Source organism: Scyliorhinus canicula, chromosome 19, assembly GCF_902713615.1.
Source record: "Scyliorhinus canicula chromosome 19, sScyCan1.1, whole genome shotgun sequence".
NCBI lineage: Eukaryota > Metazoa > Chordata > Chondrichthyes > Carcharhiniformes > Scyliorhinidae > Scyliorhinus > Scyliorhinus canicula.
Window position 1 is genome coordinate 89,334,065 of NC_052164.1, and position 576,716 is coordinate 89,910,780.

The following is a 576,716-nucleotide window of genomic DNA, read 5'->3' on the forward strand; positions in this document are numbered from 1 at the left end:
AGGCAGAACCCCCCCCCTCGCGCGCCTCATTGAAGGCTCGCACCAGCACTGGACCCACCAAGTCCACAAATTTCCTGTAAAACTCCACCGGGAACCCATCCGGCCCCGGCGCCTCCCCGCCTGCATCTGGCCTATCCCTTTAATTAGCTCCTGCAGCTCTATCGGCGCCCCCAACCCTTCCACCAGCTCCTCCTGTACCTTTGGGAACCCCAATTTGTCGAGAAAGTTCTTCATTCCCCCTCTCCTCTTCGGCGGTTCAGACCTATACAATTCCCTATAGAAGTCCCTAAAGACCCTATTCACCTCTTGCCCCTTCTGCACTACATCCCCACCCCTCTCTCTCACTCCCCCAATCTCTCTGGCTGCATCTCGCTTACGAAGCTGGTGTGCCAGCATCCTGCTCGCCTTTTCCCCGTACTCATACGCCGCACCCTGCGCCCTTCTCCACTGCATTTCCGCCTTCCTAGTGGTCAGTAGGTCGAACCTGGCCTGCAAGCTACGCCGCTCCCTTAATAGCCCCTCCTCTGGCGCCGCCGCATATTTCCTATCTACTTCTAGGAGCTCCCCCACCAGCCTCTCCCTTTCCTGCCTCTCCTTCCTCTCTCTGTGTGCCCTTATGGAGATCAGCTCTCCTCTAATCACTGCTTTCAAGGCCTCCCAGACCGTCCCCACCTGCACCTCACCTGTGTCATTCGTACCCAGATAGTTCTCAATGCCCGTTCTCACCCTTCTGCACACCTCTTCGTCCGCCAACCGCCCTACATCCAGGCGCCACAACGGGCGTTGGTCCCGCGCCTCCCCCATGTCCACGTCCACCCAATGTGGTGCATGGTCCGATATCGCAATGGCCGAGTACTCCGTGTCCTGCACTCTCGGTATCAGCCCCCTGTTCAATACGAAAAAATCGATCCTAGAGTACACTCTGTGGACGTGGGAGAAAAAAGAATACTCCCTCGCCCTAGGCCTACCAAATCTCCATGGGTCTACCCCTCCCATCTGCTCCATGAACCCCCTTAACACCTCTGCCGCTGCCGGCCTCCTATTCGTCCTGGAACTCGATCTATCCAGCCCAGGGTCTAACACCGTATTAAAGTCCCCTCCCATGATCAGGCCCCCTGCCTCCAGTCCCGGGATGAGGCCCAGCAGGCGCCTCATAAAACCCGCGTCGTCCCAGTTCGGGGCATACACATTTACCAGTACCACACTCTCTCCCTGCAGCCTACCCCTCACCATCACGTACCTGCCCTCCTTGTCTGCCACCACCTCTGCCGCCACAAACGACACTCTCTTTCCCACCAAAATCGCCACCCCCCGGTTCTTGATATCCAAGCCTGAGTGGAACACCTGTCCCACCCACCCCCTTCTCAGGCGGACCTGATCTGCTACCCTCAAATGAGTCTCCTGCAGCATTGCTACATCAGCCTTCAGTCCCTTCAGGTGTGAGAAGACCCTTGATCTTTTGACCGGCCCATTCAGCCCCCTTACGTTCCACGTGATCAATCGGGTCGCAGAGCGACCCGTCCCTACTCCCTGTCGATTAGCCATGTCTTGTCCCTTGCTCGCCCCGGGTCATCCCTTCTTTTCTGACCCGCTTCCCATAGCGATGGCCCCCCCCCCCCCCCCCACCCCCCCCCGGCTCTCCCCTTCTCGTCCCTGGTCTTTCTAGCAGCAACCCGGTGTCCCCCCCCAGTCCCCCCCCCTTCCCCCCCCCCCCCCCCCCCCCCCTGGCTAGGACCCCTCCTAGCCGCGATGTACCCCACATCGTACTCCCGAGAGTCAGCTGGTCTCCGCTGACCCGGCTGCTCCTGCCACATTCCGACTCCTCCCGGTTCACCCCATCTGCGCCCGTGAAAGATCCCCTTAAAACCCCCGAGAAAGACCCGCATAATCAACCCGCTCCCCCCCGTCCCGTCTCCCCAACTTAACGATATAAATACAAATACCCAATGGCAACTAAATACATAAATACTTAACTACATACTTAAATAACAAAATAATTAACTAACTATCAACTAACCGCGTGCCCAACCATCACCCTCCATCAAACAGTATAAATAACCGCAGATAACCATAACCCGAAAAGAAAAAAAAGAACCAAAAAACCCCCCCAAGCACCCAAAGAAAAAGGGTAAGAGGGGTAAATAACTAAGGGAAATTGGAAACGGGAAAAAACACCCCATAAGAAGCCAACGACCCACAATAGAGATTTCAACAGTACAAATATACAGAAACACCCAACAACTCGAAACCTTCAAAATATTCAGAAAAGTCAACCGTTCGAGAAAAAACACCCCAAACACTCCACGAAACTGTTACCCAGTTCCGACCTGGCCTGAAAAAGAAAAGGGCCACTTGCACAATCAAGAGTCCCCCGGCGGCTACGACCGCCGGTGCTCCCAGGTTTTAGTTCGTGTCCAACTTTTCCTCTTGTACAAAGGTCCAGGCCTCCTCTGGGGACTCGAAATAATGATGTTGGTCCTTGTAGGTGACCCACAAGCGCGCCGGTTGCAACATTCCAAATTTGATCTTTTTCGCGTGTAGCACCGCCTTTGTCCGGTTGTACCGGGCCCGCCGCTTTGCCACCTCCGCACTCCAGTCCTGGTACACCCTTACCGTCGAGTTCTGCCACTTGCTGCTTTTCTCCCTTTTAGCCCACCTCAGGACTTTCTCTCGATCACTTAGCCGCTGGAACCGCACCAGCACCGCCCTCGGGGGCTCGTTTGCCCTAGGCCTCCTGGCCATGATCCGGTATGCCTCTTCCAATTCCAGGGGCGCCGGACCGGCCCCTTCCCCCATCAGGGAGCTCAACATCTCCGCCACATATCCCGGGAGATCCGACCCCTCCAGGCCTTCTTCCAGGCCCAGGATCCTCAAATTTTTCCTCCTCATCCGAGTGTCCAGCTCCTCGAAGCGGCTCTGCCACTTCGTGTGGAGTGCCTCGTGCACCTCCACCTTTGCCCCGATGACTGTGGCCTCCTCCTCCCTCGCGGCCATCTCCTGCTGCAGATCTTTAATCGACGCCTCTTGGATCGCCTGGGCTCCCACCAACCTGGTGGCCGTCGCGTTCATGGACTCTAAGAGTTCCACTTTCATCTCCGTGAAAAAACGGAGGAGAGCGGCCTGCTGCTCCTCCGCCCATTTCTTCCACTCCTCCGGTGCACCGCCGGCCGCCATTTTGATTTTCTTCCCCCGCTTTTTTTGGGGAGCTGCTGCCGTTTTTCTTGCCGCTCCACTCCGGGTACCGACCATAAAATCGGTCTAGTTCTCCTCAGGGGACCTTCCCCCACCGGGATTCGTTTTTTCAGCGCCGTTGGGGCCCTCCAATTGGCCCAAAAACACCTTTGTTGCAGGAGCTTCCAAATGTGCGGCTTAGCTAGTCATAGCCGCAACCGGAAGTCGACAGGAAAAGATTCTGGGGACAGCGGGAGCCAAGGCCATTGAGGGAATTGAAAACAAGGATGAGAATTCTAAAATCAAGATGTTGTTTAACCGTTAATCACTGCTTTACTAAGGCATGGCCTATTGCCATTATGTCATAGTCCCATTTGGCAACTTGTTCCTGTAGCTCACCCATTCCATTTAACATGCTACTCAGCTGCATTTACACATGTGCACTTCAAACCCAGCTCAAATGGCCGCTCATTGGCCGCTGCCTGGCACCTCCTTATTGCTGAAACCCTGTTCATTTTGAATATCCTCCCTTTGTTTCAGCATGGTATATATTGGTGAAAGCTACTGCAATTGCCAACCTTCCCAAGAAGCATTAGCTTGTTAAGTGGCAAATAATCCAACTTGAACAGCTCCAACCTGCTCAAAATTGGTTCCAAAACCTCAAACCTTTAAGTTGTCCCTCCTGCACCATTTCTTCACTGATGTGCTAACTTATCCTATCCCACTATACTCACTATACTGATTTTAGAATACTCACCAGAATCCGGCATTGGGAACAATCGGGAGGTTGCTATCTTTTAAGGTCCTGTTCTTCATTTCCTTCCAAACTCCTGACACTCTGCATGTAGGGCATTAGCCCTTTACTTTCTGATGCCATTAGTTCACACATAGACCAGGACTCCTGGCTGTCATCCTTTGCCCTGTCAAAATATTCTGCAGCTTCTGCGATATCCTTTGTGTGATATATAACTCCCAATGTTTTATTGTTGAATACTCATCAATAAAGTTGCACAGATTAAATCTGAATCATTCATCCTTCATGTTATTAAGTGACAATGGCAAGAAGCCCAATGTTTGTTGGGAGCATGCATTATGCTCATTGGTGGCAAAGTAACTCTCAAAACAGTATAACGCTGCCTCTATTAATTCCACAGCAAATATTCATCCTTGAATTTATGAGAATGTGCAATGCTTTGATCAAATGGCAGTTATAAATCAATTGAGCTTCAACTTTATGATTTATGATATTATTTGAACCCTTGAATCATTCATTGGGAGTTTGAGATGTGCTTCCATTGTTTTCTTGTCAGTACCTCACAGAGGAATCATAGAATTTACAGTGCAGAAGGAGGCCATTTGGCCCATCGAGTCTGCAACATCCCTTGGGAAGAGTACCCTTCCCACATCTCCTCCCTATCCCCATAACCCAGTAATCCTACCTAACCTTTTGGACACTCAGGGCAATTTAGCATGGCCAATCCACCTAATCTTCGGACTGTGGAAGGAAACCAGAGCACCCGGAGGAAACCCAGGCAGACATGGGGCAAAAGTGCAGACTCCACAGAGACAATCACCCAAGGCCAGAATTTAACCTGGGACCCTGGAGCTGTGAGGCAGCAGTGCTAACCACTGTGCCACCGTGCCACCGTGCTGCCCCCTCTGCCTTTGCTGAGACAAATATACAAAGTAACTGGGCATAAGAACGTTCTCTAGCCAATGTTCAAAACTTTCCCACCTCTGAGAAGCCTTCACTCTTGCGATACAAGTGCAAGCCACTGTTTCAGCAATCAATGACACACAGAAAGTTGAAAGATAATGGGCGGGATTCCTCATCCCGTCGCACCCGTTTTCTGGTGTGACACACCCTCACCGGCAGCGGGATTCTCCGTCCCGGCAGCCGGCCAATGGGGTTTCCCATTGTGAGCATCCCATGCCATCGGGAAATCCGCGCTGCCGGAGAAACAGAGGATCCCGCCGATGGAGAATCCAGCCCCATAACCTTTGTTGGATGAATGTACTTTATCACTCAAAGAGCTCAGACACGTGGGGCAGGATTCTCCATTTGAGAAGTGTTGCCCCTGGGGCTGAATCGGTGGACTTCTGTGATAATAAATAGGCACTGGTCCTGGAGCAATTAATCGGCTAGCATCAGTGCCCTGGCCATCATCTGCAGGCCACCACAATGTGCGAGACCCTCCTGACACTTCAGTGTAGTCCGGCACCTTATCTTCAGGATGCCGATGTACCGCTTGATCACGTCCCTGATCGCTGCATGGGCCTCATTGTAGCTGTCCCTGCATCAGTCTGTGGCCTCCGGATAGGTGTTATCAGTCACGACTGCAGAGGGTAACCCCCGTCACCCAAGAGCCAACCTCTTAACCAAGGATGCGCCTTGAAGGTGTCAGGAACTGTTGAGTGCACGAGGATGAAGGTGTCGTGCACACTAACTGGGCATCAGGCCTAGCCGTGCATGATGTCATGGGCTAGTGCTAGTGATGGTATGGATGCACCTGTGCACCGAGGTCTGTGAGATCCCTGACATGTCTTCACTCGGCACCAAGAACGACCTTGTGACAAAAAGATTCAGGGTGACCGTCAGCTTGAAGGCCACCGAGAGCAGGTATCTTCCCCCATCACCCCTGGTTCCAGGTGCGCCATGATCCTGTAGATATGTTGCACTGTTGCTGTGCTCAGTCAGAGTCTTTGACGGCATGCCTGGCCCAGCAGGTCCTCGAATGACAGCCGCTGCTGGTACATAAGAGCCCTGATGCGGCGCCTCCTTCCCAGCTCCACCTCGGCCTGTTGGGTGGCCGGCTCTCCATCCTCACTGGCTCGCACCTGTTCCTCTGGGGCAGGCTCCACCACTGCAGGGTCCTCCCCGAGCAGCTCTGCTCATACAGCCTCAGTGCAGCCCCCAGGATGAAGGCCACCCTTCCTGGTTGGATTCTGAAGTCACTTGTCTGCAGGGGGTGAAAGGAAGATGTGTTAGTATGGTGCGTACCTCTTTGCCCAACCAGATCCAACGGGCTACACAGTGGCTGCGGCCTGCACTGCACCCCTGCCTCCACATGTCCCCCTAACTCCCACCCCCCCCAAACTCACCCCCACCCACGACAGTTCCCCCTGGTACTCTGCCCTCCACACTACACCCCTGGCCCCAGTACCCATCGCTGCCGGCAGGGTTAGCCATGCCAGAGATACGCTCTGCAGCCCCCGTCCGGCTCTCTCCTGTCGGGGCTACTGTGGGCCCACCCCTTGGTGGTATGATGCCCCGCCGGCAGGTGGCTCCCGTTTGTGGACGGGGGGTGGGGAGTATGGGGGTGATGGGGTGGGGGCACCCATATGGCCGGTGTCACCGGCCAAGATGGAGGGTCAGTGTGATGCGCAGCAAGGTGGCTACCTAACAGGCCGCAGCAATAGTGTCCATGCCTGGACACCCCAGTCCCGGTGAGAGGGAGGGGGGGGGGGGTCACCCCGACCCCACAGCTGATTTCCTGTTCACCACCCTGCTACTGCCCCCGGTCATGGCAGGTGTCACCCCCCCCCCCCCCCCCCCCCCCCCCCCCCTCAGCCTTGCCATCGGCAGGACCGGCAGCAAACGATCGTGCCTCTGGCACCATATCCTACCACCGCTACCTCCCTCAGCAGCCACGGCTGCTCGATCTCGTTTCTCGATCTCGCCGTCGGTAAGTCCTCCTGATGGAGGCGGAGCATCGCGGGGGCCCCCGCAGAATACCGCGTTGGGCCCGTTAATGATATGCCATCGGCGTTTACTGTATGTGCAGAATTGAATGTATTGATGCCAGTGTCGAGGTGCCGGAGCATGGCATTCCGTTGGGTGCCCAGTGTCGGCCGTGACTTCCAGCTCACGCCCGATTCACGATTCCGGTATCGTTGGGCGGAAATCCCGCCCAAGATCTTCCACAAAATAAAGAGGCCATTCTGTCATTGTGACTGGCAAGACAGAATTGCTTTATTTCTTTTCTTGTTGGGAAGTAGACATATTATTGTCGAGAGGGGGCAGCATGAGACTAGTCACTTGGTGATAACAACATTTTTCATTTATGATTTCTCTAATACTTCTTACATTTTATCCTTTGGAATCAAGCGAATGGAAATTACTTTAATTCAAATAATAGTACTTTAAATTTTTATTATTCATGGGGTTGGAGAGTCCTTAGAATATTTGCTATTGTCGAGGTCACGCCACTGTGATTGGCAGAATATGTTCCGTTCATTAATTTACATGGAAAAGGTTAAAACCAATCAGTTTAAAGGTTAGCACACTAAGAGAATGCATTGGAACACCATGATTATGCCGGCACCCTGATTCAGACGATGGTGATCCCCGGGTCAGGCAAGAGCCAAAGAATATATTGAATATAAGGAGAATCTGGGACTTCATTGCTGCTTTATTAGTGAAAAATGTAGAGCCCTGTAACATATTCATTGGCATTTTATGTAAGTGTTTTCACTGGTGACATTAAAGCATTGACTTCACAAATGCAAAAGATCCAAACCTTGACTTTTGCCTCTGATAAAGGACTTCACTGATGTGTGAAGTGAACCTAATAGTTCATCAGTCTCATCTTATTTATGCTATGGTGTTTAGCGTGAAGGAATAGTCACACTTTCTAATTGTTCACTCGGCATTTTCTGCCTTTGAGTGTACGATCGATGACCGACAGAAAGTTCTGTGGAGTTTGAGGTTCTATGTTCCAATTAATGATGACTCTTCTCATGATAACCAATGATGTTGCACACGTTCAGGACAGATATTTCATCCTTCCTCTCTTTCATATTTCTTTTTCTGCTGTGAGATTTTGGACTGAAAAAGCTGTGGGAGCATTGAGACTCTAATTTCAGAGTAGTCCTGACTGCCAGTCGCACTCAGGCAGGGATGTAACACTGGCCAGTCCACTTACTACAACACAAATTGGTTATAATGCCACAGTTCCAGCCAACTTTTCCAATGGTTCTAAATAACTTTTAATTCCTTCCTCAGCAACTGTTGTGGTGATATGCATGCGCACATTAATGAATATAGTTGTCTACCAGTGCGCAGTTATCAGTACAACCTCCGACCAGCAGGTGGCATCAGAAATCCATCACGTGGTTCCGGACACCAAGCAGTTGGTAGTAAGCCATACAAGAAAATAGTCATACTTAGAGTAGCTCCAGGAGAATTCATTAAATTCATTTAGTCACCATCGTCTGTATTATAGTTCATCAGTTATCTTTTCCACGTGCTTGTCAATAAATCATCTTTATAGTTAAACAACTGTATGTTCTGCATACATTATTACAATGGTTATATCACAGAGCGCAACAATGGTCTCTTACTTACCCAACATGGATTCTAACTGGAGTTCCACCCCACATGTTTTGAACCTACCCAGGTTTACAGGTATCTCCAGGACACACAATGTTCCTCAGACTGCTCAGACACATTCTGAGATCTACACTCAGTGCCATGCGGTGCCATATGTACACTCTCGGCCTCTTTCTAGGACAGCACTGCTTCACCCTATCTCAAAGCTGTCCTGGGCCAGTGCCATTCTTCGCCTCATCTGACACCGCAACAAGAAGAGCCATACAGACTTAAAATATTAACTCTGTTTCTCGCTTCACTGACGCTGCCAGGTCTGCTCAGATTTTCCAGCATTTTCTGTTCTTATTTCATAACAATTTGCTCGCTTTTGTGCTCCATGCCCTCAGAGGATCCGAAACACCTTTTTAACCTGCTCTGCCACCTTCAACAATTTGCATAGACATACACCCAGGCCTCTCTGTTGCCACATCCCCTGTCGAATTGCACCTTTTTATTTCATGTTGCCCCTCAATATAATGAAGCCTCCAATTACAGGGCCTCAATTTAACCTGTAGATTATGGGCGGGATTCTCTCACCCCGGGGACGGGCCGGAGAATCGCCGGGACTGGCACGGATCGCGCCGCGCCGCCCTGACGCCGGTCTGCCTATTCTCCGGAGAGCGGAGAATCAGCGCCATTGGCGCCGGCGCGGTCAGGGAGCCCCCCTCCCCCGGCGAATCTCAGCGCGGGATGGCCGCAGTCCACACCTGCTCTTACCCGGCGGGATCTCGGTGTGGATGCACCTGGGGGCGGCCTGGTGGGGAGGAGGGGGGTCCGACCCCGGGTTTTTGGGGGGAGGGGGTCAGCTTGGGCTAGAAAAGCTGAGTCCCGCCGGTGCTGTCCACACCTGCTCTTATCCGGCGGGACCTCGGCGTGGATGCATCTGGAGCGGCCTGGTGTGGGGGGGAGGGGTGGGGGGGGGGGAGGGGGGGGGGGCAGGAGGGGCGTCCGACCCGGGGGGGTGGGGTGGGAGGAGGGCCTTCGCTGAGGCCTGGCCCGCGATCGGGGCCTACTGATCGGCAGGCTGGCCTCTCGGGCTGGGGGCCTCCTTTGTTCCGCGCCGGCCCCTGTAGCCCTACGCCATGTTGTGTTGGGGCGGTGTGGAGAAGAGAGCCACTTTGCATGTGTGCATCGGCGCCGGCCCCACTGGATCGGCAGCTGGAGCGGCATGGGTCACTCCAGTGCTGTTCTGGCCCCCTGTCAGGGGCAGAATCGCTGCTCCTGAGGCCATGTTGACGCCGTCGAGAAACGCGACGTCATTTACGACGGTGTCAACACTTAGCCTCAGGATCAAAGAATCCCGCCCTTTGTTCTCAAGCATCTGAACTGAAATAAATCCACAATTTTCTGACTCAGTTGAGCCAAGATTGACGGCTGAAAACAGAAAATTTGTTGGGAAACAAAAAGTGGGTCAGTTGTCATCTGAATAGCAAAGGCAATTTTATACTTCTAGCAACAGTTCTTTTATCGAAGCACCTGAAACGTTAATATTACTTTGGCTTTCAGTTACTGACTGACTTGTTGTGCTTTTACATTATTTCACTTTTCCACCAATTATTTTTTAAATTTAGAGTACCCAATTATTTTTTTTCCAATTAAGGGGCAATTTAGCATGGTCAATCCACCTACCCTGCACATCTTTGTTTTGTGGGGGTGAAACCCATGCAGACAGGGGAAAATGTGCAAACTCCACACAGACAGTGACCGAGGGGCGGGATTCGAACCGCAGTCCCTGTGCTATCCACTGCGCCATCTGCCGCCTTCTGATTTCCTTTTTTAAGTCCTGGCAAAGCTGTGGCATCTGACTCTGGAACTAGCCATTCGTCAAATCCTGGTTTCTTCCTGGATCTTTGCATCAGGTTAACGTGAATATTCACAGTCCTCTTGCGCAGGTCATAATTGTATACTTTCCCAGGTTTCAAAAGCCAGGATGAGAAACAAAGTTCACACTCTACTGCCTGCTACGGAAAGGATGCTTTCAGAAGGAGTGCTGTAGGAATGAACAACAAAGAATTATCAAAGGAAGCCTATTGAGCCAAAGAGCAATAATACAACTGTGACGGTTATGTGTATGTCTGTTTGTTTGCCTATTGGTGGGTGGGTAAAAGGGAAAGGTATTAATTTTAAGTGGATGAGTAAATCATTCAGATGTGACCATTTCTTTTATTGTGTAAACCTTTTACTAAAGCAGCAGTTATCACATGGCCAGCTGTTGCGATAACCTTGGCAAATGTTTTTTTTTCTCCCTTGGCTGGATTTCAGGTTATTAAAGTTCATGCGTTGAAAATATATTCTCTCTCACTTGGCCCGATTCAACTCTGGTGCTGTCCTGAATATGGACTTTGACCTCTTTTTTTGATTTTTTTTTGATGTTAAAGCCAAGGGCGGAAGGACATTCCTCAACTATCTCACTGAGAAAACTCTGCCCCTTCAAAGATTTTTAACTTTGACCACAGAGTGGATAGTCTCCTTGTGCCATGCACTGCTGCCTGGCGTCTGTTACTCAGTGAGACATCCATCTAGGTATTGCTGAAAGGATATCTTTGCTTCCTGAGTTGACTACCAGGCTTTTTTTTTTCAGCTTCTCCCTGCTTAGTCACTCTTCGCCGCTACTCTTTACCATTTTGGTAGGACCTGCAGTATCAACCTTGGCATTTAAGCTGGTTTATGAATTGAAACAAAGAGCAACGTCTTCACGTGCCCACCTTCTGGTATCTGGAAAGGCACCAAATGGCAGTAAGATTATGTCCCTGTCAGGCAGGGAAGAGATGGTCGAGTGAGGGAACCATGGTTGACAAGAGAGGTTGAATGTCTTGTTAAGAGGAAGAAGGAGACTTATGTAAGGCTGAAGAAACAAGGTTCAGACAGGGCGCTGGAGGGATACAAGATAGCCAGGAGGGAACTGAAGAAAGGGATTAGGAGAGCTAAGAGAGGGCATGAAAAATCTTTGGCGGGTAGGATCAAGGAAAACCCCAAGGCCTTTTACACATACGTGAGAAATATGAGAATGACTAGAGTGAGAGTAGGTCCGATTAAGGACAGTAGCGGGAGATTGTGTATTGAGTCTGAAGAGATAGGAGAGGTCTTGAACAAGTATTTTTCTTCAGTATTTACAAATGAGAGGGGCCATATTGTTGGAGAGGACAGCGTGAAGCAGACTGATAAGCTTGAGGAGATACTTGTCAGGAAGGAAGATGTGTTGCGCGTTTTGAAAAACTTGAGGATAGACAAGTCCCCCGGGCCTGACGGGATATATCCAAGGATTCTATGGGAAGCAAGAAATGAAATTGCAGAGCCGTTGGCAATGATCTTTTCGTCCTCGCTGTCAACAGGGGTGGTACCAGAGGATTGGAGAGTGGCGAATGTCGTGCCCCTGTTCAAAAAAGGGAATAGGGATAACCCTGGGAATTACAGGCCAGTTAGTCTTACTTCGGTGGTAGGCAAAGTAATGGAAAGGGTACTGAGGGATAGGATTTCTGAGCATCTGGAAAGGCATTGCTTGATTAGGGATAGTCAGCACGGATTTGTGAGGGGTAGGTCTTGCCTTACAAGTCTTATTGAATTCTTTGAGGAGGTGACCAAGCATGTGGATGAAGGTAAAGCAGTGGATGTAGTGTACATGGATTTTAGTAAGGCATTTGATAAGGTTCCCCATGGTAGGCTTATGCAGAAAGTAAGGAGGCATGGGATAGTGGGAAATTTGGCCAGTTGGATAACAAACTGGCTAAGCGATAGAAGACAGAGAGTTGTGGTGGATGGCAAATATTCAGCCTGGAGCCCAGTTATCAGTGGCGTACCGCAGGGATCAGTTCTGGGTCCTCTGCTGTTTGTGATTTTCATTAACGACTTGGATGAGGGAGTTGAAGGGTGGGTCAGTAAATTTGCAGATGATACGAAGATTGGTGGAGTTGTGGATAGTGAGGAGGGCTGTTGTCGGCTTCAAAGAGACATAGATAGAATGCAGAGCTGGGCTGAGAAGTGGCAGATGGAGTTTAACCCTGACAAGTGTGAGGTTGTCCATTTTGGAAGGACAAATCTGAATGCGGAATACAGGGTTAATGGTAGGGTTCTTGGCAATGTGGAGGAGCAGAGAGATCTTGGGGTCTATGTTCATTGTTCTTTGAAAGTTGCCACTCAAGTGGATAGAGCTGTGAAGAAGGCCTATGGTGTGCTAGCGTTCATTAGCAGAGGGATTGAATTTAAGAGCCGTGAGGTGATGATGCAGCTGTACAAAACCTTGGTCAGGCCACATTTGGAGTACTGTGTGCAGTTCTGGTCACCTCATTTTAGGAAGGATGTGGAAGCTTTGGAAAAGGTGCAGAGGAGATTTACCAGGATGTTGCCTGGAATGGAGAGTAGGTCATACGAGGAAAGATTGAGGGTGCTGGGCCTTTTCTCATTGGAACGGAGAAGGATGAGGGGCGACTTGATAGAGGTTTATAAGATGATCAGGGGAATAGATAGAGTAGATAGTCAGAGACTTTTTCCCCGGGTGGAACACACCATTACAAGGGGACATAAATTTAAGATAAATGGTGGAAGATATAGAGGGGATGTCAGAGGTAGGTTCTTTACCCAGAGAGTAGTGGGGGCATGGAATGCACTGCCTGTGGTAGTAGTTGAGTCAGAAAATTTATGGACCTTCAAACGGCTATTGGATAGGTACTTGGATTAGGGTAGAATAAGGGAGTGTAGGTTAACTTCTTAAGGGCAGCACGGTAGCATTGTGGATAGCACAATTGCTTCACAGCTCCAGGGTCCCAAGTTCGATTTCGACTTGGGTCACTGTCTGTGTGGAGTCTGCACATTCTCCCCGTGACTGCGTGGGTTTCCTCCGGGTACTCCGGTTTCCTCCCACAGTCCAAAGATGTGCAGGTTGGGTGGATTGGCCATGACAAATTGTCCAAAATTCTATGATTAACCTAGGACAAAAGTTCGGCGCAACATCGTGGGCCGAAGGGCCTATTCTGTGCTGTATTTCTCTATCTATCTATTACCCCAGAGGGAAGAGCAGAAATACAAAGAAGGCAAGCCATCCAATAGCAATGTTGTTTCGACCACAGTGTGCCTTGTGGAAAAGGAGTCGACCTTGCAGTCCCGACTCGTGAACAATGCACGTCATGGATTTGAAGGGGGCAATCTGAAGGAAAATAGATCTGAAGAGATTAAAAAGATATGCAGCTCCCAAATTTGTTTGAGGAAGAATGACTGATGCCCTGAGCAGAAACTTGTTTATTAACTGATCAATCCTCGGTGGGCATTTATCACTTTGTAAAATACATTCAATGTGATTTTGGTGTAGCCTGCCTGCATGGACTATAATGTGCAATGTGCTGAGGAATTAGCCATTTGGCTTATAGCTGAGACATGATTTCTTTCCAGCGAATACACAAGTAGAATGTATTTCATGCCAGGACAAACTGTTGTCGGATTACGATCACCATATGGAGCATCTGCAGAGATCAGATAATTGAACAGCGCTCAGTTGCAACTGCGACTTGATCCTGCTACCCAAAGGCAGTTTCTTTATGTATTTTCCTGATAAAGGCAGATGTGGAAAAGGTTCCTTTTATTTTTTTCTGACGTATTAGTAATAAGATTCTGTAGGAAAGGTCACTTCTCAGGGTTGGACGTGAACATTTTGTCAATATTGAATGAAATGCAGGCTTGTGCAAAGAGTTCACCGTGGAGGACGCCTGATTAGTTTGAAATGTCTCCATCAAATGTCTCATGTTTGCTTTATGAAGTCCATTCATATCCTCCAACAAGATAACCTTCTGTAAGTTATGGGGCTTGAACCATTCCTTTTGATTCCAAAGTGATTTTACCCCTGGGGAAGTGTGTGGGGAAGTACACTCTTCACTGGCTCCCAGGGTCTGCCATTGCGCCAACCTGTACTGAGCATGGGATGCTGTGTCAGAATTATCCTCATGGCTCTCCCAGAACATCCTCCCTTTGTCACCTGACATTGGGAATGCAGAGATATAGGGATCAGGGACACAGCCCGAATGTTCCACGCCACTCTGATTCCATAGTTCCTCAAGACTGTCAAATAGTCTTGTGCAGCATACTTACCAAACAGTATTGGAGAAATATAGGGCTGTGGGCTTCACGACCCCACATGCAGGACTAACAGCGGGTCCTCGGCTCACACTTGCTAGCCGTGGGACCAGCTCAGTGATTTTACTGCAAGCAGACTTATAATCATCTGCCTGTGGGTCTGCTGTCCAATTAAGGATGGTGAGCGGGCTCCTGTTTCCCAATCAGCAGCTTGACAGCCCCATCAGAAGAGGTGGGTGCTGCTGAAGCAGGGTGGAGACTGCAGGAACGCCCCAACATGAAAGTGCCCTCTAGGCACGGGGCTGAGGATGGTAGACCTCACAGGATAGTCTTGCCTGGGTGTATTGCTTATGCTGGGACATCTGCCTTTTGTGTTTGTGGACCTCTCGTTGGTTCACAGGGCCTCTAGCTCTGATGATACACTCCAGCCTCTGTACGGCGTCAACTTCTATGATGCTGGTGGCCTCCCTATATTGTGGGGTGGGACGGGAGCTCCCTCTCATTGCTAAGATGGCTGCCCTGTAAAATGCCTTGTAACTGGGTACTTAATATAGCAAAATAAGAAACAGAGTTAAGGTTTCAGTTGCTGAACCTCCATCAGAAGTTCTCTTCCTAATAATGTTTTCCTGGATTATGTTTCTGAAAGCTTTCCCACCACTGATGTTAAACTGCCTGCCTGTAAATGCCAAGTTTATGCTTCTCATATTGTTTTGAGCAAGGTCCAACTTTTGTAAACCTTCAGCCTTTTGACAGTACCCACATATTGAAATGGATTGGAAGGGATAGCCAACAATTTCCACCCTTGCCTCCCTCACTAAGGCAGGATGAATGCTGTTGGGACGAGGTGACCTATCTACTTTCAATTACTAAAAAATAAAATAAAATAATCTTTATTGCCACAAGTAGGCTTACATTAACACTGCATGGAAGTTACTGTGAAAAGCCCCCAGTTGCCACATTCTGGCACATGTTCTGGTATTTGGAGGGATAATTAAGAATTCTGTACTGCTAGTACTGCTAGTATTTCTAATATTGCCTATTCAGTTTGTTATTGAATCCAATATTCTGCCAACCTCTCTATATCTTTGCTAAGCAATCTTACTTGGTAAATACCTTCTGCATGTGTCCTTCGAGCTTGTTGAGGTATTGGAATTGGGAGGTGAATTATGTTTTCAATTGCCTAAGGGTAAATACTTCCTAGTAAGCAATGGATAATTGGAAAGTCAAATTAATATTAATTACTCTTGATACTAAGCTGTCCCGGCCTTGTCCAAAACTGATTCCAACTTATAAAGGTAACCAGAGTGATGGGGCATTTGAAAATCTTCTCTCACAATCTAGCTGGCAGACCAGACAAAGATCTAGGGTGGAATTGAGAGTGTCTATTTGCAGAGGACGCAAATTCCGTCATGGCTGCAAGATTTTGTGAAAGGGCCATAATGGGATTTGCGCCGGTGAGATCTCGGTCTGACATCATCCCCACCACCCCCAAGTGACATGAACTGGCCATGAACCTGATTTCTATGAAGTTTAATGAACTTCTATATACTTAAGCGGCTTTGTACCGTAGCGTCTGCCCACGATTCGCACGCCCCCTTCCCCAAACCCCTCGTCGGCGTGACGTCACGCTGGTCCGAATCACTACTTGTTTTCAAAAGCAAAAACCACTTGTGATGACCACGCCAGGGGCACAGAGGTGAGTATAGCCCCTGGATGGTGAGGGACATAGCCAGGCAGCGCCCTGGCACTGCGATGTGCCAGAGTGCCGGGGCAGAGCCATATTGGCGCTGCCAGGCGAAGGTCCTCTAGGGACACATCCTCTTATGTGTGGGTGTGGGAGGACAGTGGTTATATGGGGGGTGCGGTTGTGCATGCACTGGGATGTGGAGGCCGGAGAATTTGTAGGGGATGGGAACGGTGCCAGTGACGGAGGAGGGTGGTGCCAGAATTGGAGTGCCCTGATGCCGGAGTAGTGGTTTGGGTCATCACGATACTTGCGTGGTGTGGGGTAGGGGGGCGTTTTTGAGTGGTGGGGGTCGTAGTTTCCCTACTGTTGTGGGGGTTGGGGTATATTCTTCTTGTACACAGGGGGTGTGTGATCCCGATTTCCTTGTGCCGATCTCCTTGTGGGCATCCTGATCTCTTTGGGGGGAGGTCCTATAATATAACTTTGAGATTGGGGTGCCCTTTAAAAACGCCGCCCTGATCTTTGAATCATGGCGTCGCCAGCGTGTTTAGGCCCCACTCCTCCAGCTGGTTGTGTGACCCTCGTCAGCATTTTGAAATTGCACAGAGTGCTGTTTAAATAGGCAAAAAAAGACATCTTTAAAGCCAGCGAGTCTCACACGGTTTCTTCCGTCTGATCCAGCACTCTGAGCAATTTGGGGAAAATTTGGCTGTGGTGTCTTTTGTTAGTCTCCTGTAAGAGAAAACAAATATTGATGCAAGTTTTGTGGAAATTTCTGAAGCTCACACTTTCGAAGGTTGGCAATTACTGGGGTCAAGGTTCAGACAAGTTTTTTGGAATGGAGATCGTCCATTCAGGATCGGAGGGTCCTGCAGGGTCAGAGAATCGTCCGGGGCCGCCGAAAATCCCACCCCCGCCGCGGCCGAAATTCTCCGCCACCCGGGAATTGGCGGGGGCGGGAATCGCGCCACGTCGAGCGGCGAGCCCCCTGCGGCGATTCTCCGGCCCGCGATGCGCCGAAGTCACGCCGCTGGGAGGCCTCTCCCACCGCCGAAGTTTGAACCACCTCTGGTGGCGGCGGGATCGGCGGCGGGAGCGGGCCCCTGGGGTCCTGGGGGGGTGCGGGGCGATAGGACACCGGGGGGTGCCCCCACGGTGGCCAGGCCCGCGATCGGGGCCCACCGATCGGTGGGTGGGCCAGTGCCGTGGGGGCACTCTTTCTCTTCCACTGCCGCCACGGCCTCCGCCATGGCGGAGGCAGAAGAGAATACCCCAGCGCGCATGCGCCGGTGGTGACGTCGGCATGCGCGAACCGGCGAAGGCCTTTCGGCCAGCCCCGGTGATGGGCGGCAGTGGAGAATCGCCCGTGGCCACCGAAAATCCCGCCCCCGCCGTGGCAGAAATTCTCCGCCCCCCGGGAATTGGCGGGGGCGGGACTTTCGGCGGCCCCGGGCGATTCTCCAACCCTGCGGGGGGTCGGAGAATTTCGCCCATGGTTTGTAAATCTTTGTCTGGCTTTGCTAAGCAGCCTTAGGATTTCATTTGGCACTCAAACTCTTTTGTAAAAGACCGTATTAAAATGTTGCTGGTTCTGTGACCATGAACACCACGTAATGAAAGCTTTGATGTATAGCTTTGGACTCTCAAATGCTTCCAGGATTTGGGTTTATCGGACGACACTTGTACCAGACATGTTTTGCAGCAAATAATTCAGGTTTAGAAGCTAATAACCAGGCATTAAACATTCCCCAGTATCCATATGTTGATTGTTTAATGTATTTTAAATTGAACAGTTTTTATTCTGTGTAATTTGTGGATTTCAGTTTATTTTCTTCCACTCTGAATCTATACCAGGACTATTGAAATTTAATGCTGCTTGAGATTCTGTGCTAATTGGATCAAATTACTTTCAATTAGGTTTGCCTTGGTTCATATAGAGAAAGCAACTAAATGAAACATCACCCAGTTTGTCTACATGTACAGGCGCACACGTACACACAAAGACGCACATGCACACTCACAAATACCCCCCCCCCCCCCCCCCCCCCCCCTCCCCGAACACAACGTTATTTTAAAGCTATAGAGCTCAGGCTGTACAAACACATTTGAGATCTTTTTAGAATCATAGCATTTAGACAGGCCCTTCGGTCCAAATTGGTCTGTGTCAACCAAAAGGCCCATCTAAGATAACCCCATTTGCCTGCAATAATCTGCAAACTCATAGGAGATTATTTTTTCACGGTGGCACATTTTGACTTTTAGATAAGAAAAGCCCTTTTTGATGGCCTAATGGGCACCGGGTAATTCGTACTTTGAGCGAGCTTCTGTCAGGCGAGTGCTTTTAAAATGATGTGTTGCCACCTTCATGTTCGGCATGTACTATCAAAGCGGAATTCCGAAAAACCTGAACCAGTGCTGTCAGATATTTATGCTTCAGATCCTCAGGAAAGAATCTGCCAAGAAAAAAAAACCTGTCAGGCCCAGATCATTCTGTCGGAATCTTTCCTCAACAATTTTTGTCTGGATACCCGTCAATCCAAATATTATACTGTGACTGTGATTGAAAAAAACATGGAGAGAACAGGCTCTGTCGGAGGGAAAGGAAATCATGAATAGAAAGTTGACAGAAAAGACATAATCAGATAAATCATTGTGCCTTACTGCGTGTCGCATAGTTCAGGATCTATTTTAGTACCTGTGGATCAGGCCCGGTTCCAAATCAAGTTGAGTGAAAGGAAAGTAAGACACATGCTTCCAAATTATCATTCCCCCTTTTTGCTGAAATAATCTGGCAGCCTTGCTGACAGTTATCGCATCGGCATTATTAGATTACCAAAAGGCATCCGTGGGCAAAGAGATACCAATGCCAACATTCACTATTATGTTAACTGATGCGGCAGGTTCTAAGTGAGGGAAGGCTCGCTCTCTACCTCTGAACCTATTTTGCAACAATCCAACCAGTCTGCAGTCAAACTCTGGTAAGTGGTAGGTGCAATGTAAATCTTTGTTCCCTGCTGTAATTGTAACAGTTAACACACATAATCTGGCCTTTAAACTGTGGAACAGTCTGAACTGATCCAGTACTTTCCTCCAATTATATTCCACCTACTTATAGAGCAGCATGAAATCAGCACCAAATGCATAATGTCCCCGGTACATATGCCAGCTGAAAGAAATGTATTGTAAAGACAGACCTGAACGAATAGCCTTGAAATTGCTTTTATTCCACTGACAACACTGTCTTCCCTTCAACCTGGTATTCCTCCACAACTTATTTGGCCAGTGTAACAATGCTTGTTTATCCATGACACAGGTATGTATGTAAAAGTTGGCGCTGCCTTTTTATTCAGATGTATTGACTGCAATCTATACAAAGCGATATTTCCCAACCCTGGTCACCTCCCACCGTCCACCCACTGTCAAGTCAACTCGAATCTGAAAAATGACAATGTCCAATGCAAGGTAAACTCGACTGAATTCCTCTGCAGCCTCACCCTCTGCTGAGTTTGCATGTGCATTATCCTTGGCCCCTGCTCTAACTGCAGCCCACTCGTGCCTGATCTCTAATCAAGTGCAGATCTCACCTCTGTTCTGTCCTCAGATTAACATGCAGTGGTATCTGAATAGGTGGCTGTGAGTGGTGGGGGGAAGCAAGAGCTGCATGCTCACATTATCGGCTGCTTGTAAAGTTGCATTGTCAGATGAGGGGGAGTGGGATGTGAAATTGAGGATTAAATATGAGCATACCGTCATCATTGATCATTTTAGTCCCACGAAGGCTGGCCATGGACTCAGTTGTGGGTGTCCCAATAATAGCCAACACCAGCAGCTCCATGTGGACATATATGTGTGTTTGTGTGCTTGTGTGTGTGTGTGCACGTGTGTATGCTTGCGTGTACGTGTGGTTACATATGTGGGCGCTCTTGAGCGCATGTGTGTGTGTGCTTGCATGTTGTGTACTTGCATGTGTGTTTGTGTTTGTGCTTGCATGTGTGTGCTTTCTTTGTGTGTGTGGGTGCTCTTGTATGCATGTGTGTGCCTGTGTGTGTGTGCATGCTTGCATATGTGTGTGTGTGTGTGTGAGCTTGTGTGCAGTTTGCATATGTGTGTGCTTGTATGTATGCATGCCAGTGTGTGTGTGCTTGTGCGTGTTTACTTTGTGTGTGTGGGCGCTCTGGCATGCATGTGTGTACCTGTGTGTGTGTGTGTGTGTGCGTGTGCGTGTGTGTATGCATGCATGAGTGTGTGTGTATGTGCCAGTGTGTGTGCTTTCTTGTGTGTATGTGCTTGCATGTGTGTACTTGTATGTGCATGGTGTGTGAAGCGGAGGATCTTGCTCCAGTGGAAGGATGCGAGACCCCCAAGCGTGGAGACCTGGATCAACGACATGGTGGGTTTTATTAAGCTAGAGAAGGTCAAATTCGCCCTGAGAGGATCGGTACAAGGGTTCATTAGGCGGTGGCAACTTTTCCTCGACTTTCTGGCTCAACGATAGGGTACTGGGTCAGCAGCAGCAGCAACCCAGGGGGGGAGGGGGGAAAAAGGGGGGGGGACGATGACTATGTTTGCTCATTTAATTTTAATTTATTTGTAAGTTTTCTTGTTGTTTACTGGGGGTGGGGGGGGGGGGTGTGTGTGTGTGATACATGCGTTGATACGGTCTTGGGGGTGTTACAGTTATTATGGGGTTATATTGTTGCTTTTCATTGTTTGTTATATTTTCTGTAAAAAATTCCAATAAAAATTATTTAAAAAAAAAAGAATTGACAGTGCAGAAGGAGGCCATTCGGCCCATCAAGTCACCACTGGCTCTTGGAAAGAGCACCCTACCCAAGCCCATACCCCTACCCTATCCCCATAACCAAGTAATCCCACCCAACACTAAGGGCAATTTCGGACACTAAGGGCAATTTAGCGTGGCCAATCCACCTAGCCTGCACATCTTTGGGCTATGGGAGGAAACCGGAGCACCCGGAGGAAACGCACGCACACATGGGGAGAAAGTGCAGACTACGCACAGACAGTGACCCAGCGGGGAATTGAACCTGGGACCCTGGAGCTGTGAAGCAATTCTGCTTACCACTATGCTACCATGTGTTTGTGTTTGTGCGTGCATGTATATGTGTGCCTGTGTGTGTGCTTGCGTGTGTGTTTGTGTCCCCGTTCCTACCGTTCAGCTCCTTCTGCCTCTGTGTGTTCCACTTTGTCCTTCTAGAGAGAGAGAGAGAAGTGTGTCAGTGTGACGGAATTGTCATCTGGCGGATGTGGCTGTCAAGCTGACCAGATGGTAGTGTGTACAAGCTGTGAGAAGTGGGTATGAAGGGGCAGTGGAGCATACAGTTATCAGGTATGAGCACTGACTGATAGAAATTGATAGTAGTTGAGCAATGAGGACAGTGATGATTTGAGTAGGCGCTTAGGTTAGTGGTGCAGTTGTCGGATAAACCTTGTTGAAAATGCAAGCACTGACCTTGATCATTTGTGCGAGATCATTGAACTTCTTGTTGCATTGCAACCAGGTGCCCAATAGCACTGATTTGTATAACCCTCTGCTCCCTTGACTTCTACATATTTGTTGAAAAGGCCTGCTGGCCCCTGGCGGATACAGGACATTTCTCCTCCTTTCTACCCTCTCCAAATCCCGCAGCGCAGCATCTGAAAACCTTGGGGTCTGCAATCTCCCATATTGTGCCATTCTTCAAAGTCAGTGTCACTTCCTGCACGAATCTCTGTACCTGCTCCAACCATAATATTCCTTCCCTTCAAGAGGTGCAGGCTAACTTTAAGTGATGTTAGCCAGTCATAGAACGAAGAACAAAGAAAATTACAGTACAGGAACAGGCCCTTCGGCCCTCCCAGCCTGTGCCGATCCAGATCCTTTATCTAAACCTGTCTCCTATTTTCCAAGGTCTACTTCCCTCTGTTGCCGCCAGTTCATATGCCTGTCTAGATGCCTCTTAAATGATGCTATCGTGCCCGCCTCTACCACCTCCGCTGGTAAAGCGTTCCAGGCACCCACCACCCTCTGCGTAAAAAACTTTCCACGCACATCTCCCTTAAACTTTCCCCCTCTCACCTTGAAATTGTGACCCCTTGTAACTGACACCCCCACTCTTGGAAAAAGCTTGTTGCTATCCACCCTGTATTTTTGTATACAATTTTGTATACCTCAATCTGGTCCCCCCTCAACCTCCGTCTTTCCAACAAAAACAATCCTAATCTACTCAACCTTTCTTCATAGCTAGCACCCTCCATACCAGGCAACATCCTGGTGAACATCCTCTGCACCCTCTCCAAAGCATCCGCATCCTTCTGGTAATGTGGCGACCAGAACTGCACGCAGTATTCCAAATGTGGCCTAACCAAAGTCCTATACAACTGTAACATGACCTGCCTACTTTTGTACTCAATACCCCGTCCGATGAAGGCAAGCATGCTGTATGCCTTCTTGACCACTCTATCAACCTGCGTTGCCACCTTCAGGGCACAATGGACCTGAACTCCCAGATCTCTCTGTACATCAATTTTCCCCAGGACCCTTCCATTGACCATATAGTCCGCTCTTGAATTTGATCTTCCAAAATGCATCACCTCGCATTTGCCTGGATTGAACTCCATCTGCCATTTCTCTGCCCAACTCTCCAATCTATCTATATTTTGTTGTATTCTCTGACAGTCCTCCTCGCTATCTGCAACTTCACCAATCTAAGTATCATCTGCAAACTTGCTAATCAGACCACCTATACCTTCCTCCAGGTCATTTATGTAGATCACAAACAACAGTGGTCCGAGCACGGAGCCCTGTGGAACACCACTAGTCACCCTTCTCCATTTTGAGACACTCCCTTCCACTACTACTCTCTGTCTCCTATTGCCCAGTCAGTTCTTTATCCATCTAGCTAGTACACCCTGAACCATATACGACTTCACTTTTGCCATCAACCTGCCATGGGAAAACTTATCAAACGCCTTACCAAAGTCCATGTATATGACATCTACAGCCCTTCCCTCATCAATTCACTTTGTCACTTCCTCAAAGAATTATATTAGGTTTGTAAGACATGACCTTCCCTGCAAAAAACCATGCTGCCTATCACTGATAAGTCTATTTTCTTCCAGATGTGAATAGATCCTATCCCTCAGTATCTTCTCCAACAGTTTGCATACCACTGACCTCAAGCTCACAGGTCTGTAATTCCCTGGATTATCCCTGCTACCCTTCTTAAACAAAGGGACAACATTAGCAATTCTCCAGTCCTCCTGCACCTCACCCGTGCTTAAGGATGCTGCAAAGATATCTGTTAAGGTCCCAGCTATTTCGACCCTCGCTTCCCTCAGTAACCTGGGATAGATCCCATCCGGTCCTGGGCACTTGTCCACCTTAATGTCTTTTAGAATACCCACAACTTCCCCTTTCCATATGACAACTTGACCTAGAGTATTTAAACATCCATCCCTGGCCTCAACATCCGTCTTGTCCCTCTCCTTTGTGAATACCGATGCAAAGTCATGATACCAGCTTTTGCTGATGCATCGAAGCAATCAATAACTCTGTTAATGTTGACTAGACTTTGAATCAGTGAAATGAGCAGGCAGCACTAAGTGGACATGCTACTGCACTGTAATCAATGGGCGCGGGCTAATCATGTATCACAATCCCCGCATCCCTTTTCTGGGGCTATTGAATTTAGTCATCATGCTATAATTTTATTGAAAAGTAAATGCAATGATTCCCAGGCAAGAATTCTTGAACTAGAGCAAAAAGCTGAACAATAATCAGTAAGGCTACAGAAGCTCGGGGCCTTGAGCACAAGAGGATGACCTGTTGGAGGTTGTTCAAATTGTGAATGGGTTCAGTAGGGTAGAAGCAGAGAGAATGCTTCCACTTGTGGGGGAGTCCAAAACTAGGAGCCATGAATGTAAGATAGTTACTAATAAATCCTTGAGGAATTTATGAAAATCCCTTTTTGCGTAGTGGTGAGAAAGTGGTGCTCACTACAACACAGAACGCTTAAGTTGAATTGCATTAAACAAAGCGAGGTAAATATCAGAAAGAAAGGAATATAATCATGTGCTAATGTGACATGAAGTAGATGTGAGAAAGTTCATGAGGAGCATTTACTGTGCCAAGTTTTTCCTGATGGAAGAAGGTGGAAGACAGTATGTCCGGAGTGCATGGGGTCCTTAATTATGCGGGCTGCCTTTCCAAGGCAGCGAGAATTGTAGACAGAGTCGCTGGATGGGAGGCTGGTTTGCGTGATGGATTGGGCTACATTCACAACCTTTTTTAATTACCCTTGGGCAGAGCAGGATCCATACCAGGCTGTAATACAAACAGAAAGAATGCTTTCTATGGGGCATCTGTAGAAGTTGGTGACTGTCGTAGGTGACATGCCAAATTTCATTAGTCTTCTCAGAAAGTAGAGTCGTTGGTGGGCTTTCTTAACTAGAGTGTCAGCATTGGGGGACCAGGACAGGTTGTTGGTGATCTGGACACCTAAAAACTTGAAGCTCTCGACCCTTTCTACTTTGTTCCCATTGATGTAGACAGGAGCATGTTCTCCACTACGCTTCCTGAAGTCGATGACAATCTCCTTCGTTTTGTTAACATTGAGGGAGAGATTATTGTCGTCACACCAGTTCACCAGATTCTCTATCTCATTCCTGTACTCTGTCTCGTCATTGTTTGAAATCCGACCCACTACTGAGGAGTCATCTGCAAATTTGAAAATCGAGTTGGAGGGGAATTTGGCCACACAGTCATAGGTGTACAAAGGGTATGGTACGGGGCTGAGGACACAGCCTTGTGGGGCACCGGTGTTGAGGATGATCGTGGAGGAGGTGTTGTTGCCTATCTTTACTGATTGTGGTCTGTGGGTGAGAAAGTTCAGGATCCAGTCGCAGAGGGAGGAGCCGAGGCCAAGGCCACGGAGTTTGGAGATGAGTTTCGTAGGAATGATGGTATTGAAGGCTGAGCTGTAGTCGATAAATAGGAATCTGACATAGGTGTCTTTGTTATCTAGGTGTTCCAGGTCACGTACCAACCGACTCAAAAACAGCTTCTTCCCTACTGCCATCAGACTTTTGAATGGACCGACCTCGTATTAAGTTGATCTTTTCTCTACACCTTGCTATAACTGTAACATTATATTCTGCAGTCTCTCCTTCCTTCCCTATGTACGGTATGCATTGTTTGTACAGCGTGCAAGAAACAATACTTTTCACTGTATACCAATACATGTGACAATAGTAAATCAAATCAAATCAAAGTACTTATTGAGCTGAAATGAACTGTGCTGTCAAATGTTATGACCTGAATTTACCCTCGGGGGGGGAGTGTGGCCGAAGTGGATTTAAAACCCGTTCCCGCTCGAGATCACGTCATTAACGCAATATTATGCTGAGTAGCCAATTAAGGACCATCCAGCATGAAATGTGTTTGCCGGTTGGGTTAGCATTGAGCCGGGGGTGGGAACCCATCAGGTGCGGGGTCCAATGGTGACTGAGCGGGGTTGGAGAGGGCTTTAGATCTGAGGAAGCAGCTCCCTGAAGGCTGTAATTTGTTGTGGGGGAGGCTCAGTGACCTATCGGCAACCATTATAATAACTTGCCTGTTGCCCGACAATAACATCAGCACCTGGTGGTCATGGAAGGCAGGCGGACAAGTTAGGTGGCAATGTGTGCTCCATTTCACCAATGAGTGCTTGGTAACTGGGCGTCATGGCTCAGGATGTCAGCGCCAGATAGCACATTCTCATGCCCAGTGACGGCAAAGGAAAGATGTCCCACTTGACCAAAAAGGCCTGGGCAACGTCACCACCCAGGTCAGTGGACATGAGCAGGTACACCACATGTGGTTCAGTGCCACAAAGACTCAATGATCTTGGCAAGGGTAGCTGCAGCGATGGTAAAGGTAAGTGCAGTGATGGCATGAACCTGTGCAGAGAGGTGTAGTCGAGTGCCCATTCCTCTGTATGCTCAGGGGTCTGAGTGTGTATCAGACTGTCACTGAAGCCTGCCCTGCCAAAGTTGGAAAGTCAACACAATGGGCCCCACTGCATTGGAAGGGGGGAATGTGCCATGGTGAAATAGCCCGCTTAATGCCCCGGTGGGGAAGGGGGTTCTTAACCATTACATCAGGGAGATGGAGCATGAATGAGGCTTTCATTTGTTACCTATCAGGGAGAAGCACAGTGCAGCAAAGCACCGCAGAACCAGTGGCGGAATCCCAAATCTGCTTGTGTTGACACTGTGTGAAAGTGTTGCACTGGAGCTGAAGTGCCATCGGCCAGCTGCTCACCATCTTGGTGAGGCAGGGTCTCAGATGAAGGTAAGAGTGACGGACCCAGATGCGTGTGCTATGGGTACGGGAAACATTATAGCCTCCTCGGATCAGAAAGTGAGCCCGCTGGAGCTCCAATGCAGATGACAACGTGCGACATTTCTCCACTGTCTCACCAGCCCACCTAGCATGCAGAGTGACTTAAATGATTTAGTTTACTGATCTTGAGCCTTCATTCCACGGATGCATCAACTGCAGGCGCCACAGGAGACTTCAAAGACCCTCTCCCTGTTCAGCAGCCAAGAAGACATCATGTGAGGAAAACAAAGGTGGTTTTAAGGGATTTACAGTGGTAAACATTAGAAATAATGTTTAGTTTTAAGTAGCTTTAACTTAATGTTTCTGTGCCTAGAAGGGTAAAACCTCTAGTTATATTAATGTTAAACATAGGTTGTTTTAAGTGTGGGGATTGGTTCAGTTCCAACTGTATTTCTAAAGAGAGGGCCATGGTGTGAAGAATAAATAAAAGGAATAAGAATGTGTGGGTTGTTTAGCAATTGGGGTCTTGTAAGATAGAGAGGCTGCTAAGCTTTAATTTCTCTAATTTGATTGCAGTTAGAGATATGTAGTGAGATAGAAGGCACTTTGAGCACAGAAAGGGCATGTCACAGGTCACATTATTTGTGTTGATTATTTTGAAGGTTCTGTTTGGGATGGAAAATTGTTGTTAGGCTCACGTCTGATTTGCGTGTATGCCCACGACCTCTGAGTTACGTACGTGCGTGGTGATATTGGGAAGCACGTTCCTCATCATTTGATGAACTCCTACGTTCGGCTGGGGCCATCACGTGCCCGATCCATGAACCTAAAATTCTGGCCCATGTAATTCGAGGGAAATTAGGCCCTAATTGTAATCCACTTAACAATAATGTTCTCAGCCTTTGTTGGAGTAGCAAAGGGCGGATCCTTCCAGTGGAAAGTGGTAGAAAAGAAAGAAATAGCTTAACATTTCACTCAACACATCGCTGGAGCACTTCAAAGTGCTTGGAAAGAGAGACGTGTTTTTATACAGATCCTTTCACAATCCCAGGTTGTCCCAATGCATAACAGCTGTGTGATAATCGTCGGAAAATCTGTTCCAGTGATGATGTGAGAGATAAACCTGACTGGAAGACTGGGAGAGGGAAGCTCACCTGCTCTTCTTCTTTAACTGTTACCATGGAACCATTTATCCCATCCGAAGGGGCAGGCCAAGTCTCCGTTTACTGCCTCATCTGAATGATGGGGCCTCTGATAGATTGCCACTACTGCACCCGATAACAGAGCCTTGCACTGCAGTTATGTCCACATTGCACGCTGCAGAGGCATCACTCTTGTGCTCCAGAACAGGGCAGAAGCTAAATGAACAATGATCAGTCTCTGAACGTTATCTGTAATACAACAGCTAGCTGACAGCAACGTTATTTGCTGATCCTGCACTTCCTCCAGTTAAGTTTTCCTCGACATGTTTGATCATTTAAATTGACTGAGAAAAAATAAATCCATTTGGGCCGGAACTTTCTGGCTGTTCATGCCGGCAGGATCTCTGGTCTCGCCATTGGCGCACCCCCGCTGTGGGTTTCCCAGCGGCGGCGAAGGGTGCAGTCAATGGGAAACCCCGCTCTTGGAGTTTGGTCTCCTTCTTTCTTGGTCATAATTTGTCCTCATTTAGAAAGTCGAATCTCCAAAAGGCAAGCTTAGCGGGGGGGATTTTCCATTCCTGAGACTAAGCTTTGACACTGGGGCAGGATTAGTAGAGTTCTACAACAGCAAAACTGGTGCCGCATCTGGACCGATTCACTGTACGTTAGGGGGTTAGCACCAGTGCCACGTGGAACACAATCGATTTCAATGAGAAGCTGTACCGGATTCGGCAGTTCAGGATTGACACTCAGGAGGCTGACAACCTGCAGCTGCATGTGATACATCACTCCCCACACACACCATCCCAGCCAACAAATAGCATTGTTTGCGCTAAAGCGCACTCACCTTGTTGATGGGACGGCTAGGGCCAGAGGGTGACCTGGGAGGTACACCCATACAACCCATGGCACTAAGTTCACCGAGGGCAGTCTGCAAAGTGCGCAGCTGCATGTCTGCCTTACCAGCTGCGACATTGGTATTCCATTCCCGTCCACCCCAACCCTACAGTTCACCTCCTGGCCACCCCCCCGCTACTTTCCCCCGGACCTGGAATAAGTCCACCTCGGCCAGCGGGACAACTGTCAGCAAACCATGGCGATGTTGGACACCTTCCGTAAGCCCTCTCTCCCCCTCAGCAGCCATGGCACATGTTTCATGATTTTTGAAAGCACAAAGTGAACCTTGCCGTCGGGAATTCCCGCCAGTGGAGGAGGAGAACCATGGAGATCCCGGAGAATATCGGGTCAGGCCTGCTAATGACATGCAAATGGTGTTTATTCAACGTGCAGAGTAGAACATATTGACGCCACTGTCGAGGAGCTGGAGAATTGCAATTTGGCATGAACCCTGCACCTGCCATGATTTTGGCCTCAAAACCGAGTGTCCGGCCAATCATGTTTCGCGATCCCGGCATCTTCCGACGCAGAATCCTGCCCTAGGTCTTTGATCTGCCTTTGTATCGCCCTGTTCCAAGCACTGCGAAACACAATGAAATAAAACATGGCCACATCTGTTGAAGTCAGCCTGTTAGATGTACTGTTGGTGATAAAGCCTCTTTAACCCAAGGGAGTATCATTCTCCTGATGACATTCATTTCATTGAGGTATATGCTTTAGCAAGTAAATCATAAAAAAAACTATACATGTGTTGCCTGGAATGGAGAGTAGGTCTTACGAGGAATGGTTGAGGGTGCTAGGCCTTTTCTCATTAGAACAGGAAAGGATGAGGGGCAACTTGATAGAGATTTATAAGATGATCAGGGGGATAGATAGAGTAGACAGTCAGAGACTTTTCCCCCGGGTAGAACAAACCATTACAAGGGGACATAAATTTAAGGTGAATGGTGGAAGATATAGGGGGATGTCAGAGGTAGGTTCTTTACCCAGAGAGTAGTGGGGGCATGGAATGCACTGCCTGTGGAAGTAGTTGAGTCGGAAACATTAGGGACCTTCAAGCAGCTATTGGATAGGTTCATGGATTACGGTAGAATGATGGGGTGTAGATTAATTTGTTCTTAATCTGGGACAAAGGTTCGGCACAGCATCGTGGGCCAAAGGGCCTGTTCTGTGCTGTATTTTTCTATGTTCTATGAATGAAATGCACAACTTCCATGATTAAATGCAGAGATTGCATCAACTTTGAAGTACAGCTTAAATTAATCAAACTCGTTTCTAACTCTCTTCTGGTTCTACGAATAAGCAAACAATCTTAAATGTGAGCATGTCACTACCAGGTTCTCTCATTGCCTTCCTTGGCTAATATGTACAATTTGCGCCTGGTCAATTCTGTCAAGTCTGTATTTCAGAGAAAACTATCTTGTCTGCCTCATTCTCCATTTCCTGGTATCTCTCACTAGCAGTTTTCATTTCCACATTTGACTTGGGGCTTGCTTTTAATTCAAACAAACAAGGTTTTCAACCCAACTTAATGTTCACTGACAGACACCAACCAATTGCTCACTTTGCTTATTCTGAAATCTTCTGTTTGAAACACTCTGTTCCGCCAGAGCTTTGAGTATTTTGCTTACCTCTGACACATTTAAAAGCATGCAATTTACTCTTTCTTTTTCCGAATCTTCATCTTCCTGATTCATAAAATGAAAGTGATAAAGCCAATTGAACTTTCATTGGCGCTAATGTTAATCTTTGGGAAAGATTCAGGAGAGCCGTTAGCATCCGTGGAGAAAGAAAGTGAGTTTGCATTTTACATTGGCGATAGCCTCTCCTTGACACCTATCCCCGCCCAGATGTCAACCTGATCAGCAGGCATGGCTTCCAATCAGGCAGTAAGAAGGCCAAGATAGGCCTTTGTATTTCAGAGGGAGTTTGGGAGAAAACCCTCCTGCTTCTTCTGACCCACAAAAGGTGCTGTAAAGGCACTTACCACCTCCCCGAGGCTGTCCTCATTTACCTTTAGCTCCCACCTTTCTCCAGGCCTATAAAACCTGATCAACCAATGTGAAACCCGACGAGGAGGTGAAATCTGACACTGTGATCCTCATTTAAATATTTAAATTGCCAACCATTTGTCCTGCATCTGTTAAGCCAGTAAGTGAGCTGCTGACAATTGGTGTCGATTTCAGATTTCTAAAACTTCAACATCAGATCCAATCCTGACCCATTGGTTTGTGGACTCTGGGTTTTAGAGGTTGTATACTAGGAAAAGTAGGTTAACCTCACAGATGCTGGGCAGCACGGTGGCGCAGTGGGTTAGCCCAGATGCCTCATAGCGCCGAGCTCCCAGGTTCGATCCCGGCCCTGGGTCACTGCCGTGTGGAGTTTGCACATTCTCCACGTGTTCGCGTGGGTTTCGCCCCCACGACCCAAAGATGTTTGGGCAGCACGGTAGCCTTGTGGTTAGCACAATTGCTTCACAGCTCCAGGGTCCCAGGTTCGATTCCAGCTTGGGTCGCTGTCTATGATATCTATGTGCAGGGTAGGTGGATTGGTCACGCTAATCATAGATTATCATAGAATTTACAGTGCAGAAGGAGGCCATTCGGCCCATCGAGTCTGCACTGGCTCCTGGAAAGAGCACCCTACCCAAGATCAACACCTCCACCCTATCCCCATAACCCAGTAACCCCATTCAACACGAAGGGCAATTTTGGACACTAAGGGCAATTTATCATGGCAAATCCACCCAACCTGCACATCTTTGGACTGTGGGAGGAAACCGGAGCACCCGGAGGAAACCCAGGCACACACGGGGAGGATGTGCAGACTCTGCAGAGACAGTGACCCAAGCCGGAATCGAACCTGGGACCCTGAAGCTGTGAAGCAATTGTGCTATCCACAACGCTACCGTGCTGCCCTTAAGCTAAATTGGCCCTTAATTGGAAAAAATGAATTGGGTACTCTAAATTTTTTTAAAAACCTCACAGATGCCCAGTTTTGAGCTGCTAGATCTGGACTGAATCTATTTTATTTAGCACGCTGGAGGAACTACACTACATAATGAAGGGTGTGTTCTATGTGAAGATGGGATTTTGTCTTCAGAAGGACTATGTGGTGCGCATTCCTACCAATAGAGCCATGGACAAGTGCATATGTGGGAATAGCTGCCTGATCTACTCCACAATAATGATGAATGCTCATTGCGTTACCACTATTATTACCATATATTGCCGGTCGAGCTGAGATTCCGTAGACTTCACCCACTCAGCAGTCTGCTGACGAACTGGAAGAATGTGTCATAAATGTGCATGGGAAATTTGAGTTTCAGACAGCCTTGGGCATAAAACAAGCATAATCAGTTTGAAAAGGCACGGCGCACATCCAATTTACCATTGGAAAGGGTGCAAAGGAGATATACCAGGATGCTGCCTGGTTTGCAGGATAGGTCTTATGAGGAAAGGTTGAAGGAGCTAGGGCTTTTCTCTTTGGAGCGGAGGAGGATGAGAGGCGACTTAATAGAGGTTTATAAGATGATGAGGGGGATAGATAGAGTGGGCGTTCAGAAACTATTTCCTCGGGTGGATGTAGCTGTTACAAGGGGGCATAACTATAAGATTCAGGGGGGGAGTTATAGGAGGGATATCCGAGGTAGGTTCTTTACTCAGAGAGTGGTTAAGGTGTGGAATGGACTGCCTGCTGTGATAGTGGAGTCGGACACTTTAGGAACTTTCAAACGGTTATTGGATAGGCACATGGAGCACACCAGAATGACAGGGGGTGGGATAGCTTGATCTTGGTTTCGGACAATGCTCGGCACAACATTGAGGGCCGAAGGGCCTGTTCTGTGCTGTACTGTTCTATGTTCTATTAACAGTGCATTTTTCACACTATCCTTAGGTATCATTATACTTTCTCTTGTCTTCTCCGAGCCATTTGGACCTCACCTGCAGCAAAGTTTTCTCTTGAAAGCTTCATTACAGTGGCTTCCAGTTGTTTCGTCCTGCTGCTCCGTATGCACTGCTGGATTTTCAGCCTGTTGAAGAATTTGCTTTTGCGTAGGACATCAAAAATCCACCAGAGGTAAGAGGTTACTTTTATTCATTTCTCTCCAGAAAGAAACGATGCAGGAACTGCTGATGTAAAACTACCTCTTCCTTTAAAGCACAAAAAGATGAAAAAATGGAAAAGCAACCTTTCAGATTAGGTAAGAATTGAATTTTATCATGGTGGACTGATTAATTATTTAACGTTATTTGATGTGGCTATCAATCTCGCTGAGAATAAAACATTTTAACATGCGCTGTATGTTCTAGTTCCATGATGTCGCTGACAAAGTGTTAGGAAAACAAAGGTAGTTTTAAGGGATTTATATTTGTATTGGTAAACATTAGAAATAAGTTTTAAGTGGGTTTAATTTAATGTTTCTGTGTCTGGAAGGGATCTATAGTTAGCTTCATGCTGGACATAGGTGTTTGTGTATCTGGGAGTTGGTTAAGTTCCAACTATGATTATGGAAGCTGCAGCATGAAGAGTAAATATATTGTTTGGCAACTAGAGGCCCTTGTAAGGGAAACATTTACTTTGTTCTTTAGTTTTTGCCAGAAGGTACAGCAGTTGGAGACAGGCAGCTAGAGAGGGAACATCGCTCTCAGCTTTGCTAGAAGAAAAACCATGCAATGGAATAATGGTTAAAAAAAGCCAGTGCCAGATTTTTAAAGGACAGCTACTTAAGGAAACTAGAGAAATGAAGAGGAATTTCCAAGACGCCTAAAGTTAAAGGAATAAAGAGGAACTGGGAGTAGACTGGGGTACTGTTCATTTCAAGTCACAGAACTGTAAAGAAGCTCACTAGTGAGATGTCAGAAAGGTAACTGAAGTGGTTCTGAGGTTTGTGGTATCTCACTACAATTTGTATGATGTTAATTGAAATAATTGTGGATCAATTGGTAGATGGACATCAGAATTTGTGCGTGTAAAAGCAGTCAAAACAAATAAATCTTAAAAGTGGTTGGTGTAAAACCTGGAGTGGATTCACTGATAGAAGTGGAGTGGAAGTTTTGTTGAAAAGAGTCCTTTGGAAAATGTGGAGTGGATTTTAGAATACAATTTGCTAATGGAAAGCCTTATTATAAGAAAGGCGTGTTTTAGGGATTAGAGTTTGAAACTCTTGCATGACAATCACCTAGGGGATTATGAGGAGGCATTCACAGACACTGGGTTCAGAGTGGAGTGTGTGTTTGACCACAGCCAATCTGAGTATTTTAAAAATTACTTTGTATGCTAATGTGTCCATTGTAACCCCAAATGTACTGTGTCATCCATGTTAATATTAAAACCTGTGTGTAATTGTTAACCTAAGGGGCGAAGTAAAGGAGTATTGTAAGACATGTTTTCATGTTTAATAAATGGTTTTTTTTATTGCTGAAACTAATTAGCAGTCCTGTGACTCTGGTCCTCCATGTTTAATTAAATAAAAGTAAAGGTTAGGTTATTTTGACCCAGGGTTCTATTCTGGGATCTTCCCATACAATTATGCTATCAACTGGAATTGTAACAAAAGCAAGCAAAAATTGGGTCTACCGTATTATTTTAAGTTGTTAAACTCCAGCATTTTGTAAATTTCTCTGTTTCCCATCAGGTTTTGAAGTTTTACATTTGGTGGGCATGAATTGAAATGATTTGTAAAAAATGGTAGGTGGAGTTCAAAGGACTGTTTTTCTACTGAAAGATATATCAAGCATTCAGCAAAGCTTAAAGTTCAAATTCGACCAGGAGGCATGTTATCTGGTGACAATATTTTCCCCCAACCGTTTACAAATTCAGTTGCTGTTTATCTACCTTTTAACATAAGAACATAAGAAGTAGGAGCACGAGTAGGCCATTTGGCATCATCACTTCATTGCTGATCCTCGATCTAAGCTACACTTTTCTACACTATTCCTATATCCCTTAATGATTTGTACCCAAAAGTCTGTAGCTCATTCTTTGATATGTTCACTGACTGAGCATTCACATCTCACTTGAATAGAGAATTTGATCTCGTAATTCATAAAGGGACTCTTCAGTGGTCTGTTCTCATTGGGGAACTACTGGTGTCACAAATATAAGTTTTATGTGGTTATGTGTTAAACTGTCTCTTTATTTCAAGGTAAAATAAGGTAATGAAGAGGATAATGCGACCTGCTACTGGTTCTGACCGATAACGAGTCTGTGTGGCTTGTTTCCCATCTGGACTGTGGGTCCTGGTCAAGAACATTGCAATTCACGCGCCAGGTTTAACACCTCAGCATAAATGAAGAGGCAGCTGTTTATATATTGCTGACTTAGAGCGTGGTTCTCCCTTTCAGCTTTATGGTTGGAAAACCTTTGGTGCATTGTTTTGAACACCTTGATACTTATTCTCTTACGCTTGTAAAGCCATTGCTTGAAAGCATCTCATGAAAAAAAAAGCTCCCACTAACTTATTCAGCCTTTTAAGTAGGACAGGCTGCCTTTAAGTAGAACTGGCCATCCATAATATTGGGCCCACTGCTAATGCGGGCAGTAAATAAAGAATGTGGTGAGCGACGACCACATATCAAAATCATGTGAAATTCAATGTGCTGCCTGCAATGCAGTGAGTGGGCACAGGTTAATTGTACCCTACAATCTTCAGGCATGGTGCTGGGGTGCCAGACAGTTTTCTTCCCCACAATCTTTCCAGTCCTGCAAAGAAATCGAGCTTCACATTTATACACCAACATTTGTTGTACCTCGGGAAGCATTTCTGTTCAAATTGTTCAATAACAAGCCGAATAATTCTTACAATTTCCAGATGTCACATAGAATGAATTGCATGGGGTTCCAATTGCCCTCGTGTTGCCAGATGTGTAAATGCAGGTTGGAATTGTACAGGCTTTCAACATTGTCATCTGTTTTTTGCAACCTTTCCATTTGTAATGAAGTCACTCCTGCAATGTTCCTGTAATGTAATTTACACCCTTCCTGTCACATTGAGCTAGTCTGGTGATTTTATTTAATCCCCTTGCAGTTTTAGAGGACTGTCATCACTTGATGTGCGATGACAGTATGACTGGAAGATGTGCTGATATCTTTCCCATTCCCACTGACAGCCCTCTGAGTTGGGGGAGATGTAAAGACGCAGAGCCACTTGAAGTGATGTGGAGTGATCGGACTGAACATCTGCAGTTCCTCAAAAATGCTGGCTGGTTTTTGAACTTCCAGTTTTGTGCGTGTGTGTCAGAAAAAGAGAGAAACACAAAAGATCCTGAGATTACGCAGGAATAACCAGCCTGCAGAGAACGATGTCCACTAAAATGCCAGTGTGTTGTCAGTTCTCATTGGCTTATGGGTTGCTGTATATTATATACCCAATTATTCGGGTTCCTGCTTTTGGTTATTGTCATTTACTCATTGACAATTTCTGCACATATTGAAATTTGGTGACAAATTCCGCTTCTCTCTTTCTGGATTATTTTAGCTGTTGAGTGCAATTTTCCCAAACTTGCAGTGTTGCATCAGACAAGAAAAGCTGTATGAACCTCGTCAGTCTCACATACGCCTTATCTCAACTGATTTAACACCACTTTGTGCAGTTTCAAAGTACTGGCGAGCGTGACGCAGCCAACGGGAGAAACGGGGGCCTAAACACACCGGATTGAGATTGAAACACCCAATCTCAAAGTTAGATTTAAGGCTCCCTTCTTCCCACAAGAAGTTCTGGACCCCCCAAAGAGATCGGAACCCTCCCAACAGATATTGGGACCAAACACCACAAAGATCAGGATCTCCCACCAAGCATTGGCTGACCCATCCAACCATCACAATGTCAATATTGGGATAGGTGCCTCACCGCGCGCAGGCGCTGGGAATCTCCCCTTTCTCCTCCACTCCTCTCGCAGGCATTGTGATTACCCCCTATCCCCTAGCAGGCACCGGGAACCTCCCCTCTCCCTCCCCACCCCTCTCTCAGGCATCGGGGGTCCCTCCACCCCTTCACAGGCTCCACCCTCCCCCACCCCCCACCGTCACAAGCATTGGGGCTGTCCCCTTTCGCTTTCACTTGCAGACATCGAGGCTCTCCCCTCTCCCCTCCACCATGCCGAAGGGGAACTCCGCCAATGGAGGAGGGTTACCCCCCCACAAGTTCCCCGTTGGCACTGCTGCTTTGGCAGTGACCCTTTGACACTGCCAGGATGCCGGAGTCAATACCCAGCCTTGCCCTTCAACCCCTGGGGCCTACAGGCACCTCATTGGCTCCGGCGTGGTCATCACAACTGGTTTTCACTTTTGGAAACAAGTAATGCTTCACGCCAGGGAAACGTCATGCTGCAGGGCAAGGGTAGGGGTGGTCGTGGGGAGAGGCTATGTTGTGCCTGACTTTATGATCTCAAGCCCCTTTGTTTTATTAAAATGTATTCAATTTTATGGAAATCAGGTTCACCCCCTCGCTGGGCATGACCCTGATAACATCATTGGTGTGTGGGGGGGGGGGGGGGGGGGGGGGGGGTTGGGAAAAGTCTCAAACTGTTTTTGGCTGTTTGCGGAATTCAACGGCCATTACCGGATTTTCACCCCCGTCTAAAGGGCGGCGGGATCGTGCCTATTACGTTCATGCAGGTCTTCAGCGTAGAACTTTAGAACCTCATGTCAATGTTTGGCATTTATTTGCATTTCTTCTCCAAGTGATTGGCACTGCGACATGGGACATGCTTCAATCTAAGATGTAAAGTTTTCATGATTTCCAACACCCATTTTAGACATGTGGGTCCATCACACATAAAACAAAGTTTTGGAAGTCTCTTCTTTCTCTTATTTCAACTGGCATGTGGACAAAAGATTTCCTGCATAGTCTGCAAAATTTCAATTTAAGAAGCACATTGGATCATTAAAATGACTCGTATCTAAAATAAAACTTTTCACCGTTATTTCTTCCCCTCATTGATGGGGAGTGAATTAGAGTAATGGTTTGCTTCATTAAGAAAGCATTTTCTCAGCAAGAATATTTACTGAATATTATGTTTTGTGTGGGAGTGGGGTGGGATTGATAGTTGCAAATCATTTGTCTGCTGTTTATTTTGGGAAAACATTAACTCATAAATGTTCTGTTTTCATTGCAATGTGTTGACAATGGAAAATACCACAACAGTGGTGTAAAAAAGTCCCAAGTTGACAAAGTCAAAAATCTTACCATGGCAGCAAGAATTTAAATTTAATTAATAAATCTGGAATAGAAAGCCAGTCTCAGTAATGGTGGCCATGAAACTTTTTATCGATTGTTGTAAAATCCCATCTGGTTCACTGATGCATTCCTTAGGACATGGAAATCCACCACCCTGACCTGATCTGACCTACATGCAACTCCAGATCCACAGCAATGTGATTGACTTTTAAATGCCCTCTGAAAGCCTCCGAGGAATAAGCTGAAAATTGGCCCAGAGAAACAACAGGGCTGAGGAATGGGAGCAGTTTAAAATTGAGCAAAGAAGGACAAGGAATTGTGTCATGAGAATGTCACTTTAAGAAATGTTTGAATGCTCATGCTACAGCAGTGATGTCAGAATGTGGGTGGAGCTGAGCTCTGGCTCTGCTTTTTAGTTTCACTTTGAGAAAAGCTTGGGTGTGTCTGTGTTTTTTTGGTTTCAATTTCAGTGTTGGAGCTGAAGCCAGACAAAGCAGGTGTACTGCTGTTCTCTCTGCCATGAAAAGACTATCTCTCGATCATTTGGTGAATTCAGAAGTATAAATGTTTTCAGTAGTGACTTTAACCTGCTGTGCTTCTGTTAAAGGTTATGTTTTTTTGTAAGGCTTCTGGATGTTGTTTGGGAAGTGATTAAGGATTACTTAGTGTTGTACTCATTGGGGGTTGTATTTGAATTAATGGTTGCGAAGATGTTCACCATTTGTTTTAAAAGGTTAACTTGAGTTCATAAAATAAACATTGTTTTGGTTTAAAAAATACTTTTCCATTTCTGCTGTACCACACCTGTAGAGTGGGCCGTGCGCTCCCCATACCACAATCCATTAAACGTCGTGGGTCAGGTGAACTCCATGATACACTTTGGGGTTCTCAAACCCCAGCCCATAGCAATTGGTTAAGAAGGATAAAATAGAGTATGAGAGTAAGGCTGCAAAGAACATAAAAATTGACTGTAAACGTTTCTACAGGTATGTGAAGAGAAAAAGATTGGTGCAGACAAATGTAGGTTGCTTGTCGTCAGAAACAGGGCAATGCATAATAGGAGACAAAGAAATGGCTGGGCTACTAAACACATACTTTGGTTCTGTCTTCACAGATGAGGGCACAAATTGGGTGGCACTTGTGCAGTTTAAGTGGCTTGGCCATGCTAAATTGTCCCTTAGTGTCCAAAAGGTTGGGTGGGGTTACTGGGTTATGGAGATAGGGTGGAAGTGTGGGCTTAAATAGAGCGTTCTTTGCAAGGGCCAGTGCAGACTCAATGGGCCAAATGGCCTCTTTCTGCACCGTAGGAATTCTAAGATATCAGAAATGTCGGGGAATGCAGGATTTAGTGAGAGGGAGGAAATGAAGGAGATCAATATTAGTAGAGAAATTGTGTTTGGAAAATACATGGGATTGAAGGCTGTTATTTCCCCAGGGCCTGATAATTTACATCTCAGAGTACTTAAAGAAGTGCCTTAGAAATAGTGGATGCATTGGCGGTTATCTTCCAGGGTTCTATCGACTCTGGAACTGTTCCTGCAGATTGAAGGGTAGCTATTGTAGGTCCACTATTTAAAAAGTGAGGTAGAGAGAAAACAGGGAATCATAGACCAATAAGTCTGGTGTCAGTGGTGTGGAATATTCTAGAATCCATTATCAACGATTTTACAGCAGAGTACCTAGAAAACAGTAGCAGGACCAGATAGAATCAGTGTGGATTTATGAAGGGGAAATTATGGTTGACAAATCAACTGGAATTCTCTGAGGATGTGATTAGAAGAGTTGACAAGGGGGAGCCAGTCGATGTTGTATATTTGGACTTTCAGAAGACTTTGGCCATGTCCCGTTTGAGAGATTAGTCTGTAAAATTAAAGCGCATGGGATTAGGCATAGTGTATTGAGATGGATAGAAACCGGTTGGCAGACAGGAAACATAGAGTAGGAATTAATGGGTTTCTTTCAAATTGACAAGCAGTGACCAATGGAGTACTGCAGAGATCAGTGCTCGGACCCCAGCTATTAACAATATATATTAATGGTTTAGATGAGGGAACAAAATGTAATATCTCCACTGTTATAGATGACACAAGTTAGGTAGGTGGATGAGCTGTGAGGAGGATGCAGAAATCCCTCAGTGTGATTTGGACAAGTTGAGAGAGTGGGCGAATGGATGGCAAATACAATATAATTAGGAGAAATGCAAGATTATCCACTTTGGTAGCAAAAAGCAGAAGGCAGACTACTGTCTGAATGGCCATAAATTAGGAGAGGGGAATGTGCAACGAGAATTGGGGGTCCTTGTACACCAGTCACTGAAGGTAAGCATGGAGGTGCAGCAGGCGGTAAAGGTGGCAAATGGTATGTTGGCTTTCATAACGAGAGGATTCGAATACAGGAGCAGGGATGTCTTGCTGCAATTATACAGCGCCTGTTGAGGCCACACCTGGAATATTGTGTGCAGTTTAGGCCTCCTTATCTGAGGAAGGATGTTCTTGCTCTAGAGGGAGTGCAGCGAATGTTCAATTGCAGATCTTTCGACACCTTTCCCCTGCTCCTCCAGAAATGTCCTCACTTACCACCATCGCAACATATCACAGGGAATGGTATATGTGGATACATATACCGTGCCAGTAAGCGGTGCAGTATCACCTGTTGGCCTGAGGGGTCACTAGCAGCACATTTTATGCTTCAATGCCCGGAGATTTTTTTTTGGTTCTGTGATAACTGTAATTAAGAAACTGCTGGGGCTCCTTTATTACAGAACATAAATGCTTTACTGGTAAATCAATATTGGAAACAAGGATTAAATTGCTTATCAAAATGAGCCAGTGCACTGTTTGCATTGCATAATGAAGAAAGCTCAAACAAATGAGGAAAGAGCCTTCCGCCCTGTCGTCGGACAATTCTTAATAAAAACAAACTTCCTGTTCGCTATTCCTTTCACAGTTACAAAATGCTGTTGGTGCTTTTAAAGAATGAGAACACACACTTGACAGCAGTAAAATTAGATTTTTTTAATATTGACTTTATATGAAAAATCATTTATTTGCCTTTTGCTTTCATTTGTCATCTCTTTCTTTAATTTCAATGTGCTAAGTACAGGTCATGAATACTCTGATAAATCTTCCCTATTTTGCGGTATTGAATTAATATGTTTCCACAACACATGAACAAAACAGACAAATCTTTTTGTATTATATTAGAATGGATTATACATGTGTGTGTGTGTTATATATGTAATTAGGCACTGGTCTGCGGGAGACTTGTCACCTTTTTGAGATTCAGGTTTAGTTAATTGGAACGCGAATCCCACTCATTCCTGCTGTTGCTCACTGTTTTCCTGGTTAACTTACTGGGAATGTTTCAAAGCTGTTTGCTTACTCGTAGACTGATAAGGCGCAGAAGGAAGTCACTCAGTTTGTCGTACCCATGCTGACACTTTGAAATAGCTACCCAATTAATTCTGAACCCCCGGCTCTTTCCTCTTAGCCCAGCTAAATTCTCCTTTTCAAACATGTGTACCCAGTTCCCTTTTGAAATTGTCGTGTGGTCGCCATCTTCACTCAGCTTTCTTGGGTATGTTGACTTGTTGAACTGAAGGTAAATTGTGCCATGACCTCCTCCTTTCTGTCGCAAGCCTTCTTCTGCTTTGTCATTCTTTTAGATAATGGAATGGGTCTGGGCCATTCAAGTTAGACAGGAGCTTTTGTGTCCACAATCACATCATAATTTGCAGTTGGAGAAAAATGCCATGGCAACCCAGATTACTAAACATGTAAGCCCTGTATGCTCTGACCAAAGGAATATGTAATGGTTGAGACATAATAGGGACATAGTGAGGACTGGAAAGAAGTAATTGGTATATCACTAAAGTTTAAATAGCTTTTAATAAACCACCAGCAATTTGCTGTTGTGGTTAATGATGTCATCTCAGCTCTTTCACATGCCTGAACTATTTGCACCATTTTTAGAATTCGTCCCTTTTAGCTTGCTCGCACATCGCTTCGCAAGGCATTTTAGAATTTTATTTTCCTTCGTTCTGCTAAACAGAAAACTCCTCTGTTAGTCGAGATCTTCGTTGGCTTCACCTCACATGAATTCTGTGTTCCTCTTTCTGTTTTTGTTTGCTTTTTTTCTTATGTCTGCGTCTGCGTGCAAATCGGCTTCTGCCTGCAGCTCGCCTTTGTGTTTGCAGCTCTCTTTTGTCTGTCCTCTGTTGTGTCCCCTGAAATTCTTGCCACGCAGCTTTTGTATCTCAACATATTTCCTGTTGATGCCGTTTCCCAAGTCGAAGGTCATACGGGCCAGTATTTCTTACCATTCAAGAACATTACAATTGATCCCTTTTCAATTGATACAAAGTCAAATAATTTTAAAACAATTACAGATTTCCAAAACATGTTTCAACTTTTCCTCACAGTTTCTGCTTCTGGATCAAAGGTTGTTATAAAATTATAATTACCACAAATCCCAATCCCCTATTGCAGCTGTAGCTCTATATTCAATTCTGTGACATCTGCCTCCAAAGGCCTCTCGAGCAGCCAAGAAAACCACAGCGATTAGCTGGGTTTTAACAAACTTTCTTTCACATCTTCTCTGTTAATTTAGATAAATATTACCCAGTCTTATTCTTTGCTGGAGCACTGACCTCTGTTTTCCTGTGAACACATCCGGTTATCCTACCCTTGCCACTATTGATATTAATCAGTCCCTAATTGCACCATTAATAGCCCCTTTTTCTCATGTCCATGGCATCTTTGCCAATCACTCCTTGGCTCCAAAGTATCACTGGCTTTCCATTTTACCCAGTCCCTTCTCCCAGTATATAATTCACCACATTTCTATTCCTTTTCAGTTCTGTAGAAGGGTCATATGGACTCAAAATGTGAACTCTGTTTCTCTCTCCACAGATGCTGCCAGACCTTCTGTTATTCTTTGTTGGCTTTTGTTGTGGCATGATATGGACAAGTTTGGCAAACTGATGCATCCACAGATGGGGGGGGGGGGGGGTGTTCTCCACTGCCTGCCCCAATAGCGGTGTTCCCGATGTGGCGGAGAATCCCGTGCCGGGGAAAACGTAGGATCGGTACATGGTGCCAAATCTTTTTGCAATGCTCTGGTTCCTGCTGGTGGTGACACCAAGGTTTATACCCCGCGCCAGCGGAAGAATGCAAATGTGTCATTTTGGCCCATGTGCACCCTCATACCGGGCTGGACACTGGATTTTTCACAACTCCATTATGTTCCGGCCCTCTCAGCTGAGAATCATGTTGGAGTGGATTGCGGCAAATATTTGCCAGCATGGCACTGACATGGTGCAATTTGCGATGGGCCAAGGGGATAGGTATTTAAGGTGGATGTCCCCAAAGTACATTGGAGGTCTCCCTCCTCCCCACAATGAAAATCGTGCCTACCTCACCCGCTACCCCCCAGTCACTCCTCATCAAAGCCCCCACCAGATACTTCCACTGCAGACCGCGATATCAGAGACTCATCATAAGAGAGAACCTTCCATTTCAGAGAATCCCTCATAACAGAGCACCCCTTATATCCGAGAACCTCCCCCATAAAAAAGAATCCTCACTTTCAGAGAACTCCCATATCAGAGAATCCCTCCCATAGCAGAGACCCTCTCAATAACAGAGACCCCCATAACAAATACCCCCCATCAGTTACCCCTGCCTGAGAGCTAACAAGCAGTCTAGTCAGAAACTGAAAAAACATCACCGACTTTACACTCACCTGTCTCTTACACCTGCTACCTCAGATAGATGTCTAGAAAACAGCAGCTGTTCCTTTATAGAAAGCCAAAACCACAACACAAGGTTTTAGACCCCCTTCAGATCCTTTGATCTTCAAATCTTCTGTTCACTTCAAAGTAGGTTGTAATTGACATCTTCCAGACAGGCTGGTGTTTGGATTGTTTATTTTCATTTCCCTTCAGGCTTGAATGCACCTCAGTAGCCTGCTGTGCACCTAGCCACGATATCTATACACATATAGCTATGATTGACCGCTCCTGACCACATTAAAAGCAGTTAAGTGCTTTCTGCTGAGAGAAAGAGGAAGTGAAAGCACAACACCTAGATGTTTATAAACATTATGGGAGAAGAGCAGCCCCCGAGCTTCACCATTAGGCTGCCTGCATAAAATGGTGGTCCAGTACTGGGATAAGGTATGGAATCCCTTGCACTTCAGACCATGCATAAATTTACATGGTAGTGGAGAGTGAATCATTCTCGGCGCCGCTCCCTGCACGAGCGCAAACCAGAAGTGATTCAGCTTTGACAAGGGAACATATTCTCCCAAACGGAGTCCTTGGTGTTGCATTGGTGATTATAAGCCAATATTTTATTTTGGATGAGTTTGCATGTAACTCATGGAAGGTAGCCATGCTAAAACCAAACAAAAACAGCCAAAGAATTCACAGGTTCCTTCCATTCCATACTGCTTTGTTTTATTCTGCATAGTGTATGTGCTCTAACTCCACAGGAGAGATATTAATTTATCGCCACAATTAAGTGCCATCTCTCACTCATCATGAATTGGTTGGGAGCAATGGCTGTGCAATAATATGCAGCTCGCTGTTTCCTGCAGTTAATCTGTTGGGATAGTGAGCCCGCAGGTGAAGCAATTGAGAACCGAAGGGGGAAACACAAATATATCTTGCAGACGGCAGTTATTCTATGATTCCATAAAGGTTCATAATACCCTAGTAGCAATGATCCTAATGATAACTTAGAAAACTATCTATCACAACCGTCATTCAATGCTGTGTATGTTGACTGAAATATCTAGCTGCGGTTAAACACGTACAGGATCAATTCCCAAAACGAGTGCTCAGCTCAAAAAACTTTGATCGTGCAATTATTCTTCTCACTCAACAGGATATGCCACAAACTGAGAGTGTACTTCAAAGTTGAGGAGTTATGAGAGATTTTTAACTGGGCAGCTAATCTACACAGCACATCCGTTCCTTCGGAACTCCATCGTTTCAATTTGACCTTTGGCGAAAATGCCACCATTAACTGAGTCACTGTCCATGCGGTGTCTGTGGCTTCCCAGTTTACGTTTTGGAAAGTTCTTTATTAATGCGATTGCCACTGGCGAAGCTGTCATAAATGTCCCGTCTCTGTTTGCCCTTGATAAGGTGATGGTGGGCTGCCTACTTGAACCATCGGATTCTGTGTGGTAAAAGTGCTGAAAAACGTAATTAGGTAGGGAGTTCCGGAATTTAAATCCAATCTGTATAATAGATTCCATGATGTTGCCTGTGACACCATTGCTTTTGAACATGGTTAGTTACTGGCTGTTGGCAGCTTGAAATATTGACTTGCACTGGGTGGCCATTTTGTTTATTCATACACAAGATTTGAGCATTGCTGGAAAGGCCAGTACTCATTGGACATCGTGAATGCTGAGCTACCTTCTTGAAGTCCACTTGGGACAGATATGCTTAGAGTGCAGTTAGGTAGAGTGCTTTAAGATTTTGAATCCAATGACAGTGAATGAAGAACAATATATTTTTAAGGTACAGAAATGACCGAAAACACAGAATTTCCTTCTTTCGTGGGGGGTGGGTACAGAGTCAGGCCGGCATTTTCACAAGTGCATTTTACAGGGTTAGCTGACCCTGGAGAAGATTTTGTAGGCCCAGAATATGAAACCCAAATGGTCTGAATTTGGTGGATTTGTTTGGATAGCCAGAGTACACCTTCAGAGTGGAATTTGCCTTTGTATTTGGTTTTGGGGCAACCTTGGGAGAGGTAAGGCACATTTTAGGATTGATAAAAGTGAACACATTTGTGCGTAAAAAGTGCATAAACTCATTAGAACTGTGAATGTTCTCAAAGAATTGTGAAAGTTGTTAAAGAGCTGTCAAAGCTGTCAACAAACTACCAAAGCTGTCAAAGATCTGCCAAAACTCATTGCCAATTGTCAGTGTTCTTTGAACTGTCAATAGATTTTACTCTGTTCGGTTTTAAATTTACAAAAAGTCGAGATGAAAAAAAATCAGTGCTTGATATTTAAATCTGTCTTTTGACATAAGCCCAATGGTCATCATTATAGGATTTGTTCTGTAATGATGATTTGACAAATTTCCATTATCACAGTGGGGTTCCTATTTTGAGTTGTTTGTTTTCCTAGGAGATTAGTTGAAAGGAGTTCCATGTATGTTTTTTTAATCAATTAGTGTTTTTTTGGTTTAAAATAGTGGTGTCCATCAGTAGACACATAATGTTATTTTATGTCTGCGTGGTTCCAAAGGTTTGCCCATGGTAGATAGCAGGAGAGTTCAGGGTAAGTACAAACAGTGGTCGATGGGGGATTGGGTTGGAATAATTTGGCATATGTGCCGTAAAGGACCATGGTGATATGGGAGCATATTGGACACGAGGGCCATGGGACTGGATAGAGGGGAATGGGTTGGCATCGGGTGTTTGAGAGATGGTGAGGGTGGGTCGAGGGGCACGAGGTATCATGGGGTGAGTGGGAGGCATGAGATGGAATAAATTGGCATGGATGTGGCATGGAAAGTATTTGGGAGTGGATGAGGGATGAGGGCTGGAGGGCTGTTTTTTGTAGTTAACTTCACTAGTGCTCCGTATAACTGAAGCAGAAACTCCCTACTTTTGTTTTCCATTTCTCTCGCAATAAATTCTAACATTCTGTTAGTTTTCCTAATTACTTGCTATTGCTACATACTAACCTTTGCTATTCATGCACTAAGAAACCCAATATGTCCTGCATTGCAGAGCTCTGTAATCTCTTACTATTTAGATCTGTCTCTATTTTATTCTTCCTGTTAAAATGGACAATTTCCCATTTTCCCATATTATACTCCATTTTGCCACATTTTTGCCCACTCACTTAGCCTGTCTATATCTTGTTTTAGCCTCCAAATGTCCTCTTCACGACTTACTTTCCTATCTATCCTTGTGCCATTAGAAAATGTGGCAATCGTCCCATCCATCCCTTCATCCAAGTCAACAGTTCAGGTCCCAGCACTGATCCCTGCTCATTACGTCTTGCCAGCCTGAAAAAGAATCACTTACTTACTCATTGATTCCTGTCAGCCAACCATTCTTCTATCCACGCTTTAATGCTGCCTCCCCACTACCCTCCACACCCCCCCCCCCCCCAAACCAGGCGGAACATCCTCCCTCACAGCACTGTGAGTGTTCCTACATGATATGGACTGCAACAGTTCAAGAAGGCAGCTCACCATCACCTTCTCAATGGCAATTAGGCATGGCAGTAAATACTGGTGTAGCATTTACTGCCATGCATCCATAATACCCACATCACCCACATCCCATAAATGAATAAAAAACAAACTCCTGACTTGTGTCCTGTAGGCGGTGGACAAACAACTTGATTGAATTGATCTATCAGCAATCAAGATAACTCTCCAGATCGTGCCTCTCACTCGATTGTGTTTAGATAATCTGTCAGTGTCAGGTATTTAATAGTCTGATTTCTGGGACATCGCAGGATATCAATGAAGGCATGATAACTGATAATTTAAGTTTTTTTTTTGAACCGCATTAGCAGATCTCTAGTGCCCTTATTCAGAGTAGGTCAAATATTTTCAATTTGATGCACAATATATGAAATTATCTGCAGAGAACGCAGTAGAGAATGTAAAAAAAAACTCTGCAGGCACATAATTCCCCAATTTGTATGAAATTATGCAAACTACCACAATATTTAAAAAGTGCCATATGATAGAAAGTAGAGCTCAATTGTGCTTCTGTTCATTACCAGGGCTAAATGTTGACAAAATACAATTGAGACTAATTTTGGACGATGAAGGGAGGAAGACATTTCATGATCAATAATAGTGCAATAGCTTAGCTCTAAGTGACAATGGAAGCATGAAGATTGGAAGCATTCAGATAGAGGCAGTGGATAATTTCAAGTACCTTGGACATGATGGTAAACACTAAAGTTCCATCCAATCATGAAATCTAGGTCAGATCACCTGTGGGAAGAGATGCGACCAGTGACTGAAGTAGTGTCTGGAAGTCCTATAGCCTCAACTTGAAGCTGAAAGAATGTTACTAGTGTTGACTGTTGCACTTCAGATGTGAGAATTGGACTCTGACGAAAGAGGACAAGAGGTGGAGAGCAACTTTTGAAATGTGGGTAATGGTGGAGGATGCTCAGAATCAGCTAAATAGAGAGAAAGACAAACAAGTGCGTTAGATCAAGAAGTTCAGGAATCAAAAGGGTTTCCAAGTCGAGAAACAAGGATTGCAGAGAAAAGGTAGGAGGATGGCACTAAGTCATGCTGCTCATTTGGAGAGCTGGTACAAACAGGATGGGCCGAATGACCTTCTTTTGCACCGTAACAATTCTGTGGTTCTGTGATGCACAGTTTGAGAGAGATAGCTAAGTATAGACGTTGGAAGTCAAGATTTGGCAACCTTGTCTGAAAATTTAAGATGAAAATGAGGGTAAAAGGAAAGAGAAAGAAGAAAAATTGGATGTGTGGATAACATTAAGATGTGGAGCTAGGGAGGCTTGAGGGAAACCAAATAACCTCACTAAGCCTATGGTGAAAACTAATGGATTGGATTGGATTGGATTTGTTTATTGTCACGTGTACCGAGGTACAGTGAAAAGTATTTTTCTGCAAGCAGCTCAACAGATCATTCAGTACATGGAAGAAAAGAAAATACATGAGAATACATAATAGGGCAACACAAGATATACAATGTAACTACATAAGCATTGGCATCGGTTGAAGCATACAGGGTGTAGTGTTAATGAGGTCAGTCAATAAGAGGGTCATTTAGCAGTCTGGCGACAGTGAGGAAGAAGCTGTTTTTGAGTCTGTTCGTGCGTGTTCTCAGACTTCTGAATCTCCTGCCCGATGGAAGAAGTTGGAAAAGTGAGTAAGCCGGGTGGGAGGGATCCTTGATTATGCTGCCTGCTTTCCCCCGGCAGCGGGAGGTGTAGATGGAGTCCATGGATGGGAGGCAGGTTTGTGTGATGGACTGGGCAGTATTCATGACTCTCTGAAGTTCCTTGCGGTCCTGGGCCGAGCAGTTGCCATACCAGGCTGTGATGCAGCCTGATAGGATGCTTTCTATAGTGCATCTGTAAAAGTTGGTAAGGGTTAATGTGGACATGCCGAATTTCCTTAGTTTCCTGAGGAAGTATGAATGAATGGGGTACCTTCGAAGCATAGTTACTGTTATAACATAGGGTAACATAGTAGTCAGTTTGCACACATTAAGGCCTTACAAACAGTAATGAAATAAATAACCAGATAATTTGACTCAGTGATGGTGAAGGATGCATGCTGGCCGGAGAACTCACTTACCCTTCTTCCAATAGTACTGCTCATACATTTATGCCCATCTAAGCAGGCTGAAGATGCTATGGTTTAATATCTCATCTCAAATATGGCTTCTCCAACAGTGTAGCACTCCCTGAAATGCCAACTAGGATTATGTGCTCAATCAGTCGGAGCTGAAATAAATGAATTTTTACCTCAGCTGATAAATGGGGAGAAAAGACTAGATATAGGACTAATGGAAATCTATGCAGACATCAAAGTAATTTCCATGAACGGCCAAAAACTTTAGGCTCAGGCTCTTCACAGAGGTGTAGGCCCTTCCAGAGAAACAGGGAGGAGCACGTTTCAGCACAACTGTGTAAGTTAAGTTTAACATTTTGATTGTTAAATTTAGTTTTTAAAACAGCATTGAAATGACAATGAACCTGTACAAAAAAACTTAAGGGTACAGTTGAAGCAGTGGTGCAGTCCAGGACATCCCATTTTGGAGAAAATATTAAATTGGATTCATCCGGGAAATGAAGAATATGGATATAGTGCAAGACTTTAAATAAGCACAAGGGCCACTCTAGCAAGCCGTGAAACACACCACGCAGCCAGAAGCAAGAGTGAAACGGAGACCTGGTCACTTTTAATGACAGGAAGTCAGCAGCATGCAGCTGCCTGGCCATTTTATAATCATGCCAACTCTCAGCATAATGATTGGTCAGCTGGGACTGAAGCAAAGGGCTTGTTAAATCCTGGAATGGGGTGACCCAAGATTTTCCTCTGGGCCTGGAGGAGTAGGAGTGCTTAAAAAAACTTGCCTCACTTGGTCGAGAGCCCGGAGGGAAAACCAATTGATTCCCAGGACACTCAGGACTCATCACAGATTGATTTGATTTGATTTGATTTATTGTCACATGTTCCGAAGTACAGTGAAAAGTATTTTTCTGCGGCCGAGGAACCTACACAGTACGTACATAGTAGACACAAGAATAATCAACAGGGAACATTGACAAAAGGTACATGGACAAAACAGTGATTGGTTACAGTGTGGAACAAGGGGGCCAAACAAAGCAAATACATGAGCAGGAGCAGCATAGGGCGTCGTGAACAGATCAGTCCGAGGGAGAGTCATTGAGGAGTCTTGTAGCTGCAGGGAAGAAGCTGTTCCTATGCCGGGATGTGCGAGTTTTTAGACTTCTGTACCTTCTGCCTGATGGAAGGGTCTGGAAGAAGTCAATACCTGGGTGGGAGAGGTCTCTGATAATGCTGTCTGCCTTCCTGGGGCAGCGAGAGGTGTATACAGAATCAATGTGGGGGTGGCAAATTTGTGTGATGCGTTGGGCTGAGTTCACCACAGCCTGCAGTTTCTTGCGATCTTGGACTAAGCAGTTGCCAAACCAGACTGTGATGCAGCCGGATAGGATGCTGTCTATTGCACATCTGTAAACATTTGTGAGAGTCGATGCAGACATGCCAACTTTCTTTATCTTCTGCAGGAAGTAGAGACGTTGTTGGGCTTTCTTGACTGTTGCATCAACGTGAGTGGACCAGGGCAGACTGTTGGTGATGGTGACCCCCAGGAACTTAAAGCTATCGACCATCTCCACTTCGGAGCTGTTGATGCAGACGGGAGTGTGTGTCGTGCTGCACTTCCTGAAGTCGATGATCAGTTCCTTGGTCTTTGCAATATTTAGAGAGTGGTTGTTTTCGGTGCACCATGCAACCAATTATCTCCCTCCTGTAGTCTGATCATCGTTGTTTGAGATGCGGCCCACCACAGTCGTATCATCCGCAAACTTATAGATTGAGTTGGAGTTAAATGTTGCCACACAGTCCTGGGTGTATGGGGAGTACAGTAGAGGACTGAGCACACATTCTTGCAGGGCTCCGGTGTTGAGGACTATTGTGGAGGAGGTGCTGTTGTCTATCCTGACAGATTGCGGTCTGTTGGTGAGGAAGTAGAGGATCCAGCTGCACAGGAAGGGGTCAAGTCCAAGATTGCGGAGTTTGGTTATTAGTCTTGTTGGGATAATGGTGTTGAAAGCAGAACTGTAGTCTGTGGACAGCAGTCTTACATAGGTGTCCTTGTTGCTGAGGTGTTTGAGTGTTGATTGCAGAGCCAGTGATAGTGTCTGCTGTGGACCGGTTGCTGTAACAGGCAAACTGCAGTGGATCGAGACCGTCTGGGAGGCTGACAGTGATCCATCTCATGACTAGCCGCTCGAAGCATTTTGTGATAACAGATGTGTTATCGACGATTGGGTCCCAATGACCGAGTTGGGGCCCATTATCCATGTTAAAAAGGACTGCACTGGCTTTGGGCAGTCATCTGTGCCAATTACAATTTAAAATTGCAGTCAGTCCAGTCAGGATGGTCAAGGGGCCCTCCGAGCGCAGCTCCGGCATCAGATGAACAAGAGACTGAATCATGAACAACATCCCATTCAGCTTGGTGTTAGCCTTGGCCGAACACTGACAGACAAAAAACATCAGAGCAAGGCGGCAGCAATACTCAAAACGTGAAGCAACATTCTCAGTGAAACTTGCCAACTCTTCATAGGATGCGGATGCTCAAACCCTAAGGATTTCAGCTCTTGCCATTGTCTAATCGGCTGTAGAATACTGTGGGCCAGTATGAAACAACTCATTCCACACCAATCTTGTAGATACCCAGCTCAATACAACAATGTGTATTATCTCGGGTACCCTCCAATCAACTCAACTCCCTGACTCTTAGTACGAAGCAACATCCCCTCCCTCACATAAGGAGGGAGATTGCAACATGAAAGTTCCTACAAAAGGTTTACATCTACCTAAGCCTGACGCTACTCAGGGATCTGACCATCACACCAGCCTGTATGGCTAAGACTACTGTGCCAAAGAATAACAGCAGAGTCCCTATGGCAGCAGACATGGAACCAATGCACCACCATTAAAAAACATTTCCTCATCACAGATCCCACAGCCCGCCCACCCAGCTTTAACCTGCCAGACCCACATTGGGCACTGCTCAACTGTTTCCGCACTGGCCAAAGCCTTTGTGCACCAAATCTGCACCAGTGGCACCTTGCAGGGAACCCGGACTGCAGCTGAGGTGCATCCCAGTCAACAATTCATATCATTGAAGACTAGTCCGCTGACAACATTCTACGGAGGGCTCAGAGAGCTTCACTTAGCCACTGTGGAAGCTGTTGCCCAGCTTGGTGATTACTGCACATGCTAGAATATAAAACAATACAAGATCACCCCTCAGACCCCCATGGGATCTTGGGTGGTTGTGCAAAATGGGGGGGTGGTGAATCGGCAGCCCATTTTATACCCTGCTGGCTTTCTATTATTCATTGTGCTCTTGAAGTGAGTGGTGATCAAATTCAGTTCAAGGTGGGAAAGTGTGGACCATCCAGAATGAATCTAAAGAAGAAAAATTGGAGTATTTTCTAAAACTTGAGTAGTGGAAAAAGGCGGAGGAGTGAAGTGAAAACAGATGTAAAAAAAAAAGAGGCTCATGTAACATTGATTATTATTTCAAGGTGATTAGAATGTAAAGGGGAGGAAGTCCTGCTTCAAACGTATAGAATTTTGTTGAAATTTCACCTGGAATATTGCATTCAGTTCTCAACGTTGCTCATCAGGAAGGTCATATTGCCTTGGAATGGGTGCAATACAGATTATCAAAATTGTTTTTTTAATAAATTTAGAGTACCCAATTCATTTTTTCTATTTAAGGGGCAATTTAATGTGGCCAAATCACCTGCACCGCACATCTTTGGGTTGTGGGGGCGAAACCCACGCAAACACGAGGAGAATGTGCAAACTCCATACGGACAGTGACCCAGAGCCGGGATCGGGCCTGGGACCTCGGCGCCGTGAGGCAGGTTATCAAAATGATGGCAGAGTTTAAAAGGGTTAAATTATAACAAATGGAATATCTGTGAGTTGTTTCCCCTTGAATGTAAAAGACTATGGCATGATTTAATCAGGACGTTTAAAATGCTGAATAGAATTTGAAAGGATAGATGACGATAACTAATTTCCTCTGGTGGCAGTATCCAGAACAAGGGGTCATAATCTACAGTCAATCATTGATAAAAGCAGGAAGCACTTCGCACAAAGGGTGGTAGAAGTCCCAAATTCTATCCCAAAGCTGTGGATGCTGGGTCCATTGGCATTTTCGTAACTGAGACTGGTGAGTAAGTGTATCAAGGGATGTAGGTTAAAGGCAGACAAATAGTGTTGAGGTACTATTCAGCTATGATTCAATTGAACGACAGAACAGCCAGGAAGGATAAATGACCTGCTCTTGTTCCTATGTTAAACTTTATCATTCTCTGGCTGATGTCTCCCAAGAGTGCTATGACTTCCATCTCTTGAACATTTTCTGGGTCACCAACGAATGCGAGATCAGGATGAGCGACGCCTCTTGTGGTTATCATGATAAAGGGGCATAAAAAGCAGTCATTCACTCGAGGTAGCAAATCTGATTGTAAATCACTTTCCCAGTTTATATTAGGTCAATTACTATTTTACTATTACTATTTTAATGTAACTTTCTTACCTCTTCACAGATTCAATTATCCTCCTCCTCATACGGACTGGGTGATCTATAGCATGTTCCAGTGTTAGCTTTGATTACTCAGGATTAAAGATGTCTAACCAGAGTAGCTCATTTTGAAGCTTTCTATCTCCCACAGATCAACTCCTTTTACTTCACAATTTGCACCAACTCCTTTTCCCTTGGCCATTTCTTTCTTGGTTCGCATTCTAAGATTTCTTCCGGTTTATTCAAACATTTGAAAGTTGACATCTATCTTTCTCATCGCTTTAGTAGATTTGTGAGCAAGTATTTTAAGAATCCTGCAGAGTCTTTTATCCGATCTAAGCCGACAAACAAAACTGCATTTTCACAAATGCGCATTTCAGGACCACCTACACCTCCAACGAGCTTAGTTGGCTGGAGAACTGGTATGTAATACAGAGCGAAGCCAACAGCATTGGTCCAATCTCCATACCGGCTGAGGTTATCCATCAAAGCCCCGCCTTCTCAACCTTGCCCTTTGCCTGAAGTGTGGTGATCCTTGTAATGATATGTATATATGTCGACAAGTAAAGGATTAATTATTACATCTCAGTGTAATACAAACACTAGAGGGCACCACCAGTTACCAGTATAAATATCAAAGCTCAGGGAATCTTGGAGAGATAGATCACAGCATAGTTAAGATTAGATAGAAGTAGCATATGTAGTTCAATTGGTTATTACTTAAACATAGATTACTTTATTAATAGTTATAGTTCTGTGGAGTGTGGAAACTCAATATTATTTAATCGTTATTCAATAAATCAGTTTTGCTTTAAGTTAGAGATTGGTGGTTTCTTTATAATCGCACCATCAGACCATTCTGGATTACAAAGCAAAGAGTAACGATATATTACCAAAGAGTAATATAACAATCTGCAGGTTAAATCACCACGTGTCAGCACCCCCCTTCAAAGGGAAAAGCAGCTTAGGGTCATCAGGGACTATGGTAACTTTGCTTTAAGCCTCCGACTTCAACAGTAACTATTTGATTATGGAGAATTCCAATTCCAGTTCTCTTTCCACATCTAGTGGTGTATGAAGGCAGACATTTGTCTGTTTTCATAGCTAGTAATTCCCATGTTGCTTGTCTGTCGCCAGGGGCTTGTAGCTTGAGGGGCACCTCTCCACATCAAGCATGGCTGACCAGGGGTCTCTCTCACTCTTACCATCAGCCACTGGTGTGTTGTGAAGGATTTGCAGGTTGACACGCAACCTGTTTGACCGCGTTATGAACGCACCTTTCTTGATTGTCCGATTACGGAGAAGCACACCCATTTTCCTCGTTCACATGCAAATGAATTCTTGTTCAATCCTTGTTCAAAATTAATGGGTTGGGGGGGGGGGGGGGGGGGGGCGGGGGCGGGGGGGGGGGGGCGGGGAGGGGGGAGAGATGTAAGTGAGCAGATAGGGGGAATTAGTTTCATGGGCAGGAAGGTGGGGAACCAGAGGACAAAGATTTAATGTAACCAGCAAAAGAACCAGAGTGGAGATGAGGTGAATGTTTTTTTAGCCAATGAGTTGTTGTGATCTGGAATACACTGCAATATACCTGGAAACTGTGGAGGACACAGATTGAGTGGTTCCTTTCCAAATGGAATTGGATGAATAATTGAAGGGTGCAAAAGGCTGCAAGGATATGGAAAAAAGTAGGGGTGTGAGACAAATTTGATAATTCTTTCAAAGAGCTGACATTGTCAAGTTGGGCTGAATGGCCTCCTTCTGTATTGCGTTATTCTATGATCTGTTTGTGCCTGAAAGGTCAGCACACATAACAAAAATCTTGCAGCAAGCAAGACACAGTTGTTAGTTTTGTTAACCTGAAAACTGTATTTGAACCCAATATTGACAGACAGCACACACACTTGAATCCCCTGTAAGATTTCTAAAAATTGAATTTGCCGTCATTGAAAACTAAAGATTTTATAGTGTTGATGAAGCATTCACTCTGTGAACCATTCCCACGTACAGAGAATATGACAAATATTCACGCAGTGGAGGAAGAGTTAAAACACTTCATGCTTGCCTGTTTCATCAGTGCCTGAAAAAGCATCACCTCATTGAATCCTGCTTTCTGCTCATTCTCTTGTGACAAGTAAAAATTAAAAGCACTGTGAGGGGGAGAAGATTAATAACTAATGTATTTGTTCGCTTATAATAGTGATGACATTCAGTGTCTCCAGTTGAATTTCTATTATAGCACCCCATGAAGAAATGATAACGGGCCCCAGTACACAGACAAGCAAATGAAATGAAAAGTGTACTGTCTTTCATGTTGAATGGATTTGTTAGCTTTGAAATCGATCTGACAAAGTCAGCAACGCTCTCCTCTATTTCTGTCATATCTTCAGATAAATCATTTACAAAAGTGGCAGTTCCATAATAAATATTAAAATGTTTTTTGTGACGGCGAAAATGAAGGAGAGGCGCTCATTGAAAACGGCTCATCTATTCCTGCCTGACCCTAAAACTCTCCCCGTTGCCATAGCAGCTGGCGTGGAAAGGCCGACCACTGAGAGGAAAACCTGAACAATTTATTTTTATGATGCATATCCTTCCAAATGTCTGAACTTGCCCGCTTGCTTGTCTAATTTGTTTGCTATTGATTGTGCTGTGATATTTTGATATTGGAAATTTATATGAAGGGTAGAAAGTATTAGCAAAGGATAATAATAGCACTTTCTAAATCACTCTGTTATGTCGACTGCTTTGTCTCAGCATTATTTAAATAGAGGTGCTGAGTGGGCGAATGTATAATATCATTTTTATCCTATGCTCAAGATAATAGTTTAATGAATGGACTGGCTTCATAAAATAGGGTCTCACAAAATATTATTGGTACAGATTGCCTTATTACTGTAAAATATAAACACAGTGGGTGGACTTTTCCAAAATTGCACCGAGTGTTGGAATCAGACGTGAAAAGCTGTGTGCAATTTGCTGGCTTCGTAGATGCCTTTTTTTGCCTGATTAAACAGCGATTTTAAAGTGCTGGTGAGGCGGCTTCCCCACCCTCGAATCATCAGGGCTCTTGCATCTTCCTCCCTCCCGACCCTTGCAGTCATTGAGACTTTCCCCTCTACACCCCCCGCCCCTGCAGGCATGGGCTCCCCCCTCTCCTCCCACCACACATAAGTAGAATGCCCCTAATGGAAGAGGGTTACCACCCTGCCAGAACTGGCCCCTTCATGTGCTTCTAGCACTGCCCACTTGAGATTTCCCACTTGGCAATGCTCAGTGCCAGTATTATCAGGGAGCACTGCCAGGGTGCTAAGGGACAATGCCAGCACTTGACCCCCAACCACTGGGGTTTCCAGATATGTCCATGCCCCTGGCATGGTCATCACTACTGGTTTTCTCTTTTGAAAACCAGTAGGGATTTGCTTCGGCGTGACATCACAGCGCTGGGGGAGGGAGGATACATTACGGGCGTCAAGCCTTTTAATTATATTAAAATTTATTTCATAGCAATCAGGCTCATGTCAATCATGTGAATCAGGCTTCATAGGAAGAAGATCATGTCGTTGACGGCGGCCGGGGGGGGGGGGGGGGGTGGGGGGTTGAGGGTGAAAGGCCTCAAACCAAGCCTGATATTCTCCGTAAGTGGTAATAACTTCTCTATGGCTGCCCTACCAAATTTGTCCATGATAATCAGGTTCATAATATTAAAGTCCTCCGTTTTCTCTGTTCTTGAAAAAGGAATCAAAGCCGGTTGACAGGAAAGATGACCCCTCACAATGGGCTTCCTGTTGGCGTAGCAGTGGCATCACAAATAGCGATGGACGTTGGTGCTGGCAACCAATGGCGAGCCACTGCTTCGGGCAGAGTACACGACATGAAGTGAGGGAGGGAGGGGGGGCGGGGGGGAGGCGGTGACGGAAAATTCCAGCCAGAGTGATTCGATATGTAAATTTCCTCTGTTCCATTACTCTATTCTACATAGTAAGAAGTCTGACAACACCAGGTTAAAGTCCACCAGGTTTGTTTCATACACTAGCTTTCAGAGCACTGCTCCTTCCTGAGGTGAATCTCCACATCATCTCCACATCATAGCTCCCATTGACACTGCAAATTTCGGCTCAAAGGTGGAATAACCTGTTGGACTTTAACCTGGTGTTGTAAGAGATCTATTCTACATACTCATTTTCCAAAGATTATGCAGCCTCCTTATTCTTCCTTCCAAAATGTATGACCTCACACTTATTCATCATGAAATTCATTTGCCAACGACGTGACTTAATTGCAGCTTTACGAATATGCTGTATTTTGTCTCAACCTTCTTCTCTATTAACTATACCCTCTGCTTTGTTGCTGTCTGCAATTTTTTTGAAATTGTGCTTTCAATTCCCATGTCCAAATTGTTAAGATAAAAGGTGAACGACAGTACTCCCAGCACCGATCCTTGTGTGACACCACTTCCCACCTTTTGCCGGCCTGAGAATAACTGAGTTATCAGCTACCTTTTAACCTACAGTCTCCTTTTCTGTTTTGTAGCTTGCTTGCTATCCAGTCTGGAATTGTTTCTGACTTCACGTGTTTTTTAAACTTATTCATTCATGGGATGTCCTGGCAGTTCCTCATTAAATCAAATTTATGCCCTGTAACATGATTAATTTATATAATAAAGCTTTACCAAGTAATCTGTATTCCCAATAGATATGTAATACAATATGTGCTTCAGATAAAGGCTAATTTTATTTTGTTTATTTTCCATATTTCATTTTGCGAAGGACTTGCCAGTAAACTTCAATTGCCTGTGAGTCATTTCTCTCCAAAGTCAAGTAAAGGTTTGCTTGAGAACTTTGCATCGGTCGTGCAAATAATAATAGCTTTTTGTCACAATTAGGCTTCAATGAAGTTACTGTGAGAAGCCCCTAATCGCCACATCCTGGCGCCAGTTCAAGGAGGCCGATACGGGAATTGAACCCGCGCTGCTGGCCTTGTTCTGCATTACAAGCTAACGTTTAGCCCACTGTACTACACCGACCACTAATGATCCAGTATTCTGGTGACTTAGTTATTCTTAGATATTTGAAATAGTTGGGGGTGTAGGCTTGATGTTAGGTGAGAGTATGAAATAGGTGATATTGTATCAGTTCCCTGTTATATACATCTTTACTGATTTTCATGCCTGTTGCCATCAGAGTTGCATTATCTACAACAAAATGACCAGCAGATGATGGCTTCCATGCTAAATTCTCCACACACAATTTGACTGTGCCTGTGGTCCCTTCAAATAAAAGGGAAGGACTCCTGTCTAAAACTTCAGTGTGACCAATTCATGAACTGGCGGCAAGGGTGAGCTTATTTTTGTTGTCCTGAGAAAATTAGGGGCAGTGCTGTTTTCTTTGGGATGAGCATTAAATGACGCAGGAGTGGTCAATGCCATGAAGGAATGTCAAGGAGACCAGAATGGTTAATGATGTTGAGTTTTAGAGGAGCAAAGGAGAGAGAATCCTTGCATGAGAGCGGCAGGATTTCCTGTTTCTGCACTTGGAGGTATTGAATTGTTTCGGTGCAGAACATTGAGGAAAATTGAATAAGGCGGAGAGGATGTCCATCAAGGAGCTGCCAACTTTATGTTCACTCAACTAAATTGATAGAGAATTTGACCAACTGTCTTATGGATGACTTCTTTCCTCTTTTTCAAAATTCATTCATGGGATGTGAACATTGCAGGCTGGGCCAGCATTTATTGCCCATGCCTAATTGCATGAACTGCGTGGCTTGCTCGGTTATTTCAGAGGGCATTTCAAAGTCAATAGCATTGCTGTGGATCTGGAGTCATTGGTCTGCAGGTCCATGAGCTGCAACAAATTGATCCAGAGGACTTGGGCACAGGTGCAGGAAAACCTAAGCCCAGATGTTTCTATTGACTTTGACCAGAACAGTCTCGAGTAGGATTGAAATAAGGGTTAGGAGGTGTGAGTAATGGGAGGAGCTGGGTGTGTAGCCACAGTGGATATTATCTGCCCATACCCTGGGTAGGAGACGTGGGAGCCAAGCCCCCTCCTAACCACACAAACATATTTTGCAAAAGCAGCTTTTTGATTGTGTTTATACCGGGAAACTCTGAGTAATGTTCCCTTTTCCAACGCCAAGGAAAGTTGAAGGTGGCTGTAACAGCCCACAGCTTTAAGACATTCCCTAATTCAACAGACCAAGGGATGGAACTTGGGACCTTTCTGGTTTATAGAGTTAAGTACTAGAACACACGATTTATTTGTCCACAACAATGAACATTAAACTTTCATAAAATAATACCGTAACAACATTGAAAGTTGCAAAGGTGCACTTGTGAAATCACAGGGGGAGCAATAATTCAAAAATTTCAAGCGATTTCATATCGTCACTATTATGAGCGATGTAACTGTTTTTGTCACATGAAGCAGGGGTTTGTGGAAATGATTCAATTTACTTTTAAAGTTTTTCCCTGTTACTCAGAAGAACATTGGAAATAAAAACTCTTCATTTTTGGCACATCAGTATAAATAAAATGAAAAATAGCATTCACAAACAAAAGCAAGAATTATCTCTGTAACATTCACACACGGTTTGCAGTTGATCTTCAAGTGAATTAACATGCTAGTGTTGGATAGGTCATCATGCCTGAGATTTATTTTTGCCAACAATTATAGGCCACCTACCTTACTGATGGTTAATAAGCTAAAATTAAGAAAGACTTCTGGCCATGACTGTGGTATCTCCGCCTATCTAAGTAGTGCATGTGGACTATCAAGGACAGCTTACTGCAGATGTATTATTTCACAGTTAGAGTTCTCTTAAAAAATAATAAGGATCGCAGATTGTATGATATTAAAAGAAACCCTTCAGAATAGTTGGCACACCTCATATTAATGTCTCCTTGAGCTATTCAATCAGTGCTTTGCCACACATGGCTAAGCACCAAGGTCAGTTCTTGAATCTGGTACAGTTATCCTACAGGGGCATGTGCTAATGAATAACTGTGAGTTTTTAAAGTCTATTGAGGAAACAAAATGACTGTGTGTGTGGCACAATGTGTGAGCAAATCTTGTAGAGTATTCATTTTATTCACATGATTACTGTTACAGCACTTCATTTGTGTTTGGGTCATCATTATCATGACGCATGTTTCAAATTCAGGAGTTGAACAAATGAACAGTATAACCTGAAGAATTAGGTTGCTTCCATATATGATTACACACTTTTCTAGAAATGAGACTTAATCCAATTATGTGCCTTCACTGGCGTTTGTAAACTTCCATTTGGTTGATTAGCTCAGTTGGCTGGAAAGCTGGGGCGCAATTCTCCCATCGGGAGACGAAGGGCGCGATTCTCCGCTCCCCATGCCGGGTGGGAGAATCGCGGGAGGGCCGGGCGACTCACGACACGCCGCCCTGGCACCCCCCGCGATTCTCCCACCCCCCGCTTGGAGAATCGCCGCTCGCCGTTTTTCACGGCGACCGGCGATTCTCCGGCCCGCATGCGCCGAGCAGCCTGACGTTCCCGACCTGTTCACGCCGACGGCAACCACATCTGGTTGCTGCCATCGTGGACATGGCGCCAAAGGTTCGTTTGTGGCTTGTGGGGGGCGGAGAGGGGATCGAGCACCACGGACGTGCTCGGGAGGGGACTGGCCCGTGATCGGTGCCCACCGATCGTCGGGCCAGCATCTCCAAGGGACGCACTCTTTTCCCTCCGCCGCCCCGCAAGATCAAGCCACCATGTCTTGCGGGCCAGCGGAGGGGAAAACGACAACCGCGCATGCGCGGGTTGGAGCCGGCCAACCTGCGCATGCGCGGCTGGCGTCACTTAGGCGCCGCCGTCGCATCATTCTCGGCGTGCCGCCTTGACGCAAGCGTCAAGGCCCGGTGGCAGAGATTTACGGAGCGCCACTCCTAGCCCCCTGGGGTGGGGGGGGGGGGGAGGGGGGGGGGGGTGAATAGGGTGCGAGGAGCGGCCTCCAAGGCCGTCGTGAAACTCGGCTAAGTTCACGACAGCCTTCCCGATGCTGCGCGGGAGCGGAGAATTCTGCCCTAAGTCCTGATGCCAGAGTGAAAACCGGAGAATCGCCGCTTGCCCGTTACAAACGGCGAGTGGCGATTCTCCCAAAGGCCAGCCATGAATCTCGCCGCGCTGGTTTGGGTGGGGTGGGGAGAATCGCATGCGGGTGCCGGGGCGGCATGGCGGGACTCGCTCGGTGCCCCGGCGATTCTCCCACCCGGCATTGGGGGGGGGGGAGAATTCTGCCACTGGTTTGCGGTGACCCACAGGTTAAATCACCACCAATGAGCTCTCAAAGGGGAGAGCAGCCTCTGGTACTGTGGTGACATTTACATTTTTTTTCTCCGCGCACCCATGTAACGTATGATTTGAATCAAAATTGTCATTGGATTAGAGAGATTTTCACATTGTTGGCCAAAAATTCTGCTTCCCTTTAGCCAAACAAACCTTGTTCAGAACCATGGATCAAATTTTAGAGGTCAATTAAATTCTTTCTGCTTTTCATTTATTTACAACCCTGAATATTTTAGAAATTAAATTTTATTTACAGTATTCCGGAGATTGCTAAAATGTTGAATGCCTAAGCTACCATTTGATAAATGGTGATTCTATAACCTTAAATCCAGTTGCCAAGATTAAGCTGTTCCTGTGCAATTGCCTAAATGAACAAATGGCATCATCATGTTGAACAAGGCAAGACAGAGGGTATTATAGAGCAGAGCAGAAACATTGGCAGGAACAGTGATAGAAATTGGAAAAGCAACATACCCATGTAGAATGTCTTGGAAGATGAACTAATCAATTATTAAGGAGGTTACTTTCACTAAAAGAAACAACTTATCTTGCTTGTCCATCTCTCTACTCCTTGTACCAAGCAGTCTGTGCCTCCCTCCAATAAGGGCACGAGGAGTAAGGTACACCGACTAAAATATGAACAAAGTTTTATTTACAGACGGTATATATTTACTAACTGGCAAATCCCTACTTGGTGTGTCTCTGGTCAGTGTCTTACTGGCCGACCTTATACACCAGGGGCTGGTTTAGCACAGGGCTAAATCGCTAGCTTTGAAAGCGGACCAAGGCAGGTCAGCAGCACGGTTCAATTCCCATACCAGCCTCCCCGAACAGGTGTGGCGACTAGGTGCTTTTCACAGTAACTTCATTTGAAGACTACTTGTGACAATAAGCGATTTTCATTCATACTGTGGGTAACTGATGTAACCCACCCCTAGCGGGGGAGCTCATACTCACAAGGAGCACGGGGAAGACAAGCATTTCCGCCCTGGAGGTCCCGTGTGGGATATTACAGCCACAATTTCAAGTTGCGTGCGCTTTCCCCAACAATGTGCAAAATCGCACCAGAAGATGTCGGACGTGATGTCATCGTGGCATTCGTGCGATAATTTACTCTGGCGCGCTCAGCAATCAGAAGCCTGCCTGCTGACAGTTAAGATGGCAAGTAAGCCCATGAAGGAGTCACATTCAAGTGATTTAACGTGGCCCACCCACATTTTGGGTTGGCGGACGGGCAAACTGGCCAGCCGACCTTCACGTTTCGCCACAACCTCAATCCAGGGTGGGGTGAAATGTCTGGAGTGAAATATGATTTGAAAAGATGTTTGTTGGGGGCTGATATTATTTGAGCTCTGTTGTCAGATGCTCGAATGGCTGCACAGACGGTTTGCTACATTTTTTTGCAGGTCTGGAGCTCCCTGAGGCAGCTCTCACCAGCTGTCCACATTAAGGGAGCCCATTAGAACTGCCCACCCGCACCCTCACTTTACTGTGCGTCTGCCCTCTTGCCACATCCCCCCCTCCCCCCCCCCACCCACGGCAGCGCTGTGACTTTTTCAAAGCACGTTTCGCACTGGCTGCTCGTTAATTGGCCAGCTGGTGTCAATGTACGTCCCGCTGATCACGCGCTCCTGACAAGCACAAGATTCAGGCCAGTCCTAACTACTTCAGCAATTTGTAACCTTAGGAATTAACTCCAGCTCTCGTCCCTCCCCAAAGAACGTGAACATTTTTAAGTAGGCACCCTAGATTTATGCCATCCTGCAGACTGAAACACATGGGTCGCTTTTCATCTCCATTTCCTGAGCAGCTGTAGAGCTGATCGCTCACCATTTATAGAAACCAACCAGTTCGCACTCCATTGAAATCAGCCAAATGAAAATGAGACATGTTTATCATGGAAAGTGATCGGGTCCACCAGGCTAATACCCCAGGGCCAGAATGGACAACTCTAGCCATTCATTCAAGGTTTCATTTTCTGCACAAATATGTGAATGGGCTTGGCTGGACTATTTGATTGGTTATCTATCTATTGGCAGGTTTGTCAGACGTACATGAGAGCACACGTGAAGTACGAGCTCAAAGAAGGGATGCACTGTAGCAGTACCTCAAACAAGTAGATTATAATAGATATTACTTTAAGACTCATTTGATAGGGGGGCTCAACTGGCTACAAGGAACATAGCAATAGAGATCGGTAAATAAAAAGGGAGATACGAAAATGAGTAATACTTGGAATCATAGTGAGCAAGATCTGCAGTTTAAATAAGTTGAAAGTGATTACAGGGATAATATCTTCTTATAAAATAAATATTTATTCAAGAAACGAATAATAAACAGAACCAAATGCCACACAAGCATGTCTATTTTTTTAATGCTGCAGAAGGGAAGAATATAAAACGCACATATTCCCAATATTGCATTTACCAGAGAGTGTATTAATGAGTATTTTTTTAGTATCATTTAATATGCTTCAGACCCTGGATGGGGACCAACACAGCGCAGCACATTAGGTGCACATGGGCTTTCCCTAGGTTTGAAATGAGCCCATATTTCTCTGCAAATCAATGCTGGCATTTGTTTTCAATGGCATTAACTCACCTCTTCCACTGCAGGCACTTCTGAGAGAGGCCCTGTTGCACAGTTCTCCAGTAATGAGGTTTCAGATTGTTTGCTATGTTGTCTGTTCTTGGCTGAGGCAAAACATCATGCACATCAATTATCAGGGTGTCCAATACAATGCATATTCTGGGAAGAGTCCAGCTTCTCTGTGGGTTGTGGGAGGGATGTGGTGCTGCATGGGTGGATGCGATGCATGTTGCCACAAACAGTGGGAATTCCAGCAGACTGAGCATCTGGTGTGGACTTTGTCCTCTGACGACTGGGTCAGAGGATCAAGATATGGAACTGAGGGGATGTCTCGGCTCATCGTGGACTTGATGACACTCCAGGTTGTTTCAAAATATAATTGGATTCGGGTTTTGATTATTTGTTGAATGTGTCATTCTGGCCACATCATTTCCACCATTCTTTTCCCAAGAGGACAGAATCTATGATGTTTGAGATGAGCCTCGTGACTCTTATTACAAGCAAAGTTTTGTGATTCGATTTTCTTCCATTTTGTTCCTGTTATTTGATGAAGCAACTGGAGCTGACACAATCGTTTTTGGAACTTTTTGTGGGTTCAATGTAGTCAGTGTATAGGACAGAGATACGGTTGCTAAATTTCCCAACTGGACACTGCATGTTAAGCGTCTTCTCTTTCCATTGCCCATTGAGGAATCAGGCCAATTTTGGGCAGTAGTGCAATTGGATAAATCCCTGCCCTGTAGGTTATCAATTTTCTTCCTCGTGTAGTTTTCAGGCAGGCCTTTGATGGTGAGTCAGTAATGCTTGAAGCAGTCTTGTCGAGACCTGGTATGTTCCAATTATAAAACGGGAAGGAGTGCTGATTGTAATTCTGTGCTATGTTGTAATATTTGAGTCATAGTTGTCTGGGGGTACTTGAAATTAGGCACATGAAGAGCAGCTTTGAACAAAAAGTTTCTCAGCTTTTTTTATTAACTTTTTTCCTCTAACTGTCTGCTTGGTCAACATGTTTAAGTTAAACTGGGATGAAAACAAAAAATAATGGAAATACTCACCAGGTCAGGCAGCATTCATTGACAGGGAAATGGTGTTAATGAGGACAAAAATTGTAATTGTAGCGCCTCTTCAAGCTGCATTATGCAGATTCCCCAGGGCGGACAATGGACGGTATTTTCCGGCCCACCCACTACGTGTTTTCAGGCATAGAAGTTGGCCACTGGTGGGATCATGCGGTCCCGCCGATGTCTCAGGAATTCTGGGTGGCTTGCCCATCCTGCCGCCGGGGAATGTGTCACAGGAGGCCGCCTTCGGAGGCACCAGGGGATCCTGCCAATGGGAAGGGCCAGAAAATCTCACCAAATGTTACAAGCCACCAACCTGAATGATTGATTTCTCATTTGTACAATTGAAGAAATACAGAGAAGTTGTCCATGTGTCAACCTGTGAGATTGTCTGCCATTGGAGAGTTGACATGGTCAGCGTGTGCTGCCATTTGAAGTGGCACTCTCCTGTTCTCCAGCTCATCCCAGGCTTTCTCATCCTTTATCCTCCCTTTCTCTGCCTCTGTACTCTTTTTAAAACCCATCTCCAACTGCTTCCACTTCTGATGAAAGGTCATCCAACTGAAATTTGTTTATGTTGTTTCCCTCTCCACTGATGCTGCCTGAACATCTCGCACTTCCATTCCCCCTAGCTTCCCCGCACCCCTCCACATCGCTCTCAGGTGCCCACTCAGTAATCCTCTCTCTTGATCTTTCTTGGTCTAGTGCTACATCTCAGTGTGTCCCCTGGATGCACATCAGAGGTGGAGGCAGCCTGCTGCTTTTGGCACCCTGTGGCCTTTAAAGCCCTTGGCGGATGTCCTCTGGAGGGCCTGGAGCTGGAGGACCCCAGCCGACTTGCCAGTGTCACTGGTGTCAGCCACTTCCCTTGAGATGCGCCGGTGTCAGGAGAGGGGGAGGATTTGGAAGAACTGGAGACCACCTTTGCCTCCTTGGTGGCAGGTCCCGGGGAGGTCTCCAGTGCTTCCTCCTCCCTGATGGTGGCCATAGGGCCCTGGGGGTCTCCATGGGATGGTATGGCAGCTGGAGTGAGCTCCAGAAGCTGCTGTGACATCTGGCTCTGCTGGCCCTGGAAACTCTCCATTGTCTACACCATGGTGTCGACACCCACAGCAATGCTCCCCAGTGACGGAACCATGCTCTAGAGTGCCTCGGCAATGTCCCCCTGCGACTGGAACATGTTCCTCATCGACTGGGAATGATGTTGAGGCCTTCAGCCATGGTCGTCGCAGACTGAGCCATGCTTTGGGCACCATCACTCAAGACAATGATGTCATGCTCCAGGTTTCCCACTGTGGTTGCCACCCCAGCAGTGTTAGCCTCAGTGCCACACATTGTCGGCATCAATTCCTGTGCCCGTAGCCTTTGGGACGCCTCCAATCAGCTCTGCACTCGCTGGAATGTCGCTGACATCCCCTCTTCAATCTCACGGCTGTGTCCTATCATCTGCATGATCTCTGGGATAACCTTGTTCAGGGGCTCGGTATCTGTCTGGGAATCAGTTGGGATTGAGCATCCGTCCGACTGTCATCTCTCTTGGATGTTCCTGCCTCCACCTGATGTGCATCAGCAACCGTCTGGTCTTCGCAAGACATTGTGCCCCAGAAGCCCGTCCACTAATGTCGCCGATCACGGTGTGTGTCCCTGCTTTGGTGGAAGGTGGGGATGATAACTGTGATGCATCAATGGTGTTCTCCTTGGAGCTTCCCTCTGATGTGGTCTCTTGGGTGGCGGAGTGGGGGGGGATGTCTCTCGATGTCTGGCCCCATCAGATGGAGGTCTGCAAGGCAATGGGACATGTGGTCAGTGAGACATGTCTGACATGAAAAACTCACTTGAGACAGATCATCTGGGTGAAGCAGCAATGGATCCTAACCTCTGTGGTGCATGCCAACCTTGCTGTCGGTGACTGCTCCCTCCTCGGACAACCCCGCGCCTTCCAGGGCCCGTTCCGCATACGGGGTGAGGACTCGAATCCCTGGTACTCCACCGCCCGCCATGGCCCTTTCCCATTTATTATGGGCTACCTTCTGTGGGGACAAAGATAGGCCTTTGTGAGCTGCACGCTTGCTAGATCATGGGGTTCCAAAGCAGGTGGCATTTGTAGGTACCACATCTGGGCATGAAGGGGTTGTGCTGGTTGGTGCCAGTGGATTCTGAGGAGCAAGCATAAAAATTAGGGGCTGGATTCTCTCCCCCACCACCCCCCCCCCTCCCCCCACCACCCCTAACGAGATGTGGACAACGGAAAAGTCCATTGATCTTGGATGGAATTCTCCGTTCGCTGGGCGGGCCCGGCCGAAGACTCCCGCCCCTGATGTGGGGAGAACGCGAGGTGTCAAGCAGTGATTTGGCAGGGGGAGGGGGGAATGGAAATTTCAGGGATGGAGGTTATGCCAGGAGAGAGGTGTTGACTTCCCCTTCGGCTCAGTGGAGGTCGTTGGTCTTCCAACATTGGACAGCGGTCCTGCGGCCTGAACTGACGGCCGCTGCCACTGCCTCCCAGGTGGCATTGATGACCCTGCTGCTGGTCCTCACGCCTCCCCTCGGGGGAACAGGATGCCCCGTCTCACGCCCACAATGTCAAGAAGCCTGGCTATGTCGGCACCCCCAAAACGAGGAGCTTGTCTCTGCGCTGCCATGCTTGTATGCTGACCGGAGTGAGTGGTGAGGGAGTATTTAAAAGCAGCTCCCCTTTGTTAGCAGCAAGGTGCTGAGGATGCGAGTCTGGTGATTCAGACGGCGAGGCAGTAATGGCCAGTAGCTCGTGGGAGCTCATTTCCGGCACTAAGTACCATTAAGTGCGGGCCGCAATCTCTCCAACACGGCTATCGAGAAACACGCCGCCAATTGCTTCCAAAATTACTTGGAAATGTTTCCGTTAAATTGGCCCATTGTTCTCTTCTTAGGGGCTTGAATTATTTTTTTCATGTTTTCATTACATACTCACAATATAAGTCAAGTTATTGTTATGAAGCTTGAGGAAGGTTAATGCTCCTGGGATAATAAATATATTGAAAGCAAATCAGTCTTTAATGGTGACCTAAATGCCAATGCATTAGCAGCCTTTCCTACCCCACCTTAATTTATTTTCCAATTGATTTGCTACTGTTAAAGATGAACCTAACTCCATTATGTTCATTAGATTGAATTTGCATGTGCAATCTGAAAACTGATATTAATGGAAATGAACATCATGGGGTTTCTGTTATAGGTTGCTTATCTGCAATGTCCGCTATGCACCCAGGCAGTAAGTTTAAATATCTATTCCATTATATTAGTCACATTTATATGATTTATGTTGTATTGACGTGATGACTTCCATTTCCTGTTCAATAAGGAGATCAGAACAGCACTGAATATTCCGAACGTTATCCTACCAATGCATTTGCAAAAGATATCCGTTTGATCTCTTTTCACAGTCCTTTGCTGTACACTTCAAAATTCTGTTTGCTATCTTAATATGCTGCCTCCCACTATCGCAGGAGTTTCAATGACCTGTCAATTCTTACCCTCAATCTTTCTCATACGTGTTCTCATTGTACACGCCTCATCACATTTTGTGCACCAGATTAATGTTGGTCGATCCTATATGCATTACTTTATATTTCTCAACACTAAAGGCCAGTTGTCAAACTTTCACCCCAGTATTCAACTGCATTGCATCATTTATCACTTGCTTTTTCACCATTATTATGCATCATCTGCAAATTTAGATACAGTATTCCTACAATCTATTCATCCTTTGAACACTGTTTGCAGCTACAGTGGACAAATACCACTTCAGAGATCATAGAATTTACAGTGCAGAAGGAGGCCATTCGGCCCATCGAGTCTGCACCGGCCATTGGAAAGAGCACCCCACCCAAGCCCACACCTCCACTCTATCCCCGTAACCCAGTAACCCCACCCCAACCTTTTTTGGACACTAAGGGCAATTTAGCCTGGCCAATCCACCTAACCTGCACATCTTTGGACTGTGGGAGGAAACTGGAACACCCGGAGAAAACCCACGCACACACGGGGAGAACGTGCAGACTCCGCACAGACAGTGACCCAAGCCGGGAATCGATCCTGGGATCCTGGATCTGTGAAGCAACTGTCCTACCACTGTGCTACCATGCCGCCCTCAAGCTATGTAATTCAATTCTTTTCCCCAATAAACTACCTTAACTTTTACAAGTCTGCAATTATATCTGATGCATTTAATAATGGTAAATTTTGAAGATTTTTCAGGTCTATGGTGGAGAACTTCATTCAAGTATCGCCTCTTCAAACAGTGCCACCTCGATGTACCTCAGCTACCAAGGGTCAGGCTGCAATGCAGGTCACTCCCCATGAAACCTGCCTGACGTACTTCATTGATATAAGTGATAGGAGTTTTGCTACCCAAGTGTAAGAAATTGGGATTTTGAATAAACAGATATTTCTGCAGAATACAAAAACCCCCTTAAAAGCTTTCTAAAAGGCATACAGTTTCAAACAGTCTGTGGAAACAGACAAGGTCACTTATTTCAGGCCGCCATGTTGTCATGCCTAAGTTGTGAAGGGAGATATGTCCCTGACGCAGGTGAGCCTTTCTGAGATGCTGCGGGCGTATCCCAGTCTCAGCTGGGCATTACCGGGCCGCTGCAGAGCCTGTCCTAGTTGTTTAAATGCCCTGTGCACCCCCTTTATCTACGCAACTCTTTAGAAAGAACCATGCTATGGCCTTCTGCAGGATGTCAACTAAAAATCTGAACTCGAGCAGGCCGCTGAGAGGGGAGATGCGAATCATCCTGATGTTTGGAGTACATGTCCCACATCCATTGGTCAGAATAGTTAGATGGATGGTTGGAACTGAGTCAGCTACAAGCTCCCCCAGAAAGGGCTTGGAGATCTTGTTGTTATCCTGATGGTATGGGTTGAGGTGTTGCTGGGGTGGCAGTGCTCATTGGACAGCTGCATTCTTTAGATGGAAGATCAACCAGAGGAGGAGGAAGAAGATTGAGGGATTGAGGGAAGAGTTTCCTAACACTTCGAGTAGAGCACAGAATACTGTTATCACAAGCTCTTGTGGGTGTCTGCTTTTTGTCTAATTAGTTATTGTATAGAAGAGGGTGGTGGGAATCTGGAACTCGTTGCCTGAAAGGGTGGAAGAGGCAGGAACCCTCGCAACATTCAAGGAGCATTTAGATGAGCACATGGAACGCCATAGCTGTGGACAAAGTGCTGGAAAATGGAATTAGAGTATATAGGTGTTTGATGGCCGGCAAAGACACGATGGGCCAAAGGGCCTCTTTCAGTGATGTAAAACTCTTCTGACTCTTATGACTCATAATTATAGAATCCCCACAATGCAGAAGGAGGCCATTCAGCCCTAATTGAGTCTGCACTGACTCTCTGAAAGACCACCCTACCAAGCCCACTCCCCCACCCTATCCCCGTAACCCCACCTAACCTACACATCTTTGGACACGAAGGGGTAATTTAGCATGGTTAATCCACATCTTTGGACAACAGAAGGAAATTGGAACACCCGGAAGAAATCCACGCAGACATGATGTTCTCCACACAGACAGTGCAAACTCCACACAGACAGTGGCCCAAGGATGCAATGGAACCTGGGTCCCAGGCACTGTGAGGAAGCATTGCTAACAACTATGCTACCATGCCACCCTATCATATCTAAGCTTTTGTTTCTTGATAAACTTAAGTAACCATCTTGAATATACTTATGACTATTTAGACATCTGTGGCCTCCAAATCCTTAAAACCTTACAGCAGCAATTTGAGTTTTGCCAAATGATTTCAATCTTCAATTGATTCGGAGTCCGTTTAGCCTAATTACTGTCAATTGTAGGGCGCAATTCTCCGCTCCCCACGCCAGGTGGGAGAATCGTGGGAGGGCCATGCGACTCACGACACGCCGCCCTGGCATCCCCCGCGATTCTCCTACCCCCCGCTCGGAGAATCGGCGCTCGCCGATTTACACGGCGACCGGCGATTCTCCGGCCCGGAAGGGCCGAGTGGCCTGACGTTCCTGACCTGTTCACGCCGGCGGCAACCACACCTGTGCGCTGCCGTCGTGAACATGGCACCAAAGGTTCATTTGTGGCTTGTGGGGTCAGTGCACTGATTTTTTTTTAGAAGCAAGACTTGCCAATAAAATGCATCCGTGAAGCAATATTTCTCAATTAGGTTTAGCACAGTGGGCTAAGTCAGCTGGCTTGTAATGCAGAACAAGACAAGCAGCACGGGTTCAATTTCCACTCCAGCCTCCCGGACAGGTGCCGGAATGTAGCAACTAGGGGCTTTTCACAGTAACTTCATTGAAGCCTACTTGTGACAATAAGCCATTATTATTATTAATTAATGCCCGATTTTTTTCCGCGAGAATCTGCCTCACATAATATCTGTGACACACACCTGTTTGCAGAATCAGCAATAATAATATGCAAGGGAAGATTTAAGGAATGTGCCTTCCTGGAAGAGACTATTTTGAATGAAATTATTATCCTTGTTAATAGCTTGTTATTGCTCGCTTTGTATGATATTTGGTTGTGTGCTGGACACTACGGGCGGAATTCTTCGCTCCCGGGTGGCATCGGGAAGGCCGTCGTGAACTCGGCCGAGTTTCACGGCGGCCTCGGAGGCCACTCCTCGCACCCTATTCACCCCCCGGGGGGGGGGGTGGGAGAATCGCGCGGGTGCCAGGCTTGCGCAAGGCGGCGCGCCGAGAATGATGCGATGGCGGCGCCTAAGTGACGTCAGCCGCGCATGCGGCGGTGGCCGGCTCCAACACGCGCATGCGCGGTTGCCGTCTTCCCCTCCGCTGCCCCGCAAGACGTGGCGGCTTGATCTTGCGGGGCGGCGGAGGGGAAAGAGTGCGACTCTTAGAGACGCCGGCCCGACGATCGGTGGGCACCGAGCGCGGGCCAGTCCCCTCCCGAGCACGCCCGTGGTGCTCACTCCCCTCTCCGCCCCCCCCCACAAGCCACAAATGAACCTTTGGTGCCATGTTCACGACGGCAGCGCACAGGTGTGGTTGCCGCCGGCGTGAACAGGTCAGGAACGTCAGGCCGCTCGGCCCTTCCGGGCCGGAGAATCGCCGGTCGCCGTGTAAAACGGCGAGCGCCGATTCTCCGAGCGGGGGGTGGGAGAATCGCGGGGGATGCCAGGGCGGCGTGTTGTGAGTCGCATGGCCCTCCCACGATTCTCCCACCCGGCGTGGGGAGCGGAGAATTGCGCCCTACAATTGACAGTAATTAAGCTAAATGGACTCCGAATCAATTAAACTTTTTGTTACGCTGATATACGCTTCATACCTGGTGTAATATGCCTGCAGTTGTCTGTTTTGCCATTGACGTATCTGTGCTATTTTGAGTGATACATCTCTCAGTGCTGTGGAATAAAATCAGAGGATGTTGATTACACCTGGCGGGTCTGTTAACAGCTGATAAGGTGGGCCTGCATGTGCAGCAGTATTCAGAGATCAAAACTTCCTTGGGGTCAGGGAGGAATCTTGGTTTTGATGAGACTTGTATCTCAATCCTTCATCATAGACCTTTCTTCAGCTTTCCTTTAAAATTCAGCTTGTAATCTTACCTCTGCTGATCCCGATGTGGAGAATCCTTTGTGTGCCTCGACTGGAGTTGCAGATGGCAGGACAGCATTCTGGATTAAGTTTCAGAATATTTTTCTAACTGTCGTCATTGGGCAGTACATTACGCTTTTGACCGGCAGATATTGATTACAGGCTGGTAACTCCAGAGCAACAAGACGCACAATGAGTTGGCTTTTGCCACAGGCTTTGGGAACCCGATGTCAGGACCAAGTAGCAATTCCGAGTTGCTGGGATCGAACCTGACGTAGCAATTATCCCAGAGGTTAGCTGGAGGTCACCGGGTTTGCTGTATTATTAAGGATGATAAGTACTGCCAGCCCAGTCACAGGACGAGCAGTTCTAGGTTCTGGGTAGCTCCACCAGGAGGGGTGGGTGCTGCTGAGGAAGGTTGAGGGCCATTAAGGTGCCTCAACAAGGAGGCCCCCACAGAATGAAACACAGCATTATTAAAGAATAGCATCTGACCCTGACATTGGATCAATAACAGCCTCCACTGTGGCATTGGATAAATTCAAACCCTCTTTGCAACACAAATCCTCTGTTTTTGATGGCTGTCACAGGGAGTCCGTCTGCATTGAGCTCACGATAAGGGGCCGATCTGCCACCAGCAATATGCTGGCGAGGCAAGAAAATTGTCCTAAATGGAACCCTACCTGTGCAGGGTCAATCCGCTCAGATTGGCCTGGGAAATATTTCTAGTGGGAATGCGCCAGGGAGCTGTTGCAATGTTTTTCCTCTTCCTGCATCTAGTGGTTTGTGTCCAAAGCAGACTTTCATCTGATTCCATAGCGGGTTTTGCATGAAACTGGTCACTAGCTGTGACCAGAGGCTTATAGCTTGAGGGGCCTCACTCCACATCAAGCATGGCTGACCAGGAGTCTCTCCTACTCTTACCGCCAACCAGTGACATGTTTGAAGGATTTTGTGGGTTGACACTCAACATGTTGGACCAATGATGGATGCACCTTCCTTGGCCATCAAGTCCTGAGGTGGGATTAGAACCTGTAACCTTTGCTTCAGAGGTAGGAATGCTGCCCACTGAACCACAAGGTCTGTCTCCATGGTGTTCTGCCTTATTTTTCTGGTTTCCATGCCTGATCAGAATGGATATATTAGGTTGCGGGATTGCAAAATATTGAAAGAAGGCCCGAGGTGCATTTCCTGCGTATGTAAGAATAGGAAGCCATTGTCCTGCACAACCCCCCCCCCCCCCCCCCCCCCCCCACCCACTGTCAATGGCGGACCTCATTACGTGCAGCTGAACCTTGTGAATGTCATGAATTTTCATTGTATTTCATTATTATGGCCACACGCCTGAATCATTCCCCCCTCCCCCCATGTCAAATTTAAATGCCATGACGGTGTGAATGAAGGATGCCATGATTTAGCGGCTTTTACAAGACGTGAAGCTGGTGACCTGAAAATCTAGGATCCACACAATTGAGCGCAACCTTCTGAGGATCCTCGATAGGAATGCAAGGAAGCAGCACTGCAGATTCGGGTTGGGAAGGGGTCATGGGCAAGACCCCACAGTGGCTTCTTTGTGGCTGCCTTGCAGTGTGGTTCCAGAGCAAAAGCTCCAGAGCGAGTGGGGAGGGAATGGGGGAGTAGCGGGGATTCAACTGCAAGGCAGCATAGACTGAAGTAAGGGAACCTCAGAGCAAGGGCGCCAGTGCATGCGTTGATTGGGGCAGGTTTACACAAACTTGTGTGGGGTTGGGTGGGGGGAGGGGTGGGGGCTGTGTCTCTGGAAAGAATGCGGACATGCTTATGGAGAAACTGTTCAGAAATGCAGACTCTACCACGGCTGAGACCAGTTAGGATCCGCTGAATTGAAATGCTTCGAGCCAAGACAGTGAAGCAATTATATCCACTCAAGCAACACTAATGCCTGAGAATGCCAATGATTGCTCCTCTAGTTTTAACCCCTTGGGCACAAGCTTCATAGAGGGTAGTATTCCAAACCCCTAGCGTTATTGGTATTTAGGCATTCAACCTCGTGGTCCAGTAAAACCGCGCTGCCTTGCAGTGCAGGTAAGGATATTGTTGGCATCTGGGGACAGAGTTCAGGATGCAGCTGACTGACCAAAGCTGTTGTTCCCCGGTCATGTGATGTGGGATGGGAGTGGTGGGTATTGTGATAAACCTTGAAGCGCACCAAACATTAGGGTATCTATTTGGTGGCTAGGAGTCTCCGGCTTAAGTAACGGGGCCTTGAGATAAGGCTGCAGGTTATAATTTGATCAAGAGTGGCCTTTAGGACACAAATGCCAGCCTTACATCTCTCCCTTTGATATTGCAGCAAGCTCACCATAGGAAGATGGAACCTGGTGATCTCGCCTTCTGCATCATTGCATATAGGCAGGAGAATAACTCAGAAAAGGTAGGAGCAGAACGCTCAGGACCATAGAACTCTAAGGATCACGGGACTCCTATGTCAGACTCCTATTCATAAAGTACAGCTCTGCCTTCAACACCATAATCCCAGCCAAGCTCACATGAAATCTCTAAAACCTAGGACTTGGCTCCACCCTCTGCAACTGGATCCTCGACATCCTGACCCATAGACTACAATCAGTAAGGATAAACAACGATAGTCCTCAATACTGGGACCCTGCAAGGCTGCGTGCTTAGCCCCTAACCGTACTCCCTATACACACATGACTCCGTACTCTCTATACCCACATGACTGTGCAAAATTTGGCTCCAACTCCATCTCCAGGTATGCTGATGAGATAGTGGGTTGGATCTCAAACAATCAAAAGTCAGAGTACAGGAAGGAGGTAGAGAACATAGTGGCATGGTGCAATTACAACAATCTCTCTCTTAATGTCAACAAAACTAAGGAGCTGATCATTGTCTTCAGGAAGCAAAGTATCGTACAAAATATCTGCATTAATGGTACCGAGGTGGAGATGGTTGACAGTTTCAAATTCCTAGGTGTGCACATCACCAACTATCTGTTCTGGTCTACCCACGTCAACACTACGACCACGAAAACACCACAGCGCCTAAACTTCATCAGGAAACAAAGGAAATTCGGCATATCCACATTGACTCTTACCACTTTTTACAGATACATAAAAAGCATCCTATCTGGCTGCATCACAGCTTGATATGGCTACTGCTCAGCCTGTAGCCATCTAAGATTGTCACCTGCAAAGGACCATGGGAATTATGGCCAACTCAGGACTCAGACAGATACACAGACTATGTGTAACTAAAACACAGGTAACCAGACCTGATCGAAACTCCCGCTCATTTGCATTTTTAATGACCCATTTTCCCAGGACAATAGAACTTCAATCAAGCAACCGGTACAGCCACAGACTGATCGTCGCCACTCCCCTTACTCAGAAAGCACAACTGCCAAGGTCAATGACCGCTAAGGACCCGCCGAGGTACCAAGGCACCTGCCCCTTTATTGGCTGAAATCGAAGAGAGTGATCAGAGCCCTATCGAACTATTGGGTTCAAGGTTCAGGACCACCCCAAAGAGCACGAAAACCCAGAGGGATAAAAGAGGACACAGCCATGTGTTCTGTCTCTTTTGGATCTGGCCTGTGCCAGCCCAATTGCAGCAGGAACAGCCAGCTAAGTTCAAGACCAACGATCGCTACCTGATGTATGAGCCCAGCAGAGACAGAGCCACTTTCTTCGAACCAGCCAAGTGAAATCCAGATAAAGGCCTTATCCATTTGCATAGTGCTGGTCGCCCTGCACTTAAGTATAGGTTATTGTAGCTGATATGTGAATTTAACTTGTAGTAGATATTGTGTTTGCATGTTGAGATAACTCTTGTGTATGTAAATAAACCATCTTTTGAACTAACTAACTGGTTGTGTGGTCATTTGATCGATATAAGGGAAGGCTTGTGGTTCACTGAGATAAATAGAAATACCCACAGTATTGGTGATGCTGTTGGGACCGAAACAGAGCAACCAGCCCAAGAACATAAGAAACTACAGAGAGTCGTGAAAACAGCCCAGTCCATCACACGAACCTGCCTCCCATCTATTGAGTCTGTCTACGCCTCCCGCTGTCTTGGGAAAGCGGGCAACATAATCAAAGAGCCCCCAACCCGGGTTATTCTCTTGTCCAACCTCTTCCATCTGACAGAAGACACAAATGTCTGAGCACACGCACTAACAGATTCAAAAACAGTGTCTCACCTGCTGTTACCAGACTCCTGAATGACCCTCTTATGGACTGAACTGATCTCTCCAAGCATCTTCTCTACTGTGTAGCATTACACTCCGTTTACTTCACTTGATGCCTGTGTCAATGAATTTACTATGTGTATTTATCGTATGTCCTATGTTTTTCATGTATGCAATCATCTGCCAGGGTTGTACGCAGAACAATACTTTGCACTGTACCTCGGTACACATGACAATAAATCTAAATCTAATCGAAAAAAGATCTAATAGGTTGGCAGGCCCTCCTCCACATGGATAGGTGAGAGCCATCGTTCAAGGGTGCCTCTCTAGATGCAGGGGATATGGATCTGTTAGGCATTCTTGGAGTCACCCAGGTAGAAGGCCCTGGGGTAATGAGCACACAGGTCCCCCTCCTTATGGGTGCCTGAGGATCCCTGGCTAACGTCTTGAGGAGAAAGAGTAGCTGGAGTGAGAGCAAAGTGCCACATTTTCCTCTCACTTTGGCGCTAAGGGATGCGAGCAATTGCCTCTTGAGCATAACATAGAGCATAGAACATACAGTGCAGAAGGAGGCCATTCGGCCCATCGAGTCTGCACCGACCCACTTAAGCCCTCACTTCCACCCTATCCCCGTAACCCAATGATCCCTCCTAACCTTTTTTGGTCACTGAGGGCAATGTATCATGGCCAAGCCACCTAACCTGCACGTCTTTGGACTGTGGGAGGAAACAGGAGCACCCGGAGGAAACCCACGCAGACACGGGAAGAATGTGCAAACTCGCACAGACAGTGACCCAGCAGGGAATCAAACCTGGGACCCTGGCGCTGTGAAGCCACAGTGCTATCCACTTGTGCTACTGTGCTGCCCTAAATCGGGAAAGTATTATTTGCATTCTACTTTTGAACAAGTAATTTTGAGAAGATGCCCACACAATGAACTTGGTAAAGATATAAAGTCCTGGAAAATCGCCGTGAGCCTGACGTGATTTGAACATGCAACCTTCTGATCTGGAGTCAGATGCGCGACCGTTGCACCACAAGCCCCTCAGTGATGGACTGCAGCTCATACAGCAGTGGAGAACCAATGCCTTAGACCACGATCTCCACGGCGGCCACCATCCTGCCAGTGTTGACCTCTATGTGATGGCATCCGGCGCTATCATCTCAGCTATCGACCTCGAGATTGAATCGAGGGCCTGGCTTGCGGATGCCCTCGGATGCTTCCCAGATGTGCCTGAGAAAGAAAGCAGAAATAATTAGTGCATGGCAGGGGTCTGAAAAACAGGAGGTATCATTCGCAGTATGACTGTCTGATGGATCCTCACTTGTTTGAGCGCCGCTGACCTTGCCATCAGCAGAGGAATGGTCCCCGTCCTCGCCGACCAGTTGAACGTCTCTATTCTCAAAGTAATTCAGGGCCCACTGTCCAGGCATTCTACTGCTTTTGTGGGATATTTCTCTGTTGTTCTTCCAGCTTTTCCATCATGAAGACAGATGGAGAGAGTGTAAGCAAGATGCTTGCTAGGGCAGATGGGGAGGACATCTGGCATGTGTGTTTGGTGGGTGGTGCCATGGACGAGATGAGGACATGATCCGCAGAAGAGATAATGGTGTGTGTGAGAGTGAGCGGCGATGTACTTTGAACTGGCAGTGAGTGATGCGAGATAGGTTTTGGAGTAGTGCCGGGGCAGCACAGTGGTTCGCACTGCTGCCTCACAGCGCTAGTGACTCAGTTTCAATTCCAGCCTTGGGTGATTGTCTGCGTGGAGATTGCACATTCTCCCCGTGTCTGCGTGGGTTTCCTCCGGGTGCTCCGGTTCCCTCCCACACTCCAAAGGTGTGCAGGCTCGGTAGATTGGTCATGCAAAAATTGCCCTTCGTGTCCAAAGATGTGTAGATTAAATAGTCTGGCCATGGTCAATGTGCAGGGCTATGGAGATAGAGCAGAGGTAGAGTGCTCTTTCGGAGTGTCGAAGCCCCGTGAATGGCCTCCTTTTGCACTGTTGGGATTCGATGGAGTGTGAGTTGAGAGTGACTGTTGAGAAGAGAGACTGAACCTGGCAGAACAGAGGCGATAATTCATCCTCATCCAGCCCTGGATAGCCATCTATTTTTGTAGGGCGTTGGCACTCACCACCACTGCCACCATCTCCGATGCTGCAATTGTCACCTTGGTTGAGGTTCTGACCCCAGAGTGGGCTTAGAGGACATTGTTTGCTGTGGACTCACACTGTGTTTAGTAGGTGCTTGAGAGAGTCACAGAATTTGGCGGCAGTGCGTTTCCCTCCCTCTGGTAACGATGTCGTTCCGGCAACTTTTGATCCCATAGAGCAGTCATTTACAAACTCAGGATCGCAACCCGCGGATGGGCCGCGGACGGGTGTCAGGAGGGTCGCGGGCTATCGGTTGAAGCGTTCCCAATCATGGGAAGAAATTCCCAATGGCCGCGACCGGCTTTAAAAATTGCCGGTCACGACCAGCTTTTAGAATGACGGCTGTCCCGTGCGTGCGTGCTCCCTCAGAGCCCAGCGAGGTTGACCGCCTCCTCCTGAGGTCAGCGCGCTAACTCAGAAGATTAAAAAAAAATTCAATGGAGTCTTCTGTCAAGAGGCAGAGGCAGAGGTTACGCTGCCCATACGCTGACATCACATGCCCTGAGAGAAATAACTCCATTTTGTAGCTGTCAACCATGCTGGCACAAGCTCTAGCGCCTCTGGTGAACCGCCCATGAAGAAGAATCTCAAATCAGGCACAAAGCAGTGTAAAGGTGATTTCTTGAGGTATGGGTTTATTGATTGTGCCAATGCAACTCAGGATGCAAAGTTCATGTGTGTTATACGCAGGGCAGCATTACCAAATGCAAGATTAAAATCCTCTAAACTTCAACGGCATTCCAAGACTAAGGATTGAGAGTTTGAGGACAAACCTCTTGATTTTTTTCCACAGATGTAGTGAGAGCTTGAGCGCCATGGTGATGGAGTGGTTAGCACTGTTTCCTACGGCGCTGAGGACCCGGGTTCAATCCCAGCCCCAGGACACTGTCTGTGTGGAGTTTGCACATTCTCCCTGTGTCTGCATGGGTTTCACCCCACAACCCAAAGATGTGCAGGTTAGGTGAATTGGCCACACTAAATTGCCCCTGAATTGGAAAAAAATAATTGGGTACTCTAAATTGATTTAAAAAAAAGATGGAGTGAGAACTTACATCATAGAACATAGAACATACAGCGGAGAAGGAGGCCATTCGGCCCATCGAGTCTGCATCAACCCAGCCACGCCCTTACCTCCACCCCATCCCCCAAACCCCAATAACCCCTCCTAACATTTTTTGGACACTAAGGACAATTTTAGCATGGCCAATCCACCTGACCTACACGTCTTTGGACTGTGGGAGGAAACCGGAGCACCCGGAGGAAACCCACGCAGACACGGGGAGAACTTGCAGACTCCGCACAGACAGTGACCCAGCAGGGAATTGAACCTGGGATCCTGGCGCTGTGATGCCACAGTGCTAACCACTATGCTACCGTGCTGCCCTAATCATCAGCTGAAGCCCTTGGCAGAAATGTAATATTGAGTGAGAAAGCAAGTGAGATTGTGAGGACCAAGCGGGCTCACCTGTCGCATTAAAGATAAGGAAAAATGGTGGGTCGCAAAGGTTGGCCAGCTTGGGTCGCAAAGGTTGGCTGAACTGGTTGCGAAGGTCAGTCGGCGTGGGTCCCGAAGGATGGCCAGTTGGTAAAAATGGGTCCCGGGCAAAAACGTTTGAAAAATACTGCCTTAGATAGTGCTACCTCTGTGCAGGGACACCCTTTAAATATGGTGCCCGGATTACAGAAGGTGTGAGACACGACACGGCGGAAGATTCGAACGTTCGCGATTCGATGTGAAGCTCGTGCCTTTAGTTTTTTTCCACCAACTTGGCAACGATGCGGGATGAAAACCGCCCTTGCCATCAATGGATAAAACACCAATCCCGCAACTCGGCTTTAGGTTTTGATTTCGCGGAAAATCCTGGCCCCTGATCACTGGGTTCTGACCTTTATTGAAACTGATATTGACTTGACGACCCTGCAAAGCAATTGACTGTTCCTGGTGAGATTTTTGTTGCTTTGCCTCTAGTTTTATATCCTATCTATAAATATTGCTGAAAGGAATAATGTTATAGTCAGTGATTCCCCTGAGAGAGATGGGCAGAAGTTAATTGGCAGCGCTGAGTTCTTATATCGTTTCAAGGGTCGGCTTTACGAGTCCCGCAAATGTCACCCAAAGTCAGGGGGCCTTTGGCTGCTCTCCAAATGTTCTGGTCCCACTGTCACTGATTCCCATCGGAGATAGGTCAGGAAATTCCTGGCCAACATGTTACAATTGCTGATTGGGAGGTTTACATCATTGTGTCAGACTGACAATTCCTTTTCTTGAAATTTACCTTTGTACCAACTTTGCACAGTAAAATTAATGTATTAACATCAATTAGTGCTGAAGTTGGGGTGGCACGGTGGCGCAGTGGTTAGCACTGCTGCCTCATTGCGCTGAGGACCCATATTCAATCCCGGCCCCGGGTCACTGCCCATGTGGAGTTTGCACATTCTCCCCATGTTTGCGTGGGTCTCACCCCGACAATCCAAAGACGTGCGGGGTAGGTGGATTGGACACACTAAATTGCCCCTTCATTGGAAATTTAAAAAAAATTAGGGCTGAATTGTGAACGTGTATCCAACGTGAATTGAGGTTGTGCTAATATAATTAACCTGCACATTTTAGCAGTCTCCTTAAGCGAGGACATTGTTACTTCCTTTTGGCTGCTATTAATTCAAATTCAGACTCCGGAGTCAGAAAGACCCATGTACTTTCACACTGTCACTCACTACCCATGCTGTATAGCATCTGCAATTAAAGGTCAAGTGACAAGGCTGAGAATTTTGAATGATTAGTAAAATCAATGAATTTAGAGCTTCCGACACACCAACCTTGAGCAATTCAGCTGAGTGGCATTTGAGACAGGTTTGAACGACTTTTGTGTTTTCTTGAGAGGCAGTTCAGTGCTTTGTGGAGCGTGGCTTTGTTGACCATCTACAATGTTACTTATGAGTGCTCAGCAAAGGCTGCACATCCTCAAATAAATCTACTCACCACTTCACAGCTGTGTGTATATTTGTGCGTGGTAACGAAATGAGGTCAGACTTCAGCTCCGGTTTTCATACCCATCCTTCACAATGCACGCAGACAAATGTCACTCAGTCACCCGACTGGTATCAAAAAAGGCGATTGGACTCCCTGCCCATCAAATTGAGTGATGGTTTGCGTGTCTGTAAGTATAATAAATTTCTGTTAAAAAGCAAAAACAAATCACACTCAGCATCAGATACAAAATGATATTCGATGGTAAAGTTCAAGCATTATTTGTTTACCTAAAATATTCTATCCATCACACTGTGACTAATACTGTGGATATTCATGAGAGGAAGCAACTGTGATGCTATTAAAGCCTTTGGTTTTTGCTCCTTCATTTCCTCCAGAATAATGGCAAGTCATCTCGGCGGGCACCTACTATTGAGTGAGTACAGGCCATTCTAAAATCGAGAGTTCCCAGAGAGGCAATGAACAAAAACAAAGAACAATACAGCTCAGGAACAGGCCCTTTGGCCCTCCAAGCCTGCGCCGACCACGGTACCTGCTTAAACTAAAACCGCCTGTACTTACGGAGTCCGTAACCTTCCATTCCCACCCTATTCATATATTTGTCTAGATGCCCCTTAAATGCCGCTATCGTACCTGCTCCCTCCACCTCCCCAGCGCATTCCATATATTTACCACCCTCTGTGTAAAACAATAGCCTCGCACATCTGTTCTAAACTTTTCCCCATGCACTTTAAACATATGTCCCCTAGTACTTGACTCTCCTACCCTAGGAAAGATGTGGAGATGCCGGCGTTGGACTGGGGTAAGCACAGTAAGAAGTCTTACAACACCAGGTTAAAGTCCAACAGGTTTGTTTCAAACACGAGCTTTCGGAGTGCTGCTCCTTCCTCAGGTGAATGGAGAGGTATGTTCCAGAAACATTTATACAGACAAAGTCAGAGATGCCAGACAATGCTTGGAATGCATCCCTAGGAAAGAGCATCTGACTATCCACTCTGTCCATGCCATTCATAATCTTGCAGACCTCTATCAGGTCGCCTCTCAACCTCACTGAGGTCTTACCTTGGGAATTCGTGAGCACCATCCACTCATTTTACCGAATGGAATTTCATGGGCTACATTATGTGCGATTTCAAGACTTCACACTTCCTGTGAGATGCAACTTGATGCCATCACCTCAAGTGTGAATAAGAAACACAGGTAGAGGAGTAGGCTACTTTGCGCCTCAAGGCTGTTCAATAAGATCATGGCTGAGCCGTGACCTAACTATATATCTGCCTCTACACCATTTTCTTTAATACCATTGGTTAACAAAATTAACAATTGATCCAACATTAATTGCTTCTATCACTCTTTGCATTCACAAGTGTTGCTAATTTCACTCCTGCAAGGCAAGTCTCCAATTTTTGATTATCCGTGACCATCTATTGTCTTATTTAATGTGTGTGCAAGTTTCAAAATATTTTCCCTAATGGCCCAGACAGATGCTATTAATACATTGGAGAGCTGAGTATAAAGAAGGTGTTAATGATAAATGTCAATAATCGGAACTGTAACTGTTATTTGATTGAAATTCTAACATACTGGGTAGAATTGCTCTTCTGCCTTGATTTTCCATAAGAATCAGCCAGCACCACCGATTAGCAGTGCTGTTCAAGGTGACTGAATGCAGTGCAAGTCCCATTTCCGTTTGCCATTTAAATCCAAGTGGTGCTTAATGTGGTGCATCACATTTTAACATAACATTTTTGCATTTCAACATAAATAACCGCTATTAGCTCCATAGAAATGCAGCCAGTCAAAAAAAAAAACGAGTATGAGATTATTCATAGAGTAGTAAAAGAATTTGTCTGGTAAATCTATAACTTAATTTGCGCAAGAGTGGGTAAATGCTGTTTGAGGGGAGTTGATGTATAATAATCATAAACAATGGCGTTTTCTGTTCAGAAGGGCTATTTAAGGGTTCTTACAAGGGATGAGGGTACCACACAAGATCTGTTGCAATTTGGTATTTTACACAAACTGTGAATCTAAAGGCATAACAGAATGTGACAAAATGGTGTACTTATGCAAGGAGTAAATAACCTGAATTTTCATCCTTGAAGAAAAATTACGTTTTGAAGTTTTGTTCAAGGTTAGATATGGCAACATATCACAGGAACACAAAGTGACATGTTGGAATTTGGATACTCCTCGAGCGGGATTCTCCGTCCCGCCAGCCGGCCAGTGGGGTTTTCCATTGTGGGCCACCCCACTCCGTCGGGAAACTCGCGGGGCGTGGGTGCTGTGCCGGAGGCGCAGAGGATGCCGCCAACGGGGAATCCCGCAGCTCATGTTTATATTTTATTCTTCCGCGGGTTATAGGCATCACTGGCAAGGTCACCATTTGTTGCCCACCCCTAATTGCCTTTGAACTGAGGGACAGAGCATTTCAGAAGAATCAGTCACATTGCTGTGGAGCTGGAGTCACATGTAGGCCAGACCAGGTAAGGACAGCAGATTTCCTTCCCCAAAAGACATTGGACACGATCCTCCCAAAAGGGAATAAAGCTCCATAGCGAGCACGTTTAGCCGTGTGTTTCCCGGCGCCCGCAGTGCCGAGAAAAACATGGCTATTCAACGGGACTCACGTTGTATAAGGAGCCTGAACAGGGAATGCACATAGCCCTGTGAACAGTGGGCTAAATCGCTGGCTTTGAATGCAGACCAAGGCAGGCCAGCAGCACGGTTCAATTCCTGTAACAGCCTCCCCGAACAGGCGCCGGAATGTGGCGACTAGGGGCTTTTCACAATAACTTCATTGAAGTGCCAAGGTGCCCAGGTGCCAGGTTTCCCCTGCCAGGGGGTGCCCTGTCCTTAGGATGTGGGATGAGGGGTGGGGGGGCCTGAGGCCCTACTAAGTGGGAGATTGGAGCACTGGAAGGGTCCAGACACTGCGGTGGAGAGTCCGAGGGGGATCGAAAGATCAGAGCGGCATTTAAAAATGGTGAGTACAGGAAATGAAGTAACTGTGGCCCCGGTGAGGCATTCCTCACCAAGGCAAAAAAACTGAGCCCCGTCTGATAGCAGGGTCATTGCCAGCGCTGCAGGTGTCAAGGAAACCTCCCCTACACACGCTCAAAATGAGACTCTGTGTTTTGGGCATTAATCGCACCCTAAGAATCTCTACAGTGCAGAAGGAAGCTATTTGGCCTAGCGATTCGGCACTGAACCTCCGACAGAGCACTCTACCATGCTCACTCCCGCATCCTGTCCCTGCAATCCCATGCAATGATCATGGCGAATCCACCTAATTTTTGAACTGTGGGAGGAAACTGGAGCATCTGGAGGAAACCCACGCAGACACGGGGAGAACATGCAAACTCCACGCAGACTGAAGTGTTGGCTACTGTAGACTTGAGAGATGAAAAGACACTTCCAACACTGATGAAGGTTCAACTCAATTTTATTAACTATTTCTAACTAACACACGATGACTGTGGGCCTAAATAATGCTAACTTAAACTAGAGACCTAAGCCTTGTCCGAACCAGTTGATTCTCTCAGCACGTGTTGTGAGTCTGTGCTGGGCTGGATGAGTTCTTGTTACACTCAGAGGCAGCACCCAGAATCAACGAGAACCGTGGTGCCCTCTGCCTTTATAGTGTGTGTATTCTAACTGGTGATTGGCTGCGGTGTTTATACATGTTGATTGGTCCCTGTGTGTGTCCATCAGTGTGTGTCTGCACCATGATATATTGGTGTATATTATGACACAGACCAGTGCACTGCTCATTGATATCACGGGTGGAAAAATAGATCTCATTATATCGGATCTCCACCTCGGTCTCTGTCCTCTGCACTGGCTACAACATCCAGGACTTCAGCAGGTGCATCTTAACCACTAAGAGCCAACCCTTCCACCTGCGGTGGTCCTCTAAGACAGCGGGGATCTTCCAGTGTCCCAGGATGTAGCTGTCAATCACACTACCTGGGGAGCGTGCACATAAATGTGCATTATATCGAGGTGGTGGTTACACACAAGTTGACCATTCAGGTAGTGGAACCCCTTCCTGTTAATGAAGGGCACTCCCTGATACCCTGGTACATGCAAGATGCCATGCTTGCCATCTATTGCCCCCTGGACCTGGGGCACCCTGGCGATGGAGACGATTCCTGCTGCCTGGGCACCTTGATGGACTTGGTCCAACTCAATGTTAATATAGTCTGCTACCCGGAAATATAAGGCATTTGTGGTCTGCAGCTTGTGAAATGCCGCACAAATCACCCCTCATTGACACGACGGTAGTGGGTCAGATCTCGAACAACGATGAGTCAGAGTACAGGAGGCAGATAGAGAACCTAGTGGCATGGTGTAACGACAACAATCACTCCCTCAGCATCAGCAAAACTAAGGAGACGGTCACTGACTTCAGGAAGTGAAGTCTGCATCAATGGTGCCGAGGTGGAGGTGGTTGACAACTTCAAATTCCGAAGTGTGCACATCACCAATTATCCTGGTCCACCCAAGCCCAAAAAAGCATAACAGCGCCTATACTTCCTCAGGAAACTAAGGAAATTTGCCACGTTCCCATTGACTCTTACCAATTTTTACAGATGTACCATAGAAAGCATCCTACCTGCATCACAGCCTGGCATGGCAACTGCTTGGCCAAAGACCGTAAGAAACTACAGTGGATGGTGAACACAGCCCAGTCCATCACACAAACCCGCCTCCCATCCATTAACTCTGTCTACACCTCCCGCTACCTTGGGTAGGTACACAGCATAATCAAAGACCTCTCCCACCAGGGTTATTCTCTCTCCCAACCTCTTCCATCAGGCAGGAGATACAAAAGTTTGAGAACGCGCACTAACATATTCAAAAACGGCTTCTTCCCCGCTGTTACTAGACTCCTGAATGACCCTCTTATGGACTAAACTGATCTCCTTACACGTCTTCTCTACTGAGTAGTGCTACACTCCGTATGCTTCACCCGATGCCTGTGTCTATGTATTTACATTATATATTTATGCATGCCCTATGTTTTTTCACGTATGGAACGATCTGTCTGGACTGTACGCAGAACAATACTTTTCACTGTACCTCGGTACATGTGACAATAAACAAATCCAATCCAATCAAGTGAACTGGTAGCATAAGAGTTAAGGTTGTAGTGTCCTTCACGGCCACTGGGAGCGGGTATCCTCCTCCACAGTGACAAGTCCGCAAGGACATGTTACAGGTGCCGCACTGTCTCTTTGTATAGATACAGTCTACTGCAGCAAATGCTGCCCTTTATTGCCTTGAAAAACCAACGACGTCTGTACACCTTGGTCCGTCGCTGAATCCCTCCTCGGCCTGATGGGCGTCCGGGTCTTCAGGATGTGCAGTGGCCCCAGCGCATGGGATGCCGCGTCCAACTCACGTCAAACCTGCTGCTGCCTTCTCTGGTATCTGGCCGCCTGGGTTGCTACCAGTAATGTCAGGGCATCTTCTGCAGGACCGGCACCACCATACATTTTGGTATCTGTAAGGAATTAGAGAATGAGAGAGATTGACAATCAGTTAGGGCGCCCATCCCAGGACCTTCAAATCCCCCAATCTACCCCCCACCTTCTCTCAGAGTGACATGCACCAAGCCAGCTGTGCTGGAAAACCCCAGACCCCTGCCGGGAACATTAAGGAGACCATGCTCAGGTGCCTTCCCCTGATCCACACACTCACCCTTTGGGCACGAGGATATCCCCAGTGCTGAAGACCAGCTCGTGAGTGTTTGATTGTTGGCTGCTGCCTCTATGGTGCTGACGCTTCGAGAGCTCAGGCAAAGTGTTCCGGCTTCAAAGTTTGATTGAAAAGCCATACGAAATTCTCCCATTCTCATCCCAGCATGAAACCTTTGGACCCTTTCAAACCAGGATGAATTCCAAGTCACTGTAGCAAGGATTAGTAGTTTCCGAAAAACCCCAACACAGTTTCTTCCATATTTCTGAAACTGGCAGGTTTTTCACTGTTGAACATGATGAAGGGAAGAGAAAAAAAAGACTGTGGCTGTGATAGGAAGTGAACTTCTATCTCATCAGCAATTATAATCAAGGTGCAATTGTTCTATAATAGAGAAAATGAAAACAAGGCACATAGACATTTCAGTGGAGCATCTGTCAGTCTCATCAAACTGATGTAGCTTTAATTGATACTGGAAGGATTTCTCTGTTAGGGCTTTCTTTGATTTGCAGAGTGAGATTATGCATTTAAATCAGTTCAATTTTGCCTGCATTTAATACAACATGTAGATTTTTTAACTTTGTGAGAAAATGCTGCGAGCGAGCAATCAGGCCCACTCTCAAGGACATATGCAATTGCTTTGTGACAGTAATGTCCTGCTGTGCCTGGTAAGATATAGTATAATTTCTTTCAACCTGTCAAACTTGGAAGAGAAGGGAGTACAGGCTAGAATTGCTCTGGAATAATGTAATTTAGCCAGGCTTGATTTTTAGCTGATTGTTCATGTTAAACAATTTTTTTTGCTGTTAATAAATGACAAAATAGGTTCTTCAAAATGCGGTTATATTCCCACTGTATTAAGAAGAGGATTACCGTATAATCAGATGCAATGATTTTAAAGGACCCACATTAAATCAAAAATAAAAGTTTAGGGTCAGACTGAACAGACGTGGACAATTTGCTAATATCCTCACACAGTTGTTTGTTTGGAGTATGGGAACATTTTACCACCTTGAACAAGGGGCCTGAGTCAAGGTGCAATGAAGGGCCCTTTGGAGCAATACACAGGTACTAGACCAAAACATTGGATTCTTGTGTTTCCAATTTGCTCTTATTTCACCCAATCATTGTTCAGAGAATTTTCAAATAATTCCTTTTTTTTTCAATTTAGGTCATTTCTTTCCAATTAAGGGGCAATTTTGCACGGCCAATCCACCTAGCTTGCACATTTTTGGGTTGTGGGGGAAAAATCCACGCACACACGGGAATTCAAATAATTCCTAACTGTGATTTATTGCAGTAGCTTTTCCTTTAACCTGAAAATTAGTCATCTTGTGAGATACACTTAAAATAGGGTTAGGATTTGGTTTAATCTCGTATGATTGAGGTTTTTGTTTTCTTTATACTTTTAAATGGCTTGTGGGTTTTATGGCAGCTGCAAGTGGTGAAATGGTTGAAGTTGAGGAATTTTGGCTCAGAGTTGATGAGCATGAGTCCGAGCTTTGGACACTGTGGCACATCAGGTAGGGGGGAAATTACCTGGACGCTGTGTTTCAGGAGGCAGCCACACCCTGTAGATTAATTACCTCCAGTCTTCAGGGACAGCAGGGTATGACTGCAAGTGAGATAGATTGAGGGATCCTGAATTCAGAAATGGAGGAGCCTCAGCTCTTGACCTTGTCCAACTGGCATGAGGTACTTGCTCCCTACGCGGATGAGAAAAAGGGCTGTCGGAATGGTGGACAAACTGATAGCTGCACTGCAGCCATTCAAGCAGAGGGAGCAAAAAGAGAAGTGGCTGTGGTATAGGATTCAATAATTAGGGGTACTGAAAGCATCCTTTGTAAGCTAGGCCGAGCGTCCTGCATGGTATGCTGTCTACTCGGTGCCAGGGTGAGGGACATGTCTAACCGGCTTGAAAGGATATTGGAAAGGGAGGGGGAGGATCCAGTTGTCATGGTCCACATTGGGGCAAACACATAGGCAAGACTAGGCAAGAGGACCTGTTGGGGAATATCAGGAACTAGTAACAAAATTAAACAACAGATCCTCAGCGGTTATAATCTCTGGTTTATTACCTGAGTCATTCGCAAATTGTAGGATGAGAAAATTAGGGAAATGAATACATGGCCAAAGGAGTGTTGTCGGAAAGAGGCATTCCAATTCATCGGGCACTGGCAAAAGTACCGGGACAGGAGGAAATTGGGCAATCTCCACCTGAACCTTCTGGGACTGGTGTCGTAGCAGAAAGGATAAATAGGGCTTTCATAAGGATGTTAAACTAGTATATAAGGCGGGGGGGGGGGGGGGGGGGGGGGGGGGGGGCCTTGGGGGAAGTAAATACTCTTCCAAAAACAGTAGCAGGGCAGAGAGTAAAGAAATAGTCAGTCATCCAACTTCAGGAACTGCAGGCAATGACAAAACTACAAGAAGTGTACTGGTTAAACCAGAAGAGGAAAATAATAAACAAGCGAATAAAGCACTGATGCATCCACATGAGCGGAACTGAGGAACAGAAAAGGATCTAAAACTGTAATGGGAGTTGTGTGTAGATCTGGGGTAACTGAACACCTCTAAAATGTGTGGTCGATCAGGGACAGCCAGCATGGATTCGCGAAGGGAACATCATGCCTGACAAATCTCATTGAAATTTTTGAAGAGGTGACTAAGATAGTGGACATGGGAATGCCTATGCATGTTATTTATATGGACTTCCAAAAGGCATTTGACAAAGTCCCACATAAGAGACTATTAACTGAAGTGGGAGTCGATGGAGTTTGAGGGCAAATTACTGACATAGTTAGGAAATTGGTTGAGTGGCAGGTGACCAAGTGTTGGGATAATGGGTAAATATTCTAATTGTCAGGATGTGACTAGAGGTGTACCACAGGGATCTGTGTGGGAGCCTCAATTATTCACATTATTGATCAACGACTTGGATAATGGCATAGAAAGTAATACATCCACATTTGCTGATGAAACAGATTTAGGCGGCTTTGTAGACCGTCTAGATGATAGAATAAACTTGCCAGGAGATAGTGACAGACTAGCTGAATGGGTAAAATAGTGGCAGATTCAATGTAAGCAAGTGTGAGTTATCCATTTTGGACCAAAAAAGGATAGAGTTCTTTCTAAAAGGGAAGAGGTTAGGTACAGTAGATGCCCAAAGCGACTTGGGGATTCAGCTGCATAGATCTTTACAATACCAGGAACTAGTGCAGCAAATAGTGAAAAAAGCTAATGGAATGCTAGGCTTTATATCTAGAGGATTGGAATATAAAGACACAGAGGTTATGCTGTACAAAACCCTGGTTAGACGCGATTGGAGTCACTGTGAGCAGTTTGGGGCACCACGACTTAGGAAGAATATGTTTGCCTCAGAGGGAGTCCAAACGTAGGTTTACAAAATTGATACCTGGACTACAGGGGTTAAGTTATAAACAGAGATTACACAAATTAGGTCTGTTTTTGCTAGAATTTCAAAGATTAAGAGGTGTCCTGATCAAAGACTTCAAGATATTAACAGGAAGGGTATGAATGGTCAACTCCTATTCCTGTGTTCCAATGTGTCAGGGCACAATTTGGCTGGTTATGATAATTAGCTCTTCTGAGATGCAGAATGTAGGTTGCAGGGTTTGTGATTTGTATCTATTGTATTGTGATTGGTATCTAGGGGCGGCATGGTAGCACAGTGGTTAGTACTGTTGTTTCACAGCACCAGAGTCCCAGGTTCACTTCCCACTTGGGTCACTGTCTGTGCGGAGTCTGCACGTTCTCCCTGTATCTGTGTGGGATTCCTCCGGGTGCTCCGGTTTCCTCCCACAAGTCCCAAAAGACGTGCTTGTTAGTTGAATTCGACATTCTAGATTATCCCTCAGTGTACCCGAACAGGCGACTGGAGGATTTTCACAGTAACTTCATTGCAGTGTTAATGTAAGCCAACTTGTGACGCTAATAAAGATTATTGATTAATTTTTGTGGCCGCATTGTGAAACACCATAGTCATGGTTATCTTGACAAAATTAGTGAGACAATAGACCAAGTTCGTAAATTGGCTTCTGGTCTTTTTAAGGAACAATCTCATTGTTCATAATAACACTTGCCATGTCATAATGAATTAGCAAGGATGCCGTGTAGGTGTGCGACTTGGGGTCTAGAAAGATCATGAGTTTTTCGTAACAATTAGTGAAGTTCGGTTACATAGAATCATAGAATCCCTACAGTACAGTAGGAGACCTTCAGCCTATTGAGTCTGCACCGATCCTACAAAAGAGCATTCTACCTAGGCCCACTCCCCCACCTTTACCTATTGCTGTGTGAAATTGAATGGGAGTTTTGCATTTCAAAGGCTGTCAGGAGATTTGAAGGCTTTTGAAGTGTGCTTGGCTTTGCGGGAAGCCTCTGACATTTGTAACAGCTGCTGTTTTAAACATTTTTGTCTGAGGTAACAGATGTTTGGGAATGGTCAGCAAGAAATTAAATGATCTTCAACTGTACTGCCTGGACTGGTCTACAGCTTTCAGGCAGGGGTGACTGATGGTGATCTCTATTGGGGGGGTCTGATGGGGGGACATGGTGTGTCAGGTCATCCTCATACATGTGTGCTTGGGGGGGGGGGGGGGGGGTGACCCGCTATTCCCGTAATGGGGGAGGATGCCCCCCCATGTCAGCAGGAGGGAGTAGAATTAGCATTGTGCGGGGTGTAATTGATAATATGGAAAGATGTGTCATTTGAAACATGGAAGTCTGGCAATATCTGATCTGAGAGAAACATGAGAGGATACAGGGAAAGATCCCACAAAGGGTTAATAGCAGCTGCAAAGAGCAGGATTGTAAAATGCAGATAGCCTTAGTCAAGCAGGCGTAGCAAACAAATCAGGATTTTTGTATGAAGCTAAAAACAATGGTTCACACCTTCATTGAAATTAACTATCTTAGTAAGCAGCTGGAAAGGAAAGGGTGAGGCTCAGTTGAAATTGGTGACAATTCTAGGTGTGAAATTCTGCTAACACCAAGTAAATTAAAAGAAAATTGGAAAATCGTATCAGTCTACGAGAAACATAATTTAAAGCCAAAATCAAAGTCAAAATTATGAGCTGAGGATACAATTGGAAAAGAAAACTATAGAAATGACAGGAACCAAACCAAAATTCACACCCCTATTGAAACCAAAGCATTTTTGAATATCACAAAGGAACTTTGAACATCACAAAGGAAACAATGCAATCAGAGACTTGAGAGGTGAGGTTATGTCAAAATGAATACTTAGTTGTATTAAAATGTTTAGATCAAAGATACTTTTTATAATCCAAGTGAAATAAAAGTTACTTTACAATAAAGTCATAAAAACTTAATAACTGTTAGAAAGAGAATATAAACCCAGAGACCAGAGCAGGAACTACCAGAACCAGAGGGAGAGAGGAGAGAAGCAGAGAAGGAACAAGAGAAGCAAGCAGAGTCAACTTACAGTCAGCTCGGTCATGGGAAAGCTAAGGCATAGCAGCTGAGCTAAAACAGCTAATACATCTAGGGAAGACGGGAATTTAAAGAGGAGGCAGTCAGCTCAGAGATAGCCAGCAGAGTCAGCTCTCACAGCTCGATACATGGGAAAGATAGGATATAGCAACCGATCTCACCAGCGAATACATCTAAACAAGACCAGATTTTAAAAAGAAGATTGATTGTCAAGTTGGGCCTGATGGTCCCTTCAACCAACCAGCAGGATCCAGAAGCAAGATCTTTTTACTTTCCTGTAAAGACAGTGATTGCAGCTTTTAAAAGAAAAAATATAATAATAAAATAACTGAAAAGTTTTAACCTGAAACAGTGGTTATTCCAAAGTCTACTTTACTTACTTAGCAATGCGGGACCCAGGATTGATGCTACTAAGTGGTAAGTAGATGAAATCTTTGGTGAAGGTATGGGTTATAACGGGGGATAACTTGAAAATATAGTTTGACTTGAATAGCACCCACCGAAGCCTGCATCGGAGTCAGGGAATGAGAATCCCTGTTCACCATTTAGAATGTCGGCCCTTTATGGGATAGGGGGAATTCTAAGAATATTGGTGAGTTTTCAACAACAGGGGGGGGTCAGCATCGGGGCGCCTGCCCAAAATGGTAACTCGATACCAGGATTCCTACGGTATCTAGGGTATCTGGCAATATCTCCACCATGCAACTATTTGCATGCTTGAGGAGAGATGCTCGCCTCCCAGAGCCCACTCCCAGAGCCAGCGATGACCAGTCCCTATTCTCTGCTGGTGGGAGTACTTAGGTTCCAGAATGGCGAATCCAGGCCACTAAACTTCAAAGAAATTCAATGGGCATGATTTTATGGCCTTGTTGCACTCGACATGGTGACGCATGAGACTGTTTAATCTTGCAAGAGGCCTCATGTGAGATTCACAATGTTCAGAATGCCTTGCCAGATTTAACAAAAACTCACGAGATGTCACAATCTGGATCGCGCCCTCGCTGGATGAGATCCATATTAACTTAGGTTCATTTAAATATGTGTGTAGAGGATTCTCACAAGGCCTGGGGATTAACGGCCTCGCCCGGAGGACCTCGTCATGGAGCCGTATAGCATTGGTGCACATAAATGTGGTCAAGCCGTAACGGCACCTGGGGGTATCCCAGACCATTGGTGGCCCCCAGGTGCTCGGGCTCTGGTCAGTGTGGCGTGCTGGCTCTCCTTCTGGCACTCGGGCATGTTGGCACTGCCAACCTGGCACCTTGGCACTGCCACTAGCACACCCTGACACTGGCAGGGGCACTGCAAAGGTGCGAGCCTGGCAGTACCAAGGTTTCCGGGTGCTCATGCCAGAGGTTGGGCCAGGGGGTGCACTTCCTTTAAGAGATGGGTTGGGGAAGTAGGGGGTTCCAGATGCTGCAGTGGGGCAGTAGGGTGGGAGGATGGGGGGGGGGGGGGGGTCAAAAGATCAGGGCGTTATTTAAAAATGGCACCCTGATCCACGAATACTCTTCCTGCACTGGCGGGATGAGCTCGGTTAATGCAGGAAATGATGTAAGTGCGGCCTTTTCGGGACGTTCCTCACCAAGACCAAAAAAATGGCCGAGTCCTGTAGATAGCATGGTCATTCCCGGTGTTACAGTTGCCAAGAAACACCCCTCTATATACACCCAAATCGGGTGCTTTTATCACTTTAAATGAGACATTACTGAGAGATGCGATCAGGCTCCATATAAAAACATCTTCTTCTGGAAGCTTATCTTCTCATTGCTTGAGTAATACTTCACTGAGTGCAATGTCTCATTGATGTGGGAGGGTGTCCACAAAATGACCTTACAGCTTTTGCTTAAATTGAGTTTGGCAGCTTCATATCTCAGTTACATCGCTTCTTCAATGTTTACGTCGTTGTTTTGCAATAAAACAAATTCTGCTTTGGCCTAATCATTAGAGGTTTTTTGACGGTGCAAGTTAAACTATTCCAGATGGCATTTTGGGTGTTTGCCTGATTCACCTGAGTAAATAAAAAAGTCGGTTCAATCTGAGCTGAGGTTACCATTCGATTTGTTTCTCTTCTGTGGTGGTTCCCAACCTTTCATCTGTTGCAGCACAACTTCATACCATAAAAATGTTTTGAGGCACATCTCCTATTTCCTCCAACAGAGCTGCCTTCAAGCAAAAGTCCCTTATCTCTAAAACCTCCTGCCAACACATCAAGCCACCATTTAATACAATTTTCATTAGTTTGAGAAGTTTTTTACGAAAGCCTTTATGACCAATTGTATGTCTAAGCTTTCGTTAAAAATGTACACAATTTATAAGAGTTTGCCATTAAATATTTCAACAGTTTTCAGTTTTTTAAGTCTGAATTTCTCAATGTGGAAGTTCCTAAACACCGTGAGCAGCATCTTACTGTTAGAATATAGATATAGAACAGTACAGCACAGAACAGGCCCTTCGGCCCTCAATGTTGTGCCGAGCCATGATCACCCTACTCAAACCCACGTATCCACCCTATACCCGTAACCCAACAACCCCCCCCTTAACCTTACTTTTATTAGGCCACTACGGGCAATTTAGCATGGCCAATCCACCTAACCCGCACATCTTTGGACTGTGGGAGGAAACCGGAGCACCCGGAGGAAACCCACGCACACAAGGGGAGGACGTGCAGACTCCACACAGACAGTGACCCAGCCGGGAATCGAACCTGGGACCCTGGAGCTGTGAAGCATTTATGCTAACCACCATGCTACCCTGCTGCCCCCGATAACATTATTGTGACACCCAGACCTGCCTTTGTGAGTAGTCCCTTGATCCGGGGAGAAGCTGATGACAGGGCGACTCGCAGGTATGGCTCCACTGACAGCTGTTCCCTCCTTTTGTTCGTATATATATATATATATGTCAGTGTTGCGAAAGCCAATTTGCACTGTCCAAAGATGTGCAGGTCAGGTGGATTGGCCATGCTGAATTGTCCCTTAGTCTCCAAAAATGTGCAGGTTAGATCAGGTTACGGGGGTAGGGTGGGGGAGTGGGCCTGGGTAGGGTGCTCTTTCAGAGGGTCAGTGTAGACTGGATGGGCCGAATGGCCTCCGTCTGCGCTGTGGGGATTCTATGGTACTGCTGGAGCATGATCTGAAATAGATGGATATTCTTGTCCCGCAAGCAATCAAAACCATAGGCTTCCCTGCCAACTTCAGTTTCAATGTACAATCTACCCTGAGCTCTGTAAATACCTCTTGCTCTTTTTATGTTTTTGATGATTCAAAAGGAAATGCACTAAATGGTCCTCGTCAAAGTCTTCTATATTTGTGGAGGGGAAGTCACCTTAAAACATCTCTTGTGTTGTTTTAAAATGTGTGGAGATGGGAGGTTATGTACGGTTTTACCAGCAGGATTTGCTGCTGCCAGCCTGAAAATCTCAATTGACCCATTTGCCACTTTTTCCTGCCAAAAGGTCAATTTTGATCTGAAGTCGTCAAGTTTACCTCTGGCAATCCGGATGTTCTCATTTTACTCTGCATTTTAACATTCAACTCATTCCAAGAATCATGACACAGTAAATCTTTGTGTGGCAATTCATGCAGAGCTGAAAACTCTTTCAGTGCATTACGGAGCTCATAAAGATGAGAGAAGATCTTTCCCCGAGACAGCTATTGAACTTCTGTGTGCATGAGTAAACCCTGGTACTCTGCTCCCATCTATTCACACAGAATAGTAAACGAGCACCATTTCAGGCGACAAGACTTCACATGAGTCACCATTTTCACTGCTTGGGATAATACTGCAGTTCACTCGGATGGCATTGTTTTGGCAACAAAGGCTTCATGGTGAGTGATACCGATGGCTGACCTGGATGTCAGGATTTGGTTCTTTTACCTTACTCATGGATCCTTTGACTTTCCCCATCATGGAAGCTGCACTGTCAGTGCAGATGCTATTGTACTTGGCCCAGTTGAGATTGTTTCCCTCCAGATAAGGAGTAGTGACACAAAAGATTTCCTCTTCGTGACATTATGAGCGGGCAATTGTTTGCAAAAGACAAAATTCTCTTTGATGGAATTCCCTTCAACAGACTTGGCATTGGCTGCGAACTGGCAGTGCCCATTAATATCTGTGAAGTCAGCACTCTGCGAGGCACAAATTTCTCCTGAATCACCTGGCATTCCGTCAATATGCCTTTTGATTGTATTATCAGAAAGGGGAATTTTGTTGATTTGTTTCGCAGCATCAGCTCCCACCATGAATCTCACAATGATTTTGCATGCTGTCAGCATTAGAGTTTCAGTAATGGTGTGTGGCTTCTCCGATTTTGCTATGAGCTCAGCCACCAGGCAACTTGCCTTCTGCGCATTATCTGAAACCCACACATACTCTGTTATACGTTGATTTTTTTAAAGTGCTTTGTTTTCTCAGGTGCTTGAAATGCTGCATATCCATGCAGGAGAGTGAATGGTGTTTTGTACTTCATGCTGCTTCAACTTGCTTGGTGCTTGTAATAGGTATCATTGAGGAGGCTGCTTATATATCCTTGAAGTTTATTGGAAACAACAATGAGGTTTAACTATGTACAGGTGCAGAGGTATATCATATGGTTCTTTACTCTTCGACTCCCGGTTCACACTGCTTGTGCCCCTGCTCCCAGGGACCCGTGCTTTTTCCCCATTAGTCTGAGTTCGGGCACTCCCATGGTATAGATCCAGAGCGAGTCATGTGTCCCCCAAAAGATCGCCCCTTAAAAGGGTCGCACTACCACCTCCCTCCCCCCTTAAGTCCATCAACAATATAGACATCAAAGGTTAGTAACAGTTAACTATTTTACAATGAGGGCAGAACTACAACAGGGGAGACAGCATAGTACAGTCCTTCCACAGGTCAATCTATATGGGGACTTCACTGAAGATTTAAAAGTTTGCATCGCTCTTTCTGCCAGGTCATCTGAGACTGGGTGTTAAGGGGCGAGTTGGATGTGGTGAATGCCATTAGGCTGCACGAAACACTGGAATTCTTCCCCCATAAAAACTGTGGAGCTATCAGAAACCAAGACTTTTTGAAGGCCACGACTGGTGAAAATGCCTATCAGGGTTTCGATGATGACCACTGAGGTTGTCGCCCCCATTTCCTGGAGTGTCCACCAGTATAAAGAAGATTCTTCCCAGGAAGGGACCAGCAAACTCAATGTGTAGCCGTGTCCACGGACGGCGAGGTCACTCCCATAGATGCAGATGAGACGCAGCAGGCAAGGTTTTCTGTGACAGACAGACGTCACACTGAGGAACCAGATTCTCAATATCTTTGTCAATGCCCGGCCATCGTATGAACCTCCTGGCCAACATTTTCATCTGGTGTGAGTGTGCACTGTGTAGTTCTAGCAGAAGTGGCACCTTGCTAGAGGTGATACCACCCCAGGACCCCAGAGCAATACTCTGTCTTCATAACTGAGATCATCTTTCCTCAGCTGGTAGGGCCTGAGCTGCTCCGACTTATCATGGTGTCAGCCACCTGGAACCATTCATTTGACCTTTGAGAGGACAGCGTCATATTGAGCCTCGTTCCTGATTTGAGTCTATGAGACAGGCAGGGTATCCAGAAAACCTAACGCCAGGATAATTTTGTGTGGCACTGTGGCAGTGCCAGGCTTTGGGGGCAAGGGAGCTGACTCAGAGAGTCAGCATTGGAGAACTGAGGCGCCAGTCATTTCTGAAAAATGTAGCTATCATCTTTGCACTCTGGCCGAAGCAATAGGTAGAATTGGTTTATCCTCACGGAGTAACCCCGGTAACGGCTTATGGTCGGTTATGAACAAAGAATCAAGAAAATTACAGCACAGGAACAGGCCCTTCTGCCCTCCAATCCTGCACCGACCATTCTGCCTGTTTCAACTAAATCCCCCTTCGGGAGTCTATATCCCTCTATTTCCATCCTATTCATGTATTTGTTAAGACACCCCTGAAAAGTCACTATCGTATCTGCTTCCACTACCTCCCCTAGCAGCGAGGTCCAGGCTCCCACCACCCTCTGTGTAAAACACTTGCCTTGTACATCGCCTTTAAACCTTGCCCCTTGCACCTTAAACCTATGTCCCCGAGTAATTGACTCTTCCACCCTGGGAACGAACGGAAACGCACTGATGGAATTTTTTAATGCCGTATATCGCAGCTAGGCCATCTTTTCCAGTTTTTGCATACTTTTGTTTTGTTTTGGTGAGCATTGGGGAGGTGAAGATGATGTGCCTGTCAGTGCCTTCCTCCATCTTGTGAGATAGGACTGTTCCATCCCATAGGGTGAAGCATCACATGTTAAAGTTAATTGTTTGTCCTGGTTGAAATGGGCCAACAATCTGGACGACAGTATGACCTGTTGGGAAGTCTGTTTTTGTGGGTCTTTCGAGTGTCAGCATTGGTGCATTTTTAAAAGTTGGTCCAGGGGCAGTAATGTTGTCGCTAGATTGGGGATACATCAGACGTATTAATTTGCCATGCCCAGAAACTATTTCAATTCTATTATGTTTTTTGGTGCAGTAACCTCTTTGATTGCTTTCACCTTATCTTCTAAAGTGTGTCAGTCTTTGCAGTCAAACTAACCCCAAATACGTGACTTCACTGGCCTGAAATGTTTGCTTTACTCTTTTTAGTCTGATGCCAGCGTTTCTAAACCTTTTAAGGACTTCTACCAGACTGGTCAGATGCTCTTTGTGTGAAGCATCCATCACCAAGATGTCGTCTAAGTATAGCACATCTTTTGGGATTCCTTACAGCAAGTTCTCAATCATCCGTTAAAAAAATTGCACAAGCAGACGATATGCCAAAAGGCAATCGGTGTATTGGAAAAGTCCCTGTGTGTGTTGATGGTCATATATTTTCCAGAGTCCTTGTCTAGTTCAAGTTGTAAATAAGCTTGACTTAAGCCAAGCTTTGTATATGTGAGGCCCTCTGATAACTTTGCATAGAGGTTTTCTATCTGAGCGATCAGGCACTTGTTGAGTTGGACCACTTGGTTTTTGACTTTGTAATCACGGCAGATTCTGGTCAGGTTTTGAAACAGAAACGATAGGGGTTGCCCATTCAGAGAATTATACCAGTTTTATGATCTCTAATTCTTCCAAGCGGTCAAGTCAGCCTCAACTTACGGGCGTACAGCATTTGGGATGTGTCTATCTCTGAAGAGTTTTGTTATGGATTCGGGGTTCATGTAAGTTTTGGCCTTTACCCCTTGTATCAGGCCAAGCTAATTTTGAAACACATCTTTGTACTTGCACAGGATCTCTTGAAAAACAGCACCTGATATCATGAAAATTTCTACCCAGTTTAGTTTCATCTGACGGAGCCAATCTTGCCCCATAAGTCTTGGCCCTTGTCCTTCCACAACAATCATGGGTAATTGAACAAACTGTTGGTTGATACGATATTGGTATCGTTGTGGTAGCTAAAATTCTTAATGTTCTCCTGTATATGTTGTATAGACTCGGGGATGGACTCTTCCTTAAATGTACTTATAGGTTTATTCACCACCACAGTGGCCAACGCCACTGTGTCAACTTCCATGCTCAATGGTCTCCTGTTGACCATAAGTACTATTTCTATGGTGGCCATCTTGCTTACTTTAACCATGATTAGCCTGGTTTCCTCTTTGGGATTTTTCTCTACTTTAAGCAATGGAGTCGTAGTCTGCTTTTTCCCCAAAACTGGGTGTGCCATGTCTGGCGCGCAACACGTTTGAATGTGGCCGTTCCTGTGATACTTGAAGCAAACAAAACCTCTGCAATGGCACAACTCTTAGGGGTGGTCTTCACCCCATCTGTAACACTCAGCAAAATTCCGGGGCTGACAGCAGCTTTCCTTCCTTGCTTCTGTCCACGATCCTGCCACTGGGATCACTATTCAGCCTCCTCTGTGCCTGTCACTCAAGGTCCTCGTTTGGCAGCCATTTGGCTAATAATTTTCTTTGTACATTGATATTGCTGATGCCACAAACCAGGTCACGCAGCATGTCGCTTAACGACATTTGCAAAGCCTGGCAACAAAAGCTGAAACTTTCCTCCCCTGGGTCCGTGATTGCTGTATTAAATTTATAGCGCTGCAGTTTAATGGGGGGTCTGGGGCTTGAAGAGGCCTGCCACAAGCGACACTGGTCAAACGATTTTTTGCCGGCCTGAGGATGTTAAATTTCTGATGAGGTTGCAAGTCTGGGACCATAAACGTTAACAAAATGACCATTTGCTTGTCTTCGCCAGTGATCTGATTAGTGGTAAGGAGTACTGAAGCCTCTCAATATAATGGCTCCAGGCTTTAGCCCCTGGACAAACGGATCGAGTTTCCCTATCATTGGATGGTTTCGCACACACTTTTTTTTCTGCTATCTTCGACTTCTCTGTTTCTTGGAGATTTCCGATGCAATCCCATCCCCGCGAATTTTGAAACTTGTGATCATTGTCCAATTTACTCTCCTAGCCAATGTAATAGCATGAGGTATCACTGAGAAGGCTTCTTATACAACAACGAGGTTTATTGGAAACAACAATGAGGTTTAACTATATACAGGCACAGAGGTATACCATACAGGTCTTTACTCCTTGACTCCCTGGTGATTGGAGGGAGGTGAATGTTGTTCTCCTGTTCAAGAAAGGGAATAGGGAAATCCCGGGGAATTACAGACCCATTAGTCTTATGTCTGTGGTGAGCAAAATATTGGAAAGGATTCTGAGAGATAGGATTTATGATTATTTAGAAAAACACGGTTTGATAAAAGATAGCCAGCATGGCTTTGTGAGGGGCAAGTCATGCCTCACAAGCCGCATTAAATTCTTTGAGGATGTGACGAGACACATTGATGAAGGTCAGGCGATGGATGTGGTGTTTATCGATTTCAGTAAGGCATTTGATTAGGCTCCCCATGGTAGGCACATTCAGAAAGTTAGGGGCATGGGACACGGGGAAATTTGACTGTCTGGATACAGAATTGGCTGGCCGAAAGAAGACAGCGAGTGATAGTGGATGGAAAGTATTTTGCCTGGAGGTCGGTGACCAGTGGTGTCCCGTAGGGATCTCTTCTGAGATCTCTGCTCTTTGTGGTTTTTATAAATGGCTTGGATGAGGAAGTGTAAGGGTGGGTTAGTAAGTTTGCCGATGACACAAAGGTTGGGGGAGTTGTAGGTAGTATTGAGAGTTGTTGCAGGTTATAACAGGATTTTGGCAAGGTGTAGAGCTGGGCTGAGAAGTGGCAGAAGGAGTTCAACCTTGATAAATGTGAAGTGATACATTTTGGAAGGTCGAATTTGAATACTGAATACAGGGTTAAAGGCAGGATTCTTGGAATTGTGGAGGAACAGAGGGATTTTGGGATCCACGTACATAGATCTCTCAAAGTTGCCACCTGGGTTGATAGAGTTGTTAAGAAGGCGTATGGTGTATTGGCTTTCATTAACAGGGGGATTGAGTTTTAGAGCCGCGAGGTTTTGCTGCAGCTTTATAAAACCCTAATTAGAACACACTTGGAATATTGTGTCCAGTTCTGGTCGCCTCATTATAGGAAGGATGTGGATGCTTTGGAGAGGGTACAGAGGAGATTTACCAGGATGCGCCTGGACTGGAGGGCATGTCTTATGAAGAAAGGTTGAGGGAGCTAGGGCTTTTCTCACTGGAGTGAAGAAGGAAGAGAGATAACTTGATAGAGATGTACAAGGTGCTGAGAGGCATGGATAGAGTGGATAGCCAGTGATTTTTCCCCAGTGCGGAAATAGCTGTCACAATTTAAGGTGATTGGAGGAAGGTAGAGGGGAGATGTCAGAGATAGGGGCCGCGATTCTTCGCAACCACGATGGGTGGAAGAATAGCGGGTGGTCCGCTCCCGCACCTCCCGCTATTCTCCCATCCCCCCCAAAATGGCGTCTCTAGTTTTCCGACACGCTACTCGGAGAAACGCGGGCCACCGTTTTTCACGGCGGCCCACAATTCTCCGACCCGGATGGGCCGAGCGGCCTGCCGTTCCCGACCTGTTCACGACGGTGGCAACCACACCTGGTCGCTGCCGTCGTGAACATGGCGCGCCAGGTAAGTGTGGGGCCTAGGGGGGGGCGGATCGGGGATCGAGCACCACGACCGTGCTCAGGAGGGGACTGGCCCGCGATCGGTGCCCACCGATCGTCGGGCCGGCGTCTCAAGGGGACGCACTCTTTCCCCTCCGCCGCCCCGCAAGATCAAACCGCCACACCTTGCGGGGCGGCTGAGGCGAAAGATGGCAACCACGCATGCGTGGGTTTGAGCTGTCCAACCCGCGCATGCGCGGCTGACGTCATTAGGCACCGCTGTGGTGTTATTCTTGGCGCGCCAGGCCTTGAAGCCAGGGACAAGGCCCGGCGGCCAAGTTTCCCGGTACGGCCCGCCTAACTCCCCGGGTAGGGGAGAATAGGGGGCCAGGAGAGGCTTCTGACGCCGTCGTGAACCTCTCCAGGTTTCACGACGGCGTCGGGCCTTGCGGAGAATTCCGCCCAGGTTCTTTACACAGAGAGTGGTGGGTGCGTGGAATGCACTGCCAGCAGAGATGGTGGAATCAGAGTCATTAAGGTTCATTTAAGCGACTCTGAGATAGGCACATGGACAGCAGAAAATTTAAAGGGTGTAGGTTAGGTTGATCTTAGATTAGGATAAATGGCCGGCACAATATCATGGGCTGAAGGGCCGGTACTGTGCTGTACTGTTCTATGTTCTAACACTGCACAAGCCCCTGCTCCCAGGGCCCCACACTTTTTCCCAATTGATCGGGGTTTGCACGCACCCCCTGCGATAGGCCCAGCAGATCACACGCCCTGTGAAAGGTCGATCCTTAAAGGGGCCACGCTACCACAGCACCATTGCAGGACCTGTGACTTTCTCCCTGCAAACTAGACATTCTGGAACAGGGCAAGAAGCATCACTAGTCCATGGAAATCCAAAGGCCAAGTAGTTGTCGCTGTATTATCTGTGTATGAACCACACTTTTTCCTCCTGAGGTCTGTTAAGTTGGCCACATCTGAATCAGAGCGGGATTCTTCATGGCAAAATGGGATCAAACATACCACACTACAAAATAAGTGCTCTGAAGCACTAACTTACAAGTCACAATTTTAGCTCTTTGGCCTTGCCAAGCTGAAAACAGCTCCTGCAACAGTATGACCTTGCCCCAATACCCTGCAGCATGGAGTCACTGACCTTCATTTGCCTTCATGGATCTTCAGGGCTTCTTTTGGGGGTCTCTTCAACAACTAGGGTTTCTCCTGAGCAAACTTCACTTAAGGTCAGCTCTTTGCAGCTCTTTCTCTAATTGAAGCCTGCTTTCTTATCATTACTGGTTTCTGTTTTTTTACCTCTGTCTTCTTCCCTCACTGGGAACATTGTCTTCTTACTTCTCCTTCTTTCCTCTCCTGTTTTTATTGACCTCCCCCTGTCTCTCTCACTGCTCCCAGGCTTTTCATGCCCTTTTTCTCATCTTGCTTGCTGCATAGGTATCATTAGTCAGCTGCATGTGCATGGTTGTGACCAGTGGAAAAAAATCCGCATGTGCGGCCCTTTCTCAGCCGGCGCATGCACAGGACTTGGGATGCTGGCCACAGTGCTAAGGATGAAGGTTAGAACATAGAACATAGTACTGCACAGCACAGTACAGGCCCTTTGACCCACAATGTTGTGCCCAACTAGTCTGAAACTAAGATCAAATAAACCTACTCCAAATCATTCTAGTGCATTCCATATGCCTATCCAAAAACCACTTGAAAGTTCCTAAAGTGTCCAAATCCACTACCACAGCTGGGAATGCATTCCACGCCCCAACCACTCTCTGAGTAAAGAACCTACCTCTGACATCCCTTCTATATCTTCCACCATGAACCTTATAGTTATGCCCCCTTATAACAGCTACATCTACCCGAGGAAAAAGTCGCTGAACGTCCACTCTATCTATCCCTCTCATCATCTCATACACTTCAATTAAGTCACCTCTCATCCTCGTTCGCTCCAATGAGAAAAGCCCAAGCTCCCTCAACCTTTTTGCATATGACCTACCCTCCAATCCAGGCAGCATCCTGGTAAATCTCCTTTGCACCCTTTCCAATGCTTTCACATCCTTCCTATAATGAGGTGACCAGAACTGCACACAATACTCCAAATGTGGTCTAACCAAGGTCTTGTACAGTTGCAGCATAATCTCATGGCTCTTAAACTCAATTATTAGGTTTTGTTTCTTTATGTTTCGAGTTTGTTAATAATTTGAAATCTTATTCACGCAGCACACTTGAGGGGCCTTCACCACACACCAGCGTGCCACAGCATACCAGTTGGAAACCTCAGCTCTACTAGAAAAAGTAAGCAAGGGCTTGGATTTCTAATGTGGCTTTACTTCCTTAGGCACGTCCCGAAGCACTTCTCAGAACATGCATTGTAAGTATAGTTGCAGTTATTTTGATGGGCTGATGTAATACCCCATTTATACATAGCAAGGTACCCGCCAACAATGAGCAGACTAGTGAAATAGTTTTTGGTGACGCGTATTGAAGAATAAATTTTAAGCAGGAAGCTGAGAGAAATTCTCTACTCATTTTCACAATCCAGAAGGATAAAAGTCAGTAAAAATGGGGAAATAAGAATACTGACCTGAACTGTTTTTCCCTATTGGGCATGGTCATGCATTTTCCTATATCTCATAGGCAAGGCATTCACTTAATATATTGTCTGGAGTCCTGAATTTCCACAGGCATCTTGTCACAAGTGTGGTGGGAATTCCAAGGAAATTGAGGCCATAATCTCAAACAATTCAGCGTTCTGCCTGGACTTCCCAAAAGTTCTTCATTTGCTCAAAGTCCTGGATCGGGGTGTGGTGGGGTCTTAAACTAGTGCTTTTCTAACTTTGAAGTGGGAGTAACATCACTGAGCTGATGATAATAGGAAATGTAACATCCATTGTTGCAAGAAGGATCTGTTACTATTGAATTATTTAATTACCCTGATTCTGCATGAGTTATTTCTCGTACCCGCACTCTTACAACTTTTTAAAAGACAAAAGTTGGGCAATCTGTTCCGAACTGAGCTATTCTTAGGATCAAAAGCTTTGTGTGTTCTGCAGTATTATAATTATCATAATTGTAATCAGTTCAGCAAATCACTTCAGGCCACATCATTAACCTCTTGAAAACTGCCTTCATTAAATGTTCTTTGTTTTCCATACATTTCTTCCTGGACTACAGCTGCAGCCTAAGAGTGGAATTTATGAAATTCCAAAAGGTCACTCATTGGTATTGAACATGGCCAACTAAGGAAATCACCTTATGCCAAAAATGCAGGTAGCTTCCATAGATTTGCAAAGTCAAGGATAACATTATGATGGTGGCTGCATTATGTTCTATTTGAAGAATCAAAATGACACAAAAAGCAATCAACTTAAATGAGATTTGGTTCCGTAGCTTGTTAAGAGTCTGTGATTGAAAATGTGTACAGTATTAAATGCATTTTTAAATTAAGAATTTGAAATGAGCCTTTGCATCAAACCTAAGTTGGAAATCCAACCCAACGAGACTTGAATTTATATTCCAGCCTCATTGGGTGTGTGCTCCAGTCTGAAGCATCTGGAAGAGGCTAAGACAAGTGAGAGGAAAATGTACTATCGTGCACCATTTCTGCATGGCTTCTAATATATTAATGCAGAGATACAACGACCTTGACTGTGGAAGTGTCCGAAGGATAGATTTTCCCTCTCTTCTGAACAAGAATGGCAACTTTGGGGCAGGGAGCTAGAGTGTGTTAGTCTGTATGAGGCAGAATTCATGCGTGGACTAGCAATTCTGAAACTACCGTAACCGTATGATTTAAAACTCTATCACTTTCCAGCAGTTGCTAAAACTGGATTTGAGAGAACAGAAATTAACTGGTAGCTGACCTGTAAGTATTGTGATTTCATTATACCATTTGCACTCACCTGGGGTCACAACGGACACTACAATGAAGTTCTCACATTTTCGGCATGATTTAACGGTTGTGAAATTTACGTCGCTGGTTACCCCTCACCATATCTAGCGATATCCCCCCTCCCCCAAATGGGCAAGATGCAGATTTGCATATTCAAGTGTGTAGTTAGTCTCACCTGAATATGTCTGTGCCGGAGTTACCCAAGGACCTAACAGCCTTGATGACCTGTTTTGCACTGCTGTCCACAAATGTGGACCAGGCCTACTGGCGCTTTGGGAGATGGTTTCCTAGGTGATTGGGGGTCCCCAGGTTGTCAGGCTCTGAGAAGGGTGGTACCCCAGCACTCCTGGTGCCACTTGGGCACCATGCCACTGTCAACCTGGCACCGCCACGCAGTAACCTTGAAAGTGCCAACTGGATGCCACCCTGGCAATGACAGGGTGGGAAAGTTGCACTGCCAGGCTGGCATGAACACTGCCAGGGTGCCAGGCTGGTAGTGCCAAGGTATCCAGGTGGCATCTCGCCCGTGCTGGGGATCGGGCTCCGAGGTGCCCTGCCCTTATGAGGTGGGTTGTGGGAGGGCTCGAGGACCCCCTAATTGGCAAGTTGCTGAGCTCATCAGTGCAGGAAATGAGTCTAAGTGCGGCCTCGGCGGGGTGTTGGCCCCAAAACGAAGCAGAGTCCCGTTTAATAGCGGGGTCCTTCTTGGCGCTGTAAGTGTCGGGATACACCTGGCTAAACAAGCTCGACACGGGACTCTATTTATTTTCCTTTAAATCATTCAGTCCCTTCATTTCCTGAGTACATATTGTCTGAACAATTTTGTGACTTTCTAGCTCAGAAGTGAAAGTAATATAACTGAGCCAAGTTGATATCTGTAATACTTTCAACCTATGGCTACAATAAGGACTTTTTACTATTGAATTATTGCTTACTTTGTCTGCATGTGGCAGCTTTGTACTCCTGGCAGCCTTATCAACCAGAAGCATGTATTAGAAATTAGAGTGCATGTGATACATATTCTTCAAACCAGTCATTTACAATGGCCGTAACCGTCACAGCGAATACCCAAGTTTAAAACGTTCTACATACCCCACTGGAAGGACAAAATTAATGATTACGCTTCATCTTCTTGCTAATTTGATGGACCCCTCCCATGCTCATAATTCTACACTTCAGGCTTATGTATATATTTTTCATCTGAGTCCGAGCTCAAGATAAGACCTCCAAGTTTCAGAATGCATCCTGTGCTGCAGTCGGAAGTGTAAAATGAACACTGGTGCGCTGTTTGCTTTATTTGACAATTGCCTCTCGTGATCTTCCTCCACCTCCCAAGCACAAGTTATGTTCCAAGGCAGGAATTTTTCGAGATCAATTCTGCCTCATACATGTGTTTGGACTTGTCACAATTCCAAAGTAGGCTCTTTTGACCAATCTGCTGCTAATTAGGCTATGTATCCAGGTCGCAGTAATATCATGAGCAGTTCTGTGTCTTTAATCTGCCACTGTTTGATCCTGATGGTGACAGTATACTGTTCTCATAGCTGAGCAACAGCATGATAGGAGAATTTGTTAATGGCATAAAACTACAACTGCGATTTTGATGTGTTTTACAGTATTTAGAGCTCCAAATTAATTTGACATAATATGAATCATGCTAAAATTTGCAACGAGAATGACAATGAGGCGATCATCACTCACCGTTGTAATGCAAGAAATTTGACAGCAGTTTTTGGAGATGCAGTTAAACCTGGAAATCCCGGCGGCTGCTGTCAGAGATACCTTCCTCCTCCACTGCCTGTGCTGTGGCACTTCTGACTCATAGACTTGGCACTAAAATGGCTGAGGCAGCAAGAACACGTTCAGCTTGCCCAATCGTTCTGCACTAAAATGGTTTAAAAATTTAGGGTTGCTGCATACATGAGAACGTGAGATTTTAAGGGTGTGATAATTATTGCAAAACAGCTTCTCAGAGAAATTAAACTTACAAAATGCACATTCTCATTCCTTCGAAGACAATTACTGTAGGAGAGTGAAAACATTATTTCTTTCTTCTCACCTTTACTTTTTAATCCTCTTTCCCAACCCCCATTTCTGTTTCCCAATCTTTAATTTGTTTTTCTGTGGGACGTGGGTGTTGCCAGCTGTGCCAGCATTTATTGCCCATCTCTAACTGTACTTGAGAGGGCAGTTAAACATCAATCATGTTGTTGTGGATCTTGAGTCACATACAGGCCAGGCCAGATAAGGGTGGCAGATTACCTTCCCTATAGGACATTAGTAAACCAGGTGAGTTTTTACAACAATCGGCTATCATGGTCACCATTAGACTTTTCATTCCAGATTTGTATCAAATTCAAATTTCAGCATCTTCCACAGTAGGAATTGAACCTGGTTCCCTGAGCACAGATGTGAATCTCTGGATTATTAGTCCAGCCTTAATACCATTGCCTCCCTGGACATCATTTAATTTAGGGCAACATGGTAGCACAGTGTTCAGCACTGTTGCTTCACAGCGCCGGGGACCCGGGTTCGATCCCTGACTTGGGTCACTGTGCGGACTCTGCACGTTCTCCCCGTAACTGCGTGGTTTCCTCCGGGTGCTCCGGTTTCCTCCCACAAGCCCCAAAAGACTTCTGAATTCTCCCTTAGTGTACCCGAACATGCGCCGGAATGTGGTGACTAGGGGTTTTACACAGGAACTTCATTGTAGTGTTACCTACTTGTGACACTAATAAAGATTATTATTATTAATTTAATCTATATTTCCTGCTTCTTACCTCTTAGTTTGGACTTTGCATGTCTCAGTGCATGAGTTTGATTTGACAAAATCTCTACCATCGAATACAGGTAAAGTCTCTGGACGGTTATTTGGGTGGTAAATGCTGAGTACTGTCCCTTTGTCATTAAGAGCAAAAAACCTGCTCATAAACTATGCTGCACAAAATATAATTAGTATTTATTCTTTTATTTTTCTGTTTCATTCCTATCATCTATTACTGAATGAATCTTTTTACAATTCCAACTCTTACTTGAGTTGAATTTTTTTCCAACCATCATCCTTTTCTTTCTAGCGGTATGGTGACACATCGGCTGAGCTGTTGGACTTGTAATTCAGAGGGCTAGACTAATCCTGAGACGCGCGTCTAAATCCCACATTTCAGTCGGAGAATTTAAATTTGTAGCAGTCATAGAATGCCCACAGTGACGAAGGAGGCCATTCAGCCCATCGAGTCTGCACTGACCCTCCGAAGGAGCATCCTACCTCGGCCCACACCTTCACCCTATCCCTGCTACCCAAACAACCATTTTGTGTCAGTTAATTATTCAGTTAATTAAATCTGCAATGAAAAGTCAGGATCCATAATGGAGGACATCAAATTGCTGGATTGTCATAAAAATCTACCTTATTCACTAATGTCTTTAGGTCATGGAGTTTTACAGCACACAAAGCGGCTCTTCAGCCCATCGTGTCTGTGCGGGCCATCAAACATCAATATATTCTAATCCCATTTTCCAGAACTTGCTCTGTAGCCTTGTAGACTACGGCATTTCAAATGCTCATCTGCATAGTTCTTAAAGGTTGCGAGGGTTCCCGCCTCCACCACAACTTCAAAAAGTGAGTTCCAGATTCCCATCATAGATTCATAGAAAAGTTACAGCACAAAAGGAGGCCATTCGGCCCAACCAGTCCATGCAGGGTAGCATGGTGGTTAGCATAAATGCTTCACAGCTCCAGGGTCCCAGGTTCGATTCACGGCTGGGTCACTGTCTGTGTGGAGTCTGCACGTCCTCCCCCTGTGTGCGTGGGTTTCCTCCGGGTGCTCTGGTTTCCTCCCACAGCCCAAAGATGTGCAGGTTTGGTGGATTGGCCATGCTAAATTGCCCGTAGTGTCCTAATAAAAGTAAGGTTAAGGGGGGGTTGTTGGGTTACGGGTATAGGGTGGATACGTGGGTTTGAGTAGGGTGATCATGGCTCGGCACAACATTGAGGGCCGAAGGGCCTGTTCTGTGCTGTACTGTTCTATGTTCTATGTTCTATGCCTGCCCGAGGACACCCAGGTGCCCTTTCTAATCCCACCTTCCTGTACCGTCCATAGCTCTGTAACTTACAGCACTTAAGGTGCAGATCCAGGTACTTTTAAAAATAGTTTAGGGTCTCTGTCTCCACCACCAACTCAGGCAGCGAGTTCTAGACTCCCACTACCCTTTGTGCAAAAAGGCCCATCAATATCATCCTGTAACTAAGGTTTTCCTCCTCTCTATTTACCACACCATCAATTTTTGTGTCTTCTGTGAACTTACTGATCATACCACCCACATTCATGTCTAGATCATTAATGTGCACTGCAAACAGCAAGGGACCCATCACTAATCCTTGCGGTACACCACTAGAGACAGGCGTCCAGTCACAAAAATAACCTTTGACCGACACCCTGTGCTTCCTGCCAGTAAGGTAATTTTGTCTCCAATTTGCCAAATTACCCTGGATCCCATGAGCTCTTACCTTCTTGCCCAGTCTCCCATGCGGGGCCTTGTTAAAATATTTGTGGATTATATCATCTGCACTTCCCTTATCTACAGCCCTAGTCATTCCCTCACAAAATTCCCTCAGATGTGTTAGATATAATCTCCTTTTGACAAAGCCATGCTGAGTATCCTTGGTTAATCCTTTCTTCTCCAGTTGAGACTAATGTATTTTTTTAGGTACCCCCCATGCATTGTTTATGCTCCTCTAAGGCATCCATTGTTTTGAGTCCCTGAATCTGCCATAAGTCTCACTTTTTTCCTCATCCAACATTGTAGACCCCTTGACATCCAGGGTTCTCTTGACTTGTTTGTCCCACTCTACTTTTACGGGAACATGCTGGCATTGTACTCTCTCTATTTCCCTTTTGAATGACTCCACTGCTCTGATGTAGATATTTCTGCAAGTATCTGCTTCCATTACAAGGTCCATTACATTGGCAAGGTCCTCCTGTCTTATCCTATTAAAATCGACCTTCCCCAATTCAGGAACCTTGAGCGAAATACTCCGCAACGGCCGACGCCGGCATGAAACCCGGAGTGTTTCACGCCGGTGTCGGTGGCCGCTCCTCGTCCCGTATTTTCCCCCCGCTGGGGTGCTAGGAGCGGCGTTGGGAGAAACTCGGCCGCCGGGCCTTGACCCTTGCGAACGCCATTTGGAACGGCGCATGCGCGGTTGCCGTTTTCCCCTCCGCTGCCCCGCAAGACGTGGCGGCTTGATCTTGCGGGGCGGCGGAGGGGAAAGAATGCGTTTCTTAGAGACGCTGGCCCGACAATCGGTGGGCACCGATCGCGGACCAGTCCCCTCACGAGCACGGCCGTGGTGCTCGTTCTTCTCTCCGCCCCCCACAGGCCCCAGACTTACCTGTCACATGCTGTTCACGCTGGCAGCGACCAGGTGTGGATGCTGCCGGCATGAACAGGTCGGGATCGTCAGGCCACTTGGCCCATCCGGGCCAGAGAATCGCCGGTCGCCGTGAAAAACGGCGACCGCGATTCTCCGAGCGACGTGTCGCGTTTTGGGGGGGGGGGGGTGGGAGAATCGCGGGGGGTGCCAGTGCGGCCCACCCGCGATTCTCCCACCCGGCCTGGGGAGCAGAGAATCGCGCCCCTTATTTCTGGTCCATCTTTGTCCTTTTCCATAACTAGCTTATATGTTGCCAGGTTATAGTCAATGACTCACTTTGAATAAGGGGCCTGAACTGGGAATGCGCAGCTGAGGCCGCACATGGCCCTGTTTTTTACAATGGGGAGCTCCATTTTTCAATGCCGTCCCGATTTTCCAAGGCCATAAAAATAATTCCTGACGTCCCCCCCACCCCAGCCCAAACGCAACGTGGGAGGTTCCTGCATCCCCCCCCCCCAAACAGCCACACCAGGCAACCCCGGCCCAGTTACGCGCATGTGAAAAATGCCAGATTGGCACCTTGGTAGTGCCAACCTGGCACCTGGGCAGTGCTGTACCCAGATGGCACCAGCAGTGCCAGGGAACCACCCTGCCCAAAGGGCATGCAGCTGAGGGCATCCGATGCCTTGGGAGACCCCCATAAATGCCATTCCAAATGGCGTTCGCATGAGGTCTCTGAGGCAAAGGGATTGAATCCCAAAGCCTCAGGCATCTCGAGGATCTGCACATTAGACTAGGGCTTACTACCTCGCCCTAATATGTAGATTTACTGAAAAGTGATCCTGCCCATTGTGGGCGGGATTCCCCTTGCAACGTCTCGTTGAATCTCGGGAGGCGTTGTGAGCTGGGTAGATCCCGGGAAGCAGGGTTTCCCAGTTTTCACCGGCCACGCTGCGCCGCGGCAAGATGCTTTTCCAGAGCAGTGTGACCGGAGGATCGTGTCCATGATGTCCTTGTTGAAAACATGTTTCCCTTTTATTGTTTATGCATCTGCTGTTAAGTGAATAATACATAAAACAAGTCATTTGTTTTCTGCTGCTTGTCCGGAAGGGAGCTTTCGCTGTCTTAGGCTGTAGTTCTCTGAGGGGATAGATCTGTCTGTCTAAAGCAAAGATGAAATTAATACCGCTCTGAAAGTGATAAAAGAGAAAGATGATCCCTGTCAATAATGTGTCTGTATTTCTCCAGAATTACTCGCTGAAAATTGATTGAATTATCACCAACTAAAATTAACCTGCTGTGCTGTGTGTATCCTTTCTGTAATTGGGACACTGTGATTGAAATCACTTAAAAGCATGATAATTGTTTTTTCCCCCTTAATATATAGCGAACAGTCCATTGATGTAAGCAGGTAATGAATAACTAGAGAAGGGTAGTTGATCATTGTCTGACTGGAGTGCAATATTCCTGATGTTTATAATGCTATTCAAATGTGATGCGAGGCGGAACATTCAATTCTTTAAATGTTGGTAGCTCAATACAGGGAAGAAAGGGCCTTTTTTTAAATCAATCTTTGATTAATTTGCAAAACTACCAAATCAAAATAAAAACATTTATCATTGTTTCTTTCTAACTTGTAATGTATTGTTACCACAGATACTTTCATAGAAAAATGTTCTCACTTTCCCATGAATTCAAATTCTACCCTCATTCCTTCGTGTACTCGAGAATTATTGTCCATATTGAACATTAAAGATAATGCAGCAGCCTTAAAATTAGGCCCGAATCTTCCCTTCAGGGTTGGAACATCTATTTCAGCAGAAACCACACACCCTCTTTATGGCATGAGCTGCTATATTCTGTAGGTAAATCTCCTGTACTGCTGGCAGGCCAAATGTCCGGACACCGGACGTAACTGCGGCAGAAGGATCGACAGAGACTTGACATAATGGCCCATGTGCTGGGCCCTGCCCCACGCCCTGAGGACCCGGCAACCCATCAGTTCAGGGAGTGACTCCGAGGGGGAGGCCAGCAAGGGTCCAAGATGTACATGCGGCGCTGGTCTTTTCAACAGCTGACGGACAGCATGAGCCACATGAAGGGGATGGTACGGCACCTGTGCCATGTCCTTGCAGACTTAGCACCATGTGGAGGAGGAGGATACCCAGTCCCAGTGACCATCAAGGTTATGACAGCCCTGAGCTTTTATGCCTCAGGATCATTCCAGGGCTTGAGCGGAGACCTGTGTGCCATATCACAAGGTACAACCCACAAAAACATCCATGAGACCACGGATGCCCTGTTTGCCCGGGTAGTAAACTATATAAACTTTGACATGGACCTGGCCCAACAAGATGCCCGGGTAGCAGGATTCTCCAGCATTGATGGGAGGTAATAGATAGCATGAATGTCTCCTTGCGTGCACCGGGGCATCAGGGGGTGCCCTACATCAACAGGAAGGTGTTCCATTCCCTGAACATCCAGCTCATGTGCGTGTGTACGCGCTTCACAGAGAATGTGCTCGACAGCTACATCCAGGGGCAGTCGGACATCCCCGGCCTCTTCAAGGACCACTCCAGAATGGCTGATTGGCTCTTGGGGGATAAGGGATACCCACTGAGGACCTGGCTAATGATGCCAGACCGGAGACCGGTGACTGATGAGGAGACCTGATACAATGAGGCCCATGTGGCAACCCGGGCTGTCAATAAGCGGTGCATCGGACTCCCCAAAATACGATTCCGATGCCTCGACCGCTCTGGTGTTGCACTGCAGTACAACCCCCAGAGGGCTGCCCACTTTGTGGTGGTCTGCTGTGCCGTCCACAGCTTGGCACAGCAGCGGGGTGACATGCTGGAGGTGGAGGAACATGCGGCCACCGAGGAAGCGGAGGAGAAGGAGGTGCCAGACCAGGAGAGGCTGGAGGACAATTGAGGTGAACCCGTAGGATCAGCTGGAGGATGGAGGACAGGTGGCAGCTGCGAGAGCCCGGCAAGACTGGAGCGCCAGGAAGGCCCTCATTCTCACCTGCTTCACATAGGACGTGGCTTCGTTCGTCATCTCACCCCTCCCCCCCGCCCCCCAGCCATTAACTCTGCCCCAACCACCATGTTCCACCCTTCCAGGGTCTGTGTGATATCACCCAGAGTGGTGGGACTGTCGGTGCTGATGGCGGGGGAGGTGGGGGGGGGGGGGGGGTGGAATTAAAACCCACTGAGAGCTGAGTGCTGGTGCTCCTCAATCTATGCCATAGTCTGACCTGTCTGCTGAGCGCTCGCTCACACCTATCACCTGCATGTGGCGTGCCTGGGGGAAATGGGAAATTCAGGACCACCATGCTTGGGGGGCTGGGGTAGTCGATTGGTGGTTGATCTGCGTTGCAGAAGTGTCAGAGGCATCATATTTCTTGGGTGCAACGTTTTTCAATGCTGTACATATATGTGTCCCCGACTGCCCCTCGCCCCCGATAATGCAGCACCCCCTTCTCCACCCCTCCAAACCCTTCACCCGGCTCCTTCCCCCCCCCCCCCCCCCCCCCCCTTACTCCCCCCGGCCCACATCCCCCCAGTGTCCTCTCAGTGATCCTCAATCTGCTTAGCCTTTCCTGCTCTACCACAGCATCTGGATTTGTCCCCAGGATGCACATCAGAGGGGGAGGCAGCCTGTTGACTTTGATGCCTCTGGCGGGCGTTCTCTGGGGGCTATGGGGATGGCTTTCGCCAGACTCAAAACATTGGCTCTATTTTCTCTCTCCATGCTGAGATTTTCCACCATTTTCTGTTTTTGGTTCAGATTCCAGCAGCCGCAGCAATTTGATTTTTATCTAAGTCTCTGAAACTAGAGTCGTGGGCCAAATCTTCCAGTCACCGGGTCGCCAGAGACCGGTCAGACAACCAAAGATACCCGGCGGAAGCTGATGGCAGTCCTGAAGCACAGACTTATCTGGGAATTGCCAGGCAAGCTTCCCAGGATCCCCTGATTCTGAGATGGATTCAAACACTTTGGACAGTCGGATGGTACTTAACTGGATTAGCTTCCCAGGCAATGTTCGGCAGAATAAAACCTTGTCTAAAACCTAGGAATAAAAGGGAAAGTAGGCACTTGAATAAGAAATTAGCTGTGTGACAAGAAACAGAGAGTAGTAGAACATAGAGCGATACAGCGCAGTACAGGCCCTTCGGCCCACGATGTTGCACCGACATGGGAAGTCAAAAACTAAAGGCCATCTAACCTACACTATGCCATTATCATCCATATGCTTATCCAATAAACTTTTAAATGCCCTCAATGTTGACGAGTTCACTACTGTTGCAGGTAGGGCATTCCACGGCCTCACCACTCTTTGCGTAAAAAACCTACCTCTGACGTCTGTCCTATATCTATTACCCCTCAATTTAAGGCTATGTCCCCTCGTGCTAGCCACCTCCATCCGCGGGAGAAGGCTTTCACTGTCTACCCTATCTAACCCTCTAATCATTTTGTATGCCTCTATTAAGTCACCTCTTAACCTTCTTCTCTCTAACGAAAACAACCTCAAGTCCATCAGCCTTTCCTCATAAGATTTTCCCTCCATACCAGGCAACATCCTGGTAAATCTCCTCTGCACCCGTTCCAAAGCTTCCACGTCCTTCCTCTAATGAGGCGACCAGAACTGTACGCAATACTCCAAATGTGGCCGTACCAGAGTTTTGTACAGCTGCAACATGACCTCATGGCTCCGGAACTCAATCCCTCTACCAATTAAGGCCAACACACCATAGGCCTTCATAGTGATAGAGTTGTTCTTCAGATTGGCGGAAGGTTTGTAGTGGAATTCTGCCGCGGTCAGTGTTGGGACCCTTGTTCCCCCGATTATATATTAATGACCTGGGCTGTGGTGCGCAGGGCACGGTTTCAAAATTTGCAGATGATACGAAGATTGAAAGCGTTGTCAACTGTGACGAGAATAATCTTGAACTTCAAAAGGACAGAGGCATATTGGATTGGGATGACAAGTGGCAGATGAAGTTCAATGCAGAGGAGTGTGAGGTCATTCATTTTGACAGGAAAAATGTGGAGAGACAGTATAAAATAAACTGTTAAGGAGGTACAGGAACAAAGGGATGTCAGTGTATATGTACATAAGTCATTATTAAAACAGGGCAGGTTGAGAGAGCTATTGATAAAGCATGTGGCATCTATGCTTTATTAATAGGGGCATTGAGTGAGGAGTTCATGTTGAACTTGTGTGAATTACTAGTTAGGCTTCAATTGTAGGGGCTGTTTAGCACAGGGCTAAATCGCTGGCTTTGAAAGCAGACCAAGCAGGCCAGCAGCGCGGTTCGATTCTCGTAACAGCCTCCCTGAACAGGCGCCGTAATGTGGCGACTAGGGGCTTTTCACAGTAACTTCATTTGAAGCCTACTCGTGACAATAAGCGATTTTCATTCATTTTTCATTCAATTGGTGACTGTGTCCAGTTCTGGGCACCATACTTGAGGAAGGATGTGAAAGCAGAGAAGTACAGAGGTGATACACCAAAATGATTCTAGGGATAAAGAACTGTAGCTGTGAGGATAGATTAGAGAGATTGGATCTGTTTTCCTCAGAGGACAGAAGACTGAGAGGAGGTTGAAAGAGGAATTCAAGATCCTGAGGGGTATGGATAGGGCAAACAGTGAGAAACTGTTCTCTCTTAAGGGAACATCAGGAACTAGAGGGCACACTTTTAGCTATGTCGTTATTTGCATTCATCCTCTCCACCACATCCGCTATTCCCACAGCATAAGATATTGTAAATGATGCAGCCTTTCATGATGTTGTGTAGACCTTTCACATATTCAGGGGCTGGAAAAGAGGGAGAGAAGCCTAATTTATTTTTCACTGATCTGATAAGTGTGAGAAATGGAATTTGCATAATTATGTCATATTTGAAAATAACGAAGAAAGACTAGAGGAAGACACCACCATTCTGAAGGGCTTATCCTTTGGGATTGTCCACCAGCTGAATGGAAGAAATCTGTTGATTCTCAGTTATCTTCTTTTGTAATCAGACCATTCAAGGAGGCCAGATTTTAATTGGTAATTGTGAGTGGGAGCAGGAAATAGGGACGGATGAAAAGCCCCTGTAGCCACCTGGGGTGACCACTGCCCAACACAAAATGGAAGATTGCAAGGAATGCAGGGAAATTGGACATGTTGTAAAAGCAAGCAGCTTGCAAGGCGCTTGTATATTCAGACTACTGCAGAAACCAGTTTTGACTGCTGCAGAAACCAGACCGCACTGTGAAAAGAAAACAGTTAGCATACTAATGAGGCGATACCGGGCGATCCCCAGGTACAATGGAAGCATGTTAAACACAAATCGATACATTGAATGGAAGGCCAGACTTCGCGGCGCCAAAGAAGCCCAAAACAATAAGTCCAAGAACCGCCCCAGTGACCACGGTACTGCCCCGTTATTGGGGAATTCAAATCAATCGATTGGGAAGAGACCCAATCGATTGCGAGAGTATAGAGGGTCCGCCCGGGTGGGCGCAAGACCCTGAGAGGAGTATAAAACAGAAACCGCGACACCAGCTCTCTCTCTCTGCCAGCCTCTCCTTGACCAGCCAGCCCTCCCAGCAGAACACCATTGCAGCAGAAGAACCTTGAGGAGGAGAGGCCTGGACAGTAGCCGCCAACACGTAAGTGTCATACAACGCACGCTATGAGAGTAGACACTCCTGACCCCCTTTAGTCCATAACTACTGGAAGCCTGCGGACCCAGGACAAAGCTAGAGGCCGTTGTTCCCTGATCCGGCAGTCCCCTTATCCAGATAAGTATTTGGCCTATTAGTGGTAGGATTAGCCTAGTCTTATCGTTTTATATGCATGATTAGTAGATTACTGTAATATAATAAACATGTCTTGTTTGAACTTACTAACTGGTGTATGGATTTATTGCTTTGAACTTGAACTTGAAACTTGTGGCGGTATCTTAGCGATACCTGGCGTCTCCAAAGCTAAGGAACGAAACAGAGCCAAATTGAGTGTTACGCACACTCACCCAGAACGAGCAACACCCCTTTACTTTCAAAAGGCAGATAATGCGTCACTTGTGCGAAGATGATGGTCTGGAAATTACTGCACAACGTACCTCTTTTATAGTTGTAAAAGGAGCAAGAAAATGTTTGTTACATGCCCGCCATATTGGTAAAAGCAAAAAAGGTGTTGTCGGTGTACACCAAAACAAATGATGGGCCCTATGAGCAGGGGACTTCATGTCTGATTGAAATACCCCTCCCCAAATTGGTCTGCCCCGATAGCAGCTGGCACCAGGCAGGCTGTGTCCAAGGAAACATGGGGCGGGACTTTCCAACCCCACCCACTGCCGGGACCATCCAGTCCCGACGTGCGGCTGGGCTGCCACATCCCCCAAGGCAAAGCTCACCGTGGCAAGGCTGCACAATCCTGTCCGTGGTCTTCGCCTGTCCAAAGTTGGAGATTTGCAAAGCAAAGAGCTGCAATTGCAGGTATCACAGGTAGGTGGCAATATTGAGATAAGGCCCCAGGCTCAATTTCATGCGAGTCTTGGACCGCCAGCTTCTGATATACGCTGGTATCTTGCTGGTCTCCACAAATGGCCAAAAAGAAAATGTTTTTGTCCTTTTTTTGCACCACGGTTTTATTTGACCTGATTTCATGTCTCTTTGTGTCTGAATTGTTTTATTACTATTGGGTGAGCATTGACCAACATCAAACAGAAGCATGAATTTTTCCTCCAAATGTATCAAGTACACATTTTTTTCCTTTATCTTAATTTCTATTTCTTTTTCATCCAGGGAGCTTTGAATTTGTTTTCCCAACCTTTCCCTTTAAGGATAAGGAAACAGTCATCTAAAACTCTGCTGGAAAAGAACAGAAAAGATCCGTCTCTCTCTCTCTCCACAAGCTGAAAGGGTGTCTTCAACAAAGTGCAGACCTGAACCAACTTCAAAATTCTGTAGGAAACAGCCAAAGTCAACATTCAATGGTTTGTGCCTCAAAGACAAACAATGGACTGAATCATAGAATCTCTACAGTGCAGAAGGAGGCCATTCGGTCCATCAAGTCTGCACTGATCCTCCGAAAGAGCACCCTACCTGGGCCCACTCCCCCAGCCTATCACTGTAATCCACGTAACCCTTGGGCAATGTTTGCATGGCCAATCCATCCAACCAGCCCATCCCTGGACACTAAGGGGCAATTTATTCACCTAACCTGCACATCTTTACACTGCAGGAATAAAGCGGAGCACCTGGAGGAAATCCACTCAGGCACAGGGAGAATGTGCAAACTCCACACAGTCACGCAAGGCCGGAATCGAACCCCGCTCCCTGACACTGTTTTCTTACTTCTGATATCTGTATGTGTGTTGATGCATTTTTGTTGTTTTTTTCTCAGGTTTAGTAATTAATTTACTTACTCTTTCTTTTGCTCAAGTAAACTGGGTGATTGGATTTTTATACATGGATTGGAAAAGAGATTTTTTTTTTTACAAAACCTTTGTTGCCCCCAACTGAGAATGCTGGAAAAGAAATGGGAGCCAGCTCGCTCCTCCTCACCTTTGAGGACGCAGAAGATGAGCTCCTCATCACAGAATCCTTTGATCTGCCGTTGTAGTTCTGGCATTTATATGTCTAGTCCAGTTCAGTTTCTTGCCAGCAGTGACCATCAGTATTTGGGGGGCTCATTGCTATTGAAGCTATTGTCTATGGTGGTGTTAATGCTCAGTCTTAGAACATAGAACATAGAACAGTACAGCACAGAACAGGCCCTTCGGCCCTCGATGTTGTGCCGAGCCATGATCACCCTACTCAAACCCACGTATCCACCCTATACCCGTAACCCAACAACCCCACCCCCTTAACCGTACATTTTTTAGGACACTACGGGCAATTTAGCATGGCCAATCCACCTAACCCGCACATCTTTGGACTGTGGGAGGAAACCGGAGCACCCGGAGGAAACCCACGCACACACGGGGAGGACGTGCAGACTCCACACAGACAATGACCCAGCCGGGAATCGAACCTGGGACCCTGGAGCTGTGAAGCATTTATGCTAACCACCATGCTACCGTGCTTCTTGTTGGAGATAGTAATTATGTGAGGAATTGCGAATGGAACAGTCATCAGCAAATATCACCTTCACTTCTCTGATGTCTTTTAAGGAAGGAAATCTACTATCCGTACCAGGTCTGGCCTACATGTGACGCCAAATCCACAACAATGTGTTTGAATCTAGAAAGCTTGACTTGGCCCAGTAAGCAACTCAGTTGTATTAAACTGCTATAGAAAATTTGTTAAGGAATCAAACTGGATGGCATTGAGCTAGACACCAGGAAACAACAAAAGGGAAAAACATATTTGACCTCATTCTCACCAACTCGCACACTGCGGATGCATCTGACAGTATTGGTAGGGATGATCACCGCACAATACTTGTGGAGATGAAGTTCCATCTTCACATTGAGGAAACCATCCATCCTGTTGTGTGACACTTACCACCTTGCTAACTGGGATAGATTTCAAACAGATCTAGAAACTCAAGACCGGGCAACCAAGAGGCACTGTGAGTCATCAGCAACAGCAGAATTGTACTCAACAACAATCTATAACCTCGTGGCCTGTTTCCCCCCCCCCCCCCCCCCCCCCCCCCCCCCCATTCTACCATTACCACCAAGCTAGGGAATCAACCCTGGTTCAATGAAGAGTGCAGGAGGGCATGTCAGAAGCAACACCAGGCATACCTAAAAATGAGGTGTCAAACTGATAAAGCTACAACACAGGACTACTTACAAGCCAAACAGCTCAAGAAACAAATAACAGACAGAGCTAAGTGACCCCACAACCAACGGAACAGATTTAGGCTCTGCAGTCCTGCCATATCCAGGCCATGAATGATGATGGACAATTGAACAACTCATTGGAGGAAGAGGCTGCACAGAAAGCCCTGGGCCGTGATTCTCCGCAACCACGATGGGTGGGAGAATAGCGGGAGGTCCGCTCCCGCACCTCCCGCTATTCTCCCACCCCCACCACGGCGGGTCACGGCGACCCGCGATTCTCCGACCCGGATGGGCCGAGCGGCCTGCTGTTCCCGACCTGTTCACGACGGCGGCAACCACACCTGGTCGCTGCCGTCGTGAACATGGCGCGCCAGGTCAGTGTGGGGCCTAGGGGGGGCGGATCTGGGATCAAGCACCACGACCGTGCTCGGGAGGGGACTGGCCTACGATCGGTGCCCACCGATCGTCGGGCCGGCTTCTCAAGGGGACACACTCTTTCCCCTCAGCCGCCCCGCAAGATCAAGCTGCCACGCCTTGTGGGACGGCTGAGGGAGAGACGACAACCACGCATGCGCGGGTTTGAGCTGTCCAAACCGCGCATGCGCAGCTGACGTCATTAGGATCCGCCGCGGCGCCATTCTTGGCGCGCCGGGCCTTGAAACCAGGGACAAGACCCGGCGTCTGAGTTTCCCAGTACGGCCCACCTATCCCCCCGGGTAGGGGAGAATAGGGGGCCGGGAGAGGCTTATGACGCCGTCGTGAACCTCTCCAAGTTTCACGATGGCGTTGGGTCTTGCAGAGAATTCCGCCCCTAATCTTTATGATGGGGAAGCCCAGTATATCAGTGTAAAAGATGAAGCTGAAGCATTTGCAACAATCTTCAGCCAAGTGCCTAGTGGATGATGTATCTTGGCATCCTCCAGAGGTCCTCGGCATCACAGATGCGAGGCAAGAAGGAATATCTGCTCCACATCCACCCTGTCAATACACTTCAGGCTCTTAAAGGTTTCGATCAAGTCGACTCTTACTCATTTAAATTCTGGTGGATACAAACCTAATCTCCAATCTTTCCTCATAAGCCAACCTGTGCATTCCTGGTATTAGTCCAGTAAACCTTCTCTGAACTGTTTCTAGTGCATTTAAATCTTTGCTTGGATGAGTAGATCAGTATTACTCCAGATGTGGTCTCACCTGTGCCCTGACAACTGAAGCATAATCTCCCTACTTATGTAATGAATTCTCCTCATGATAAATAATAACATTCTATTCGCTTTCCTAATTCCTTGCTGCACCTGTATAATAGCCTTTTGTGATTCATGCACTAGGACATCCAGATTCATCTGCATCTCAGAGCTCTGCAATCTCTCGTCATTCAGATAAGAATATCTTTCTTTATTCTTCAGCCAAAATGGATAATTTCACATGGCCCACATTATACTCCATTTGCCAAATGTTTGCTGACTCACTTAACCTATCGATGTCCCTTTGTAGCCTCCTTACATCGTCTTCACAATTTACTTTCCTACCTATCTTTGTATTGTCAGCAAATTTAGCAACCATACTTTCAGTCCCTTCATCCAAGTCATTTATATAAATTGTAAAAGATTGAGGCCCTGGAACTGATCCCAGTGGCACACCACTCGTCACATCCTGCCAAGCAGTAAAAGACCCATTAATGCCAACACTCATCAATCTAGGCCATATGTTACCCCAAAACCATGAACTTTTATGTTCCACAATAATGTTTTATGTGGTACCTTATCAAATGCCTCCTGGAAATCTAAGTAAAGAACATCCACTGGTTGCTCTTTATCCACAGAACATGTGATTCCTTCAAAGAACTCCAATAAATTGGAAATTATGTTTAACCAATTTATTGGAGTTATTTGAAGGAGCCACATGTGCTGTGGATAAAGCACATTCCAAACCCTTAACTGCTACCATTCAGAAGGACAAGGGCAGTAGATACATCGGATCAGCACATCTGTAAGTTCCCCTCCAAGTCACTCATGAAATAAAATGAAATGAAAGTCGCTTATTGTCACAAGCAGGCTTCAAATGAAGTTACTGTGAAAAGCCCCTAGTCGCAACATTCCGGTGCCTGTTCGGGGAGGCTGGTACGGGGATTGAACCGTGCTGCTGGCCTGCCTTGGTCTGCTTTAAAATCCAGCTCTTTGGCCCAGTGTGCTAAACCAGCCTCTTCACTGTTGCTGGGTTAAAATCCTGAAACTCGCTAAGAGCACTGTGGGTATACCTACACCACGTGGACTGCAGCAGTTTAAGAAGGCAACTCCCCACTGCTTTCTCAAGGAAAATTAGAGATGGACAACAAACGCTGGCATGTCCAGTGATACCCACAGCCAATGAATGGAGGATATATATTTTCTAATCACTTGACCTTGTGGTGGAGGTAAGGTCATTGATGGATATGTTGAAGATAGTTGAATTTATTGGAACCTGTCTTGAGGAATTCTGAAGTTTGGCAAGGTTTGGCCTCCAATGGCGACATCTATCTGAGTTTATACCAGATGTGACTAAAACCCCACAAAAGCATCCATGCACCTCCATGAGCCAACCTGATTGCTGTTGACTTCAGTCTTCCCTGTGCTACCCAGTGCCACATTTGACCAAATGTTACCCTGGTTTTGAGGACACTCATTCTCACCTTAACTTCTGGAATTCAGCGGTGATGGGAATGTTCATAAAGCCTCCTCAACCTGATAATTACCCACCATCATTCACTACTGAATGTGCCTGCACAGCTTTTAGTTAATTTATTAGTTGTGAGATTATTTAACTACAAAGACATGAGGCAATAGCTGGCTAGATTTGATTGGAAAGGGAGCCAGATGGATAAACCACCTGGACCGGATGGACTACACCCCAGGGTTCTAAAAAAGATAGCTGAGGATGTTGTGGAGGCATTGGTGGCGATCTTTCAGGAATCATTAGAGGCAGGGAGGGTTCCAGAGGACTGGAAAATGGCTAATGTAACACCATTACTTAAGAAGGGAGGGAGTCAGAAAAGGGATCATTATAGGCCGGTTATCCTGACTTTGGTCATTGGTAAGATTTTAGAGTCCTTTGTTAAAATGAGATGGCGGAGTACTTGGAAGTGCATGGTAAAACGGGACTGAGTCAGCACGGCTTCATCAAGGGGAGGTCATGTCTGACAAATCTCTTAGAGTTCTTTGAGAAGGTAACAAGAAAGTTAGACAAAGGAGAACCAGTGGACATGATTTATTTAGATTTCCAGAAGGCCTTTGACAAGGTGCCACATAGGAGACTGTTAAATAAGTTAAAAGTCAATGGTATTAATGGTAAGATACTGGCATGGATGGAGGATTGGCTGATTGGCAGAAGGCAGAGAGTGGTGATAAAGGGGCCTTTTTCAGGATGGCAGCCGGTAACTAGTGGTGTGCCTCAGGGGTTGGTCCTGGGATCACAACTTTTAGTAATGTACATTAATGATTTTGAAGAAGGAACTGAAGGCACCTTTGCTAAGGTTGCAAATGGTACCAAGATATGAAGAGGGGCAGGTAGTATTGAGGAAGCAGGGAGGCTGCAGCAAGACTTGGACAGACTAGGAAAGTGGGCAAAAAATGGCAGATGGAATACAATGTGGAAAAGTGTGACGTTATGCACTTTGGAAGGAGAAATGGAGACATAGACTAGTTTTGAAATGCGGAAATGCTTCGGAAATCAGATGCGCAAGGGACTTGGGAGTCCTTGTTCAAGATTCTCTTAAGGTTAACGTGCAGATTCAGTCGGAAGTTAGGAAGGCAAATGCAATGTTCGCATTCATGTCGAGAGTGCTAGAATACAAGACCAGGGATGTACTTCTGAGGCTGTATAAGTCTCCATTTGGAGTATTGTGAGCAGTTTTGTGCCCCGTGACTCAGGAAGGATGTGCTGGCCTTAGGAAAGGGTCCAGCGGAGGTTCACAAGAATGATCCCTGGAATGAAGAGCTTGTCATATGAGGAACAGTTGAGGACGCTGGGTCTGCACTCGTGGAGTTTAGAAGGATGAGGGGGGATCTTATTGAAACTTACAGGATGCTGCGAGGCTTGGATAGAGTGAACATGGAGAGGATGTTTCCCCTAGTCGGAAAAACTAGAACCTGAGGGCACATTCTCAGACTAAAGGGACGACCCTATAAAACAGATGAGGAGGGATTTCTTCAACCAGCTGGTGGTGAATCTGTGTTACTCTTTGTCTCAGAAGGCTGTGGAAGCCAAATCACTGAGTGTCTTTAAGACAAAGATAGATAGGCTCTTGATTAATACGGGGATCAGGGGTTATGGGGAGAAAGCAGGAGAATGGGGATGAGAAAAATATCAGCCATGGGCGGAGCAGAGTCGATGGGCTGAGTGGCCTAACTCTGCTCCTAAATCTTATGGTCTTATTGTGACAAAGTACAAGAATGTTCTTTATCGTGTTTCATTATCTTTCTTTTACTTTAATAAATATTTTTGTTGTTGTTTAATGGAAAAGAGGTTTCAATTCCTACTGTTTCCACAGACATTCCTCACTAATGTCCAAATAACAACACACCAGCAAAACCATTGTTTCAGGTTGGAACACTCTCGCACATAACATCATTCGGGTTTCGGAACAATATTGAATTTGCACATCCACCCTTATAAATGGAAAAAACTTTGTCACGATCAACAAAGGAGTGGGAACAAAGTGGGAATCCTTGCACACTTTCTCATCTGGTTGTAACATTAATAACCATTTTTTATTGAAGCTTTCTTCCTGAAGATGAAATGCTTTTTAGCAGATGTCTGATTATTTCAGTTTTAAGTGACAAATTATTTTCAAATTATGACCATATTATTCTACAGAAAAGAATCTCCACTGTGGCCTAGATTTAAATAATGGCAAAGAATAAAGAGAGAAGAGGAGCTTAAAACCACTTTGAAATCTCGCTCCTTTAATATCTGGTCAAATTAGCTGTGATGCACTAGGCCCAGAATTGTGTTTAACCCAGGGATTGTATCGTCACTCATTATAAACGAGGGGTTTGATTTTACACTCCTTGCCAGCATGTTTGAAGCTGGGAGGTGGGGCTGGTAAAGAACAGCCTGTGGCCTGCTCGCCGTCTTACCTCCTGTACCCGAACTGTCACCCAATTTATGGAGAACCGTCGGAATCGTCAGGAGGTCCACCCACCTTTGGGCCGATGGAGGACCTTAAATGGTGAGCAAGTGCCTACTTAAGTGACTCTTCCTGCCCCCTCCGCTATTTTACCTGCAATGGGAGAGGTTCGTGCCAAGCGGGTAGCCTGGCAGCTTTGATTAGGTGGGCTGCTGTCATGCAGGAGGTGATCTCCTTTCGGGGTCCTCTGTGCCCATCAGAGGCATCCCTCCTTCAAGGTCATACACCTTCTTGAATGCCCCCCCCGGTCACCTCTCAAACCTGATCCCCAATGCCCTTCACTGGAGCATGCCCGTCAAGCTCCATTGCTACCCTGGTCTTAACTTCAGTGAAGTCTCCACTCTTCTTTGGGGACTGGCTGTAGTACCGGCAGTGATCACTGCTCGAAACTCCTGCAGCTGGGACTGGAGCGCTGACAGCCAATCGGATTGTTCAGCAGATTTCTATGGCGGCACTTGCCCCCTTGGTGAGAGATTAAGTCTTGCCCAGAGTCAGTTTAGACTCCACCGAGCTTAAAATGGCTGCGGAGCAATCGGGTATTTTGTGGGCAGGCCTCTGACCAAACCTTTCAGCTTGGGAGGAGCACAACACCCTATAGAATCCATCAAAATGTTCTTGTTTGATGTTCTCCAATGATTTATCAATGGATTTGCAGGGAAATCATTCACCAGAGACCCATTGTGTACGCTCATTGCCAGGGAAATAATTTTTTTTAACAAAAGAACACAACCAAGAAACAAGTCTTAAAAATGCCCTTGACACTTGTGCTTAGCTGATAATTTGGTAGAGAGCGCCTGTGGCATATATTGTTTTGGCTTTCCAAATCTTAGCGGCTCACTAAGTGGCCTTGTTACTGTAGTACCACCAGCCATGTTTGGCTCATCATGGCGTTTTTGTTTAAAGCGAAGTGTCAGGTAACTGTCTTCAAAGAGGAAAGGCTTTGTTTTGTACGAGGTTGTAAAAGTCTTCAAGGACAAGAAAAGAGAAGCTTTCCTTTGCAATGCTTGCGAATCATGCCCATTTTGAAACTGCCCACAGCAGGCTGCCCTCCAAGTCCATGTTACACTTGCATTTGAGCATTTGCAGCTTATTAAATTTGGCTATTCACAAAACCAAGATCCAAAACTGATTGCCGCAGAGAGGGGCATAGCCTGTGAAGACTGCCAGACAAATCTCCGCAAGAGATGAAAAGAAAAGCTACGAATGCTGAGAAGCTGAAATGAAAACAGAAAATGCTACAAGTGCACAGCAGGTCAGTCAACATCAGAAAGAAAAAGTAGCTAACATTTCAAATGGACCTTTCAACAGTTCTGGAGAAAGCCACATGTGATAGAAGTTTCCAGAAAATGATTAAGGAGTAGAGAGAATTTATCTTATTTAAATGCTACAGTAATGATCAATTAGGAGGATAGTAAAACAGTGGACTTTGAAATGATAACAAGTGATGATTTATTCAATGTGCGATTGTTTGATGCGAATATTCCTAGATGTCCCATTCTTTTAGGAAACATCAAGGTTCCTTGTTAATTTAAATAATAATTCAACAGTCATCTGATAATTCGTTTAGTCAACCAGTTTGATTAAGATTGCAATCGGCAAGGTTTCGCAAGATTGAGTGAAGGATGACCGACAATGTATAAATAAAACAAAAAGTACTGGGTACAGTGAGCAAGGCAGTCAGCATGTCTGGAAAGAATAGATACTTTTTGTCTCCAAAATGATGCTTTATATTTCCAATATTTCCTATTTGGCTTCACAATTCCAACAGTTGCAGTTTATTTGTTTTCGATTACTTTTGTGAACCAAGTTATTTTAAATTCTAATATAATGGGATTACAATGAATTCAAAAATAAGTTTTAACTCTGTACGAACAACCATGGCAATTTCCAACTATAACTCATAACAATCTTTGTATTTGCATTGTAAAAAGACAAATTGAAATGCTTGCTTTTATTTATATGCGCACAAGGAGCAGGAGTAAGCCACTCAGCCCCTCACGCCTACTCTGAACTGAAACATAACCTCTCCAATTTTGTGATCAATTCCACTTGCAATAAACAATAACATTTTATTAGCTTTCCTGATTACTTGCTGTACCTGAATACCAGTCTTTTGCGATTCATGCCATTTTGTTTGTGTCCTTTGTTTGGAGTGAGCTCTGCTATTCCCCTGCGTCCCCTGTAGTGGGGTTGAGGTTCTGATGAGTGCACTGAGGAGTGGCAGATCCTGGTGGGCCACCAATTGAGTTTGGCCACGTGATGAGTTACTTGGGGACTGAGGATTTCCAGAGGGCTGGCTTGGGGGCTTCCAGATGATCAGATGCTCTCTGAACATTTACAAGACACAGAGAGCAGTCAACAGAGTGAACAGCCAGGGGCCTGTAAGTCACACCAAAGGGGCGCCTTTAAAACACAGACTGCAGCGATGGTGATCTGAGCCAGGCTATCCCAATCCCGAGGGATATATCCCAGGCTGGATTCTCCGGTCGCCAACGCGTTCGGCCATTGGCCGGAGAATCAACGTTCCCGACGGAATCGGGGGCGGCGCCGCTTTCGCCATGCTCCGCCCCCTCCAAAGTGGAGTACTTGGAGAGTATGGTGCACGCCATATCGACGGCCTCAGGACATTACCTGAAGACCGCCCCCCGATGCTCCGCCCCCACCCGGCTGTGCTCCTAACGCCGTCGATCGCGTGTGGTCTCATCCATTAAGAACCTGTCATGGCGGCTGCAGACTCAGTCCAGTGCCGCCACAGTCAGGGGTGGGCTGGTCCGCAGGCAGGGGGGGACTTTATCAGGGGATGGGGGCACTGTTCATCATAGAATTTACAGTGCAGAAGGAGGCCATTCGGCCCATCGAGTCTGCACCGGCTCTTGGAAAGAACATCCTACCCGAGGTCAACACCCACTCTATCCCCATAACGCAGTAACCCCACCCAACACTAAGGGCAATTTTGGACACTAAGGGCAATTTATCATGGCCAAACCACCTAACCTGCACATCTTTGGACTGTGGGAGGAAACCGGAGCACCCAGAGGAAACCCACGCACACACGGGGAGGATGTGCAGACTCCGCACAGACAGTGACCCAAGCCGGAATCGAACCTGTGACCCTGGAGCTGTGAAGCAATTGTGCTATCCACAATGCTACCGTGCTGCCCTTCTGTCAGGAAAATATATTAAAAGGAACATTGTGGTGTAAAACACTACCCTTTCCACGCCAGCATGGACATAGCCTCAGAGTTGGAGAATCCAGCCAGCCGAGTCCAAAGAGTTGGCATCAATTCGTTCCCCGCTACCCCCGCCGGCCCGTGCAACCACCCTCCGCGGAGCAAGACCAACAATTTTGAAGAGATTTTCGGAGTTTTCTTACCTTCCCGCTCCCCCCTCAGCAGCCATGGCGCCCAGGCCCTGCTTGTAAATATTTGCACTAAGTAGTGCCAGTGTGACTTCTGCCCAAGAACGGGGAGCATTGCGGGAGGGTGGAGCTTGAAGTGTCCAACATGCAATTGAGATTAAAGTCAATATAAATGATGGTTTTGCACGGACCCGTCGGCGAGGGGTGAAAGCTTCAATATCGCCACCAGTGAGGGACCAGAACATGGCCGCAAACCTCAATTTTCTGATTACCCGCAATACTCTCCCGATCCGCGATTTGTGTTGCCGGCATCGCAAAGCGAAGAATCCAGATCCACAGTAGAGATATTAATGGATACGTGATTAACATGTTTTATAATGTGAAATAACATGCTATTTTAGTGTAACTCAGGACAAATCTGGTAATATTTGCATTCAAACAACACAAAGTTGAATTTTTTTCAGAGATGTCCATTTAATAATGCCACCAGCAGGTAGCTTATTTTAACAGAGGCATTTACCTTTTTTGTTTTATCCAAAATAAATCATGGTTCGAAAAAAATTTCAAATTGGAGGATATGATAGTAACGTCTGGAAAAGTGCATCAGCTAATATCATCGACAGAAAATTCTTGGCTTCAGGTTTTTTTTATTGTTGGATTTTTATTCAGCTAACAACTGATTCTGATGCTCCAGCTTCACAATAAGAACCCAGATTCACAGGTTAGACTGTGACACTAGCTTTGTGTTCGAGATGTTGTCCTGAAATAGGTTTTGTTTCCATATTCAGTTTGCTCAAAGATGACGGCTCGCCCATTGCCTCGCCTCCTTTAAAGGAAATGCAGGCCATTGTCTGGCATCTTAACCTATAGTTACATTGACTCAGTCCAGAAGGATTAAGTCACTGTCAATGTTTTTAATAACTGAAAGAGAAAAAAAGCACTTGGGTTTCTTCAGACATCTTGCACAGTCTATTAGACACTCGCCATCTGTCAGCTATTCAACCCATGAAAAAACTGCTGCCCACAGAGAAGCTCAAAAAAAATGGCAGTGAATGGGAAAGGTAAGTGTGGTTAAAGATCAAAGACACTCAGATGAGTGAATTTCACCTTGAAGAGGCTCAAGTCCTCAATAAACTGCACTGCATTGACTTTGCCGAGAAGGTTAATCCACTGTTGCCAACTTCATTGCTGAAGCAGCTGCGAAGATAGTGTGTGGAATTAGAAACTAGATGTCACCCTCTGCAGCAATGGAACTGCAATTAAGCGCTTTGCAAAGCATAAGCAACCATTCATTTGCACTTATTTGTAGTTTTTTGCAAACACAGAAGCAGCTGGACCAGTTCACCATTAATCATTAAAAACATTACTTGTTGATTTTTCGAGGACCCTGTTGCCAATTTTTTTTTGTAGAGTTCATTCTCTAGATGATGGATAGCTGACTGTGTGGGATGCAAGGAAGTAATCGATTCAAGTGTTTCTGATGGCATAAACCATGAGAGAAAAGCTTTGTGCATTTATGGACGTCAGCAGTTTCTTTCAATTAACTTACAGTCATTTTATACATCACAAAGAATCTGCACTTTGCAACGTGACATAACAAAGGTGGCAATAAAATGAGAATGGGCTGGAGGAAGGGGTGTTGCAGGCAGAGTGGGCTAATTGATTTCATGTGATTCATACCATCAAATTTAAAGGAGGGGTTGGTGATCTTTAACTGGGAGATGAATGCAAGGTATGCCACAGTTTGAGAGGAAGGAAACCCTTTAATATTAACTGCCATCGTTGGCCCACAGTGTGACAACCTTCTTCACTTTGTTTTCAACTTATCGCAATTGTTTTCCACATTAACAAAGTTAATGGATGCAGAAACAAAGAACATTTTGGGCAGGGTTCTCTCAGCCCGGGGCCGGACCGGAGAATCCCCACGACCGCGCGAATCGTGCCACGCCGTCCCGATGCCGGCATTGTGGAGAATCACCGCCATTGGTGCCTGGTGCCGTGTTCTGCTCCAGGCTAAAGTAAAACAGAGGCTGGATTACATTAACACGTTCCCTTAAAGTGATGGCATGCTGCTATCCCTTGAAGACATATTACAATAGTGTTCACAACGGCTCTCTGAATGAGCAAATTCATCTAGTGCCATTGTACTACTTTCTTTCCTTTTTTTTTATTGTCACAAGTAGGCTTACATTAACATTGCAATGAAGTTACTGTGAAAAGCCCCTAGTCTCCACATTCTGGTGCCTATTCAAGTACACAGAGGGAGAATTCAGAATTCTCAGCTGGTACGGGAATTGTTCTGCTTCACAAACCAGCTGTCTAGCCCACTGAGCTAAACCAGCCCTCCCCGTATCCATGCACATTCTCCCTTCTCAGATAATAATCCAAGTCTTTTTTAATGTGTTGAATAAATCTGCCTCCACCACACTATCAGGCAGCATATTTCAGGTCTTAACCACCTGCTGCATGAAATGTTTTCCTCATCTCATCATTGCTTTTTTTAATGCCCCCTTCGAATTTTCTGTTTAGGGTTCTGCTCCTTTGGGTAGTTTGATAGTGTTACAGAAGAAACAGGAGCAGGAATAGGCCACACATCCTGTTCTGCCATTCAATCCGATCATGGTTAATCTTCAGGAGCTTCAACTCCGCTTTTCCTCTCGTTCACCTGGGAGACCAAAAAACTGCCTCCCCTAGAATTTCACTGCGGGTCAAGTATGCCGAAATGGGGGAATTCCCAGCTCTGCAAAGCCTACCTTTAAAAAATGACTGATTTCAGTTGGCCGTTTTGGTTACTGATCATGGGGTGGAATGGATTGGAAGTTGCACCCACCCAAAAAGCAGCAAAAAACCCCTGCAGGTCTCACCCCTCAACTCCATACACTCCTCAGGCACCATCCAAGCCAAACTATGCCACTTCATGCCTCCCACCCAGTTCCCTTGGCCTCATGGCCCTTTATAGGCCCTAAGTCACCTCAATGCCACCCCATGCTCTTCACCCACTACCCTTTTCCATTAAACCCTCCATACTGACTCATCTAATATCCTTCAACAGTTCTTTACCAGCTCCTGACAGAGTAACAGCTCTAATGAGTTTATGTACTTTTTAAACACAATCATATTTACTTTTAACAATTTCAAAAGGGTTCATTACTTCCCCCACAAGTCTATCCAAACAAATATACCAAGTTCAGACATCCTCTTACCTGGTCTACTCTCCACACTCCAGGTTTCACACTTCTGGCCTACCAAAATTCCACTTTGGTGGAGGCAGCTAGTGATTTGAGTGGCCTGCTGCCTTTGTATCCTGTGCGAACCCTGGCCTGAATCCAGACCCGCCTTCGCGAAAATAGGAAATGCCACATTCACCTGCAGGACTTTGAATTTCCAGCAGCTTAGCCATGATGGAGCCTCTCCGCCGACCTCAATCTCGTCCTTAAATCTATTGAACGATGAAGGAGCGTCCACACCCGTCTAAGGTAGAACATACCAAAGATTCCCAAGCTTTTGAGTAATATAGTTTCTCTTCATCTCAGACCTAAACAATAAGACATCTGTTCTAGCCCCCCCACCAGCCCCAACTCCCACCCCTGCTGAAAAAAAGGCCAACCGAGGCACGTAAAATGAAACCAATGGCTTGACGGGGCTCAGAACCTGAAGTTTAGTAGATTCAATTTGATCACGATGACAATTTATTTTCGAACCCTTTCGCCTTTGAATTTTGTTCCCATTGATTTTGTGTGTGAAATGAAGACCTTTTACAGCAGCCACAAACCTGGGTGAGAATTTGTCTGAAGGTCATTGAACACGTCTGTAATAGTCTCAATTAAGTCTAACAGTCTTTACCTGTCAGAAGCATCTGGAAATGATTGTCAGCTTAAAACGCCACTTAGCCACAGTGATTTTGTTCTCAATATCCTGGAGAAAATGTTTCTTTTTTTTTTGTCAGCTATCAAAGCCGGTTAGGGTCAGGCAGCAAGGTGACCACAATGTGGAGCTTTCACTTAGTCAAGGAGTAGTCATTACAGCAAATCTGTCATAAACTGTAGCACCATTGAATTCTACAGTTAGCTACCTTTTCGCATGTCTCTTAGAACAACAGTTACATTTTGCTGTCAACTCCTCACCAGCTTGTATTATATTTTGGAGTGGCAGCTACTTTTTATCCTTTCTGACAGCCCAATTACGCACAGTGTGCCTTTTTGCCACTCAGGAAGGGCCAAGCAGTTCACATTGCGGAGTGTTGGCACTGTTGCTGATGGATTTGTAGGTGCCTTGGTGCATCTTCATATCAGCTTCCTGTCCCTCCACAAGGCAAATTGCCTGTGAAGGCAAAAGCCACATGAGCTCTTCAGTCGGGAAGACATGAGGAGAGTTGAGTCAATGGTGTTGCTTTCCAGTGGGGTGCTTAAACTTGTCTGAATTAATTGCTTACCACCGTATTTCATTTGTACAGTGCCAGAAGTGTGTGGTTAACGTCAGTGGAGTATATTTGACATCCAGGTCCCATTACCTCAGAGGCATGGCTGGTAGGGGGGATTGGTGGGGCGGAGTCGGGGGGGGGGAGGGTTTGGGCAGGGGTGTAGTGGGTTCGAAACCCATATATTTATGACCCTTCTACGTGACATTTTATTGCAACCAGTTCATTATCATTTTGCTTACTGATGTGACGCTGATTGAAAAGGAATGGGGGTGATTAAGCCCCTCACGACTTAATCTCAACTCTACTAGTTAAAGGACCAAACTAACGGTGGAATTTGGGGCAATTTGGAGTTGGAAGCAAGAGAAGATGGGATGTGGCAATGGTCCGGACTGGCCTGCAGTGCCATAAAAAACTGAACAACCTCCACAGGGCAGCAAGGGTGAGTGGGCAGCACTGTGCCGCTGGCACTAACCCCTGTAACCCGCCACCCTCCACACGAGGGTGGCCGAACACTCACCCTGTACCACATGCTGGCACCCATACAGGCCGTCATGGGCGGATGCCCTGGTCACTGAGGCCACCAGTTACCCACCCCTGGGTTGCATGCATCGGACTGTCTCACTCTGTTGTTTTCGGTTTGCGGCCCCGCACCCCCACCCCAGGGAGAAGGCTGAGTATAACCGTCGGGAACGCTGGAAGGCAGGAGGGGGACCGCCGGACCTGCGGCCTATCACTGTGGCAGGGCAGAGGATCCTAGACGTGGTCGGCGGACCGGAGGAATGGGAGGTCGTTGAGGTGGAGTTTTGCCGTGGGTGAGGAAGTGAGACCCTGCTTTGTCGCAGTTCCCCATGACACGTTTCAACGCCCCACCGTCAACCCCACCCCACCTCACCCTCATCCCCAAATCACCCCCACACCACCCTCAACCCCCCACATCCCCCCGCCCATGGTCTAATCATGCGTCTTTTCTTGTGTCCTGCTGGACTAGCTGGTGATAGGGCAGATCTATTTGGCATCCCCCACTCCCAGCCGGTGCCACAGCCGGAGCAACCCCTCCCCCTCCCCCCATGTGAGCCGAGCAGTGATGGGGATAGCAGCTCAGACACCAGCCCTTCGCCTGAGACTCTGGAGACCCCGAAGCTCGGGTCGGAGGATGACAGTGATTTTCCGTCACAGCTATCTCGACACCCTCCACCATCCCAGAGACACGCAACTCGGTTGGGCGCTTTAGTAAAGAGTCTCCTGGGACACTCTCTGATGCATAACACACAGCTTATCCGAGTACAGCAGTTAGGCGAGGGGACGGACAGTCGGAGGGCGGGCCGACCCCAGGAACTAGCTGTCGTCCAGACAGGTTTTGAGTTTCTGGGATTGATAGTCCCATTTATAGTGGAGATGCCGTCGCTGAGCCAGGGACAACATGAGGGGTTTTCAGAGAGCAAAGTACCTGCAGGTGCAGTTGGAGGAGTTCAACCGCGTGCAGCAGCAGGAGGCGATTTGGGCCTTGGATGGTGAGGAGGTAAAGAGGCAGGTGGTACGTCTCCAGTGATTGCAAGGGAAGGTGCCCTGGGAGTGGCATTCATCACAAACATCACACCTAAAGGGCAGCACGGTGGTGCAGTGGGTTAGCACTGCGGCCTCATGGCGCAAAGGTCCCAGGTTCGATCCCGGCTCTGGGTCACTGTCCGTGTGGAGTATGCACATTCTCCCCATGCTTGCGTGGGTTTCGCCCCACAGCCCAAAGAAATGCAGGGTAGGTGGATTGGCCACGCTAAATTGCCCCTTAATTGGAAACAATGAATTGGGTACTCTAAAAAAAAACTCACACCTGAAATATTGATGACGGGTTTGTGAGAGGAATTGGAATAACAATACAAAAAAATAATAACCAAAATCATTGAAAATTCATTGCAGGTCAGCCGGCTTTCAGAAAGGGAAAAGGCAGGTTCTGGCATTTTCAGTCAGCACTTGCTCGCAGAACTGAAGGATGAGAAATAAAGTTTAATTAATGTAGGGTTAGAAAAAAGGGAGGTAGAACGAGAGAACCAAGAGATGCACTTGTCACAGTGATGGAGTAAGGAGGGAGGTGAGGATTACACATCCTCCCTTAGAAGCACTGGTGATGTTTAAGGCCATGGTACGCACTGCGAACTGTGTCTTCCTCTGATTGGGAATGTGGCATATCTCAAAGCTACTTTTGAATTCAATTTTATTTCTCCTGTACCCTCAAAATGTAAGAAATATACGAGCACTTTTACAGCACGACCACTGGATCTATCAACCCAACTGATTTCTCGTACCGGCCTCCCCGAACAGGCACCGGAATGTGGCGACTAGGAGCTTTTCACAGTAACTTTATTGAAGCCTACTTGTGACAATAAGTGATTAGTATTATTATTATTTCTACCTTTTAGTTTGTTATTGCTGGGGCTTCTCTGTGGATGGCCTTCTCGTGTCTTTCAATCGCTGCCCTTTATCAGCACATTCCTTTTAGCTTTCTGAATGTCGAATCATTATAATTGCATTTTCCAATTTTTTAAAACACTTATTTTAACCTTTTTGCTGGCTCTTTAAAGTGTTTGCTCCCTCCCTGTGATCGAGATATTTCCTTCTGCCTTTTTAATCCCCTCTTTTTGCAACTTTAATAAAACATCTATTTATTTTTCAGCTTTCCATTTGATATAGAGTGTCGTGCTCAAACTTTCATAGAGAAATACAGCACAGAACAGGCCCTTCGGCCCACAATGTTGTGCCGAACTTTTGTTCTAGGTTAATCATAGATCATAGAATTTTGAACACTAAGGGCAAATAATCATGGCAAATCCACCCAACCTGCAAATCTTTGGACTGTGGGAGGAAACCGGAGCACCCGGAGGAAACCCACGCACACATGGGGAGGATGTGCAGACTCCACACAGACAGTGACCCAAGCCGGAATCGAACCTGGGACCCTGGAGCTGTGAAGCAATTGTGCTATCCACAATGCTATCGTGCTGCCCTTAAGAACAAATTAATCTACACTCCATTATTCTACCATAATCCATGTACTTATCCAATAGCCGCTTGAAGATCCCTAATGTTTCCGACTCAACTACTTCCACAGGTAGTGCATTCCATGCCCCCACTACTCTCTGGGTAAAGAACCTACCACTGACATTCCCCCCTATATCTTTCACCATTTACCTTAAATTTATGTCCCCTTGTAATGGTTTGTTCCACCCGGGGAAAAAGTCTCTGACTGTCTACTCTATCTATTCCCCTGATCATCTTATAAACCTCTATCAAGTCGCCACTCATCCTTCTCCGTTCTAATGAGGAAAGGCATAGCATCCTCAACCTTTCCTCGTAAGACCTACTCTCCATTCCAGGCAACATCCTGGTAAATCTCCTTTGCACCTTTACAAAGCTTCCACATCCTTCCTAAAATGAGGTGACCAGAACTGCACACAGTACTCCAAATGTGGCCTTACCAAGGTTTTGTACAGCTGCATCATCACCTCACGGCTCTTAAATTCAATCCCTCTGCTAATGAACGCTAGCACACCATAGGCCTTCTTCACAGCTCTATCCACTTGAGTGGCAACTTTCAAAGATCTATGAACATAGACCCCAAGATCTCTCTCCTCTACATTGCCAAGAACCCTACCGTTAACCCTGTATTCCACATTCATATTTGTCCTTCCAAAATGGACAACCTCACACTTGTCAGGGTTAAACTCCATCTGCCACTTCTCAACCCAGCTCTGCATCCTATCTATGTCTCTTTGCAGCCGACAACAGCCCTCCTCACTATCCACAACTCCACCAATCTTCGTATCATCTGCAAATTTACTGACCCACCCTTCAACTCCCTCATCCAAGTCATTAATGAAAATCACAAACAGCAGAGGACCCAGAACTGATCCCTGCGGTACGCCACTGGTAACTGGGCTCCAGGCTGAATATTTGCCATCCACCACCACTCTCTGACTTCTATTGGTTAGCCAGTTCGTTATCCAACTGGCCAAATTTTCCACTATCCCATGCCTCCTTACTTTCTGCATAAGCCTACCATGGGGAACCTTATCAAATGCCTTACTAAAATCCATGTACACTACATCCACTGCTTTACCTTCATCCACATGCTTGATCACCTCCTCAAAGAATTCAATAAGACTTGTAAGGCAAGACCTACCCCTCACAAATCCGTGCTGACTATCCCTAATCAAGCAGTGTTTTTCCAGATGCTCAGAAATCCTATCCCTCAGTACTCTTTCCATTACTTTGCCTACCACCGAAGTAAGACTAACTGGCCTGTAATTCCTAGGGTTATCCCTATTCCCTTTTTTGAACAGGGGCACGACATTCGCCACTCTCCAATCCCCTGGTACCACCCCTGTTGACAGTGAGGACGAAAAGATCATTGCCAACGGCTCTGCAATTTCATTTCTTGCTTCCCATAGAATCCTTGGATATATCCCGTCAGGCCCGGGGGACTTCTCTATCCTCAAGTTTTTCAAAACGCCCAACACATCTTCCTTCCTAACAAGTATCTCCTCGAGCTTACCAATCTATTTCACACTGTCCTGTCCAACAATATGGCCCCTCTCGTTTGTAAATACTGAAGAAAAGTACTCGTTCAAGACCTCTCCTATCTCTTCAGACTCAATACACAATCTCCCGCTACTGTCCTTGATCGGACCTACCTTCACTCTAGTCATTCTCATATTTCTCACATATGTGTAAAAGGCCTTGGGGTTTTCCTTGATCCTACCCGCCAAAGATTTTTTGTGCCCTCTCCTAGCTCTCCTAACCCCTTTCTTCAGTTCCCTCCTGGCTATCTTGTATCCCTCCAGCGTCCTGTCTGAACCTTGTTTCCTCAGCCTTACATAGGTCTCCTTCTTCCTCTTAACAAGACATTCAACCTTTCTTGTCAACCATGGTTCCCTCACTCGACCATCTCTTCCCTGCCTGACAGGGACATACGTATCAAAGACACGCAGTACCTGTCCCTTGAACAATTTCCACATTTCACTTGTGTCCTTCCCTGACAGCCTATGTTCCCAACTTACGCACTTCAATTCTTGTCTGACAGCATTGTCTTTACCCTTCCCCCAATTGTAAACCTTGCCCTGTTGCACGCACCTATCCCTCTCCATTACTAAAGTGAAAGTCACAGAATTGTGGTCACTACCTCCAAAATGCTCCCCCACTAACAAATCTATCACCTGCCCTGGTTCATTACCAAGTACCAAATCCAATATGGCCTCCCCTCTGGTCGGGCAATCTACATACTGTGTTAGAAAAGTTAGAACTTGCCTTTCCACTTTATAAAAGCTGACTAACTGGCCACATACCCCCGGCATGTTTCAAATTTCTTGTTGTCCCTTTTTATTATGTTGTACGCTGTACATGTTGCATGGGATGAATTTGTGGGATGACTGACCTCTGCCAAACATTCCCAGTGTATGATACCAAATTTCTTAAAGCCCATGAGCTTTGACAAAGAGTAATCTGGACTCGAAACGTTAGCTCTTTTCTCTCCCTACAGATGCTGCCAGGCCTGCTGAGATTTTCCAGCGTTTTCTCTTTCGTTTCTTAAAGCCCATTGCCTGACTGAGGGAGAGACAAAAATGAGAGCAAATTGGAGCTTTAAGACTTGATGAGATTTTTTTTCTTTGACTTAATGTGGTCAATGCCTTTTTTAAATCGCTGCTTGAAGTCAGCTAATTGCTTTAATGAGAGTCAAATTATAGTTCTACTGTTGGTTCCATAATGTGTTACTGGAGCATAATGACCCAGAAAAGTCTCTGGTTAGTGTTAATGTGTGAAACTCAATTCTGAATAAAAGTGGAGGAAAAACCAGTACTTTTTTGTGATCACTGTATCCATGATTTGCTGCAACAAGACAATTCTTAACAGAGCTTTCAGCTCAGAGTTTATTGAATACTTGACAGAATTACCTCCTTGACTATCTCCCTTTGTTACATACCCATGAAACTGTATAATTCCACGTTAAATGTGACTGCTCATTTTCTGGTTTGTATTGAGGTAGATCATTTTTGCTGGCAAGGAATTTAACTTGGGCTAAACACTAAAAGCAACAACGTTAAAAAGATTTAAAAATCAGTTCTTGATTACTGTTCAGTGACTTTACTGCTAGATATTGAGCAAGGGCAGGGTTAGGTTTACTGAAATAGTTTGATCTAATGCTTACTGCCTATGCTCAGAAATGAAAATAGCCCAATTGGGTGGAAAACCGATGACCAGGATGACTGTGTTGATTGTTGCAAAAACCCATCTGGTTCACTAATGTCCTTCAGTGAAAGGAATCTGCTGTCCTTACCCGGTCTGGCCCACATGTGACTCTAGACCCGCACCAATGTGGCTGACTCTTAACTGCCTCTGAAATGGCTTAGCAAGCTCCAAGGGTAATTAGGAATGGGCAACCAATGTTGGTCGTGCCAATGACACCCACATCCCCACGAAAGAATGAAACAAAAGAACTGCAAGGGTGATGGTGCCCAAAATTGTAGCCTCGTTAAAGTAAATGTTTGCTAGAAGGAGGAAAGGGGGGTGTAAAACTGAGCATGAGTGTTATTGTCCTATGCCCAACATTTGCAGGTGAATTGGCAGAAAGAATCTTTATGAGCTGAAGTTTGCATTCACAGTTATCAATTCTTGTCCAACTTAATAATAAGTGCTTATTCTCACCAGTAGGCTTCAATGAAGTTACTGTGAAAAGCCCCTAGTCGCCACATTCCGGCGCCTGTTCGGGAATTGAACCCGCGCTGTTGGCCTTGTTCTGCATTACAAGTCAGCTGTTTAGCCCACTGTGCTAAACCAGCCCCTATATAAGTCGGATTAACAATTAACCTTAGTAAATGTCTTATTGAAAAATGTAGATCTTATGGTATCCAGAACTGCTGCCTGCCACCAGACAGGCTCTGATAGAAAAACTCGTGTGATCTTCAGGCAGAAGATACCTGCAGACCAAATCAGATGTGTTAACTAGCCTCCTAGATAATGTTGCACGAGGTTTTATTTCTTCAAATAAAAGAACCCTCCTCCACCCTCTCATTGTTTAAGTGCCCAGTCCTCTTCCTATAGGTGATATGTTTGTACAAGCATTGAAAAACTCAATAGGGGAATGCTCAGAACATTGTCTTATCACTTTCAAAGGTGGCAAATTAAAAATTGCCAAAGCAATGCATGCAGGCAACACTACTTTGTCAAATTATTTGCAAATGAATTAAGATACCGAAGAACAATGGCACAATAAGTACCAAATAAGCATACCATTAAATAAACATAAGGAAAGTTGAGCCCATCTAAAAATGGTTTGATTAACTTTCCAGAAAATTAGGGCAGCATGTGGCACAGTGGATAGCACTGGGGCTGCGGCGCTGAGTTCCCGGGTTCGAATCCTGGCCCTGGCTCACTGTCCGTGTGGAGTTTACACATTTTCCCCATGTCTGTGTGGGTTCCATCCACCAAACTGAGGATGTGCAGGTTAGGGGGATTGGCCATGTTAAATTGCCCCTTAATTGGAAAAAAAAAATGGGTACTCTAAATTTATATTAAAAAAAACTTTCCAGAAAATTGATTCTTGTCGTATCTGAAGAACCAGTTGTTGAGTCGAGCAGTTTTGATTGTCCCTTCAAGTTGCACTGTTGCACAGTGTGAATTTTGTTTCTATCTGCTGGCAATTTCTCCTGGGTTTCTCTTATTCCCTTGCTGTAATTTTGAGGAAGAGTTGATGGAGTAGTCAGTGCTATGTATGAATGGAATTCCACTGAACTTCTGCCAAAGATACAGTGGCCAAAGCTGCATGTGAATTCTGGGTAATGGAGCTCCCTTCTCTCACATAGAATTTGAAATTACAGGAGGATTTAAATGCCACACAGATATCCTGGGCGGGATTCTCCGATAATAGGGCTAAGTGTTGACGCTGTCGTAAATGCCAGGGCATTTTACAATGGCATCATCTGGCCGCTAGGAGCAGCGATCCTCAACCCACAGGGGGCCAGCACGGCACTGGAGCACTTCACGCAGCTCCAGCTGCCGATACGTTCCCCAGCATGGCCGTAACGGGTCCGCGCATATGCGTGCGTTGCCGTCTCTGCGCCGGCCCCATGCAACATGGCGGAGCCCTACAGGGGCCCGGCGTGGAGGAACGTAGGCCCCTCTCAGAATTAGCCCGCCTGCCGATCAGTAGCCCCCGATCCTGGGCCTGGCCACTGTGGAGGCCCCCCCGAGAGTTGGATCACCCCCCCCCCCTTCCCCCCCCCCCAACCAGGACAGCCCTGCAGCCAGAACACCGAGGTCCTTCCGGGTAGGACCACTTGCGAACGTTGCCGGCGGGAGTCGGCTGAACTCGACGGGCACTCGGCCCATTGAGCACGGAGAATTGCCGGGGGATAGCGACCCCTAACTGGCGCCACGGTGATCACCCCAATGGCACCAATTCTCCGGTCGGCAGAGAATCGGCGGCCCTGTATCGGAGCGACGCCGCGGGATTTGCACCCCCCCCCCCCCGCCCCCCCCACAGCAATTCTCCAACCTGGCACAGGATTGGAGAATACATAGGGGCTGTTACAAGGAATGCCAATTAGGAATTAATCATATGTCTGGCTTTTGACCATCTGCTATTGTCCAAAGGTGCATAATTTAATATAGACCTAGAACAAATCCCTTTTATCTTCGCTCATTTCCAGTTATCCCTCCTTCTTCCCTCCATTCTGAACCATTCTGTTTTGCCACACGTTCATCCCCTCCCACCCCTTACAGAGTCAAAGTATGTTCTAGACCCGGGCGGCATGGTGGCACAGTGGTCAGCACTGCTGCCTCGCAGCGCCAGGGAAGTGGGTTTGATGCCGAACTCGGGTGACTATCTGTCTGGAGTTTGCACATTCTCCCCGTGTCTATGTGGATTCCCTTTGGGTGCTCCGGTTTCCTCCCATAGTCCAAAGATGTGCAGATTAGCTGGATTGGCCATGATTAAATTGCTCCTTAGTTTTCAGAGGTTAGGTAGGGTTATCGGGATAGGGTGGGGGATTGGACCTAGGTAGGGTGCTCTTTCGGAGGTTTGGTGCAGACAAGATGGGCTGCATGGCTTCCATCTGCAATGTACAGATTGTATCGATTCCCAAGCCTCCGAAACAATTTCTCCCTTGGCAACCACTAGAGGTTGTGCATGAGTTGGCTGATTCTGATGTTCATCTCCTCTGTGACAGAATGATTTTCCTCTGCTTGCCATCGTTCCCCTGCCAGCACAACTGAGATTAAACACAGTTGGACCAGAATAGTACAAGGTGCCACAAATGGAATGTCCATTGATGTTTTTACACAGCACCCTCTGATAGATAGCATTGATGGATTGTACACACGAGCCTGGTTTTACTTGAGAACCATTTCATATCACATGCACTATATCATTTCCAGAGACCTTTATTTAAAAAAGACCATCTCTGAGAGTCATACAAAAATGTTATAATGAGGCATCTGCTCTACCCAGGCAGTCTTATTAAAGAAAGAAATATCAACAGATATCAACAATGTGTGTTAGACCTGCCATGTTACAAGTTATAATATATCTGTTGCAGTGAGAAACTACATTATTATTCCCCTTCTCAGTGAATCTTGCAACCATCCCCTGACTCAATTTCACAGTGATCCTGGCCATGCTGGGATGTTGCACAACAGTATATCTGCCAACTATAACTATAGCTCTATTATTGCCTGAACAATGCACTTAGCTCAAAGTAATCTCATCTGGTGCCAAGAAATGATATTGCGTTTGACTTGGCAGACGATATTTATTTTTTTAAATCTTAAAGTGTGCAATATTCAAATAAGTGCAGTTAAAAACGATTTACTTTTGCCGTTCAAAATCTGTTAAGGACAAGATTAAATTTAAATATAATAAATGTTTGGCAGACATTTGGCAACATATGATGGGTAATAATTTTGTACAGGGTATTTAAGCTACTGACTTGAATTGCTCATAAACTGTCTCTGTTGAGGTTCATCCTGCCATCTTAACTTCCCAGTTCAGTTTTTTCAGGAAAACAATGGAAATCCCCACCTTCCTCAAGCTTCCCGTTCTTCGACAATCTATCCGTTTTTCAAACCCACATCAGATTATTCTTCATTTAAATTTTCTTACACCTCTCTTTCTTTTAGTGGGATGAGGCATTTTGGGCCAGATTTTGCAGTCCTGAGATAGAACGAAATGGAGACAGGACAACCTGAATCGTTGGCACCCACTGGCGCTGGTGGAAGGCCCACTTTTGTTTATGCCAACCAGACATAGGGTTACAGGAAAGGTAGACAGCACACCACTATTGAAATGCCGGAGGTCAGGCCTTCCGGGATTTTCTTTGGGGTAGAAGGGCCTCAGAAGCCCACCATGAATCCATTGAGTGTGAAGAGGCAGTAACGGCCATAGAGGCAGGACAGAAGGCCGAGAAATCTCTTGGAAGATGTGTTAAGGGAATCTTAAGGGCTTGAGGGTGGCTTTGGAGGCATTGAACATGAAGGAAGGTCTTAAGGGAATGGGTAGTGGCAGGGTTTTGACTCCATAAAAGAGCCAAATGGGCAGGCATGCCCATTCTTGAATGACATGACAACCCAGACCTTTGGCTTTGGCTTCAGGCCCTGAAGGCGGCACAGTAGCGCAGTGGTTAGCACAATTGCTTCACTGCTCCAGGGTCCCAGGTTCGATTCCCGGCTTGGGTCACTGTCTGTGTGGAGTTTGCACTTTCTCACCATGTCTGCATGGGGGTGCTTCGGTTTCCTCCCACAGTCCAAAGATGTGCAGGTTAGGTGGATTGGCCATGCTAAATTGCCCTGAGTGTCCAAAAAGGTTAAGTGGGGTTACTGAGTTAAGGGGATAGGGTGGAGGTGTGGGCTTAGGTAGGGTGCTCTTTCCAAGACTCAATGGGCCGAATGGTCTCCTTTTTCACTATAAATTCTATGATTCTAAGACCTGAAACCTCAGACTTTCCCTTAGATTATTCAATTTAAAAATAAATTATCGCAATTGGAACAAAGCTTGATGCTGTCTCTGCCTCACAACCATTTTTTTTGGTAACTTCATGTGTATTTTTACTTCCCTAAATCATTACACCTGTAAATCTATTTGACCAAATCACCCACCCTCGTTTGAGTATATAGTTATTGGGCTGTAACTTCCTCGGAGTGGCAATTAGCATCAGATTGCTGCTCCATGCCCAATTACCTAAGCAAATTTTCTTTCTAGCCTACCTCACCCACCCTTCTGACTCATACTGGGCGGGATCTAGGCAGTGCAACGTGTCCCCGGAACATAGCATAAAAGTCCAACTCCTCTAAAGTGAAGGAGAACATGCCCCTTTCTTTCTGGCTGCCATAAGCCACGTAAGTTCAATGCCCGACTGAAATTTAATGATCATTGACAAGCCTGGGAGATGACAAGTGTCTAAAGAAAGAGGATAGGATTTGGGAGGGGTGAGGAATCCGAGGTCATAGGGAATTGCAAGTCAGGGTGGGGAATTGTCGCTCAGTGTGGGGAAGGATCGAAGAAGCAATTGTTTCGAAAAGCCGGGCACGGTTCAGCGGGATCAGGTCATTGAATCTCCCACGGGACCTCACCAGAAGATTTGCAATGCCCGCCAGCAGGAAATGACTCAAGTGCGATGGAGAGAAACTCCCTGAAGCGAAAAGACCTGGCAAAGTGCTGTTGAATAGCGGGGTCCTTCTCGTCATCGCAATAAACGCGCCCAGAACTGGAGAGATTTTGTTTCTGCGTTGAATCGCGCCCGGAGGCATTGAAAGGAAAAGTTCAGAGAGCTTTGCAAGCTGCAAGTGGATAATGAAGCCATGAATTAGAGAACCCAAACAGGTTAACACTTTTGTGTTGACAGATCTGACCAATAGTGAAAACAAAATAAAGGGCAAGGACAAAGTTTTATTTGGCCCAAAATGCCGAACACAGAAATAAGATCTGAAAATGTCAATCCGACACTGAACCACAAGGACTGAGAAGTAGAGAAAACTCATTGAGCTGAATGACAAGGTTGATGAGCTTGCAAAACAATTCGTAAATGCAACAGCGAACAAATGTTTGGCTGAAAATGTGAGACAAAGTGCAAACTAAAGCTGCATTTATGAAATGTGTGGATCCACAAGTACACAGCAGACACCAAGGAAGAAGGAAATTAGTTTCCTGTCGAGGAATGGGTGGAGTGTACATTCCCCTCGGAAGCAACGGGAGAAACCCACAGTGTCTGATGAAGAAAAGCAGATAAGATGTTAACAAAGAGAAACACAACTCAGAGGAGTGTGAAAAGTGAATCAAATAGTGATAACCAAGTACCTAGAAGCACCAAATGTTGCAGCCATTCCTCCAAATGTGACAGACCGAGACGTGGAATAACTGTCAAGCCTTAAGACCATCAGAATTTATAAAGTCAGAGACTGGAGATTGGAAGGAAGGGATAGGAAGTAAAAATTGTACTGCAATACTCTGTTAGACGGCAGGAACGTTTTCTTTAGTGAAGGAAGGGAGATGTAGTGATATGTGCCTGTGTGCTATTGTGAGGTCAGATGCTTGGCAGAGCAAGAGTTAATGTGGGACTGAAGAATGGCACTGGCCACATATTGATGTTACTGGCACAGGGAAGTAGCCAGCCTATATGGTAGAGCAGCAGCAAGCATGATCATACTTTGGAACTGCAAATAATTAAAGATGTTTATGCATTTACATTGTGTATTTTTCATTTGTCCTATGTTTTCCTGTATGGAGCGATCTGTCGTGACCGTATCATAGAATTTCAGTGCAGAAGGAGGCGATTCGGCCCATCGAGCCTGCACCAGCCCTTAGAAAGAGCATCCCAGTTAATCCCAAGCCTCCACCCCATCCCCCTAACCCCACCTAACCTTTTTTTGGACGTTAAGGGCAATTTAACATAGTCAATCTACCTCCTCCTGCACATCTTTGGACATGTGGGAGGAAACCGGAGCACCCGGAGGAAACCCATGCAGACACGGGGAGAACGTGCAGACTTAGCACAGTGACCCAAGCTGGGAATCGAACTGGGACCCTGGAGCTGTGAAGCAACTGTGCTAACCACTGTGCTGTACGCAGAACAATACTTTTCACTGTACATTGGTACATGTGATAATAAACGCAAATCCAACTCCAAATCCAGATAAATAGTTGAAATTGAAACATATAAGTCTCAAGCTCTAATCAATAAGCACGTCCACGGCAGCAGAAAGAGCCCATGTCACAACATGGGGGTTGTGGGGCCTTGGAGGGATGAAGGGAGTGGGGAGTGGGTGGAGGTGGAGGTCGGGGATGGGTCGGGATTGTGGGGCAGGCGGGGGTGGAGGGGGGGGCGGTCAGGTCAGGCCAGGAGGGGCGGGCGGTTGTCTGATCAGTGGGCGTCATGTTGGGTCGCGCAGGGTGTGAGTCTGGTCTGGCCTGAGGGGTGTGCGGGAGTGTAGGAATCCTTTGAAGGGTGGGTGCAGTAGGTGTCCCGTGTGGGTGGGGGGTGGCCTGTGAAGGGGGAGGGAGCGACAGTGGGGGTACTCTCTTGGGGGGGAGGGGGGGGTGTGGGATGCGTGACTGGGTCCGGTGAGCACCGTGGAGGTTTGGTCTGGGTCTGTAGAATAATAACACAGAAGTAAAAAGAGGTTTTAACTTTCTTCTTCGAGGTTCTAAGATTCTGCTAAATTTTCTGAGGGACTATTTATGTAATCCTGTCAGAACCAATTGAACTTTGCGATTTAAGTCACATTTTGCGATGGTTCACACACAGGGCAATTGCCCAGAGGAAGTTTGCACTTCTGGGCAATTATCGTGCAAACCCTATCTGTGAAATTGCAAGAGGGATTACCCAGACATCTTTGGGGTAACCCCCCCACCCCCAATCTAAAGATGGCAAAGCTAGGAAGTTACTGATTATTAATTGTTTCAAGGAAGTTCTTAACGAACTGACCAACTACTTAACCATATTTGTTTCCTGGATCTGAGCTGTAAAGATAAAGAGACAGAACGATAGCACGGTGGTTAGCACTGTTGCTTCATTGCTCCAGGATCCCGAGTTTGATTCCCGGCTTAGGTCAGTCTGTGCGGAGTCTGCACGTTCTCCCTGTGTCTTTGTGGGTATCCTCCGGGTGCTCTGGTTTCCTCCCACTAGTCCCGAAAGACGTGCTGTTAGGTAATTTGGACATTCTGAATTGTCCCATGGTGTACTTGAACAGGCGCCAGAATGTGGCGACTAGGGGCTTTTCACAGTACCTTAATTTCAGTGTTAATGTAAGCCTACTTGTGATAATAAAGATTATTAATTATTATCAAAACAGAGTCATGGATTCAAAATGTTCTATCTGGGAGTTTAAAACTGCTGTCCACATGACAATTCTAAATTTATTCCAATCTTTATGTGTATATTCAATATATAATATTCAATGGAAAATAATTTCTCTGAATCCATCAAAGCAAAATTGCATTATGTAGAAACATTTAAGCAGTTCAATTAGTCATGAGTAAATCAATGTCTTTAAACTAGCTGCTCCTAACAATTAAAAAAAGAAATACATTCTTTATTCTACCCATTATGGTTTATTGATGATTGTGCCAAAGAATTGTTGCCTCAGCACTGGTTTGTGTAAGATATTGATGCAAAGGAAATGATCGTAGTCTACTCGTAGCTCTTTTCCCAGTCCAATATTGTTCCACAAGGAAGTAATATGGAACCATATTTTATAAAAAGTTACTTACCAGACAGTTTGAAAAACTGAACCCTGCAGACTTAATGAACACAGTAAGAAGTCTTATAACACCAGGTTAAAGTCCAACAGGTTTGTTTCAAACATGAGCTTTCGGAGCGCAGCTCACCTGAGGAAGGAGCTGCGTTCTGAAAGCTCGTGTTTGAAACAAACCTGTTGGACTTTAACCTGGTGTTGTAAGACTTCTTACTGTGCTCACCCCAGTCCAACGCCGGCATCTCCACATCATGACTTAATAAACTGCATTGCATTCAGCTCAATTTTTAGGATGTTGCTTACATTTCTATTCTCCAGATTCTCAAGATTGACCCAGCTCTACGTTTTGAGGATATTGGTAAGAATCTAATTTCAGGGACTGGTACATGGCACAATCGAAAGTAGTTCGCATAAAATCTTTTGCGATTTGAATTATTAATTTCATGTATTCTGGGATGAACAGGAAGAAATGTTTTTTTTAATGTTTTGATTGAAGTTATTGAAGTTGGTTCTGACAGGATTCCATAAATAATTTCTGAGAAAAAGTTAGAAGAATCTTAGAACCTCTAAGAAGAAAGTTTAAACCTCTTTTTACTTCTGAGTTATTATTCTACAGACCCAGACCAAACCCCCACGGTACAATCATTTTCACTGTACAATCAATAAAGGACGAGCATTGGGTACAATATACAAGACATTTCCCTTGGTATTCGACCCACCCTCCACACTTTGTGGAAGCTATCCTCGGATAGCGAATTTGATCTTCTCCAGGTGGAGAAATTCCGACAGGTCTTCCAGCCAGTCTGCAGCTTTGGATGGTGCTGCTCATTGCCAGCCAAGCAGGATTCTCCGGTGGATGATTAGGGAAGCAAAGGCAAGGGCAAAAGAACAAAGAACAAAGAAAAGTGCAGTACAGGAACAGGCCCTTCGGCCCTCCAAGCCTGTGCCGACCATGCTGCCCGTCTAAATTAAAATCTTCTACACTTCCTGGGTCCGTATCCCTCTATTCCCATCCTATTCATGTATTTGTCAAGATGCCCCTTAAACGTCACTATCGTCCCTGCTTCCACCACCTCCTCCAGCAGCGAGTTCCAGGCACCCACTACCCTCTGTGTAAAAAACTTGACTCGTACATCTCTTCTGAACCTTGCCCCTCTCAGCTTAAACCTATGCCCCCTATAAATTGACCCCTCTACCCTGGGGAAAAGCCTCTGACTATCCACTCTGTCTATGCCCCTCATAATTTTGTAGACCTCTATCAGGTCGCCCCTCAACCTCCGTCGTTCCAGTGAGAACAAACCGAGTTTATTCAACCGCTCCTCATTGCTAATGCCCTCCATACCAGGCAACATCCTGGTAAATCTCTTCTGCACCCTCCCTGAAGCCTCCACATCCTTCTGGTAGTGTGGCGACCAGAATTGAACACTATACTCCAAGTGTGGCCTAACTAAGGTTCTATACAGCTGCAACATGACTTGCCAATTCTTATACTCAATGTCCCGGCCAATGAAGGCAAGCATGCTGTATGCCTTCTTGACTACCTTCTCCACCTGATTGCCCCTTTCAGTGACCTGTGGACCTGTACACGTAGGTCGCTCTGACTTTCAATACTCTTGAGGGTTTACCATTCACTGTATATTCACTACCTGCATTAGACCTTCCAAAATGCATTACCTCACATCTGTCCGGATTAAACTCCATCTGACATCTCTCTGCCCAAGTCTCCAAACAATCTAAATCCTGCTGTATCCTCTGTTTTGTGTCATCTGCAAACTTACTAATCAGACCAGTTACATTTTCCTCCAAATCATTTATATATACTATGAATTATATATACAAGAACAGCAAAGGTCCACCCCCACTGACCCCTGCAGAACACTACTAGTCACAGCCCTCCAGTCAGAAAAGCACCCTTCCATTGCTACTCTCTGCCTTCTATGACCCAGCCAGTTCTGTATCCACCTTGCCAGCTCAGCCCCTGATCCCGTGTGACTTCACCTTTTGTACCAGTCTACCATGAGAGACCTTGTCAAAGGCCTTACTGAAGTCCATATAGACAACATCCACTGCCCTCCCTGCATCAATCATCTTTGTGACCTCTTCAAAAAACTCTATCAAGTTAGTGAGACACAACCTCCCCTTCACAAAACCATGCTGCCTCTCACTAATACGTCCATTTGCTTCAAATTGGGAGTAGATCCTGTCTTGAAGAATTCTCTCCAGTAGCCCTCTTCCCCATAAATAGTTCTGGCTGGTCTGATACCCCAAAGATGGGCACTCTTGGGCACGGCTCCACCCCCACAACCTCAGACATTGCCTCTAAGAAGGCTGACCAAATCCCAACCTGTCTGGGGCATGCCCAAAACATGCCGGGCCTCCCTGCCACCACTCACAATTATCCTCCACCTCCAGGAAGAACCTGCTCATTCAGGTTCTTGTCAGGTGTGCTCTGTGTACCACTCAAGGAGAAATAATTGACCAATGTTGTATCTTGAAAGAAGAGGAGGAATGAGCATAAGCCCTGTGGAGTTAGGGGCAGCATTCCAATCTGTGGTCTCATTGATACATTTTGGTGGCTGTGACGGCAGCTGAAGAATTTTGAGTGCAGGAGTTCTGATACCTGCCTGCTCATCGGCAACAAGCTAAAAACAAAATCAACCTTCAACAGGCGCTGAGCCTCTAACATACTTATTCAAGGGATGGTATTTAATGTAGGCGATGGGGGTCTCGTCTTCCAGCCTAAGAGCACTGAATCCTGTCCTTTCAGGAAAACTAACAGCATTTAGTGTCAATCAGGCACTTAAGTGGACAGCGGTGGTCTTACCCGAGATCAGGGACCCCACGGATGGATATCCTGTCCTTTGAGAGCGGCTAGCTAATCAGATGTAGACAGCCGTGCATTTCAGGCAGCGATAGCCCAGGAGCAGTGGCAGCTGCCAATAATACACCCATCAAAAGCCTAGGATTGCCAAGGTGCCCCAGGCTGGCTGAGGGCGGGATGGGAGTGGGGGGAATGTCTCAGAAGCAAGGGCAGCAGGTAGCTCTCAGTGGGTTCCCTCTTCTCCAGATGTATGGTCCCTTCGATCAGGCACTAAATGCCCCTCCCTCCAGCCTCTCTTCCAGGAAATGAAATTAAATGAAAAATGAAATGAAAATCGCTTATTGTCACGAGTAGGTTTCAATGAAGTTACTGTGAAAAGCCCCTAGTCGCCACATTCCAGCGCCTGTCCGGGGAGGCTGGTACAGGAATCGAACCATGCTGCTGGCCTGCTTGGTCTGCTTTAAAAGCCAGCGATTTAGCATGGAGAGCCAGGAATCAGCAAGGGTTGCTTTTCAGGCCTCCCATTGGGTGAGCTCCCCACCCACTGTTGGCTGAATACCCGCAGTGGATAGATGGGGTCATTGAATCCACAAGCCTTCCCGTCACAGACTTAATCAGGGCACCGGCGGGAAGGTCACCCACCCGCCATTGTCCCATCTGATAAAATATCCCTTTCAATGTCCAGACATGTCTCGGGCAAGGGCAATAAATTACATCTAAGTGGTCCTCACCTGATTCCTAAACAATGAGTTCCAGTTTTGGAAACAAGCTGTCTCATTACGAAATTGGTATATATTTTCCCCCCATTCCACACCCCAAAAACTGAACATGATGCACGTCAATTTCGCCCTATTTTGTAAACACTTTTGCATTTAAAATCATAACCAATGTGTCGATGTTTTTGGACTGCAACTGCTGGTAATTATTATACTTTTGTCATTTACACCTCCTCTAGACCCATTTCTTGTTCCTTTCCTTGTTCAATTAACATCCGCTTTTGTCGTACACCAACATATCTTTTGCCTTTGAACGTCTCCTTCCTTCCAACATATCACAGGTTTTGTTCACCCCTCCCTTTAGTTTTCGCTGGACTAGTTTAAAACCAATCACGTTTTTATCTTGTTCCAGTTCTGATGAAAGATCAACATTGGCCGGAATTCACCGGAATTCTCTGGTCCTGCCGGCAACGCGCCGCGCCGGTGGGTTTCCCGGCGGTGTGGGCGGCTTCAAAGCGACTTCCCAATGAGAACAGCAGGAACAGAGAATCCCACCACCAGTGAAAGGTGTGCCACCTCCCAGCGCCGAGAAACATGCAGCGGGATTCTCCGACCCCCCTGCTGGGTCGGAGAATCCCCGGGGGGGGCGCAAATCCCACCCCAACGCCGGCTGCCGTCTTCTCCGGCGCCAGTTTTCGGGCGGGGGTGGGGTTCACGAAGGTCGGGGACCGTTGGCAGAGGCCCCATCCCCCCGACAATTCTCCGGGCCCTGATGGGCCGAGCAGCCGTCTGTTTTTGGCCAGTCCTGCCGGAGTGGATTAGGCGTGGTCACACACGGCGGGACCTGGCAGGTAAGTCAGCTGGGGTGGTCCTTGGGAGGGGGGTCACGGGGATGTCCGACCCTGGGGTGGGGGGCCCTTGGTGGCCTGGCCCGTGATCGGAACCCATCGATCTGCAGGCGGGCCTGTGCCGTGGGGGCATCCCTTCCTTCCGTGACGGCCTCTGTAGGGCTCCGCCATGGCTGGCGCAGAGAAGATAACCCCATGAGCATGCGCCAGAATACGGTCTGCGCATGCGTGGAACCACACCGGCAGTTCTGCGCATACGTGAGATCACATCGGCCCTTCGGGACATGTGCAATCTCGCGCAGTTCCTTTGGCGCTGGTTGGAGCGGTGCCAACCCCTCCGCCGTCCACCTAAACCCATGAGCATGCGCCAGAATACGGTCTGCGCATGCGTGGAACCACGCCGGCAGTTCTGCGCATGCGTGAGATCACGTCGGCCCTTCGGCACATGTGCAATCTCGCGCAGTTCCTTTGGCACTGGTTGGAGTGGCGCCAACCCCTCCGCTGTCCACCCAGCCCCCGGAAGTGCGGAGAATTCCACACTTTCGGGGGCTGTTGACGCCAGAGTGGTTGGCTCCGGTTCTCCTGCCAGCGTGGGGACTTAGTCCCTGGAAAGGAGAATCCAGCCCTTGAGGTTGGGATGCTGGAGAATGCCCACCTGTTAACTCTTGTTTTTCTCTCACCACAGATGTTGCGAGACCTGCTGAATAATTCCTGCAATTTCTGTTTTTATTCGGTTTCAGTTCAACTCTTAAAGTGAAATATTTTATCAATTCACTGAAGTTGAATATATGTTCCAAATCCTCAGGCTTTAAGAAGTTATGGGTCTTTCATGTTGGGGAAAAGTGACTTGAATTCTTTAATCCTCTTATATTTTAGTAAACATCTCATACTGTGCATACAATGGGAGAATGAGAGAATTGGGGCAGAATTGTTTAAATACTCTACTGGCACTGCAATCATCAGCTTATTTGTTTGCAGCCTTGCTACAATAGCAGTGTTGATACATGTTAATAAATGTTTGAAATGTGAGCAAAATGTACATCTCTGGAGGTTGCAGAATAAAGATTCTCACGTACATTTTGAGCCTGCAAAACGTCAAGGGAAACGGCTGGAGTGAATGTCATTGCAGATTGAGTCATGGGATTATGGATGAAGACTGTGTAAATTGAAAATTAAATTAGAATGGGATTTGTCAAAAAAAACGATTGTTGAGCAATAATGCTTGGAGAATTAGAGTTGACTGCAGATAATACCTCAGTGAAATGCACCTCAGTAAAACAAAGCTCTGATCCATGCAGTGAATTTATATCAGTTTCCATATACTCAGATGACAAAGGTATCGTCTTAATTCACCCTTGGCTCAGGGGTAACACTCTCCTCTCTAAGTCAGTGTGTTTGAGCCCCGTTGCAGGAACATGAGCACACAATCCCTTTCATCTCAGTGCTGCACTTATATATTATTGCAACTTTATCAGGAAATCATGGGTCCATTGCCAACTACTTTCCACCCATTGACATTCAAAGCCAGAAAACATTGCACAATGATATAAAATCTTCCATATTACCGATGCATAGTTTTGGTAGAATTAAGCCTGGAACATGCAGGCATGGTGGGGATCCAGGTTACTTGACATAATATTCTAAATTTTATGAGGAAAGGTATGAAAAAGCTAAGGTTTAAATCTTTGTTTTTACAAGAAAATGTATAGCCGTTTTGTAGTACAGAACTTGAATATTGCTGTAAAAAGAGACATGCACAGCTTCTCTTTGATTGTTTAGGTGTCTAGCCATATTAATATTCTGACTACCAGAGCAGGTTAATGGCTAGGGATCCTACGGCAAGCAACTCACCTCCTGAAACCCCCTGGGCCTGTCCACCATCTACAAGACACAAGCCCCGAGCATAATGGAATACTCTCCACTTGCCTGGATGAGTGCAGCTCCAACAACACTCAAGAATCTTGACACCATCCAGGACAAAGCAGCCCACTTGATTACTATCTCTTCTACAAATCCTCCACCGCCGACGGACAGTGACAGCCATGTGTACCATCTACAAGATGCACTGCAGTGACTCACCAAGTTTCCTTAGCCAGCACCTTCCAAACCCACGACCACTACCATCTAGAAGGACAAGGGCAGCAGATACCTGGGAACCCCATCACCTGGAGGTTCCCCTCCAAGTCACTCGCCATCCTGACTTGGAAATATATCGCCGTTCCTTCACTGACGCTGGGTCAAAATTCTGGAACTCGCTCCCGAATAACACTATGGGTTTACCTACACCTCAGGTACTGCAGCAGTTCAAGGAGGCAGCTCGCCACCTGAAGGCCAACTATGGATGGGCAATAAATGTTGGTCTAACCAGCGGCGCCCACATCCCGTAAATGAACAAAAAAAATATTGCTCTCTTCTATTGTAAGAGGTCTTATCTGTCTATGGGCCCCTCTTTGGGCTAGTCATCATTACTGAACAAGAAGGATTTCACTAACCTTATTCTGTGGAAATGAAGCCTTAAAATTCCAGTGAAATGAAACTGACAACACTAACCTATTCCTTTACTTGTTTCAAACTAAATGTATATACATATACCAATTTCTAACACTGTGCCAGTGTTACAAAGCATTTGCACAATATTGACTGGTTTCTTCAGAATACACTTACACATAGTTACTCATAGTATTTACAGTGCCGCAGGAAGCCATTCGGCCCATCAAGTGTGCACCGGCCCTTGGAAGGAGCCTCCTATCTAAGCCCATACCTCCATCATATCCCCACACCTCCACCCTATCCCTGTAACCCCACACAACCTTTTTGGACACTAAGGGCAATTTAGCCAATCCACCTAACCTGCATATCTTTGGACTATGGGAGGAAACCGGAGCACCTGGAGGAAACCCACGCAAACACGGGGATAACGTGCAGACTCCGCACAGATAGTGATCCAAGCCAGGAGTCGAACCTGGGACCCTGGAGCCGTGAAGAAACTATGCTAACAACTATGCTACCGTGCTGCCGGACTATGCTACCGTACTGCTGCACTATGCTACTGTCCTTCTTCACAACCATTCTGCTGAAGGGTTCACACTTGAAAAACATGAGTGTAGTTCGAAGGGAGTGCTGCACTGTTGGATGTGGATTTGGCTGAGACAAACTAAACTCAGTGAGAGGCCTGGCTGAAGTTCAGTTTCATCAAATCCCGAACAGATGGTCACTTCCTAGAAGTTGCCTGACCCAAACCCGACTGCCTTACACAGATGTACATGTGAAGTTGCTTTGTACTGTGCCGGGGTTGACTGTGTTAAGACAGCCTTATGTTGCCACATTCACTTTCTCGTGTCAAACCTGAAGGAATTTTTATGCGAGGGGCACTTCCTCATTAGGAATGGCATGGAAACTGCCAATTAAAACCCATTGAAAGTTAGAGAATAAATACACATTACATACTCAACAATGAGGTTAAATAACTCACCTCTGATAAAATAGAAAATAGGCTGATGATTGGGTAACCAGCGAGATAGAAAATTGTCCTTTTGTCTTTTGGACCTGGTTTGAATGAAGCCAGGACAAAAGTTCCGATATCTACTTATCCATCCAGGATTAACACAAGCGCAGGTTCAATAAGACAAAGGGACAATTTTCTAACTCAGTGGCCTTCCAATCTTCAGCCTATTTTTCTAATATTTTTTGAAAGGAACCCACTATCTTTTGCCAGAGCTGCTCATCAAGTTTATATTAAATCTGTCTAATACATTTTTGTAAGTCATCATGGATTTAACATTGAGCCGAAAGAGCAATTTGGTTATGGGTTTGTACTACTTTCAGACAGTAATTGTGAATAGTCACACTAATCTTTGAAACAAGATGAATTATACAGAACTGCACTGATTAATCGTTGTGTTCCCAGACCAGACAGCTTCTTGATATCGTTGGCTATTTAAAATGAATTATATTTTCGAAGGACTGAGTGGAGTGGGGGTGATGGCACAGACAATCCCATCTTGGTATGTACAATCTGATTTTGCTGCATAGTTTATTAGCATTAAATAAGTGTGAGCGTGTCTCAGTTAGTAGCACTCTTGCCTCTGTATTAGAAGGCCGTGGGCCCAAGGCCTACAACAGAGCAGAAGTAAATGTAGGCTGACATTCCAATGCATTATTGGGTGGGTGCTGGACTGTTGAAGGTGCCTGTGGTATTAGCATAAATGTAAGAACTGCAAGGGTTAATAAAATGTCTACAGTAGCCACGCAAGGGAGGTACAGTTACAAGTATATAAGGCATTGGCGCTAAGCCTTGTACGGGAGAGTGTGCAGGAGTTAGCTAGAGAGAGTCAGAAGTACAGACAGTGTGAGTAAGAGCAGATCATAATTTAGATCAGTATAAAAATTAGTTGCAGATGATTGTAGTTTATATGTTAATAATCAACTGTGTATTATTTAGGAGTGCATGTCGTATCCAAATTAGTGGTGTTAATAAATTTATAGCTTTGTTGAAGTTCAAGCCATTTTGTGGTCTTTGTGAACTACACCAACCATGCTGAATGTAGCAACTCAAAGAACACCACAGTGCCATCCTTTGGATAAGATGCCAAACAAATGACCAAGAATGATCCTGCCCAGAGTGCCCTGTGTGGCAGAATTTGGTCGATCTCAATCAACAGATACCCAATTTGCTCTATTAGTTCACAATTTAGAATTTCATGTCCCATTTTCTTCTGTGCAATCTGCCGCTCTGAGGAAACGCCACACGGGCTACAAACATTGATCGACATCACCAAAATGAAAGAGATTGCTGCCTTTGGGGGCTGTCTGTGTGCAATTCGGCTGCAGCGTCCCTACATTCCGACATACCAACACTTTCGTGGCAGTGACATGCTTTATATGTCTTGAAGTTGTGAAAGGCACAATATAAAAGCAAGTTTTCTTTTTAAAACACTTTTCTGACCTGTTTGGCAAGAATTTACCCCTTGACCACCATAATGTTAGCTAAAGGTAACCTTTCAATTAGGATAATTTAGTTTATAAATACATCATTTCTCTTTAGTGTCAGAAAGTGGCACCTTGGAAACATCATTCTGATGGGGGATAAAATATTCCATTGCCGAATTATTGAGCTCCCCGGCTCTTTCTGCGTTCCATTCTTGCACCAAAATGGAAGCTGTCAGGGCAGATGAATGTTCAGTGGCTGTTTTGTTATAAAGCCCCATCAGAAATTGTGGATTTCAGCTTATTCGTTGTTATGGTTTCAGGTGCGAAGGACTAGTGCAGATAAAACACAGTCATCAACTGTATAGAGATGCCACTCTATGATTTGTTTTAGCAATAATCCTGTAAATTACCTTTGCTGGGTGTTGGAAATGGCTCTGAAGTTATTTCACAATCTGAATTCATCATCTTCGTGCTATCCTGATGTGTTTGCTTCTGAATTCATCCACCTAAGAAATGTTTGCACTGGCCTGAAAGGGGCAGAGAAAGAAAGAAAATAAAGGAAGGCTTAAATTTATATTGCACGTCTCAGTGCCACAGGACAGCCCAAAGTGATTTACAGTTTATGAAACATATTGTCATTGTTTGTAATGTAACAAAAATGGTTGCCAATTTGCCCAAAGCATGCTCCCACAAACAGCGAGGTGATAGTTGTCGCTCAACACCTGCTCTTGCCTGGCAGGACCTCGACATGGTGCATATGGGGGTGGCCTAGTTGGGGGGGGGGGGGGTCCGACCCCTGGGGGGGGTCCTCCGCTGTGGCCTGGCCTGCGATCGGGGCCCACCGATCGCCGGGCCGGCCTCTCGGACTGGGGGCCTCTTTTATTCCGCGCCGGCCCTTGTAGCCCTACGGCATGTTGCGTCAGAGGCGCCGCAGAGAAGGGAGCCTCTGTGCATGCGCAGACATGTGCCGCCCAGTTGATGCCGGGATCAGCAGCTGGAGCGGCGTGGGTCCCTCCAGTGCCGTGCTGGCCCCCTGTAGGGGTCAGAACCGTTGCTCCTGAGGCCATGTTGACGCCGTCGAGAAATGCGACGCCGTTAACGACGGCGTCAACACTTAGCCTCAGGATCAGAGAATCCCACCCAGCATCTCCAATAGTCCAGCACTCCCTCAGTTAGGCACTGGAGTGTCAGCCGAGATTTTAGAATTATTGATTAATTTTACTTGTGTTGCAACTCCGGGGCAAGTGGGGCTGGAATTGACCGTGCACTCGCCCAGGGGATCATAACAAGGGGAAAGAGTTGATTCAAGGCAGCAGGATCATGGATTGATTCAGATGATGTCCAAAATTGTGTGAGATAAAAAGAAACAAAGCTGAACCTTTCATAACAGTCAGATTAAATTAGAGCACAGTTTTAACCTTCACTCAATCCATTACCAAATACCATAGATTCCATTGTCATGATTTGTTAGCCATTTGCCATTAGTGATGTTGAGAGCTTTCATGTTTCTTTCAATAGCATCTTGATTTTGAACTTTAGGGAACCTGTTGATCTTCTGACTTAGGCTCCCTCCCTATATAGCATTTCATTGGGGATGTGGCCATTCTTTCTCGTTCATGTGCACATGTTGAAGCCAACAAAGCCTCCTTTGCAGTCAAATCAACAGTACATATTATCTTCTCTGTATGTCAGCTGCATGACAGGTACAGAGAGAAGCAAGCGTTACGCTATCTTGCTTTTGTGGATCTCAATAAAACATTGAACATGAGTAGGAAGAAACTGATATCGGAGAATCTGGGCTTGTCATCCCAAGCTTCGCAGTCTCTTACGATCTTTCCGTAATAACATGCAAGGCACCAATGAGACAGGGCTGGATCTTAGCCCTGACTCAGTTTGTCTTAACTATCTCTTACTGACTTATGCCTTCCCTGGGGACATGGGAGGAGAGTACCCCCACACATGGTCAGATGGGAAACTCCTCAACTCATCAAGGCTGAACGCCTGGGCAAAAGTGCGGCATGTCCTGATCTGAAAACATTTCAAAGGAACTCCTGCAAAATACTGAGAGGCTTCAGGAGACTGACAGCCATCATTGAGGTAACTGTTACTGCTGCAGAGCAACAGAAATGACACGTGAGTGGTCAGCGAAAGTACAAAAAATCTGATGACTTTTAAAAATCGCTGAGATACCCCTGGGACTCCAATTTGAACAATTCTGTTAATCTCCATTTGTATAACTTAAGAATTCTTAATGGCCAGCAAATTTCTGAGGTGAATGAATGAATTAAAACTGTTTGACACCATTGATAAAACCTTGCCCGTGCAGCTGGGAAATAACATTTTTGTATATTGTGTTAGTTACTTCAATTTACTGAATTATATTTGATTGGAAAACAGTCAGTTGCTAATGCTATGAGTAATGAGTTGCATAACTGATTATATGATCTTTGGTTTCTGCTTGTGCATTACTTCCCTTTGATACTTTTGCTCATAATTTCCAAATTGAATGTGCAGCATATCAACTCAGAATAAATGCATCTTATTTGCTCCTTGTTAATAAATAGAATTGGCAAATCAACTGCAAATGATACGCCATTAAATCAATGTGGTGATTCATGGTTTTAACCAAAGCAACACGCATGCTACAATCACACAGTCTGTCCCTGATATTAAATACAGATTCTCGAGGCTACCTGGCATTTCAACAATAACAAAAAAAAATCTTCTGTTATGTGGCTGCTATTGTGCTTGCAAAAGTATTATCTGACTGTTACATCTGTTCGGGAAACATCAACACAAAGAATGGGATTAGAAACAGCAAAGAATTACGTGTCCTAATCCAAGAAGCAATTAAAAGTCTTGATAGTTTTACTGGTCACTGATTTAACTTGCATCAGTCCTCAATATTCTTCCCTTGGTGTATGCCATGAATAACATAATTGGTCGACATTGCAGAAAGACAACACTGCTGTGCACCTATTTGCGGTAACTTCTTTCATCTCTCTGGGTGAGACTCTCTGTGGCCTTCCGTGACCATAGCAACAAGGACAGGTCTTGTTGTACCTACTCCTTTAGTGCCATGTGCTTCCGCATCCCCGCAGCCAGCTCTCTCAGAACCTTCATGAAATAGCATCCGTAATTTGGAACACAAGCGGGAAGATGGCTGCACATTCCAAGGTTGCAGATTTAATTTAGACTTCATTTGAGAAAACTGACAGGCATCCAGCAAAATATTCCTGCTGACTGCAAGTCGAAGTGCGAGCAATTTACAAGCATCCTTGCCTTTTCTTATCCCCCCTTTGTGGTACTTCAGCTTCTCTTGCTCCACGGGTAATTGAAAGGTTACTTCATATTACAGCTAAGAACTCCGTTTCCAGTACTTTTCTTTTGCAAAACTTTTTCTCCTTGGCCACGACGACCTTTCACTGCCACCTTTCACTGCCACCCATTGTGTGGATGATTAAAAAAAAGGCCACCACTTCTTCAGTCGCTTTCCAACTTCCCATCCCGTGGTTCTCACTGCATTATTAGTAAAAGGTGGGTGTGATAGAATGTGCCGTGAGTGATTTTCTGTTCAGCGGTAGGAGGGCACGCTGCCCTTGTATCTTGGGGAATAACTTGATACAAACTTCAACAATGAGCGACTTGGGACTTGAAGTGCAGAAAGACTCACTGTATTCCGTCGTAAAAATTAAAAAAATTAAATTTTAACATCCTTTGGCTAAATTCATTATTTCTTTTAGATCATCACAATCCCCCTGCTCCTCAGCATTAATTTTCCCCCAAATGTCCTTTATTCAGAAACCATAGCCTCCTGCCTTTGATACTTTTCCATGCATGTCAATCAACCAACACGTTTGTGAGAAAGGCAAGGTGGTGTCAGGTGAGTCAGGTGACCTCTGGCTACCAGCAGAAGGTTGTAAGACGTACATGAGGACAGTCATGGGCAGCATGGTAGCACAAGTAGATAGTACTGTGGCTTCACAGCGCCAGGGTCCCAGGTTCGATTCCCGGCTTGGGTCACTGTCTGTGTGGAGTCTGCACGTTCTCCCGGTGTCTGCGTGGGTTTCCTCCGGGTGCTCCGATTTCCTCCCACAGTCCAAAGAAGTGCAGGTTAGGTGGATTAGCCATGATCAATTTCCCTTAGTGACGAAAAAGATTAGGAGGGGTTATTGGGTTACGGGGATAGGGTGGAAGTGAGGGTTAAATGGGTCGGTGCAGACACGATGGGGCGAATGGCCTCCTTCTGCACTGTATCCTCTATGTTCTATAAGTGTAGTTCCAGGAGAGTCCAATGTAACTCTATGATAACTTGGTCTGTATCTGATTGTTACCTTACCATGAGTGCATTAATACATCCCAGTTCTGGCTCAGTCACCAGCAGTTCTGTAGATTCATTGCGAGACAAGAAGACGGAGCACAACAAGCAGGGATTGCTGGTCAGCAATTTTTCATCGACAAGGGAGTCAAGGGTTATGGGGGTGAAGTGTTGGCCAGTGTAAACTTGAGAGATGAACAGACACTTCCAACACTGATGAAGGTTCAACTCAATTTTATTAACTACTTCTAACTAACTAACACACGATGACTATGGGTCTAAATGATGCTAACTTAAACTAGAGACCTAAGCCTTGTCCGAACCAGTTGATTCTCTTAGCACGTGGTGTTAGTCTGTGCTGGGCTGGAGGAGTTCCTGTTACACTCAGAGGCAGCACCCAGAATCAGCGGGAACCGTGGTGCCCTCTGCCTTTATAGTGTGTGTATTCTAACTGGTGATTGGCTGCGGTGTTTGTACATGTTGATTGGTCCCTGTGTGTGTCCATCAGTGTGTGTCTGCACCATGATATACTGGTGTATATTATGACAGGGGGAGGGACAGAAAATGGAGTTAAGGCCCAATCAGATCAGCTGTCCTCTTATTGAATGGACAAGATTCGATGGGCTGAATGGCCTATTCTGTTCCTATTTCATATGATCTTAGGCACGCTCCTACTTCCTACTGATTAAAGCCAATGATTGCAATTCAACCATTGCCTTTCTTGAGAACTGCGAACAGATCAATGAAAGAGGAGAAGGAAAATGCAACATGTTGTAATTTTACTTATTACTGAACGTTCATAACCTTAACCTGATTCTCTGCTGCAGGTACTGATCATTTCAGTTCCTCTCTTTTATTTCCGATATTTAGCATTTCCATTCTGTTTTTAAATCTCTGCTTCATCTTCACTCCCTCTTTTCCCCTACCCTCTACACCCTCCCCATCTCCTTCGACCTGGCTTGTTAATGCCGGCAGTGGCTATAAATCCATCGAAACTTTGCCAGAACACTGTTTGAGGGGCATTCAATATTAATGGTTGCGGTAGTCACCACTAGTAGTATATTACATGTATTATGGCACTGCCTGTATATTGGAGGTACAAGGGTAAATCCCTGCCTGCTGGCTCCGCCCAGTAGGTGGCGTATAAATGTGTGTGCTCTCCTGTGCTGAAGCCATTCTGGTTCCAGCTACAGGAGGCACAACACCTTGCTCAACAAAGCCTCGATTGTTCCACTATTCTCGTCTTTGTGGTAATTGATAGTGCATCAATGGTACCAAACAGTAAATCGAAAGTTCAGAAACCAATTACCCTTTCTCCTGCTAACAACAATACCAAGGACGAGATCACTGCTGATAATAATTCAGCTCTTTCAAGTTAAACTGAATGGCTTCTTCAGGCTGATTTCCCCTAATGATCCTAAAATTGACACAGCGCAATGCTATACAATATTCGTATAAAGACATCTTAGTTGATGGATCAAACAAAATCAATTACTACAAATGCATGATGGTCACAACATACAAAGTCAATTTTTAGGTTATACCCGTCTATGTTCAAAGTCCTCCACCCTTGGGACCGAGACCGTTCCAATTTTGGGATTACCCGCTAGTGGATCAGGCATTTTGTGATTGCCCTCTGCCATTTAGGGTAGCATTGGTCACGCTGAAGTTACAGTCAAGCATACACTAAAAGGATGTGACCATCGTTTTAATCACTAAAAACATTGTTGAGACATGCTGTATGAACACATGAGCAAGGAAATCCTGCATGTGAAATAGAAAGACGAATTGCGGAGGTTGTATTTTAGGCGTTATTACGATATGCTGGGCATGTGCGCGGTCAATTGCAGCCCCACCTGATCCAGCATCGCAACACAATACAATTAACTATTAATTCTTAGAAAATACCCAAAGTCTTTGGTCTTTGGTTGCCGTATAACTACAGTCACTGTAGTGATATGCGTCACTGTATATACACAAGGGGTTAATGTAAATACACTACAACTAAGTAACCACTAGAGGGAGCACCAGAGATGTCATGACATGCAGACATGCAACCAATGGGTCATTAGAACAGGACACAACCAATGGGTAATCAGGACACCCAGATGTGGCATTACCACAAGGGGTACTACACGACCCATATAAAAAGGACAATGTACACAGGCTCTGCCTCATCCACCAGCAGAAACCAAGAGAGCAGGACAGGGTTGATTATCAGCAACATCGCACCCTAGCACATGGCCATGAGCAAGCTTGTACAGTTAGCAGAATAGACTGAGTTACTAGAGTCAGATTAGTAGAGTGTCAAACTAATTTAAGAGCATTGTTAATCATTCAATAAATACGTTAAACTTATTTCCGAGTCTGGAGCATCTTTCAGCAGAGCCTACGTCAAGTGGCAGCTTATGTTACTGGCAATAACATAACACAACATGGTATATGAGTGGCTGCTCAATCTCCCTAGTTCAACTCAGCAATGTTAGAGACAAACAGCTACCGAATCCACACACGATGAACAAGATTCAGGCTCCTCATCAACCATCGGTAACCTTAGTGCTAGCTGGCGTTCGTTCAAACAAAAATTCCAACTATACATGGAAGCATCCGACTTGAATGGCGCGACCGATGCTCGGAAGATAGCTCTTCTACTCACCATTGCGGGTGAATATGCGATAGAGATCTTCAACTCGTTTCAATACTCAGAAGGGCAGGACAAAACGAAATACCAGACCATCCTGGACAAATTCGACAGCCACTGCGAGATGGACACGAACAAAATTGGTAAAAATGGCGCGAATGTTCACCACAAGGTAGAGTTGAAACAGAAGAAGACGGCAGTTTTGAATGGCAGCCATCTTGCACGTGTGCAGTCTTATCAGTCTGCACATGTGCACTTCCCTAAAAGACGCAAACCGGTGTTTTGCGCATGTGTGTGAAGCCCCGCACGCGCAGTTGCGAAAAGAGCACACAGTAATGGAACCTTAGCATGCGCATGCACAATTGAATCCTAAGCATGACGTCACGAGTGTCATGACGTCAGAGGCCCCGGACCACGCCCACTTAAACGGGAAATGTCCGAAAATTAATAAGAAGAGTTTTAAAGCCACAAAACACAATTCTTTCACCTCGAAAGATAGAACAATGCTTGAACTTCTACCAGATGTTGAAAATAACCTCCGCAGCACCCTGGAACAAGCAGTTTGCATCACCCAAAGTGATAAATCCGAAACAAAAGAAGATGATTTGTTCATTGAACAAGAAGAAAACAATGCCACACAGCGAGTACTGAACGACTACGTTGGCATCAGGAGTATGCGACACCAAACGCATGACTCTGATCAAGGCAGTGCGGCAGGTCCAGATGATGACTGCCTGGATAACGCATACCAAGTTGGCATCATCACGAAGTGTGAATACGCCACACCAGGCACATTGCAAATCCCGTCAATCCTTGCCGTGGATTTCGAGGACGAATGAAATACATTGATGAATGTCAACCAATGCCCCATCCAGTTCAAACTGCACACAGGTGCCTCCGCCAACCTGATCTCGCAGTCGGACTTCACGAGAAACAAGAAGGCTCCCAAGCTCCTTCCAGCTGCCTGCAAACTCCAGGACTACACTGGCAATGCAATTAAGGCACTGGGGTCCTGCCACCTGACAGCATCCAACCGACACATACAGACAAGCCTACACTTCGAGATTGTTCAGCCAAACAGGGCGTTCCTGCTCGGTGCGCACGCCTGCAAGCAACTGAACCTGATCCGACGGGTCTACACCATGACGCCACCTTATCCGGATTCTCAGGCCAGCATCGACGATATCCTGACCCAGTACCCAGATGTCTTCAGCGGGATGGGCACACTTCCGTACGAGTACAGGATTCTACTGCGGCCAGATGCCAAGCCAGTGGTCCACGCACCACAAAGAATCCCTGACCCCACACAGAGAGCGATGAAAGACTCCACAGAGAGAGCGATACAAGCCTCCACAGAGAGCTTGTTGACAGACTCCACAATGGAAGCAACTGAAGACTCCATAGCATGAACAAGACCATGAAGGTCTATCAACCTTATCTGAGCAACCAGCAGCAGACTATGAAAGTCTTCCCAGCTCATTTAACCAACAAGAAGACACTGAATGTCTACCCACTATATGTGAGACAAGTGACGAAGAAATCACAATTCCCATACAAGATGTGCAAGATCACAGCGAGACTGACAGATTTCAGCTCATCTGCACAGAAGCACTCAACAATCCGAGGAGGGCTACTCATGAGTCCAGAGAGACCACATCAATTAAAACCTCATCCACTCGAGCCTATCCACAAGAAAATGAAATCTTGAAGATTTTGACTCCAGACGAGGAGCATCAAGAAACCAATAATGATTTAAGTGAACCAGAAATGACTCCAGAAGAGGAGCACCAAGGAATCAAAGAGGAATCACATCAATCACAAAGGAGTGATGTCATCAAGATCAATGCAACATCCGGTCATTCTCACAATCCTCAAGAAGAAACGCTCAATGAAGCAATAGATACCACAAAGGACACTGACACAAGTAACTTTGAGAATGACTCGAATTATCCACACGGAACAGTCATTGAGCGTGACAAGCATGACAAAAACAACAACAATAAAACAACAACTTGCACGGCATGGTACAACTCTGCACATGAAGGACAATGTAACAGCACAGCTCAGCACAATGGCAAGAGTACAAACATACCATGGCATGACAACAAATCTCACCAATTCACATTTGCTCCACTACAAACAAGCAAACCAGCTTTCAAAAAAGATGACATACAGAATCGCTACCACAAGCATAATAAAAAAGACTAAGTCAGACAACAAAGTGATTGGACAATTCGAACACCACATGATGATTTCTTGGTTACTTAAACCAAGAACAATGACGACTTTCACAAAGAAATGACAACATCAACATCACCACTTCAACAACAGAAGAAGAAAGCAACCCAACCGTACAAATTCATAAGATTGGACTCATAGATATTAATTGGTATTGTATAATCATTAATATCATCACAACTTGTACATGTCATCATTCATCTACAAGTTTTCTACAATTTCCTTTAACAAAGTACAGAAAATATGTAACACAAAAAAAGGGGGATGTAGTAATATGCATCACTGTATATACACAAGGGATTAATGTAAATACACTACAACTATGTAACCACTAGAAGGAGCACCAGAGATGTCATTACATGTAGACACGCAACCAATGGGTCAATAGAACAGGACACAACCAATGGGTAATCAGGACACCCAGAGGTGGCGTTACCACAAGGGGGGGACACAGGCTCTGCCTCTTCCACTGGCAGAAACCAAGAGAACAGGACAGGGTTGATTATCAGCAACATCACACCCTAGCACATGGTTGAGAGCAAGCTTGTATAGTTAGCAGAATAGACTGAGTTACGAGAGGCAGATTAGTAGTGTCGAACCTATTTAAGAGCATTGTTAATCGTTCAATAAATACGTTGAACTTATCTCCAAGTCTGGAGCATCTTTCAGCAGAGCCTACATCAAGTGGCAGCTTATGTTACTAGCGATAACATAAAACAACAGTCACCAGGTTTGTGAATGTAAACACAATTATTTTTTTATTCATATCAATAAATAAATAGGCAGCAAATACAACTGGTCAACTATTGTCAAATTCCTGCTACCCAGTCTTTAACTCACCTCACCCTCTACACACACATACACACACACACACACACACACACAGAGAAGACAAACAAACACAGAGGGAAAAGAAGGAAAATAATATGAAATGTAAAAAGGGTCAAAGTCTCTGGGCGGCATTCTCCAAACCCCCGCCGGGCTGGAGAATCGCCGGGAGTAGGGGGGCGTGAGTCCCGCACCGATGCTGGCTGGCGGATTCTCCGGAGCCGGTTTTAAGGCGGGGGCGGGAATCGCGTCGCGCCGGTCGGGGGCCATTGGCAGCTGATTCTCCGCCCCATGATGGGCCGAGCAGTCGCACGTTTTCGGCCGGTCCCACTGGCGTATATTACACCAGGTCTGTACCGGCGGGACCTGGCTCTGCGGGCGGCCTGTGGAGTCCTCGAGGGGGCGCGGGGGGATCTGGCCCCTGAGGAGGCCCCCACGGCGGCCTGGCCCACGATCGGGGCCCACCGATCAGTGGGTGGGCCTGTGCCTTGAGGCCACTCTTTCCCTCCGCGTTGGCTGGTGTAACGGTTCACCATGGCCAGTGCAGAGAAGAACCCCCCTGCGCATGCACTGGGATGACGCCAGGACATGCTGGTGCTCCCCCGCATGCGCCAACTCACGCTGGCCGGCGGAGACCCTTCGGCACCGGTTGGTGCGGCACCAAGCCTGCCGGCACCCGCTTAGTCCTTGAAGGTGCGGAGGATTCCTCACCTTCCAGGCGGCCCGACGCCGGAGTGGTTCACGCCACTCCTTTGCAACGGTATGGCCCATCCTGCCGGATTGCAGAGAATCTTGCCCTCTGTTCCTGATGGAGATCATCCAGTTTGATTATTTTAGTCTAGGCTGTCAGTTGAGTGAGGCCTTTGCTTTCAGCCTGTAACGGTTTTCACTGTAGATTCATTCATCGGGGAAGGCCTCATGGATGGCCAGGGGTGCTATAGGACGTCCCGGACCCGTGGGTGCATGCGATCTCTGGGGAGGGCTTACATTTTTGTGCCGCACCTTGGTCCGAGTTCACCATATCCCACGGGGCGGCTGCCGCCGTGCACATGCACGGTCTCCCGACCGGAAGTGCGGGGCCCCATATCCGCAGCCAGAGCTGCGAGGAGCACTCCAGGGCCCTGCTCGCCCCCTGCAGGTAGGAGAATCACTCAGGACTTTCTTAAGGAAAGTCCAGAATGAAACGTCAGTGTTTTTACACTGGTGGGGGGACATAGCCCCATTATTGGAGAATCCAGCCCAGGATTTCAACATACCAGTGGACATTCTGTTCACATAATGATTGCAATTTAACAATGGCATTTAATGTGAAAATGTATATTTACAAGGCTTCCCAAGGTCTTGTCTTAATAGCTATGGATTTTTTTTTCTCCAAGATCGAGCTTGTCAATCTGCTTTTACATTTCTTCTCTTTACACTGCTACTACCACCTCACCACCCATTCTCCCACCCACCCTGCAGTATCTCTATCCATTTGCAGTTCAAGTTTAGCACAGGGCTAACCCACTGGCTTTGAAAGCAGACCAAGCAGGCCAGCAGCATGGTTCGATTCCTGTAACAGCCTCCCCAAACAGATGCCGGAATGTGGCGACTAAGGGCTTTTCACAGTAACTTCATTTGAAGCCTACTGGTGACAATAAGCAATTTTAATTTTTTCATTTCATTTCATAAGTACAGCTAAATGTAGAAATCCAGAACTTGCAACCAATGATCGTATGCTTCTCAGTAGGATGTACTGTGTAATCAATTAGAAATCACTGAACTGACGAGAACTTGACATTTACATAATTAGTTTCAGTGCAAAAATGGTTGAAAAGTTACACCTTATTGAATGAAGTGCAAACGTGGTTTTAATAGTACACTGAGTTCATGATTACTGCTGTGAATACTTCTCTGACCCTGAAAATTTATTTTAGTCTCTGTGTCATGTCAAATTTCTCCATTACAATAAAAAAAATCCACATTTTTTTCTGATAGTTGGTTTGTGCTATTAGCTTTTTATCTTAATCGCATATCTGTGCCCCAAACAGTTATTTTATTCTTTATAAAATATAATTAATTGTGACGGATAATCAGTGCATTTTAAATTCTGGTTTGCTGACCGTGAGAATACTTTAATGTCATGGGCTGTTTAAGCTGTTTGAGGATATTGATAATAATCTTTTGTTGTCACAAGTATGAAGTTACTGTGAAAAGTCCTTAGTCACCACATTCCGGTGTCTGTTCAGGTAAGCTGGTACGGGAACTGAACCGGTGCATGCTGGCCTTGTTCTGCATTACAAGCCAGCTGTCTAGCCCAGTGAGCTAAACTGGCCCATTCCAAATGCCTACCAATCCTCTTGACTCAGCACCAGTCACAATCTAATGTTGGGAAATGAGAAATCCACATGACAGAGATCAGTCTGTGGACAGCTCTCTTTGAGGTCAGCAGTAAGTTGCACCATTTCCCCAGAAAATCTGGTCTAATATTTAGCAGCTGGCCTAGCTGTTCTGTTGCTGGATAGCCTTATATTAATCCATCTAGTGTCTTGCAGGGTGCCAAATTTTAAATGATGCTTTCATGCATACAAATACTGATCTGTTCATAGACAAAGGGCATTGTGTTCTCTAGTGTGTATATTAATCTCATGCCAGAGTTTGCTGCAACTATAACATCTCCAATGTAATATAACATTTACAATATTTAACTATGCATTGCTGGAGCTTGTTTGTACCCGGCTCCAGATTTATTTATTCTGCTATAATAGCCTGTTCTCTGTAATAGCCTGCTGCATATGTACACAAAAACAGATCAATATTTCATTTTGATGGTATTGTCATAAGTGACACAACAAATAACTCAGAGAAATTGTGACCATCTTACCACTGCACAATAGAGGTTGAATGTTTGTTGCCCAATGATCTTGAGATAATCAAACCTCATTTTAAAGCCCCATCATTTATGGTCGTCTTGTCGATATCCATTCTGACCACTTTGACCCGCTCTTGGAGTGTTACATTTGATTGGTTTCTCTTCCAGTAATGCACAAGTTAGCCGAAGGAAAAACTTAAACTTACTATCTACACCTGCTACTAACTCCAAATTAATCAACCCAATAGAGGGCAGCACAGTAGCACAAGTGGTTAGCACTGTGTCTGCGTAGTTTTCCACCGGGTGCTCAGGTTTCCTCACACAGTCCAAAGACATGTAGGTTAGGTGGATTGGCCATGGTAAATTGCCCTGAGTGGGAGGGATTATTGGGTTACGGGGATAGGGTGGGAGTGAGGGCTTAAGTGGGTCGGTGCAGACTTGATAGGCCGAATGGCCTCCTTCTGCACTGTAAGTTCTATGTTCTAAAACAGTTCAAATGCCACTCAAAAATAAAGTTAACAAAACAGGTTTTCATGCTCAGCTGTGCAGACCATTGGAAAGAGTTCCTTTCAAGAGCAGATGCAGTACCCTACTGCTCAACCTAGCAGCATTTTGCAAAACTGCTGTTCAACTTACAACCCTTCTGCTTTGTCAGGCTCAAATCCTATGGCAAGCTGCAGGATTACAAACAGTCCTGGCACATCATCTATATCCCACTAAAACATTACATGCCCTGGTAGTTGGGACTAAATACAGCCCCTCATAAATTATCTTCTCTCCAGGGAATCTCCAACAATCATAACAATATTCCATTAGCCCTCTATATGTAAAATTGTTAGAATCATCATGACCTCCCATTTTACAAGTTCTTGATTACAGCTATAGCTGACACACAGTCTGAATATGTTAACTTAGGTTCTTTACTAATATTACTGCAGGAATGTACACCTTAGACCATAGAACATAGAAAAATACAGCACAGAACAGGCCCATCGGCCCACAATGTTGTGTCGAAACTTTGTCCTGGATTAATCATAGATTATCACAGCATTTACAGTGCAGAAGGAGGCCATTCGGCCCATCGAGTCTGCAGCGGCTCTTGGAAAGAGCACCCTACCTAAGGTCAACACCTCCACCCTATGGGTGCTACCCTTTGGGGCAGCAGGGTAGCATGGTGGTTAGCATAAATGCTTCACAGCTCCAGGGTCCCAGGTTTGATTCCCGGCTGGGTCACTGTCTGTGTGGAGTCTGCACGTCCTCCCCCTGTGTGCGTGGGGTTTCCTCCGGGTGCTCCGGTTTCCTCCCACAGTCCAAAGATGTGCGGGTTAGGTGGATTGGCCATGCTAAATTGCCCGTAGTGTCCTAATTAAAGTAAGGTTAAGGGAGGGGGGGGGGGGGGGGTTGTTGGGTTATGGGTATAGGGTGGATACATGGGTTTGAGTAGGGTGATCATGGCTCGGCACAACATTGAGGGCCAAAGGGCCTGCTCTGTGCTGTACTGTTCTATGTTCTATGTTCTATGTTCTATCCCCATAACCCAGTAACCCCACCCAACATTAACGGCAATTTTGGACACGAAGGGCAATTTATCATGGCCGATCTACCTAACCTGCACATCTTTGGACTGCGGGAGGAAACCGGAGCACCAGAAGGAAACCCACACACACACAGGGAGAACGTGTAGACTCCGCACAGACAGTGACCCAAGCCGGAATCGAACCTGGGACCCTGGAGCTGTGAAGCATTTGTGCTATCCACAATGCTACCGTGCTACCCTTAAGAACAAATTAATCTACACTCCATCATTCTACCGTAATCCATGTACCTATCCAATAACCGATTGAAGGTCCCTAATATTTCCGACTCAACTACTTCCACAGGCAGTGCATTCCATGCCCCCACTACTCTCTGGGTAAAGAACCTACCTCTGACATCCCCCCTATATCTTCCACCGTTCACCTTAAATTGATGTCCCCTTGTAATGGTTTGTTCCACCCGGGGAAAAAAGTTCTGATTGCCTACTCTATCTATTCCCCTGATCATCTTATAAACCTCTATCAAGTTGCCCCTCATCCTTCTCCGTTCTAATGAGAAAAGGTCTAGCACCCTCAACCTTTCCTCATAAGACCTACTCTCCATTCCAGGCAACATCCTGGTAAATCCCCTTTGCACCTTTTCCAAAGCTTCCACATCCTTCCTAAAATAAGGCTACCAGAACTGCACACAGTACTCCAAATGTGGCCTTCCCAAGGTTTTGTACAGCTGCATCATCACCTCACGGCTCTGAAATTCAATCCCTCTCCTAATGAACGCTAGCACACCATAGGCCTGCTTCACAGCTCTATCCACTTGAGTGGCAACTTTCAAAGATCTATGAACATAGACCCCAAGATCTCTCTGCTCCTCTACATTGCCAAGAACCCTACCGTTAACCCTGTATTCCGCATTCATATTTGTCCTTCCAAAATGGACAACCTCACACTTGTCAGGGTTAAACTCCATCTGCCACTTCTCAGCCCAGCTCTGCATCCTATCTATGTCTCTTTGCAGCCCACAACAGCCACCCTCACTATCCACAGCTCCACCAATCTTCGTATCGTCTGCAAGTTTACTGACCCGCCCTTCAACTCCCTCATCCAAGTCATTAATGAAAATCACAAACAGCAGAGGATCCAGAACTGATCCCTGCGATATGCCACTGGTAACTGGGCTCCAGGCTGAATATTTGCCATCCACCACCATTCTCTGACTTCTTTGATGAGCCAGTACATTATCTAACTGGCCAAATTTCCCACTATCCCGTGACTCCTTACTTTCTGCATAAGCCTACCATGGGGAACCTTATCAAATGCTTTACTAAAATCCATGTACACTACATCCACTGCTTTACCTTCATCCACATGCTTGGTCACCTCCTCAACGAATTCAATAAGACTTGTAAGGCAAGACCTATCCCTCACAAATCCGTGCTGACTATCCCTAATCAAGCAGTGTCTTTCCAGATGCTCAAAAATCCTGTCCCTCAGTACCCTTCCATTACTTTGCCTACCACCGAAGTAAGACTAACTGGCCTGTAATTCCCAGGGTTATCCCTATTCCCTTTTTTGAACTGGGGCACGACATTCGCCACTCTCCAATCTCCTGGTACCACCCCTGTTGACAGTGAGGACGAAAAGATCAGTGCCAACGGCTGTGCAATTTCATCTCTTGCTTCCCATAGAATCCTTGGATATATCCCTTCAGGCCCGGGGAACTTGTCTATCCTCAAGTTTTCCAAAATGCCCAAATCATCTTCCTTCCTAACAAGTATCTCCTCGAGCTTACCAGTCTGTTTCACACTGTCCTCTCCAACAATATGGCCCCTCTCATTTATAAATACTGAAGAAAAGTACTTGTTCAAGACCTCTCCTATCTCTTCAGACTCAATACACAATCTCCCGCTACTGTCCTTGATTGGACCTACCCTCGCTGTAAAAGGCCTTAAGCTCGGCATTTTTAAATATTACTGCAACAGATATAAAATACAACATAGGTACCAATTTCTTACAGTCATCACAATTGCAGCTGTTAAAGGATCCATAAAGATTTGCATTTATACAGCAGCGTTTCGCAATCACCGAATTAGAGCCAATGAAGTTCCTTGAAAGTGTCACCGCTATTGCAACGTATGACATGGCAGACAATGTGCATGCAGCAAGCTCTCAAAGAACAATGTGATAAAAAGCAGGTTAAACTATTTTTGGTGATTTCAATTGTGAGATGAATACATGTCATGTCAATAGGGATAGGTATCCTGCCCTTCTTTGAAATAATGCCACAGGATCTGCTGTGTAAAGTGGTAGCACAAGTGGATAGCACTGTGGCTTCACAGCACCAGGGTCCCAGGTTCGAGTCCCTGCTGGGTCACAGTCTGTGCGGAGTCTGCACGTTCTCTCCGTGTCTGCGTGGGTTTCCTCCGGGTGCTCTGGTTTCCTCCCACAGTCTAAAGGTGTGCAAGTTAGGTGGATTGGCCATGATAAATTGCCCTTAGTGACCAAAAAAGGTTAGGAGGTGTTATTGGGTAGCGGGGATAGGGTAGAAGTGAGGGCTTAAGTGGGTCGGTGCAATTCAATGGGTCGAATGGCCTCTTTCCGCACTGTATGATCTATGTCTACCTAAGGAAGTGGAAAGGACTTTGGTTTGAAGGGTAGGATTTTCCAGCCCCACCTGCCAGCAGGATGGTCTGAAAGACATTTGGCTGGGCCGTCGAATGTCCCACGGCGTGGCTGTAAAATCCGGGCCGCTGTGTCACCAAAAGGGCATCAACTCTGACAGTCCACCGCTCTTGCAAGCTGTGCTCCAAAACAACATTGTTTTGTCCCCTAGGCCCACTCCCCTGCCCCATCCCCATAACCCCACCTATCCTGCACATCTCTGGACACCAAGTGGCAATTTAGCATGGCCAATCTTTGGACTGTGGGAGGAAAAAGGAGCACTCATTGGAAACCCACGCAGACACGAGGAGAACGTGGAACCTCTACACAGGCAGTCACCCAAGGCCAGCGTTAAACCCGGGTCCCAAGCACTGTGAGGCAGCAGTGCTAACCACTGTGCCACCGCGCCGCCCTTTGTCCCGCACTAGAATCTGCGATTCCTTGTGTGTGTTTATTTTCCCCCAGAGGATTGAGGTATTACCCCTATAATGACATCATTAGCAGTGTTGATGCCTAGGCTTGACACAAATGTAGCGAGTCATGCAAAACCCCAGCGATCTTGACGGCATTGGAAAACCCTACCGCAGCCAATGGTGAGCTGCCTCTGTCACCGGAAGACATGTTGTGGCGGCGGGGGTGGCGGGTGGGGGAGGGGTAGAGGTTTGGCCAAAGACTGCAACCATTAAATGGTTGGGCTCTTAGCTGACCTCAGCTTGGTGGCGCTTGGATTCAAACTAATGCAGCTTTCTATGGAGGAAGGAAGATATGTTAAATTTAACCTGCCGTCTGCATAGCAGGATGAGGACCCACCTTTTTTGCCTTTTTTGACTGAGTGGGATCAACCTAGTTCCTTCGCACAAAGGTCAATTTGTCAGACTTGTACGAGATTTTGTTTTGTGGAGAAACAAACTTATTCTACATCTTACCAAGCTGTTGGAAATTAAAATTTAAAATCCTCAGACAATGTGCAGGATTAATGGAAGCTCTGTTAAATTTTTGAACACTTGTGCAATGATGAATCTGACAAAAAGGCTGCAACAAAATATTGATTCAAGTTGTTCCATTCATCTGTAAATTTGTTTCCTTGTCAATGAAAAGATTTGGCATGAACAAAACAAACTAATGCAAGATTCTCAACTATCGCAAAGTCCTGAACGATAAAAGCTCCAGCTACAAGCTCATTTATTCGCTAGAACTGATTGTTCAACCAGGTATGTCATATTTGGCAGATAAGTTCGCTTCTGGTATTGAATGAGATTTATGATACAAACAGAATGTAAAATGTAAACGCTGTTACGGTCCCAGAGCTCTCCCCTTTGAGAGCTGACTGGTCGTGGTTTAACCTGAGAGTCACCACCCCTGAGAAGAGGGGCAATGATGAGGCTTTCAAGAATAACTTCAGCTGGTACAGGAATTGAACCCTCGCTGTTGGTATTGTTCTGCGTCACCAACCAGCCATCCAGCCAACTGAGCTAAACCACTTCCTGACAATGTGTTGGTCTTCTGGGGGGGGGGGGGGCTTATTTAGGGGGTCCTTATATTTCAAAGCTCTCTGTGGGGGTCTCTTTATTTAGGGGGTCTCTGGAGGGGAGAATTACAACCTTCATGAGTGGGGTGACTTAATTAGATTTAAGGGAAACTTCGATTTCCTGACAACCGGTTGAGATGTGGAGATGAAGTTAGCAGCGTGTTTATGGTGTATTGCACATTATGCAGATCTGTGAAGGGTTCCTATGTGTAATATATTTGCAAAGCATGAATATTCATTAGTGTAAAACCTTTTCGAATTATATCCTACCTTCAAGTCAGAGTCAGCAGTGCACGGAAATTTCATGGCACCCGGTCCACGATTGTTTAAAGGTGGTGTGCACCAGTTGACTCTGTGCAGTTGTGGATATGGTCAGAGGGTTTACTTGTTTAATTATATGGTACAAGGGAAGGGGGGCGGGAGGTCAACAGCTGGCATGGAGGCTTGAGACTGGCAAGGGTGAATCAGTGCTGAAGGGGTTTGTGGAATGGGTTGGGGGCATGGAGGCTAAGAAGATGCATTCAGGAGAGGACAGTGATGTTTTGGGTATGCTGGGTCTGTGAGGAATGCGTTTACCATAGCAGTGATTGAGACATGCTACCAACACTTGTAGAGGTACAACTCTATTTTATTTAACTATGAGCTGTTAAATATACTTGCACTGTGGATTGACACTGTGTTAAGTTGACTGGAGACCTGAGGCTAACCTGACCAGACTATACTGCTAGCACATGGTAGATGTTCGTGTTGCTGGTCACGGACTCTGGCTGTCTCAGAGGCTGCATCCCAAGAGAGCGGGAAAACTAGTGCCCCCTGGCTTTATAGTGGCCGTGCCCTGTCTGGTGATTGGCTGCTGTGTGTTGATTTGTCATTCAGTGTGTCAGTCAGTGTCAGTCTATGCACCATCATATACTTGTGTGTATGTTATGACAGACAGAGGGTGTGATATTAGGGTTAGGAGGGGTGAAGTGAGAAGGGTTTGGTGTCCTGAATATGATGGCAGCTGGTGGGGGGTGGAGGGGAGGGGGGGGGGGGGGGGGGGTGATGTGGGAACAGCCAATCAAGGGTAAGAAAATGATGGGCCTGAAGGGTGGTGTTAGTACTATTCACATGTGCCCATCTCAGAGTGTCGGCCAGCAGACTCCTTATGGGCATTGTACACCTACGATGTACCCCTGTTGAGATTGCTCCCGGATAATGTCCTTCATGATGCATAGAAGGGTTGGCAGCAAATACTGCAAGATTAGCCTTACGGAGTGCTGAGTACACCGCTGGATACTAACAGGACCATTCAGTAAAGGGTGAACAGAACACACAACATTGTTTCTTCCGCTACAAAAGAAATGTCCCTAACTCTCCCCTTAACCATCAATGCGTGCCAATCAATAGTGGTGTCAGTACATTGAGCTCTCTCAACAAATAATGAAGATGCACATGTGAATAAAGTGAAACCAATATGATGTGAAATACTTACAAGTTGAGAAAGTTAAGTTTGGATAACACCCTTTGTGCTCTCGGTAAATCTTTATTGATGACAAAAGCAGAGAAGTAATGGCTATGATGACGAGCCTCCCTGTTTGACAATGAGGCTCCCGTAATGTACCGTGCCTGCTGTATTATCAGCTGATGGCGGATTTCATTCATAAAATGTGTTTGTATGCATGGCATCGGCATTTGGAATTTTAATTCTAATCATGTGGGAAAGGACAAAAAGAGATTAAGCCTAATCGTTGCACAGTTCTCGTTACGATGTTGGGAATTAAATTCTGTTGGCAAAATCCCTGCCGGAGATTCTAACTGTGCGGTTAAGTCTGGAGAGTTAATCTGCGGGTGTACTGTTCTGATGGGTAGCATTGATTCTTGAGAACTTAGAAGTGTGTGCTGGATACGCCGCTTTTCAATTGATTAATAATTTCATATAATTGGCTGCCCACTGATTAACTAAGACATAACAGTCTTTCCCACATGTAAGCCTGTAATCTGACTGTCATATTGTCAGGTTTAAGGAATGCACTTTGACATTCAGGGGATAATTTCATAGATTTCTGGCCTTTTGCAATGGCAGAGATGTCACCTATAATAGGAACATTTATGAATCGAGACTGGTCATTTTAAAAATAAAAAGTAAATGATACACGAAAAAAGGTGGCATATAATATGGTGTATTTTAACTTATCTTCTTCTTTTGGCTTCCCCAAATTTACTTTCAGTCACCACAATGCTGGTTGATAACACTTCTCCATCCCTCGTCTTAGTCACCTATTGCCCTCCCAATCTCACTGCATTTAAGTCTCTCGTCATCCATTTTCTATATGGTCTTAGACCGTCCTCAACCTTCCTTTTCTCTACTTCCCTTGCAGTCCCACCTCCAATACTCACCTCACCGTCTGTCTCCTCGCTCTCTCTCTGCACAATGGCAGCAGTGTGCACCATCTACAAATTGCACTGCCGTCACTCACCAAGGCTCCTTCGACAGCACGTCCCAAACCCATAACCTCTACCATCTAGAAGCACAAGGGCAGCAGACACATGGGAACAACAACAATTCTCCTCCAAGCCACACTCCATCCTGACTTGGAATTATATTGTTGTTTCTTCACTGTCGCCGGGTCAGAATCCTGTAACTTCCAAACAGCGCTGTGGGTGTTCCTATAACATATAAACTGCAGCGGTTCAAGAAAGCAGCTGAGCACCCACTTCTCAAGAATAGTTAACGATGGGCAATAAATGCTGACTTAGCCAGCAATGGCCTTATCTCATGAACGAAAAAAGAAAAAAAGTTGAATCCCCTTCTTTCCTTTACTGCCGGTTCTCAAACTAGTAAGCAACAGATGGAGTACGTTGACCATCTTCCATGTTGAAAGATCTGGTAGGTATTTTTTGACAAGAGTTTTTGTTTGCTCATTTGATGTTTTGTCACAGATTTTTCTTCCTCAAATTGTTTGCTTCATTTTTTGTTTCTTCTTGGGCTGTGGACAAGACCACATCTATAGCCTGTCCTTAACTGCCCTTAAACGGCGATGGTGGGGCTACCTTTATGGATCGCTGTAGCCCTTCTAATAATTATGCTCAGAATATGGGCAGGACGGTGGGTAGCACTGCCAACTGACAGCACCAGGAATCCAGATTCAATTCTAGCCTTGGGTCACTGTCTGTGAGCATATTCCCCCCATATCTGCGTGGGTTTCCTCTGGGTGCTCCAGTTTCCTCCCACTGTCCAGTGCAGGTTAGGTGGATTGGCCATGCTAAATTGCCCCTTAATGTTCAAAAAAACATTTGGTTAAGGGGTTATTGGGATAGGGCTAGGAACTGAGCTTGGGTGGCATACTCGTTCAGAGGGTCAGTGCAGACTCGATGGGCTTAATGGCCTCCTTCTGCACAATAGGGAGCCTATGGTCATGAAAAATGAAAATCGCTTATTGTCACGAGTAGGCTTCAATGAAGTTAGTGAAAAGCCCCTAGTTGCCACATTCCGGTGCCTGTTCGGGAAGGCTGTTACGGGAATCGAACTGTGCTGCTGGCCTCCCTTGGTCTGCTTTCAAAGCCAGCGATTTAGCCCAGTGTGCTGAACAGCCCCATGGTCATCAGGAATTTATCTTGGTTACAATGAAGTGATTTATGTACACGTCAGGGTAATTGTGTGATTTAAGGATGCTTTTTGCAAGTAATTGTAGGGTGTTGCGGTAGTACACCTGGGTACTGACTGTAGCACATCCTGTAGCTAGGATGTATGGCATCGACAGTACTCCAGTGATTGGAGAGGGTGAACACTGAATCCAGTGTCGAGGCACCGATCAAGTCTACTGCTCTGTCCTAGATGGTGTTAAACCTATTCTTGCAGATCCCCTCATCCATGTTATTGTTGAATATCCCATGCTAATGCTGTATTTAGCACAATACAACTACTGCAAAATGGTGCAGAATTCTTAACTGCAATCTATTGGTGATATACAAGGGAATAATTGACTTTGCTCAACTCACAGTTGGATGTTTGCAACAGATGGGTAGCATATTGGGCAACAAATCATTTTTCTTGCTTGATTTATTTCTTATTCATAGTTGATAAGAATCCACCGAGATCTCTGTGGATGGTCCTCCAGCAAATTGTATTGCATATTTAAGCTGAAAAAGCTCAACTTGCATTTGAAGTTCACTGTGATTTCCATAATTTATTCACCTGGGGAAACTGATGTTTCTTGAAATGCCTTTTTATTATTCAGAAGTGTATTTTGCAGGTTATTTTGGATGCAGAGTGTTAGAATTGGAAAATATATTCAATGAATGCCATTAATTTAATATTCTTGGACTTCCGCTTGTGACCATGGAGTGATTGGTCACATGAAGGGCTGTTCCTGTTCAAAGTCACAGTAAAGGGCTCTTTTTACCCAGATCCGTGAGGAATTTTGATGAAAAGGCGTAGGTGAATGTTAGAGGAGTAATTCACCCCTGGAATGGTATGCCTTCTGATCACCGGACCCGCCAGAAAACAGAGAGGTTTGGCTGGAAAGTTGAAACAGTCTTGTGCTTCACAGACAGTTTCTTCCAACATGCAGGTGGGGGAGGGGCAAGCTGTAAGGCCCCAGATACAGGAACTGATGACTTCTATCAAGGAGGAATTCCATAAACAGAAAAAAGAAATGCACGAGGATCATGCAAAGGCCATTGAAGAAGCTGTGGCATTCCTGAAGAGTACCTTGGAGCAGATGGAGAGGTGTTTGGATGTGCAGGGGTCACAGATTCTGGAGATTGAAGGAGTGATCTCGGACCATAGCGATTGTGCGGTGGCTCTGGAGGCAGAGGTGGGGCTCCTAGGAAACCTTTGTAAAATGCTGAGGGCAAAGGTGGAGGAGCAGGAGAATACCGCAAGAAGATAGAACCTGCGAATAGTGGACCTGCCTGAAGGAGTGGAAGGTGTGAGTGCCACGAGGTATGTCTTGAGGATGCTGGCGAGACTGGTGGCAGAAGGGGTGCTAGACAAGGCACCTGAAGTGGACCGAGCGTGTCGGTCTCTAAGGCAAAAGCCTAGAGCTGGGGAGCCGCCACAGGCGGTGATCGTGAGACTCTATAAATTTGTGGAGAAAGAGAAACTTCTATGGTGGGCCAGGGAGAAGCATAGCTGCGACTGGGAGGGAATTAACATCCGGATTAACCAGGTCACCGGAGCCATGTTGGCAAAATGGCGGGCAGGTTTCAACAAGGCCAAGGCGGTGCTGTACCGGCGGCAGATCAGATTTGGGGTGCTCTACCCGGCAAAATATGGGTGACACTCGGAGGCCGGAAGTATTATTTTGAGACCCCAGATGCGGCTGAAGACTTCATTAAGGAGCATAAACTGGGGGAGAACTGAGTGGACAATGCTTGGGAACCGGGGTGCTGGCACTATGTAATGGTCGGGAGCATGTTTGAAGTGGGTGTAGGGATTGGGGTGGGGTGGGGTTTCTGTTCAATGTTGAGATTGTAAGGAGTTGTAGGGGTGAAACGTTTATGTGGGGATGGATGTTCACACCCCTCTTCCTGTTTTATGGAACTGTTGGCATTTAACATCCATTTGTTTGCTTTTGGAGAAGGCTACCTGGAGTTCAGGAGAAGTCCTTGTTTGGGTGGGGGAGGGTAAGGCCAGCAGGAGGCCTTCTTCTTTGAGCTGAGGAGTGTCGGGGGGGGGGGGGGGGGGGGGGGGGGGGGGGAGGGGGGGGGGGGGGGGGGGGGGGGAGGGGGGGGGAGGGAGGTCATTAGTATGAGCCTTTGGGCCGGGGCAGCCGTGCTAGCAGGTTATGCTGGTGAATAGAAGTGAGCTGGTGGGGGAGAAGGCCAGAGGGGTGTCCGGGGGGAGGGGGGAAAGAGGAAGCGGGGGGGGGGGGAAGAAGGGGAAGGGGAAAAGCGGGGGGGGGGGGGGGATGTTTCAGTGATGCGGCAGGGAGTGAGAGATGACATGGTCAAGGGAGAAGAAGGGCCATTTGGAATGGGCTAGGTACAGAGTGGAATTAAAGGGGCGGGAGCTAAGTGGGGAAGATGACGGACGGTAGAGGGGATTGGAGGCGCAAGTCTCCGGTAAGGTTTGTAATGTGGAACGTCCGGGGACTGAATGGGCCGGTTAAAAGGTCGCGGGTGTTCACACACCTCAGGAGCTTGAAAGTGGGGGTTGTCTTTCTGCAGGAGACACAGCTCCATGTGAAGGACCAGGTTAGGTTAAGGAAGGGGTGGGTCGGGCAGGTTTTTCACTTGGGGTTTGATTTGAAATTGAGGGGTGTAGCGATTTTAATGAGCAAAAAATGGGATTTGTGAGTGCGAAGAAGGTGAGGGATCCAGCTGGGAGATATGTGATTGTGAGTGGGGTATTGGAGGGGGCATCGGTCGTGTTGGCAAATGTGGATGCCCCAAATTGGGATGATGTGGGTTTTATGAGGGGGTTGCTGGCAGCAATCCCAGATTTGGCCACTTGCCAGTTGATCATGGAAGGAGATTTTAACTGTGTCCTGGAGCCGAGGGTGGATAGATCGAGCTCCAGGTCAATGGTTAGGGTACGAATGGCAAGGGAGCTGGGCAGTTTATGGAGAGGATGAGTATGGTGGATCCATGGCACTTTCAGAATCTAGGGGAAGAGAGTATTCCTTCTTTTCGCACGTCTATAAGGTGTATTCGAGGATTGATTACTCTGTAGTGAGTCGGGAGATTTTGGTTGGGGTGGAGGGGGCAGAGTATGCGGGGATAGTTATCTCGGACCATGCACCCCACTGGCTGGATATTCGGTTCAGTACGGGACGAGAGCAGAGGCCGGGGTGGAGGTTTGACTCGGGATTGTTGGCGGATGGAGGTTTTTGTGATGAGGTGCGGTTGGCGATTAGGGATTATGTGGAGTTCAATCAGAATGGGGAGGTGTCGGCGGGCATTTTTAGGAAGCACTGAATGCAGTGGCCCGGGGAGAAATTATCTAATTTACGGTTCGTGCAAATAAGGAAAGGTGGACGGAACATGACCATCTAGTGAGCGAGATAGTGGAGGTGGACAGGGAATATTCGAGGGTGGAGCGATTGGCAAGGAGGAAAATGTTGCAGGGGCAATTTGACAGGCTGACAACGGGAAGAGCGGTAGGGCAACTGCGTAGGGCAAGAGGGATGCAATACGAGTATGGGGAGAAAGCGAGCCACATGCTGGCGCACCAGCTGCGGAGGCAGGCTGCGTCCAGGGAAATATTGAAGATCTGGACTAGGGCTGGGGATGTGGTGTCAGAGCCAGGGAAGATAAATGAGGCATTTAGAGAGTATTACCAGGGACCTTTTTGAGGCAAACCCAGGAGGAGAGGAGAGGGACATGGGGTGGTTTCTGGATGAGCTGGAATTTCCCCAGGTGGAGGAAGCAAAGAGGCAGGCGTTGGAGGAGCCCCTTGGGCTGAGGGAGGTGCTGGATAGTAGCAGGGGTATGAAGTCGGCGAAGGCCCCTGGGCCGGATGGGTACCCGGCAGAATTTTATAAGGAATTTGCGGCGGACCTGGCACCACATCTGTTGGGGGCGTTTAATGAAGCACTGGAGAAGGGGGAGTTGCCGGAGACGATGAAGCAGGCAGTAATCACACTAATCCCCAAAAAAGGGAAGGATCCGGTGGAATGTGGGTCGTATAGACCCATATCACTATTGAACACGGATGTGAAAGTATTGGTTAATTTGTTGGCGGGGAGGATGGAGGATTGCGTCGCGGGGATGGTTGCAGAAGATCAAACAGACTTCGTGAAGGGCAGGCAGCTCACGAGTAATATAAGACGGCTGTTGAATGTGGTGATGAATCCGTCGAGAGCTCTGGTACCGGAGGTGGTAGTGTCCATGGATGCGGAGAAAGCATTTGATCGGGTGGAGTGGCGGTACTTGTTCGAGGTTTTGGGAAGATTTGGGTTTGGGCCGAGATTTGTGGCATGGGAGCGGTTGCTGTATGTGGCGCCAAGAGTGAGGGTGAGGACGAATGATATGAGCTAACAAAGCTTTGACTTACATAGGGGTACGAGGCAGGGGTGCCCGCTATAGCCACTGCTGTTTGCGCTGGCCATAGAGCTATTGGCGATGGCTCTCAGGCTGTCGGCAGAGTGGCGGGGATAACGAGTGGACAGAGGGAGCATCGGGTGTTGTTCTATGCTGATGGCGTCTTGCTGTATGTTTTGGATCCGTTGGAGAGTGTGGAACGGATTATGGACCTGTTGGGGAGGTTTGGAGGGTTCTCGGGATACAAGCTGAATGTAGGGAAAAGTGAGGTGTTCCGGTGAATGAGATGGCACATCGGGCTAATTTAGGGGGATGCCATTTACGGTAGCGAGGGATAGGTTTAGATACTTGGGGTAGCGAGAGAATGGACGGGGCTCTACAAGTGGAACTTAATGAAGCTGGCGGAGGAGGCCGGGGAGGATCTTAAGAGGTGGGATACACTGCACTTAACGCTGGCGGGGAGGGTCCAAGTGGTGAAAATGAATAGTCTGCCACGGTTCTTGTTTATCTTTCAGGCTCTCCCGATCTTTATGCCAAAGACCTTTTTTCGAAAAGTGGACATAATCATCTCTGACTTTATATGGGCGGGGAAGGTGCTGAGGCTGGGGAGGACCCTGCTACAGAGGCAGAGGCAGCAGGGGGGGTTGGCGTTGCCAAACTTGCCTCATTATTATTGGATGGCGAATGTGGACAAGGTGTGGCGGTGGTGGGAAGGGGTAGAGTGGGTTAGGATGGAGGAGGAATCTTGTAAGGGGTTTAGTTTGAGGGCTATGGTGATGGCAGCATTGCCAATGGCTCCGAGTAGGTATTCAGGGAGCCCAGTGGTGCAGTCGACGGTGAAAATATGGAATCAGATGAGGAGGCATTTTCGGGTGGAAGGGATGTTGGTGGTTACGCCGCTGTGCGAAAATCATGGGTTTGAGCCGGGGGTGGGGATGGATAGTGTATACAGGAGGTGGAGGGAAGTGGGGCTGGTCAAGGTGAGGGATTGGTATTTGGAGGAAGAGTTTGCCAGTCTGGAGGAGCTAAGGGAGAGGGTAGAGCTGCCAAGGGGTAGTGAGTTCAGGTATCTACAGGTTAGGGACTTTGCACAAAAGGTCTGGAAGGGGTTTCTTAGATTGGCGGGATACTACCCTGCTGAAGCGACTGCTGCTTCCGGATGTGGAAGGGGAGGGAAGAATTGGGGATATATATAAGTGACTGGGGGAGCAGGGAGGCGAGCTGGTGGTGAAGATCAAGGAGAAATGGGAAGTGGAGTTGGGAATGGAGATCAATTGGGGCGTATAGAGTGAGGCACTGCGAAGGGTAAATGGGACTTCCTCTTGTGCAAGGCTGAGCCTGATACAGTTTAAGGTGGTGCACAGGGTGCATATGACTCGGGCGAGAATGAGTGGGTTCTTTCAGGGGGTAGCAGATGAGTGTGAGAGGTGTGGGCGGGGGGGAGGGGGAGGGGGGTAATGGGGAAGGGGGGAATGAAAAATCTGTATAGTTGATTTTCAGAAGAATGTTTCCCGGGGTGTTTATTTGCCGTAACTTACTTTGATACAAGTTTGAATAAAATGTGTTTAAAAAAATAAAATAATTTACTGTTCTTTTTGCTACATCAGGCTTGCAGAGTTTATAAAAATGGAAGTGTTCTCAGCAACGTGCAATTTTGTTTTTGTTGAAATGTTGTTTTTATCAAGATTTCATCTGAAGAAATCATTGCCCGCAGATAGCCAGATTATGAAATGAACCACAAAAACTGACTTTTGCTTTTGATTTTAATAATGAATAATAATTGGTAATAACTTCCTAAATGAAATTGGATTCAGAAAACAGACCATGAATTGTCGGGAAACCAGAGGGAGTGAGGCTGAACAGTAGTTTTTTGAGAGAGTTTTTTGGGCTGAATGGTCTCCTTTTCTGTGAGATTCAATGATTTTCAAACTACTTATACTTGAACCATTAATTGTTATATATTTAATTTTATTTCACAGAAGAAGCATCCTGACTCTTATTCCGATAATATGACTGGTATTCAATGGCTGCAATATGCTGAAAGGACAGGAGACAGACAATTGAGCATGTTTATGTAGCAATTCAACATACTTTAAGTTTAAGCTGCAAGTGTCTGGGACCAATATACTCAGACAGAAGTGGACTGGGGCAATTTTGGGCTGGCAGTTTTTGTACAGCTGGGAATCAATATGTTGTCATTGGCACCACACATCCATTTGTTCAGATTTGTGAAAAAAAACCTTTCATATTTACAGGATAAAAGCAAATTACTGCGGATGCTGAAATCTGAAATGAAAGAGAAAATGCTGGAAAATCGCAGCAGGTCCGGCAGCATCTGTAAGGAGAGAAAAGAGCTAACGTTTTGAGTTCAGATGACCCTTTGTCAAAGCTTACTAGCCCCCGCACTTCAAGTCTGGAGTCCGCGCAAACGCACAGTGGCAGTCTCCAGCGGCCCGCGTTGAGCTCCATGACAGACTCGGAGCCGGAGGCAGACAGAAAAATTAGACCCCCCCCCCCCCCCCCCCCCCCCCCCCGGATTGGCTGCGCGCCCGATCATCTAACCGTGCGTATCTAACCTCCGGCCGCCTAAAAGGTCCCCCTCCAGCGTCCGATCTCCCGCCCCCCCCCCTCCCCCCACCAGTGCGGCCGCGGACTGAGTTTGCAGCCACCACATGACCAGCAATAGCAGGTTAGTTCCACGCCAACGGGAACTCAGCATGTTGGGAGTGGAGAAACGATGGGCTGGCCTCTGTCAATGGGCTCCCAGCCGCGTGGCGTACTTTGCGATCACGCCGATCTTGGGTCCTGGAGAATCTCCGGACCAGTGCCAGGGTGAAATTGGATTCTCTGCCCCCGCGCTGAAAGCGCATTCGGTGCGGGGCAGCGGAGAATCCAGCCCATGATATTTGATGACATAATTATCTGCCGACAAGATTAACGCCCCCAACATTGCAATCAACAAGCAGTAAGTGAAGGGATCCCCTTATGTGTCCCAAAAATTGTTGTGAAGTGACGATGGTTGGTCAACATGGCAAGCTGACAACCAAATAAATACTGGTGGAACCTTCAAATACCAAAAATAATGTTGAGGTCTTCTTTCACAAGTTGAGCATAGTTGGACTCAGCATTAGCTAATGTCCTGGAAGCAAATGCTATGGTCGCTCTTTGCCTGAAGGCATTATATGCAAGACAAATGGTCAAACCCCAAGGGGTGATGCGTCACAAGCAAGCTGAAGCTTTAGTTTTGGGTTATAATTGACCAACAACTCTGATTCCTATAAAATTTGGTCAGCATCCTCACAATCTTTTATCCAGACCAAAGTTTGGTTGTTACAAAGCAACATATGTAAAAGCTTCTGCCTTGATGCTAAGTGTGATATGAACTTCCCATAGTCATTTAATATCCTAGAAACTACCTGCATTAATTAAGTTCTGCGGTCATGGAGCATCTAGGATCTCTGACACCTTCTTACGTTTTTTGCAAAGACCATCTTGGCCGATGATGTGTCCAAGATAGTGAATAGAAGATTTTTAAAAATTGCATTCATATTGTTGACCCTGAGATTATGTAGTTGCAGCTTTGCAAGAGCGGCTCCTAAATGTAGAGCTTAAATGCCCGACATCATTCGAACCTGTAATCAAAATGTCGTCTAGGTAGCATTGCATACCTGATAGCCCACTCAAGATCTGATCCAAAGATTGCTGGAGGAGAGCCAGTGCTGATGTTATCCCGAAAGGAAGCCTCCGTATGTGTTACTTTGGTCAGTAACTGTTGAGACTCAATGGCTGTGATCATTTGCAGATCGGCTTTTGCTACATGTTTGGTCTCCTGAGAGTCCTGCCAATAGATCTTCGATCAGTGGTAAAGGGCATTAATTGATCACCTGATAATACAGGGTTGATAGTCATTTTGAAATCCCTGCATTTTCCTATTGAACCATCCTTCTTTAAGACTGGAATGATTGGGGTTACCTAATCGCTGGTGGTAACAGGCTCAATGACTCCTGTCTTCAGTAACCGCTCGAGTTCTCTTCCACTTTAGGTTCAATGGCATAGGGCACAGGATGCACCTTCAAACACTTAGGCACACTGCCTGCCTTTATTCTGAGCTTCACTTCGACCCCAATCATGGATCCAAGTGACTCCCCGAATACCTATACATACCTTCTCAGAAGTGGTTGAAGATCGCTCATAGAATCAACAAGTTGGTTCATGAAAGCCCAGTTTCACTTAATCTTCCTGAACCAACATCTCCCAAACAATGCTGGAAAGTTTCCTTGAACAATGAAATGAGGCAGCTCCACTCTCTGTTCACTAATTTCCACAGTTACCTTGGTGAAGCCCTTCAGCGGCACAACCTCCCCTGTATAGGTCCAGATGGTTGTCCTGGCAGATATTTCAATTTACTGCAGCATCCGTATCCGCTTCCATCTTAATAATATTCCCACAAACTCTATCATATGGACTTCAGCACAAACTCCAATCAGTGAAGCTTCTCTTGCAGAAATTTCCATAGACTTTGCGAAGTCCAGAACAGATTGTAAGGGTGCGCGCCCAGGATGAAAGGAAGGTAATTGATGAAAGATACTGAAGATGGTTGGGTCTAGGACACTACCTTGAGCAATTCCTGCAGTAATGACCTGAAACTGAGACAAATGGCTTCCAAGATAGAGAGCATCCTATCCGGCTGCACACAGCCTGGTATGGCAACTGCTCGGTCCAAGATCGCAAGAAACTACAGAGTGTGGTGAACTCAGTCCAGTGCATCACACAAGCTTGCCACCCCCACATTGATTCTGTCTACACCTCCCGCTGCCTCAGGAAGGCTGACAGCATTATCAGAGGCCTCCCCCACCCAGGCATTGCCTTCTTCCAGACCCTTCCATCAGGCAGAAGGTACAGAAATCTGAAGACCCGCGCATCCAGACATAGGAACAGCTTCTTCCCCACAGCTACAAGACTCCTCAACGACTCCCCCTCGGACTGATCTGTTCCCTGTAAGAACACCATTTACAATGCCCTCTGCTGCTCTTGCTCATGTATTTGTTTTGTTTGGCCCCTTGTTCCGCACTGTAACCAATCACTGTCAATGTACCATTTGTCAATGTTCTCTGTTAATCATTCTTGTGTCTACTATGTGCGTACTGTGTACGTTCCCTCGGCTGCAGAAAAATACTTTTCACCGTGCTTCGGTACACGTGACAATAAATCAAGTCAAATCAAAATAAAATCAGGAAACAAAACTATCTTCCTTTGTGCTAGGTGACAACTGTGACAAGATTTGTTTTAAACATTAAAGTATAGATAACACTCAATCAAAATTTCTGAAACAAAGATTAAAATTTTGACAAACTTTGTGTGTAAGTGGTGCATGAGGTAAAACATTTAAAATATAGGCAACCCTAAATATATTAAAATAATTTGGAGATCAGAAGTGTTGCTTAAAAATAAAAAACAAGTCATATTTAATCCAGTTGTCCACTATTTTCCCTCGATAGCACAGGAAAGCAGCAGGGAGCACCAAATCATTTAGAATCATAGCATTATTGTGCAGAAGGAGGCCATTCAGCCCATTGAGTCTGCACCAGCCCTTGGAAAGAGCACTCCACTTAAGCCCACATTTCCAACCTATCCCTGTTGCCCAGTAATCCTACCTAACCTTTCTGGACAATAAGGGCAATTTAGCATAACCAATCCACATAACCTGCACATCTTCAGACTGTGGGAGGAAACCGGAGCACCCGGAGGAAACCCAAGCAGACACGGGGAGAATGTGCAGACTCCGCACAGACAGTGACCCAAGCCGGGAATCGATCCTGGGACCCTGGAGCTGTTAAGCAACTGTGCTAACTTCAATTTCTTCAATTTAAAAAAGAATGTGCGGTAAATGTTCTGGTCCCAACGGCCATGGGGATCATTGTGGGTGGAGCAGACTTTTTGATGGTTCATTGAAAGGCCTGTTGACCTCGGAGGGGAGGTTCTGCTCCCTGGGTGGGCGGGACCAGAAAATCCCTCCCCATTGTGATTCACAAAGGCACCTTTTAACCACCTGATAAATAATCCACTTCTGGGCAATTGGAAGTGAACAGCTGTCACGTGTGATTCCTGGTCTATCTGGAGGAGAAGCAGTGAGGACCTTCCAAAAGCGCATTTTTTTTAGAAAGCGTGAGATCACTAGAGGAACCGAATTTTATTTTGAAATTACAGGCGGGTTTTTGTGGCCCTTCACGCCGGCACAATCCTCCGGGCCTGCGGAAAGCAACCATTTGCAGTGGATTCCTAGCGGCAGGGCAGGCAATTCATACAAAATACGATTGGCAGGATTCTCCGCTTGCCAACTCCGAAATCACAAAACACGATTGGGCGGAGAAAACCCTCTTACGACCGAATCAGGGCGGTGCCTGTTTTCGGATGCTCCACCCCCCTCCAAAATGGCATCATCCAGGAGTATGGCGCACGCTGTTGAAACGGCCTCAGGACCTGAAGGCCCTCCCCCGATGCCCCGCCCCCGATGGGCCGAGTTCCCGACCGCACCAGACATGTGTGGCCTCAGCGGTCGGGGAGCCTGTCGTGGTGGCTGCGGACTGTGTCCAGCGCCACCACAGCTGGGCCGGGGGGGGGGGGGTGGGGGGGTGGAGGGGGCTTTGGCAAGGGCTGGGGGGACTGGTGGGGGTGGCCTGGGATTGCCGAGAGGGTGTACAGGGGGCCACTATTTGGCATGTCAGGTCGGCATACGGTCGGTGCCATGTTGTACCGCACGGCCGCTGTAGGTCATTGCCATGCGCATGCTCAGCCACGGACCCGGCATTTCTCCGGCCGTTTATATCGGGAAGGCCGTGCATTTTACGAGGCGCGGCTGTTAGCCCCACACCGGTCGGAGGATCGGTGCTGAGGCCTCGCTGATTTTTCCCACTTAAAACGCCATGGATTGGATCCTTCTGACATAGCCCCAAACTCGGACAATCTAGCCCCAGTGGGACCACAGGATTCCACTGGGGACCAATGGCGAACCGTGTCAACCACGGTGGGGGGGGGGAGAGGAAAAGTGGAAAATCCTGGCCAACATATCACAATGAAATTGACATGTCTACTTTAAATCATTTTACTGCCATCATTGAGAGTTTCTAATCCCATTTTATCCCCTTTTATTTCTAATTGTTTTGGTTACCCAGGCATCTTTTTTCTGCTCCATTTGAAATGGTTTGAAGTGGGTTAACACTGCTGCCAAAATAGCGGTGGGAGGGATTTCAGATAATCACATTGAATATCTTATTGCACAGGGTTATTTCAAAGTGCTGGACTCTCTCTCCGCCTCATTAGCGACAGTTTGAAAACTGATAATATAATCCATGTTTTTAAAAATGCAATATTGTTTATTAACAATTACCACTAAATTACCATTTAATTTATAAATTTGCTTGAAATTAATGAATTATAAAGCTTACGACCTTATATAGTAATTAAGCTAATGGTTCAATCCACATGTGGTGATAGAATATTAGAAAATACACTGAGTAACGTTGGAATTTTGCCAATCATTCTTCATTTGTTAACCACTTCCTCGGCATGAACATCGAGGTTCACATCACTTCACAAAGGAGCTGCTGAAGAACCAAGCCACCTGTCTTAATACCTCAGGTTATAAATCAGGGGGTGATTATTGCAACTGGGGAAAAAGGCACTTCTCATGGCTTAAATCACTGTGGACTGATGTTCATTTTATCAGCTTTCCCTGCAGCGTGAAACTTCTTTTGAGCAACCCCTAAATCACTGAAACAATTAACTCACCCAATAAAACCTTATTATTTTACAGGATGCCAACCAGCATGTGCTCAGCATTTTATTTATTCCATCTGAAAATAGGGGCAAATTTGCTCCCTCCCCCCACCACCACCCCCTCCCCCCACCACCCCCACCCCCCCTCATCCCCCCCCACCACCACACCCCCTCCCCCCACCACCTCCACCCCCCTCCTCCCCCCCCCACACCCCCCCACCACCCCCCCACCACCCCCCTCCCCCAACCACCCCCCTCCCCCCACCCACCCCCCCTCCCCCCCCCCCCCCTCATCCACCTCCCCCCCCCACCCCCCCCCCACCCCCACCCCCACCCCCTCCCCCTCCCCCCACCACCACAAGCAACTGTGTTAACCACTGTGCTACCATGTTGCCCTTTGTAAGAATGCTGTAAAAAGGCATCCTTAATTCAGCATGACTGGGAAATGTGGCCACATTTGGGCAACAAAGGCTATTAGATTCGTTTTGGACTAAAATATTACCAACATGTTGTACAAGAAGGGTAAAGGAAGATTTAATTCATTATCTGCTTCCCAGTCTACCCAGTAAGTCAAACGTCTTTTGAAAGCCTTGTGATTGTAAACATTCCCTGTTCTGGTGAGTGAGATGTTGACATCTCCAGAGGCAGTAGGTAGAATGTCCAAAATAAAAAAATAGATTGGGACAAACATTTCTTCGGCAGAGAAAGGTTCTCCCGATGACGGCAATGTGGGTAGGTATTGTGGAAGGTATTGCAGAAAAAAGACAATTTAAGGAGAACCAATCCTTCAATTTGGCAGAACGCTTGGCCGAGGTTCACGCCATTGGTAGAGGAAGATTGTTCAATGTGCATCTGAATCACAGATGTTGAGGTTTATGGCATTATTTATGTTTTCATGTAATGCATGCAATTGATTGGGATATTTCTGTTTCAGTAGATCAATAACCATCTCCATCGAGTCCAGTGCCAGAACTCTTTCATTTAATCGATACTGTGTAGGCAAGTCTGATTAAAAAGCCTCACACTGGTTAAACCCACTGGCACATGAAATCAGGAAAGGATTAAAAGACTGAAACGCAGGAAGTATGTGCGTTTGAAATTCTGTGTTAACCCCCTCTGCTTTCCCTTCAGCCTATTTCTCAATTGCACGATTCGCCCCTTGGAGACTTTGAGAGAAAGGTCATGACCTGAAATATCGGCCCATGACACTTTTTCCATTGTAAAGTGGTGAGAACATTTCTAAAGTGCTTCTGTCATTTTTCAGATAAAAACATTGGGCGCGATTCAGCGAACAAAAGTTAAAGTCCACTTTTGGGTGCGTTGGATGGGGTATTCCCCACCAGCTGCACCCGCTGAAATGGAATGGTTCCTCGCAGATCCATTTTGGACGGTAACTCCAATCTCTAAACTTTCCTTTGAGGCCCCCCTCCCTTTCTGGATGCTCCTTCACCCCCAACCTTGTCAAGACCCTTTCCCCTCAGCCCCCTCCAAGGGGCCAAACCCTGGCAGTGCCCACCTGGCATCCAAGCACCGTGGCACTGCCAGCCTGGCACCCTGACAGTGCCAAGGTGCTTAGGCGAAAGGGGGAGTGCCAGGATACTAGCCTGCCCTGCCCCTGACCACCAGGGGATCTTTAATACTGTGCAAGACCCAATGGTGCCATAATGCCTGGTCCATGTTTATGGAAAGCAGTGCTATATGACACCCTGTCAAGGTCTCGTAGGCACTGCGCTGGGTGCATATGGTATCCGGGTATTTAAATGAGCCTAATGGCTCATTTAAATATCCAGATCTGGATCTCGCTCTCTCTGGGCAATATCCAAATCACGACGGGCGGAATGATTCATGGGTGACTTTCGATAGGCCCGGCGCCTAGCCTGGAGCCTGTTTTGGGGCTCTCCTGGGATACACCTGCTGTGCCCGGATTCAGGCTGGGCGCAACGCAGCTGCTGAATCCCGCCCATTGTAGAAGCCAATCTTTTCTAAGAGGGCTACTGGACATGCACTTACATTTTGGGGGCCAATAGTAGAGAAACATTTCTAAAGTACCCTTTCCCTTTTAACAGGGTTTGATCCAGAACTCACTTAAAGTTCCATTATTGTAAATTCATGGGGTGACTTTTGCGACCCTTTCGAGTAATGGGATATTCTGCTCCTGTCGAAGGTGACCTGCCCACGGCGGGTTCCAACGACGAGGCGGGCAATCCAAACAAAATGCCGTCGACCTCGCTGGGATTGGAAGATGCTGCCGGTGACCAATAGCGAGCGTCCTCTGCTGCTGGAGAACATGGGGGTGTGGAATTCCCTGGTCCTACCAGCAATATAAATATCGGTGAGCAGGGGAACACAATTTGGTGTGAAGCCAAAAAACAGTTTTCTGACGGAAAGGTGAACTTTAGGAATCACATTCTCAGAAATCTAAAGGCGGGTCAACCTTGTTGTCAAGCGATTCCGTTTCGCACGGCATTAGCAAGTCATGCTTGTTTACTAAGGGACCACCTGATTGGAATTAAGTTCCCCATCAAATTTATTTCCTCGCCAGCAAGAAATGCTCACATTTTCTAATGCACTTGAGTGTTGTGCATCTGGCGAGGTAGACGTCTTCCATGATTAACAGCGAGTTGCCGCTGCATTGCTCTCTCCAGTGAGTGCCTGTAATCGCCAGCTTATGCTTGGAAATGTAGGTGGCACTGCACATTGCATGGAGGGTGACCAAGGAAGGGAGGAAGGAGTAGCTGGGAAGGGAGGAGCAGGGACCAGGCAAAGGTGGAAGGGCTTGTGCCCACTGTCCAGGTTCCCTTTATATCTGGTGCCTGGACCTGCGACCCTATGAGGTAATGGCAGGTGTGGCGACTTCCTGCCTGGTCCCGCCATGAGATTCAGTGAGCTCCTCATGGATTCAAATGTAATGAACTTGTTATGGGCCGGGGTTTAGAGATTCCCAAAGTGTATCATGGAGTTCACCTGACCCACAACTTTTAATAGATTGTGGTATGGGGAACACACAGCCCACTGTGTGTGGTACAGCAGAAATGGAAAAGTATTTTTTAAAGCAGAACAATGTTTATTTTATGAACTCAAGTTAACCTTTTTAAAACATACAGTGAACATCTTAGTAACCATTAATTCAAATACAACCCCCAAAGACTACAACACTAAGTAATCCTTTAAGCTTTCCTTTTAACATCCATAAGACTTACAAAGAAAACGTTTAACAGAAGCACATCAGGTTAAAGTCACTACTGAGAGCAGTTATTAGTTTTAAATCACCAAAGATTTGATTTACATTCTTTAGATTACAAGAGAAAGAGACTAATACCCCTTCTGGCTGTGAGTGCAGCTATCCAGCTCTGGAAACAAAACTAAAACACTCCCTGCAGCAAACAGCCTAAAACGAAAATAAAAAGCTGACAGACAGCCCAGCTCCACCCACTCTCTAACATCACTGCAGTAATAAACACCCATTTCTTAAAGGTACTCTCGCTACAGATATTTATATACACACCCATTTATAAACACACATTTCTTAAGGGTACTCTCACATGACAAACTGAACTGCTCAAGATGGTGTTCCTGCCCTACTGTGGAATCACTCCCACCTCTGCTCCTGTCACCAAACATACATTCCAGAAAGGAAAATTCCAACCAAGGGCTCTTCAAGATTCAATGCAAACCATTGTATGACCACCGTTCATGAAGTTTAAAAAAAATAACTGCTTGAAAGCTCCACAAAATATGTTCCACACAGCCTAGTTAGCTATGAGGCCATTGGGAAAGCATAAACAAGGAAATAGTCAGCACGGTAGCATGGTGGTTAGCATAAATGCTTCACAGCTCCAGGGTCCCAGGTTCGATTCCCGGCTTGGTCACTGTCTGTGCGGAGTCTGCACGTCCTCCCCGTGTGTGCGTGGGTTTCCTCCGGGTGCTCCGGTTTCCTCCCACAGTCCAAAGATGTGCGGGTTAGGTGGATTGGCCATGCTAAATTGCCCGTAGTGTCCTAAAAAGTAAGGTTAGGGGGGGGGGGGGGGGGGTTGTTGGGTTACGGGTATAGGGTGGATACGTGGGTTTGAGTAGGGTGATCATTGCTCGGCACAACATCGAGGGCCGGAGGGCCTGTTCTGTGCTGTACTGTTCTATGAAGTGTGTGCATCTGCGTTAGATTGATTTGACTGCTTTCCCCCTGATGGGGGGCTGTCCATTTACTTGCAGCTTAGCTGTGAGCCGTGGCAACACCTGATGTGAGACAAAGTCTGCCAGCAGTCAGAAGAAACTATCGCTTGCTGTGTTTCCTCCATGATTTGGAAGATTGCCTGACTGTGCCCAATAAAACATAATAAAAGCCTCCCGTACAATGCAGCTCCTGCTGAGGAGCAGAATCTCAGACTCAGGCTCCCTTCCAATCACTAACCTGCCTGCAGAATATCCTGAATAAGTCAGACAGGCTGTGCGCTTTTACAAGAGGGAAAAACAAGGCAATGGAATAAATTGTAAATCAATTACTTTGGCAAGCTGCCTCTCGGTCACTGTGAACTGTAAGAATCGAGGGATTGAGATCTCACATGGTATATTTTCAGCAAATAAATATAGATATCCTCATGGCTATTTTAAAATTCCTAAGAACTGAACAATGATCTTTAAAATTCAACCACCAGATCTACACGTCATCTCGGGTGGCCACCCAGAAAATCCTGCTCGGTTTCCCACGGCCTTGCTCAAATGCAATCTTGATGTTGATGCCCGACCTGCGAAGAGTGGTCGGGAGGGAGACCTAGCAGGAAGCCACACCCCTGTCCTTGCTACCAATCCCATTCTATGGAATTGTGCATATACCCCATATGCCTCATTGCCTGAACAGTTCAATTCACATTGTGTTTTCACTCAAATGTGTAAGGACCTTGTTACACAGGACAAGAAAGCTGATTATTTGACGCACAAATAATGTGTTTTAAGAATGTAGGCCAGAAAGTTATTGTTCTCATTCCGCTGTGGAGACAGTTGTTGGGACATCACTGTCAGTTTATTTACATGTATTTGGTGGCCACCTATTGCAGTATTGCCCCATGCTAGACACTTTTTGGAGATGTAAGGACGCTTCCTGTTGACTCCCTTATTTCTCCTTTCTTTTTTTTTGCCATTATCCTTTTTGATCCATGGACACTGAATGAACATGTATCTTTAAGTCAAGTAACAGGGAGAAGGAGGAATTGAAGAAGTTGCAACATAGTAAACGGTGCTGCTAGCTTTGGACGGCAAGACTTTTCAGTATCTGAGTGATGGGGTGGGACTTGGTTCAATTGATTGGCTGGTGGCCAATGAATTTGTCAAACGCCCATATTCTGCCCGGTAACAGGTAGATCCTGCCTGATTGGGACAATTTCTAGAAATGGAAGGAAAGCAGAGATTTACTCCTGGAAACGTAGGGACAAGGACCTGCTCCCTCTCCCTCTCTTCTCTCTCTCTCTGGCCAGGAAGGCCTTGAGTTGATGTATTTCCTAGGTTAATCCTAGAGTTGAGGGGGTTGGATTACGAGGAGAGGTTGAGTAGACTGGGACTGTACTCGTTGGAATTTAGAAGGATATAAAATTATGAAGGGAATAGATAGGATAGATGCGGGCAGGTTGTTTCCACTGGCGGGTGAAAGCAGATCTAGGGGGCATAGCCTCAAAATAAGGGGAAGTAGATTTAGGACTGAGCTCAGGAAGAACTTCTTCACCCAAAGAATCTATGGAATTCCTTGCCCAGTGAAGCAGCTTTTAAGATAAAGATAGATAGTTTTTTGAAGAATAAAGGGATTAAGGGTTATGGTGTTCGGGCCGGAAAGTGGAGCCGAGTCAACAAAAGATCAGCCATGATCTCATTGAATGGCGAAGCAGGCTTGAGGAGCCAGATGGCCTACTCCTGCTCCTAGTTCTTATATTCCTGAAGCTACAGGGAACCTGAATGGTTGAATTTACAAGGAAACCATTACAGGCTGCAATCAGAGACCTGGATCTGGAGCTAGCTTTGAAGGAAGGTTTGTTTAAAGACAGCCAACTGAAACAAAGACTATTTTTCTTGTTACTTTTCACCCCACTCCTCCCCTCTGTGTGTGTTTCTCTTGTGTGTGTGTGTGGAGGGGAGGGGAGGGGGAACAAATTAAAGTAGTGAATTGTGAATTATATATAATAGTTAACCAGTTGCATTTGCTGCATATTTCATTATAGTTCTTGTTATAACTAAACAGTAATACCCAAGATGGCGGCGGGGGGGAGCCTATGTTTTTGGTGCCGGTCTGCAGTGTGGGTCCACCATGTCACCCGGGACGGCCAACGCAGGCTGCCGCCATGCGCATGCGCGGATCGCCGGCCGGAGGTGGAGGGCCCCATATCGGCAGCTGGAACTGCAAGTCGCACCCCGGAACCCTGCGAGCTCCCTCCAGGTTAGTGAATCGCTCCGGACTTTCTTCAGGACATAGCCCCATTATTGAAGAATCCCGCCCAAGAATTGCAGATTTCTGGGGCGGGATTCTCCACGAACCGGCGGGGCGGGCCACTCCGGCGCCGAGGAGTGGCGTGAACCACTCTGGCGTCGGGCCGCCCCAAAGGTGCGGAATCCTCCGGGCCTTCAGGGGCTAGGCCGGCGCCGGAGTGTTTGGCGCCACACCAACCGACGCCGAAGGGCCTCCACCAGCCGGCGCGAGTTGGCGCATGCGCGGGAGCACCAGAGTGTGCTAGTATCATCCCAGCGTAGGGGGGTTCATCTCTGCGCTGGCCATGGCGGAGGTTGACAGTGGCTGGTGCAGAGGGAAAGAGTGCCCCCTCGGCACAGGCCCGATGGGCCCCGATCGCGGGCCAGGCCACCGTGGGGCACCCCGTGGGGCCAGATCCCCCCCGCGCCCCCCAAGGACGCCGGAGGCCGTCAGTGGAGCCTGGTCCTGCCAGTAAGGACCTGTTGTGATTTACGCCGGCGGGACCCGCCGAAAACAGGCGGCCATTCAGCCCATCGTCGGCCGGAGAATCGTCGGGGGGAGCTGCTGCCAGCGGCCGCTGACTGGCGCAGTACGATTCCCGCCCCCGACAAACCCCCGGCGCTGGAAAATACGGCACCCCCCCCCAGCGATTCGCCGGCTCAGCGGTGAGGTGGGGGGCGGGGGGGGGGGGGGGGGGGGGGGTGCGGGGGGGTCAGAAAATCCCGCCCCAGTTGGAGCCCAAAGGGCAAAGTTAGAGAAGGAAAGTGATAGGATGCCTGATTGTTTGCCAGTTGATTGGTCCTCTTGCAGTTATATTGACATATTTTTAATAACTCCAAACAATTGTGTGTGTGTGCCATAACCTCATGGAGTTGTGGAGTTAATGAACTATTAGAAGCTCACATTTGGGGCCAGCATGAATTGCCATCCCAGAGCCAGAGTGGACTGGGCAGAAATTCACTCTGACTTCAATAGATGATGTCTTAGTGCACTGTTAAATAGATTTTCTGGCATGTTACAGGAGGCAGATCTTTTTCAGAGTTACTTCCCATTAAAAAGATTAATAATGGCTCTCATAATTCCTGGTATGCAACACAGTACTATGAAAAAAATAACTGATCAGAAGAATAAATACATGTGGTTCTCAAGTATGGGACAATGCAGATTAGTGGTAAAAATCAGGGCCGGGATTCTCCGTATGAGGGGACAATTCAGCCGCCTCGCCGCTCCCAACTTGGTGTTGGGACTAGGCCGTTGAATCTCACAAGATTTGCAAAGCTTGAAACATCTCACGAGATTCTGTTGAATCCCATGGAGATGTTGCAATCTGGATCTTGCGTGAGCTAGATCAAGATATTATATAAGTTCGCTGAATTCTTCCGCTTTCCGGGACTCAACAGCCGTGTCTGGGTGCCGTTTAATACTTTCGACACTAACATGGACCAGGCATAATGGCACTGGAGGGGTCTACCAGGCCATTAGAGATGCTCGGGTGATCAGGGACAGGGCAGGATGGTACTCTGGCTCTCCCTCTCGCACCTGGGCACCTTGGCACTGCCAGTATTGCGCCCTTAGCACTGCCAGGGGCACTGCCACTGCCATGGTGTCATGCTGGCAGTACTTGGGTGCCAGGTTGGCAATGCCAGGCATCGGGCCCAGAGGGTGTGGTTGGAGGGGGCTTACCAGGTTGGGGGAGGGGTGAGGGGAGGTGAAGCCTAGAATTTTTAACTTCATTCTTGATTGGCACGAGTCTACAGCACAAGTGAGGTAACTAATCTGTGCAAGACATTGGTTAATCTACAACATGTGTACCATGTTCACTTTTGGCACTCATATATATAATGGGCGGGATTCGTTGACCCCCCCCGCCGGGTAGAAGAACCACCGGGGCGGGGGGGGGGGGGGGGGGGGGGGGGGGGGTGCGGCGTGAATCCCACCCCACCACTCCGACGCCGGCTGCCGAATTCCCCGGTGCCGTTTTTTTGGCGGGGCGGGGATTGCGCCGGTTGGGGATCGTTGGCAGCGGTTCCCCGCCCATTCTCCAGGCCCCGATTGGCCGAGCAGCCACCCGTTTTCGGCCGGTCCCGCCGGCGTGGATTAGACAATGCCCATACCGGCGGGACCTGGCTCTGAGGGTGGCCTGCAGAGTTCTCGGGTGGGGGGGGGGGGGGGGGGGGGGGTGGGGGGGGGGGGCGCGGAGGTATCCGGTCCCAGGGGGAGCCCCCACGGTGGTCTGGCCCGCGATCGGGGCCCACCGGGCCTGTGCCATGGGGGCACTTTTTCCCTCCACGCTGGCCTCTGTAAAGCTCCACGATGGCTGGAGCCCTGACGAAGTCCCCTGCCTATACGCAGGAATCATGCCAGCCGTTCTGCGTATGAGCCACAATACGCTAGCGCTCCTGTGCATGCTCCAACTTGTGCCGGCCGGTGGAGGCCCTTCGGCGCCAGTTAGTGTGGTGCCAACTACTCCAGCGCCGGCCTAGCCCACGGAAGTGCGGAGGATTCCGCACCTTCCGGGCGGCCCGATGCCGGAGTGGTTGACGCCACTCTTTGGCGCCGGTACGGCCCTCCCCACTGTTTGGGGGAGAATCCCTGCCAATATATCAGGATGATGTCAGGGATGGGCAAAAGAAATAAAGACAGAATTGCATTCATGTAGCACTTATCATGACCTCTGGACAGCCACAAAGCACTTTACAATTGAGACATGCCTCACTGGCTGTAGTAACCATTGAGAAACACGGCACCCAGTTGGTGCACAGCAAGATCCACACACAGTGATGAGATAATGAGACAATTCATTTATTGCTTTTGGTGGAGGGATAAATAGTGGGGAACTCTTCTTTGGAACAGTGCCATGGGATTATTCTTACGTCCACCTGGGAGAGCACAGTCGGCTTAATGTCTCGTGTGAAAGGTAGCACCTTAAACAAAGCAGCACTGGTTCGGCGTCGGTATTCGTTGCGTCTCTGGAGTGGGATTGAAACGACAGCCGGTTCATGGTTATGATGAGAAATAAAAATGAGAGCGGCAATGAGCAGAGTGGTAATGGTTAAAGGAGAGTGTACAGGAATGTTCAAAATTATGAAAGGATTTGGGGCAAGTACTGATTAGTACCAGAAGCATAAAGGGGACATTTCGGAGAATTTGTAATCATCCTGAGATGAAAATACATCTAGCTGCTGAAGTCAAGTCGACTGTGACATTTATGATAGAATTAGACATTTTGAAGACAGAAATTAATAAGCACTGGAAAATATCAGTGAAATAAGATTATAGTTCCACCAGGGGAGATATCACCAGTAGATGTGCCATGGCTCAGGTGGTTCTCCTGTGTTTTTGAATTTCTATCATTCAATAATTATTTAGGAAGTGAATCCTCACTCCAACAGACACCAAGGATGAATTAAAAGATGGAAATACCCTACAGATGTGCAGTAGCTAGTTTCCCATAGGGAATAAACTGAAGCCATGTTTAGAAGGACAGGAACAGGGGCAGTGCATTCAGCTCATCCTCTGTTCCCAATTGGATTATGGATGCTCTGACTTGGCTGCTGGTAAATCTTTGTTTGTGAAAGGGTGCAAACACTTAATATATTCAGCAAACAAATAAATTATTTGTTGGATCGGTGAATAAAGAATTTTAGCTGATGGATTGTGGCTCAACGCCAACACTGGGATTCATTTTGATTGCTTTTCCATGGAATCCATCCAATACCTATAGTGCGGCCCCATCGAGTCTGCACCGACAATCTGGAAGAGCACCCAATTTAGGTCCGCTCCCCCGCGCTATCCTGTAACCTTGTAACTCCACATGTGTCGGGCTGTGTCAAATTACATGTGTAATTTTGACTGCCTCTAATATGGGGGTAGCAACCTTGAGGCGGGATTGGTTGCCTCACCAACCGTTAAGACCCCTGATGTGACCAGCTCCATTCTGAAAGATGCTTGTGACTAGGTGTCCAACGTGCCCGCCTCTTTGAGAAAATAGACCCCTTTCAAGAGGCAAATCAGAGTCCCACAGCATGACTGGGATCTCAAATCTCATTTGTCATTTTAGTCACAAATGGGTCAGAGACTGTAGGGTGTTCCTCCAGAACCAAAGGTTAAATCTGCGTCTTGCCTGCTGCATGACACCTATTTACTGTGACCCTGTCCACCGCTCACCTGCCAAATTCAGTTCAGGCCAAGGCCATCAAAAGCCTTAGCGATTCTTTGCCATGAGATTGGTTGGCTAACCTGTATACTCCCCAATCCAAGAAACAAAATATACCCTGATAGTCATGCAAAAATACCTAATATCCTGTTCTCCATGAATACTGTGCTGGATTCGCCGCCGCCGTCGCTGGCTGAGTTCTCAATACGGCGGAGAATCCAGCCTCATCGTTCCCCGCTGATTGTGGTATCCAGGTTTGCGCCCTGTGCCAAATGAGTCGAAATGACCCCTTTGCATCCTATTATTGGGCTGGACACCAGATTGTCCATGCCTCCATGATTCTCCTGTCCTCTGAGCTTGGATTCACGTGGGTGAGAATTGGTGCAGGTATTCGCCAGTGTGGTCATGGCACAGTGGGCCTTGGGTGGGCAAAAGGGGGTAACTCTTCAAGGGAGTTGCCCCATAGTCCATCAGAGGGGCCCTCCAACCCCCACAATGCAAATCATGCCCACCCAAAAGAGAGCCCCCCATAAGAGGCCCCCCCCTCCCCCCCATTACAGAGACCTCTGTCTGGAAGTTAGAGAGCAATCCCAACCGAGGCAGTGAAAAAAAATCACTGCTTTAACACTCACCTGTGTAGTATGCCAGCTGGCTCAGGCAGATAAAGCAGCCATTGTAAATTGCTAGACAACAAATACCACATCAGCTGGGTTTACACCCCCTCAGACCTTTGATCAGCAAGGCTTTCAGTCACATCAATGTGAAATTGGTTTTAGTCGGTTGTAATTAACAGCTTTCACACCGCCAGCTGTTTGGATTGTTTAATTTCATTTCCCTTCACGCTCAAAATGAGTTCAAGAATCCAGCTGTGAAACTAACCGCAATGTTGGTAAATGTCTAGCTATGATTAACAGCTCTTGGACCACACCAAAAGCAGTTAAGTGCTCTCACTTCCTCCTTTTCATTGCAGAAAACACTTAACTGCTTTTGACGTGGTCCAAGATTTGTCAATGGGCGGCCTCTGGTGGGAGCTCTCTTGTGGGGACGCCTCTGGTGAGGGTCTCTGGATTGGGGTGGGGGGGGCTCTCTTATGGAATGTGTCTTTTAATTGGATCTCTGGTGGGGAGGGGGTAATGGGGGGGTTAACTCATTCTCATACTATGGGGAGGGGTGATCCAGCAAATCCCGTAGTAGGCAGTGCGGAATTGCATTGTGGGGGGAGGAGGGGTCAGCCGCTGGACCTCACTATCAGGCCATCCACTCAAAATGATGGCCTGACAGCAGGATTTGTGAGGGGATCCATCGTAATCTCCACGATGCATAAATTTTGATGGCAAGGGATAGCGAATCACCTCTGGATTCCCATTCCCAGTACGAGCGCAATTATAGCCGATTCATCTCCGGCGGGAGAACATAGTTGCCAGAGAGTCCAGCCACTATCTCCAACAGTGGAACAAAACAGCTGTGAAACTAACTGCAATGTTGGTAATGTCTAGCTATAATTAACAGCTCTTGGACCTCACCAAGAAGCAGTTATATTGAAAGGAAGTGTATTGATTCCTATGGCACTAATTTTCACTATGTTCTGTATATCATCATGTTTTTCCTTGTTGTAGTATAACACAAGATCATTTATAAAGGAGAGTTGAAAAAAGAGAACGGAAACATTTTTGGTCCAGAGGACTTCAAGCACCAAACCCCCATAGATTAAATAGGGCAAGATGTGACAATAACACTTATAGCATTAGGATGATTAACAATCTTCTCATAAGACCAGCCGACCAAAAGAACAGGAATAAAAATCAGAAAGAAATAGAGACGTCATTTTTATTCATGCCGATGGGATGGTTTTATAAACATCTATTCAGTCAATGAAGCAAGACTTCTGCGTCAGCACATTGAACCAATATATTGAATCAAATTTCTCTTCTTGGACAAGGCTGAACTGCACATATGTCTCGGCATATGCATGTACCAGTTGTGGGAATGATCTACACCATCACCTATGTCTTTCACATCTTTTCCAACTGGAATCAATTGGAGCTAGGAGTTAACAGACTGTGGCAGCAAATGACACTGTCACACCTCCCTCTTTCCAAATAGGCATTGGACCATTACATTGACAACTCCCCTGACCTTTCTGTCAGTTTAATACAGACGTGGCTGGGTGACTGTCTCCCTGTAGGGTACATGGAAAAAACACTCGAATGATCTGCAGGAGAAGAGCGTTAATGGGAAGTAGGAGTTCTGCAATATAAATTGGACAAATGTCAACTCTCAAACTGCTGGTAAACTATATCACATTGTTTATTTGCCAGACATTGTCCTGCTTGCAAACTATCGAATGCTGTTTTTTTCACGACACCGAGGCTCCACATTTGTAGATAATTATTACAGTTCTGGTAATATTAAGGGGCAGGGAAGACAGCATCTGTAGCTGATTAACCTTTTCATGCTTAATTAATCAATAATCAGAACAAGGTACCACTGCCAGAAAACATGTACGGCGGTATGATTGCTACATCGTGACATCTTGTCATGAGGGAAGTATTAGTAAATCCATGCCAGCTGCATAAATTCTACTTCGTCTTTTGTTGTTCTTGAACTAGTTAGCTATTTAAATTACTGATCATTACGCTGGCATTGCCCTGCCACCAACCAGTCTGGTATTAGCATGGTATCAGACAGTTGTTCCAGCCATGGCATCAGACAGTTAGCATTTTACTGAAGACAACATTATTTGCCTCTTGCTAAGCTACCATCTAGCAACGCTGCTGAAAGGTCATCGACCTACTCTGTCTCCACAGATGCTGCCCTATCAGGTGATTGGTTCATGAGTTTTTCATAGTTCCATAAATCATGGACAAAAGTTGGTACCTTACCCTCCTGGCGAATCATCATGCAGTCAATGGGCGAGATTCTCCCAAAACGGGAGAAATCGTAAAGCTGCCGTAAAACCCGGGCGGGTTATACGGCAGCGCGCCCCTTCCCGACGGGGGACCGATTCTGGTCCCCGGTCGGGGCTAGCAGCCCGACGCCGTAGGCTCCGGCAAGACGGGCTTAACGAAAATCGTTAAGCCCGCTTACCGGGGTTAGCGCCGGCTGACGCGTCATATGACGTCAGCCGCGCATGCGCAGTTTGGAAGACTCCAACCCGCGCATGAGCGGGTGACGTCATCGCGTTTTTGCGCGAAACCCGCGCATGCGCGGGCCGGGTTGCCCCTCAGCCGCCCCGCGAATGGATACTGCAGGGCGGTGGAAGGACAAGTAGTGCGCGGGCATCGGGCCCGCTGCCCGTGATCGGTGCCCACCGATCGCGGGCCCATGGCACCCTTGGCACGGCCGTGGTACTGCCGTGCCAATCGGTGCCATGGTTATAAAAAGCGAGTTAGTGACGCCGTTTTTACGAACGGCAAGACCAGGTGGGCGAAATTCTCCGCCCCCCACGACGGGTGGGAGAATAGCGGGAGGGCCTTCCCAACATTTTTGCCGCCCTCCCGCTATTCTCCCACCCCCCCGCCGAAGTCCCGACCCGAATCGCTGCCGCCGTTTTTTTACGGCCGGCAGCGATTCTCAGCTGTTAGATGGGCCGAAGTCCCAGCCCTTTACGCCGTTTTCACGAACGGCAAACACACCTGGCCCTGCCGTTCGTGAAAACGGCGTCACAAACTCGCTATTAATAACCATGGCACCGATTGGCACGGCAGTACCTCGGCCGTGCCAAGGGTGCCATGGGCCCGCGATCGGTGCCCACCGATCGCGGGCAGCGGGCCCGATGCCCGCGCACTACTTGTCCTTCCGCCGCCCCGCAGTATCCATTCGCGGGGCGGCTGAGGGGCAACCCGGCCCGCGCATGCGCGGGTTTCGCGCAAAAACGCGATGACGTCACCCGCGCATGCGCGGGTTGGAGTCTTCCAAACTGCGCATGCGCGGCTGACGTCATATGACGCGTCAGCCGGCGCTAACTCCGGTAAGCGGGCTTAACGATTTTCGTTAAGCCCGTCTTGCCGGAGCCTACGGCGTCGGGCTGCTAGCCCCGACCGGGGACCAGAATCGGTCCCCCGTCGGGAAGGGGCGCGCTGCCGTATAACCCGCCCGGGTTTTACGGCAGCTTTACGATTTCTCCCGTTTTGGGAGAATCTCGCCCGGTGTGTTTGCCGTTCGTGAAAACGGCGGAAAGGGCTGGGACTTCGGCCCATCTAACAGCTGAGAATCGCTGCCGGCCGTAAAAAAACGGCGGCAGCGATTCAGGTCGGGACTTCGGCGGGGGGGGGGGGGGGAGAATAGCGGGACGGCGGCAAAAATGTCGGGAAGGCCCTCCCGCTATTCTCCCACCCGTCATTGGGGGCGGAGAATTTCGCCCAATATTTCTTTAAACTTTTTCCAATTAAGGGGCTAATCCATTTACCCTGCACATCTTCGGATTATGGAGGTGCGACCCATGCAGTCACAGGGAGAATGTGCAAACTCCATACGGACAGTGGCCGGGGCTGGGATCGAACTGGGGTCTTTGGTGCCGTGAGGTAGCAGTGCTAACGACTGCACCACCGTGTGCCGCCCATCATGTAGTGAATATTAACAAACTATACACATATGAAGGCCATCGGCCATCTGACATCCATACATGCACGGTAGCACGGTAGCATTGTGGATAGCACAATCACTTAACAGCTCCAGGGTCCCAGGTTCAATTCCAGCTTGGGTCACTGTCTGTGCGGAGTCTGCACATCCTCCCCGTGTGTGCGTAGGTTTCCTCCGGGTGCTCCGGTTTCCTCCCGCAGTCTAAAGATGTGCAGGTTAGGTGGATCGGCCATGATAAATTGCCCTCAGTGTCCAAAAGGAGCAAATTAATGTGGCCAATCCACCTAGCATTGCACATCTTTGGGTTGTGGGGGCGAAACCCACGCAAACACGGGGAGACTGTACAAACTCCACACGGACAGTGACCCAGAGCCGAGATCGAACCTGGGGCCTCGGCGCTATGAGGCAGCAGTGCTAACCACTGAGCCACCGTGCTGCCCCTGAATAGCAATCATAAACAGCAACCTTGATGTTCTCTCCCAATACTGCAGTCACCAAATGTAGTCCCAATTGGTAGCACAGACAAGGGACCTTTTTATCTTTATCAGATGTTCCTTTGTCTAGTAGACAATAGGCATTTGCAGAAAATACTTTCTGATAGAAATCCTTCACTGGTGTTCAGACCTAACTGCAACCTTAGTGATTTGAATCCTCCTGACAGTGTTGGACCTGTCTTTCGAAAGATGTTGTTGATCCGTAACAGCCTCCCCGAACAGGCGCCGGAATGTGGCGACTAGGGGCTTTTCACAGTAACTTCATTTGAAGCCTACTCGTGACAATAAGCGATTTTCATTTCATCAACTTTTGCTAGCAGCCACAATCAAAACAACTCTCTTCTCAGACAGACCACATTTAGTTACTACCAGCTCTAAGTTATCCAAGCAATGGTGCACTTAAATTCTATAAAATTGTCACATCCTTAAGTGGAAACAATTCAGTTGACTTTAGCAAAGGAGTCACACTTTTATAATTGTCAGAGGTAAAGAAGCAGAAAATACAAATGTCAACAATGATTACAAAGGCAAAACTTCTCCAAGCCCCGGAATCTGGTTGAAGAATTTGACGTGGAAGAAAATCTGCGTGCTGTTATTGTGAATTCGCCAAAAATAAATTCAAATTTGGGTGTCAAAATGACAGGGCACGAATTGCCCAGCGAAAATGTCAATAATTTAGAGGACTATAATACGGCAGAGTCTGAATATTTAATTTTGCTCTCGAAATACAAGGAACAAACTAAGTGCTCGTATCGGCGATTCCTCAAAGGTCAGCTGAGATGCAAGTTGGCTACCTCAATGAGGTGATCTGAATGGTACAATTCAGGGTGGGGCAAGTCATTTGTCGCAGTGAGATATCCTAAGAATTCTAAGTTTGCAGCGTTTTGCACAATTATCTGATTGACAATTGTGTATTGTGAATATTATGTGCTACTTATCATTTGGGGTATAATATAGCCTCGGTCCTACTGCATCCATACCTTGACTGCTTTATTATCAGAGGAATTGCAAATGGAAGTGAACACTCTGCAACCAAGAACGATCATCCCCAATTCTGACTTTATGAAGGAGGGCCATCCACTGATGATGTAGCTTAAGATGCAGGAAGGATGTGATTGCACTGGAGAGGGTGAAGAGGAGATTCACCAGGATGTTGCCTGGGATGGAGCATTTGAGCTATGAAGAGAGGCTGGATAGGCTTGAGTTGTTTTCTTTACAGTAGAGAAGGTTGAGGGGGTTACCTGATTGAGGCGTATAAGATTATGAGGGATATAGACTACATGGATAGGAAGCAGCTGTTCCCCATAGTTGAAGGGTCAATAATGAGGGAGGCATAATTTTAAGGTGAGGAGCAGGAGGTTTGGAGGGGGTTTTGAGGAAAAATATTTTCATCCAGAAGATGATGGGAGTTTTTAATGCACTGCCTGGGAAGTTAGTAGAGGCAGGAAACCTCACAACCTTTACAAAATATGTGGACAAGCACTTGAAATATCATAACATTCAAAGCTATGGGCCAATTTCATTACCCTTATTACTATTTCTTAGTTTTAAACTGGTCATTTCTGCTGATTAAAACAATTAAGATAGTTCACCTTGCATCTGGGTAAATTTGAATTTGATAAACCAACCATGCCAGCAAAGTCCATGGGAGGAATTCTCTGCTCCCGGGAAAAATCGGGAGGGCCGTCGTGAACTCGGCCGAGTTTCACGACGGCCTCGGAGGCTGCTCCTCGCCCCCTATTCTCCCCTTCCGACGGGGCTAGGAGCGGTGCTCCGCAAATCTCGGCCGCGGGGGCTTCACGCTGAGAATGATGCGGCTGGCGCGCCTAATGACGTCTTCCGTGCATGCGCAAGGTGGCCGGCTCCAACCCGCGCATGCGCGCATGACGTCATGACGCTGACGGCACAAACCCGCGCGTGCGCGGTGGCCGTCTTTCCCCTCAGCCGCCCCGCAAGAAGTGGCAGCTTGATCTTGCGGGGCGGCGGAGTGGAAACAGTGCATCCAATTTAGACGCCGGCCCGATGGTTGGTGGGCACCGATCACGGGCCTGTGTTCCCCACCGCCCCCCCCCCCCCCCCCCCCCCCCCCGAGCACAGTCGCGGTGCTCTTTCCCTTCTAGGCCACCTACAAGCCCCAAATGGGCTTCTCACTCCCGTTTCACGATGGCAGCGACCAGATGTGTTTGCCGCCGTCGTGAAATGGCCGCGAACGGTAGGCCGCTTGGCCCATCCGGGTCGGAGAATCGCCGTTCGGCATGAAAAACGGCGAGCGGCGATTCTTCCAAGCGGGTGGGGTGGGGGGGGGGGGGGGGGTAGAATTGTGGGGGGTGCGAGGGGGGCGTGAATTTTGTCGGGGGGCCCTCCCGTGATTCTCCCACGCCGCGTGGGGACCGGAGAAACGTGCCACATGGGTCTGCTGAGACAATAGCTTCCCAAACACCAGACTCTCCATGCGAATTGTACCCCTTTCAACACATAATGGCTGAGGTATTATGATGAGTCCTAAAAAAAAGGCAAACTCCATGGACTGGATAAGCACTCTTTGTTGTAGTCACTGTGGAGAGGGAAGGTCACTCATGTTTTGAACAGTTAATATTGCCTTTCTGAGCTGTGCAGCCAGGCTGCTATTTAACAGCCAACTATCAAGCCACACAGAAGCAAGCCCTGTCCATGTTGAATCATTGGCTCACCTAACCTGACTCTACTGGAAGGTATTGTACCATTGTCGACACAACTAATGTCATCTCTGCGCGCTGACTTAATCTTGTGAAATCAATATCAGCCAAAAAAGCAAATCTTAGGAACACCGGTCGACATGAAAGACATTCTCATTGGGCTCTGACTTTGGGGCCTCTGCAACTCATATGAACCAATATTCATTTTCCTTCTGGTGCTTGCACTGTAACCCTCATTTCCTCTATTCCTCCCTTTACTGTTTGAATGTGGAGTGGGAAGTTGCGAACGCTCCTTTTTGTGGTTTTTTTGAATGTGCAAAGTAAATGAACCTTCTGAGTTAATCCCAACAAGTTTGCTGAGGGCTTATTATGAAAATACCCGAGGGGTTTAAAAAATGCACCGCCATTTATTCTTTAAAGCAAAAAGGGTCAAAATACTTTCTATTTTCGGGCATGTGACAAGAGCATTTAAATTGATCCCCTCTTGTAGGTAACACATGACTGGAACAGCTTGGATCATGACATGGCTGCTTCTGGCATTACATTTTCGGCACTACATCTAGGATGTCATCAGGGACACTGGTTCTGTCGAGTGCACTCAGCCATTTTAAAAGATTCCTTCATGGGATGTGAGCATTGCTGGTAAGGCCAGCACTTGTTGCGTATCCCTAATTGCCCTTGAACTGAATGGCTTGCTGGGCCATTTCAGAGGGCCACATGTAGCCGGACCAGGGGAGGAACATAGAACATACAGTGCAGAAGGAGGCCATTCGGCCCATCGAGTCTGCACCGACCCACTTAAGCCCTCACTTCCACCCTATCCTCGTAATCCAATAACCCCTCCTAACCTTTTTGGTCACTAAGGGCAATTTAGCATGGCCAATCCACCTAACCTGCACGTCTTTGGACTGCGGGAGGAAACCAGAGCACCCGTACGAAACCCACGTAGACACCGGGAGAATGTGCAGACTCCGCACAGACAGTGACCCAGCGGGGAATCGAACCTGGGACCCTGGTGCTGTGAAGCCACAGAGCTATCCACTTGTGCTACCATGCTGCCCACTATTTTTTGTTCTTTTTTTTTAATATAATAAATTTAGAGTACCCAATTCATTTTTTCCGATTAAGGGGCAATTTAGCGTGGCCAATCCACCTAGCCCTCACATCTTTTGGGTTGTGAGGCGAAACCCACGGAGACACGGGGAGAATGTGCAAACTCCATACGGACAGTGACCCAGAGCTGGGATTGAACTTAGGCACCATGAGGCAGCACCCACCCAGGTCTCACCCACTGCGTCACCGTGCTGCCCTCAAGGAGGGAAGAATTTCTCCCCTCAACCAGATGAGCTTTTAAGACAACGGTTTCACGGTCATTATTAGAATTTTAATCCCAATTTTTTTTTTGTGGCATTCAAATTCCACCAGTGGTCATGGTGGGGATTCAAATCTAGGTCCCCAAAGAATTCTCTTGGGTCATTGGATTACTAGCCAAGTAACAATACCACTGTACCAGTCCCTCCCTGTTTCTCGATATAAAATAAAGTGAATTGAGTTGGCTGAAGACTGGATTCTGTGGTGGGTGTGGATCTCCTGGAAGAAGCAAAAGGTATTATTGATAGCTGAAGGTGGTTGGAAGTGTCTCTGCCTCCCATTGTCAACCAACATTCATAACTGGATATGGCACGATGTAGCTGCGATCTGATCTTTTGATTGTGGGAATTCTTGTATCGAGGGAGGTCTTCGTCTGCAATTTCACATGCATTTAGTCCTGCATTCTGCAAACTGCAAACTGGATGACCGCCGGGCGTTTCGACTATTTATACCTCGGTAAGGAGGCGTGGTTAATTCAGCCTCTCGACCAATCGGAGAGCTGTCACATGACTGGTCTCAACCAATCGGTCGAGAAGCACATGACCGACCAGGGCCAACGGTAAGCCGGTGTTCTGCACCAATGGCAGACAGCTATGCAAATCATATCACCAGAGAACTATGAAAACAGTGCCTGGTAGAGCTAAAGCACACTCCCAAATCTCCTCCATAAGCAGAGGGTATCAATGGTAACAGCTTGGTAATTTTTTTATTTTCCTTCCTCTGTGGAGAGTACTCTGGACTAGTAATCCAGAGACCCCAGGGTTCAAATCCAGGGACTGTGTTCGTATCCTGCCAAGACAGATGGTGGAATTTGAATTCGATAAGAATTAAAAGTCTAATGACGACTATGAAACCATTGTCGATTGTTGTAAAAACCTAACTGGTTCACTAATGTTCTTTAGGGAAGGAAATCTGTCATCCCTACCTGGCCTGGCCTACATGTCACTCCAGACACACATTACTGTGGTTGATTCTTATGTGCCATCAGGGATAAGCAATAAGACAAGATTCATGACATCATGCTGCTCTTGCTCTTGTGTTTGTTTTGTTTGGCCCTTGTTCCACACTGTAACCCATTACTTATTTGCCAATTATTCTTTTTGTCTATTGTGTACGTACTATGTACGTTCCCTTGGCCGCAGAAAAATATTTTCACTGTACTTCGGTACATGTGACAATAAACCAATCAATCAATTAATCAATGCTGGCCCAGCTAGTGACACTCATATCCCCTGAATGAATAAAGAAAAAAAAATGATATTACATTTCATGTAAACGGGGACCATGAGCCATAACACAGTGCATGGTATATTTTGTGCGCAATATGTGTTTGGCAAAATGGTTCCGATTAAATAGAAGTATATTTACTCATGGCCTTGCATAGTGCACACTCTGCCTTGCAGCATCAAGGAGGGCACCAACCATGGCTCAATGAAAAAGAACACGCCAGGAACAACAGTAGGCATTAAACTTAGAAACAGAGAAAATAGGAGCAGCAACAGGACATTCAGGCCTTCGAGCCTGCTCTGTCATTCAATAGAATCATGGCCGATCGTCCAACTCACTACTACACTCACGCACTCTCCCCATACCCTTGACACCCTTAGAGTCTAGAAATCTGTCTTCCTTCTTAAATATATTCAGTGACTTGGCCTCCAGTCTTCTGTGAGAGAGAATTCCACAGGTTCACCATCCTCTGAGTGAAGGGGTTTCTCCTCACCTCAGTACTAAATGGCCTACTCTGTAACCTGAGACTGTCACCCTCTTGTTTTAGACCCTCCAGCCAGAGGAAGAAACATCCCTGCGTCCAGTCTGTTCAGTCTTGTCAGAATTTTATGGGCGGGATTCTCCGACCCCCCGCTGGGTGGGGAGAATCACCGGAGGTCAGCGTGAATCCCACCCCCGCCGTCCCCCTAATTCTCCCGCCCCCCAAAAACCGCCTCGGCGTGAGTCGCGCTGCCCGCCTTGGAGAATGGCTGCCCAAAATCTCCGGCCCGCGATGGGCCGAAGTCCTGCCCGTCTGTTGCCGGTACCGCCGGCATAAATTGGAGTAGGTCCCTTACCGGCAGGACCTGGCGGCACGGGCGGGCTCCGGAGTTCTTGGGGGTCACGGGGGGTCTGGCCCCGGAGGGTGCCCCCACGGTGGACTGCACCGCGATTGGGGCCCGTTGACCCGCGGACGGGCCTGTGCCATGGGGGCACTCTATCCTTCCGCACCGGAGGCCGTGGTCCTCCGCCATTCCCAATGCGGAAGCGAATCCCTCTGCGCATGTGCGGGGATGACGCCAGCACGCGCTGGCGCTCCCGCGCATGCGCCGACTAGGCTCTTCGGCGCCGGTTGATGTGGCGCCAAGCCCCTTTCCCGCTGGCGGGCGGGGCTCCAACCACTCCGGGGTGGGCCTAGCCCCTGAAGGCGTGGAGGATTCTGCACCTTTGGGGCAGCCCGATGCCGGAGTGGTTCACTCCACTCCGTCCCGCCGGGACCCCCCGTCCGCCGGGTAGGGGTGAATCCCGCCCCACATGTTTCAATTAGACTCCCTCTCATTCTTCTAAATTCCAATGAATACTGGCTCAGTTGACTCTAACTTTCCTCATACAACAATCCTGCCATCCCTTGAGTCAGTGTGGTGAACATTCGCTGCATTCCCTATATTGCCTATATATCCTTTCCGAGATAAGAGACCAAAACTGCACACAATACTCCAGGTGTAGCCTCACCAAGGGCCTGTACAGCTGCAGTAAGACATCCTTGTTCCTGTACCCAAGTCCTTTTGCAATGAAGGCCAACATCTACCTTCAGAGACTGATGTACTAGGATACCCAGGCCTCTTTGCACATCAACGTTCCTCAATCCATCACCATTCAAATTAACAGCAAAACCTTGAAAACAGAAGATTCCAACAGGGAGAACAACTCCCTCCAACCTGCTCCAGTTTAAAGCTCACCTGAGAAGCAATCACCTAGCAATTCAACCAGAAGAAACCTCACCTCTGCCATCCTGTTCCTCCATCCAAAGTGAATAGCTTCACTTTTATCCATTGTCCTTGACCAATTTTACCAGGCCCTCGCTATCCTGGGGAGGAATTGCTCCTGCCTCGCAGTTTCAGCTACGGAGCACATGGAACTACTGATCAGAGACGCTTACATGGCTGGGATGCAGTCCCCCGCTATCCGCCAGCGGATGCTGGAGAAAGACGACCTCAGCTTAACTGAGGCACGGACTCTCTCCACCTCCCTGGAGGTCGCCGATCAAAACGCTCGCGCCTATGTCCCCAGCCGTGCGGCACCATCCTGGGCCTCCTGGCACGCTTCCCCACCGCCATCCGCCACTCCCGGCCCACCCTCAGGCCTGCGCCGCGGGACGCCCCGACAAGTCCACGGGGCCCCGCTGCTACTTTTATGGGTTCGCGAAACACCCTTGCCCGAGCTGCCCAGCCCGCTCCGCCCTCTGTAAGAGCTGTGGGAAGAAGGGCCACTTCTCCACTGTCTGCCAGGCCACAACGGTCGCTGCGGTTCCGCGCAGCGACCAGGGATCCCCACCTCCGGGCCCTTGCTGGCCCCTCCTGGACACCGTGCATCACTCTCCCCCCCCCCCCCGCCCCCGAGCCCCTGCGCCCGACCTGCGCGCCTCTCTCTCTCCTCCGGGCCCTCCCGGTCCCCTCCTGAGCGCCGCACAACTCTCCCCCCCGCCCCCGGGCCCCTCCCCCCCCGGCCTGCGCGCCTCTCTCTCCCCTCCGGATCCTCCTGGTCCCCTCCTAGACGCCGCGCAACTCTCCCCCCCCCCCCACACCCCGGGCCCCCACGCCTGGCCTGCGTGCCTCTCTCTCTCCTCCGGGCCCTCCCGGTCCCCTCCTACACGCCGCGCAACTCTCTTCCCCCCCCGCCCCCGGGGCCCTGCGCCTGGCCTGCGCGCCTCTCTCTCCTACGGAGCCCCTCCAGCGCACCGCGCTACCCTCAACTTGCCGCCCCCGGACCCCCGCGCGTGGCCTGCGCGCCTCTCTGTTCCCGCTCCCAGCCGCTCTAATCGGCCAGCTGGCATCGCTAACCCCGCCCCCAGCAACCACGAGGGCCCCACGGGCGGCGCCATCTTTGGGCGCCGACTCCACGTGCGGGCAGACCCGTGGCCTTCTTCTCCAAAACTCTCCAGGCTTCCGAACTCCGCCACCCCTCTGTGGAAAAGGAAGCCCAGGCCATAGTCGAAGCCGTGCGACATTGGAGGCACTATTTGGCCGGCAGGTGGTTTACCCTCCTCACAGACCAACGGTCAGTAGCCTTCATTTTGATAATGCACAAAGGGGCAAGATCAAGAATGACAAGATCTTACGGTGTCGGATCGAGTTGTCCACGTACAACTGTGAGATCTTGTATCGTCCTGGGAAGCTCAATGAGCCTCCTGATGCCCTGTCCCGCGGTACCTGCACCAGCGCGCAGATAGACCGCCTCCGCTCCCTCCACGCGGACCTCTGCCATCCAGGGGTGACCCGCCGCTACCATTTCATTAAGGCCTGCAACCTGCCTTTCTCCATCGAGGAAGTCAGGACAGTAACCCGTGACTGCCACATCTGCGCCGAGTGCAAACCGCACTTCTACCGCCCCGAGCGCGCACACCTGATCAAAGCATCCCGCCCCTTCGAATGTCTCAGCATTGACTTCAAGGGGCCCCTTCCCTCTAACAACCGCAACATTTACTTCCTGGCGGTAATTGACGAATTCTCCCGCTTCCCTTCGCCATTCCCTGCCCCGACATGACCACATCGACCGTTATTAAGGCCCTCCTCTCCACCTTTTCCCTGTTCGGCTACCCCACATACATACATAGCGATCAGGGGTCCTCCTTTATGAGCGACGAGCTGCGTCAATTCCTGCTCAACAGGGGCATTGCCTCTAGCAGGACGACCAGCTATAACCCTCGGGGTAACGGGCAGGTCGAACGGGAGAATGGTACCATCTGGAAGACCATACTACTGGCCCTCCGGTCCAGAGATCTCCCTATTTCCCGATGGCAAGAGGTTATCCCCGATGCCCTACATTCTATCCGCTCATTCCTCTGTACCACAACAAATCAGACACCCCATGAACATCTTCTTGTCTTCCCCAGGAAGTCGTCCTCCGGATCCCCTCTCCCGATGTGGCTGGTCACCCCCAGACCCATCTTGCTCCGGAAGCATGTGCGGGTGCACAAGTCTGACCTGTTGGTGGAACAAGTCCAGTTACTCCACGCTAACCCGCAGTATGCGTATGTGGAGTACCCCGACGGTCGGCAGGACACGGTCTCCCTCAGGGACCTGGCATCCGCCGGCGTGCGACCTTCCCCCTCTTCACCACAGACCCCCCCCCCCTGTTTTTTTCCCCCAGCGCCCCACCCAGGTCACCCCTTCCCCATCCATGGCGTCTCCACAGCCAGCTCGGGTGACGGAGACTATTCAAGGACCATCGCTCCCGGACTCCAGGACGTCAGCGGAACCACCACCATCGGCTGAACCGACGTCACCTACTCCGCTGCGGCGGTCTGCCAGAACGTCACGGGCCACGAAAAGACTGATCGAATCGATCTAAATTTCAACAGCTCCATGGACTTTGTTGGGACTTTGTGTAATATTGCTTATTGTCTGGGCTAGTGGGAAGCCCAAAATGTAATAAAAGAAAGGAGAGAAAATTTTTATCCTCCTGGCTGCTACTCATATCACCAGTTCTCCCCCCCCCCGCCCCCGGTTCTCGTTGATACCCCCCCCCCCGGCTTCTTTCTCCGCAAGGGGTGAATGTGGTGATATGATTTGGATAGCTGTCTGCCATTGGGGCAGAACACCGGCTTACCATTGGCCCTGGTCGGTTATGTGCCTCTCGACCGATTGGTTGAGACCAGTCACGTGACAGCTCTCCGATTGGTCGAGAGGCTGAATTAACCACACCTCCTTAACGAGGTATAAATAGTCGAAACGCCCGGCGGTCGTCCATTTTATTGTAGACAACCGCAGGGCTAAGTTCTAGCTTATTAAAGCCTAACTTTTGTACAGCAACTCGTCTCTCGTGCAATTGATGGCTCATCAAGTTCTAGGAAAAGTTTGCACTTGATTTAAATATGCATACTCTCAGGCAATGATCAGCAGATTCCTCAGTGTCCCCTCTGTATCCTGCAATCCTCTTCCATTACATCTTTATCAGAAGCAATGCCTTCCTCCTTGAGGTCAAGAGTGATAGCCTTTAAAGACAACTGATAATGAAATTACTTTCTCTAGTTGCCTTCAAACGTGATTTCAAATTCAATATTTTGAAGAGTTACATTCTTGGAACATCATAGTTAAAAGCAATTGCTGTGTTAGAGTGTTTTTGACAGACTTATAAACTCTGCTGACCTAGCATGGCGATAATTTGTATTGGAATAAGTGACCTCTTGAATGGCTGATGGTGAACCAATTTCCATTCAAAGTAGAAACATTCACTCAACCGTATAAAATATCCATTTACCAATGTACTTTCCTGTTGCCTGCAAAACATTGATTGGTGGGGGAAAGAGTGTGGAGCGGCGGGGCGGGGTAGGATATGTAGTGGATGTCCAGAACACTGTTTCATAATAATGAGTTGCTCTCACACTTATTTTACAGATCTAACATGGATGCTAATATAAGTTTCCAAAGTGATGGCCAGACGTGTACATACAATCCATGCCAGAAAAGCGCCATCCACCACATTGATACTGAGGTATAAATGTGGGAAAGGGCTTCATACCTATTTCAGGCCTCCTTCCCAAAATTTCCATTGCAGTTCAAAAGGCTTTTTGGCTGTGACCACTTTGCCCCATGCCAATCACCTTCTCCTCGCCTAGTGTTCACAAAGACCCACAAAATAGCTTTAACTTGAATAAAGTAACTTGAGATGGTAAAGTAACATCACCGCATGTCAGACTAATACAGCACAGTCACAATATTTGTATATAATATATAAAAGTCAATATATAAAAGTTTTGTTTTAATGGGCTTGCTGCTGTCTAAAATTGTGAATGATTAAATTCCATTTGAAGAGATGTTTCAAGACCAATTATCTTTTACTCGAGCTAAAATAGTCAGTTGTCCTTCAAAGTGGACATGGGATGGGTTTCAACAACCTACTCAGTCCTCCCTTCCTGATGCTGTGTTTCTCATTCAGGTGCTGAGGGTCTTTGAATGTGGGCCGCCCCCACCCCCCCGCCCCCCGCAAGCCAACACATGGGACTTCCACCTGCTGCCAGGATGAGACCTTTAAGTGAGCAGAGCTGTAATTGACAAAGCCTCTGAACGCAGAGTCAACCTGGTGTCGGAAAACAGAGATAGTTTTAAGTGATGTATGTTTGTATTGTTGGATATTAGATTAAAGGTACAGATTTAAGTGTGTTTAATTTAGTGTTTCCATATAAGGAAGGGTAAATCCATGGTTAGAGTACCCAATTCACTTTTTTCAATTAAGGGGCAATTTAACATGGCCACCTACCTGGCACACCTTTTGGGTTGTGGAGGTGAAACTAACGCAAACACGGGGAAAATATGCAAACTCCACCGGACAGTGACCAAGAGCCGAGTGGAAAGTACTTTTTGAGTGTGTTTCTAAATGAACCGATAAGACTATGGAATTAAGAAGCCTTAGAGAGAATAGGGGCGGAATTCTCCATCCCCCGGGAGGGTCGGGGAATTGCCCGGGGCAGGCGTAAATCCCGCTCCCGCCGTGGCCGGAATTCTCCGCCACCAAGGAATCGGCGGGAGCGGGAATCACACCGCGCCGATCGGCGTGCCCCCCGCGGCGATTGTCCGGCCCGCGATGGGCCGAAGTCCCGCCGCTGACAGGCCTCTCCCGCTGGTGGGAATTGGAGCACATCTGGTGCCGGTGGGATTGGCAGCATGAGCGGGCCCCCGGGGTCCTGTGGGGGGCCGTGGGGCGTTCGGACCCCGGGGGGTGCACCCACAGTGGCCTGGCCCGCGATCAGGTCCACCGATCGGTGTGCGGGCCAGTGCCATGGGGGAACTCTTTTTCCTCCGCCGCCACCACAGCCTCCACCATGGCGGAGGCGGAAGAGACCCCTCCTACCGCGCATGCGCCGGTGGTGACGTCAGCGGCCACTGACGCACCGGCGCATGCGCGAACCGGCGAAGGCCTTTCGGCCAGCCCCGCCGCCGGGCGTCAAAGGCCGTTGGCGCCAGTCGGCGTGGCGCCAACCACTCCGGCGCAGGCCTAGCCCCTAAAGGTGCAGAGAATGCCGCACCTTTGGGGAGGACCGACACCGGAGTGGTTGGCGCCACGCCGACTGGCGCCGGGACCCCCGCCCCGCTGGGTAGGGGAAAATCCCGGCCCAGGTCTCTCAATTCTGTCAGAAGCAGGACATGGGAGATGCAAAAAAGAAGACTTCCCAAGAAGTATACCAGAAATTAAAGAACAGTCAACTATGGGAACTAGAGAATGAACAGAGACATTCCAGGGAGGTTGAAGTCAAAGAAATAAACATAAACTAGAACTGGAAAAGGGTACTTACTGTTCATTGATGGTTGCAGACAGAGCTGAGAAGAAGTTGGCTGGTAAAAAGCCAAAGATATCTGAAGTGATCCTAATGTTTGTGATATTTTACTACAATCTGTAAAGTATTCGCTGAAGCAATTGTGAAGCAATTAGTGGCTGGATCTATGAGAGTTTATGTAAAAGCTTAAGAACATTCAAGGCAAAGCAATACCGGAAGGAGGTTTGGAAAACCTAGAGGTGGATCATTGCTAAAAAAGTGTCAAGGAAGCCTTGTTTGAGACGATAGTTGGAAAACCTATAGGTGGATCCCTGATGTAAACAGCTGAGGGAAAGCATTGTTTGAAAGAAGAATTCAAAGCATGTCTTTTTCGAGGTTGGAGTTTCGAAATACTCATGTGAAATCATCTGAGGCGAATTAGAGGAGAAATCCACTGAAGATTGTTTAAGTGGCTCTTTGTTTCAGGGTGATGGTGTTGACTGACCATAGTTATTCTGTTGGGGTACAGGGGCTGTGTGTTTACTGAAAACCTGTGTTGTCTTTAAGATCTGTGTATATTTGTGAGGATCAGTAGGAGTGAAGGAATATTGTAAGATAGTCCAACTTTCAATGCTGAACAATTTTTTGTTGTTTTTAAAAGCTAATTGGTAGTCTTGTGACACTGTTCTTCCACATTTTCTAAACAAAAGTAATAGTTATGGTCTGAAGTTAAAACTCACCACTATTCTTAGAATTCCCCCTATACCAAAAAAAGGTTGATATTCTAAATGGTGAACAGGGATTCTCACTCCCTGACTCCAGTGCAGGCTTCTGTGAGTGCTATTCAGGTCAAACTATCTTTTCAAGTTATCCCCCGGTATAACCCATACCTTCACCGAAGAATTTTACCTACTTACCCCTTAATAGCATCGATGTCCTGGGTCCTGCGTTATTAAGGAAGTGAAGTAAGCTAATAACCACTTTTTCAGGTTAAGTTATTTTTATTATTATATTTTTTCTTTTAAAAGCTGCAAACACTTTCTTTACAGAAAGGAAAAAAGATCTTGCTTCTGGCTGCTTCAGGCCCACCTTGGCAATCGATCTTCTTAAAATCTGGTCTTCTTGAGTTGTATTCGCTGGTGAACTCGGTTGCTGTGTCCTGTTCTTCCCATGCACCGAGCTGTGAGAGCTGGCTCTGGCTCTGTTTAAATTCTAGTCTTCCTTAGATGTATAACTGTTTAAACTCGGCTGCTTGCCTTGTCTTTCCCATGACCGAGCTCTCTCTCTCTCTCTCTCTCTCTCTCTGAGTTCTCCTCCCCTTCTCTCCTGTTGCTGTTGTTGTTGTTGTTTATATTCTCTTTCTGAGGGTTATTAAGTTTTAACGACTTTATTGTAAATGGGCTTGTTTCACTTTGATAGTTTAAAAGTATCTTTGATGTAAACATCTTACTACAACTAATTATTCATTTTGGGCATATCGTCTCCTCTCAGATCTGATTAAAAAATGCTTTGGTTTCAATAGTTAACTTTTATTTCTGTGATTTCGAATCGTTTAATTTTCCAATTGTCCCCAGCTCATAACTTTGCCTTTGATTTTGACTTAAATGATGTTTCTCGTAGACAGGTCGTCTCCAATTTCTTTTAATTGTCTTGATGTTCATAAAATTTTACACTTTAAAATTGACACCAAATTCGACTGGGCATCTTCCATCCTTTCCAGCTGTTTACTAAGAGAGTTTATTTCAATTAAGGTGTTTAACGTTGCTTTTAGCTGTATGCTAAAATTTAACTTGGTTATGACTTGAAAGACTTGCCTGTTTTAAACATTCGTCACTTAATGCAATTGAAACTCTCATCCATGCTTTTTCAGATGCTTCCTGAGATAGTTACATTCCATGAAGGTGTGAGCCATTGTTTTAGCTTACCACATGAGACTGGTGTGTTTGATTAGCCTGCTTGTGAGCAAGAATCTGCATTTTACAACCCTGCTCTTTGAAGCTGCTATGAAACTTTTGTGGGATCTTTCCCTGTACCCTCTCAAACCAGATATTGCCAGACTTCCATGTTTCAAATGACACATTTTTCTGTATTTTCAAGAACAGGTCTTTCAAGCTAGGGTACTTCCTGGGAACTTGCTGGCCAGTTATAGCATGAACTGGGATTGCAGCATGGAGCAGAAGCAGGGAGGAATGGGGTTTCCACTTTGTGACTGATTTAATTCCACACAAGGCCAAGAAAACCTGCCTCGAGGACAACAGCATTAAATTCGGTTCTATGTAAAAGCAGAATTTGACATCTTTGCCACTGTTTCAATGTATGAACTACAGACAAACAAAGTTCTCATAATGCAAAGCACACTTTCTGGGAGGTTAATAGTTCATCCACGTATTCTGGTTTTAATCAATAAGGATCCTACTTTGTGTGTTAACCACTATATAAGGTGATTTTTCTTCGTATATTTTGCGGCAAGTTTGTCATTTGGGAAATGCAGATTCATAAAGATGAATGTTAGCTATGAATGAATTTGGAGTGCTGCCACCAAAATTGCATACATTTTTGAAAGAGGCTGAGTACATTATTTTGAAAAGGAAGAGGTATAATTTAAAAAGAAAATCAATTGACAATATTGTCAAATATAAAGGATAAATGCTCAAACAAAAAAAATGATGTATCGTTGTGAAAACTGTATTTATCTCGTTGGGAGCAGAGGTCAGGAACTTTAACTCCCGACAGAGCTCGGAACTTTAAGGCCCTACGACCATAAGACATAGGGGCGGGATTAGTCCATTCGGCCCATCATGTCTGCACATGCGCAGACCAGGAGTGGGCTGCGCATGTAGTGTTCTGCGTTTGTTAGCCCTTCAGGCCTGGCACATAAAGAGACAGATAAAAGAGGCAGAGAAACCTTGGTCATGTGGCTAGGTGTGGAGCGCCATCAGGAAGAAGAGGCTCAGACAGGGAACAGGGAGAGATCCAAAAGGAAGAGCCCCTGAGAGGGGATAGGGACAGAAAAGGCTCCACTTCAGTTATAACAAAAGAGGAAGAAAGAAACAGGCACCAAATAGGAAAAGGTGCTGTGGGGAGCAGGAGTGAAGAAGGTAGCTGAATGTTGGTGACTCATACTGTGGGCATTGGGACAAAGGTGGGCGGAACTGTGTCCTGCTCAACATGGCCGAAGATCTGTAGTTGTGTGAGCGAGTTGGTGCTTAGGTGTATACTCTGGAATCCAGTGGAACTGGAATCTCAGGAGACGAGAGTGAAATCCTACGAGGTGTGCTGATGTGGATGCCATCGAAGTCTAGTAATTGAAGAGAGTGCAAGTGAAGCCCTGAAGATCCAAGGCATCCGAAGGTTGGTGACTTTGTGCCAGAAGGACAGAAATTCGGGAGATGAGATTGCGACACTACGAGGTGGGCCGTCATTGACGTCATCTGCATAGGGGCAACCTTTGGAAACAATTCCAAGGTGAGATCTTCAAAGGTGAAGACTGGAATCCCCATCGAGAGAAACAGAGTTTCTGCAAGATTGGTTGACCCACAGTTTTACTGACGTCTGTGTAGGTTGTGGAGAAATCTGTGAATTCTGATTTGGTCGCATCTGACATTTATTTTGCAGCGTGATGTGTTGAAGCACAGTGGCTTGTTAATTCATATGTACCTCATACTTAGCCTGACTATTAGAGGAAAAGACGATATTGAAAATTGTTTATCTTTCTGACCTTGCATTGCAAAATTTACTTTTATTTGTTGAAAACCCATGGAATCTTGTGGCTTTATTCACTGAGCAAGTGTCTTGAGTCTCAACCTTTGTCTGCTTTAAGCAAAATATCATTTGTCCCAAATGGGATATTACCAAAAACTTGTGGGTCTTTACCCAGAAGCGTAACATAAATTGTGGGCTCCACAGTCAAATATGAGTGCTGATACTTGCTGAGTTTCAGGTTGAAAATATTTCCACGATGAATTTTACTTTGTTGGTCGAAAAGCAGAATGGCTTTGTCAATTACTGTGACTTTTGCAATTTATCCCTGAGAGACTTGCAGCAATTATCCAAAGCCACGTTAATCGAATTAGCGGAAGAATTAGAGTTAAAAAGCAGAGGCTGAGAAAGCAGAAATGATTGAGGTAAGGGCGCAGCATCTAGGATTGAAAGAAGAAAAAGTTAATCTAGATAGCAAATCAGCTGAATTATCTGGAATTCTGTTGCAGGTGAAGCACCTTGGTAGAGATAGAGACATTCTGAAACTTGAATTTGAAAAAAGAGAGAGGACGAGAAAGAGAAACAGAGAGAAGGGGAAGAGGAACTGTAAGAGAGAGGGTGTGAAAGAGAGAGTGAGTGGGGAAGGGAAACAATGAGGGGGAGGAAGAAAAACCATGAAGGGGAAGTTGGGGGGATGAAGAGACCATGAACAGCAGTGAGGGAAGAAAAATCATGAGGGGAAGTGGAATGGGGAGGGGAAGAGAAACTGGTTGGGGTGGGGACATTAGGAAAATAAACCTTCAGAAAGTAGGTGGCAGAGAGAGACCATCACAGGGAGTATGAGGGACAGAGAGACCATCAAAGAGAGGGTTTGGTGAGGAGAAATCAAGAGAGAGCGAGCAGAAAAGTATGAGGTATAGAAGCATAGCAGCTTTAACCGTTAGACCTTCCCATCCCATGGTTTAGTCTTGTGGAATACGGGAGATCTTGTAAATTTGTTTTTATAAATTAGAGTGCCCAATTATATATATATTTTTCCAATTAAGGGACAATTTAACGTGGCCAATCCACCTATCCTGTACATCTTTTGGGTTGTGGGGGTTTATCTTTCTGATAAACACGGGGAGAATGTGCAAACTCCACACGGACAGTGATCCGGGGCCGGGATCGAACCTGGGTCATCAGCACCGTAGGCAGCAGTGCTAACCACTGTGCCACTCGGCCACCCTCATATTGTACATTTAACATGGGCGAAATAGTGGCACAATGGTTAGCACGGCTGCCTCAAAGCACCAGGGATCTGGCTCCAGTTCCAGTCTTGGGTCACTATCTGTGTGGAGTTTGCATGTTCTCCACGTGCCTGTGTTGTTTTCCTCCGGGTGCTCCGGTTTCCTCCCACAGTCCAAAGATGTGTAGGTAATGTGGATTGGCCATGATCAATTGCCCCTTCGTGTCCAAATGCTGGGTGGGGATATGAGGATAGGGTGGGGGAACGGGCCTAGGAATGGTGCTCTTTCAGGGGATCGGTGCAGACTCGATGGGCCTCATTGTCTCCTTCTGAACTGTAGGGATTTCATGTCTATGTCTAAATGAAAAAGCTTGCATTAGAAAAAGAGGAAAAATAAATGGAACTGAGAAACCTCAAGCTGGAAAAAAAAGAGAAATGAGAAATCCTGAAGTTGAACTCAAGGGAAAAACAAACCGGATAGGATGAACTGGCTTGAGAAACGCTTTGGCTATGTGGTAAAAAAGAGTCTGGTAGTTTGGGCGAGGAATCGAGTCCCATTCCGAGCTTTGGGATAACAAGAAGCATTTTCCTATTGCCTAACTTCAGGGAAGAGAGTGGTGAGTAATATTTTATCTCATTTGAAAAAGTGGCGACAAAGCTGAAGTGACCAAAATACCTTATGACTCTCACTTTACAAAATGTTTTGGGCAGGAAGGCTATGGACATATGTTCTAGCCTTTCATAAGAACAATCTTTGGATTATGAGGTAGTTTAAACTGTGATTCGTAATGCTTAAGAGTTTGCCCCCGGAGCATATCCGCTAAAACTCTAGGCTTTACAGAAAATGCCAAATGAAATGGCTGTAGAATTAGCTAGGGAAGAAGGAAATGTTTTGGGATTCGTGGTTCCAATCCCTGAACTCAGAACAAAATTTTGAGAATGTGAGGGAGTGATTACGTCAGACCTGCTGGGCTGTAAGATTTCTTAGCTACGTGAAGCAGTAGTTCTGGCAGGTGAGTGCGCTATATCACATAGGCAGAAAGAGGGCAGTACATCTCTATTTGTAAACCTACAGGGAAGGCAGAGAAATAGAAATGAGTCTACCTTCATGGTACAGGCAGGAGCTGATTGGGTAAAAAAAAAACAATTGTGCAGAAGATAAAAGAAACCAGTATGCTTTTATTGTCATGAGGTAGGTCATCTCAAAGCCCCTTGTTGGAAGCTAAATGACAAACCAATAGCAGTAATAGGAACACTTAAGGAATCTTCAAAGAAGGCTGTATTCATGAATGAGCCTTTGTTGGTGGCTCTGGGTTTCAAAAGGCCTTTCAAAGTAACCAATGATGCAGTGACTAGGTGTAAGAATGGTGCTGTTGCAAAGGATGACACTGGTGTAGAGCATCCAGTTGGTCACTCATCTGAAAATTAATGCATGCCCACAAAAATATACCACTATCGAGAAGGATGCATTACACCTTGTTTTAACTCTAGAATCCCTTGTGATTGGTTGACACACATTTGTTACTGATGTTCGGGTGGGTTGTTGAGAAATCTGTGTCTTGGTCACACCCACCATTTATTGTGTTATATGATGTGTTCAACCACTATTGTTTTTTAAAATTGATTTGTACCTCATGAAAACACTAACTTTTGGAGTATAAGATAGATATTGGAGTGAATTCTCCAGCCACTGAGATTCTTTTTACCGCTGGCAGCAAACCCCTGTCCACAGGTTTCCTGGTGGCATGTAGTGGCTTCAATGGGAAACATCATGCATGGGGCTAAGAAGGGGTCAGATCTCTGGCAGTCCTCTGTGTTTCAGCGACCTTAACAGTTACTTCCTCCGCCAGCTGTGGACCCTTGACATTGATGTGCTCACCAGATTGCGACCCCTGAGCCTTTTCTAGAATGTGGACCCTCTGAGCTGACTGCGACTGCCCTGGCAGAGGATGCAGGTGAACGCCATGATGGTGGCTCCTCTGAGGATTCTGAGGCAGAGGTGGAGTTGGACATGAGGCTGTGAGTGGTCTTCCTTGTTGGCCTCCCCTTGTTCTTGCTGGTACCTGGACTGGAGAAGGGAGATATTCAGTGGATATGTAATGGACTCCTTAATTAAATCAATGTCTCACTCTGTGGGCACAGATGACAACTGCAGACTGAAGGCATGCTCACTGGATTCCTGAGGGAGGACTATCTTGCCTTCAGCACAGGCACGGTCATGCTCCTCTTGGCTGTCTCGGAAGCCTGCTCTTCAAAAGAAATGAGGACCCGAACTGGGATTCCGCCTCAGATCTGGGAGCGCTCTCTCTTGTTGTGGGTATTCTTGTCCAGCAGAAAGACAGAAGATTGATGTAATTTCAGCGGTTGCATGTGCATCTTAGGAGCATATATGCCGCTGGCATTTGCTCAGCATTGCCCGTTAAGTGATTGAGAAGCAGTCATGCAACTTATATGCAATTGAGAGCATGAAGGGGCTGGCACATATTTAGTGATTCCGGCTGGAATGGCTGACCACACGTGATCCTGCAATGTTAAGCTGATTACCTCTGTATCTTTGTGGAGCATAGCATATTGCTGGTGATTGCTGCAACCCAAACTCCTGTGTGACATCCCTCTGCGATTTCACACTTAGACTGGCTGATGCCCTTTTAAGTTTCAGTTGTCAGTGAGAGTAGATGGTGGACGTACCCTGGCGGAGTGCAGCAGATCATTCACCCTCTTCCGACACTGCTGGGCATTTCTGCGCTGGACCCCACAGGTGACACTCTCCTCTGCGATCACTGCCCACTGAGGTCAGGCGACAGGGCCTCCTGCTGCCAAACCGGGGAAATAGCACCTCCTGCTTTTCTTGGATGGCCTTCAGTGAAGCTTGGCTGAGCTGTGGGGTTGCATATTGTTTTTATCTCTGAGGCATTCACACTCGTGTTGAAAGACAGCCAGACTGAAGCTCCTGGCCTACGGTGAGTGAATGGCTGCCTGAGGGCCCTATAAATAAGGTGCCAGACACTCAACTCCATGAGGTAACAGTGGGGCTGGCAACCTCCTGCCTCTAGATATGCTGTGCTCCTCAAAGACAGCTAGGGTAATGAACTCAAAGTGTGGTCATCCCCCAGCAGGAATCACTCCCACATCAGCACTCACCACTGAACCTAGGCTCCAAAAGGGAAGATTCCAGCCTCATCTCACGGCCAAGTTTCAACTAACAACTGGGATACTTCAGAAATGCAATCATTTATGTAAGAAACATGTTTTTGTTTAGGTTTAATTACTTGATGGGGGATTAAGTGGATTGTATAGCAAAGTTATGCAAATTAATTATTTTTCTCAAACTCCAGGTCAAAAGCAATCTAGACATGCATTTATCTGAAATTAACTGTTCATATTTGCAGATTCATTAGTAGTAAAATCGAGCTACTGTTGTTACGTTAACATCAGCAGCTTCAAAATGCACAGAGATATATAACTTTGCATTTGGCGACTTAATGACAATTATTTTTTAAGATATGATTAAGATCAGTTTTCCTCATTTGCTTAAACCCTCCTGTCCTGAAAGAACAGGCACATTGTGCGATACAATACTATTCTGAGCGTCCTCCAGTATCTTATTCATATATTTACCCAGTCGTTTAGTTTTGGTAACGAATTTCCATACGTGCATCACAGCTGATCCCATTCCCTATCCCAAATGCACTTGCACACACCTCCCCAGCAGAGGTGATAGAAAATTGGTGCAGGGAATAAATGCTAGCTGATTGCTTTCTCCCCGCTCTTTACTCAGAATGACTAGGCTGATGTCAGCATTTGTGCTGTTGCTTCAGTTGCATTGAACCGAACACAGAATAGCAATCAAACATGAAGTTACCAGTCACTCCTGCACTGTGCATTGCCACTAGGGAGCAGAAGCATTTATTCTTACTAACTTTAAAGGAAACTCGAGTGTGCTTGTGTTCAAAACGATGGAAAGAACAGACAGAAAAATACGAAGCAGGCAATGCAACCTAAGTATAAATTTGCATTAGGAGATAAGTGAAGAATTTGATTTTAGCTGTTCAAGTTCAAAGAGAAATAAAAAGTGCATTTACAACTGGCAAAGATCATGGATGAATAAAGCATCGTAATTAAATTTATTTTACTCAAAAAGTAGTGGCCGTTAGGAAAAAGTGGAAGATTTTTATATTTTGGGAAGGTAACTCCCAAAGAGCGATAATAACACTATACGTTTGAAGATAAAAGAAAACAAACATATTTAAGGAAAGGTAGAAAGCTGTATAAAGGAGTGGGCAGACAAAATCTGAAAGAGTGTGGTGTTCTGAGAGAAAGATGTGAAAGAAGCAAAGTTGGTCATCTCCAGAAACCCCAGAGAAGTGTAAGTTTATTCCAGAAAGCAGGATTTTTCTTAAACCTTGGACTTCCACTGTTGAATAAGTGGGAGAATGAAGCCCTGTGAAATACTTCCCTTATTATAGCAGTGGACGCCTTGCAATAATGACTGGAGGTGTTATAGACTAAGTATCCATAGGGACTGTTGCCTAAAAGGGGTGTTTATTTGTGACTTTAATTAAGTAGAAATCTTTTGGGAAAACGTTAGTAAGACTAATTTTAACATTATAAATTTATTCTTGTGTGTTTAAGCTATCTTTTATTTTGTTAATAAATGTTTTGATACAATATTAAAAATCTCCATAAGTGGTTTGGAGCCCTTTGATTCCTGACTTCAGTGCATCCACCTTCTAGGAACAAAATACAAATTGCAAATTGTTGTGATAGCTTGCCCAGGTTTCCCTTTGGGATTTGGTTAGCCTGGAAATTACCCCTTTGCAGCTCTTAACATACGCCTTAATTTCAGCATCCCATGACACAGCCAATGAATATGCATTGTGCGAAACATTCTTGCTTTAATGACATCTGAATTCAATATAATGTATTTTTAATTTCATAAAGATTGGAGATGGTCCGGCCTGTGTTTTGGTTTATAAACTCCAGGCCCATGCCAGAGCCATTTTTTCCTGAGAGTTAGAACCCTGCCCAGATTCAATGGTTAGATTTTCAAACTGATTGAGCGCTATTTAAGGTCAATTGATGGAAGATGATTGGTAGTTTCTAGTTGGGCTACAGGTTCTGGGAGGCTTCCTGGTGGCAGAACAGGGAAACAAACACTCCAGGCTGAGTTGAAGGGATTCCCTTCCTGCCTGCATGCAGCAGAAGTGGCAGGTTACTCTATGAAGGCCACCCCCACCTCCAACCAGTGGTGTAGATTTTGATTTATTGTCATGTGTGCCGAGGTGCAGTGAAAAGTGTTTTTCTGTGTACAGCCCAGGCAGATAGTTCCATACATGAAAACATAAGATATACGATAAGTACATAATATAAATACGTAGACATAGACATTGGGTGAGGCAAATGAAGTGTAGTATTACACAATACAGAAGACATGAAGAGAGATCGGTTCAGTCCATAAGAGGGCCATTCAGGAGTCTGGTAACAGCAGGGAAGAGGCTGTTTTTAAATCTGTTCGTGCGTGTACTCAGACTTTTATATCTCTTGCCTGATGGAACAAGTTCAAAGAGTGAGTAAGTCGGGTGGGAGAGGTCTTTGATTATGCTGCCCGCTTTCCCCAGGCAGCGGGAGGTGCAGACAGAGTAAATGGATGGGAGGCAGGTTTGCATGATGTACTGGGCTGTGTTCACGATTCTCTGTAGTTTCTTGCGGTCCTGGGCCGAGCAGTTGCCATACCAGGCTGTGATGCTGCCAGATAGAATGCTTTCTCTGGTGCATCTGTAAAAATTGGTAAGAGTCAATCTGGCAATGCCAAATTCTCTTAGTTTCCTGAGGAGGTATAGGCGCTGTTGTGCTTTCTTGGTCGTAGCATTGACGTGGGTGGACCAGGACAGATTGTTGGTGATGCGCACACCGAGGTAACCTGGCTCCAGAAGCTACTTTTAATCTAAACTGCTGAAAATGTTTGAGGGAGGGTGTCTCCATTTTAAAATACCTTACCCCTCACTTACGCACATCACTGTGTCCTGCTGCTGCTGCTCCTTTCAAACTGGAATGTCTTCGATTGCCCTTCAGCTTCAATAATCTACCTGCCATCGGTTACTTGTATGGCGAGCCCAACCTCTGACCATAAGTGCCTGCTCCAGGGAAAGCACTTTGAATGAAGGTTTCCCACAAATCCGAGCTTCATTTTGACCCCAGTTGAACCTGATGATGGGATTCAGAAGCCTGCATGGAAAACCCTGCTCCAAGATGTTGCTGTCTGATTTACCTCATAGTAGCAGTTAGTTCTGATCATCTATCCATTAGTTATAGCAAAATCTGGACCATAATTCTATTCACAATATCAGAACTAATCACAGAACTAATCAGAGAATGAGAGGCTGATTTAGCACAGTGGGCTAAGACAGCTGGCTTGTAATGCAGAACAAGACCAGCAGTGTGGGTTCAATTCCTATTCCAGCCTCTCCGAACAGGCAACTTCATTGAAGCCTACTTGTGACAATAAGTTATTATTATTAGAATATTGTATCGATGTAGATGCCTAACACTTTGGCCCAGGAATAGTGGGGCATGTTTAAGAAAGAAAGCAGTTTTCCTCTGAGTTTTCAGTATACCCTTCATTCATTATTACCTTTACAAAATGCAGTATAACTGTTGGGATAGGCTGTTGTACCAGCAAAACTAAAACCAGGTTTATATGCGCAGAGTAGCAGCAATCTTTATGTGTGTAGCTTTGCCTCATTTATCATTGTCACTTCCACAGAGATGTTATTCAACCCACTATTTCTTTCCAATTTACCTAATCTCAGTCTGAAACAGCTCAACAACAACGTGCAACATCATTGCATGTGTTGATGGACCAGCAATCCTTGTTTTTGCAAATTCTCATCAAATTGCATTACAATGATTTGTCCGAGCAAAATCGTATCACCTGAAAAATGCAATGCTTGAAATTGTTTCTGATTATTTCACACTCTATAATTTGCCATGTTTCAGTCAACATTCATACCGTTTGATTGTGATGTCCCTTCTACCCTTGATCTACAAATAAGCCAATTTTCGAACTAATGTATGTTTCAAAGATATGTAAGTAATGATCATCACAACTGTTCCATGTGGCGTACAATCCAATCTTGTCGTGACTTTGGCTTAAAGGTCATTGATAAAATTTTGTTCACGCTGGATTGTTTCAACATAATTGTATATCATTTCTGATATTGGTGATAAAGTGATTTAATAAAACACAGTTGGCACTGGCACCGTGAATTCATTTGTTTCCTGGGATACTGTTTTAAAATTATTTTTTTTTTAAAAGAAGCTGGACCAAAACACCAATTTCTTTTTAAAAATTTGTTTACAATTTAAGTAGTGGATGATTCCATCAAATTGGACAGGAATTGAAACCAACAATACAACATTTCTGATTGTTCTTATAACTTTATTTCAAAGTACATACTTCACCCAACATTCTTGATGCCTGTGTCCCCTAACATTCCATTCCATTCCATTCTGTGTCCCATTCCAGCCATGGTGATGCTGCCTATCTTACTTACAGTTGCTGTTGTGGTCGACTATATGCAGAAAATTGGGGTGCTTCATGCTCTGTTGGAAGCGCAACAGCTAGACCTGTCATTTGCTGATCTATTTGGGGGTGACCCTCTGTGCAGGTCATCTGGACTTGAATACCCCAATTGGAATGGACGGCTAGGTAGTGGTAAATGTACTCAAGGTCATGGAAAGGACATAGAAACATGTAGGGCTGGATTCACCATTTTTGAGACTAAGTGCGGAGGAACTGTGGCGCTTTATGACAAAACATTCGGCGCCGGCCCCACACCGATTCTACGACCGGTGAGGGGCGAGCAGTGGCACCGAGTAAAATCCCTGGCTCCCACACTATAAACGCCTGGGGAATGGCCGGGCCCGTGGCCTCGCATGCGCACGGCGACAACCTGTGCAGTCGCGCCGTCAAACTTGGCGCCAGCCATGTGCAGACCTGACCTGCCAGATAGTGCCCATGGCCACCTCCTGGCCACCCCCTAGCTACCCCCACCAGTCCCCCCATCCCTTGCGGAAGTCCACCGATCAGCAACATGGCTCCTGCCAGACTGTGGCGGCACGGGATACAGTCCGCAGCTACTACGCCAGTTTCCCGACCGCTGGGACCACGCGTCAATCCCGCGGTCGGGAACTCGGCCCACCGGGGGTAGAGTGTCGGGGGAGGGACTTCAGGTGACGTGCTGACACCGTCCCAATGGCATGCGGTGCACACCGCGATGATGCCATTTCGGAGGGGGCGGAAGATACAAAACCAGCGTCAAACAGGTGCCACCCCCAAATTCAGCGTCAGGAGGGATTCTCCGCCCGATCGCCGATTACGAAATCGGCATTGGGGAACGGTGAATCCCGCCTATAGGCTGCACTTTTGTCTTCGCTTAACCACTTTTCTATTTTGTCACTTCGAATCTCATGAACCGTGTGTCAGTTGATATTTTTTACCTTTCACCTTTACCACGGCAGTAATTACTTTCCCGAGGGCTGACAGGTCCGCAGGAGAAGGAGAATGCACAGAATGTTATTAGGTGGGTCAGACTCCATGAGAGGTGTCCTGTTTCTACTTACCAGCGCTTCAAATTGCAGGGCAGCCATTAGTCTATGGTAAATGCTACCCTATAAGCTGGGACAACAGACCCACCACCCTCATTAAGACACATGATTATCTACATATGGAACGATTTCTCTGAAAGTGCCCAGTTACAATGTAATGTTCTTTCAGTGGCATAACTTGAGACAGAGCATTTGAGGATGACACAGAATTGGTTTTGCCTTCTCTGCACTTGGCAAAAGAAAAACGGCCATTGTTTCTATTGATTGTGGAGCACCAACAAGTAGGGAACTGTCTTTTCTCTTTTTGACTCATATTAAGGCGTCACAGCTAAATGGGGGCAATGGTCAGTTTTGTCCTGAATCCTGGCTCCTTCCACAATGCTGTAATGGTGATTATGGGGGATAGCCCAGTGGAAAGATTCCACACATTCTTTTCAGGTAGCATCATTTCCACTTCAGGAGACTTAAAATAATAGATCAAGGAATGAGCTGCTCCAGCACTAGCCTCAAGTTTCGTATTTATGGCTTCCTAGCTCTACATTTTCTCCATAGAGCCCTGATTCACCAGCCTATTCCCTCGGTTAATAATGGGTTGAGGTATCTTTTAGGCTGTGCAAAGTCTTCCAGGATGATGGACGTCCAAAGAAGGTTCAACCTAACGCTATATTCTAAATGTTCCAGTCCTTTCTGTACGAGAGTTTATGGTGCATGTAGCTAGTGTTAATGTAGGACTGAGTAGAGTAATGTAGTTTGTACAAAAAACTTAATTTTTGCAATATTACAGTGGGATACTATGAAGCAGACTGTGGGGGCTGTATGTGTCTTTGTGTGTGACTAATTTAATAAAGCTGAAGGAAGTCAAACTGCAAGGTTTGAGTCATCAAAGGATTAGGTAGAAAATCAGGCATTTTGAAGTGGGGTGAGCAATGTTAAGGTGGGATAGGTAAACAATATGAATGGAAATTTGCACAAGGAGACAAAGGCTTGTTTCCATTTACTTTTTGAATTTCAAAGGAAGGGCTATAAAGATCATAAATGAATAAATCAATGCAATTAAGTTTATTTTTCATTGGAACTTAGAAAATCGGAGCAGGAGGAGGCCATCTTGCAATTCGTGCCTGCTCCACTGTTCATTATGATCATGGCTGATTAACCAACTCAATAACCTGTTCCTACTTTCCCCCATATCTTTTGATCTCTTTCGCCGCAAGAGCTAACTCCTTGATGACCAACAGGGCGGGATTCTCCGTCCTGGGATACTTGGAATGCGTTCGCCGATGGTACGGGGAATCGGGCATCAGGGAGAAATTGGGATCGTGCCCGAACCTGATTTTTCAATGCCCCGATGGCATTGAATGAGATCCACAATGCATGCTGGCGGGGTATGTAAATAAATGCAATGGGTCTCAATGACCCATTTTTATCTGTTTAGTGGACCTGGTGTCCTCTGCTCTGGCCTCCCGTGATTCTTGGTCCCTGCAGCCAAAAACACATGGGCACAGATCACTTGTCGTCTCAACAATCGTAAACCTGATGTGGTGTACCTCATGATAGGCCAAGAAGCTCCTTGGCCCACCGTGAGGTCCACCATGCCAGGGCTATGTTAGTACAGACCATTTGAGCCCATTCGAGGGCCACCACCCCCCAACATTGCACTGCCGACACACGCCACCTCTACCAGACCGTCCCCACACTATCTCTCCCCCACAGGGACCCGTGTAATAGGGGGGGGGGGGGGCACTAACAGGGACCCCTGTAGGTAGTCACCCCACAGGGACCTTCTTTCTAAAGGAACCCGTCCATAGACCTCGTCCCACACAGACCACCCATATATTGACGACCCCCTCAACTCCAGGGACCCCTGTCTGGAAGCTAGGGAGCAGACAGCGACAGTGGGAAGCATTACAGCTGTAATACATACCTTGCAACTTGACTGTGTCCATTCCGTGAAGGAGAGCAACTGTGCCTGCATCTGGTTTCCACAGATCCATTAACTGCAAGCCATTCATAGTTTTCAAGTAGTGGTCTGTGATTGACAGCTTCTACAAACCATCTGCAGCTTTGATCCGTTCATAACCTTTCACGCTTTAGTAGCCAAAGTGGTGAAACCCCAATGTTTGTAAAGATTGCCCACATCAAAAAAAGTTAAATCACACGTTTGAGTGATTGGAATGCACTTAGTGCTTGGAATGCTGTGCAGTGGGGAAGAGTTGGGTGGGTGGTCAGGGCCAATTTGCTGTGTGATTGGGGGGAGGGGGGGGGGGTTGAGGCCGATTTGCCCCAAGGTGGAGGAGGGGAAATGGCTGGCTGCAAGACCTCACTATTGTGCCGCCCACTCAAGCGGACAGCCCGATGGGGGGATGCCCTGGGAATTCCTTGTATTCAACAGCAGGCATAGATTTGCAGGGCATGGAACACTGAATTGCATCCCACTTTACGACTGCAAGGGGATCGGAAAACTAATGCAATTCAGCTCTGGGGGGAGAACATCGGGCTGGATTCTCCAATTGCGGATGCCGAAATCGCATTCGGCGATTGGCTGGAGAATCCGTTTTGCCGTCGAAATCGGGGGCAGGCCGTTTTTCGGATGCCCCCTCAAGAGTGGCATCATTGCTGAGTATGCTCAGGATGTCACCTGGCCCCCCCCCCCCCCCCCCGATGCTCCGCCGTCAATGGGCTGACTTCCTGACGGCGTGGGACATGAGTGCTCACAGTTTTCGGGGACCTCGCATGGCGGCTGTGGACTGTATCCAGCGCCGCCACAGTCTGGGGCGGGGGCTGGGGAGACTGGTGAGGAGGTGATCTGGGGGTTGCGAGGGGGGTTACATGGGGGCATTGTCTAGCAGGTTTGGTCTGCGCGTGGCCGGCACCATGTTTTACGGCACCACCGCTGCAGGTTGCCGCCGAACATATGCTCGGCCACGGACCCGGCAATTCTCCGTCCGCATCTGCAGGTAAAGCTGGCTTTACATGGTGTGGCTACTAGCCCCCCCATCAGGCGGAGCACCGGTGCTTGGGCGGCGCCGCGTTTTGGTCAGAGGACTAGACACATGCTCCGGACATAGGCTCAAAATTGCAGAATCCAGCCCATAATCTCCCAAACAGATAATCCCGCCCACAATGTTTTTGTTTCAACTACTTACTATGGTAACAAATTCCACAGGCTCACCAGTCTCTCAGAGAAGAAATTTCTCCTCATCTCAGTCTTAAATGGTTTACCCGATATCCTTAGATTGTGACCCCTTGTTCTGGATTCCCCCACCAACGGGAACATCCTTCCTGCATATACACTCTCTGGCCCTGTTCGAATATTCTAAGTTTCTCTGAGATCCTCCCTCATTTTTCTAAATTCCAGCAAATATAATCTCTCCCCCATGCCATCCAAGGAATCAATCTGGTAAACCTTCGCTGCACTCCCTCCATAGCAAAAACAGCCTTTCTCAAATAAGGAGTTCTAAACAGCACACAATATTCCAGGTGTGATTTCACCAAGGCCCTGTACAACTGCAACAAGGCATCCCTGCTCCTATACTTGAATCCTCTCGATACGAAGGCCTCCTTCACCACCTGCTGCACCTGCATGCTTTCTTTCAGCAACTGGTGTACAAAGGCAACCAAGTCTCATTGCCCATTCCCCTCTCCCAATCTGGAGCCATTCAACTGCCTTCCTATTTCTGCTACCAAAGTGGTTATCCTCACATTTATCCACATTATACTGCATCTGCCATTCATTTGCCAACTCACTGAATTTGTCCAAATCACATTGAAGCATCTGTGCATCCTTCTCACAGCTCACCCTCCCACCCAGCTTTGTGTCATCAGTAAATTTGGAGATGTTCCATTTCCAGAAGGTAGCGGTCATGAAGTCAACATGAAAGATTTGTACGTTCTGAAAAAAGTAACTTCCAAAAGAAAATAAAGAATAATGGGTTCAAAGAGGAAAGAGAAAAAATATATTTAGGAAAGAATGAAAACTGTGTGTTAGGAGAGGCCATTTGATATATTGAAGAGTGTGTTGTGCTGAGGACACACCGATGAAGTAAATTGCCTCTAGCGACCCAGAGAAGTGTTTGCTTCTTCCAGAAGGCAAGTTTTTGATGCAAGCCTTGGGTTTCCATTGTGAAATATTTTGGGAAATGCTTTAAACCTAAATTTTATTGTGTAACTATAATCTTGTGTGTTTTCATTAATATTTAAAGGTTTTTTTTATATTTAATATCTCCAAAAGTGATATTGGAATCTTTACTTCTGACTTCAGTGTCATAACCTCTTGTAAGAAAATTGAAATTGCAAATTGCTTAATAGCTCACCCAAACTTCCCTTTGGGTAGCCCAACAACTACCACTTGCCATATCATAAATTAAGACACATGACCCGGAACTAGGGTCAGTGTGTGGTGTTGACCAGAAATGTGATAAGACCTAAGAAGGATATAGCTCCACACCAATACCCTTCACTGTATAGATCTATTTAGTCAACAATTAATTAATAAAGTCTTGCTGGTAACATACAGAACACTAGAAAAACCTCATCAGCAGACATGTTCTGCAACCAACACCATCCCATTGTTTAAAATTTCACTTCAACAAAAATTTCCATTTCCACTAGCAACCTGGTCTTTAGATCGATCCAAATCAGCCCTTGTTGTTATGCCAATGAATACGGGACATCCAAGAATGTGATGTGTTGCAGCAAGTGGAGAGTTAAGGGTCAATAATCAAACATGTTTGCAGCTTGAAACATTAGGGGTGCGATTCTCCCAACGGGAGACTGAGTGCCGAATCCGGAGTGAAACCCGGAGTGTTTCACTCCGGCGTCGGAGGCCGCTCCTCGCATGTTTCACTCCGGCGTCGGAGGCCGCTCCTCGCATCCTATTCTCCCCCCCCCCCCAGGGGGCTAGGAGCAGCGGTTCGTGAATCCCAAACGCCCGGCCTTGAAGCTTGCGTCAAAGCGGCGCACCGGGAATGATGTGGCCGGCGCCGCCGAAGTGACATCAGCCGCGCTTGCGCAGGTTGGCCGGCTCCAATCCGCGCATGTGCGGTTGCCGTCTTCCCTTCCGCTGCCCCCGCAAGACATGGCGGCTTGATCTTGCGGGGCGGCGGAGGGAAAAGAGTGCATCGTTTACAGACGCCGGCTCGACGATCGGTGGGCACCAATCGCGGGCCAGACATCTGCTGAGCAGGCCCGTGGTGCTCGATCCTCCATCCGACCCCCACAGGCCCCACACTCACCTGTCGCACTCTGTTCACGCCGGCAGCGACCAGGCGTGGTTGGTGCTGGCGTGAACCGGTCGGCCCATCCAGGCCGGAGAATCGCCGGTCGCCGTGAGAAACGGCGAGCGGCGATTCTCCGAGCGGCGTGTTGAAAAACGCGACACGCCATTTTGGGGGGGGTGGGAGAATCGCGGGGGGTGCCAGGGCGGTGTGGCGTGATTCGCCCGGCCCTCCCGCGATTCTCCCACCCGGCGTGGGGAGCGGAGAATCGCGCCCCAGACTTTTCAAGATAAACAGAATGTCTATATAGTGTCAGCTTTGGACACCTGAATGTTGTGCAAGAAATGCTTATGCAAGAAACATGTGGCAGTAATTACACCATCCATCTAATTAATGTAGATATAACTTTATTGACAAGTGTAATAAACATAGGGAGAAGGGTCCATTCACTATTTTGTCGAAAGCTAACGGTTAATGACAGTTTCTCTCAGTCAACGCTTACAACGGCCTTAATCACCCCAATTTACATTCTCTTTGTATTTCTGTCCACAACACCTTTGTCACTCTCCATCTATTGCTGGTCCTCTTTCCAGCCCCACTGCTCCACGCACGCGCCCATCCCCACCCCCACAACAGTATAAATCTGACCCTATTTCCAGTCCTCTCCAGCTTCAGTCATCCAGACTCGAAACGTTAGCTCCTTTCTCTCTCCACAGATGCTGGCAGACCTGCTGAGATTGTCCAGCATTTTCTGCTTTTGTTTGCAACAGAATAGTACTTACTGAAGAAATCTAAATGAAATTTATTTTCTCACTGTAAATTCCCTGCTCTCAGTGACCTCCACTGGCTTTTGATTCCGAAAAACATTCACAGAAGTAATAATCTTGTTTCTGTTCCATGTTTGAGAAGGCACGAGCACATTTTCCAGGTCCAAATGGATGTGAAAATTGAATTCACGCCATGACTGTCGGTGTGGTCAAACTCTCTCAGAAAACGTGGGCACGTATGTTAAGTTGCCAATACTGTGTATTTTTCACCATGCAACTGAAAATCACTTCTTAGTAAAGGACAGTTCAACCTTGTGAATTAACAATCAAAATCAGTATGAAGCAACCACGAATGGGCTGCACCAGGTTACAAATGCACTTACAGTATAACTGGAGCATCAAAAGAACTGCTTAGATTGGACTGCAGGGGAAGAGGGGCAGAAGGTGGGGGGGAAGAGGGAAGAGGGAGGAGACAGGGAACAGTAGAGGGGAACCAGAGAGAGGGGGGAGGCAAGGGAATGATAGCAGGAAGGAGAGCACGGGAAACGATAACGAACTTGACAAACACAGGAACAGAGAGCAAGTAAAATACAGGTGAAAGAGAGGACAAACGGCCGTAGAGGAGGGGAACGCAAGACGACAACGGCAGTGAAAACCGTCCGGGAGAAGCAAGTAACAACACCAGATCCAATCTCGTATTGCTCTCTCTCTATGGGACATAACAAATGTATTTATTTCTCCGGCACCCAAATGTATATGTACCTCCTCAGTTTCACCCCCCCCCCCCACCCCCCCAGATTTACTGTTGTTGAGCTAGTGCACAATATCGTACCAGTTTTTCTTCTTTAGTTTTCTTCTCTTCTATGTATATAAATTTAATTCAGTGTTCATAACGTAAATATACTTTGTTAAAAAAAACCAATAAAAAACATTTATAAAAAAAATGATTGGAGTGCACATTGACCAAAATTTGCTCTTCTCCTTCATGTCGGTAGTAGGTAAATTATTGGAGAGAATTCTCAGGGACAGGATTCATGCCGATTTGGAAACAAATGGACTCACAAGCGATAGGCAGCTTGGTTTTGTGAAGGGGAGGTTGTGCCTCACTAACTTGATCGGGTTTTTTCAGGAGGTAACAAAGATGATTGATGAGGGAAGGGCAGTGGATTTTGTTTACATGGACTTCAGTGAAGCTTTGACAAGGTATCTCATGGTAGACTGGTACAAAAGGTGAAGTCATACGGGATCAGAGGTGAGGTGGTAAGATGGATACAGAGCTGGCTTGGTCACAGAAGTCAAAGGGTAGCAATAGAAGGGTGTTTTTCTGAATGGAAGGTCGTGACTAGTGATGTTCCACAGGGATCTGTGCTTGGGCCTCTGTTGTTTGTGGTGTACATAAATGATTTGGAGGAAAATGTAGCCGGTCTGATTAGTAAGTTCGTGGATGACACCAAGGTTGGTGGAGTGGCAGATGGTCTTGAGGATTGTCAGAAGATAGAGCAGGACATAGATAGGTTGAAGACTTGGATAGAGGTCATGGAAGGGGAATGGACAGCGTGTGGAGCTGAGGGGGTGTGAAGGGTGAGGGCGAGAGGGCCTGATATCACATAGAAAAACAATCAAATGTCCCTGAGACAGGCCTTGCCTTTGACTGTGCCTCTCAACTACTTCTGAGGTTGGAGGGCCCAATTGCAGTTCACATTGGCCCCTCTCCTGGAATGAAATTCCCACTTTTGTGGACACTTTTTCTCAAGGCAGGCACGCTGAGCTGGGAAATTTCCTGACTCCCGCTACCCGTGTCTGGGATGAAAATCCTGGCCGTACTCTCGATATCATTATTGATGTGCAGATATTTCCTTGATCCTCAATGTGCTGAAAATGAAATGATATTTGACGGCACACATACGTTATCAATATTGTTCAATAAACAATGTTGGAGCTGTGAATGGAATAATGATTGTGCATGTCACAACATGGAACACATGCAGAAATTGTAACGGGCATTGGCCATTTAAAGGGTAAATATACGTTAATATTTGTCACCATCTGGCAGAAGTTGGCACTGTCATCCTGGTGGTAAGACAGCAGAAACTTCATTGCACTTGCACCGGAAGCAACTTGTGGAGCTGGAAGTTGTGCAGTAAAGAATGGCAGAAAACCACATGAAGTGATGGAAGGGTTAATGGGCATGACTGACACCACTGTTATATCGTACCAAACAGTCCAAAGATTGGGAGAAGCCAAAGTATTGTTGTGGGAGGAGAGTGAAAGGATTAGTCACTATAACATTTTTGACCTCAGATATTTCAATTTCAAACCATCCTAAAGTTCATTGTGCAGTTTTCTGAGGACCGAGTATATTTTCGGATCACGATGCCTGGGTGATGCTGTGGTAATGATGTGAGGCGGGAGGGTGCAGCGTGTCAGAATTCTGCCTGTCTCTCTCTAGCCTGGCTTCAATTCCAGTGCTTCGACAGGTTTGTTACTGAACTTCACATAATGTGCAGCAATCTACATAAATATTTAGGCAATTGTCACCTAGGTTATATGCTAGCGATGATCTGCAATGAAGAGGTTAGTGTTTCTCTTTTCTCCTCATATCTGCAATCAAAGTCAAATCGCAATTCAGTCCCTGTTGAATATATAAAAGAAGTTTTGCAGTTTGATTGCTAATGTCAGACATACCCAAGCATCAGTTACATATAGAGTTCAGCTATGAATTAATAAACAGTGGGTTGTTCAGAAAAAGTTAGGTATTTGCATTTACTTGTTACAGCAATTAAACAGATACCTTGATTTACAGTGGAGACATTAGAAAAAGATAGCAATTCTTCTATTTTCTGTCGATCCTCCAATTGCCCATCGACATCAGTGCTCTAAATGAGAATGGAAGATATCAGACTTGTTTAAATCTATCCAAATTGCATCATGTTGGACTTTAAAAGATTTTGGGCATCATAACCTATCCCCAATTAACTCATGACACTTACTGCTGTTGTTATTAAAGGGGATGGTTTAGCACATTGGGCTAAACAGCCGGCTTGTAATGCAGAATAAGGCCAGCAGCGCGGGTTCAATTCCCATACCGGCCTCCCCGAACAGGCGCCGGAATGTGGCGACACGGGGCTTTTCACAGTAACTTCATTGAAGCCTACTGATGACAGTAAGTTATAATTTTGGAGTGTGCATTTCATTCATCGGTTAGTCCGAAGCTTTTTTTCTATAGAAGGCGGCTTCTGCTCATTAATATTCAAGATGTTTTTTCAAATCTGCTGACACGCCACGCACTGAGGTTGTACTTACTGGGGGTTCATGGGGGTCGAACATGCAGATGCTCCAACACACATACGCGCACACACACACACAACCACACAGAAACACACATCCAGACACACCCTCAGGCACACCTCCCTTCCCAAAGAGAGGGAAGTGTGTGGGTGAATGTTGTACGATGTGTTCAGCGTGTGAGGCTTGCAGTAGTGCTGAGTATGTATGAATGAGATGAAGCATGTAAGTGCCTTTTTAATCCTAATTGATAAGAGATTATTGGTCGGTGACTGAAGGAGATATGGTGAATTGAACAGTGGCTGAGGAGTGGCGCAGTGGACAGGATGTGTCATTTGAAGATGTTTTAATTTAACTTGACCGCTCCTGTGAGATAATCTTCTTGCCATGTTGCATCTAGCCCATCGAAGCCTATCACCAATTTCCACTGCCTATTTATTGTCGGCAGCACCTTCTGCCCTTGACATCAAGGCCGCATTTTACCGAGTGTGGCATCAAGGATCCCTAACAAAACTGGAGTCAATGGTAATCAGGGGGAAAACCCTGCTGGCTGGAATGACGGCTGGCACAAAGATGGTGGTGGTTGTTGGACGTTAGTCTTCTCAGCTTCAGGACATCACTGCAGGAGTTCCTCAGGGTAGAGTCCTCGATTCAAACATCTTCAACTGCTTCATCAATGACCTTCCTTCCATCCTGAAGTCAAGTGTTGGGATGTTAGCGAATGATTGTGCGATGTTCCGCACCATTAGCAACTCCTCAGGTACTGAAGCAGTCCACCTACTCAAACAGGTGGCGGAATGTGGCGACTAGGGGCTTTTCACAGTAACTTCATTGCGGTGTTAATGTAAGTCTACTTGTGACAATAAAAAAGATAATTATTATGTTCAAATGCAGCAAGACCTGGACAATATCCAGGCTTGCGCTGACAAGTAGCAATTTGCATTTGCATCATAAATGTGCCAGGTGTTAAGGCACGACTGATGGCAAATGTCAAATTGATCAAACCACAGAAGGGAAACATGAAACAGCTACCCTCAACCCTTTGAAATTTATCTAGTTTGCAGTCCAGAGAATGGTGTTGCTGACTCTTTGTGATGATTTTAATGAAGTAAATGTTTGTTAAGGTATAGCAGAAACAACAATAAAGTAAACTAGAAGTGCACTTAACTAAGACAATTACTTTACACAGTATCACTACCTTAAAGAGTTTTGAACAATTTCATCTTAACTACCTTCAGAGGTAACTCTACGCAATCTGTTCCTAAACACCGTATAAACTTTAAGGGCTACAAAAATCCAGTAATTGTTCCCACACAATGCAGTTACGCCTCTTGGGGTTGATTCTGAGGTAAACCAGCAGCTTGTTTTTCAACTCAGTTTCCCCACAGTTTCAAATATATTTTCCTTGATATTTTCATAATACAGGCAATGAACATCTCCAGCAAGAGAGAATCTAACCATCACCCCTTGACATTCAATGGCATTACTATGGCTGAATATCTCACTATCAATATTCTGGGGGTTATCGTTGATGAGAAACTTAACTGAGCAAGTCATATAAATACTGTGGCTACAAAAGCAGGTCAGAAGCTAGGAATCCCGTGGTGAGTAACTAGCTTCCTGACTCCCCAAGGCATGTCCATCATCTACAAGGCACAATTCAGGAGTGTGAAAGAGTACTCTCCACTTGCCTAGATGCGTGCTGTTCCAACAACAACACTCAGGAAGCTTGGCACCATCCAGGAAAAAGCAGTCCACTTGGCACCCCATCCACAAACATTCGCTCCCTCTACCACCGGTGCACAGTAGCAGCCGTGTATACCATCTACAAGTTGCCCTGCAGGATATCACCAAGGCTTCTTAGCAAGAACCTTCTAAACCCATGACCACTACTATCTCGAAGGATAAGAGGAGCAGATTCTCCACTGCCTGGAGGCTTCCGTCCAAGCCACTCACCATAATGATTTAGAAATATATCGCCGTTCCTTTACTGTTGCTGGATCAAAATCCTGGAACTCCCTCCTGTGGGTGTACCTCAAGAAGGCGGCTCAAGAAGGCAGCTCATCACTACCTTCTCAAGAGCAATTAGGGATGGGCAATAACTGCTGGCTCAGCTAGTAAAGCCACACTCTTTGAATTATTAAAAAAAATATATACATTCCTCCTCCATTCCACCACCTCCTTCAAGTCCTCCATTGCAGCATCAGCAAATCTGGCTGCACCCTCTCTCCCATGGCAGCCATTGTTGTTGGTTACACATGACCATTCTGAATGATGTCAGCACCTCCAGCAGTCACAGTACACCTTCTCTTTGAAAGGCGCGGGTTCTCTTCAAGGGATTGTAGCAAATAGGAGAAGGCAGACAATGAGCAGTGTGATAAGCACTGACTGCATGCAGTAATCATTCCAATGAGTGGACAGCACAGAGTTAATATGTTACCTGCACATCACAATTGCGCCATTTTCAGGGACTATCCATATTCAGCTTCCTTATCTGGTGCTTATGCTGAAAAATGTAACCCAGGAATAAAAACTCTCTCATGGAAAGAATTGATAACACCTTTCACCTTTGGCAATGTATAGATGTTGAAAGAAAAGCCATATTGTCATAACTCAAATTATTAGCAATCCAATGTGATGCATTCGCTGCAGGTCAATAACAGGCAGTTTAATTCCTATAATTCGATTCTCTGTAAAGTAGATCAATGAAGTAATTTGCCAGCAATACCCTTGAGTGCTTAAAAGGAAAGTGTATGTTACTGAATAATCCATGAAACTAATTTTTATGAAATCATTTTTTGCACACCTAACGATGAACAGTCATCCCTTCTTTCCCATTTAGTGGCAATTTTCTCCCCATTCAAAAGCTATTGGGGTAGACCTTGACTTTGTGCGATAGTTTAATGAACAAGAGAAATTGGGGAGCTGTAGATTTGGCCACATACATGCTATCATCTGTTTGACACGATACACGCCAGCGATTTCACAGGCAGTGGCCACTGGTACCTTGCCCAGGTTAGTATTTTCCACACATGCTGTATGTCAGGAAACTATTCAACTGTGAAAAACCATTAGAGCTGAACCCAAATCTGTTGCCACCCAATATCCGTGCATCCATTTTCTGAAGGTTGACTGGACTAGACAGAATTTTGATATGCGGGAAAGTTAACTCTAATTAACTTGTAGAAAACTCAATGGAATAAATCCAAGCTGGATTAACAGTTTCATGGTTATAAATGTAGCCATGGCTTTAGATGAGGTAAGACAAACACATTCTGCATGGGAATCCCTGCTGCTGTGAATTAACTTTGTTGAGCTCGATTTCCCATCACTTTGAAGTATACAATCATCCGATATAGAAGCAGATGTAGGCCATTCGGCCCCTTGAGCGTCCTCCGTCATTCAGTACCATCATGGCTGATCTGTTTGTTTTGAGTTCCACATTTCCCATCTACCCCCAATCACTTTTGATTGCCTTGCCCAACAAGAATCTTTCCACCTCTACATTAAAAATATTCAGCGATCCCCCTTTCACCGTCTTCTGAGCCAGAGAGTTCCAACGTAACACAACACTCTGAGAGAAAAACAATTCTCCGCATTTCTGTCCAAGAAGGTGTGCCCCGATCGCGGGCCTGGCCACCGTGGGGGCACCCCCGGGGTCCGATCGCCTCACGGTAGCATGGTCGTTAGCATCAATGCTTCACAGCTCCAGGGTCCCAGGTTCGATTCTCGGCTGGGTCACTGTCTGTGTGGAGTCTGCACGTCCTCCCCGTGTGCGCGTGGGTTTCCTCCGGGTGCTCCGGTTTCCTCCCACAGTCCAAAGATGTGCGGGTTAGGTGGATTGGCCATGCTAAATTGCCCATAGTGTAAGGTTAATGGGGGTTGTTGGGATACGGGTTACGTGGGTTTAAGTGGGGTGATCATTGTTCGGCACAACATCGAGGGCCGAAGGGCCTGTTCTGTGCTGTACTGTTCTATGTTCTATGTTCTATGTTCTAAGGGCAATCTCTAATTTTAAAACAATGACCCCTAGCTCTAGATTCATCCACAAGAGGAAACATTGTTTTCATGTCCACCTTATCGCGACTGTTTAGGATTTTATATACTTCAATCAAGGCACCCCCTCACTTTTCTGATCTCTAGTGGAAACAGGCCTAGACTTTCCAACCTATTCTCATAAGGAAATGCATTCATTCCAGGTACTAATCTAGTAAACCTCTTCTGAACCACCTCCAATGCAGTTAACCACATATGTGGTTCAAATCAATAGATTACTTTCTTCCAAAGACTGCTCACATAAAGTAAGGAACATGGGGCGAAACTCTCCGACCCCCAGCAGTGCCGGAGAATTGCCCGGGGCCGCCGAAAATCCCGCCCCCGCCATGTCCAGAATTCTCCCACCTGCAAAAAGTCGGTGTGTCGCCAATCCCGCCGCCCGCCTCGGAGAATGGCGGGGGCCGGCGGGAGGCTATGGGTTTCTGTGCTGCCGTTATTCTCCGGCCCGCGATGGGCCGAAGTCCCGCTGCTGGGAGGCCTCTCCCGCCACTGAGGTTTGAACCACCTCTGGTGGCGGCGAGATCGGCGGCGCGAGCGGGCCCCCGGGGTCCTGGGGGGGGCTCGGGGCGATCGGACCCCGGGGGTGCCCCCACGGTGGCCAGGCCCGCGATCGGGGCACACCAATCGGGGGGCGGGCCAGTGCCGTGGGGGTACTCTTTCCTTCCGCCGCCGCCACGCCTACACCATGGCGGAAGCGGAAGGGAATCCCCCAGGGCGCATGCGCGAACCGGCAAAGGCCTTTCGGTCAGCCCCAGCGCCGGGCGCCGGGCGTCAAAGGCCGTTGGTGCTGGTTTTGGTGCTAGTCGGCGTGGTGCCAACCGCTCCGGCGCGGGCCTAGCCCCCAAAGGTGCGGAGAATTCCGCACATTTGGGGAGGCCCGACGCCGGAGTGGTTGGTGCCACTCTGCTACGCCGTGACCCCCCGCCCCGCCGGGTAGGGGAGAATCCCGCCCATGGTGTCAGCTGCAGCTCAGGAGTAGCACTCGCCCGTTTGAGATAAAGACTTGTGGCCTCAAGTGTCGCTCCAAAGACTGGACACATGTGGCGGGATTTTCCCGCAGCGTGTTTCACGGCGGCAGAGTCAGCCCGCCATTGGCCGGTGGTGGGATCTCCTTGGTCCCACTGTGGTCAATGGGATTATTATGCAACCCTGCTTTTGGGAAACCCATGGCGGGGGTTCAACGTCGGTGAGTCCACCAGAAGATCTCACCTGGGGGAAACGGCTGGAGAATTCTGGCTATAATCCCAGCTGACATTCCAGGGCGACAGTACTGAGAAAGTGCAGCACTGTCTGAAATGTCTTCTGGATGAGAGTTTCAACTGTTTGCCCCTGAAGCTGGGTGTAAAATATCTGGACATGATCTCATTGCTCTTTATGGATTCTGACTGACAAATTTCCCTCCAGTACATCAGTGACTACACTTTTAACGTAATCCATTAGCTGTTCCACACATCTTGAGGTTGTAAAATGGTGCTGAAGAAATGCATGAAGATTTGTTGAAAGAACCTTTGATCACAGCTCCTAACGCCTTCCTTATAGCTTGGCCCAGATTTTTCTTATACCTAGCTGTGAAACACTTTGGGGTGTTTTCTTACATTAGAGGGGGTGTAAAAACGTTGTATGTCACCGCTATTATGAATGCAATTCCATTAGGATTTCTCTGAGGACTAAGTTTCTTTCTTCCAAAAAATAAAACAAATAGCCAACTGAGAGACCAAGGTGAGGGATTAAAGTGCTGATTTGTGTAAAGTTAGCAGAGAGTTTTTGACCCTCATGATTCTTCTATCCTCTTTGTCAGCTCAGCAAGATTAGAACAGACCAAATGATGCTGAAAATTAGAAATAAACAGTGAACAAACAAGTCAACACACAAACGAGCAAACACTATCTGTAAGTCAATTATTTTTGCCATGGTGAAAAAAATTGGACACGTGCAAGTAAGCTGTGTGATGAAGTACAAGGATTTTTTTGAAAAGATTATCCAGTCAAGCTTTCTCCAAGTGTTTTGATTCAATTAAAAGTGTTGTGAACGGAAGTCACCCACTTCCTTGGAAGCAAAGAGATGTGTGAAAATTTGTCAGCCAGGAAGGTATTAATGTAGATTCATTATAAATCATTCCACTCGCTGAACAATGCTTAGATAAGTCACGGCAAAATTCACAATGATTTATGTAGAGATCTGGGATGGGAAGATCTGTGGTCCTGGATGCATTTTTCTTAATTTTGACGAAATTGCATCAACTCATAACAAAGTGCAGATGCATAATGGTCTGGATTTCAACATTGATGGGTAATTTTTAACCTGTTGAAGGATTGCCGAGGAGTCCATGCAGATTAATTATTGAGATTTTTATTTTGGCAGAAGAGTAATATTGCTTTACAAGATGAGATGAATCTTAATCTTTTAATGTAAAGAATTGATAATGTCGCTGCTGGATATAGTGGTTGGTCAAATGTCTATACCTGGGGCAGAATCCATATACTTTTCAGCAGAATCCTGGCTCAGTCTTTATAACATAACCTAAAAAAGTAATGCCATTACTTGGGCCTACTATTTTGAATTACAAAGGAGAAATAAATATGAAATATTCAGGTCATATTTGGTATTGAAAATGACATTTAGTTTGTTAATACTTGGGACTGTACAATATATTCAATATTTCTTTTCATAGGAAATGCTGGAATTACATTTATATTTATAATATTTTTTCTGAAAATTATTTGGTCTCCTTATCTGCCTACCAATATTTAATATTCTGTGTTTTTTTAGGAAACAGATACTGTGATAATAACTTTTATTTGCATTATTATGTAGAAAATGCACTTTCACTTATGTAGCACCTTTCATGTCCACTTTGCAACCAATGCAGTACTTTTGAAGCGTCATTATTGAAATGTTAATAAAAGCAGCAATTTGCACTCAATTATCTCCCACAATTAGCAACATGATAATGACCTGATCATCTCCTTTTCTGATGTTGGTTGAGGCTCTGCTATTAACCCCCAATCCGGAGGGCGGCTGCACCCCCACCCTGCACCACATGCCAGCACCCATACCGGCTGCCATGGCCAGGTGCCCTGGCCACTGAGGCCACCAGCTACCCACCCTCTGGGCTACATGCACGGGAGCGAGGGAAGACAGGAGGGGGACCCACCAGACTTGCGGCCCTTCTCCATGATAAAGAAGAAGGACCTGGATTTGGTTGGTGGCCCGGAGCAAAGGGAGGTTGCCGTGGTGGAGTTTGGTCACGGGCGAGGAAGTGAGACCCTGCTGAGTGGCGGTTTCCCATGGCACATGTGTCAGGCCGGCACCGCATGGATGGCGCCCGGGTGGAGGCATTGGGGATGACAGTTTTGTGTCTAGATCAGCATGACCAAGGGCCTGGGGCAATGTGTGCAGGGGCTGGTCAAGGCCCAGGGCAGGGCTTCCTCCTCACAGGCAACCATGTGCCAGAGCCAATTGGAAATCGCAGCGGCGCTCCTGAGCGTGGCCCAGTCGCAGTAGGCCATGGCTGGGAACATCGGCGGCATTGCCCAAGTGCTGGCTGACATGCTGCAGATACAGAGGGAGGAGGCCCAGTCCCAGTGGAAGATGGCGCAGTCACTGGCTGATGTGACATAAACCCAGAAGGTGGTGGCACAGTCGCAATATGATGTGGCGCAGTCCCAGACGGAGATAGCCCACTCCCTGTGCTCCATGGCCGCGAGCATGCAGACCTTGATCAAAATCAGAGCAGGCCTCCAGGACTGGTGGCGTGGGAGCTTCAGGGGTTAGCTCCACTCACACCCCCTTCCTATGGAGTATCCCATGGGCCATTGGGCACCTCAAGGAAGAGCGAGGTGATGGGGCCATGCCGGTGTCTCCCGCAGGAACACCGCAGCACTCCAACTCCCCCCCCCCCCCCCCCCCCCCCCCCCCCACCGACCCCTGTCCCTGGCACATCTGGTGGCCAGTGGGCAGAGCAGCACGGCACCACGCCACCTGGGACACCCGAGCAGCGACCAGGCCCATCCAGGCCCGGGTGCTGCAGAAGACGAATGCCAACAGGGACCCACATTGCAGGGCAGGAATCACAGCAGGCCGCCTCCACTCCTGTGATCCCATCTGGGGAACCACCAAGACTTAGCATTAGGGCCTGTAAGGCCAGAAAGTTAGACACTAGTTATGTTGGCACGGGTCCAGGGCATATTTAGTTTTGGGGCTAGGGCACAGATCTGTATATATGTTGTCACATTAAACAACAGTTTACACTGTTACAACCTGTCTCGGTGCTCTGTCAGATGGGTGTGAGGGGTGACTGATGTGGCCTGGCCAGCTGGAGTGGGCGGGGGACAGGGGGACAATGGGTGGATGTTGTGGAAGGCCTGGGCTCCCCACACCAAACCCCCGACCCTTCCCACCACCGCCAACCCAGGGATTCGATGGGACCATGTGATGGAATGGCCAGCTCGCATGCACGGATCACCCAGGTGGATGGTGGACAGGAGTCAGATGTTCTAAAATGATGTGGAGCACCAGATCACAGAGCAGATTGTCATCATCCTCCATCCCATGGACCAGAGACGGTGTTACTGCCAATCCAGGGCCTACACCCTGTAGTGCGGCAGGTATTTATCACGGATGGAGTTGCACTACTATTCAGCCACTACCGCAGTGAATAACCCCTGTCATCCAGGATACAACCCCGTAGCTGGGGGGAGGGGGCGGGTGGTGTGGGGGGGGGGGGGGGGGGGGGGGGGGGGGCAGCTTGAACTTATCAGGAATCGTCGAGTGTGCCAGGATGAAGGCGTTGTGCACACTTCCCGGGTACGGGACGCAGACGTGAATGATGCGCAACTGACAGTCACATATCAGCTGGACTTTCATTTGAGTTGAACCCCTTTCGGTTGGTTTAGGGTGGCCTGTCATCTGCAGGTGCTCGTAGGGGCATCCTGTCGATGGCGGCAAACCCCGCTGCTAGGGCATCCTGGTGGGTTCGGTCCACATTGAAGTAGATGTATTGAGACGCCTGGGCATTTAGGGCCTCCATGACGGCAGGGATGCACCTGCGCACTGAGGTCTCTGAGATCCCAGAGAGATCCCCACTTGCTTTGAAGGACCCATTCGCATAAAGGTTCAGGGCAACTGTCACCTTGACGGCCACTGGGAGCAGGTGGCTTCCCCCATACCTCCCGTGGTGCCAGGTGTGCCATGATCTGGTAGATATGTTGCACTGACTCCCTGCTCAGCCAGCATGCCCGATCTGGCAGGTCCTCGAATGACAGGCGATGCCGGTACACATAAGGCCTCATTGGGCAGCTGGCTCTCCATCCTGGGAGGCTGCCTCCTGTTCCTCTGCTGCCCGCTCCACTGCTGCAGCTTCCTCTTCCCCGAGCGGCTCCAGCTTGTACAGCCGCAGGGCATCCTCCAGGGCTGTGGCTACCAGCAGGAAGGCCACCATTGCTGGCTAAATTCCAATATCCATTGTCTGCATGGGGTGAAAAACTGACCTGTTAGCACGTTCCAATCAGTTCCAATGGGCTACATGATGGCCTTACATGTCCCCCCCCCCCCCCCCCCCACCTCTGCACCCCTGTTCCCGTCGGTGGCCGGCACCATGGGGGCCTCTGGCCCTGGTGGCCAGTCTTGCTGTCAAGGGCACTGTTGGCTGGAACTGCTCTTGCGAGTGGTATGCTCCGGGGGCCCCCGCCCAGCACCCTTGTTGGGGTTACTGTGGGCATTGCCCTGGGTGGCAGACAGGTGGTGTGTGTATGGCGGAGGGTTGGATGCGGGAGTGGGGGCACCCACACGACCAGTATCACTCTGCAGAACGAGGGGCCAAGGTGGGTGATCAGTAGGGTGTGCAGTAAGATGGCTGCCTTGCAGGTCACAGCAATGGTGGTTCGTGACCAGACTCTGCCCCAGTCCCGTGAGGGGTCACCTCGGCCACTCAAACTGTTTCCACATCACCCCCCCCCCCCCCCCCCCCCCCCCACCCCCCCACCCCTGGCACACCCCCCTGCCACCCCAGCCAGCCGGGCCAGTGTCCGGCCCAGCAGCTCTGTGTCCCACCTCCTCTATCTCTTTCATCAGTCATGACGTCGGTTTCAAGATTTTTAAAAGTACAAGTGAACCGTGGGAACTCGGCCGATCGGAGGCGGAGAATTGTGGAGGTCCCGGAGAATACCGGGTCAGGCCCGCTAATAATATGCAAATGGTGTTTACTGTACATGTGTTCTGGACCGCATTGAAGCTGCTGTCGAGGTGATGGAGAATTGCGATTTGGTGTCAAATCAGCGTCCGTCGCGATTTTGGCGACAGAACCTATTCTCCACCCAATTGTGTTTTGCGATTTCGCTGTCAGCCAATGGAGACTTTTGCTCAGCACCTCTGACCATTCAACACTCCTTCAGTGCTGTGCTGGAGTGCCAGTCTTTGATTTTGTGCTTAATTTCTGGATGAAAACTTGAACAAGCTTTGGACTCTGAGTCAGTTGACATCTAATATTAATTATATAAATATATAAATACATTTATTATAATAGTTTTGCTTGAGCATTTATGAAATAAAATCAAAGCAATTGAATTTACATTTTTGAAGTACTTTATTTTTTTTTCCAATTCAGAATTCAAAGGTACTTCTAACGTAATTGCTTTTGAATTTCTTTTCAAATCGATGTTTTCACTGTTTCAGTCACAGTCACTTTAGACAAACAACAATTAAAAATCCACCCTATTTGGTCCTCCTCAAACTCAATTTCAGGTCCTTCACCTTATTTATTGAAAAAAAATGATGAAACGGCTAAACTGTCGTCATCCGTGACTCTGGACCCTTTTGGTTTGGTGGATTTTATCTCCAGGTACGGCGCGTTCAGTTTGCACTGACGCAAAAAAGGGTCCCACTGGTGGGCTGCGGAACAAACCCTTGCCACTATTCTTCCAACTATGAGAAGCTATTATATCACCAAGGCGGTTGTCTAACTCAGTTGGCTGGACGGATGGTTTGTGATGCGGAGGGCACGGTGGTACAATGGTTAGCACTGTGGCCTCACAGCTCCAGGGTCCCGGGCTCAGTTCCGATCTCGGGTGACTGTCTGTGTGGAGTTTGCACTTTCTCCCCGTGTCTGCATGGGTTACCTCAGGGTGCTCAGGTTTCCTCCCACTGTCCAAAGATGTGCAGGTGGATTGGCCATGCTAAATTGCCCTTAGTGCCCAAAAAGGTTCGGTGGATTTACTAGATTACAGTGATAGGGTGGAGGTGTGGGCTGTAGGTGCTCTTTTCAAGGGCCATGGCAGACTTGATGGGCCCAATGGCCTCCTTCTGCACTGTAAATTCTATGAATGTCAACAGCACGGGTTCAATTCCCATACCGGCTGAGGTTATTCATGAACCTCAACCTTGCCTGAGGTATGGCGACCCTCAGGTTAAATCCCCCCCAGTCAGCTCTCAAAGGGGAAAGCAGCCTATTGTCCTCTGGGCGACAGTCATATTTGCATTTCAGCAAAACGCCAAAGGGACAATGCTGTAACTACCTTCAACTATTGACGCTGCACATTTCTAAACTGGGGAAAATTGGGTTCGCAGAGGAGGAGCTATGGTGGAGGAATCTAAACATAGCATTAGGTTAAATTGGGCTGTGCATGAAACAGAATGACTCGTACTGAACAGTGGAGCACGCTTCTATTTCTTGTGTCCTCTGAAGTGAGTGGGAGGTTGTAACTTATTTATTTTTAGATACGGAATGGAAAGGTTATCACATTCTTCAAAAGGTTAAACTTGTATTCTTCAGGGTCTGTCATGCGACAGGGTCAGTGTGCTTTCAGTTACTGTCAGACATTCTGTCAGAGGCGCCCAGGTGGGTCGCGCTATTCCAAATTGCTAAAACCGAGGGGGAGAAAAAGGCTCCAGCTTTCTGGAAACATCAAAGCAACTTCAGCATTTTACATAATCTCCACGTGAAGAAACGTTTATTTCTTTGTTAAAAATCTGATCAATTGCTTGAAGGCTGTTTTCCAAAGGATTTACTCACCCACAGTAATTAACCAACATGGCAGCATTTAAAAAAACTCGGATGTCAACGTTTGCATGTCCGTTAGGGCAGAATTGATCTGTTCTCATTCTAAACTGTAATCTCTCAGTCATTTAACAGCACAACATGGTCTGCAAGTCATTGATAGCCGGCATTATTATGTACCCATTTACACATTTGGGTGCTGATTATTTCTAACACCCTGCTGTTTGCCAGGTTGTTATTCCTCACATAATACCTTCAAAAGCAAAGTTCAGTCAATTATAATCCTGCGTATTATGAAAAACATTGGAAATGGCACACGGCCATTTCTTCAAAAACCTGTTGAGAGCTGAGTGAGGGGAAAATCGGATTATTCATGAAAGAAAAGCATCAAGCCACTTGTGAGTATACTGATGAGAATGGTGCAAATAGAACAAAACTTTACAAAATCATTTTTCCTCATACTCTTAAGAAGATATTGAACATTTTTTTCCAGGCTGTCGACTCGGAATATCGAATGGCTTGCAGCTGCAGAGCATTGAATAGGTTGTGCACTGTGATAAGCAGATTGACCTTTACATTGGGCCTGGTGCTAATGTACCATCGTAAACCAGAGTAGGCCTCATTCTCCACTGTTTGGCCACAAATGACATTGTGTAGGACTGCCCCAGTGGGTGTGTTCCCTGCGAGAGGAGGGGGTTAGCACATAGAATAGGTGAGCACCCATCCCGCCACCTTCCTGCCCATTACCAGCTCACCCCCATAATATGAGGGGGTGGGTGGATGCAGAAATTGGCAACCCACTTGGCTTATTTAAATGAATAATTAAGGGTCAACCAGGCTTTTGATCAAGTCAATTGACTGTGATAATACACTCCCCACACCATAAAATATTTAGCGTGGGCAACAGGGTGGGAGCAGGAAGCCTGATTTTTGAAAGTTAATGTTTAATGTGGGGCGATGGGGCTGTGCCTTGGGGACTGCCCTTTGCCAATCGTGGGACCCTTTAAGTCACAAAAATCATCATTCCTACCCGCCTCCTCCCTTAAACTTACCCGTCTAACCCTCCACAGCCCTCTCCCTACCAATCCAAATCCTCCCGGCCCAAGAACTCAGACTTACCTGCCTCTTGATCCATGGCCCTTGATCTTCTTTTCCTTTACACGATTTCCTGATGGCGTGAGATGCAAACATAAAGTCAGCGGCGTCATTGTTTTTCTAAGCCTCATGTTAGCCTCTGGCAGTATTTTAATTGCAATATGTTTGCATGCCATGAATACTCATGAGTGTGAAGTTTAAAAAATTACATCCCAGATAAAATCAGTGACGCACGAGAATCTTGTGCCACCTGGTTCACGTTTGCTTCGAGGTGGCCTGCACCAGTTGGCTTTTTACAGTTGTGGGTATGGTCAGCTGTTTTCTTTGTTTTACTCCGCAGCACAAGGGGAGGGAAGCAAAAGAATGGCAGCTTGCGTTGAGGCTCAGGACCGGCAAGGGTGAGTCAGTGGTGGTAAGGTGGGGGAGATGTGCATTGGGGTCGGGACGAAGGATTTGGGGATGGCAGAGGGCGGGGTCGGGGGACTTGGAGGAATGAACTGGGAGAGCCTGACATACTCTGTGTGTGGCAGGGGTGGGGCGGGGGGGGGGGGGGGGGGGGGGGGGGGGGGGGGAGGGGGGGGAGGGGGTCACCCAGGCAAGGTAAGAAAATGAGGAGCTGAAATGTGTTGACTGGCAGAACCCTTATTGGGTTTTGAGTTCACCTACAGCATTTCAATTCTCCTCATTGAAAGTGCCCTCGAACAACGTCCTTTACAATGAAGAAAAGGGAAGGCCAGCTGAGCTTGCAAGTTCGACCATGTTCCGCGGAGTGGCAAGTACAACAGAGGACATTAGCATGAACATTCAATAACAAATGAACAAAAAAGCACAGCACCGTTTCCTCTCACAATGAAGGAAAAGTCCCTAAAACTCCAGCAGCCATCAATACGTGCCAGCCACGAGGTGTGGAAGTACATTTAGCTCTCTGGCCTAGCTGGTCTCAACAAATAATGATATTGCACATCCAAATAAAGTGAAACCAGTGTAATGTGAAATATTTACAAGTGAAATTTAATTTTGAAAATCATCCTCTGGAAAAAAATACTTTGTGCTCTCACATCCTATGCAAATGGTGGCATAGTTGGGCAGGAAAGGTTTAGCCATGATGAAGAGCCTCTCTGTTTGACCAAAAGGCTCTTTTACAGCCCGGTCATAGTTAAAGCGTTGTCAGCAGGTTTCACCGCTGAAAAGATTGCCTTGCACCCTTACAGTGAGTTCATACGACCAGTACAGAATCTGTGAAAAGCTGAGAGAAATTAACTTAAACCTCAAGCTATGTGCTTAAAGGTTTCCAAAGGCAGATGACTGTGGTCAGAGCCTATAATCTGAAAGGGTAAAGCACGGATTTTAGATTGTTTCTTCTCAATTCTCCCTGGCTTTATTTCCCAGACTTGTTCCAGAATGTTCCTTAGGATTGCCCTTTGGTAGTATTGATGTAACACTCTCAATGCGCCAACTGTGTTGGTGCCCAATATAGATCTGTTTAGTCCCTCAAGATTTGTGTACAGCTACAGTCTAAGAGTTTACGATGACCAAGAGTGCTTTGAAAACCCCTTTTTAAGCGCACAAAGCTAATCTGCTTGCTGCAACTTAAATCTGTAGTTCCCTCACACACACTCGGTTAAATCTCCAACATTTCATTTGTGCCTTATCATCGCCACAATGTTATCCTGTTAACAATGCCTCTGATTCACAGTTTCGCCACACATAAGCCATTCAGTTCCACAATTTCTTAATTGTGTGCATCTGTAATCATTCCATTACCTGGGGTGGAATTGAACGCTTTCCCCGGTGCCAGATTTAGAGGCAGATATAGTGGAGACCCTGCTGCCTCCCCGTGTGTGTCTGCTTAAGTCCTGAGCAGAACAGCTCATGGATGAACCCTGAAGTGGTCTGCAACTTTGTGCAGGACATTGACTGCTGGGTGGCTCAATATGGCTTTGAATGTTCCAGCATCGGCTGCTGTGGAGATAAATTGAGATTTAAGAATGAGTTATCACAGTTAAATAAGAAACGTAAACAAATAACTGTTGTCAGTGCTGGAGAAAGAACGCTACAAGATGTGCTGAGACAAGGCCTCACTGAGGAGCAGAAGAGTCAGTTTTGTGAAATTTTTAAGTCCTTGAAGACCCGTTGTGAGTGCTCCATCAATTTTATTCATGAACGCTATGTGTTCAACAACATGGGTCAAGAAGAGGAAGAGTCTATTCATCAGCATGTGATTGTATTCAGATGTCGAGCTGAATGTTGTGAGTTTGAGCAACTAAAGGATGATCTGATCAACAATAGGATTATCCTAGAGACAAGTTGTCTATGAGAGGCACCATGAGGACATCTGCTGAAAGAAGAGAAACTTGCTCGAAAGAAAAGTATTGGGTACAGTTTTGAGCCCACACTAGCCATCAGTGCGAAATGAGGCATGGGGCTCAAAATTCGGAGGAAATTGAGAAACGTGATTCTTTCCAGCGTGACTGGGGGTTTGCGATTTTCAACTTCCTCTCACTGGGGTGTCCAGTAATGGACAGCACCCGCCGGTGGCAGCCTCCTACCCACCCCGCGGAACAGGGTGCGTCGCCTCTCCTCCACGGCAACCAACAGTGTCTCCAGCTCAGCGTCAGCGAATCTCGGTGCCTTTCTTCGGGGTGGCATCTTCTTGACTGGAATAAGTGTGCGTGGGGTGGAATGCTTACATGAGGCTGCAGCTCTCAAATGCCAGTCCCAACCCTGGTGAATCGCATGCCAGCGTTCGTTGGCGTGCACTAGTTCCACCTGCTGACGGTGCTAGCCCATTAGGAAGTCCTGAATCGCTCCGGGACCAGCGCCGCTTTCGGGGTTGTATAACACTCAAGATTCAGTCCAGCCGTCAGCACTTAGTCTCTGAAACAGAGAATTCTGCCCAGAAGTTCTTTTCAGCAGAGGAAGCTGCACTCCATGGCGAGATTGGTTCCTCAGTGATTGGGCCACTATTTTGAACTGGTGCCCTGATCTCTAAGTGATCTTGAGGTGTCCCTCGCATGCACGGGCAATGTCACCAGACGTAAACATGGGCATTACCCCGTCCCCCGCAAGTGAGGACACACCGCTGAGGGCCCCTCCCCTTGTCAGCCCCCCCCCCCACCATCCTTTCAGCTCTCCCCTCCTTTCAGGATCCCCTTCACGCATCCTGACTTTTATTAGGCCCCTTCAAACCCGCTCTTCACTCCCCCACCCTTCTTTCGCTTCCCGTCCCTGCTTTCATGGGCATGGCCCTGTCCGGCGCCTTGGTGAGGTTTCCCAGGCATGGCCATTAGATTCCAGGAGCACAGACAATCCGACGCATGCATAGCTAAATGAGCCTAATGGCTCATTTAAATATGCTGATCTGGATCTTGCCCAGTTAGGGCCTTATCCCAAAAATCCTTATCCCAACAGCATGGTAGCGCAAGTGGGCAGCACAGTAGCACAAGTGGCTAGCACTGTGGTTTCACAGCTCCAGGGTCCCAGGTTTGATTCCCCACTGGGTCACTGTCTGTACAGAGTCTGCACGTTCTCCCCATGTCTGTGTGGGTTTCCTCCGGGTGCTCCGGTTTCCTCCCACAGCCCAAAGACGTGCAGGTTAGGAGGATTGGCCATGATAAATTGCCCTTAGTAACCAAAAAGGTTAGGAGGGGTTATTGGGTTGCGGGGATGGGGTGGAAGTGAGGGCTGAAGTGTGTTGGTACAAATTTGATGGGCTGAATGGCTTGCTTCTGCACTGTATGTTCTATGTTCTAACACCAAGTCGCGCATGTCGGGTCCACTGAATCATGCCAATTGTGTTCAGCTTAGTAAGATTTTGTGAGTAATTAGAGGAGCCAGGAGCTGACGCAGTCAGGTGTTGATATTTTCAGTTAGTTTCTGGCTGGAAGATGAGCTGAGAATCTTTCTTAAGAATGCAGCCAGAGATTCTGCATTATTCTGACAGGGTGTCAGGCCTCTTTCTTTCAAACAGTCTCCAAAGATCTCTCTTTCCCAAAGTGGAGAGTCCAAGACATCTCTTTGCAGCAAGTATTCCTGAGTCTGCGAACTGTATGTAAAAGTGGAGTGTGACCTGAAATGATTTTGTTGTTTGAGTGGGAATAAAGATAGCAGTTAAGGGTTATTGTGTCACTGTATTGATTAGCATTGTTTAAGGAGAAATTGTAAGTTATTTTCTTGTGTGGCGTTAAAGATATTTTAAGACTGTGTCAGTAATAAAGTTTGTTTTAATGTAAAATTTCCCTTTTTTGTGTCTGCTGGAGCGAGATATCCTTTTCTCATAGTCTTACAGATATAAAATAAAATAGTGGGGGTTCTGTCTGATATCCTAGCCACTGTTGGAGTCTGGTCCGAAATCATAATGTATACCAAACAATTAGTGATGACAACGTCATTGCTGTGGTACTATGATGTTAATGGTGATGTCACCCTGCAGTTTGAAAGCCAACAATACAAGACTTGGAGCAACTTTCATGCAGAAAGGACAGATAGTTGTGATTGGATCCAGAGAATTAATGCAAATGAACAGCATTGAGCAGATTGAGAAAGCATGCCATGGCCTTTGCTTGTGAACATTTTAATGTTGGTGGGAGAGAAAGTGGTGGGCAGGGACTGATCGCACGCCCACCTTTCTCACATTTTCTCAGAAACGTCTATATAGGTTATTTAGTCTTCAGAGTTATCATTTGCCTGTGAAGAACAAACAACGGAAGCAGATATACATCATTGACACACTGTCAAGAGTCACACTCCCTTTGAAGGAAGTTGATGACACTAGTACAGAGAGTGAAGCCTCCCAGACTGAAGAAGAAGCAACAGCATGACTTGCCTTGGAGGTCACAACCCAGTCGAAGCATTGAATCTGACAGACAAGCATCTTGCTCAGATCAGGAAACAAAATTCAACTCTCCAAGTGCTGCAGGAGGTAATGATGAAAGGATGCCCTGAAGCCATCAAGGATATATGAAATGAAAAAGAAAATGAAAATTGCTTATTGTCACGAGTAGGCTTCAATGAAGTTACTGTGAAAAGCCCCTAGTCGCCACATTTTGCCGCCTGTTTGGGGAGGCTGGTACGGTATATCTGTTGCTGTAAGAAATTATTGGGAAAATGGAGATGAAGTGGCTGCTCAAGATGTCATCGTGTTCAATGGAATTACCCTTAAAGAGATGAGAAAAGAGATGGTGAACACATTCATGCAAGCCATCAAAGAATTGAGCCTAGTCTGGGGAAGGCAAGAGAACTGGCCAAACATGAACACTGAGCTCATAATTTAAAAGACGATTCCAAGAGTTTTTTTTCTATATATAAATGGTAAGACAGAGGCAAGAATGAACATCGGACCACTGGAAAATCAGGCTGGAGAAGTAGCAATGGGGAACAAAGCAATGGCACAGGAACTGAATAGATGCTTTTCATCAGTCTTCAAGGTGGAAGACACCAGTGGCACACCAGAATTTCAAGAGTGTCAGGGGGCAGAGGTGAGTGTAGTTGCCATCACTAAGGAGAAGGTTCTGGGGAAGTTAAAGGTTTGAAGGTGAATAAATTACCCGGACAGAATGGACTATATCCCAGGGTTCTGAGGCGATTGTGGAGGCATTGGTGTTAATCGTTCAGGAATCACTAGAGTCGGAGAGGTTCCCCGAGGATTGGAAAATGGCTAATGTAACACCCCTGTTTAAGAAGGGAGGAAGGCAGGAGACAAGAAACTTTAGGCCGGATAGCCTGACTTCGGCTGTTGGTAAAATTTTGAAGTCCATTAGTAAGGATGTGTTTGCAGAGTACTTGGAAGTGTATGATAAAATAGGACTGAGTCAGCAAGGCTTCGTCAATGTGAGGTCATGGCTGACAAAGCTGTTGGAATTATTTGATGAGGTAACACAAAGGAGCGAAAATGGACATGATCTGTTTGGTTTCCAGAAGGCTGCTAATTAAGAGCCCATGGTGTTAGGGGCAAGGTTCTGGTATGGATAGAGGATGGCTGATTGGTAGAAGACGGAGAGTGGGGAAAGGGTGTCTTTCAGGATGGCAGCCTGTGACTGGTGGTGTTCTGCTGGTGTCAGTGATGGAACCACAACTATTCACAATTCACAGTAACAATCTGGAAGAAGGATCTGAGGGCATTGTTGCTTCGTTTGCAGATGATGCCAAGATATGTAAAAGGACAGGTAGTATTGAGGAGTAAGGAGGCTGCAGAAAGACTTGGAGAGGCTGGGAAAGTGGGCAAAGAAGTGGCAGATGGAATACAATGTGGAAAAGTGTGAGCCTATGGCTGGAAGAATAGAGGCACAGACTATTTTCCAAATGGGGAACGTCTTTGGAAATCTGAAGTCAAAGGGACTTAGGAATCATAGTTCAGGATTCACTTAAGGTTAACGTGCAAGTTCAGTCGGCAGTTAGGAAGGCAAATGCAATGATAGCATTCATTTTGAGAGGGCCAGGATACAAGAGAAGGGATTTACTGCCAAGGTTGTATAAGGCTCTGGTCAGGCCCCATTTGGAATATTTTGAGCAGTTGTGGACCCCATATCTAAGGAAGGATGTGTTGTCTTTGGAAAGTGTCCAGAGGAGGTTCACAAGAGTGATCCCGGGAATGAACGGCTTTTCATATGAGGAGCAGTTAAAAGCTCTGGGTCTGTACTCGATGGAGTTTAGAAAGATGAGCGGGGATCTCACTAAACTTACAGAATACTGAGAGGCCTAGAGAGTGGACGTGGAGAAGATGCTTCCACTAAAGAAGAAACTAGAACCTGAGGGCACAGTCTCAGGTTGAAGGGGCAATCCTTTTAAACTGAGAGGAGAGCGAATTTCTTCAGCTGGAGGGTGGTGAAGCTGTGGAACTCTTTGCCGCAGAAGGCTATGGAGGCCAAGTCACCCAGTGTCTTTAAGATAGAGACATATCGATTCTTGATTCATAAGGGGATCAGTGGTTGTGGGGAGAAGGATGGAGACTGGAGATGAGAAACATATCAGCCATGATGGAATGGCGGAGTAGACTCGATGGGCCGAATGGCCAAACTCTGATCCTATATCAAATTGTCTTATGTTCTTCTGGAGATGAAGAGTCACATCAATCAGGACAGTTCTTGCAATGACTATTAAGTTCAAGAACTGCGCATGATTCGTGCCATCCCAGAAAGGTCTCAACAGACTTTTGATCACGTGTGATGATTTTCTTTACAGACTATGGGTGCGATTTTCCCAATGCGTTACACCCGGCACTGATCCTGCATGCCAGGTGCATCGTGGGAGAGGCCCAAGTCAGGCTTCGCCAGGACCCCTCTTTTCAGGCCACCCTACCCTTTTTTTGGGCTCCCCCCCCCTTTTAGTCCCCAACCTTCACTCTCCCCAACATCTATTAGGCCCCAAGCCTCTACATACCAGCCCTTCACATGGGAATTTCATGGGTACCAGGCTGGCAATGCCAGGGTGCCCAGGTGCCCGGTTGGCACGGCCAAGTTCCAGGGCCGGAGTGGGGTCATGCCCACGAAAGGGGATAAAAAAGGAAATATGAGGGGCAGCAAGGTGGCGCAGTGGATAGCACTGCTGCTTCACGGCGCCGAGGTCCCAGGTTCGATCCTGGCTCTGGGTCACTGTCCGTGCATTTTCCCCATGTTTGCGTGGGTTTCATCCCCACAACCCAAAGATGTGCAGGGTAGATGGATTGGCCATGATAAATTGCCCCTTAATTGGAAAAAATGAATTGGACACTCTAAATTGAAAAGGAAAAAGAGGGAAATGGAGGGTTGGGGGGGGGGGGGGAATGAAGGGGCAATATAAAGAGATTCATAAATGTTGGGGGAGTGAAGAGGGGTCCTGAAAGGGGGCAGCACTGAAAAGGGGGTTTGGAGAGGGCCTGAAAGGAGGGACACTCAGTTGGGAGGGGAGGGTAATACCCATGTCTGCAGGGTTGGCATTGTCCAAGGGTGGGGTGTGTGGAGGACCCTCAAGCTCACTTGGAGATCAGGGCAGCCTTTCAAAAGGGTGGCCTGATCCCTGAGGAGCCGATTTTGCCGGCGACTTCCGATCCCCAATGCTGCAAAGCTTTTCAAGACTGGGGAGAAACTACACAAGGTCCCAAAAAATGACTCAGTATGGATGAGTCCAAGTCTGGATCTCACCCAAAAAGCCAATCAGAAACATCCTGCCAAACTCGTCCAAAATGATACTTCGTCATTTTTTGGGTGAGTTGTGCCCATGTGGATAATTTGCAGCCGCAAATTACACTGCCTGCAATTTGATTTTTCTTCTTATCAAAAGGGGATGTTTGAAGAAATGCCCGAGGAAAATCTCCTTACCACAACAAAAAGTTAGAATTTGGGAAGTGTTATGATCCTAGTTAAGGTTATGCCAAGTTGGGAAGATCCCAGAATGGAACCCAAACTCAAAAGACCATAACCTTTACCTTTTTTGATAAAAGGTGAAGGAACAGAGTCACGAGAAAAAGACATTGAGCAAACTTGAAAAAATTAGATTATTTTCCAACAGCCCATTACTCCCCCCCCCCCCCACCCTCAGTTTGACACATACACACCAATTTTAGGATTAACTGGATTACAAATTACATTTTAAGATACAATGGTCCCATTTACAAAAAGCCCCTTTCAAGCACACCGAGTGGCTGTGGTCAAATACCCACACTTCGCTCTGACCCCAAGTTAGTGTCAGTGGTTTTCTCCTCAGAATCCCACCAGGTGATTGACACATGAGAGTTTCTAAACTCCACCCTGAAAAATCTGCTTTAAAATCGTCTCTCATAATAATCATGCTTTCACTCAGCAGTTTGAATTCCTAAATCCAGTCAATGTATTCCAAATGACACTATTAAACAAAGCTTCTGCTCCACATTTAACATGATTTTACATCAGCCCTTTTAGGATGTCTTTGTCTTGATTGCTCTGCAAAGCGTTCACAATTGCTTTTTTTCTCAATTCCAAGACTGTATTAACATGGCTTCAAATGTTTACCTCCGAAGTCTGATGACCCTCTGTTTACTTAACCTTAAATGTTCTTTATGTCCCAATTTCTTGATTATCTGGATTGTATCTTGACTCTTCGGAGGCTTACATATTTGGAACTCTTTTGTCCTGTCCAACTTCTCCTGGCAGAGTTGAGAGCTGTTCACTCCCTAGTGTCCTGTCTCCAACTGCTCTGGCGTCTAGTTAAAACTAAGACCAATGGGAAGTTCTTCCCTCTAGAAAGTGACTTCCTGTAGCTAAACAACGGCTTCCTTTGACTATTTTTTCTTCATGCCATAGCCCTGTCTAAGCACAATAGAGACACTGGTGGAACTGAACCAACCCTCACACATACAAATACCTTTGTTCAGCATGAATCTAACTACAGGTCTTACACTTCCAGCCGTAGAAACATTAAATTAAACACACTTAAATCTATAACTTATTTATTATGCTTGTGAAAGAAAATATAATTATCTTAAAACTACCTTTGTTTTCCTAAACCCTCCCCTTTGAAAGAGAGAAATCTTGATAATCATAAGGATATGTTTACATTGGTTCTCCCCATTCTCCCCGAGTCACACTGTGTCTGCGTGGGTTTCCTCCGGGTGCTCCAGTTGCCTCCCACAGTCCAAAGATGTGTGGGTTAGGTGGATCGGACATGCTAAATTGCCCTTAGTGTCCAAAAAGTGTTAAGTGGGGGTTACTGGGTTACGGAGATGGGGTAGATATGTGAGCTTCAGTGGGGCGCTCTTTGTAAGAGCCGTTGCAGACTCAATGGGCTGAATGGCCTCCTTCTGCACTGTAAATTCTATGGTGTTCCATCCACTTTATACAAAATTAACATTACAAATATTTAACCACATAACCTATTACATCATACAAGTACAGTTTTCTTAATTTATAATTACACATGTACTATTATATAATTTCAATGATTCAACCAAAACAAAGACAATGGGGTGAATTCTCCGTCAGCGCAATCCTCTGTTCTGCTGGCAGCGCAACCCTGCCTGTGAGTTTCCCCAGAAACGTGAAATCCCATTGGCCGGCAGCGGGAACGGAGAATCCCGCTGCCGGCAACGGTGCACTGCCAAGGAAAACTCAGCTGGGGAGGTGGCGAACTCACCCCAATAACTTTAACAGCATCATCAGAATCTATACATGGTAACATTATCCAGTCTTGTGTTTCTTTTCCTTCTGATTTCCAATTTTCAACTCAGAAAAGAATGTTTCATTCAAGTCTCCAGAGCAATTGTCCTTTTCGTCGCTGTTCGGCACAGTTCCATGCTCAAGCCTTCTTTCCAGATTCACAGGTTGGAAATTTGCATCTCAATTTAACACAACCAAACTGACATTTTTGTGCATCAACATTTAATTTATTCTCTCGCCAAAATCTCTTTCAGCTGTTTCAAGAACGATGTCAAGATGCTTCTTATGTTCACACAAAATGATATTGTACTCTTGCTTTGTTCGTTTTTGAACTTTTCGTGATCTTGTTGTTTTCTTCAGTCCTATTTCCACTGAATTATTTGGTTTGAGTCACATCGATCACTTCCTCTCTCTGAAGTTTCATATTCTTTCTGACCCTTCAACTGTGTTGCAGAATTTATGAACTATCTCAGTCGAGCTCTCAGTAGAGTTTGAATGGTCTTTGGCAAACTGTTCACTTGCCTTTTCCCCATTACTACATCTTGTGTAGTATCACCGACAAATATTTTTATATCAGTGTCTCTGGTAATTGACTCAGAAAAATCACTTTGCAATTTCAGTCCTTCCGTTTAACGATTCATAATTTCCAATTTTGCAAGTACTTCAACTGTTTTCTTATTGTCCATTACTGACTTTGATACATCAGTAATGTAACTTGGATCAGTTCCTTGCTCAACTGTATCTGTATTCAACAATGAGTTTTTATTCACAGGAATAACTTTTGAATTGTGACACTTCATACCATCCACCTTCTCCTTTATTTTCTCCATTTTGCTTTGAAGTTCAAATACCTCAGGCGTGATTAACAGGCCTCGTCACACCTGATTTGGTGTTTGACGATGTTCACGACGTCTCGTGACATTCAACCATTCCTCCCGAGGCATCATGATCTGGATCTCGCCCAGATCAGCATATTTAAATGAGCCATTAGGTTCATTTAAATATTAATGCGCCAGATTCTCTGGGCTCCCAGAAACTAACGGCCTCCACAGCGAGGCTTCGACCGGGAACTGTTTCGTACTGGTCCACACAAACATGGACCAAGCATAACTGCAACTGGGGAGGGGTTTCCCAGGGCATTGGAGACCCCTGGGTGATCAGGAACAGGACAAGGTGGCACTCTCGCTCTCCCTCTGGCATCCGGATACCTTGACACTGCCATCCTGGCACCTGCTGTACTGGCAGGTGCACTGCCAGGATGCCAAGATGCCAGGGTGCCAAGGTGGCAGTGCCTTGCTGCTAGGGTGACAGCAACAAGTGTCAGGGAACGAAGGGGGCTATGTACATAAAGGGAGGGATGAGGAGGGGGGGTTTGTAGGGTGAGGGGATGAAGGTCTGGTATGTAGAGGCTTGGGGTCCAATAAATGTTGGGGACAGTGAAGGTTGGTGGTACTAAAAGGGGGAAGCCCAAAAGAGGGGTGGGGTGGCCTGAAAATAAATCCTCAGCGACCCCATAGCGGGGTGTCCTCACTTGAGGGCAGTGGGTGAGTAATGCCCATGTGTGCGGGGTGACATTGGCCTTGGGTGGGGGGGGTGTGGGGGACTCTCAAGCTCACTCAGAGCTCGGGGCACCTTTTCAAAATGGTGGCCTGATCTCTGAGGAGCTGGTCTGGCGATGAGTTCAGAGCCTCATTGCTGAATTCCCCACCCAGGGGAAACCCACGCAGACCTGACGATTCAGTAAGGAGTGAAGAAAAACGCACAATATTTCCTCCTCCACAATAAGAGTACAGGGAAGTCGCTAACTGAGAGGGGATACCCTGGAGGAACATCCATAAGACAAATGGCCCTACGTTCACAATGGGCAGTCAGCGGCGTGCGCAGTTGCATAGCTGCCTTGCAGGCTGCGGCAATGGTGTTCCATGCCCGTTCACCCCCGACCCCACGGCCCACCTCCTGGCCACCACCACTAGTCCGTCAAGCCCAACCACAAGCCCCCCGGCTAGCGGTAGAACTGTCAGCAAACTACGACGGTATTGGACACGTTCCATAACCCTCTCTCTCCCTCAGCAGCCACAACACCGGTTTTACCATTTTTAAAAGCACAAGTGAAACGTGCCAATGGGAACATGGCCCATCGGAGACGGAGGCCCTGGTGAATACCGGGTCAGGCTCTCTAACGATACGAAAACGGTGTTGACTGTACGTGCATTCCGGAACCCATTGGTGCTTCTGTCGAGGCGACGGAGAATTGGGATTTGGCGTGAAATCGGAGCCCGCCGCAATTTCGGCGTCAGAACCAATTCTCCGCCCAATCGCCTTTCCCGATTTCGGCGTCGGCCGACGGGGAATCTTGCCTTCATAAGTGAAAAAGTCCAAACAATTGTGCTATTGGAAAGGAAAGAATCTGCGTAAATGTGCTCTAGGTCATGGTCAAGAACCTGCAGCACAAAACAAATGGAAATCAAAATAAGATGGCACAAATGTTTAATGGAAAGAGCATCCTACGAAACAAAAAGAATAATGTGCTTTTACTGCAAGGGAGGTTGATTGTATTTCATGCTTTTTGTTTCTTAGGGCCATGCCATGTAACAACATTTCCTATTCATAGCTTCAAAAGTGGAATGCATTTTGGATATACTTGTCTGAAACTGTTCTTTATTTGAAAATGGACACTGACAAGATAGTTAAGGTGGCTGTCAGGGACTAGGTGACTTGTACACTTTTTGCACAGACAAAACATGAACCCATGTCTGAAAATAGCTCTGGAAAGTTCTCCAGTGTAAATGGGTTTCTCAGGTACAAAATGACCAACCTTAGCAGCTCGGTGGATGAGATCTAACAAAGAATGCCTGTTGGAGCTGGGAAAATGGAATATCAAATATGGCCTCCCAATGAGCGAATCATAGCTGGTATTTAGATCGGGTATTAAACATTCACCCTGGCTGTAACTCACTATGTGGACGATGGATGTCACTGAAATTTGCCATCATGTGAACAAACCAGCTACAGGTATCTAATCTATTTTCCCAAGAATCGGGCAGAAACTGGGTAGTCTACAAATGACCCCCAAGGAGTTTCCTCTTCAAAAAGCCCCCATAAAGGTACTGACATCCCGGCAAGAAAAACTACAAGTGATTAACTTTGTGACCTGCTGAAGATGTATCTCTTTGAGGGAATCCTGCGATAAGCAGCAGGGTAGCATGGTGGTTAGCATAAATGCTTCACAGCTCCAGGGTCCCAGGTTCGATTCCCGGCTGGGTCACTGTCTGTGTGGAGTCTGCACGTCCTCCCCCTGTGTGCATGGGTTTCCTCCGGGTGCTCCGGTTTCCTCCCACAGTCCAAAGATGTGCGGGTTAGGTGGATTGGCCATGCTAAATTGCCCATAGTGTCCTAATAAAAGTAGGGTTAAGGGGGGGGGGGGGTTGTTGGGTTACGGGTATAGGGTGGATACGTGGGTTTGAGTAGGGTGATCATGGCTCGGCACAACATTGAGGGCCGAAGGGCCTGTTCTGTGCTGTACTGTTCTATGTTAAAGCTGACATGCAACATCAGCTATTGAATCCACCTAAACCACCCATTAGAACTGAGAACACCACCTCCAATCCAATGGGCCCACACTGATGGGTTTTTTCTACCACAAGCCAAACATGTGTTTCGGGAATCTTCGTTCCACTGTTTTTTGGTGCACCACCGCCGGCAGTGGGATTCTCCAGCCAGCCAATGGGATTTCCCATTGTGGGCCACCCAACGTCGTCGGGAAATGCACGTGGGTGTGCTGCCGGTACGACGGAGGATCCTGCCTGTGGAGAATCCCGCACTTTACCTATTCTTCTGTTTACAACTTGTAAAAGTGCACTCTTCCCTTGAACTGTGGGCGGGATTCTCTGATCCTGAGGCTAAGTGTTGACGCCGTCGTAAACGCCGACGCGTTTCTCGATGGCGTCAACATGGCCTCAGGAGCAGCAATTCTGCCCCCTACAGGGGGCCAGCATGGCACTGGAGCGACTCACGCCGTTCCAGCTGCCAATCCCAGGCATCAGATGTGTGCCACGGGTCTGCGCATGCGCAGTGAGACCGGCGCCAATTCGCGCATGCACAGTGGCTCCCTTCCCCGGGCCGGCCCCGACGCAACAGGGTGTAAGGCTACAGGGGCCGGCGCGGAACAAAAGAGGCCCCCAGCCCGAGAGGCCGGTCCACCGATCGGTAGGCCCTGATCGTGGGCCAGGCCACAGCGGAGGCCCCCCCCCGGGATCGAACCCCCCTCCCGCCCCACCAGGCCGCCCCCCGGTGCATCCACGCCGAGGTCCCGCTGGGTAAGAGCAGGTGTGGCCGGCGCCGGCGGGACTTGGCTTTTTTAGCATGTCCGTTTGAATTGCCAGGGGGAGCCCTGTAGAGCAGTCCCTGACTGGTGCTGCTCCGGCGCCAATGGCGCGATTCTCTGCTCTCCGGAGAATCAGCGGACCGACGTTGGGGCGGTGTGGCGCGATTCACGCCGGTCCCGGCAATTCTCCGGCCCAGCCCCGGGGTGAGAAGATCCAACCCTGTATCTTTCTTGAATACATTTCTGAGTGTATGGCAGAGTTTTAGACTTTCAGGGTGAATGCATGGATAAATAATTCTCTTTATTTATATCCCGAAAAGACTCAGGGGTTGAAGAACATGGGCAACTTCCTTTACAAAAAAAAATACAAACTGATTATGGACGGTAAGGGAAAAGGTACAATATTTACAATTCTCTCCCAACTCTCTGTGCAACATAATAAAAATAGTAAGAAAAACATAGGATAAGGGCCGTGGAACAAGTCAGTGAACAAGCTCATCAATTCAGAAACATACCATAGGACATAAAGTGCTAATAATTTCTGAAAGATAAACATGTTCAATGTAAAAGAGAAAAGTGTTGAAAAGGTGATCTCTGGAGTGTAAAACTGAAAATGTGTCAACTGTACTACAGATTGATGATATAGCAGTGAAGTTAATGGTCAATTCTGTGTGTGCGAGAAACATTATTGATGGCTGCAGTTTCAAGGAAATTGAGTGAAATGCTTGTTCAAAGCTGAGATACACAAAACCAGCAAATGATCAGGACATTCGGGAAGTTGTGAATCTTGTTGGGCTTACCAGAAGAAACAAATATGAATAAATGGTGAACCGCCTGATCTCGTTGTCCTGACTGTTTAACCCAAGAAGCAGAGATACAATGGGCTGCATTTTTAATGTGCCTGGCGGGTGCTTTTTTGATGAGTGGGGCATGTAAAATAATGCCCACCCCAACATCTTCCTGCCCACCTCGGCATCTTCCTGTATTAGCAATGCTTCTTTGCAGAAAAGTGGGCGGAAGTTTATAGATCTTTTCTACAAACAGCAATTGATGCTCCACATTGTTAATTTAAAACTTTGGTTGGCCAAAAGTATCAAGAGATATGCAGCAAAGGCCAAAATGTGGAGCTAGGTCAGAGGTCAGTGCCCACAAGTATAGACGATTCTCTGCAGAGTGAGCAGTAATACGTGTTTGCTCACCTGAGCTGAGAAGATAAGAGGTGCAACATCCCCACAGATGGGCTTGTCTGGCTTTAAAACACACTCTATCAAGCTTGGGCTCTTAAAAATGGGAATGTTTACCTTGGGCCTGATTTCACCATCACCACGACCGAACGCACTCATATTATGCACTGGTGGGTGAGCATCAAAATCGGCAGTGACCTCCATATTTAAATAGATACTCAAGAATCAATTGGGCTTGTTACCAAGCTAATTGACCCTGATAATACAGTGCCCATACCATTAAACAGTTGGTGTGAGTAGTCAGGTGGGAGTGGGTACCCAAATTTAAAAGCAAATTTTAAATGGCAGGAAGGAATTGGGGGTGTACTATTTTCAGGGACCACCTTTTGTGGATCAGGGTTGGGGCCTCTAAGATAGAACTCTCACTTTCTTCCTACCCACCTGCTGCAGTAAACACAGCACCCGAATCCCCAAAACCCTCTTTATACTGCCCAATCCACCCCAACACCCGCTCACTTACCCAGCTCCGGAATCCATTGGGCCTCCTTCATCTTCCTGGCTGCAGACCCAGCAGTGCCCACGGATGTGTTCTTGGCACTGTTGGACTTGCTGGGACCGTTGGGGCTGCCGGTCAATCACATTGTCCAGCGGCTCCAGAGGACAGGACTTCATCCCCAGCGCAGGACAGAAATCCCACTCGACTTGTGTTTGAGATCGGCCGCTGTGCAAAAGGGCTAGGCTGGGGGGTGGGGGGCAGGCTGGCTCCACATCAACTTTGTAGCAGGGGTGGCACGAACCATCCACCACCCAACCCCGTAACATTCCACCCAATGTTTTACACACTGATTCACAGAATCTAAGCATCAGCAGCATCATAGAATCATAGAGCACAGAAGTCCTCTCAGCCTGTCATGCCAATTCCAACTTTGCTTGAGCTATCCAATTAGCCGCAGGGCCTGATTCTTCCCCATTGCCCTTTAAGTGTTTTCCCTTCAAACGTTTATTTAATGTCTTTGTGAAAATTATATTGAATTTGTTTGTACCATTCTTTCAAGCGGAGGGTGGCGGAGTGTCTGGAACGAGCTGTCAGAGGCAGTAGTAGAGGCGGGTACGATTTTGTCTTTTAAAAAGCATTTAGACAATTATATGGGTAAGATAAGTATAGAAGGATATGGGCCAAATGCAGGCAATTGGGACTAGCTTAGTGGTAAAAACTGGGCGGCATGGACAAGTTGGGCCGAAGGGCCTGTTTTCATGCTGTAAACCTCTATGACTGTATGGCTCTTGCAGGCTGTGCATTTCAGATACCAATCCCTTACTCTGTAAAAGAATTGTTTCCTCATTTCAATTGCCAACCAATACCTTCTACCCCCAAGCCCAAGGATGTATTCGCAATGCTCCTTCACGGAAAAGTGGGCATAAGTTTGGAATTCTTTTCCGCAAACAGCAACTGATGCCCCAAATTATTCATTTAAAAACTGAGATTGGTGTATTTTGGTTGGTCAAAAGTATCAAGGGATGTGTGACAAAAGCAAAAATGTGGAGCTAGGTCAGAGGTCAGTCACTGTCTTATTCAGTGGTGGAATGGATCCAAAGAGCTGAGTGCCCTCCTCCTGTTTTCATGCTCCTATTCTCTGCAGGCACTGTATACTGTGCCCACACGTAGAGAACATTATCACCACAATGAGCAGTAATATGTGTTTGCTCACCTGAGATGTGAAGGTGCGAGGTGTGGCATCCCCACAGAGCAGCTTGTCTGGCTTTGACACACATTCCCAGGCGTGTGCTCTTAAAAATGGGAAAGTTGACCTTGGGCATGATTTTCACCCCTCCAGTGGCGGAGGTGGCTCTCTATTGGCTGCTGGTGGGATTTTCCAGCCCCGTCAATGTCTAAACCGTTTTGCGTGGCACACCTATTGTGGTGGAATGATTAGCATAGCTGCCTGCCATTGGTGCAGAACACTGGCTTATCATTGGCCCTGGTCAGTCATGTGCCTCTCGACCGATTGGTTGAGACCAGTCATGTGACGGCTCCCCGATTGGTCGAGAGGCTGAGTTAACCCCGCCTCCAGAGCGAGGTATAAATACCCAGAATGCCCGGCGGTCGTCCATTTACTGTAGTCGACCGCAGGGCAAACTTCTAGCTTATTAAAGCCTAACTTTTGTACAGCAACTCATCTTGCGTTCGACTGATGGTTCATCACCTATCCAATCTGGAGAACCCAGTCCCTTGACTTGAAATACAAGTCAACTCAATCACAAGGTCGTTTCTTAGAAGGAAAACAAAATGATTTCATTTTAATCCTGAAATGCGATATTGTCATCTGGAAATAAATAATTGGGTTAAGTTTTTTGTTTGATGTTTGGAGATGAGTTAGTTGGTAATCTTATTGGTGCACGTAGTTACAGAACTACTTAGAGATTATCAACATACTCATGGCGCTGAGGACCCGGGTTCAATCTCACCCCCGGGTCACTATCCGTGTGGAGTTTGCAGATTCTCCCCCTGTCTGCGTTTTATCTCACACCCACAACCCAAAGATGGGCATGATGGGTGGAATGGGCACGCTAAATTGTCCCTTAATTGGAAACATTTTAAGAAAGATGTTATGAGCATATAAAAATATCTACATGCCAGTACTTTCTTACCGACCTTAAACTGAATTGTTATTTACCAAGTTAGCAACTTTGGAAGTTAAGTTCTGGCACCATTTGTGACCTGTGGGTTAAATGCCTCAGTAAAGTCTTCAGCAGGCTGACTACCAAAACCTTTTGTCATTGAATTCTCCACCATCTTCCACATTGAAAAGATACAATTTCAGATGAGGAGCAGCTCAGTGGATTCACGCAATGTCCAGTTTTGGTGAACGGTCATTGATCTGGAACCTCTCTCTGCAGATGCTGCCTGACTTGTTTAGTGTTTCCACCATCTTCTCCTTTTATTTCAATGGATTTATTGCTGAATTACCCACAATAGCATCTTCTGTTATCTTTCAAAAGTTCAGTTGACTGTACCACTGCAAGAGTGCCAGTTCCCATTAGTCGGTAACTACTTCTTCGGAAACTTACAGACGTTGTGGTGGCACAATGGGTTAGCGCTGCTGCCTCAGAGTGCCAAGGTGCCAAAGGTTCTTGGGTGACTGTGTGGAGTTTGCACATTCTCCTCGTGTCTGCATTGGTTTTCTCCGGATGTTCCAGTTTCCTCTCCCAGTCAAAAGATGTGCAGGTTGGGTGGCTGGGCGATGCTAAATTGTCCCTTAGTGTCCAAAGATGTGCAGATTAGGCTACGGGGATGGGGCGGGGAGTAGGCTAGGTAGCGTGCTCTTTCAGAGGGTCAGTGCAGACTCGGTGGGCTGAATGGCCTCCTTCTGCATGGTGGGGATCCTTGATTCTATGATTCATCTCACTAAAAGTTTGTTCTAAAAACGTACAAAAGTCCTGGGCCAGGGTGAAAACACAACTGACCATTCAAGCTTGTCCCTTAGCATAATAGTCATGGTCCATATTGCTTACTAACCTCTGGCCTAATTGTATTACATATATATTCTTTGTACAGTACTATTGAAACTAAAAGTATGCGGACCAGCTACAGAAGTTGAAAACCTGATTGATGGAAAATGTCTTACACTCAGTTCTGGAGGTAATTTTAGCTTCAATGGTGGACACTTTTCCTTAGCTTTAAACAATTAATCAAAAAGGTTTTCACTTTCCTGAAAACAATCAATAATAACACACAACAGTAAATTATTTATACATTTTTCAATCCCAACTTCAAATTGATGAGATTTACAGTATCAAGGTCAACCAGCATCCCTTGGCAACCCTCTATTTGTGATGTATTGATTCAAAATTTGCATTGTTCATGATAGCTTAGACTTAAATTGTGTTGGAGATTCCTCAAGACACCTTAAATGATTTTCTGTGCTCAAAGTGTATATAATTGAAAATAATCTTGGGACTTTATAAGGATTTCTCCTGACACTGTTCTTTCAAAGACATAACTTGGCTCATAATTCAAAAATGTTGCCGTTACATTATTGAGTGTGCCCTGCCTTACCAAAGGCATTGAATCTTATGTTCCACTTTGCAATGATCTTCAGAGAGCTTCTAATTTTGTTTCCATTGTTTGGGAGGGGGAACAAGTTCATCGACTCCCCACACCACTTCCAGGGGTACCAGCATTTGAACTCTGTGCAGCTAATAATTCACCTCAACTTTTGTCAGCATCATCTTTTGTGACGATTCTTGCCAATGGTTATATTATCTGCAGCTGACTTCACTCAAGTTTATTGATCCCCAAATTCAAAAGGAACATGAAAATGAGAAGGTCTCAAAGTCTCGTTGTTATTGACAATGTAGACGAAAGACAAATTCACAAATTCTCCAGCAACAGCATAACAGTTTACTGGTGGCATGATTGCATCTGCAGTTCCCATTCTTCATATTGGTTTCAAGGAAGAGTCTTGTCTGTTGCTGTCTTGGCTGGGGAAGCAACTTATGTGCAGTTACAAGATGTCAAGTAACTTACACACGTCATGCTCATTAGAGGCATGTCCTGTGCATTGATACAATACGAGAGATGTAATTGGTTTAGAACCCTCCAGAACTAACTTGCTCTGATGAAAATTGCCACTGAAAGGCTGCTGTAATGGCTGCCGAAGGTCAGGTGACTTTTTCAATTTCTGCACAGACTCAAAGTCTCCAAGAGGTTTCTGATTAAATAACCACGGGTGGAACTCCCCCTTGAATAGACATACCAAGACAAAAACCATCCCTGAAATTCATACCTTCTATTTTGTTATGGAGTTCACTGAAACTCACAATCAATGAACCTCCAGGCCCACTGGCTCTGAAACCGAAACCCCTAACTAAGGGGACTGTAGAGAAACCAGCTCATCATAAGTAAGTGTGGATAATCCATCCATTTCCCACTTGTGTCACAATGGTTTAAGACTTCTAAATCATTTTGCGTGAATGATTGAAGCATTGATCATGCGATCAAAACCGCCCTCAGATAACAATTCTCTTACTTCAAGAGCCAGAGAGTAGCTAGTGAGTCTGCAAACAATAACTGGAGCAATAGTAGCAGACAGGTCAGCAACATTTATGCTTGTTTAAAACCTGGGGACTACAATATCTGAAAAGTTTCCCAACCTGTTCCTTTTCAAGACCACCAGTACAGAATCATAGAATCATAGAAACCCTACTGTACAGAAGGGGGCTGTTCAGCCCATTGTCTCTGCACCAACCCTCCAAAAGAGCATGCTACCTAGGCCCACTCTCCCGCCCCATTCCCGTAACCCTGCGCATTGATCATGGCCAATCCACTAACCTGCATATCTTTGGACTGTGGGAGGAAACTGGAGCACCCGGAGGAAACCCACGCACAGACGCGGGGAGAACATACAATCTCCACACAGACAATCATTCAAGACCAGAATTGATCCCAGGTCCCTGGTACTGCGAAGCAGCAGTGGTAACCACTGTCCCACCCAGACGTTTTACCACCTGGTGATAAAACTACAAGTCACTAACTTGAAATGAATGAATGAAATGAAAATTGCTTATTGTCACAAGTAGGCTTCAATGAAGTTACTGCGACAAGCCCCTAGTCGCCACATTCCGGCGCCTGTCCGGGGAGGCTGGTACGGTAACTTTGCGAGATTGAAACAGAGAGAGGTGGAGGGTGTGCGGGGGGGGGGGGGGGGGGGGGGGGGGGGGTTAGTGGGTGTTTTGCATGTTAGGGGTCAGCAATTGTGCAGGATGGGAAGAGAGGCCATAAGGAGCAGAAAAGAGAGGCTGTGATTGGGATAGGGAGTGAAGGCCTCCTTGAGTAACCAGCGAGGAGTGGGTCAGGGAAGTACTGCTATTCTTCCTGGCCCACAAGTAGTGCTGAGAAAAGGGCCTAAACTGTGGGGGCGGAGGCTCCCATCTCCTTCCTCCCCTGTGTTTCCTGACCCATGGGAAACTCTTGCAGCAGCAGTGATTTTCAAAGCAAGCTCTCAATTGCACTGTGGGACATGGTAAATAAAGTGTCCAACGTCTCCACAGCATGACACTCGGACTCCATGATATTGTGATACTGGAAACAGGCTGATAAGGTACATAGGCCTGGAAAATAAATTGCCACATGAGGCCCTGGCTGGATTGATATTGGCTGGCTGTAAGTGCTTCCACACATAAATCCATTCCTGCTATATGGACTTTGTGACCACCCAGTCACATTTACACAAAAGAACAAGACCATGCTATGAATATGTAACAAATGTCTAAACACAGGTGATCAAATCTGCAGCAGGGTGAAGGACAGATAAAAGAAGCCATCAGCCGCCATAATGGGCTAATAGCTGGTCAGATGAGGGTGTTTCAGAGGACAATGGATCTTGATTGAATTACCCTGGATGAATACGAGTATCCTGTTTATTCCCATTAACGAGTTGGGTCTGGATGGGACAATAGACCTCAGGCCAGTTGTGGACATATACCCATGATTCACTGCTAGCAGACCAGTATAGAGAAAGGAACATCAGAATAGATCTTCAGCGATAATCTGGGAATACCCCAGACTCAGCCATCACAAGAAGAATGGACCTGGGTTTCAAAGCCCAGAGAAGATATCCACATTGAGTGATCGTAGTCTGGCCAGCCTCCTTCATTAAGTGTGGGTAATACCCAGAACTCAGTTGTGAGTATGAGTCATGTTTTGTGTGAGTGACGGAATTGTGAATAAAATCGCATTAAACCACGAACCTGAATGGTCTTTTATCATCTTGCAAATAAGGGCACCTTGGTAAAACATTTGAATAATAAGCTGGGCGAATGTCTAAGATTTTACAAACACAACAATATCTCCTGCCATAAAAAAGGATATTTGTGTGGCATGTTGGGGATATGCTTCCCATATTCATGTCTTTAACCTACCCTGTTGACCTTCTCCCTACATGGGGTTTAATGTTGACACCAGCGTTGTATGTAACTGCAGAGATGCCTCTGCTTCAACTGAAAAAAACAGAAATGAAGTTGGCAATTCTGCAAGGCATTCCCTTAGATGTAAATCATAGAATCATAGTGTCCTTAAAGTGCAGAAGGAGACTATTCGGCCCATTGAGTCTGCACCGAATCTCTATCAGAGCATCCAACCCAGACCCCCACCCTTGCTGTGCAACCCCTCCTGACCTGCACATGCCTGGACACTAAGAGCAATTTATCATGGCCAGTCCACCTAAACTGCACATCTTTGGACTATGGAAGGAAACCGGCACACCTGGATGAAACTCATGCAGACACAGGGGAAAAGTGCAAACTCCAAACAGACAGGTACCCAAGGCTGGAATTGAACCCAGGTCCCTGGCACTGTGAGGCAGCAGTGCTAACCACTGTGCCACCGCGCAGGCCAGGAATTTATGTTCAATGAACTGCTACACCTCATGATGCTTGATATTTGGCTGGATCTCTACACGAGGAATTCCCTGGTGGTTTGATGTGGACTCAAAGATCGCTGACTTTCAACATAAAAATGGTAACCTGTTTGCTACGATACGGCTGTCAGATATTCCAGGTTTTATCTTCCACATTTGTCTGTTTATCTGTTTGGCTTTTCCCTAACTCCCAGTCACACACAATCAATTAAGAGATAAATGAAGTGGACCCGAAGCATTTGGTTTGTCTGGACTGCGATTAAAGTGAGTGGTGCATTCATCCGTAAAAGCATTGGAAGGGTTTGCAGCTGAAGTTTAAAACATTGCGTTTTTCATGTCTCTGTAACTTTCTTGTTTTTTTATGATTTGTTGCTGCCCAGTCATTATCTTTGTCTTAGTTACGTGTTTTTTTTGCTGAAAAGGGCTCAAATAAAAGACACTGATGCTGAATATGCAATTCAGAGTTCTTTAGTAAGAATCTTCAAGCAGAGACGTCCCGTTTTGACTGCAGAATTAAGTAAACTAGCTTGAAATTCTATTAAAATCCTATTGGGTTGCCAGAAACCAGATAACAAGATAGGGAAGGAAACTGACATTATTGAACGTTCAGTCTGGAATCACCGCCAGACTCAGCCCAGTGCACCACATACCCTGAGGTAAAATTCTCCTCGAGGACTGAAACCTAATCAAGTGCATTAGAGCAGATAGGAATTGGTTAAACGTTTTGAACAAGGCTGACACCTCAATGGTTGAATGGGTAAGGGGTGATGTGGAGGGAGGAGAGGAATCTAGTTGCTGAGGCGTTTCTTTGCAGTGGATCTTTTGTGGAGTGCTTACCAGCTCAGTACTACCTTGATAGCTTTTATAGAATTACAGGAACAGACGTAGACCCCTGATCCAGGCATCCGTGCACTCAATTCAAGAGATATTTCAAAGTGATAAGGTGTCTCAAAATGTAAGGACGCTATTTATGAATGAATTAAGATTATAAAAGATCATGAGGTATGGATACCTACTTTCATAAACATGCAAGCAACTCCTCCATGATACAACATCGATTAAAATTAAAACTCTATGATTGCCTTCAACAATCGCAACCATAGGTCCTCAATATTAAATAATTTTTAAAAAACCTTTGTTTCTTGATACACCCATTGAAAGGACCAGCATAAGGATGCGTGTCTGTCTGCATTCTGCAATCAAACCTCATCTTGGTTTCTTTAAACCATTATTGTCCCAGCATCAGACTAATCTAGTTCAGAACATTTCAACTTTTTTGGGTGAAGACTGGTTGACGTCTCAAATATCCCTGCTCCTCACTGAGTAAACCTCCAGTCCATTTTATTGTCCACAAACATATATGCTGGATTCCTATTGATTGCAAAACATTTTGACGGTAGAATTGATTTTTCACCCTTGTCAATTTTTATTTTTAATTGACTGGGAAAATCTTAACTTCAAACCAAGTAAAAGTGACAATAAAACTTGGAAATATGTCTAAAATAGAATTTGAACTATAATTTGGACTATCACTTGGCGATCAAGGTGCAGTGAAAAAAAGGTGGCTGCGCAGGTCGATAGAGTGGTCAAGAAGGCCTACGGCATGCTTTCCTTCATCGGAAGGGGTATTGAGTACAAGAGTTGGCACGTCAAGTTACAGTTGTATAAGACTTTGGTTCGGCCACATTTGGAATACTGCGTACAGTTCTGGTCGCCACATTACAAAAAGGATGTGGATGCTTTGGAGAGGGTGCAGAGGAGGTTCACCAGGATGTTGCCTGGTATGGAGGGTGCTAGCTATGAAGAGAGGTTGAGTAGAGTAGGATTATTTTCATTAGAAAGATGGAGGTTGAGGGGGGACCTCATTGAGGTCTACAAAATCATGAGAGGTATAGACAGGGTGGATAGCAAGAAGCTTTTTCCCAGAGTGGGGGACTCAATTACTAGGGGTCACGAGTTCAAGGTAAAAGGGGAAAAGTTTAAGGGAGATATGCGTGTAAAGTTCTTTACGCAGAGGGTGTGGGTGCCTGGAATGCATTGCCGGCGGAGACGGGCATGATAGCATCATTTAAGATGGATCTAGACAGATACATGAATGGGCAGGGAGGGAGCAGAGGGATACAGATCCTTAGAAAATAGGTGACAGTTTTAGATAGAGGATCTGGATCGGCGCAGACTTCGAGGGCCGAAGGGCCTGTTCCTGTGCGGTAATTTTTCTTTGTTCTTTTATTTGTTCTTCTTTGATTTTCCCAAAAAAAATTCTGTGCTGGCACAGATCAATTTCATCCTCTTTATTGGCCAATGAGGTGATACAGATTTTTTTTAAAAAATTACTTTTTCTGAGTTACAAAGCCATAGCTCAGAGTGTGGACAGGAGTGAGCCCCTAATCCAGCTCCTCGCCTGCTCCAAAAACCAATTCAAATTGAATCCAATTCATGGTCCCCACAAGAGAGACATACCAGATCTGAGCCAAAAGACTTGATCTTTAAAACCTTTATAACATTAATTTCTGACTCATAAGAACATAAGAACATAATAGGTTAAGTGAATAGGCTAGGGTCTGGCAGATGGAATACAATGTTGACAAATGTGAGGTTATCCATTTTGGTAGGAATAACAGCAAACGGGATTATTATTTCAACGATAAAATATTAAAGCATGCCACTGTTCAGAGAGACTTGGGTGTGCTAGTGCATGAATCACAGAAGGTTGGTTTACAAGTGCAACAGGTGATTAAGAAGGCAAATGGAATTTTGTCCTTCATTGCTAGAGGGTTGGAGTTTAAGACTAGGGAGGTTATGTTGCAATTGTATAAGGTGTTAGTGCGGCCACACCTGGAGTATTGTGTTCAGTTTTGGTCTCCTTACTTGAGAAAGAATGTACTGGTGCTGGAGGGTGTGCAGAGGAGATTCACTAGGTTAATCCCAGAGCTGAAGGGGTTGGATTATGAGGAGCGGTTGAGTAGACTGGGACTGTACTCATTGGAATTTAGAAGGATGAGGGGGGATCTTATAGAAACATTTAAAATTGTGAAGGGAATAGATAGGATAGATGCGGGCAGGTTGTTTCCACTGGCGGGTGAAAGCAGAACTAGGGTACATAGCCTCAAAATAAAGGGAAGTAGATTTAGGACTGAGTTTAGGAGGAACTTCTTCACCCAAAGGGTTGTGAATCTATGGAATTCCTTGCCCAGTGAAGCAGTTGAGGCTCCTTCATTACATGTTTTTAAGGTAAAGATAGATAGTTTTTTGAAGAACAAAAGGGATTAAGGGTTATGGTGTTCGGGCCGGAAAGTGGAGCTGAGTCCACAAAAGATCAGCCATGATCTAATTGAATGGCGGAGCAGGCTCGAGGGGCCAGATGGCCTACTCCTGCTCCTAGTTCTTATGTTCTTATGTTCAGCACCTCCTGGTGGGAGGTGCTGGGATGGGCTCCATCACTTCCTCCTTTCTCGGGATGCTCATTGGCCTCTGGATACTCCATGGGATTGTGTGAAGTCTGTCGGGAGCTCCAGAGGGATTACTGTTACCTGGCGCAGCCAGTCCCGGAGGCCCGCCTCCTCTTCCCCAATTTCTCAATGCCTTCAGCCAAGGTGTGCTGAGACTGAGCCATGTCCCTCAGTAGCTCAGCTATATCCCCCTGTGTTCAGTCATGGTCCGTCAGCATCTGACCAGTGCTTTTAGTGCCCTGAGCTATGACCCTTTGTGACTGGGCCAAGCTCTGGAGTGCCGCAGTAATGTCCATCTGCACCTGGAATATGTCCGTCTGTGACAGCCATCCTATCCTGCGCCTCAGACAGTGTCCCCCAAGACATCCTGAAACATGACTTCTCACGTCTTGCCTCGAACCTTCCACCGCGGCCGCCACCCTTTGAGTCTGAGCCTGGGCACCACGCATTGTCAGCAATATCTTCTGAAGATTGGACTCTCGGGGATCAGTGAGTGATATGAATGGATCAAAGTTGCAGATGGTTTGTAGAAGGTGTGTAGAAGGTGTCAATCACAGACCACTACTGGAAAGCTGTGAATGGCTTGCAGCTGATGGATCTGTGGGAAGCAGATGCTGGCGCTGCTGCTCTCCTTTGAGGAATGAGCACGTCAGCACAGTAGCACAGTGGTTAGCACAGTTGCTTCACAGCTCCAGAGTCCCAGGTTCGATTCCCGGCTTGGGTCACTGTCTGTGTGGAGTCTGCATGTTCTCCCCATGTTTGTGTGGGTTTTCTCCGGGTGCACCGGTTTCCACCCACAGTCCAAACATGTGCAGGTTAGGTGGATTTGCCATGCTAAATTGCCCTTAGTGTCCTAAAAGTTTGGATTGGGTTACTGGGTTACGGGGATGGGGTGGAAGTGTGGGTTTCAGTGGGGTGCTCTGTCCAAGGGCCAGTGCAGACTCGATGGGCCGAATGGATTCCTTCTGTACTGTAAATTCTATGACATGTGGAGCTTCAAGGTAAGTATTGCAGCTTTATGGCTCTACAATGCAGTATAATGGGTTCCTTTACTGGGGGTGGGGTGTCTGTTTGTGGGTAGGGTCTATTTCTGGTGGGCCTGTGGCTGCTGGTCTCTGTGTAGGGGGGGGGGGGTCCCCATTACAAAAGTTCTTATGAGAAAACTCCCTGTTATAGGGGCCCCTGTAGGGTTCTCCCTATTATAGGGGTCCCTGCGGGAGGTCACTATATTACAGAGGTTACTGTGGGGGTCGCCCTATTAGGGGGGTCCCGGGTGGGATCGCCCTATTCCAGGGGTCCCTGCAAGGGGCCCCATATTACAGCGTCCCCTGGGGGGGCTTCCCCCGATTACAGGTGTCCCTTGGGGGGTGCCCAGGGGCCCAAGGAGGGGTTTGGTAGAGGAGGCATGGGCTGGCAGTGTATTGTTGAAGGGGGAAGCGGGGATGGTACTCGGATGGGCTCAGATGGTCTCTGCCAGCCTGACCCTAGTGTGGTGGACCTCACGGTGGGCCGAGGGGGCAAATCTGGCCCACTGCAAGGTCCACCACAACAGGGCCTCGCTGGCAAAAACCACAACTGATCTGCACCCACATGCTTCCTGGCCGCAGGAACCGTAAAATCACGGGAGGCCGGAACATCAGGTGCCGGGCCTGCCAAAAATATGCAAATGAGTCATTAAGAACATTTGCATATACTTACATCCCCCCTCCGGCTGTGGGGTGGGTAGGGGTGGGGTGGGGGGGGGGAGGGGGGGGGGCTTGCTCCAATCTTCCCAGGACACCCGTTTCTATGCCCCATTGGGGAACACATTCCGGGCACCCCGGGATGGAGAGTCCCACCCATAGTCTCCCAAACAGAGAATCCTACATGAGATCTGCAATGTCTAGAATAAGACTCAATAGAAAATGTGAAATATTTCAACTCCAGCTGCATTTGTGTTCATATTTTATGCTGTTATGATTTCTGTCTTGATCTTATTATTTGATTAAAATTATTCCCAAGAATTTACGCATGTGTTAACTATAGTTTTTTTTTTCATTATGGCGTTGAGAATATTGAAGGTCAGTGCTTCAGACATGAAGATTATCCGACGCTCCTTTCTCAGATGTGTGTTCATTGTTTTGGTTAGGACTCTGTGCCCAGCTTGCTCAAAAATCACTTTTTATTCCTTCATCCTTTAACTGAGAGACAATCAGGCAGATATGCACACGCGTTGAGCTTGATGCTCTTGCATGGTAAAACACTATTTATCTAGTTTTTACTGATAGGGATTTCTTTTGAAAAAAATCACTGATTGCAGCTCCTGAATATTACTGCAATTATATAATAAGCATCTGATTCTCCTCTTCCATTAACACACACTAGAGAAGCATTAAACAGCAAAATAATTTGCTTGATTTACAATTGCTCTCTGTCTCCTTCGCATGATATTTTACTCATATATTTTGACATACATGTGTACAATATATTGGCATGGAGACATAATGGTTTAAATTGGATTTTTAAAAAAAATTGTAGACCTTGTAAATAGCTTAATGTTGAATATGCATTAAGTAAATGTACATTTTGGTAATGAATGCTTTAGAAGATATGCCTTGACTCAATGCGAGAACCACACAAGACATTTCTTAATTATCTGCTTGCTGTTTCAGTTGAATTGCTAGCTGCAGTCCCTATCTGTTGATCAAATTCAGTGCAGTCAGTGGAGTGTACTTTTGTCTAGAGCATTGACTTTGCTGCTGCTTAGCAATATTTGGATAACCCTCTCGTGACCAGTACGTTGTTGCCAACAGCACTCTAATGTTCCCAGTTGAGTTTTCAGTTACATAAATCAGGTGTAATGTTAAGATACTAACCAGATTGACATCTAGCAGACAGTCCAGTCAGAAGCAAAGTCATGGTTTAAAAAACAACTCTCAAAAGTACTGGCAGTTTTAATACCCGGTCCAAGACTGAAATGGACCACGTGTATTTTGGTAGATTTGGGACCCTCTTATACATTTTAGTTCTGATGGGACAATTGTGGGACCAGATTAGCTTATGTGATAGTGGAATTAACGTAAGAAATTGTCATATTTTATATTTTTTGCAGTAATATCATTAAAACCCGGGTTAAGATGCATACACTTTAGTTTGACCGCTAGAGCTATGATGAAATGACAAAATCATTGGTTTGCAGATAAAGTGTTCTGCAAATAGATCTTCAGAACCACTTACTTGTTTACAAATAGCTAGCTAATGGAATGTTGCTTACGTTTGAAGGGCGCCTGGGGTGTAGGTAATTAATGAGAGGAATTGTGTTTAGTCCTGGCTATGCAAGGCATCTCGTACAAAGGGACAAAAGAATGCCTTATGCTTTGGGTATAGATGATGTGGTTAATGGGTGGAGCCAGGACTGCCTATAAAGCCACTTGGTCCGGGAACTCTCATCTGAACGGAGGTTTTTCAGTTTGGTCCTGAAAGTTTCTCTCTCCAAAGCTTCTGCATGGAGAAAAAGCAAGCAGAAACTTGGTTAACTTTATTAATCAGTGGTATTTGAAATATATTGGTTTGCTTAATTGGAATATAGTGGCAGGATTAGGAAGCAAGGTAAGGTTTTCTCTTTTACTTTAAAACTGTTGTAACTGTAAATCTATTTCTTTGTTCCTAATGTGGATAATTATGTGTTTCGATTAAAGTTTGTTTTAACATAAAATATACCTGTGGGCAAGTATTATCACGCCTGCAGTGCAGAAACATTTCCTCACAATTTCACACATTGCAAATAGTTGGGTTCATGTCCGGGATCCTAAAAATAGAAACTTTGATCCTTTGCTTGCACTGACTACTTCCTGTGGAAAAGGCCTAGAGGGTGCATATACACATTAATTAAAAACAAAACCTTGTACTGCTCTAACGTTATGATTTAAATACTCCTGATTTGTCCTGACAATTTACTTTGATTACAATCATTTGGTTTGCTCCCTGAACTGCAGCTCTCTTTCTGAACTGCGAATGCATCACCAGTTGTTCAAAAGCTATCTATCTAACCTATTTGTTGAAAATAAACATTTCCTGTCGCCATTTCTTTTCTCAATCTGGCCATGGCTTCTTTTGATTCTAAGTCGCACTGAGTTCAGTTTTCATCCCTTTGTTTCACTCGTTAGTTGACCTCCTCAGATCACAGTCTTGGTAACAAAGTACAAGCGAAATTAAAGGATGAAGCTTGTGAAGACCATAAAACATAGGAGCAAAATTAGGCCATTCGGCCCATCATGACGGCTCTGCCATTCAATCATGGCTGACATTTTTCTCATCCCCATTGTCCTGCCTTCTCCGCACAAGTCCTGATCCCCTTATTAATCAAGAGCCTATCTATCTCTGTCTTTAAGACACTCAGTGATTTGGCCTCCACAGCCTTCTGCAGCAATGAGTTCCACAGATTCACCACCCTATGTTCATTGGTTGCTCTTGTAGGAGACAATTTGTTCACATGTAGAGATGACCTCTTCATCTTTGATTCTGTATTTCAATAGACTTGTTTTGGGGTTTTAATAGATGCCTTATGTATGCTTGCACACAGTTATGCAGAGACACTCAAACAAGTACTCTGCCACCAGGGTAAATGCCAGACTAAAACAATGTGGAGAATTAATTATTATCCCAGCCCCCTTTTGGGGCTATTCCATATTCGGCATAGTCCTCAGATGGCCAGCCACACTTATGCTGAGAAAGACCGTCCCCAGAAACACTTAAATGGTTCTGAAGAACTGATCTAGCTCTCTCTGAAGGAAAGGAACCACCAGAGAATATTACCCACCTCCAGGTAACCTTTTAAACATGTTTTAGCTGGATTATAACAATCCAGATATTATAAGGGTCCTGACATTTCTCCACAACAAAGTACCTCTCCACTGAAAAGTGTATAGAGATGGATTTTCAATTTTGGATACAGGAGACTATATGAGCCTGTATATTTTCTAAATTATATAATATTTTATTAAAGAACTGAACACGCAATATTGATAGATTTGGAAATGTATGTATAATCTTTTTTCTATTAGAGAATCCAAGTCTTATTAACATTACAGAGAGATATTTAAAATATCCATTAATATTTAAAGTAGTATTTACCTTTAATCCTGAGTAGAAGGTTATCCAGCGGGATTCTCCGAAATCGGCGCAATGACCCGACTCCGGAGTCAAAAACGGCGCGAAGCACTCCGGCGTCGGGCCGACTGGAAGTTGCGAAATCCTCCGCCCCAGAAGGGGCTAGCACCGATGTGATGCCAAGCATGACGGCGTGACCCGGAACGAGGTCACATACGCGCGTGGCGTAATTGACGCCACGCGGTGTCGCTCCTCAAAAGATGGCACCGGCGGAGAGACAGCAACGCTGGAACATGGCCGCCCGCCGCGCAGCACCGAGGTTACATGAGCGGGACATCGAGGCACATCTGGATGCAATGTAGCAGAGGAGGGAGGCCCTGTACCCCGGACACGGCCGTGCCGTCTCTTCTGCGGTGGCCGCCCCATGCCAACCCCTACCTCCTCGCTCGCCGGCGTCAGCCAGCACGACTGGTTGACGCCATTTAAAACCTACTTTGATTCATGCTGGGCAGGACTTCGGCCCATCTGGGCCGGAGATTTGCAGCAGGTCCGGGGACCATCACGTCGCGCCTATTCTCGGCATTCTGTGAAGCGCGCGGCGCAATTCCTGTCGGCTGGCTTTTTCGCGGGCCGATGAATACAGCAGCCGGAGTCGGAGCAGCGGGGCAGGATTCACGCCGCCTCCCCGGGATTCTCCGACCCAGCGGGGGGTTGGAGAATCCCGCTCATCAAGTCAAGTGAAATGCCACCATCCCAATTAAGGAGAAAAATATCATTGTTGCACTTCAGCAGTACCTTTAATCTGAGAGATGCTGGATTGAATCAAAGAAATCTTAAAATCATACTGTGTGTTTCTAATATGTATACCATAATAAAACTGAAACAACCGGAAGCATGTTGAGCGCATATGCTGGACAACATCCTTTGTTTTAGTTAACATCCTTCAAACAAACAGGATGCTGAGAGGTGCAGATGATGGTCACTCAGTTTCTAGGATTCAACTGACAACTTATTAAGTTTATCTATTGTTAGAATGTAGTTATCTTACAATTTATCACTACCTTGCTGAGGCAATGCGGAGGTCAGTTTTTGTTTTGTCAGGACTGTCTAGTCTTAGAGAATATACCGTATCTTATGGCATGGATGTTAGTGTCCTTGGAACACTCAATTAACTTCTAAACCTTTGTCCAACAGGAAATATTCTGCTTTCAATTTTTAATACCTACTTCACAGAATGATCATTCTTTTTAATCTTATAACTCTTTAATTAAAGCTGGATTCTCTTATAGCTCCATTTTGGGGGCTGCGATTCCTTCACATGTCTGCTTAATTCCATTGGGTGCATTCTCAAAAGAGTTATTATTCATATAATGTTCTGTCGATCAGGACCTACAGAATGATCAAACGGATGAACGTAATGAACTAGCTTCTTGTCTTAAAGCAGTACCCAAGCTAAAAAGGCGAGCCGCATTTTGAAAATTCCTACTCTTTTTGATTTGTGGCAACTTCCATTTGTCGCTCTCTGATCTCGACTCTAAAGAACCATAATTAACCCCGTTCATTATGGCGAGAGTTGACCATGGAGGAGGTGAGGGATGATGGTGGGGCTGGGCTTTGGTAAACAATCAAGTTGCTCGAAATGAAATGCAATAATTTCGCAATGAAAGGGCATGAAACCATTGTGACCTTTTTGCTAATTAAATTACACCTCTGCTTTGGGTAGCAGGGAGAATTTGGTTTCCTTGATTATAATATAGCGAGTGATGGCAGCATCATGTGGAGATTGAATATTTCAAATTAAGACAAAACACAATCCCTCTGAGGAGGAACCAAGCCCAAGCAGGCCAAATATCATATCTGTTCCTTCTGGTGTGAAATTTCTGTAATATCCTGCACAGAGCCTATGGGGTGGGAATGCTTGCCTTCCCGTGCTCTTAGCTCACCTGTTAGGGGCGCGGTATTTCAATTAACCCCTGTATATAAGATTGGCCAGTAAGGAACCGACCTGAGCAGGAACCTGGTAGGGTTCTATCGGATAGTGTGCGTACCGTTTGTGTAAATAAAACTTTGTTTCTTATTTTACTGGGTGTGGACTCCCAGTGTCCTTATTAAACATTCTTTTCATTATTGCTTCCTGATTTTACCATTGACTGGGCCTAGCATCTTTCTCGCTTGCTCAACCCACAGCTGAAAAGGTGAAGAAGCAAAATTGAGAGCGGAGGCTGTCACAGCATGACAACGGAATGTGCTGTGAATATTGGAATAACTGAATTTATGACCAGCACTCTCATGCTGTCTGTTAACAGTGAGGGAGAGAATGGCGCTGCTCCAGTCACGAGAGCTGTGAAAGAGAGATGCATGGAATGCAGCATTTTCAGTGTAGGGTACATAGACCACAGGTTGTCAAATGCTGTGTCTACAGCTGTACTAAATAGTGAAACTACATATTTGAAAAAAAATCCGCCCAGTGGCTTTCTGTTGTTATTTCGGAGGGATCCTATCTTTGCATGGTTTTCTTTCTGCCTCCTAGGTTAAGTTTAAATTGTGCATTCTTTTGTTCTAAGCTTGACTGAAACTTGGCCTGAAACAGTGCATTCCCTCCACGGGCCACAAGAAAGGTAGGAGTCTAGAAACAGAGCTTGTGTTTTGCTTAATGGCATTGTAAGGCACCCAAGAACCAATATTCTTTCAAACCGATTCTTGAAACCTCCGATAACATTCAGCTCAGAGAATTGCCATTTATTATGCGCAAGGGAAAAGAAATGGGGTGAGATTCTCCGCTGGCTGACGCCGAAATTGGGACAGGTGATTGAGCAGAGAACAGGTTCTGACGCCAAAATCATGGCGGGTGCCGATTTGCCGGCAAATCACAAATGTCTGTCACCTGGACAGCAGCGTCAATGCGGTCTGGAATTCAGGTACAATAAACACCCTTTGCATATCAATAGCCTGACCTGATATTCTCCAGGATTCCGCGATTCTCTGCCTCCGATGGGCTGAGTTCCTGATGGCGCAGTTCACTTGTGCTTTTAAAAATCATGAAACTAGCATCGTGCGTGCTGAGGGAGAGAGAGGGGGTACGGAAAGTATTTATCATCGCCATGGTGTGCTGACAGTCATGCCACTGGCCTGGGCGCTTCTGCCAGGGTCGGAGGTCTTCGTGGGGGGTGGTCGGGATGTGAGCAGTGGGGGTGGGATGGACATGCATGGAACACCATTGCCGCAGCTGGAAAGGCAGCCATGCAGCTGCACATGCCACTGACAGCCCACTGTGAACTTAAGGCCACGGGTCATATAGGTGTCCCCCAGGCCAGCCCCCTAGTTGCCCTGCAGCCCCAGCTGACCCATCAGCTGTAGGGGCATGCTCCAGCACAACCAGTGCCATCTTGTGTGTGGGAGTGTAATGTGTATATGTGGCTGCAGCTTGTCAGCCTCCCGAGTGTCAATGATGGATCCGGTGAATCCCGTACCGTTTTTCGTTGAAATCGATTGTGTTCCACATGGCGCCGGTGCTAGTCCCTGCTCAGTCACTGAGTTGGTCCAGGTTCGGTGCTAGTTTTGCTGCCTTGAAAGTCCACAAATTCTGCGCTGGCATCAACCTGCTCAGAACCACTGACCGAACACACTTAGCCACCCCCTGGCTTCTCAAAGTAACTGTAACCTTTAAACCTACCAGTTTACAGCAGTTGATGCTGCAAATAGGGGGTTTGGCTTCATGTCCTCTGACAAACCTGTCTTGGAAGGACCCCTGGGGCTGCTGCACTTAACATTCCTCAGCAGATCCAGGTTAGAAGATCAGGCTAGAAATATGCAGCACCTGACCTAGATAAGTAAAAAGGGGCAGTGTGGCAATCAGACGGCGATTGACATTCCACGGAGGTTCTGGGCAAGTTTTGCGGACAAGGCTGGTGTTCAATGCAATTATTTTGTTGAACCAATGGTAAAAATTGTTGCAACTTGATGATTACTGGACGTTTCTCACATTTATATTTTCACAACCTTTTTCCTTGATTTGGCCAGTTGCAGCCATGTTTGACACAAAGTATCAGAACAAATTGAGACCATGACCGTTGACATTCAGCTGTAATACATGGAGAAACAAGTGTGAATTCAGCTCACAGACCCATTTAATTTTGTTGACCTTCCACTTGCTTAGACCTGAGGCCAACGCAACGGGTTCAATTCCCAAGCCGGTTGAATTTATTCATGTGAAGGCCGCACCTTCTCAACTTTGCCCCTCACCTGAGATGTGGCAATCCCCTGGTTAAATCACCATCCCCTCAAAGGGGCAAACAACCTCGATGGTCATCTGGAACTATAGCGATATTACTGGACCCATCTTTACATTCCAGCTGATCGAACCTTTTGTCCATCAAGGAAGTGGAAGCAGAGATGATCAATGCTTTCAAGAGAAAGTTGGATGGGCGCTTGAAGGAAATTAACTTTGGTGAGGACGGATGGTCCTGTGGGGGTTGCTGCTGGGAGCGCCGGGGGAGGGGAGGGTGGCACCAGACCGGACGGGTGTGTGTGTGGGAAACCTGCTGGTGCCAGGTCCCTGAGGGAGACAGTATCCTGGCGGCTGTCGGGGTATGCAATACTGGGGGTTCGCATGGAGCAACTGCACCCTCTCCACCAAGGGGTCCGCCTTGTGGAGTCGGACGTGCCTACGGAGAAGGACGGGTCCTGGAGCTGCGAGCCAAGTCGGGAGCGACACCCCGGATATGGACTTCCTGGGGAAGGCAAAAAGACGTTCAAGGGGTGTGTTGTTAGTGGCGGTGCACAGTAGTGACCGAATGGAGTGTAGTGCATCAGGGAGGACCTCCTACCGGCGGGAGGCTGGGAGGCTCCTTGACCGTACGGCTCATTGTACGGCCCTCCATACCGTCCTGTTCTCCCTCTCTACCTGTCCGTTTCCTTGGGGGTTATGACACACATATTTATACGGAGCCAGCAGGTGGGGACTACCTGTACTACAGGTCCTACCATACATCACCTAATATAGGTGCAACAGTGGTTTACCACAGGGGGGTTGTGGAATGGGACTGGCTGGATCTCACCAAGGAAAGTGGGCATGCACCTTTTGGGCTGAATGGCCTTCTCCTGTACCATTAATGTCTCTTTGACTAGGTAGCCAGAAATCTTGGTCGTATTCGGCAAAATGGGTAGACGCACAAGGGCAACTGTGGATGTAATTTCCTCACTGTGCCCCCACGGGAAATATTGTTGTTGCGCGACATTATCCAGCCCGACAGACTTTCAGTTACAACACAGATTGATGTCAACCATTCCAGTAATTGAATTGGAAATGCCGCCCCCAAATGGTGACGCTGCTTTTTAGACTGAGGGCACCATGAATTTTAACGATAGCAGCCGTCAAATAATGTCACAAGAATTGGAAATTTCGGAAGAGGAGGAGATAAGTTGGCACCTGCTAACGCGTGATAAAATAACTGGAATTTAGCGGCTATGTTCCAATGCTTTGCAAGCCATGCGGGAATTCAAACTCTGTAAGAACAATCATATTACATTTCAATAAGGCTTGTACTTTCACCTGCTTCTCTTCCTGGCCCACAAGAGATGTGCCATCATATTTCTCCAGAGCAAAATCTGTGATCTTGTTTGCTGATGTGCTTGTGGTCGCGAGATGCTGACATGGTTGCAGCAGACAGTTTGGCTGCCTTCTGATGCTCAAAGCTGCAGAGCTGCCCTGTGTACCAACAAACAATAAAAATAAAAGCTGTGTGTCTGTCAATGTCGTGGCAGTTTTATCTTAAGCGGAGTAATTTCCTTTTTAACACCTTCCGCAGACGTTGGTAGGATGTTGCCGGTATTAAAATATCTTGAACAACAATATGTGGCTCAGGGCCACGGAACAATGCAATCGACCACGTCTTTTTTGTCGAGTTAATTGGAGTTTGAATATCAGTGCTTTACTTCAACCAATAGGTGGTGTAGTTTGTACAGGATATAAAAATGTTTTTAAAGTCCAGGACCAGGGTTGATTGCTTCCTACAATTATGAGCTGCTGCTGAATTTACAAATATATACAATCTCTTGGATTTTGTTTGCCCATGTCCTAATTGTCAATTTGAGTTAAGTTCCCTTTGTTGTGAAATGTTACCATAAAGCTTGGACTGTGCATGGATAGTTTAAGATTGTTTAATTGAAGATAACCTGATTCCCTTTCTTTCTAATTATCAAGGGATTTGCCAATGTTTTTTCTCAGGTTTCTTTATTGCTTCCTGTATTTCAAAAGTATATTACAATCGTGATTTCCAGTATTGAGTTCGCTGCTAATTTGCTTCTGACACGTTACAAATATTATTATTAATCTCCCTCAGCCTCTGGCAGGTTTGTTAGACTTGATGCTGAGAACAGTTTTTGTTTTGCCCACTTGAGAGGTTTTGAGGTGCTGTGAGTTGGTACATAAGGACCCAGGGATCGGGCGGGACCAAATGCTCCACGGTTCAATTAGATCATGGCTAATCTGGGTTAACTTCATTCACCCACCTGAGCTCCATTTTCCACTGATACCTTTAACTAACATCAATCCCCTCCAATTATTTTGCTTTCAGTCTTCCTTTATCTTCCCGTTCCCCTGTTTTACACATAAGTCCCCTCAATCATTTCTAGAGTGGATATGCAAATGAAATGATTTGGGAAATTGAGTTGTAAATACATCTCCAGGCCATAGGATGGCGCAACCCATTTCCCAATGGGATAAAGGAGTCATTACATGCATCTTTCGCACTTGGTCTCAGGAAATTTATTATTGGCAAAGCTTTAATTTTCAGAATTTGCCAACCACTTGAAATTAAACGATGATCTGAGTAATTTTTACATTGCAAAAGTAGAAGGCAAAATAAGCATTATTACAGCTACTAGTCAATAATTTTGTCATTAATGTAAGTCTAAATACAGGCCACATAATAGGATTGTCTTGGCTCAGTGGTAGCATACATGCCTCTGAGTACAGAGGTTGCAGGCTTACAATCCCAGGTCTGATACTTGTGCACAAAATCTCAAACTGTTTGAATACATAGACTCTTTGGTCTTAGGCTTCACACAGAAGTAAATAGAATTGAGAGCGGAATACTGAACGAGGGGAGTTTCAGCACCCTTTCCGTAGTGCAGCTCGCTTTTGACCTATGTCCCAGATTGAACATGTGCAAAGTTGCACACCCTGTTTCACTGTGCACTGGCTCCTCATTGTATTCATTAGCTTTCTTAATCTGCAGAGCAAAGCAACAATGTTTTAATCACTAGGTCAACGAATGATTGTTATTGAACTCCTTGCAGTGAAAAGTGATCCTATTACCAATCGAGGTGTAGTAATTGCTATCCTGTCATATATCACTGACGGAACCGTTGATCTACTGATTTCCAATCAATTAAATTACAAACCTTTGTCTGGCATATTTCATCAGGTGCAGTTCTGTCCAGGAAGATAAAATATTTCATTACTTGTTATGAGCACCAGGGGATTGTTTTTTGCTTATGTTGATGATGCGGAAGGGAAGATTTAGTGACAGAGAAAGGCTTTGGATTGTGATATCTGGGAAGAAAATCTAATGCTGTTGCTGAATATTTCAGCATGCCTTCCTAAAATTGCTCCTCGGATATGGTTAAATGGGTGCCAGGTGTCTTGAAGAAATTTGCTTTGCGGTCACGTTAGCCTGGAGCTTCGACTGCAAGGGAAACATTCTGATCAGGCCCACGGCAGTGATTCCTGAGCCAAAGGAGAGCTCTGCAATCCTCCCCACAAATAGCACAGGGATTCAGAGGCCAATTGAAGCATGGCTAGCTCAGATTAACTAACTCAGCACAAAGTAGGGATTGAAATTTGGGCTTTTCTTGTTGGTCTGTTTCAACTATTTACTGGATAAATGCACCGAACATTCAAAATGTAACCTATCTCTTTAAATCCATTAACTGTGACATTATCCTGAGGCGCATCAATAAATCCCAGTTATTGCAGGAAGAAGACCATCTGATTTTGTGCAGAATAAAGATGCTGTTGGGTTACATCAAGGCGGAGGTGGGGGTAGGGGGGGGGGGGGGGCATGGGTGTGCTGGAGGAGGCTAGTGTGAAGCATAATCACTGGTATCGACTAATTTTGGCTAATAACTTACACCGCTGTATGTAATGTGGAATTACAGAAGATTCAACATAGAAAACAATAATTGTGTCTTTCTCATGTGAGGAACATTCACAACCCTGCTTGCCCCCCATATGTTTTGTGATGTCTCTTTTTCAAGCAACTGATTCAATTTTAAAAGTAAATGGCAAACTCTCATTGATTCCAATTGAAACATAGCCATAAAGTATAAAGTAAAGTAGCAACAGTCCCAGGTGGCCATATGCTGCTTTCCCCTTTGAGGGGGAGAGCTGACTGGTGGTGATTTAATCTGAGGATCACCACACCTCAGGCGAGGAGCGAGGTTCAGAAGGTGGGCCTTCATGAATAATTTCATTCAGTACAGGAATTGAACCCGCGCTGTTGCCCTTACTCTGCATCACAAACCAGCTATCCAGCCAATTGAGCTAACCCAGCTCGGTATTTTAGGGGGGAGGGGATTCCTGAGTACAGGCAGCCAGATTGACCGACACCAATGAGAGCAGGTGGGTGTGCTGGGGAACTGAGAGGATTTGCAGCAGGGGTGAATTGAGAGGAGGGGGAATCTGGATTGTACAGGACCGCCATCATGGTCTGGGGATGGGGCCAGATCACAGGAAGGGGCGCAGATGGTCTGGGGGAGGTTCCTGATCGTGGAGCAGGTCACATTGTAATTTGCGATGACCCGATTGTTGGAACAGAGCAAGGTCCGAAATGTCTCCCTTTGTGAAAGCTGAAGCAAAACATTTATCTGTATATTTACCATTCCTCAATGCCCAATTCAATTGCCTCCTTCATATTTTATGACCTTATCTTGCCTGACCCCCTTTCAGCTCATGAGCAGAAAGCCATTTTATTGTTATTTAATTTTTTTGCTAATTGTCTCTCATATTGTTTTCTAATCATTTTAGCCTTCCACTCTTTGGCTTCCTTCTTTGCTTTTAAGATATGTATCTTTAATTTTATTATCTGCCTTGTAAACAGGAACTACTTGGGGCACGATTCTGCGGGACACTTAGCAGCGGGCACAAATCCCATTATGGCCGTAAAATATCATGAGAGGCCCAAAATGAGATTTACGCGGGTGGGATTTTGAAATGCGCCATTCCTGGGCCCTCCCCGAGTACTCGCTCAAAAGGGCGAGAACCTGATTTGAAGGAATTTCAAGGTAATTAGCGAAGTTATAGTTCAATTTCAGGCCTCTTTGAATCTTCCCGCCCATCAGTGTGTGGTCACATGAGTCCAAATCACGAATGCTTTTTAAAAACGGGAACAAGGTGCCATGTCCTCCTGAGAGGGAGGAAGGAGGTGGTGAGCACCCTTCTCCATCTTGTACCAGTGTGTACAAGGGGACAGTATCCGCTGGCCAGCTTAGAGTAGGATGGTTCCTGGATTGTTTGGGGGTGAGGGGGGGAGGGGGCGATGTGTGAGGGGGGGAGGGGGCGATGTGTGAGGGGGGGAGGGGGCGATGTGTGAGGGGGGGAGGGGGCGATGTGTGAGGGGGGGAGGGGGCGATGTGTGAGGGGGGGAGGGGGCGATGTGTGAGGGGGGGGAGGGGGCGATGTGTGAGGGAGGAAGGGGGGGTTGCTACTCCAGGATTGAGTTACAGCTGGTGTGTGTTGCCTTGTAGCCTTCAGCCTCTCTGTCTAGAAATTGCTCACAGCCCTGAATGATGCTGGAGCCTGTATGTTTTATTCACTGTGAACAGCTCTGAATGAGACTTCTGCCTGTGTGGTCAGGAAGTGAAAACGAGTACTTAGTCTACAGCTGTTAGTGGCCTGGGAGGGGACGGAGTGTTTGTGGGCGTGGGCTCATGAGGTGGGGGGAAGGGTGTGATGAGACTGATGGAGGCCAGTCTAAGGGGCTGGAAGATGAGACTCCGACAGAGAAGGCAGGGTGGTAACGAGACTGGGGGAGAGCAGTGGCGAAGCATTTAGAAACTATGCAGTCGTTGTCCAAGAGTTTTAAGTGCAAAGGCATGACAGCAAGGAGATCATGGGATGACCCAGCCTGATTCTGAACGATGCCTATTAGTGTTGTCAGCTACAGAGAGTAATCGTGCCCTCATGTTCGTCAAGTTAATTGGCCATTATCAGTTAAGCTTTAACAATATCAGCTGCCCACATTCTCAAAGTCAAAGAGAGGAGTGCAGACTCATTAATCAAGGATTAAAGGTTGGATGCAGGAGATCGAGAGGGAATGTGTTTGCATTATGGATGGAACCCATGTCCACCATAGAAGAAACAATAGCCCTCGATGTCTACATATGCGTCCAGTTGACCTTGCCCATGAGAAATGGGCAATCATTGAAACACCTTGTCAGAAACCCCTATGATGTTCGTATTCAGGGAGGGAACAACCAGACGGGAGGCCACACATTACTTTGAATGGGAGAGGGCATTGGTTGGGGCTAGTCAAGCAGTGAGGAAGGAAGGGCAATGGACATGTGAATGAGCACTGGCCACCAGAGAGGGTGAAGGAAGGACAGTTTCCAGGATCAGGAGGGCTTGGGGCTTGGAAGGGTCTGAAGGCAACTGGCTGGAACACCAACCTGACTGTCTCTCTCTTTAATCCCTCACAGCGTTGTGACAGATCTCGGGATGGAGCCAGTGGAGCTGACAATTCTGCCACTAACTGCGCTGAGGAGCATAGACTCCAGCAGCTATGAGAGGCAACACTCAGGGAACACCAAACGGCAGGAGATCAGGGGGGGGGTGTAGGGCAAGCTCAAGGAACAACCGCCATTCAGACCGACCAAGGGCTTGAAGGCGATGGAGGCTGAGTGTTTACAGGGCCCCGGTACTCTTCATAGAGCTTTTGGATAACACATACCGCCTGAGGCTCCGTCTCAAAAGGGAGACAGTGCAGCACCTCTGCGTCGTTCCTTCAAACCTGGTGCCATGTGGAGGAGGAGGGAACTCACTCCCTGTGGCCGTGAAGGTCACAGGGGCTGTCAACGTTTATACTACAGGATCATTCCAAGGCGCAGCGGGTGACCTTTGTGGCACCGCACAGTCATCTGCACACAAACACATTTGTGAAACCATGGATGCGCTCTATGCCAGGGCTTCCAACTACATTAATTTCGACCTGGACAAGGCCCATCAGGACAAGAGGGCTGCGGGGTTATGTTTCCACTATTAGTCTACCACAGGTGCAGGGGTCCATCGATGGCACTCATGTGGTCATACACACTCATGGCATCAGTTATATTAACAGAAAGGGAATCCACTCCCTTAATGTGCAGCTGGTGTGTGACCACCAGATGAAGATCACGCATGTGTGTGCACATTTTCCTGGGAGTATGCGTGATAGCTTCACCCATGGGCAGGCTCAAATCCCTGGGATTTTTGAGGATCATCCTAGGCTGCAGGGTTGACGATGGGGGAAAATGGATACTCACTGAGGTCTTGGCGTTTGAGTGTATACGTGTATAGAGGGTGGGGTGAGTTAAAGAGGGAGGTTAAGGATTAGGTAATAGTTAACCTGTCATGTCTGCTGAACATTCAACTATAGTTATTGTTCTTAATGAACTTAACTCTGTTTAAATTTACAAATCTGCTGACTAGTGATTGGGCAGCTGAGGGACAAAGTCTTTGGCTGTTTTTCGAAGAAATATTTATTAATTTCAATGGCTTTGTAACTCCAGGTCAAGTAGGGCAGGGATTTATTGTGTACTAGCCCAGGGAGTCGTAACACTAAAGATTCCGATCCGGATCTCTCCACCAGGTCCAATGGGAATCGTACCAATTTTCATGCCGAAAACGACACCTTCCATCTGAAAGACAGATCTAAATATCTTTAAGATAGTAAAAAGTCCCAAGATGATACAGGTGACCATCCCAAATCTTTTTTTAAAAATAAATTTCGTGTACCCAATAATTTTTTTTCCAATTAAGGGGCAAGTTAGCGTGGCCAATCCACCTATCCTGCACATTTTTAGGCTGTGAGTGTGAAACCCACGCAGATCCGGGGAGAATGCGAAAACTCCACACGGACAGTGGCCCAGGGCCAGGATTCGAACCCGGGTCCTCAGCGACCTAGTCCCAGTGCTCACCACTGCGCCACGTGCCGCCCTGCCCATCCATAATTTGACACTGAAACACACAAGATGATATTCATGGAGGTGACCAAAAGCTTAGTGGAAGAGATATGTTTTAAAGACTGAGAGAGATACAGATAGATAGAGAGGTTTCGGGAGGTAATTCAAAGGTTTGGGGCCTAGTCAGCTGAAGGCGAGTATACGTGGAGGAGTGCAGAGGTCACAGATGTTTGTAGGGTTGGAGAAAGCTACAGGATTGAAAAAGCTAGGCCATGGGACGATTTGAAGACAAAGAATGATAATTTGACACTGAGGTATGGGTGGACTGGGAGCTGATTGAATTAACTTAGATTCCTGCCCATGGTTGTTCCAAGCAACCACTGAATGTGTGGAGGTGAGATGAGGGTAGCATTGGTATCGGTCTCAGGTTTGATGCTCCCATGATTGAACACCTTTCTAATGTTTTCTGTCAAGTTCCCAACATGAATAATGACCAGTTGGATGAGAGAGCAAAGGGAGGCCTGTGCCAATAGAACCTTCCTCCATAGAAGAGTTTGTGCTTTCAAGAGATTGGGAAGATGAGAGAATCATTGGCAGAAAGAAATGAAAAGAGACATTCATAAATTTTTACTGAAATTCTTTTGCAGCTGAGGTCAGTATCCTCAAGAACATTTTCATGGTTCCGAATAGTACTGATTGCTGATTTGTGGCTCATTCTTTACTCTGCAACTGACAGAAACCAACAGCAAAATGAGAAAAATATGTTCCCACCCTAGTCGAGGGGCACTAATGCCAATTTTAGCCTCCCTGTCACCAAGGCAATGGAGGTCACCTTTTATTTTATGAGCAATTGAAATGTTGTTATTGGAGCATGTCTATTGGGAATATAGTATGAGATGGGGGTTTTCTTTTGAGAATTTGGAGGATGCTATGAATTAACATTTTGTAATTAAAAATGTGCCCACCCTCACAAAATATTCAGTGTCCAAAAGTAATCTTTGAACATCTTGGATCTCGTGGGACACTCTGTGATCTTAACTCTTTACGTCGAAGTCTTGGGCATTTGATGGAAGATTAGGAGGCAATGGGAGTTCAAAGCTGTGATGAGTAACCTGAGTAATGGCGAGTTTCGTTTCTGTCTAAATCCTGCTTCCATTGGTAGGCAAAGAGCCTTTCCATTGTACAGATCAGCAGAAACGAGGGGCTGGATTCTCCGCCCCGCCGCGCCACATTTCTGTTTCAGCACGCCGGTCGGATGTTCCGTTCTGCCAGCTGGTCAATGGGGTTTCCCATTGTGGGGCAGCCCCACGCCGTTAGGAAACCCCCGGGCTGCCGGCAAAATGGAGCAGCCCGCCAGCGGAGAATCCAGCCCGTGATTCCTTGCATCAATGCAAAAAGGCGGAATTCTCCGTTCGCCGACACCAAAATAGGGGTGTGCGATTGGGCGGAGAATAGCTTTCAACGCCAAAATCACGGCAGATGCAAGTTTGACGCCAGATCACAATGCTTCGTCACCTCGAAAAAAGCATCAATGCGATGCATGCCGTGCATACTTTAAACACCGTTTGCATATCATTAGTGGGCCCACCCTTGCTTCTCCGTCTCCGATGGCCGCGTTCCCGACGCCGCGGTCCACATGTGCTCTCAGAAAACGAGAACCTGGCGTGGTGGCTGCTGGGAGAGAGGGAGAGAGGGCGTACAGACAGAGTCCACACCAACATGCTTCGCCGACAGTCATGCCACTGGCCGGGGAGGCTCTGTTAGGGGAAGTAGTGGGGGGTGGCGAGGTGGTGGGCTGTGAGGTCAGGGTGGATAGGTATGCAGGTATGCAACACCATTGTCGCAGCTGGCAAGGCAGCCGTGCAGCTGCACATGCCACTGACAGCCCGCTTTAAACCTGGTGCCCTGGGCTGTATAGGTGACCCCCCCCCCCCCAGGGCACCCCCCTGAATGCCCTCCGGCCCCAGCCGACCCATCAGCTGTATGCCATCTTTTCGTCTTCGATCAGTGTGTGTGTGGGGAGTGTATGCGAGTGTCCATCACGAACCCAGCGAATCCTGCACCATTTTTCATGGGAACCAATGGTGTTCCACGTGGCGCCGGTGCTAGCCCCACACCGGCAGCGGAATCGGTGCAGGTGCGACGCTGATTTTCCTGTCATAAAGGTCCACGGGTTCTCCATTGACATCAACGCTTCCTCGCAGAAATGGAGAATTCAGCCCAATATTTTTACGTAACCTTTAATATTTAGACAACATATGACAATGTGACTTTGAAAGTTGCCTGCGCAACTGAAGAATCATGATAATTGTTGGGATCTCATGACCTTGAGAAGAATTCCAATTAGATTCTGAAAAGCTTAGATTTTGCACTAAGATGGATCTTCACACTGCTGGTTTGGATTTCCAAACTGGGCCTCTTCAGCAATGCTAAGAATACCTGGGGCGGGATTCTCCCCTACCCGGCAGGATAGGGGGTCCCGGCGTGATGGAGTGGCATGAATCACTCCGGCATCGGGCCACCCCCTAAAGGTGAGGAACCCTCCGCACCTTTAGGGGCCAAACCCTCACCTTTAGGGGCCAGGCCCGCGCCGGAGACATTTGCGCCCCGCCGGCTGGTGTGGAAGGCCTTTGGTGCCACGCCAGCCGGGGCCGAAGGAACTCCGCCGGCCGGCGGAAGTCCACGCATGTGCGGGAGCATCAGCGTCAGCGGCTGCTGACGTCATCCCCGCGCATGCGCGGGGGGGGTTCACCTCTGCGTTGGCCATCGCGGAGGCTGACACGGCCGAAGCGGAGGGGAAAGAGTGCCCCCACGGCGCAGGCCCGCCTGCGGATCGGTGGGCCCCAATCGCGGGCCAGGCCACCGTGGGGGCACCCCAGGACCCTGGAGCCCGCCCACGCCGCCTGGTCTCGCTGGTAAGGGACCGACATTACAGCAGCGGGACTTCGGCCCATTGCTGGCCGGAGAATCGCCGGGGGTGGCCCGCTGACCAGTGCGGCGTGATTCCCGCCCCTGCCCAATCTCCGGTGCCGGAGAATTTGGCAGCCGGCGGGGGCGGGATTCACGCTAACCCCCTGGCGATTCACCGACCCGGCGGGGGGTCGTAGAATCCCGCCCCTGTTCTGGGAGTTCTTCTTTGTGCAGGATTCACAGTGTAGAAGGGGGCGATTTGGCCTATCGAGTCTGCACCAACCCTCCAAAAGAGCACCCTACCTTGCCCCACTCCCCCATCCTATCCTTATAACCCTACCTAACCTTTGGACCCTAAGGGGCAATTTATCATGGCCGATCCATCTAACCCGCACACCTTTGGACTGTGGGAGGAAACCGGAGCACCTGGAGGAAACCCACACAGACATGGGAAAAATGTGCAGACGCCACACAGTCACCCAAGGCCAGAACTGATCCCGGGCCCCTGGCACTGTGAAGCACTGTGCCACTGTCAGTGAAAACTCAACCATGCCCCCTTTTAACGGCACTAGCTGCTGTACTTTGGTGAATCTTCACTCACTGACACTGAAAAGCTTTGGGCCATTTGAACAGCTTTTCAATGTGTGAGAGAATGAGTGTGAGTGAGTGAGCTAAGTGGGTAAGGTGACAGGGTGATAGGTGGCAGAGCTGTTGGGGGCAGGCTGGATCGGGTGGCAGGGAGCAGCAGGTTTGGTAGGGTGGCAGGTGGTAGGCTGGCAGGAGGGATAGGATGGTGAGGTCGGGTCAGGCCAAGAGGGAGTAGGCGGGCCAGACAGAGTTGGAGGGTCATTGGGGAAGATTGAGGGTCGGGGAGGGAAGGGGATGGGGATTTGGTAGGAAATCGGGCAGGGGTGGGGGACCCGTTTTATATTTACCAGGAATTAGAAATATGTTTTTCCTGTCGAATATTTCCTGGGTAACTATCCAGCTAAGTGAGTCTAACCCTCTGAAGTCTGACTCTAACTAGTTGGAGACTTTTTCAGAGGGTTCCAGATTCAGGCGGATTGCCCATCAGAAGTTAAATGAAGACACATAGAAAAAAGATCAGCCTTTTGACCTTTGAACCTGCTGCACCATTCAACCTGATCCTCTACCTTAATGCCACACTCCTGCGCTTCCCCCTTGCCCCTTGACAGCTGAAGTTGAAACTTCCAGGCAATTCCCTCAGGGTCCTTGCACTGGGAATTCCAAGGGGTTCCCGTAACACATTCTGCAGGTTACATCCGGTCCCTGACCACTTGGAAATTGGAGGATATGGGCCAATAAAACCCACAGTCTAACCGTTATCTTGTGACAAGGTGCAAACTAATCACTCGCCTCATTGCTGGATGTGTCTCTGTAATGTCTCTGCACTGGACTGGTGTCTGTGAAGGGCTTTTCATCATTTTGCTGTTTGTCGCTTTTCTTTGTGTTGTTCCTTTTTGTTAATAGAGACGAAAACGTGAAGAAAAAATTGCAACAGTAAAAAAGATCCATGTTGAGGCAAATTAAAGACCTCACAACACAAAACAGACATCAATGGACAGGTTAACAAGTCAACCCTTTAATCGCACTCTCCTACAGGAAGTCAATACAAATTAAGGCTTGTTCGCTACCTGCGCTGTGCGTTTTGTTTCAGCTAATGGCAGCTCAGATAACTGATCAAAAGAGCCTGATATCTACAGCAACAAAGAAAATGGAACAGCTCTGAGGTAATGTGGTTTGGAGATGATTTATTCTCCTGAATTTTTTAAAAGCACTATCTGCTTGTGCCAGAAAATGGATGCTGCTTTCCTGCAATTCTGTACCAGTTACATTAAGCCTCGAGTTCTGGATGTATAGGACCACCTGCTGGCTCACAGAGTGCCTATGCATGTCAGCAATTTACCCCCTCAGCTACTAATTATTTTTTACCATAGGAATAAGAAACTGTTGATGAGAAACCATTTCTTCAGTGTTTTCTTTTGGGCTTTGAGTGTTCACAAGCCGGTGGTGTGATTCTTCTACAATTCATCAAGTCCCTTTACACTGCCGGAGAGCTGAGATATGTTCCTTCAATAGGAAACCAAGGCGTATATTACTCCGTATTGGGAAGCAGCCACATAATTTCTCCCAAGTGAATAAAAACCTTGCCAGGAAGAAAGTATGCTGACTCCTCTTGTCAGCCAATAAGAGGCAGATGCTCGACACCTTCTGTGTCTCCAGCCCAAGCTTGCCATGATATTGACGTAAGGGGAAAGGCAATTGCTCCCTTATAATGTTATTTTGATGCAAACTTGGCAATAGTTTTTAAAGTGCAAAGCAGTTTAAATCCAAATTAATTTGGGGCTTCCAGCTTGCAAGTGAGTGTTTATGAATAATCCAAGTTTCAATTGCATTCTTTTTAAAACTAATGTGATTCAGCTATCAATACAGCGGAGAACCATTTCTAGATATGCTCCCCTCTAAGTCCCCAAGCATTCTGATTTACTGGACATCCACCAGTATTCCTTTATCAACATTGTGCAAATAGTTTTCAGAGTTCCCTTCGCAACACCACTGTGGGAGCAACATTGACACCGAATCAAGAGGAAGGCCCACCACTATTGTTGGGGACACTATAAGTTGAATTGCTATTTATATTTGTGCACTAAGAAAGGTGGAACATGGGTCTGGTTTCATTTAGGTTTTATTTGATGCTGGAAAATCTGGAGAATCTCCGGGCAAAAACAGGTTTTCCGTTGTTTGTATCCATGCAGTTTTGATGAGGTTTTACAACCCTTGAAGTGAAGAGATGGTTTAAAAAAGGGTGAGTAGTTTACTGATTTTGGTAGCAAAACACAAAGTGGAAAATACAGGATAGACAGAAAAGAAGGTCAAAGTATGTATGTCAGAGAGGGAAGAGAGGGGTTTTGAGCTCTCTGCAAGAGTGCTGGGGGAACTAAGTTCAGGGAAGTCAAGTGTTCATTCTGCTGTTGAAGTAAAGGTGAATTTAGTGTGTGGTTTTGGTTGTCTCAGGGAGGTATACCAGCTGGGGAATGAGAATCTAGTAAATGCTCAGAAATCTACTGGAAGGAAATTTTTTTGCAACTCGGCCAGCCAAAGCAAAAAGGCCTGTGTTAGGATAATGGTAAACTTTCACTGGGCTTTGTGTCTGTAAGGGTATTTCTGGGATAAAAGCAATAGTGTGACTTTGAATAACTTTCTGGTGTTTGTACTGAGATCTTTCCGACATTTTTGCCTGGTGTAATATAGTTCATTTTCCTTGTTTAATAAATGTTTATTCTTTACATTAAAAGTTTGTCAGTAAATTCCTTTGAATTTGTTCAGTGACTTGCCTCCATAGTCTCTAGAAATGAACAAAGTTAGGATCCATCGGCTTTTCCCGGGGTTCTGACTTGTCTGGCATTAACATCAAATGGCATTATAACACTTGTCTTCTTAGAGCACCCAGGACTTGGTGATTTATGCATAATTTCCAGCATGTCAACATCCAAATTCATACTTCAAAAAAAGATCACAATCAGCGATAAGTTTTAGAATGTTCTTCAATCCTTGCCACATCTCGAGGCAGCTTTCCAAAGTGTGAATTTAAAATATGGTCTGTAATGGGCTCTGTCGCAGATTTCCCTTTAGACACCCATTTTGAATGGGTCCATAAGTCTGGCCACTTTGATGACAGAGTTAGCCGACGTTTGTATGTTTCATCTATCTGTATGTAAAAAGACCGAGGCAATTTGAATTCCATTTCCTATGCAATTGTATTCAGATCAATATTTTTTTCAACCTTAGTTCTTTATCCCTTCTCTCTTTACTTGAAATCCTGGGGTGGATTCTCTGCTGTCCACAGGTAGCGGTTTTCCCGATCCCGCAGAAAATCAACAGTTGGTCCAAAAATGGGGTCATGCCGGCACCGATCATGTTCTGATGCTCCATTTCCCAACCAGTGATGCCCCCCACCCCCATCAGAGATGCCTGACTGAAAGCTGAAGATCACTCCAGCCAGTACAGTGAAAGATCACTGCATTTTCACCATTGGGGAGTCTCTTTTGTGGGTCTGATGGGGAGTCTCTGATGGGGCTGTCTCTGTTATGGGGTCTCTGTTGGGTATCTCTTTGCAGGTCTGATGGATGGTCTCTGATGGGGCTTTGATGGGGGATATGCTGGGGGTCTCTGTTGGGAGAGTCTCTGTTAGGGGGCTTCCTGTTGAGAGGGTTGGTGGGGTCTTTGTTGGGGGTCTCTTTAGGGGGTCTCTCTGATGGGGTGTCTCTGATGGAAGGTACCTGATAAGTGGTCTGATGGAGGGTTCTAATGAGGGGATATCTGTTGTCATCATTAAGAAACACCAGTTCTTAATGTATTCAATTCTGATCATTTTATAAGATGTCTAAGAAACACTCAGTTAATCCTGTAGGTGATCAGTGCATTATTCCAGACGAATAGTCATGGGGCATTCATGACTAACTTGCCTCCATAGTCTCTAGATATGAAGAAAGTTAGGATCCATCGAGTCAGGCTTTTCCCGGGGTTCTGACTTGTCTGGCATTAACATCAAATGGCATTATAATACTTGTCTTCTTAGAGCACCCAGGGCTTGGTGATTTATGCGTCATTTCCAGCATGTCAACATCCAGATTAATACTTCAAAAAAAGATCACAATCAGCGATTTGTGTTGATTAATCACATTGAAAATGAGAGAGAAATTAATTGGTTACCGTCGTAGCCATGATAAAATTAAGCGAAGCTAAAACAGAAAATACTAAACATGTGGAACTGGTTCAAGTGCATTTGAAGGGTTAAAGGAGATATTACTTTCTTGGGTATAAGCTCTTTATTAGAACTGGAAGATAAATAATCAATTTTACATAGGACTGGCTAAAATAAAGCAGAGGCAGGAAAGAATAATAGATTATGATGAAAAGTCAGGAGTGACGAATTTGGTTGTCAATGGCTTGCAAACCTATGTCCTTTCCAGATTGATTCATGGCCTCACCCCTCGCTATCTCAGTAAACTTTTAGACACTTTCATGACTTTGTGACCTCTTGATTTTAATCACTTCACCATCGACAGTCATTCCCTCAGCTACCTAGAAGCCCTCAATCTGAAATTTCCTCCCTGATCCTTTCCGCCTCACTCTCGCCTCCTTTATTTCTTTAAATCTAATTTCCCAGGTCAAACTTGTGCCCAACTGTCCTGATATCTCCCTATGTGGCTTCATATCATATTTTATCTGAATGTACTTTGAAGCATTTTATTGTGTTAGAGGTACGATGTAAATGCAAGTTTTTTAGCTGCAACATTTCAAAGAGGTCATGACAAACTATTAAGAGAAGCAATGGTAATGAAAAAAAACAGGAAATATACATGCACGGAAACATATGCAAAATGGATGGTGTCGGAAGGATAGGTGGGTGGGAGATAGCTAAAACCTCAAGTTACCAAAGACAATGTGCAAACCAGCAAAGCATCCTGGAGAAAGTAGAAATCCAATGTTGTCATTTATGTTGAACTTACCCTGGAAGGTTATCTATGGAAAGTAGATATGAGTTTACCTTCAGTGTTCTCCACTGGTTGGAGTCACACCTAGCACAGGGGAAAATGGTTGTGGTTGGTGGAGGTCCATCATCTCAATGCCAGGCCATTGCTGCAAGAGTTCCACGGTCTTGGGCCCAACCATCTTCAGCTGCTTCATCAGTGACCTTCCCTCCATCATCAGGTCAGAAGTGGGAATGTTTGTTGATGATTGTACAATGTTCAGAACTTTTGGTAACTACCGAGATGCTAAAGCAATCCTTGCCGCCAAGCAGCAAGACTTAGAAAACATTCGTGCTTGGACTGATTCGGGGCAAATAACATTCATGCCAAACAAGTGCCAAGCAATGATCATCTCCAAAAAAGAGAGACTGCAACCATCTCCCCTTGATATTCAATGGCATTACCATGACTGAATTTTCCTACTATCAAGATTATAAGACCATAAGATTTAGGAGCAGAATAGACGATTCGGTCCATTGAATCTGCTCTGCCATTCAATGAGGTCATGGCTGACCTGATATAATCCTCAACTCCACTTTCCCGCCTTATCGACACAACCCCTGATTCCCGTACTGGTTAAAAATCTATCTCATCCTTGAACATACTTAACCTCTACAACTCTCTGTGGTAAAGAATTCTACAGATTCACTACCCTCTGAGAGAAGAAATTCCGAATTCTCATCTCTGTATTAAATGGGCGACCCTTTACTATGAGATTATGCCCTCTGGTCCTAGACTCTTCCACAAGAGGAAATGTCACCTCAGCATCTACCGGGTCAAGCCCCCTGAGAATCGTATACGTCTCAATAAGGTTGCCTCTCATTTTTCTAAAATCGAATGAGTACAGACCCAACCTACTTAACCTCCCCTCATAAGAAATTTCCTCCATACCCGGGATCATCTCAGTGAACTTTCTCCAGACTGTCTCCAATGCCAATATATCTTTCCTTAGATAAGGGAACCAAAACAGTTCACAGTATTCTCGGTGTGGTCTAACTGCCGTCTTGCATAGTTGTAGCTGTACTTCCATATTTTTATGCACCATTCCCAATTACCTGTTAAACCTGCATGTTAGCTTTCTGTGATTAATGCACAAAGATCCCCAAGCCCCTCTGTGCTGCAGTTTATCTTCAATAAATAATATTCAGCTCCTCTATTCTTCCCAACAAACTGTATAACTCTTTTGCCCATTCACCTAACCCGTCTATATCCTCTGTAAACTCGTTGGGTGCAAAACAACGGCCTCATCGCGCCCGACGTGGTGTCATAATGAAGCTGTTGAATCTCGCGAGAGGCTTCTTGTGAGATTCGCGATGCTCAAAACATCTTGTGAGATTCAATTGAATCTTGCGAGACGTCGCAATCTAGATCTCGCTCTCGTTAGGCGAGATCCAGATCAGCATATTTAACTGTGTCGTACGGATTCACCCAGTGCCCAGAACTCAATGACCACGAGTGGAAGGCCTCGCCAGGGTGCCGTTTAGTACTGATCCACACAAACGTGGACCAGTTGTAACAACGCCTTGGGGGGGTCTCCCAAGCCATTGGAGATCCCTGGGTGAGCGGGCATTGGGCATGCTGGCACCATGGCACTCCCCACTGACATCTGGGCAACTTGGCACTTCCATCCTGGCACCTTGGCACTGCTACCCAGACACCCTGGCAGTGCCCCCATGGCCCTTGATTATTTCATATTTTTGGAATGTTTTTAAGTGTCTTCAACCGTAAAGACTGACGCAAAGTATTTGTTTAGTTCCTCTGCCATTTCCTGGTTCTCCATTATTACTTCCCCAGTCTTATTCTCTCAGGGGTCCACATTCACTTGGCTTCTCTCCTCCTTTTTTACACATTTAATTATGCTCTTGCTGTCTATTTTTATGTCACCTACTAGTTCACCCTCATAGTTTAACTTCACCCTTTTTCTTGTTTTTTGGTCATTTTTTTTGGTTTTTAACCTTTCGCGAGCGTCTGGCTTACCACTAACCTTTGCCAAATGATGGGCACGATTCAGGGACTCCGTTGTACCCGGCGTGGATCCGAGCACAATGTGTGAATCGTGGGTGAGCCCCAAATCAGGCCCCATGTCGGGCGTGAAACCTCATGTGAGTCACAAACTCGCTCTGCCCGGAGCGATCTGGATCTTGCCCTCACTGGACGAGATCCAGACCGGAATATAAAAATGTGCCTAATTTCTCATTTAAATACCTGGACAGCAGATTCACCCGGTGCCCGGCGGGGTCATGCCAGGTTGAGGGGGGGGGGGGCAAGAGAAGTGTTCTCAGGGGTATGGGGGAGGTGGCGAGGGGGAGTCATATGGTGGAAGGTTCTTGAAACGGGGGAAATATTGGGGCTGCTGGACAAAATGGCACCCCAATCTGTGAGGTGACTTTAAGCTCGCCAGCAGGAAATTCCTCCAAGTGCAGCCACGGTGGGGTGAATAGCAAAGGGCTGTAGGATAGTGTGATAGTTCTTAGAGCTGCAACCATTGAGAACACCCCGCTAAAAGCGGTAGTCAGTGGACTTTAACAACAGTCCGTTGAATCACACCCTATATACACTTTCCAGTTTAAGACTCTCCTTCATTTCCTCGATTAACCATGGTTGTTTTGACCACCTCCGAGAATCTTTCTTCCTCACTGGGATATATCTTTTGTGATGAATGTAAATTGTTATATAATATATTATATATTTGTGGCAGCAAAGTTATTAAAAGCCTCAGGTAAGGTATATATTTGTTGTAGTAATGTTGTAAAGAACCTAATTGAAGGTCTCCAGACTGTGTCTGCAAAAGCTGCAATTAAGAAGTTGTCAAATGTAAGGTCATGATTGATTCTCACCATTTACTTGTTTACACATAAAGGGCTCATGGGATATTGCTCCGATTGCTGGAAATTCCTCAGAGATTATATATTTTAAAAAAATTTAGAGTACCCAGTTATTTGTTTTCCAATTAAGGGGCAATTTAGCGTGGCCAATCCACCTAACCTGCACATCTTGGGGTTGTGGTGGTGAAACCCACGCAGACATGGGGAGAATGTGCAAGCTCCACACGGACAGTGACCCAGAGCCGGGATCGAACCTAACCGTTGGGCAGGTTATCTGGCGTCTAATTTATCCTGAGCAAGGTCCCACCAACAGGGGGCAGCACGGTGGCACAGTGAGGCAGCAGTGCTATCCACTGTGCCACCGTGCTGCCCCCTGTTGGTGGGGCCTTGCTCAGGATAAATTAGACGCCAGATAACCTGCCCAACGGTAAGACCCCACTGTCCCCAGCACTGATGCCAGTTCCCCACAAACCAAACCCACTTCTCCCACACCATTCTCTGAGTTATATATTCATCTCTCTAATTTTGTAAACCCTATTCCAATCTACACACGGCTCAGATGATAATCCAGAGATTATAACCTTTGGGACTTTGTTGTTTAATTTAGTGCCTAGCTCCTCAAACTATCTATGCAGAACCTCTTTCCTCATTCTGTCTCTGTCATTAGTACCTACATGGACCATGACAATGGGATCCTCCCCTTTCCACTGCAAGTTCCTCTACAGCCTGCAGCAGATGTCCTGAACCCTGGCACCAGGCAGGCAACACAGCCTTCGGGACTCTTGATCCTGGCTACAGAGCACAGTGTCAATTACCCGAACTATACTATCCCCAACTATGACTGCATTTCTGTTTTCTCCCCTCACTGGCTCCCTGTACCACGGTGCTATGGTCTGTTTGCACGTCTTCTCTCAAGTCACCACTCTCGTCCACAGAAGGAGCAGAAGCCAGAATCTTAACTGGACAAACCATGTAAATTATGCGGCTACAAGAACAGGCTTGGAGTTCTGTAGCGAGCAACTCACCTCCCGACTCCCTAAAGCCTGTTATCATCTCCATGGCACAATTCAGGAGTGGGATACTTTCCACTTGCAGCTCCAACAACACCCAAGAAATGAATCACCATCCTGGACAAAGCATCCTGCTTGATCAGCTTCCTATCCTTAAAAATTCACTCCCTGTACTACCCACATGCAGTGGTTGCAGTGTGCGCCATTTACAGGATGTACTGCAACAATCCACCAAGACTTCTTCAACAGCACCTTCCAAACCTCTGACCGATATAATCAAGGGCAGCAAGCACTTGTCAAAGTCACCAGCTTATAATTCCCCTCCAAGTCACGTACTTTGCTAACTTGGAGCTCTATCGCTATTCCTTCACCTGTTACTGGTTCAAAATCCTGAAACTCCCTCCCTAACATCACCATATCAGAGGAACGACAGTGGTTCAAGGAGATGACTCACCACCTCAAACTCAAGGGCAATTAGGGATGGGCAACAAATGCAGGCCTTGGCAGGGATGCTCACTTCCTGATTGAATTTTAAAAAACACATGCCTGTGATCTTTTAGTTTATGAAGTCTTATATTTGTACAGTCAAGGTGAGGCTGCTATTAGCATACAAATTGACCACTGGAATGAATCTGGAGGGCAATCTTCATCATCTGCACACATCAAGCAGACAGTAGCTTTGGAATGTGTCAATGAAAAGCCATAAGCATTTTCATGATGAGATCTGTGTTCAGTGAGTGCACAGAACTAGCTTGGCATTGTGATGGGTGGGTGGGGGGGGGGGGGGGGGGGGGGGTGGGGGGGGGGGGGGGGGGGGAGGAGAGAGAGAATCTGGTAGCCCCTCCATGGAGTTGAAGCAACAAGGCAGAAATCCAGGGATGTTGAATCTGGAAACTGATGGTTTCTGAGGGGCCTGGAAGGGCACTCACACACATAATAATAATAATCGCTTATTGTCACAAGTAGGCTGTGAAAAGCCCCTAGTCGCCACATTCCGCCGCCTGTTCGGGGAGGCTGGTACGGGAATTGAACCAGCGCTGCTGGCCTTGTTATTCATTACAATCCAGCTTTTTATCCCACTGTGCTAAACCAGCCCCTTATCAAACAAATGCGGAGGATGACTTTGAACTCTTATAGTTAACGCTTTTAGTTAGAAAGTAAAATAGTTTTCAAATTTGTTTGCTGCCATTTGTATTTGCAACATAAAAGCACAGTGGAGGAAATGTATCAAATGATCGCCAATTTATCTTTGTTACATAAATCTTTTCCTCGAGTGAAAATGGGCCATCCTTGCACTTGGCTATCTGATAAACCAGGAATTCTGAGGTGAAAGCCATTTTTGCTTGCTTTAGTTTTAATGGAGGTTAGATATAAAACAAAGTGCCACTTTATAAGTGCACTTCATGTTTCCTAGTGGGGAAAGCTTTAAGAGAGCAGGGCTACCAGAACATTATGCATTCTATTGCTTCAAGCCAGACTCTACTGTAATATCCCACCTACGGGGTGGGACTGCTTGCCTTCCCCATGCTCCTTGCGGAGTAAGAGTTCCCCCGCTCGGGGAGGGGTACCTCAATTCCCAACAGAACATAAGGACTGCCAGTAAGGCACCAACCAGACAGGAACCCGGTCGGGATCTACCGGATAGTGTCTATGTATCATTGTGCTAATAACACTGAGTTTCTTATTTTACTCAGTATGGATTCCCGAGTCGTTATTAAATCTACTTTCACGTAATCTAATAGCTGGTAAAATCTAATCCTACCCTCTGCTCGAACATTAGGAAGTCCACAGGATACTGATTTTAGTTTTAATGTACAAATTAATGGAGTGCACATAATGTATACTCTGCCTTTTTTGCACCAACATTGAGCAGCCAGACCAATCGCCCTGAAAGCAACTGCTGTAGGCCACTCGACAAATGGCTCAAAGACATTTTTGACTTTAATTTTTGTGGTGTCATTGGAAGCAAGAACGCTCCTGTCCCATTTCAAGGAACACTTTCCTGGGAATACCATCCCTTCTCTGCCCCTACCGACTGGTTTCACATGAGATGTGGTCACGTTCCTGCTGGTTTAAGTGAAAGTAGCCATAGTCCCAGGTGATCCGAGGCTGCTCTCCCCTATGAAATGGAGAGAGAGCTGACTGGTGGCGATTTAGCCTGAAGGTCACCACACCTCAGACGAGTGGCTAGGTCGTGAAGGCGGGAACCTCGTTGCAACCTCAGCCGGTACTTGAGTTGAACCTGCTCGATTGGTATCATTCTGCATCACAAAGCAGCCATCCAGCCAACAGAGCTAACCAACCTCCTGCTCTTTTAAGTGGACGGGATGCCACAGAGCACCGAGTTTGGGGTGCGCAGCTTGCCGGCAGTACACACAGGAAGTCCAGTTCTTGCAATGGCTGAGGCCTCTTAGTAAGTAGCAGGGACCTGTGTCCAGCAACCACTTGTTGTGTGGCAACAGTTAAAATTATCGCCCTTTGTTGAACAAAGAACAAAGAAAAGTACAGCACAGGAAAAGGCCATTTGGCCCTCCAATGCTGCCTGTCTAAACTAAAATCTTCTACACTTCCTGGGTCCATATCCCTCTATTCCCATCCTATTCATGTATTTGTCAAGATGCCCCTTAAATGTCTCGCCTACATCAGCATACGCCCAGTGGTACTCGCTGGGACATTAACATTTGTCATTTTTAAAGATCAGGCTCCATGTTGAATCTATAAGCAGTTATAATGTACGCCTCCCTGCCAGTTTGAGTAGTTCAAGTCAATACCACTCACCTTCGGCCAACACACATTTAAGGGGAAGCCAAATAAATACATGAGGGAGAAAGGAATAGATGTATATGTAGATGGGTTAAATTGTTACGTTGCAAGGTGTCCAGTGTGAAGCATAAGCATCAGCAAAGATCTGTTCATATAAATGGCTTGTCTCTGTGCAGTAAACTCCCATGTAATTATATGAAGCATATTTGTGAGCAGCACAGGGTCTAGCATTAAGGATCTGACATGCCGACTTCAAAATGCAAACCATCTAGTTAGATCAATCAACTGTATTCCTCTGCTGTTGGGTTAATATATTATGGGAACTTTGCTGTGTCACCTCTTGCAATGACTTGTATTGACCTTGATTGCATAATCTATTCATGTGATGGTGATCAAGAACTGGGCAACTTGAAGCCAATTAATCTGGGTTCTGCCCTTTGGGGAAAAACCCTGTTAATTAATAATGAATGAGCTGTTCTGTTAACTCCCATTTATAGAAGAGGACCATTCTTCAAAGAATTCAGGCTTCAATCTGAGTTGTGCTAGCATTTGAACATGCATCCTTTAAATGGCCCTGTATGGCTCCTAATTAAAAACAAAACCTTTGCAGAAACATGAAATGCCCTTTGTGCTAAGTGTTTTGATTTTATGTGGCCAAGCCCAGGGGAACCTTTAAATGGATTTGGGGAGTGGAACTTTTTGAGTGGAACTTTTTGACCGAAAGCTGTAAAAGTTAAGCTGTAAAAGTATATATCTCAGACTAGGCCTCAAGCCTATGAAGAAGGTGCTCACACTGAATAATTTAGCTGGATCACTCATTACTTCAGTTTTATTTGGAGAATCGTAAATGCTGCAAAGTATTTTCTGTGCAAGTTATATATTTATAAGAGCAAAATATAACTTGTATTTTCAATCTTCTGATATTTCAACTTTTTATGTTTTGTGTTTGAAATTGCCTCAAATACTTCCAAGTCTATGAAAAATTTGCTGTTTACGAAGCGAGTGATTTTTCTGCAACGTGTATCTAGACACATGGAAGTCTTTTCTTAGTCTCAGTCTAAATTACTTTTGCTCATTGTTATTGATAAACTCTGTTTCATGTTTCTTGTTTTACTTTGATGTAATAATCTGTGTTTCATGCCATATACTACTTTATATATTTGGATGAAGGGTCCCCATCCACTTAATTACCTTGTTCAGGGGTGTGATTGGCAGGGTGTCTCTCGACGGCCACGGTGCCAACAATGAGCCCACACAAACTGCTCGCCATGACTATCTATCTCACCATCTGATTCACCGGACTCGCGCCTCAGAATCCCACTGCTAACAAGGGGGAGCCGCTTTAAACCCCTCCCTCACCACTCACTCCCAGTCAGAACACAAGCATGGCAGGGCGCAGGGGGATCTGGCCCCGGGGGATGCCCCCATGGTGGCCTGGCCCGCGATCGGGGCCCAACAGACCGCGGGTGGGCCTGTGCCGTGGGGGCACTCTTTCCCTCCGCACCAGCCGCTGTCAACCTCCGCCATGGACGGTGCCGGAAAAGAACCCTCCTGCGCATGCGCGGGATGATGCCAGCACACGTTGACGCTCCTGTACATGCGCCAACTCATGTCGGCTGGTGGAGGCCCTTTGGCGCCGGTTGGCGTGGCGCCAAGCACTCCGGCGCCGGTCTAGCTCCTGAAGGTGTGGAGGATTCTGCACCGTCGGGGCGGCCCGACGCCTGAGTGGTTCACATCACTCCTCGGCGCCGGAGTGGCCCGCACCGCCGGTTCGTGGAGAATCCCGCCCCACGTCTTTCAGTGGAACACAGCAGTGGGAGGAAGTGTATAACAGAATGGGATTGGGGGGGGGGGAAATTTGACTGAGGTTTATTTCTGTCACCCTACCTAGAAATGGGCCAACAGTGGTGCCAACTTTACAGGGTGGAAATAAACCTTGAACTTACTGTTAATTGTCTACCCATTCCAGTTTTTGTGTGGACCTCAATCTAGATGATCACAGGACACTGGGAATCAGTGACAGTATCACCAAATCACTGTTTTGCTGTATTGATGCTGCCTGTTCACCATAGGTTTACAACAACAAGAATGTGCACATATATGTGGCACTTTTATTTTTTTCCATAAATTTAGAGTGCCCAATTCTTTTTTTCCAATTAAGGGACAATTTCGCATGGCCAATCCACCTACCCTGCACATCTTTGGGTTGTGGGGGTGAAACCCACACAAACACGGGAAGAATGTGCAAACTCCACACGGACAGTGACCCAGAGCCAGGATTGAAATTGGGACCTCGACGCCGAGAGGCAGCAATGTAAACCACTGTGCCACCGTGCTGCCCCCTTATATAGCACTTTTATAGCAGTAAATCATAGAATCCCTACAGTGCAGAAGGAGGCCATTCAGCCCATCAGGTCTGCACAAACATTCCAAAAGAGCACAATACCAAGGTCCATTTCCCCCACCCTAATCCTGTAACCCTACCCAACCTTTTGGACACTATGGGCAATTTTATCATGGCCAATCCACCTAACCTCTACATCTTTGGACTGTGGGAGGAAACCAGAGCACCTGGAGGAAACCCAAGCAGACATGGGGAGAATGTGCACACTCCATACAGGTAGTCACCCAAGGCTGGAATTGAACCTGGGTGCTGGTGCTGTGAGGCAGCAGTGCTAACCACAGTGCTGCCCTGCCACAATGTCCCATGTTGTTCCACAGGAGGATTATCAAACAAAGTTTAACACTCAGCTGCATAAGGCCATAAGACATAGGAGAATTAGGCCATTCAGCCCCTCGAGTCTACTCGCCAATCAATCATGGTTGATCTGTTTCTCATATCCCCATTCTCCCCATAACCCTTGATCCGCTCATTAATCAAGAACCTATCTGTCTCTGTCTTAAAGGCACTCAGTGATTTGGATTCCAAGCCATCTGTGACAATGAGTTCCACAGATTCACCACCATCTGGCTGTGTGTAGTCTGAGGCCCGTGCCCTCGGGTTCTAGTTTCTCCTACTAGTGGGAACATCCTCTCCATGTTCACTCTATCTCGGAGACCTGAGGACAGATGACTAAAAGCTTAGTCAAAGAGGTAGGTTTTAGAAGTATCTGACAGGAGGAGAGGCAATGAGGGGAAGATATTTCTGGAGGGAATTTCAGAGCATATAGGGCTTAGACTGTTAAAGCCAGCCATCAATAGTGGAATGATTAATACCGGTGATGTGCAAGAGGCCAGAATTGGAGGAATAGAGAGACCTCAGAGGCTGACAGACTGGAGGAGGTTGGGAGGGCTGAGAAACTTGTTTGGTCTGTCACCTCTTTCCATCCTTGCTGATCAATTTTGTTGGTCTGCATTATGGAGGGCGGAATTTTCCCATTCGGCGGCAGTGTCCACGCCATTGGAAACAGCGTCGCGTTTCACAACGGCATAAATGGGCTGCTGGGAGTACCGATTCTGGCCCCCTACAGAGGCCGCTGGAGCGGTTCATACCGGTCGAGCCTCCCATCCCAGCGTGAAATGTGCACCACGGCGGCGCCCACCTGCGCATGCGGGGTGGCCTCCGTCAATGCGCCGGCCCCGACGCAACATGGCGCGGGGGTTCAGGGGCGGAAGAAAATAGGCCTGGGGAGCGTGAGGCCGGCCTGCCAATTGGTTGGCCCCGATCGCGAGGCAGGCCCCATCAGATCCCCCCCCCCCCCACCCCGGGTCGGAGCCCCCCTCACCCCCTCCCCCCTGCCACAGGCCGCCCCCCCCATCCCTGCGCACAGTTCCCGCCGGCTGCGACCAGGTGTGGACGGCGCCGGTGGGATTCTGCCTTTTTCGAGTGGCCGCTCAGCCCACCCCGCCCGAGAATCGAAGGCCCGGCCGCGTACAGCAGCCCGCGACAAGCGCCAATGGGGCCTATTCTCTGCGCCAGCATCGGGGCGGCGAGGCCCGGTTGCGGGGATTCTCCGGCCCGGCCACGTGCTGGGAGAATTCCTCCCGGAATCTTCTCTCGCTGGTCAATTGGTCAATGATCAACTCCATCATTGCATCTGATAATGTGTTTGAAACAATCTAGCCTGGTGCTACACAATTTCATTGTGCACGATCCAGTGCCTTTAAGTAGTTGCCAACCTATTGTATTCTCTGCCCTCCCAAGCCGCTTCCCAGGAGCTGGCTGTGCGCCGATTTAACTCAAATGAAGCTCAGCCATAAAGATGCTGGCCACTCATATATCACTAATCAAAACTCTGTCCACAGTCTTGCAAAGGTTTATTAATGTCCTGATAGAAGGCTACCAACCTGCAGCATGAACTCTGTTTCTCTCCCCACAGACACTGCCTGGCCGGCTGAGTATTTCCTACATTTCCTGTTTTTACTGCAGCTGAAGTATTTTGCAATTTTAACTGCAGCTTGACCAACTCGTTCGCGCAAATCAAACTTTGTGAAATGAAAATAACTGATGACACTGCTAATGGTGCAGTTTCAAAATTGATGCAGTATTTTTATTTATTCCAGCCTCTTCACCAGTTCCATCTATTTGAAATCAATCACCCGTTCATCTTGGGCTATGTTGTTAAGTAGAATCACTAAAATTTTATGTGAGCATGAAAATAATTTATATTCCGAGCAACTTCCATTTAAGAACACAAACCAAACACGTAGACGACCATTCTCAGCTTGTAGTTGCTGCTTGAGCAGCCTGTATTCCTACAAGGCTGATATACTTCTCGATAGATGCTTGGCTTCTTTCTTTTTCTCATTAGGTATAACAGCAATTGAAGTTTACTTTTAATCCAAAATGTTACAGAAATCCTGGAGTAAGTTGTTCTGGAACAGAATTACAGGGATTTCTAAACACCTTGAGTGGGACTCTCCATCAGCTGATACCAGAAACAGGAACGCGATTGGACGGAGAATTGGTTTTGACGCCAAAATCGTGGCAGTTGCCAGTTTCAGGCCAAATCGCAATATGTTTCGACAACAGCGTCAATGCCTTCTACTCGCACATAGAGTGAACGCTCCTGGCATATCATTAGCGGGCGTGACCCGGTATTCTCTAGGGCCTCCGCAATTCTCCGCCTCCACCAGTGGGAATTCCTGACGGCGAGATTCACTTGTGCTTTAGAAAATCGAGAAACGCGTGCCAGGGCTGATGAGAGAGAGAGGAGGTAGGATATGGAGAGGTGCACGCATGGGTCCCCAGGCAGGCTGGCTGGCCCCCCAGGGAGGGCGGGGCCACAACCAGGGTGTGGGGGGAGGGTGGTTGATGGGGGAACGAGCTGGCAATGAGGGGGACCCCTCACAGGACTGGGGTGGTGTCCAGGTATGGACCCCATTGATGCAGCCTGGAAGGCAGCCATCTTGCTGCGCACCCCACTGACCACCCACCTTGGGCTTGGGTCTGCAGAGTGACACCAGTCATGTGGGTGCCCCACCACCCACACCAAACCTCCGCCATATCACCCCCTCCTCAATGAGCTACCACATGCCGGCGGGGCATCGCATGGCCCACCCAAGGGCAAAGGGCACAGTAGCCCGATAGAGGTTCGCGGAGCATACCCCTGGCATGGACAGCACCAGCTGAAGATATGCCTGGCAGCAGGGATGGGTGGCAGGGCCAGAGGCTCCTACAGTGCCAGGCACCAACAGGGCCAGGGTGCCTGGATGGGTGAGGGGGAGAATGCTGGGCCAAAATCCGCAATGCCAATTGCGGCCACCATGTAGCCCAGTGGACCTGGTTGGGCATGAGGGTACACACCATGCTGACATGCTGGCCTTTCACCCTCTGCAGACAATGGATGTTAAAATACAACCAGTAATGGTGGCCTTCCTCTTAGTCGACGCAACCCTGGGGGGATGCACTGCAGCTATACGATCTGGAGCTGCTCGAGGGCGAGGAGGCTGCAGCATCAGAGGCTGCCCGAGAGGAACAGGAGGCAACCATTCAGTATGGGGAGCCAGCAGCCCAACATACCAAGGAGGAGGAGGAGGAGGTGCAAAGGAGGCACCGCATGAGGCCTTGTGTGTCCCGGCAGTGCCTGACATTCGAGGACGTGCCAGACAGGACATGCCGTCGATGACTCCGGTTGAGCAGGTGGACAGTGCGACATATCCGCCAGACATAGCGCACCTGGCAACGCGAGGGAATGGGGGAGGACACCTGCTCCCGGTGACTGTCAAGGTGACGGTCGTCCTGAATCTCTACGCCACGGGGTCGTTCCAGGTGCTGAATTAGGTCCTGTCCGGAATCTCTCAGAACTCGGTGCACAGGTGCATCCTTGCCATCACGGGAGGTGATGTGAGGGGGAGGGATGTTGTGGCGTTGGTGTTTGGGGGGAGTTGTAACATGTGTCACAGGCAAGAGCACTCGGCGGGGTAACAATTCCTCGCCCGCGTCCGATCTCCACCCCAGCGACTGGCCTTTCCTAGTCCCGCCGACCACATACAGGCCCCTTGCTGTCCTCGGTGAGGGGCCGCAGGTCCGATGACCCCCTCCAGTCATTGCCCGCTCTCAGCGGTTATGGGCGGCCTGGGGTGGTGGTGCGGGGGGGGCGGAAACAAAATACACAGTGTTGCACAGTCGGGCGCATGCATCCCGGGGGTAAGTAGCTGGTGGCTTCAGTAGCCAGAGCACCCAGCCATGGCGGCCGATATGGGTCTGCTACCTTCCTGTGGGTGTGGCGGGGGTGGCGGTGGTGTGGGGTAACGCGTATTTGGGACAGGGGGTTGTTGTCTGGGGCACTATGCTGCCTACTCACCCTGGCCGCCCTGTGGAGGCCGTCCAGCTTCTTATGGCACTGCTGGCCGGTCCAGATGGTGTTTCTTACAGCCTCACTCACCTGCCCCCAGTGTCACGGGAGAGTACCCTCTCAGAATTGGGTGTTTAAGAAATGTACCTTTAAGAAATGGAGCTGCTCATGTTACTGGAATGATGTCAGTGTGTGGGTGGAGCTGAGCTCTACTGCTTTTTTTTAGTTTCAGTTTGAGAAAGCTTGGGTGTGTCTGTGTTTTTCAGTGAGCTGAATCTGACGTTAAAAGTGAGCTGCACTGCTGTTGATCTCTGCCATCAAAAGACTATCTATGGATCATATGGGTGATCTCAGAATTGTAAAAAGGTCAAAGTATAGAATATAAATCTAATATGCTCCTGTTTGAAGGTTTGTTAAGTTTTTTGGATGTTAAAAGGACAGCATGCAGGTTATTTAGTTTTGTTTTCTTTGCGAGGTGTATTTGATTTACTGGTTGCGAATATATTCGCTGTTTTAAAAAGGTCAACTTAAGTTCACAGAATAAACATTGTTTTGTTTTAAAAACCACTGGTCCATTTTCTGCTGTACCACACCTGCAGAGTGAGCCATGTGCTCCCCATACCACAATCTATTAAAAGTTGTGGGTCAGGTGAACTCCATGATGCACTTTGGGGTTCTCTAAACCCTGGCCCATAACACCAGGCACGGTGAATAGCGGCGGCTGGCAGCCTCCTTCCTGGGCCGGGGTACAAGGTCACTCACCTCTCCTCCACGCCGTCTCGCAGAGTCTCAAGCTTGTCGTCCATAAAATAGGGTGACCCTCTCTCTTCACTGCTATCTTGTTCATAGGGTCATAGAATTTACAAGGCAGAGTCTGCACCGGCCCTTGGAAAGAGCCCCCTCCCAAGCACACACCTCCACCCTATCTCCGCAATCCACCAGTAACCCGACCCAACCTTCTTGGACACTAAGGGCAATTTATCATGGCCAATCCACCTAACCTGCACATCTTTGGACTATGGGAGGAAACCGGAGCACCCGGAGGAAACCCACGCAGATATGGGGAGAACGTGCAAACTCCGCTCAATCATCCAAGCTGGGAATCAAACCTGGGACCCTGGAGCTGTGAAGCAACAGTGCTAACCATAATGCTACCATGCTGCAGCTTGTCAGCCTCCTGATTGTCAATCACGATCCTGGTGAATCCGGCAAATCTGGCGTAATTTCCCATTGGAATCGATTGTGTTGATCGTGGTGCCGGTGCTAGCCCCTTAACGGTCGTTGAATTGGACCAGGTGCGGCACCAGTTTTGCTGTAGAAGTCCACAAATCCTGCCTTGCATCAACACTTGATCTCCGGAACGTAGCATTCCACCGCTTTTTTGTGCAGAGTTGGAATCTGAACAGAGTTTATTTTGGCCTTTTTCTGTTGCAATATTAATGGAAGGTGCAGATTTATAGATGGCATATACAAATCATCGAGGATTGCACAGTGAGCTGAGTAATGTCCTCCCGTCTTGTTAAAACAGTTGGGCAGGACACAATCATTCTCATATTTCACCCTGTTCATATTCCTCTGCCAGAGCACTGGAGAATGTGCCAGTGAGGAAATTGGCACATTGCCGTGGGGCAGCCATCTTCTGCGGAAACGCCTAATAAACCTCTAGTTAAAATTTCAAAATCATTGCCAATTTGATGGGAGGAGAAGCTTGTCCTTGCAAGGAAATATCACCAATGGAATAAAAATATGATTAATTCATGTTTGAATACGGGATGATATTTTCCGCTGATAACTTAATGGAAAATGTAGCCATGAGTGAAGAGTGGCCTGGTGGGTGGGTGGGACTAGTAACAAATGATTAACCTGTGCTTACCATCAATCCTCCTCCTTCCTACTCCTCCAGTGTGAATGTAGATTAGCAGAAAGTCCAGTTTGTTTGCGTCAAGCCTTGTTGCGATTCTAAATGATGAATGGGTACGGTCTTCTGGTACTGGGCATTCTAATCAGAAAGTGATTAACTTTAACTGCAGGTCATACCTGGTGTTTAATTAGCTTAATGAATAGGAACGTTTCTAAGTTTCACCACGACACTGTGTGATGCTATTTGACCTGGAAAGGGCACAGAAAGGAAATTTTGTAATCTACGTAAAATGTTCACAACATCTGTAATTGTTTTCAAGAATGCTTCAGAAGGACTTTTTAAGAGTTTTCATCAATTGCAAAGGGATTGATTGTAATTTATTGGATAATAAGAAGTACTGGTCCATGTGAGCTGGCAAACCTTGACCTGGAAGCAGTAACAACAGGAAGGAAGTTAAGATGCAAAAGCTGTGTAGCCAGACACAGAGAAAACAGACAAAAGAAGATACTGGAAAGAACAAAAGAGGTGCAGCAGGGTGGAGGGGACAGAGGTGGCACATTTTACACGGACCTGTGTGTGCATGCGATACAGTTAAACAGGGCAGAAAGCTGAAGCAGGGTTAGAGGACGGATTGGATTTTAGATACTTTTACAGCTTCTTCTCTAGTTTTTCCAGAGCTGAGCAGGCCATTTAATGGAGTTTATTAAAGGTGCAGGATAAAGGGGTCTCTCGGGCACCTGTACTAGAAAGACTGTCATGAATCTAGCTCGGGTGGTTCTGCAGGAGTATGCCATTCAGCTGCTGACAGTCTCTGGGGACCTCGGATAGTAAACCACTGCCTGTGGATGCAACCCAAGGGCCTAATTGATTGAGTGGGAGAGTGAGAGATCCAGCATGGGATTTTCTGTTGGCTGACACCAAAATTCCGAAACGCGATTGGGCGGAGAATACGTTCCGACACCAAATTTGCGGTGTGCGCCAATTTTACGCCAAATCGCAATTCTTCATCACCTTGACAGTGGCGTCAGTGCGGTCCGGAACGTACGTATAGTAAACACCGTTTACATGTTATTAGCATACCCGACTCGGTATTCGTCGGGGCCTCCACGATGCTCTGCCTCCGATGTGCTGAGTTCCTGACGGCACAGTTCACTTGTGCTTTTAAAGATCGTTGAAGGTGCCATGGCTTCTGAGAGAGAGAGGGGGGTACAGCAAGTGTCCAGCAGTGCCGTAGTGTGCTGTCAGACGTGTAGCTGCACATGCCGCTGACAGCCGACTGTGAACCTAGGGCCACGGGTCATATGGGTGTCCCCCCCAGGCCACCCCCTTATGTGCCCGACCCATCAGCTGTACGGGCGTGCTCCAGCACTACCAATGCGATCTTGTTGGCTGGGATGAGTGTGTGTGGGGAGTGAAGTGTGTATATGCGGCTGCAGCTTGTCAACCAAGTGTCAATCCCACACTACTTTTCACTGGAATTGAGTGTTTTCCACGTGGCGCCGGTACTAACCCCTCCACAGTTGCTCAATCGATCCAGGATCAGTTTTGCTGTCATGAAGTCCATGAATCTATCTATCTCTGCTTTAAACTATTCAATGACGCTGCCCCACTGCTCTCTGGAAAGAAAGTTCTGAAGACTCAGGACCCTCCTGAGAGAAACTATTCTCTGTTTGGGAGTTCTCCTGCCGGAGCTGAATTGCACTAGTTTTATAATCCCCTTGGGATTGTAAAGCGGGATGCAAGTCAGTGTTCCATGCCATGCAAATTTCTGCATGGCGTGGAATACGAGGGAACTACAGGGAATCCTGTTATCGGGGTGCCATCTTCAGTGGGTGGCCTGATAGTGAGATCCCATGGCTGGCCACTCCACTCCCCTGCACTGCAAATTGTCCCCGATCCACACTGCACAGTAGCTCCCACCACCAGTTTACTTGGGTGACCCCCGAAGTATGAGGTTGACCAGACCCATACTCCGCCAGGGGCCCTTGTAATAGGGAACCCCCATATAGAGACCCCTGTATTAGAAGGGGACCCCCCAGGGCTCTCTGTAATCGAGGGACCCCACAGGGAGTCCCCAGGGATCCCTTGCCTCGCTTGAAACCCTCGCCTCCCCATAAAAGGGATCTGTCTGGAAACTATGGAGCAGCCCAAACAGGGGCAGTGGGAAGCATTACTACTGAATACTTACCTTGAAACTCCACATGTCCTTTCCTCAAACTAGGGCATCTGTGTCTGCGCCTGGTTCCCACAGATCCATTGTCTGCAAGACATTCATAGCTTTAGAGTAGTGGTCTGTGATTGACAGCTTATAAAAACCATCTACAGCTTTGATCTATTCATATCCTTTCAAGCATCAGTGGCCTAAGTGGTGAAACTCCAACGTTTGCAAACACTGACCACATCAAAGAGAGGTAAGTGCAGTGAAATCACATGTTTCAATGCCTGCAAGGCACTTAGATCTGGTATTCTGTAAGGAAGGCTTTATGTCCCTGTGTATGTACATTATTTATTTAAGCTGGGTGAAGGTTAATACAGACAGCGTGTATGAGAGAGATTGAGAGATAAAACAATAAAGGTGCTAGATGCATGCATTTATAATGAGAGGCTATGGTGAAGTGGATTTATAAGCAAATAGATTGAGTTTTTAAAAAATTGCATTAGGTGATAGATAGGGGCTTCGCTTTCGATTCCTTAAATTTGAAAATTGACTTTGAGGGATTTTTACAACCTGCAAGGGTTGCAAATCCAAACAAGGGAAGGTTGTTAAATTTTATTTGACCATAAAGTGGAAACAGTAGGAAAAAATGAGAAGAAAAAATATTTTGGAATGATTAAGTTAAAAGAGGTGCTGAGGGCCATAGAATCAGATGAGAAAGGGGGAAATTATTTTTAAAGAAAGATGGTGAGCTGAGTTGTAGGTGACTGTGTGGGGGAGATGTCCTGAGACCAGCTCTATGCTGAGAGAAGGTGTGAAATTTACAACCAATCTGACCAGAAAAGGCAGTTTCAGAAAACAGTTTTGTTTTCTGAAATTTCTTGAACTTCCACAGCAGAGTGGGAGTTTGGCGAAGTTATGTGGTATATATTTACTCAAGTGAAAGCAGTTTTGCCTTGGGGTAATTTTACTGGATTTGTATAGTTAAAATCTATCACCGAGTTGTTGCCACACTTGCATGTTCAGACCAAATAGTTTTTTAGGATGATGTTTTGTAAGATAACTGTCTAACTTTAATCTTGTGTACTTTAGTTTTTCTTTCGAGGGAGGGTCATTCTCAATTTATTTACGCTTCCTTTTTAAATACCTATAGAAGCTCTTGTTTTCTGCCTTAGGAATCAAAATCCATTCCTTCCATGCCAATCTCTGAGCTAGACATTCAACGCTACTCTGATTTACCTGATGTGAATTTGTTCATGGCTCAGATGGCAATCCAGACATTACTAACCTTTGAGGTTCTGCTTTATAATTTAGCCCCCACCTGCTCATACTCCCTGAGCAGTAACTCTCTCCGAGTTATACCTGTATCATAAGTAGTCACATGGACCACAACTATTGGACCCCACCTCCCACTGCACGGCAGGCCACTCTCCAGCCCAAAGCAGTTGTCTTGAAACCTGGTACGGGGCAGGCAGCATAGCCATCTGGACACACAGAATCACAGAAAATACAGTGCAGAAGAGGCCCTTCAGCCCATCGAGACTGCACCGACACTTGAAAAACACCTGACCTACCTAATCCTATTTGCCAGCACTTGGCCCATACCCTTGAATGCTACTTTTTAAAAATAAATTTAGAGGACCCAATTCATTTTTTTCCAATTAAGGGGCAATTTAGCGTGGCCAATCCACCTACCCTGCACATCTTTGGGTTGTGGGGGCGAAACCCACGCAACACAGGGAGAATGTACAAACTCCACACGGACAGTGACCCAGATCCGGGTTTGAACCTGGGACCTCGGCGCCGTGAGGCAGCAATGCTATCCACTGTGCCACCGTGCTGCCCCTCGAATGCTACTTTTTAAAGGATGTGAGGCAACCCGCTTCTACCGCCCTCCCAGGCTGTGTATTCCAGAATGTCACCATCCTCTGGGTTTTTCCTCACATCACCCCCAAAGCCTCCTGCCCCTCACCTTGAACCTGTGTCTGTTTACGTCTGACCCTTCAAATAAGGGAAATAGTTACTCCCCATTGACCCTGTCCATGCTCCTCATAATCTTGTACACCTCGATCGGGTCGCCTATCAGTCTTCTCTACTTCAACGAAAACACTCCAAACCTATCCAGCCTCACTTCATAACTTAAATGTTTCATCCCAGGACAAAATTCTGGTGAATCTCCTCTGAACCCCCTCCAGTACAATCACATAATTCCTATAATGTTACAACCTGAATTGCACATGGTACTCACTAAGGTTTTGTACAATTTCAACATGACCTCCCTGCTTTTGTAATCTATGCCTCGATTGATGAAGGCAAGTGTCCCATATGCCTTTTCCACCACCCTATTAACCTGGAATCCCACCTTCCGAGATCTATGGACAAACATGCCAAGGTCCCTTTGTGCCTTGGATCAGTTTAGCAAGTAATAATAATATATTTATTGTTACAAGTAGGCTTACATTAACACTGCAATTAAGTTACTGTGAAAAGCCCTAGTTGCCACTTTCTGACATCTGTTCGGGTACATGGAGGGAGAATTCAGGATGTCCAATTCACCTAACAAGCATGTCTTTCGGGATTGTGGGAGGAAACCGGAGCGCCCGGAGGAAACCCACGCAGACACGGGTAGAACGTGCAGACTCCGAACAGGCAGTGACCCAAGCCAGTAATCGAACCTGGGACCCTGGCGTTGTGAATAATAATAATAGGTAATTATATTAGTTCATTTTAATTTTCCCAACATTAATTGTGATAGTCATAGTGTTAAGGGCGTAGATGGAGTAACATTTATACAGGAGAAACATTTAGGCCAATATGTAACGGTGTCGAACAAGGGACGGTGAAGTGCTGGACCTAATTCTGGGGAATGCAGCCGGACATGTGGTTGAGGTGATGGTGGGGGTTTAGCGGTAGTGACCACGACGACAAATTAAGTTTGTTATGGACAAAGAAAAAGACCAGCTGCAAAAAATGGTTTTGGATTGGGGGAGAGCATATTTTTGTAACATAAGCCAGGATCTGGCCAAGGTAGACTGGGAAGAGTTACCTTTGGAGAAATCTGCAGAAAAGCAGTGAGGACCTTTCAAAACGAAAATGGGGAGGGTACAGGTCCATCATGCTCCCTTTGGGGTGATAGAAAGGCATAACAAGCCCGGAGAACCATGAATGACCAGAGATACTGAGGAGTCAATGATGCGACCATCAATTCACTTAAGACACGAGTGGAAGTAAACTGTGGCTTTAATCGACTTACAACTAAGCCTGCCTGCGACCAGAAGAACTGAGGGCAGGCTCACAAGACCGCAGCACTTTATACTTCTGGTAGTGGGAGGAGCCATGGGCGGGGCCATGGGTGGAGCTCTGTACATGCTCCTCATCTCCCCCTGTGGGCAGAGCTGCACAACGACTCACATGTGGAGCCCACAGGGACACAGTGATGCACAGTGTGAATTATACATATTATACATTCACCACAGTCAATGAGAAGGAAAAGAAGGGCTTTCAGCAAGTACAAGGGGGGCAAATCTGCAGAGGTCTTAGTGAAGTACAGAAAGTAGAGCTTAAGAAAGCAATTAGGGGAGCAAATAAGGGATGGAGCAAAATTCTGGCTGGTAAAAGTAGGGAACATTCAAAGATATTCTATAAGTAGATAAATGGGAAGAGGATAACAGGGAAAGAGTGGGGTCCATTTTGGACCAAAGGGGCAATCTGTGGGTGGAGCCAGAGGACAGAGTGCTGAACAATCGCCTCTCAGCAGCAGAAGACAGAGCGCCGTTCGCTAGCGGCAGAATTCCCTGCTCCCGCTACTGTCAATGGGAATTCCCATTGAAGCCACCCCACACCACCAGGAAACCCATGGGTGGGAGGGCATCGTTGGCGGGAACAGAAATTCCCACCGGTAACGAACAGTCAGAGAATTCCCACCAACATCTTCAGTTGTGAGTGTGTTGCACTCTATTGGGGGAGAGAGTTGCAAGTCACTGGTTTGCATAGAGACAATGGTGGTGTAAATATTGGTAATTCAATTAAGTTGATTACAAGGTCTAACATGACTATTCAAAAATTCCTGATATTTAAGCCTGTGAAACATGCACATTACCCAAGTGATAGTAGAAAATTTATAGTTCATAATTTATCCACCTGCTTTTTGCTTGGAACGTCAATTTGCCTGAGTGCGTCTCCTCCCCAAAGTTAGATCCAGTTTCTTCCAATGAGTGACTTTCTACCTCTGCGTGTAAAGCAACCTGCATAAAATAGCCGTGCATTTTGCAAACATTTATATTAAGGGATCTCTCTGACTGGACATTAAAGTGATTGATGTGTACTCATAAACCGCCAGTATTTCCAGAGAGTGACAAATAGCATTGCGTTCTCTCTTGACGCAGCGCCATTTGTTTGTCGGCATTATTTTTAATCAGACTGTGTTTGCGTCTGTGACATACTGAGCCTCCCAGCAAAAATTAAACAAGTAATTAGAGCAAAGGAATCTCTGCAAGCATCAGTAAAATAGCCTTGTTTTAACGTGCTGTTGTCAATCAGTGCTGGCTCTGAAATGTGCTCAATTCAAAGTGGAAAGAAAGTTTGCCGTGTTATCTCTGAACAGGCAAGCTAATGTGTATTCATGTTCCATTCATAAATAATGCATGTTCCACTTTGCCACTTCGCATCCAAAGTAGACTGGCTCTGTCAGTGCTAATGAATATCATAACCCCTTTTCTCTTTGTCAGCGCACAGCTTTTAGCAAAAGAAAGCATTGTACATGTTTGACCACTTCTCAAGTCAGAAGGACATCTTGGCTCTCAATCTCTGATTTGCACAAGATAAGACAGCCTCACCTTTCAGTGCCCTTCAGTGCACTGGCTGGTGATTACCTCAACTGAGAAGATAGCCTTGAAACTAAATTAAAATTAGCTTTAGTATGCTATGCGGGCCCTCAAATCATCACGATTTTTCACTGAGGAAAATAAATCAGCAGCACTGGGAACCTCATTATTTTTGAAAACAAACACTAAACCCTGTGGGGCAGGATTGACCCGAATTTAACGATGATTGGAACAGCACTAGTGTCAAAATTAACATTTGTGAGACTGCCAAGGGTGCTGATAATTATATTATCCAAAAGGACGAGCAACAAACTGTGGCTTGGAATAGAGACATCAGATTGAGACTGTCTCCAGGTTTAAATTGAGTTCAAGTTTATAATTTTGATCCTGATAGTAATCACATACATTATTTACTCAGCTGGTAATAAATGCTGATCCAGCACTTAGCTTACAGCAGAAAGCCACCGGTTGATTCACTTTTTTTTCTTCAGTGTATGAACATCCGGTGGTAACTCTTCGATCATGCTCACATTTGTCTGCACTTTATTTGTACGCGAGGCAGCTTTATATTACTTTCTGATTTCCTTTGTTGTTGGTAGGATTTCAAAGGTTACAAGGATATATCTCCACGGTGGCATGTTCCCAGATCATCAATTCTTCTGACAATATCAAAGAGATGTTCGTTGATGGAATTCATGAGATATCCACATAAGATTATTCAAGTGCCATTTGCTTAAGCACTTTAAACATTTGGAGAGGCATGGATAGTGGAGTGAGAATAGAGTAAACTGTGATCTTTTTTCTCCCTCAATTTTAATGTACATTTTTTTTTAAGTGTCCAGTTTCAGTCATTATCTGTCAGAATATTTGTTCTTCTGCTTTTCAATTGCTAAAGGGCTTTTCATGTACCCGGCAGGCTAAATACATTGGCAAAGCTCTCTTCTTGATCCATGAGCATGCTACATTTCCAAATATCGGGCCCGTCTTCAGACTGGGAAAGTGAGTCACATACGATATTTCAGTTCATGCAGAACAAAGACGTACTTAGGGGAGTGACCTTTGATGCAAAGCATGAAGAAAATAGGTTGAAAAAATAATGGCGTGTGAATGATGTACATTGCTAATGTGCAAATTACCCAGCGACTTGTGGCGAGAAAGCAGTTCGCTGTGAAATGTGAATTACCACAAGGATATTTTGCACCGCTCCACTCAGTAACATGGAATCACACCCTCAATATCCCTGCAAATTTCAGGAAATTGCTACATTTGTATATTAATTGTGCATTAACGTCACCACTCACTTGTAGGGTAAGCACACTTTTACCGACTGCTAATGATAGAGGGAAGTTAACATAATTTATATTTGGATGTGTGGGTATTAGAAAGAAGGTATAGATTTAAGTAAGTTTAATATTGGGTTTCTCTGTAAGAAAGGGTTAAAAATTTAGTTAACTTCATGTTAAACAAAGGTGCCTGCATGCCTGTGAGTTTTGGTTTCATTTCAAACTGTGCCTACATTGTCATTAAAGGTTTACAATGTGAAAACAAAAGGGTTCAAAGAAAGACTAGGCTGTTGCTTAGCAACCAAGGGCCCACACTGAAAGCATAAGCATTTGCGGTTCAGTTGGAACCAGGTGCCTGAGATGAAAGCAGCTCTCATGGCAACTTCCAGCAGTGACAGAGCACAATGGAGTAAGGAGCAGAACGCAAGTCCGAGAAGTTAAGACCAGATAGTTCTAAAACTCAGAATTAAAAGAGAGGTCTCAGGAAAACTGAAGTACAAGGGACAAAGAACTGGAATATGATTAATGTACTATTCACTGAAGTTAAAGAAAGGGGCAGAAAGAGGCTCTCAGTTAAAGACAGAGCTGGAAGGTGCAGACTCGATGAAGTCAGCTAGCAAGAAGCCAGACATCTGAATTAATCCTAAGTTGTTGACATCTTAGTATAGCCAGCGAAGCAATAGTGTTCGGTTGGCATGGCAGGATAGTGGAGAGATTGCCTGGAAGTTTGAATACATGTGACAGTCCAGGGCAGAGCAATACTCAAAGGTGAGATTGGAATCCTGGAAGTGGATCCTTGGTGAAGGAATATAAGAGAAAACATTTGTGAGAGACGATCCAAGGTATATTTTTTCTGAGAATAGAATACGGAAACACTTGGGTGAAAGTCAGATTCTAGTAAGACCAGTTAGCTCAGGTGCAATAAGCATCTGTGTTGTGGGTGGGGGGGGGGGGGGGGGGGGGGGGGTGCGGAGTGTGCGGTGTTTACATGGACCGTATACTTACTGAGAAGATTGGAATATAAGATAACTTGTAACTTGTGTAATCATTAGAAATCTGCATATACCTGTAACGGGCTAACAGGAATGAGGGAGTAAAGTATTATAGTTAATCATTTCTTGTTGAATACATGTTTTATTCTTGCAGCCCTGTGACTCTGTTCATCCATGTCTCTAAACAAAAAATTAAATAAAAGTTATGGTCTATTGAGCCAGGGTTCCATTCTGTCTCGTAGCAACATCAGCTGGGATCGTAACACAAATCAATCTACCTTGGCCAGAAACTGAACAGTTTAACCTATGGAGTTTCATTTTGTCAGGTGGTAGATTTTTGTTGGAAATTTTTAAAACGTCAATTTTTCATTTTTATCTTTTCTTTTAGTTGATCTTTTCTCTTTCTCTTTATCCCTCCCTTTATTTTTCTCACCGCCGTTGCTTCAATATTGAATTAATTCTTTAATTCGCACTCTCTCTCAGCCCTTCCCCTGTTTATCTCTCAGTCCTTAGTTCTGTTAGATTAAAGAGATGCATTGTTGGTGCTGCCAAGCACTGATGCCCCAGGCATTCTGTTGCTGTTATCAGCTTGCATGTCCAGCAATTCACAGGACAAAAAATGTCTTGAGCTAAAGGGTACAGGGAAATGCCTCACTAATGGGGAACATGTGACACATCCTGTTCCAGCTGATTTTAACCTAATATCTGATTAAAAACCACAAAATCTAAGGATATGTAAATTGCATTATTGCAGAAGTATCAGTCTGTCTGTCCTGTATTGTATTGCACACGATTGGAAGGTCAGGTGATGCACGCATTGTTGTCAACTTAATGAACATTCTGGTCAATGTAAAGACAACGGGCAGCATTCTCCCTTACCCGGCAAGGCAGGCCGTACCAGAGCCGAGTAGTGGCGTGAGCCACTCCGGCATCGGGCTGCCCAGAAGGTGCGGAATCTTCCGCACCTTCAGGGGCTAGGCTGGCGCTGGCGGGGTTGGCGCCGCGCTAGCCAGCATGGAAGGGCTTGGCACCGTACCAACTAGCGCCGAAGGGCCTCTGCCGGCTGGCGCAAGTTGGCGCATGCGCGGGAACACCAACGTGTGCTGGCGTCATCCCGGCGCATGCGCAGGGTGGCTCTTCTCCGTGCCGGCCATGGCGGAGGTTGACAGCAGCCGGCGCGGAGGGAAAGAGTGCCCCCACAGCACAGGCCCACCCGCGGATCGGTGGGCCCCGATCGCAGGCCAGGCCACCATGGAGGCATCCTCTGCGCCCGCCCGAGGGCTCTGTAGGACGGCTGCAGAGCCAGGTCCCGCCAGTACGGACCTGGTTTGATTTACACCGGTGGGACCGGCCGAAAACGGCGTGGGGTGGAGAATCGCCGGTGGAGGGGCTGCTGCCAGCGGCTGTGACCGGCGCGGCGCGATTCCCGCCCCCGCCAAAACCCCGGCGCCGGAGAATTCGGCAGTCGGCAGCGGGGCGGGAAACACGCCACCCCCCCCTCCCCCCACCCCCCGGCGATTCTCCAACCCGGCGGGGGGGGGGGGGGGGGGGGGGGGGGGGTCAGAGAATACCGCCCATTATCATCAAGGCAAATAGTGTGCCGGGATGTGCCTTGAGAATCTTTGAATTCAAGTCAAAATGTTATTGTTACTGAGTTTAGCTTATTGGGAAGACATACTTGCATTATTGTGCTCACCGGATTTGATCCCAGTGATAGGTTGAATTCATCTTTTTAATTCATAAGCATTAAAGTGGTGTTAACAACAGCCAATGTTCCACAACATCTGGTTGCACAGATTCGACTTGCTAAGACTGCCAACACATTGTGTATCTCCCCAATGTCACTTTGAAAGCTGCCCAATTGCAATAAAATCACCATTTTATTAAATTTGTTATGTATGCCGTGCGCCCCCCCTCCCCCCCCCCCCCCCCCCACCACTTGTTTGGATTTGACCATTTTGTTTTTAATAGCTTATATAAATTCTATAGCTACCCATCATAGATATAGACATAGAATTTACAGTGCAGAAGGAGGCTATTCAACCCATCGAGTCTGCACCGACCCTTAGAAAGAACACCCCACACCTCCACCCTATCCCCGTAACCCTACCTAACCTTTTTGGACACTAAGGGCAATTTAGCGTGGCCAATCCACCCAACCTGCACACCTAACCGGAGCACCCGGAGGAAATCCACGTCGACACGGGGAGAACGTGCAGACTCCGCACATACAGTAACCCAAGTCGGGAATCTAACCTGGGACCCTGGAGCTGTGCAGCAACTGTGCTAACCACTGTACTAGTGTGCTGCCGTCACACAGCCATTTCCTGCAACTTTGCACTTCCTTCTGTTGGTACAGTCAGATGGGCTTGCTTTTATTCTTTCTTGGGATGTGAGCATTTCGGGCAAGGCCAGAATTTGTTGCTCATCCCTAATTTTCTTTGAGGTTGGTGGAAGGTGCCTTCTTGAACTCCTGGGGCGGGATTCTCCCCTACCTGGCAGGACGGGGGTCACATTGAGGGGCTAGGCCCGCGCCGGAGTGGTTGGCACCTCACCGACTGGCGCCCAAACCGGCTCCAGCAGCCTTTGACGCCCGCTGCCCGGCGCCGGGGCTGGCCGATAGGCCTTTGCCGGTTTGCGCATGCGCCAGTGCGTCAGCTGCCGCTGACGTCACCACCAGTGCATGCGCGCTGGGGGATTCTCATCTGCCTCCGCCATGGTGGAGGCCGTAGCGGCGGTGGAAGGAAAAGAGTGCCCCCACAGCACTGGCCCGCCCGCCGATCGGTGGGCCCCGATCGCGGGCCTGGCCACCGTGGGGGCACCCCGCGGGGTCCGATGGCTCCGCGTTCCCCCAGGATTCCGGGGGCCCGCTCGCGCCGCCGATCCCACCGCAACCACGGCGGCGGCGGGTGGTGTTTCCCGCCCCCGCCAATTCCTAGGTGGCGGAGAGTTTCTGCCACGGGATTTTCGGTTGCCCCGGGCGATTCTCCGACCCTGCGGGGGGTCAGAGAATTTCGCCCCTGGAGTCCATTGAGTGTCGGGCTTTTTATGTTTGTTCATCGAATGTGGGCATTGGTGGCTAAACCATCCCTAATTGCCCTTGAGGTACATCCGCAGCGCTGTTAGGGAAGGGAGTTCCAGGATTTTAATCCAGCGCCAATGAAGGAATGGCGCTATATCTCCAAGTCAGGATGGAGGGGAAGTTGCAGGTTGTAGTGTTCCCATGTATCTGTTGCCCTTGTCCTTCTAGGTGGTAGGAGCCATAGGGTGCTGACGAAGGAGGCTTGGTGAGTTCCTGCCATGCATCATATAGCTGGTACACACTGCTGGAATTGTTCATTTCTGGTGAAAGGGGTGCGAATCAAGTGGGGTTGCTTTGTACTGGATTGTGTCAAGCTCCTTGATTATTGTTGGAGCTGCATCCATCCAGAAAACGGAGACTATTCCATCACACTCCTGACTTGTGCCTTGTGAACAGACTTTGGGAGTCAGGAGGTGAGTTATTTCCTGCGGGATTCCGAGCTTTGAATATCGCTAGTCCTGTTCAGTTTCTGATAAATGGTAACTCCCAGGATGGGGGATTCAGTAATGGTAATGCCATTGAATGTCAAGGGGCGATGGTTAGATGCTCTCTTGTTGGAGATGGTCATTGCCTGGCACTTGCATGATGCAAATGTTCCTCCCACTTTTTAGCCCAAAACTGGGTCCTTCTACATTTGGACATGGACTACATCAGTATCTGAGGAGCCATGAAAGGTGCTGAACATTGTGCAATCATCCTTGAACATCGCCACTTCTGAAGCAGCTGAAGACGGTTGGACCTAGGGCACTGCCCTGAGGAACTCCTGCAGTGATTTCCTCAATGTGTGGTGTTAGTAGGGACACCCACAGTGCTTTTAGGAAGGGAGTCCCAGGAGTTTTGACTAAGCGATGGTGAAGGAACAAAATATGGTATCAAGTAAAGATGGTGTGTTGAGGGAAACTTGCAGGCGGTGGTATTTCCATGTGTCCTTCTGGGTAGTAGAAATCTCAGGTGGTAGAGGTTATGCTGCTGAAGTGCATCTTGCAGATGGCACATGTTGCAATATGCCTTGAAAGGGTAGCAGCATGACTTTTTTTTATTTGATTTATTATTGTCACATGTGTTAGTATACAGTGAAAAGTATTGTTTTTTGCATGCTGTACAAACAATACATACCGTACATAGGGAAGGAAGGAGAGACTGCAGAATATAATGTTACAGTTAAAGCAAGGTGTAGAGAAAAGTTCAACTTAATATGAGGTAGGTCCATTCAAAAGTCTGTTGGCAGTAGGGAAGAAGCTGTTCTTGAGTCGGTTGGTACGTGACCTCAAACTTTGGTATCTTTTTCCTGATGAAAGAAGGTGGAAGACAGTATGTCCGGGGTGAATGGGGTCCTTAATTATGCGGGCTGCCTTTCTGAGGCAGCGGGAATTATAGATAGAGTCAATGGATGGGAGGCTGGTTTGCGTGATGGATTGAGCTACATTCACGACCTTTTGTAATTTCCTGCGGTCTTGGGCAGAGCAGGCTCCATACCAAGCTGTGATACAACCAGAAAGAATGCTTCCTATGATGCATCTGTGGAAGTTGGTGAGTGTCGTAGGTGACATGCCAAATTTCCTTAGTCTTCTGAGAAAGTAGAGTCGTTGGTGGGCTTTCTTAACTAGTATCGGCATGGGGGGACCAAGGCAGGTTGTTCGTGATCTGCACACCTAAAAACTTGAAGCTCTCGACCCATTCTATTTCGTTCCCATTGATGTAGACAGGGGCATGTTCTCCACTACGCTTCCTGAAATCGATGGCAAACTCCTTTGTTTTGTTGACATTGAGGGAGAGAATATTGTCGTCGCACCAGTTCACCAGATTGCACCACTAAAGATGACATCACTAAAGATGACACCACTAAAGGGGAAGGATATCAGAAATTGGAGCAGGAGTAGGCCATACAACCCTTCCAGCCTGTGCTGCCATCCAATTAGACCATGGCTGATCATCTACTTCAACACCATTTTCCTCTACTGTCCCCATATCCTTTGGGTTATGTGATTCAGTTTCAATTTCACTTTTGTTTGTGTGCAGAACACAGTTCTGCTGCAGATGTCTTCCAGCTTTCTACCTTTGTATATCTGTTCTTATGTGACTAGTCTAAATAAATTAACCCACAATGAAGTGTCTGATGCAATACAGTCTCAGTTTCACTTTGGCCTATGAGCAGAAAACAACAAGGTCTGCTTCTGATAACTTTAACCTTTCTATCCATACATCTCTGTTCTTCTGAGCCTGGTTTAAATAAATGAACCCACATTATGTTTACCTAATCACTAATTAGTGACTGGTGCCTCTATATCATCATAAAAATCACAACCGGACACACTGCTCAGCACCTAGACTGGAATATGACAAACTTATAAAGAAAGGTAATTATCTCGGTGACTCAGTATAATGGTGTTGCTCAGGGTTGCTATGTTTGTTTGGCTGTTTATGATTTATAGACATTGCTGCCCTGATAAGGAGACCAGATAACCGGAACAAAATGGTGCAAGACGTCAGAAGTATGAAACCAAAGGAATTTAAGACTGTGTACGTATAACTATATGACGGATGAGACCACCGTGTCCCGCGCGGTCAGGAACCCAGCAGGTCGAGGGCAGAGCATCGGGGTGCGGGCCTCAGGCAATGTGCTGAGGTCATCGATACGTGACGCGGCGCACTCTGCAGGTATGCCGCTTTGGACGGGGCGGAGCATCGCGAAAGCGCCGCCGCCCCAATTTGGTCAGGAACTTTGATTCTCCGGCCGATCGCCAAACACGATTTCGGCGCCGGAGACCGGAGAATCAGCCCCAGATCCCCATAGCTATGCCTCGAGCATCACAAAACACTCCTGCAAAGATTATTTTCCCCGACTCCCTGTGGGCCCTAGAGATCTCTGAATAAATGATATTTACATAATTTTAAAAAGGCAGATCGAAAGCTAGAATATTGCTTGCAGTTGGATTAATAATTCATCATGTTAAATTTCAATCTTTATTTTGTCTGTCGCAAGCACTGATTATACTTGTGGAGAGAATTAAGGTATTTCTGGGCAGTCATCAAAATTATATGTTCATAAGAGGATGTCTGACTTTGCCTGCTGAATAAATGTAAGAATTTCTTAATTAAGTCTTTTTAGGCAGATATCTGTTGATAGTTGGATACAACTTCTCTGACGAGACTGGTGTTTCATGATATGCACTGATATGAAGTAGGAAATAATGTCCGTGTTAAAAAAAAATCTTATGATAGTTCACCATGTAAGACGTCTTTTAGGGACTTGATAATTTGCTCGTGTGAGGGTCCCTCCTGTGGATTCCCTTGTTGACCTTTTCTTTATTTTTTTGCCATTATCATTTTTGATCCATGGTGCTTAATGGACATGAACCTTTAAGTGAAGTAGCAGAGAGAATTAGGAATTCAAGAAGTTGCAACATAGAACCTGGCACTAGTTTTCAAGCAGCAGAACTTAGACTTTCTGCCACCCGAGAGATAGGGTGGGACTTGGTTCGATTGGTTGGTTGGTGGCCAATGAATTGGCCAAAAGGTCATATTCTGACTGGTTATAGGTGGTGATCGGCGGGATCCTCTACTTCGCCGGCAGCGCACTTATGCCTGCGGATGTCCCGACGGCGTGGGGATGGCCACAATGGCAAACCCCATTTGCCGGTCGGCAGAACGGAGGATCCCATTGCCAACTGGGGGGCACCACACCAGAAAACAGATGCGGTAGGATGGAGAAACCTGCCCTTTATCTTTTTAACTTTCATCCTTATTACTTTCACCCCCCTCTTCCCCTCTGTGTTTTTATGTCTTGTGTGTGCACAGGTTGGGGGGGGGCAAGTTAAAACAGGGGATTAGGAATTAGATGATAGTTAACCAATTGCATTTGTTGCATATTTCACTATAGTTCTTGTTATTAATAAAAGGTGTATAAATTTACAAACCTGGTGACTGTAATTATTGGGCCAAAGACTTCAGAAGCAATTAAACATTTCTAATTGTCATTTGGGGCGCAATTGGCAGCTGTTTCCCGCTAACCCCATTGGTCATATTGCAGGCCGTATTTAACAGTACTTAGTGAGAAAAATGAGCCCCATGAGCATCTCACCATTGCTGGCTGCCTCGGCATCTGATTGGCCAGAATTGTACCTCAATGTCTCGCCGCTAACAAGGGGCAGCTGCTTTTAAATGCCCTTTCACCCTCACTCCCAGGCAACACACAAAGATGGCAGTGCACAGACCTGCTGCTTGCTTTGGGGGAAAGTCTCCTCGATGCCATCAATGCGAGACGGGACATCCTGTTCTCCCGAGGGCTTTGGAGGACCAGCAGCAGGGTCACCAATAGTGCTTGGGAAGCAGTGGCAGCTTCTGTCAGTGCAGGCAGCATGTCCAGGAGGACCCAGCATCCAATGTCGGAAGAAGATCAATGACCTCCATTGAGCTGCAATGGTAAGCCCCTTCACCCAGATGAATTGTCTCCAGTGAGTTTTTCATGTCGGAAAAAATGATCTGACCCTCACTGACCACATGTTCATTCTCTTGCAGGATCTCCATCTAATGGGGCCGGGCTATCCGGACTACGCAGTTGCTGATGCACATCAGGTGGAGCAGGAACATCCACGGGAGTCAACAGCCTGAGGCCTGCTGGATCGCAGCATTCCGCTGACTCACAGTCAGAAGCTGAGCCGCTGGACAGGATTACTCCGCAGCTTATGCAGATAACAGGACACGGCCGTGAGTTTCAGGAGGGGGATGTCAGCGACATTCCAGCGAGTGCATAGAAGATTGGAGGAGTCCCAAAGGCTATGTGCACAAGAAATGATGTCGACAATACATGGTACTGAGGCCAACACTGTTCGGGTGGTGACAAAAGGCCTGGAGCATGAGGTCAGCGTCTCAAGTGGTTGCATCCGAGGCATGGATCAGTCTATGATGACCATTGCTGAGGTCCTCAACAGTACGTCCCAGTTGCTGAGGGAAATGTCCCATTCGCAAGTGGACATTGCTACAATGCAGAGCATGTACCGTACCAGCCTCCCCGGACAGGCGCCGGAACGTGGCGACTAGGGGCTTTTCACAGTAACTTCATTGAAGCCTACTCGTGACAATAAGCGATTTTCATTTTCATTTCATGTCCCAGTCACTGAGAGACATGTCCCAGATGCATGTGGATATTGCCAGGGCACTTCAAAGCGTGGCCCAGTCACTAAAGAGCATCACTGAGGACATCAACACCATGGTACCGACAATGGGTTGGCGTCAGGTCTGGCAGAGCCAGATGGCTTGGAGATCACTCCAGCTGCCCCTCCATCCCATGAATACTCCCAGGGCCCTACAGGCACTGTAGTGGAGGATGCAGCGCTGGAGGCCAACCCGGGCCTGCCTCCGAGGAGATGACAGTGGTCTCCTGTTCTTCCGAATCCTCTGCCTCCTGTGATTGGTGCATCTACAGGGTATCGGGCAGGGTGGCATGGTAAAACGAGTGACACTGGTAACTTAGCCAGGGCCCTCTGGCTCCAGGCCCTACAAGGGCATCAAAAGCCACAGGGTGCAAAAAGCGGCAGGCTACTTCCACCTCCGATGTTCATCCTGGGGACACACCTAGCCATTGTACTAGACCATGTTAGATAAAGAAGATTGAGGAGACTGAGTGGGCACTGGGGATGGGGGTTGGGGGGGAGGGGTCGATCGCTATGTGTAGCTAGGGGGAACGCAACTGATAACTTTCCGCTATTAAAACATGTTGGGTTGTATTCTCCGTCTCGCCGTGCCACATTTCCGTTTCATTCCGCCGGCGGGATGCTCCGTTATGCCGGCTGGTCAGTGCGCTGGTCAATGGGGTTTCCCATTGTGGGGCAGCCCCACGGCGTCGGGAAATCCCCGGGCGCCTGCAAAACGGAGCATCCCGTCGGCAGAAAATCCAGCCCCTTATACTTGATACATGTGAAGCCATTGTCACATTAATCTTCACAGCAGGCCTACCTGCACCCGCAAGCACCCCCCCCTCCAGACACAGTGGTCCAAACTCATATTTGATAATGTCTGATACCCAGCCATGCAGGGCATCCATGATCTCACAGATGCCCTTTTGGGCTGGAACTTGTGGTATACCGCACAAGTCTCCGCATTGGGTTTTAGACTGACGTAATTTAATGCTGGAGTGCCGCAGGACTGGAAGGCCTGACATGATCCAGTGGGCAGCTGTTTTAATGAGCATTCAATAGAGCGGGCAGCCAGTGGGATTACTGACCTGTCATTAACTGTTTTGGGGCGAATTGCAATGTGATTTTTGCGCAGGCAGTTTTCTGACTTTTTCGCTCCCGCAGGACGCTCCTCTCCCGCCCGTCACCAAACTCACCACAGGTGGGCTGGAACAATTCCACCCAACACCTTTCGGTGAGATGACGGTCCTCCAGCAGTGGCTGATATCTGTCTCATTGGGCATCCCTGAGAACAACTCTGATAGCACAGTGTCCTTAGCCAGGTCCCATTCTGGAAGGAGGCAGCCAGCGTGAATGGCACTGAGATTCCCCATCTAATTCTCTATTCTCTGTCAGCTTCTTATTTTCAACCACCTGATGGACAAAGCAAGCAATGTGAAGGTTGTTGCATCTGTCTCCTGTCCAGGCAACACCGAAAACAATAGGGTGGCAGGGAAGAAATGACCCTGTTGACAGTTCCCTTTCACTGCACAAATGTGTGACTCATTTACGCTTCACTGAAAGTCAACAACATAATGATCCCCGATTCATCATATAAATGTCATTGCAGTGTCGAAATAATAAAAGAAGTTAACATTTTTGTGACTTTTCCATTCTCGTTCTTTTATATTTTGTGCTGATCTGTTGCCCGTCAGATCAGACTCTTGAAATCCCCTGAGTAATTGCTCTGGGTACATGTTGAAGGTCACCTGTGGGACAGTTTGCGGAACACCGGAAAGTAAAGATGAAAGAAAGAGTTGCGTACAAGGAATACTTTGATGTGAAAATGAAAGCTGCTCATATTCTGCTGCTGAACTGTAAACAGTTCTCACTGTCCTTTGTTCCTTTTTCACGCCGTTTTGTTCTGTGCAACACTATTTTTTGATAAACATGGAACTTTTCCACTACATGCTTTCAGCCGAGTAACTGCTCGGCGATGAGGCTGGTGTCATGAAGACGGTTTTCATCTTTTTCGGGTATTGACAGAAGTTACGGGGAAGGTAGAATCACAGAATGGTTACAGCACAGAAGGAGGTCATTCGACCCCTTGAACCATACTGGCCCTCTGTCGGAGAAACTTAGCTAGTCCTATTCCCCCACCCTTTCCCTGTAGCCTTAAATCTCTCTATTTAGGTGCTTATCCAATTACGTTTTGAAAGCAACAATTGAATATTCCTCCAATACCCTCTCAGGTAGCATATTCGATCTCATAACCACTCGCTGTGCATAAAGGATTTTCCTCATGTCATCTTTCATTCTTTTGCCGATCAACTCAAATCTGTGTTCTCTGTTTCTTAGCTCTTTCGCCAATGGGAACAGTTTCTCCCTGCTCTGTCCAGAGGTGTCAGGACTCTGAACATAGAACATAGAACAGTACAGCACAGAACAGGCCCTTCGGCCCTCAATGTTGTGCCGAGCCATGATCACCCTACTCAAACCCACGTATCCACCCTATACCCGTAACCCAACAACCCCCCCCCCCCCCTTAACCTTACTTTTATTAGGACACTACGGGCAATTTAGCATGGCCAATCCACTTAACCCGCACATCTTTGGACTGTGGGAGGAAACCGGAGCACCCGGAGGAAACCCACGCACACAGGGGGAGGACGTGCAGACTCCACACAGACAGTGACCCAGCCGGGAATCGAACCTGGGACCCTGGAGCTGTGAAGCATTTATGCTAACCACCATGCTACCCTGCTGCCCCATCTGTCACATCTGACAGAACACATCTGTCAAATCTCTTTACGCTTGTTTCTCGAAGGAGAACTCCCGCAACTTCTCCAATCTGTCTCCGGAACTGAAGTCCCTCATCGGATGGGGCTATTTCACACGGTTGGACTGCTTCCTAACGGGAAGGGAGCCAGTGAACTGACCAAATGGACAATTGTGGAAGTGAAAAAGTCATTTTAATCTCACAAGGAAGAGGACGGGGGAAGTCAAAGCAGTCAGAAACAGCAAGCAGACGATGTAGAAATGGATGAGGCAAACACACAATTTTTAAAAAAATCAAAACAAGATGGTCTGCTGAACAAATAAAGAGAGGAAATGAAGAGAAGGAAGAAGATCGAAACAATCAGTTATGATCAGGGAAAGAGACCCAGGTGGTGGTTTGGACAAAATGATCAAAGGAATGGCTTCACATACAAAGAATGAAGATAAATGTATTAAAGACAAGGCTCAGAATATGGGAAGAAGAAAGGGATTGGATGAGGTTATGTGATAGATTTCATAGCATTACAAGAAATGTGCTGCAAGCTGGATGTGACAACATCTAAGTTTTTAATATTTTTTGGGGAGACGGGATAAGTAGAAATGAAGGTGGGAAGGCAATATTGGTGAAGGAGAGGATTGATATAGGAGCAATAATGAAGAGTACTTTCTTTCATATCTGACAAAGGAGTGGTTGCTGGATAAAGTGTGATCATTCACAAATAACATTAGACAAGTTAATTGAGCTAAAGGAGGATAAAGAGACCTGATGGGGTATATTGACAGATAGATAGAACAGTACAGCACAGCACAGGCCCTTCGGCCCTCAATGTTGCGCCGAGCAATGATCACCCTACTCAAACCCACGTATCCACCCGTAACCCAACCTTACTTTTTAGGACACTACGGGCAATTTAGCATGGCCAATCCACCTAACCCGCACATCTTTGGACTGTGGGAGGAAACCGGAGCACCCGGAGGAAACCCAAGCACACACGGGGAGGACGTGCAGACTCCACACAGACAGTGACCCAGCCGGGAATCTGGGACCCTGGAGCTGTGAAGCATTTATGCTAACCACCATGCTACCGTGCTACCCTTACGGGTAGCCTGATGGGTGAGGAAATAATCGTGGTCCAGTGAATTGTATTTTATGGTGATATTGAGAGTAGATGTGGCTTGGAGGACCACATAAAACCCATCAGCGATGAGAGATCATGCCCAAAATTGCAGTGGTGGAGACCAAATTCTCTCTCAATTAACTGTAAGAGTTAAGGTGGAATGATGGATACAAACACAATAAGACCACATTTATGAAATGAAAAATGAAAAATGAAAATCACTTATTGTCACGAGTAGGCTTCAATGAAGTTACTGTGAAAAGCCCCTAGTCGCCACATTCCGACGCCTGTCCGGGAATCGAACCGTGCTGCTGGTCTGCTTGGTCTGCTTTAAAAGCCAGCGATTTAGCCTGGTGAGCTAAACCAGCCCCTAAAACATCACCGCCCAAGTTAAAATACTGTTGTCTTAACTTTAAGGGCCACATTGCTGGGGCTCTTGGCTGGCATGTAACTCAATGATCATGATTAGGACATCACAGTCTTTCCTCACCAAGCAATTGAGATACTTCATGTCCAATGAGCCATTGGAACAGAAAGTTAAACAATATTGGATGATTGATCTTTATTGAAGCCCTTAATGGTGTTCTGACTCCCAGTATGCTATTTGTAAGAATATTGGTCTAGTTTGTTCTCATACAAATGGTTTTCTACCTGTGATCAGCTTCTTTGCATCTTGTGCTTTGATCTATTTTCCTACATAAATGCAGTTAGTTAGCATGTTCTGAAGATACCACTCTTCTAAAGCAAGTGCTAATTGTCCTCCACCATAACTCCATTACTATTACTGGCAGTTACTTTTGGATGGGATCACATTGCAATTAACCGATATGTCTTAACTATGCAACCTCTACAGAATAATAACTGCTATTAAACCGAAGCCCAGTAGTTTTTGCGTGCGATGTTAGTGTCTGCACTCAGTTTGTATGGGAATACTTCAAATTTATTTTTTAGGTTGCATTTATTTAGTATTAAACTTGAGGACAAAGTAACATCATTTGATCTTCTTCTGAGGATATCATGCAGCATGATTGAGGATCACATTTGTATAAAAAAAGGATTGAAGATTTCATTTCGCAATTCCATCTGAATGAACACTGAGATTTCTGTACTCCATGTACTTCATTCAACAAGAGTGGCTGCTTGGCCGAATCCATCTGAGGTCAGCCAATGAATGCAATCGTAAGAAGTTCCATATATGTTAATCCTGAGTACATTGATTAGTGAAGGGGGAAGATAGTTAGCAGCAGCAGTTTTTAAAGGGCTGTGCCCACTTTAAGCTGCCTGGTTTTGGTGGGTTCAGCACTTCTTCAATACCAACAGTGGGAGATGGCCAAGCGAAGTGGGCAGAATTTCGATGAAATCAATCTGGATGCTCTCTTGGAAGAAATGTGAAAGAAGGATAATTGGTTTTGGGACTGAGAGAAAATCTCCTTTGCATTCCAGTATGCAGCAGATCTGCAGTTGGCAGCACATTGACACAAAATCCTCTCTCGTTGCTCTATATTGTCAGGCCAGATAACACAAAACTTTAATCGAAAAAGAGAAGAGTTGATCCAGATGCATTATATTTCAGTTAGATTTAATTGTAATGGAGAGTCTGATATTCCCAGGGCTTTTCACTTTCTTCCTTCTCCGTGAAGCACTAAGGCTCCCAGTTCTCCCCCTCCCTTCACTGTCACACCTCTGTGGACGGTGTCATTATGACATTAACGGCATGCAATCTTGACTTTGGAAAACCTGCCATGGCTGTGGAATAATAAACCCATTGATATCTCTCCAAATCTCTGCTTGATGACATCAATGGTATCTTCTGCTGTAATCCATGTGGAAACATGCATTTCGCTCTGTCAGTTTTGTGGGGTTTTCAACCGAGTTGTTAGCCATGGCTGAGAGAACACATCTGTGGATGGAACCTATCTTATTTGTACAGGCCATGGGCTTGTTGTTAGGGGGGGCAGGGATGATGAGATAGTCACAAAGGAACAGTGGATAACCGGACTTGGGATCAGGAGTAGGCTTTTCAACCCTTTGCGCCTTCTCTGTCATTCGAAAAGATCATTACTGATCTGTTTGTGGTGTCAACTCCACCATCCTCTCTGCCCCATTGACTCCTTTGTCTATAGGAACATGGCATCAATAACTCACAATTTGTCACTCACGTCCATCCCCCCCCCCCCCCCCCCCCCCCCCCCCCCAACCTCCCACCACAATACACACAGATACCTTAGGGGAACCTACCAGTTGGTAATAGAGCTTTTGTGATGCCAGCCCTTTCAATGAGGAAAATAATTAATCAATCTTCTATGGTGAATGAGGCTTTTGTCACTTTTTTGTCATAAAACTGATCGATTTGATAAATGTCTTTGGTAATGATTTGCAAGGATCCTGTCCTATAAAAGTGTTATGTTATTCTAAGAATAGACAGAGTTGCCTCTGGTGGTGGAACTTGTCTGAAAATTGGACTTGAACACAAAAATGATTGTTTAATTTTAAACGTACAGATATCCTCTGTACTTTGTTGTGAAATGCTTTTCACGGATAGCAGCATGTCGCCACTGGAAGGGAAGTGGGTTATGTGATCCAGTCTCTGTTTCACTTCAACCTGGAGCAGAACGGTAGCATAATGCACAATTGCTTCATAGCTCCAGGGTCCCAGGTTCGATTCCCGGCTTGGGTCACTGTCTGTGCGCAGTCGGCACGTTCTCCCCGTGTGTACGTGGATTTCCTCCGGGTGCTCCGGTTTCCTCCCATAGTCCAAAAATGTGCAGGTTAGGTGGATTGGCCATGCTAAATTGCCCTTAATGTCCAAAATTGCCCTTAGTGTTGGGTGAGATTACTGGATTACGGGGAAGGGGGGTGTGGGCTTGGTGGGGGGTGTGGGCTTGGGGTGGGGGGTGTGGGCTTGGGGGGGGGGTGTGGGCTTGGGGGGGTGTGGGCTTGGGGGGGGGGTGTGGGCTTGGGGGGGGTGTGGGCTTGGGGGGGGGTGTGGGCTTGGGTAGGGTGCTCTTTCCAAGAGCCAGTGCTGACTCGATGGGCCGAATGGCCTCCTTCTGCACTGTAAATACTATGAAAAAAAACACACGCACACAGCCCTGAAGCTCTAATGTCTTCAAGATATCTGTCCACGTATATCTGCATGGATGTCCCTCAAATTATTAAATGAACCCATAAGTTGTTTGCACATTCCCTTATGAGCGATTCGTGCCTTCATATCATTACAAAGCATATAATATACCTCAGTCCGAGCCTAGGTTGACAGGTGTCAAACACTCCGGTGCTTTCGGACCTGCCTTTTCTCCAATGTTTCCATCAAATCACGACATCTGAATGCCCCCCAAAATTCTTGTGTTGAGGGATAAGCTGGTTGCAAATGAAAAGGCAGACCTCAGTTATCTGATCGCAAAAATTGGAGGAAAACCTGTTTTCATGAATCAGCAGCAGGTTATCCAAGTCGAGACAACCAAGAAGCAAAAAGAAACAGAAACTCAAACCAAATGATCCAGCGGACCCTAAAGAAACACACACTCAAATCTCAATTATGTAAATCCCAGTAATACTCTATTTCATGTGGGTGGGCAGCACTGATTTTTATTTTTTATTTTTATTTTTTTATAAATTTAGAGTACCCAATTATTTTTTCCAATTAAGGGGCCAATCCACCTAACCCGCACATCTTTTGGGTTGTGGGGGTGAAACCCACGCAAACACAGGGAGAATGTGCAAACTCCACACGGACAGTGACCCAGGGCCGGGATTTGAACCCGGGTCCCCAGCGCCATAGGCAGCAATGCTAACCACTGTGCCACCGTGCTGCCCTGGGTGGGCAGCACCGATAACCTGGACTAATGAAAAACATCCTTCACTTCTGTGTGGGGCCAATTTGCCTGAGATTGGTGAAAACTAGGAGCACGGATGAGACTCCCACACCTTCACTGTAAGTGGTGCAAAATATTTGACTTAGTGAATTAATCCTCCTGCAATTTAAGGACATGAGTCTAACTGCCCGATTCAGTAATCTTCACTCCCAGGTCATGCACCTCGTTGAATCATCCCTTTAAAACAGTAACCCATTTTAAGAATGTCAGGATTTGTTTTAAAACACCTTAAGCTGAAAAACAATTATGAGGCTACAGATTTATCTCGCAAAAAGCATTTGACCAGACCATCACTGCTTCTGGACCTTTTAACAACCGCAGTTTTGGCTGAATCTATTCCCTCACCCTAATTGTCTAAATCCTCACCAAATACAGGGTCTCAAGAAACCCCTGACCTTTTTTGCTGGTGCTAATAACGATTGAGTCTTCCTCATGATTTCCTTTAATTCCATCATAAAAGTATTATAGGAAACAAATGCTCCCCTTCCAAAAAAACAAGCTAATCTTTCTTGCTTGTACAGATGGTGCTATACTGTGTGGCAGGGGATGATAATTAATTTGGTGCTGAGCCAAGTTGTTCAAGAGTCTTGTCTGATGCCTTTAGTCTGTGTTGAGTGTGTTGTGCACGACTGTCACGTATACTTAATATTGTGCGTGCAGTGGTGTGTTTGGTCTGCTAATTTTGATAATGTTCAACCATTTTAAAAGGAAGGTAACTTTGCCATGCATGAAATTGGAGCTGATTTCAAAATGTAACAGGTTGACCATTGCTCAACGCATTGCAGTTTACAACTGAAATATGAAGTGGGGCGAAAAGATGAAAAAACGGAGTATGAGAGTGTATTCTGTTGGCTCTTTTTAGGTTTTACATTTGGCACAAGGCTTGGAAACCTATATGGTTCCAATCCCACAGGTGTTTGAAGGAATCAATACTGTGACATGACATATCGTGCGTTTGATGTAGCAACACAGCCTGAGGCACTTGTGCTTCCTCACAATGTTGACACCACGCCAGATAAGCTGCTATTGGCACAGAAGACAAAAAGCTTGGTCAAGAGGTTTTGATGTGCATCTTGAAAGAAGTGGGAAATGTAGAGATGTGTGAAGGTTTTTGGAGAGTGAATACTAGAGCTTTCTACAATGATACAAAACAAAATGTCAGCACTGTATTGTCAGAGCATTGTGGGTTCCGCCCCAAGGATTTGGTGTATATGTATGTGGATCATTTTGAGCAATGAGGGAGTATTACACTGTTGGGCTTCTGGCCGTATTCTCTGTTCTAAAGACGAAGTGCTCCCACCAACAGAGAATCTGGACTTGTCACAGCTGGCACTGGGAGCAGGGCCCGGTGTGAGTCTCTACCCTTAACCATGGGCGGCATGGTAGCACAGTGGTTAGCACTGTTGCTTTGCAGCGCCAGTGATGCGGGTTCGATTGCCGGCTTGGGTCACTGTCTGTGTGGAGTCTGCACATTCTCCCTGTGTCTGTGTGGATTTCCTCCGGGTGCTCCGGTTTACTCCCACAAAGTCCTGAAAGACGTGCTTGTTAGGTGAATTGAACATTCTGAATTCTCCCTCAGTGTACCTGAACAGGCACCGTAGTGTGGCGACGGGGGGATTTTCACAGTAACTTCATTGCAGTAAGCCTACTTGTGACACTAATAAAGATTATTATTATTATATGCATGGTGTAGCGCTCACCAGATTCCATCGGACCACAATTTTGAGCAGGTGGTTCGATCCTGAGGTCTAACAGCAGGTTCCCCTGCTGCCCGACAATGCTAATACTACCCCCATCCCGCTTACAAGGAGGGCCATCCTCCATCCCACCAAGGGAATAACGAGTCAATCCCCATAACCTGCATGCATGAAGGTTACCTGACCCCTGTGTCAGACCTCCGATCATACCTCCACCAGACCTCCATCAGACACTTCAATTAGAGACCCCCATCAGAAACCCCAACATTCACCTTCCATCAGAGACTCCCCAATCAGTGACTTCCCAAGCAGTGACCCCCTCCATCATATTCCTCTTAAGCCACTCCTGCCTGAAAGCTGAAGAGCAGATACAGCAGTACAGTGAACACATTAACTCATTTCCACTTGCCCTTTCCTACCATTTGCTGCCTCAGACAAACGTCTTCAAAGCAGCTACAAAACAGTTACAAGTGTCAGAGGATTCATCCACCACTTGAAAGGGCTTCAAAACCCCTGATAGCCTTTGAAATGTAAATCTTCCATTCAATGTTTATAAACACTCTTGTTATGATTGACATTTTTAGAAGGAAGTGAAACCACTTAACTGCTGTTGATGTGATCAGAAGCTGTCAAGAATCGCAAGCGTGTTGATAACGATTGTGGTTAGCATCAAAGCAGTGTACTTGAAATGAAATTAAAATGAAAATCGCTTATTGTCACAAGTAGGCTTCAAATGAAGTTACTTTGAAAAGTCCCTAGTCCCCACATTCCGCTGCCTGTTTGGGGAGGCTGATATGGGAATTGAACCTGCGCTGCTGGCCTTCCTGTGTCTGCTTTAAAAGCCAGCTATTTAGCCCACTGTGCTAAATCAGCCCCTGATTGCAATGCACTCAAGCGTGAAAGGAAAGATAAATAAACAATTCACCCAGCACGTGTGTCTGGGCCAATAAAACTGTCTATCAGTTGCGAGTGAAATGTATTGCTGTGTGAAATTGAATGAAAGATTTGCATTTCAAAGGTTGTAAGGGGACTTGAAACTCTTTCAAGTGTACTTGGCTTTGGAGGAAGCTCTGACACTTGAAACAGTTGCTTCTTTAAATGTTTTGCCTGAGTCAGCAGATGTTAGGAAAATGTAAGTGGAAAAGCAGTGATTTTTCACTATACTTCTCTTCAGCTGTCAGGCAAGGGAGACTGATCATGGGGTCTCTGATGGGAGGATCTCTGATTGGGTGGTCTCTGAAGGGTGGTTCTGATGGGGGAGGTCTGATGGGTAGGTTAGCGGGGGAACTCAACTCACAGGCCCTTGGGGGACCCCCTCCTCCCTTGCAGGCCAGCTGCGGCCTGGTTGACCACCTCCCCCCCCCCCCTCCCTGGGCCCCAACGTGCCAGGGCCACAATTGGCCAACCTCAAACCAAAACCTGTCCAGTGGAGATCCTGATGAGGGAGTTGGAACATCACAGTTGGGATGTGGGGGAATGGGGGAGACTCAAGCTTCAAGCCCATTAATTGCATGAATATGCATGCTTAACATTGATTTACCTGTTACCTGTTCCCGCCAATTGTGAGGCGTGTAGTGCGCTGCCAGCGGTACGGGGGAGGGGGTGTGCCAAAACCATTTACGGGGTGGACCGCTATTCTCCAGGAATCCCGATATCGGTGTCGGACAATGGAGAATACATCATCCTGTCTTTTGGATGACATATTAAACCTACTTGTTCAGTTGGATGTAAGAGATGCTATTTGAAGAAGGATAAGGGGTCTTCCCAGTGTCTCAGCCAACAATCACCCCTCAATAAACTAGTTGTTTCTGGTGTTCAATTTTGTGGTGTGTAAATTGGATGCTGTGCTGGATACAACACTAGTAATTACATTTGAAAGAGCAACCCACACATCCTGAAGATATGAAAAACACAATATAAATACAGGATATTTACCAGGATGTTGCTTGGGCATGGAGAGTTTTAGCTGTGAAGAGAGACTGGATAGACTGGGATTGTTTTCCTTGGAGCAGAGGAGACTGAGTGGGGGCGTGATTGTGATGTGTAAAATTATGAAGGGCATAGATAGAGTAGACAGGAAGAAACTGTTCCTCTTTGTGGAGGGATTAATGACCAGGGGGCATGGGGCAGGAGGTTTAATGGGGATGTGAGCAAAAACGATTTCACCCAGAGGGTTGTAGGAGTCTGGAACTCACTGCCTGAAAGGATGGTGGAGACCCTCATAACATTTACGATGTATTTAGATGTGTACTTACAATGCTAAGGCATACAAGGCTATGGACCAAATGGAAAATAGGATTAGAATTCTTAGGTGGTTGTTTTTGACCGGCGCAGACGGCCGAAGGGTCTTTTCTATGCTGCAGACCTCCTATGAGTCCACAGTGATTTGTGCACAGCTGCACCCACTCTCCCTCCACCACCCCTGCCCAAAATCGTCATCCTGATTACCAAGCAAAAAAACGATACGCGTTTGACACACAATCAAATTGCATGGAACATTTCACTTTTTGTTTGTTTGTCCTCAGCCCCGTACTTGGAATTTGAAAGTTACTCAGGTAACATGTTGCCCGTTGGCAGTCCGAGTCAAACATTGCAGGATCCATATTGCCAAAACCCTTGCAAATCTAAGTGAAACAATTGCCTAATCTGTGTCACTAATTAAGCTTTCAGTTCTTACACTTCATCAAACACTGTCACCAAACTTGGCACTTGACATCAACTGAAAATAAGATTTGCAAACAGTCTGTCATTGGCGGCTGGCATTTATTTAAGAAAATTACAGTGTGAACTGGTATGAGCAGAACTCTAACTTTTAAAAATTGATCTCTCTCCTCAGATTGTAACTGTTTATTTGCAGACCTTCGTACGGATACATTTAAAAAAGTATCTTGACATGAGGGTGTTGAGGGAAAGTAGGACACGAATCTGAAAAAACCATTGAAGCTTGGATTTGGCTCTTGTTGTTTGATCCAGACAGATTTGCCTGTGTTAACTTTTTCTGGCCCAGTTCAAAGCCCTTACCCAAACTGTTGATTTGATTCTGAGATCTTGAACTGATTCAAGATCAACTTATTCAACATCAAATGTGGTGCACATTTAGTCAGTAAGCTGTCCATCTGAAACTTCAAATGTTTTTCCTCCAAATAGTTTATGCACTGTGCTTTTTGATAATTTAGGAATGGAAATCTATCAATAGCAGACCTCCTGGTAAGTAATTCATTTCTTTATATCAATCTATCTTCTTATCTTCAAAAGTCTTTTATTTTAAATGTGCTGTAGCAGCATAATCAATCCATTGAGCTTGGTTTAATCAGACTGCAAACTAAAATTTGTTCTGAATCCTGAATCCAATTTTGAAAATCTCTATTTATTGCAGTTTGGGATTACTGAATGAAGGGAACAAGTTTTGAAGATCGCTTCCGGCGTTATCTGTGGTAACATATCTGTGAATCCTATGGAACTGGACAACACAAATTCAGAAATCAGCAAAGTCCAGCAAATTGAAATTCAAATGGATCTTTTCAACTCTGATATGGGTCAATTTGGATGCTGACGAGGCTTTAGCATTCAGTTCAATGTGGGCCTTGGGTGACTGTCTGTTTGGAGCTGCACTTTCTCCCCGTGTCTGCGTGGGTTTCCTCCGGGTGCTACGCTTTCCTACCACAGTCCAAAGATGTGCAGGTGAGCTGGAATGGCCATGCTAAATTGCCCCTTAGTTTCCAACGGTTAGGTGAGGTTATGGAGATAGGGTGGAGATGTGGGCTTAAGTAGGGTGCTCTTTCAAGGGCAGGTGTAGACTCGATGGGCCAAATGGCCTCCTTCTGCACTGTAAATTCTATGATTCTATCCCTATCCTCTCGATTTTACTCCGATTGTTTTGCTTCCAGATCAAATTAAGGAGTGATTTGCAAAAAGAGGAATGATCCTGCATTTTAAAGATTGTAAGTACAAGCACAACATAGAAATTCTAAACCGATTGAACTATCAATACAAAAACACAATGGATAGCAGCAAACCTGCCAAGCCAGGGATAAAATGCAATTAAATACTGCACAGACTAATACCAGGAATGGAGGGTCTGTGTGTGGTGATTATAAAATTACCGGGCCACTCAACGGCAGAAAGACCAATCACTCTTTGATGAATGCCAACTTAGTTACCGAAGACCAATAGCTGAATTTCATTTTGTACATAAAAGTGATGAATTAAAGGAACACTGCCATTGTTAAAGTTGTTTTTTGATTATTTCTTTCAGTGCTAAGTGCCATCGGCAAATTCCAAATATCCAAGTATCTTTTATCTTTCACCGCTTCATTCTCATGGAAAAATATTTCTGTGTGTTTCTGCAGCCAGTAAGAATAATGGAAGATCAAAAGAGCACTCAACGATGCTCAACAATTGTATTGTGTCCAGAAATAGGAGCATATTATTTTTCAGCAGGAGTAATTAAAAGGCCAAACGATGATGAGACAATTTTCATGGGGGAATTTAAGGAGTAGTCTAAAGGGCAAGATTTTAGTGACACTAAGTCCTGTCATCAATAATCAGGTGTGGGGGGAAAAAATAAGATGCCAGCATCATAAGGTCAAATTGAAAGAAAGTTATTCTAGAACAGGCTCATGAAAACAGAAATACTCAGCAGGCCAGGCAATATCATTAGAGAGAAAAACTGCTCAACCCAAGTTAAAGAGCTTCCATCAGAAATGTGAAGTACCTCATGCACTCGAAGGAAGGAGAGTGAGGGAGAGGAGGAAAAGGAAAGGCCTCAGATTGGGTAGAAAGCGGGAGTGTATCAATGAGAAAAGGGATGATGGTGCAAGGCAATGAGATGTTGGATTCCCTGCACCTCTGGCTAAAATGTCAGATTGGGGCGCACCCCCGGAGTGGAGCAGATGTTGCCCTGCAGCCATTTATTGGCCAGGATTTCCAATCCTCAGGGACCAGATGTCTTGCCCCAAAGAGCCACCTGCAAACCAGAGGACAGCTGCTGTCGAGAACTTCAGGACAGATGCATGCAATGTTAGATCATCATTTGAATTAGTGCTTGGGGACCTTGTTGGGTGCAAAATTGTTATCTATTTGACCAAAAAAATAGAAAGGTAAATTATTATCTAAATGGAAAGCAGATTCATGATGCATCTGGGCAGAGGGATGGGGGTGTCTTTGTTCATTAATCGCAGAAAGTGGTATGAAGGTGCAGCACGTAATAAGAAAGGCAAATGGAATTTAGGCATTTATTGCAAAAGGACTGGAGCATAAAAGTAGAGAAGTGTTGTTGCAATTGTATAGGGTGTTGGTGAGACCACATCTGGAGTATTGTGTCCAGTTTTGGTCTCCTTACTTGAGGAAGGATGTGGTGACTTTGGAGGCAGTTCAGAGGAGGTTCACCATATTGGTTTCGAGGATGAAACGGTTGACATATCAGGAGAGATTGACCAAAACTTGGGCTTATACTCACTGGAGTTTAGAAGTATTTAGAAGTATGAAGTAAGAGAGGGGATCTGACTGAGATATATACAATACTAAGAGGGATTCATGATGTAAACATAGACCAAATGTCCCCGCTTGTGGGGCAATCTAGAAGGAGAGGTCACAGATATAAGTTGAGAGGTGGTAGATTTAAAACTGGGATGGGGATGAACTATTTCTCACAGAGAGTGGTGGATTTGTAGAACTCGCTGCCCCATAGTGCGGTGGAATCTGAATCATTAAATCATTTCAAGAAGGAGATAAAATTATTTCTGATAAAAAGAAAACAGGTTAAAGTGATATGGGTAACAGGCAGGGAGGTGCGTTTGAGACCAGGAAGAGATCAGCCATGATCTGATTGAATGGCGGAGCAGTTTCGAAGGGCTGAATTGCTTGCTTCTGCTCCTAATTCCCACATTCCTGTGATGGGGATAGGTAGAGGGTGCTTTGAAGTGCAATTCAGGGAGAGTACATCTTTGGGCCAGCCTCCGATGGGCTTGGGGGTCGGTTAGGCACACTTGCTATGCTGCCTGCATGGCATAGGCCTCTCTCGTCTCCTGCGACATCAGGATGAGGCCCTTAAGTGAGAATGAATTGCCCACTTAAGGGTCTTAATGGCCCAGTGGCAGGCAGGCTGCCCAACACTGGTATAATTTATGTAGGGCAGGGGTGGTCTGGTTGGTGGTAGGCAGATCACCCTCTAGAGTTCCTCCCCCCCCCCCAACTTCGAAACTACAAGTGGGGAAGTGTAATAAAACAGCCCAGAATTACAGAGGGGTGCATTTTCAAAGTGATAACAGGAAGAGCAAGCAGTCGACGACACGTTGGTGCAGAGTTGTTGGGAGTGCATTGGGAAGCCGACATTGACTGTGGCTGCTGACGGAAATTCCTGTATAAAGAAGGATGGTCGAACTGAGGGTGCTGATGCATTAGTACAATGTTCCCATTGCTTGAGCAGGGAGACTTGAGTTGGGCATTTTGGCCTTTAATCATATGGACTGAGAGGCTGCTGGCCCTGTGCTCTCCTGCCTGAATAACAAATCCAGTGATGGCTGCTGTTTGTCTTTAAAATCATCCTCCCGAAATAGTTCACACCATTTCCCAGGACCCAGTGACTTGAATTGTGCGCTGAACCTGCCTCTGGGCCAATATACGCCTTTCTCATTAGAAAGTGATGTTGACACTGTACCAGGTTGTGACCAAGAAATGATGAAAATCCAGCCCCCAATACTTGCAGCATAATAAACAGGCCTCTCCGCTCACCCTGCCCATGCCTCAAAAGAGGCTCTGGTCGGCCTTACTCATCGCACCTCATCAGCAGGTCCGTCTATTCCTTTCTCCCTCACGTGTTTATCTAACTCCTCCTTAAGTTTGTATTTCAAGGTGTCTTCACTCTTTATCATGTCCACGCAGTGGACATGCAGCATGACCCTTTATCATGCTCTGTGAGGCTGCGAGGGAGAATGCTGGAGTCTGGTCAACCTCGTTGAACACTTCCAGAGGAATAGATCAGTCTCCATTCTCCGTCATGTTTCAACATATCAACTGCCTGTAAATGTAAGCATTTTTGTCTGAGTCTGAGCTGTTTATTTATGCAGATCAAATTGGTGAGATACTGAGCAGATGGCAATTAAGGATTTGAGAGATTACAGTTGCATGATATTAGACAGCATCATTTGACCATTGTCCATATTATAAAGAAAACTGGCAGCCACCGGCATTATGGTGCAACTCTTACTCAAATATTATGAGACACTCTACTAGTGATCATTTGAAGCTGAATAATTTTCTTTCAGCTGTACCTCTGCTGCCCACTGTTTGCTCCACAACATGTGCCAAAGTTGTCAGGATTCTCACAGTTACAAAACAGGAAGTAGAAACACACATTTACGCGGCCAATGGCTGCATAAAACATGAGACGGAAGCTGCCAAGTTGGTGCTGTTTGTTTTAATTTTTACAATTTCAAGTGGAGGAATATGAAGGGCTTCCAATATTTGTAGGGTAGTGGGATTTTGTCAAATATTTGTTTCTTTTGTTGTTGAATTATGTTCATGGAGGACTGAAATTGTGTTGAACTGGGAATTGATTGGAAATTAACTGAACACAAAAATAAAATGCACCTGTATCTGAGGGATAATCTATCCCCAAGACGCTGGGAAGGTGCGGAAAAGGAATGAGAGGAAATAATGGAGGAACAGGCAAGACAACAATAGGGGTGGGGGGGGGGGGGTGGAAGAGAGGCGAGGGAGAGTCAGAGAGAGAGGGAGATAGTAAAACTGTGACTGTGCAAGTTGACGCGGTGGGATGTACTCGGAGGGTACAAGCTGCCAGTGTTGGCAAGTGTGTGAGAGCAGCCATCTACTGGGCGGTCAATTGAGCCAATCGGGCAGCACGGTAGCACAAGTGGCTAGCACTGTGGCTTCATAGCGCCAGGGTCCCAGGATCGATTCCCCGCAGGGTCACTGTCTGTGCGGAGTCTGCACTTTCTCCCCATGGTTGTGTGGGTTTCCTCCAGGTGCTCCGGTTTTCTCCCACAGTCCAAAGACGTGCAAGTTAGGTGGATTGGCCATGATAAAGTGCGAGGAGGGGTTATTGGGTTACAGGGATAGGGTGGAAGTGAGGGCTTAAATGGGTCTGTGCAGGCTCGATGGGCCGAATGGCGTCCTTCTGCACTGTATGTTCTATGATTAATATCAAAGTGACCTCACAACCACCTTCCTCTTGTCCAATGAGAGAAACTGCAGGCTGAATTTCCCTGGCCATTGGCACGAGCTGGCAGGTTGGAAGGCTGGCAAAATGATGGGGAAAGGCATTGTGAGGGTACATGCTGTCAGTGATGGTAAATGAGGCAGAGCAGCCATCTACTGTGAGGTCAATTGAGCCACTCACTGACCAATTAAGGACCACTTTCTGCCTCTGCGGGCATTTTGCCCTGCTGGTTCCCACATACAGCTCTTGAGGGCATGTTGGCATCCTCAATTAGATCACCATTCTGCTGACAGCCACTTGACTGGCTGCCAACAGCAAGATGTTTTCCCATAGTCACTGGTCGCAGCAGTGGGGTCACCTTCTGCATTTGACCCTGCCGGCAGGATTTCAAGGTGCTTTGAAAAATTCAGACATGCATTTTCAGAGCAGCCCACTTTTTCAATGGGAAAGAGAAAGCAAGAGAAAAAATTCATTGGGATGGTTATGGCATTGGATTTAAGATCGAATGGGAGAACTGCAGCACCAAACTCATCATCTAGAACCCACCGCTCGAATTATTTCAATATCCCACTTTCTTTATGATTTTCATAGTTTTCATGAGTGCCATCCACCAAGCCTTGTGCTGAAAAGTTTCGCTCTGTGCACACACCCCCAACCACAGCAGGAGTCCCTCGACCTCAGACCCCTGCTGGGAACATTAGGGAGACCATGCTCAGGTTCCCTCCCCTGATCCACACACTTACCCTATGATTGCTGGGTATCCCCTGTGCTGAAGCCGAGCTCTTAGTGTTTGATTGTTGGCTGCTGTCTCTATGGTACTGACGCTTCTCGAGTTCAGGCAAAGTGTTCAGTCTTCAAAGTTTGATTGAAATGCGATGCAATAATCATCATCTGAGACATAGTGGGCAGGATTCTCCAAGGTCGGAGAAACCCTGGTGGCTGCATGAGTCCCGCCACGCCGCTCCGTCAAAGGGGAAAGCAGCCTATGGTCACCAGGGGCTATGGCAACTTTCCTTACAAATCTCTAGAATTTGTTAACCTCCTGAAGTCCTTATTTTTTGAACATTCGTGAGCGTGTGATATCCAAACCTTGTGAAAAGACTGGCAAAAATATGACAATACCTGGCGCTAGAAAATCTTAAAAAATAGGTTATTCAGACAGTGAACAAATAACAAAGAAAGTTGCAGCACAGGAACAGACCCTTCAGCCCTCTAAGCCTGCACTGACCATGTTGCCCAACTGAACTAAAACCCCCTACCCTTCCGGGGTCTGTATCCCTCTATTCGCATCCTATTCATGTATTTGTCAAGACGCCACTTAAAAGTCACTATCGTATCTGCTTCCACTACCTCCTCTGGCAGCGAGTTTCCAGGCACCCACTACCCTCTGTGTAAAAAAGTTGCCTTGTACATCTCCTTTAAATCTTGCCCCTCGCACCTTAAACCTATGCCCCCTAGTAATTGACTCTTCCACCCTGGGAAAAAGCTTCTGACTATCCACTCTGTCCATGCCCCTCATAATCTTGTAGACGCCTATCAGGTCACCCCTCAACCTCCGTCGTTTCAGTGAGAGCGAACCAAGTTTCTGCAACCTCTCCTGATAGCTAATGCCCTCCATACCAGACAACATCCTGGCAAATCCTTTCTGTACCCTCTCCGAAGCCTCCACATCCTTCTGATTGTGTGGCAACCAGAATTGAACACTATATTCCAAGAGCAGGCTAACTAAGATTCTATAAAGTGGCAACATGACTTGACAATTTTTACACTCAATGCCCCAGCCGATGAAGGCAAGCATGCCATATGCCTTCTTGACTACTTCTCCACCTGTGTTGCCACTGTCAGTGACCTGTGTACTTGTACACCCAGATCCCTCTGCCTTACAAAACTCTTAATGGTTCTGCCATTTACTGTATATTTCTCACCTTTATTAGACCTTCAAAATGTATTACCTCACATTTGTCTGGATTAAACTCCATCTGCCATCTCTCTGGTCAAGTTTTCAACCGATCTATATCCTGCTGTATCCTCTGACGGTCACTATCCGCAATTCCACCAACCTGTGTGTTGTCCCCAAACTTACTAATTAAACCAGTTACATTTTCCTCCAAATCATTTGTATATATTACAAATAGCAATGGTCCCTGCACTGATCCCTGAGGAATGCCACTAGTCACAGCCCTCCATTCAAAAATGCACCCTTCCATTGATACATATTGTCTTTTCTGACTGAGCCAATTCTGTATCCATCTCGCTAGCTCAGCACTGATCCTGTGCGACTTCACCTTCTCTACCAGACCGCCATGAGGGACCCTGTCAAAGGCCTTACTGAAGTCCATTGGACAACATCCACTGCCCTACCCTCATCATTGTCACTTCCTCGAATAAACTCGATCAATTTAGTGAGACACAACTTCCCCTTCGCAAAACCATGTTGCTTATCGCTAACACGTCCACTTATTTCCAGTGGGAGTAAACCTGTCTCAAATAATCCTCTCCAATAATTTCTCTACCACTGACATAAGGCTCACCGGCCTGTAATTATCTAGATTTGTTTTGTTAAACAAAATGATGGTGGGATTTTCTCTTTCCCCCCCCCCCACCGGCCATCGCTTGTCAATCGGGTTTCCCATTGAAGCCACCTCACGCGTGGGTGACGTCGCGCTGCAGGTGGGAACAGAGAATCTCAATGGCTGGAGAATTCCGGTCCATATGTCTGGCTAAATGGTCTTTGAATGGTGGAGGGGAATTTTAAGTTGATGGTGTTTCCATTGATATTGCTGCTCTTGTCCTTCTTGGTGGATCATAGTGAGTGTGGGTGAGGGCTGGAGAGGTGGGGGAAATGTGTTGGCATTGTTCAATATTTCAATTTTGTGCCTTTTGAGCTTGTTTGTATCAATGCAAACAATCAGAGGTGGGTGATCTGAACCCTGCCCCTCCCCCTATTCTGTCATAGAACCATAGAATTCCTATAGTGCAGAAAGATGTCATTCAGCCCATCAAGTCTGCACCAACCCTCTGAAAGAGCACTCCACCCAAACCCACACCCCATCCCAATAACCCCTTAACCTAGCCTACCTATCTTTGGACACTAAGGAGCAATTGATCATAGCCAGTCCACGTAACCTGCACATCTTTGGACTGTGGGAGGAAACCGGAGGACCAGAAAAAAGACACGCAGACATGGGGTCCCTTTCATTCATGCTTATATGTTTGATATAAGATATGATTGACACTAGGCAGTAAATGCAGGAAGAAACTTTTAACTTTGGTGGGGCACAAAACTGCTGTTAGTGGATTGGCCATCTGTCATCCGCTTTGTCCGACTAGCCTCTCCATTGACTTCAATGAATGAATAGTTGTGTGTGATCTTGCCATTAGAAAATGGTTATCCTTGCCGTTTTGTTTTTAATGTTTATTGCTACAAGTAGGCTTACATTAACACAGCAATGAAGTTACTGTGAAAAGCCCCTGGTTGCCAAATTCCGGCGCCTGTTCGGAATTCTCAGCCGGTACGGGAATTGAACCCGCGCTGCTGGCCTTGTTCTGCTTCGCAAACCAGCTGTCTAGCCCACTGAGCTAAACCAGCCCTAACGGGTACTATTTCTTCCACGTTCATTTTTCTTCCTTCATATCTGTGTTTCTCAGATGGCCATCAGCAGCCAGGTCTGCCAGTTTAGTCCCTTTTCCTAAATTTAGCAAATATGATTGAGGGGATGTCGAGAATTAATTAATTTTGTGACTTTTCTTTGGCATGAAAACATTGTCATTGACAGGAAAAGAGTTGGAATTTCTGCACAGTAACTAATTAAAAAAATGTGAATGAATAAATAATTACCCACAGAATCATGAATATATAAATTGGTTTTCACTGCTTATCCTTGTGCCTTATTACAGTGGAGTGTTTATCCTTGTGCTTTATTACAGTGGAGAGTGTTATGGTTTATTTCTTATGTTATATAGAACATAGAACATAGAACAGTACAGCACAGAACAAGCCCTTCGGCCCTCAATGTTGTGCCGAGCCATGATCACCCTACTCAAACCCACGTATCCACCCTATACCCGTAACCCAACAACCCCCCCCCCCTAACCTTACTTTTATTAGGACACTACGGGCAATTTAGCATGGCCAATCCACCTAACCCGCACATCTTTGGACTGTGGGAGGAAACCGGAGCACCCGGAGGAAACCCACGCACACAGGGGGAGGACGTGCAGACTCCACACAGACAGTGACCCAGCCGGGAATCGAACCTGGGACCCTGGAGCTGTGAAGCATTTATGCTAACCACCATGCTACCCTGCTGCCCCTATGTGTTGTTGATGCTTGCAAGGCTGAATACCGTCTCTCCCCAGTTGTTTTCGGAAGTTGGAGGTAGACTTTTCTGAACCGATGCAGTCTTTCTGGTGACAGCGCTCCCGTGTCAGGAAAGGAAATCCAAGCTTTGAATCAGTGACAACGAGAAATGGTGATGATGGGCTGGATTTTCCGGCTGGGTGTTTCTCGGTGATTCCTCCTTCACTGGTGGCGGGGTTCTCTCCTCCCACTCCTTGTCAATCAGGTTTCCAATTGTAGCCACCCCATGCCGGAGGGACTGTGCTGCCGTGTGCGAACAGAGAATTCCAATAGCCAGAGAATCCCAGCCCATAAGTCTGGCTCAATGGTGCTTGAATAGTGGAGGGGAACTTTGAGATGATGGTATTTCCATTGATATTGCTGCTTTTGTCCTTCTTGGTGTTGAGGATCATAGTGAGTAAGGGAGAGGGCTGGAGGAGTGGAGGGAAATGTGCTGTCAAAATGACCTTGAGTTGCAGCAGCAAATCCTGTAAACGATACATCTAGTAGCCCTAATGTACCAGTGGTGAAGGTGATCGATATTGAGTCCAGGTCACAGGAATCGATCAGGTGAACTGCTCAGTCTTGCAGGGTGACGAGTCCCAAGTGGTGTCGTACCTATATGCATCTAGGTGAGTGGTTCAACATATTCCTCGCTTCACAATTGGAGATTGGAGAGAGACAATAAAGAGGCAAGGGGCGAGCTAGCCAGAGCAAAGTAAGCTGTGCGCTGCTCGTGGACATGCACAATGGTTGATATCGCTGGTCCAGCTGAGCTTTTGATCAATGGTGAATCTAAATATTTTGAATGTGGGTGACCTGGAAATGGTGGATAATTGGCGATGATGTTGTTGCTGAAGGTTATTGAGCGGCAGCTGGAATCCTCCTGTTTAAACGTTTTGTACTTCTGTGATGCGGACGCTATGTGTTACTTCTCAGCCCAAGTCTCTATGTTATCCATTTTATCTTGTACGATTTTCTGGTTCAATATATTTCAGGACCTTATCCAATCAGTTCATAAGATCACAACGATTTTTTAAAAAGGTGACAATATGACGGCAAACAACATTTTAGAACTGTTTTGGAGCAACCGTACTGGTGGTAAAGAAATTGTAAGGCATTTCAAGGATGTTGATTCAAGTGACGTGCTGGACAGTGCAGACCCAATTAATAGCTAAGTCACTGGGCTATTTGGTGGCACATATATCAGAGAACAAGTCGAGAAACTTCACAGGCTGTTCTCCATCACCAGTACTTCCAAATTATAGAAAATTGCAAGTCTTGCTTGAAGTATTATTCTTACGGCAGGGGAGGAAGAAAATCAAAGGTGAAATTTGAAAACCACCAGGGAAGCACTTAGCTGTGATAGGAAGCATCAACTGTTAACAAAAAAAAGATATAGGTCTGGAGACTTTTTTGCATCATAGCTGGAATACAAAAATGTTTTCAATGTTATGGACAGTGCTTTTTCATCTCCCCATATTCCTTCTGAATTATAAATGTACCGCACGGCACAGTCTCCCTTCTCCTTGCATACGTATTGTGGTGCTTATTGCATTGTCTCCATCTGCAGCACATTCTTTCCTAGCTTTTCACAACCGCATCTGTCCTGAGTTACCTTATCCCCAATATTGCTGGTATGCTGAAACATCTCACCGTCATGAATGAAGTATTGTCACGGTAGCGCAGTGGTTAGCACTGTTGCTTCACAGCGCCAGGATGCCGGGTTCGATTCCTGGCTTGGGTCACTGTGCAGAGTCTGCACACTCCGTGTCTGCGTGGGTTTCCTCCGGGTGCTCCGGTTTCCTCCCACAAGTCCTGAAAGACGCGCTGTTAGGTAATTTGGACATTCGTAATCTCTCTCAGTGTACCCAAACAGGCGCTGGAGTGCGACGACAAGGGGATTTTCAAAGTCACTTCATTGTAGTGTTAATGTAAGCCTACGTGTGACAATAATAAAGATTATTATTATTAAATATGAGACTTAAATGTTTTTGTTTCAAACTGTTGCATAACCCTTTGGTGACTGAGTCCTGCAGTGCCATGCACCTCTCCTGTCCCCTCCTGAAGCCCCCATGAGATCCAGGGTAACTTGGCAAATTGGACCCAAAATTGGCTGAATGGCAGGAGGTAGAGGGTAATGGTCATAGGTTTTTGTTTTCAATAACTGGAAGTTTGTGTCCAGTGGTGTTCCACAGGGATCAGCGCTGAGCCCATTGCTGTTTGGAGTGCACATTAATGATCTAAATGTGAATGTGGGGATTATGATCAGGAAGTTCGCCGATTATGTGAAAATTAGTGGTGTGGTAAATAGCGAGGAGGAAAGTCTGAGACTACAGGATGATGTAGCCTGGCTAGTCAGATGGGCAGAACAGTGACAAGTGGAATTTAACCCTGAGAAGTGTGAGGTGATGCATTTTGGGAGGACTAACAAGGCAAGGGAATACACAATGAATGATGGGGCGCTAGGAACTACAGAGGACCAGAATGACCTTGGAGCCCATGTCCAAAGATCCCTGAAGGATGCAGGATCGGTAGATAAGGCGGTTGAGAAAGCACTTGCCTTTATTAGCTGAGGCATAAGATCAGGGAGGTTAGGATGGAGCTGTATAAAATGTTCATTAGGTCACATCTGAAAATGAAAAAATGAAAATCGCTTATTGTCACGAGTAGGCTTCAATGAAGTTACTGTGAAAAGCCCCTAGTCGCCACATTCCGGCGCCTGTCCGGGGAGGACTGGTATGGAATCAAACCGTGCTGCTGGCCTGCTTGGTCTGCTTTAAAAGCCAGCGATTTAGCCTGGTGAGCTAAACCAGCCCCTGGAGTACTATGTGTAGTTCTGGTCACCAAACTATAGGAAGGATGTAATTGCACGAGCAAGGGTGCAGAGGAAATTCACCAGGATGTTGCCAGGACTGATGTGTTTCAGCTACGAATAGAGGCTGGTTAGGACGGGGTTGTTTTGCTTGGAGCAGAGAAGGCTGAAGGGAACCTCATTGAGATGTACAAAATAATGCAGGATACAGACAGAGTAGATGGGAAGAAACTTTTCCCTTTAGTAGAGAGGTCAATAACCAGGGGACATAGATTTAAGGTAAGGGGCAGGAGATTTAGAGGGAATTTGAGGGAAAAGCTTTTTACCCAGAGGGTGTTGGGAATCTGGAGCTGGCTGCCTGAAGGGGTAGTAGAGGCGGGAACCCTCACAATATTTAAGAAGCATTTAGATAAGTACTTGAAATGCCACAGCGCACAATGCTAAGCACCAACTGTTGGAAAATAGCTGGCGTAGGGCCGAAGGGCCAATCTCTGGACTGTAAAACTTGATGACTTCATGACGCGAAATTGGAATTCAGCTGAAACTGGTGGCATGAGAGAATTGCTGTATCTACTCATTATTAAGCCAGTTGGAAAAAAAAATGAGTTTCAACACTCATAAGCAGTTCTTCATGGAATAATCTCCACTGCAAACTTTTCTAACCTCTGCACAAATTTCCACTAAATTGTCTGGCTACGGTATGTTTAAGGGAAGAGGAAGCATGTTACATTAAAAAAGTTGCTTTTTTAGGGGGTAATGGGGGTGTGGTTCGGGACTGATGCACACTGTTGGAGGCAACTGAAAGGATCTTTACTTTGCATCCAATCATTTTGTCCCTGACTCACAAGTGTTCAATGCAGAGACAAAAGAGGTCATTTTCTCAGCGTGTTCCCCTGACAGAGAGTCTCGCCTGTTAGTCACACATATTGGAAGATTGCAGGCACTGTACCTGCAACCTCTAATGTTCATGATTAGGTTGTAAGCCTCCTTGCTGGGATGTGAGCTCAAAATATTAACACTTTCATGCTCAAAATGGGAAATGTTCCGTTTTATCCATTGAAAGGTTTTCGTTCATGGGATGTGGCCGTTGCTGACTGAGCCGGCATTTATTGCCCATCCTGTCATAGTATACATCCAAGTGTATGATGGAGTGCAGACAGGCAGTGATTGACACACAGGATGACCAATGAGCACACAGAACACAGCAGCCAATCACCAGACAGGACACGACCACTATAAAGCCAGAAGACACCAGTTTTCCCACGCTCTCGGGATCCAGCCTCTGAGACAGTCAGAGCTCGTGAGCAGCAACTAGTACAAACACCATGTGGTAGTCAGTTAGTCTGGTCAGGTTAGCCTCAGGTCTCCAGTCAAGTCAGCATAGTGTCAACCCACAGTTAAGCATGTATTATAGTTAGTTAATCAATAAAATCGTGTTGCATTTCTTCAAGTGTTGGAAGCCTGTTTCTCTCTAGACTGCATCAAACACAGTCCACGTAGACCCAGCTTACCCGACACATCACATCTCAGATTTTCCTTCAACTTTCAGAGGGCATTTAAGAGTAAGCCACATTTCTGTGAGTCTGGTGTCACATGTAGGCCAGGCCAGATAAGGCCGGAAGATTTCCTTCCCGAAAGGATATCAGTGAACCAGATGGGTTTTTAAATAACAATTAACAATGATTTCATGGTCATCATTGGATTTTTTTCTTCATTCATATTTCACCATCTGCCATGATGGGATTTGAACCTGGGCCCCCAGCTAGTTACTCTGGGTCTCTGGATTACTAGTCTAGTGACAGTACGACTAAGCCACCGCCTCCTCTTGTGGAAGAGAAATCATTGATAGAATAATCGTATGGGCTTTGGACAGAGAGAAGTTCGGGGAATTCTCTGGATTTCATGTTCTGCTCCCCAGTAGATCCGGACCTATAACTTCCTCCGAGTGGCAACATTTGTCTGATTGCCACTCTGGATGAAATTACCCTCGCTGCACTTCCAAAGCCCCTGTCTTGCCCAAACTTCCTCACTTGTGTTGGTAGATAGGAGGAGTGAAGCATACCTCCGTTTACATCAGCGTGGAGTAACTGGGGCGCAGACGGGTAAGACCCAACCCTTTTTTATGACACCAGCTGCCGTGAAGGGGATTTTTAAAGGGACAATTTACAGGGAGCACGTAAGTTTCACAGGTCACTGGTTCAGGCAATTTAGGGGCCACCGGGAGGGGAAGGAAGAGACCAGGAAGGAGAGGGGGTGCAGCAGACCGGACAGGAGGGGGCATGGCACTCCAGAGGGGAAGGTGTGGGCTCCACCGGAAGGAAGGGGCAGATTGGAGAGAAGCGGGCGGGAAGAACAAATGGGAGGGGGAGGACGTACCAGAGAGGGGGGGGGGGGGGGAGAGAGGAAGGGGGGGGCTGTACTGGATGGGCGAGAGGTCGGAGGGTGGGTCTCACCAGAGAAGGAGGGTCAGACTAGGAGGGTTTGGAGGGATGTGGTGGGGTCGGACTGAAGGAGGGAGGTTAAACAGGTCAGATCAGGGGCGCTGACTGGTTGGACGGGAGAAGTCAGTTCGGGTAAGTGGGAGGGGTTGGGCTGGAGGTGAATAGTGACTTGGTTCAGGCATGGTCAGGCTGGGTCTGGTTGGGGGAATTGTGGCGGAGGGGTGGTATCGGATGTGGGGGGGGGGGAAGTCGGGCGTGGTATGGTGGGTCCCCTGGAGTATATGTGGGATGTCCCATACGAGACTGAGTCTAGGTGTTTAAATAGCTCCTCTGGAGTGAAAAGTGTTTTTTTACTCTCACTCTTTCAGAGTAACTATCAGGGTAATACTGGCAGAACCAATCCGAAATTAGCTATTTAAATCCCTTCTGCCTGATTGCTCCCAGCCCAGTGCAATTATCCAGAGGAAGTTAGCACTTCTGGGCAATTGCCAGGTGAATCCTTGCGTGGGAGCCTCTTCGAAAGATTCCCTAGCACATCATTGGGATACCCCTTAAATGCGGGGCTAGAGAACCAGGGTATTATGGGCCCTTATTTCTCAAAACTGTCCTGCACAAGAAACTTGTTCAATTGAGGTGCTAAGAAAAATCAATGGCCCATTACCACTCCCCACAGAAACTGTTCTTTTGACTCCTCCAGGTGACACCACCAACTTCCTGGGAAAGCATTGGGAACATTGACACTGACATGTTTCCCGTTTCACTGTGGCTGCCAAAAGTTACTTGACTTGAGGGGCGGGATTCTCCAATAATGGGGCTATGTCCCCTCTGCAGCGTCTAAACGAGAATCAGATAGGATTCTCCTACCTGAAGGGGGCCAGCAGGGCCCCGGAGTACTCATTGCAGCTCTGGCTGCCGATACGGGGCCCTGCACTTCCGGTCGGGAGTCCGCGCATGCGCACGCCGGCGGCCTTTGGCGGACGCCGATCGCTAGCCTGGCCGTCCGTGAGGCCCCCCTCCCAGTGAAAGATCCCCTGCCCCCCATTAGGGCGGCCGTGGACTGACTCCACAGCCGCCACTGGCCGTTCCCGACAGGGTTAGAACCATGCTATCGGGAACTCAGCCAGTTTATGTCGGAGAATCGCCGCGGGGGCCTCTGTCAATGGCCCCCTACCTGCTCTGCGTGGACCATGTGCGCGCGATTCATCGTGATTCTCCAGGGACTGGAGAATCGCGCGGCGGCGGCGCGCTGGATTTCGCCATCAACGCCCACTCTCTGCCCACACGCCAACCGCGATTCTGGCACGGAGGCTCGGAGAATCTCACCCCTTATGTTTTCAAAGAACAAATGATCCAAATAGATGCAACATTTTACAGTTGCAATTGCTTAATTCTCCATTCGCTTTCTGATTCCATCATCAGATTTAAAATGGCTGCTTTGTTGACCAGTAACATGCAAGCGAGGTTTTATTTCAAGATGAGGTTTGGCCCAGATACCTGTGTTACAACAGAGGCACCTATTTCCACCTCTATGGCATTACTCGATTCTACCCCTACCTCGGCACATCTTTTTGTCATATCCTCATTAATTTACCATCAATAGTCAGTTAAATACTTTGCTATTCCAACACACCCCTGGCTGATCTCCCATCTCTGATGTCCATATCCTAAGATGCACCAAGTCCTGTTTAACCCAGCACCCCTGTGCTTGCTGATGAACATTCGCTCTGGTTAAACAATGCCACTATTTTAAAATTCCTATCCTCTTTACACATCGCTCCTTGGGTTTGTCCCTCCAGATCTCTGGAACTGCCTGAAGCCCTATGACGCTCCGAAATATCTGCGCTTCTGCAATTCTGGCCTTTTGCACTGTCCCAATTTTAATCACACCACCATTAGCACCTTGCCTTTGGCTGCAAAGATTCGGAGCTCTGAAATTCCCACCCTACATGTTTCCGTCTCCCCACCTCTCTTTCCTTCTTTGAAACATACCTTAAAGATGGCCTCTTTGACCAGGTTTTTGGGTGTTTGGCCCAACACCTCCTTATGTAGCTTGATGTTGAACGTTTTTTTGATAATGCTACTGTGAAGCATCTTACAACATTACACCGCATTGAAGCAAGCAGGAAATGCAAGTTGCTTTTAACGCGACTATTCCAGCAGCATAGTTAATGACAGCTGAGTGAAAGTGGCCTTTGTTTTTGGAATGCTTGTATTAGAGGATTGTACAAAGTATCCATCATGTCTATAAGGTGGCAGACAGAACTGTCCAAATCAAGGAAACACTGTCAAATCAGAAACTTGTGCCACAAATTTGTGTGAAGGTCATCGAAAGGTCTATTTGGAAGCTCCTTAATTGCTTGACTGGATAACTCAATGTGTGAAAATGTGATGTTTCCAGAAAGTTGGTATTTTGACACTTTCTTTTGATTGGTGGCATTAAAAGGTAAAGCATATTTATTAAACAGGGGAAAAATGTATTTTGGCATGAGAGAGAAACGTCATTACATCTTTTTGTAGGTATACACTGGTCTGATTATTATCATGGAAGCAAGCTACCTGATTAGAAAATATACAGTTTTAAAGCACTTACCCCCAAAATTTGGGGAGGCGGGAAGGAATGATTGGGTTTCATGAGTGACCTTTCAGGGAAAGATGGTTGTTTATATTTCTTAGTTGCCTGTCATGCTCCTGTGACACTGAAAATAAAACAGAGTGCTACGAATTTAAAGTCATTCATGTCCGAAGCAAAATTCAGGTGAATCACAATACCGTCCCACTAATTTTCAGTTGTTAGAGTATTTCATGATCGCTTGGCTGCATTTTAATTAGCATTAAGCTTTCCATTTTTTGGTTAGTGTGCAAACTCTATTGGTGCTGGTACTTCAGAGTCCTGACATTTTAAAATTTGCATTCCTGTTATCTGCATCCGTGGGGAAAATAATCCTTTAGTGCTTTGTCATGAAACCTCAACCATAGTTGGTAAACATGAGATCCTCCTGAATCTGGAGTGGTTTATCTGACACTCCAGTGTTATGCGTATTAGCTGTGTAATTAAAATATCACGGAGCTGCATTGGATGACTGATTGTCGATCTTAAAACATTTTACACACGATAAGTCCAGTTGTTTTCAAAGTTCGAGAGAAATGAATCCATAATGATCTCAGCATATGTTATTTTATTTGAAAATATATATATTTTTCGTTCATGAGACGTAGGCATCGCAGGCTGTGCCATCATTTATTGCCCATCCTTAATTGTTAAGAGTCAACCACATTACCCAGACCAGGTTAGGATTGCAGATTTCCTTCCCTCAAGGAGATTAGTGAACCAGTAAGGTCTTTCTGACAATCGACAATAATTTCATGGTAATCATTAGACTTTTTAGTTCCAGATATTTTATTCAGTTTAAATTCCATCACCGGCCATGCGGGGTCTCTGATTTACTAGTCCAGCGAAAATACCACCATCTCCCCAGGATATCTAATACTTTGTTCCCTTCTTCCCAAATAGGGGCTGTTTAACACAGGGGCTAAATCGCTGGCTTTGAAAGCAGACCAAGGCAGGCCAGCAGCACGGTTCGATTCTCGTAACAGCCTCCCCGAACAGGCGTCGGATTGTGGCGACTAGGGACTTTTCACAGTAACTTCATTTGAAGCCCACTTGTGACAATAAGCGATTTTCATTTCAAATAGTTGTTGGGATCATTTAGGCATGTTCAGACCATTGAAATCATCATATTTGGTTAGGAAACAATGGAATTTACACTCTTGTCCCTCTATCCCTCAGTAGGAACTGCCTGCTTGCCCATTTGAAAGGAGGAGAGTGGAACTGATTTTAGGTTTTGTCCGAGACTGAAGTTTTGTCCAAAGGCTTCAGATCAAAGGGGAGAAGAATGTGTAGAGTAGTAACTAGGCAGAATAGGCATTAAGAAAAGCCAATAGGAGGCAACAATCAAATCAGCTGGTCAGATAAACGAAATTGCCTGTGACAGTTACCAGAGTCAAGTAGATTAACAAAGAAACACGTTTTTGCACTAAAGACCTCCATTGCACCATCACTTTTGTCATAAAACCTTAAAGTGTCAGTATTAATTGCAAAGGACAATTCTAGGAACAGATGTTATAGGATTTCTTGCCATGTTTGGTTGTCAGTCGAGGACTATTATTTCTTATATTAATATAGAACAAAGGCAATTATGAAGACAGATCTGACACTATATTTAATAAGGTAATTAGAATTCTGACTATCACAAAAAGAGCTATTGAGATAGCAAGATAGGAATGGTTAATGCAGTTCTTTCCACTTGAAGGCCGCTGTCCAAGTCCTGTATCTACTTTGTGCATAATAACAGATTTCACTGCACATGAGAAGAGTTGCAAAGGATGCTCCTATGTCAAGGCTGTGGGTTTATTGACTGATAACAGGACAGAGCAACCCTTCACTGCACAGTACATCCAGGACACATTGCAGTGTCTCCCAGCATTCTACAGGTTTAGTCATTTAATTGACAATTATTTGCCATCTAATTTAAAAAAAATTTCTTGTGGAAAACTTACCCAACCTGTAAGTCACTTTGCATTTATTGAGGTTTTCATTAATGCAAAGCTGAGGGGGCAGGTTTTTGGATCCAGGATTGATCAAAAAGCTTCAGGAAGTTGCATTTGAATGGGCAGCCTGGTAGCACAAGTGGATAGCACTTACTGTGAAAGCCCCTAGTCGCTACACTGCACTGATGGAGAATTCAGAGGGCGGGATTCTCTGAAAATGGGGTTATGTCTCCACGCCGGCGGTAAAACCAGCGCCAATGACTCCGGCATCAACGGCCCCCTAAGGTGAGGAATTCTCACCTTTCTAGGGGGCTAGGCTGCCGCAGGAGTCTGTGCGGAACCCCGGCGTGATCTCATGCGTATTTCCGCGCATGCGTGGGGATTCCCTTCTTCGCTCCGGCCCCCGGGCAATATGGCGGAGTCCAACAGGGGCTCGCCGCAGATGAAAGAAGGCCCCCACGGAACCAGCCCGCCCGCAGACCGGTAGGCCCCGATCGTGGGCCAGGCCACCGTGGAGACCCATCTGGGGTCGGATACCACCACCCCCCCCCCCCCCCCCCCCCAGGAATGCCCCCGCAAACTTACCTGCCAGGTCCCGCCGTGCATAAGGTGAGTAACTCACGCTGGCGGGACTGGCCAAAAATGGACGGCCACTCGGTCCATTGGGGTCCATCGCAGCATAGTCAGCGCAGGCTTGGAGTGCCGAAGCCTGTTCCTGTGCTGTACTTTTCTTTGTTCTTTCTATCTTTGACAGAGAGAGGCTGAAAATGTAATGCTAATTAGTGCTACATTATTGCTGGATTTATGCAATGAACGCTTACCAACTTGAGCTTGTTTGACATATTAATTTCACCTAAGTTTCTTACAAATGGCAGAGAGAGGAGACATTCAAATGGGAGACAGGGCAAAAATGATCTCAAGCAGTGAGATCCACTGGCCCTTTTCAAACCAAGAGGGGAATCTAGTTCAGCACTTTAGAAGCCTAACAGAATCGCAGAATGGCATCCTACAATCTGTACTGACTGGTTGTAAAATCTTTATTAGAACATAGAACATACAGTGCGGAAGGAGGCCATTCGGCCCATCGAGTCTGCACCAACCCAATTAAACCCTCACTTCCCCCCCCCCCCCCCCCCCCCCCCCAACACCCACCGAGCCCAATAATCCCTCCTAACCTTTTTGGTCACTAAGGGCAATTTAGCATGGCCAATCCAGCTAACCTGCACGTCTTTGGACATTGGAATCGTAGAATTTACAGTGCAGAAGGAGGCCATTCGGCCCGTCGAGTCTGCACCAGCCCTTGGAAAGAGCACCCTATCCAAGCCCACACCCTCATCCGATCCCTATAACACAGTAACCCCACCCAAACGTTTTGGACACTAAGGACAATTTAGCATGGCTAATCCATCTAACCTGCACGTCTTTGGACTGTGGGAGGAAACCGGAGCACCCGGAGGAAACCCATGCAGATACGGGGAGAACATGCAGACTCCGCACAGACAGTGACCCAAGCCGGGATCAAACCCAGGTCCCTGGTGCTGTGAAGTAACAGTGCTAACCACTGTCTATTGAGCCTCCTGAGGCGCCCGTTGGTGTTAAATGCTCTCAACTCTTACCCTGTCAAGTCACTGAGGTGATTGTTGGTGCCTTATCACCTCAGTGCAAGTTCCTCGGTTAGTGTTGGGGGTGAGATCATAGATCACTGTCATTACCTGCTTACCCTTGATCTCCTACATGTCTGAGTGCATAGTAAATGCAACATAAGCATATAACTGCATTAAAATCGTGCCAAAAGAATTCAACAGAATAAAGCACTCGTTTCCAGCCTAATAAAGACAGTCTGAGCTGTCCAGTCATACAGATGGGCGATGCCGATCGTCAATGCGGACGTATGAACGTGCTGGCGTGGCATCGTAAATTAGAAACCGACATTGTAAAGTCAAAATGGAGTGTCACTTTATGAACATTTTTTGTGATGTTTGTCATAACTCTAATGCTGTAAAATCAAGACAACCTGTATTAGAATTAGGCTATAAACGTAGATTATTCATGATGAATGGAGGAGAGAATAAAGTTATGACAACAGTTTGATCTGTTGTTAAATGAGGGGAGGTGGATACCTGAGGTAATCAAAGGAATCTTCAGAAATACAGTCATAATTTTTCAAGCAGAGTGTTTCAACTATAAAGCTTCTGAAGTTGTTATGTATTGGGATTATCTCTTTAGTTTAGGGTGAAATAGAGGAAGGAAGTGCATCATGTGACCTGATCTGGATTCTGCCTGATAAAAAGCTTGTTATTAAACATTAAAGCGATGCCTATGTTCATTTACTGAGAAGAAGGTGCAAGATGTTCCTGTCTGTAAACAATTGCAAGAACATCTGTGCTGATTGTGGGTCGACTGTGAAGCCCAAATTTGCACCAGAGAAGCTGTCCATTTTGCTGAGAATAGCAAAAAAAAACAAATATCAGAGGTCCCTCCTCCGAACACGGCACTTTCTATTTTTTTCAGGGGTAGGAATGGACGAGGTTGGGGGGAGGGGTGCGTGCAGGGGGGATGTAGGGAAGAAGGGAGTAGCATTTTACGTATACATGTTTCATGGAGGAACTTGGGCATTTATATCACCAGCTGCCACGACCAAAGTGAGATTTTTGATTGGCCAAGAGCACGGCACCCAACCAATGCAGATTAGAACAGGTGTCTAAACTTGGTGGGTCAATTTGGAAAGACAGTGTGATCCCTCTTGCAGAGGTAATATACTCCTTTGCATCTGGCCCTGGGAGACACCTTTGAGCAACGTAAAATGCTCTTAGATGGAAATCAGGTTCTTTGTGTGATAGGTGCTCCCTGGTTGGGTAAAAGTGCATAAAAGTGCACAATACACATTACTGTCCAGCTCATTGGAACTGTTAATAGATCTGCCAAAACGTACAGAAGCAACTGTCAAAGGAACCAAAAACCGCTCAAAGGGAGCTGTCAAGCTGTCAAGGCATTTGAAAATACAGCCCTTTAATTCTGAGATCAAAATATCTGGAGTGTTTAAAAAAATTACTGTTTGCTATTTCACTCTGTCCGTTGGCATAAACCTGAAGTCTTGCATTACTGAATTACTGCTCCATGACTTATTTCACAACTTTCAGTTTGATTGACTTTTACAAGTGGTTATAGACTCTTGGACGTGCGACTGATTCCAATGTTTGATGTTATAAGGGACTGTGCACTTGAAGGAAAAGTTTCTTGTCATAGAACTTTATTTAATTAAAGGAATATAAATGTAGCAAATAGGTTTTTATGAATGAGTGTTTTTATCAAAATTGGGATGTCTGCACTCAACATTTAGGGTGTGATTCTTCCATTTTCAGACCAAGTGTTCCCACCAGTGGGAAATTCGGATTCCTGTTGGTGCTCGGAGCAATGCTGATATACCATTCCAGGGCACTTCAAATGTTTTTTTATCAGGATCACGCTTTCCATGCTATTCCATGGACATACTGTTTTTTTAAAGAAGATCGGGGCTTTCAACGGACCTGAGATGTCTCTGAAAAGAACATAGAACATACAGTGGAGAAGGAGGCCATTCGGCCCATCGGGTCTGCACTGACCCACTTAAGCCCTCACTTCCACCCCATCCCCGTAACCCAATAACACCTCCTAGCCGTTTTGGTCACTAAGGGCAAATTAGCACGGCCAATCCACCTAACCTGCACACATTTGGACTGTGGGAGGAAACCGGAGCACTCGGAGGAAACTCACGCAGACACGGGGAGAACGTGCAGACTCCGCACAGACAGTGACCGAGTGGGGAATCGAACCTGAGACCCTGGCGCTGTGAAGCCACAGTGCTATCCACTTGTGCTACCGTGCTGCCCAAAGGTCCAACAATATTCTGAGATCAGGGCACCATTTTAAAAAAGCACCCCGATCTCAGAATATTGTTGCAGCCCTACCCGATCTCTGGCAAATCCCTCCCTCAACAACTCCTCCCTCGGTCCCCATAATCCCCCCCAACCCCCACTACAGGCCTCACCCCTTGGCAGGTGCCAACCTTGCACTTGGAGAGGTGGCAAGGCAGTGAGTATCTTCCTATATTTGCCACCAAGGTGCCAAGTGCGGTCCTTCATGGAAGGTGGGGGTTGGGGGTGGGTAACTTTGGCTGGGCTTGAGTGGCTCAATTTGGGGGCTTACCTGTTGTGGGGTCATTTGGCTGTTCTTCCCATTGATTACTTTTAAACCCTTTAAACTGTCAGCATGTCAATATTAAAGTTCCCTAGGAATAGAGTGAAAGTCTTCCCATCTGTAGCTTTAACCCCTTTAAACTGCCTATCATAATGCCAATATTAAAGTTCCCTGCGATAACGTGAAATTCTTCCCATGTGTAACCTTAAACTCTTGAAACAGTCTGTCAGTATGTTATGTTCAAAGATCTGTGAGATGAAGGTAAAAGTATTCCCTTTCATGTGGTGGAAAATTTTGAAATGTTTTTTTTCCACTGTCAATTTAATTTCCCTTTATTGTTTTCCAACATGTGCGCACTTCCTCACACCTACTTTTTCTCGGAAGCCCTCTTTAAAAACAACTGTGATTAGAAAGCAACTCCTGTGGAGCTATATAAATACACAATAGTAACATTTCCTTTGCTACTACCTACCTCTGTCAATCATAATTTTTTAAAAAGTCCATGAAATTGAATGCAAATAATATAGTTCAAAGCTTTTAAGCTTCTCGGCATGCACACATGCTTGAAAAACATAAAGGGCAATGAAATTGACAGGGAGGAAACTACTTAAAAGATTTTGACCACATCAAAGATAATATTTTTTCCTTCATTCCACAGATCTTTGAACTTCGCATCCTATATTTATTATTCACCGCTCAGTAGGTGGGTGGGCGATCATGCCCGGATTGAAAAAAAACAAGCCATGATGTGGAGATGCTGGCGTTGGACTGGGGTGAGCACAGTAAGAAGTCTTAAAACACCAGGTTAAAATCCAACATGTTTGTTTCAAACACTAGCTTTTGGAGCACTGCTCCTTCCTCAGGTGAATCCTGAAAAAAAACAAGATTGTGATGATTTAATCGAGGTTGGAAGATTCACCAAGCTTTGGCCAAAGGAAGAGATTTCCAGGGTAACCCTCGCAGTGAAAACCAATCCTTTGATTAAAATTTGCCAGATGGGAAAGGAAAATGGATGAAGAGCACAGATAGCAGGGAAGTGCTTTGGATGATGCCAGGAGAAGGAAGTGCCCATTCAGGAACAAGAGGAAAGTATTACCATGGCGGGGGGTGGTCGGCTGTGTTAAAAATCACACAGGGATCTTATTTGTGGATTAAGGTGTAAATTACCTACTAGATAATAGTATTCAATGTTGCTTTTAATTTGTTTGGTGCAATAAAAGTCTTAAAATATTCAAGGTTTTTCAGTGGCCCTTTCAATCAGTCACTCGAAAATTAAGTAACTCTTTATGGGAATCAAAGCAAGTATCACAATTATTGTTCAGCGTTTCCAAGTTCTTATCGACCCATTATGATTTCTGTGAAATACTGACTGTATAGGACGATTTACTGAGAGATGCTGCTATCCATTCCTGGACATGGAATATAGGACAGACAAAGTTCTAAGCCATTGTACTCTGAAGGCTGTTGGCCGAATAATAGTGGCTCAGGTTTGGAAGGGAGTTTCAGGCATCTGAAACATGTTGACATTTTTCTTGACCTGTTCAAAAAAAACTGGACGTTTCAGAATAGCTGCTTGGAAAGCGTTAAAACTAATGGGCATCTATCCCAATTGCTCAGAGCTTACTTGAATGCATTGAGAGTACAGATGGCCTGGTCGAAGGTCTTAAAACAATTCAAAATGCAACATATAAATTCCCTGGTGCAGTGTTCTTTGCTGGTTGGAAGCAAGTGAGCCTGGCAGGAGATAAACAATATAAAGGATGTACTGGTTGGCTGAAACCCATACTGCAGTTCATCTGGCCAATTATGTTTAATAAGAGACTTGTTTTAGTTTCTCTTCATTTTGGACCAGAGTTGAAAGCAAAATTCCTCCTTTTTGGTGAATATGTTTTTCAGGACAGAAATAAGACCCAGTCGAGAATATGACAATGAAACATTTCAGGAACATCGAGTTAAGCTGACCTTTAAATTTTTGCGTGCATTACAATTGGGAGAGTTAAAAAAAAAATTAGACCCATTTGCAGCAATGGAGTTTTTTTGGCAATATGAAAGTGGTATACTGATGCAATAAATGGTGCTCTGTTTCAGTTGAAACAAAGGAAAGGGGGCGGGTTTCACCGACCCCCCCGTCAGGCCGGAGAATCGCCGGGGGGCGGTGTGAATCCCGCCGTGCCGCCCCGACGCCGGCTGTCAGATTCTCCGCCCTCGATGGGCTGAGTGGCCGCCCCTTTTACAGATGGTCCCGGTGTAGCCACCGAAGCTGGCCACTTACCGACATAAAATGGAACATTGAGTTGCATGCAGGGAAAATTGGACAATGACAGAGAGGCAAGCAGGTTGCAGAGCCTCTCTGTGGATTCTGTCTGTGAAGAAACCAGACCACATAGAAACTAACAAGCTGCGCATATTAATTGAGCGATTCCCGGTGATTCCCAGGCACAATGGAGACAACAATTGGAAGAGATTGAAACATTCTATAGCAGGTCAGACATCTCGGCGCCAGTGAGTCTGAAATAAAAGGACACAAACAAGGTAGAAAGAACCGCCCAGTGATCGAGGAACAGCCCCGTTATTGGGGAAATTGGGAAGCGACCCAATCGATTGCAAGTTTATAGAGGGTCCGCCCAGATGGGCGCGAAACCCAAAACAGTACAAGACAGAGACCCCGACCCCAGCTCTCTCTCTTAGCCAGCCTCTCTTAGCCAGCCCTCCTTGCTCTCAGCCAGCCCTCCGCTCTCTTAGCCAGCCTCTCTTAGCCAGCCCTCCTCGCTCTCAGCCAGCCCTCCGCCCTCTTAGCCAGACTCTCTTAGCCAGCCCTCCTCGCTCTCTTAGCCGGCCCTCCCAGCAGAACACCTTTGCAGCAGCTCTCCAGGAACTTGGACGCGAGAAGGAGAGGCCTGGCCAATTGCTACACCGACAAGTAAGTGTCATACAACGCACGCTAGAGAATAGACACTCCTGACCCCTTTAGTCCACACCAACTGGAAGCCTGCGGATCCAGGACAAAGCAAGAGGCCATTGTTCCCTGATCCGGCAGTTCCCTTATTCCAGATAAGTATTGGGCTAGTAGTGGTAGGAACAGTTTAGTCTTAATATTATGTGCATGAGTAGTAAATAACTGTGTAATAATAAACGTGTCTTGTTTGAACTTACTAACTGGTGTATTGAGTCATTGATCTGAACTTGAACTTGAATCTTATGGCGGTATCATAAAGACACCTGGCGACTCTAGAGCTTAGGAATAAAACAGCCAATTGAGTGTAAAGTACACTCACCCAGAACGAGCAACACCGTGGACGTAAGTTAAACCAGGTTCTTACCGGCGGGACCTGGCTCTGCTGGCGGCCTGCGGAGTCATTGGGGGGGTGGTGCAGGGGCGGGGGGGGGTGCAGGGGGGTGCATGGGGGGCACGGGGGGATCTGGCCTTGGCAGGGGGCACATGATGGCCTGGCACGCGATTGGGACGCACCGATCCACAGGCGGACCTGTGCCGCAGGGGCACTCTTTCCCTCCGCGCCGGCCGCTATAACGGTCCACCATGGCCGGCACGGAGAAGAACACCCCCTGCGCTTGCCCTAGGACGACGCCAGTACATGCTGGCGCCCCCTCGCAGGCGCCAATTCGCGCCAGCCAGCGGAGGCCCTTTGCCGCCAGTTGGCATGGCGCCAAGCCCTTCGGCGCTGGCTGGCGCGGCGTCAGCCCCGCCGGTGCTGGCCTCGCCTTGAAGGTGCAGAGGATTCCGCACCTTCCATGCGGCCCGACGCCGGAGTGGTTTACGCCACTCTTTCGCGCCGGTACGGCCCGCCCTGCCGGATAGCGGTGAACCCCGGCCCGGGAGCCCTCATCTGCATCTGGCTATGCTTTGCTGGGCGTGTTTGATGGCATTGATACCAAAAGCGCAGTTGCCCTAATGCTAATGCCTCTAGCTTTGAGAAACATAGATCTGGTCTATCTGTCCAAGTAACATTTAAAATTCGCCACAGTTTTCCATCTGGGCACAAAGTAATGGAAAACAATAACTAAAACCATGGCTGTTTCATAACAGAAGTTTCTTCCAGCTTGCAAATTTATTGTCCGTAACTTCCAGTCCGATCCCGAACTCGAGACGACGGTCAACCACACCTGCCGTGACGCCTCAGAAGTCCGGACGCACGGACAGGCGGCGGCATTTAAACTCCCTGTCCATTTTTTTGGACTAGCTTGACTCTATATGCTGAACCGCATGAGTTCAAAATCCTGGGACAGCGCTAACTTGGCCGGCTTGCCCTGATGTGATGTAAATGTTTACACTTACTTATTTGTACTTTTTTTTCGGTCCAGGATCATCGAGCAGAGTCAGGAGACATCAGAAGCCTTTTTATTGGTAGGTTGCAGTTTTATATTATTCATGTTTAGCGTTTATAAATATGTTTAAAATGCAAATAGAGTGACAAGAAGATATATATATTTTTTATCTTTGGTTTGTCATGAGACTGTCATTCCAGTAAACTGTAATGGATAGAATGGGTTTGGAATTTATGTAATCTTTGGCGATCACTCGCTAACGAGTATGATTGTTCACCTAAAATACATCATGTTACTGGTCATGGGTTCTGTGGGTCCTTGCGTGGCCGGTGAGCCCATTCCTCGAGTCACATCTTCAATCACTCACTTGGCAGGAGTTTACAAACGTTTACCATCTGGCCTGGGCTTGCAAAATCCTACCAACTGTCCTGGCTTGAGTCAATTCACACCTCCTTAATCTGTGATTATCCCTCTCTCCAGTTGCTCCGTTTGGACCTGTAAAGACTTAATTACCTGCAAAGACTTGCATTCAAAGTATCATGTTGCATCTTTGACTTTGTCTATATATATGTTTCTGGTACCTACCTCTTCATTCACCTGAGGAAGGAGCAGTGCTCCGAAAGCTAGTGATTCAAAACAACCTGTTGGACTTTAACCTGGTGTTGTAAGACTTCTTACTGTGATCATCTGTGAAGTTCTGCACTCTGTTCTACGCTGCAAAAATTTCAATTGCCATATTCTAAATTAACACATAAGAACATGTTTCAGCACGACACACGGAAAGATACAGTGCAGGTTTATGTAGTAGTTTCACAAATATAGAACCCATAACAAAACCTCTGTTCACTTATAAACAATTGAAAAATAAGCAATTTAAATCAGATTAAAATGTACAAATTACCCTTCAAGTGAGGCAATAACAATCAGATTGATTGTTCAGAAGAAATATCAAAAAACAAGATTAAAAGGTTCAACTTAACTTAGTAATAGCATGGAATCCTCTGGCTCTCTTTGTCTGCCTGAACTTTGAAACTGTTCTCACAGCCTGCCTTCAATGGGCATTCCCAACCTAGCCTCGTCAGAAGGGGGCGAGGCTGCACTACTCCTGCGCTGCGCTGGAGCCTGCGCAGACTGTTGCGCTGGAGGCCCGAGGCTGGCACTGGAGCAGTAAGGTTCATCGCGCTTCCTGAGGGAAGTTAAGCATGGAGTTTGCTATCTCAGAATCGCGGCCTGTGGCTTTCCGCCGATAATCAGAAGTTACGGGCCATAATAACAATTACCCCATGTGCACAATATGCTACATGGTACTTGCATATCATTAGCTGTACACTTGTTGGCTCTTTGATGGGGAGGATGGACGTTGTAGCAATTGATCTCCAAGATACCTCTTCTGTACTTATTATTCCTGGGTGAAATATTCTCGGGCATCTGAAAATGACAGCAACTAGATATTATCACAACAATTTGAATGTTTATAATGACGGTACCAGATAGAGAGGGGGAATAGGCCTGCAATGGAATATCTGGTCACTTCCATGCAGGCCCCTAAACAATTTACCAGGGATGGCAATAGGACAAATGAAACTTCCACGTATTCTCCTCAGCTTTCAAAATATAAGAGAATTTGCAAAATTCCTGCAAATAGCAATGAGATTTTAAAAAGCAATGACGAGTGGACAGTGCACATTTCTATAAATGGAGCAGTAATGGTCTTCATTTGGAAGACTTACGGTTAATGACTATGCTTTAATTGCCACCATTTTAAAAGCACCCTTACCTAAAATGGCCAGACACATGCATGTTTCAAGGGGCTGTTTAGCACACTGGGCTAAATCGCTGGCTTTGAAAGCAGACCAAGCAGGCCAACAGCACAGTTCGGTTCCCATAACAGCCTCCCCGAACAGGTGCCGGAATGTGGCGACTAGGGGCTTTTCACAGTAACTTCATTGAAGTCTACTCGTGACAATAAGCGTGCCGCTCCGTGATGCGCGTAATACTCCCTAAAAATTTACAACAATTGTAATATAAAACAAAAAATCTTGTTTCTTTCAGGCATGCGTTCCTTCTCTGAAATTGTAATCCCACAGTTTCCATGAAATTTATTCATCAGTTTTTAAATAATGAAATGATCCGGCCTTGGAACATTATTCTCGATTGGGTTTATTAATCTTTGGGATTGGTCTTTTTTAAGAAATATGCTGAAATATGGGGTTTGTTTATTTGTACATTTGATGTGTTGTTTAAAACTGATCCATGTAAAAGAACAAAGCAGAAATCCTTCAACTCCAAGCAGAGCTATCCTTTTGTATTGTACACGATGGCTTCAAAACATGCTCTGAATATAAAAGCTTGCTTAGAAATGCTTTTTCATCTTGAAAGTGCACTCTGTTGTTCTTGCAGTTATTTGCATTTTAGTTGACAAAAATAATTAATAAAATATATTGTGTGCTTTTTTTTCAAAAAAGGCACAGCTGCACTTTTAACTAAATTGCTTCTGGCAAGTCGCAATATAATGGCAGAGATGAACCAAAATGAGATGAGACCTCAGCTGTTTGTGTGGCAAAGCAAACCTTGAACGTTTTGAAATTCAAAAGTCTCTTTTGAAAGTGGATTCTGGTCAGCAGTTAGAAAGACAAATGCGGAAAAATCCCCAAAACTGCAAGGGCTGGTTTCGCACAGGGGCTGGTTCATCACACTGGGCTAAATCGCTGGCTTTTAAAGCAGGCCAAGGTAGGCCAGCAGCACGGTTCAATTCCCGTACCAGCCTCCCCGAACAGGCACTGGAATGTGGTGACTAGGGGCTTTTCACAGTAACTTCATTGAAGCCTACTCGTGACAATAAGCAATTTTCATTTCATTTCTCATTTCATTTCATTTTCAAGTGTGTACGATTCAACGGTGACAACTCGCTGTGTGTGTGTATGCAGGCATTCGTGATGTTATCAATTTAACTAGAACTAAAAAAATATACATTCATCATTTTGTATACATGTGTCACCCCGATCATTGGCTCAGTTTTATTTGCAAAGTGCTGACTAGTCTCAGGATATCAACTAATTCCTGTCTGATGCTTTTATTGAAACATGGCTCAGGGCTTCCAATGCAAGTAACCTTCAAAATGGTTGGCTCCACGGTAATACTGTGAGAAGGAAACAGATGATAGCTCATGAAGTAAATGTTAGTAAAATAATTTGTCTTGGTATGTCCATTCCAAGGGGAAGCCCTATTCATGGCGATTCAATTCGGAACTTCCCGGAAGATTGAGCGTCTGAGTTGAACACGCAAAGGTCACCTAACCGCTTGGAAACCAACTTCACAGTTTATCAGTGTTCGTTTTCAACAAATAAAACTCAGTTCCAGAATCTTCCGTATGTGCTCCTTCCAAAGTTATGAATAAGACATGCCTTTACTGCCTATTGAGTACCAAATGGTCAAAATTCAGGGAAGACAGACAGAGCATCTAAATAAAAAGTGCTAGGCATGGATCATATAACTTTTTTTCCTTCAGCCTATCATTGTTATATTCTCCATCCAACCCAAGAGCTTGTTTGACCAATGTTAGGTCTGGCAAATAGGTTAGGATTAGGGTTTGGGGTATTTCTTGCTGCAACATGCAAATCCCATCATTTTTTACATCTCAGCTTTTCTCTCTCCTCCCCTACAAAGGATGTTTAAAATCCCTTCATCTCAATCATTCTGATTGAAACCCCCACCCCGCACATCCCTTACTGTAGGTTGGCCCCCTCCCCAGTTATTTCATAGAATCATAGAATTTATAGTGCAGAAGGAGACCATTCGGCCCACCGAGTCTTCACTGGCCCTTGGAAAGAGCACGCTGCTAAAGCCTACACCTCCACCCTATCCCCGTAACCCAGTAATCCCACCTAATCTGTTTTTGAACACCAAGGGCAATTTAGCATGGCCAGTCCACCTAACCTGCAGACCTTTGGACTGCAGGAGGAAAACGGTGCACAAGAGGTGCAGCCATCTGGGATGGCCACTTCCAGAATACAAAATGGATGATCACAATGACTGTAGGAAAATATGGACAATGTTAGGAAAGCAAGCAGGTACAGAGCCTATATGCGCATTGAGAAGGCATCTCCCAGACGAGACTGAAACTGTAGGTCAATTAACATATTGATGGCCCATCTCAGGGAACAAAGGAATAACATTCAAGTAACCGATACTATTGCAGACACCCCGGTGCCAGAAAGACACAAACAAAGCAAGGCCAACGGCCACCTAGGACACGCTCAGCCATCAGTGCACCCACCCCTTTATTGGTCAAGATCAATATGAGTGATCAAGACACTGCCCAATTAATTGGGGCCAAGTTCAAGGCCCGCCCAAAAGCGCGTGAAGCCCCTTCAGGTATAAGAAGAAGCCCCTGAGAGAGAATCGCTCTCTTGGACTCGGCTCTCGAAGCGGAGAGACCCGTCCACCAGCTGCACCAGAAGCAAGTAAGTCCAAGGTCAACGCTCGCCATCAGATGGACGACCTTAGCTGTTCTCCTGTCACCTCTTCGAACCCAACAGCCTCAGATCCGAACAACGGCCATTGTTCCTCTGACTGAGTGGGCACCCGAAGTTAAGTATAGGCGTTAGCATTAGAGACAGTTTAGTTTGTGGTATTTTGTGCATGAGTAGACCTTACTGTGTGTGTAAATAAATCGTATTGACTTTGAACTAACTAACTGGTACATTCTTTGATCAGTATTCGGGTTTGAACCTTGTGGCGGTATCGAAAGATACCTGGCAACTCGAGAGCAAACATTATTAGGATTAAGCAAGGCGACCATATTGACTGCCATATTTATAAGCAGATAAATATAGCAACATTTACTGGCAACATCTGACGGGACTCGACCTAGAAGTGGCCTATTCACTCCGAGAGAACTTAAATTTGAATTAGAATCCAATTGGAAAAAGAAAAACCACAAGAGTAAGACCAATACTGATCAAACCATCAAAATTCGGAAGTGTATTATTTGCATGCGTACTAACAGGGATATAAGCTAAACCTGAGAGATTTTGTTGCGTAAAACTGTCGGGAGTTTTGTAGGCCGGAAATTAGGGTACGCCGTACCCTTGTTTACATCACCACTTTATCACCCCCGTTCCAAATTCAGTAGAGATCCCAGACATAGAGAGAAAAATGGCAATGAAGGCAATGGAACGGCTTATGAACCCCTAGGAATTCGAGGTCGCAGCGACCAGTAGAGTAGGACAGTGTCCCATATGGGAAGAGGAAATCAGAAAGTACCTCAAAGGGAAAGGTTGGACCCTTTGGAGGGAATTCTGCGCGAATGATGAAACAGGTCCCGGAAGTATAGGGCTTACTTGGTGGGAGAACCTGACAGAGATTCATAAGAAGAGCTTGGGGAAAGCTCACAAGCCAATGGCAGTCGTGTCCTGCTTGGAACAATTGCAAGGCACAGAGGAGGTCATGAGGTTGTAGAGAGATTGAGGAGAGAAACAGGAATAGTGAAGGAGATGTGAGCGAATATGAAAGCGAGAACAGGGAACTGAGAAAGCAGTTAGTGGCGAGGGACAAAGAGGTGGCTGATGCCAAGCAGGCCCACCAATCTTGTCTCGCCTATTTGAGCAGTTTTAAGTCCCAATACAACAAAGCCTACCAAGACACGCAACGCGCGGTCTTGGTAAGACAGGAAACAGAACAACAAGTGGAGCAGTTACAAAAACAGTGTAACGATTTAAAAGCAGCCCTACAAGCACTCCACACTTCCACGACGGAACAAAGGCAGAGCTCGGTAGACCACGCAAAGTGCCGGAAGCAAATTGCAGAACTGCAATCTCTGCTTTCTGTCCAAAATGGGTTCCAGAGCACGTTTGGACCCCAATTAGACCAAAAAAATGGCCCCGACTGGCAAGAGTTAAATGAGACTGCCCACAGATATGTACATGGCACATGTACACAGGAAAAACCTCAAAAACGAAAGGCACCCCAACCCCCGACTGCACAGGCAGAACACACCCCTATGAACCCTGTAACCACACAGCGCAGGGCCACAACAGATGGGGACTCAGATTTCCTGTACACGGCCCCATTAACCATCACTCAATTAAGGGATGTGTGTGAGAAGATTACACCCTGCCTACCCACATCGGACCCCCACAAGTTCTTTGCAAGAGTGAAACAGCAGGCGACCATGTACAGCCTGGATGAAAAGGAGCAAGTGAAGCTCACAGTTTTAAGCCTTGACCCTTCAGTCGTGGCAGCCCTTCCCGACCCACAGAATGTAGGAGGAGGCACACTCCAAGAAATACCTACAGCGATCCTGGACGCGATTGGCTATAACAAAGGAGACCCCGTAGAAGGCTTGAACAAGTGTCGGCAAAAGAAGACAGAGCACCCCACAGCGTTTGCTGGACGCTTGTGGATACATTTTACTGCGGTGTTCGGAGAATTTACACGTGCCCATTTGTCCCCAGATAACATGGCCAAATGGACCCGTATCCTAGTCTCTCATGCAACAGAGGCAGGACAGAGAACTTGCGCAAATTACGACCCTCAGACGAGGCCCACAACGAGAAATGGGTTTTGAACAGGTTGTCCCACACTTGGGAGAAGTCCATCCAAGGTAAAACAGCATATGGTAAAATAGAGGAAGAGCAGGCAGACATGCATCCAGTTAGGACGCACCAGAACCCCGCATGGGTGAATGAGGGAAGAAACAGCCCACAGCAGACCAAATCCCAGGAGTATTATAATTGCGGCCAATTAGGACACTTCGCACGAGAGTGCAATGTGCCCCAGAAGCAGCAGACAAACCAGCAAACAGGCACCCTAAATAGGAATAGGGCAAAGCCAATTCACAGTTGTAGCGCCTGTTCTGATACCCCAGATATGAATGGCACCGATTAACGGTGTTCGGACTCCCCAACTTGGGTCTGCGACACCCTTTGGTACAAATCCGGGAGACCGGTAGTGGCAGGCACAGTCCGGGGACACCCTGTGGAATTTCTTTGGGACACAGGAGGGTCCCGTACCACGATAAATTCCTCCACAATGTTTCAGCGAGTCACATGGCCCGCCACGGACACCATTACTCTCAGCGGTTTTACAGGGCACTTACAGCAGGGACACATCACAGCCCCTGTAGCAATTCAAATAGGGAACATTAAAACTAAACGCCCCGTAATTCTGGTTGACTTACCCCAGACAGCCGAACACATTTTAGGCATTGATTTTATGAGCTCCCACAATCTATCATACGATCCGGTAAATAAATGTGTATGGAGAATGGCAAAGGCAGCATGAGCCACCGCCACGCTCACAGTTGGAGACCATGAAAATAGGATCAGCGCAGTAGGAGACTTCTGGTTCGACCCTCGAGCCAATAGTCAGAACAAGGAAGTTAGGGAAGTCCTGCAGCGACACAAAGCAGCATTTGCACAGCACAAACGCGACTGTGGCAAGATCGCTGGCTTAGTGAATATTACAGGCCCCAACCCCAGACCCAAAAAGCACTGCGGTTTTCCCCAAGAAGCAGAGAGAGAAATCTCAAAAGTGATACAGAGTCTGCTTGATCAAGGCGTACTCCGATCAGTAGCCTCCACGAACAATGCCCCAATTTGGCCTGTCAGGAAACCCGATGGATCATGGCGACTGACCATCGATTATCGGGCACTAAACAAAGAACAAGGTAGAATTTCACACATTCCCTACCCTCTGAGAGAAGAAATTCCTTCTCATCCCTGTTTTGAATGGGTGATCCCTTAATCTGAGATAATGCCCTCTGGTGCTCGACTCTCCCTCAAGGAGTAACAAACTCTGCGCATCTACCCTGTCAAGTCCCCTGAGAAACCTATATGTCTCAATCAGGTCGCTTCTTATTCTTCTAAACTCCAATGAGTACAGGTCCAACCTGCTCTACCTTTCCTCACAAGAAAATCCCTCCTTACCTGGGAACAATTGTCTCTCTATTCCCGCCCTCGCCCGACCTCCACCCTCCCCTTACCATCCATTTACACTGACCCTCTGGCCCTGCTTGACATGTAGACAGTTTCTGATGTTGATTTTTCTCTGTGCTATGTCACACAAATCTAGCCACTATTCTCTTTGTTGTTCCAATTGTAATTCCAATGCTGTGTCTTCCTAACAGACTTTGCAGTCCCACCTTTCAGAGATGCAACAAAGAAAATAATTGTTAATAGGTTGGAAAGAAATTGAGTTGTGACATGTTTTGGTGTGGAAATGATAGGATGTACAAAGCTTTCAACTATTCTCGGATTATGGGGCATTCAGGTCACGGGGCTAGAAAAGCACATTATGAATGTCGAGCTTAGACATGCCACTGTTCCAGACAGCAGAACCTTAGAATATTCAGACGTTACTTCGGCATTGTGTTGCCTGTTTTTATCTCCCCATTATTAATATTCACTTGTTCAATGCTCCATATGTTGATGTGGAATTTGACAAACCCACAACACCAAAGTCTTGAAAGGAATTCAGCAATGTTCTGCCCATCTTTTTAATGCTTGTATCAGTTCGAAATGTTTGGTGTCTCGTGCTACTGAGGGTTTGATGACTCCTCTTCTTCACTGATTTATACCCCACAGAGGGAAAATGAGAGGAACACCGGGCGCGATTCTCCCAAAACGGGAGAAATCGTAAGGCTGGCGTCAAACCCGGGCGGGTTTGACGCCAGCGCGCCCCTTCCCGACCGAGAACCGATTCTGGTCCCCGGTCGGGGCTAGCAGCCCGACGCCGCAAGCTCCGGCATCACGGGCTTAACGAATTTCGTTAAGCCCGCTTGCCGGAGTTAGCGCCGGCTGACGCGTCATATGACGTCAGCCGCGCATGCGCGGATTGGAAGACTGCAACCCGCGCATGCGCGGATGACGTCATCGCGTATTTGCGCGAAACCCGCGCATGCGCGGGCCGTGATGCCCCTCAGCCACCCCGCGAATGGATACTGCGGGGCGGCGGAAGGACAAATAGTGCGCGGGCATCGGGCCCGCTGCCCGCGATCGGTGCCCACCGATCGCGGGCCCATGGCACCCTTGGCACGGCCGTGGTACTGCCGTGCCAATCGGTGCCATGGTTATAAAAAGCGAGTTGTTCCCGCCGTTTTTATGAACGGCCAGGCCAGGTCTGTTTGCCGTTCGTAAAAACAGCGTAAAGGGCTGGGACTTCGGCCCATCGAACAGCTGTGAATCGCTGCCGGCCGTAAAAAAACGGCGGCAGCGATTCGTGTCGGGAGTTGGGGGGGGGGGGAGAATAGCGGGAGGGCGGGAAAAATGTCGGGAAGGCCCTTCCGCTATTCTCCGACCCGTCGTGGGGGTCGGAGAATTTCGCCCACCATCTTTTCAAGTGGGTTGTTCCAGCATTTCGGGTTCACGTGCAAGGGGCTCCCTGAAAGCCACGAGGTATGCAAATCAACACAAAATACCCATTTGAACATAAAAGTTAACTGGCAATAAAAGCTCATCGTTTAAGTCCACATTTCACGTCCCCATTTCTCAATTTTCCAAACTGCCCCATTTCAGTCGCATTCCTTGTTTAGTTTCCCTCTCACTTGTGAAGGCAAATTCCTCTTAAGCTATGATCCCCAGGGCTTTGACAATGCTGCTTGTGTTGGTGTGCAATGCAGGGTGAGTTTCCTTCAAATCCCCTACCTCTGTTAACAATGCATGGCAAAATCTGGAACTAGTTAAGTGAGAAATCAGAAGCTGAAACTTGTGCTCTCAGTCCATGAAGTAGGCTCAGTATTGCCTTGACAAATAAGCAGATACCACCCTCCACATTTCTACAGAGATCTGCTCTGTTAAGTGAGTGTAGATTGGAAACTAGAGGTAATTTTTGTGTTTTGCAAAGGTTTGTATTCTTTGCACACATTAGCAGCTGTAGTAGATTAATTACTTCATTCTCGGCATTCAAAATATGACAGTGTGTATCTGAACAAATTAGTTTAACACCTTCTTGTTCTGAATCTACTCCTAGCCCAGCTGAATGATTTAATTCAGCTCTAATCTTGCTTGATGTTGAAAATATCAAGCAGCTTTTTATTAAACAATATTGTTTCGATACACCGGCCTTTAAAGCTGCACTCTTGCTGAATATATATATTAGATATATGAGCAAATCATTTTGAACAGTGGTGGAGAAGTGCTGTGTAAATCATCATCATTCCCTCCAGATAAAGATTGCAGATCCAATTATCTTTTATATATAATGAAGCATTATTTTAGCTTCAATCCAAAGCACCAGATGGAGGTATTTCATGTAAATGCTTGATTTCACTGTGCATTTTAACCAACTTGCTGGTGGGATAGAATACTATTGGACAACATTCATTTCTCGCTGTTGTAAACTTACAATTTAAAAAATATATAAATTTAGAGTACCCAATTAGTTTTGTTCAATTAAGGGGCAATTTAGCATGGCCAATCCACATGCCTTGCACATCTTTGGCTTGTGGGGGTGAAACCCACGCTAATACGGGGAGAATGTGCAAACTCCACACGTACAGTGCCCAGAGCCGAAATCAAATCTGGGACTTTGGCGCCGTGAGGCAGCTGTGCTAGCCAATGTGCTGCCGTGCTGCCCGTAAACTTACAATTTTAACTGATGTATAGACATGGCTCTTATCCGATAGGCTTTTTGTACCTAACAATGTGCTCTTATGAACCCCTTCTGTTATTGCTGGAAATTCAATTTTCAAAAACATTTGCATTAATGGAGAGCTCGGAGCTCAGTAAACCTGAAACTGAAGGAATTGGAATTGGAATTAATTTGTTACTTGAAAGGGGGCATTGAGCATCAGCTGTTCTCAACACCATGACCCTAAAGTGGAAAAGACAACCTGAGTCACATGAGTTACATTTGAATAAAGGGAAGTAATTTCCTGTATATACAGATGCTAGATTCTGGAGTATGAATGCTGTTGCAGGTTTCTAGAAATTCAATTAGTACCATAACAATTTAAAACATAAGAACGACTATAAGAGCAGAAATGGGCTATGTGGCTTTTTGAGCAAAATTCAAGAAGATAGAATTCAAGAAGTGTGCGTGGGTTTCCTCCGGGTGCTCCGGTTTCCTCCCACAGTCCAAAGATGTGCGGGTTAGGTGGATTGGCCATGCTAAATTGCCCGTAGTGTCCTAATAAAAGTAAGGTTAAGGTGGGGGTTGTTGGGCTACGGGTATAGGGTGGATACGTGGGTTTGAGTAGGGTGATCATGGCTCGGCACAACATTGAGGGCCGAAGGGCCTGTTCTGTGCTGTACTGTTCTATTACGGCTGAATGTCAATATCAACTCTGTTTTCCTAATGTTTCTCACGTCCCTTGATTTTCTTTAGTGCCCAAAACACTATCGACATTAGTTTTGAATATATTCATCAGCTGAATATCCATAACCTAAACATTAATTAAAAATTTTTTTTTTTTTTGTAAATTTAGAATACCCAATTCATTTTTTTTCCAATTAAGGGGCAGTTTAGCGTGGCCAATCCACTTATCTTGCACATCTTTTGGGTTGTGGGGGAGAAACCCACGCAAACAAGGGGAGAATGTGCAAACTCCACACGGACAGTTACCCAGAGCCAGGATCGAACCTGGGACCTCGGTGCCGTGAGGCCGCAGTGCTGACCCACTGCGCCACCGTGCTGCCCAATCTAAACATTCATACCTCCTGAATGAAAGAATTTCTTCTCATCTCAGCCCTAAATGATTGACTTCTTATCTTCAAACGATGGCCCCTTGTTCTAGAATTACCACCAAGAAGAAACAACGTCTCGGCATCTATCTTGACAAGCTCTGTCAGGATGTTGATGAATGGCGGGGAAGGCTGGAAGGTGAGTGTGGCCTGCTCTTGCCCCAAATTTTTCTGTTCGTATGTAATTAATGACATCATCGTAAAGAAACTCTGAGGTAGCAATGATCATAACATGATTGAATTTTACATTAAGTTTGAAGAGACAAGAGTGGGTCCAAGGCTCGTGTTTTAAACTTAATTAAGGGAATTTAAAAGAGTACAAAGATAGTGAACTGGGAAATGAGGTGAAAGGGTTGGTAAGTAGAGATGAAGTCACACGCATTAAAATAAATATTTCAGAACACCCAGCAAAGGTACATTCCAGTCTTTAGGAGAAGGATTGATCAGCCATGGTTAACTAAGAAAGATAAAGATAGGAACAATTGGAAGAAATGCTGTACAATTCAGTGAAGATTAGTGGCAGGTCAGAAGACTGGAATATAAAAGTGGCAAAGAATGACTAAAAAATATTGAGGGAGAAATTAGAGTATGAGTGAAAGCTAGCTATAATTGTCAAACAAACAGACAGTAAGAGTTTTGACAAAGTATTCAACAGGAAAAGAATAATTAAAGTGAGTGTTGACCTTCCAGAGAGTTAGTCTGGAGAATTAATCTTATAAAATAAGAAAATAGCAGAAGCATTAACACATATTTTTGTCTGTCTTCACTCTAGAAGACACAAAGAACATTCCGGAAATACTTGTAAATCAAGAGGTGAAAGGGAGTGAGGAATTAAAACGATTACAATCAACAAAGAAAGGGTACTATGACAGCTTTATAAGTAAAAGATGACAAGTCCCCAGGTCCTGAATTATTTTATCCTAGAATGTTAAAGTTAAGTGGCTGTTGAGATAGTAGATGCATTAGTTTTAATTTTCCAAAATTCCCTGGATTCTGGAAAGTTCCCAAGCAATTGTTAAATAGTGGATGTGACTCCTCAATTCAAGACAGGAGGGAGACAGAAAGTGGGATGCTACAGGTCAGCTAGCTCAACATCTGTCATCGGGGGATTGCTGAATCTATTATTAAGGAGGTTAGAGATTTAGTTTTAGATTTAGGTTTATTGTCATGTGTACCGAGGTACAGTGAAAAAGTATTGTTCAGCGTACAGTCCAGGCAGATCGTTCCATACATGAAAAACATAGGACATGCGATAAATACACAATGTAAATACATAGACATAGAAATTGGATGAAGTATACAGAGGCTAGTGCTACACAGTAGAGAAGATGCATGCAGTGATCAGATCAGTCATGAGAGGGTCATTCAGGAGTCTGGTAACAGCAGTTAGTGGCAGGTCTGGCAAAATCAGTTAGTGCGTGGTCTCAGACTTTTGTATTTTCTGCCCGATGGAAGAGGTTAGAAGAGAGAATAGCCCGGGTGGAAGGGGTCTTTGATTTTGCTGCCCGCTTTCCCAAGGCAGCGGGAGGTGTAAGCAGAGTCAATAGATGGGAGGTGGGTTTGCGTGATCGACTGGGCTGTGTTCATGATTCTCTGTAGTTTCTTACAGTCTTGGGCTGAGCAGTTTCCATACCAGTATGTGATGCAGCCCGATAGGATGCTTTCTTTGGAGCATCTGTAAACATTTGGAAGAGGTCAATGTGGACATGGGAGTATAGTAGGGTGCTACGTATGCAGCCTTGCAGGGCCCCGATATTGAGGACTAACATGGAGGAGGTGTTGTTGTTTATCCTTACTGATTGTGGTATATGGGTCAGGAAGTCAAGGATCCAGTTGCAGAGGGAGGAGCCAAGTCCTAGGCTTTGGAATTTTAAGATGAGCTTGGCTCGGATTATGGTGTTGAAGGCAGAAGTGTAGTCAATGAATAGGAGTCTGATGTAGGAGTCCTTGTTGTCGAGATGCTCCAGGGATGAGTGTAGGGCCAGTGAGATAGCATCTGCTGTGGACCGGTTGTGGTAGTATGTGAATTGCAGTCAATCTAGGTATTCTGGGAGTATGGAGTTCATGTGTCTCATGACCAACCTCTCAAAGCACTTCATAATGATCGATGTCAAGGCCACCGGACGGTAGTCATTGAGGCACGTTGCCTGGTTCTTCTTTGGCACCGGTATGATGGTCGTCGTCTTGAAGCAGGTGGGAACCTTGGAACGGAGTAGGGAGAGGTTGAAGATGTCCATGAACACCCGCCATTTTGTCCTCACAGGATCTGAGTGCACGGCAGGGCATGTAGAAAATAATACTGCAACCGGGCAGAGTCAGTCTAGTTTTGTGAAAGGGCAATCATGTTTGATTAATTTATTAGAATTTAATGAAGAAGGAACACACAACATGGATAAAGGGGAAGCTGTGAGTGTGCAACGCATAGATTTACAGAAGGCATTTAGCAAAGTGCCACATCAACGGTTACATTGCAAAATAAGAGCTCATGATGCAGGGGTAACATATTAACATGGATAGAGGATTAGTTGGCTAACAGAAAACAGAAAGTAGGGGAAAACAGTTCTATTTTGGGTGAGCAAGATATGATTTGTAGAGTACCACAGAGCCTCACCTATTTACAATTTATATTAATGACTTGGCTGTTTTGTTCTCCTTCTTTAAGAAAAAATATGAATGCATGAGTGCATGAGAAGCCGTCCAGAGAAGGTTCACTTGTCTGATACCTGGGATGGGACGTGTTCTGAAGGAAGGTTTGATAGGCTAGATCCAGTGGAGTTTGAAATAATGATAGGTGGTCTCATTGAAACATATATGATCCTGAGGAAACTCGACATTGTTGGTGCTGTGAGGGCATTTCTCCTTATGGGAAAGATTAGAACTAGAGGACACAGTTTAAAAATTAGGGGTCTCCCATTTAAGATGGAGATGAGGGTAATTTCTTTTTTCTCTCAGAGGGTCGAACGTCTGTGGAATTGTCTTCTCCATGGAGCACTGGATTGAATATTTTTAAGGGTGTTTGATAAATTCTTGATTGACAAGGGCAGTATGGTAGCATAGTGGTTAGCACAGTTGCTTCACAGCTCCAGGGTCCCAGGTTCGGTTACCGGCTTTGGTCACGGTCTGTGCGGAGTCTGCACGTTCTCCCCGTGTCTGCGCGGGTCTCCTCCGGGTGCTCCGATTACCTCCCACAGTCCAAAGATGTGCAGGTTAGGGGTTTGGCCAGGCTCAATTGCCCTTAGTGTCCAAAAAGGTTGAGTGGGGTTACTGAGTTACGGAGATAGAGTGATGGTGTGGGCCTGGGTAGGGTGTTCTTCCCAAGGTCCGGTGCAGACTCGATGGGCCGGCTGGCCTCCTTCTGCACTGTAAATTCTATAAGGGAGTCAAAGGGTATTGGGGGGTAGACAGGAAAGTAGAGGTTGAAGCCAAAATCAGATCACCTATGATTTTATCAAATGTCAGAGCAGCTTCGAAGGGCCGAACTATTCCTGCTCTTAATTTATATGCTCATATGACTTGATACGATTTAGTAAACAAGCAACAGAGTTTTTTAGCTGAAGTTTCATGAGGATACAAGATGGTGGCTGCACAGGGGAGCATTAGAATAGTCAAGTCTGGGTGACAAAAGCATGGAATGAGGGCTTCAAGCAGCAGATGTGCTTCAGCAAGAATGAAGAATGTCAATAATGTCAATGTGGAAGCGACTGGTCTTTGTGAAGGATGTCATATTGTCAGAAGCCCATTTTGGGATAATGTGGGGCACCAAGGTTACAAATGGTCAGATGCAGTTTCAGGCAGTGATCTCTGAGGATGATGGAATCGCAGAGAACCGAGGTTTGCGTCTAGGACCAAAAATGCGGGCTTCAGTCTTTCTGATGTTCAATTCAAGGAATGTTTAGCTCATCCAAGAGGAGATATCGAAAAAGTAGTCTGACAGCATATTCATAGTGGAAAGCTCAAAGAGGTGGGTGTCGTCACCATATTTGTGGAACCATTATGCCTGCCTTGGTCTCCAGAATATTCCCTGATTTCAAAAATAAATACGCTTTCAATTTTAATAGACAATGGATTTGAAATCATTGTGAGCCAGTTTGCAAGATGGAAAGATGTACAAATGTTAACACTGCAGTAACCAAGAGCAGTCAATTGATTTGATAGCTCTCAAAGTGATGCTGTAACTTCAGTTGAGGGATTTATTACATACTTAAGAGTGCTCACAAATCTTTGACTCAACAGTTCTCTCACAACGGTCAGTGAAAAAGGTTCAGAATTTGGCGAATTATTTATGTAAGATCTACAGGATTAATTGATGAAATTTAAGCAATGATTTCCCCACATAATTTTTTTCCACCCTTGGTAAAAGTTATCTGCAGCAGTTTTGCTTTTCCAGTAATAAAATGCACATAAGGGCAGCACGGTGGCCTAGTGGTTAGCACAACCGCCTCACGGCGATGAGGTCCCAGGTTCGATCCCGGCTCTGGGTCACTGTCCGTGTGGAGTTTGCACATTCTCCCCGTGTCTGCGTGGGTTTCGCCCCCACAACCCAAAAATGTGCAGAGTAGGTGGATTGGCCACGCTAAATTGCCCCTTAATTGGAAATAATAATTGGCTAATCTAAATTTATAAAAGAAAAAAAAAAAATTATTATAAAATGCACATAATAGGACTGAACAAACACTGAAGTCATTGAGAAAATGCTTCACCGCAGCTGGCGAATTCAAATACTCTGAACATTCTGTGTAACAAAGAACAAAAGAACAAAGAAAAGTACAGCACAGGAACAGGCCCTTCGGCCCTCCAAGCCTGCGTTGACCATGCTGCCCGTCTAACCTAAAATCTTCTGCACTTCCGGGGTCCATATCCCTGTATTCACATCCTACTCGTGTATTTGTCAAGATGCCCCTTAAACGTCACTATCGTCCCTGTTTCCACCACCTCCTCTGGCAGCGAGTTCCAGGCACCCACTACCCTCTGTGTAAAAAAACTTGATTCGTACATCTCCTCTAAATCTTGTCCCTTGCACCTTAATCCTATGCCCCCTAATAATTGACCCCTCTACCATTGGAAAAAGCCTCTGACTATCCACTCTGTCTATGCCCCTCATAGTTTTGTAGACCTCTATCAGGACGCCCCTCAACCTCCGTTGTTCTAGTGAGAACAAACGGAGTTTATTCAACCTCTCCTCATAGCAAATGCTCTCTATACCAGGCAACATCCTGGTAAATCTCTTCTGCACCCTCTCTAAAGCCTTCACACTCTTTTGGTAGTGTGGCGACCAGAATTGAACACTATATTCCAAGTGTGGCCGAACTAAGATTCTATACAGCTACAACATGACTTGCAATTCACGTTTATTATATTTTGGTGTTAATCCCCCCCAATGTTATCTCTTCCTCATTGCTGTGTGTTGGCTCAAGGTGCTACAGACTATTCAAGGAACGTGGAGCCTCAATGAACCTCTGATATTCCGGGTCTTTGGGGCTCCTACGGCACCTGAGACAATTCCAGGAATAGCTTCTCAGTCCTTGGCTGCCTTCTCACTTAATTGTATCTAAAAATTAACAACTTCATCCCATCCCTTAAGGGTCTTGAGGAATATCTGACTCAGGCAAAGAGCTGGGTGCACATTCCTCTGGGACATGTCTCCACAGGTGCCTGGAACAGATGAGTCAGATGCCTGAGAGAAAACTCTGAGTTGCTGATGGGGCTGCACTTAGACCATAAGATGTAGGAACAGAGGTAGGCCATTCGGGCCATCGGGTCTCTCCACCATTCAGTGAGATTGTGACTCATCTGGCATGATAATTGTCGCGTGAGAGTACCTTTAAGAAATCGGTGTTTATAAATGGGTGTGTATATAAATATCTATAGTGAGAGTACCTTGAAGAAATGGGTGTTTACTACTGCAGTGATGTCAGAGAGTGAGTGGAGCTGGGCTGTCAGTCAGCTTTTTACTTTCATTTTAGGCTGTTTGCTGCAGGGTGTGTTTTAGTTTCGTTTTCAGTGTTGGAGCTGAAGCCAGACAGAGCAGGGGCACTGTGGATCTCTCTGCCATGAAAATACTATCTCTTGATCATTTGGTGAATTCAGAATTATAAATGTTCTCAGTAGTGAATGTAAATCTGATGCGCTTCTGTTAAAAGGTGTTTCTTTTGTCTTCTGGATGTTGTTTGGGAAGTTATGAAGGATTACTTAGTATTGTAGTCTTTGGGGGTTGTATTTGAATTAATGGTTGCTAAGATGTTCACTGTATGTTTCAAAAAGGTTAACTTGAATTCATAGAATAAACATTGTTTTTCTTTAAAAAATACTTTTCCATTTCTGCTGTACCACACCTGTAGAGTGGGCCGTGTGCTCCCCAAACCACAATCTATTAAAAGTTGTGGGTCAGGTGAACTCCATGATGCACTTTGGGGTTCTCTAAACCCTGGCCCATATCATAATCCTGAACTCCACTTTCCTGCCTTTTCCCCACAACCCTTGATTCCCTTACTGATTAAAAGTCTGTACTGAAAACACTGAATGACCCAGCCTCTATAGGTCTCTACAGTAAGGAATTCCACCAATTCACTACCCTCTGAGAAGAAATTCCTCCTCATGTCTGTTTTAAATGGGCAAACCCCTACTCTGAGATTCTGCCCTCTGGTCCTAGACTCTCCAACAAAGGGAAACCAACCTCCCAGCATCTACCCTGTCAAGCCCCCTGAGTATGCCTCAATAAGGTCATCTCTCATTCTTCTAAACTTCAATGAGTACAGGCCCAACTCACTCAACCTCCCCTCAAAAGAAAATCTCTCTGTACCCGGGGACTCTAGTGAACCTTCTCTGGACTGTCTCCAATGCTAATATATCTTTCATTAGATAAGGGGACCTAAACTGTTCACAGTCTTCCAGATGTGGCCTAACTAGTGCCTTGTTAGTAGGACTTCCAAATTTCTGTATTCCATTCCCTTCGAAGTGAAGGCCAATATTCACTTTGCCTCCCCTACTGAACTTGCATTTGTGATTTCTGCATAAAGATCCCCACATCCCTCTGTGCTGCAGCCCCCACCAATCTTTCTGCATTTAAATAATCTTCTCTTGTCAGGCAGGTTGGAAGAGAGCTCTGGCATTTTATTGCCTGCCTGCATCCAGCTGGATTGAAACAAAGGAAATGACTGCGTAGCCCTCTTCTGGAAGTTGCTCCCCTTCCACTCCGCCTGCTCCTCAGACTGTATCTCCTCGAGACCCATGGGGTCTGCTCCTTCTGCGCCCTCTTCCCTGTTGTGGTGGAGAACTTTTGTACATGAGTATGTGTCGAGTAAAACCCCACTCCTGGAGCCTCTCATTCTCCACAAACAGGGCATTCTATCAGTGCACATATTTTTTTGTGGAGATCAGATCGTAGTGTCAGGTACAGTGGCGTTTGTTGGAGCTAAATTCAACATGAAGAATAGCAGAGTTGGTGAATGTCTGCACAGTCTCCCTCTCAATTTCTTTTTCTGAATTGCTTTATTTAAACTGCAGAATTTACGGGAACGACTACAACCATTAGCAAACTCAAATAGCCCAAACTCCATCACGTCACATTTAATATAAATAAATAACAGTAATAATAATATAGGAGAACCAGTGTGCAATCACTAAAATATTATTTACACACCCTACATAAATCAGCAATTAGAGTGGAATGGAAACACAGTCTACAATTTGATGTGATGCAGATCGGAACGGGGGAATGTTACGGGAGAGAAGAAATAATGACAGCCTGGACTCATTTACATCCAAATAATTCTGCCATGATATAAGTTTCTTTATTGAAATCTGCTGCAATAGAAAACTATTAGGGAATTTAATCATTGAAATTATTTTTTTGTTGGTTGGGACAAATGCGACACCTGTTTCTGTGATGTCTGAATGCATATAGCAGCTGCTGAGTGTGGTGTTCTTTCTGCTGTATTTACTCTTGAGTGCAGTGAAACTGCGCTATCAGTTGGATTTCTTTGTCCACTGTCGAAGAAGCTGTACTGTTACATTTCCTCGTGGCTTGTCCATTAAATGGAAGTTGCGGGCATCTCCATTTTGCTAGGCACAATGCCACGCTTACGCCGTCGTACTGGCGGTAAGTCACTTAAAGTTAAATCAAGAGAACATGTCAGAAATCCACAGGAGCCCCCATCGGTACTTGACACGACGAGCAGTGGGTGAGAAGTACCCCTTTTGTTGAAGTTGCAACTCAAGCGCCAGTTGCGACTACTGATGATGTACACGGAGCTGTATGAGGCGAGTCCCCACCTTTGTTTCACTCCTGTGAGAAATGTAGATTTTCTACCTTACCATGAGCAACACGGGACATCTGCTCACTCAGCGAAACATAGAATCATAGAATTTAAATTGAAGAAAGAGGCCATTCTCTTCATAGAATCATAGAATTTAAATTGAAGAAGGAGGCCATTCAGCCCATCGAGTCTGCACCGGCCCTTGGAAAGAGCACCCTACTTAAGCCCACGCCCCTGTAACCCAGTAACCCCACCTAACCTTTTTATTTTGGACACTAAGGGGCAATTTAGCATGGCCAATCCACCTAACCTGCACATCTTTGGACTGTGGGAGGAAACTAGAGCACCCGGAGGAAACCCACGCAGACACGGGGAGAAAGTGCAGACTCCGCAGACAGTGACCCGAGGCTGGAATTGAACCTGGGACCCTGGAGCTGTGAGGCAGCAGTGCTACCCACTGTGCTACCATGCCACCCGAGGCACGGTGGCAGATTATTGTTTTTTTTACCAGATTCACCTTCCAATCACAGGGGTTTGTTTTGTGATCCCAAGCCAAAATAGAATGAAGACAAGACCTTATTGTCAGTCAGCCAAGAATTGGTGGCAGCAGAAGATGCGAATCTCAAATGACTAAAGGGAAATTTGAACAGTAAAAGCTATTGATTACCTTCCTTAGACGGCTGTTCTGTGTTGCCCTGTGCATTTGTCCACTCGGTGGAGTAATAAGAACATAAGAACATAAGAACTAGGAGCAGGAGTAGGCCATCTGGCCCCTCGAGCCTGCTCCACCATTCAATGAGATCATGGCTGATCTTTTGTGGACTCAGCTCCACTTTCCGGCCCGAACACCATAACCCTTAATCCCTTTATTCTTCAAAAACTATCTTTACCTTAAAAACATTTAATGAAGGAGCCTCAACTGCTTCACTGGGTAATGAAGGGCAATGAACTTGCTGTTGCAAAATTTGAGCCATTATCATGTACTAAGGACTTTGACTGGGGTCAGCCTCTGGGAGTACTGATCCACCGGCGGCAGGGTGCAATCCCAACATTTTAAGGCCTGCAGTCTTCAGTGGTGACTTTATCTCCTTTCCATTTCTTTTTGATTATTTTTTTCATCTCATTCTCTCAGAGCAGTTCTGCACGTTCCATGTCCTGGTCAAACCTTGTTTTCATCTAAAGATCTCCATTTATAATCAAGCCTGCCTCTTCACATTCCAAGGGCTTTTACCTACTGTTAAATACATTATTGACTACAGTGACCGTGTCACATAGGCAGGTGTTGCAGCGGGTTTGTGCACAGCAAGATCCCACAAGTGGAAACGGTGGAATGACTCGCCCTCTTTGAAGTGGGTGCATGGCATGCACGTGGCGAGTGACTTGCCCAGTAGAATCAGGGAGGTAGGTTGTGAAATTTTATTAATTATCGCACAGTCGATAAAACCAAGTGAGGGAGCTGACTTTCCCCAAATCTAAAACCCAAACTACTGCTGGTTTGGATTCAGCTGCACTGCACATTATGTATCATTGCAGCTGTGTCTACAAGTCCAACTTCACACTTAGGATATTTCAATGAGTCGATGTATAATTCAGCAGTGTGAGTTATAAACGGGTTACATTACAGTGCGCACTGTAACTTATTAATCACACTTCCCATTTTTTGAAAAAAATAAAAACACATTCACATTAATTTCCCTGCTTTTCCCATCTTGAAGAGTCAAAATGACAGATGCTGCCTGGCATCAAAAGGGTGGTGGCTAAGCTGGTGTTCTCGATTCCAACCTTTTCCTTTTCCTGACTTTGTGACGATAGGGTAATGAAGGATTCAGTCAATTAAAATGATGGTTTTAAGTTAGTCTAAAGTGAAATGTGCGGGAATGGGGGAAAGTAATTTAAGCTGGGAGACCACATACATGTGATGAGCCAATCTAGGACACCTGAAAGCTGATTCATTTGAGCCCAAAGGCTTAAGGAATCTGGCAATTCAAAAATATGAGTGATCCCTGGGCTCCTGTTACAGTGCTGGCATCAATCCAGTGTCAGCATTCATCTATCACTGTTCACACATTAACCTGGCAGTACGTTTGCCGCTTCCTCTGCATAAATCCCTCCCGCAGCTTCAGCTCTTTCTCCCTGATAATCAATAGATTGATCCACCATCATTAAAGGGTGCTATTGTTACGCTGATGTTAAGTATATAATGGAAATTCAAGCCAGCAGATCAATCTATTTTACTGCTTCATTTACCTAACCTGTTACAAGGTGAACAGTAGGTTAAACGATGTTGTACAGTGCTCCGCTGGCTACATTTGTCTGCATGGTGGTTTATGGCTTTACAGATGTTTGTCCTTGTAAGATCATTTCACGCTTCTTTTCAGGCAGGTAATGAAGAGTGCTATTTTTCACCAATAATTATGCAAGGGCATCAATGATGTTGTATCTTTGGAAACATGGGGCGGGATTCTCTGACCCGGGGGGTGGGGGGGGGGGCGCGATTCACGCGACGCCTCTCCCCCGATTCCCCGGTGAACAGAGAATCGCTGCCATTGGCGCCGGTTGGGGGCCGGTCTACGCGGTCCCCCCCTGGCGATTCTCCGCGCACGATGGGCTGACTGCCCGCCAAGATAGGCGGAGTCCCGCCGGCGCCATTCATGTGTGGTCCTGCCCAGCGGGACCTCGCCGTTCATGCTGCGGGGGGCTGCCTGGTGGGGGAGAGGGGGATCCGACCCTGGAGGGGGGCCTCCACGGTGGCCTGGCCCGTGATCGGGGCCTACCGATTGGCGGGTGGGCTTATTCTGTTGGGGGCCTATGTTCCTCTGTGCCGGGCTCCTGTAGCTCTCTGCCATGTTGCGTCGGGGCCGGCGCGGAGAAGGCAACCCATGCGCATGCGCGAATTCGTGCTGGCCGTAGCGCGCATGCATGAACTCTCGCCAGCCGTAGCGCACATGCGCGGACCCGCGGCGCCTGTTCTGCCGCTGGTATCGGCAGCTGGAGCTGCGTGAAGCACTCCACTGCCATGCTGGCCCCCTGTGCGGCACAGGATCGCTGCTTCTAGGGGCCTGTTGATGCCGATGTAAAACACGACGCCGTTTACGACGGCATTAACACTTCGCCTCAGGATCAGAGAATCCCACCCATGTATTGCTGGCATTCTGCATTCTATGCAGATTGCAACTTGCAAATAGATTCACTTGGTCAATGAAATCAAGTCAAGAAAAAAATAATTAGCATTAATGTAGCACTTTTTAAGTAGGCAAATGTGCCAGGCACTTTACAGAGGCATATTCAGATATAAAATGGGCATTGGGTTAAAGGAAAGATATATTGGAAGGGAGAGACTTAAATCTTGGTCAAAGAGGTTGGCTTTACAAAATCAAAGGAGGAGTGGGTGAGGGTTAGATAGAGGGGACAGTGGAGCGAATTCCAGAGTGAGGTTTAGTTGGCTGAAGGCCCAGCCATCAATGGTGATTCGGAGTCAGAGGAACAGAGAATATTGGAGGATTAGAAGTGTGGTAGTGTTGGAAGAAGACACAAGAGTTCAGGCAAGTCCCTGAAGGGAATTAAAGATAAGGCTCAGAACTTCAGAAGGTAACTGGGAGCAATTGTGTCAACAGGGAAGAAATGATGATAAAATGAGATTCGGTGTGGAATATTCTTATGACACCCTGGATGAGTGCGCGGTCAATTCCTGCCCCATTTGACCCGGAGTCGCAACGCAATTGAAAAACCATAATTTTTAGAAAAATGCCCAAAGTCTTTCGCCCTTGGCTGCCCAATAATTACAGTCGCCAGGTTTGTAAATTTAAACACAATTACTTTTTATTTATAACAAGAACTAGAATAAAATATGCAGCAAATACAACTGCCTAACTATTATCTATTTCCTAATGCCCCACTTTAACTTGCCCCCAGTGACCAGTATTGATACAATGCAGTAGTAAAGATTTGGATAAGCTTAAGTTTATAGCTTTTGGAGCTGGTTGGACAAAGGGATGGATTTGATTGCAAGGCATTTTGTGGCATGGGCTGACGTTGCTGGCTTTAACCTTTCCGATGTTCAATTGGGACGGGTGGGGGGGGTCTTGGGGCTTATTAAAGTCTGGGGATATCAGAAGCCAGGCTGGCATCCAGATATAGTGGAAGTGTAAAGTAAGATAATGGAGAGTTTGAGCTGTGTGTTGTCAGCACACATGTAGAAGTTGACCTCATTTGTTTTCAGATGATGTTTTCAAACAGAAGCATGCAATTGAGCAAGAGAAGAGGGCTAAAGCAAGATTCTTTGAGTGTTCCGGAGGTAATGGTGTCATGATACAGAAGCCATGGCTGTGAATGTTCCGAATAACCAAATGAGGGTAGTCTCCCTGAGCTGGACAATGGCGGAGAGGCATTGGTGGAGAATGCCATGACCAATTGTGTCAAAGGTTGCTGAGATGTTTATGAGGATGAGGAAGTAAAACGCATCATGGTTACGAATGAGGGTGCCATTTGTGACAGAAAGTCATAAAAAATAAACATTTTGTTGATGCTTGAAAGGGTGAGGTTGATTTAAGTCTCTCACTCCTTCCTCCTCACTTCTCCCAAATGCATGAAGCAACCCTCATAAATTTTAGGTTGTATGATTTTTCTTTGTAACGGATTTAAATATTGGTAAAATTGAAGCAGTTGTCCTGCAAACTCTGTTCCCTATATCCATTCGCTCCACCCCACTGACAATCATCAAAGACTGAACCAAACTGTTCACAAACAAGTTGATTCCAAGATGAAATTGCAACCACGATATCTGCCCAGTCACTAAGATCTGCCTATTTACAATTCCATGACATTGCCTGACTCTTATCAGCATTTCAGCTCATCCGTTGCTGTAGCCCTTATCCATACCTTTTTTACCTTTGGGCTTATCTACACTAATGCAGCACTGGCTGGACCCCCCTCTTCAATGCTCATTAATCAGAGGTCATCCAATATTTTTCTGCCTGCAACCTAACTCACGCCATGATGCTCACCATCATCCCAGTGCATACTGGCCGACCAGGGGCTGGTTTAGCACAGGGCTAAATCGCTGGCTTTGAAAGCAGACCAAGGCAGGCCAGCAGCACGGTTCAATTCCTGTACCAGCCTCCCCAATGTGGCGACTAGGGGGCTTTTCACAGTAACTTCATTTGAAGCCTACTTGTGACAATAAGCGATTTTCATTTCAGTGACAATACCACAATACCACCACGGTATCGTTGTGGATAGCACAATCGCTTCACAGCTCCAGGGTCCAGGTTCGATTCCCAGCTTGGGTCACTGTCTGTGCGGAGTCTGCACATCCTCCCCGTGTGTGCGTGGGTTTCCTCCGGGTGCTCCGGTTTCCTCCCACAGTCCAAAGATGTGCAGGTTAGGTGGATTGGCCATGCTAAATTGCCCTTAGTGTCCAAAATTTCCCTTAGTGTTGGGTGGGGTTGCTGGGTTATGGGGATAGGGTGGAGTTGTTGACCTTGGGTAGGGTGCTCTTTCCAAGAGCCGGTGCAGACTCGATGGGCTGAATGGCCTCCTTCTGCACTGTAAATTCTATGAAAAAAAAATCTCCCCCTTCAATGTTAATACCTTGAATGCGAGGTTGCACTCTGTGCAAGTAAGAAGCATGAGATTACATCATCAACAACCGCCTCCCATTGCTGCTGATACTATGAAAAATGCATTAGGCTTACACAGTGAAGGTTCTTCAAAATTGTAGACATTTTATTTCTTCAAGAAGGCTCTACGAGACATTTTTGGAATCACAGCAGCATGATTGTTCAGCAGCTGTGCATTGCATCAGCCGAGAGATATGTCTGCCTGTATGGCAGAAGCTTAATGCATGTGTGTAAGCGCGGACCACTCTGACATCCAAGTTAAACCACTTGCTTTCAGTGGTGAGTTGAATTATGAAGCACAGCAGTCCTGTAAGGACTAGTCCAATTTGTGACGGGCAGCTCAGATAGCCATTTAAGTTGACACATATGTTGACTGCCTTTGACAATCGCAATTTCAATTTTGTCAGACCGATGATAGATTGAAGTTGTCACACTCATCAAAGCAGTCTGCAGAACTGTTGATCGCGTGTATGGTGCATTATATTCCAAGACGAATCTGTCCAGTGGATCTATACACGCAATAAATAAAGTCAGTTAATCTCCAATCGTCAATTGAAATATAAATCAGTAAGCACTGCTTCAGAGTAAATATAGGGAATTTCACTTTTAATTTCGAATGCACTTGCTCAAAAATAAATGAACCTCCGGACATTTTTCAACACTCAGAAATGAGATACTGCATTTAAATTGTTCCCTTGGTATTAAATTTGACTAAATTGTGTGAATGCTAATTAAGTCTCACACCAAGGTTCTTTGCTAACACAAATAGTTTTACTTTGATTTGTCAAATAATGAAGGATGCAGTGTGGGGCTTTTTAAATTATCCTTTGATTGACAGTAATTCAATACAGATCACACATTTATGGGATGAAGACATCGCTGGCTACACCATTTATTGCCCAACCCTGATAATATTTTTGACAATTCGCAAACACTTGAAGGATTTCAATAATCATGGTTCTTTCATAAAGCCCCAAACAGCCTTTGAAGACAAATGCTGGGATTGATTTTCCACTGCCCATTGCCAATAGCGGGTTTTCCGATCCGGCAGTGAATTGAGTGTCGTGTCGATCCCGTTCCAATGCTCCAGGAGCCGCAGCGAGCCACACACCCCAACGCTGGCGGGAAGATGCAAATGGGTCATTTGCGCCCATTTGCATTCAATGAATGGGCTGGAAGCCTAATTCTCCACATTCCCGTGTTACTCCTCGCCTCTCAGTGGGCGGGGTGGGGAGTGGGGGGGGGGGAGTGGGGTGAGGGGTGACATGGTGGAACAGTGGTTAGCATTGCTGCCTCACAGCTCAAGGGACCCGGGTTCAATTTCAGCCCCGTGTGACTGTCTGTGCAGAGTCTGCACACCCTCCCCATGTCTGCATGGGTTTCCTCTGGGTACTCGGTTTCCTTCCGCAGTCTAAAAGTGTGCAGGTTAGGTGGATTGGCCATGCTAAATTGTTCCTTAGTGGTCAAAAGGTTAGGTCAGGTTACTGGGTTACGCGGATAGGGTGGAGGTGTGGGCTTAAGTAGGGTGCTCTTCCCAAGGGCCAGTGCAGGCCAAATGGCCTCCTTCTGGATTGTAAATTTTATGATGCTATGATAATTTGCGTGGGTGTGGATTGGAGGAATTATTTTCAAGTATGTCTCTGACACAATGGATACCGCGGAGGATCGAGGAGTAAATGTGTAATGTGAGTGCCCCCCAAAGTCCATTGGAGGGCCCCAGAATGCAAATCCTGCTCCCTATCCCCACCAGCCAACCCAGCCCCCCCCCCATCAGAGACCCCTTCCTGAAAGGCAAAAAGCAGCACAGGCAGTAAGCTACAAAATCACTGCATTTTCACTTACCTTTTCCTCAGGCAGAAATTATCAAAGGAACAGTTGTTACAAGTGTCAGAGGCCTCATCGAATGTACAGTATATCACAAAGGGCTTGAAATCCCTTGGCAGCCTTTGAGATTCAGGTCTTCCATTCAATTTCAAACAGCAATACATTGCATTAGTCAGTGATTGACAGTTTTATTAACCAGAGACAGCTGCTGGTGGATTGTTCATTAATCTTTCCCTTCACGTTTGAATGCATCTCCATTCGCCTGCTTTAATGCTAACCAGAGTATTTATAAACACTCTTGCTCTGATTGGCAGTTCCTCACCACATCAAATGCAGCTACGTGCTTTGACTTCTTCTTTTTCACAGTAGGAAACACTTAGCTGCTTTTGATGTGTTAAGGACTTGTCAATCACCGCAAGAGTGTTTATGTTTATCGTATCTTAGCTGATGGAGCTATTGACTGGAGGGGAGGCTGATGCAGGTCTCTGTTGCGGGTCTCCATTGGGGTCTTATAGGGTCTCTGTTGGGGGTCTGATAGAATGTCTCTTATGGGAGTTTAATGGGGGGCTGGGAGGGATCTGATGGGCGGGTCTCTGTTGGTGTTCTCTGTTGGGGGTATGATTGGGAAATCTGATGGGGGAGGTCTGATGGGAGATCTGATGGGGTCTCTCTTGGGGATCTCTGTTGTGGCTCTGATGGGAGGGCCTCAGTTGGGAGGATTTCTGTTGGAAATCTTAAGCGGGTCTGATGAGGTTCTGTGTGGGTCTGGTGAGGGGGTCTGATGGGAGGTCTGATTGGAGGACTGGAGGGTTCTGATGGGGGGCTCAGTGGGGCGGTGTTGGGTCACTCTCATGTGTGCGTACTGTGGGGTGGTGACCCATAATTCCCATGGTGGTTGAGGAGACAGAATTTATATTGTCAGCAGGGTGATTGGGGCAGGATTTACTGTTGTGGGGGGGGGGGGGGGGGGGAGGCGGGTAGCCACTGGACCTTAGTATCTGTTGCCTGCTAAAATGGTGGCCCGTTACTAGGATTCCGGAAGAATCCCATGAGCTCCCCATCATGAATAAATTTGCACAGAGAGGGAGAGTGAATCACTCCTGGATACCGCACCTAGTACCAGCAGAGACCAGGAGTGATTCTACTCCGGCGTGAGATTCTAGTCTCCAGAATTCAACCCATTGTCTTTTTGCGCATGATCCTTTCCTGTTTTGATGAAAGGTCACATTCTTAATGGCCAGATATTTTTCTCCTTCCAATGCTGGTTGACTTCATTTGTGTATTTCCAGGATTTGGCTTTATTCTCTTTTCAGCCTTCACACTTCTGAATGTTGTGTCTCTGCTGTTATCTTTTTGTAGATGGAAGTTGTTAGGCCATCCTGGACAAGTGCACCGTCAATTTCAGCCCCATGTGCCCCGGTGTGACAACACAAGTGAATTAATCAATAAAAGCTCCCAAAGCCTTTGGCCCTTGGCTGCCCAATAATTACAGTCACCAGGTTTGTAAATTGAAACACAATTACTGTTTAGTTATACCAAGAACTACTGTGAAATACAACTGGATAACAACAAGCTAATACCTACTACCCACTTTAACTGTCTACAGGCTTTCTGGAGAAACACTTCAGATCATATCAAACTGGCCTTCAGTTCGAGGTTTGCATTCAGGCCTATACCTTTCAGGAGAGAGAGTTGGTCGATTCTGCCTTTTGTTTTTCGGGAGAGAGAATTAGCTGCTTCTTTCTGGACTCTGCCTGTATATAGATTCATCCAGAATCTCTGCCAATTCAGAAACACAGCCTTTCTGGAGAAAAATGGAGAGAAGAGAGAGTTAAATTTCTCTCTAAGGAGTCAAACTGAAACTAAAATGAAACCTCGGGATTCTGAAAACATCTCAGTGGAATAGGATTCACTCATCATCGGTTGCCGGGCAGAATACAATCTTTCGGGCCAATTCATCGGCCACCAGCCAAATCAATCAAACCAAGTCATCACCAGCCAGATTACCAGACTAATCCAGCATAAGCTTCTGCTTGAACTAAAGGCACAGGCCACTGCTTTCTTCTGTTTGAGTTAAAGATGCAGGGTGCCTTAAGGACACATGTCATCCATGGATCAAAAATGGAACAGCAAAAACCAAAGAAAGTGAAAATAAGGGAATAGACAGGAAATAAATAGAAAGGACCCTTACATTGTTCACCTCAATATCTGAACCCATAGATCTGTTCATTTTGAAACTGAAATCTCAAATTGCTGACTGATAGTAATGTACCGATCTCAGTTTGGAAATGCCCAATTGAGCTCCAGACTCAATGGGTGCGATTCTCCGAAATGGAGAAAATGTCCCGACGCCGGAGTAAAAACCGGAGTGTTTCACTCCGGCGTCGGAGCCCGTTCCCACCCCTTTATTCTCCCGCCCCCGAAGAGGGGTGGGGGGCTAGGAGCGGCGTCGCGTATTTTACGCGCGCTGGGCCTTGATGCCACGTACAAAGTGGCACCGCGTAAATGACGCGGCCGGCGTCGCATAAATGAAGTCACCTCCGCACGCGCGGTTGCCGTTCTACCCGAGGCCGCCCCGCAAGAAGATGGCGGATGGATCTTGTGGGGCGGCGGAGGAAAGGAGGTCCTCCTTTAGAGAGGTCGGCCCGCCGATTGATGGGCCCCGATCGCGGGCCTGACACCATCGGAGGCGCCCCCCGGTTAAGGAACCTCCCTCCCCCCCTCCCCACAGGCCGCCTCCCCAGCGGTCCTGCACAGTTCCCGCCGGTGGCGACCAGGTGTGGACGGAGCTGGCGGGAACCTGTCAGGTCGGAGCGGCCGCTCGGCCCATGCGGGCCGGAGAATGGCGGGGGTACCGGAGAATTGCCCTTCTGAGTGTCTCGGGCAATTGTCCGGCTGGCGTGGCACAGAACCCGACAGGGCCGTTCTCACTGGTTGGGAGAATGGCGGGATGGCGTTGGACTGGCATCGCGCGATAAAGTGGCGTGGCCGGCGATTCTCCCAACCGGCGCGGCCTCGGAGAATCGCGCCCAACAACTTTCTTGGGAGAGAGAATTTCAGATTTCCACTCCCCCTCTTTGTAAAAGTAACTGTTTCCTGACATCACCTCTGTATGGCCGTGTTCTCATTTTCAGGATATTTCCCCTTGTTTTGGACCCTGCCTGCCATCCCCCATGACTCAAAAGAGACCATAAACTGCTGGAATCAATTATTACCTTTCTGCTGATTTAAAAAGTGGACTTTTGCTGAATCAGACAATGCCAAGTCACCCGATCAGCAAGTTGGTTACAGTTTCTGGAAATTTCCAACAGCAGTCACAGGACAAAAATCTTCATCCGTGTGGAATCTCACACAGGACACAATACAATCAACAAAACAGCAGATAACCTATCTCCCAGGCCAGGACTAGAATAAAGGGTGAGTCATTGAAACTCACTATTGTTAAGGGAGAGGTGTTTTCAGAACCCCAAAATGTATCATGGAGTTCAACCAACCCCCATGTTTAATGAATTGTTGCTTTTGAAGCACACAGCTTGTTCCCCAGGTGTAGTATTACAATTATGGATGTGTGGTTTTTAAAACAAAACAATGTTTATTCCATGAACTCAAATTAACCTTTTAAATAAACATTCGATCTCTTAACACCCCTTACTTCAAAGATAACCCCGAAAATAATACAACACTACCCAATCCTGTAAACTGTTCCTTTACACATCCAAAAGACATAACAAATCCTTCAAACAGAAGCACATTAGATTTATATTCAATACTGAGACCTTTTCTACAATTCTGATTTCATCAAAGGATTAAGAGATAGTCCTTCATGGCAGAGATCACCAGCAATGCAGCTCACAGCCACACCCAAGCTTTCTTCAAACTGAAACTAAAACTTCCAAAAAGCAGAAGTGAGCTCAGCTCCCCCCATGACATCACTTCAGTAATCTGATCAGCTTCATTTCTTAGAGGTACATTTCTTAAACATTCAATTCTTAAAGGTACTCTCACATGACACTATGCCTGCAGAGGTGTTAAATGCAACCATCTCTTCAGGAGGAGGCATTTGGCCCTTCGAGCCTGCTCCGCCATTCATCACGATCATGGTTGAACATCCAACTTAATAGCCTAATCCTGCTTTCTCTCATAGCCTATAGATAACTTGCTGTGTCACTGTCAACTTTAAAAGAGAGCAGGTCTGGTTTAGCTCAAGCAGGGCTGTTTTAGCTCAGTGGTCTAGACAGCTGGTTTGTGAAGCAGAACCAGGCCAGCAGCGTGGGTTCAATTCCTGTACCAGCTGAGAATTCTGAATTCTCCCTCTATGCACCCGAACAGGTGCCGGAATGTGGCGACGAGGGGCTTTTCACAGTAACCACTGCAGTGTTAAAGTAAGCCTACTTGTGACAATAAAAAGATTATTATTCAAAGAATCCTTCAAAAACCTGCTTTAGCTAGCTGAACTGCAGACCCTCTGAGAAGGAGTTCTCACTGGTCTCTCACTTTCTGGAATTCTGACAAGAATGGATACCCACATCTGTGGTACTTTTTCTTTTAAATTATTTGTAGTTGCAAGAATTCCTCATTCCCATCCTTGTCCTATATGTTTGTATGAAGTTCCACCCACTCCCCAGGGTTTTAATGTGCGAATACATCTTACTTCTGATTCAAACCGAAAGAGAGATTCCTGTGAGTCATTTTAAAAATTGACCTCACAAAGCAGAGGGTGAGGGAAATACAGCACAGCCCATTTCAAAAGTGAAAACTTCTCTGCTTATGGACAGATGGCGATAAAAATAGAGGAGTTCATATTTACTTCCCTCCCTTGTCCATGACACTGCCCATAAGAGGAAATGGTTTCTCTCTATCTACCCCATTAAGCCCTTTAATCATCTTAAATACCTGAATTAGGCCATGCCTTAATCTTCTATAGACAGGGGAACACACTCCTCTGTGCATCTACCCTCACAAATGAACCATTATGCCCTCAATATCATTCCAGTGAATCTGTGCTACACCACTGTTCATGACCACACCTGGACACAATAATCCAGATGTAATCAAACCAGTGCTTTATATAACTTGAGTATTTCTCAGGGCTGCAAATTATGTTACAAACAATTGCAGAAATGTTGGTTTGCAGATCCTCATCACTGAAGTATTTAAGTCTGACAAGATATCAGGTTGTTAAAAAATTAACTTCACCACATTAGAATTGAGTCTGACTGTATAACTCCATCCTGAAATTTCGTAAGTCATTGGTAACCAATAATATTGTAAAACAACTTCATTATTGCTATGTTACAGGTCTTTTACTAGTGTACTTGAGCTAAAAATTGTCCTGCTTTTTAAAAGCAGGATCTATACTAATGGGTGGCTGAAGCATATGGGAAGTGTTAAATGCCTTACATTTACAAGCCGACGTTTATGCTATCACTGGTAAAACTATTCCTTTACAGCGAAACCAGTTAGGGAGTCACCTATTAAAGACAGAGATTAGGGGCAACTTCTCTCAGATGATAGTGAATCTGTGGAATTGTTTACCACAGAGAGCCGTGGAGGCTGGATCATTAAATATGTTCAAGGCTGGGATGGACAGATCTTTAATCAATAAAGGAATCGAGGGTTGTGAGGATAAGGTGGGAAAGAGTAGTTGAGAACTATCTTATCAGATCAGCCATGATCTTATTGAATGGAAGAGCAGACTCGATGGGCCGAATGGTCTACTTCTGCTCCCATGTCTTATGGTCTTATTGTTGTTAGGGTTTTGCCCTTTCGATTCACAATAATGATTAAAATTCACAATCGCAATCCTCTTAATGAAACAAACGCTGTTCTCTGTCTCTATTTTGAAAAAGAAAAACTTGTATTCGTACTTTCTCAATAACAGTTTGTTCCAAAACTCTTTATCGCCAATGATTCCTTTTTAAGTGTATTCACTTTTACAATGCAGGAGACATGACAACAAACCCCCAAAATCATCAATATAATAACGACCGGATAACCCATTTTATGTGATGTTGATTGAGGGATAAATATTGGTTCGGAAACCAGGTAGAACTCTTCTGCTCTTCATTCAAATAGCGCAATGGGATCTTTTATGATCACCTGAACTAGCCGACAGAGTCTTCGCTTAGAATCTCATCCGTTATAAACAGATTGAGGTGCAACATCCATAAGGCTACCTGGCAAAATGAAAAACAACAGTATCTCTTCTTTAGGAGGTCAATTTGTGGTGCACGATCTCTTACTGAAACCAGTTCTAAAATTATGCTCTTCGTAGTAACTGAGATTTTTCTGCTCAGCCCAATCACTTTCTTCTTCAGTTCCATTATAATGCCGAGCTTCTCTCCAGGTAACATCTGTTCTTTAAGAATGTTAGGTTTTTCTTTTACTAATATCATCCCATAAATCCCAGGTCGTGGCTGTAAGTCATAGAATCATAGAATTTACAGTGCACAAGGAGGCCATTCAGCCCATCTAGTCTGCACCAGCCCTTACAAAGAGCACCCTACTCAAGCCCACGTATCTACCCTATCCCTGTAACCCTCCCTTAACCTTTTTGAACACTCGGGGCAATTTAGCGTGGCCAATCCACCTAACCCGCACATCTTTGGATTGTGGGAGGAAACCGGAATAAGGTGGGTGAACGTAAGGCATGGATCGGTACTTGGGACTACGATGTGGTGGCCATCACGGAAACTTGGATAGAAGAGGGGCAGAAATGGTTGTTGGAGGTCCCTGGTTATAGATGTTTCAACAAGATTAGGGAAGATGGTAAAAGAGGTGGGGGGGGGGTGGCATTGTTAATTAGAGATAGTATAACAGCTGCAGAAAGGCAGTTCGAGGGAGATCTGCCTACTGAGGTAATATGGGTTGAAGTCAGAAATAGGAAAGGAGTTTGTTGGGAGTTTTCTATAGGCCCCCCAATAGCAGCAGAGATGTGGAGGAACAGATTGGGAAACAGATTTTGGAAAGGTGCAGAAGTCACAGGGTAGTAGTCATGGGTGACTTCAACTTCCCAAACATTGAGTGGAAACTCTTTAGATCAAATAGTTTGGATGGGGTAGTGTTTGTGCAGTGTGTCCAGGAAGCTTTTCTAACACAGTATGTAGATTGTCCGACCAGAGGGGAGGCCATATTGGATTTAGTACTTGGTAATGAACCAGGGCAGGTGATAGATTTGTTAGTGGGGGAGCATTTTGGAGGTAGTGACCACAATGCTGTGACTTTCACTTTAGTTATGGAGAGGGATAGGTGCGTGCAACAGGGCAAGGTTTATAATTGGGGGAAGGGTAAATACAATGCTGTCAGACAAGAATTGAAGTGTAGAAGTTGGGAACATAGGCTGTCAGGGAAGGACACAAGTGAAATGTGGAACTTGTTCAAGGAACAGGTATTGCGTGTCTTTGATATGTATGTCCCTGTCAGGCAGGGAAGAGATGGTCGAGTGAGGGAACCATGGTTGACAAGAGAGGTTGAATGTCTTGTTAAGAGGAAGAAGGAGACTTATGTAAGGCTGAAGAAACAAGGCTCAGACAGGGCGCTGGAGGGATACAAGATAGCCAGGAGGGAACTGAAGAAAGGGATTAGGAGAGCTAAGAGAGGGCATGAAAAATCTTTGGCAGGTAGGATCAAGGAAAATCCCAAGGCCTTTTACACATATGTGAGAAATATGAGAATGACTAGAGTGAGGGTAGGTCCGATCAAGGACAGTAGCGGGAGATTGTGTATTGAGTCTGAAGAGATAGGAGAGGTCTTGAACAAGTATTTTTCTTCAGTATTTACAAACGAGAGGGGCCATATTGTTGGAGAGGACAGTGTGAAACAGACTGATAAGCTCGAGGAGATACTTGTCAGGAAGGAAGATGTGTTGCGCGTTTTGAAAAACTTGAGGATAGACAAGTCCCCCAGGCCTGACGGGATATATCCAAGGATTCTATGGGAAGCAAGAAATGAAATTGCAGAGCCGTTGGCAATGATCTTTTCGTCCTCGTTGTAAACAGGGGTGGTACCAGAGGATTGGAGAGTGGCGAATGTCGTGCCCCTGTTCAAAAAAGGGAATAGGGATAACCCTGGGAATTACAGGCCAGTTAGTCTTACTTCGGTGGTAGGCAAAGTAATGGAAAGGGTACTGAGGGATAGGATTTCTGAGCATCTGGAAAGGAACTGCTTGATTAGGGATAGTCAGCACGGATTTGTGAGGGGTACGTCTTGCCTTACAAGTCTTATTGACTTCTTTGAGGAGGTGACCAAGCATGTGGATGAAGGTAAAGCAGTGGATGTAGTGTACATGGATTTTAGTAAGGTATTTGATAAGGTTCCCCATTGTAGGCTTGTGCAGAAAGTAAGGATGCATGGGATAGTGGGAAATTTGGCCTGTTGGATAACAAACTGGCTAACCAATAGAAGACAGAGAGTGGTGGTGGATGGCAAATATTCAGCCTGTTCCCCAGTTATCAGTGGCGTACCGCAGGGATCTGTTCTGGGTCCTCTGCTGTTTGTGCTTTTCATTAACGACTTGGATGAGGGAGTTGAAGGGTGGGTCAGTAAATTTGCAGATGATACGAAGATTGGTGGAGTTGTGGATAGTGAGGAGGGCTGTTGTCGGCTTCAAAGAGACATAGATAGAATGCAGAGCTGGGCTGAGAAGTTGCAGATGGAGTTTAACCCTGACAAGTGTGAGGTTGTCCATTTTGGAAGGACAAATATGAATGCGGAATACAGGGTTAACGGTAGGGTTCTTGGCAATGTGGAGGAGCAAAGAGATCTTGGGGTCTATGTTCATAGATCTTTGAAAGTTGCCACTCAAGTGGATAGAGCTGTGAAGAAGGCCTATGGTGTGCTAGCGTTCATTAGCAGAGGGATTGAATTTAAGAGCCGTGAGGTGATGATGCAGCTGGACAAAACCTTGGTCAGGCCACATTTGGAGTACTGTGTGCAGTTCTGGTCGCCTCATTTTAGGAAGGATGTGGAAGCTTTGGAAAAGGTGGAAAGGAGATTTACCAGGATGTTGCCTGGAATGGAGAGTAGGTCATACGAGGAAAGGTTGAGGGTGCTAGGCCTTTTCTCATTAGAACAGAGAAGGATGAGGGGCGACTTGATAGAGGTTTATAAGATGATTAGGGGAATAGATAGAGTAGACAGAGACTTTTTCCCCGGGTGGAACACACCATTACAAGAGGACATAAATTTAAGATAAATGGTGGAAGATATAGAGGGGATGTCAGAGGTAGGTTCTTTACCCAGAGAGTAGTGGGGGCATGGAATGCACTGCCTGTGGAAGTAGTTGAGTCGGAAATGTTAGGGACCTTCAAGCGGCTATTGGATAGGTACATGGATTTGAGTAGAATAATGGAGTGTAGGTTAACTTCTTAAGGGCAGCACGGTAGCATTGTGGATAGCACAATTGCTTCACAGCTCCAGGGTCCCAAGTTCGATTTTGACTTGGGTCACTGTCTGTGTGGAGTCTGCACATCCTCCCCGTGTGTGCGTGGGTTTCCTCTGGGTACTCCGGTTTCCCCCCACAGTCCAAAGATGTGCAGGTTGGGTGGATTGGCCATGTAAAATTGTCCAAAATTCTTTGATTAACCTAGGACAAAAGTTCGGCGCAACATCGTGGGCCGAAGGGCCTGTTCTGTGCTGTATTTCTCTAAACTCTAAACCTGAAGGGAACCCACGTAGACACGTGGAAAATGTCCACATAGACAGTGACCCAGCTGGGAATCGAACCTGGGACCCTGGAGCTGTGAGGTAGTTGTGCTAACCACTGTGCTGCCCCTAGTAACACAATACATAAGGGCTGTGTGATTGTAGCTCCATAGGGCTGCTTCATTTCATCATCTAGAACCCTTGTCTCCTCATCGGATGGTTGTCATGGCCTAATTATTATCCGATCCTTTCCTGCCTTCATCTGGGACATCGGTAAAGATATTAACAATAAAAAAGGAATGAAATGATTTCATTGTCAAGGTGAGTCATGAACTGGAATTGATCTCCTTTTGAATTAATCACCACCATTCAAACCAGCCAAGTCTTCCTAGCAATAGCTGCAGGTAATTGTAACCTTTATGTGGTCTGCATTTGTTTTCTTTATGAGGTGGCAGAGTAGCATGTTACAGATGGAAGCATCTGTGAGGAGGACAGATGGTCCACACACTATAACCTTGTGTCTGTCTGAGAGCTAAAGGAGCTGAATAATTCATGCTGGTTAATTTCTTTCGGGTTATTAAGGTGAGCTGTGCTGGCCCACTGGTCAGCAGCACGTGTTTATTCACCTTCTCAAATGGGAAAAAAAGAGACATCACAGCCTTTTAGCGAAGGCAGTTCTGAACACTAAATTACAGCATGTAGTCTGCTTTGACAAGTGTTTCTAGGTTGCAAAGACCAAAGAAATTACGATTACCATTACACTTCAAGGTTGGTTTGTCAGCCTTTCCATCAAAGATGATTCATTATGTCCTGGTAACTCATGGGTGTAACAGTTTTTCTACTTAGTATGGGGTAGCAGGTTTATGTGTTGGCAGGAAAGTGAAGTAGTCCACTTATGGTGTATGGTTGGCGTGTGTCTGAAAGGACATTCTTGGACAGGTCAAAATCAACCTGCACAAATGATCACCCAGTGCGGTGACCAATTTCTAAGATTCACCACCATGAGTGTACTTCTTGCCCTGTCGGCAAATTTATGATAGCACTCACCGACTTGTCTTTAGACACGTTCGATTCTGAGACGGAAGATCACACTTTTTGGCCTGCTCATTAATCCAAGTCACTCATCCAGCCATTAATGACATAAAGACAGAAAGAAAATTCCCTTTAGCATCATTTTTGGCTCACTTGATCAAACTCTGACATTCGATGGAAGTGCCACAGGGACTACACACATAAATATTACCCTCAGTGAAACCTGGGTTTAATAATGTCCCCACAGAGACCTCCAAGAAGTGATGATGATTTGGACAGTACATTTATCTAAGAACAGATGTCTCCTATTTTAAGGCATCTCATTGATTTTCAGGACGCTGTCTCAAAATGAAGGGCGAGGCAGCAAAGTGGGTTGATGTTTGCCTTTGATTAACCTACTGTTGTTTCGGAAGCTGGGTGAAAGTTTGAGCATGTGTTTTTTTTACCCAGTAAAGTATGTGACAGTTTTGGGTCATCTGTTTGGCCCACTTCCCTGAATAGGTAAGTACTAGATACATTTTAGTTTTCGATGTGCACTTGCCTGAAGCAAGAACGCCATGATTAATTGGGATCGCTGTCATAATTAATGACAGTACTGCAGCTTTATATTGTTAACTTAATATTTTCTTGCATGATTGCTGTTACTTTCCTCATGCACCTCATTTAAGCACATAGTATAATGATGTCACATACTTATTAAGTTAATTCGGTAATTCGGTGATTGAGGCAATATTTAAGTTCTGCTGTTCAGGCAGGGAGTGGATGCACACACACTTTGAAACATTGATTCTCAGTCTTCTGCCATTGTTAATGATATACTGAGATAATAGCCAGTCGACCCCTGAACTTTGGTCATAAAATCCTAACTCTTTCTACTTAGCACCCAGTCGCCGCCTCTCCCGCAGGCCAACTCTCTCCCCCACGTTGATTCTAGCTCTCTATGAAAATCTCTCTTTGTCTGTCTCTCTATTTCTCTGTGTCCTTCTCTCTCTCCATTTCTGTCTATCTACCTCCCCATGTCTGTCTGTCTCTCTGTATCCTCTATATATCTATCTATCCATTCTTTCTCTATTTCTGTGTTTCTCTCTCTCTTTCTGTGTGTGTCTCTCTCTCTCTTTCTGTGTCTCTCTCTCTCTCTCTTTCTGTGTCTCTCTCTCCCCCTCTCTCTGTGCCTTTCTGTTTGTCTGTCTGTCTCTCTCCCTGCGCCTCCCTTTTTATCTCTCTGTATCGGACTACTTACCTTTCTCTATCTCTGTGTCTGTCTGTCTGTCTATCTCTCTCTCTCTGTTTCTATTTCAGAATCATAGAATAATACAGTACAGAAGAGGCCCTTCAGCCCATCGAGTCTGCACGAGCACATGAAAACACCTGACCTGCCTACCTAATCTCATTTGCCAGCACTTGGCCCAAAGCCTTGAATGTTATGATGTGTAAAATACTCATCCAGGTACTTTTTAAAGGATGTGAGGCAACCCGCCTCTACCACCCTCCCAGCCAGTGCATTCCAGACCGTCACCAACCTCTGGTAAACAGGTTTTTCCTCAAACCCCTCCTAAGCCTCCTACCCCTCACCTTGAACTTGTGTCTGACCTTGAACTTGTGTATCAAAACTGACCCTTCAACTAAAGGGAACAGTTGCTCTCTATCCACCTTGTCAATGACCCTTATAATCCTGTACACCTTGATCAGGTCGCCCCCTCAATCTTCTCTGCTCCAGGGAAAACAACCCTTGCTTATCCAACCTCTCTTCATAAATGTTCCTGCCCAGCCAACATTGTGGTGAATCTCCATAGCAGCCCCTCCAGTGCAATTAGATCCTTCCTATAATGTGGCGACCAGAATTGCACACAGTACTCCACCTGTAGCCTCACCAAAGTTCTGCACAACTCCAACATAACCTCCCTGCTTTTATAATCTATGCCTTGATGGATAAAGGCAAGTGTCCCATATGGCTTTTTCGCCAACCAGTTAACCTGCCCTTCTGCCTTCAGAGATCTATGGATAAACACACCAAGATCTCTTTGTTCGTCGGAACTTTCTAGTGTGAGACCATTCATTGAATTCCTTGTCAAATTACTCCTTTCAAAGTATATCACCGTACACTTTTCAGGGTTAATTTCCATCTGCCGCTTTTCTGCTCATTTGACCATCCAGTCGGTATCTTCCTGTAACTCAAGACACCCGACTTCACTGTTAACCACCCGCCCAATCTTTGTGTCATCCACAAACTTACTGATCCTATCCCCCACCCCCAGCATAGTCATCTATGTAATTTATATAAATGACAAACAAGAAAGGACCTGGCGCAGATCCTTGTGGCGCGGCACTGGACACTGGCTTCCAATCACTAAAGCAGCCGTCTGTCATCACCCTCTGTCTCCTACAGCTAAGCCAATTCTGAATCCAACTTATCAAGTGAACTTGTAGCCCATGTGCTTTTAATTTCTTTATAAGTCTCCCATGTGGGACCTTGTCAAAGGCTTTGCTGAAATCCTTGCAAACTACATCAACTGCACTACCCTCATCTACACACTTGGTCACATGCTCAAAACATTCAATCAAACTTGTTAGGCATGATCTCCCTCTGACATAGCCATGCTGACTATTCCTGATCATACCTTGCCTCTCCAAGTGGAGACAGATTCTCTGCTTCAGAATTTTCCCCAATACTTTCCCTACTACTGACGTGAGACTCACTGGTCTGTAGTTCCCTGGCTTATCTCTACAACCTTTCTTAAATAGTGGGACCGCATTAGCAGTTCTCCAGTCCTCTGGCACCTCCCCCGCAGCCAGAGAGGAATTAAAAATTTTGGTCAGATACCCTGCAATCTCCTCCCTCACCTCCCAGAGCATCCTGGGACACAATTCATCTGGACCTGGACATTAGTCCGCTTTTTAAGCCTGCCAACGCCTCCAGTACCTTGTCACTCTCTATGACAATTTACTCAAGAACCTCGCAGTCTCTCTCCCTGAATTTGGTAGCACAGTGGTTAGCACTGTTGCTCCACAGCTCCAGGGTCCCAGTTTCGAATGCCGTTTGGGTCACTGTCTGTGCGGAGTCTGCACATTCTCCCCGTGTCTGCGTGGGTTTCATAGAACATACAGAACATAGAACATACAGTGCAGAAGAAGACCATTTGGCCCATCAGGTCTGCACCGACCCACTTAAGTCCTCACTTCCACCCCATCACCCTAACCCAATAACCCCTCCTAAACGTTTTGGATACTAAGGGCAATTTAGCATGGCCAATCCACCTAACCTCTGGGTGCTCAGGTTTTCTACCACAGTCCAAAGATGTGCAGGTTAGGTGATTGGCCAAGATAAATTGGCCTTCGTGTCCAAAAATGTTAGGTGGGGTTACGGGGATAAGGTGGAGGCGTGGACTTAAGTAGGGTGCACTTTCCAAGAGCCGGTGAAGACTCGATGGGCCGAATGGCCTTCTTCTGCACTGTACATTCTATGATTCTAGGATTCCATGTCTCTCTGTCTCTCTATCTATTCCTCTATGTCTGTCTCTCTCTCTGTCTGTCTCTATCTCCCTCTCTTGTGTCTATCTCTGTCTGTTTCTCTCTGTCTACCTGTTTGTCTGCATGACTCTCTCTCTCTCTGTCTCTCCTTGTGCCCCCTTACATTCTCTCTATCTCTGTGTCCCTGTCTTTCTCTGGTGCGAAGTTGCCGCTGTAGGGTTTCACCTCCCTCAGGATCGGTCTACATGTTGGCACCTCAAAATTCCTCATTTAAATTCATGCCTGTGCATTGAGAAAGCCCTCTCAGCCCTTGACATGCCTCATCAGTGCCCGCCTCTCCCAGTGGGGCTGCTGAGGGTCAAAGGCTGCTGACTCCCAATTGAACTGGCAGCATTGGGACAGCAGCCAATTAGAAGGCCTCTGGGAAGGTTGCTCTGCCAGTCACATTGTGGACTTTGGATCCCATTGATCCTGATTTTTGGGTCCCATAGCCCATGGGAAAATTGAGACGATGGAGACGGTACAGAAGCCAAGACAGCAGCAGAGAGATGAACCTAAACGAGAGAAATTTTGACAAAATAAAGAAAAATTAATTTACGAATAGTATCCAAATGTAGTAAAGATAATGATCACACCTCGTGGAAAGATAATCATTCCTTCTTCTTAATTATGCCAAATAACAAAATTACTGCAGAACATAGATGAAGCCATCTGGTGCCTTCATGTTCACATCAACAGGATATTCATTAACTTTGTTTTAGTGCAGTGGAGTGCAATGGTAACGGTGCACATTTCACAGTGCCTTGAGTCCAGTCAGTACCCCGGTGATAGTTGACATTCAGACCCAGATTACATGTGATTTGTGCTGTTAGTTCACAGCTGAGTTGTGAGGTGAGAGATCTCACCTCAGGCCATACTCAACAGCTCATCTGTCTGACAGGAAATGTGCCGAGAGACAGGGAAAGATGTCTCCAATCAACCTGCTTGTGCTGTGAGCCACTGGAGGGCTTATGGAGGGAGGGGTAGGGCGGGGGGAGGGGTTGGCAGAGAGAGCAGAAGTTGGGACGTTTAAAAAAAAGAAAACTGTTAATTTCAAATGAGAGGATACTGGACTTCAAGTGACAGGTAATGACGATCGTGGTCCTGAATCAAGAACAACTGGACAGGCAAATACCTGGCTGCCAATGATAGTGCGATGAAAATGAAGGCGTGACAATTAGGGAAGCAATTATCAGTAAATACGAGTAATGGTGAGTAGAACTTGGTGAGAGCCAAGGTAGGGACAGCAGAACTTTCAATAAGCTCAAATGTACTTAACGTAATTAAGTTTTATGTTTCACTACGCATCAGCTGGTATTTGAAATCCTGTTGGAATGCAAGTAGCTGAATTGTAACAAGCTCTAGTTTTTTTTTGTTTCCATCGAGTTCTTTCCTACGAGAGATGTTTGTCGTGCTGCACATATCATCCATGCTTCCTGCCACATGACATGAAGCCAAATGGCAAAGTACGAAAACTTGAGCAACAAAATCAATTGGTGAGCAGATGATAGGAATCACTTAGTTAAAATAACTGCCTGTCTGTAATTTAGGAAGGCGACCATTAGATGGGAGTGATTGAAGTTGAACAGGGGGTGCTGCAAATGGAGATCAGGTTGATTGGCATCTGAAAATTTATCAGAATGGCTGAGAGTATTTTACTGGCTGTGTCACTTTCTACAAATTCTGATGACTATGTGATTGCTCTTCAAGTCTGACATTATCAACACCCCTCAATTCTTGTTCTTCCCCTGATGTACAACTCATGCTTTATATTTACTGTGACAGGATACACAATGGGCAAGATATCTTGCACTTGATTCAATTGTGCAGGATTGACACGTGTGGTGACTTTGCTGTTTTTCTGGCCACTTTCACGTCAAAATATTTCAATGCACTTATCTGCACAAAGACACTGGGCGCAATCTAATCTAACCAGATTGGAAATTAACGCGTTCAACCGGATGTTTCCCGGCGCTCGCAGCGTCAAGAAACACCATGCTATCAATCAGGATTCTGGGCTGGATTCTTCGGTCACGCCCGGCATAAGATTGTCACAGACGGGACGCAGGCCATTGACATTGGCGTGGCCGAAGGATTCCGCCCTCTGTTTCAATTTTGGGCCTCGGCAGGGAAGGTCCTGCTGAGGCAGCACTTAATCCCATTTCCTGCGCCGAGGAAGCTCTGCAGCGCAGGAAGAAATCGGGGCGCCATTTTAAAAATCATCCTCATGAGTCATCACCAAATTTTCTGTTAATGGTTCATACCAGCGTGATAAAGTACAAAGATAGGCCTTTCTTCCATTTTCACGTTCATGACTTGGTTGTAGAAGAAATAGATAATTAGTTTAGTGGCAAGGGAGTCAATCAGGCAAGATCACTTTCCCCCAAATTGGTGCCCAGTTCTTGAATTTAATTCTAACTGTGTCCTCCTAGCAGAGTGGCAGGAATTCATTACACCTTGTACTTTTTGAGGGTGGAGAAACTTTGGGAGAACAGGAGGTGAGTAGGTAATTGCAGAGTACCTACGAACATAAGAACCAGGCGCAAGAGTGGGCCTTTCAGCCCATCAAACCAACTCCACTATTTAATAAGATCATGGCTGTTCTGAGAGTAACCTCAAACTTTCATCCCGCCTACCCCCGATAACCTGTCACCCCGTTACTTAACAAGAATCTTCCCACCTCTGCCTTAAAAATAGTCAAAAACACGAGGCGGGATTCTCCGCCCACCTGCCAGGTCGGAGAATCCCCAGGCGGCGGCGTGAATCCTGCCCTGCCACCCTGACGCCGGCTGCCATATTCTCTGCTGCCGGTTTTTCGGTAGGGGCGGGGTTCACGCCATGCCGGTCGGGGGCCGTTGGCAGCGGCCCCTCCGGCAATTCTCCGGGCTCCGATGGGCCGAGCAGCCGTCCGTTTCTGGCCAGTCCACCGGCGTGGATTGGACATAGTCCCACACAGTGGGACCTGGCAGGTAAGTCGGCTGGTGCGGTCCTCGGGGGGGGGGGGGGGGGGGGGGGGGGTGCGGGGGGAACATACCCACAGTGGCCTGGCTCGCGATCGGTGCCCACTGATCTGCCTGCAGGCCTGTGCCGTGGGGGCACTTTTTCCTTCCGCGCAGGCCTCTGTAGGTCTCCGCCATGGCCGGCGCAGAGAAGACGCCCCCCCCCCCCGCGCATGCGCCAGAATACGGCGGCGGTTCCGCACATGTGCGGGATCATGCCGGCTCTTTAGCGCATGCGCGGACTTGCGCAGTCCATTCCACGCCGGCTGGCGCGACACCAACCCCTCCGCTGTCCACCTAGTCCCCGGAAGTGCGGAGAATTCCGTTACTTCCAGTCGGCCCGATGCCGGAGCGGTTCACACCATTTTTGACACTGGCGTCGGGCCGTCGCGCTGATTGCGGAGAATCCTGCTTACTGTTTCCACCATCTTTCCAGGAAGAGTGTTCCAAAGACACATGACACTCTTAGAGAATGAAATTCGCCTCATGTCTGTTTTAAATGGGCAGTCCCTTATTTTTAAACAGTGACCCCGAGTTCTGAATTCTCCCTCTCCACATCAACCCTGTCAGACCCCTCGGATCTTCAATGTTTCAATCAAATCACTTTTACTCTTCCAGCGGATACAAGTCCAGCCTGTCCAACCTTTTCTCATAAGACAACCCATCCATTCCAGACATTAGTCTGGCAAACTATTTAGACGTGCAGCACGGAAGCACAAGTGGATAGCACTGTGGTTTCACAGCGCCAGGGTACCAGGTTCGATTCCCCGCTGGGTCACTGTCAATTCGGCCCTTGGGTGACTGTCTGTGCGGAGTCTGCACGTTCTTCCCGCGTCTGCGTGGGTTTCCTCCGCTTGCTCTGGCTTCCTCCCACAGTCCAAAGATGTGCAGGTTAGGTGGATTGGCCATGCCAAATTGCCTTTCGTGTCCAAAAAGGTTAGGACGGGCTACTGGGTTACGGGGATAGGGTGGAAGTGAGGCCTTAAGTGGGTCGGTGCAAACATGATGGGCCGAATGGCCTCCTTCTGCACTGTATGTTCCAATATTCTACGTCTATGTTCAAACCTTCTCTGCACTTCTTCCAATATATTTACATCTTTCCCAATCTTCCCTGTTCTAGTAATTACAGTGTTGATAAGGGAAGTTTCCAGGCAACGGTGACCTCCGAGATGTTGATGGTGGGGACTCAAAAAGATTGGCGCCGTTGAATATCAGGGAGATGTGGCAATGAGACTTTTGATTGATGGAGACCCTGGCCTCCCAGCCACGTGTTTTATGACAGTGGGTGGCAGCACATCATTCGCTGGCGGCGAGATTCTCCTTGCGAACTAGTCAGAACTTGCTTTCAGTGGACAGGAACTACGGGCTGGATCCTCCGTTTCACCGGCAGCGCACTCACGCCCGCGGATTCCCCAGTGGCGTGAGGGTGCCCACAATGGGAAACCCCATTGGCCGGCTTGCAGGATAGAGGATCCCGATGCCGGTGGGGGCGCGTCACATCAGAAAACAGGTGTGGCTGGATGGGGAGTCCCGCCCTACATCTTTATTGGAAGGCAAGTAAAAGAAGCTAAAGACTAACCGTGCGAAAACAGCTTTACTGCTGACCTTCTGATGGGGGGGGGGGGGGGGGGGGGGAGAGACCATTGAAAACTGTTGCTCTGAAGAATTCCTGCAACAGTATCCAGGGCTGATATCAACTTACTTTTGCTAAGTACAACCAAGTGTTCATGCTTTAAGAAAATATGCTTAATTCTTTTGCAGATTTTTCTAAGTGTTGCAACGCGAACGGAGACCACAGGGCCTGCAATAACAAAAAAGGGGGAAGGAGGAAAAACGAAGAAAAAATATAATTGGTGATGTGAAAAGTTTTCCATTGAAGAAGGCACAAAGAGCAGACGGTGGCATATTAGTCATGGACTATTAATCCAGAGGCCCAGGCTAAGGTCCTGAGGATACACATTCAAATCCCACCATGGCAGATGGTGGAATTTGAATTCAGTTAATAAATCTGGAATGCCAATGAGCGAAGCTCAGTAATGATGACCATGATAACAACGAACGGAACGGAGACCACAGAATCCTGGTGGCCTCACTTGATTATGATCCCCCCAGATGAGGGGGCGGAGTTGCACCCTTCAGCCCAGGTCCCACTCCCTACGGAACTTAAGTATCCAGGCCAGAGTGTGGGCCGGCTGCGTGTGACCCTCCAGGAAGTAGGAATTGTATTGAGTGAGTTAAATAAATATTGAGTTTTTCTAACAGTCAAAATTGCCGTGTGTTCGCTCGCCTGGAACCTTACACTGCCGACAAAAATGGGATTGGCCTGATCTACCTTAGTCCTGACTCCACGTGGATTTTGCGGGAACTTTCCTAGGAACCAAGGTATTTACTTACCGTGGATGCCCATTCAAAATTGAAAGTGGATGGACGTCCATCACATGTCCATGATGACGTCGCAAGCCACTCCTGAGAGGCTCCGACAGACGTCCAGGATCCATCAGGTTTCCGAGGTGTTAGTGTCGGATAATGGCACAGATTCCATAAGTGCGGAATTCGCCAATGTCCTGAAGCTAAACGGGGTCCACCATGCACGGATTACACATTACCACCCGTCCTCTAACGGACTGACCGAACAGGTGGTAAAGACCTTTAAACTGGGAATGCTAAAACACAGCTCCGGTTTCCTGGAGACCCTTCTGGCCCGTTTTCTCTTCTATTACTGAGCCATGCCGCACATCACGACCGGGGGTTCCTCCCTCTGAGTTGTTAATGGGTTGTTGGCTGTGTATGAAGTTGAGCCTCGTTCTGCCAGACATTGGGGAAAAGGTCCGTGACTGGCGGGAACACTCCAAACACGACGGCCCAGACCCATCAGGGAATTTTCTGCGGGTGACGCAGTTTATGTCCGATTTTCGCTAACGGGGCTTTGTGGACTTCACGGACAGTGGTGAAGGGATAGGGGTCCAGAATTGTATTCCATATGAGTACAGAGAAGACAATGAAATCGGCATATGGACCACCTCTGCAGCCATGACCTTAAGGGAAAATCAAAGCCCCCACGACCAATGGTGCCCTTCCTCCGGGGCAGTCACCTCGGATACCAGTGAGGCGCATGAGCCCCTCGATCTGGAAATGGGGGCGGTCGAGTCATCAGACCCCGAATTGGACATGGAGACTTTGCCAACGTTTTTTTTTTGATTGCAGAATTGATGTAGCTTCCTGAGATTTGCTTCTTTAAGTTTCACTGTTTTCCTTTTTTCTTCTTTGTTGTTTCTTGAGGTGGGGAGGTCGCTGGTGAGACCAGCATTTGTTGCCCATTCACAATGCACTTGAACTGAATGGCTTGCTGGGCCATTCCAGAACGCAGTTCAAAGTGAATCACGTTGCTGATGGTCTGGAGAGGCAGGCAGGCTGGGCCAGGAAAGAGTTGCAGATTCCCCACCCCACAGGAAATTAGTGAACAAGATGAGGTTTTACAACAATCGACAATTGTTATCATGGTCATCATTACTGAGCTTCGCTCATTGGCATTCCAGATTTATTAACTGAATTCAAATTCCACCATCTGCCATGGTGGGATTTGAATGTATATCCTCAGGACCTTAGCCTGGGCCTCTGGATTAATAGTCCATGACTAATATGCCACCGTCTGCTCTTTGTGCCTTCTTCAATGGAAAACTTTTCACATCACCAATTATATTTTTTCTTCGTTTTTCCTCCTTCCCCCTTTTTTTTACAGCAAGTCTTGGTTCCGACAGCAAGGCCCCAAACCTTCTTAACGGGTTCACTCTAAAAATGCAACCCTGAGCAATTAATGTTAGGGGTATTAGCAGACAAGAGCCGTAACTAAGGTGCTTGGCGAACATCAACGCAACCCTACTTAGGACAGAAAATGTAGCGGAACATTGAGGGCTGGGGACTTTGGCTAATTTATGTTTTCATTCATTCAACGAGTGTGGGCTTCACTGGCTAGGCCAACGTTTATTACCCATCCCTAATTGCTTCCCCTACAGCTTGGATTTGGTCAAGTGATGAAGTTCCAATCTGTAGATAAGATCAATTGACTGATCACGGATCAGGCTGCATCATACAATGCATTTGGTCATTGAGTTCTGGTCAGTCACCTTTGTCATAATATACACATCAGTATATAATGGTGCAGACACACACTGATTGACACACTGCAAGACCAATCAACACACACAACACAGCAGCCAATCACCAGTTAGAGCACACTCACTATAAAGCCAGAGGGCACTAGTTTTCCCACTCATTCGGGATAAAGCCTCTCAGATGGACAGAGCTCACCGCTTGTAGCACAGATCTTCACCATGTGCTGTAGTCTAGACTGGTCAGGATAGGCATAGGTCTTCAGTTTAACCTAACATAGTGTCGATCCACATTGAAAGTATGTTCAACAGTTCCTAGCTTAATAAAATAGTGTTGTACTATTTCAAGTGTTGCTAGCCTGTATGTGTCACTGATAGGGTAAATGCAGTCTCCACAGATCCAGAGTACCCAACACATCACCCTTAACTTTAGGACAATTGTTACACCACATGTTCTTGCACCATACATTTGTAAAGCTGTTTTGACCCAACTCTTGATGGATCTTGCAACATCGTTTTCTCAGTAGGGATTCACTGGAGGAAATGAAAGGACGTTTGCTATTGAACTTGAACTAAAAGGTAGCAAGATGTCTTCTTTCAGACTTATACTTTTGGGACAAGGTGTCAGGAAAAGCCCTGTTCAAACGTTTTCTAAATTAAATTTTGTCCCGTACAGTACATCCCGGTCATTTGTTGACACTTTATAAGATGTAGATGACAGCAGGTAGGAAAGATCTGAATGAAAATATCATGATTAAAATTCACTTCGTACCACCGCTGGCCACTTGCTGTTTGTACTTTGTTCAAAACTGACATGAATGAGTTGTTGTATGAGGCATCAATAAATCTGGACAAGCCATAGTTTTAACGAATGATTTCCTTTTGTGTTTCTGCTGTAGCAAAAAGGGGAAATCCATAGACTAACAATTAGGAAAGCGTATTTTGACTGTGATGAAATTTGTGTTTATCAAAATAATGGTGTGATTTTATTTGCAGGTTGTTGTTTGTTTCACATGTTCTCGAACTAAATCTTTCTGATAATTCACAGATGCTTTGTAAACGTGATATCTTACTTGAAAATATATTTCACAAAAGCCAATGGTCATGATATACACTCATGCACATAATGAGATACAGACAGGCAGTCACAGACACCCAGTACGTCCAATCAACACACAAGACAGAACACAACCAATCACCAGGCAGAACACTAGAGGGTGGACTCCCACTATAAAACACACGAGGCATCAACACTCTGCCTTTTTCCACTAGTGACAATTGTAGTGACAGTCAGGGTGTATATATCAGTTAGCACCTTCTACACGTGGCTCAGAGCTAGTCTGGTCTAGTTAGTTATAGTAAGCACACTTAGATTAGTAGAGTGTCAAACCCACAGCGAACTGCGTGCACTGCTTAACAGTTCAAAAAAGCATATTGAACTAACATCAAAGTTTGGAGTCTACGTTCAAGTACAACTGCATCCAGTTGCAGTCCGTGTTACCCCAGGGTGATTAACACAACACCAATCTTCAGTAATGTTAATGGAAGTAATTTTAACCCACTCCACTCTTTGTCAATCTCCACCTATCACTGGCCCTCGACCAAGCCCCAGCACTCCACACCCCCAATGTCTCTGCAACCCCCCCCCCCCCCTCCCTCCCAACACAACAGTATAAATCTCATCCTATTTTCAGTCCTCCCCAGCTTTGGCAAAGAGTCACTCAGACTCGAAACGTTCGCTCCCCCCTCTTTCCACAGTTGCTGCCAGACCTGCTGAGATTGCCCAGCGGGTTGTGTTGTCGTTTCAGATTCCAGCATCCACAGTAATTTTGCTTTTACCTCCAAAAATAGGTTTAGTGAGATGTTTTAAAGTCTCAAAGACGCCAGACTATTTCTGTCCCGTCCGTTTGTATGTGCAATGGAGACAGGAGAGGGGTGGGCTCCCAGGCGGCAGGTCAGCCATTTGAAAATTAAAATGAGATTGGGAGCCTCACGTGAGACCTGTTTCACATGTTTAAGTTTGACCAAGCGGGTTTTCTTGAGCTCATAAAGTCTAGCAACTCAAGTGAGGGGAGGGCCGCTTTGGGGGAAAGCCTTTACAGCATGGCTTCTTGGCCATGCAACAACAAAATTAGTTGTTTCTCGACCATTGGCCCTCTCGGCCCAAACTTTTTTTAATAAATATTTTTTATTGAGTTTTCATATTTTATATCCAACAAATTACAAATGATTAGAGAGAAAAAAAACATGCAAAAATTAACATGTATATTTACAGGTAAGCATCTTCATAATAACTGTGGCTGCCCCCTTTGGCCGGCATACATATTTAACATTCCCCAATATGGCCGAGGCACATGTTTATAGGCATTTATTTACAGTTTGGTTTTGGGCCTTAGCTAGCCATCAAACCCCCATGACCATGATACCCCCCCCTCCCCCCCCCCCCGGCTACCTTCCCCCGAATCCCGTCCATTTTCCCCTGATTCTTGGCCACCCGATTATTCTTCCTCTTGTACGTTGGCCACAAACAGGTCCCGGAACAATTGCATGAATGGCTCCCACGTTCTGTGGAAGCCGTCGTCTGACCCTCGGATGGCGAATTTGATTTTCTCCATTTGGAGAGATTCCGAGAGGTCGGACAGCCAGTCTGCAGCTCTGGGCGGTGCTGCTGACCGCCAGCCAAACAGGATTCTACGGCGGGCGATCAGGGAGGCAAAGGCAAGGGCGTCCGCCCTCCTCCCCAGGAATAGATTTGGCTGGTCTGAAACCCCGAAGACTGCCACTATCGGGCATGGCTCCACCCTCACCCCCACCACTTTGGACATAGCCTCGAAGAAGGCTGTCCAGTACTCCACAGGTCTGGGGCAAGACCAGAACATGTGGGCGTGGTTGGCCGGGCCTCTTTGGCACCGTTCACATCTGTCCTCCACCTCCGGGAAGAACCTACTCGTACGGTTTCTTGTTAAGTGGGCTCTATGTACCACTTTTAGTTGCGTCAGGCTGAGCCTTGCGCACATGGAGGTGGAGTTGACCCTATGCAGTGCTTTGCTCCAGAGTCTCCACCCTATCTCAATCCCCAGGTCGTCCTCCTATTTCATTCTTGTTGCGTCCAGTACGTTGTCGTCCCTTTCTACCAGTCGGTCATACATATCGCTACAGTTCCCTTTCTCTAGAATACTTGCGTCCAGTAGGTCTTCCAGTAGTGTCTGTCATGGCGGTTGTGGGTACGTCCTTGTCTCCTTTCATAGGAAGTTTTTGAGCTGCAGGTACCGTAGCTCGTTCCCCCCAGCTAGCTGAAATTTCTCTGTCAGTTCGTCCAGTGTTGCGATCCTGTCGTCCGTGTATAGGTCCCTGACTGTCAGTGTCCCCCCGTCCTGCCTCCACCTTTTGAAGGTGGCGTCAGTCAGTGCTGGTGTGAACCTATGGTTGTTGCAGATGGGAGCCTTGTCCGACATTTTGGTCAGGCCAAATTGCTGCCGCAGTTGGTTCCAGGATTGGAGGGTGGCTGTCACCACTGGGCTGCTGGAGTGTTTTTTGGGTGGGGATGGGAGTGCTGCCGTGGCGAGGGCCCGGAGGGAGGTCCCCATGCAGGAGGCCTCGTCCGCACGCACCCACTCGGCTTCTGGCTCCCAGCCAAAATCAGCAGTGGCAATACTTCTACACAGCTTCCAAACTCACGTCCTCTGCCACTAGAAGGGCAAGGGCAGCAGACACATGGGAACACCGCCACCTACAAGTTCCCCTCCAAGTCCGTCGCCATCCTGACTTTGAAATGTACGGGCCGTTCCTTCACTGTAACTGGGTCAAAATTCTGGAACGTCCATCCCTAACAGCACTGTGGCAGCATCTACACCACATGGACTGCAGCGTTTCAAGAAGACGTCTCACCAGCACCTTCTCAAGGGCGATTAGGAATGGGTTGTAAATGCTGGCCTAGCCAACGATTCCCATATTCCTTGAATTAATATAGCAAAAATAAAATTCTTAACCTAATCTGCTGGGACTGGAACCATCGATCGTTTTTCTACTCTACTCTCACATGACTAACTGTAGGAGATGGTAATAAACAGTGAGCAGTAGTCCTCAAAGAGCTCTCTGTATCACAGTATGGCTGGAATAACAATTGCATATGAAAGATTGATTTTATCTTTCCATACCCTCAAATAGGTTATATTTTACATCTGTTTCATTTGCCTATATTTAAACAATCGTCATGTGTAAAGGCAACCCATTTTTAATAATTACATTTTCTTTTGATAGTTTTATCTTTAAATTCCACTGAAATCCTTTGCACAATGGATGGCTTTGTGCTGAACGCAAATCATCTTAAAAATGTTTCGAAGAAAAAAGTAAGCATGCATTCTAGTCACCTTAAAGAAGATTGATTTGATCCCGCTTAAGAGTGCATTAAGTCCTGGCTTCATGGCACTAACCTGTGCCGAATATCAGGCAAGGCTGAAACTTAAGCAATTCCTATTCTGATTTCAGCCAGTACAAAATGGAAGAACATGTTAACTATCTTTAAATCTCAAAGGGAATATCAAGGAGAATTGCACTTCTGTTCGAGCAAAATTGAACCAATGCAGCTAGTGTGAAGAATGAAAATGAGCTCAGGTGCATCAAAGGCTGGGAGTGAATTTGCTTTGAGGGAATGAGATAAGCCAAATTAACCTTGATCATCAGAGGCTCCACTGCAGATAATAGCGTTTCTTTTCGTTGATTTTATAATATTGTTATTCTAATGAATTAATGTAACTGAAAAAAAGCCTTGAGGTAGGTGAGAAGAAATAGGCTCAAGAGAACTGAGCAACTCATGGTGATGGGGAAAGGATATGCGAGTAACCTCAGTGATATATATAATGACAAATCTCGCATCTAACATGTCATCTTTCAAAGTGGAAACATGAAAAGCATATGTCACACCGCATGTCTTTCTTAATTGCCTCAAATATCATAATCCAGTTTTCTGGTCTCTCTTGTGAACTTGGATCCTGTCTGCTGCGATGAATATTTCCATTACATGGCATGTAATAGTATATTAACTATTTCAAAGGTTGAATAGCCAAAAGAGACAAAGGCAGTTGTTATTGAAATGAAATGCATGCTTCCTGTGACATATGATTCTTCAAACTTTGCATGTTAGCTTCAAGCAAATCTCAATTGGTCTTAACCAGGCAGCTTGTTTTTTTTTGCCTGTGCTGGTGGACGTATTTCTTGATTTTGAGCCAATCTGCCCAGCATTGTACGAAAAAACTTTCCTCTGTTTGGAGGAGAGGTAATAGCAGTAGAGTTGTTATGCTACTGGACAAGTGACTGGACAGCCTGGGTCTAACATTACAGAGATGAGTTCAGATCCCACCAAGGCAGCTGGGAATTTGAATTCAACAAATCTCCAACTAAAAAGCTAATATCAATAGTGGTGGCTATAAAACTACGGGATTGTCAGAAAAATCCATCTGGAAGGAAATCTTCTGTCCTTGGGCGTTGTGGCCTACTTGTAATTCCAGACTCACGTCAGTGTGGTTGACATTTAATAATTCTCTGAAGTGGCCTAGCAAACTGTAAGGTTGCATTGAAGAAGATGGTTCTTCATCACCTTCACAAGGATGATAAGGATGGGCAATTAATGCTGGACTTGCCAGAAATGCCCATATTGTGGCAATACATTAAAAAAAATGTGTGTACAGGTGTCAGGGGAAGTCTCACTGCTCCTTCATAGTGATAGCTATTCTGAAGTTGAGGTTTATGCGCACACATGGCAGAATTTTCTGCCTTCTCGCTTTGTGTGTTTGGGGGCAGGGAGTGCATTTAATAGGGCGGGAGGAAGGCAGGTGGGGACGGCCATCCCACCCAACACCAATTGTCGCCCTTATGTGGGCAATCAATGAACACTTAACAACCTTATTCTTCCATCGGGCTGCTCTTATCCCAGCTCTGGGTAGACCTTTCACCACAGGGGGAGCATGACTGTGGCAGTTGCTTGTTGTCGCCTGGGAGGGGTGGGGGAAGTCCCCTCATTCAAAGGAACAAAGTGCCTTTTTGAGGGACAAGGCACTGGAGAGGGATGGCCAAATGAGAGTTCCTTCCCCTGCTGCTGATTCCCTGGGCCACTGATGGCTGTCGCTGAATTTCCTGCCACGGGTTTAAGATCCCAGGGATGAAGGCCCACCAGAGGTCTCTCAACTGATTGGCTCGTTATTTACCTTCTCCCGAGGAGGCAATGTAAATTTCCTGTTGGCTCTGAGGTGAGACTCCAGTCTCCTCCACAAGATCCACCCACAGTTTCTGAACCTTTCTAGTTTCATCTAGCCTGTCCTGTACCAGACTTACTGATGCCAAAAGTAGCTCCGTGTTTCATGGGGCTGTTTAGCTCACTGGATGGGGCTGTTTAGCTCACTGGGCTAATCGCTGGCTTTGAAAGCAGACCAAGGCAGGCCAGCAGCACGGTTCGATTCCCGTACCAGCCTCCCTGAACAGGCGCTGGAATGTGGCGACTAGGGACTTTTCACAGTAACTTCATTTGAAGCCTACTCGTGACAATAAGCGATTTTCATTTCATTTCATTTCATTACACAGAAACACACATATAAATTCACCAAAAATACAAATTAAAATCTATCCCCCAAGAAAGGCATGGCTGTTTCAAATTGTGAAATTCATGCCATTACTTTAAAACCCACAGAGACCTGTGTGAAGTGGCATTGTTGGAGATGAAATACTCCAGGAGGAAAAACATGTGACAGGCTCATACCCAACTTTCCCCTGACTCCCAGCGTCAATGTAGGGACCTAAACTCAGGCAGAGTAAAATAGTTTTTCTAGCATAACATTTACTTGGCGCCTGACAGCTCTATTGTCGTGGGAAATATAAAGGTTGCTTTAGCTTGTCTTGATCTAGATGTTTTTTTTAAGGCAAACAACATAATGTGCTTTTTTTTCACATTGAGCTTTTTCCCAACTGCACAAAATAGTTCATTGTCCAGAGCTCTTGGGATTGGAGATCAACAATCCACTACCAAGTCGAAAATGAAAATGAAATGATACTCATTCACTACAAAGAAACAAATTCCTCTGGTGTAACATCGGCTGTGATCATTGTACGCAAGAATATCTATGGAGAATATAAACCAGACGTGTTCTATAGATTATTATTCTCTAGCTTGTGATGATGTTATGACAGTCTGGTAGCTGCTTCTGCATTGATATTAAATGTCGAATGATAAGATGAAATGACATTGACAATTTGAAAAATGTTAAATACTGTAAATCCCTTTTATAAAGAACATCACTTGCCAGGCTGCCTGTCACTGATTGCAGTTATTCATTCAATACATAGTTGATTTGTATCCGCTGTACATATTACTGGCCAGGAATTTCCTGAAAAAGCTTTGGCACAATAGAAGTGTAAAAGTGCCATTGCCGCAGCTTCTGCCCTGAGGAATGGTTTATACCCAATTTAAGACGGTTTTGCACTGAAGAACTGCCGCAGAATGTTCCCTCTGCTGGATTAAACTTGGCTCATTATCTACCTTCTCCAGAGGAGGCAATGTAAATTTCCTGTTGTCTCTCAGGTGAGACTCCAGTCTCCTCCACAAGGTCCACCCACAGGTCCCCCTGATAAAACTCACAAGATGGCGCTGGAGCTTGACGGCTCTCTGCGAGCTCTCCCTGACAGACCCTCTTTTTAATCCCTAGTCTATATTTTCTTTTATTTCCCTTTCACTTTCTGTACCAAATGATCTGTTGAGCTGCTCGTAGAAAAATACTTTTCAGTGTCCCTCGGAACAGGTGACAAGAAACAAATTCCAATCCTCATTTCTGCAGCCTCCGTGATATGTGAGGCTGAACCCCCAGCGACTTGCTTAAATTGCCGTCTTAATACATTAGGCTCCAGGTCTAGGAGGCAGTAAGCTGGAGATGCTGTAACAGAGGAGGAGCAGAATAGAAACCGAAATGCTGCCAATGGACCAGGAGACTGCCAATGGGCGGGATTTACCAATCCGAGTCCGCCCCGCCACCGCTGCCAGCGAGGATGGTGGATTCGGCGCTCCGCCAAAACTCCATTCCCTGCAGCGGGACCGGAGAATTCCGGCAGCATGAACGGACGGAGAATTTTGGCCCAGGGAGAAGAGGAATGAATATCCCAAATTGGCGCTCTTGTAGCATTGCAAGTTGCAAGATTAGCCTTCCCTCAGACCGAGAGATTTCAAATTGCTGGATTGAGGTGGATACTCATTAAAAGAGGTGGTCAGTCGTCATAAAAAAAATTTCCTATGATCATAGAATGTTCATATTTGTCAGCACGGGTTCAATTGGAACCAATCCTTTCTCCTCATCCAAACAATTGCTATTTAGTTAACTTCAGGTACCATTTCAATGGTTACCCCGTATCACAAATTGGCCCAGATCCTGCCCGCACCACAAATCAGGCCTGACCAACCCCCCCCCCCACTGCCACTCCATGGCAGCCCCCCGCCCCCAGGGCATTACACGCCCCCCCTCCTCCCAGGGACCCCAGTCATAGGGAGACCCCCCCCCAGGCACCCCCTGCCTAAAGGAAACCCCTCCACAGCCCACCCTCACACAGAGAGCCCCCTCCACACAGACCACCCCCTCCCCCAGAAAAGGGACCACATTGTATTGATTTATTTTCTCTTTATTAAATATTGTTTTCTTAAAGTGTCACACATTTTGACGCGTGAAAGAGATTTGCATTTGGGGAAAACACATGCTGAACATGCCAAATATTTTATTTGTCTCTTCCTCATTGTTCGGCTGTCGAAATTAATTTTCATGCATCGATTATGGTATGTCTGATGATGTGCTGTATGAGAAGGACAAGAATATCTTTCATTTAATGCACAATCATAATGTCAATGTCTAGCCAATTTGTTTCACTCCCTGTGACATCAAGTAGCTGCTCTTGTATACTGGGCACAGCAAAGTCAACAGACTCTGTTGACATCCTTGGCTATTGTATTGCTCACAAGAACTAACCAACTTCCCAAACTTGCTATTCTAATGCAGCCAGAATGTCAACATCTGGCATGTGGACAATTGCCCATAAAAAGGACAAGCCTAATCCAACAAAAGCCCTCTTAGCCTCCTTCCCATCAGCATCAGAGGAAATTATATTTCTATGAAGTAACACCTATTCACCAATGATGAGTTTATTCAAGAAACAGTCAGTTCCAGGCCTGAGTACAGCTTTTGAATGAGTCAAGTTTTCAGAATCAGAAGGGTCAGAGTGGGTGTCTTCACCATCAAATCAACAGTCCACCAAATGTAGAATCATGCAGAGGTAAAACTGAGATCAATGGATGTCAAAGGGAAACTCTACTGTGGCCAGATTCATACCTGACGCATGTGAAAGTGGCTATTGTTTATTGTCACTCATCATCAGAATCCCAGCATTTCATAAATGGTGTTCATCCAAGGGGCATCTGTCATCATGCATCTCAAACTGTTTTTATTAATGACCTTCCCTCTATCATTTGGTAAACAATTAGCTTTTTTGATGAGCTTCCAGATTTCGACTCCATTCACAGTTCCTCCTGTGATTAAACAGAATAAGGTAACCTAATGCAAGATTTAGACAACATGTAGGCCTGGCAAGTAATAGGTAACACAACGATCACATACATGCCACTCCATGATTTCAATTTGCCATTTTTCCAGTTTAGCATATGTGGAACTTCAGACTTCATAGAATCATAGAATTTACAATGCAGAAGGAGGCCATTTGGCCCATCGGGTCTGCACCGGCCCTTGTAAAGAGCACCCCACTTAAACCCACCTTATCTCCGTAACCCAGTAACCCCACCTAACCTTTTTGGACAGTAAGGGCAATTTAGCACGGCCAATCCACCTAACCTGCACATCTTTGGACTGTGGGAGGAAACCGGAGCACCCGGAGGAAACCCATGCAGACACAGGGAGAACGTGCAGACTCTGCACAGGCAGTGGCCAAGCCAGGAATCGAACCTGGGACGCTGGCGCTGTGAAGCAACTGTGCTAACCACTGTGCTACCGTACTGCCTCAACTTCTATTGACAACCGAGGAGAATGAAGGATACTGGAGGACAGGTGAGGAGGGGAAACAAAAACACGATAGACAAAAGCAAAACACTGGAGGAGCCACAAATCTGAAATAAAATTGGAAAATGCTGGATTCAGCGGGTCAGGCAGCGAGTGTTTCATGAAACAAAACCATCAAGGAAAAACGATGAGATGACAAATAATGGAGCAGTCATCACACAGAGACCTTGTTCTTTGAATATGATGGATTTGCTCCAAACTGAAATAGTGACAGTTTCATAATAGTATGATGAAAATAATCTAGCTGAAGAAAGGCGAAGCAAACCACCGCACATAACTTGATCACTTCCTGGAACAATGTGTGGCAAATATTTGATTGCTTGATCCAACCTGGTGCATGCTATTATTTTTATGATGAATCTTTGCGTGGGGAACAAAAGTGAATGAATTAACTTTATTAAACTTTCTAACTTGGGCCAGAATAGTGACAGAATGTCCTGATTTTCTTAAACCTTCGTGGGATGCGAAGAGTTGTGATGTGAGGCACGGGTGTGGCAGAGTGAGGGGGAGAAAGCTTTTGAATTAACACCAATGGTTCCAAAGTAGACTTTTCAAAGCAGATAATGCAGGCTGACTGGAATTATGAATTATTCATTATGTCTCCGGCTACAACTGTGCTGTGGCTTGCATTCAAATTTTTGTTTACAAAACTCTATCTGGCATTACATGTCTCGCTGATTTTCAATTCATCTTATAAATATTGTCAATTTAGCTTTCGTTTGTGGCTTTTCAATTCTATTTCTATGCTCAGATTTGCTCAGTTTTGCTTCACTGCTTGACTGCCTCAGACATATTCATGACTTTGTCCCAGTCTTGCCCTGAACCCACTATCTTTAGATGAGACCTTACACTTCGCTTTGTGCCAGCTTTAGAAAGTATATGCAGTGGTTCTAGAACATTCCCAAACTCTTACTTCTTAAGCATGAACTTTCTCATGTTTGGATTTTTATTGTATAAATCTCTCAATTTGTTTGCTTTAATAATTCTCTGTAATTGGGAGCATTTGCTAAGATCTGCACACATTTTTTATTAACTGTGCCTCTCACATACGTCTCTACAGTGTGTGAGATCATTAAACCATGAAAGCACACGGTGTGAATTCCATTTTAACCTCTTAATTTTCTGCTTGGCTTCTGCAAAAGATTTTTGAGATATTTATGGTCAAAATGGAACAATAGCATCAACTCTCATGAAAGCAAATTCAGCTCATAGGAATGTGAGAGACAAATCTTTCTTCCTGTTTATCAAAATATTCATATGTCATCCAATTCACTTAAACCTTTACCTGAAAATGTAATTTCTATGAACAGACTATGAATTGGAAAGCCTAGTAGACTAGCTCAAGGGTGATCCCAAACTCTTCCAATGTAATCCTTTTCAGAATATGGGAGTATTTAGTTAATTTTAAAATCCAAACTATTTATCTTTAAGAAACAAAAGTAAATCACCTGTGAAACGCACATTGGATTAAAGTGATCAGGTCTCCTTCTGGCAATGTTTCCCAGCTGAATTATGCATCTGATGGTTTGAAATTGAGCTTATTAATGCATAAATGTCAAATTCCTTTGCTCGTCTTGCGGAGTGGTAACGCATATCTTTTAAAACAGTTAATTGTCCTGAGTCGCTTGATCGGCCATTTCAGTGGGGGGGCAGTTAAGAATCGACCGCCTCGCTGTGTGGATCTGGAGTCACATGTAGGCCAGGCTAGGTGAGGATGGCATATTTCCTTCCCTGGGGGACATTAGTGAACCAGATGGGTTTTTACGACAATCGGCAATGATTTCAAAGAACATAGAACACAGAACATACAGTGCAGAAGGAGGCTATTCAGCCCATCGAGTCTGCACCTGCTCTTGGAAAGAGCACCCCACTTAAGCCGATGCCTCCACCCTATCCCCGTAACCCAGTAACCCCACCTGACCTTTGTTTGAACACTAATGGGAAATTTATCATGGCCAATCCACCTAACCTGCACATCTTTGGAATATGGGAGGAGACCGGAGCACCCGGAGGAAACCCACGCATATCTTTTAAACCAGAGGAGAATTCATGGTCACTCATGGTCACCATTAGACTTTTAACACCAGATTTTTAAAAATTGAATTCAATTTTCGCCATTTGCAGCGTGGGATTAGAACCCAGGACCCCAGAGCATTACCCTGGATGTCTGAATTACCCGTCCAGTGACAATACCATTACGCCAGCGCCCTCACTATTGGTCAACTAAGGCTTAGCAATAAATACCAACCTTGCCAGTGATGACCAGATTGTATTGATGAGTGATTTTGTACACCCGGTCCCTAAAATATTGTATGGTCCCTAAAGTATTTTATGGTATTATGTGGCTATCTCATCGTAGCCCTAATGATGGACAAACTGCTGTGAATGGTGCTAATCTGCCTACAGGGTTTCTTAACATAGAAGATCCCGCATTCAGTTTCCAGTACTGAATTAGCGAAGGTGTTGGGTAAAGCTCAGATAACCTTAGTATCCCTGAGCTAGAGAGGGGAAAGTCATTTACGGTTCTGGTCACAGTGCAATGACATTCATATTAGAATGTGTGCATGCAGACAATGGCAGGGGACAGTATTGAAATTGACTGCAATGGCACGGGGGAACAAGGTGCTGTTCCAATTATCTTCCCACACCAAGTGATGCACGAAGACAGACCTTCATCTATTTCCACAGCTAGTAATTCCCAGAACAGGTCGCTAGAGGCCAGGGGCTAATAGCTCAAGAGGCGTTGCTTCACACCAGGCCAGCCTCCCCGGACAGGCGCCGGAATGTGGCGACTAGGGGCTTTTCACAGTAACTTCATTGAAGCCTACTCATGACAATAAGCGATTTTCATTTATTTTTCACTGTCCAAGATCTCTCCTGCTCTTACCAACAGTCTTTTGGAAGGATTTGAAGGTTGACACACTCAACCTGTTTGACCAGGTTATTAACGCACCTTCCGAAGCCATCAAGTCCTTGGGTGGGAGACAAACCCAGAGCTTCCAACTCAGAGGCAGGGAAACTGCGCCACAAGGCCTCCCATAGATGGTGTACTGGAAGGGGATCGGAGGCACCCAGGCCGCATGTCCTTTGGGCAGAGTGGCACCCTGCTGCTGCCAGCACAGCACACTGGCATTCCCACCCAGGTGCCAGCCTGGCATTGCCCAGGTGGCATTATCAGCTGGAAGAGATGGTTCCAGGTTGGCACTGCCAAGCTGACATTTCTTTGGGTACTGGTGATCAGGCCGGGGGTTCCCTGTGTGAATGTGGGGGGGGGGGAGAAATATCCTCCCATAGTGCATTGCGGGTTTCTTAGGGGGCTTCGGAGATTGGGACACCATTTCTAAATGGCATACCGATCTCTTGCTACACTGAGGAGTTCCAGCGAGCAGAGCTCCTCAGTGTAGAAAACGGGGCTATGTGTGGCCTCGGCCAGGCATTCCCCGCTGAGGCCCCTTATTTAATGCAGGTGGCATTGTATAGCCATGTGATTCTCGGTGCTGCGAGCGCAGGGAAGCACATAGCTAAACGAGCATGCTATGAGACTTTGTTCCCATTTATTTGAATCACACCCATATGAGTTTCCATCATCAATTCTTTTTTTTAAATGTTTTTTATTGGATTTTAGCACAGAGTATATTTTGCCGTTATGCACACAGGATATGATATATCTATATATATGTAAGTAGGCATCCGTTCGTGCCGGCGGGGCACTTCTGGAGGGCAATCCTCGAGCGGGTCTGGTGCCGTTGTTGCCCCTCGCTTCTCCCGGTCGGATTTCGCCGCCGTTGTCTTCTCGTGCACGCTGCCGCTTCATCCGACCCTCCCGTCCTCTGCCTGTGTTCTCCTTTCTCTCTGTTCCTGTGGATGTCAGGTTGGTTAACATTTCCCTTCCTCCCCCCCCCCCCCCACCTCCCTGGCTCTCCTCTATTGTTCCCTGTCTCTTCCCTCCTCCCTCCCTCCCCCTGTGGTTCGCCTTTCCTTTCCTCCTCACCCCCCTCCCCCCCTCCCCCACCTACCCCCCTCCCCCCCGTGGGCTGCTGCTGGAATTAGTTATGATGTGGAGATGCCGGCGTTGGACTGGGGTGAGCACAGTAAGAAGTCTTACAACACCAGGTTAAAGTCCAACAGGTTTGTTTCAAACACTAGCTTCACCTGAGGAAGGAGCAGCTCTCCGAAAGCTAGTGTTTGAAACCTGGTGTTGTAAGACTTCTTACGGGAATTATTTATATCAGTAAGTTGTATTTTCTTCCCTTTTGCTGTTCATTTCATCTTGCGCCACAAAATATGCCCAGCGGATTAAGTCGATAATCCATTCCTAACTCAGAGCTAATGCTGCAATATCAGCCAGAAGATCGTCAACATGGGTGAGAGTAACTCCAACTCTTAATTACATTCATTCCTTACAAAGCGGGTGTGCCTGCTGCATCCTCAATGGCACAACATGGAAACAAATCCACATGTGTAACTACATCACTCAGGAAAAAGGCATCCCAATCAAATGACTACATCTTCCTCTTGCTTATCCTTTTGCATTTGAGCTCTCGATAGCTTACCTTCAATTGCCTAAATATTCTCAATTTACATTTAAGACGAGCCATCGAACAAGCATCTAAGATGAGCCTCCACCTTTTCCCCAATGGTTGTTAAAATCCTGAAGCCTCTAAGCAATCCTGGCTTTCCTCCAGTTAACTTGAGTTTGTTGATCATCACAATAATAATAATCTTTGTTAGTGTCGCAAGTAGGCTTACATTAACTCTGCAATGACGTTATTGTGAAAATCCCCCAGTCGCCACATTCCGGCGCCCGTTCAAGTACATCGAGGGAGAATTCAGATTCACCGAACAAGCACGTCTTTCGGGACCTGTGGGAGGTAATCGGAGCACCTGGACGAACCCACGTAGACATTTGGGAACGTGCAGACTCTGCACAGACAGTGACCCAAGCCGGGAATCAAACCCAGGTCCCTGGCGCTGTGAGGCAACTGTGCTAACCACTGTGCCACACAGTATTAGTGGTAAAATGAGCAAAAATATGTTCAATCAGCTCAGAAGTAGCAATGAAGGCACCATAGAGAGGGACAACGAGTTAATATCGAGTCAGTTTCTCTGAGGAAGGGTACATTTTGGTGTAAGGCAGAAAGACTATAAAGAGTTATCAAGGAGATAGAAAGGTATATCTGTTGCGCTGACTGGATTCCATGAATGGTTTGTTGTTAGTCAACTTTAATACCAAACATGACCCTCATGTAAGGCTTTGATTTGAGTCAGTGGTGTGATCAAAACAGTTTCATAGTTGGTTGCATAATGACATAAAAATAATCTTCCAGCCCAAGAACCAGGAATATTTATCTTTCCATTGAACTGATGCAATTTTTAACATGGTTGGTGGATTTTTTCAGTATTAGTGCACATTTTAACATGACAAAACAGACTGCTTCTTTTTACTTTCGGTTCCTAGTGTGGAAAGGCATTACAGCAGCGACTCCACTTCAAATACTGTCGCTTAGTCGTACAGAACTTGATTATTGCTGAAAAGAGTGACATGGGGCTGAAGCTTTTCATCCTTCACTCACCAAGGCAAACACCAGAATGTCAAATTTCAAATGATTACAGCAAAGGGGTGCTGATTGGTTGGCAAAGGTCGGGGATTTGGCACCCGGGATCTACACGGCACGCCATGCCTCACGAGATCCAACGCGATCTGAAATGAAATGAAATGGAAATCGCTTATTGTCACAAGTAGGCTTCAAATGAAGTTACTGTGAAAAGCCCCTAGCCGCCACATTCCGGCGCCTGTTCGGGGAGGCTGGTACGGGAATTGAACCCACGCTGCTGGCCTGCCTTGGTCTGCTTTAAAAGCCAGCGATTTAGCCCTGTGCTAAACCAGCCCCAAATAATAATTACTTACTGTCACAAGCAGGCTTCAATGAAGTTACTGTGAAAAGCCCCTAGTCGCCACATTCGGGCGCCTGTTCGGGGAGGTTAGTTCGGGTATTGAACCCGGGCTGCTGGCTTTGTTCGGCATTACAAGCCAGCTGTTTAGCCCACTGTGCTAAACCAGCCCCTCTTGCGAGGCGTTGCGATGTAAATCCCGCCCACAATGGGCAGAATTATTTTTTGGCAAAACTACGTATTGGATCAAGGCAGTGAGCTTTACTCTAATGTGCAGATTCCTGAGGCACCTGAGGCTTTGGGATTGAACCCTTTAGCTTCAGAGACCTCTGGTGATTGCTGTTCAGCACTGGTCTCCACAAATGCGAACCAGACAGACTGGTACTCATAGGGGTCTCCCATGGGATTGGAGGCCCCAGTTGCATGCCCTTTGGGAAGGGTGGGGGGGGAGGTGGGGTGGGGGGGAGGTGCGCAGACCCTCCCATAGTGCGTTCGGGCTGGGGGGGGCGGTGTTTGGCAATTTTTTCGGGGCCTCGGAGATTGGGACACCATTTAAAAATGGCTACCTGATCTCTCGCTACAATGGGCCGTTCTGGCGAGCAGAGCCCCCCACAGTACAAAATAAGGCCGCGCGTTCCCCATTCAGGCACCTTACTCAACGTGGCTCATGTTGAATACCCACGTGTTTCTCAGTATTTGAAGCACGGGAAACACGTGGATAGACGAGCTCGCTAGAGGACTTTGTTTCTTTTTGGAGAATAGCGGCGAAAGTGTCCTAATGGGCAGTTTTGGAAGGGTTTTTCCCACTGGCTTTTCAGCTGAGATCCAGGCCTCTATTCATCCACAAATAGGACACGATCATCCGGCAACGCTTCACCGGAAAAGCATCTTGCTGCGGCGCAACATGGCCGATGAAAGCCGGGAGACCCAGCTCCCAGGATCGATCTAGCTCGCAATGCCTTGCGAGATTCAATGCAATCTCATGAGATGTTGCAAGTAGAATCCCGTCCACAATGGGCGGGATAACTTTTTGGCAAATCTGCATATTAGAGTGAGGCAGTAAGCTGCACCATCCTGGCACTGCCAGGGTCCCAGGTGGCACTTCCAGCTGGTAGGGGCACTGATATTATGCCAGGATGGCAAGGTGCCAAGCAAGCATTTTGTGCGATCGGGCCGGACTTGCCCACCGTGTGTGTTAAGGGTGCGATGGAGGGTCCGGTGGACCCTCCCATGTTGTATTTGGGCTGGGTGGCGCTCTGTTTTTTTTGGGGTCTCGGAGATTGGGATGCCATTTAAAAATGGCGCCCCGATCTCTCACTACAATGGGGAGTTCCGGCGAGCAGAGCTCCCCATTGTAAAAAACATGTCTATGTGCGGCCTCAGCTGTGCGTTTCCCGTTTAGGCCCCTTATTTAACACAAGTAGCGTTGAATAGCCCCTGCGGGTGCCGGGAAACATGCGGCTAAACAAGCTCGCTGGGGAACTTTGTTCCCTTTTAGGAAGATTGCGCCCATAGTCATTTTTTGGAGGCTTGGGGAGTTTCTCACCAGTCAATCCCACACCGGCTGGCCAGGCAAGATCCTCAGAGATTGGGGTGCCATTTAGAAAGATCCCCAATACCCTCCACCCACAGACAATGCAACATCCCGCAGACAAGGGCAACTCTTCCAACACTTGACCTCCGAGGGTCCCCACACCACCATCCAGTCATGGGGGTGACTCTGCCCCACACCCATTGATCATTTTGGGCATTGGGACATTGCCACCCTATCTGAGCATCCCTCCTAACTTTAGGACCCCCCCTTTCATTCACTACTTTCAGGACAACCGCACCAACGCAATTGCTGCCGATTCTCCGCACCTCGGAGAATCGCGCACCGGTGTCGGGGCATCGTGGCGCGGCTGCGGCGATTCTCCGGCCCGGTGCGGGGCTCGGAGAATCGCCTCCAGAATCTATGACATTTCTATCCCTTTTCAGTTCAGCCGAGGAGTAATTTGGACTCGAAATGTTAACTCTGTTTCTCTCTCCAAAGATGTTGCCAGACCAACTGAGTTTATCCAGCATTTTATGTTTTTATTCTAGCCTTTCTTTGTTTGATGTTCTTTGCTATTTCTCTCTTTCGTTCTCACTCTCTTCCTCTCTCTCAGCCTGACGTATCAAAATATTAAATTACCTATTGACGCTTTAATTTTCTCTCCAAAGTGTTTTACTTAAAATTATATTCATCAATAACAGATTTTAATTATTGACAAAATCAGTCAAATGAGAGGTTTATGTCAGTGCCTACAAAATATAATGTACAATTGAGGAATGCCTGTTAAATGTACCAGAAACCACTACCGTTATCCAACGAGAGTTAACTAATAAAAAATAATTGAAAACTAGTATTTCTTATGTATCCTGTTAATCCTTGATGGTACTATGTACAGTCATTGACATCAAGATGAAAACTAAAGTGCCTAATTTATACTATGATCAGCAGTAAGCTGAAGGGTTGGGATCTTGAGAAAAAAATAATGTGCTGGATAACTGTGAGATTGGTTTAATAAAACTGGCTCACTTTTGGAAAATTATTGATACAGCTATAATTGAATCCAGTCTCCCTCATTGCTGAAGTAAAAACTCAGCAGGTCGCGTTGCATTTAATGGCATTTTGGGTCCTTATGACTCTTCTTACGAGCTCGGGTGGACATCTGGTGAGAATGGTTGTCTCTGGAGCCACTACGAACTTGAGTGGATTCCTCAAGAAATCTCTCAGAAATGGCATTTCATTGGAAATTGCATCACGGATGCGCGAGTGTCTGTGAATTTGAAATGGCTGGAAAAGCACTGGCACACAAAGCACTCTCATTAATGGACGGCAAATATTGTGCTTTGCGGTTCGATCAAGTACGATCTGCTTGAATGTACATCAGTCCTCTCCAAACCCTTTCCTTGCATCTATGCATTGTGGTGTCATTAAAGTTGGTCATAAAAGCCTGAATAGCAGCCCACAAAACGAGCAAGTAGGGGTCAGAAGGTGCCCTTAAAATCAATGACAGGCAGTAAATTCCACAAAACATGAACCAGTTCAGATAAGAAAAGGACGAAAGCTATCTGGATCAATAACTTTATTTTCCACAGTAATTCTTTTTATAGGGGGCAATTTAGCGTGGCCAATTCACCTACTCTGCACATCTTTGGGTTGTGGGGGTGAGACCCAGGCAGACACAGGGAGAATGTGAAATCTCCACACCGACAGTGATCCCGGGCCGGGATTGAACCCGGGTCCTCAGCTCCGTGAGGCAGCAGTGCTAACCACGGCACCACCCTGCCGCCCATCCATTGTAATTCTTAAATGGTTTTGTAACACTCCCGCTCGAAGGAACAATGAAATAATAAAATATTATAGCTCCACTAAATTATGTCAGTGGTGTAACTCGTCGTCAAAAGCTGATACTGAAAGTTTCTATTAATCCCGGTATTGTAAATATCGTTACTGGTTTGTGGCCGACTATAAAATGATGTTCTACTTCGGGCTGCGATTGCTATCGTCTGAAGAAAGAACCACACCCACAAAGAATCTCTATTGTGGTATTCCACCTCCTCAAAATGAATAGGCCCCAAGTGTTTAAAGAGTATTCATAATCATTATTATTAAACTTAAGTCATAATATTTTTGGAAATTCATGAAAATCTGAGCAGAAAACCCCAGAACAGCAACTCAAAAGAGAAACATTTGGCAGTGCTATTGAATAGAGTTTTACTGTTGGCGAGGAAGCTCGGCCTAACTCCCTGTTGCTATCAATTGTAATCAAGGGGCCTCACGGTAGCATGGTGGTTAGCATCAATGCTTCACAGCTCCAGGGTCCCAGGTTCGATTCCCGGCTGGGTCACTGTCTGTGTGGAGTCTGCACGTCCTCCCCGTGTGTGCGTGGGTTTCCTCCGGGTGCTCCGGTTTCCTCCCACAGTCCAAAGATGTGCGGGTTAGGTGGATTGGCCATGCTAAATTGCCCGTAGTGTAAGGTTAATGGGGGGATTGTTGGGTTACGGGTATACGGGTTACGTGGGTTTAAGTAGGGTGATCATGGCTCGGCACAACATGAAGGGCCTGTTCTGTGCTGTACTGTTCTATGTTCTAATTGTTCTAAGAACAAAGAACAAAGAAAATTACAGCACAGGAACAGGCCCTTCGGCCGTCCCAGCCTGCGCAGATCCAGATCCTTTATCTAAACCTGTCGCCTATTTTCCAAGGATCTACTTCCCTCTGTATCCCGCCCGTGCATATATCTGTCTAGATGCATCTTAAATGATGCTATCGTGCCCGCTTCTACCACCTCGGCTGGCAAAGCGTTCCAGGCACCCACCACCCTCTGCGTAAAAAACCTTCTATGCACATCTCCCTTAAACTTAACCCCTCTCACCTTGAAAACAACACACAACAGACGTACTGGTGGAACAATCTGCCTATTTCAGTGATTCAGGCAAAAATTGCAGATCTCCTGGCTTCACTTGAAAAAAGAACAGGGGCGGAATTCTCCGACTCCCTGTAGGGTCAGAGAATCGCCCGGGTCCGGCGTAAATCCCGCCCCCGCCGATTCCCGGGTGGCGGAGAACACCGGTCGGCGGGCCCCCCGCGGTGATTCTCCGCCTGCGATGGGCCGAAGTCCCGCTGCTCTCAGGCCTCTCCCGCCGACGTGGTTTAAACCACCTCTTGTGCCGGCGGGAGCAGGCGACGCGAGCGGGCCCCGGGGTCCTGGGGGGGCCGCGGGGCGATCTGACCCCGGGGGATGCCCCACGGTGGCCTGGCCCGCGATCGGGGTCCACCGATCGGTGGGCCGGCCTGTGCCGTGGGGGCACTCTTTTTCTACCGCTGCCGCCACGGCCTCCACCATTGCGGAGGTGGAAGACACCCCCTCCACCGCGCATGTGCCGGGGTGATGTCAGTGGCTGCTGACGCTCCGGCGTATGCGCGGACACACGCTGACCGGCGAAGGCCTTTCGGCCAACCGTGGCGCCGGTCGGCGGGGCGCCAAAGGCCGTTCGCGTTGGTTGGCGGGGCGCCAACCACTCCGGCGCGGGCCCAGCCCCTAAAGGTGCAGAGAATTCCGCACCTTTGGGGAGGCCCAACGGCGGTGTGGTTCTCGTCACTGCGGTATGCCGGGACCCCCCGCCCCGCCGGGTAGGGGAGAACCCCGGTCCAGATAGCTCACCAGCCTCTGTAGAATCACAATGATACAGGCCTGAGGGAACCAGTTTGGCCCACTGTGCCTTTTCTGGCTATTTGATACAGCTACTCAATTAATCTCCTGTTTTTACCCTCATACCCCTGTACATATTTTGCTTCTTCAAGTATTTGTGCAAGTCCCCTTTAAAAGATGCCATGTGAGTTTGCCTTTAAGAAAGGTTTGGTCTAGGACAGCACGGTAGCCGCCGAGGTCCCAGGTTCGATCCTGGCTCTGGGTCACTGTCCGTGTGGAGTTGCACATTCTCCCTGTGTTTGCGTGGGTTTCATCCCCCCAACCCAAAAATGTGCAGGGTAGGTGGAGTGGCCTCACTAAATTACTCTTTAATTGGAAAAAATGAATTGGATACTCTAAATTCATTTAAAAAAGAAAGGTTTGGTCTTACCACATGACTTGTAGCACGGCTTCAGTGATGTCATTCATGGGTGGAGCTGGGCTGTGGCTGTCAGACGAGAGGGGTTTTAGTGTTTGGGTTTCAGTTTTGGTTTGTTGCTTTGGACTGCAGAACAAAAAAGCAGTGTTTCCCTGTTTTTCTCTGTTTTTATTTTAAAGCTGTCCAGTGAACTGAAAGCACATTGGGTGTGGCAAAGTGCCTTGGTAACTTTAAAGACAGAGTTGCTTTCCAGAAGGTGTTTTGAATCTGCTGGTTGGAGGCTGGACCAGAATCTCAGGGAAAGGACCAGTCCCATTCAAGTGAGATTACAGTGTGCTGAGCCATGCCCTTGAAAGGGGTTTTGGTTTATTGGATTTTGTATTGAATTGGAACAGCTACAAAGGGGGATTCATTAAAAGTTCTATACATAGATTATTGCAGCTGTTGTGTGTTGTTTCATGTTTGTAATTGATAACAAATTCTTGTTTTATGTATGTCAACTTTACTCTTATAATAAAGTTTGTTTTGATAAATGTGCCGAGGAAGTTGATAAATCACACCTGACGTGAAGGCTCTTGTGCTCATCCTAGCCAAATTCAACATGAAAGTTATAGGCCCGGGCAGCTCCGTGGCGCAGTGGGTTAGCACTGCTGCCTCACGTTGCCGAGGTCCCAGGTTCTATCCTAGCTCTGGGTCACTGTCTGTGTGGAGTTTGCACATTCTCCCCATGTTTGCGTGGGTTTCACCCCCACAACCCAAAGATGTGCAGGGTAGGGGGATTGGCTACGCTAAATTGCCCATTAATTGGAAAAAATGAATTGGCTACTCGAAATTTATAAAAAAACAAATAAAAGTTTTAGGTCAGGTGAACATCATAATACACGTTGGAGTTTCTAAGGCCTGGCCCATAACAAAGATACTATTGCATCTGCTTTTGTCACACGTTTGCACAGTGCTTTCCAAAGCTTAAATTTAGAGTACCCAATTAATTTTTTCCATTTAAGGGGCAATTTAGCATGGCCAATTCACTTACCCTGCACATCTTTGGGTTGTGGGGGCGAAACCCACGCAAACATGGGGAGAATGGGCAAACTCCACATGAACAGTGACCCAGAGCTGGGATCAAACCTGGGACCTCGGCGCCGTGAGGCAGCAGCACTAGCGACTGCGTCACTGTGCTGCCCTCACAACTTGCTGATTTTTTAAAAAGGTTTCCTTAAGCCATCTCTAATTTTTTATGTCAAGCCTCTTGAATTGATGTCCTCTATTTACCGACTCCTCTTCCAGTTAAAACTGTTTCCTCTTACTTACTCTATCCGTTAATGATTTTGAACATTTTTCCAAATCTCCTCTTAACCTTCTCTATTCTAAGGAGAACTCCAGTTGTTGAAGTCTCTCGACACAACTCAAGTCCTGATCACTGATACTAAAATAAATCTCTATGCCCTTTCCAAACTCTTGACATCTTTGCCAAAGTGTGATGCCCAGAAGCGAGCACAATACTCGAGCTAATGTTTTCATTAATGCTTTCTTAAGGTTCAGAACAATCTCCTTGCTTTTGCACTCTGTTCTGAAAGGGAAATCATGTTTGACAAATGTATTTGAATCCTTTGAGGATGTAACAAACTGGATTAATGAAAGGGAACCAGTTGATGTGGTGTGTTTGGATTTTCAAAAAAATATTCAGTAAAGTCCCATGTGAAAGGTTACTGCACAAATAAGAGTTCATTGCGTTGGGGGTAATGTATTAGAATGGATAGATGATTGTTTACAAACAGGCTGCACAGCGGCACAGTGGTTAACACTGCTGCCTCACGGCGTTGAGGACCCGGGTTCGATCCCAGCCCTGTGTCACTGTCCATGTGGAGTTTGCACATTCTGCCCGTGTTTGCCTGGGTCTCACCCCGACAACTCAAAGATGTGCAGGGTAGGTGAATTGGACGCTAAATTGTCCCTTATTTGGAAACATTTGAAAAAAAAAGATTGTTTATGAACAGCAGACAGAGATTTGGGATTAATGGGCCATTTTCAGGTTAGCAAAGGTTAGGAAACTGTAACTAGTAGAATTCCGCATAGATTAGTGCGGCGGCCTCAATTACTTATGATCTATATCAGTGTTTTTCAAATTTTTTTCCTGGGACCCACTTTTGTCAACCAGTCAACCTTCAGGACCCACGCAGGCCAACCTTCGCAACACATGCCACGCTATTTACCTTTTGATGTGAAAAGGGAGTCTGCTTGGTCCTCACGGGCTCGTTGCAATCAGGTTTCAAGGGATGAGGGCAATGCGCATATCAGATGCAGACTTAAGCCAGTTCCTTTGTGTCATCTTCACCTTTATGAGAACGGAAAATCTAGCCTCGCACATGTGGTTGCTGTGAAGGGCAATAACAACAAAATGCTTGTTTTACTCAGCACTGGATACTCCTGAGAGATCCTACTCCAGAATGCTGACAGTTTCATGGGCTTTCGATGTGTTTTTTGTTATGCTATCACAGGTCAGGTACATCAACATTGTATTTTTGTCTAGTGTCTGCTGTAAGTTAATAACTGACTCTGGGGTCTCAAACTCAAAAGGAATTTTTCACCCATCGCTTCTCTTTCAAAATTGGAAACGTCTCCTCTTGTTGGCCAGTTCTTCCCTGCATATAACACACATGGGCTTTGCATCGTTATTTGCAATGGCATAATTGACAAAGCCATAACTCAAGAAATCATCTTTATACTGCTTTATTCCTGAGTAAAGTTTCTTCTTTGTTCCCTTGTTACGTTTCCTCTTTGTAGGCTGTTACCCAGAGGCTCTGGAGCTCTGTACAGAGCTAACACTAGCCCTGCTCTGTCCTGCCCTAGACCCGCCTGACCAATTCTCTCCAGCAGATTCAGGTGTGAGGTCCTGGCCAGTAGGCACACTGTCTATTTGTGTCGCTGCCTCTCTCTATCTTGGAACAAAATGATTCATCTTCACAGTCCCCTTGCCTTGCTTGCTAGCAATTAGAAAATGGAAGAAGGTCTCCTCTGTGATTTGGCGGCAAAAGCTCATATATGGCGCCAAGTGTATGTGCAGGGCGCGTGCCCTGCTCACTGCTGCATTTATGGCTGGAAGACAGCATACAGTCTCATTTCCTTCTCATTTAAAAGGTCACAGCAGCTGCCATTGTCCAGAAAAATGCCAGCAGTGGCCTTTGGGCGCATCTCCCATAATCGGGGCCCACTGCGGTCCCGATCGATGACCAATTGTTCTGCACACCCTCCCAAAACCCACTCGTGATTCACTTTGAAAAACCCTGGTCTATATGAATGGCTTTGATGAAGAGACAAACTGTAGCCAGACGGCTGGACAGTTGGTTCATGATGCAGAATGAGGCCAACAGTGTAGGTTCAAATCCCGTACAGGCTGAGATTATCCATGAAGGCACCAACTTCTTATCCTTGCCTCTCGCCCTGAGGTGTGGTGATCCTCAGGTTAAATCACCACCAGTCAACTCTCCCCCTCAAAGGGGAAAGTGGCCTATGGTCATTTGGTACCATGGTGACTTTATTTTGCTACACTTCTGATTTCCATGTTATCTGCAAGCTTTCAAATTCTGACAAACTGAGATCATGAATTTTTATGAAGAGTAATTGTTCTAATACTGATCTCTGGGGAATATGTTCGAAAGGCAGCCATGTACCATTACTCTTTGCTTTCTGTCCCATTGGTAATTTTCATGCTGTCATTGTCTCTTTAATCCCATGGACTTTAATTTTGCTAATGCCTCCATTTCGTGGTGCTTTGTCAAGCATCTTTCTAAAGTCCAAATACACAACATCAACCGTACTTTTCAACCCCTTCCATAACTTCATCAGGGAGCTCAATCAAAGCAGCTATTCACAAGTTACTTTCGACAATTCCTTGCTGACTTTCATTTATTCACCTGTCCTTTTCCAAATGTCAATCATTTTGCCCCAGATTACTGTCTCAAAATGTTTTCAACAACAACGTTGATTTGACTGATTGTAGTTGCAAGATTGATCTCTCTTCCCTTTCTTTAAACCAGGGTGTAACATTAATAATCTTCCAGTCTTTTGGCAGCACCCCCACTCCAATTGGATTGGAATAATTTGGCCAGCACCTCCTCAAGTTTCACCTTTCCCTCAGTAATTTAGGATTCATCCCATCTGGATCAAGTGAAGATCAACAACTTTTTAAGCATATCATCTTTATCTGTTTCTTATTCTATCCAGTATTATTACTGCCTCCTCCTTTGGTGCTTCATTGGCAGTGATCTCTTCTCTAATGGAGATCAACACAAAATAGACATTTAGTACATCAGCCAAACTCTCTGACTCCATGAGAGGATTTATTTCCCTTGATCAATGACCCCACCCTTCCTTTAACTGCTCTTTTGCAATTAATTTGGATTACCTTTTATGGGCACCATTAATTAATTCTCATACTTTCTCTGTGCCCCCATCCCTTTTATATACATCCTTTTGTATCCTTTCTTACTTTTGACATTTAGCTTGGTCCTCTGCTGTGTTATGAACTTGACAATGATCATAAACCTACTTATTCTGCTTCATTTTAACTCTCTTATCTTGAGCCATTCAAAGAGTTCCAGCTTTGGGTTCCCCCATAGGAATGTATCTAATCTGTACCCAAACCATCTTTCTTTAAAGACCTCCCAATGTTTGAGTAAAAGATTATTGACATCTGGTGAACACCAAAAAGGATACAGATAATCCGATGGTTTATCTCAGTTATTTATTGCATCTTGCTGTGTGAATATTGTACACTGCATTTACCGACAATAAGGCAAGCTTCCAAATCTCCAAATTATTAAGTGCCTATGAGTCACTTTGAGTCATTTGTGAAAGACATGATTTAAAAAAAAATGTAAGCAAGATTTTATTAATGATTGGCATGAATTCAAAACATACAGCACATTGTTTTCCTGCACTTGATAATATTCAGGATCAGAATCTTGCAGAGTGTAATCTGGGAGTGAAAGCCGGTCTGCAACTGTGAGTCACATTTTTTCCCTCCAAAACGAATCCACCTTTTTAGGAAAATGTTCAATTGAATGTTTGGCGAGTTAACCAAGTGAAGATTGGATACATTTGGGAAGTTAAAAGTGCAAAGCATACTGCCAAGCTGAACTCCTGTACAAATTTAAATTGGGTTGTTTGGGTCTGGATTTCAGTTATTTTAAATCTAAAGCCAAAGATTGCATTTGTAAATTAACTCTCCTGTCCATATTCCAATTGTTGTTCCTTGCGTACGTCTCTGAGGACTCGGTGCTGTGCATTAGGAGATGATGATTAATGATTCTCAGTTTGAGATTATAATGGGAGACTATGATGGCAGGGTCAGCAAGGTGGCACAGTGGTTAGAGTTGCTGCCTCACACGCCAGGGTACCGTCTTCAATTCTGGCCTTGGGTGGTCGTCTGTTTTGAATTTGCATGTTCTTCCTTCTCCAGTTTCCTCCCACAGTCCAAAGATGTGCCGGTTAGGTGAATTGGCTATGCTAAAATTGCCCCTTGGTGTCCAAAGATGTGCAGGATAGGTGGGGTTACGGGTATAGGGCAGAGGAGTTGGCCTCAGTGGGATGCTCTTTCAGAGAGTTGTACCAGATTTGAGGGGTCGAATGGCCTCCTTTTGCACTGTAGAAACTTTATAGTTATGGAGACAATCTTTCAATGTGGATCACCTGCAGTGAGTTCGAAATGTTGTCACAAATAGACTTCAGTGTAATTTTTGTCTTTAAGCATTAGCTAATGCATCAGTGATTACACATTCCCAAAGCTTTTTTACATGTCAAAGACTGATATATCATGCTGCTTTTCTTCGTTCTAATGAAGAACCATTTATAATTCTTAAAATGTGTTCTAATGTGAGATAGTTAAGTGATGATTCATCCAAGAAATGATTAAATGGTGAGACAGTTAAATTATTGTCCTCACCTCAGGGTGTATATCTGACACCACATATGCTCCATGCACAAAGGAGCATTCTTCCCCAATCACAGTCTCCAACGTGATAGTGATTTGAAGGTAAATAATTAGCTGTGCCTCTTTCACCATGGCAACTCCTACAATTTTGATTCTGATTTTTACAGCAGTCACAAAGAAATGTCTACCTTCTGAACAGCTGTGCCATTTCAATAGATTATTGCAGTCAATGTTCTGCTCAATGGCTTGTGTGCCAAGGTTTATTTGCAAATGCCCAAATGCTGGAGCGGTAATATACCATTGGTTTTGGATCATTAACACAAGTGATTTGGCAGGCATCAATATCCCGTGACAACTACCATGAATTTGTACGCCCATTGAGAGGAATATTTCTTTGCCAAAAACCATTCTATACTATCCAATCCCAACTCACCTTATCCAATCTCATCCCATCCCTTCCTATCTGATTCAAAGAATCCAGAGGAGAATCTATAGAATCTCTACATTGCATCCATCTGGCCCATTGAGTCTGCGCCGACTATCTGAAAGAGCACCCTACCCAAGCCCACTCCCCGCCCTATCCCAGTAACCCTGTGACCTCCCCCCCACGCTCCCATCTAACCTACAAATCTTTGGGAGGAAATCAGAGCACCCGAAGGAAACCCACAGACGGGGAGAACGTACAAACTCCACACAGTCAGCCAAGTCAATTGAACCGGGGCCCTGGGGTAGCAGTGCTAACCACTGTGCCACCATGCCGCCCTGTCCTACCAGTTCAACCTTAGGCTGGGGCTTCCCCCCCTCCACCAGTGCAGTGCATTTTCCTGCAATGGAGGCAGCCTACCATTGGACGCCAGTAGAATCTTCCAGTCCCTTCGAGGTCTGCGGCATTTTCTGTGGCTCACTCGCCCCGCCGCCAATGGAGGTCGCCTTCTGCGGGACCGGTAGATGACGCTCGTGGGAAAGGCCGGAAAATCCCATTCCTAATCTCTGAAAAGGTTGAGGAATAATGAAAGCTAACATGAATTGAGGAAACTATATCAAAGTTAAAGGGTAATGAAATAATTTAGCAAAATTTATTAAAATGATCAATTGCCATGTGTTGAGAACCACACAACTATGCCGCAATTTACAAAAACAAGTCAATCTCCAGATGGCTTAAGTATGCTTCTGAGCAATCTACCACATGAAGAAAACAATTATTGTGCTGCTTTATGTGATTAATAAGTCATCTTGGAATAAATGAGTTTAAAGTTAATTGCAGTAATAATGCTGAGTGCCATTTTAAAACCTGCATTCTCTGACAGGACTGCAGAACAACTGCTGTGGTGCTTGAGCTGCTGAGCACTGTAAATGAGATCTTAAGCTGTCCCATGACTTAAATATTGCATAGTTAATCAGATACTTCAGCTCTTGGACCTATTGTGCTGCATTCACAACAACACCTACCTGTCAAACAACAGAAACATATCTTTATCTGTCCCTTTCCCGATACCTTGATTACCCTGCTTGTTCCCCCTTTTTGAGACTTCAATAAAGAGAGTTGGGGCAGGATTTAAGTGGGCTATTTCACTGTGGCACATCTCCCCCTCCAATGCAGTGGGGCCTATTTTGCTGGCTTCCAACCTTGGCAGAGCAGGCTTCAGCGCCAGTTGGGATACACACTCAGACCACTGAGTGCACAGAAGAATCGGCACCCAGCTACACCTCTCCGCACAGGTCCATGCCATCTCTACACTTACCCTTGTCATCTGCAGAGATCATGGAACCTTTTGCGATACTGAAACCAGGTGCGACACACACCATCTCACCCATTGAACTGGGTGGCAACCTGCGACCAGGCCTTTTCTGTCAAGTGAGTTGCCCTTCTCTTGCAGTCCCTGGGCATCATAATGTGCTGCCTGCCACCTGCCTGAACTAGGATGCCAGGCACTTATCAGTGAAACAGGGAGCATTTAACCCATACATCCTGCCCTCTGGCCGTCCATGACCTCCTGGTGCTACTGCCACTACTGGGCGCAAAACCAATTGTTGAATTAAGCTTCCTCAGCCTTCTCCAAAACTCCTGGCAGCCGTTAGGGAACTGCTTCCTCCAGTTTTATACCCCTCCCCCAACAAGATCCTCATTGGACCCAGCGCCCAACGAATACCCACCCCCGCTCAGTGCCAGCCCAACCAACATTTGCTGGGTGGGCCTTAATTGGCTATCCAGCGTGATACAGTGTTAACTCTGCAATCCCATGCTGGAGCGGGTTATAATGTCTACTTCTGCCTGCGCCAATGTCGGGAGAACCCCAAAGGTACAATTCAAGCCCTTCTTTATCTTCAAAACAAAACTCCCAGTTCTCCAACTCTGTGTCTAAGCGAAGAATTCTCCTGCATCCAATTGCACTCATATCCAGAAGATATTACAGATCTCTCATCAAGTTCCCTCATTCACCTCAGCAGGGTAAAAATATAAAAGTGAGGAGGTGCCTCTACTCACATCACTATGCTACCCCCACTTTCTTGGCATTTTAGAGTTAAACAACTCTTTTAGTTTTGTCGCTGGAAGAAAAGTTGACACTTGCCAATTTTTTGCTGCTTTTCTACCTTGGGGGCTGATTGTTCAAATTTGGTTTAATGCCAAGTTGTCTGTGGTGGAAGTGCATCTTCTCTGTGTCAGCAGTGCCCTTGCGTTTATTTGCTGTGGTTTGTAATTATGTACATTGGCAATGCTGCACTAAGGACTGTGTGTCTTCAGGGTAGATTTTTAAAAATAATTAATTGGCAGGATATGAGACTCACTGGCTAGGTCAGCATTTATTGCTGATCTCTAATTGTTATTGAGGAGGTGGTGGTGAGCTGCCTTCTTGAATCACTGCAATCCATGTGGTTATAGGTACACCCACAGTTGCTTTTAGGAAAGGGGTTACTAGATATTGACCCGGCAACAGAGAAGGAATGGCAATTTAATTCCAAGTCAGACTTACATAGAATTTTACATAGAATTACAGTGCAGAAGGAGGCCATTCGGCCCATCGAGTCTGCACCGGCTCCTGGGAAGAGCACCCTACCCAAGGTTAACACCTCCACCCTATCCCCATAACCCCATAACCCAGTCCAACACTGAGGGCAATTTTGGACACTAAGGGCAATTTATCATGGCCAATCCACCTAACCTGCACATCTTTGGACTGTGGGAGGAAACCGGAGCACCCGGAGGAAACCCACGCACACACTGTGCAGACTCCGCACAGACAGTGACCCAAGCCGGAATCGAACCTGGGACCCTGGAGATGTGAAACGATTGTACTATCCACAATGCTACCGTGCTGCCCTTGACTTAGAGGGGAACTTGCAGGTGGTAATGTTTACATGTGCTTCCTACCCTCTGCCTTCTATGTTGTATTTGTCATATGTTTGTGAGGTGCTGCTGAGTTATTGTGTGTCTTATGGATGGCAGTAGCTGCTCCCATTGTGTGCCAGTTGGCGAAGGAGTGAATATTTCAGGTAGCAAATGAGGTGCCTGTCAGTTAGTCTGCTTTGTCCCAGATGGTGTCGAGCTTCTTAAGTATTGCACTCATCCAGAAAAATAGAGTGTTTTTCATCACAGACCAGTCTTATTAAGTTTCTGGGCCAGGAAACGTGGGCAGCACGGTGGCATTGTGGATAGCACAATGGCTTCATAGCTCCAGGGTCCCAGGTTCGATTCCGGCTTGGGTCACTGTCTGTGCGGAGTCTGCACATCCTCCCCGTGTGTGCATGGGTTTCCTCCGGGTGCTCCGGTTTCCTCCCACAGTCCAAAGATGTGCAGGTTAGGTGGATTGGCCATTATAAATTGCCCTTAGTGTCCAAAATTGCCCTTAGTGTTGGGTGAGGTTCCTGGGTTATTGGGTAGGGTGGAGGTATGGGCTTGGGTAGGGTGCTCTTTCCAAGAGCTGGTGCAGACTTGATGGGCCGAATGGCCTCCTTCTGCACTGTAAATTCTATGAAATAAGAACTAGGAGCAGGAGTAGGCAATTCAGTCCCTTAAGCCCACTCTGCCTTTCAATACGATCGTGGCTGATCTCCACTTTCCCGCTCATTCTCGATAACCCTTCAATCCATTGTTGGTGACCCCCCCTGGATGTTGATGGTGGGAGTTTCAATAATGGTAATGCCAAGGGGAGGCGATTAGATACTCTCTTTTTGCAGATGGGCACAACTTGGCACTTATGCAAATGTTGCTTGTCACCTATCAGCACAACCCTGGATGTTGTCCAGCTCATTGCTGCAAATGAACACAGAGCACTTCAAAATCTGAGCAATTGCAAAAGCAACTGACCATTGTGGAATCATCAGTGAACATTTCCACTTCTGACATTATGATGCAGGGATAGCCATTGATGAAGCAGCTGAAGAAATTGGGCCTAAGACGCTCCCCCAAAAACCTCCTGCGGGGATGTCCTGAGGCTGAAATGATTAGTCTCTAATAACAACAACAACCATCTTCCTTTGTACGATATAACCGTGGTATGCCTTTCACAGATCTATATTGATTCAGTTTTACAAGGGATCAAATGCTGTTTTGCTGTCCACGCAGGCCATTCTCTCCTAACCTCTCAAATTCAATCCTTATGTCAATGTATGCGACTAGAACATAGAACAGTACAGCACAGAACAGGCCCTTCGGCCCTCAATGTTGTGCCGAGCCATGATCACCCTACTCAAACCCACGTATCCACCCTATACCCGTAACCCAACAACCCCCCCTTAACCTTACTTTTATTAGGACACTATGGGCAATTTAGCATGGCCAATCCACCTAACCCGCACATCTTTGGGCTGTGGGAGGAAACCGGAGCACCCGGGAGGAAACCCACGCACACAGGGGGAGGACGTGCAGACTCCACACAGACAGTGACCCAGCCGGGAATCGAACCTGGGACCCTGGAGCTGTGAAGCATTTATGCTAACCACCATGCTACCCTGCTGCCCCCTACTAGACTGCAATGAAGTCAGGAATTGAGTGGTGCTACCTAAATTGAGCATCGGTGAGCAGGTTATTGCTCAGTAAGTGCTGCCTGGGAGTACTCTCAATGACAGCTTCTATCACTTGGTTGATAATCGGGAGGAGGCTGGTGGCATGGTAATTGGGTGGATTATATTTGTCTTGTTTTTTGTGGACAGGACACAAGTGCACAAATTTCCAATTTATTGGGAGCTATGGGTGCAATCTAATGGAAAAGTTTCTAAGTGTCATTTGTGGAGGGTTTTGCTGGGAGTTGCGGTGAGTTCCCCACCGCTGCGATCTAACCACACTTAGCCTCTTTGTACAGGCTGGAGACTGTGTTGGTTTTCACCAGAATATATTGCCCAAGGCAGAAACAATGCAATCTCGCTGACATTAATGTAACAAAATGTTACAAATTGAGTTGCTTGTCAGTGCAGCAAGACAATGTTCAGGACACCTCAGGAAGAGCATTTTGATTGCGAACAACTGATTAAAACATTCAGCATTCCCGAAAGGATTGAGTTTAAACTTCCGAACGTTTTACAAAGCAAACTTTTAAAAGGTGTTACAATCAATGTTGAAGCCAATAACATAAAACAAATTAAACTTCCAGTGTGTATCTGAAAGGATGAAACAATAATATTTTTAAAAATTTGACTATAATAAATAAGCTAAAAACAACTGGCGGGATTCACTCAGCCCGCGCCGGTTCGGAAAATCGCTGGGCCGGCCGGGCACGATTCACGCGATGCCGGTCCGCTGATTATCCGGTGACCAGAGAATCGACGCCATTGGCGCCGTGCGCACCAATATGCCCTCCCCCATGTAGCTCTACGCCATGTTGCATCGGGGCCGGGGCTCAGAAGGGAGCTACCGCGCATGCGTGAGTGCGTGCCAGTCACAGTGCGCATGCGCGCATTCGCGCTGGTCATAGCGCGCATGTGCAGACCCGCGGTGCACGTTTGATGCCGGTATCGGCAGCTGGAGCGGCGTGAGTCGCTCCAGTGCCGTGCCGGCCCCCTGTAGGGCAGAGGATCGCTACACTTAGTGGTCCGATGACGCCGTCGTTAAACTCTCCGGTTATTACGACAGCGTCAACACTCTGCCGTCAGAAGGGAGAATCCCGCCCAACATTGTCTAAACCCTATTTTGTATGTAACTTATATTAACCTGCAAAAAAGAAGCTTTCCCTTTCAACACAACCAAACATCCCATTTCATGTTTACACTTTATTCTTCCCCTTAAGTAGGCATTACATTCTTCCAGAATATTTCAAAGTGATTCTTAACTCCAAGTAATTTGCTTCCTTTTTTGCCTTCCCCAGCCTAGTAACATTTAACCTCAGAATTGTCTTTCATGGTGAGGGTTTTCCAGGACAGGGCCGGCTCAAGGCACCGGCAACTCGGGCAGTCGCCCGGGGTGCCATGTGCTAGGGGGCGCCAGAGACTCGGGTCCCGCGCATGCGCAGTTGGGCCGGTGCCAACCAGCACATGCGCGGTGGCCGCCCTCCCTCAGGGCGGCCCCCCCCCAGTCCGCCCCCCCCTCGGTCCCCCCCCGCGGGTCCGCCCCCCCCTCTCGGGTCCGCCCCCCCTCGGGTCCGCCCCCGCCCCCGGCCCCCCCCTCGGCCCCGCCCCCCTCCCCTCGCCCCCCCCCCCCCCCCCAAGGGCGCCGAAGTTCAGCTTGCCCGGGGCGCCAGCAACCCTAGGGCCGGCGCTGTTCCTGGACACCCCACTGCCCCTAGTTCAATGTAGGCCTGTCTTCCAGCCTCATTTGAAATCTTCACAAATTTTGCATTCTCAATCTGAGCATAAGCTCCCACCCCCCCCCCCCCCCCCCCCCCCCCCCCCCGGCATTCCTATGTGGTGCATAATTGCCTCTCTAAGATTCCCCTCCTTCTGTGGATCCTAGCTGATTAACCTGTCCATTAAATTCAGGGATATGTTTCAGGAGAACTAATCTAATCCTACAAAGCCTTTCTCTGCACCTTCCCCCTATCAAAGCCCGCTTTCATAGTAACATAAATCACACAGGTCATGTGTCCAGGTAGAAATGCTGATGAGCTATCTTTTAGACCCTAACACTATTTTGTCTTGGAATTAAATAGCCAGTTAAAAGTATAACTACTCACAACCTGATGTTGAGATGTCGGCGTTGGACTCAGGTGAAGGAGCAGTGCTCCGAAAGCTAGTGATTCAAAACAAACCTGTTGGACTTTAACCTGATGTTGTAAGACTTCTTACTGTACTCATAACCTGACATTCTTAACGACTCCATGGGTGTGGAGATTAACAGTCTACTCACTGTCAATATAGATGCTTTGGCTATTGTTTACAAGCCTGGCCATCTTGCACATTCTTCCCAACAAAATAACCTGAGCCCGCCATTAATCTTGAACAATCAAAAAATCCATGCTTCCTGTCAGCAGAATTCAAAAGAGTTCAATAACCCCCTCCATTTTTCTCTCAACTCAGATACATTTCTAAAACATAGCAATCTTATAAAACCTCGCATTTGTAACAATAGGGGGCGAAAAGGGAGTGCTCAGCTTGACTTTTTTTATGGCAAATTGCTCGTCATGATGAAGGTTTGAGATGGAACGCATCTCACGTTACTGCGGATCGCCAAATAACCATTAATTGCGAGGAAACCTTTCGGAATCTTTGCAATGGCATTTCCTTATTACGGGGCTGTGCTGGGATATTTGCATTTATGATTTTCAGATGCGTGTTTGCTTTTATCCCCCAGTAGTTGGTTATTCTAAATTTCTACTCTAAACTATCATTGTATCTACTCTAATGCAAGTCATGTATCCTATATTACTTTGCAAAGGACACACAAGTCCACCCATATTCTGAATGATTCATATGCAGTAATTTTCGCTCCAGAAGGCAATGATGGATTTGTCTACATTGTTAATTGAAATGCATGATACAATTTGTTCAAAGTGCAGCAGTGTACAGCATATATAACAGTTTTTATGCTTATGGGCGGCACGGTGGCAAAGTGGTTAGCACTGTTGCATCACAGCGCCAGGAATGCAGGTTCCATTCCAGCCTCGGCGACTGTGTGGAGCTTACACTTTCACCCCGGGTCTGCATGGTTTTCCGGGTGTTCCTCCCACAGTCCAGTGATGTGTAGGTTAGGTGGGGTTATGAGGGTGGTGGGGGAGGGGTGGGGTGGGAGGAGTGGGCCGAGGTAGGGTGCTCTTCTCGAGAGTCGGTGCAGACTCAATGAGCTGAATGGCCTCCTTTTGCACTTTAGGAATTCTATTCCATAACAAGTTAGGTGGATACACCATGCTTAGTGTGCAAAGGTTAGATGGAGTTACAGGGATAGGGTGGGGGAATGGGCCTAGAGAGGGTGCTCTTAGAGAATCGGTGCAGACTCGATGGGCTGAATGGCCTGCTTTGGCACTGTAGGGATTCTATGGATTTTATATGGTGTTATGCACTGGTAGTACTTGAGTTATTAATTGTTGGTCAGTCGTCCATTCCCAATTCCACCACCACTAAGCTCCCAATTTCAGTTACATTGTCAGGGAAAATCAGGATTTCCCGACAGTACAAAGGGGAACGTGAAGGACGATTTTCCCTGAGCATTGCCGTGAACCAGAGTGGAATTCTGAACTGATTTCTGGCCTTGGATTTTTGAAAATAGATTGGGGAAAGGAACAAAAAACAATGAGAGCCTTCAGCTTAATTACAGGAACATATCACAGGTGGTTGGAAATCCGAAACAGAAAATGACAAATACGCACAAAAGGTCAGTCAAAGTACACAGAGAGAAAAAAGCAAGTAAATGTGTCGAGAATCATGAACAGAATGCCGAAACAGACCACTTCCCTCAAGGAATGGATGGAACAATTAAGATGTTGAAAGAACAAAGAGCACATAATTAGAAGAGAACATCTACTTGACAAAAATCTCTCAACATGGTTACTTCATTAATATATATGAGATAGTAAATGCCCTACTGACACTGTTTTACTATCACACATTGCTGTCCACTGGAGGTGTTAATGATTCTCCTTATGACCATTGCAAAGGAAATCTCAACTTAAGTGGAAAACAGCATGGAAGTGTGCATCAATGCATAATATTTTAATATAATGGATAGAACACAGAACTTCTATGCTATTTTCCAACCTTGCATCAATTTCTCGAACAGGTATTGTTCCACAAATAACACACAAGACAAAAAGGTGTTTTTCTCATGTAGCAAGTACATTCTCTCATTTTGTACCCTCTATCCCGATTGCCACTTTACCAATTGCAGTCTACAAAATTAATGAACCATTGCAACTACAATACTATTTGCTGCATTATGTGCACCGTGCTGTGGCTCTATTTGAGTGGTGGATTCAGTATGGTAATATGGAAGTCTATCTCAAATGCCAATTATAATGAGGTCCTAGCTTTCCAACCCCCAGTACTGATTCCCAGAACGTGATTCAATCTTCATTCATTAGTTTTGTGCGCTGGGAGAAAGTAAACTTATTCTGTATTCTGTCTAAAGTACCAAAGTAGGGCTCGCTTAGTGCAACAAGAAGCTTAGTTAGGCCACAAAACAGATAAGCGCAATGTATAGTCATATGTTCTCATGTGACGACACAGCAGTTATGAATCAGAGAGAGCCTCCATCCTGGAGGGGACTGAGCAGAGCAAGACAAGAGAGCGAGTGAGTGAAGGAGAGAGGAAAAAAAAGGTGGAACTGTTAACACAGATAGCTGTCAATTAAAAGCTAGTGGAGCCAAGCATTTGGTATTCACTTTAGCAAGCCTGCTTTGCCTTGTTGGCAACTGGGAAAACCTATAGCTTCCATCCCTTAAAGGCTTGATTTTATTTTGTCCCACACTCCTCATTAAAGTTACCCATTATCCAAACTATTATGGTATAATGGATCCCACAGTCGTGAGAAGGAGCTGGGAGGTTTCTGTTCTCCCAGACTCAGCATGAAGGCATGTATTTAAAGAATATTATCTTTTGGATGGTGGTACATGGTTGCTTGTTAGACACATACACAAGAAATCATAGCCTGGTACCTGACAACCTTCTGGAATAAATCCTAAAAAGTTAGGCCCCTCATTAATAAAGGCTTGGGGCCGAGAGCCACAATCACCTGAAAAATTGCATGACAGTCTTTCAGCTGTGCTGGAGTCGCAGGACATAGCCTGCAAAATTGGTACTTCCCCACTCCACCCCAATGGGCGACACGGTAGCACAGTGGTTAGCACTGTTGCTTCACAACACCAGGGACCCGGGTTCGCACCGCAGCTTGGGTCACTGTCTGCGCAGAGTCTGCACGTTCGCCCCGTGTCTGCGTGGATTTCCTCCAGGCGCTCTGGTTTCCTCCCACAAGTCCCGAAAGGCATGCTTGTTAGGTGAATTGGACATTCTGAATTTTCCCTCAGTGTATTTGAACAGGCGCTGGAGTGCGGCGACTCCGGGCTTTTCACAGCAACTTCATTGCAGTGTTAATGTAAGCCTACTTGTGACACAAATAAAGATTATTATTACCATTTTCTGCTTTTCACCCTGTAAGTGTTTCTCAAATAAACCCAGTGAGCTGGGATAATTTGCTAGAGAACCTGTTATAACCAACACAACACATACAGGGTAGAAGCAATTAGCCTCTCTGTGAGCCTTGTTGAGTAACAGCTCCCCTGCTGATGGGCGAGGAGCCCATGGGACTCTAATAGCTCATAATATGAAGGTCGGCCAGGTTTGAAACTGACACCTTAGACCCGGCTGGGATCTGAAGAGCATTGTACATACTATTACTTTGTAATAAAACTAGTTTCTCTCATCCACTCGCTGCGGACCCGTGTGTGGGTCACTAAAGTAACTACTAAGCCTCATTCCTATCCCGTGACTCTGTGGGAAAATATGAGGGCATGTCAGTAAATACAAGGTTATAAGGGGAGGCGATTGTGCAGTGGTATTCGTGCTGGACTAGTAATCCAAAAGAACAGGATAATTCTCTTGGGACCCAGGTTCGAAACCAACCACAGCAGAGGGTGAAATTCGCATTCAATAAAAATCTGGAATTAATAGTCAAATGGTGACCAAGAAACCACTGTCAATTGTAACAAAAAACTATCTACCAGCTGACGCTTAAATGCCCCCCCTGAAATAGTGTATCAAGGCATTCAGTTCCAGGGCAATTAAGGATGGGCAATAAATGTTGAGCAGGCCGGTGACGCCCACACAAAATTAATTTTAAAAAAATTATCTCTGTGACCAACTATTCACTGCCTTGGTTGAAGTGAAATGAACATCACATGGATGAATTACGAGTGCGTGGGGTAGAAGAAACTGGGAGAGTAAATAAGCATCTTAAAAAATATATAAGCCTGGCTTGAATTAAGTGGGTTTCTCTCATTGGATAATTTATAACATAACAGTGCAGAGAACTATGAAAAATGCCAAATGGGCACTAGTTACGCAGGGATGAACATTCAAAACGTACGTGCAGGACAGTAAATCCTTTGGGATTCCAAGAAAAAGCAAATTCTTACTTATCAGCTTTTAATATCGTGAGGGAAGTCCATAAAAGTCGCATTCATCCTCCATTCAGGAGACGGCTTGGTAACTAATTGCGAAAAGACATGCAGGCAATGCACCAATGGTTCATTTTGAGAGCAATGTTGCATCAGAAATAAATTTGGCCAGTTCGCTTTGTTCATGCAAGATGGAGCTGTAAAAATTAATTGCGTGGAAATTGTGCACATTTTGCAAAATAAAATTCAAATTGTCAATTATCAACCATATTGTTCTTTTTGCACTTTATTTGAAAGGTTCATTAGCTTCTCTGAATGTTTTCTGTGGTATCCTTGACAACTCCTGCAAGTTTTTTTGTTCAGAACCTGGATTGCCGTGGTTACGTTATTGAGACAATGCATTGCAGATGACAGAAGGGGAACAGGTGGAGGCTGAGAAATTGCTGTATTTCAGATGTTAGAAATTCTGAACTCTTTCCTTGAGAGCACTGCGGGTGTAGCGCGCGACACATGGACTGTGGCAGATCAAGCAGGGGCTCTCCATTCCCTCGAGGACAATTAACGATGGGAATGAATGCCAGCCTTCCAGCAACACCCACATCCCATGCTTGGCTGAGCTTGTGTCTTGTTGAGATGTCTCCTGTTAGCAACGTTCTTGCAGAGCTGTAAGGAACCAAATGCCACAGAAAAAGTGGGGGGAAAAAAATCAATTTATTCCTTTGTCGCTGAACGACCATTTTAGGCATTATTGGGGGCAATTTTTTAGCTGCAATGCATGTGGCGCAAATCCCACTCTTGTCAGGAAAATTTAGCACAGAGCCAAAAACGGGATTCGCGCCGGGCGCAAAACAGTTTGTGATCTTCCCGGGTGCTTCCCGCGAGCACGAAGCGGAACCCGGCCAGAAAGGGTGAGAAGCCGAATTGAATAAATTTGAATGAATTTCAATCTCATTAACGAGACTGAAGTCAAATCATCCGCCTTCCCGGAATGTTGCTGCCCCACCTCCCCCAGTGGTAAGTCACCGTTATACGAATCACTCCTGGTCCTTAAAAGTGGGCACAGTAAGAAATCTTACGGAGCAAATAGGGAGAGGGATAATCACAGGTTAAAGCGGTGTGAGTTGTCTCATGTTGCACCTCCAACATCTAGCCTAGGCTTGCAAAATCCTACTAACTCTCCGGGGTTTAGACAATTCACATCTCTTTAACTTGTGATTATCCCTCTCCCCAGTTGCTCCGTCTGGACCTGTAGACTTAATTACCTGCAAAGACTCGCAATCAAAGTATCGTCTTGCATCTTTGGCTTTGTCTATGTATATATCTCTGGAACTCACCTCTTCATTAATCTGAGGAAGGAACAGTGCTCTGAAAGCTAGTGATTCGAAACGAACATGTTGGACTTTAACCTGGTGTTGTAAGTCTTCTTACTGTGCTCACCCCAGTCCAACGCTGGCATCTCCACATCATGGCTGAAAAGTGGGGACCAGACACCATGGTCTCCTCGCGGGACCAAGGAGGTTAGGACTACTCAGCACCTTTATCCATGGTACACAAGGAGAAGTCAGCCGCTGCCATAGTGCAAGGGGGGTTGGGGGTGCTGCCTTCAAGGGAGCCGGGGCTTGGGGAAGGGGGGGGGGGGGTTGCGTGGTGAGGTCTCTCTGTTAGCTGAAATACATTGAAATATTTCATTTGAGATCAATTTCAAAGCCCTGTCAGGTTGCAATGGCTACTCTGCTCTCTGTTTGTTTCAAAGGCTCTGTGCTTTCTTGTTGGCATTCTATTTCATGCCCGATGATTAAAAATATCAGAGGCAGGACTCTCCTGTGTGGGGGCCAAGTCCCCGGCGTGAACCACTCCGGCATCAACATCCCCCGAAAGTGTGGAATTCTCCGCACATCCGGAGGACACCGGAGTGGTTGGTGCCACGCCAGCTGGCGCCGAAGGGACTGCACGGGTTAGCGCATGCGGTGAAGGGTCGGCGTGATCTCGCGCATGCGCAGAACCGCCGGCGTGGTTCTGCGCATGCATAGACCGCCCGGCGTATTCTGGTGCAGGGAGTTGTCTTCTCCGCGTTGGCCATGGCAGACCCCTACAGGAGCCGACACAGAAGGAAGGAGTGCCCCCACGGCACAGATCCACCCGTAGATCGGTGGACCCCCCCCCGGGGTCGGATCCTCCCATCCCCCCCCCCCCCCCCCTCCCCCCCACCCCCCCGAGGACCGCACCAGCTGACTTCCCTGCCAGTTCTCGCCGTGTGGGACCATGTCTAATCCACACCGGCAGGACTGGCCAGAAACGGATGGCCGCTCGGCCCATCGGGTCCCAGAGAATTGCCAGGAGGACTGCTGCCAATGGCCACCGACTGGCATGGCGTGATCCCTACCCCCACCCGAAAACCGGCACCAGAGAATACGGCAGCCGGCGTCGGGGCGTGATTCGCGCGCCCCCCGGGGTTTCTCCGACCCGGCGGGAGGTCGGAGAATCCTGCCCCAGGTCTGACAGCCACTGCCTGAATCAAAAGAGCTTTTCTGATAGTAAACCTGCACTTTATGCCCTATAAACTCTGAAGTGCTTCCCAGAATGCACACCTGTTATATCTAAGCGCATGATGTTTAGAAGGGGATCTTTTCTGTCTCATCTGAACTGTATTCCTTTCCTGGAAGCTAGTTTTCACCATTCAAGCGGGTGGGTCTACTCAGAAATTATAGTGCAAGGACCATTCAGTATCTTCTCACTGCCACTGTTATTCTCAACATGAGCACCAGACAGCTGGACACAATCTCCCACATGTTGCTGCCAATGGCCTGGGGGACCAGGGCTCCTGATCTGGATAGGATGGAGCATTAAGATTGAAAGCTTCCAACCTGAGAGGCTTGCTGCATGTCACTCAGAGAGAGAATGTGGGACAGTCATGTTAAGGGTGTGGGTGGGAGCAATATTGGACTTCCCATTGGGCGGGGGAGGGGGCAAAATTTGATTTCTCATTGGGCTTTATCTCATAGGTCATGCACATCAGAGTGGAGGTGACCTACTGCCTTCCATGTCCTGTGGCCCGAGATGCCCTTGTCAGGTGTCCTCTGGAGGGCCTGGACGTGGAGGAACTTGGTTGACTTTCAGGTGTCACTGGTGTTGCCATGCCACCCTATTCTGCCTGCTGCCCCTGAAGTGAACCAGTGTCAGAAAGGGGGATTCAGAAGAGCTGGAGACTGCCAGAGTCTCCTGGGTGGCAGGCCCTAGGATGGACTCCACCAATATTTCCTCCCTTTAGGTGCTCATATACCCCTGGATTACTCCATGGGACGTTGGGGCAGCTGCAGGGAGCTCCAGAAGGCTCTTTGTCACCAGTCCTGGAGGCCTGCCATCGTCTGCACCATGGTGTCAGAGCCCTCAGGAATTGACCTCTGCAACTGGACCAAGCTCAGGAGCCCCTCATAAATAGCTCTGAATGTCTGGAGCATGCTCTCAAATCCCTCAGTCATGGTCCTTTGTGACTGGGCCATGCTGATGAGGCACTCAGCCTTCAGGGACTGAACGTTCCTTGGACTATGCCTCTCATGGCTCGGAGGTCTTCCCCAAGGCTTTCCACTCTGGTCGCCAGCCTTGCAGTGTTGGCTGGATACCATGCAATGCTGGCAACATCCCCTGTGGCTGAAGGTTTTGGGACTCTTCCAATTGGCTTTGCAGTTGCTGGAATGTCACTGACACCCCCTCCTGAGTTTCCTGGCTCTGCCTTTACATCTCTAACAGCTCAGGGAGAATCTTTTCGAGAGGCTCAGCATCTGGCTGTGGGCCAGATGTGGCCTGGTGCCCAGCAGACCTCTGACTACTCGATCCTTTGGAAGTTCCTGTCTCCATCTCGTGTGCATCAGCAGCTGTGTGGTGCTCACCAGATAGTGATCCAGAAGCTTGTCTGCTAATATTGAATGTGTGTCGCCACACTGGTGGAGGTGTGGTTGATGCCAGTGATGCCTGATCAGTGCTTTCCCCAGAGCTTTTCAGTGAGCTGTTGCCGGGGTCCGTAGAGGGGTAGTGACTCCAGATGACCCGGCCACATCAGGTGTGGATCCTGCAAGACAAGAAACATCGCTCGGTGAAAGAGAGGAAGAAAGGTCTGAGCCACTCAGAATTCACTTAAAACAGATCATCTGGATGAAGGTTCTGTAGATCCTCACTTATGTGGTGCAGACCAAATGCCTAGACATGAAGGGGTAGTAATGAGGAGTGCCGGGCATATAGGAAGATTCTGAGGATATTGGGGGCTGGGCGTCCGTGAGGTATCAGGTAGTGGATTGATTTTGACATTCCAGATGTTACAGATGCCAGAAGGAGACAGATGGTCACTTACCCTTGCAGCTCGAATGAGGTTATTCATTTTCTTGCGGTATTGGATGCCAGCCGCCCGGGTCAGATTGTTGGCACTGACTGGCGCAGCCATTGTATCCCAGGCTGGTTCACCCTTACTGCTTTTGGCCTTCTACCCACTAGGTGGTGCAGGGTGCCCCGCCTCTTCTCCATGGCATCCAGAAGCCTATCCAGGAAGCGAGGGGCAGGCCTTTGCGCTGCCATTCTCCTGGCTTGACTGGGAGTGAGTGCAGAGGGATAATTTGAATGCTGCTCCTCCTTATTAACCGTGCACAGTTCAGGCAATTCTGATGCCTAGGGACTCCAAATTTGTGTGAATTATGAGGGAGTTCATTTATTGCAGGAAGTCCAGAATGATCACAACCAGATTCACACTGGAAGCGCCAGCGTGAATCGTCCCGATTTTCGCACCTGAAGTGACAATTTGCCATTTTTGGGAAAGGTTCCACCCATTCACACTTACTCTTGGAGGTGATTGTGTTCCAGAAACCAGGAATAGAATTCTCCCAAACCCCCACCAGTGGGTTCAATGGAGGGCAGGGGACGGGTTTGTCGGAGGCCCAGAAATCAGTTTAACACCCGGCGTGAAGTTCCCGTGAGATCTTCCAGTGGTGCCTGCCATGGTGGATCTGGAAAACCGCTGGATGCGGAAAACACATGATGAACAATGTGGTGTGCAGATGTTGAAATTCATCAAAACAATGCCTGACAATGCCTCCAGAGGGCGCCAGCAACCCTGGTCCCGGAGAATGACAGCAGTGGGTCAGGGGAGCATCTATAGGGGGATTTTCAATCGGCAATGTCCACAGACACTGCCAGAACAGTTGAGTTTGTTCAGCATTTTCTCTTTTTATCTTAAAGGAGCGTTGGCGAGTTACTGTCGTGGATCCTGTAGATGGTACACTCTGTTGACACTCTGTATCAGTGATGGAGGGAATGCATATTAGACGGCTGCTTTGTCCTGGATGGTGTTGAGCTTCTTGATTGTTGCACACATCCAGGCAAGTAGAAAATATTCCATCACATTCCTGACTTGTACCTTGTGGACAGGCTTTGGGGAGTCAGGAAGTGAGGACTTAAGGCGGAGGACTTTGTTCATTACTGCAGTGATGCTATCAAACTTACAAGGCTGGATGCTCTGTTTTTCCGGCAGTGTGGGAGTTTCCCAATGGCGTGGGGCTGTCCCACAATGGGAAACCCCATTGACCAGCTGGCGAAACGGAGCATACCGCTGGCGTGCTGAACCAGAAATCTGGGGCGGCGGGATGGAGAATCCAGCCCCCAATGTTTCCCCTGACCTGGGCTGCATTTTGTGAGTTGGAATCAGCTTAGATGAGCTCAAATTGACCTCTCACCCTGATTCTCAACTTTGTTTTCCCGTGAAAATCAAAAGCCTTAGCAGCTTATGTACCAATAATGGTTGCGATGCCTGCTTTAGACAACATTCTATATTTATAACGGAAAACCTCAGTGAGTTGCAGATCCATCCATTTTTAATTCCCTTTATGGTAGTTGGGGCAAATGAAACATAGCGTATTACTTCTGCTCTAAGTAGCTCAACAGGAGCCTGCAGTACACTGGCAAATTAGGAAGGAAAAAGTGCCATTTATTGAGCACTCGGGGATCTCTCTCCTGGAATAGAAGCATCAATATGGACATACTCAAAGCAATGTAACCTGTCAGTTTATCTCAACCGATAGCTATGCAACAGATCCTCCAAGATCTGAGTACAAAAGGTTGTGCCTTCTATTTTCCAATATGGAGTCAGCACAGATCCTGTGCTGACATTTGACTGCAATGCTGAGGCAAAGATGCATGATCAGAAATGTTGGGCTGGATTCTCCTTTGCTGCGTCTCAGTGCTGATGCCAACGGAGGGTCCGCAGAGTTCCACGATGGAAAAATTGGCGCAACACACGCAACAATTCAACTACCAGTGAGAGGCTAGCACCGGACAGCACGTAGCACACCCGCAGAACATGTGAAAAACGGTGGGGGAAGCGGCGGGTCCGTGATGGACACGCACAGGGTTGATGTGCTGCAGCCGCGCATACACTACACACCACCACACACACACCGATCACACCCAAAAAGATGGCGGCAGTTGGTGTGGTTATGCCGACCCCACAGCCTACTTCCCGGCCAACCCCCACTGCTCCCCCCAGCCCTGGCAGCAGCCCCCCAACCAGCAGCATGACTGTCGGTGAAGTAGGGCAGTGCTGGACACTGTCCGTACATCCTCTCTCTATATCCGCAGCCAGGTTCATGACTGTTGAGACACATGTGGACCACGCCGTCGGGAACTCGGCCCATCGGAGGCGGAGCATCGCGGGTGGGCCCGATAATGAGATGCATAAGCGGTTGTAACTGTGCGCGGTGCTCAGCGTAATAACGCTGATTTTGAGGGGTCGGAACATCACGACCCCCACGACAAACTGCTGCTTGCTATGATTTCGGCACCGGGAACCAGTCTCCGTCTGATTGGCATTCCCGATTTCGGCATCGGGCAATAGTGAATTCTGCCCGTTATCTCCAGAACAATTGCTATTGCCAGCCCAGGCAGGCAGACAGGATCCCATGGCACCATTTGAAGATAGTTTTCCTGGTGTCCTTTCTGAAAACTTTTCTTTCAACCAATGCGGATTTTGATCTTATTTTGTTCAAACTTGCTACTATCCACCTACTATCCACTACTATCCTAATATCCACCTTTACTTAAAGGGACGGTTTTAATTCCACCTCTCTGATAGAAACTGGGAAGTAGGTAGTTGGAAAACAAGACTAATTAACAGAATCCCTACAGTGCAGGAGGAGGCCATTCAGTCCATTGAGTTAGCACTGACCCTCCGAAAGAGCACTCTGTCCAGGTCCAACGTATTCACTCCGCCCCATCCCCATAACCTAACCTGCCCAGCTCTGGACACTAAGGGTCAATTTAGAATGGCTAATCCACCTAATCTGCACATCTTTGGACTGTGGAAGGAAACCGGAGCACACGGAGGAAACCCATGCAGACACGGAGAGAACATGGAAACTCCACACAGTCACCCAAGGCCGGAATTGAACCCGGGTCCCTGTGAGGCAGTAGTGCTAACTACTGTGCCGCCGTGCCACCCTGCACAGACCCTAACAATGTTAAACTGTTGGGGTCCACAGGCAGACGAGGTAATGGCTATCCCCGTATTGGAGCCTCATAGATTTTGTACCCATCAAAAGTCCTTTTACTGTTGCAATTTTAACTAGATCCTGAGTTACTGGAGCCGCTGTGGATTATACCCAGGCTAAAAGCAGGTCTCAAATAGAAGAGGCCGTTCTGGTGAATCAATACCTTTGCTTTGTGGGGTCAGGAAGGGCAAGAGGTCTTCTCTCGGCCTGGTGAGGAAAGTTCCAACCTCCGTCATGCCTGACTGCACCCACACCCTTCCGTCTCATCCTGATCTGTAGCACTCACTTAGAAGCCAACAGGCAGAACAGGGTCATGTTGCCTTCTCCTACTTCCCACGGCTGTACACCCTTCTTCAGGGCAGTGCCGGCACGCTCGGTTAAAATCACTATGACCTGCTCCTGGGTAGGGGGTCAGCTCTGAACTGCACCCTTCCCTCCCTCAAAAAGTCCACCATGAGTCCGTCTGACCCAATGGCTTTGAAAGTACAGGATTTCGGAAGACCTAGAGAAGGTAAGAAGTTCTGTTTGAACCCTGTTTAATAATGGCTTGCTTGCTTTGAATAAATCAAATCACGGTGATGGTGAGTTACATGTACCAGGGAAGCCACATCATAGACCCTGGGATTTATGTCGAATTGTGTTCCACTGCGCAGCCGAATGGTTTCCCTTCCCAGTTGCGAATTTGTCTAAGTTATCGCACGAGAGGCAAAAGAAGAACGTCTTCTCACATCGTGCTCACCTGTACAGTTTCTACTTTCCAGCTCTCTCACATAGCTTTTGCTGCAGTTACCTCATGAATTAAACAGTTTCAGGGGCAGAATCAACAAGGCAACCCAGACAATTTTGGTGACGTAATTCCCAGGGGGGGGGGGGGGGGGGGGGGGGGGGGGGGGGGGAATATGCTTTTGCTACTTCTCTAATGGGCCAATGGGGAATCTGATGCTTTACTACACGGGGCAGAAAGGTTCCAGATTTGATCACATTGAGTCAGCTGTCTCAGCTGTAATTGATCTGATTTCTGATGAGAAGAGAAAATTCAGTTGAGACTGCCCTTAAGCTATAGTGACTCCCGCTGTAAAGTGCACATAGCGGACCTGGCTCAAACTATTACACTGCTCCACTCTCCTGTTGTAAACATTTATTGTCTGGATTCATAAGTGTTCAGGGCAACATGGTAGCATAGTGGTTAGCACAGTTGCTTCACTGCTCCAGGGTCCCAGATTCAATTCCCGGCTTGAGTCACTGTGCGGAGTCGGCATGTTCTCCCCATATTTGCGTGGGTGTCCTCCGGGTGCTCCGGTTTCCTCCCACAATCCAAAGATGTGCAGGTTAGGTGGATTGGCCATGCTAAATTGCCCTTAGTGTCCAAAAAGTTGAGTTGAGGTGCGGCTTCCGTCTTACAGGGATAGGGTGGAGGCATGGGCTTAAGTCAGGTGCTCGTTCCAAGAGCTGGTGCAGACTCGATGGGCCGAATGGCCTCCTTCTGCACTGGAAATTCTATGATGTGTACCTTGTTCATTTGGATTTCGAGAGCGATTAGAATGTGGAACCCGTAAACACATGGGAGTGACTGAGGTGACGATCCCAAGGATACATTTAAGGAGAAGTTAGCTAAGTACTTGCAGGAGAAGAGAATAGGAGGACATGCTGATGGGGTGAAATGAAGGAAATTGAGTGGGACGAGAATCTTGTAGTGTATAAATGCCAGCATGAACCAAATGGGCTGAATGGTCTGTTTCTCAATTGCAAATTATAGGCAATGAATGGGCGGCACAACACATTGCCCAGTGGTTAGCACTGCTGCCTCACAGCACTAGGCACCCAGGTTCAATTCCGGTATTGGGCTATTGTCTTGTGGAGTTTGCACTTTCTCCCCATGTCTGCGTGGGTTTCCTCCGGGTGCTCCAGTTTCCTACCACTGTCCAAAGATGTGCAGGTTAGGTGGATTGGCCATGCTAAATTGACCCTTAGTGTCCAGGGATGTGCAGGTTAGGGTATGGGATGACGGGGCTAGGAAGGGTTGCTTGGGTGAGTGGATATGGGTAGAGTGCTCGTTTGAAGGGTCAGAGCCGGCTCGAATGGCCTCCTTCTGCACCATAGGGATTCTATGATGCCTGTGGCCGTGGATTCAGATCCCATGTGCCTTCAGGTGGAGTCGGAGAAAGCATCAGGCGTTTTGTACACTTGATACCTCCATCGTGTTATTTCTGAAATAGTTCCTGATAATTTACTGAAATAAATGATTATATTTTGATAAAGCTCAAAGAGGCAATCAGTGCTTCAATGGTCCACAGATGATGCCAATTTAAATTATCCTGGGGTGAAGCAGGGAATTATTTGACAACCTTTGACAAAAGGATTCAGCGAGGGAAATGAAAGTCTTTGCCATGGAAACGTTTATGTACTTACCACCCTGCTGAGGCAAAAACCCAATGCAGGAATCTGCTTAGCTCAGAAGCATTCAATTTAGTGTCATCATGCATAATTTAACAGTAACTGTTTGAAATGCTTGGTGCAGTACGGAGGGGGGGATTATTCAGGGGAAATATATTAAGTTTATCGTTTTCCAAAAGTGCACAGTGCTGCTTTTATGCACTGTCATTTTGCTGTTGAACTTACTAAACTTCCATTATCCATCAACCCATCTAATTGCGATGAGTGGCGGTCAATGTGTGAGCCAAATGTTTTATGCTCTGCTTAATAATTGATCATTTTCAATTGTATAGATTGAGGTAAGTGATTTGCTAAATCTTTGTCGCACTTTGCTCGTGCATAAACATAAGGAGGACTCGGATGTACATCTGAAAGGTTGAATCCAGCTTCAAGTGGATTGTCTTCTGGAGGTTGAACGGGTTCAGAGCTTTTGGCTGATCACATCCCACAGGTTATTGGAGCACGGAATTGCCCACACGATAGTTACTTTACTCAGAGAAAGGTTCATAAGGAAAGGGGACTTGCACAGTAGCTCAGTAGAGCGTGCTCTTGTGAGGCAGGGAGCCAAATCATTAGCAGGGAACAGTCGACAGAGCTAGTCCGTGCTGACTTTGAAGGAAACAAAGTGAAATAAGAATTTCATCTTCTGCTGCTGACCTCACTCGCATCGAGGTCAAGAATAGGGGTGGATTCCCCATTGCTCACCACTGGTAGCTGGTTTCCTAACCTGCTTCTGATGCTGGGGTTCCCCCGCTGGCAACGGCAATGAGCTACACACCTCATGCTGGTGGCACCATTCTTGAATAGGCCGTCTCCATTTTAGTTGTCGCAAGTTAGGATCTTCTATGAATTGATGCGTCTGGTTGCCCTTTTCAGAGCAATAATAACTTTATCCCTCAGCAACTGCCCATCCGGTGGGTTCCAAGCATCAAGTCCACTCGGGGATTATAGTTTTATCATCTTAAAATTAGGTTAGGGTGGCACGGTGGCACAGTAGTTGGCACTGCTGCCCACGGTGCTGATGACTCAGGTTCGATTACTGCCCCGGGTCACTGTCTGCGTGGAGTTTACACATTCTCCCCGTGTCTGCGTGGGTCTCACCCCCACAACCCAAAGATGTGCAGGTGAGGTGGGTTGGCCACGCTAAATTGCCACTTAAAAAATAAATCTTAAAATGAGGCGGGTCCCTGAGGTCCTGGTCAGGGCAGTGTTTCTCCAGTCAGTGGGCACTAGTCCCACAATGTCCCAGCGGCATTGGGTGGCTTCACTGGGAAATTCCATTGACAACAGCGGGAGAAGAGAATCCCACCCCCAGCGAATGGCGCGCCGCCTCCCACTGCCGAGAAGCACAAAGCTGGGAAGCTGGAGAATCCCACTCTGAGTTTTTGGTGTGCTAAAACATACCCAGGTAAATGTTAAATAAGGTAAAGACACATCCTAACTGTCACAACACATGTGCACGCACGCACTGCAAATCACAAAGCAGAGGAGATTAACTTTTGGCCAAATCACAATTCAATGATAAAATGCAAATAAATAGTTTTCACTGATGGTGAGTCATTCACTGTTCATGGCTGAGGCTGTCTTTACACAGTAGCCTTTGCTTTTCCCTGGAAATGCTACTTTGTAATTTGAAGACTTCTTCAGGACTTCTCTAGTTAATATCTAGATATTATATAAGCAGGCAGAAAGAGAACAGCCCATAGCTGTGTGTTGTTTTCTGATGCTCTTTTTCCAGGCTACCCCAAAAGCAAGTAGGCAATTCAAAATGATGATCCCGACCACATTATTTCTCTCTCCATAATGATTTGAATATTCCACACAAGAAAATTCAGCTCATATCTGGACAGACCTTGGTTATTGTGTTATGGTCTCAGTGATTTTTTTCTAACATCCAAGCCATCACTCCCAATGATCCATTCTCCCATGCGATGAGCTAAGAACAACATATCAATACCTCCAACGTGGCCATTTGCATCTCTAGACTCTCTCCTGCAGTCTGATGGAAGTGGAATGCAGCTATTATAATGACGTAAATGTTGGCAGACATTTTAAGTTTCAGTCCATCTTTGAAGTAATCCTTCACATCATCAGTTGTGAAATTCCACTTGCATGGACATGTCCTAATTGTAAACCATATTGAGAATTTCCAGATTCTTGACTAACTTGCAGTTACAAACATGTCAGGTGACTACGTGCATACAATTCTATCATTTGTGAGGGCTTTTGAAATTCTTGCTGACATTTTTTATCCATCCATCCATCTATCCATCCATCCTTCCTTCCGTCAGTCCATCCATGCATCCATCCATCCATCCATCCATGCATCCATCCATCCATGCAACACCCACCCATCCATCCACCCATCAATACCCACCCCCTCCCACCCCTGGAGTGTAAACACCCTTCTTCTTGTTTTAGCACAGATGTCCGTGGCAGCTGTGGTGATATGCATCACTGTAGATACACAAGGGGTTAATGTAAATACACGTAGACTAGCTAGACACTAGAGGGAGCATCAGAGACATGACACACAGCCACTCAACTAATAGGTCAGTAAGATAGGACACGACCAATGGGCATTCACGATACACACAGAGGTGACACTACCACAGGAGGGCATTACACCAACTCATATGTAAAGGACACAGCTCACATGATCTTCCTCTTTCCAGTGGAGACACTCAGTGTGTACCCAGGGTTGATTCAACACATCATACCCACCACCTGGATTGTAGCAGACTGGTTCATCAGTGTGAGTAGCTATAGCAGGATTAACGGGAGAGTCGAATCCAAGTAGGAGAATTGTTAACAGTTTAAGAAATGTGTTAAAGCTATCTCCAAGTCTGAACCTTCCTTTGTCAGAGTGCACATCAAGGAAGCAGCTTATGCTAAGTCAAGAGCATAACTAGACATGGTACCAGTTGAGTGACTGTCTCAATCCGTATAGTTACAACTCAGCAAGCAGTGAAAACCAGCAACAGCAGCTAGGCAAGATGATGTTCGGGATTCCGGTTCCGCAGCAGCTCAGGTACCAAGGCAATCTCAGTGAAAACTGGCATTGGTTCAGGCAGAGATTCGAGATCTACCTGGTAGCGTCCGACCTAGATGGTGTGGCGGATGCAGAGATAATAAAGCTTCTACTCACCATCGCGGGTCCAGAAGCAGCTGAAATCTTCAAAGCTGAGACCTTCAAATACTCAAAGGGGCAAAACAAGAGCTATTTCCAGGCAGTCCTGGACAAATTCCAATAATTCTGCAAGGAGAATACAAGAAAAAAACATTAAAAGAAGCATCAAAACTCACCACGGGGTAGGCTTGCAGCACAAATCTGCAGTTTTGAATTGCAGCCATCTTGGTAAAGGGGCTGTACATGTGCAGTTGAGAAATAGGCCCCAAGTAAAGGAACAGCGCTCTGAGTATGCCCAATCGCTTCCTACAACCTACGTCACAAGCGTCCTGATGGTAGAGGCCCCAGACCAGGGAAATAAAAGGGAAATGTCCCAAAACACAGAATAAAAATGTAAAGCTGTAAACCTTGATTCTTTCACCTGGAACGACAGCACAATGCCTGAAATTCAACCTGTAGCTGAAAGTAACCTCCGCAGAACCCTGCAACAAGCAGTTAGCACCGCCCAAAGAGGTGATACAGTCCTTGAATACTACGACTCCGACCTGGATTTCCTTTTTTGGACATCATGAGCCCAATGTCAGCTCCGACACAAACAGTGATGACATGGTCCTAGAAGACTACAACTCAGACGAAGGTTGATTCATTAGAGATGGCGACCCCAGTACCAAATCCGAACCGCAACGAGATGTGTTCTATCGTGAAGAATCCGACACAGACGCGGATGTGTTCTTTGGATTTGAGGATCTTCAGCCCAGCATATATGACATCCCGACTCGTGAGTGCAGGATTATTCTGCGGCCTGACAGCAAGAGACAGAGAACGGTACAAACCCACACAGAGCGGCCTGCTGCCAAACAGAGTGGTCCACGCACCACAAAGGGTCCCAGCCTCAACACAGGAAGCAATGAAAGACTCAACAGCGAGCTCGTGGACAGACTCCACAATAGAAGAAATGAAAGACTCCACACCGCAGTCCTTGCATGAACAAGAAGTGACTTGAGTGACGCAAGCCTCCACAGCGAGCTCGTGGACAGCCTCCACGATAGAAGCAGTGCAAGACTCCAAAGCGCAGTCCTTGCATGAACAAGACCATGAGGATCTAGCAACCTTCTCTGAGCAACCAGCAGCAAACGATGCAGGTCTACCACGCTCAAGTGAACAACAGAAAGACTATGACAGTCTGCCATGCTCAAGCGCACAGCAAGAAGACGATGACAGTCTACCATGCTCCAGTGAACAACAAAGCGACTATGACAGTCCACCCACATTGTTTGAGCAACAAGAAGAAGACTCTGACAGTCTACCCAGCCCAAGTGAACAACAAGAAGCTACTGAAGCTCTACCCACTGTATGTGAGACAAGTGACGACAGCATCCCACTTCCCATACAAGATGTGCAATGTGACAGACCTCAGCTAATGTGTACAGAGGCACTCGACGATCACAGTGAGACCACTGGTAACTCCGGTGACACCACGTTACTTCAAACCTCATTCGCTCGAGCCTCTCCACAAGTAAATGCATTCCTGAATGTTTTGACTCCAGACGTGGAGCATCAAGAAATCTCAGCCGACTCCAGTGAACCTGCTATGACTCCAGACGGGGAGCAATGACAAACCAAAACTGACTCAGGTGACACAGACCAGACTCCAGACGGGGAGCAACCAAACACCAAAGCTGATTCAAGTAAGCCGGACATGACTCCAGTCGGATAGCGCCGCAAACTCAGTGACGGCACGCTCAAGATGACAGCAGATGCCACAAAGCATGCTGACACAAGTAACTGTGTGAAGGACTCGTATTATCCACAGAGTGTGGTCCTTGAGCACGGCAAACACAACAGAACCATCCAACACAAGATCACAACCTATGAAAACCATATCAAAGACAATGACACGACGCGTACCAAAGGCAACAGCGTCAACAGCAAGCACGACAAACACAACGCCACTGGAACTACGACTGGTACAACATGGTACAACTCTGCCCATGAGAGACACTGGTACTGTTCAGCTCAGTACAATGACGTACCATGGCAGGACGATGCATCTTCCCAATTCACATGTGCTGCACTACCAACAGGCAACCTGGCTTTCAGGACAGATGCCATCCAACATTGCTATCACAAGCATCGGAAGAAAAAAAGACTCCAAATCAGACAACAAAGTGATTTGACCACTTCTTGGTTCCTTATCCACAGGGACACTGATGGCGTTCACAAGGACATGCCACCATCAAAATCACCAACTCACCAACCCAACAAGAAAGACATTCAACCATGATAATTGATGGGTTTTGGACTCAAACATATGAGTTGGACTTACTGTGACTGTTATCACAACTTGTACAGAGCATCGCTTATCTACCTTTTTTTTGTTCAATTTTCTTTAACAGTGTACAGAAAATATGTAACACGGAAAAAGGGGGGATGGGGTGCTATGCATCACTGTAGATGTACAAGGGGTTAATGTGAGTAAACGTAGACTAGCTGGACACTAGAGGGAGCACCAGAGACATGACACACAGACACTCAATCAATAGGTCAGTAAAATAGGACACGACCAATGGGCATTTAAGATACACACAGAGGTGACACTACCACGGGGGGGGGGCATTACACCAACCCATATATAAAGGACACAGCACACATGATCTTCCTCTTTCCAGTGGAGACTCTCAGTGAGTACACAGGGTTGATTCAACACATCACACCCACCACGTGGATTGTACCAGACTGGTTCATCAGTCTGAGTAGCTATAGCAGGATTAACGGGAGAGTCGAATCCAAGTAGGAGAATTGTTGACAGTTTAAATAAACGTGTTAAAGCTATCTCCAAGTCTGAACCTTCCTTTGTCAGAGTCCACATCAAGGAAGCAGCTTATGCTAAGTCGACAATGCTCGGCCCAACATCGAGGGCTGAAGGGCCTATTCTGTGCTGTACTGTTCTATGTTCTATGATAAGAGCATAACATGACAGCATCCAAATTCAGTATTCAGCAATTGGAAACCGACCATTCAGAGACTGACTGTGTGACCTTGATCCAGACATGATTCAATAAAGTTAGAATTGGAATATAACATTATTGTTTGAAATAGGCGGTTGGAAAGGCAAATCACAGTTAATTAAATCTCTCTTTTTGTGTTTAAGCACAAGGTTTCCAGAACAACAGAAGCGGTTGAGTCATGGGAAACTCCTGCTACTTCTCTCTCTCTTTCCAGTGAAAAGCTCAGCACAATTTACTACCAAAGAGACTATAACTCTAATTCTGCAGTGAACAAATATATTTAAATATAGAAATCAATCTCATGGCTCTGTCTCAAGAGCAGTCATCAAAACTCAATCATTTCCACCATAAAATTGGAAACTGGACAAGGCAAGAAGTGATGAACTTTATTTTTACAAAATCAAATTTGGCCAAATCTATCCTCCACGACTCTGCGAACTGTATCTTCAGCGTGGATTTTGTGTCTGTGTTGGGGTAATTGCAAAGTTTTTAAAAAAGTTTAGAAAGATGTTTTGTGATAAAACTTTGCTAAACTCAAACAAACCGGCGTGGCTAGTTCTTTCCAATTACAACGTGTAAATAGTTTAGTGCAGACGGAATTGGCAAGTATGGATATAAATGCCAGTTGTGATCAGATGATGAGAGAGAAAAGAGGTGAGCTCTTTGATCCCTCCTCGCTTGGTTGTGACACCTTAAAAGCTATATGTTCCATCTGTTACACTCCCACTCAGATGTTTCTCTGCTTTACATATCTCTAGAAAGTACAAACAATTAGAGACCGAATGGATGAAAAATATTGAATTTGGGGCAATACAACTACATAGGACTGACTTTTGGGCGGCACGGTAGCATAGTGGTTAGCACAGTTGGTTCACAGCTCCAGGGACCCAGGTTCGATTCCCGGCTTGGTCACTGTGTGGAGTCTGCCCATTCTCCCCGTGTGTGCGTAGGTTTCCTCCGGGTGCTCTGGTTTCCTCCCACAGTCCAAAGATGTGCAGGTTAGGTGGATTGGCCATGCTAAATTGCCCTCAGTGTCCAAAACAAAAGCTTAGGTGGGGTTACTGGGTTTTGGGGATAGGGATGTGTGGGCTTAGATGAGATGCTGTTTCCAGGGTCCGGTGCAGACCCGGTGGGCCAAATGACATCCTTCCGCACTGCAAATTCTATTTCCTGGTTCCTGGCGGGGTGAGGGAGGTGAAACAGGAAGTTCATAGTCCCCTTGCTGCCATCATTTCAGAACATCGAATTGAATCAAGTGTCAGGCAGCCAATTCGCAGCTGGCCAGCGGGAATGCCAGCCAATTAGCATTGTGAAGGGAGGCTGCACCCAATCAATCAACTGGGGAGGGATATCTGCTAGCCGAGGTGTTAGGCCATGAACTGGATGCCATTTCTGGCTACGAATCTTAAGGCCTACTTTCCACTCCCTCTTTAATTGTATTGGATATTCTGAATTCTCCCTCGGTATACACTAACAGGCGATGGAATGTGCCAACTAGGGGCTTTTCACAGTAACTTCATTGCTGTGTTAATGTAAGCTGACTTGTGACAATAAATTATTATAAAAATAATGCATAACGTCTCCAAACAGCCTAATGCTGCAGCAGACTCTGTTTCCGACTTTTCACTGAATAACTTCTCCTGGATTAATTTCAGTGGTCCTCTAATTTATGTCCATAGACCAATTCAAATGGGCTAAATCTGGTAGAATCATTTGGCGCATTCGTAATGGCAAATAATAAAAATGGAATTTCTTTGACCCAATCATTGACTATATGCTCTTGTCATTGTTTTCAAAGTTGCCTCTCTAATGCTCTCTGTGACTCCGGATGACACTCCAATGATTTGTCTTGTTTTAATTCCAGGCTATTCCTGATTTTTTAAAATAATCATGTCATGAAATTTGATCATTGATCTGATTGTATCTCATTCAGTAAGCCATATCAATAAAGGACTTGGTTAATTCCATATGGGAGGGACGGGAGCACAGTGGTTAGCACTGTTGCTTCACAGTGCCACGGTCCCAGGTTCGATTCCCAGCTTGGATCACTGTCTGTGCGTAGTCTGTATGTTCTCCCCGTGCCTGCGTGGGTTTCGTCCGGGTGCTCCGGTTTCCTCCCACAAGTCCCAAAAGACTTGCTGTTAGGTGAATTGGACATTCTGAATTCTCCCTCAATGTACCCGAACAGGCGCCGGAGTGTGGCGACTAGGGGATTTTCACAGCAACTTCATTGCAGTGTTAATGTAAGCCGACTTGTGACAATAATAAAAAGATTGAGAGAGATGACCACTCTCTTGACATGATGGTTCTTAATTATATGGTATCAGGAAATCTAGTGGATATAGCCATAATAGTTAACAAGGATCGATTTTCACTTCGCATTTTCGACAAAGGATTTCCATAGTCGACTAGAAATCTTGTAAAAGATTCTTCGAAAGCTGGAATAGGGATCATATATGCTGACTTTATTGCAACTTGTGGTTTCCCTATTAATTGGCATGTGTGACATGTTTGACAAAATTAACTACATCTTTATGTAGTCTCGGCCAGTAAAACTGTTTCTGTATCTTCGCTTGTGTTTTCTTTATTACTGGATGTTATCCTAGTGGAATTTCATGGGCTATCCTTAGAATATCTTTCCTATACTCAGCAGTGTAAGAGTCCTTCTTGTGGATTGCCTTATTACCCCTTTCTTTATTTTTTGCCATTATCATTTTTGATCCATGGATGCTTAATGGACATATATCTTTAAGTCAAGCAGCAGAGAAAAGAAGAAGGTCAAGAAGTTGCAAGTGTATGGAGCTAGTTTTCAAACAGCAGAAGGCAGAGTGTGTGGCACCTGAGAGGTTGGTGGGACTTGTTTCGATTGGTTGACCAAAAAGCCGTACTCTGCCCGATAACAGGTGGTGATTAGGTTCTATCCGAGTGGGATGATTTTCAGAGACCCGATAAGGTTTTGTATAAATTAGGAACCAAACAACATTAATGGCCTGTGTCTCCTGTGAAATGCCAATGATTGTCAGATTGTTATTCCGCTGGAACATTTTCATGCCTGCATGCTGATCTTCATTTCTTTCTGGCTTCTCCAGAAATGCGGTGATTTCTAAGTGAGGTGATGGTTGGGCTGTGGGGTAATTGGGCTGGGTCATTGGGGCAGTCAGATTGGGGTCTACTCAGGGCAGGATGAGAGGAATAATCAGGTGGTCGGAGGTATTTTAGTCGGGTTGGTGGTTCTTGGGGTTCAAGATGGTAGTCTGGAGGAGTCAAGTGGAAAGTCTAGGGGTCAGTGTGAATGATTAGGGGGCCAGTCTAGTTACTGAGGAATAAACAAGGATATTTCGGGCCAACCTTTTCTGGTTATGTATTCAGGTAAGCCCCACTAAACTGCCTGAAGTGTCGGACTCTCTATGGGTTCCAATGAAGCTTGGAAAATGCTCGATGGAAGTTCAAACTTCTTGGGAAAGTCCCACACACGTCCACAGGGTCCCAACGCATATTTTGGGTCTTATGTCCAGTTTTCAATGATTTGAAGATCGGATGATCAGGGTCATTAATGTTCGTCGAGTGGATCAAATTCACTTTGAGAAGATCATCAGTTCATTTTTTTAAAAATTAGAGTACCCAATACATTTTTTTCCAATTAAGGGGCAATTTAGCATGGCCAATCTACCTAGCCTGCACATCTTTGGGTTGAGGGGGTGAAACCCATGAAAACACGGGGAGAATGTGCAAACTCCACACGGACAGTGACCCAGAGCCGGGATCAAACCTGGGACCTCGGCACCGTGAGGCAGCAGTGCTAAACACTGCATCACCATACTGCCCTCAGAAGATCATCAGCTCTGAATACAAATGAATTAAGACTGATGTGTAAATGGGCAAACATCCTAAATATCAAGAAATTGTAAACTCTGGTCATTTGCACACATTCTGTTGCAAAATCATTCATTAAGCTAGCCTTACACAATCTATGCGGATGAACAAATGCACTTCACACTTGTTCATCGACTTTTCATGGACTTTTGCACTGAACTTGCAGTGATTAGTAACTTATTTTAGTACAATACCCTCTCCTAAGGATCTGAAAGCTGTGAACCTTCTCAACTGATCCAAAAGAAGAATTTTAAATAATCAGCACGTAATCTGAACCAGGTGTAAGTTTAAAATATTTAACTCAATGCTAAATCATGTATAGAAAACAAAATAAAGAGAGGGAAAAGTGTGATTAAAATGGAAGAGTAAGCACTTTTTTGAATAGGGGTGTCACTTTGGCGGTTTTCTAATCCTCCGCTTCTTCTCCAGAATCTAAGGATTATTGGCGACTTCTTTTTGGATCCTAGGATGCAAGCCATCAATGCCTGGGAACCCATCTGTGATTAACCCCATTAGTTTGTCTAATACTCTCTACTGATGGTGATGGTCTTTAATTCCTCCCCTGTGATCTTTAGTATTTATGGGATGTTGGAAGTATCTTCCACCATAAAGACAGATGCAAAATATCTGTTTAACTCTTCGGCCATTTCCTTGTTCTCCATAACTATCTCCCCAGATACATTTTCTAAGGGGCCCAAGTTCACTTTGCTGTTTCTATTCCTTTTTATACATTTAATGCAGCTCTTCTTGCCAGTTTTTATATTCCTCGCTCGTGTGCCCTCTTAGTTTATTTTCTCTCTCTTTCAGATCTTTTTAGTCCTCCGGAAGAAACCCACACCGACACGGGGATAACATACAAACTCTACACAGACAGTCACCCAAGGTCGGAATCGAACATGGGTTCCTGGCACTGTGAGGCAGCAATGCTAATCACTATGCCACCATGCTGCCCCTTAACCTCCTTGTTTAGCCTTTCTTAGAATCTTTGCTTCTTACTGGGATATATTTTTGCTGAGAGTCATGCGTTACCTCCTTAAATGTCTGCCACTGCCTGTTTACTGTTGTTCCTGCTAATCTATCCACCCAGTCCACTTTAAGTAACTCCATCCTCATTTCAGTGTAAATCCCTTTATTTAACTTAAACACAGTTGTTTCCAACCCAAATTCTCAAACTGAATATTAAATTCTATAATGTTCTGATCATTACTTCCATGGGATTTTTTTTAGTCTCAGGTCATTTATTGAACTTGCCTGATTATCCGATACCAGATCCAACATTTGTTCACTGGTTGGCTCCATGACATGTTGCTCTAGGAAACTATCCCTAATGCACTCCATGAATTTGTTGTCTTAGCTGCCCTTACCACTGATTAACCCAATCAACATGAATATTAAAGTCACCCATAATTATTGCTCTATTCTTTTTACATGCTCCTGTTATTTGTTGATTAATACCCTTTCCTACAGTGTGGCTACAGTTTGGGAAGTCTGTACACTGCTCCGACAATGTCTTCTTCCCTTGCTGTGTTTTACCTCCGCCCAAATGGACTCTACACCAGTGTCCTTCAAACTCTTTTTCTGGGGACCCATTTTTACCAACCGGCCAACCTTCGGGACCCAACCCGGCCGACCTTCGTGACCCGTGCCAGCCGACCTTCGCCACGCACACTGGCTGACCTGCACGACGCACCATTTTCTCTTCCCCTGTTTGCTGCTGACAAAAATGGAGGAAATGGTTTTGGGTCCCTTTGGCCCTCGTACACGCTCCTCCAATGGAACCTGTTGGATGAAGATGAAGATTTCCAGTGTCGGAAAGTATGGAGTCCATCTGTCCAAAGTTCTGCATTTTTTTCCGGTAAAATTTTATCAAATAAACCCCCCCCCCGAACTTGTAAAAACAAATAAAAAAAAAACAAATAAAATAAGTGAAAAAAAAATTAAATGAATAAAATAAATGAATAAAACCTCCATGAGCTTGTAAAATGAAAAGCTGCGACCCTCCCGACACCCGCCCGTGACCCACTCATGGGTCGCCGCCCCCACACCACGAGTTTGACAATGCCTGCTCTACACCATCCACATCTAGATTGACTAGATTGTCTTCCACACTGTCCTCATTTCATCTCTTATTAATAATGTTTCCCCGACACATTTTCCTCCCTTCTCTGTTTCTGATAGTTCAAATGTCATTCAATATTAAGTTCCCAGTTTTGATGAGATCATATCCACTTTCGATGAGATCATATCTATTTACATTGATTTGCCTAGTCAGTTAGTCCACCTTATTCCGAATGCTTTGTGCATTAAATACAGGGGGCGAAATTCTCCGCCCCCCACGACGGGTGGGAGAATAGCGGGAGGGCCTTCCCGACATTTTTCCCGCCCTCCCGCTATTCTCCCACCCCCCCGCCGAAGTCCCAACCCGAATCGCTGCCACCGTTTTTTTACGGCCGGCAGCGATTCACAGCTGTTAGATGGGCCGAAGTCCCAGCCCTTTCTGCCGTTTTCACGAACGGCAAACACACCTGGTCTTGCCGTTCGTAAAAACGGCGTCACCAACTCGCTTTTTATAACCATGGCACCGATTGGCACGGCAGTACCACGGCACGGCAGTACCACGGCCGTGCCAAGGGTGCCATGGGCCCGCGATCGGTGCCCACCGATCGCGGGCAGCGGGCCCGATGCCCGCGCACTACTTGTCCTTCCGCCGCCCCGCAGTATCCATTCGCGGGGCGGCTGAGGGGCAACCCGGCCCGCGCATGCGCGGGTTTCGCGCAAAAACGCGATGACGTCACCCGCGCATGCGCGGGTTGGAGTCTTCCAAACTGCGCATGCGCGGCTGACGTCATATGACGCGTCAGCCGGCGCTAACTCCGGTAAGCGGGCTTAACGATTTTCGTTAAGCCCGTCTTGCCGGAGCCTACGGCGTCGGGCTGCTAGCCCCGACCGGGGACCAGAATCGGTCCCCCGTCGGGAAGGGGCGCGCTGCCGTAAAACCCGCCCGGGTTTTACGGCAGCTTTACGATTTCTCCCGTTTTGGGAGAATCTCGCCCAGGGCCTTTGGGCTTGCCTTTTTGACATTTTTAATCCTCCTACGTTTTCTTTGTACTGCGGTCCTGTTTGCTTCTCACCCTTAATTATCCTGCTCCATCCCCTTGCCATTCTAATTTAAACCCTTCCCAACCACAGGAGCAAATACTCATCCTAGGACATCAGTCCCACTCCTGCCCAGGTGTAATCCATCCAGTTTGTGCTGATACCACCTCCCCCAGAATCAGTCCTAGTGTCCCAGTAATGTGACACACTCCCCCTTGCACCATCTTTTCAGCCACCTACTCCTCAGATATACCTTGCTATTTCTTTTTTTAAAATAAATTTAGAGCACCCAATTCATTATTTTTCTTATAGAACATACAGTGCAGAAGGAGGCCATTCGGCCCATCGAGTCTGCAGCGACCCACTTAAGCCTCACTTCCACCCTATCCCCTTAACCTAATAACCCCTCCAAACCTTTTTTGGTCACTAAGGGCAATTTATCATGGCCAATCCACCTAACCTGCAAGGACTGTGGGAGGAAACCGGAGCACCCGGAGGAAACCCACGCAGACACAGGGAGAAAGTGCAGACTCCGCACAGACAGTGACCCAGCGGGGAATCGAACGTGGGACCCTGGCACTGTGAAGCCACAGTGTTATCCACTGGTGCTACCATGCTGCCCTATTAACGGGCAATTTTAGCATGGCCAATCCACCTACCCAACACATCATTGAGTTGTGGGGGTGGAACCCACAGACACGAGGAGAATGTTCAAACTCCATACGGAAGGTGACGTGGGGCTGGGATCGAACCGGGGCCCTTGGTGCCATGAGGCAGCAGTGCTAATCACTGTGCCACCGTGCCACCCACCTTGCTACTCTACTCTGACTAGCACTTGGCACTGGTAGTGATCCTGCAATCACTACCTTTGAGGTCCTTCTTTTGAACTTACTTCCTAGCCCGCTATATTCTGCTTTTCGACTCTCATCCCTTTTTTTAACCTATGTCGTTTGTATTGTTAAATATTAGAAATAAGGTACAGTTTGAAGTCTGTTTTATTTATTGTTATTGTGTGAGGAAGGGTAGGCCTATAGTTAGATTAATGCTTGACAAAGATGTTTAACATTTGTGGGGGAATAGCTTTCAGTTCAAGCTGTGTTCATACTGCGCCAGAAGAGTTTATCGCATGTAAAGTAAACATGATGTTGGAGAAATAATGAGCTGTTGCTTAGCAAACAGATGCACTTTTAGGGTAGGTAGGCTTTTTGAGTGTACCTTTAGCTGAATTCATGACTAAGAAGAGAGAGAGTGAACAGCTCTTGGCTCTGCTAGAAGAAAGAAAGCCATACAATCCCTTTCGCTATTTCCATGGTTAATGTTGCAATCTTGTCACGATAAAGCGCATGATCTAATTGTAAGTGACAAGCTGTTACTAATTGGGGAAGGATACAGGCATTATTTTTATACATACATAAGAAGCAGTACCTACCTACCTGAAGTGTAACGATCACAGTTGATATTATTACTGAATGGGAAAATCCCAAAATGGAACCCTGGCTCAAAGAATAAGATCATAGAACATACAGTGCAGAAGGAGGCCATTCGGCCCATCGTTCCTGCACTGATCCACTTAAGCCCTCACTTCCGACCTATCCCCGTAACCCAATAACTCCTGCTATCCTTTTTTGGACACTAAGGGCAATTTAGCATGGCCAATCCACCTAACCTGCAGGTCTCTAGACTGTGAGAGGAAACCGGAGCACCCAGAGGAAACCCACGCAGACACAGGGAGAATGTGCAGACTCCGCACAGGCAGTGATTCAGCGGGGAATCAAACCTGGGACCCTGGCACTGTGAAGCCACAGGGCTTATCCACTTGTGCCACCGTGCTGCCCGATTGTATGTTATTTCAGAAAACATGGAGGAGCATGAACTGTTTGATTATAATAAAATACTCCATTACCTACCTCCCCCAGCTTCACAAATGTGTACAGTTTTCAATGATAACACCCCACGATAAAAATCAAATGGTCGATGCTATCACCCATCTTCTATGGATTTCTTCTCACAATTTCCCCAAATGGTTGTCACATGAGTGTTTCCAAACTCCACTCTCAGAAAGACAATGCTTTAAATTCTTCTTTCAAGCTATGCTTTCCATCAGTTGCTTCCATCAAGAATCCACTCCTGGTTTTCCAAATAACCATTCAAGCAAGACAGCCTCTTCTTTGTCTTAGCTGGGAGCTAACTCCAAGTTTTCCAACTTTCCTTTCAAAATTCCCTTGTCTCGAATTACAACATGCATCCAAATTTTTACACAAACTCGGGCACTCAGTACCCAACAGAATATTATTGCTTGAAAAACTGGAAATAAGTAGACCAAACCTTACAATTGCTTCAGATTTGTGGCTTGACTGTAGCCAATCTCATCAGTTCTTCTTTTCCCAGGTCTTTAAATTTCATGGACCTGTTCCTAAGGTATTCCTCTTTGTTGTTTTTTACTTCAATATTCCTGGAGCTTCTTTTCCATTCTAGTCTTCTCCATATGCAAAAGAGATCCTCGAAGACCATAAGACATAAGAGTAGAGGTAGGCTCCGCCATTCAATGGGACCATGACTGATCTGATATGATAATCCTCAACTCAACTTTCCCACTTTTCCCCATGACCTTGATTCCCTTACTGACTAAAAATGTATTTACCTCAGCCTTGAACATACTTAGCAACCCAGCCTCTTCAATCTTCTGCAGTAAAGAATTCCACAGATTCACTACCCTCTGAGAGAAGAAATTCCTCCTCATATCTATCTTATATACTAATGCGGAGCATTGGAAAGTGGTATCTAGAACCATAGAACCATAGAAATGGTACAGCACAGAAGAAGGCCATTTCACCCATCTTGCGCTTGCCGCCCAAAGCCCCCGAGGTGCCTTCTCTAATCCTATCTTCCTGCTCATGGACCATAACCCTGCAGCTTACAGCAATTAAGGTGCAGATCCAGGTACTTTTTAAAAGACTTTTGGGTCTCTGCCTCCACCAGCAACTCAGGCAGCAAATCCCAGACGCACGGCGACACTTTTATTCAAGAAAGGTTGTATGGACAGTCGAAGTAGCCACAGGCTGGTCATTTTAATATCCGTAGTGGGTAAGGTACTTAAAGAAACAATAATAAGGGTGAAAATAATCAACATACACTTGGAGAGGTTTGGGTTAGCTAAGGATAGCCAGCATGGATCTTTGAATGGCAGTTTGTGCATGGCAAATCTAATTGATTTTTTTTGGTGAAATAACAGACAAGTTTAGTTAAAGAAATGTGGTGGATGCTGTCTATCTGGATTTTAAGAAAGTGTTTGACAAGGCACCACATTCCGATTCCAATTTTCATTTCATACCTAGTTGTGAATTATGGTCTGTTTCCATTCCGAGTAATTCCCAGAACAGGTCGCTGCGCCTGTCACCAGGGGCCGATAGCTTCTGGGGTGCCACTCTACAACAAGCGTGGCTGACCAGGAGTCTCTCCCACTCTTATCACCAGCTATTGGCTTGTTTAGAGGATGTACACGTTGACACGCTCAACCTGTTTGGCTGCATTACGCACACACCTTCCTTGGCCATCAAGTCCTGGGCTGGGACTCATATCCGGAGCTTCTGGCTCAATGCTACCCACTGCACCACAAGACCTCCCTCAGTAGCACATTGAAGGCTGGTCAACAAAATTGAGGCTCGTGGAATAGAGGGGTTCGTGTCTGACTGGATTTTTAAAAAAATGACTTCAAGACAGAAAATTGCAATTTGTGTTAAATGATTATTTTTCAGAGTGCAATGTGGTGCTCCCCCCTAATGGTCAGTGCTGGGAGCACTGCCCACTTTGCCGTATATAAATAACTTGAATCTTCGAACACAGAATAAAAGTGGTAAGTATTGTTACTTTACAGCACCAGGGCCCCGGGTTTGATTCCTGGCTTGGATCACTGTCTGTGCAGAGTCTGCACGTTCTCCTCGTGTCTGTCTGCGTTTCCTCCAGGTGCTCCAGTTTCCTCCCACAAGTCCCGAAAGGCATGCCTGTTTGGTGAATTGGACATTCTGAATTCTCCCTCAGTGTACCCAACAGGCACCGGTGTATGACGACGAGGGGATTTTCACAATAAATTCATTGCAGTGTTAATGCATGCCTGCTTGTGACAATAATAACGATTATTATTATTGTCGTGTTAGGTACACTGGTCTAACACTGCCTGCAACTGGATGCAGCTTAGATCAGAAAGATACCCCAGACTTGAAGTTAGTTCAATCATATTTATTGAACCAATAGCACAGTTAGTGCAGTTCTCCATGAGTTCGACTCTGCTAACTTAAGTGTGGTTACTCTGTCTGACTGAACCAGAGTAGCTCTTAGCCATGTGGTGGATGTGTGAGATTGTAACAACACCCTTGACTGACTCTCTAGATGTGCATCAGTGGAAAGAGGCAGAGTGTGAATGCCTCATGTCTTGTATAGTCAGATCCCACCCCTGAGTGTCCTGCCTGCTTATTGGTCATGTCCTGTGTCCATTAGCTGCTTGTCTGTATATCATTATGTGTGTGTGTGTGTGTGCCTGCATATCATGCCAATTATTAAAATTTCAAAATTTGCTATGATACCAAACATGTAGGATGATATATATTGCTTGTGACAGGACACAGATAGGCTTGCAGAGTGGGCAGACAAATAGCAGGTGGAATTTAATGCATAAATGTTTGAGGTGTTGCAGTTTGGAATAAAGAGATAGGGAGAGGAAATTTATACTTCATGTCACAGTTCTGAAGAGTGCACAGGGAAAAGGGACCTGGAGGTGCATGCGCATTGACCTTTGAAGATGGCAGGACATATTGAGAAAATGGTTAGCAAAGCATATGGGATCTTGGGGTTTGTAACTGAAGGCAGTGAGTACAAAAAAAGCTGAATCTATACAAAGCTAAAGAGACTCCAACTAGAGTATTACATCCAGTTCTACACCTTAAGATGGATGGGAGAATCCTTGAGAGGGTGCAGAGGAGACATACATATTTGAGCAAATTATAATTTAATCTTTCATTGCCTCAGGTACACGTAAACTAATGACGGGTGAAATGGATGATTGCCATCAAATTGTTTTGATTATATAGCCCTTTTATCAAGCACACCCGAATTAAGAAATGCTACATTTTAATTATTATTAAAGAAGCATGAGCTGTGCTAGCATTTTGACTAATTGACTCTTCGTCAATAGCTCGCTTCTATTTTGAATATAAGAGCAAGCTTATATTTTATTTATGATTCTCCCCTCTTCACTTAATAATTCTACATAGTTTTCTCAGGAATGGAAGGTCTTATTGTCGCAAGATTACAATGTAGGGAAAACGATGAGAAAGATCATTGTGTTCAGGTTTGACTGCTGTCCCTTACTGCAACCAGCACCTTCCAAACCCATGACCACTGGAATCTAAAAGGACAAGGGTAACAGACTCTTGAGAACACCACCACCTTGAGGTTCTCCTCCAAACCACTCACCATCCTGACTTGGAAGTATATCGCCGTTCCTTCACTGCCGCTGGTTTTAAATCCTGAACGTCCCTCCCTGACATCATTGTGGATGTACTGTCACCATGTGGACTGCAGCAGTTCAAGAAGGGAGCTGGCCATCACCTCTCAAGTGCAATTAGGAATGGGCAATGAACGATGGACATGCCAGCGACGCTCACATCCCTTATCATAGGATTTACAATGCAAAAGGAGGCCATTCAGCCCACCGAGTCTGCACCGGCCCTTGGAAAGGGCATCCTACCTAAGCCCATACCTCCACCCTATCCCCGTAACCCAGTAACCCCACCTAACATTTTTTGGACACTAAGGCCAATTTAGCATGGCCAATCCACCTAACCTGCACATCTTTGGACTGTGGGAGGAAACTGGAGCACCCGGAGGAAACCCACGCATTCACGGGGAGAACATGCAGGCTCTGCACAGACAGTGACCCAAGCGGGAATCGAACCTGGCACCCTGGCGCTGTGAAGCAACAGTGTTACTCTTGAATGAATAAAAAAGACTGCTGTTAAATTAACATTCTAATATTTAGAATATGTCTCTCCTTTGATGACTTTTCCAGTGTCTTTTCAGAATGTCTATTACCCCCCTCCAAGCAAAGAACCTCCTTCAAATTTGCATTCCGATCATATTGGATTTGTGAATATTGTCTGGTGGTAACATTTAGGTTGAGGTATTGTCCATCATTTTCCTTTACTCCTAGCGTTTGCCATCTCACATCCTTTTATGAAGTCCCCTTTCTTTCCTCTCAGATTTACTTCTGTTAGTTTTGTAAAGGGAAGAGGTTAATCACAACAGTACGTTTCCACCTTTCATCTGTTTTGCTCACCTGTTTATGGATTTTTTGAAGATTCATTCATGGAATTTTAGTCTTATTGGCAAGGCCAGAATTTGGTGTCCATGGTACGAAGGCCCTTTAAGAGACGGTCGTTCGTGGGCCACGTGGCCCACCTGGGACCTATTGCTTTGAAACCTGCAAACCTCGACCAACGGCAAGAAAGCACATGGGTCCAGGGAGCAAGTGGACATCCAGTATGAGCCTGGGAGTCAAGAAGTAAAGACCTGTATTGTCGTTGCTGTACCTGTATATAGTTTACCTCATTGTTATTTGAAAAAATCACTGTGATTTAAAAAGCCTCTTCGTTGAAAACTCACGTAAAAATAATCTTTATTAGTGTGACCAGTCAGCTTCCAATGCTGAAGCGCTGAATCAACTCTCACTCCCTCAAGAGTGTGGCTCCACCCCCGGTGCCACAGGAAATTGCCCTCCCTTTAAATTTTTTGGGAACCTGGCCCATTTAATCGAATCACATTAAGAATTGGACTCAGAGGGACGTGGCCCTGTTTTAAGTTAAGTGGATGGTTTCATGTGGCTGGCATTATGGTAAATCGGAGCCGCTCAGACCCCACCAACTGAGGAAAGACTAACTCAGTTGCGAAGACAGGGTGTGGCTGTGGGGGCCCCGGATGATGGTACTACCCCACGCAAGAGATCCGCTATTGCAAGGGCCAGAGGTAACAGCTCTTTCAAAGCAGATGATCCAGTTTCTGTTAGAAACTTCGGGGTTGGACCAACCTGGTTACCTAGGAGAATTGTAGCAAGGTATCTTGTAGCCTGTACAAGGCAGGCTGCATCTTATTTGGTGAACCTACAAGGGAGAGAGGTGTGAAAGCACATGGACAAAATAAGGAGCAGAGAGGCTATAGCAATAATAAAATAAAAAATAAATAAAATGGCTTATTGTCACAAGTAGGCTTCAAATGAAGTTACTGTGAAAAGCCCCTAGTCGCCACATTCCGGTGCCTGTTCGGGTAGGACGCGAATTGAACCATGCTGCTGGCCTGTCTTGGTCTGCTTTAAAAGCCAGCTCTTTAACCCTGTGCTAAAGTAGATCCAATGGTTACTACAAATGTTTATTTATCTGAACCAAATATGAGGGAAGCAGCTGTTTTGGAAGAGGTCCCTCTTGCTACTTTAGAGGAAACTGGAGAGGGGATCTGCATCAACACACTTTCTGAGACCACTAAACAGCCATTTGCTGCTAATGGCACCCCTGCCTTGATGGTAGAAGAACCTGTCAGAGAAATGAGGCCTTCCACGAGACCTCGGAAGTCACCTGATAAACTGACTTCATCCCTTTTTTGTGGTTCTCTCCGCATTTTAAATGGTTACCTGTTATTTATGTAGTGTTGAGGGACTTGAAGGGGGGAGGGATGTGCTAACACATCCTCTTTAAGGGGCAATCATTCACGGGTCATGTGAACCACCCGGGGCCTATTGCTTGGAACTGTGCGAGTCTCGGCCAATGGCAAGACAGAGTCTGGGTCCAGGGAGCAAGTGGGCCCTCAGTATAGGCCTGTGAGTCAAGGAGTAAATACCTGTATTGTAATTCCCTGCATATAGCTTTACCTCATTGTTGTTTGAAGAAATCACTTTGTGATTTAAGCAGCCTCCTCGTTGAGACCTCGTGCTATTATAGTGTCCATCCCAAATTTCCCTTGAACTGAGTGGCTCGTAAGGGCGTTTCAGAGGGCATTTAAGAGTCAGCTACATTGCTTCTGGTCTGGAGTTACATGTAGGCCTCACCAGTTAAGGATGGCAGATTTCCTTTCCCTAAAGGACATTGACGAATCTGATGGGTTTTTATGACAATCATGATAGTTCCATGGCTACCATTACTGAGACAATTCTTTAATTCCAGATTTATTAATTGAATTCAAATTCCACTAACTGCTGATTGATTACTAGTCCAGTGACATTACCCACACACACTACCTTCTCCCCAATGAATGTCTACCTGCATCAGTTCAATTGAAAATCAAAGTATGCCAATACATTTCTGAGATTTCCCCGTGCCGCCTGGTTCTTGGGTTCTGTGGATGTTTCTGTAATATGGGGTTGTAAAAATAATTCATCGCCAGATAATGTCAGATCACAATGGGACAATTAGTTCAATTGCCCATTTCCTGTGTGAAAGTTTTAAACTTGTTCATTTTCAAATATTGTTTTCCCTTTTTGAAGATATAAGTTAAACAAAATTTGCTGCTTCTAAATGTGGGAATAGCCTTGGCAAAATTTAAAAGAGTCAAAGATATTTTCCGGGATTCTCCGACCCTGCGCCGGTTCGGAGAATATCCAGGGGGAGGCGTGAATCCCACCCCGCTGCTGACATCCCTATACTCCCGCAGCGTATTTTGGCTGCTGGCAGGATTCACACCATGCTGTTTGGGGCTGTTGACAGCGGCCCCCCCCCCCCCCCCCCAGCGATTCTCCGGGCCCCGATGGGCCGAGTGGCCGCCAAGTTTGGCCCAGCCCCACTGGCGTGGATTACTCACCTCACACACAGTGGGACCTGGAAGGTGAGTGTGCGAGGGAACGCCCTGTGGGGGGGGGGGGGGGGGGTGCGGGGTATTTGACCCCTGGAGGGGCCCCCACGGTGGCCTGGCCCGCGATCAGGGCCTACCGATCGGCGGGTGGCCTGGTTCTGTGGGGGCCTACTTTACTCTGCGCGGGGCCCCTGCATGCATGGAAATACGCTGCCCGTTCCGCGCATGCGCAAACTCGCACGGGCTGTTCGGCGCCGGCTGGAGCTGCGGGAACCACTCCGGCGGCAACCTCGCCCCCCCCCAGAAAGGGGAGAGTTCCTCACTTTCAGGGGCCGTTGACGCCAAAGTGGTTGACGCCGTTTTTCGCGCTGTCGTGGGGATATAGCCCCGTTATTGGAGATTCCCGCCCATTATGTTCTGCCGGAGTGAGAAATCTTCGGATTTGTCGGAGTGATCTTGCGGGGCGGCGGAGCATAGGAGTGCATCTTTCAGAGAGGCCGGTCCGCCAATCGGTGGGCACCAATCGCGGGCCAGACCTCTTTTGAGCGCCCCCCCCCCCCCCCCCAGTGCTCGATACCACCTCCCCCTCCCCCCCACAGGCCGCCCCCACAGCGTTCCTGCGCTGTTCACGCCGGCAGCGACCAGGTGTGGTCGGCGCCGGCGTGAACACGTCGTATTGGGCAGGCCGCTTGGCCCATCTGGGCCAGAGAATCGCCGATCGCCCATTACAAATGGCGAGCGGCGATTCTCCGAGCGGCCTGCCGTAAATCTCGGCGCGCCGGTTTGGAGGGGGTGGGAGAACCGTGTGCGGGTGCCGGGGCGGTGTGGCGGGATTCGCTCGGTGCCCCCGCGATTCTCCCACCTGGCGTGGGGGGGGGGGGTGGGGGGGGGGGAGAATTGCGCCCGTGGTGTTTATAGATCATAGATATTACAGTTCAGAAGAACGTCATTCAGCCCATCGAGTCCACACCAGCCCCTGAAAGGGCACCCTACCTAAGCCCACCACCTCCACCCTATCCCCGTAACCCAGCAGCCCCACCTAAAGTTTGGACACGAGAGGGCAATTTAGCATGACCAATCCACCTGGAGGAAACCCACATAGACACAGGGAGAATGTGCAAACTCCGCACAGACAGTGACCCAAGCCGGGAATCGAACCTGGGACCCTGGTGCTATGAAGCAATAGTGCTAACCACTATGTTGCCATGCTGCCCATAACTGTGCTAACCACTATGCTACCATGTTGTTGTCCTTCCAGTTTGCGTTGGGCTTCACTGGAATATTGCAGCAAGCCAAGGATTGAAAAATGGACATGGGAGCACATGCTGAGTTTAAACAGCAAGCGTTAGGAAGGTTGTTGTCATGCTTGCGGACTGGGCAAAGGTGCTCCACAAAGCAGTCACCCAGTCTGCGTTTAGTTTCCCCAATGTAGAGGAGACTGTATTGGAATAGTGAATACCAAATTGGAGGAGGTATTAGTGAAATGCTGCTGAACCTAAAAGAAGTGTTTGTGGATTTGGGCAAGGATGAAGGAGGAGGTAAAGGGTCGGATGTTGGATCTGAAATGCTGGGCGTGATCCAATGGTCACGCTGCACCGGAAAAGCAGCTTGTTATGGCGAAGCAAGGCTTGTAAAAGCTGGTAGACCCCGTTCTCGCAATCCCTCGCGAGATCCAACGCAATCTCACGAGACATTGCAATGTAAATCCCGCCCATTGTGGGCGCGATCACTTTTGGTAAATCTGCATATTAGAGCGAGACAGCTAGCCTCACTTTAATTTGCAGATTCCCAAGGTACCAGAAGCTTTGAGATTCCTCCTGTCTGCCTCACAGACATCAGAGGTGTACTGTTCAGCACTACTACCCACAAACAGAGACCAGATGGAACAGCACTACCGGGGTCTCCCAGATGATCAAAGGCCCCCAGCTGCATGCCCTTTGGGCAGGGTGGTGCTCTGGCACTGCTGGTGCCACCTGGGCACCCTGGCACTGGCACCTTGGCAGTGCCAGCTGGGTGCCAGCCTGGCACTGCCAGATTGGCACTGTCAAGATGGCATTTTTTGCATGATCGAGAGGGGTGGGGGGGCCTCGGTGATCAGAAAATGGCGTCCCGATCTCTCGCTACACTGCACTGGGGAGTTCTGGCAATTGGAGCTCCCCACTGTACAAAGCAGGGCTATGTATGGCCTCGGCCGCGTGTTCCGCGTTCAGAGCCGTTATACAACGTCAGTTGCGGCGAAAAGCCAACTGTGTCTCGGTGCTGTGAGCTCCGGGAAACACGCAGCTAAATGTGTTTACTGTGGGACTTTGTTCCCTTTTGGGACAATCATGCCTTTTAAATGTGGGCAGGATTCTCCGGTTGCTGACGGCGAAGTTGTGTTCGGCAATCGGCTGGAGAATCCACGTCTGCGCCGAAATCGGGGGCAGTGCCGCTTTTGCGATGATCCGCTCCCTCAAAAACAGCGTACTCGGGGAGTACGCCACACGCCATGTGGACGGCCTCAGGACGTCACCTGAGGCTTTCCCCCAATGTTCCTTCCCCAATGGACCAACCTCCCGACGGCATGGGGCGCGTGTGTGTGGTGATATGCATCACTGTAAATACACAAGAGGTTAATGTAGATACAGTCGGACTAAATAAACACTAGAGGGGGCACCAGAGACATCATGACACACAGACATTCAACTAATAGGTCAGTAAGATAGGACATGACCAATGGGCATTCAAGACACACCCAGGGGTGACACTACCACAAGAGGGCTACCCATATAAAAGGACAGGGCACACATGCTCTCTGTCTTTCCATAGGCAATACTCAGAGACGCAGGGGCAGATCAGGAAGCATCTCACCCACCGCATGGCTTAGAGCAGACTGGTTAGTTAGATTGAGTTACTATAGTTAGATTAGCAGGAGAGTCGAACCCAAGTAGGAGAATTAAATGTGTTAAATTTATCTCCAAGTCTGAACCTTCCTTTGTGATTTTACATCAAGGAGGCAGCTTATGCTACGTGAAGAAGCATAACACAAGAGCGTGCTCACACGGGGCGGGAACCTCGCATGGCGACTGCAGACTGTGTCCGGTGCCGCCATAGTCCAGGGGAGTCGTTCCGTTGGAAGGGGGGGTCTTTGGCTGGGGCTTGGGGGTGGGGGATAGTCCGGGGATGGCGAGGGGTTTACAGGGCGGCAGTGTTTGGCAGGCCGAGTCCGTGTGCGGCCGGCGCTATGTTGTACGGCACGGCCTCCGCCACAGATCCAGCCATTCTGCGGCTGTCTCTGTAGGTAAAGCCGGGGGCTTTACGCTGCATGGCTGCTAGCTCCCCACCGGACAGAGGATCGGTGCGGGGGGGGGGGGGGGGGGGGGTTCTGGCGTAATGCGTCACTGTTTCCACGCAAGCGTCAGCACTTAGTCTACCAATCGGAGAATCCATCTGTTTTTCTCTCCACAGATGCTACCAGACCTGCTGTGTTTATCCAGCATTTTCTGTTTTTACTTCAGATTTGTAGTATTTTGCATTTACTAATGTATTCAACGGGAAATTTTGGTTAATCATTAGTGGATTGTATGACTCTTCAATAAAACATCTGACTTTGTGTGTTGTGCTTTGAGTTGTGGAAATTTATTAGATACTTACCAATAAATGAAAACAGGAAATCTGTTATTGCAGCTTTCCCTCAGGTTTCCTTGCTTTCTTACTCCAGGAATAGATCTAGCTGAAGTCCTGTCCAAAATACCTTATTTACATCACTAATTATTCACAAGGTCACAAGGCATCAGGACATAGTTACAACTACTCTCTGAAGTGCTTCTGACTCATCTTCAGAGAGTAACATATCTCTGACATAGCTCCTTATGCACATGCTCAAGGGCTAAAGTTTTTTTAAAATATTTTAGAGCGTCCAATTCATTTTTTCCAATTAAGGAGCAATTTAGCGTGGCCAATCCACCTACCTTGCACATCTTTGGGTTGTGGGGGTGAAAGCCCGCACAAACACGGGAAGAATGTGCAAACTCCACACGGACAGTGACCCAGAGCCGTGATCGAACCTGCGACCTCAGTGCTGTGAGACTGCAGTGCTAACCACTGCGCCACTGTGCTGCCCCATCAGTAGCTAAAGTTAACCCTTTGCTCTAAATCGCCACAAGTCTGTTCCCATATTACTCTGTGTACATCCTCTGAGACATCCACGCAATTCTCTGCTTATCAAGGGATAGCGTCTTGAGTGTTTTCACCTCTGCGAGTTCAAAGCTCCTTTTGATGTAGTTGGGAATCTATTTGCTCCAAGGTCAGTTGCTGGGGGTTGTCAAGCTTGATTTCTACATTTGTGGTTCAATAGGTGTGACATTCTCATGAGGCCCATTCTGCTCTCTGTCCATTGAAATCAGTGTAATTCTGACTCCTCGAATGATGCCTGATTACGCCTTGCCCAGATAGGATCTCGATTACTGTAGCTTCTCTATTATAGAACATTTGCGCTGCTAGTCGTTGATCCGTATTCTCTCTCTCCTTTTGTGAGCTGAAATGTCTTAAGCTCTGTGCCTTTGATTAAAAGTACAGGCTTGACATGCCCTGAAGTTTCTTACTTTCTTCTTGCCCGATCTTGGTCTTCCATCAGCACATTTGGCAGCAATGTGTGGGGAAGAAAGGGAGTCGAGTTATTAACCTTGGGGCCATCGGAGGCACAAATGGGGCGAAACCACTCTGCCGTAACGTTGAGCAATATCTGAGCAGAGTGAGCTCATTCAATCATCTTCAGTAGATCTTTTACAAGACGTACAACTCACTCAGCTTCTTTGTTAGACTGAGGGTACGTTGGTGAACCTGTGACATGCACAATTCCATATGACACGGCAAGGGATAGGAAACACTCACTGGTAATTCGTGGCCCATCATCAGAGATGACGATGCCTGGAATTCTGAGGTGGACATCCTTTTCAAGGAGTTAATAATAGCTTCAGAGGTGAAGCCTTGAAGCTTTTACACCTCTATCCAGTGGGAATAATAATCTACGACCATGAAAATGCCTTTATATTCAAACAAGCCAATGCCTGGGTATTCCCAAAGCCTGGATGGGAAGGAAGAGGACAGATGTCTCTTTCTGCTCCTGTCTATCAATGGTATAGTTGATACTGTTGAAATCTATGTTTTCGATAAAGCGTGAGATATTGGCCACCATAGAGACTGTTGTGCCCTGGCCTAACATTGTTATTACCAAGAAGTCCCTGATGAATCTTTTGGAGGATTTCCAGGCGGAGAGCCTGTGGCACCGCTAATCTATCATCATATACTGGAAGGTCATCACTAATGTTGATGTGGTGACGTTCAAAGTACTGCCTGAAGACAGGGTTTTTTGGTCATCCATGTACTGTGGCCATCCATTCAAGTAGTGTGTATAAATCTGAATGCACCCTTCATCTAGCCTCTGACCCGAACAGAATTGTTGCAATTTCTGGAATGTTGCCAGCAAGTATCAAAGAGTGAGGTTTTAACTTTGTCCATGAAGGTTTTCTGTTGCCCAAGTAATTGGTGGGTATGCTTGACACAGTGTTGGCTATAGTGTCTGGAAACAGAGGTCGTTTTACCTCATTTATATTTGTTTCTGTGGGTATTAGAAATACGGTTTGACTTCTGATAAGCTTGATTTTGGGTTTCTGCAATTGTGTGTTAGGAAAGAGTTAATAACTTCAGTTTGGTTCCAATGCCAGCATTATAATGAGCGTTTTATGTCAATGAAATGAACAAGGTTTAAAGAAAGAGGCTGTTGGGGGCCACACTGAGAGCACTTGTGTCAGTTGGAAACAGATAACCCAGAAGAAAGCAGTTCTCACAGAAACTGCCAGCACAGGAAGACTTGATGACAAAACTCCAAAGAGCAGGTCCCAAGCTAAAGAACCAAAGATTCTTTAGAAACCAGGGAATAGAATAAAAGAGAGTTCCCGGAAGACTGTGGAGTTCTTCATTCATTTACAGGAGTGGGCATCACTGGTTAGGCCAGCATTTATTGCCCATCCCTCGTTGCCCTTCAGAAGGTGGTGGTGAGCTGCCTTCTTGAATCACTGCAGTCCCTGAGGTGTAGGTACACCCACAGTGCTGATTGGAAGGAAGTTCCACGATTTTGACCCAGAAGGAATGGCGATATATTTCCAAGTTGAGGTGGTGAATCTGAGGGGAACCTCCAAGTGGTGGGATTCCCAGGTATCTGCTAGCCTTGGCCTTCCAGATGGTAGTGGTCATAGTTTTGAAGGTGCTGCCTAAGGAACCTTGGTAAATACCTGCAGTGCATCTAGTAGATGGTACACACAGCTCCCACTGTTCATTGATGGTGGAGGGATTGAATGTTTGTGGAAGCGAGAGCAATCAAGCACGCTGCTTTGTCTTGGATGGCATTGAGCTTCTTGAGCGCTGTTGGAGATGCGCTTATCCAAGCAAGTAGAGAGGTTTTCAGCTGAAACACCAATGACTATTCTATCTCTTATCAGGTCACCCTTTAGTGTTCCATACTCACAATTATCAGCGAGGCAGTACAACTCATTGACGAATGAGTCAATCCATACACCTTGGGCTGGATTCTCCCAAGATGAGGCCGAGTGTCCCCACGTCAGCGTAAAAACGCAGGTGTTACACTCCCGAGTTTCCTGTAAAAAAATACAACCCGATTCACCACCTCCAGGGGGCTGGCAGGGACCCGGAATGCTTCACGCAGCTTTGGCTGCGGATATGGGCCCCCGCACTTCTGGTTCCGAGTCCACGCAGACGCATGGCGGCGGCCTCCTGCGGCTGCATGGAACGCTATGGCAGACTGGGAGCACAAAGAAACTAGGCCCCCCCCCCCGATCAGCCACGCGGCCGAGGATCCGTCCGGCTCGATCTCTCCCCCGGCCGCCCATAAGGCCCCCTCAACGATGCCCGATTCCCCCCACCCCCCACCAGGACGGCCGCGGACTGAGTCCACAGCCACCACGTGAGTATCCCGAACGGCTATAGCATGTAGTCCCACGCCGTCGGGAACTCGGCCGGTCAGGAGCGGAGTATCGCTGGGCGGGCCTCTGGCAAAGACGCCCAGCCGTGCGGCCAAATTCATGAACGCGCGGACATTCTGGGCCCGGAGAATCGCCGGAGCGACGCCGGGCCCGATTCAGTCAGGAAATTTGAGTCTCCGCCCGTGCGCCAAACGCGATTTCGGCGCTGGGCTGCGGAGAATACAGCCCTTGGTTTTGCCTGTGTTGATTACATTTTGCCCTCTCCATCACAATGATTTTATGGGGACTGAAGTATGAGTCCATTTCTGATGACATCCTGGTCGGTGGTTACCTCTTCGTTCACCCCCTGACTATCCAGCACGTTATCTGCAATGCTCCCAACAATATATATATTAGCTTGATCTTCATTATCTTTACTTGTGTGACCTGAAGCCTTGCGGTACTGGTCATCTCCAATTTCTCCCAATGCCTGTATGGGTTTCCTCCGGGTGCTCTAGTTTCATTCCATAAGTCCCAAGAGATGCACTGTTAGATAATTTGAACATTCTGAATTCTCCCTCCGTGTTCCCAAACAGGTGTCGGAATGTGGTGACTTGGGGCTTTTCACGGAAACTTCATTGTAGTGTTGCTGTTAGCCTACTTGTGACAATAAAGATTATTCTTATTATTATGATTTCTGGAAATTGGCCTCCATGTCCTTCACAAAAACCTCTCGTGTTGCTGCGGTTGTCTTGAGTATTTTCTTGCTGTTGTCCACTTTATTTCTTTGGGTATTGTCACTGCTGTCACCATCTGTTACTGTGGGCTTGATTTGGGATTCCTTCTTCTCTTTGTCTGGAAGAGATCTTGTTGGAGGCAATGGTTTCTCTTTAAAAAAATACTAAATACTTACAAGGTTATTGAGCATCAGGGCATAGGTACAACTGCTCTCTAAGATGCTTCTCACTCATCTTCTCTCGGTGAGTAACATCGCTGTCCCACAGTTCCTTCCTCATGATCAGCAGCTATCATTAGAACTAACCCTGGACACAAATAACCTGGAACTGTTGCCCTTTCCTTCATTAATTGCAGGACTGCTCTCTCATGTGTTTCCTTTATCAAATAAATGTCCAATACACTATTTTTAATTATTATTCATAGCCTATTGACCAATTTTAATAACATTTGAACATAATTAATAACTTGAAAAACCTTCACTGTTTATTTTCTTTCCCTAACTGGCCTTCAATGCTGATAGAACATTTGGTTATTGGTGTTAAGAAGTGTTATATTTCCTTCCTGCGTTTATTCCTCCTGCCTAGGAAAATTCTTACTTGCTTCCCCTCCTCCAACAGGTAGCTTCCATTCATTTAACGCCTATTTGTTCTCTTCAAAACCCATTTTACTTTAAGCAGCGATAAAATGTGCAGGTTCCTTCTGTCACGTATCCTGGCTTCTTGCACAGGACTGTAGCTTTGAAGAATGTCTGATGGTGTCTCACAGAGAGGAAAGAAAAACCCATAATTGATCTTGCTATAAAAGTGGATGTTACTGTCAGTCAGACTTTAAACTGAAGGTATATTTCAAACACAACTAGGTAAGATAGACAAAAGATTTACTATTGTTTTTTTAAACGTCTATTGATAGATTGTCAACACTTGTCTGAGCATTGTTTTCTGTGAGCTTCAGAATTAGTATCACATCTTTAAATGAATAGCCCATCATGACAAAGTGGGTCATTTGTCGCAAGTAGAAGTTGATTTGCTGGCTGCCATTTTCTAACATAGTTGAAATGAATTGAGTTTTAAATTCAATAGAAAGAAGTGACCCGGGGCATTGGAAATGGAGTCATTCTTTGTCATAATGCAATCAGCAGTGTGCATGTATATTGAAGAGCTAGCTTGAGAGATGGAAGTCTTGTAGACAGGAATAGGGAGGGGGAAGAAACCAGAGAGATTGCAATGGGTAGAGCAGGCACTGTTTGAAGGTAAACGGTTATAAAAATTGGCAGTGGGCGAGTTTGAACAAAATGGAAGGAAATGTAGATAAAGTAAGTATCTGTGCAGCTTTAGAAAAAAAGGAGAAACATCCTGGGGAAGAAGGGGAAACTCAGCTTCGACAAAAATGTGAAAGAAAGCAACAAAATACTGAAGACTTAAGAGAGAAATGAAGAATAGAGAAAATAAAGAGTGGATTACAGGAAGTCTGAGTTTGAGCAGGAAATAATCAAAAGAACAGGGAGAGATTGTATTTCATTTGGAAGCAAGATTTGTTCACTTCACACTGAGAAAGATTCCGAGGCTGTGGTATTGCAACCAAGAATTTTGGCACGCCAATTTGCATTGTAATGATGAATGTTGGAGCTTTGTAGCAATTCAGGCAAACAAACAGGAGAGGGTTTACTTTGTTCCGTCTAATACAAAGGTCAGACAGTGATTTGAAGATTTCATATCCGAGTCCAATTCCACCCTTTCCCTGACATGTACTTTCCGGCACCTATCATTGAAAGGACAATTTTTCTTCTGTCTAACGCTGGGGTGCCAAGTTTGACTGTAGTGCCCCATTGTTTCCCTGGCCCCGAGACTATCTAGTCTGGTGTGGACTGAGAATCAAAGCTGGGCCATTCTGATCTATGCGGCTCAATGGTGCACTGCTCGGGGCTTCCACCCATAAAGGTCACTTTTAACTTGTTTTCTCAAAAGGCTTTGTTTTCCCTGCAACGCGGGCAGCCCACTGTGTTGCCATTCACCCGCTGACTGACAGCTCTCGCCAATCAGTGGGACACTGACCACATGCAGAGGTTGGTAAGAGGCTTTCGGAGAAGGTACACAAAGCGCTATGTCGCTGCCCCATCACCACTCCACAGCAACGCTTCGTGACAATGTGATGGTGACCCCAACTCACATCACTTCAGAAATGCTGTTGGTGCTGCCCCAGCAGGTGCAGTGTCAGTATAATTGGGCATGGAGCGACAGCATTATTGTGAATCGCCACTGGTCTAACTTGTTGACATTTTGCTACCTTGTTGTGCAGGAGATGAAAGGATACAGATAAATAAAGTTGGATTAGAGTCCATGGCCACATCTCCCTTTCTGATATAATTGCACTAACCCCTGCTTGCACACCTTTGTTTATATGACTTTACTTACACCACTTTGCTATTCATCGCCTGATGCCAAAGTTAAACCAGTAATCTTCTATTTCGATCACAAATACAGAGAGGTGGGAATTCAAAGACCAGCAAAATAAAACAAGCTCATCGCGAATGAGCAGTTGATTTTACACAGCTTTCGGTCCTCATTCTATCAATGTTCACAGAAAATTCGTTCAAACTATTTTTGGAGACTCATTTTCTACTCTGACTGATGTTGTGGCTTGTTTTGGAATAGTCTTTGCAATATTTTCCAAGTCAATGGAAAATTAAAATCCTGATGTGTTAAAAAAAAATCAACGACTGATTTACAGTGTGTGACACTGCTAGTGTAGACTAATTCCACTCCCCAAAGTTCCGTGTCGGGTAAGTATTTACATTAAATTACGTGGTTCTGAATGGTTCAAACATTTGTCATGTTCCAAAGTGAGCACATTTTCCTTCGGGAAACTCCATGAGAATTTGTCTACGTCCAGGATTCAAGCTTGTTCAAACTGAATCAGTAAAAAGAATCAGTGTACGAGTCCCATAAAGGTTTGTTCTTAATTTCATGGAATCAATACAGACTGAATACCATTCATGCAAGTACTAAAACTGACACTAATATTCCATTTAACTCTACCATTATCAATCAATATTGTCACAGCGATGGAGCTTTGCACTCTTTATTACCACACCAGTACCTTGCTTTGAATTAAAACCTTGTATTTAATTTTAGGTATGATAGAAATAATTGCAAATCCCCAAAATAAATTAGTCTTTGGTATTCACTTTGGCTGAGGCGAATTTTAAGCAAATGATCTTTTAGTTATTAAGAAATGTACAAGCACTATGGTACTTTGTCAAATGGTCAGAATGGCTGAAACAACTTATGGTATGCAATATTAATAAGATGAGGATTAAAATAAAGAGAAGTCATTTTTAAAAAATAAAACAATTATATTCACTTATTTAAATTTCAATTAATTTCATTGGTGATTGTTTTTCTTACTCTTATTAGATATTCTTCAACTGGTGATTGGGGATCATTAGACGGTCTAAAATAATAATGTATGCTACCAATTACAGCTTCTTCCCCGCTGTTGCCAGACTCCTAAATGACCCTCTTATGGACTCATCTGATGTCTTCACACATCTTCTCTACCGAGTAGTACTACAGCCGATGTCTGTGTCTACGTATTTACATTGTGTATTTTATGTTTGCTCTATTATGTATTTTTTTTTCATGTACGGAATGATCTGTCTGGACTTCATGCAGAACAATACTTTTCACTGTACTTCGGTACACGTGATAATAAACAAATCCATCCATCCAAGTATATTGAAATCCCGTTTATCATGTTGCCCAGAGGGTATACAGACAGAGTAAACCAGATTGAATAAATCTTGATACACAATCAGTGCTAAATAAATTGAATTGTGACACAGTAGTGGCCAGGATTCACACGCCATGAATGTTATACAACAATCCCTGCAGGAAATATGCATGTACACTCGGGAGAACAGAATCAGGCTTGGCTGCGAAACCTGTTCTGTTTTACGTCTCAGAGAATCGCAGAGATGACACACTCCGGGTTATCTGTCCGAAGGGGAGTTTTATTCACCGTTCTAAAATGTCTTAATTCAGGCTTCCAGCTCTTTCCCTATAGTTTACTTTTTCTTTGACAGTCACCACACCCAGGTTTAACTAATCATACACAGTGATCAGTCAACAGGCACACATGATCAAATGCTGAACATAAACACTGCAATGTCGTCTACATTCTGACGGCATTCCAGGGCACTCCTTGGGCTGAATTTCATGTTGGAGCAGAGTCCCACACTTCCCACCCCCACCCCACCCCAGTGTAATTGCTTTTGAGCGGGTCTTCAGACCCTCTTTGGGAAGAAGCACTGCCTCCGAGAGATGCTTCTCGGACAACTTCTCTGACCTTCTTTTCATGTTGCATGGCATCTTTTACATCAAGGATGGCAGGTGCAGGTTCAGTTTATAGATCATTGATCATAGAATTTACAGTGCAGAAGGTGGCCATTCGGCCCATCGAGACTGTACTCGCCCTCACTGTGCTCATCTGAACCCAGATCGTTGTAACTCAAAGATATGCATGCCACTAATTGAGCAATATGAGCCAATGCTGACACTGTATATTTGCAGGAAGAGAGTGGATAAAAGCAATCTGTGCTGTTACCATAATAATAGGTGTCAGCGGATTGGCTGAGGGGGGATTTTGGTTTACTTGGGTAATCTGGCGAGCATTTTGCGCCAATTGCTCAATCTCAGGATTACTACCAGTACCACGTGGTAGTCAGAGCAGAAATAGCAGGATTATCGGATGACTACATTGCTGGAAAGTTGGTGAATGAAGGAGGGTTTCAGATTCCTGGGACACTGGCACTGGTTCAGGGGGAGGAGGAATCATTACAAAGGGTTGAACCTGGGCAGAACCAGGACTGATGTCCTCAGGCGAGTATTTGCTTGTGTGGTTGTGGAGGGTTTAAACTAGAATGGCAGGGGGAATGGGAACCTGGGAAGGGAAAAAGAAGCAAAGACGGTAGTGAAAGAAGGAATAGTAAAAGGCACAAACGGTAGACAGGGTAATCAAGGGCAAGGGGAAAATAGGGCCACAGTATAAAGAACAGTTAGGATGATGAAAAAAGCCTAGAGGCTTTGGGCGAGATTCTCCCAAAACGGGAGAAATCGTAAAGCTGCCGTAAAACCCGGGTGGGTTTTACGGCAGCGCGCCCCTTCCCGACCGGGGACCGATTCTGGTCCCCGGTCGGGGCTAGCAGCCCGACGCCGTAGGCTCCGGCAAGACGGGCTTAACGAAAATCGTTAAGCCCGCTTGCCGGAGTTAGTGCCGGCTGACGCGTCATATGACGTCAGCCGCGCATGCGCAGTTTGGAAGACTCCAACCCGCGCATGCGCGGGTGACGTCATCGCGTTTTTGCGCGAAACCCGCGCATGCGCGGGCCGGGTTGCCCCTCAGCCGCCCCGCGAATGGATACTGCGAGGCGGCGGAAGGACAAGTAGTGCGCGGGCATCGGGCCCGCTGCCCGCGATTGGTGCCCACCGATCGCGGGCCCATGGCACCCTTGGCATGGCCGTGGTACTGCCGTGCCAATCGGTGCCATGGTTATTAATAGCGAGTTTGTGACGCCGTTTTCACGAACGGCAAGACCAGGGGCGAAATTCTCCCCCCCCCACGACGGGTGGGAGAATAGCGGGAGGGCCTTCCCGACTTTTTTGACGCCCTCCCGCTATTCTCCCACCCCCCCGCCGAAATCCCGACACGAATCGCTGCCGCCGTTTTTTTACGGCCGGCAGCGATTCACAGCTGTTAGAAGGGCCGAAGTCCCAGCCCTTTACGACCTTTTTACGAATGGCAAACACACCTGGTCCTGCCATTCGTAAAAACGTCGTGACCACCTGGAAAAAAATAACCATGGCACCGATTGGCACGGCAGTACCACGGCCGTGCCAAGGGTGCCATGGGCCCGCGATCGGTGCCCACCGATTGCGGGCAGCGGGCCCGATGCCCGCGCACTATTTGTCCTTCCGCCGCCCCGCAGTATCAATACGCGGGGCGGCTGAGGGGCAACCCGGACCGCGCATGCGCGGGTTTCGCGCAAAAACGCGATGACGTCACCCGCGCATGCGCGGGTGGAGTCTTCCCACCTGCGCATGCGCGGCTGACGTCATATGACGCGTCAGCCGGCGCTAAGTCCGACAAGCGGGCTTAACGATTTTCGTTAAGCCCGACTTGTCGGGGCCTCCGACGTCGGGCTGCTAGCCCCGACGGGGGACCAGAATCGGTCCCCCGTCGGGAAGGGGCGCGATGCCGTAAAACCCGCCCGGGTTTTACGGCAGTTTGACGATTTCTCCCGTTTTGGGAGAATTTCGCCCCAGGTGTGTTTGCCGTTCGTAAAAACGGCGTAAAGGGCTGGGACTTCGGCCCATCTAACAGCTGAGAATCGCTGCTGGCCGTAAAAAAACGGCGGCAGCGATTCGGGTCGGGACTTCGGCGGGGGGCGGGGTAGAATAGCGGGAGGGCGGCAAAAATGTCGGGAAGGCCCTCCCGCTATTCTCCCACCCGTCGTGGGGGTCGGAAAATTTCGCCCTTTGTATCTGAATCCACAATGCATTTGGAATAATGCAGACAAAATGACAGTGCAAATTGAGATAAATTGATATAATCTCATAGCTGTTACAGAGACATAGCTACAAGGAAATCAAAACTGGGAACTTAATATTCAGGGATATTTGAGGTTTCAAAAGGACTGGGGGGAAGGAAAAAGTGGTGGGTTGGCACTGTTGAAATGAGGACAGTTGCGAGGGACGATCAAGTGTTGGAAGATGTCGAGTCCATCTGGGTGTAGGTAAAAAGCAGCAAGGGAAAGAAGACAGTGGTGGAGTAGTGTACAGACCCCTAAACAGTAGCCACACTGCAGGAACGGGTATAAATCAACAAATAACAGGAGCGTGTAAAAAGAATAATTATGGGTGACTTTAATATTCGTGATTGGGTTAATAAAGCTAGAAAGGGTAGCTACGACAACTGTGGGAGGCCCCTTTAGTTAGGGGGGGCTCTCTGGGGTGTCCCCCTTTTCAGGAAGTCTCGAGGGGCCTCCCGGTAAGGGTGTCTCATGGGGGGGCCCCTGTACTGTGGGGAGGGCAGGTCGGGTCATCCCCGTACTTGGGAGAAGGGGGGACCCAGATAATCCAGAGGTGGGGGGCTGAATCGCGATGCATGGGGGGGAGAGTGGGGGGTATTTTGCGATACAGGGGTGTGTGGGTTGGCTACTTTGCAATGCCTGGGGGCAGGGGAGTGGCCAGCCACAGAATTTTCTTATCAGGCTGTCCGCTCAAAATGGCAGCCCGATAACGGGATTCTCACGGCAATCCCCTGTACTCCTCACCATGCATGGATTTGCATGGCAAGTGATACTGAATTGCTTCCTGTTCCAATTCACCTCGGGAGAACATAGGGAGGGACTTTCTGCTTGCCCGCGCCAAAATCACATTCGGTTATCGGGTGGAGAATGCCTTTTAACACCAAAATCGGGACAGCGCATGTTTTTGAGTGTTCCGCCCCCTTCAAAACGTTGTCATGGGTGAGTACGCTGCACGCCATTGGGACAGCCTCAGGACGTCCCAATGATGGCCCTCCCCCGATACTCTGCCCCCGATGAACCAACTTTCCAATGGCGTGGATCACTTGTGCTCTGAGTTTTTGTCAACCTCGTGTGGCAGCTGGGGACTGTGTCCAGCACCACCACAGTCGGGGGAGGGGCGCCATTCAGCTGGCCGGGGGGGGGGGTGTTCGGCGGGGGCTGGGGGGGACTGGTGGTGGGGGGGGAGGGTGTGGGTGGCGAGGGGAGTTACAGGGGGTCACTATCTGGCATGCCATGTCCACATGCGACCGGAGCCATGTTGTAAGACGCAACTGCTGCATGTCATCGGCGTGCACATGCGCCGCCATGGACCCGGCCGTTCTCCGGCACTTTTCTATTGGGAACGCCGGGGGTTTTATGTGGCGCGGCTGCTGGCCCCCCACCGGTAAAGCATTGGTGCGGGGCCTGCACCGACGTTTTCATCGTAGGACTAGACACGTCCTCCGGGCATAGCCTCAAAATCGGAAAATCCAGCCCATAGCCTCCCAAACCAAGATTCCCGGCCAGGAGATTCCAATTTCCAGCTGTCAGTTGGATCTAGTGCAGATGCTGGCCAATCCAAGGGCTAAAATCCCCTTTGTTGAGTTTTTATGGACAACTTGACTACTGTAGAATCCACTAAGCAGCACATATGGATCAGCCAGGTAGAAAAAGATTTATTTATTCACAGTATTCCATTCTCCACCCCCCCCCCCCCCACCCCCCCCCCCCCCCCCCCCCCCCCCCCCCCCCCACCTACCCACTGGTTTTCTCTCTTTTGCTTGTCTTATTTTCAGGAATGTGCAACAAAGCCTGCAGATGCTGGAACGTTTCCAGGAAGCGCGCAACAGCAGAGCTGTAGACTTTTTCTGTCAATGAGTTTGCAAAGTTTGTCAGATAGAGCCAAGTCCAGTTCTATTTCACCTTGCAGCGACAATCACAGTAGATAATTCATGGGTTGGAATATTTTCCCCAGGAATTCTCCAAGGTTTTCAATTGCACCAGCTCATTGATATTTCAAGTTTTTGAAATGAAAGAAAACTATTTCCATCCCCGGAGAATAATTCTCCTCGTGTTTCCTTTCCGAAATGATTACCAATGGTGCTGAGAATTTTTTGATGTATTACCATCTTGCTTTGATCTGCAACACCTTCAAAGAACTTCAGAAGGAAAGCAGCGCACATCTGTTGCTTCAAATCTCTGTGCATCCTGAATCCCAATTTTCTCTTTGTATCCAATAAAGACCAAACAAAAATCAAATAACCTTTTGAAGAGGTCCTAGCAATTTGAACAGGTTAAAGGAGTGATGGAAGATTTTCAAAGGTTAAAGGTACAATTCTTGTTCATGAAACATCTATTGTTGCTCATGAAAAATTACAAAGGTGTAAAGAACATTGAACAACTATTGAAGAATCTCAAAAGCACAACCCAATTGAAGGGTTTCAATCAGATCATTAACCATGAGACTAAAGCTTGACCTGCTTGTCAACTAAACGTCGGGATTGGAAACATATCTGTTATTCATTTATCACCAATGTATGTTGCTTCAATAAGTTTGGAAACTTAAAAGCCTTTTTATATAAAACATGCTGGGAGTGTGTAGAAGGCTGGAACATTTTCTGTGTCTGCAATTTTCAGGGGCCTTTGCCGAAGAACTGGGAGTTGGAAGGGCTGGCAAAATGGTGGAGGAGGGCATGGAGTAGAGAACCCACAGCCATGCCATATTGTCACGAGTGGGAAAGCTGATGGTTTGGACACCCACTGGGAGGCTTATTGAGCCACTTAAAGAACAAAGAACAAAGAAATGTACAGCACAGGAACAGGCCCTTCTGCCCTCCAAGTCTGCACCGACCATGCTGCCCGTCTAAACTAAAATATTCTACACTTCCGGGGTCCGTATCCCTCAATTCCCATCCTATTCATGTATTTGTCACAATGCCCCTTAAACGTCACTATCGTAAACTTAGGTGATCGATTAAGGGCCACTTTGCAACTTTGTGGTTATTTCGGAGTGGGATCCAGAGGCAGGAGTGGCCCTTCATAGTCTTTGGAGGGGTTTCCCGGTGGCAGTAGCTGCCCTCACAGCAATGGCATGGCTGGTACTGCACAATTTCATTCCCCCTCAGTCATTGGGACCTGCTTCTCTGGCCCCTGCTTCCCCCAACTTACCTCAGTGCTCTCATGAGTGACCAGCAATTGAGGCACCTGTGGTGTAATTTGTTTAAGTTCAAGTTATTTTGTGGTCTTTGTGAACACTACGCCAACCATCCTGAAATAATTAACACAAAGCTATAAATTTATTAACACTACTAATTTGGATTCGACATGTACTCCTAATGAATACACAGTTGATTATTACCATTTAAACTGCACTCATCTACAGCTAATCCTAATACTGATATAAACTATGATCTGCTCTCAGTCACACTATTTGTACTTCTGACTCTCTCTAGCTAACTCCTGCACACACTCTCCCACAAGGCTTAGTATCACTGCCTTATATACTTGTAACTGTAGCTCCCTCTAGTGGCTACTCTAGGCACTTCATTAACCCTTGCAGTTCTTACAGTTATGATAACACCTCAACACCCTTTCCCTGGAGCTATGGCTACCCAGCTAGTATGAAAACCAGACCATGGTCTCCGCTTTAATCAAGAATTGCATACATTCCACCACCTAGCGCTTATGTAAAAAACAATTGCTCTGCATCTTAAATTTTATACCTACACCATTTGTTGTGGACCTCTCAATGATAACAAACAGTCTTGGAGCAGCTTGTTGATACTTGGGCAAATATGGTGCGGGATTCTCCGACCCTCCGCCGGGTCAGAGAATCGGCGGGGGACGGCGTGAATACCACCACCGCTGGCTGCCAAATTCACCGGCGCCCGAATCACGCCGCGCCGGTCACCAGCCGCTGGCAGCGGCCCCCCCCCGGCGATTCTCCGGCCCCGCGATAGTCCGAGTGGCCGCCCGTTTTCGGCCATTCCCACTGGCGTATGTTACACCAGGTATTTGGTGCGCGGGCGGCCTCGGAGGGGGGGGGGGGGGCGCGGGGTTATCTGGCCCCAGGGGGTGCCCCCATGGTTGCCTGGCCCGCGATCGGGGACCACCGATCCATGGGTGTGCCTGTGCCATGGGGGCACTCTATTCCTCTGCAGGAGATGAACCCCTCTGCGCTTGCGCTGGGTTGACACCAGCACACGCTGGCGCTCCCGCGCTTGTGCCAACTTGCGCCGGCTGGCGGAGGCCCTTCGGCGGCAGTTGGCATGGCGCCAAGCCCCTTCCCCACCAGCCGGCGTGGCGCAAACCACTCCGGCGCTGGCCTAGCCTCTGAAGGTGCGGAGGATTCCGCACCTTTGGGGCGGTCCGATGCCGGAGTGGTTCATGCCACTCCTCGGCGCCGGGACCCATCGCCCCACCGGGTGGGGGAGAATCCCACCCATGATCTCTGCAAACGTGATTTTTCATCAGTATTATTATTAAACTGATAAATAGTCAGCGTTATAATAGTCCACTGACTGTTGTGTTTTCTGATCATATTAATCAGGACTAAGTAATTGCAAACTTTCCTGGAGTACAATTATTTCTCTCCTGGTGAACTTGTTAAAGAAACGTCAGCAGCTTGCAGTTTTATCTGTTAATCGCAAGCCTTTCATTTTGAATTTTGCATTCAAATTTTGCTGCTTCCTCTGCAGCTGGGAGATAAGAGAACGGTAGCAAGAAAAGGCTGAGAATCTCAAAATAATGAGAAATCCCCCTCCCCTGCCCTGCATCTGTTTCATCTCCACGAGTGTCCTTGGCTCAACCATCTTCAGCTGCTTCATCAATGACCTCCCTTCCATCATAAGATCAGAAGTGGGGATGTTTTCAGATGACTGAAGAATGTTCAGCAGCATTTGCGACTCAAAAGCTCAAAAATGTCCTGGATAAAGCAGTCCGCTTGATTGCTCCCCCTTCCATAAAGATTCAAATCCTCCACCACCAACGAACTATGGCAGCCTTGTGTACTATCTACAAGATGCACTGCAGTAACTCACCAAGGTTCCTTCGACAACACCTTCCAAACCCACGAACACTACCATCTAGAAAGACAAGAGCAGCAGCTACCTGGGAATCCTAGCCCCGGAGGTTCCCCTCAAAGTCACTCACCACCCTGACTTGGAAATATATCACCGTTCCTTTATTGTTGCTGGAGCAACATCCTGGAACTCCCTCCCTAATAGCACAGTGGGTGTACCTACACCTCAAGGACTGCAGCGGTTCAAGAAGGCAACTCACTACCACCTTCTGAAGGACAAATAGGGATGGGCAATAAATGCTGGCCTAACCAGCGACGCCCACACCCCGTGAATGAATTTTTTAAAACTTCAAATGGAAGTAACATTGACTTCCACTGATGTCTTTCATATATAGACTTCACTTAGCAACCAAATTATTTGATACAGACAACACATTAAGCCATTACTCTTCCTTCCACTAAACGCTATCCTATTATTTAATTACAAACATGTTCTGAACCCACTTTCTTAATTGACACAGACAGAGACCATTCAGCCCATCATTTCTGTTTTGGCCGAAAAAGAGTCATACTGGCCTAATTCACGTTTTCAGCTCTTGGCTGACAGCCTTTCAGTTTACCAAGTACACCTTCAAATCCTTGTGAAATGTGATAACGCTTTCTGCCTCTGCTACCTTTTCAGGCACTGAGTTGCAGACACTCAACTACACCTGAGTGCAGGATTTCTTCTCGACTCTCCTCTAATCCTTCTGTTAATTGCTTCAAATCCATGTCCCCTAGTGACTCCTCTGTTCAGGGAGTAATTTCAAACAGGAAAATAAACATAATGGAAGAATTAATATTAACATAATTATCAACTGAGTAACCAAACAAAATTCAGTGTAATAACCCCCACGCGGATATTCACGCGGAGAGTGAGGAATTCTCCACTTACCTCCACTCTCTTGGGGGCTAGGTGGATGCCAGAGGGGTTGGCGCCGCTCCAGCCGGCGCCAAAGGGCTGGCGCAAGTTCGTGAATGCGCTGAACGGCCGGCATGATCTCGCGCATGCATGGACTGGCCGGCGTATTACCGCGCATGCGCGGGGGTTTCCTACTCCGCGCCAGGCCACAGGCAATATGGCGGAGCCCAATAGGGGCCCGGCGCAGAGGAAAGAAGGCTCCCCACGGAACCAGCTCGCCTGCCGATCGGTGGGCCCCGATTGCGGGCCAGGCCACAGTGGGGCCACCCGGGGGTCGGATCCTCCCGCCCCCTCCCCCCCCCCGGATGCCCCCGCACACTTACCTGCCAGGTACCACCGGTGCACCGGTGCGTGAGGTAAGTGATTCACGGCGGCGGGACTGGCCGAACGTTTACGGCCACTCGACCCAGCGGTGCCCGGAGAATCGCCGGGGTGGGGGGGGGGGGGGGGGGGGGGGGGCGCTGCCAACAGCCCCCGACTGGCGTGGCGGGAATCCCGCTGACCCCCAAAAACGGCGTCGGAGAACAGGACAGCCGGTGTGTCGGGGCGGCGGGGCAGGATTTGCGCCGACCCACGGGGATTCTCCGACCCGGAGAATCCCGGCCATGGAATATGAGCTCCTCCGCTAGTGGCCGGGGGCACCCAGCTGGGGTTTGGAAGAACGGAGTGCCAAGGCCAGCCTGGACACGGACCGGCATGTTGGTCCCAACATGACTTTACTCTATATATTTGCTGCCATAGGCATACTTTTTGTGACCATAAATAAACTGGCATTCACCTTTCCGCTTGGCTTCCGGGGTCTTAATGCTGGATCCAATCCTCATCGATTTCAGAAGCCTCGTGGTAAGGTGAATGCTGATTTATTTACAGTCACAATAGTTCTGCCTACTGCAGCGAATATATATATAAAGTGCCATTGGGACAACCAACCTGCCAGTCCCTGTCCGGATGGTCCTTCATACTACGTTCTTGTGAACCCCAACTGGGCTGGCCTCCACCAATTAGTGGGGAAACCCATATTCCTCGAACCCCATGGCAGATCAATCAGTGTATCCCCAAGTGCCTCTTGGGGGTTATTACACTCAGCAACCTTATTTCCAGTTGAAAAATAAAGGAATCCTTACAAGCATGCCGCACATTGACCTATCCGTGAGGGTGCCTTCCACTGAGATTCCATCAGTGATGCCGCCTCAAAATGGCCACTGCTCGTGTTGTTGCCACTGTTGAACTGTTGACACTCTGATTGGACTGGCAGGTCTTGGGGTGGCCCAATCAGATGAGTGCAGCTCCAATTGCACTCAAGAAGCTTGACGCCATCTGAGATAAAGAGCCTGCTTACATGACATGCCATCCACAAGCATTCACTCCATCCACCACCAACGCACAGTGCAGCCGTGTGTACCATCTAAAAGATACACTGCAAGAATCACTATGGCTTCTTAGACAGCACCTTCCAATCCATGGTATTACTATGAGGAAGGACAAAGACGGTAGATACATAGGAACACCACCACCTCAAAGTCCCCCTTCAAGCCACACACCACACTAACTTGGAACTATATCACTGTTCCTTCACCGTCGCTGGGTGGTAATTCTGGAACCCCCCCCCCTAACAGCACTGTGGGTGTATCTACACCACATGGACTGCAGTGGTTCAGGAAGGCAGCTCACTACCACTTTTTCAAAGGGAATTAGGGATGACCAACAATGCTGGCTTAGCCAACGAAGCACACATTCGTTGAATGAATTTGTAAAAAGAGTGGTCCAAGACCTGCTTGCCCAATCATTGGGTTATAGCGTAACCTTTTAATTGTTTGCCACCCAACGGTCCCACCTCTAACCAAAGCAAAGTCACGTTTTTAATCCCAGCAGAGAGATTTAATCATCAGTGGTAAAATTCAGCCTACAGATTTATTTTTACTGAAACAATACTCCTTCTTGCTTCATTTAAAGTATTTATAAGTGCTAAGTATTTCAACTGGTAGCAAAACTCAAAGAAATATTATTATTCTTCAAACTATATTATGCCGTAGTCAGCCTCTAATAATGTTTGAATGAATATTAAGCCGTCATTGGACAAAAACGTTGTCACTTTTTTTGATATTATAAAAGGAAATGTTACTATAATCCCAGAAGCTGCTTTCTCCTCTGAGGGGGGAGAGCTGACTGGTGGTGATTTAACTTGAGAGTCACCACACCTCAGGTGAGAGGCAAGATTGAGAAGGTGGGACCTTCATGATTAACCTTGGCTGGTATGGGAATTGGACCTATGCTGTTGGCTTTACTCTACATTATGAACCAGCCATCCAGCCAACTGAGCGAAACAGGCCCCCTGAAAAAAACAACCTATTTTATAAACTTAGAATTTGAATTGTTTGCTTCTTCAACCTTCAATGATTTACTGGGATTGCTGGGGAGGTATGGTTTGCATTCATCACATAATATGTTCAGGGAATTAAATTCAATCATTTATGTATTGGACAAAACAGTTGATTAATTTGAAACTCATGAAATGGGCTTTATTCTTCCAGTTGAAAAAGACTGGTGATCAACAAGCTATTATTACTTGAATAGAGTTTGTCATTTATTGTACACTTAAATGTTTCAATAAATAAAACTAGTTTATCTAGTAATAAAACAGATAATGAATTGAAAACTGTCGTATAAAAATTGAGATGTTGTGGAGCGTGCTTTGACTAAATAGAGAGATTTCTATAATTTAAATTGTACGATTTGGGAGCCGTAATTTGATAGTGTCAATAGACGACAGTTTATCGAAGGAAATTGTATTGTTTCGATGACTGTGATAAAGCAAAAACATACCTGAGTTTGTAGGGGGGGGACTTTTTTGTAACACTTGTGACATTTCATACCGCCCAACGGTGCTCCCTACCTCTCTTTCATAATATTGAATTCCAGGAATAAAAACAGAAAATACTAGCAACACTTTCTGTGCTGTAAAACTCTATGAGTCGGCAAAAACAGGCAGCATTTATGGAGAGAGGAACAGGGTTAACATTAGCTAACAAAAGGTCATTGAAGTGAAGCGTTAATCTTGTTTCTTTCTCCACATCTGCAGCCAGGCCAGTTGGCTATTTCCAGCCTTTCTTGGCTCTGTCATAATATACACACAAGTATATGATGGTGCATAGACAGACACTGACTGACACACTGAATGACCAATCAACACACAGAACACAGCAGCCAATCACCAGACAGGACACTGCCACTATAAAGCCAGGGGGCACTAGTTTTCCCGCTCTCTTGGGATGCAGCCTCTGAGACAGCCAGAGCCCGTGATCAGCAACACGAACATCTACCATGTGCTAGCAGTATAGTCTGGTCAAGTTAGCCTCAGGTCTCCAGTCAACTTAACATAGTGTCAACCCACAGTGCAAGTATGTTTAACAGCTCATAGTTAAATAAAATAGAGTTGTACTTCTACAAGTGTTGGTAGCCTGTCTCTCTCACTGCTATGGTAAATGCAGTCCTCGCAGACCCAGCATACCCAACACATCAGTCTCTATCTCAGATTTCCAGCATTTGCAGTTTTTCACTTTTGTATTAAATTCCAGGACTTTGGCCTCGCCTACCGAAATGCTGGTGTATACATATACCAGCTCAAACTGTGTATGACTTGCAAGTGATGACATTTCCATGATATTACTGCTCTTGTCCTTCTTAATTGTAGATATTGAGGTTTTGGTTGATTAATTAGATTAATTACCGAAAGAATAAGGGAAAAAACTCACTCGGCTAAATATGTGACTAATGCACCCGTTATCTTTGTGAGATGTTATCCCAAGGATTCAATTTAATTGCCACTTCATTGAACACTAGCGTATTGCCCAGGACTCTAAATTGTATTGTCTACATATTGAAGATTGTGAAAGATGTATCCCCTTTATTTTTAATCAAAATTGTCGGGGGTTTTCTTTCACGAGGCTCGATTTATTCCACATTACAAAATTGGTCGCTTTTCAGCCTGTAATTAGCTGTCAGAATCTTTTATATTTTAACTTGGAAAGCAGGAAGAGTTATTTTGATGGGGTGAGAGAGCAAAATTTTATTCAGGCTTAACTTTTGAGGATAATTTTTAATACCCTCAAAAGGGATGTTTGCCCATTTCAGGTGCAGTGGGTTAGCAGGCACCTTTTGCGACAATAAGTTTGATCACAAATGGGCCTTGGGATGAGAAGTTTAGTACAAATGAGATATTATTCATATTCCCTGTGTGCTGCAGCTACAAGGCTCTGTCTAGTTTTAGTGGCAACTCTGTTATTGTAAGTAAGTGAATGAGTGTCATGAGAGAAAATCTTTAAAAAAAGATAACCAAGACATTTATTGCCTCACTGACAATATGTAGTTAAGAAATGAAATTGGATAAGCATTTCAGTCGCATTGGAACAAAAAAGAATGCCTCATCAAAAGTGTATTTTTAAATGACAAATTGTCTCTTAGAAAATCAATGAAGCAATGATGTTTCAGCTTTATATGCATTTTGTTCCCACCGCATCTCTCTTTCTAAACACTGCAATCTCACGTTTTTAATCAGGCATTCAGCGAGCACAGGTTGCAGGCACCTCCCCGCATATTTGATAATCCCACCGTCCCTGCTTAGGATCAGCAAACAATAGGGATGATTGGATTGTTCATGTCAATTTTGCCCTCCTCAGCCCCATGACATGGAGTGCCATTGTCACATCGCACTCCCATCTCCCAGCTCAGTCTACAGCCTGTGAAATTTGCCGAGCTCGAGCAAGGCCGTTTGAATGTTAGTCAAGCTGACAACTCAATTCGTGACTCTCAACAGAGATGTACTGACGGCTGGGTTTTTCCTTCCGTGCGTTTGCGTGAATGAAACCAAACAAACATGACTATTTGCTTGAAATGAGTACAAATAAAAGGAATATAGGAAATCAGGCATGCAAGACCAGAATAAATCAGGAAACTGGAAGCATCTGAGAGGTGTCAGGGGTTTGAGTGGCAAAGTCAGCCATGGGTTAGTGGGGTAATTTTTAACCGTTGGTGATAGAGTAAGGCAGGCAATAGCGGATCGGTCACCTACTGCATACCTCACACAGTTTCTATTTTCACTCACCTTAACTGGAAATGGTGTACAATTTTTCAGCTATTCTGACATTGCTGGCTTTACACTATTAGCTAAAACCAAAATTATTTTCAGAGTATTTGGGATGTGTTGGTCAAGTTACACATTACATAATCTTAAAATCGCACAACATTGAAACTAGATAGCAATTACTTGGTAATGGTTATGGCATTGGAACACTTTTGTTGGAGAGATGCCTTTTCTTGAATGGATTTTACTGCCTTATCCTTTTAACCGACTATTTGTTTAAACATGGCGGCATCTCAACCCATTTCAGTTTTAGCATCTATCTTGCAATTTCACTGATTTTACCAGGTCATCAGAAATAAGAAATCAAAAGACGAGCCGTTTCCCTATAGTTTTTTTTTTTAAATTTAGATTACCCAATTATTTTTTCCAATTAAGGGGCAATTTAGCGTGGCCAATCCACCTACTCTGCACATTTTTGGGTTGTGGGGGAGAAACCCACGCAGACACAGGGAGAATGTGCAAACTCCACACAGACAGTGACCCAGAGCCGGGATCGAACCTGGGACCTCAGCGCTGTGAGGCGGTTGTGCTAACCACTTGGCCACCGTGCTGCCCCGTTTCCCTATAGTTAACCCCAAACGTTTTGACATCTTCCCCACTCCTTCTTCCTCAAGTATTTTGAGGAGGGTAACATTAATGTTCTCCCACATGTGGCAAACTTTCCTAAGTTAGAACATAGAACATAGAACAGTACAGCACAGAACAGGCCCTTCAGCCCTCGATGTTGTGCCGAGCAATGATCACCCTACTCAAACCCACGTATCCACCCTATACCCCTAACCCAACAACCCCCCCCTTAACCTTACTTTTTTAGGACACTACGGGCAATTTAGCATGGCCAATCCACCTAACCCGCACATCTTTGGACTGTGGGAGGAAACCGGAGCACCCGGAGGAAACCCACGCACACACGGGGAGGACGTGCAGACTCCACACAGACAGTGACCCAGCCGGGAATCGAACCTGGGACCCTGGAGCTGTGAAGCATTTATGCTAACCACCATGCTACCGTGCTGCCCCAAGTTCATGGAGGAAATTCTGTGTACAAATCAGAATGAGGAGCAGTTTATGTCTTATCATGAAAATATAGTGAGACCTTTATTTTAAAATTGTGGATCATCTCGAGATTAAGAACACAAGAACTAGGAGGAGGCAATTCAGCCCCTTGCGCCTGCTCCGCCATTCAATATGATCATGGCTCAGTGTTCCAATTCTTTCAAAACATATATCAATAAGAACAAAAACTAAAATGTCAAATACATGTACAAGAGATAAGATCAGCAACATACTGGATACTGAGAATACAAAATGTAAAGATAATGGATTGAATCAGTCTACAAGGGTAAATGATTATTTTAAAAATGCATTTGTTATACGGCTTGTAAGGAACCTATGAATTAAAATCTCTTTCATAGGAATACATGATGCAATTAATAATTTTTATTTTCACAAGTAGGCTTACATTAACACTACAATGAAGTTACTGTGAAAATCCCCGAGTCACCACATTCCGGCGCCTGTTTGGGTACACAGAGGGAGATTCAGAATGACCAGATTACCTAACAGCACGTCTTTCGGGACTTGTGGGAGGAAACCGGAGCACCCGGAGGAAACCCACACAGATACGGGGAGAACGTGCAGACTCCGCACAGACAGTAACCCAAGCCGGGAATCGAGCCTGGGACCCTGGCACTTTGAGGCCATAGTGCTAACCACTATGCTACCATGCTGCCCATGTATGCATGAATTATATATGCATGAATTCTAAATTTCCAATCTTCCCAAAGACTTCAGAGCTCCAGCCACATGTAAAGTTGAATCAACAAGGACATACTGGAACAGGAGTGGGTCGGGTCGCCTTTGGAGCTTATTCTGCCATCCAATGCGATCATATTGAACTGCTGTGCCCACCTCCAAATACATGCCTTTTCCTCAAATGCCAGAATGCCTTTGGTGAAAAGAAATTGAGGCCGAATGGGATAAGGCCATCGAGTAGCCAGAAGGTGGCTGCCACCTTCAGGGTGCCCACCCCTCATATTATGGGGGTGAGCTCTGGGATAGGTGGGGTGGTGGTGGGGTGGGCATCGCACTATTTTACGCGCCACCCTCTCCCCATGGCAAAAACACATTGGCAGGGACACATAAACAGCAGCCTTATGTTCAGGACATGTGAACAATCAATTTGAAGCCGCTGATTCATTTAAGAATGCTACATGCCAGAAAAAGACCGCCTTAAAGAATGAGTATTGGGAAACCACATTCAACATTGCAGCAATGCACTCTGGGAAAAAGGCTGTCTTCTTTCAGTCTTGTCCAATATTAAGTTCCAAATTGCTTTCTTCAAGTGGCCGAATCAATAAACAAGTTGGAAAGAATTTCCTGCAGTATTTTTACCTGATATTACACCAGGTTTAAGGAAAAATCCCTTTAGGATAGCAGAAACTTGTTAGAGTAGTATGTTCATGTTGGAGTACAGGAATAGCACCAGTGATTTGCTAAGCCTGGCAAAACAGAACAAAAAACAAATCTCACATTACAACATTAAAAATCATGATTTGAGCTCAGCAGGGCGAGAGAACAACAATTATACAATGTTTTACTTTCACTGTTGAAAATGACAGATGTATCGAATAGATTCCATCAAAAGCAAAGACATTGCCATTTATATAATAGAGCAACCAGCATCCATTTCGCCCCCCCCCCCCCCCCATCCCCTGTGAATAATGGAATAATGGAAATTGCTGCCTCTGGATTTTATTTTGTGGACATGGTACAGCAATACCCTAGTCAAAGTTATATAAATTGAATTTAATCTTTTATGGGCTGTGAGATTGATTTATGTCAGACGGTGAGAAATTGGTGTCAGAGAATAGCGCAATTAGGTAACATTCGGTAACGAAGAAAGTCTGGCAGGTAATCCGAATGGGAGATAACGGAGGCTCCCCTGCAATAGTATGTCTTCTTTGCTCTGCTTTTGTTTAGTTTGGGGAGGTAAGTGAATCAGAAAAGTGGAGTCATTAATCAGCGCAGCGATGTTTTCTAATATTGCATGCGTGGAACCAAACATATTTGCCGGACACTTTTTAATGAGGACTCTCTAATAAAGAGGCAATGTATTATGCGGTTAATGAAAGATTTAAAGGCTGTAAGGACAAGTACAGCAATAGATTGTGTAATGTTCTCTCGAACACTGCGATTCCGACCTTGCTTAAACAGCAGAAATATCATCCGTGAAACACAATTGGCCATTCTTCAGTCGCAATGGCTTGCAATGTTGATTGATAGCAGGGTCAGATTTGGTGATGGTGTACTCAGCAAATAGCCCACATCTGAGTGAGCTCTTGAGGATGCTTGACCTTTGAAAACTCAGTCTATTATGCAAGTTATATGGAGTAATTAATTTGTGACTACAAGTCTCATTTAAACACGTGTGTTTTCACACTGTTTTTTTGCGTGGTACTACGACTGGCAAGGCACTGCCCAATCTGTCGGGGTTCTTTTCAAGGAACATAGAACATACAGTGCAGAAGGAGGCCATGTCTGCACCGACCCACTTAAGCCCTCACTTCCACCCTATCCCTACGTAACCCAATAACCCCTCCTAACCTTTTTGGTCACTAAGGGCAATTTATCATGGCCAATCCACCTAACCTGCACATCTTTGGACTGTGGGAGGAAACCGGAGCACCCGGAGGAAACCCACGCAGACACGGGGAGAACGTGCAGACTCCGCACAGATAGTGACCCAGCAGGGAATCGAACCTGGGACCCTGGCGTTATGAAGCCACAGTGCTATCCACTTGAGCTACCATGCTGCCTATAATCATAGAAGAAAGTGCAAACTCCCCACAGACAGTCACCCGAGGCCGGAGTTGAACCCGGGATCCTGGAGCTGTGAGGCAGCAGTGCTTACCACTGTGCCACCATGCTGCCCACTCAAATAACTTGTGCAATGGTTCTACACCCCTCACAGTTTTAATCTCATTGACTCTAATAGAAAATGAAATCAGGTGGGATGCAAAACTAATATCGCACTTGATCTCTTTGGCTTTCCGCTGGACTTTAGCCCACATTGTGTACAGCCACAGCCCCAGTGTCAGTGAAAAATGCTGCACTGTTTCACCATTCATGTTGTCAATTTCAGAATGTGTAGCATTTGGGAGATAGTGGCGTAGTGATAATGTCACTGGACTAGTGATCCACAACCAGATTCGGATACAAATCCCATTACAGCAGCTGGTGGAATTTAATTTCAATTAATACATCTGGAATATAAACTGTTAGAACATAAACTGTTTGCAGTAAATGGTGACCATGAAAGTATCGATTATCTGGTCCACTAATGCCCTTTAGGGAAGGAAATCTGCCATGCTTGCCCGTCTGGCCTACAGGTGACTCCAGACCCAAAGCACTGTGGTTGTCACTTAACTGACCTCTGAAATGACCCAGCATGCCACACGGTTCAATGGCCATTAATCAATTCAACTGCAAAACTCACTGAGCAGTGGGCAGGGAAATCTAAGTGAAGCTGTCCTACCTTCAGTTGAGTCTTAGGGTGGGGTTTCCCCGTTCCTGCATGATGTGTTTTCCGGCAGTGAAGGCGCTCACCCTTGGCCACCAGTCCCAACAATGTCTACGGAGCTTTGTGTGGCTCGCTGGTCCCGCAACCAGGGAGTCCTGCTCTTATAATCAATGAACGGTTACAGCACAGAAGGAGGCCATTTGGCCCTTACTCTCTCTGTTGACTCTCTGAAGGAGCAATTCCGATCGTGCCACTTGGCCACCTTCTCCCCATAACCCTGCATATTCTTTCTTTTATAGATAACAATCCAATCCTCCTTGACTGCCTTGGTTGAATCTGCCTCTACCACACTCTCAGGCAGCACTTTCCACATTCTAACCATTCGCTGTGTGAATCATCTTTTCCTCATGTCACCATTGCTTCTTTTGCCAATTACCTTAAATTTGTGCCGTCTCATTCTCAATCCTTCTGCCAATGGGAAACGTTTTTCCCAATCTGCTTTGTCCAGACACCTCATAATTTTACATACCTCTGTCAAATCTTGCCTCAACCTTCTCTTCTCCAAGGAAAATAGTCCCTCCTTCTCCAATCCGTTTATGTAACTGAAGTTCCTCATCCCTAAAACAGTTCTCATTAATCGTTTCTGCACCTTCCTCAATGTCTTCACATCCTTCCGAAAGTGTGCTATCCAGAATTGGATGCAATAATTTGGTTTAATGTTTTATACAAGTTTAATGTAACTTCCTTGATTGTATACTCAATGTCGTCGTTAATAAACCAAAGGATACTGTGTGCCTTTTTAACCGCACTCTCAGCTTATCCCCCCAACTTCAAAGATTTATGCACATATACACTGATGTTCCTCTGCTCCTGCACCTACCTTTAGAATTGTAGCTTTTATTTTATGTTGTTCTTTCACATTCGTTCGACCAAAATGAATCACTTCACACTTCTCTGTAATAAATTTCATCTGCCCCTTGTCTGTTAATTCCACCAACCTGTCTGTGTCCTTCTGAAGTCCCACGCTATCCTGCTGCCAGATCACAATACACCTAAGTTTTGTATCAACCTCAAACCTATAAACTGTGCCCGGTACATGAATGTTTAGGTCATTACTATATCTCAGGAGGTGCAGGGGTCGGATTACCGACCGACCCCTGGGGAACTCCAATGTAACTCTTGCTCCAGTCTAAAAAGCATTCATTAACCGCAACTCTCTGTTTTCTGACACTCAGTCAATATTGTATACATATTGGGCGGAATTCTCCGTTCCCCACGTGGCGTGGGAGAATCGTGGGAGGGCCTCCCGACATTTTTTACGTCCCCCTGGCACTCCAGCGATTCTGCCCCCCACCCCCCCCGCTCGGAACAATCGGCGCTCGCCGTTTTTCACGGCTAACGGCGATTCCCCGAGCCCGATGGGCCGGGCGGCCGGCCCTTCACGCCCGTTTCACCACGGCAGCAACCACACCTGGTCGCTGCATTCGTGAAACGGGCGCCAGATGCCCGTTTGGGGCATCTAGGGGCCCGATTTGGACGGTAGCACCGCGACTGTGCTCGGGAGGGGACAGGTCCGCGATCGGTGCCCACCGATCGTCGGGCCAGCGTCCAAAATAGACGCACTCTTTCCCCTCCGCCGCCCGGCAAGATCAAGCCGCCACGTCTTGCCGGGCGGCGGTGGAGAAAGACGGCACCACGCATGCGTGGGTTGGAACCGCGCGCTGATGTCATCCGCGCATGCGCGGGTTGGAACTGGCAACCCGCGCATGCGCGGATGACATCAGAAAAGCGCCGTTTCCGCGTCATTTCCGGCGCGACGAGGTCACGGCCGGGAACGACGGGGGCCCGCTCCTAGCTCCCCGGGTGGGGGTGAATTAGGTGCGGGGAGCGGGCCCCGAGGCCGTCGTGAACCTCGGCCGATTTCACGACGGCCATCCTGATTTTTATCGGGAGCGGAGAATACCGCCCATTTTGTCAGGTGTATTTCATGAGCTCTAACTTTGCACACAAGTCTGTTGTGTGGCTTTTTATCAGATGCCTTTTGGAAGTCCCTATGCACCATATCAACAGCATTACCCTGATCAACCCTCTCTGTTACCTCATCAAAAGATTCAAGTAAGTTAGTTCAACATGATTTGCCCTTAACAAATCCCTGCTAGCTTTCCTTAATTAGCCTGCATTTGTCCATGTGACTTTTAATTTTGTCCCAAATTATCATTTCTAAAATGTCCCTCACCACCGAAGTTAAACTGACTGGTCTGTAGATGCTGGGCTTATCTTTATACCTCTTTTTTGAACAAGCTCCAGTACCACCCTTGAGCCCAAGGCCAAGGGAGATTGGAAAATTATAGCCAGTGCCTTTGCAATTTCACTCTCACTTTCCTCAGTATCCTTGGATGTATCTCACCTGACCCTGATGCCTTACCAACTTTCAGTAGAGACAACCTACCTAATGCTGCCTCCTCGTGATTTTTTTTTTCTTTTATAAATTTACAGTACCAAATTCATTTTTTCCACTTAAGGGGCAATTTAGCGTGGCCACTCCGCCTACCTTGCACATTTTTGGGTTGTGGGGGTGAAGCCCACGCATACTCCACACGGACAATGACCCAGAGCCGGGATTGAACCTGAGACCTCAGTGCCGTGAGGCCGCAGTGCTAACCCACTGCACCACCGTGCTGCCTCCTTATAAATTTTAAACACTTCTTCCTTCACTGTGACCGGCACAGAATCTACTTCCTCGATAATGACAGAGGCAAAAAATTAATTTGATTGTTCATCCATGCCCTCTTCCCTCTGATAAATCCCCTTTATTGTCCCTAATCAGCCTCACTCCTCCTTTTACTACACTTTTACCATCTATTGTTGGGAGGCGTTAGCATAGTGATAATGTGACTAGACGAGTAATCCAACTGCCCAGGGTAATGCTCTGGGGGCGTCGGTTCAATCCCTTCATGGCAGCTTGTGAAATTTAAATTCAATTAATAAACATCTGGAATTGAAAGCTAGTCTCAGTAATCGTGACCATGAAAACAACGTCGATTGTCATGAACAAAATTCCCATCTGGTTCACTAATGTCCGTTAGGGAAGGTAATTTGCCTACATTAGGTGTGGACTACAGGTGATTCCAGACACACAGCAATGTGGTTGACTCCTAACTACTCTCAAAGGGCAATTAGAGCTGTGCAAAAAATGCTGGCGCTGCATTCTATTTTATGAAAGCTGCCAGCCTCTTCTCATAGTTTCTCTGCTGCTCCCATTTGCTTTTTCAATTCCCTTCTAAACCTTCTATCACCAGCCTGATTCTCGGTTGTATTATTATTCACTTGCCGTCTGTTATAAGCATAAACTGTGAATAATCCTTGGAAACATTAACTCTCCATAATCAACAAATTATTCATGAAAAGAGGTGTTGCTGTAGTGGTAATATCACAAGCCTGGGGCATGGGAGCCTCGGGTTTAAATCCCACCTAGTTGGAATTTGAATTCAATTGATAAACCTGGAATTAAAAGCTGGTCTCAGTGGTGGTGACCATAATTGTCAATTGTCATAAAAATTCTACATGGTTCCCTTTAGGGAAGCAAATCTGCCATCCTTACCTGGATTACCATCATTACCTGGATCATTAATTCAACACTTCTAGCTGAAGGTGGCTCCAAATGCTTCAGACTTTTGCACTGATGTGCTGGGCTCCCCATCATAGAGGATGGAATATTTGTGGCACTCCTTCTCCTGTTGTTTAATTGTCCACCACCATCCATGACTGGATGTGGTACGACGACAGAGCTTAGGTCTGGGTGTGGGATCACTTGAATGAATCTCTGGAACGCTGTTTGGCTACTCCAGACTCCATGAAGTCACATGACATCAGATCAAACATGGGCAAGGAAATTTTCTGCTGATCATCACTTACCACCCTCTCTCAGCTGGCAAATCAGTACTCCTGCATCTTAAACACCCTAAGAAGCACTGTGGGTGCCAAGGCCACAAAATGTACTCTATAGTCTCATGTTGTAGTTTCACCAGTTTGATACCTAATTTTTTAAAATATGCTTGGTTTTGCTCCTGGCATGCCCTCTTATACTCCATAGAATCGGACTTGGCCTCCTACTTGATGGTAATGGTAGAGTGGGGGATATGCAAAGCTATGATGTTACAGAGGATGAGTGAATACAATTCTGTTGCTGCTGATGGCCTGCAGCTTCTCATGGCTGCCCCATTTTCGAGTTTTTGGATCTATTTGAAATCCATCCCATTAAGCATGGTGATGGTGCCACACAATATGATGGAGGGTATCCTTGACATGAATGTGGGATTTTGTCTCTACAAGGACAGTGCAGCGGCCACTCCCACCATGGACAGGTATCTGCGGCATGTAGATTGGGGAGGATGAGGTCAAGTACATTGTGTCCTCTTGTTGGTCCCCTCACCACTTGCAGCAGACTCAGTCCATCAGCTGTGTCCTTTAGGACTTGATTATATCGGGCAATAGTGGTGCAACTGATCCGCTCTTGGATTGAGCTCCATCCAGAGTCCATTTTGTGTCCTTGGCTCCCACTGTGCATCATAGGGTGTCCAAAATGGAGAAGTACTGATTCATCACCTGAGAGAAGATGGTGGGTGGTAATCAACAGGAGGTTTCCTTGCCCATATTTGACCTGATGTCATGAGACTTCATGGGATCTGGGGTCAATGCTAAGGACTCCCATGGCAACTTTCTTCTGACATTGTACCACTGTGTCGCCACTTCTCAGTGGGCATTGTTATGCTTCTTGAAAGAATGCTCGAAGTCGTCTTTAGGTTAAGGATGATTTATTGTGTCCCACAATAAATTACAGATTACACTTGAGAAAAGGCTGCTCTTCGATGTTCTGCAACTAGGCCCCAAACAGACTAGCACCCTTCAGTTACTTGCACCTCTTGCCACTCCAACCCCTCCGGTTTCAAGTGGCGGAGGCGGGCCTTCGGCGTTCCTTTTATGGGTGTCCCCGCGCTGCCCCCTGGTGACTCAGGCGAGGATCACCACATCCCCCTTCTTCACTTTTTTTTTTTTTTTTCGTAGTTGCAGAGCTGTAGTAAAACACAAAGGTAAAGAGTTAGGTTTATATATATATATACACAGAACAGGGCAGGGCGATGCATTTGTCAGTCCATGTTCACAGGTTCAGACGGTCAGGTGCACGTCTGATCCGTGTAGACCTCCTGAGTGGGCTTGGAGATCCAGGGTCGTTTGTGTCCGTGCGGACATCTGCTGCTGGGGTGTCAGGAAGATGTATGACCGTGTCCTGTGGATCCAGTGTGTCCTGCAGATCGAGTGTCGGAAGGACCCGTGGACGAGGTGTGACCTTCAGAAGGTCTCGCCGATTTCGTCGAACCATTGTTCCATCATCCGACTGCACGACGTAGGACCGTGGCGATGTTAGGCGGAGGACCACCGCCATTTTGGACCAACCCCCAGCTGGGTTTCGCAGCCTCACTGTGTCGCCGATGGCCAACGGTGGCAGTACCTTGGCCTGCTTGTCATAGTGCTGCTTTTGCGCTTGCCGCTGTTGACGCATTTGATCCAGGACAGGCGAGTGATCAGGATTGGTGAAGTGTAGCGCTGGTAAAGTTGTCCGCACATCCCTGTTGAAAAGCATCTGAGCTGGTGATAGTCCCGAGCTCAAAGGTGACGAACGGTACGACAGGAGGGCCAAGTGTACGTCAGATTTTGAGTCCGCAGCCTTGCTGATGAGTTGCTTAACTATGTGGACACCTTTCTCCACCCTGCCATTCGATTGCGGAAAGTGGGGACTCGACGTTATGTGCTGGAAATTGTAAATCTTGGCGAAGTCCGTCCACTCCCAGCTGGCAAAACAAGGACCATTGTCGGACATGACCGTCCGTGGGATGCCATGCCTGGAGAAAGTTTCTTTGCAGGCCTTGATGACGGCTGCTGCTGTGAGATCCGGGAGTTGCAGGACTTCCGGGAAGTTGGAGAAGTAGTCAATGATCAGGACATAGTTGCGGCCCATGGAGTGGAACAAATCAATGCCCACTTTGTCCCATGGTGACGTGGCCATCTCATGCTGCTGCAGTGGCTCCTTGCATTGTGCCAGTCGATGTCTTTGGCACGTGTCACAGGAGAGCACCATGTTGGTGATGTCCTCATTAATCCCTGGCCAGTAAACAGATTGGCGCGCTCTCCTTTTGCATTTTTCGGCACCAAGGTGCCCCTCGTGAATCCTGTGGAGGATGTCCGCCCGGAGAGCCATTGGAATGACGATCCTGTCGTTCCGCAGTATAATGCCATCGACCACGGATAGTTCAGTCTTGACATTCTGGAACTGTGGGCACCGCCCCTTTGGCCAGCCATGCTGCAGGTTGTGTAGGACTTGAAGGAGGGTGGCGTCCTCCTGTGTCGCCTGACGAATTTGCTGCAGCTTCTCGTCCGTTGCCGGGAGCGTCTCCTTGCACCACTGTGCATGAGCTTCCACATCATTGATGGACGCCAGTGGCGGGTTGTCAGTGTCCATGGCTCGTGATAACGTGTCAGCTATCACAAGGTCCTTGCCAGGGGTGTAGACCAGCGTGAAGTCGTACCTGCGCAACTTCATCATCATGCGTTGTAGGCGCGGCGTCATATCATTGAGGTCCTTGTCAATGATATTGACCAGCGGCCTATGATCCGTTTCCACGATGAAAGTGGGGAGACCGTACACATAGTGGTGGAATTTGGTCACTCCTGTTATTAGCCCTAGGCACTCCTTTTCTATCTGTGCATACCTGCACTCTGTGGCGGTCATCGCCCGTGAAGCGTAAGCCACTGGAACCCAGTCCAACTGGTCATCCTGTTGCAGTAGCACAGCACCAATCCCATGTTGACTGGCGTCAGTGGAGATCTTGGTAGGTTTCACCGGGTCAAAAAATGCAAGCGTTGGAGCTGCCATCAGCTGGTATCTTAGATCATCCCATTCAGCCTGGTGAGCCTGGGTCCAGGCAAACTCCGTGTCCTTCCTTGTCACGTTCCTCAACGCCTTTGTCCGTGCTGCCAGGTTGGGTATGAATTTACCAAGGAAGTTGACGAATCCCAGGAACCTTAGAACCGCTTTCTTGTCCTGTGGTCGCTGCATGCTCTGAATTGCAGCGATCTTCTCAGCGTCCGGCTTCACCCCGTGCTCTGAGATTGTGTCGCCCAGGAATGTCAGAGAGGACTGTGCGAAAGTGCACTTGGCCCGGTTGAGCTTGAGTCCAAAGTGGTGGATCCTCTGGAAGACTTGCTTCACCCTCGCAATATGGTCTTTCTCCGTCGCCGACCATATGATGATGTCATCCACATAGACACGTACGCCTTCGATGCCTTCTACCATCTGCTCCATGATTCTGTGGAATATTTCGGATGCAGATATAATGCCGAAGGGCATCCGATTATAGCAGTACCTTCCAAACGGTGTGTTGAAGGTGCATAGCAGGCGGCTGGACTCATCGAGCTGCATTTGCCAGAAACCCTGTGAGGCATCAAGCTTGGTGAAGATGCGAGCTTTTGCCATTTCGCTCGTGATTTCCTCGCGCTTGGGGATCGGGTAGTGTTCCCTGCGAATGTTCTTATTCAGGTCTTTGGGATCTAGACAGATCCGAAGTTCACCAGATGGCTTCTTGACGCACACCAGCGAGCTGACCCAGTCAGTCGGCTGTGTGACTCTTGAGATGACGCCTTGAGTCTGGAGACGCTGAAGTTCGGCTTTTAGCTTGTCCCGCAATGGAGCCGGGACCCTCCATGGGGCATGAACAACCGGTATGGCTGTCTCTTTGAGCAAGATTCTGTACGTGTAGGGCAGTGTACCCATGCCCGAGAAAACGTCGGGGTAGTCGGTGAGTAGCAGCTGTATGTCCTCGTAAATGCGTGATGATGCAGCCGTGTGCATGAAAATCCGCTGAATGAGCTGCAAATCCTTGCAGGCTTGAGCGCCGAGCAGCGAGGACCTGTTGTCTTCCACAATCTCAAAGCGTAGGCCTGTTACGACAGTTTTGTTGGCAACTTGTAGGTGGCAGGATCCCTTTGAGATGATCGGGTTGCCGTTGTAGTCAGTGAGCTTGCATGCTGCAGGTAACACCTCGTGCGTCCCTGGGACCGATGCGAGATCTTTGCTCGTTAGCAAGTTTGCTGAGGCTCCCGTGTCCAGTTTGAACGTGATGGGGAAGTCCTGTACGTGCACCGTGGCAGTCCATTCACTTGCAGAGTTGATGGCATGCACGTGTCGAGGTTGTGTCGTCAGCTCCTGTGGTCCCGCTGTGGCATTAATAATGCCAATGCTGTACGTGTGCTCCCAGGAGTTGAATTCTTCATGGTCGGAAAAATTGTCGTCGGGAGCCTGAGTGTTCGTGACATCAACTGTGCGGACTTTCAGGTTGCCATGCCGTTGAGTAGACGAGTGAAATTTAGCTGTGGATTGACATTGGGAGGCGAAGTGATTCATTTTTGAACACTTTCTGCACCTTTTTCCTTGGGCAGGACATTGCCCTTTTAAGTGGGAGGAGCCGCAGTAATGACACGTCATGACGTCATGCATATGCTGCGTTCGCGCATGCGCATTGCGGTTTTCAGACCAGGGCCGGTATTGTGAATAGTGCGCATGCGCGGACCGATCACTTCCGGGTTCGCGTCTTTCAAGATGCTGCGCATGCGCAGACGGGCCAGAGAACGGAAGAGACGGCCTGGAAAACGGAAGAGACGACCTGTGAGGGGAATTCACCATCTTTATATCGTCCTCGTGGTGGGTGTTTTGTAAGGAATGTTTTTCAAATAGCTCCTGTACCTGCTGCATTTTCTGCTCCTGTAACAAGCATTTTTCTATGGTAGTTTTTAGTGTTAAATCGTTTTGAAGTAATAGTGAGTCTCTTAGTTTTTTGTCAGCAAGACCATAGATTAGCTGATCTCTGATGAGTGAGTTTGTTAAATCACCAAAGTTGCAGCCTTGTGCCAGCAAGCGTAACTCTGTGACCAAGTGGGTGATAGTCTCCCCTTGTTTTTGGAGTCTGTGACGGAGGGTGAATCTTTCAATGATCTCATTGGATTGAGACTTACAGTGTTCATCCAATTTTGCCATTATCACTTGAAACTTAGTTTTGTCTTCAGTATCCGCATATGTGAAAGAGTTATATGTGTCTACCAGTTGCTGGCCACACGATGTGATTAAAAGTGCAATTTTCTTTCCATCGGTGGCTGTATGCAAGTCCTGAGCTAACAAGTACATTTCAAATTGTTGTTTGAACATTTTCCAATTATAATTTAAATTACCTGTAGCTCTCATTGGCGCTGGGAGTAGCGTGTGTTCCATTGTTGCAGAAAGTCGTCTGAAGTTGAGAGGCTGCAAAGTCTGGTGGCCTGCCTGTTGCTGGTGCTTCTTCTTTTTCTGCTGTCTTTTTCTTTCTTTGTCTAGCTGGTAGCGCTGGTTCCCTCTGTTCAGAGAAGCCACTTCTGGTACCATGTTATGCTTCTTGAAAGAATGCTCGAAGTCGTCTTTAGGTTAAGGATGATTTATTGTGTCCCACAATAAATTACAGATTACACTTGAGAAAAGGCTGCTCTTCGATGTTCTGCAACTAGCCCCCAAACAGACTAGCACCCTTCAGTTACTTGCACCTCTTGCCACTCCAACCCCTCCGGTTTCAAGTGGCGGAGGCGGGCCTTCGGCGTTCCTTTTATGGGTGTCCCCGCGCTGCCCCCTGGTGACTCAGGCGAGGATCACCACAGGCATGACATCCCCATGGTGATGGTGGAGCCTGGGACATTGTAAGATAGATTGAGTATGACTGTGCCAGGTGATTGCTTGACTGGCCTGTGGGAGAGCTCTCTCCAAAAATATAGAATATAAACTATGACAATTGCTTACCTTCATCACAATATGCATTGACAACCTGGGGATTATCATTGACCAGATTCTGAACTGGATCAGCCAGTTGAATACTGTGGTTATAAGAGCTGACAAGAGGTTGGGAATTCTGTGGTGAGTAGCTCGCCTCCTGACTCCCCAAAGCCTGTCCACCATCTGCAAGTCACAGGTTAGGAGTGTGATGGTATACTCTCCACTCGCCTGGATGAGCGCAGCTCCAACAACACTCAAGAGGTTCTGCACCATCCAGGCCAAACCACCCCATCCATCACATTAAACATTCACTTCCTCCCATCACTGACACAGTGGCAGCAGTGTGTACCATCTGCAAGATGCACTGCAGCAACTCACCTTTGACAGTAGTTTCCGAACCCAAGGCCTCTGCCACCTATAAGGGCAAGAGCAGCTGATGCCTGTCCATCAACTGCAAGTTGCCCTCCAAGTCGCTCACCATCCTGATTTGGAAATATATCGTCGTTCCTTCACTGTCACTGGGTCAAAATCCTGGAATTCCCTCCATAACAGCACTGCGGGTGGACCATGGAGTGCAGTGGTTCAAGATGGCAGCTCACCACCACCTTCTCAAGGGCAGTTACAGATTGGCAATGCTGACCTAGCCAGGTGATGCCAACATCCTGTGAATTAATAAATAAAGAAAAATGTTGCAGGAATTCTGACAATTCAGCAGAGCAAAAAGTTCAACTAAATGAAAATTCACTTCTGACACTTTGCACGTTTTTTCTTGCATTGGTTGAAGGAAGCTATTATAACCCTTTGTTGTTTGAAATCTTCATGAAAGTTTTATGCAGAGGACATTTTCAATGATTTGTTCAGATGAAAGACTCAATTGAAACGCAACATATTTCTACTACCTAATAGAATATAAATATGCAATATTTAGTCTGGGAAGATCAGAATGATTAACTTGAAGATTTAGACACACTAGGTAAAGGTAAAGTTGCCATAGTTCCAGATGACCATCGGCTGCTTTCCCTTTGAGGGGTAGAGCTGACTGGTGGTAATTTAACCCGAGGAATTGCCACACCTCAGGAGAGGGGCAAAGTTGAGAAGGGAGGACCTTCATGAATAACCTCACGAATAAGGCACACTGAAACAGGTGTGCTTATCTATTTGTTACTTCATTAAGGATACCATAAAGTTTTCAGTAATGTTTTAACTTTCTTATTAAGTTTGGTTGCCTCATGAGTAACTTGTTTTCTGAAGGATAAATTAATATAGGTTGCAGTTGGTGCACATCATTTGTTAAAGCTTGTGCCAATATTCTGTGCCATATATGGTACTGTTCTCCATTTCCTGTTACTCTACAATGTGATGTCAGACAATGATTTAGAAAAAAAAACAAGGCAGGATATTAACTCCCTCTCTAACTTGAAGCACTATTGCATATCCATGATAGCCCATTGACTAACAGATTCTTTCTGCCAATTCTGAGCAACACGCTTGTGTTGTCCATAATGAGAAAGTTCAATTCTGCAATTTTATGTTGACAGTTATTTGCGAAAGAGGCATTTCATGGTTTTGTTTTTAGATCAAAATCACTTCAGATAATTGCGTACCATGGCCGCAGTACATAGGCATCACCTCCATTTTCCCTTCCTATTCTGATTGGACATAGATCACTGTTGCTAATAATAATAATCATCTTTATTATTGCCACAAGTAGACTTACATTAACACTGCAATGACGTTACTGTGAAAATCCCCTAGTCGCCACACTCCGGTGCTTGTTCAGGTGCACTGAGGGAGAATTCAGAATGCCCAGTTCACCTCAGAAGCATATCTTTCGGGACTTGTTGGAGGAAACCGGAGCACCCAGAAGAAACCCATGCAGACACGGGGAGAACGTGCAGATCCCGCACAGACAGTGACCCAAGCTGGGAATCGAACCTGGGACCATGGCTCTGTGAAGCAACTGTGCTAACCACTGTGCTACCGTGCTGATATCTTCAGTCAGCTTCTCAAGTCCATTGAGATCTCCAAATAGTGCAGCTCGGGCAGTCAGAAGGTGATATTTCAAATTCAGGAATGACACCAAAATTATTGTAATTACAGTAAAATTAAAGTATATATAGCTGCCCATCCAAATCCAATATGGAACATCCTTGTCTGATGGTAATTTAATGAAGCAAAACATGGTGCCTTTGTTAATTTGTATTCCATGTAACAGATCGAAAGATGAATCTTTGAAGTGCAAAGTATTGTTATTTACAAGATTTAATTTAAAAGTAAATGTCATCACTGTCACGTGTTGGAAGATTCTTTTGTTAGTTCTGTTCACCAGCTTTCCCATTGACAGAACTTCACGGTCTCCCTACGTTTATACATTCCTCCTGCAGCAAAGCTTATGGGATAATGTCACTCCACACTGAATCCACTCAGAGTGCCAAAAGAAATAATGTGTCATGGAGATGGAGGTTAATTATACTCAATATCCATAAACCAAATTAGGTTGTTTAAGAAATGAGCATTCTCCTAAAGCTCTGAGTCTTAAATCCTATTTTTATGGTGCTTGTATCTAATCATTGCGCTGTTAGGCTGACACATTAATGAGGTGAATCAATTTTTCCTTTTGTGCTTGCCTGTTTGTGGAAGCGATGGTGTGAATGGTGCGCTCATTTAGATGAGGGTGTGTCGTACTGAGAAAAAAAACTTCTCGTGTTAGACCTGCATCAAACATAAAATAGTGCAGGTAAATTGTCAAGCTCTTTTATCATCAACAAAAACTCGCAGTTACATAACACTTCTAATGTCATCAAATCGTCGCAGGTGTATTATAAAACAAACTTTGAGGGCAGCACGGTAGCACTGCAGTCTCACGGCACCGAGGTCCCAGGTTTGATCCAGGCTCTGGGTCACTGGCTGTGTGGAGTTTGCACATTCTCCCCGTGTTTACGTGAGTTTCGCCCCCACAACCCAAAGATGTGCAGGGTAGGTGGATTGAACACGCTAAATTGCTCCTTAATTGGAAAAAATTAATTGGGTACTCTCAATTTTTAAAAAATATTGTCAGTGAATCACATAAGTCGATATTAGGGCAGATGTCTGAAAAAACCCGGTTAGAGATGAAAGTGTTAAGCATGTCTGAAAGGAGGAACTTGAGGATAGAAACACAGAGGTGCACAGGGAGACAATTCCTGAGACCAGGCTGAGGACGCCGGAGACACGGCTGGCAACGGTGAAGCTTTTCAAATCTGAGAGATGCTTAAGAGGCCAAAATTAGAGGAGGGGCAATATTAGAGAGGGTCGTGAAGCTGAAGGCCCTGATTACAGGGAAAGAGACAGGGGTTGATTGACCATGACCATAAACCTTTGTGGCTCCGTTATCTTCCTAGGTGACTGGGATTCCTTTATTGTCATTGTTTTCCATGTGTATGGAGCAGTGCTAGTCACTTGTATAATGTGCCCCATGCCCCAGGAACATAATTGTTGGCCGAGAAAACTCTCATTGAGCATCACGCCAGCCTCTTGCAGAGTGAGGAACACTTCTCTGACCCGCATCAGGATCCTGTTCAATCAACCCATGGATCAAGATGTTGTCCATGCAGCATAGAATGCCTTCCATGCCCGGCTGTATATTGGACATTGCCCTTTGGAATATTTCAGAGGCTGGCGTGATGCCAAAGGGCAGCTGGTTAAAGCAATACTATCCAAAGAGCGTATGGAAAGTAATTAGGCGTTTTGGACTCTGGCCCAATGATAACTTCCAGAATCCGCAGTTGCCATCAAGATTTGTGGTGATTGTGCTTTTTGCAATTTGACCATGTTCTTCTCTACCAGTCCCAGTGACTGGATTTCACTTTCCTCTGCCTTGCTGAGAGCTGTTGGGTGCAATTCTCTGACCCCACGCCGGGTGGGAGAATCGCGGGAGTGCTGGGTGAATCACGCTACGCCACCCTGGCACCCGCACGCGATTCTCCCAACCCCCACCCCCCTGAAAACAGCGTGTCCCGTTTTGCGACAGGCCGCTCGGAGAATCGCCGCTCCGGTCGAGCGGTGATTCTCCGGCCCGGATGGTCCGAGTGGCCTGCCTAATACGACAGGTTCACGCCGGCACCAACCACACCTGGTCGCTGCTGACATGAACAGCGCGTGACCGCTGCGTGTGGGGCCTGTGGGGGGTGGAGGGAGAATCGAGCACCAGGAGGGTGCTCAGGAGGGGTCTGGCCGCAAGATCACTCCGACATGTCTTGCGGGGCAAGATCACTCCGACATGACTTGCGGGGCAAGATCACTCCGACATGTCTTGCGGTTGGCACCGGCCAACCTGCGCAAACGTGGGTGACGTCATTTAGGCGCCGCTGGCCGCGTCATTCAGGCGGCGCCTAAATGACATCACCCGCGCATGCGCAGGTTGTCCGGTGCCAACCCGCGCATGCGCGGTTGCCGTCTTCCCCTCCGCTGCCCCGCAAGACATGTCGGAGTGATCTTGCGGCCAGACCCCTCATGAGAACCCTCCTGGTGCTCGATTCTCCCTCCACCCCCCACAGGCCCCACACGCAGCGGTCGCGCGCTGTTCACACCGGCAGCGACCAGGTGTGGTTGGCGCCGGCGTGAATCTGTCGTATTAGCTGCCGCTCCTAGCCCCTTGGGGGTGGGAGAATAGGGGGAAAGGAGCAACCTCCGATGCCAGAGTGAAACACTCCGGTTTTCACTCCGGCGTCGGCACTTTGTCTCCCTTTGGGAGAATCGCGCCCGTTAGATCTCTGCAGATTCAAATGTAGCCTTTAAGCTTTAGGACTGGTACCATACCAGAGTTTAGTGACTGGCGAGATGATCCTTTATTGCAGCATCATCTCTTTCTCTCTCCTGACTCTTTTCCTGACTCCTTGGTGTAAATAGACAAATGGGTTTACCATCAGTCTTCAGCGCAATGTGACACACGGCCTTCAGCGTTTGATAACCACAGGGAATTCCTTCATAACCTTTTGGTTTTGCATTGTCTTCAACAATTTTTATGAACATGTTTAGAGCTAAACAGGCTTTCCTAGTTTAAACCGATATGGCAGGAGGAGTGGGAACCTAAGCAGGGTAATAAGGGAAAGAGAAACAAGAACAGTAACGAAAGAAAGAACAGTAAAATGCAAAAATGGTAGATGGGGCAATCAAGGGCGAGAGGCAAATATGGCCACAGTACAAAGAAAATTTATGCTGATAAAAAGTGGCAAAAAGGCAAGCCTAAATATTTTGTATCTTAATATATGAAGTATTGGGAATAAGGTACACGAACCGACAACGCAAATCGAGATAAATGGATATGAACTCATATCCATTACGGAGATATGGTTACAAGGAGATCAAAACTGGGAACCTAATATTCAGAGACATTTGACCCTTTAAAAGGACAAGAGGGAAGGAAATGTGTTGGGGTAGCACTGTTAATAAGAGATTAAATGAGGACAGTTGTGAGAGACGTTCTGGACTCGGGTGATGTAAAGTCCATTTGGATGGTGTATAGACCCCAAAAACAGTAGCCACACTGCAAGAAAGGGCATAAATCAACCAATATCAGAAGCATGTAAAAAGAATAGAGCAATAATTATAGGTGACTTTAATCTTTATTTTAATTGGGTTAAGCAAGTTGGGAAGGGTAGCTTAGGCAAATAATTCATAGAGTGCATTAGTGATAGTTTCCATAGAATCATAAATCCCTACAATGCAGAAAGAGGCCAGAAGGCCCATCGAGTCTACAGCAACCCTCTGAAAGAGCACCCGACCCAGGCCCAATCCTCCGCCCTATCCCCGTAACCCCACTTAACCTACACATTTTTGGACTGTGGGAGGAAACCAGAGTACCCGATTAAAACCCACACAGACACGGAAAAAAGGTGCAAACTCCACATAGTCACCCAAGGCCAATTCCTAGAGCAATATGTCAGGGAGCCAACCAGACAACAGGCTATCTTGGGCCTGGTAATAGATAATCAGGCAGGTTTAATATGTGACCACAGAGTAAAAGATCCCCTAAGGAGTAGTGATCATAACATGATAGAATTTAATATTCAGTTTCAGAGTGAGAAACTTTGGTCGGAAACAACTGTGTTGCACTTAAATCAATGGAATTGCAAAGAAATGAGGATAGAATAAGCTAAAGTGGACTGGGTAGTTAGATTAGCAGGAAAGACAGTAAACAAGCAATGGCAGACATTTAAGGAGGTAATTCATGACTCTTAGCAAAATTATATCCCAGTAAGTAAGAAAGATTCTGAGAGAGGGTTAAACATCTTAGGAGGTAAAAGTCACTGATAGCCCTGAAGACCGGGATAAATTCGGAATGCAACAAAGAAGGACTAAAAAGATAATAAAGAGAGGGAAAATAAACTATGCGGGCGAACTAGTGAGGAATATAAAACTGACAATAAGGGCTTCTTTAATATATTAAAAGTAAGAGAGAGGTCAAAGTGAACATAGGTCCCTTCGAAAATGAATTTGGGGAGATAGTTATGGGGAACAAGGAAATGGCAGAGGAGTTAATTAGATATTTTGCATCAAACTTTATGGTGGAAGGTTCTTTGAACATTCCATTAATACTAAAGAATACAGAGGGGAATTAAGTACCATCAAAATCACTAGAGAAATAGCATTAAACAAACTAATGGGGCTAAAGGAAGAGAGATCCTCTGGTCCTGATAGCTTGCATCCCAGGATCCTAAAAGAAGTAGATACAGAGATAGTGGACACACTGGTTGTAATTTTCCAAAACTTGTTGGATTCTGACATGCTTAGCATGGCTTCATGAAAGGGAAATCCTGTCGGACTAATTTAATACACTTTTTGAATAAGTCTCAACCAGATGAATAGAGGGAAACCAGTAGATGTGCTGTATTTGGACTTCTAGATGGCGTTTGACAAGGTACCTCACAAAGGACTAAAGGATCAGAAATTGGCTTGCTGTAAGAAGACAGGTAAGAAGATGGTTGATGGGAAATGTTCAGCCTGGAGTTCAGTTACTAGTGGTGTACCACAAGGATCTGTTTTGGGGCCACTGCTGTTTGTTATTTTTATAAATGGCCTGGAGGAGGGCGTAGAAGGATGGGTGAGTACATTTGCGGATGACACTAAAGCCGGTGAAGTTGTGGTCAGTGCGGAAGGATGTTGCAGGTTACAGAGGGACATAGATAAGCTGCAGAGCTGGGCTGAGTTTAATGCTGAAAAGTGTGAGGTGATTGATTTTGGAAGGAGTAACAGGAATACAGAGTACTGGGCTAATGGTAAGCTTCTTGGTAGTGTGGATGAGCAGAGAGATCTCGGTGTCCATGTACATAGATCCCTGAAAGTTGCCACCCAGGTTGATAGGGTTATTAAGAAGGCGTATGGTGTGTTAGCTTTTATTGGTAGAGGGATCGAATTTCGGAGCCATGAGGTCATGTTGCAGCTGTACAAAACTCTGGTGCGGCCACATTTGGAGTATTGCGTGCAGTTCTGGTCACTGCATTATAGGAAGGATGTGGAAGCTTTGGAAGGGTGCAGAGGATATGTACCAGGATATTGCCTGGTATGGATGGAAGATCTTATGAGGAAAGGCTGAGGGATTTGAGGCTGTTTTTGTTAGAGAGAAGAAGGTTAAGAGGTGACTTAATGGAGGCATACAAGATGATCAGAGGATTAGATAGGGTGGACAGTGAGAGTCTTTTTCCTCGGATGGTGATGGCTAGCATGAGGGGACATAGCTTTAAATTGAGGGGAGATAGATATAGGACAAATGCCCGAGGTAGGTTCTTTACTCAGAGAGTAGTAGGGGTGTGGAATGTCCCAACATTCAGGGCATTTAAATGGTCATTGGATAAACATATGGATGATAATGGAATAGTGTAGATGGGCTTCAGATTGGTTTCACAGGTCAGCGCAACATCGAGGGCCGAAGGGCCTGTACTGCACTACAATGTTCTATTGTTCTATTCACTTGAGGCTTTACCCGCCATTTTCTAGTCACTGCTGCCACCATCTGTTGCTTTGGGTCTGTCTCGGGATTTGCCTTGATTTCTTACTTGGCGGTCATCTTTTGTTCAAAAACATTTATTTATATATTATCTTATAAATTAAAGGTTAAATAGGTACAAGACGTAACTGGAGCTACCCTCTAAGATGCTTCATTTCACTCTCCTCTCAATGAGTGTCATCACTGTTACACAGCTCCTTCTGCACATGCTCAGGATCTATCATTAGAGTTAGTCCTTTACTCTGCAAGTCCCCCTCAGCATTTACCCTCATATTATTATTCTCCTACAAAGAAAGGAATGGAGTTTGAGCTAGGGAACAAAGTTTGTATTGGGGATTTTACGAACAATGACAACAATATCAGGTGTCAAATATAGCCTGAAATAGGTACTATGGTGGGGATTCTCCATCCGTTCATGTCAGTGGGATTCTTCGGTGCCGTTACAGTGAATGAGAGATTTGGCTGAGCGCGGATTTGCAATGGAAAATCCCGGCCCATAAAAACCAATGTTAATTCCTCTACCTTCACTGCCATTATCCTAGCAGTTTCTCCGAGAGTTAATTAGGGCTGTATTATGAGTCATTTTGTTGACTAAAACTTGGAGCTGGGATGAGATTACACATATTAAGTCCACAGTGAAAGTTCACAATCAGCAGAGTACATTTACTGTCAATACGCAGCAGGAAATCAACATCTTTAATAGGACAATTTAATACTGTATTTTGGTATTTATGCTGTAGCAGCCTTTAAACCCACATTGGGCTGGACTTCAATGTAATCTGCAGAATTGAAATGACAGTGTTGTAATTTAGACTGAAAGTGTACTTATAAGATTTATTGCACATTCGTAGATTGATCAAATGAAGAGTATGTGCACAATGGAAGTAAATAACATAAAGACACAAAAACCCTAGAATTTGTTTTCCCACATAGATAGTTATCTGGCGTATTAGGCTGGAATTTTCTGGAATGGGTCATCGCATACACCCTTAATTAGACTTTTTCTCCTTAAAACAATTGCTGTAAGTCTGACCTGATAACCACATGGTAATAGCATTGAGGGAAACATGCATGGGATGGCACGGTGGCACAGTGGTTAGCACTGTTGCCTCACAGCATCAGAGATTGGGTTCTATTCTGGCCTTGGGTGACTGTGTGGAGTTTATCAATTATATTGCCAACGGGATACTTACATAATTAATTATTCGGCTTAGCTTTCTTTTTTTTAAATTAAGGGGTAATTTGGTGTGGCCAATCCATCTACCAGCAGGCACATCTTTGGGTTGTGGGGGTGAAACCCACGCAAAAATGGGGAGAATGTGCAAACTCCACATGGTCAGTGACCAGGGCCGGGATCAAACTCAGATCCTCGGCAACGTGAGGCAGCATTGCTAACCACTCCACCACTGTGCCCTCCCTAGGCTTTGCTTTCGACGGTGAGTTTGATGGGCAAGTGGAAAATACAGCAAATTCTCACAGGTAACCAGGGGTCTGAGGGTGAGATGCGTTGGAGCAGAGTAGATCAACCAGCAACCCATGGCGAATCTCTTAATTCCAGAATGCTGGTCAATTCACATACTGTATTAATGACAGGGAGCATTGTTCATTTGCTGCTACTTTTTTCAGCCCATTTTCATACCTTTAAATGTTTCAGTGTCAGGTTCCTGCTGTCATTTGTTCTTGATGCGTAATTTATCCAATCTGCGTTAAAGTAAAAAAGTGTACGCCATCTTCAGTGCTGCTTTCATAACTGCGGAGGGAGTTTGGCCAGGGATCTCCTCAATATCTCAGTAAACACAGGGCACAGCAGGTTGAAACATGCATGCAAGCTTGCAGCCACATCAGCCTGACTGAGTGAATGAGCTGATTTCATAGAGACACAACTCCCCTTAGCAGTTTTCGGTTGCCAAGTGAAAAAAGTGGCAAGTCTCCTGGCCCCATTAACAGGCCATTGATTTCTGCTACACGTGGACATCAATTGAAGACACAGGATTGGCGTTGGGTGTCATGTTTCTCGAAATTGAATAGCGAGTTTGCACTTATTGTCACAGCTCAATCAGTAGTAACAGCTTTGATGAGGTAATCGAACTCTCATCATTGCATTCAGGAGAGCAAGGATCAAAACCAAATGCAAAGAAAAAAGGCAGAGCTTGCCTCAGGCCGTATTTGCTACCTTTACCTGTTAAATATTTCTGACATATTTCTGGTCAGCTCTTACATAAGTGTGGTAATAGGATATATAGGGACAGGAGGCTGAAAATCCCGCAGGGCAATAAATTCCGAGAGAGTAAATAAATATGCTGCCCTCTCACACAGCAAAACATTGATTTTAATCAGCCTTTGCCTCCAAGTTCTTTTTTTTTAAACTTTCCAATTATGGGGCAATGCAGCATGGCCAATCCACATATCCTGCACAGCTTTGGGTTGTGGGGGTGGGACCTAGGCAGACATGGGAAGAATATGCAAACTCTACACAGAGAGTGACCCAGGGCCTGGATCGAACCTGGGTCCTCGACGCCTTGAGTCAGCACTGCACAACCACAGCGCCACCGTGCCACCCCAACCTTCAAGTTCAGTGGAGCCAGCTCCAATCCTCCATTTTTCTATCTAGTCTTTTGCTTATTTTTATTTATTCGTTCTTGGGATATGGGCACCGTTGACCAACATTTGCTGCCCATCTCTGATTGCCCTTGAACTGACTGGCTTGCTAGGCCATTTCAGAAGTGGGCATCACTATGTGGGTCTGGAGCCGGGTCTGGAGTCACATGTAGGCCAGATCTGTAGGGATGGCAGATTTCCTTCCCTGAAGGACATTAATGAACCAGGTGTTTTCATGGTCAGCATTATTATACTTTCAATCCCAGATTTTATTGAATTCAAATTTCACCCTATGCCACGGTGGTATTCCAACCTGGGGCCCCAGAGCATTACCCTGGGTTTCTGGATTACTAATGGAGTGACAATCCCACTATGCCACCGCCTACCCCTATGCAGCACTGTGTTCGCAGACCAATGCTTTTGTCATTGACAATAGCTCCCATTTTCCTTCCAGCTTACCTCTGTCCAGAGTTATTACAGCTCATTCCTCATCACACCGTCATGACACTTAACGCTTTGATTTGGTTCCAGCTGTGTGACCATTTCTACCATTTTAAAGCGAATGAAAGACCCTTTATGATTGATGAATGATGATCAGAGATGATGAAAAATAGCGGGACGTGGTATTGCATTTCCATAGTCAGAATTTATGGTCAGAATTTGGAGACAAATAAAATGTATCGAGCCACCAATCAGACCTTCAAGTCACAACAATGATTTTTAATGTTATTTGTCTTCAAATTAAGAGTTGTGATGTTTGATAGTACCCATTTTGTGCCATTATGAGAAGATATTTCTTTATGACACCTGAGAATCCACGCTTCATTCCATTTCATTTGTACAGCTGGATTTTAGCTAAGGCAGATGTTCAGAACTCTCCTGCTTGCACATCAAAGACTGCTTTGCCTTACATTTGTAGCTATAAAGGATAGTTCAGTGCATTGAACCTTTCTTCTCAGAGACTTATGTGGGGCCAGTTCCCAGGGATCTCTCTTTCTTTGAGACTCAGAAGGTGACCTGTGTTTGCACAACAGCAGCTAGAAGCTGTTTGTGTTTAAAAAATCTGCACTGGTTTATCTTCAACAGATTAGGCAGAGGAAGTGAGCCTTTTTACTGTTCAACATAATCCTTACCACTTGTACATATGCAGAAATCTGTATTCTGTTTGTTTGTGTATTCTATGTAAATAAACCAGCTGATAACTTGCAGCTCGGACTCACATTTATAAAGCAATGTTTCAGTTTGCCTTCTGTAAAAAAGGTGAGTTCAAATGGCAGTCCATGCCATATTTCAGCACCCATTTTATATATTTTTTTAAATTCATTTGCGGATGTGGGAGTCGCTAGATAGGACAGCAATTATTGCCCATCCCTCGTTGCACTTCAGAAGTTGGTGGTGAGTTGCCCTCTTGAACCGCTGCAGTCCCTGAAATGTAGGTATACCCACAGTGCTGTTAGGGAAGGAATTCTAAGATTTTGACCCAGCGACAGTGAAGGAACGGCGATATATTTCAAAGTCGGGCTGGCGCGTGACTTGGAGGGAAACCTCCAGGTGGTGGGGTTCCCAGGTATCTTCTGTTCTTGTCCTGCCAGATAGTAACGGTTGTGGGTTTGGAAGATGGCATCTAAGCAACATTGGTGAGTTACTGCAGTGTATCTTGTAGATGATACACATGGCTGCCAATGTTCGTCGGTGGTGGAGGGTTTGAATATTTATTGAACGGGGAGCAATCAAGCGAGCTTATTTTCCTTGGATGGTGTCTAATATGGTGAGTCCAGTTCAGTTTCTGATCAATGGTAACCTCCAGGATGTTGATTGTGGGAGATTCAGCGATGGTAATGCCATTGAATGTCATGGGGCATGATTAGATCATCTCTTTTAGGAGATGGTCATTGCCTGGCACTTGTGTGGAGCGAATGTAACTTGTCGCTTTAACCCCAGCCTGGGTATTGTCCAGGTCTTGCTGCATTTGGACATGGACTGCTTCAATATATGAGGAGTTGCGAATGGTGCTGAACACTGCGCAGTCATCTGAAAATATCCCTACTTCTGACCTTATGATGGAAGGGAGGTAATTGATGAAGCAACTGAAGATGGTTGGGCCAGGGAAACTACCTGAGGAACTCCTGCAGTGATGTCCTGTAGCCACAACCATCATCCTTTGTGCCAGGTATGACTCCAACCAGCGGAGAGTTCCCCTCTGATTCCCATTGACTCCAGTTTAACTAGGGCTCCTTGATGCCACATTTGGTAAAATGCTGCCTTGGTGTCACCCAGAGCAAGTATTCTGTGTTCCAATCCCTGGGCCATTTAATCGTGTAACTAAATTTTGGGAAATAGGAGGCGCACTTTAGTTCATAGGGGCCAGCAGGTCTATTTAGAGGAGGGACTTGCAGCCAGAGTTCTCCGGCCGTTGGGATTCCCTGTTCCCGCTGTCAGCGCACCTTTGCCCACAGGATTTCCAAGTGGTGTGGGGTGCTCTCAATGGGAAATCCCACTGACAAGCAGCAGGAACAAGGCATCCCACCGCCAGTGAACCCCACACTGCCAAGAAACACACGGTTGGAGGAACAGAGAATGCCCCCTGCAAGGTTGAGTCCAAGAGAGATTAATTAGTACAAAGCCATAAACAGCCAAAAGGATTGAGATCATCATTTTAAAAAGTCATTAAATGTTTGCGGAATAAATCAAATGTCGAATTTCATGGAGAAAAATACAGAAAGATAATTTTTTTAAAAACAGTGCCAAGTCAGAAAACTGCTGCACAGGAAGTATGCACAGTGGACACCTCGTTCAGCCACTTATCGAAGGTCTCCAGGAAAGTGACGGACTCTGGCCAACCTTCAGTTATTGCCGGGCACACTTGATGTAAAGTCTCAAGACCTACCTGTACAAACATGATTAATCATTTCTTAGTAAATTGCATTGTTGAAACACTGTAATAAAGCAGTAATAACTTCTGTTTCAAAGTAAAAGAATTATTGGGGATACTTTTCAATGTCTTTGCCTCGTTAGTAATATGGCAGCGGAGATGGGAAAAGAGGGGTATGGGTCCCCGGAAGGGCAGGGATTTTAGTTGAGATGGGCAGCATGGTTGGTGCAGGCTTGGAGGGCCGAAGGGCCTGTTCCTGTGCTGCAATTTTCTTTGTTCTTTGTTTGTTCATTGAGATCACCTGCCTCGTATAGAAATTGTCCCAGTGCTGACAATGTAACTTGTCCTGTCTTGTTAGTGAGGTCATAAGGTGCCAATGAAGGTAGCAAGATAGGGGTGCATCGCATTCAAGGTTAGAGCCCTTTGTAAGCATCAGAATGTGACAAATCTTTCAGGTTAGTTAAAATCTGTTGAAAGGAACCAGCAATGAAAGACAACTGGGGTAAGGATTCTTTATATAGATATATATATATAATAGCAAACTGCTGCAATGCCCTTCAGTGCTCGCAGACCTACTCCCGTTCTGATGCATCCATAGTTAGCATGCATTTGGCACAGTTACAAATCAACAGACTGCATGTCTCATTGCCATAAATCTGCTTAAATTAAGTATTTGTGATGCAAATGTTGGGGACACTGCTGCCAGGATGAGCTTGTTTCCGTTTTTATTCAATAAATCATAAAGAAAATAACTTAGTTTGAGACAACCAGTTTCTCACACCTACTCCCAAGTTGCAGCATTTCAGTCTATGGGCGCGATCTAACAGCCGTGTCACGCCGGGCGCGAATCCGCTCAAGCCGGTTACATCGCAGAAGATGCTGAAATCGGGAGCCTCACCAGGCACCATTCGGTTTCCAATTTAACCGGCCCGCTCACGTTGGCGAGATCTGGATCCTACCACGATGTGGCGAGAAACCAATTATCATCAATTAATGCCAATCTCCATCCTATTAACGGGAGGGATCCCCTATCGAATGGCCTCCCCCAATCTAACTGGCTCCCCAGCGAGCGGTCACATTTAGTACACTTATTTAGAAATATGAAGCTCGCGCAATGGCTGCTGTGGGGAATGGAGGAGGTAGGTAGCCATCTTGGAAAATGGGCAGTCAGCCCAGAGGCACTGGGGGGATGAGGGAAATATAGGGGGGGGCGGAGGACGGACCTGGTCAGGGGTGGGGGGGGGGGCTGACACACCATCAGTGGAGGCTCAGTGCTGGGCTGGGGGGGGCATGTGGTTCAGTGACCGTGGGGCTGGCATGCCACCCCCGATTGTGTTTATCCATAACAGGAGCAGCTCCAGCTGCTGCCTGTCCATCCCACCAAACACCCCCAGGATAGAGCCTCTTCCGTGGTAATGTGGTGTCTGTCACTTTAACCCTCGATGGCCGTGGCAGCCGCTGACCGCACAGCTGAAGGCTATCACAAATATGGAATTGGCAATTCTAGTAATGTGAGCATTTCCCAGCTCCCAATGAATTCCCATGGGTAGGCGGCCATGTCGCAGGCAATTATTGCCTGACATCCCGATCAGACTGTGAGGCCTGGGCACTTTGCCTGAACACTGGAGGCTTCAACACCACAGAGGCAGCAGCCAACAATCAAACACCCAGGAGTTGGGCCGCAGCACTGGGGACATCCCCACGACCAGAGGGTGGGTGTGTGGACTGGCAAAGAACCAGCACCTGGTCCAGGTAACATTACCAGCGGGTGTCTGCAGTAAAGGGTCTGGGTTCCATTGCCCAGAGGCCCCTGCTGCGGCCGGAGGGGTATGTGTGCAGGGTGTGTTGGATGGCACCCTGAGGGATGGCAAGGGAAATGAGGGCAGGGAGGAATGGGTTATAGGAAGGAAGCCACAGCTAATTGTCCATCTCACACCCTCTCCATTTCCTTACAGATATCACGGTATGGATGATATCGTGAACCACACAGAAACTGCCTTCATGGTGGCATTGGCAGTGCAGATGACCATGTCCTTGTGGACTTGGCACCACCTGGAGGAGGAGGTTACCCACTCTCGGTGGCCTTCAAGGTCACCACAGCCTTGATCTTTTATGGTGCAGGATCATTCCATGGCTCGGGCGGGGATTTATGCATATCCCAACCAAAAGCCCGCATATGCATCCGTAAATCCAAGGATGCCCTGTTTGCCAGGGCAGCTGATTATATAAACTTTGACCTGGACCATGATGCCCAGGCAGCAGGAGTCTCCACCATCGCTGGGATGCCCCAGGTTCAGGGAGTAATAGATGGCATGCACCGGGTGGTCCATGGAGTGCCCTTCAACAACAGGAAAGGTTTCCAATCTCTAAACATCCAACTTGTGTGAGACCACCACCTGAAGATCATGCACATGTGTGTACGCTTCCCACAGAGTGTGCATGACAGTGACATCCTGCAGCAGTCGGAGATGCGCGGCGTTTTCGAGGGTCAGGCCAGGATGACGGATTGGCTCTTGGGGGATAAGGGTATCCATTTAGGTCCTGGCTAATGACTATTGAGGAGACCCAATATAACGATGCCCATCTGGCCGCCTGGGTTGTCACTGAGCGGTGCACAGGCTGGTTAAAGTGTGGTTCCGATGCCTTGGCCGCTCTGGTGTTTCACTGCAGTACACCCCCTGGAGGATCATCTGCTTTGTGGTGGTCTGCTGTGCCCTCCACAATCTGGAACAGCTGTGGGGCAACGTGCTGGAGGTGGAGGAGGAGGGACATGCGGCCACGGAGGAGGAGGAAGACGGGGGAGGGGGGGGGGGGGGTGCCAGACCTGAGGGGTGGAGGATGAGCCCAGGGCGAACCCGCGGGACCAGCCAGAGGATGGAGGATAGGTGGCAGTGGCAAGGATCTGGCATGCCCGAAAGGCCAGAGAACGCCCCCATCCTCGCCCGCTTCTCATAGGCGTGGCTTTGTCTGTCATCTCCCCCCCCTCGCCTCTTCCCATCCATCATTCTGTCCCTACCCATGCCCCCCCCCCCCCCCCCCCCCCCCCCACACACACACACACACACCCGGACCGCCTCACACTCTTAATGATGCATTTGCATCCAATTAGTGAGCCCAGTGCCCTATACTCCGGCTTTCCATAAATCTCAGTTCCCTGCTGCCAGGAAGCCTGTGGGTGCAGATCACCGCCCACGGCAAGGTCCACCACACCAGGTGCATGCAGCTAGAAACTGTCCGAGCCCATCCGAGGGCCACCCACCACCTCCAACAATGTGCTGCCCTCCCACGCCTCCTCAACCAGACCTCCCCCGCACCCTCCCACATGGACCCCCCTAATAGGAGATTCTTCCCTGTAATAGGGTGGCCACCCCAGGGACCCTTTGAAGAGGGTAATCCCCAGGGACCCCTGAAAAAGAGGGACCCCCAGGCACCCCTGTAAGAGGGGAACTGACTCCCCATGGGAACCTCTGTAATAGGGGGACCGCCAAAGGGACCCCTGTAATAGGGATCCCCCACAGGGACCCCCAGAAATGAGACCTTTGTCTGGAAGCTAGAGAGCAGCCAAGCTAGACAGGGGCAGTGAGAGGAATTTGAGCTCTTACACTTACCTTGCAGCTCCACATGTCCATTCCTGGAAGGAAAGCAGTGTGACATGTGTCTGGTTCCCACAGATCCATTAGCTGCAAGCTATTCATAGCTTTCCAGTAATGGGTTGTGATTGGCAGCTTCTGCAAACCATCTAATTCATTTCCTTTCACATTTCAGTGGCCTTAGTGGTGACATCCCAATATTTGTAAACATTTACCTCATCAAAGAGAAGTAAGTGCAGTGAAATCACAAGCTTCTAGACAGGGGTCTCTTTTCTGGTGGGAGGGATATCTTTGTGGGGGGGGCGGGGTATGTTGTAGGTTCCTTTCAGCAAGGGGCCTCTGTGGGGGATTCCCCTATTACACGGGACCCTGTGGGATGTCTCCCTATTACAGAGGTACTTGGGGTGGGGGGTCTGTTCACCCCCGTACTTGGGGGTAGGCCGGGCACCTAGGTAATCTGGTGTGGGGGTCTACCTTGCGGTGCAGGGATGGGTGTGGACCTGCTTTGCAGTGTGGGGGGTGGGGTTTGGGTCTACTTTGTGGTGAAGGGTGGGGGGGGGGGTGGGTTGGCCGCTGCTCAAGATGACGGCCCGATATCTGGATTCCCTGGTATTCTACACCATGCATCAATTTGTATGCCGTGAAACACTGAATTCTTTACCAGTTAGCACTCCCGGGGGATTGTAAACTGGTTGCAATTCAGCTCGGCGGGAGAACAATGGGCAGGATTCTCCGATTGCCGACAACGAAATAGCATTAGGCGATTGGCCGAGAATCCCTTTTGACTCCGAAATGGGGTTGCGCACCTGTTTTCGGATGCTCGCCCCCTCCAAAACGGCGTCATTGGTGAGTAGGCCGCAAGCCGTTGGGACAGCCTCAGGACGTCACCTGAAGACCTCTCTTGATGCTCGACCGCCGATGGGCCAACTTCCCGACGGCGTGGATCACTTGTGGTCTAAGGTTTCGTCAATCTCACGTGGTGGCTGGGGGCTGTGTCCTGCACCCACCACAGTCGGTGCGGTGGGGGAAGGGGGGGCGGCTGAGTCCGCGCCGACCGGCGCCATGTTGTGCGGTGCAACCGCTGCAAGTCACCGCTGTGCGCATGCGCGGCCACGGACCCGACAATTTTCCAGCAGGCGTATCTGCAGGGAATGCCGAGGATTTTATGTGGCGCGGCTGCTGGCCCCCCCACCGGGCGGAGCATCGGTGCGGGGGGGCGGCGCCGACTTTTCCATCGTAAGACTGGACACATGCTCCGGACATAGCCTCAGAATAAGAGAATCCAGCCCATTGTCTCCCAAATAGAAAGTATGACCCTCTTACTTTTTAGCATTTTCAGGGGTGAACTTGGATAGATTATTGATAAGGCCTGAGCACCCGATAAAGATTAACTTTATTAGGGAATCCCTAATAAGTGCCTGGTTTAGCTCATTCGGCTAAATTAAGGCTTTTAAAGCATACCAAGCAGGCCAGCAGCACGGTTCGATTCCCGTACCAGCCTCCCCGGACAGGCGCCGGAATGTGGCGACTAGGGGCTTTTCACAGTAACTTCCTTTGAAGCCTACTCGTGACAATAAGCGATTTTCATTTTCATTTTTTCAATTCTTTGGCTAAGCCATGGGTTAAAATCCCACCTCAAATGTTATCCAGCTGTCAATAGCTTCTTGAGCCTTCGAATGTACCTTCTGTCTTTGACCAATTAGCCCTGATGTTATCCTTTTTTTTTCTCATCTGTCCTCCCTGATTAGTTCCATTCTCCCGAGAGTCATTCCGCACCCACCCTTCAAAGATAACCTACAAAAATGTCAATGCCTGTATCTGTTCTAATATCCGTTATTTATGTATAAGGCTGTCTGTAATGCCTTTTACGAAGTTATCCACAATGGCTGTTCAGTTCAGCTGTTCTTATTTCTTATCAGACTATTAAACAATAGGGTTGTTGATTAAAGTAACACCCATACTATTTCCACAGACTAATTAACTTCCAGATTCCAGCAGCATCCTAATTAAGCGAGGTTAAATGAAAAGCCCAAAACTGCTTTGTAATAGATTTTGTTTTAAGTCTCTATCCAGTTGCTCTCCAACTTGATATATTGCTGAATTCTAAGACCCTTCAATTTTTTATATCTTCACCATGCTGCCGGTTTCATATCTGCATGCCCCATTTATGATCAAGTGCAGTAAGATCATGCAAGGCTTGGTGAACATGCTTGCATCGACGACTTACATACTTCTTGACCATGCAGCTTAGCGCATATGCTCGTTCAGACATTGTTGAACATTTTGGGTCTACTAAGTGGCTGTTTTCCCAAACTGACAATGCTCTTTGAGAGTTTTTGGAAGCATCAGAATTCTTTCAACTTCAGATTGACTTCAGCGAGTGCTAATGAACTTCAGAGAAAAATACAAGTATGTCAACTTTGTGCTGCACTAGAAAAGTGCTGTTTTGAAGTACTGAGGCACTCCACCATTGCTATCAAGCTGCGGATCAACCTTGGTTCAGTGAAGAGTACAGGAGGCCAGGTCTGGAGCAACACCAGACTCACCTAAAAATGAGCTATGAACCTCGTGGATCCAAACGCAGAACTACTTGCATGCCAACAGCCTAAGCGGTATGCAATTGACAGCCAACGGATTAGATCTAAGCTCTGCAGTCCTGCCACACAAAAGTCGTGAATGGTGGTGGACAATTAAACATCTAACAGGAGGAGGAGGCTCCACAAATATCTCTCTTCCTGATAATGGGAGAGCCCAGTACACCGGCTCAAAAGACAAGGCTGAAGCAGTCATCTTCAGCCAGAAGTGCTGGGCGGATGATCCTTCTCAATAATAATAATAATAATCACTTATTGTCACAAGTAGGCTTCAATGAACTTACTGTGAAAAGCCCCTAGTCGCCACATTCTGGCGCCTGTTTGGGGAGGCCGGAATGGGAATTGAACCCGCGCTGCTGGCATTATAAGCCAGCTGTTTAGTTCACTGTGCTAAACCAGCCCCACCTTTGGGTTGTGGGAGCGAAACCTACGCAAACATGGGGAGAATGTGCAAACTCCACACGGGCAGTGACCCAGAGCCGGGATCGAACCTGAGACCCCAGCGCCGTGAGACTGCAGTGCTAACCCACTGCGCCACCGTGCTGCCCTGTGAATATAATCTTAACCGACTCAATCTCTCCAGAGACATCAGTCTCACCATCCCAAAAATCAGCCTGGTACACCTTCACTGTACTCCCTCGGTAGTAAGAATATACTCTCTCGGATCTGGAGAGCAAAACTGCACACAATATTCCAGGTGTGGTCCCACCAAGGCCCTGTACCATTTCAGCATTATCCCTGCTCCTGTACTCAAATCCTCTTGCTATGAAGGCCAACAAACCATTGCCTTCTTTACCACCTGCTGCACCTACATGCTTACTTTTAGTGACTGGTGTAGAAGGACACCCAAGCTTCATTGCACATACCCCTCTCCCGATCTATGGCCATTCAGATATTAATCTGACTTACTGTTTTTGTTACCAAAGTGGATAACCTCACATTTATCCACATTATACTGCATCTGTCATGCATTTGACCACTCACTCACCTTGTCCAAATCAGACTGAAGCATCTCTGAATCCTCCTCACAGCTCACCCTCTCACCCAGCTTTGTATCATCTGCAAATTTGGCGCTATTACATTTAGTTCCCTCATCTAAATCATTGATAAATATTGTGAATAAATGGAGTGCTAGCACTGATTCCTGCAGTATCCCTTTTGTCAATGCCCACCTTTTGGAAAAATATTCTGTTATTCCTACTCTTTATTCATCTCAGTGCACGATCCGAATCCCATGCGCTTTAATTCTACACGTTAATCTCATATGTGAGACTTTGTAGAAAGCCTTCTGAAAGTCCAAATAAACCACATCGCACTGGCTCTTCCTCATAAAGTTACATCCTCAAAGAATTCCAGTGGATTTGGCAAGCATGATTTCCATTTTGTAAATCCATGCTGACTCTGTCCAATCCTGCCACTCTTTTTCGAGTTCTCAGCTATTAAATCTTTCATAATGGGCTCGAGCATTTTCCCCACTACCAACACCCCGATGACTGGTCTAAAATTCCCTGTTTCTCTCTGCCTCCCCTTTTAAATAATGGGGTTACATTAGCTACCTTCAATTCTGAAGGAACTGTTCCAGAGTCGATAGAAACTTAGAAGATGATCACCAGTGCATCCATTCTTTCTAGGGCCACTTCCTTAAGTACTCTGGGATGTAGATTATCAGGTCCTGTGGATTTATTGGCCTTCAATCCCAACAATTTCCCCAACACTATTTCCCTACTAATACTGATTACACTTAAATGTAATGGCCTCATGGCATTCCCCCCCTCCCTCCACCCGCACCCCGATCCCTATCCCAATGGGAAATCACCTGGATGCCAATCATTACCGGCACTTAAAAGCAGGGACCAGATGCCAAGTCCAACATGGGAGATCAAAGAGGTGACACGCTCCCTACACTTACCTTCAGGGCACTGAGGGGTGGGGGGTTCTTTCACATAAGGAGGGGCAGGGAATTTGGGCTTGGCTGGAGACGCTCAGAGAGAAGGTTTTTCTCAGGATGGGGGTGATGTGGCATATCTTCCGTCTGTACCCTTGAAAACCTTTAGACTCTCTTTCAGCACGTCATTTTCAGTGATCTGTGAAATGAAGGTAAAAGTCTTCCCATTGATGTGTTGGAAACCTTTGAAGTGATTTTTTTCACATTCAATTTCATTCCCCTATAGCTTTTTCAAGCCTCTGGGCTTGCCGAAGAGCCAAAAAGCTTTGAACTGCATTCTTCACATTCAATTCCATGGCCCATTACTTTTTACAAGCCTCTTGAGGGGCAGGGCCAGGCTATTTCAAAGGAGTGATCATCTCTGTTTGTTTTTACTCCGAAGCGCTTCCTTTTTTGAGCAGGCATTGTTTCGTACCGCAATTGTTTAAAATAGAAAGGCTGTTTGTTTGTTCTGCAGTGCTTCTGAGAAAGAGCAGATTATCTGTTTGGGTGCTGCCCCTTTGCACCCTGGTATGCTGGGGACAGTGCCAGCCTGGGGTGGCCTTGCCAGCAATTGGGGAGCCTTGCCTGTTATGACGGAATACTTGGCATCGGTTGCGAAGGGGTGTGGGGGTGTAGTTTTATTCTGAGATTAGCCCACCCTTAAGATCCAGCCTTGCCAGCTTTTTTATGTCCCACGGCACGACTTACCCCCAGCTCCAAAGAAATTTTGCAGTGTTAGTGGATTGTGATCTGGATTGTCCTGATGCACCTGGCAGAAATCACAACCCGTTTCCCGCTGGAGAGCACACTTAGAAATTGTTTGGGAGAATTCCAACTCATGTCGCTGTAATTCCGACTATATCATATCCGTTTACATCTCTTTGCGCGATTAATTAATCACTTTATTGCGAATGTTCCGAACATTAAGGCACAATGCTTGTATTTTTAACAATTCTTCCTATTATCTTTTGTTGTTTGATTCTGGCACTTGTTTTCTCCGCATATTCCTGCTCTTATTCTCCTTTCTGTCTTTTGTTCTTGTCCGTGTTTCCCTCTCCTCCACCCTGCTATTTTATTTCAAACCCTCCCTCTCTAGCAAATACTTTCCCGAAGACATCAGTCCCAGTCTTGCCCAGTTGTAACCCATCCAGTTTGTACAGAAAAGGGCCCAATGTCCCAGGAATCTGAAATTCTCCCCGTCACATCATCTCTTCAGCCACGGATTCATCCAATATATCTTGCTATTTCTGCTTTGATTAGCACATGGCACTGATAGTAATCCTGCGATCACTACCTTCAAGGTCCTCCTTTTTAATTTGCTTTCTAACTCCCTATATTTGGCTTTTAGGACCTCATTCCCTTTTTTTTTAAATTTAGAGTACCCAATTCATTTTTTCCAATTAAGGGGCAATTTAGCGTGGCCAATCCACCTAGCCTGCACATCTTTGGGTTGTGGGTGCGAAATCCACGCAAACACGGGAAGAATGTGCAAACTCCACACAGACAGTGACCCAAAGCCGGGATTCAAACCGGGGACCTTGGCGCTGTGAGGCAACAGGGCTAACCCACTGTGCCACCGTGCTGCCCCTCATCCCTTTTTTTACCTATGTCCTTGGTACTGACATGTATAACGGCCCCTGGCTTTACACGTTCCCTCTTCAGAATGCCCTGCAGCAGTCTGAAATATCTGAAACATTCTTGACCCAAGCACAAGGGAGGCAACATACGATCGTGGGGTTATGTGAACGGCTACAGAAATGCCTATTATTCCCCTTGCAGTTTAATCCCCTATCACTATTGCATTCCCATACTTTTTACTCCTCCCTGTTGCAGCAGAGCCAATCATGATACAATGAATTTGGCTGTTGCTGCTTTCCCCTGAGAGGCCATTCCCTCTAACAGTAAATGGCATATCCGTTTTGCAAGGAAATGGCCACAGGATATTCCTTCACTGCCTGTCTAGTGCTCATGCTGTGCCTGGTAGTCAAGCAGTCCTTTCTGTCTGTGGAGTCATAGCCTGCGGTGTGACCACCTCTCTATACGTGCTGTCCATGGTACTCTGCACTTCACGGATACTCCGCAATGCTCCCAGCCATCGCTCCAGCTCTGAAACCCGGCTTCCCACTATTTACACTTTCAGACTGTAAAGAATTAGTCTAACAGGTTTTCTGAATTTAAACAAAGAATAATATATGTTTATTGACACTGCTCCCCAAATTTAAAACAAAATGGTGAACTGCCCTTTGACTGGATTCAATGTGATAATGCCACATTACGGCTCTTTTGTTCAGTTGTCTTCCTGGGTACAATTGTATGGACCTAGTTCTTCACGTTTGATTCCCAAAGGATTTAGGTTTGCAGTAGATTGCCCTTTAGAATGGTTACTTTGCAAATCTTGGCGAGAGAGAGAGAGATTCTTTGCAGGCTTTCAATGCAGCATTCTGATCTCTGCTCTTTCTGGTTTGGTAAACAGTTCTTTAAGTCCTATGGGCTGTTTATTCCAGAGGAATTGGATTAATTCCATGTATAGTGAGGTCATTGCCTTTTTTACAACAAGGAATTGCATTTTGATGTTTCACCTCAGAAATGTTTGAAGATCAGAAGGAGTTAAGATCTTAACACTCCCTGGGAAGGGGGAAGTTGGGTGTCTGTTCCCTTTTTTCATCACTTGGGTGGAATGCAAAATGTGTATTATGGCTGGCTGGTAGTCCTCCATTGTGTGATTAGGATAACTGTTTACTGTTTTTAAAATCTAGTCAGAAAATGAAGAATTAGAAAGTATACATATATATTTTTTAAAAGCACTTCCTCGTAACAATAAATATTTGCCAGGACACCAGGGATAACTCCACCGTTCTTCTTCAAAATGATGCCATGAGATCTTCTGTATCCATTTGAGAGTACACCAGTGCCTCAGTTTAATATTCATTCTGAAAGACATCGCCTCCAACAGCACGTGTTCACTCCTGCACTTTGTGTTGAATTTGAGTTTTGTACTCAAATCCTGGGACAGAACATAGTGCAGAAAGAGGCCATTCGGCCCATCGAATCTGCACCGACCCACTTAAGCCCTCACTTCCACCCTATCCCCGTAACCCAATCACCCCTCCTAACCTTTTTAGGCCACTAAATGCAATTTATCCTGGCCAATCCACCTAACCTGCACGCCTTTGGATTGTGGGAGGAAACCGGAGCACCCGGAGGAAACCCACGCAGGCACGGGGAGAGCGTGCAGACTCCGCACAGACAGTGACCCAGCGGGGAATAGAACCTGGGACTCTGGCGCTGTGAAGCCACAGTGCTATCCACCTCTGCTACCTTGCTGCTCACGGACAGGACTTGAACCCAGAACTTTCTGCCTGAGCGCAAAGGCTGCCAACAACCAAAGCACCGCTAACACTCAGTTCTGACCTTTGGAGTATTTTCTCAGGGGTTTGGGTCATTTCAACTGTAAAAGGACGAGGAAGGACACCAGACGGGAGAAAATGTGCATCAGGAATGGGCCGTATCTGCCACCCAAAGGAAAATAGAGGGTAATATAATTCTCAGCCCTGCATGATGTTAGAGGGATGCTTAAATCCTGTAACCTCATTTATGCTTAAGAAAATATCATAATTGTTACCAATACCAAGTCAGCTTTGTACTATTATCTAACTATCCACAGTGACCATATTTATTTTACAGGTGTATCTTGAGATGGATTTGTGCAGATAATGCGCTGTATGTTTATGATAAGGTCCCAGCACGTATTAAGTTTTGTTAAGTAAATGTTTTTCTACATTTGTATCACTCATCCCAAAATGAACTGTCTCAGGCTGTGGTACCAGAAAGATAATGCAATTTTATTCATATTTTGAAAAGATTCAAGTGGAATGCGGTTTTGTTTTCTGCTCATTTCTGAGGAGAACTAAATTCTGTCTGATATGATCTTGCATGTTAGATCTCCCAGTACTTACTATTAGACCAAGTTTGAAACTTTTCCTCTCAAGAGCTGTGCCATTTTTATATATATACAAGACACACAGTTGTAAAGTTTTATCGACCGCCGACAACTTTGACTCAAAATAAAGAAATGCTTGTCTGTATTGTTTGGGAGGCAAAAACGCCATAGTAAATGACATGGTGCATTGGAGGGAGCGAGTCATCAATCTTATCCAGAATGAATTACAGTGAGAAGTATTGGCATCCCAAAACATGTGTCAAGATTAAAGCTGGTATTCTTTCAGCTTATGGCACAGGCTAGTTAGGAGACGGAATTACATGTCAGAACACCAGCAAAACGGTAGGTTTTTTCAGCATTTGGGAAATCTATTTTAAAGGAGAGGTACGTTTAAACGGGTGAATATTATCATCTTTTTTGTTAAAAAGTCTGTCAAATTATTATTTTACTGCCCCTCAGGGAAACACATCACCATGCATCTGACAGGATAGACCAAGTTAGGAATGTGGCTACTTGCAGCTATTTGTGAATTATAGTGGCAACTTCAGCGGCGCAAAGCATTTTGTTCTGCCACTGAGGGTTTGTGCAGGTGGAGGGAGGCGAAGCAACTGATACTATGTGGAGGAACTTCATTGTTATTTACGGCGGGCTATGACAGTAATCTTTGCAAGTTGGTGCTTCTGGCACAGAACCTCCCTCGACAGGAGGGCAGATTGGACAGACAGATATCGAGATCAATGTGTCCACTTATGAGGCCTCACCGCTTTCCAGTCATTCATTTTCGTGACAGAAAATGATTGGCTGGATTGTTAAGTCAGGCAGACCGAGCCTCTTGTCTCACCTGGCCTTCGATTGAGTGAATCTCTGTATGCCTCCCAAGAAAAAGCCTTGACAGTCATAAATCACCTGAGATAGTTATCTCTTGAGGTGGAAGTAATGTTCTGGTTCATATGTTTAGAAACGTGTCCTTCTTTATTGCACTTACATGTTTGTATGCATAGAACCAGGGTAATTATTTTCTCCATGGTTGAATCACTCATCTTCTGAACATTCCTTTTCATGAATATGTTTCCTTTGAGGTAATTGCTTTTGTCTTAAAGAAAGAATTAAGATCATTTAGTAATCAAACACCAACACCCATAGTGTAGTTCTGCGCATATGGGAGAAGCACTAATAATAATAATAATTTTTTGCAAGTAGGCTTACATTGCAATGAAGTTACTGTGAAAAGCCCCCAGTCGCCACATTTCGGCTCCTGTTTGGGTACACAGAAGGAGAATTCAGAATATCCAAATTACCTAACAGCACGTCTTTCGAGACTTGTGGGAGGAAACCAGAGTACCCGGAGGAAACCCACGCAGACACGGGGAGAATGTGCAGACTCCGCAAGACAGTGACCCAGCTGGGAATCAAACCTGGGACCCTGGTGTTGTGAAGCCACAGTGCTAACTACTGTGCTATTGTGCTGCCAGGAGGCTACATTGGAGGTGTATCACTGTTTACTGTTACAGCAAAGTCCATTCAGCATTCCTATTGTCCATAAACATTGGGGACATCGGAGTATTAGGATAAGGAGTAGACCATTCCACACATGGGGTATGTTTTCCAGTCCCTCCTGCCGTAGGAAGCACCATGGGTGGGACAGAATGGTCCATTGACCTCGGGCAGAAATTTCCAATCTCCGGATGGGCGTGACTGGAAAATCCCAACCATTGAGTCTGCTCCAGCATTCAGTTCTTTCTTTTCCTTACCTCCATTTATGTTCCTTAGGACCTTAACATTTAATTATCTTTACCTGATAAAGCATTAGTAGTAGCAAGGAATGCTTATCTCTATTGCTTGTGAGCTGAAGGTCCATGGTGAGTGATATGGAACATCAAAAGAAGCACATGAACAATACCTTTTGTAAGAAGGAGGAGGTGAGTTGCCTTCTTGAACCGCTGCAGTCCTTCAGGTGTAGGTACACCCACTGTGTTAGGGAGGGAGTTCCAGGATTTTGCTCCAGCGACAAGTGAAGGAACAGTGATATATTTACAAGTCAGGATGGTGAGTGACTTGGATGGAATTTTCAAGTGATGGGGATCCTAGGTATCTTCTGCTCTTGTCCTTCTAGATGGTAGTTACATAGATACATAGAACATACAGTGCAGAAGGAGGCCATTCAGCCCATCAAGTCTGCACCGACTCACTTAAGCCCTCACTTCCACCCTATCCCCATATCCCAATAAACCCTCCTAACCTTTTTTGGTCACTATGGGCAATTTATCATGGCCAATCCACCTAACATGCACATCTTTGAACTGTGGGAGGAAACTGGAGCACCCAGAGGAAACCCACACAGACACGGGGAGAACGTGCATACTCCACACAGACAGTGACCCAGCAGGGAATCGAACCTGGGACCCTGGTGCTGTGAAGTCACAGTGCTAATCACTTGTGCTACCATGCTGCCCAAAGTGGTAGAGGCCGTGGGTTTGGATGGTTTTGTCAAAGGAACCTTGGTGAGTTACTGCAGTAACTATTTGAGATACTGAGCAGAAAGAAGCATCGGCCAAATTTAAAGCTCAAATTCATTCACAGCAGATTGGTTGATATGGTGCAGAATAGTTAGCATGACAGAAACCTATAGAAATGCCCACAATACTGCTCTGAAGTAAGTATCTTTTCCCTTACCAATGATTGCAGCACACAAATGTAGTTCAGCGGGCACCTTGACACCGCATTACAGTGAATGGTACTTAACCTTACTGTGCAACAGTTGTCATGATAGGGAGATATTAGGAAATTAGGTCCAGAAATGTGGTCCAAGATGTAGCAGGCAATTTAGGGATAAAAAAACTGCTAGCAGCAGACGCAGATAGATATGCCCACATCTGATGAGCCACATGGTTCCATTCTGACTTGAGCTTGCATAAGATGATTCACTCGAGATCCATTGTATTTCAGGACATTACTGCATGACCAGCCATTATCATATTACAGAGTCTGATGACCCTGTTATCTGTCAATGGAAGGTTAGCTGCATATGAATGGCATAGCTCTGGTCTTTTGCCTAGACCAGTGAGCAATCAAGCAACCCAATTACAGTTGATAAGTTTCAGTCTGGACATTCCCGAGGAGGACCTCTGTTTGAAGGGCTGTGCGGAGCTTAGAGAGTGAGAAAGCGAGAATCAATTTGGAACAGGCAAAGGGTCGTCAAAAAGCCACAGTGAGAAGGCTTGGAAAAGGATTGTGAATGAATGCCCCTAACAGAAGAAACATTGCTTCCTAAATGCAAGTGTTGCCTTTGCCTGTATATGAAAAATGTTGTTTGATGGGAACTAGTGTTAATGTTAAGAAACTGCATGTAATCTGTTTGTGGTAGAGTTGAAGTTTAAGAGTTTAAATATTGTTTTATTTTCTTTTTATAACGTTTGTTTTTAAAATAACCAAGGCTTATTTCTTATATTATCACTCCAGAATGAAACAAGCTTTCTGCACTGTCTTAAAACTTTAAAAGTTATGTATCTGGTTCAGTATCTTAATCATTGTTGCGTGCTGGCCAGGCGTCCGTAACATAGTCGTCTCTTATGACATACACATTAGTGATTTTCTATAAGACATGCATCCAATCGTAGTGAGGTGGCCAGAGACAGGACAGGAAACCAGAGGAAGAGGATGAATCTTAAATTGCATTTGTAACTATCATAGAGGCACGTTCAAGATTTTTGGGTGTAGCTCAGGAAAGAGAAAAAATAATTTTAAAATGGAGCAAATGAGAAGAGTCAGGAAAACCTTTGGCATTTTGGCAATAATAAACTGAAATAAAGATTAATTTAGAATCTTCCCAAGTAGAATCTTATTGGATTATAAAGAACAGAATTGCTTCAATATTGAAATTAACCAGCAAAATATTATTTTTAATTGGACAAGATACCGTAGTGCCATTTATTTGCAATTTATATACAGAAAATGAGTGGACATATAAAGTGCTGTTTCCACTATAAAAACTCAGTCGGCTTCCGCAGTCAATTTCCTTGCAAGCATTCCTCTTGTTGTGTTTGATCTTCAGGAAAAAACAGCTGGAATACTGAAATGAAATTTCACATTACAGATAGCTTGTTATAAAAATGGCTATTTTCTAGAAAAAGCTGCAATGAATGAAAGGGGCTGAACAGTCAGGGGGCTTTGGTGTGTGACATGGTGTGGTAAATCTCAGCTGCGTGTCGTAGTTATCTGAGACCTCAAAGAAAAAATATAGTGGGTAGTCATCAGCTTCGGACATTGGGCGTCAATCTGCCTGCCATTGTGGGGGCCCCCTGATTTTCTTTGCATGTCTTGTAATGAGGTGACCATTGGGTGGGTTCTTGGGTGGCCTACTCTGCCGAGCTGCAGAGCTCCCAGAAATGGCAATTGGGAAGATTTACGCATGTTTCTTTTAGTTTGCCAATAGTTTTATTGCGTACCAGCCTTCTTCCACTTGGACCTTAGATGATAATCTTTACCATTTCAAACACGCTGCAGGAATTCTCGTTTGCTTTGATGTTCATTTCTAATGGATTTTCAAACCAGGAATGTCTGTTTAGATAAAACTCAATCATCCTGATGCTGATGATGTTATCACACCAGCAATAGGACTGTTTAGAGACTACTCATTGTCGATGTATCAGAAACGGAAGCAAAAAGGAGCATCCTCTGGGAGCTTTGCAAGAATGATGTGTTTGACAGGATGAAAAGAGCGATCGCCATACAAGTAAAAAACATTAGATACGGACTGGGTGATATAATGCGCTGCTTTTGCACAGCAACAATTCAACAGAGACTGACAAACCTAAAAGTAACGTTATGTTAGCGACCTTGAAGACTTATTTGGAAAGGCACATGAACAGATGGGGTATAGAAGGGTACAGGCGGTTGGTCTAGATGGAACACGTGATCGGCGCAGGCTTGGAGGGCCAAAGGGCCTGTTCCTGTAATATAATATTGTTCTTTGAAACCCTTCCCTGGTCACACTGATGCAAGAGATAATCAGCAAATGGGTCTTGAGGATTCCCTTGGTTTATCCCACTCCTGTGCACTTGTCGTGGAGGCCCTCTGAAAACAATATTATTTAGAACATTATGGAATTAAATTAAAGTCACCATAGTTGGCTTCTCTCTGCACGAGAGAGAGCTGACTGGTGGTGATTTCACCTCAGGGTCACCACACCTCCAACAAGGGAGACGGTTGAGAAGACAGGACCTTCATGGTAACCTTTGCGGGTGTGGGATTTGGACCTGCACTGTTGGCATCACACTGCATCCCAAAGCAGACATCCAAGCTAACCAGCCTCACATTATAATTATCACAGGTTAATGTTCTTGTCAGATGGCCTGATTTATATTACAAAAACACTTGTAGCTAAAGCTATGAATGATTTATTAACATTAACTGTGGGTCGACTATATATAAAACAACAGATGAATAACAGCATGGTCATGCACAAGTCTTCAAGCTCTCCAGTCACTCTGAGGTCAACTGACTCTAACATTCACTTATATACTAATGAGACGCCTAGTGGTCAGTTGGTGAATTACAACACAACCATGATATCACCACAACAGGGAGGGCTTTTTAAAAATATTGATTCATGCGATGTGGGCGTTACTGGTTAGGCAAGCATGTATTGCCCATCCCTGGATTGAGTGGTTTATCAAGCCATTTTAGAATCAACCACATTGAATCTGGAGACACCCCAATATGAATTGGGGTGTAGGCTCAACCCAATATGAATGGCAGATTTACTTCCCTAAAATACATTAGGAAACCAGATATGTTTTTAAAAGAATCGACAATGGTTTCATGGTCATCATTAGAGATATTTAATTCCAGATTTTTAAAGCATTGAACTCAAATGGGTATCCTGGCACAGCGTCACGGTGGCATGAGTGGTCCTTGGGCAAATCCAAAGTGCGGCGGATGAGGAGGGCTGTTGAAACCAGGCAGGGGAATTGGAGATGATCCATGCTTTCCATTCAGATAGAAAACATAATCCTGAAACAGGCTGAACCTAGAAAGTTCAGAGAGGAGGTGAAAAATCAAATAAAAGCAGCAAAGAGGGGGAATGAAAAGAGACTGGCAGCTAACAGAAAGTGAATCCTAAAGTCTTCTATTGATAAAAAAATAGTCAAATTGTGGTAAAAGTAATGGGGCCAATTATGGACCAAAAAGAGGATTTGCACATGTAGGCCATCCCAGATCCAGTATTTTCTGGACTTCTTCCCATCCAACTGAAAGCCAAGTGTGTCAATCAGGCTGATTTCTGAGTGGGAAGCCCATCACAAAGTAAAAGGCTTCTGTGGAGTTAAAGTTCTATGACATATGGGGTAAAAATAGTTTCCAGGTTTCCTGATTGGAACTCAGCCCTCTGTCTCACCCTATTGGAATTGCAATTCCCATCTCCTTCCTTTCAGATGGTTCTTTTCCAGGTTTGGGAGTCCTTCCCAACCCTGACGTTGCAAGGAGAATGATTTATCTTCATTAGGGAATATTGGAGAGTATGGTGTCCAGGGTTGAGTAGAAGTCTTCTTTGGACTCATCATTGGCACCAAGGGTTGGAGCGTAGGCACTCATGACCGTTTCCTGTTGGGTTTTAGCAAGTTGCAGACAAAGGGTCATGAGGTGCTCTTTGATGCTGACAGGGAGCTTCGAGAGTCGGTTGACGCGTTCGTTCTTGATGCGTCCTGGGCCGATCCTCGTGTTTTCGTCTCCAGAAGGAGGCGTAATTGCTGCCATCTTCCCTCAGCTGCTCTTCGCCTGCTCTTCAGGTCTCTTGCAGAGCAGCGATGTCAATGCTGAAGTGCCTGATTTTACGGGCATCAAGGGCAGTTCTTCATTCCGGTCAATTATTTTACGCATTATCCACGAGGGTTTGTACATTCCAGGTTCCGAAATTCTGTTTAACTTTGTTTTGCTGACCGCATGTAGATGAGCTGCTGGATAGGGTTGTCCAGCCAGGTTGGAGATGGAACAGACAATTTTTAGGACGTTTTTTCTAGCCCTTTCCCCGTGCAGGGTAAGCAGAGTGGATCCGGAAGAGAGCTGCTCAGCCATGTAGAAAGCTGCCGAAATTCTCACCTGTTCCTATTCCGAGAGCAAGGTGACATGGATTAAACTCCACCAGCTACGTACCGGTCCGAAGCTAGGGACTTCCAGATCTCACCGTCCTATCCTCGTCATCTCTCACCGGTTTCCGCAGGGTTTGCCAGTCTGGGGAGCTGTGGTTGTTCCCTCTGGTGCGGGACATCCTTTAATGTGATTATGCTGTTGCACATCAGCAGACACACGGTCCTTGACAGAGGTCCAGTTCCATTGGCCAAGGCATATCAATGACTGCGGATCGCCCTCCTGCTGTAGCCTTCGTCCGCCATCGTAGCGGTTCATACCATACGCATATCTTCCGCCTGATTCGCCATTGAGGACTTGTTTTGGATTGTGCTTTGTCTAGTTCCTCTCCACTGACCTTACCATCATGGGTGATCCTTAAACTTAAGAACTTAAGACTCCCGATGGCATTGCTCTCGGGATCAACAGAATGTTCAGGCCTCGCCGCCACGGCAACGTGGCAATCTAATGAAAGGAGTGTGAGGTACCCTCACCTCTGTCCATATTTAATGAAGTGTACACCGTAGACTCGATACGCCCGTCGTTCAAATGGTAAAAGTCACTTTATTTGCAGCAGCTACCTTAAGGGCTTGTTTGTGTCCAATTTTTAAATAGTATTGATTGAACTTCTTAATAAGACATTCCTGTCCTGGGCATGACAAGTGCATTTTCGGTCATAGCTGTCATTTTGACAAGGAGGGCCTGAGGGCCTAAGGTAATGCCGTTGTTTTAAGATTGGCCATTGACAGAAGCAAATGTGAAAATGTGCCGACTTGCCAATCGTTTTCTGCATCATTGGGGGAATGGAGGAAAAGGGGAAGGAGATCATTCCTGCAAAATCGCCAAAGTGCGAATAATCTGATGGATTCCCTGTGTTTTAAAGAAGAAGTTAAGATGAAAGACATTTGTGGTTGAAAGCACACAGAATGAATTCATTTTAATCTAATTATATGTCAAATGACTACTTTGCACGGAAAAGATAAGAGGGAAGTTGAGCTATGAAGTGCAGACATGAGAAGAAAGAGAATCAAAATGCATTACACAAGAACAAAGAAAGATAAGGAACAGAGAGTGAAGTGAAATACCTTTTATAAATCAGCTATCTTACCCTATCAAGTAATGTTAAACAAATATATCTTGCTTTTCCTTTCCTGCTCTGGTTAGCTTGCACTACAGTAGTGAATTCACAGCTGATGCACACAAAATGGCCATCCGGAATGGTGGCAGATTTATTTGGTGATAACGTATTTCACTTTACATGTTGAGGCCAGGGCAAGTGTGTCCTTGAGACTGGCCTGGGTTGCGAAGCAGAACATTCACATCAGGTTGCCATATTAAACGCCTGGTGTGGATCTCCTGCCATTTTCTGCAAGACAGGACATTTCAGTGCACACTTCAGTGTGGTTACAGTATTTAACACCACACACAC